This window comes from Lissotriton helveticus, chromosome 7 (assembly GCF_964261635.1).
Source record: "Lissotriton helveticus chromosome 7, aLisHel1.1, whole genome shotgun sequence".
NCBI classification, from domain to species: Eukaryota; Metazoa; Chordata; class Amphibia; order Caudata; family Salamandridae; genus Lissotriton; species Lissotriton helveticus.
Window position 1 is genome coordinate 1,306,629,133 of NC_136068.1, and position 576,716 is coordinate 1,307,205,848.

Consider the following 576,716-nt stretch of genomic DNA (forward strand, 5'->3'; position numbering starts at 1 on the left):
CCCATGTGCTCCTGGACATTAGCTTCTCTTCTATCTTATTTTGTAGTTCTGTTCTCCAGAAGTAGTTGTCACTATTTTAAAAGAAAATAAACGTATTTAGTTTCTTCGGTCAACTGACTTGCCTACTTCAATATATTTGTTTATTTGGTAAGTGCACTTACTTCACTAACTAGAAGAGTGTTCTTTTAAATGGTTTCTGTAATTCTCTTGTGGTCTTGAGTGCTGTTCTTCCTTTAGCGTCTTAACCTTCTCTAATTGTACAGTCTTTTTCAGGTTAAATGAATTCTCAACAGCATTAACAGTTCCTGGTGAGTATTTATATATTTACATAGTAACAACCTAAGATTGCAAGGCTTGACTTCTCTGTAAACACTTTAACCTTTATCTCTGTTTTGGCTTATAGGTTATTCGGTGGTTCAGAGTTTTACAAATGTCAGGTAAGTTGGCTAATTTTATATTTATCAAGCGCAATGATAATTCCTTATCTAAGTGCACTTAGCTCAAGTTCTTTTCTTCCGGTCTCCGTGCTTGCAAGCGTTGGCTCTCTCAGCTCTCCCACTCTTTTCAAACTCGATGTGTCTTCTGTGGAAACTCGGCTCCGCGACTCGCGCTTGATTCTGCGCGCCGAGTTGGTTCACAAGAAAAGTCTCTCTGCTCTCCGGGCAAGGAAAGCACTAAATACTTCCAATCTGTGACTAAATGCGGGTAAATAACTAGAGCGCCACTCCGATACGACCATACCGGGTGAATACTTTAGTGAAGTGCGCATTTACTGATGCGCTCGCGCTGCTCCTAGAAAACCTCCGCAGCTGTGTCACAAGACTAGAGCACCTACTTGAAATCCATTGTGGCTACTGAGGCGGCCATTTTATTTCTCCTGCGCCGGACTCTCTCAGTCCATGTGACACTAGCAGGGAAATCTTGCTCAGTTTGGATCAAATCAGAGCCGCAAAGGATGGAGACCAGTGTTGGGGTTCTGACAGTACCCCCAACAAGGCAGGTCCTCCCTTTCTGGGTTTAGTGGGGAACCGTTGGTGAAAAGACCTAATTAACCTAGGTGCATTAACATCTTCATCCAGTTCCCAAGATCGGTCCTCAGGGCCATAACCTTTCCAGTCTATTAAATAGTACAATCTTCCTCTGGATTTCTTAGAGTCCAAAATTTCTTTTACTTCGAACTCAGTTCCTGTCTCTAACTGAATTGGTTTTGGGGGTGATTGAGTTCTCAGGTCTGTAGAAACTTTCTTTAACAAAGATACATGGAAAACTGGGTGAATCTTTAACTTAGGTGGTAATTTTAATCGATAGGTAACCTGATTGATTTTTTTTTTTATTTTTTTTAATTTATTTTTTTTGTTTTTTAAAAACCTTTATTTGAGCAAGCAAGAAGGTACAAGGATGGGCCTACAACCACACGGGCCAGCCGCTAAAAAGGAGTAGACACATATCATATATGCCCGCAGAGGTAACAGTCAATCAACAATGCAATACTCCACATTATACACAGGACAAAAACAGGTTTTATGTATATAAAAGAACAAACACACAAAAAGGCGAGAGTGTATCACTGAAGGTCAGCCCAAGGGACACAAGGGGGGGACAGCAATGGAAGTGCAGTAGCAAAATTCTAAGCACTAAGGAGTTCGGAGGGGGGGGGGGAGGGGCGCAGAGATCAGGAAGAAGGGGGGGGGGGAGCCGGAAACACCAGCTCAGTCCCTATATGAAGATTCCGAGAACGCTAGTCTAAGGAGACAGGGTAATCTCGATAGTGTCCACAAGGGGAGGAGTACAAATGTTGCCACGGTATTCATTCCATTGACCCCACACCTTCACCCATGCCCTGGGTCTGCCTCTGGCCACATAGACAGTTTTTTCACGGAACATGGACCAATCCATGTTATCCTCCCATTGCGAGAGGGCAGGGGGCCTGGAGGCCCCCCAGAGTTGCGCAATATCTCGCTTCGCAATCATATAGCCCAGGGTGGCCCATCTAGTCTGTGCCACCGAATAGTCAGTGGGCTCCCAAACATTCAAAAGACAGCGACGAGGTTCCGGACGCAAGGACATCCCTGTCACCACAGTCATCAAATCAAGCACAGCCACCCAATAAGCAGCCACCATCGGGCACTCCCAAAGAATATGCAGGAAAGTAGCACGCAAACCACATCCACGCTTACACAATCCATCGGAGGAAAAGCCCATCACCATCAGTCGCGGTCCCGTCACGTACACCCGATGAAGGATCTTCAATTGGACCAGACGGAGTCGAGCCGGTATAGCCACCTCCTTCGGGGAGGAGAGGGCCGATTGCCAATCCTCATCATCAAGTTCCAACCCATCTCCCACCCACTGTTCCCGAAGTCGGGCCAATAAGTCAGTCCGATTGTTAATCAACTTTTTATAGATCAGGGAGATAGTGCTATCAGGAAGATGTTCGTCAAGGATACGGTCTTCAAGGGGGGAAGAGTCAGGCGGAATCTCACCAGGAGCAAATACCGAAACCAAAGCGTGCCTGACCTGTAAATAACGAAAGAATTCCCGACTACTCAGGCCGTAGTCAGCCTGGAGGGCCTGAAACGGGCGCACAGAACCCTTAGAGTACACATCCCCCACCTTAGAGATCCCAATCAAGTCCCAACGGTCAAAACCCTTGGAAGACCAAAGACCGCCCAGACGTTCTGAAGCATAAAGCGGCGTCGCCAACGTCAAGCGATCCTCCCAGCCCAGGCTCACATTCGCGGCACGCCACACCGTCAAAGCAGTCAAAGTAGGTCCCACAAGATGGCGCCCAGCGGAGCGAGAATAGAGCACTCTGTTAAAGTCACCTCCCGGAAGCTGAAGTTTATCCATCTCAAACGCCGGATTACGACCTGGCGAGAACATAGCGTGATTAATAGCGGACAGATGGGAAGCCCAGTAGTATCTCTTAACATCGGGGAGCGCCATGCCCCCATCATACCACGGGATGGAAAGTTTCGCGAGAGCAATGCGCGGTCGCCCATCCCAAATAAGTTGCCTCTGAAGGCTCTCAATCTCCCGAAAATAGGTCTTAGGGATAGGATCATAATAATTCTGGAGAGCGTAGAGAAACCGCGGTAGTGACATCATCTTAAACAGGGCCGCCCGACCCAGGGGAGACAAGGGAAGTTTGCGCCAACGGGCAACGTCCAAACGGAGCCTAAGCAACGGGGGAAGGAGATTACGATCAAAACGAAGGGACGGGTCCAAGGTAACAAAAACCCCCAAGTATTTGAAGCCATCCCGGACCACCTGAAGAGGAAGTCTACTCGGCAACGGAGGCAAGATACCAGATAAAACGTATACACAGGACTTAGACCAGTTGATGACGAGGCCTGAGTTAGCGCCAAAGGACGCAAGAACGTCAAATAAAACAGATAAAGACTTGCGAGGGGAAGTAAGATACAAGAGGATGTCGTCCGCATAAAGCGAGACGCGGTCTTCGAAGTCCGGGGCCCAACGAATCCCTTTAAGGGACGGTTCCCAACGGAGCCAGGCCGCCAACGGTTCAAGAGCGAGCGCAAACAACAGAGGGGACAAGGGGCAACCCTGACGGGTACCCCTGCCCAAGGAGAAGGGAGCCGACACTCTACCGTTCACTACAACTTGCGCCAGAGGTTCCGCGTACAACAGTCTAACCCAGCTAATAAACTCGCACCCGAATCCGAATTTCTCAAGAGTCGCCCATAAATAGGGCCACTCCACAGTGTCAAAGGCCATGGAGGCATCCAGGGACGCCAAAATGGCCGGTTCAGTCAAAAGCCCCGCCCTCGCCAGCACGCCGTGGAGGCGACGTAAATTCAGAGCAGTGTTGCGATGCGGGATAAAGCCAGACTGATCCGGATGGACCAAATCCCCGAGAACCGAAAGGAGACGGGTCGCCAAAAGTTTAGCCAATACCTTAGGTTCAACATTTAATAGGGATATGGGCCTATACGAGGAACAGAGGTCACGCGGTTTACCCTCTTTGGGAATGACGACGATTGTCGCCAGACGCTGATCATAAGGAAGTATGTTCCGCTCACGAGATTCTAGAAACATGGCGCGAAGATACGGGGCCACCTTATCGGGGCGTAACTTGTACAACTCAATAGGCAAACCGTTCGGGCCCAATGCTTTGCCCGAACGGAGCGAACGAACTGCAGTGGCTATCTCATCATTCGTAAAAGGGGAGTCCAAAGCAATACGGTCCAAGTCGGTGACACAGGGCAAAGTGATATCACGCAGAAGAAGGCGGGAGTCGGCAACATCCCTCACAGACACGGGAGCATATACCACACGGAAATATTCCGCAAAACGATCAACAATGGCAGTCGGATCAATCACATTCTCACCACTCGCAGACTGAATCACGGGCACCACACGATTAACTCTTTCTTTCTTGTCCAACCACGCTAGGAGTTTGCCCGCCTTGTCACCCACATCGTACAATCTGCCCTGTTGCTCACGAAACATCACCTTTGCAGCGTCAGTGACCAGAGATTTATACGCAAACTGTTTTAGACCCAGGGCATGGAGTTTCTCAGGCGTGACACCAGACTCCAACTCGTCCTCCAAAGCAGAGATCTCCCCCTCAAGGTCCACCACCTCCCTCCTCCCAGCCTTCTTAGCTTCAACAATCAAGGAAAGGGCCTGTCCACGAATCACAGTTTTAAAGGCTTCCCACAGGGACACAGCCGAAGAGACCGACCCCTCGTTTTCCAGGAAATATGCATCCATGGACTTGAGCAAGAGGGTACGTGTCTCAGGGGAGGAAAGATACCAAGGGTTAATGGGAGCCACTCGGCCCGCCGCCTCTATCCCAACCTCGAAACGAAGCCAGAGCGGCGAGTGATCAGAAATACCCCTTGGCAAATGTAAAATCTCACGAACCGCCGACGATTGGGCCGCGGGCATCAGGAAATAATCCAGCCGAGACAGACTGCCATGAGCCCCAGAATGGAAGGTGTATTGGAGCTGAGTAGGATGCAACAGTCGCCAGCAGTCCACAAGGCCAAAGGTATCTAGAAACCCACCCAACCACTGCTGAGCCTGCGGGGTATCTCTAGGGGGATGGCGATCGTGAAGGCCGGAAAGCACCGAATTAAAATCACCGGCCAGAAAGAGAGTACTATCAGGGAGATCTAACAAAACACGGCCCAAATCAGTAAAAGTAGAAGCCTGCAAACCCGGGGGAACATAAACATTGAAGAGAGATAGGGTGCGGCCTTCATATCTACCCACCAAGACAGTATATCTCCCACGATCATCTTGAATCACCTCATCGATCGCCAGGGGGAGGGAGGTTCGAACAAGAATACCCACACCCCTAGATCCGGAGGTAAACCCCGAGTGCGCCACAAGGCGGTAGCCCCATCTATTCATTGCATAACAAACATTACCAATCAAATGGGTTTCTTGCATGAAAACAATGTCCGGTGACAAACGTCGTATACATTTTAAGACCACACTGCGCTTAATACGATCTCCCAGGCCATTAACGTTCCAGGAAAGAATTTTCAACCCTCTACCCCCCATCCCAGCCGCCCGAGCCAAGACCCCTCGTCCATGAGCTAGACATCAGAAACAGCAGCAAACACAGGAGCAACTCGCCTTGAAAACAACACACAGAAAAGAAAAAACTTCCCAACCCCCCTCCCCCAAACTGAAGAGAAACACCCCCCACCCTGCACCCCTGCAAAAAGCTAAAGAGCCACCCCAACCTGCAGTGTGCCTGTCGCCCAAGATCCCCTATTCTACACAAAGACCCCGGAGGAGGAAAGGTCTCCGTTCCACCCTCCCCCCGACCTCAGCAAGAACAAAAATAACAAACGAAAGACAGAATAATCACAATGTAGAGGGACGCCGGCCAACACTCCTGATAATGTATTCAAAATAAGACATAAGAGCCGAACAGTTAGATCTCCACACCACCTTCGGCACCACCAGGGTGAGCGGCGGAGTCAGTCTCAGGAGGACGGTCAGGCAATGAGTCCAGCCAGTCATTAACAGCATCTGGCCGATCAAAGAAAAGGGTACGCTCATTGTATTCGACCCGAAGTCTGGTGGGAAAGAGCATGGCGTAACGTAGGCCCCGATCCCGGAGACGTTTCTTGGCACCACGAAACTCCATACGTTGTCTCTGAACCTGTTGGGAAAAGTCCGGGTAAAAGTTCACCGTAGCATTCTCAAAGGCCACCGGGCCCTTCACCCGCGAGGCCTGCAGGATAGCGTCCCGGTCTCTATAATGAAAAAGCTTCGCTACAATGGGTCTCGGCGGGGCTCCCGGCTTGACTTTGCCCCCTGGAACACGATGTGCGCGTTCCACCGTGAAAAATTTTGTAAGACCAGACGGGGCCAGATGGTTCAAGACCAGATCCTCAACCAGGAGATCCACCGAGTGGGGTTCAGGGTTCTCCGGTACACCAACCAGGCGAACATTGCAGCGACGCGCCCTATTTTCAAAATCCTCCAGGCGACGGGTCATGAAGTCGTTCCCCCGACGGAGATTTCCGATCTCTGTCTGGAGCTCCGAGACGTCGTTCGTAAGGCTAGACGATTTAATATCCAATGATTGTACCCTCTCATTCGTCTTGCCGAGATCAGCACGAATCAGATTCACCTCAATAGCCACGGTGTCAAGTTTATGGGCCAAGGCCTCGTACTGTAGGCCGATGGATTCCCTCACACCCGAGATGGCACCCATGATATCCTGTAGGGAGGGCTCCGCCGACTCTTCCAAAACTCGTTCGGACGCTATACTGGAACCAGGCAGGGCAGCTCCGGGGGACCCCTTAGAATGGGTATAACGGTCCATGACATTTGATTGAACTGGAGCTCCGCGCAGAGGTGTTTTCGTCTTGCGCGTCTCTCTGTCCCCTCTGCCCGCCATTTTGAAGATGCGTCACAGGACAAGCCACCAGGTTCGACGGGCCCGACACCCAAAGTACAGGATCAAAAGTACACTAAAAAGGGGGCACAACTCGGGTAGAGGTCGCCAAGCCAGCAAATAGGTCACATGAAAGCCCAACAGCCGATCTGCCTCCAAGTCTCAGCCGCAACACGACATCCACACCCGTGGCCCAAGTCGGAACAGAATCGAAACCGAAACTTAGGAAGGGGGGACCCACAAGGCCAGATCTCCTGCCGTTGTTGTTCAATTGCAGGACGGCTACAGAACCGCACCCCGTCCCGGGCGCACCTCAAGGGCGGAGCCCAAAAGTTCAGAGCACCATATCTCAGGAATACGAGATCCAAATCAATTTCTGAAAAGTGCCAGGGTAATCAGCCAAACGTCCCCTACACGAATTCTTGCAAGAAATCAGGATTCAGCCAGGATAAAATGCCGGGAGCGGCGAGGGTCCGGAGAGCGCTGTGCTCAAGCGGCCATCTCGGATGCCCGCCAAGCTCCTCCTCCTAACCTGATTGATTTGTTCTCCTATTGGGTAGGGCCCAATAAATCGAGGTTGAATCTTCCGGTTTCCCTTCAACCTTAAATCCCTTGTGCTCAACCAGACCTGATCTCCCTTTGTCAAGGGAGGCCCTTCTCGTCTTTTCCGATCAGCGTAACCCTTGTACTTTTCTTTGGCTTTTTTAAGATTGTCTACTGCCCTTTGCTGAATCTGCTGTAAATGTGAAACGACCTCCTTAACTGCTGGTACTGCTATCTCCATTTGCCGGATAGTTGCATTTGGGTGCCTGCCATAGTTTAAGTAAAAGGGGGAATACCCTGTCGAACTGCTCTTCGCATTATTGTGGGCGAATTCTGCTGTCCACAAATAATCTGACCAATTCCCTTCTTCTTTCAAAAGGAACAGTCGCAGATATTGTTCTAATTATTGGTTCACCCTCTCTGTCTGTCCATCAGTTTTCGGATGATAGCAAGTGGAAAATCTAACTTCTGTTCCCAAACCTTCCATAAAGGCCCTCCAGAAGTGAGACACAAACTGGGAACCCCTGTCTGAGATTACTATTTTAGGAATTCCATGTATCTTGACTATCTGAGAGCTGAAGTGGGCAGCTAATTGTTTAGCAGAAGAAACCCCTTTAAAAGCTGTGAAATGGGCAATCTTATAAAAGGCATCGACAACCACTAGGATTGTATTGAAGCCCTGACTAGTAGGTAAATCTGTAATGAGATCTAGTGTAACTGTGTGCCATGGGTAAGGAGGCGTGGTTAAGGGCTGCAATAAGCCTTTAGGAGCCTGCCGTTCCGGCTTTCCCTGCGCGCAAATCTCACAGGACTTAACATACCTCTCAATATCAGAAGTCATCTTGGGCCACCAATAGTGTCTCTTTCTTAACTCCTGAGTTTTGGCTTCTCCTTTATGACCAGCTAATTTGTCATCATGGCATACACGCATTACTTGTTGCTGTAGCTCCGTAGTAGGTATATACAAGGCATCTTGATAATAAGGCATCTGTTGAATGATCTTCCTGTTGGAATCTTCCTTGCCCACTCCTGCATAGCTTCTGGACTCATGGTTTCTGCGATTGTTTTTTGCAGATCAATTGAAGTTGTAGCCCCTATAATCTTTGCACTAGGAATGATTGGTTGAATGTCCGTAACAGTTTTCTGAGACTCGATGCCTATTCTAGATAACGCATCCGCCTTCCCATTTTGAGCTCCAGGACGAAAAGTGATCACAAAATCATAGTCTGCGAAATACAAGGACCATCTCAGTTGCCTAGGTGTAAGAGTTCTGGCCGTTTTCAGGAATTTTAAATTGCGATGATCCGTAAACACTGTCACTTGATGCTGGGCTCCCATCAAGTAGTGTCGCCACCCTTAAAGGCGTCTTTAATAGCCAGTAGCTCTTTTTCAGTAATAGTATAATTGATCTCCGCCTGGGTCCATTTTCTGGATCGGTAAGCAACCGGGTGCAGTTGGCCTGTGGTCTTGTGTCGTTGGGACAAAACTCCTCCCACAGCTTGGTCTGACTCATCAGTCTCAACATAGAAAGGTTCCGAAGGATCTGCATGTAACAGGACTGGCGCAGTGGTGAAATCCTTATTCAATGATTGAAAGGCCTCCTCTGACTCCTTTGACCACTCAAACTTGATTCCTTTTCTCAGCACTTTGGTGAGAGGGAGAATCTTTCTGGGGAATTCACTAATAAATTTCCGGTAAAAGTTAGCGAATCCAATGAAGCTTTGGATTTCTTTTACACTTGCAGGAGATTTCCAATTTGTCCCCGCTTCCACTTTTCGTTGGTCCATCAGTATTCCAGAAGGTGAAAGGACGAAACCCAAAAATTCCACCTGCGGAACGTCAAAAGCGCATTTTTCCAATTTTACAAACAATTTATTTTCTTGTAGCTTCTTCAACACTCCTTTCACCTGTTCATGATGTCGTGTCACATCAGAAGAATAAATTAGAATATCGTCTATGTACACAATTGCACACTGATCAATAAATTCCTTCAGGATGTCGTTGATGAAATGCTGGAAGGCAGCTGGAGCATTGCACAATCCGTACGGCATCACTTGATATTCAAAAAGCCCAAATCTAGTCCAAAATGCCGTCTTCCACTCGTCTCCTTTGCTCATTCAAACTAGATGATAAGCGCCTCTCAGGTCTAGTTTCGTGTAGATTTGAGCTCCTTTCACTTGGTCTAGGAGCACCGAAATCAATGGTAGGGGATACCGATTTTTCTTTGTTCTCTTGTTGATCGCTCTGTAGTCAATACACGACAGTAATTCTCCCTCCTTCTTCGGAACGAAAAATAAGGGAGATGAGACGGGTGACTGAGACGGCCGGATAAACCCATTGGCTAAGTATTTATCCAGATACTCCTTCAAATGTTGATGTTCCTTCTCCGTTATTGCATAAACACGACTGCATGTCAAGTTTGACCCTGGCTCCAAATCTATCTTGCAGTCATAGACCCGATGTGGCGGTAAATGTTCTGCTTCCCCTTCGTTAAATACATCCTCGAATTCCTTATACTCTTTTGGAATCTCCTGTATATTTATTACGCACATGGAATGCCCTGTGGAACATAAAGATAAGGCTGAATTGCTCTCCACACGTGTTGCCTCAGAACCAAAACAATTCTCATGACAATAACTCGAGTCCATTACAATGGCTCTGGAACTCCATTTGATCGTAGGATTATGCTCAGTAAGCCACGGGAGACCAAGTATTAGTTGAAACTGGGGAGCATCAATTAAATTAAACTGAATCTTTTCCTGATGTCCATCAGTAGAAATCAGTTGAATTGGTTCTGTGTGACTCACGATTGGACCTGATGAAAGGTTTGTTCCGTCCACTGCTCGGACGGGCTCGCTCTTAACTTTCCTGATTGCCTGAATGCCCACCTTAGCTGCAAACCTTATATCAAAGAAATTCCCTGTGGCTCCTGAATCTATCATGACAGATACCTCGGTTAGGGTGGTCTGTCTGAATTTCACTTTCATAGAGAGACTTAAATGTGGAGCCGCAGATTGCAGTGTATTCGCCACTCGATGTTCATTTGGAGTTATTTCTTGAATCGCACCACCCGTTCAACTCCTACCACAGGTGGTGCCGTTAGTTTTCCTTCTGCTTGAAGGTGCCTTTAGGTTTCTTTGGGCAATTTCTAACGAAATGCCCCCCGGATCCACAGTACATACATAGATTACTAGTTCTTCTTTTGTCCTTCTCTTCCTTTGTCAAGGGGCCTCGTATTGCTCCAATTTGAATTGGTTCTGTACCTTGCTGGGCCTCTGAAGCTCTTGTGCTATCTGATCGAGCCCTGTCATATCTTGGAGTTATTGCTCTAAAATCTTTCTTCTTTTCTCCTCTTCTTTCTCATTGGTGGAAATCTATCTCCAAAACCAAGTCTATGAGCGCGGAAATCTCGGTGGGCCGATTAGGAATTTGGGCCAACGTGTCCTTTAATTCACCTCTCAAACCGCGATAGAACACCGCTGCTCTATTGCTTTCAGACCAATCTGTCTCCACCACCAACTTGTTGAACTGAGCTAGGTATGCGATCAAATCTCGGTTTCCTTGCCGCAAATCAAGTAATTCATTATCCACCACTTGGGATATTCTCCGTCAGTCATATATTCGAAGGAATTCTTGTTTAAAATGTTCAAAATTCCTTAACAAAGGATCATCCCATGAGATTAGGGGCATGGACCATGAAGCTGCATCCCCACTAAGATAAGAGAGTATGAAAGCCACCTTAGACTGCGCGTCAGGGAATATAGAAGGGCGACACATAAAGTGTAATGAGCATTGGGAAAGAAATATCTGTGCCTTCTGTGGATCCCCATTAAACCTTTCTGGAGCTGCCAATGGTATGACAGGGGATAGGGAATGTATTACTTGTGTGGTTGTCCTATTTGTAGCCTCTAATACTGGATTCATGGCTTCCCTCTCCAAACTACTAGATTGGCGTAACCTTAGCGCTAATTCTGCAGTTTCTTTTCTGGCACTAACTACCTCTTGTCTAAGCTTTCGATTTTCATCCCTGACCGCTCCCAATTCCTTTTGTATTGCGTCTAGGATAGTTCCTAAGGATTGGACGTCTATTCCTTCCGCCATCTCTGTTCTGGTGCGAAGGCAACTTGGGCACTTCACTTTGTCAGAACTCTAAGCTTAAAGATTATTATGGCTTACCAGTTCTTGCACAGGAACAGAGATGCTTGTACCCAAATCCCCCTAAGAAATACAAGAAGGTCTATGCTCAGAACCTCCTGTCATTACCTCAGGTGAAGGGGGAATTGGATAAAATAATAAACAGAGAAGAGACTGGTCCAGAGCTGGCTCCTTCAGTCTGTTACTTGTTGTCGCTCACTGCTTTCACTGGATCCTAAAAGATAAGACACCATTACATTCCTATCCTTCCTAATTCTAATCTAAACTGATTCTACTGTTCTGTCTCACCCACCCTTGTGCTCCTGGACATTAGCTTCTCTTCTATCTTATTTTGTAGTTCTGTTCTCCAGAAGTAGTTGTCACTATTTTAAAAGAAAATAAACGTATTTAGTTTCTTCGGTCAACTGACTTGCCTACTTCTATATATTTGTTTATTTGGTAAGTGCACTTACTTCACTAACTAGAAGAGTGTTCTTTTAAATGGATTCTGTAATTCTCTTGTGGTCTTGAGTGCTGTTCTTCCTTTAGCGTCATAACCTTCTCTAATTGTACAGTCTTTTTCAGGTTAAATGAATTCTCAACAGCATTAACAGTTCCTGGTTAGTATTTATATATTTACATAGTAACAACCTAAGATTGCAAGGCTTGACTTCTCTGTAAACACTTTAACCTTTATCTCTATTTTGGCTTATAGGTTATTCGGTGGTTCAGAGTTTTACAAATGTCAGGTAAGTTGGCTACTTTTATATTTATCAAGCGCAATGATAATTCCTTAGCTAAGTGCACCTAGCTCAAGTTCTTTTCTTCCTGTCTCCGTGCTTGCAAGCGTTGGCTCTCTCAGCTCTCCCACTCTCCTCAAACTTGATGTGTCTTCTGTGGAAGCTCGGCTCCGCGACTCGCGCTTGATTCTGTGCGCCGAGTTGGTTCACAAGAAAAGTCTCTCTGCTCTCCGGGCAAGGAAAGCAGTAAATACTTCCAATCTGTGACTAAATGCGGGTAAATAACTAGAGCGCCACTCCGATACGACCATACCGGGTGAATACTTTAGTGAAGTGCGCATTTACTGATGCGCTTGCGCTGCTCCTAGAAAACCTCCGTAGCTGTGTCACAAGACTAGAGCACCTACTTGAAATCCATTGTGGCTACTGCGGCGGCCATTTTATTTCTCCTGCGCCGGACTCTCTCAGTCCATGTGAGACTAGCAGGAAAATCTTGATCAGTTTGGATCAAATCAGAGCCGCAAAGGATGGAGACCAGTGTTGGGGTTCTGACAGTACCCCCCAACAAGGCAGGTCCTCCCTTTCTGGGTTTAGTGGGGAACCGTTGGTGAAAAGACCTAATTAACCTAGGTGCATGAACATCTTCATCCAGTTCCCAAGATCGTTCCTCAGGGCCATAACCTTTCCAGTCTATTAAATAGTACAATCTTCCTCTGGATTTCTTAGAGTCCAAAAATTCTTGTACTTCGAACTCAGTTCCTGTCTCTAACTGAATTGGTTTTGGGGGTGATTGAGTTCTCAGGTCTGTAGAAACTTTCTTTAACAAAGATACATGAAAAACTGGGTGCATCTTTAACTTAGGTGGTAATTTTAATCGATAGGTAACCTGATTGATTTGTTCTTCTATTGGGTAGGGCCCAATAAATCAAGGTTGAATCTTCCGTTTTCCCTTCAACCTTAAATTCCTTGTGCTCAACCAGATCTGATCTTCCTTTGTCAAGGGAGGCCCTTCTCGTCTTTTCCGATCAGCGTAACCCTTGTACTTTTCTTTGGCTTTTTTTAAGATTGTCTACTGCCCTTTGCTGAATCTGCTGTAAATGTGAAACGACCTCCTTAACTGCTGGTACTGCTATCTCCATTTGCCGGATAGTTGCATTTGGGTGCCTGCCATAGTTTAAGTAAAAGGGGGAATACCCTGTCGAACTGCTCTTCGCATTATTGTGGGCGAATTCTGCTGTCCACAAATAATCTGACCAATTCCCTTCTTCTTTCAAAAGAAACAGTCGCTTGAATTGGGGTGTGGGGGGGGAATGTTTCTTGAAAGTTACAAGACAGTTTCACGGGTTGGGCATCGTGGCACGATTACTTAGCATGTTAAGCAATACTGGTAACATGTGTCTGATGGATAGAAATACGTATGCAAGGTTTAGACAGACAGAATGTGATTATGATATAACAGGTATGCCACCACAAATGATGCCGGTTTGGTATTGTATAAACGTAATTGTGCCGATTATCTGTATTGATATCACTGACTACGATGCCTTTATATTAATAAAAGAATAAAAAAAAAAAAAAAAAAGAAACAGTCGCAGATATTGTTCTAATTCTTGGTTCACCCTCTCTGTCTGTCCGTCAGTTTCCGGATGATAGCAAGTGGAAAATCTAACTTTTGTTCCCAAACCTTCCATAAAGGCCCTCCAGAAGTGAGACACAAACTGGGAACCCTTGTCTAAGATCACTATTTTAGGAATTCCATGTATCTTGACTATCTGAGAGCTGAAGTGGGCAGCTAATTGTTTAGCAGAAGAAACCCCTTTTAAAGCTGCGAAATGGGCAATCTTAGAAAAGGCATCCACAACCACTAGGATTGTAATGAAGCCCTGACTAGTAGGTAAATCTGTAATGAGATCTAGTGTAACTGTGTGCCATGGGTAAGGAGGCGTGGGTATGGGCTGCAATAAGCCCTTAGGAGCCTACCGTTCCGACTTTCCCTGCACGCAAATCTCACAGGACTTAACATACCTCTCAATATCTGAAGTCATCTTGGGCCACCAATAGTGTCTCTTTATTAACTCCTGAGTTTTGGCTTCTCCTTTATGACTAGCTAATTTGTCATCATGGCATACACGCATTACTTGTTGCCGTAGCTCCGTAGTAGGTATATACAAGGCATCTTGATAATAAGGCATCTTTTGAATGATCTTCCTGTTGGAATCTTCCTAGCCCACTCCTGCATAGCTTCTGGACTCATGGTTTCTGCGATTGTTTTTTGCAGATCAATTGAAGTTGTAGCCCCTATAATCTTTGCACTAGGAATGATTGGTTGAATGTCCGTAACAGTATTCTGAGACTCGATGCCTATTCTAGATAACGCATCCGCCTTCCCATTTTGAGCTCCAGGACGAAAAGTGATCACAAAATCATAGTCTGCGAAATACAAGGACCATCTCAGTTGCCTAGGTGCAAAAGTTCTGGCCGTTTTCAGGAATTTTAAATTGCGATGATCCGTAAACATGGTCTCTTGATGCTGGGCTCCCATCAAGAAGTGTCGCCACTTCTTAAAGGCGTCTTTAATAGCCAGTAGCTCCTTTTCAGTAATAGTATCATTGATCTCCGCCTGGGTCAATTTTCTGGATCGGTAAGCGACCGGGTGCAGTTGGCCTGTGGTCTTGTGTCGTTGGGACAAAACTCCTCCCACAGCTTGGTCTGACTCATCAGTCTCAACATAGAAAGGTTCCGAAGGATCTGCATGTAACAGGACTGGCGCAGTGGTGAAATCCTTCTTCAATGATTGAAAGGCCTCCTCCGACTCCTTTGACCACTCAAACTTGATTCCTTTTCTCAGCACTTTGGTGAGAGGGAGAATCTTTCTGGGGAATTCACTAATAAATTTCCGGTAAAAGTTAGCGAATCCAATGAAGCTTTGGACTTCTTTTACACTTGCAGGAGATTTCCAATTTGTCACCGCTTCCACTTTTTGTTGGTCCATCAGTATTCCAGAAGGTGAAAGGACGAAACCCAAAAACTCCACCTGCGAAACGTCAAAAGCAAATTTTTCCAATTTTACAAACAATTTATTTTCTTGTAGCTTCTTCAACACTCCTTTCACCTGTTCATGATGTCGTGTCACATCAGAAGAATAAATTAGAATATCGTCTATGTACACAATTGCACACTGATCAATAAATTCCTTCAGGATGTCGTTGATGAAATGCTGGAAGGCAGCTGGAGCATTGCACAATCCGTACGGCATCACTTGATATTCGAAAAGCCCAAATCTAGTCCGAAATGCCATCTTCCACTCTTCTCCTTTGCGCATTCGAACTAGATGATAAGCGCCTCTAGGTCTAGTTTCGTGTAGATTTGAGCTCCTTTCACTTGGTCTAGGAGCACCGAAATCAATGGTAGGGGATACCGATTTTTCTTTGTTCTCTTGTTGATCACTATGTAGTCGATACACAACCGTAATTCTCCCTCCTTCTTCGGAACGAAAAATAAGGGAGATGAGACGGGTGACTGAGACGGCCGGATAAACCCATTGGCTAAGTATTTATCCAGATACTCCTTCAAATGTTGATGCGCTCGCGCTGCTCCTAGAAAACCTCCGCAGCTGCGTCACAAGACTAGACCACCTACTTGAAATCCATTGTGGCTACTGCGGCGGCCATCTTATTTCTCCTGCGCCGGACTCTCTCAGTCCATGTGAGACTAGCAGGGAAATCTTGATCAGTTTGGATCAAATCAGAGCCACAAAGGATGGAGCCCAGTGTTGGGGTTCTGACAACATCGTATCGTAGCCCTGAAATATTTGAGCATGTCAAGACCCACAATATTGTCTGGTGTATTTGGAGAAAGCCAAAATGGACATGGAGCAGTAAACTTATCAACATGGAGTGCAAGTGGATGTGACAATGGGCTAAGGGAAGATGTTCCATCGAAAACCTATCGATGTAATAGTTAAGCCAGACAGGGGAGCCCTAGGAATCAAGTGTTTAGACAAGGCTCTACGAGTAGCTCCTGTATCAACCAGAAACTGATCAGTAGAACCCAAAACATGTGCTGTAACATAGGGACCCCTCTGATCTACTGGAACTTCAACTGATTCCTTACCCCATCCTAGTCAATCCTATGCATAAGCAGAATCTTGCAAATCAGACGGCTCATAGTCGGACATTTGATATTGGTTCCGTCTGTCAAAAGTATTAGACTCCTCCTGTCCACGTGTATTAGCATCAAACCTAGCACGATCCCTCTAGGCCCTGAATATCCTGAACGATTTCTCATTTGTCCCCGACCACGTGAACCCTGCTGAGCAAGCAGTACTGGACAGTCAGAAAGCCAATGTCCAAATTTCTTGCAATACGCACACTGATCAACAGACAAATTTGAATGGGTATAGGGGGGAAAAGACGAACCATAAGATCCACATCCACCTCTATTATTACCTCTAGAAGGTGGGCCATAAGTCTGAGCCATCATAACCTTTGTTTTTAACTCTTTAGATGTTTTATCCTCCTTATTTTGTGCTTCTAATTCTTGTCGTTCATAATACTGAGCCATAGTTAAGAGAGAAACTGGAGAGGAAGTAGTCCTTGAACTTTCACTGGCCTTTAGGCGACTAGCTATTCCTGGCAAAAGGTTTGTGACATATTTATCGACAAACAGATGCCTACCCGTGTCATCTGTCAATGACTGGCCACTAAAATCGTGGAATGCTTCTTCAAAACTTGTGAAGAAGTCTGAAACTGATTTATCTACCTTTTGCTTACAAGACGCTAACATAGTCCACTCTATGTTTTTAGGGGGAATAATCGTCTTTAATTTAACCAATATAGCTGCCGGAAGATCCAAAATTAACTGACACGGTTTCTGTGCAGGTTTTCTATCTTCTTCTAATTGTTCTAAATCTTTCCACGATGCCCCAAATGCCACACGATCATCAACTTTACGCACAGTTCTCCACATATCAGGCGGTAATATTCATCCAAAAAATAAATCAATATCAGACAAAGTCAAAGTACAAGGGCTAATGGCACCCTCAATTTCCTCATAAAAAGCTGTTGGATTCTTTTACGGATCAGGCAATGCCTTTTTAAGAGCCATGACATCTGCTCTAGTCCAAGGAGTGTAAACCCAATTATAAATAAAGTACCCTTTCGCGTCGGTAGAAGTCTTATCATCACTTGTACCTGCTCCTTTAGGAGAAACATATAAAGGCGCGGCTTCCCGCATGGGTTTTACATTAATTACTTGTTGATTCGGGATGTTTGTGCAGCTGCGTCTGCTGCCTTTTTCTCCTACCGCAAACGGACTGCTTCATCACGTAGTTTAACCAAGCTTCTGATCGTGTCAGCCACCTGGGAGAAGACAAAAGAACCTTCACGTAATTGCTTACAATCAGCTCCTACATCATCGGGCTCTACTTCCACCGAATATTTCCTAAATCGTTCAACAACCTCTGTGGCAAATATCTCGGTAAAATATTTTTGTTCCTTTTCCGACCAATTCTTAATAGTATCTAGAAGTTCAGAAGCAGTGTTAGTATTACGATCGGCTTTGCTCGCCGCGGATCTAATCTCAGAGGAACGTTCGGTAGTTAACATCGAGTGAGTGTCTCGGGTTTTATCCTGCTCTGTAGGAGAGTCCTCATCTGACTCATCAGGAGCAGAGGGAAGAGTATACGGAGGTGGACAACGATCTAATAAGAGAGAATCATCTTGGGGTTTCTTAAGAATAGGATAAAGAGGCCTACGAATAGCGTATTGGCCATTTACCTGTAACTGACACTCCCTATCTTCCCTTTCTTTAATTTCTTTATTTTTCATTTCTAAAGCTTTCGCATACACGCTCTTGTTGTTCTTTTTCAATCAAGGCCCGCTCACGCTTCATTCGTTCATGCACTTCTTTCTCCCACATTCGCACACAATCAAACATATCTTGCCTAGTCTTTCGCTTAAACATTTGTTGCTCCACATACTGAATCTTTCGTAAATCAAATGACCCATGCATAGGCCAATGCAACTCAGGATCCTTACGGGTGTATTTTTTCCATAATGTGCTGTACATTATGGACGAAATACCATACTTAATATACATGTCCCCATTAGGTGTCCTCTCTGGGGGCGCTGGTTGTGCTTCGTCAAGTTTCAAAGTGGTACCACTACAAAAGCAACACATCCTACGAAGTGTGCGGGAAACAGGCATGCCAAAAATAGTGCAAATTATGCAGTACTAGAAAAAGTAGCACTTAAGGTACTCTTCGTACGTTGCGCTGTTCAAACAATTTTAAATAGAGAAAAATATCCTCATTACCTGCCTATATGTTTTGCAACACATATATATATTTATCTAACTAGATTCAATATTGGCCAATTGTACAAACAAAGCCGCAGTAAGTGTTACTAAACTACCTTACCAATCAGAGGCATCAAAACCAACATCAAGTGCCGCAGAACGGCTCTTACCAATCAAATGGTGTCCAGGCTCCTACTGCCAAGTTCTCAAATCGACAAAATGGTCTCTGCACGGCGAATCAACAGAAGAGATCTCAGTCGAGGACAGGCGCCACCTGGATGGTCAGATCAGAAAGAAAGGGAAAACGCCATGGATGCCAAGACTCGGGTCTCCTCCGGCAGTGATCACGTCCAAAGCAAGTTTCCAATCCTTTGTCTCGACCACTCCTTCGGGCATCCGAGTCGCCGATGAGCCCCATGTTGGAAGCGCCAATTTGTGGTAGCAAGCCTCAGCAAGGCCTACCAGTGCAAGGGATTCGCCCTTTTCTGCACAGAGTCCTTAGACCAATAGCAAGAAGTTGGCACAGAAACTGGAATAGAAAAGACAAAGTTTATTAAACCTCATGAGGTGGAACTACATTCACACAACACCCTTCGGTAGTGTATGAGGTAGCACACTGACTGGAAGGAGCTTGGTCCTTTTATACCCACTCAGGGGCCCAAATGAAGGCGTTACAAGGTAGAGAATGCTGGTTTCAAATACATACAAGGTCATACAGAGAGTGTGCTAGCAACAAGTGGGAGGGGCTGACAGTTAGCTAATTCTAGTGGACACATCTTGACGGTTACAAGTTGGAGACAGCTGTAAGCTCAACTGGGCATGTGCAAAGCAGAAGAGGATAAATATATCTTGTCTCTAGGCAGATTTCAAGAGCAGTTAACAGGAAGGTAGGACAGAGCACATGGCAAACAAAATGGCAGACAGAAATACAAAATGGATTCCGTAAAACTGAAAAGATAGTCTCTAAATACAAGATGTCTTCTGCTAATGCTTAACCTAATCATTGCTAAATTACAACACATGTACTGGCAAGATCCTTCTGTCATGCATGGAAGGTGTTACCCAATTCTTCTGGAGTTTGCCTGGCTTGTCACAGGAGGAAATGCTCGTAGTCAGGATTTGCGAGCGGTTCAAAATGTGCAGTATGTACACCTCTCAGCATTGTTTCCCTGTGGGGTTGTCCTGTTTCAATGACATTCTTTGAGTTATTGTAGACAATGGCACCTGCAAGGTGTTGAAGCATGGGTCCTCCTCCATGCCTGCAATCACAAAGTAGGTCTCCTACCTCTCCACCCACGCCTTCCATTTGGCTGCTTAGAAAGACGGAGAGTCTTCCACTACGAATGGCTCCATTGCCAGGACGCATGCCAAGTTAGGCAACGTGTGGGAGAATTAGTACAGGTGCTTGCTGTAGATGTGAGGCCTTGTGTGATGTGGCAGCGAGTTCTAAATGGGCACTGACATCCCCTGCAGAGCTCCCTTTGGCTGGTAAAGGCTAAAACCAGCAATGCAGTGGGATGCCTCAGTGCCATGTGTCTTGAGGCCTGGTGTAGTAAGATAACACCTACCTGGAGATGCAGCTGCCGGTGACCCCAGTAGGCAGAATACACTTGTAAGCAGTCTTTACTTACCAGTTTGTGCAGATGGTCTCTTGGACAACCGGTGATCCATGCAGCAGAAAACACAGTTTGTCAAGCAAAGACAGTGAATGAAGTGTCAGAAATAGATCCAAAAAACTATTCAACCTCATCAAGAATCCAAACTGCTCTCCCACAACTTCCAAGTTGGAGGATTCTACAAAGAAAGCAGCGGAATCTTTGACGAAAAAGTGAAATCACTTGTGGATCAGGTCATTCATCCTACCCCTCCAGCTCCAGAGGAGCGCAAATCCTTGGCCATTTGGCAGAACTTTGACTCCATCTTTGAAGATCCCCTCCTCAAGTGCATCCTCGAAACAAAGCATTCCAACCATTCTCTTGACCCCATCCCTAGTGCCATTGACATCGACTTCTACGCCCATTCTCTTTCCTATTGGACCACTCTGGTTAACCTTTCCTCAGTCAAGGCTCCCTTCTTGTTTCCTTCAATACTGGGCAGGTTGCCCCTCTTCTTAAAAAAACCCACTGCTGATACGAAAGACCTCAACAACTTCTGCCCCTTCACTAACCTACCTTTTCTTGCGAAAATCACAGAAAGATGTATAGCGAAACAACTCTCCCGTCATATCAAGGACAATGATCTTCTTGACAATTTCCAGTCTGGCTTCATTCAAAACTGCAGCACTGAAACAGCCCTGCTGCAAGTGATCGATGACGTGCTGCAGATACTCGATTCAGAGGAGTCTTGTCTTCTAATTCTCCTTGACCTTTCTGCAGCCTTTGACACTGTAAATCACAACGTTCTCCTTAACACTCTTCAATAGAGAATGGGCATGGAAAGCACAGTGCTTAAATGGTTTTCTTCCTTCCTCTGTGATAGATCCCAAATGATCAAAATAGCGAACAGTCTTTCATCTCCTTTGGCGGTAGGTCAAGGTGTTCCTCAAGGCTCAAATCAATGCACCCACTTTGTTCAACCTCTATTTGGAACCATTGGGAATTCTGCAAAGTAAATCTGGGATCCTCTATCATCTTTATGTGGATGACACTCAAATCTACATTAAGGTGTCCTCCACATATGATCTCTCCATCCTAAACTCTACTCCCGACACAATTCAAAATTGGATGTTAACTCATCAACTCATTTTGGATCCCTCCAAAACTGAATTCCTCCTCCTCTCCTCCTCACTCTCTCCTCCTCCGGTTCAATCATGGATGGATCAAATCTACATTAAGGTGTCCTCCACATATGATCTCTCCATCCTAAACTCTACTCCCGACACAATTCAAAATTGGATGTTAACTCATCAACTCATTCTGGATCCCTCCAAAACTGAATTCCTCCTCCTCTCCTCCTCACTCTCTCCTCCTCCGGTTCAATCATGGATGGATCAGATGAATCTAATTAACAATAAACCGATCATTGTACAAAGCGCAAAATCCCTTGGTGTCATACTCGACAAAAGACTCAATCTACTCTCCCACATCAATTCCATTGCAAAGTCTGCTCGATACCAACTGCGCCTTCTTTGGGGGATTCAACGCTCCTTCCCGGAGCAAGACCTAAAAGCCCTGGTCCAATCGCTGGTTCTCTCTAGATTGGTCTACTGCAATTCTCTTCTTACTGTCCTCCCCAAATCCCACCTGTCCCCCTTTAAATCTGTTCTCCAGCAGCAGCAGCTCGTTTCATATATGGGGCCAAAAATCACACCCATTTTATCTTCCTTCCACTGGCTTCCCATCGAGGCAAGATCTATCTACAAGACTGCCTGTATCTCCCACAAAGCCTTGCGCTCCTCTCCTCGCTACTTGGCGAATAAACTGAAACTCTCTGGAGGCTCTAGACCATCACGTAATGCAGAAAATGTATTGCTTGAACCTTCAACTTTCAAAAAAGAAAGATCAATGGCCCAATCCTTTTCAGGCAACGCAGTGAGAATCTGGAACTCACTTCTGCCTCAGCTCCGGACCACCAGCTCTTCTCAGTCCTTCAAAACTGACCTTAAATTTCTCCTCCTTCAATGACACTTCCAAATCTAATTCACACCCTCTCTATTCCCTCAAGGAAGTTCTTTTCGGCGAGTCCGGGTCCCGGGGTTTGCCCTGCTTGGGGGCCATCTTAGTTTGGGATCACTACTACAACTACGGGTGCCATTTTGGAACGCCCTTGTGACCGAGCTGGGCCTGGAGTGCCTATTTAAAGCTCTTCTCTACCGCGCAGCGGGACGCGCAGATGGGTCGCCTTCGCTTAGCCGGAGTCGTGCCTGAGTCCTGCCCGTCTGCGCCCGTCCGCGCTGAGGACGGGCTGCAGGACGGGCTGTCCACTACCAACGTGACTTCAGGTACGTTAACTCAGGGCGGTCGCGTTTATTATTCATTTGCGGCACTCTATTTACTGCGACCTTCTGCCTCCTCTCATTGCGCTATATGCACTCTGCCATGCCATTACTTCTTATGCCCCGGCTGCGGTTTTACTACTGGCAAAATGCAGCTCTCTAAAACCCAACAGTATACTAAGCACTGTAGGGGGAAACGGAAGCCTACGAAGGGTGGTACTTCCCCTCCCGCCCCGCTCCATTTTTGGAGCCTAAACTGTAGATCGCTCCCTAAGAATAATCTAAACATCCATGATTTCATAATTGAGGAATCCCCTGATGTTTTATTCCTAACCGAGACCTGGATTCATGCCAGCTCAGGTCCGGATATTGCTACTGCGATTCCTTCTAACTACGTTATGTTACATCAGGATAGACCCTCAGGTAAAGGGGGTGGAATTGCCATTATCTTTAAATCCACCTACCAATGTAAACTGGAGGCACTACATCTTCCAGGTAGTGAAGCTGCATTGTTTAAACTCACGATTAATCCCCGTTTGACACTCTCGGGTCTGCTAATCTATCGGCCCCCGGGGAATGCTGCTTCTTGGATTCCCTTACTTGTTGATTGTCTATCAGCAATACTCCTGAAATCAAATAATTTCACCATACTTGGTGATTTAAATATTCATCTAGATGATGTTAATAATTCCCTTACAAAATCTCTTCTTTCTGATCTAGAGGTTTTTAATCTCAAACTTTGCAATACTGGAGCTACTCATATTGCCGGTCACCTTTTGGACCCAGTCATTTCCACTCTTCCATTTGAGTGCTCTCATCTGGCACGTCCGTTAGTGTGGTCCGATCATTATGCCGTACACTTTGTGTTACCGCCCGGTCTTTACATAGCCAATGTTTATGTAGAGGAAACAAAACCCTCTTATCGATGGGACAAAATCGATATAGTCACTTTTAATCTGCATCTGACGAAGACTATTCCTTCTCTCAATAATACTGAGCAGAATCTGAATGCCCCTATTACTAGGTGGCTAACAGATGCAGTATCTGTGCACGCCCCCTGTTCGGGCAGTAAATTTCGATCTTTGCGTCCCCCAGCACCTTGGTACTCGGATGAGTTAAAAATCCAACGTGCTAAATGTAAAGCCTTGGAGAGGAAGTGGAGAAGATTCTATTCCATTCCCTCTAAACTGATTTACAAGGATGAGCTAAAAGCTTATCATGCCAACTGTAAACGGGCCAAGGCAGTTTACATTACTTCTACTATCACTTCAGTGCAAAATTGTCCTCGGACTCTTTTTGCTACTGTTAATAAACTTACAGGTGCTGACACTGTTCCTGTGTTGCCAGCTTTGGATGGTAAACATTGTAATGCTATTGCGGACTTTTATATATAGAAGGTTCAAGACATTCACCAATCCTTAATTTCCCTTCCGCCCCCTATTGATCCCTTCTTATCTGGCTCTTGTTGCAATGTCTTTGTCCCTCCCACTGAGTTTCTGCACAACTGGAAATTATTTGATGATGTTTCCTTCCTGTCGTGCCTAAAAAGCATCAAGTCAGGATCTCCTCGGGACCCTGTCCCTATGAGGATATTGAAACAACTTGACCTTGAACCACGTAGATTCCTAATGAGGTTACTTAACATCTCCCTCAGTGAATCTCGGGTGGAACAGGAATGGAAACACGCCATGGTCGTTCCCTTACAGAAGAAATCTGGTATGGACATTACTAACCTGGCCAACTTCAGGCCTATATCCCTGCTGCCAGCTTGTTCTAAGATACTAGAACGCCATGTCAACTTTCAGCTAAACGAATTTGTTGAAAATACGGGATATCTCCATCCATCCCAATCAGGCTTTCGCGCCAATTATTCCACCGAATCCGCACTCCTGGGGGTGACTGAGCGACTCCGACACGGTATTGATAGTGGTGAGACCTTTGCGCTTATACTATTGGATTTAAGCGCGGCTTTTGATACCGTGTCGCATTCCATTCTTCTAGAGTCCCTTCACTCCCTTGGTGTTGCAGGATCTGCGCTTGCCTGGGTGGCTTCATTTCTTAATGAGCGTACCTTTCAGGTATTTTCAACCAAAGCTGAATCGGCGATCTGCTCATCTGCTTATGGCGTTCCGCAGGGGTCTATATTGAGCCCTTTGCTGTTCAATATTTACATCAGACCCCTTGCCACGATTGTAGAGGACGCCGGTCTGTCTATTTATTCCTATGCAGACGACACGCAGATCGTGTTCTCCCTGTCTGACAGTAGGTCTCAGGACACCTCTGCCCTTAAAATCGGCCTTTCTCGGGTTGCAGCCTGGATGCAGGTTAACCTGCTAAAACTCAATGGTGATAAGACCGAGGTTATCGTACTTGGCAAACATAAAGATCTGTGGGGCTCTAGACACTGGCCTAGTGACATGGGTCCACTGCCTACCCCCGTGCCAGTTGTTCGTAACCTCGGCTTTCTAATCGACGAGAAACTCTCGATGCGTCAACAAGCAACTAAGGTCGCTGCAATCTGCTTTAATACTCTACGCTGGTTGCAGAAGATCTTATGGATGCTGCCTGAGTCTACTCGTCGAACTGTTGTCCAGGCTCTTGTAATGTCCCGTATTGACTACGGCAATGTGCTCTATTTGGGAGCTGATAGAGCTACAATGAATATACTCCAGGTTGTGCAGAACTCAGCTGCCCGCCTTCTGTGCAATGTTCCACGCAGAATGTCTGCAACACAAGCCCTATGTGACCTTCATTGGTTGAAAATTGTTGACCGTGTAGCTTTTAAAACTTTGTGCCTTATGTTTAAAATCCGTCAGGGTTCCGCTCCCACATACTTGCACAATCTTGTCCGGCTATACCAGCCAAAGCGTCCCCTTAGGTCATCAAATCAAGCCAATTTTGGAATTCCTAGAATTCGCTTGACAAAAATGGGAGGCCGCTCTTTTGCCCATTTGGGGCCGAAGATGTGGAATGCTCTTCTGTTGACGCTCAAAACGGAGACCAATCTTCTGGCTTTTCGCAAAAAGCTAAAAACTTTTCTGTTTTAGTTGGTCAAATGCTTCTGCTTTTCCTGTTTCAGCAACTACCTATCTTTCTTCTTTAGGCTGTCATTGGCGCCGGGAAACCCTTTATGGGTAGCTGTGCGCAATATAAATTCAATAAAATAAATAAATAAATAAAAATTTCACTATAAGAAATTCTGTACTCCATGCCTATAGAAGTACCTTCCTAGTGTGTTCTTGTGTTTTGAGTGACTGCCACTTTTTGCAGAATTATACCTCTACTTGTATCTTGTATGCTTATGTAACATGCACACTTGTCACTTTTTCCTCTTGTAACGTATCGTTTGCTACCGCTTCTTGAATCTTGTTTGCTTTTGTTACATGCACAATTGTCACTTTTTCCTCATGCAACGTAACGTTTGCTTTTGTAACATGCCCACTTGTAATTTTCTCCTTGTGTTGTGTGTTACTGTTCCTATTGTGAAGCGCACTGACACCTTCGGGTGAAGTCAGCGCTATATAAAAACACATAAAATAAAATAAAGTGCAAATGCAGCCTGCTTTCAGGCTACAGCACACAGTTCTACACAGCCGACCTGAGGGAAGAGAGCCAGGTTCTTCAGCCCTGCCAGAGGGCTGGATGAGGCCTCAATGTCTGTCCTTGTTGGTGATTGCACTACAGGTGCATTACAGGTGTAGCTGAGCAAGCGTGTGGGGTTTCGGTCCGCAAGCCGGCAGGATTGGGGCCTGGACAGGGCTCACCACGTGCAGGCAGTGGCGAAGCAACGCGCCGCTGGGCTCACTGCAAGCACCGTGGGAGAAGCAGCGGCACACCTGCAGTGCCCATGTGGTGATTAGTTGCACTCACGAATAAGCACTTCCTGCGGAGAGGTGAGGGGCTGGAGCGGCAGGACCAGCAAAGCGAGCGCGGATTAACAGCCGTTGCCTGTGGGCTGTCCCTACTCCTCATCATCAGTTGTTATATTGTCCCGCTGGGGGGCCTGGAAGAACAAGAGCGTGCGGCAACAGGATGTAAACACTGGGATAAACGACTCCTCTGGAAACCAACTACTTGGTAACCAACCACGAGCCCCGGGTTTAGGTTAACTATTTTCTTGGTCCCACGTGACCCTGGGACCACCCAATTCCCTCACTTCTGTAGGGGCGACATCAAACCACCCCTGCATCCTAGTACAGTACAGTAATCAATGCAAAAATGCAAACTCCCTCTTTCCCTATGAAACACACATAATCAGAGGCAAAATACACTGGGAAGAAAGGGCAAAAATCTGAGCCTACCCTAGCTCTCGGAAACACAGCAGCAAATTTGAGCCAGGAGAGAAGCCGCAATATAATGAAATATAAAATCATAACCAAAATGTTAGCCCCACTGCCCTTCAAAACACATTAGTAAACCAGAGCCAAAACGTGATCCCAATCACCCCACAGAACATCCAAAATGAAGAGCTGCACCTTGAACAGAGCTGCCTGCGTCCATTACAGAGTGGTCAAGAATCCCACAGAAGAGGGAGAATCAAAGATTTGCTAGCATTCGTGCCAATAATTTTTAATTCTATTAAGGACATGGAGGCGAGGATTATGCTTCTCTTATCTTTACTGCAAAACACAGCAGCCAATGAAAATGCATATTTTCTTTTATAAACACTAATAACAAACTACATTGCCCATGATGCACATATATTAGCCACGCCTCCATAGTCCATAAGAACCCTCTGCGTGGTCCCATCATCCTCTTTCTTTGCAGAGAACGCAAGTCCCAACAGTAACATGAATAAGTCCACAATCTCCTCCAACGTGGAAGAACAACCAGTCTTCAAGCATAAACTCGTGCCATCCATCGTCTTCTATTCAGACTTCTTGTCTGATCCTGAAATAAAGGAAATGAAACAACCGTAACCACTGTATAAACCAATCCGTCATAACAGTGAACATGGGCGGGTAAGCTTTTTACAGTTAACAAAAGCCGGGTGGGATAATCCTCGCCTCCGTAATAGAATTGAAAATTCTTGGCGCGAATGCTAGCAAATTTTTGATTCTATTACAGGATCGGAGGCTTCAGATTATGCTAGTTTAATGCTGTCCAAATACCACAGAAGTAATATCTCCCACCGGCTTATAATAAAACGTTTTATAAGTTGACTCTGAGGACCAATCTGCACAACGCATAATGTCCTGAATGGTAGAATGTATGATTTCGAGGCCATAGCTCTTCTAACAGAATGTGCACCAAATATCTGTAGGTCAACACCAGCTTCCTGCATTATGAATCTGAGCCATCTGGCAATGGTGGCAGCTGCCACAGGTCTGTACGATTTCTGCAGTGCAATTAACAATTGGGTGCAATTTTGAGGTCTCAATGCCCTTGTACTCTCTTCGTATGCCTTTAAACAATTCACTACACATAATTTTTCATTTTTCCTGGAAAAGCATTATAATCAATATGACGAGACATTGTCTTGGTACATCCTGTAATAGTGAAAGAAACCCCTTCTGGGGTAAACACTCTACCTGTAACGTCGAGCGCTCTCACGTCCGAGGAAGGTCTGCACGCCGACAGACACAACAACATAGCCAATTTGGGCGAGAGCTGTTTCCTAAAAAGTACGCTATTAATAGGCCACTGATTGAACAAGGAAATAACTAAGGACACGTCCCAAAGACCCGTATACTTGGGTTTAGGAGGATTAGCAACCCTAATTCCCTTTAGCAGTTTGCACACAACTGGATGCATGCCTACTGGTTTACTATCTACCAGCACATGCCCCGCCGAAATGGCCGATCGGAAATTGTTGACTGAGCGATAAGCCAGTCCCTCTGCAGCTTTATCCGACAGGAAGTTTAGCACTTGGGAAAGCTCCGACCCCACGGGATCCAAATGTCGTTCCAAGCACCAATCCACCCAGTTCCTCCAGGCCGAGGAATAACGTTTCCTGGTGGAAGGTGCCCAGGACTGCTTGGTCAATTCAGAAGCCTTTTCCGAAACACCTGGCATGTGCCACTGGTCCCTGAAAGCCTTCATGCCATCAGAGTGAGTCGTCCTTCCAATATCATTGGATGCCGCACCTGATGAGGGCTCAGCAATAACGACGTCGACTCGGGAAGCAACCTGGGGAGATCGCAGCTCCACTGAAGTAACATCAGAAACCACGGTTGGGATGTCCACCATGGTGTCACTAGGACTATTTCTGCCTGTTGCCTGATCACCTGTGACATCACCCTGGGGATCAATAGAAACGGGGGAAACGCATACTGAATCCCGCCCGTCCATTCCTGTAGGAAGGCATTGGTCGCCTGAGCCATTGGATCCAGCCTCCAGCTGAAAAACCGGGGTATCTGACAAGTGAGTCTGGAGGCAAAAAGGTCCGTCTGAAACAGACCCCACATTTGTTGAAGCCATTGGAAGACCTCCGGTAGCAACATCCAGTCGCTGAAGTCCCTGAGGTGTCTGGAATTCCAATCCGCCACCTGATTGGATTGTCCCGGAATATACTCCGCAATCACAGAGATCTGGTGATTGAGGCAGTAGTGCCAAAAATCTTTGGCTATCTCGACAAGAAGAGACGATCACGTTAGGCCCAACTTGTTGATATACCTCACTGCGGACACATTGTCCATGCGAAGGAGGATGCAGCATGAGGTCTGCTAAGGGGATAATGTTCAAATTGCGAACGAACTGGCGAGCAACTCCAAGCAATTTATGTGCAGGGACAATTCCTAACCACCTCGGGTTGAGAACCGAAGATTGCTCTGCCGTTCCAGGCATCTACGTGACTCAGCACCACTGTAGTTCGGTTCTGACCTCTTGAGACAGTGGAATGGCATCCGTGTATGACAACCCTTTCTGAATGTGTCTGATCTTCAGACGTTGAAGGGCCCTGTAGTGAAGAGGGCCCGGGAATATGGCTTGAATCGATGAGGCCAAGATCCCTACTACCCTGGCAATGGCCCGGAGTGAGACTGTCTGCTTGCCCAGCAGGGCCAGAATCTCTTTCTTTAGATCTCTCAGTTTCGCCTTGGGAAAACACAGCTGAGCCGACCTGGAGTCTATCGTGAACCTGAGGAAGTCTATCACTTGCGTCGGGTGAACCACCGACTTTGCTAGGTTGATCACAAACCCTAAGCTCTGAAGCAGCGTCGTCGTGAGGTTCAGATGCTGTAAGAGGATGACTTGGCTCTGCGCCATGATCAGAATATCGTCCAAGTATATTATCAGCCTTACCCCTCGCTCCCGTAGGTGGGCGACCACCGGTTTCATCACCTTAGTGAAGCACCAAGGAGCTGATGAGAGTCCGAAAGGAAGGGCCAAATATTCGTACCATCGGTCGTTCCACCGGAATTGGAGGAAGTGACGATGCGGTCGGAAAATTGGAATGGAGAGGTAGGCGTCCTTGAGGTCCAACCTGACCATCCAATCCTCTCTCTGCAATAAGTCTGCTAAAAGATGGATCCCCTCCATCTTGAAATGATTGTAATTGAGAAACTGATTGAAATCTTTGAGGTTCAGAACAAGCCTGTTCCCACCTCCCTTCTGCACAAGAAAAATGTTGCTGCGGAAACCGTGAGGCCCCTCGTTGCATTGTGCTATCGCGCTTTTCTGCAGCAACCCTGCAATTTCTTCGTCTATAAACCTGCGATCTTGTAGGGAAAAATGGAGACTCGTGGGGGGAGCGTTCTGAAAAAGAGGAGAATAAAATTCTAAGTGAAAACCCGTGACAGTTTGCAACACCCACGCGTCCTGAGCCAGCTGCCACCACTGCGGCAGACAGTGTTGAGTTTGACCCCCCCAAATGAAGATGAGAGTGATCGGTGACACTCACCTGAGGACTGCTGGGCCTTGAAGTTCGCCCTGTTGTTGCCGGTCTGGAAACGTCCCCTGTTGAATCTAGGGCGCGAGGGATAAAAGGTACCTCCACGAGTGGAGTCCCAGTCCCCTCGGCCGCGACCAAAGTCGCCTCTCTGGGAGCCTTGCTGGAAACCGCGGCCTGGCGAGCGGCCCCTGCCTCGTCCGGCCCGATTAAAAACACGCTGCTGGAAAACCCTCTTTATTCCAGTCTGCGCCTTGTCCAGGGATGTAAACGTGCCTACGTACTTTGAGAAGTCTTTAACCAAGCGCTCCCCGAAGAGCTGTCCGTTCCCCAAGGGACCAGGTTCGGCGTACGCCAACTCGGTGAGATTACTGTCCATTCTAATGAGCAACGATTTTCTTCTTTCCGCAGAAATCGCACAATTAGCGTTTTCAATGAGGCATATGGCCCGTTGGGTCCAGCCCGCCAGAATATCAGGGTCAATTGGAGTGGCACTTTCCTTGGCTGCCAGGGCCATCTCCAAGATTTTGGCCAAAGAGCCCACCACGTCAAGCATCTTAACTTGGCAGCCGTGCCAAGTGGGGTCGATGCCCCGTTTAGGATCCTTGGAGAATTTCCTTAGGAATGTTAGTAGGCTTGCATCTATGTCAGGCGTCTCAACCACTTTTTCTGGCAGATCCGGGCGTGGGCATTCGGAACGTAGTCGATTGCACACCTCCCGTGAAAACCCTTTTCGAAGATTCTCATGTAAGTAGTCAGGAACTGCGGAAGGCGGTGCCCAGTCAGATGAACAGGGGTGCAAGATGTCAGAAGGGTTGAAAGTAAAAGGAGTTGAGTGGGGTGGCGCAGCCAACGGAGGCGACGTTCTCGCCTTCTTTGGAGGGGGAGGCTCCTCCGAGGTGTTGGTATTGGTGTCTGTGCCCGTTGTGGTAGAATCCGTGTCGGTATAAGCTGTTAGTTTAGCTTTGGCCTTACCCCCCGTGTAAGAATGGTCGTCTGCCCCACTGCCGGGCAGCGTTGACAGCGCCTGGGCATGTGGCCATTGTTTAGCATTAACCGCGCCCTGACCTGAGGTCGAAGCCTCTGACTTCTTCTTTTGAGGCCGCTTGCCGTAGACATGTCGCTTAGCGAAACCTTCCAATTGCCTTCTAATAGGCCGCAAGGCAGTCGCCAGGGCCTGCTGGACGGTCTGGGGAACCGTCGTCTCCATTGGTCTACTAAATGAGGACTGGACCGAGGCGTCCAGTGCTTCCACCAAGTTATCTACTAGGACAGCCTCCTGCTGTCCGTCATACACCTCCTCCTCATCATCATTCTCATCGGGGTATTTAACCCAATCTTCCATAAATCAGGTGGACTGAAGGTTATTATACTATTAGTCAAAATTGTAATGCTGAGACAGCAAGATTCAAAGCCACAGGAGGGGTAATGGGGAGGGGGGGTAAGCCCACAAGCACACCAGTAGAACTGTCAAAGGACTAATATAACCCACTCAGCAAAGCTGTAGTCCGTGAGGTCAGAGACCAGGGCCAATATAAAGGTATGTAGAGCGTGTGCTCACTCTTCTGGCCTGTATTTTACAACCTTGTACAGGCGATTGGAAACAGAGCGGCAAACCGACCAGAAAGCCTGTTTCAAATCAGTCGGGGAACTGCGCTGAGGCGCGCCGCCCAAAACGCGCCCAAAACCAGCCCAAGGGAGCCCAATTGAGCGCGGTTGAGGTGCGCGGGTCAGCCGGGAGCCACCCGGCGCGCGCGGCAGCAGAGTGGCGATTAGGGAGTCCAGGCGCCAATGCCGGTAAACAAAGGCTCCGTGTGAATGCAAAAACGGTTGCTGTCCTGCCCGGTTGAAGACCGTGACTCAGATACGCTGAAACAGCGTCGCGTCGCGGACAACAATCTCCGCTTGCATAGGGCCACCAGAAAAGAAGCCTGTAGGAGAGTGGGGTCTGCAATCCTATGGTCACCCCAGATTTTTGCTTTTTGCTTCACTGGTTTACGACTTTCCCTGGCTGTGGGCCTGCTAATCAGACCCACAGCCTAGCTGTTCTCTCTCTAAATTCACAACCATGTACCTTAGGTGCATTTACCAATTGGTACTGGGCCACCTTATCAGTTCCTGTACCCAGGGCATAGGTGTACCCAGGGCCTACCAGGGGCTGAAGCATGTATTATGCCACCCCTGGCTGGCCATCTAAATCCGACACAACTGGCTGCATGACAGCTGGGGCAAGGTGGTGTAAACACCCTTTGCTATAGATATAGTATACCTATATCTAACCCTAAAATGGACACATATATTCCTATCAGTCACTCCTATGGAAGGCCTTATCAATCCTGAAGGCAGAGTGCTTGGAATTATGTGAGATGGTGCTCTGGCATGAGCTGAGCCCATTTGCAGCTTGCGGAACCAAGTCCTAATAGCTGTTCCATGATAACGCTATACCATATACTCTTAAGTGCATTATCAACCTCGCGGTTAAATGCTAACTCTGGTATAACATTATCAAAACATGTCGAGTAAGGTGTCATACGATTTGGAATACTACCCCCTCGCCAATTCTGGCGACGGGGGTAGCATTCCACCCTTCTAGAGGGGCACAACATGTATGTAACTGTGAACCCCGGTTAAAGTTAACTCGAGCCTCAGCATCACAAAATGGATGCTGCCACCACAGACACAAGTCTGACCTCCTGCTGCTGGGAGTCCTTCCAGCGAGGATGGCTTGGACAAAGGGTTTCCTGCCTTGGGAGGTGCTAGCACCTCCCCAGACAGGATTTTGTGTATTGAGGTAGGGAGGCCTGAAAGGAATGAGACATTCCTGGGGCACACAAGGTGCCCTGTGCATACACCGGTTCAAACCAGTTGCTGGGGCATCCCAGCCCCAGCTCTGGCGGGAAACCGGACAAAGGATAGGGGGTGTAACCACCCCCCTTCCTGGTCCCACCCAGGGGAGGGACCTAGTCAGTAGTGCAGCCCCCTTTGGGAGAATAAAGGTAGGAGCTGGTCCCATTCCAAATTAGATTATCCTGAACAATTCTACAAGAAGAAACTCTGAACTTCGACGTTCTGCTCCACAGGAGACTGAAGAATCTCCCTTGTGGACAAGGAGTGTCCACCCTGCAACTGCAGGCACCATCAAGTGTCCAGCTGCTTCACTTTGTCGTCTTCCCTCGAGGATCCAGACTTCAGAACCCAACGAGACCCAGATTCCCAGACCTCTCCGACCTCAACTCACATCTGCAGCAAAGCTGAGACCCGTGGGTGCGACGAGACACGTGGGACCGGCCATCTTGAATGAACCTGCACTTCGCTTCCAGCGCGACTCCCGAGGTAAACTCGACCAAGTGTTTTGGGAATTGAGAAGCCCCAACCCGGAGCAGCCCCTGCACCGAAGATCAGCCCTCCAGCATCCACGAGATCTGCGTGGGGCCCTTCTGCTTGTTTGCTGCTCGACGCGTTGTCTGGTCACTTGCCGGCTGGCTAGTGGCCTCCTAGACAACGAACCTTTGAATCTTTTGCTGCTGGTCTGGTTGCTCCAGACTGGCCCTTGCTCCCTTCCAAAAGAAGTATACTCAGACATGAGTCCCTTTCTCACTGCTCCATCAGGATTCAAGCAAGCCGGGCCGAAGAGGCTGAAATGCCAGAAACCGGTCCCCGGTAGCTTGTCTCCTTTCTGGTGAAGAATTGGCTTGGTAGTTTGGTCTGCCCTGTTCCCATGATGCACTGGGCCAGGGACAGACTAATTTGCATATAGCCAGGTTCTGAGCTGGGATGGGGCAGTGAGATAAATAACGGTGATGGATCAAGCCCTGATCTTTGGACTGGGTAAGAGTGGTCTGCTTAATTCAGACACTCTGTTCATCACCACCCCCTTTTCTGTATCGTTTTTGGCCACTATAGGTGTGGCAGGGTATACTCAGACATGAGTCCCTTTCTCACTGCTCCATCAGGATTCAAGCAAGCCGGGCCGAAGAGGCTGAAATGCCAGAAACCGGTCCCCGGTAGCTTGTCTCCTTTCTGGTGAAGAATTGGCTTGGTAGTTTGGTCTGCCCTGTTCCCATGATGCACTGGGCCAGGGACAGACTAATTTGCATATAGCCAGGTTCTGAGCTGGGATGGGGCAGTGAGATAAATAACGGTGATGGATCAAGCCCTGATCTTTGGACTGGGTAAGAGTGGTCTGCTTAATTCAGACACTCTGTTCATCACCACCCCCTTTTCTGTATCCCTTCCAAAAGAAGGGCACCCCGGACTCTCCTAGTGCGCACCAGACGCTTTCTTCACTCACCGCGTGGGTTGCCTTTGCCAAGGCCTGTTGACGCTGATTCCGGATCCAACACCGCCGACAGCGAGAGCCTGCGTGGGACAGCTCGTGCCTCCATCCTGGTTGTCGAAGACACCTCCTGGTCCACGTGGCTGCAGAGTCAAGCGTCCACTCTTCACCTGATCGCAACGACGACATCTGGTTCCTTCCTGGTTCCACCCCAGTCACTGGCTAGTGACTGTAAACATTGTCCCCTCTGCTTTCAGGTCTCCTTCTTCAACAATCCACCCTTGGATTGCACCGGACATCTTCCTCCTGGTCGCTTGCAGCATCTTTTCGTTCAGGCTCCATTGACTTCAACGCGAGAACCCGACGCACTTTGACACCTATGCACCCGCGGCCCGTGGGTGAGGTAACAAGAGCATTTCGGTGCTCAAGGGTAGTTTAACTGTCCTAGTGTCCAGTTCCACAGTTGTTTTAGTCCTATCTAGTCAGGATTGTCCGTACTCACCTTTAACTTGAGCTGTACTGTCCATAAACGTTGTTACGCATCTCGCGTGTGAGTTCACACTCTGCACACGTGTTCCGTGGGCCTCCTATTACTTACCTGAAGTTAGTATAGCATGGTCCCATCGATCCTACAGCCTCTGGACAGCTCCATTCCTTTTATCGACTTTCACATTCCACTTACTTAGTATATAGTTTGTCGTGCCCCTAGGGCACCATTGTAATTTTGTGCAACTTGTAGTGTTTTTCGTAAGAGATTGTCATGTGCTTAGCCCTCTGACCTCATAAAGAGTTCAGAGGTGTTGTTATTAATAAATATACTGTTTATTTTCATAACAACCTGTGTGGTGTCCTTTCACTTGGTATTCAAGGGGTTATATTGTGGTAAAACAGCTGGCTTCACATGGCAAAAGTGTTTAGCCTAAGACTGCTTTGTCCATGCTACCATTAGGATAGCTGGTCTATAAGGTTGACTTACAACCAATCACCATAAGCGTTGTTTGGACTGATACAAGGTGATCACTAGAACTAGTGAGCATCATATATCAGGCCAACTTCTCACATTGGTGGCAGCGGTTGGGATTTGAGCTTGCTGTTGTTTTTACCACATATAATCTTGAAATATCATTTGAAAGATCACATAAGGTACTCTAGGTACATATAACAAGCTTAGAAATACTCTGAGTTCTACTGAACCAGCTGTTGTAGTAGAAAGGGCCTAGCACACCCTGACTACAACTCTTAGCAAGGGATCAGTAGGAAAACCCATAGTGTAGGTAAGTGCACCACTTACACCTCACTAGAAAGCATGTCTACCACAGGAGAGACCTCAGTGACTCCCCATGTGGTTAGTGACCCTCCACAGGTCCTTTCCAGATATGCAGCTCTCAGTTTCCAGGAGATGAGACAATTGTGTACCTCCAGGAAATTGAAACAGGGTTCTAACCCTACCACTCCTTTTCTGTTAGGTCTCTTAGAGACATATGATGCCAGAAGGGCTGCCAACACAGACCCCTCTAATCCAGATAGGAGCATGCCAGCCTTAGAAGGTACTCTTGGAGACCCAGACCTCCCTGAAACAGAGAATGTAGAAGAGGAGGAGGAAGAAGAAGAACCATCTGGGGATGAGGCAGACAATGGTTCTGTGATAGTCAGCAGACTCACAAGGGCCAACTTAGACCTACATAGGGAAGGATCTGGGGGACCCCCAGTACTGACCCTGAGCAGGCCTAACTTTGGAGCTAGGAGAGATAGATCTCATTCTAGGGACTCCAATAGATCTGTGCACTCTCATGCCTCTGCTCAGAGGAGAATGACTTCCCCTCAGAGGAGAGAGCATGAAGCAAGGATGAAGCAGGCTAATCTGAGGATCCAGAGGGAAGAACTTGCCCTTGCCGAAGAAAAGCTTGCCTTTGCTAGAGAGAAACAGTTGAGTGTGGTAGTCCCCACTGGTGGCAGCAATATCCCTAGGGATAGAGACAGGAGTTTTGATAATAGACACCTGAGTAAAATAGTGCCCCCCTATAAGACAGGGGATGATATCCACAAGTGGATAACTGCTTTGGAGAGGTCCTGCAAAGTACAGCAGGTACCCCAGAGTCAGTGGGCAGCTATATTGTGGCTCTCCTTTGAAGGTAATGGTAGAGACAAGCTCCTCACTGTTAGAGATGAGGATGCAAATGATTACCAAGTCTTGAAAACTGCTCTGATTGATGGGTTTGGCTTAACCACTGAACGGTACAGGTTGATGTTCAGGGATACCCAGAAAACTCAGGCTCGAGATTGGACTGACTTTGTTGATTGTGCCACTAAGGCTCTGGAGGGCTGGTTACTGGGAGGTAAAGTTACTGATTACACAGGATTGTATAATCTAATTATGAGAGAGCAAATCTTAAATAATTGTCAGAACCAGCTGTTGCATCAGCACTTGATTGACTCAGATCTGACCTCTCCCCAAGAATTGGGAAAGAAGGCAGACAGATGGGTCAGGACAAGGGTCAAGCAGCAGAACCAGAACCAGGGTGGTTGCCAGAAGAAAGCAGACCAGAAGGGTAATGAGAATAAGCAAAATGACCAGAAGTCTTCAACAGGGCCCCAACAACCTAAGGAGGGTGGGTCCCAAACTTCCCAAAAGAAGAAGAATGATGGTCCTAAGAAACCATGGTGCCAATACTGTAAAAGTAAGACTCACTGGTTTTGTGAGTGCACCAAGAAAGGCCAAACTCCTACCACTACTGTCCCTAAGACACCTGCACCCCCTAGTACAGTTAGTAGTGGTAGTGTACCTCCCAAGGCTATAGTTGGGTTAACCCTGGGAACTGAGGTGGGTTCTGACTTAGTTAGAATTCCTACTCAGGCAGTTCTTGTTTGTACTGGGGACATGGATATGACCCCTACTGTAAGTCCTAGTACTCTGGGCAAATACAGGCAAACGCCTTTAATTAATGGAAAAATGGCTCAGGCCTACAGGGACACATGTGCCAGTGTCACCATGGTGACACCAACATTTGTGGACCCTGACCAGATCATGCTAGGTTCAGATTACCTAGTGACCAATGCTAGCAATGTCACTACCAATCACAGTATGGCAGTTGTTAATTTCTCCTGGGGAGGGGTAACTGGCCTCAAAAGGGTAGTAGTTAGTTCAGACCTCCCAGTAGATTGTCTTTTGGGCAATGATTTGGAATCCTCACTGTGGTCAGATGTGGAGTACAGGACTCATGTATAAATGCTAGGTCTCTCCTCACATGTCCTTGCTGTGACTAGGTCACAGGCCAAGAAATGCCCAGCTGAACTAGTGCTGGATCCTGGAAGGATGGACCAGACACTAACCAAGAGAAAGAGCAGTAGGGGTAAAGCTGAGCCTTCCCCCCTGCCTCAGGTTGAGGATCAGCTCTCTCAGGAGACTGACCCCAAGACCCCAGAAGGAACTGTCCTAGAAGAGCTTGAGCCTGAACAGGTTGAGTTTCTTGGGACAGGGGGACCTTCCAGGGCAGACTTGAGGCAGGCACAATTAGACTGTTCCTCTCTTGAACCCCTCAGACAGCAGGCTGCTGCTGAGGCTGCAGGGAATGCTACAGGTGCCCATAAAGTTTATTGGGAAGATGGACTCCTATACTCTGAGGCAAGAGACCCTAAGCCTGGTGCTACCAGGAGGCTGGTCATCCCCTTGTCTCTTAGAGGTTTCCTTCTCACCTTAGCCCATGAGATTCCCCTTGCAGGTCACTTAGGCCAGAACGAGACTTGGGACAGGCTTGCCCCACACTTTCACTGGCCTCATATGTCTGAGGACACTAAAGAGTTTTGTCGCTCATGTGTCACCTGCCAAGCCAGTGGCAAATCAGGTGGCACAACAAAGGCCCCCTTATACCACTACCTGTGGTGGGGGTTCCCTTTGAAAGAGTGGGGATTGCCATTGTTGGACCAATGGACCCCCCAACAGCATCTGGGCACAGATTTATACTGGTGGTAGTGGATCATGCCACCAGGTATCCAGAAGCTATTCCCCTTAGGACCACTACAGCTCCTGTTGTGGCCAGGGCCCTACTTGGAGTTTTCTCCAGAGTGGGGTTTCCTAAGGAGGTTGTCTCTGACAGAGGTGCAAACTTCATGTCAGGATACTTGACTGCTATGTGGAAGGAGTGTGGAGCAAATTACAAATTTACCACCCCCTATCACCCACAATGCAATGGGCTTGTTGAGAGATTCAACAAGACCCTCAAAGGGATGATAAAAGGGTTACCTGAAAAGCTCAGGCGAAGATGGGACATCCTTTTACCCTGCCTCCTGTTTGCTTACAGAGAGGTCCCACAGAAGGGGGTTGGTTACAGCCCTTTTGAGCTTCTGTTTAGGCATCCTGTAAGAGGACCCCTATGTCTTGTGAAGGAAGGATGGGCGTTACCTCTCAAAAAGCCTAAGCTTGACATGGTGGACTATGTACTTGGTCTGCGCTCCAGGATGGCAGAGTACATGGAGAAGGCATCTAAAAACCTTGAGGCCAGCCAAGAACTTCAAAATGCTTGGCATGACCAAAAGGCTGTCCTAACTGTGTATCATGCAGGACAGAAGGTGTGGGTGTTGGAGCCAGTGGCCCCAGCAGCTCTCCAAGACAAATGGTCTGGACCCCATACCATCATTGAGCAAAAGGGATAGGTCACCTACTTGGTGGACATGGGAACTCCCAGGAGCCCCCACAGGGTGCTTCATGTAAACAGGCTCAAAGCATTTGTCAACAGGGAGGACATGGGCTTGCTCATGGCCACAGATGAGGGGCAGGAGGAAGAGAGTGACCCTCTCCCAGACCTGCTCACTCAGAACCCTGATGATGGGTCAGTAGATGGTGTAGTCTTTTCTGACAGCCTCTCTGCCCATCAACAAGAGGATTGTAAACAGGTTCTTCAATCCTTCAGGCAAATGTTTTCACTGACCCCCCAGTCAGACAAACTGGTGCACCCATGAGGTGGACACTGGTGACAGTCTGCCTGTCAAGAGTAAAATCTACAGGCAAGCTGACCACGTCAGGGACTGTATAAAGAAAGAAGTCCAAAAGATGTTGGAATTGGGAGTCATTGAACCCTCAGAGAGCCCTTGGGCTAGTCCTGTAGTTCTAGTGCCTAAACCTCACACCCAGGATGCTAAGAGAGAGATGAGGTTTTGTGTAGACTACAGGTGTCTCAATGCTGTCACTAAGACAGATGCCCATCCAATACCTAGGGCAGATGAACTGATAGACAAGTTGGCTTCTGCAACTTTCTTAAGTACATTTGACCTAACAGCTGGTTATTGGCAGATCAGGTTAGCTGAGGATGCCAAGGCCAAAACAGCATTTTCTACCCCAGGAGGTCATTACCAATTTGTGATGATGCCCTTTGGTTTGAAAAATGCACCTGCCACTTTTCAAAGGTTGGTGAACCAAGTTCTCACTGGGTTGAATGACTTCTGTGCAGGATATCTAGATGATATTGCTGTCTTTAGCTCCACCTGGGAGGATCACCTGATCCACCTGAGGAAAGTTTTGGAGGCCCTGCAAATGGCAGGCCTCACTATCAAGGCTACTAAGTGCCAGATAGGGCAGAGTCAGGTTGTGTACCTGGGCCACCTTGTGGGTGGAGGCCAGGTTCAACCACTGGAGAGCAAGATACAGGCCATAAAGGACTGGGCTCCTCCAACCACCCAGACACAGGTCAGAGCTTTCTTGGGCCTGTCTGGTTACTATAGGAAGTTTGTCAAAAATTATGGGTCCATTGTGACACCACTTAATGACTTGACAAGCAAGAAAATGCCAAAGAAAGTTCAGTGGACAGTTAGCTGTCAGAAGGCATTTGATGACCTAAAGCAGGCCATGTGCACTGCACCTATTCTCAAGAGTCCTGACTACTCCAAAACCTTCATTGTCCAAACAGATGCATCTGAGTTGGGTGTGGGAGCTGTTCTTTCTCAACTGAATATTGATGGTCATGACCAGCCCATTGCTTTTATAAGCAGAAGGCTGACCCCTAGAGAGAAACGTTGGTCAGCTATTGAGAGGGAGGCCTTTGCTGTGGTTTGGGCCCTGAAGAAGTTGAGGTCATACTTGTTTGGAACTCACTTCAAGATTCAGACCGACCATAAGCCCCTCTTATGGCTAAATCAGATGAAGGGTGAAAACCCCAAACTTCTTAGGTGGTCCATTTCCCTACAGGGGATGGACTTTACAGTGGAGCACAGACCAGGGACTGACCATGGCAATGCAGATGGTCTTTCCAGGTATTTCCACTTAGAACAGGAAGACTCTCCTGGTCACGGTTAGTTTAATGTCCCTAAGTTTGGGTGGGGGGTTATGTAGGAGAGTGGGGTCTGCAATCCTATGGTCACCCCAGATTTTTGCTTTTTGCTTCACTGGTTTACGACTTTCCCTGGCTGTGGGCCTGCTAATCAGACCCACAGCCTAGCTGTTCTCTCTCTACATTCACAACCATGTACCTTAGGTGCATTTACCAATTGGTACTGGGCCACCTTATCAGTCCCTGTACCCAGGGCATAGGTGTACCCAGGGCCTACCAGGGGCTGAAGCATGTATTATGCCACCCCTGGCTGGCCATCTAAATCTGACACAACTGGCTGCATGACAGTTGGGGCAAGGTGGTGTAAACACCCTTTGCTATAGATATAGTATACCTATATCTAACCCTAAAATGGACACATATATTCCTATCAGTCACTCCTATGGAAGGCCTTATCAATCCTGAAGGCAGAGTGCTTGGAATTATGTGAGATGGTGCTCTGGCATGAGCTGAGCCCATTTGCAGCTTGCGGAACCAAATCCTAATAGCTGTTCCATGATAACGCTATACCATATACTCTTAAGTGCATTATCAACCTCGCTGTTAAATGCTAACTCTGGTGTAACATTATCAAAACATGTCGAGTAAGGTGTCATACGATTTGGAGTACTACCCCCTCGCCAATTCTGGCGACGGGGGTAGCATTCCACCCTTCTAGAGGGACACGACATGTATGTAACTGTGAACCCCGGTTAAAGTTAACTCGAGCCTCAGCATCACAAAATGGATGCTGCCACCACAGACACAAGTCTGACCTCCTGCTGCTGGGAGTCCTTCCAGCGAGGATGGCTTGGACAAAGGGTTTCCTGCCTTGGGAGGTGCTAGCACCACCCCAGACAGGATTTTGTGTATTGAGGTAGGGAGGCCTGAAAGGAATGAGACATGCCTGGGGCACACAAGGTGCCCTGTGCATACACCGTTTCAAACCAGTTGCTGGGGCATCCCAGCCCCAGCTCTGGCGGGAAACCGGGCAAAGGATAGGGGGTGTAACCACCCCCCTTCCTGGTCCCACCCAGGGGAGGGACCTAGTCAGTAGTGCAGCCTCCTTTAGGAGAATAAAGGTAGGAGCTGGTCCCATTTCAAATTAGATTATCCTGAACAATTCTACAAGAAGAAACTCTGGACTTCGACGTTCTGCTCCACAGAAGACTGAAGAATCTCCCGTGTGGACAAGGAGTGTCCACCCTGCAACTGCAGGCACCATCAAGCGTCCAGCGGCTTCACTTTGTCATCTTCCCTCGAGGATCCAGACTTCAGAGCCCGACGAGACCCAGATTCCCAGACCTCTCCGACCTCAACTCACATCTGCAGCAAGCTGAGACCCGTGGGTGTGACGAGACACGTGGGACCGGCCATCTTGAATGAACCTGCACTTCGCTTCCAGCACGACTCCCGAGGTAAACTCGACCAAGTGCTTTGGGGATTGAGAAGCCCCAACCCCGAGCAGCCCCTGCACCGAAGATCAGCCCTCCAGCATCCACGAGATCTCCGTGGGGCCCTTCTGCTTGTTTGCTGCTCGACGCGTTGTCTGGTCACTTGCTGGCTGGCTAGTGGCCTCCTAGACGATGAACCTTTGAATCTTTTGCTGCTGGTCTGGTTGCTCCAGACTGGCCCTTGCTCCCTTCCAAAAGAGGGGCACCCCGGACTCTCCTAGTCCGCACCAGACGCTTTCTTCACTCACCGCATGGGTTGCCTTTGTCAAGGCCTGTTGACGCCGATTTCGGATCCAACACCGCCGACAGCGAGAGCCTGTGTGGGACAGCTCGTGCCTCCATCCTGGTCGTCGAAGACACCTCCTGGTCCACGTGGCTGCAGAGTCAAGCGTCCACTCTTCACCTGATCGCGACGACGACATCTGGTTCCTTCCTGGTTCCACCCCAGTCACTGGCTAGTGACTGTGAACATTGTCCCCTCTGCTTTCAGGTCTCCTTCTTCAACAATCCACCCTTGGATTGCACCGGACATCTTCCTCCTGGTCGCCTGCAGCATCTTTTCGTTCAGGCTCCATTGACTTCAACGCGAAAACCCGACGCACTTTACACCTATGCACCCGCGGCCCGTGGGTGAGGTAACAAGAGCATTTCGGTGCTCAAGGGTAGTTTAACTGTCCTAGTGTCCAGTTCCACAGTCGTTTTAGTCCTATCTAGTCAGGATTGTCCGTACTCACCTTTAACTTGAACGGTACTGTCCATAGACGTTGTTACGCATCTCGCGTGTGAGTTCACACTCTGCACACGCGTTCCGTGGGCCTCCTATTACTTACCTGAAGTTAGTATAGCGTGGTCCCATCGATCCTACAGCCTCTGGACAGCTCCATTCCTTTTATCGACTTTCACATTCCACTTACTTAGTATATGGTTGTCGTGCCCCTAGGGCACCATTGTAATTTTGTGCAACTTGTTGTGGTTTTCGTAAGAGATTGTCATGTGCTTAGCCCTCTGACCTCATAAAGAGTTCAGAGGTGTTGTTATTAATAAATATACTGTTTATTTTCATAACAACCTGTGTGGTGTCCTTTCACTTGGTATTCAAGGGGTTATATTGTGGTAAAACAGCTGGCTTCACATGCCAAAAGAGTTTAGCCTAAGACTGCTTTGTCCATGCTACCATTAGGACAGCTGGTCTATAAGGTTGACTTACAACCAATCACCATAAGGGTTGTTTGGACTGATACAAGGTGATCACTAGAACTAGTGAGCATCATATATCAGGCCAACTTCTCACAAAGCCTATAAGGCTGTAAATCCTCAATACACCGGAGCGCTCGCTCCAAAGCTGAAACAACACTCAAACCCTCTTGAGGTAAACCAAATGCACGTAAACGCTAGCAAATTCTCACATTAACCGATTACCATTATCAAAACACAATGAAACACCCTCCATGAAAAGCAGAGTGAGGGAACATGAAATGGTGCACTTAACTCTTGCTGTGAGCAGCAAAGAAAGAGGATGATGGGGTCACGCAGAGGGTTCTTATGGACTATGGAGGCGTGGCTAATATATGTGCATCGTGGGCAATGTAGTTGTTCATAATGTTTATACAAGAAAATATGCATTTTCATTGGCTGCTGTGTTTTGCAGTAAAGATAAGAGAAGCATAATCTGAAGCCTCTGGTCCTGTAATAGAATCTCTGGGTCTGCTTCCAAGTCTGCTACTGTGCTGTCTCGGTATACAGTCATCTGACTGTCCTGCTCTTAGTGCGCAGAAGACAAGGATCCAAAGTACCCCCAGACTCTTGTTCTACCTACCTCAACACCACACCCCGAGATCCAGCGAGGCAACCCGGATCGGGCAGGCGAGATGGGAGTGCAAGCACAAGCAGTACAAGGCAGGTCGGTGCGGGTTCTGGGTTCACAACTTTGGCAATCACAACTCACCTTGTGTGACCGGACACCAGGAGCAGGCTTGTACCATACATACCAACAGAGTCAGATGGGGGACTCTCAATTTGTGAAACAAAAAATGGCTTTAGGTAAGCTGCCTTCTGCCTGAAATTGTCTCTGCTGCAATGGAACTCAATGGGGAAAATACATTACTCAGATTTGTTTTCTGTTTTTGTTTTTAAATCTCCCGCGTTCCTGGTCTAAAATGTTGTCATATATGCCTGTCAGATCTAAAAGCTTCTGGAATCTTATTAGTTTCATAGGTGTCTCATTCTACTTCAGAATGACCAGGAGTGGCCCACTGAAAGGGACAGAGCTCTATTTTAGGGCAGCAGGATGCCTGACCAACATCGACCTTAATAATCACCAGGTAATTACTGTCCTGGCCTCCTGACAACATGATCCATTGTCCCAGGTACAGTGAATTCTTCTATTCATGTTCTGACCCATCAGTTTCCTCAGCGCTATGAAGTAGCTCTGCTCACAAGCCAGTGCTTGCAAAATAAACAGGCAAAGCCAATAGGTCTTACCTATGTGAGAGCTATTTTCTCTGCCAATGTCTTTTAGCTATGTTGTACGGCAGCAGGGCTAAATGTTAATGGCATGCGTAGAGGAGAGTGGAGAGAGGAGAGTAGCTTAGAGGGGAGTAGAGTAGAGTTGCATAGAGTGGAGCGGTGCAGAGTGGTGTAGAGTGGAGTGACGTAGACTGGAGTGGCGTTTGGAAGAGTGATTTAGAGTAGAATGGAGGGGGGTAGAGTGGAGTGAAGTACAGTTGAGTGGTTTTCAGTAGAGCAGGGTATAGCAGAGTGCATAGAGTAGAATGGCAGAGAGCAGAGGAGCATAGATTGGAGTGGAGTAGAGTTGAGTGGTATGGTGTAGAGTGCCATAGAGTAGAGTGGTGTAGAATCAAGTGGCATTGAGTTGAATACGTAGAGGGGTGTAGCGTGGAGTGAAGTGGCATAGAGTGGAGTGGCATAGAGAGAGTGGTGGCGAGTGACATAGAGCAGAGTATCTACTTACATGTACATGACTACTTGGTTCCACTTGTGTTAACGTGTCTCTCCCATCCAACTCATTGATTGACTTGTGACATAAAACCATAATGAAAACGTGACCCCCGCCTGCTCTCATTAAATAGATGTAAATCAGAGATGAAGTGTTATCCTCTTGAACTGCAAGAGACAGATGTGATCAAAGACAAAATACAAACCCCTGCTTTCCCTATCAAATACACATATTCAGAGACATAGTGCAAGGCCCTGGTCCCCTTAAACACACTTGTGAAATATGGCCAACAGGTGAGTATAGTGGGCAGAGTAGAGTGGCATAAACTATGGTGGAGTAGAGTAGAGTGACGTAGAGTAGAGTGGAGTGGCATAGAGTAGAGTGGTGTAGAGTAGAGTGGCATTGTGTGGAGCAGAGTGGCACAGAGTAGAGTGGCATAGAGTAGTTCGCCGTATAGAAGAGTGGAGTGGTGTGGAGTAATGTCCAGGAGAGCGGCGTTGAGTGTAATGGAGTAGCGTAGAGTAGAGTGGCATAGAGTGGAGTTGAGTGATGTGGAGTGGCATAGAGCAGAGTGGAATAGAGTGGAGTAGGTTGGTGTTGAGTGGAGTAGACTGGCATAGAATGAAGTAGAGCGGGGTAGAGTGAAATGGAAGGGCATAGAGTAATGTGGCATAGAGTAGAGTTGCATAGAATGAGGTGGAGTTGAGTAGAGTTGCGTGAAGTAGAGTGATATAGAGTAGAGTGATGTGGAGTGACACAGAGTAGAATGGATGGGCATAGAGTCAAGCGGGGCAGTGCAGAGTAGCATAGCTTAAAGTAGGGTGGCATAGAATGGAGTAGAGTAGTGTGCTGTAGAGTGGCATGCGTGGAGTGAAGTGGTGAGGAGTGTAGTAGAGTTTCAAAGCGTAGCAGGGCGTAGAGTAGAGTGGAGTGGGATAGCATGGTGGGGAGTAGATTTGTGTTAAGTGGAATGCAGTGGCATAGAGTAGAGTGGCATAGAGTAGAGCGGTATAGAGTGGAGTGCCACAGAGTGCCCTAGAGTGGCATTGTCTTGAGTCGAGTGGTGTGGAATTGAGTGGCATACAGTAGCATGGTGTAGAGTGGAGTGTCATAGAGTGGGGTGGAGTAGTAGGCCACTGAGTGGAATGGAGTGGCAAAGGGTGGAGTGGAGTGGCATGGAGCAGACTGGAGTAGAATAGAGTGAGGGACGTAGAGTAGAGTAGCACAGTAAAAGTGGTTTAGTGTGAAGTGGCAAAGAGCAGAGTGGCATAGAGTAGAGTGACATAGAGTGGGGTAGAGTAGCATAGAGAGGTATAAAGTAGAGTGGCATAGAGTACAGATGTGTAGAGTAGATTGGAGTGCCATAGAGTGGTGTAAGGTGGAGTGGTGTGGAGTAGAGTGGTGCAGACTGTCATGGCATTGTGTAGAGTAGGAAGGAGTGGCGTGGGGTGGCATGGTGTGGTGTGGAGTAGAGTGGCATTGAGTGGAGTAAACTGGCGTAGAGTGGAATTGAGTTGTGTAGAGTGGAATAGATTGGGGTTGAGTGGCATGGACTAGAGTGGTGTAGAGTAGAGTAGCGTAGAGTTGAGTTTTGAAGTCTGGTGTAGAGTGCAGTGGAGTGGCTTAGAGTTGAGTGGGGTTGGATAGAGTAGATTGGCGGAAAGTGGAGTGGAGTAGAGTGCTGTAGAGTGGCATTGTGGGGAGTAGAGGTGAGTGCAGTGGCATAGAGTGGTATGGAGTGGCATAAATTAGAGTGGAGTGGCATAGATTAGAGTGGAGGGGTGTAGAGTTGATTGGAGTGACATACATTAGAGTGGTGTACAATAGAGGGGCACTCCAGCAACCGTGGTGAAAAGCCTGGGTATCCTCATTGATGGAAATTTGTCCATGAGAAAGCAGGTGTCTACTGTGGTGGGTACATGCATAGGCCTTCTCAGGCAACTGCGTAGAATTTCCAATCTACTGTCCTTTTCTACTTTAAGGAGCGCAGTGACAGCCATAATTCTGGGGCGACTGGACTATGGCAATGTGTTGTATCTGGGCTTACCCCAGCAACAACTTTCACGGCTTCAAACAGTGATGAACGATGCAGCAAGACTGATCTATAGGAAACCTAGGAGGGCGCATGCATCTCCTCTTCTGCGCCAGCTGCATTGGCTTCCTGTTAGGCAGAGGGCATTGTTCAAAGGCCTTTGTATTTCCCATAAGGCCATTTACGGCAATGCACCGAACTACATTAAAAATAGACTATCGAGTTACATCCCAGGCAGGGCGCTGAGGTCGTCTGAGGCCACGCTCCTGACAATCCCTCGGTATCGCTTATCGACCCAGGGTGGTCGCGCATTTTCCACTCTACTTCCGGCAGCATGGAATAAACTTCCTTCAGATCTACGGAAGGAATCAAAGTTGCTGCCATTTCGACGGATGCTAAAAACAATACTGTTCCGAGAGGCCTGGGGAGAGTTGTAGTGGAGTTGCCTGTTCTATGGAGTTGTCCGTTTTGTCTGGTACAAGCGCTTAGAGACCCCCGGGTGATAACGCGCTATATAAATTGAAATAAATAAATAAATAAATAAATTGTGTGGAGTGGAGTGGCATAGAGTACAGTGGAGTGCCATAGAGTGGAGTGGCGTAGAGTGACTTATAGTGAAGTGGTGTAGTGGAGTGGAGTGGCGTAGAGTGAAGTGGCCTAGAGTAGAGTGGAGTGATGCAAAGTAGAGGGTAGTACCATAGAGTTAAGTGGTGTAGACTAATACAGTGGTGGATGTAATTAACTAAAGCATTGATTGAGATGGCAGATAGGGTAAAAGCAACATACATGAAAAGCTGTATGCCAGTGTTAAAAGTAGAAAAGCACATTGCATGACATGGCATAATACAGAAGGTTGTATGACATTACCATGCATGCATGTACAATGCAATGCCTTTTTCACACATTGTTTTTACCATGGGAACCTTTACCACAAGTATACATTTACCATGCATGCCTTAGCAACACAAGGTAAATCTATATAAGGTAAGTCAACCCTGTACATATGTGTGTGCATGTGTGTGTATAAATATATCACTTTTCTTTTTTTGATTGGGGAACCCCCACCAAACCCCTGCTCATTTTTTAATCATTATAAAAATACATATTTTATTTTCTGGGGAACCCCCAAATCTCACACTATTTCCTTACCCACACCAAAACCCTAAAATCACCCTTACCACCCAATTCTCTTACTCACCCCTAAACCCTAAAGCAATCTTGCTGTCCAATTCCCTTACCCACCCTAAACCCTAAAAACACCTTTATCACTGAATTCCCTTGCTCACCATTAAAGCTTAAAAACACTCTTGCCGCCCAATTCCCTTACCATCACTAAATCCTAAAAACACCCTTACCGCCCTATACCATTACACACCCATAAACTAAGGAACTAGTGTAAAGCATTTACCAAAACAATGAAATAAGTAAGCCAAACAGCACAAAAGAAATCCAACCCAATTTATAAAAATAGATGACATTTTTATGAATTGTTACAGTCCAAGATGAGCAAAATCCACTGGCAGGTTCCAGAGTTTTAGATTTTGAAAGAAAATTTCAATCTCAGTTTAACTGCAAACAAGCTTTGATAACCTTAAAATGTGTAAACCTTCAAAACGTTTGGAAGAGTTGAGTTTGACTACTCCGGCCCGACTCAGGTGACCAAATCAGACAAGAAGAAGGTCTGGGGTCAATAAGGAGTATTTGGATAATTTACCTGCCACCCAAACGTTTCCAGTCCTATTGCAAACTTTACAGCACAACCGTCGTAGACTTCAATGGAGTGGTCCTGATGCTACGGATGCAGGAGATGAAATGTATTCAAGGATTCTCTGGGTGCTGGCAGGTTGACAGGGGTGCCTTTGGGGTTGTTCTTCAGTCAATCAATTCATAACTTTAATCGGTTAAAAGCAAATAACCATAAAAGTACACACAGAATTTCATTAATCAGAGATACAGAGACAAGAAAAGTACATTGCAAAGTTAAGGACCGACACAAGTATAAATTTAAAATTCTTAAATACAAATTGATTTACTCAATCTAAAAACATTTTTTAAAATTCAGAAATAGATGCCACAATCCAGATAACATCTAGTCTCTTCTTCAGTCATCAGGTCAGGTGGGGCAACTTTGGCCACAGAGGTCAGGGTCCCTCGAAGACCTCTTAGAGACAACAGTAGGCCAGCCACGACTGGACTACCGGTCTCCATCCACAGCGATCCCAGAGATATCCTTTGATGGAGACGGAAGTCCCTCTTGGGTGACCCATATGGACTTGGTTGACACTTTGGGTCTGTGTAATTGGGGTGCAACTTTTAGCTAGTGTTGCTTAGTATTTTGGGGCACCCAGCAGCAGTCTGTTGTGATTCTTCTGAAGTGGCGACAGACTTTCCGAGTTAAGCTACTTCAGATTTGTTCGCCCTGTTTCTGTTCACAGGGGTCAGCCGATGGACCCTTATAGTCACTTCTTTGGTCTGCGGCTGGGAAGCAACTTTTCTCCAAGCCAGGGGCCACAGGCACAGTCCTCTCTTCACCTGCCCAGGATGCAGCTGGTGCAGTCCAGCAGACTGTGCTGCCTCTCTTTCCCATGTCCGTGGGTCAGCAGGGCAGTCATTCTTCTGGACTTTCTCCAGTTCCGGTGTGATCTAAGGTTCAGAGTGCCAAGGGTGCCATATTTATTGGCAGAAAGTGCCCTGAAGGGAAGGTGTGGTCACTAGCTAATAGACTACCAGGTCCCCTTCCTCTTGTAGCTGACTTTCTGGCTGTGTGTGGCATTTAACAATCCCAGAGTGCACTATTCTCTCCACTTTCAAGATGTCTAAACCCTTCATGGATGTTAGGACCTTGGTAGCCCACCCTAGAAGAGTGGCTAGCTGTAGGCTACATGTCCACAGGAAAAACTGTTTAGGTACTGGTACATAGGGCAGCCCCTCAAGAGTGTGATCGCCTCTTGCCCACCAAAGGTGGCTTCGCCTTTGAAGCTTGATTTTGGGATAACACCCTGAGTGACTTCCTGCAAAGGGGAGGCAACACCACATCCTGTAGCAGGCTGCTATTGTTCCTAAGTCTGGAAGATGTTCACATGTCTCCCCTGGAGGGCATAAAGCTTTCTGGTGGCTGGTGTCCATGTGAGGTCTCTGAACTAACTGGGTCCCAGAGTAGCACATTTCTAAAAGTTGCATTTCTATAATAGTTACATTAAGTTTGAGCAGCCATGATTAATTTGATAGCTTGCAGTACTTAGCCCAGTAGTCCTGTTCAGAAGTTAGTTGGGCTGAATGGTACGCCTGTAAGTTTGGGTTAGCCAATGGGGCTACTGACCCTCCCACAGCAAAATGACAATTTAGAAGTGTTGCTTTCAGGGCACATATATAAAATTACATGTCCTACTTAATAATATACTGCTCCTGCCTTAGTACTCGATAGGCCACCCCTAGTGGGGTCTTACATATAAAAGGAAGTAGGCCATTGGTTTTAATGGCAAAGTCGAACTAGCAGTATCACCACTGTCCTCCCAGTTTGCAGTAGCAGGCTGGGAGCCATGCTGTACATTGTCACATACAGGGTGCCGTCACATACAGGGTGGCACAATCAGTGCCGCAGCCCTGGGTAGACACTGTGCCTTCCATGCCCTGGGTACCATATACTAAGCATTTATAAGTAAGCCAGTCTCTGCCACTTGAGGCTAGCCAATTTGACATACACTTTGTAAGGGATTAGAACACCTGTACTGAAGTTAAGTTAGCAGGCCTCTCTGCACTCACAGAGTCGAAAAAACAGCAGCATAGACCAAAATGTGGGGGTGAACATGCAAAAAGAGGCATTCTTTTACAGCTAGCTTTATTTTTGATTTTTTTTAGTCTTCACGGGCAGTACAAATGTCAATGTCTGCAGCAGATGCAGCTTAATTGTGTTTTGTAATTTTGAAAAACTCTCCCTTTACATTTCACTGACCGTCAATTTACATATTTTCATTGGAAATGTTTATTGTTGATTTTTACGGGGTATATGTTTATCCATTATGAGAGAGCAGAAGTTCACCCCACCTTGATGGCATAAAGAAGCTCACTTTATAAAAACAGTTTAAAAAATAGATATTTTATTCTGCTATTATAATATTGGAATACTGGGAGAACCATTGAAAACAATGGAGTGCTCAGGGCTTCTAATGGTCATTAAAAGCCTACAGCTCCAACATTCTAATGTTGTGTCGAGTCCTAACTGCAATAACGACTCGGACTCGAGGACTTCCTTAAGGTGCTTTATTCATGCGTCCGTTCCCTTCAGGTCCCTACTCTGTTCTGCCCCGCTCCTGTCCTCGACTCCTCCCTTTTCTGCCCCTCCCACGTCTCCACCCCCAACTACTAGACTGTTACTTGCACCATTACATCTCCCCTCTTCTTAAACAAATGCAAATCAAAATCATGCCAGCAACGCTTGTTACCTCAATGACAATATGAAATGTTTATAGTTCCTCAATCAACCGTACAGGTCTGCGGATAGTTCGCCTTGGTCTCAGATGCACTTCTGGGTTCTCATTTTCAGACTCAACACGAGTCTCCGGCCTTGGCAGAGCATCACTGGAAACTGCACTCTCACTAGTTAGAATTCTTGACGGATTGTCAAGGGCATGTTTGACTGCCGAAGGGCACTTTTGAAAGTGTGATAGATTTTGTGTGATCCTCTTATTTTCAAACTCCGCAGTAATCATAGTTCCCTTTTGCTGAGTGATTCTTAAGGGCTCAGCTCGATAGCGACAGTCCGTTTTCCTCTGTTGCTCTTGTTTAACTAAAACCCAGTCTCCTTCATGAATGGACGGGGTTTTGGCTCTCCTCCGGGCATCCGCATATGACTTCATTTTTTCCTTTTTCTTTCGATCAGTGGCAGCAATGTCGTTATGTTCAAGTTCATGCGTGTCAGACTGTAGGGCGTCATCCAGAGTGGGTATCCTGGTCTATATTGATCGCCCCAGCATAAGAGTGGCAGGGCATTTGCCAGTGGTCGCATGTGGAGTTGTGCGGTATGCCCGCAAGACTTCATTTAAGGCAACTTGTGGATCTTTCTTGTCAAGTGCCGCTTGTTGGAGTGTCTTTTTCAGAGTGGCCATAAACCGTTCAACCATTCCATTGGCTTGCGGCCACAGAGGGGTAATCTTGCGATGCTTAAAATTAAGGGGTTTAGCAAATTCCCCAAACTCTTGATCATTGAATGGTGGTCCATTGTCTGTTTTAATTGTTTTCGGTATGCCCTAAGCAGCAAATACTTCATCAAGGACGGCAATGGTAATGGCAGCTTTTGTGGACGAGACAAACTGAGCGATGGGGAACCTGAGTATTCGTCCATGACAACTAGAATATATTTCCCTGATTGAAGAGGCCCAAAGAAATCCAGGGCGACATCTTGCCAGACGCCATTGGGTAGCGTGGACATTTGAAGGGGAGCGGGAGGTTCTCCCTGGCTCACCAGTTGACACTGAGGGCAGTCTTTGAGAGTCAGTTCGACCATCTGATCCATAAGCGGGAACCACACTCTCTCTCTGAGCGCTCTTTTGGTTGCCACTACTCCACGATGTCCTTCATGGGCCAGGTTGATTACACCTTGGCGAAGTTGCATAGGGATGACTATTCTTTGGTCTCGGAGCACAAGTCCGTCCATCGTGACAGATAGTTAATCTCTTACATGTTTGAATGCACTCAGTTCTTGTCTCTCACCCGGATCTCTAGTTTCATCTTCGTTTGAATGCCGCCAGGTGTTTGTTCGGAGCCGGAGTTTCACTTGTTGCAGAACAACGTCTTGAGAGGTGGCATCACAGATGGCTTCCAGCGGGACAGCAGGTGGCCTAGCTTGGTCAACCACAAAATGGATATATTCTTCAGCTAGGGAGGGCCCTGATGTGCTTGTGACATTGGGATGCCGCGACATGTAGTCGGCAGGATTGGCAGACTTCCCGGGTTTGTGTATGATGGTGTATGTGTATTCCTGAAGACGGAGGCCTCATCGTTCTATCCTGGGGGGCATCTTAGCCCGTGGGTTGCCAAAGATGGTGACCAATGCTTGGTGATCCGTGACCAACGTGAAATGCTTGCCATACACAAAGATATGGAAATGTTCGCAGGCCCATACAACGGCTCTCCTTCTCGGGCTGCGAATATGCCCTTTCCGTGTCGGTAAGACTCCTGCTGGCATATGCAACGATGTGTCTCTGGTCAGTGTCATGATCAAACTGTGCTAGGATGGCTCCTAAGCCAACGCGGCTGGCATCAACTGTAATTTCTGTTTTCCTCTTGGGATTGAAGTATGACAAGTTGTTTGCAGATTCAACTGCTTTTTTGTTCTCCTGAAAGGCTTGTTCGCATTGTGGTGTCCATTTGAATGGCTGCCCTTGTTTGGTGAGATTTCGCAATGGGTAGCTGATGGTGGCATAGTCTCTTATGTACCGAGCACAATAGCTCGCCATTCCTAGAAAGGATCTCACATCTCCGACGTCCTGAGGGCTCTCTGTATCATTCAGTGCTGCTACTTTCTCAGTGTCTGGCTTCATCCCTGCTCCTGAGAATATATGTCCAAAGAATTTCAACGTGGACTTGTGAAATTCACATTTTTCTTTGTTCAATGTGAGATTAGCATCCAAAAGGGCATGACAGACTCTATCTAGTGCCGTGTCATGTTCCTTCACTGTTGCGCCATACACCAAGATATCGTCACTGTAATTCAGGGCATTAGGAATGTGGTGAATTGTCTTTCTTATGGTTTCTTGAAATATCTCCGCGGCAGAGGAGACTCCAAAACTGAGCCGCTTATACCTAAAAAGTCCAAGATGGGTAGCAAATGTGGTGAAGTACCGTGATTCTTCGTGTAACTCCAGTTGGTGGTATCCTTTATTAAGGTCCAATTTGGAAAAGACTTGGGCTCCGTTGAGGGACGCGATCATATCACTCAGATGCGGCCCAGGATGACGCTCTCGCTCAATGGCAGTATTGGGTACCCTCATGTCAACGCAGAGGCGCACTTTGTCTGGGGTACCCTTTTTCAGCACGATCACTACTGGTGAAACCCATGGAGTGGGTCCGTCCGTACACTCGATGATATCAGCTTGTAGTAACTCTTGCAATTCCTCTTCCACGGCCCTCTGGAGGTGAAACGGGACCTGTCTGTGATGCTGAGCCACGGGAGTCACTTGCTCATTAATGTGTAAGCACACTTGACAGCGAGCCATCTTCCTGAGCCCAGTGAACAATTTGAGAAACTTGTGGATGATGTCCGGGTCATCACTTACACGATAGAGAATCTCTACCAGCCGGAGCCGTTCAGCAGTGGGGAGGCTGAGAAGACAGTCCGCTTCTGGTCCCTCGATCACATGTATATGTGCAGGCACCGTGTGGTCCTTGTGGGTGAGAGTGGTTGCAAACTTTCCTAAACAAGGAAGTGTTTTTTTAGACATTCATGTGTACACCCTCACATGGGCTGGGCTTAGTGGAGGAGTTGGCTTCATTCTATGATATTCTGTCAGTGGAATGTAATCCAGAGATGCGCCACTGTCGAGCACAAATTTAGCCCCGTGATCACCTACACGGATGTCAAATCTCAGGTACTTCTAAACTTGATCCGGGTCAGCCACCATGCATATGTACTCATCACTATCCTGTGATACGGGTGATGGTGACCTTGACTCTTGTGACGGTGACCTTCTCGACCAGTATGATTTGTGGGAAGCCCCACTCGATTGTGAGGATCCTGTGGAAGAACCTCGGTGATCTCGGATTGCTTTGGCGTGATGGCACGTGGTTGTTGGGCGAGAAGACCTACCATGGTCTTTCTGTTTGTCTTTACGATATTCTCCACAGACATTTTCAAAATGATTGTCTCTCCCGCATTTCTGTCATTGTTGTCCAAGGGCAGGACACGCATCAGTGTGAGGGAAATCGTAACCGCACCTGTAGCATTTGAGCGGACGTTCCCGTCTCCTATCCCTTTTGCTTTAATCATGACGTCTGCGACCCGTGTGTTGGTGATGGGTTTTTGGTCTGGGCGTCCTATTTCTGTCATGAGAGTGCCTACGGGTGTTGCGTGATTGAAGTCGGAGGGCTTGTTCATGCTTCTCTGTGCGTCCTGCTTCCATTTTCTTGGCGTGTTCCTCCGCCTGGTCATGAGTGTAGCTTTTCTTTAGAAGCCTTCGTCTTAGGGATTCTGATTGACAGCCCTCGATGATGCATAACCTGAGAGCATCTTCAGTGAAGAATGTGTCAAATTCACAATATCAGCCCAACCGTCTAAGCCGTGTGATGAACGTGCTCATCGGTTCTTCCTTCTCCTGCGATGCTAAATTGAAAGTGTACCTTTCGTAGTTGACATTCTTTTTGTGTAGAAACTTTTTATTCAGGGCATCACACACTTTGGTGTATGATCCGGCATCGTCAGCAGGCAGTTCTTTTATGAGTTGACTAACCTCCTTTCCTATGAGGTTGCGCAGAGCGATTCATTTCTGATCTTCTTCCGTCACCTGAGACCCTTGCATAAAATCTTCAAAGTCTTCAAGCCATTCCTCCTCCAGCCACAAGTGCGAGCGGTTCAGGTGGGCGTAAAAAGGAAACGCCCATCATGCCTGGTCTGCTGGTACCAAGTGGGGCTTGAGCGCTTCGTGACGGTGATCCTGACATCTTTAAAACTTGCTTTCTTAAATATTTGTGTTTTCATACAATCACTTTGTCGTTTGCAAGGGTTTTTTCTGCACGTATTCACTGGTAGGGACGATGTGCTTATAAAGTGTCTGTCTTCTGTCCTTCTATTGCACTCCAACCATCTCTGTACAGGTTGGTGGAGCTGAACAGTATGTTTTGGGCTTGTATTTGCTTGTGTTTCTTAGAAAACCCACTGCTGCCTGACTTCAAAATGTCCGCTGTCTATCCCTGACAGGGGATAGGTAGAGAAGCCTGACTTCAAGATGGCCGCCATCATCGAAATCTCGCTTCCTATGAGATTTGGCTAAGTTCCACACTCTTCGAGCCCCAGCACACACAGGCAGGCACTCACCGGGCAGGCGGTCACAGCGCTGGACTGGGCACAGTGTAGAAGACCAGGGTGGCCTCCCGGCATCAGGCAGCTAACATTCGGGCATCAGGTAAAACCGGAGTGGGCTCCCGGCATCAGCAGCTACCGCATGGGCAGCACACGTGGCTGGGGTGGGCACCAAGCTTTCAGTGCACGTCCGCGCTGGGAAACTCCACTCCCCACAGCTTACAGGCCGGGGAGCTCGGGACAGAATGAGGCGATGCCGTCGGCGTGAACTCTGCCAAGGTGAGCACCCGGAGGGGCGCTCTCGTCGCAACCGCGACACTGCACGCACGCCACCACGGGAACAGGGTCACCAGTTTCAGGGAGCAACGCGTTCAAGTAATGCGATGCATCCCACCCTCGTCGCCAGTTGTCGAGTCCTAACTACAATAACGACTCGGAATCGAGGACTTACTTAAGGTGCTTTATTCATGCGTCCATTCCCTTCAGGTCCCTACTCTGTTCTGCCCCGCTCCTGTCCTCGACTCCTCCCTTTCCTGTCCCTCCCACGTCTCCACCCCCCAACTACTAGACTGCTACTTGCACCATTACATGTTGTCTTTCACAACTGTTGCTGTAAACAAAGGTCTCAAGGTATGCTTAAATTCATTGTATGTTTGATCATGTACGGAGCTAGCCATACGCTACCCAGTACCCATCGCAGCATTACCGGGGCGGGCTGCCCCTTTGCGCAGATTGATATCTTGGAATCCCTTCTTGGATTTAGGTAGGACGTGCATCGTGTTGCCCACCATCATCTTCACATAGGTCCCGATTTCGGGACAGCTAGATCGGTGCACCGCCACTCGGCTTTGTAAACGCCAGAGGCTTATGTTTTTTAACCTATCCCGCCCCTAGGGACCTGTCGACTTTCTCTCCTGGGACCTTTTAACTCGAGAGATCGACCTCATCCTGTGATTTGGCGATCCTCCCTCACCACCTACTGCTTGTGATCTCACATACACGGCTGCAGCCCCAACCGCCCGACTCCATCCTATCAAAAAAAACGGCGCCCACCACGGACCCAATACCAGAAGTTGTTCATCTTTATAACTGCCTCGTATGAACGGTGAGCTTTGTTATTTGTTATCCACCCTACCTGCTATATCCTTTTATTCATGACTCATCTCCCCACCCGCCCCCCCCGGTTGTGGTTTTTGTTTCAATCTGTGTATGTTCTCTTCATTTGTTGCACCTCTACAGGCCCAGCGTTTGCTAATTCTGACCAGCATTTCTTTACCACGCATGTAGCGCTCATCTGCGGTTAGGGTAAACAGTTAGGGTTGCATGACCCTCTACATACTATCTCTTATGGTGGTCTTTTGCCTCGTTTGGTGTATATTTTCTTTATTTCTTGCACCTCTACAGACCCAGCTGCTCTACATTTCGACCAGCACTCCACCCTTACTCACCTAGCGCTTGTTCTTCCGCCAAGGCAACACGTGAAGGCAGAATGAAGTCCTACTTGCTACACCCTATATTGTCACTTTCCTTTTCCCATTATCGCACCGTGTATCTGAGTTTAACACTTACAAACCATTTGTAGTTGGTATCTGTCCTTTCCCTGTCATTTCTTTCCTCTTGTTATTTTATACTTTTATTTTGGGATCACCATTTCAGTATATTCCCGGAGATGTCTGTTAATCTGTTGTGTTTTTTTTGTTTGTGAACAAGTTCTCCCTATTATTAACTTTATCCGATTGATTTTTCCAGTGCTTTGTGAACCACATTTATCTGCTTTATCTTCATTCTCTAAATGAACTTTTTGAACATGTGCCTTTGTATCCATATATGTATAGTAATATTAACTTTTGTTCTAGGCACATTCCACTGCTTTTGTTTGTTGATTCTTTCGACCTGAGGAAGGTGATGCCCACATTGGGGTTCAATACCGAAATGCGCGTCTGCGCTGGATTCCTCCTGTTAGAATATATTGTAACAGAGAAAATCCTCCCATTGATGTTCTTCATGAATGTTTAATAATTTCTGACAATTTCTTTATATTCATCACTTCATTGTGTTATTGATTGTTTTTGATTCATCCATCTTGATTTTCTTGAGGCACGTTTGTATTTCTCTGCCAGGCCTCATGTGCTATCTGGGATTCCTATGGGAGGTCTTTATCTATGTACATATTGAGTGTATTTGAGTCTGATATTGTTAAGGCGTGCGAGAATGCGAGTATATGGGAAGGTTTGAGTGAATGTGCTGTGGGATGTGTTTGGATATTTATATTTACATTGAAACAATGTTGATGTATTATAATATTAAATCTAAATAAAAGCCTTTTTAAATAATTGTATTTCCTCCTGTTGTGGTTTAACTACTAATTTGTTTTATGCACTGGTCATGTCCTTATAATCTGTGACTTCATGCACGTGTAGAGCTAAACACGTAGAGAACCTCCTCCTTTGAGTAAATTGTGTACTTCCCCTGCCGGTCTCTACCTTTATTGACTTAGCTCGTTGACCATATATTTCCAGCATGGCTAGTGGGTGCCCTTTGAGAAGGAGGAATATAGATCCAACTATGATGAGGATCAAGGGCACCATTAAGAGGACAATTTGGTTGACGCAGTGGATGCTTCAGTTCATCAGTCCGTCAACAGGGCAATTTAGACTACAGTACCTCTCACAGTCAATCCGGGTTTGGCGGCTGCCTTGAAGCCCATTACAGCCCAACAGGAGAGATTTGTGAAAAGGCGTGGATATGACCCGTAGTTTGCCCTAAAATCTATGGAAGGTACACAATCTGCCTTGCAAGGTAAAAGCCAAGTCATCTGAGTAGCCTCCTACTGTTGCGGTTTACTGATAGAATATCGCTGTAACAAACATTGATGTTCTAAATATCGAAGTAAAAATATAGAATACAAAAATATCGACTCCCTATGTTTAAACCGGTCATATTGAATCAAAAATATTGAAGTAAAAAATATAGATGTACAAAATATCGACTTAAAAATATATATAACATACAATAAATATATTAAATATTATTAATATTTTTAACAAAATTAATTAAATGTAATATATATTTTAACTAAATATAACACATAAACGTAATGGAAAATATAAACAATGAAAATAAAAATGTATACATAGACATATATTTACTTAAATATAATTTTACTATTATCTTTATTTAATTTTAAACTTTTAAATACATAAACAATACATATATGTATATATATCAATAATTTAAAATAAAAATAAACATTTTACAATGAATTAAAACATTTAACTAAAAAAACATGAAAACACATTTTGCAATAGAATAAATACAACAGTAGGGAAAGTGCAGGATAGCAGAGGGGTAAACATTACTATTCCCACACCGGTGAGTGCAACAGTAGGGAAAGTGCTGGATACCGGATGAATAAAAATGACTATTTCTACTACAGTGAGTGCAACAGTAGAGAAAGTGCTGGATGGCAGAGGGGTAAAAATGACTATTCCCGCTCCAGTGAGTGAACCAGTAGGGAAAGTGCTGGATAGCAAAGGGGTACAAATTACTATTCTCACTCCAGTGAGTGCAACAGTAGGGAAAGAGCTGGAGAGCGGATGAGTGAAAATTACTATTCCCACTCCAGTGAGTGCAACACTAGGGAAACTGCTGGACGGCGGAGGGTTAAAAATGACTATTCACACTTCAAAGGGTGCAACAGTAGGGAAAGAGCTGGATAGCGTATGAGTAAAATTACTATTCCCACTCCAGTGAGTGCAACAGTAGGGAAAGTGGTGGATGGCGGAGGAGTAAACATTACTATTCTCACTCCAGTGAGTGCAACAGTAGGGAAAGAGCTGGAGAGCGGATGAGTGAAAATTACTATTCCCACTCCAGTGAGTGCAACACTAGGGAAACTGCTGGACGGTGGAGGGTTAAAAATTACTATTCACACTTCAAAGGGTGCAACAGTAGGGAAAGAGCTGGATAGCGTATGAGTAAAAATTACTATTCCCACTCCAGTGAGTGCAACAGTAGGGAAAGTGGTGGATGGCGGAGGAGTAAAAATTACTAATCCCACTCTAGTGAGTGCAACAGTAGAGAAAGTGCTGGATGGCATAGGGGTACAAATTGCTATTCCCACTCCAGTAAGTGCAACAGTAGGGAAAGTGCTAGATGACAAAGGAGTAAAATTACTATTTCCACTCCAGTGAGTGCAACCGTAGGGAAAGTGCTTGATGGCGGAGGGGTAAAAATTACTATTCCCACTCCAGTTAGTGCAACAGTAGGGAAAGTGCTGGATAGCGGAGGGGTAAAAATTACTATTTCCACTCCAGTGAGTGCAACAGTGAGGAAAGTGCTGGATAGCGGAGGGGTAAACATTACTACTCCCACTCCAGTGAGTGCAACAGTAAGGAAAGTTTTGGATAGCAAAGAAACAAAAATTAATACTAACATTTAAATATTTAAAAAAATTTAAACAATATAAAAAAATAAACAATATTTTGAAAATAGCAGATTAAATATATTAAACAGTAACATTAAATATTTTAATTACATATATCAAAAAGGTAGAACTATTATCTAAAACAATTACATTTATAAACAATATTTATTTGAAATAAGAAAATGTACACTACAGTGAGTGCAACAGTAGAGAAAGTGCTGGATGGCGGAGGGGTAAAAATGACTATTCCAACTCCAGTGAATGCAACAGTAGGGAAAGTGCTGGATAGCAAAGGGGTACAAATTACTATTCTCACTCCAGTGAGTGCAACAGTAGGGAAAGAGCTGGATAGCGGATGAGTGAAAATTACTATTCCTACTCCAGTGAGTGGAACACTAGGGAAACTGCTGGACGGCGGAGGGTTAAAAATTACTATTCCCACTCCATTGAGTGCAACAGTAGGGAAAGTGGTGGATGGCGGAGGAGTAAAAATTACTATTCCCACTCTAGTGAGTGCAACATTAGAGAAAGTGCTGGATGGCGTAGCGGTAAAAATTACTATTCCCACTCCAGTAAGTGCAACAGTAGGGAAAGTGCTAGATGGCAAAGGAGTAAAAATTACTATTTCCACTCCAGTGAGTGCAACCGTAGGGAAAGTGCTTGATGGCGGAGGGGTAAAAATGACTTTCCCACTCCAGTTAGTGCAACAGTAGGGAAAGTGCTGGATAGCCCAGGGGTAAAAATTACCATTCCCACTCCAGTGAGGAAAGTGCTGGATAGCGGAGGGGTAAACATTACTACTCCCACTCCAGTGAGTGCAACAGTAAGTAAGGAAAGTGTTGGATAGCAAAGAAACAAAAATTAATAATAACATTTAAATATTTAAAAAAATGTAAACAATATAAAAATAAACAATATTTTGAAAATAGCAGATTAAATATATTAAATAACATTAAATATTTTAATTACATATATCAAAAAGGTAGAACTATTATCTAAAACAATTACATTTATAAACAATATTTATTTGAAATAGGAAAATATACACTACAGTGAGTGCAACAGTAGAGAAAGTGCTGGATGGCGGAGGGGTAAAAATGACTATTCCCACTCCAGTGAGTGCAACAGTAGGGAAAGTGCTGGATAGCAAAGGGGTAAAAATTACTATTGCCACTCCAGTGAGTGCAACAGTAGGGAAAGAGCTGGATAGCGGATGAGTGAAAATTACTGTTCCCAGTCCAGTGAGTGCAACACTAGGGAAACTGCTGGATGGCGGAGGGTTGAAAATTACTATCTCCACTTCAAAAAGTGCAACAGTAGGGAAAGAGCTGGATAGCGTATGAGTAAAAATTACTATTCCCACTCCAGTGAGTGCAACAGTAGGGAAAGTGGTGGATGGCGGAGGAGTAAAAATTACTATCCCCACTGCAAAGAGTGCAACAGTAGGGAAAGAGCTGGATAGCGTATGAGTAAAAATTACTATTCCCACTCCAGTGAGTGCAACAGTAGTGAAACTGCTAGATGGCAAAGGAGTAAAAATTACTATTCCCACTCCAGTGAGTGCAACCGTAGGGAAAGTGCTTGATGGCAGAGGGGTAAAAATGACTATTCCCACTCCAGTGAGTGCAACCGTAGGGAAAGTGCTGGATAGCAGAGGGGTAAACATTACTATTCCCACTCCAGTGAGTGCAACAGTAAGGAAAGTGTTGAATAGCAAAGAAACAAAAATTAATAATAAGATTTAAATATTTAAAAAAATGTAAACAATATAAAAAATAAATAAACTATATTTTGAAAATAGCAGATTAAATATATTAAACAATAACATTAACTATTTTAATTACATTTATCAAAAAGGTAGAACTATTATCTAAAACAATTACATTTAGAAACAATATTTATTTGAAATAAGAAAATATTAACCAACAATTTTTTTAAAACAATAATATATTCATTTAATTTCCTAGCCACACCAATTTAAAAAAAATCTATATTTTCATTATAATGTATTTCCAACATTAACATAATTATTAATTATTCTACAATTTAGGGGTCGATTCCTATCCAGTAAAATTACCGTCCGTACGATTCGCATCCGGAGCCATCTCCGTACGACTCGTACACACACCGTACGACCCGGACCGGGGTATCAGGACGCGATTCGTACGGTCCACGTCAGGTAAGGGCGATTCGTACGGAAAAGCGCACATTCACATACACACGGTGCGTACCCCCCATGATTGCAGGGGTACGCACCGTACCCCAGCGATCATGGGGGGTACGCACCGTACACCCAGCGTACATGGGGTATGCACCGTACACCCAGCGTACATGGGGTACGGTGCGTACCCCATGTATGCTGGGTGTACGGTGCATACCCCGCATGATCGTAGGGCTACGGTGCGTACCCCTGCGATCATGGGGGGTACGCACCGTACCTGGGGGGGGGGTGTTCGGTACCTGTTTCGGCGCAAACTCTGCTTTTACGGCTGTTTTCAGCTCCCGTAGAAAAAGGGTCATAAGGTGCGTACCCAACACGAATCGTACTTGCCGGGTCGGAAAAAGCACCCACGAACCGTACAGATGTCGCGTACAGCAGGTTCCAAGGGAGATTCGTATGGGGATTTGATTCGTATGGTCTCTGTACGATTCGTACAGAGTTCAGCTCCTGGTACGAATTGTACTTCGTCGTATGTACGGGGCACGTTGCAGGGTACGATTCGTATGGGAAAAACGCTCCAAACCGCTATTCGGAGCGCTTTTTACCGGATCGGAATCGACCCCATGGTGTTAATAAAAATAATTAATAAACATTGATTTAATATGCATTCTTTAACACTATAATATTCTCAACACACACCTAAAATTAAGTACACAAATACCATAATTAATTACTAATTAATTATTTTTAATTAATTAACTAATATTTATTAATAAATTACTTCCCACCCTTCTAATCATTTTCACCTATAAACACCACAACACACCTAGAAATGTTACACAATTAACATAATTAATTGCCAATTAATTAATGAAAATTAATTATCAACTATTTATTAAATCATCAATTAAAAACTTAATTACTTCCCACCATTCCCACCATTTTCCCCTATAAACAGCACAACACACACCTAAAAATAATGACGCAATTAACAAAATTAATTCCAATTCATAAAAATTAATTATCAACTAATTATTAAATTATCAATTAAAAACTAAATTACTTCCCACCATTTCCAACATTTTCACCTATAAACAGCACAACACACACATAAAAATAAGTACACCATTAATATAATTAATTGCCAATTAATTAATTAAAATTAATTAACAACTAATTATTACATATTCGATAAAAAATAAATTCACATATTTAACACTATAACATCTCAATTCAACAATTATTAATAAACGAAAATTATTTTATACATTTTATATAATTAAATTACTTCCCACCCTATTCACCTATAAACCCACACCCCGATCACGGAATTAAAAATGCCGATGTTGCGGCGGTCCGACCATGCAAATTAGGATGCGCCCGCCACACTGGCATGCGCATAATGGGCCTTTTACATTGCGGGTAAATCTGTTGGCTGCAGACCCACTCGCAATGTAAAAGGACTGTGCACAGCATGGCCATGCACAACATGGCAGGCACCACGTGGTGCCTGCCACGTAGTGCATTGCAGAGGGGGGACCATAGGTATCCCTCATGTGCACCCCCCAAACTCCCCCAACACCCTGGAGGCCCGCAACGGGCCCCCAGCATCAAGGACCGCATGCCTTTCCTTGGCGGCATCGGTGCCATGGAAAGGTCAATTTCCGCCTACATCATAATATGGATGGTGGTGTCTTTCAGACACCGCCATCATATTGTGTCCCTTCTCCGCCCGGTTGACAATTCGACCCGTGGAAAAACGGTGGATGGGCTTTCCGTCTGCCGCAGAGCCCCCGCCATACTAATATGGCTGGGGGGAGTACCAGGGACATATGGTGGGCCGAACGACACTGGCGGGCCGGCGGTGGCGATCCGTCCACCATCATAATAGGGCCCTTAATATTTGTTACATCAATATTACTTAACCAAAGTCGATATTCTGCACCACAATATTTTCTCTGTCGATATTCTTGAGCCACAATATTTCTGCAACAATATTCAGGTAAGTCGATATTTGTGATTCGATGTTTAGTCTCTGCACCGCTGTTGCATTGTCCAACTTTCCCCAAGGTTCTCTGGGGTATCATGAATACTGTTCGGCCCCTTCTACCTCTAAATGGTTGCAGTCCAAGCATGAGGATGGTACTGATACAGAGTTTACACATAAGGATTCCACCCATTCAGATCATGATACCAAGATAGGCAAGAAGTCCACAAAGTCCACCTCTGACAGGCCTCTGCCCCCTTCCCGATCCCCTTCCAACCCTTTCGACTTCAACCCTGAGGACCTAGTCCACCCAAAGAGGTCTGACTGGGCCCCACTCCAGCGGTGTCACAATATCTGCATGATACCCTACACACAGGGGTCGACAAAGAAGTTCCTAACCATCTTAGGGGGGAATGTCCGAGACCAGCCCTTCCTAATAAAGTTACAAAAACTCTTTAGATCGACCCTAGTCTGTTGATATTTCTAAAAAAGTTTGCTAAGGGTCCCAAGAAGGGCATAGACCATGCCAGGCGCGGGTGTCAGGACAAGATGCTGGCTCTCAAATGCCCCCTTGCTAAAATGCTAACGATGGGCTTAATGGGCAGGCAAATGGGTGCCCCTATTGACCCCGATGTCCTGGCAGGGTGGTCCCAGCAGGCTCTATATGCCTACAGGGAAACATCAATTACACTATGTCATCTGAAAGACGACATGGATGCGCATGGACCCAAACATGACGGAGCTAGCTTCGGTCGACGCTGGTCCCTTAGCCAAAGGACACCTCTATGGGGAAAAATTCATGAAAGCCATTTCTGAGCATGTTACTACTTTTTTGACCCTAGATAAGCCCAATCCAAACTCAAAAAGGTATTCCAGGCTAGCCTTTTTGGCTCGGGTTTGGAGAGGCAGGGGCCGCTCACCAGGCCATTTCTACTGCCAGCGTATGGACGTGGTAGAGGAGAAAGGCTGGACTCCACTAGAGGGTTTACCTTCTTCTCGGCCATAAAGCAATTCTCCTGATGCAGCTTTAATAGCAGCGGTCCCAGAATGGGACTCTAGTCTAATAATTACACAGGTGAGGGTCATCGATTCTTCAGAGATTCAATTGGGGGGGTCAAGTACAATTCTTTTTTCGCAATTGGAGTCTTTTAACTCAGGTAGCATGGGTATTACAAATTATTCACAGTTTCTGACTGGAGTTTTATCAGACGCCCTGGCAAATGGGGCCCCCTCAACAGTTAAATGTTTCCCTACAACAGTCTGCTTTTATAGACGCTAAAATAGAAGACTTGCCGCAGAAGCGAGTGGTGGCTTATTGCAACCCTCATCCTGCAGGTTTCTGCAGCTACATCTTTTTAGTACAAAAGAGAAGGGGTGAACGCAGATTGGTTCTGAATTTGCAGGGATTCAACTACTACATTACATACAGGCATTTCAAGATGGAAGGTGTCCATCTTCCGGCAGACTTGTTGCAGAAAGGATGGTACTTCTGAACCTCAAGGATGCCTATCTATTCATTCCCATCTTTCCCTCATACAGGTGGTTCCTACAATTCTGGTGGAGGGAGAAATGGCTGAAATATTTGGTCCTTCCTTTCGGGCTTTCTTCTGCACCATGGTGCTTCACCAAGGTGATGAAGCCGGTGATAGCCCACCTCAGGGAGAAGGGATCATTTACTAAGACGACTTTCTGATCATGGCGCACTCCCAGGAGTTAGTCATTCTATATCTGCAGATAACGATGTCTCTTTTACAGAACTTGGGATTTGTCATTAACAGAACCAAATCGGTTCTTTGTCCTTCCCAGACTGTAGAATTCCTGGAGTTTGTGATCGACTCTCTGTTAGCTCAGCTGAAGCTCCCCAAGACCAAGTTAAGGGACATAAAAAAGAACTGAAATTGTTCCTTTCCAGTCAGACAGTTTCCCTGCAGATGATCACTCGCCAGGTCGGTCTGCTAGCTTCCTTCATCCAGCCAATCTTTCTGGAGCCCCTTCACTGTAGGGCCCTCAGAGATAAAAAATCAACCTTGACGGAAGGGTTTGGCTTTACACAGATCAGGGACCTCTGACGGACTAGTTCAGAGAGAAACTTCGATGGTGGCTGGGACACGTAGATGAGTGGAATGGCAGAGCCATCTTTGGATCCCAGCCGGAAGTGGTGATAGAGTCAGACACCGGCCAATGGGGTTAAGGTGCGTGTTGTGGAGATATCTCAACAGGTGGCAGGTGGTCTCTCCAGGAGTTAGAATTCAATATCAATTGTCTAGAGCTTCTGGTGGAGTCCTTTGCCATCAGAACTCTTTCCTCCAAGAAGATATCTTGCTGCATCCTTCTCGGGATGGGCAATATATCTGCACTGAGTTACATCAACAAGTTGGAGGGCATGAGATCGTCCCTGCTGGTGGAGATAGCCAATGACTTTTGGCACTATTACCTGAGTCACAAGATATCTATGATATCGGAGTACATTCTTGGTCAATCCAACAAAGTTGCGGATTGGAACTCCAGTTACCTGATAGATTACAGCGTTTGGCAGCTCCATCCTTGCCTATTTAAATTGATACAGACTGTTTGGGGTCCCTGCAAGGTAGTCCTCTTTGCCTTCAAACTGAACCGACAATTGGCGGAGTTCTTCCGCTGGGGGCCAGATCTGTTAGCAAAGGCAACAGATGCTTTTTCTCAGGATACGTCAAAGACCAATAAAGTATGCCTTTACCCAATTCAAATTGATCCCAAGGGTAGCAACTCAGATCATGTGACAGGTAGTAGAGGTGGTGCTTGTCCGCCATGTATGGAAAGCACAGTCCTAGAGCGGACGTGCAATCTATCTTTCCTTCTTCCATGGTTTTAGATGATGCTCCGAGTTGTCACAGGAACTGCATCCGATGAAAATTTCCGAGCAGTTGTCCCAGATGTCATGGAGGCTTTCCAGCAGCAGTGGAGTTTGTCACGCATTTCGGATGCAGCTTCAGAATTCATCAAATGAGCGGAATTCTACCCTCCACCAAGAAGAGGTACATTTCAGCATGGAGCTGCTCGATGGGTTGGTGCCTGGAAAGGCATGTGGATCCAGTGGCGACAAAATTACCTCTCATAATGAATTTCCTGTCTCAGAAATCAACTGAGGGTTTATCATACAGGTCAATGAAGAATTTCGTTCTGCTATTTTAGCAGATAATATACAGGTGAATGATAAGCCTGTGGGAATACTGTCATCTGTAAACTTCTTAAAGGCATCAGGGTTGCTAATCCTCCCAGGCCTAAGTGTTCCTTTTTGTGGGATGTGACTTTATTCTTAAACCTTTTGAAAGGTGGCCGCATAATGACCAATTGTCCAAGAAACAGTTGGCTAAGCTATGCTTTTATGTCTTTCCGCGTGCCGAAGGACTTTGGATGTGACACTGCAGGTAGAGTATTTACTCCTGAAGGAGTTTCCTTTACAGTTGCTGGCAGGACAAAATCTTTCACCTAGTGTATTGAGTTTCATGTACTTCCTAATAATGATAAACTGTGTATTGTAAAATGCTTGTAAGCTTATGAGGAATGCACTATTGCATTGGGAAATGATACCTGTGGTCAATTGTTGATTGCTTTATAAAAACCTTTTAAGGCAGTGTCAGCTGCCACTAAATCAAGGTGGTTGAAATCGGTGATTGCAGAGGCTGGTATAGATACTCAGGTGCTTGGAGCTCATTCTGTTTGGGGTGCTATGGCCGCCAGACATGCGCACTAATGCAGAAGCATGCCTGGAAGACGCCGATGATGACGTTCACACGGGAGGTACGGCCCTTTAAAAACGAGCAGATTTTAATGTAGCCTTTAGACACGAGGGAACCAAGACGGTTCGGGGCCAGTATTGTAAGGTAAGAATCTTGCAACACCCCGTGATTATACGGAGAATGAGTTTTTGGTTAGGCTTGCGGGGTAGTAATTCGGAATAGTAACTAATACATTTTCGAACGAGTCATGGGTGCTTGGATACGTTGTGCCTATTGAAACTGAACGCGTCTTAGTACCGAGTGGTTCCGTCTAGATGAGGGACCTAAAGTATTTTTTCTGAGTTCTGTATTAGCCGCATTGCCTCAAAGAATAACAGGGTCGGAGCAACTGTTAGACACCACATTGCCTGACTTCTGAGCCGCATGTTTTAATACCCGTTAATTAAATAGATACGAAACTAGAGAATAATCGCAAAATAAAAAACACATTGGTTTATTTTTCCAGTGCACTTCTTGATCTGACCTCCACGAGGCGGACGAGTTAAAACAGGAAGATCTGACACCAGAGGGTCTCCTGTGAACTGCACACCATTTCTACTCCTCTTTATCAACCTCATAGATTCTGTGACCGGAGGTTGACATAACATCATAAGAGAGGTAGGTTGATATATAAATTTGCAGGGATTTAAAGGAAGATGGGATCAACAATTCAGGGTTAACATTGGACATCCATGTTATTTCCTCCCCCTTTTTTACATACTTCTGGAACCAGAACTAGACGCAGGCCTTTTATGAAGGGAGTAGAAATATACCTACCTGACAGTCATAAGAAACAGAAGAGTGAAGAAAAAGTTCTGAGGTGCCATTATTTAATCGCGCATCCTGCACAAACGGCACAGGTAATGGGATTTGATATACGAACAGTAACATAGGGCAAAAAAAAAATAGGATGATGTAAGCCTGATTCAGTAGACCACATTCTGTTTTGTCTTTCTAGTGCTGGACCAATTATAATCCGCATGGATTTTAATGAAGTTGTGTGCAAGTGAAAACAGAGATTTGGTTGTTGGTCACTAAGACCTCACGATGAGTGTATATCAGAGATTTTAGGATAAAGGAGATTGAGTGGCCTTAATGAAAGTTTACGGGGTATGGTTTCCTCTCAGGGTATAGGGAGAGGGCTCTCTGGTGCCTATGGATTGAGATACAGCTCTTAGGATTTGCTGCATGAATTATATAAATAATAGTATAAACAGGATGTGAAGTACAGGAGAATGGAATAATCAACAACAATAGAATACCGGTGTTATGTTCCTCTGTACATAAATTAGACAACTAAGAGATGAGAGCTAACTGAAATCATAGTGTGTAGAGTATGTAATATTGGTTTTTAATGTTATATATATGTTTTTGGTTAATTATTAAATCTCGTGCATACATATATTTATTTTAGATGGAGGAGTAAAACTCCGTTATTGTTGAGTCCTGAAGAAGGTGGTAGCATATTTTCCCTTTGTACCACCGAAACGCATCAACGCTATTTTCTATAAGGAATCCACAGGGAGTAACCATAAGGATAAGAGCAGGGCTCTCACCTGGTTCCCCCCCTCAGTAACACTGTTGGACCTTTTCAGACAACTGAATTCATATCTGTGTCTGTAGGTTTCCTCATGTAATTTGAATTTTAGTTTTTTTTCTCTCTGTAGGTTTATGTTTTAATTTATATGCCTTTGTATTGAATGTTTATGCTGGGTTTTTTAACCAATGTATGATGAGGAGTTGAACTGACTTTTGACTCCATAAATTGGAGAAACGTTCCTCTTGTTCTTAAACACTGATACTTGTCATTTTAATAAAAACTATATTTTTTACGCGCTTTATCTGAATCCAAGGGCTTTATTGCTTGACTACCTTTGTATTGGTAGGGGGCAATTTTAAGGTTAATTAGTATTCTAATAGTGGGATGTGAGAGTGGATGTGAGGTGTTTATCAGACTGATGTAAGGATTGCAGGACTTGTGTATATAGTTCTAGGGGAGTCTTGTGTTTCTCACTGAGGTGCTATGGCCTCCAAATCCTTTTTGTTAGGTTCTACTATGCAAGATATCATGAAAGCAGCCGACTGGTGATTTGAATCTACTTTTAAGCAATATTACATATCCGTGGGTGATATGACCTCAGTGGTATTTAATAAGCATTAAAGTAGCATATTCAGAACCTCCGGTCCTGAAATATGATAAAAAATGTGCTAGCATTTGCGCCAAGAATTTTCAATTCTATTAAGGACACAGAGACGAGGATTATCTCCCCCAGGAATATCAGTCAATAATTTGGAATATCAGGATTTAACTGTTCTTTCATTGTTCACCCTTCTCATCTTTATCTCTCTGGGTATCTGGATATTATGGTGCCTTATTTCTTTTATAGGTTTCGATCAGAAGATTGATTGCAAACAGTCAAAGGTTGTTTCTTGAGTTGGCGTTTGCACTCCTGTTGCTGGTTAAGCTGCTGCTTACGACTTGATGGCACTCGATGGAGTTGTCCCTTTGGCTACTGTTTGTCACGTTGTGTGTTCAAGTTATTATGGACTGTTCTGAGCAAAGAAAGAGGCTTTCAAGATGGTGTGGACTGTACTTATATGGGCTACTGGCCATGAAAGTGATTAATGTGTAATACATCATGGGATATGTTGTTATGTTACATATGTAAAACGTTTTTTCATTGGCTGCTGTTTGTGGGCAGTGAAGGAAAAAAGCATAATCCTCCCTTCTGGGTCTTTTATAGAATTGAAAATTCTTGCGGCGAATGCTAGCAATTTTTTTATTCCTGCACTGAGAGCCCGCACCTATGATGATCGACTTGAGAGAGTATCAATAAAAAGAGTCTCCCCTTTTCAGCCTAACCTTTCCAGCTTAGATAAATGCTCTAGGTGAAGGAGTCTGCCTGAAAACCTCAATGTTTAAGATGAATGATGAGATGTGCATGTGACGCAGTGCCTATCAGTCACAGGTAATGGGAGAGGAGGCAGTTCTGCTATGCCATTATGATGTCATGATCTGGTGCGGACTGATCCAGCGGCCTATAGAAAATATGTCATAAATTACGCTATCCAACTTTACTACTTATACTAATAATCACTAATTAAACATAAAGGCCCATTAATCAAATATGACATATCATGACCAACTGAACCAAGTGGCCTAATTAACCTATTCACAAATTATGTACATTTATATACAACCGCGGTAAATGGATATCATCATTTCAATAAACCTGACTATTTATTAAGCCACTTATGGCGATAGAATCTAGCTAATGGTAACCTGAACCCATGAAATGTCAAGACCAGCTTGTTTTCAAAAGTAAGATTTTATTAGCTATTTATTATGATTTCGTAAATGTAATTTTAATTAAAGCATTTTTATTAGAATTATTGCAAGTAAAACATTATAAGTTTCAAATAATTACTGCAAAAGTATTTATTAGTTTAGCATTTTTCAAAACCTAAGTCCCTAACTAGGCTAAATAAATGGAAATAAAGTAAAGTCTTTGAGGGATCTTACATGCTCCAAGTGAAGTCCGTCAGCACGACACCCTCATCCAAAGGTCAGCAAAAGCAGCAGCAAGCATAACCCTTCCACGGGGAATGGGTTTTTATACCTTACTACGCTAACTAATCTAAGTAAAAGTAATTCTTTTCTGCGAAAGTCGGAGTCCCATTGGTTCACAAGTGACAAGTGACATGTCACCTCATTTTCAAAACATCAGTTCTGTCCATTGTCTCTAGCATTCGAGCTCCGAGGCTTCCTCAGATTGCAGCATTTTCTCGCATAAAATTTTTCATCATGTCATTTCATTTCCTCGGATGCAAAGTTATCAAATGTTCCTCCTGCCGGTTCCTGGCCTTGGCCTTGTCCGAGTAGGAGACTGCTAGAAACACATCACGCTTTCCAAATGTTGCCACCGAAAGGAAATCTTTCTTTGAAAAGACTCTCTCTTGCTCCGTGCAGAAATTATTTGCAAACTCGAGTAAACTAGGCCCAAAGCAGTCAATTTAACGTCCACTAATATATAAACAAACACAAAACAATAATTAATGTAAGAAGTATTATTTGTTCTGTTGCCACCCAACATTACTAATGATTAACCCATTAGTCTAAATTACCTAGCTAAAGCAAACAAATAAAGCAGCATTATATCTACCAGTATTCTTTAAATCCATCGAAATTCTTTATGCACCTATAGAGAATAGAGTGACACCACATAGACAAGGAAAGCAAAACAAGCGCATACTACTTTTAGGAACAGCAGCAATTGGTTATAACATGACAAAAGGACAAAATTAATTTATTAATTTTCACGAACAAAAGATGCAACAATAATGCACATTTATGAGCACACATGTTAGTGTCCCGCGTGTCCTTTCATGAAATGCAACTTTAAACTAGGTTGAATTAATGCAAACACAGCACCAAACGTTAATAAAGTTATTTTTCATTATGGAAGTGTGACTTCACGAGTTGAAATAAAATTATTTCCAAATCTCGCTCCATCAACTCCCTCATCTGGTGATTAACAAATCACCACACCACACCCAAAATTTAGTAAATTTTGACTACCCGAAAATGGTTCGAATTCATTTGTATTAGTATTTTCTAAAATCTTGTCTCTGCAAAATCTTTGCAACTATCATATTGAGCCCTACGTAACTCTTGTAACTCAATTTCCTTCTCCTGTTCCTTTTTGATCTTATAAATTTGTTTCTTTTCCTTCATGTGTTTCTTTCTCTTGTGTAACATGCAACTAATTTTTGTCAAAACTACTATAAATATTATTACAAACAAAGGTGTTAAAATCTTGCCAAGAACTGAACCATCAATTTCTTGAAACCAGGTTTTAATAGCCTGGAATCTCTTTATAAGTCGCTCTGAAAAATCATCCTCTTCTAAAGGAACTATTTCTGAATGCATTTCTGTAATGTTTTTGATATACATCTCAATATTCTTACTTTCATCAGGGATATATGTACAGCAGTGCTGAACATGTAAAATACCACAGACTCCTCTTTCTTTTGCCAGGAGTATGTCTAACGCAAGGCGATCTTGCATTACCATAGATCTAATTGCAATGACCTCAACATTCACTAATTGGAAACCATCTGCTGTGTCAGTTGACAATCTGTCAACAATTGTGGATAATTTTCTGATCCTTCCTGCATTCAAGGTTATACCTACTAAAGGTATTACTGCTTCAAATATATCTCCCAAAATTTCTGTAAAACTTTCTCTTTTATATCTATTTATATGATTATTAATTTTAAACAGTCCTTCTTCATTTCTGGCAACATGAAATATCTTTGGAAAAACAAGCCCAACAAAACATGTCCCATACCAATGATCTGGAAGGTTATAATAAGCCTTATCACCACAAATAAAGTAAATCCCAGGAAAAATTGGATCTTTGCCACCTTTAAATCCCCAACCTCCCATAATCTGATAAGTGTCCTCACAATTACTAGCACCTACAAAATAATTATCAAAAAGTGTATTATCCCTTCTAATGCAAAGCTTACCACTAATTGGTTTGTCTATGTGTATTGCAACATTATCAAAAGTCTTGCCATTAAGCTTCTCATCCTTTTTTGCCAGAATTTAGATTTGGTCTGTTTGACTATTTCATTTCTCTTATAAATTGCTCTTCTCTCCTCAACAAGATTCAGGAAAGACTTTTCTTCAGCTCTTAATTTGCAGGTTAAATTATTCTTGTAAGCATACTCATAGGTAAGTTCGTTAGTGACCAAAAAGAATTCCCTCATCTGTTTAGCTTTTTTATGTTTATTTAAAGCACTCTCAATTTTTAAATTCGCAAAAATCTCATCAAAATTTGAATAGTAATATTCTAAGCGACCAGTCTGATAAAATAAGCTAGCTAACACACTACAAGTTATCCCATATGTGAGAGGAAACATATTGTATGTCACTCCCTCAGAAACAGAAGCAGGTAATTTTACACAGACGTAGCAATCTTTAACACTCATTACCTTAACATATTCTCCCAAAAGCCTTGAGAATGAATTGCTTGAAAAATCACTAACAGATTTATCCTGATGAATTTCAGGTTTGTGATCAATTACTTTGTTAGCTATATCTGTTGCACTATGTTTGTCTTGACTAACTGAAGCTTTGCTTGTCATGTTAACTTTATATAAATCCTTACTAATTTCAAAAGGAATAACAACAGCCAAAACTAACCAGAGCAGAATTAACATGAGCACACACACCAAAGTCATCTTACAGCATTTCTTGAAAATGGAATACCTTGAAGTACTCCGCTCCATAACATAAGGCATCTTTGGAAAATCTTATCTCAAAAAGGTAATAAAAAGAAAACAAAATTTTTAAAATTATCTAAATTTCAGACTAAAATATATACCCCCTTTTTAAAATCTTTTTTTTTTTTTTAATCCTCTAACAACTTTTCTTCGACCTAATGTCACAAGTTAATTTCCAACTAAACAACTTTTCTTTGACCCTGTGTCACCTAACACAATTTCTTCAGCCTTTTGCCATAAACAAAACCCCCAAAAAATTTCAGATTAGTACTTCAATCGTTGTCACTAATTTCCTCAATCTCTTCCTGACTACTGCTGTTAATTTCAATAACAGGAGGAATAATCAGATAAGTCCACTCAGGAGATTTATATTTCTGATTAGGTCTCAAAATTCTTTTTGTTTTTCTAGACACCACTTCTATTTTCCTCCCTTTTTCAACTTTCTTTTCAGGCTCTTTTTGAATAGTGATTTCGTTCACTTGCTCCTTTGACCTTTTAATCAACCTGACTCTCAATCCTCCATTTTCACTTGGCCATGATTCTCCTTTTCTCAAGATCTTTCTTTTCGGTTCTGCTATATTTGTTTCAGTTTTCCAAGATCTTTTTCTCACTTTTCCTTCTTGATCATCAACATCACTTTCTCCAGAATCACTATCAGAAATTTCTATTCTTGACTCAGGAACTTTTCTAATCGGCAGTCTTACTCTGTTAGGAACTATACTCTGTCTTCCATCACTGGTACTCGGCAATTCAACTTCCTCCTCCTCTTCAATTACCTTCAACTTCCCAGTTTCTGGTTTCTTGTTCCTCCTTCCAGAGCTTATTTTCTGCTTTTCGATACTCTCCTGGTCAGAAATTTCAATTGATTCAGCTTCTCTGTCTTCAAAATGTTCAATAGTCTCTACTCCATTCACTTTCTTGACAGACTCTTCTGCTGAATTTCTTTTTAACAGATCTTCATCACTTTCAGAGTCTATTTCAATGATTTCCAAATCTTTTCTGTTCAAGTCTTCATTCACTTGCAAATTTTCCAGATGTCGACCTCTCTGTCGATCTTCAGAATCTGGATTTCTTTCACCTTCTACTTCAGAATCAGAATCATCTGTAGAATCACTCTCTTCATCAGAGTTTTCAGGAGTAGGAATTGGAATCGTATGGCTTGGATGTATCCACCATTTTAATCCTTTACACTTTACTGCATTCGTTGTTACTAGAATTATTTGTCTAGCTTTCTGCCACCTTGGAACTAGACAATTTCTTCTTCGATGTACTTTAGTTCTAACCCAATCTCCAGGTCTCAGATCATGTGTTTGTACTTTGTCATCTGATTGTACTTCAGTTCCCACCTGATTAGACACAGAAGTAACTACGTCAGACAGTCTTTTGCAATATTCCAAAATAGCACTGTCATTAATGCTCAACAATTTCCCTACTGGTACAAAAGCTTGTCTCATGACTCTGCCCATAAGAATTTCATGAGGACTCAGACCTGTCTTTTTATCAGATATGCTTCTCAGAGACATTAAAACAAGTGGAAGAGCATCTGTCCACTTCATACCTGTATCAAGACACATTTTTCCAATCCTATTTTTGATCGTTCCATTAATCTGCTCAACTACTCCAGATGCCTCTGGTCTGTATGCACAGTGTATTTTCTGCTCAATATGCAAAGCTTCACAAATCAATTTCAAAAGTTTATTATCAAAGTGTCCTCCTCCATCACTCTCAATAGTAACAGGGAAACCGTATCTTGGGATAATTTCTCGAAGAAGCAATTTTGCCACTGTAATCGAATCACAATGACGTGTTGGAAATGCTTCCACCCATCTTGAAAACAAACACACAATCACTAATACATATTTTAAACAATTGTGTAAAGGCATTTCAATGAAATCCATTTGTAATCTGGTAAAAGGGCCACCCTCCCGACCTATGATTCCTGTACCTACAACTGATTTTCTGTTTGGGTTCATTTGTTGGCAAGTTAAACACCTCTGACAAAGAGATTCTGCAATTGTTCTGAATTTGGTATTAAATCATGTCTCTTTAAAAAGTCTGATCATAGAATCCCTTCCAATATGACCAGGGCCATGATACAATCTGGCCATGTCAGCAATCATACAATTAGGTAAAACTACTCTGCCATCTTTGTAAGTCCAAACTCCATCTTCATCTCGTGGTCTACATTCAGCTTTTAACCATGTGTTTTTCTCCTCATCATCAGCTTCATTTAGTAAATCTCTGATTTCCTGCCATGTCTCAACCACTGTTGTTAGCATTAATGAATTCGAATCACTTTCTTTACTCCTTTCCCGATTATATGCACAACCATTTCTTGCACAACACTTAGCCGTCTCATCTGCATAAGCATTGCCTTTGGTGATATAATCCTCACCCTTTTTGTGAGCTGCGCATTTTACGACAGCAATTTCTTTTGGTAATTGAATGCCATCTATTAATCTCTTAATGAATACTGCATTTTTAATTGGAGATCCTGCTGAAGTTAAATAGCCTCTCTGAGACCAGAGCTGTCCATAATCATGCACAACTCCGTATCCATACTGGCTGTCAGTTATTATGGTAACTCTCAAATCTTTTGATATTTCACAAGCACAAATTAAAGCAACCAATTCAGCCACCTGTGCTGAACGAATTCCTTCAAGACATGATGCTTCTTCAACATCTGCAACTGTACAAACTGAATATGCTGCTTTTAAAACACCTTCCTCTGATCTTAAACAGGAGCCATCTACAAAGTAGACAAAATCTGATTCAGGCAAAGGTTCGTCTTTAATATCTTGCCTTGGCTTGGTACAGTATTCCATAACATCCAAGGATTCATGCTCCACATCAATTTCATCAACAATTTCAGAATCAGGCAATAATGTAGAAGGATTCAAATTCACACATCTTGCAATAGAAACATTATCTGCTCCTAAAATAACTTTCTCATATTTTGTCAATCTATTACTAGTTAGATGTTGTGTCTTACTCCTTGTCAGGAGTATTTCAACTGAATGGGGAACATAGACTTTTACAGGAAACCCCTTCACTTTGCTCCAAACTGACACTAGTTGCTGCAACTGCTTTTAAGCAACCTGGTAAGGCTTTTGCAACAGGATCAAGAACTGCTGAAAAATATGCAATGGGTTTTCTCAAATTTCCATGCCTTTGAATTAGTACAGACAATGCACATCCTTCTCTTTCACTGCAATATAGTTCAAAATCTTTTTCATAATTTGGCATGCCTAGAGCTGGAGCTTCACATAAGCTTCTCTTTAAATTCTCAAAAGCTTCCAACTCAGATTCATTAAGAACAATTGGATCTTTTACATCTGATTTAGTTAATTTCTGTAGTGGTTTCGCGATTACTGAGAATCCACTTATCCATTGTCGACAGTAACCAACCATTCCTAGAAACATTCTAACCTGTCTTTGAGTTCTTGGAGGTTGCATTGCTTGAATCATTTTAATTCTTTCAATTGTTACCTGTCTTATTCCTTTCGCAATTCTATGTCCAAGGTATTTCACTTCTTGTTTACAAAACTGCAATTTTGCAGGAGACACTTTATGTCCCTCATCTGCTAGATGATTTAAAAGTACATTGTGTCTGTCACACAATTTTCTCTCGATTTTGCTGCAATTAATAGATCGTCAATATATTGCACTAATGTCGACCTGCCAGGCAGATTTAGATCTTTAGAAGATCTCTTCAACAACTCATTAAAAATAGAAGGACTCTCTGTATATCCTTGAGGGATTCTACACCATGCGAGGGTTCTATTTTGGAACCTGAAAGCAAAAATTTCCTGACTCTCTGGATGTAAAGGAACAGTAAAGAATGCATTGCAAAGATCAATGACAGTATACCACTCAGCATCATGTGGAATCTGATATACAATGACTGCTGGATTTGGAACAACAGGACAACATGGAATTACAATTTGATTAATCTTTCTTAGATCCTGAACAATTCTATATGTTCCATTTGATTTTTTAATTCCCATAATCGGTGAATTACAAGGGCTACTCTCAATTTCTTTTAAAACACCTTGTTTAATGAATTTTTCAATCACTGGAATAACACCCTCTATAGTTTCTGCTTTCATTTTATATTGAGGAATGTTTGGAAATTCTATTCCCTGTTTCAATGCAATTTTGATTGGATCGATATGTTTCATTAGACCCATCTCATTTCCAGTCAAATCCCAAATTTCATTTTTGACTGTCTCTTTTAGTTCTATAGGAAGGTTTTCTTTTTCAAAAGCAGGAAACAATTTTGTTTCTTCTGTTTCTACTAACATCATTGTCATTCTATACAAACCATCTTCCTCCATTGTCTGTAATTCTACTCCATCAGGAGAACAATATATTCTACAATTCATCTTGCACAATATATCTCTCCCTAGTAAATTTACTGGACTTCTATTACAAACCACAAATCTATGTTTGTCTTTAAAATTTCCAATTTCAACTTGCACTGGATCTGTTAAGTCAGTTTTAATTTGTTGATTACTTACTCCGACTACTTGGATGGTTTCCCCAGAGAGAGGTAGGTTTTCAATTTCTACTGATCTAACAGTAGAACGGGTAGCACCAGTGTCCACTAGAAAAGTGATGTCTACATCATTAACGTTCCCATTTACAAATGGACCAGACTGGTCAACCTCAAGAGTGGCTCCAATTACACACGCTTCCCCCTCTCTCGGGCACCGTCAGAAGTAATCATCAGAATCACTTGCTTGATTCTCTGTTAACAAAAACTGTCCTGAAGCATTTTGCACAATTTGTCTTTGAGTCCTTATTACCTGATCATCTCCTTCAAATCCCACACCTGGATTATATTTTTGACTTCCCCCAGAATTAGGAAAGGGAGACTGTGGAATTTGATTCTGCTGTTGAATCAATTGATTTTGTAGCTGTCACTGAAGACTCAGGTCATTCAGTTTAAGCTGCAATCGTAGCTGTTGCTGCAGATCAACATCGTTCTGCATCTGTGGGTTTAACAATGGATTTTTAAATTTTCTAGGTGGGTTTTTACACTCACTCTTCCAGTGTCCAATTTCACCGCAATTAAAACAAGGCAATTTTTGTTTTAAATCATCAATTTTAGCACTATATCTTTTATTATTATTAAACTTAAATTTCCCTTGACCCTGATTCATATTCTGATTTTGAATAAAATTCGCATTTTTATTTTCAAGACTAGCAATTTGTTGCTCAGCCACTTTCACTTGTGCCCACATCGCTTTCTCTTTCAACTTCTTTTGTTTAACCTCTAACTCATCACTACAGTATTTTTCTTTTCTCAAAATGTCGTCAACTGAAAGCGATTGCCATCCGACAATATTATTTCTAATCATTTCCCCAACTTCAGGTCTAAGACCATAAACAAATCTGTAGATAAAATGGCTCATATCCTTTTCGTCTAATTTTTCATAACCACTGTATTGTTGAAAACTAGTAATAACCTTTCATAAAATGAATGAACTGATTCTTTAGGTTCCTGATTAGTTCGATCTATTTTAACCCAATCCACTTCCTTTGGAGCAATCTTTTGTTTTAACCAATAAATCACCTTTCCATAAAATTCCATTACTATTGGAGCTGGAGCACCAGTTTCTTTAATTCGCTCTGGTTCCTCTTTTGGCCAACCTATAGCAATTTTACATTCTGTCCAAAGATCTGACGGAACAACGATGTCAAAAAATCCGTCCAGATCAATCCATAGAACTTTTGAAACTTTTATAAACCTGTCTACTTGTCGATACCATTCAACAGGCTTTTCTCTCAGTCTTGGAAAATCATTAGTGAAAAGCAAAATATCCTGTCTCGACCAAGGAACATGAACATAACCTCCACCAGCAATTTCTCTCATTGGAAATTGTTTTGATAACTTCTCTAATTTTTCATCCTCCTTCTTTCTAGTCCACTTCACTCTCCATTTGCTCAATTCACCAAGCTTTTTGATGTAAACAATCAAGTCTTTTATGTGCATTATTCTTCCTATTGAGTTCAAATTCTCAATGTCTTTTTCTGTAAAATCCAATCTATAATGCTTTCCAAAATTCTTTTGTCTACTTAAATCAATTTCGAGTTCTGCTGCCAGTTCCTCCAACTGATCATATTTATTCTTCGTTTTCCATTGAATACTCTTGCAGATGACTGTCAGAACCAATTGTACCAATTATTAATTCTTCTAAATTTGCTTTTAATTTTGCAACATCAAGTTTTGAATTTGACCCTCTTTTTTCAGAAGTCTCAGTATCAGATTCTGCACCCATAGGAGATTTATTAAAAGAACCTTCATTGAAAGTTAAATCAGGCATTTTCGTTTTCTCATGATTAATTTCAGAAAAATCTGAATAAAATTTTTCAGCAACCTTTTGAACTTCTGCATTTAAAGGAATCGTTAAACTTGTCCTGTTATTTTCCTTTTGTTCAAAAACAGGCTGAACAGGACCAATAGTTACTGGAACAGTTACAGCTTCCATACCTTTAGTAATTTGTCGAATTAATTCTTCCTTTGATCGTAAATATTCTGAAGTATTTACAACTTCCTCATCTCTAATTTCTCTCATTAAATTTTTAGGGGCTTCCCTTTCTTTTGAAATTAATGAAAAATGTTTACCCCCAATGTAAACATCTGCATTTGTCCCAGTTTCAGATTTTTCTGGAGTTTCAAAAAAATTCTGAATTATTAGGGTACAATTTCGGAGATTCATTAATAGGAGGAGCACTTGGTGTAGTTTCAGTAGAAACCATCGGAGTAGACCATGAACGAGGAGGTCTCAAAGGTTCATTTCTTTTATTAGAAGTAAAAATTTCTTCTAAAACTGCATCTTCAGATTCACTTTCTATGACTACATTATTTTTCTTTTCAGATCTTTTTTCACCAGGAGATCCTAAAACCATTTCTCTAATTAAATAGAGACCATCACACATGTCTCCCTGTCTCCACATTCGCATTCTATCTTCATGTGTCTCTCGTCTATAGCTTGGTATTTTCGGAGGTCTTTTAATACCATTTGCTTCTCTTTGAAGTTGAAACATTTCATCCTCCCATTCAACTAAACCTTCAAATTGAGTAGGTCTTGGTTTCGGAATAAGAGCATTCATTTTTTCTCTCAAATTTCTTAAAATTTTTATATTAAATGAACCATCTTCTGGCCAAGTCAAAACACCGTCATCTTTAGTGTAATGCTTCCAAACATCAAACCACAAAACAGTATGATATCCATATTCACCTTCCATATACGCTGCAGGTGTTTTATATTTATGAAGCAATTTACCACCTCGCGTTTTTATTTTCTTGTCAGGTGATATTAAATTTTTTAATCTTTGAAGCATTTAAGGCTTTTTCTCAACATGTTTAAAATAATAACTCATTTTTCAAATCAAATCCAATTGAAGGAAATGATCGTAAAATATTTCCTGGATGTTCCGTAACACTAGCCAATCCGTGCGCGAAACACACCAACAAGCTAATCAGAGTTGAGCTACGTCACTATCTTACTCAACAAATAGAAATTGTTCTTTCTCAAAGAACCAATCAACTTACAGCACGTCAGAGTTACGAGAGCCAATCAGAACACAGCCTGTGACGTATGCTACCCAATCACTGCGCGAACCGTGTGACGTACACAACTGCTGCGGTTTCTCGTGTCTCACTCTCAGCGCTCACCCCTCCTTTACAAAAACTTTTCACAGCGCCATTTTAAAAACGCCTTTTTCAATGAAAATTAATTCAACAACCACAAGAAAGACTCATCTGTCTGTTTCTCTAATAAAGAGATAGAATTTCAATCATACAAGAATTCTATACGTGGAATAGACGACGCTATTCTCACAGAATATACATTTGCCGATAAAGTAATCCTTTTACTCTACCCTTCAAACAAGTAATAATGAACTCGTTTCCCTCAGAATGCATATTCAAGTGACAATTCAAAGTTTAACTTGAACACTCTTACAAAACAATTACGCACTTTTAAACGGAAAGTATCCCTAATCAAACACACATGAAATCCGTACAGGACTCTCACCTGTTTATAGATATCATGCACCGTTAGTAAAATAAACGACGTTATCCCTACAGGACTCTCACCTGTTTATAGATATTAAGTATGTTATCCCTACAGGACTCTCACCTGTTTATAGATAATTATACACCGGCGTTATCTTACCCTTCACTCAAGCTCGAATATATACTATTACTCTTATCACAGTGAGTTTTATAACAGGCTCATTGTCCCTATACTCATGCTGCTCAAATTTCTTGGATAATCCTCACTATACAACACTCACTCCTAACCCTAACTTGTGTTGCACGGCGATAACACTTGTGATACACGGCGATACCACTACTCTGAAACAGATCAAATGTGCTGTGTGACTAGCTTCTCATCACACTAATTTGTACCGGTACAACAAGGAATTTTCACGCTGCTGGAAAAAACCTTACATATAGCACGAAAACGGACTCAACATATGTTAGACATTGATCCTATGAAACTACCATATATGTTGGTTACCATAGCAACCATCAAATTCTGCTACCAAGGTAATTGATCCAGCGGCCTATAGAAAATATGTCATAAATTACGCTATCCAACTTTACTACTTATACTAATAATCACTAATTAAACATAAAGGCCCATTAATCAAATATGACATATCATGACCAACTGAACCAAGTGGCCTAATTAACCTATTCACAAATGATGTACATTTATATACAACCGCGGTAAATGGATATCATCATTTCAATAAACCTAACTATTTATTAAGCCACTTATGGCGATAGAATCTAGCTAATGGTAACCTGAACCCATGAAATGTCAAGACCAGCTTGTTTTCAAAAGTAAGATTTTATTAGCTATTTATTATGATTTCGTAAATGTAATTTTTATTAAAGCATTTTTATTAGAATTATTCCAAGTAAAACATTATAAGTTTCAAATAATTACTGCAAAAGTATTTATTAGTTTAGCATTTTTCAAAACCTAAGTCCCTAACTAGGCTAAATAAATGGAAATAAAGTAAAATCTTTGAGGGATCTTACATGCTCCAAGTGAAGTCCGTCAGCACGACACCCTCATCCAAAGGTCAGCAAAAGCAGCAGCAAGCATAACCCTTCCACGGGGAATGGGTTTTTATACCTTACTATGCTAACTAATCTAAGTAAAAGTAATTCTTTCCTGCAAAAGTCGGAGTCCCATTGGTACACAAGTGACAAGTGACATGTCACCTCATTTTCAAAACATCAGTTCCGTCACTTTCTTGTCTCTAGCATTCGAGCTCCGAGGCTTCCTCAGATTGCAACATTTTCTCGCATAAAATTTTTCATCATGTCATTTCATTTCCTCGGATGCAAAGTTATCAAATGTTCCTCCTGCCGGTTCCTGGCCTTGGCCTTGTCCGAGTAGGAGACTGCTAGAAACACATCACGCTTTCCAAATGTTGCCACCGAAAGGAAATCTTTCTTTGAAAAGACTCTCTCTTGCTCCGTGCAGAAATTATTTGCAAACTCGAGTAAACTAGGCCCAAAGCAGTCAATTTAACGTCCACTAATATATAAACAAACACAAAAGAATAATTAATGTAAGAAATATTATGTGTTCTGTTGCCACCCAACATTACTAATGATTAACCCATTAGTCTAAATTACCTAGCTAAAGCAAACAAATAAAGCAGCATTATATCTACCAGTCTTCTTTAAATCCATCGAAATTCTTTATGCACCTATAGAGAATAGAGTGACACCACATAGACAAGGAAAGCAAAACAAGCGCATACTACTTTTAAGAACAGCAGCAATTGGTTATAACATGACAAAAGGACAAAATTAATTTATTAATTTTCACAAACAAAAGATGCAACAATAATGCACATTTATGAGCACACATGTTAGTGTCCCGCGTGTTCTTTTCATGAAATGCAACTTTAAACTAGGTTGAATTAATACAAACACAGCACCAAACGTTAATAAAGTTATTTTTCATTATGGAAGTGTGACTTCACGAGTTGAAATAAAATTATTTCCAAATCTCGCTCCATCACGGACCATTCTTGTGGTACAGTAACATTGTAGATACATTGTGCCACAAACGCAGTCTGGTTCTCCACTTTCTACCTGGAAAAGCAAAAAGAGGCTTTGGGCAGGCCATACTGTCAGAACTTTGACAGAAGACCAATCGGAGATGCCATCTGCAGAATAACTGGCAACATGTATTACCTGATTAATCCAAAATGTAGTATGTATTATATTGGTTTTTTTTATATGAATATTTAATATTTTTTTTAGCAAACAAACGCATAATGTCCATCCATTGCAGTCCTCGCAGGGAACCCTTGACAAAGACCCATATAAATCTCTATGCACAGTTGTTTCCTTCCATCCCATTTTAAGCACAATCTCTGCCCAATCCATAGCAGGACACCATTTTCCCCACACCTTGGCATATTTTTTGGGCAGTCTCATGCTATGTGAACAGGTTCCTCCAAATTTGCACATTGGTCCATGCCCTTCCTCCATTCTCTCAGTAAGGGTGGCCCATGCCTCTTTCTTTCAATATTTTGCTATGTCTCTTTTTGGTAATAGCATCTATAGTACTACCATGATTCTTTTGCCCCTGGGGCCTCCCAAACCACCTATTATCCCTAGTAAGGCGGCTTTAGGGGAGGACTCAATCTGCTGGCCAGGTCCTCTGAAAGTGTTCGAAAGTAACGAGCCAGTATTGTTGAATCGGAGGGCATCCCCACACTATATGGAAGAAATTTCCCATGCCTTCTCGACATCTAGTGCAGGTGGGTTCCGAGAGTCTTTTCGCCTTCCACAGCCGTCCGGGTGAGAAGTATGTACAGTGTAAGTAATTGATGCGTAATCTAGCTGATATTGCCAGGGTGCATGGTGTTATACATGCCTCTTCACTCTGCATCCTCAAGAGGACCCAGGCAGACCTCCCACTAAGCTCTCAGATATGATAGGCTACAAAGCAAGTGGTTGACCAGGGTTCTATACACCTGTGATATTCACCATTTACCTAGTGGGCCCAGGTGTAATTGTGTCTGGTTGTGTTGTAAAGGCCTATCGTGGCCTGCTAGGGCATGTCTGAGCAGTACGTAGTGGTAGAATCAAGATTTGTGGAGAGAGAATTCAGATGGAAGGGTAAGAAGGGATATCGTGGTCACCCTCCAACACATCCCCCAGTTTTGACATGCCTGCCCACCTTCTACGCACCCAGTCATTCACCACCAATGTATATGCAGTCCAGTAGTAGAGACAGATGTTGACGCTGGCCAGGCCTCTACCGAATGTGGATCCTACACATGTGTCTAAGGAAATTCTGGAGGGTTTACAGGCCCATATGAATGTATGAATTTTAGCTGTGATGGTATCAAACCATTGGTTTAGGATGGAAAAGGGGACATTCTGGAGGGCGTAGAATAGGCATGGAAGGGCCCCCATATTGTTTGTTTAACCATTATTTTATTTTGTTATTGCACTTACCTATTGCCATTGTTAACTGGTTTGACCTGAGCGGTGCACTAGGTTGAAGAGTGTTATGGCATTTGATTCTTATCATTTGCGGCACACAGGAACCTACTCTCGGTTCGTGGGCTCTAACTGTTACACTTTTCTCCTAATAACTTAATTGGCACTGCTGCCTCCAGTCTTCCTTCAAACAGCTTCTTCATATTGGTGACAAGATCCTTCGCCGGTCATTGAGCCCACTGACATCTCGGGGATTTTTCCTGCTCTTCCTTGGTGCTGTAGCAATGTCTCGAAGCAACTTTGACTGCCTTTTATATACGTATTTTCTATGAAGAATGTATTTGTTTTCTGCACCCAAGTGCTGATTTAACAGATTGCTGTGGTAAGTAGAGTTGCTGGGACGGAAATGATTTAGAAGAAGATTTATTGCCGTTTATCACACCCAGCTTCCCCTTCCACAGGTCTCCCTCGCAACTGAGTCATGTTGCTGAGAGACCTGCAGATGTCATTCCATCGACCAAGAATGGAATAACAGTTGACAATACATAACATTAAAACATAACATCAAAACAATGCAATGTTGGTCTCGAGAGACCTACACGAACTAGCTTCGCTCTACCGCAAGGCCACAAACCTCATACTACAACATTTCCATCTTCAACAAACATAAGGAAATAGAAAAAAATAAACCATCATACAGTACAAAGTCTTTGCAAAGAAAATTCTACAGTAAAATGGGTATTTCTATACATAGGGCCATATGTATCATTGAAATTTGCATTCGCAAAGGCCGAAATTCGCAGAATTTCGGCCTTTGCGAATGCGAATTCTCAATATGGTATGTATTAAGCAAATGTGGTTCAAAATAAGGAATCGCACAATTTGCGATTCCTTATTTTGCGATTGCATTTAAGGAATCGCAAAATTTGCGATTCCTTAAATGCAATGCATGATGCAAAAAAATAGTGCTAATTGTCCCTAAGGAATCGCAAATTACCACCAACTTCAAGTTGGTGGTAAGTTGCGAATTCCTTTAACAAAGAATTTTTTTTAAAAACAAAAGGTGCCATGTGACGCTCATACATGCCCTTAGGGCATGTATGTGCGCCATATGCGCACACATGTCATTTTCAGGACACCCCTGCACCCTTGAAAATATTCTCAATTTGCGATTAGCTAATTGCTAATCGCACATTTCCCCTTCACTCCTATGGGCCTCCTGGCCCATAGAAATGAATGGGAAATTATTCCTTAATTGCGATTAGCAATTTGCTAATCGCAATTAAGGAATTTTAAGAAATCCCTAAAAAGAAGCTGATTTCTACATACATACCATTTTGCGATTTCTAAATAGCGATTCCTTAAAAATAGCTATTTAGGATTCGCAAAACGGAATGTTGATACATATGGCCCTTAGTCTTTGAACCTGCAAGGCAAATTTCTAGAAAGACTATTTCACCTGTTTACTGACACCTCACCAGTGAGTGCCACAGGGGCCGAAGAGTCTTCAGATAATATAGTTTCACCTAAAGGAATCGTGGTACCTGCAACAAAGTTGGAGGTCTTAACATCTTGCAGCCAATTGTACTATTTGCTCTAATCTGTGTCAGAGCCAGAACGTGTCTTAATGATTTCTACTTGTGAACTGGTAAGTCGCACCAAATTCCTCTCCTTCCACCATCCCTTATTTTCCAGAAGGGCTAAGCCTTTACTCACCTGGATGACTAGAACAGGTGATGAGAACCTGGAAGTTCCTTTCATTACTCTTTTTGGTTTTAATTATTAAAACCCAATCTCCTTCCTTAAAAGGATCATCAAAATGTTTGCCAGTGTCAAAGAGAGTTTTCATTACATTTTGTTTAAATTCATCCATGGACTTGATGGTATCCAGGAGAGACAAGTGCCTGACCACTCTTTCTAAAAAGCCAATTAGAACACAGATTGGATGCACTTTCCTACTGTAGTGAGGGCTGGGCCTTGTTGCGCACATTGCTATGTTAGCATAGGCTTACTAGAAGTTTAAGCGCCATTTTACCTTTTGCGGCTTTTTGCACATGACACTGCAAATAGCTGTTGTTGTAAGTTAGGCTTCGTGAATTACTTCACATGAGAAAGGCTTGTTTTCGGCATCCCTAGACTTACATCGCGACCCTAGTCTGCACAGTGAGTCCTAAAGCCTCCAAGGTTATCATAACATGGGAGCTGTTGTTCGGGCTGATCGGCTCACGTTTTAGACATAACATACATGCAGCTGCGAGCCAACGGTGATTCTGGCGCCTTTAATATTGCACTGTAGGCATGATTTCAGGCACTTGGAAGGATCCCGTTTTTCCAGAGAGACAGAGAGCTTTTGCAGATCCTGATGTGATTTACTCCTTCTGATCTTGGAGGTATGGGTCCCCCACACAAGCCTAAGAGTTCTTCTATATTTAAAAAAAAATAGTTCCTAGCTAGGGAAGGTGTTACACTAGGCACTGTAAGACCTGTTTTCACCATCATTGTAATATGATTTCTCCTTTTGTGTTTTATGGAATTGTAACAATGCTGATCATATTAATTCTAATCATATGTCTGCTTATGTTAGCAAAGATCCTGCATTTTAGAGCACGTCGTTAAAATACATATTTGAACCTTTTCCTGTGTCTCTTTTTACTCCTGTTGTGGACTGGTATGAGAATAACAAACAAAAAAGTTTTCTTGCTTCCCACCATTCCTGAGTGTCACCTAAGTCTATTGTTCTGGGTGGTCTAATCATTGGTTCCTTGGCTATAGGACGAAGAGCTAATGTGACACTGATGCTAGTCGGTTAGGGTTTCTAGGTACTGAGGTGACTTTTTTGGTCCGCAACAATTCACTAAGATCCTGGGTCTCTGCACAGTTCTGTGTAGGAGCAGAATCCCTGCAACACTTCCTCTAAGCAACATGAAAGGTGCTAGTCTAGTGATACTGTGAGGGGTAACGTTATATGACTGACTAAATTTGTTCCATACAAATTCTTGGACATCTAAACCTGAGGATATTGCTGTCTGCACACTCTCCTTGACTAATATGTCCCCATTCTCAACTAGGCTAGGGCTTTGGAGGATGGCTGATATAGAGCCACGTTGAGATGTAGTATGTCATTGTGCTCTAAGAACTTACACATTTGTTGTGATCAAAAATGAGTACCATTGCCGGTGACAATTATTTTTAGTTGTCCTTCTAACTTGAAAACATGTTCTAGAAATGTAATAGCATTGTCAGTTGTGGGACCATCACAAAAACAATACAACATCCATTTAGAAAAGTAGTCCACCATTAAAATAACAAAATCTGTTGTCAATGGGCGATACCTCATAGGGACCAGAGAAGTCAAGACCAATGTTGTCCCCGGGACCTTGGGGAAGTGGCACAGGATGCAGTTTTTTTTAAGGGGTTTCCAACGTTTTTCAGACAGCAAGCATTCTGCATAACCCTCAATATTGGTCCTAACATGACATTGAGAAGGGCCACAAGTACTGTTTACGGCGCTGACATGTTTTGGTAACCACTATGTGACCGTGATGTGCAGTCTGAATAATTTCTTTGGGCAAACTTTCTGGCGGGTCAAAATGTTCATGATGCATCACCATCTCATCAACTACTGAGAGCTTAGTAGCCACAAATACAAAACCTTTTATCTCACCGACGAGAGTTCTACTCTTTGGCCACCCCTTAGTAATGTACTCTTTGACTTTAATGAGATTGGTATCTTTGGAATACTCCTCCCACCAACTCCTTTCAGAATTCAGTGCATACCCCAGAACTGCATCCACTGCTGCTACAACACACTCTGTATCTTCCATTTCATTCTGTTCACAATTAAGCGACATACGCGACAAGCAATCTGCTCTGAAATTAATTCCCCAGGTAAATGTTTGATAACAAAATGGATAACAAGAGCACTAACCAGGCTAAGGCCTCATTTGTTCCCCCACCACTAGGAATATACATAAGTGGTTTGTGGTTTATATACACTTCAAACTCACGTCCCCAAATATATGATTTTAATCTGTTTATTGCCCAGACACATGCAAGTGCTTCCAGCTCGATAGGGCTGTATTGTGTCTCAGAAGGTTGCAGTGTCCTGGAGGCAAATGGAATCGTATGTTCCTTAACACCAACCCATTGTCCAAGTACAGCACAAAGGCCAGAAAAGCTTGCATCACATTCAAAAATCATTGGAAACCATCCTGAAAAGGTTGCAAAGCTGGAGCACCTTCAGTTAGGTGTTTGACTTTGTCAAAAGTGCTGTGTAAATCATTGTTCCAGATGAACGTTTAGCCCTCTTTAAGCAATACTCTCAGAGGCTCACCTGTGTGTGCATAAACATGCACACATCTGGCGTAGTATTCTGCCAAGCCCGGGGATGAACGTAGGGAATCCTTATCTTTGGACAAGGCAGCAGCGCATATTGTTTTGATTAAACAAAATTGGGCTTGATAAATTCCGGAAATAAGGTATGTCCTAAACAGTCAAACCCCTGAAAATCAAACTTACATTTCTCATGTCTGATGGTCATTCCAGCACTGCATAACTTTGAAAGAACCTTGTATAAGATGTTATTATGGGCCTTAGAACTGCGAACAAACACCAGAATGTCATCCTGCTAAGCTTGGACTACAGGTATGTCTTCCAAGAGGGTGTCCATGAGCTTCTGGAACACACAGGTAGCGGAGGCCAACCCAAACGGCAGTCTTAGGTACTTAAATACACTAAACGGGGTCACAAATGTTGTAGGTTCCTGTGACTCAACGATGAAGGGAATTTGGTGGTAGGCTGACTGTAAATCTATTATGGAAAAGAACTTTGAGCCCCCCCAGACTGGCCAAGAGATCATATAGTTTGGGGAGGGGATGGCAGTCTATAAGGATGTTGCTGTTAAGTGAGCACAAGTCAGCACAAAGTCTAACCTCTCCTGATTTCAAAGGAATACCTACAATGGTAGACACCAATGAAGAGGAATCACTAGGTACAATTATTCCTTCAGAACAAAGGCTCTTCAAAACTTCTGCAATTTATGTCTGACACTCAAAGGCAAAGGGCAAACCTTATTTACCACCTGTTGAGCTTCCGGCTTCAAACAAATATGATGTTCAAAACCTAGTACGATCCCCACCTTATCAGAAAAAACTATGGAAACTGGCTGATAATTGTCTCAATGTCTGTAGTAGTTCCTTGAAAGTAAGGGGTGATAGTACCTACAATACACATGTTACTCTCTAAATACCCTTCTGGAAGTTCCCCAAGAACTACCTGGTTATCCAGAGCAAGTTTTAGATACAGTCCCATTCTGGCCAAATATTGACAGCCAAGAATGTTTCTCCCTCTGACTGCAACATACACCTTAGTGATGGTGTGTCGACCCAAACACACCATTTTTTATTTAAAATAACGAAGGATATCATTCTCAGTTTCCCAAAATACTTTGGAATTAATGTTTGTCTGAGAAAGTACCCCAGAATCTTCCCATTTCTCCTGAAATGTAACATCAGATAAGATTGTGATTGGTGACCCAGAGTAAGCCATAACTTGAAGTGATACATCTCCAATCATACCATCACACCATGGACCATTTATTTTGCGTACTCCAAACACCGTGTTGCATTTAATAGTCAGAACTACGTTACTAAGATTCTCAGAACAGCTGTGGACATCTTCTGATACTTCAATGCTGTTAACCCTGGCCGATTTCTTTGCACTTTGGAAAATTACGCATGTGTGTCCTTGACCCACACCTAAAACATATTAGGAATTGCTTAAATGGTTGTCTTCCTGGGTTATTGCCAATATTTATCAGACCAACAGTATCCTTGTTGCCTACACTAACTGAGCTGACTGAGTGACCCTCATGGATAGCTCTTGTGGAAATCATTGATCGTTCTATTCCTTTTGCCAGGTCAATTGTTTCAGATAAGGTAAGATTTCTGCAGATGTGGAGTCTTTCCTGAATTTTTGTGAATAGCTTGCAAACACAAATTTATCTTTTATAGATATATCCACACTTGCGCCAAAGTCACAATTTGATGCTAGAATTCTTAACATTACCACATACTCCTCAACAAGTTCATCTGCACTTTGCTTTCTTTTGAAAAAATGGTGCTGTTCAAGCATAATGCTAGGTTCCTCATCAAACTGTTTGCTTATTCGTTCCAATGCTTCCTTGTATGGATCCCAATCATATCCTGAGCCGTTTGTGGAAGAAACCGTGGTAAATTGTCCAAAACTTGCTGAGCTGCTAATCCAATTCAGCTATACAAAACTGCTGCTTTATGTGCTGGTGAGAACCGTGTAACATCAATTGCCACCAAGTAATTCTCAAAGATTCTTACCCACTGATGCCACTTAACATTGGGTTTGCCAGGTATTTGTAAGAAGGGAAGTGGCAAAGTAATCTTACGTGGAAGCCATGAGCTAAAAATATTTAACATTTTGCTGAAGTATTGCAATGCACCAATGACAAGCGAAAAGAACCTGATAGGCGGTCACAATAACTAAAGCAAGGAGTTTGAAAACAAGGCAGCCAGAATAAACCAACAAAATGAAGAGAAGACAGTAAAAGATAACATAAATAAATACCTGTTTTTCTCTGGCTGCCTGTGTAGGAAGGGAGTCCCAGAGGTTGTCAGCTCAATCAACAGTTAAAATGAGCATGTACCTGATTGCGGTTGAACCTTGCCAGGAATACTTGCAGCGCACTGTAAAATGTGTGCCTGTGACAGAGCACACTGAAGAAGAAGACGACATGCAAATGTGAGTGTACACACAATTGAGGCCGTGTAGTGCATGCTCGCCTGACGCAATGATAGGAAACTCCCTGAGAGGCTTTGCAGAACAGCGTGCTTGTGGCTGTACGCACAGAAGGGCAAGCGCATGAGTGGAGGCACGTTCTCAAGAAGTGCAAAACACGCTTGCGTGACGCCATGAAGAAGATTGAAATCCTCTAAGACCGAGTGAAAACCCCCCCGAAGTAACTCTGGGGGGCTCAGAAACACAACCCGGACGAGTCATTGTGAAAGAGAAGGTCGTCGACAGCCCGGCTTTGATAGCGCGGTCCGATAAGACGAGGAACAAAAAAAAATCCCAAAATGAGTCAGTGGGTGTGATGAAGCCCAAACGTCGCCAATATTTGGTAAGTAGAGTCACTGAGACGGAAATGATTTAGAAGATGTATTGCGGTTTATCACACCCACAACCAGGAGCATCCGACGCTAACAGGTCTCCCTCGCAACTGACTCTGGCTGCTGAGAGACCTGTAGACGTCGTTTCACAGCCCGAGCATGGAACAACAGTTGAATATACATAACATTAAAACATAACATCAAAACAATACACTTTTGGTCTTGGGAGAGCTACACAAACTAGCCTTGCTCTACCACGAGCAGGGACAGCTGGTGTACAGGGGCGAGATGGGCATTGACCTGCCACTGTGGGGCGTTCACAAAATGCGTGCTGGAACACCGAGCAGGTAGTAATAACCTGTGCTGGCTGCTCGGTTCACAAACATGTGCAAATGTGCCATTTCTTTGGGTGGTGAGGGGAGGATGGCCCTTGGCTCTGGCTTGTCTTGGCTGGGCAAAGATTTCTTAGACCTGGAGCCAGAAAGCAGGGCAGTGACAACACACTGTTGGGTGCGGTCTATGTCTCACTGCCAGAATACAGTTTGAGTTCGGGCGTTATTCCCATGACCCAGGGAGGAGTCGGAAGCCCTCCATTAATTCCAATGGCTGGGGGCAGGGCAGTCCGGTTTAGAGAATTTGGAGAGGGCCTCTACCTCTCCTAGACCCAGCAATAGTCATTCATTTTGAAAGCGATTGGTGGGCTGGGGACTGTGGGAGGAGTCCAAATCCAGCATTTTCCAGTTCCGCACTGTCTGTACTCTGAGTCTGCAGTCCAGTCATGAGGAGACCATCACGAGCCAAGAACATTCCATAGGTGAGTTTGTTGACTTTGTTGAACTTGTTATTTATTATGTGTACTGAAAAATCAAGAAGAACTGACTGTCTTCAGAGTTTTGACCAAAATGCTTGGAGAGTGCTTTTCTTATCTGCTGTCGGAGCGGTGAAGGTAATTTATTTTAGATTAGTGTCCTGGCCTTTCATTTCTACAATGCCTCCATATACAAAATGCACACCCACTGTGTATGCATGTTGTATATTGATGCATGGTAGAAACCAGGGCCGGCGCTAGCCATGGGCAGTGTGGGCCAGGGGCGTAACACAGGCCCCCGCATCCCCCGCAGTGCGGGGGGCCCACAAGCTCCAGGAGGCCCCCTCAGCACTGCACTTCGGCGGGGGAGATCCTGATAGAGTCCCGAGGGGGCCCCTCTCTGTACCTTGCAGGGGGGCCCCCTCAATTATCGTTACGCCACTGGTGTGGGCAGCTGCCCAGGGCCCTGCACTCAGTTCAAAACATGGGGCCCTGCATCTGTCTGAAATGCTACACTTTCATAGTCAGCCCACCTGCTCCTTCAGGGCCCCTCCACAATGCAATCACATTGCCAATGTTGAGCGAGGTGTCTTGACCTCGCTGGTCAGGGTGTGGTAGCATTCCTGGGGCTGCAATGGTGGGGGGAGTGGAAAGGCTAGGTAGGGGACATGACGGCAGCAAAGTGGGCTCTCAGGGACGAGCGCGGGGCAGCACAGCTGTTAACAGCCTGTGGAGAAGTCTTGTCTGCCCTTTGTGTATTCCGTTTCCAGGCAACAGAAGACTTTTGTTTCCAAAAGGAACCGGACATTTACAGGTAAGGACAGGTTGATGAGGGAAAGAGGGAGCATCCAGCTCAGACTGGCACAGTAGAGCAGTGTTTAGCAGAGTGTCCCACTACTGCTTCGAGGCACAGGGGAGGTGATCCTCATCCCCTGGGCCTGGAAGCACGGGATCAAGCTGCAAGGTTAGGGGTGGGGCCCCATTCACTGGTAATTGGACCATTATCCAGTTCTGTGAAGGTCAGGGCAGATGGGCCTCGCAGAGCTCCAGCAGGCTGCAAAGTCTAGATGTGGGCACCTTTCACAAGGATTTGTAACCATTATGTAGTGCTAAGAGGCCCAGGGCAGGGGGGCCCTGTCCTTGGCCTCGCCGCGCTATGCTGTTGGATCTCTAGATTTTTTTACACAGAGGGACTTGCATGATTGCTTCGCAGCTAGTTGCGGAAAACCTGTTAGTTAAGTTTCTTTTATTTGGCCAAGTCTTTGATTGCTTTGCACTCAAGTTTTCTTTTGTTTTTGCTTGTGGGCGCTGTTCTCAAAAGATGAGGATTATTGTATTGCAAAGCTACATTGTTTCTTTCTTATGTGTATTTTCTGAAATGATGTTTTAGCACATAATCATGCAGTACACCCCAATGCACAACACTTCAATCCGCACTACTCCAATACACGCTAATCCACGCCAATCCACCTCACCACACACAACTCCGCCCCACTTAATCCAATACACCCCAGACCAATCCATACACCTCCACTCCACCACACTCCAATCCTCCCACTCTAGTCCAAAACAATCTGCCCCACTCCAATCCAAAACAATCTGCGTCACACCAATCTGCCCACTCCATCCCAAAAAATCTGCTCCGCTCCATTGAGCTCCGCTCCATTCAGCCCCACTCCAATCTGCCTCACCCCAGTCCCCCCACTCCCCTGTAATTCACCCCTCCAATCCACCACAATCCACCCGACTCCAATCTAAAAATCTGCCCCACAAAAATGCCCCACTTCAATCCAAAACAATTTCCCCCATCAATCCAAAACAATCTGCCCCATCCAATCCACAACAATCTGCCCCATCCAATTCAAAACAATCTTCCACACTCCAATCTGCCACACTCCAATCCTCCACACCCTAATCCACCACACCCCGGTTCACCCATTCCATCATAAGTAACTTCTCTCCAATGTACCACAATCCACCCCATTCAAATCCAATCCACCTCACAGCAACCCAACCCACCCTAATCCAATCTACCCCACTCCAATCAAATCCACCTCACCTCAACCCAATCCAATCCAATGCACCCCCTCCCCAATTCATCCCACTGCAATCCAATCCACCCCACTACAAACCAAAGCACTTGCTAGCTCCTCCCACTTGTTGATTGTGCATTTTCTGTATGACCTTATATGTACCTAAAACCTTCTTTCTGTTCTTATACCGCCTTCTTTTGAGCCCCTGTGTGGGTATAAAAGGTCCATGTTCCTACTGTTCGGTGAGCTACTTCCTACACTACCGAAGGGTGTTGTGTGAATGTAGTTCCACCTCTTGAGGTTAATAAAGCGCATTGTTTTGTATTGCAGTTTCCGTGCCAACTTCTTCCTATTGGTCTAAGGACTTTGTGCAGTGAAGGGCGAACCCCTAGCACTGGTAGGCATAGCTGAGGCTCACCACGACAAATTTGCGCTCAACCAGTGGGGCTCATCGGCGACTCGGAAGCCCGAAGGAGTGGTCAAAACGAAGGATTGGAATCTCGCTATGGATGATCATTGCCAGAGGAGACCCGCATCTGGGCAAACCACGGCGTTTTTCCTCTCTTTCTGATCTGACCATCCAGGTGGTGCCAGACCTCGACTGAGATCTCTTCTGTTGATTCGCCGTGCAGTGACCATTTGGTCGATTCAAGAACTTGGCAGTTGGAATCTGGATGCCTGGGATTGGTAAGGTCATTTAGCGATGCTTGCTGTGGCTTTTGGAATTTGTATTGGCCAATTTGGGATATGTGAGTAGTTGATATATATAAATTGCAAATTATATAGGCAGGTAATTAGGAGAATTTTCTCTGTTTTGAACGGCACAACGTACAAGAGTACTTTAAGTGCTACTTTGGATATAATACTGCATATTCTGCACTATTTTTGGCATGCCTGTTTCTAGCACACTTCGTAGAATGTGTTGCTTTTGTAATGGTACCAGTTTTAGATTAGATGAAGCACAACCGGCTCCCACGGAACGGACGCATAATAGGGATATGTATATTAAATATGGTATTTTTTCTATAATGTACAGCACATTATGGAATAAATATACTCGTAAGGATTCAGAGTTGCGTTGGCCTAAGCATGGGTCATTTGATTTGCAAAAGATTCAGTATGTGGAATAACGAATGTTTAAGCGAAAGGCGAGGCAAGACATGTTTGGCTATGTACAAATGTGGGAGAAAGAAGTGTGTGAACGAATGAAGTGTGAGCAAGCCTTGGCCGAAAAGGAACAGCGTAAAAGCATTTATGCGAAAGCACTACAAATGAAAGATAAAGAAATTAAAGAGAGAGAAGATAGGGAGAGTCATTTACAGATAAATGGCCAATATGCTGTTCGACTACCTCTCTATCCGATTCTTAATAAACCCCAAGATGATTCTTTTTTATTAGACCGATCTCCGCCTCTGTATACTCTTCCTTCTGCTCCTCATGAGTCAGATGAAGACTCTTCTACAAAGTAGGAGAAAGCACGGGAAACTCGTTCTATGTTGTCCACTGAGCGTGCGTCTGAAATTAGATCTGCTGTTCGTCAAGCCGTTCGTAGTGTTGCCCTTGCTTCTGAACTTTTAGATGACATGAAAGATTGGCAGGAAAGGGAGCAAATATATTTTACCGAGGTATTTTCTGCAGAGGTCATTGAGCGGTTTAGGAGACATTCTGAGTAATTGGAGCCCGATGATGTAGCAAATAACTGTAAGCAAATGCGTGATGGTCTTTTTGTCTTCTCTCAGGTGGCTGATATGATCAGACGTTTGGTTAAACTGCGTGCTGATGCAGTCCGTTTGCGAGAGGAGAAAAAGGCAGCAGCAGCTGCACAAACATCTCAGAGCGGCGTGGCACAAGCTTCTATCTTCGGAACAGATAAGAATATGATAGTTCATGCAAACCTATGCGAGAAGCCGCACCATTTGTATGTTCCTCCTGGAGGCACGGGAACTAGTGATGATAAGGATTCTACTGATGCAAAGGGTTATTTTGTTTATAATTGGGTTTACACTCCTTGGAATAGAGTGGATGTCATGGCTCTTAAAACTGCATTACCTGATCCACGGAAGAATCCAGCAGCTTTTTATGAGGAAGTTGAGGGTGCTACTAGCTCTTGTACTATGACTCTGCCTGATATTGACCTGTTTTTTGGATGGATATTACCGCCTGATATGTGGAGAACTGTTCGTAAAGTTAATGATCGTACAGCTTTTGGTGTGGAATGGAAAGATTTAGAGCGAATGGATGAAGAAAGGGAACCCGCACAGAAACCATATCAGTTAATTTTAGATCTCCTGGCAGCTATAATAGTAAAGTTAAAGACGATTATTCCTCCTAAAAAGATAGACTCGACAGTATTAGCATTTTGTAAGCAAAAGGTAGGTGAATCGGTCTCGGCCTTTTCTACACGCTTTGATGGGGCATTCCACGATTTTAGTGGCCAGTCATTGACAGATGACACGGGCACGCATCTGTTTGTCGATAAATATGTCGCCAACCTGTTGCCAGGAATAGCTAGTCACCTAAAGGCCAGTGAGAGTTCATGGATTACCTCTTCTCTGGTTTCCCTTTAAACTATGGCTCACTATTATGAACAACAGGAGTTAGAAGGGAATGGCAGTGAGGATAAAAAGACAAAGAGTTAAAAACAAAGGTTATGTTGGCTCAGGCTTATGCTCCGCCTTCTAGAGGCAATGATAGAGGTGGACGTGGATCTTATGGTTCGTCCTTCCCTTCTTATACTCGTTCAAATTTGTCTGTCGACCAGTGTGCGTACTGTAGGAAATTTGGACATTGGGCTTCCGATTGTCCGGCACTACGTGCTCAGCAGTATCCACGTTGACGGGGACAAACGCGAAATCGTTCAGGATATCCAGGGCCTAGAGGGAGCACGGATGATCGTGCTAGGTTTGATTCTAATATGCGTGGACAGGATGGGTTTAACACTTTTGACAGACGAAATATCAAATGTCTGATTATATGCCGTCCGATTTCAAAGATTTTGCATATGCATAGGATTTCCTAGGATGGGGTAAGGAATCAGTTGAAGTTCCAGTAGATCAGAAGGGTCCCTATGTTACAGCACATATTTTGGGTTCTACTGATGAGTTTCTGGTTGATACAGGAGCTACTTGTAGCGCCTTATCTAAACACTTGGTTCCAAGGGCTCCCCTGTCTGGCTTAACTATTACATCGATAGGTTTCGATGGAACACCTTCCCTTAGCCCACTGTCACAACCACTTGCATTCCATGTTGATAAATTAACTGCTCCATGTCCATTTTTGCTTTCTCCAAACACACCAGACAATATTGTGGGTCTTGATATGCTTTAATATTCCAGGGTTACGATACGATGTTCCCGGAAGGAGTACGTGTCATTTTTAATGACAACTACCCTGTGATTGAGAGATCCTGTATTGTTAAAGAGGGCATTGCATTAGCTTCACTCCCTAGTACTTTGTGGGCTACTTCAGATACCGATGTAGGGCAAATGGTTATTCCACCAGTACATATTAGTGTCAAGGAGGGTGCTTCACTGCCACGATTGCCTCAATACAAAATATCTCAAGAAGGCAAAGAAGCACTTATATGCATTGTCGATGATTTGATTACGGTGGACGGTGTGGAAGAAGTTGCTTATAATGTTTGCAACAGTTCTATTCTTCCCATTTTGAAAAAAGACACTGACACTAGGATTTACAGATTTATTATTAATTTACGAGAAGTCAACAAGATTGTAGTACCCGAATACCCTGTCGTTTCTGACATAATGACACTGGTTACCTTAGTTCCTCCAACAGCAACTACATTTTCTGTATTAGATCTGAAGAATGCTTTCTTCTTGATTCCTATTCATCCTGATAGCCGATATTTGTTCGGTTTCACTTTGAATAATAGATCGTAGAATTCCTCAAGGGTACACAGAGAGTCAGAGCATTTACAGTCAAGCACTGAAATTACAACTTTTTTTTTTTTTTTTTCAACTTGATTATTTTACTTTGCCTGAAGGAGTTGCTCTCATACAATATGTCGATGACATCTTGTTGGCAGCCGATACACCTGAGCAGTGTGAAAAATGAACTTTGTCTCTGGTTTCTTTTCTTGCTACACACCACCATAAAGTGTCACGGAAGAAATTGTAAAGCTGTAGACCGAAGGTTACCTACTTAGGTCACCTTCTGTCTAAGGAGGGGCGTGCACTTAAACCAGATAGCATTCAAGCAATTTTAGACACACCAGTGCCTTCTACTCAGAAAGATGTTCGTGCATTAATTGGTTTGACATCGTTCTGCAGGCAATGGATATTAGGTTTTTCACACATCGTTAAACCCTTGCTAGCGCTTTTGACTAAAGACACTCCAATGCCCCTTCCATGGACAGATGAATGCCAGGATACTTTTCGTCAGCTACAACAAGCTCTTTGTTCTGCACCAGTGTTAGGCACTCCAGATTACACGAAGACTTTTACACTCTAAGTACAAGAGAAAAATGGGTGTGCATTGTCAGTTTTAGTACAGACACACGGTGACAAGCAGCGTCCCTGTGCATATTTTTCAGCAGTTCTTGACCCTGTTGCTCGTGCATTGCCTGGGTGCTTCCGCTCAGTTGCAGAAACAGCTGTGTCCATACGTCAGAGCGAGGGGATAGTTTTGTCACATAAACTGTTAGTGCCTGTACCCCATCGGGCGATGCCCTTTTGAATCAGACCTAAACCCAACACTTAACTAGTGTTCGCTTGACAGGATACTAATTGACATTGTTGGCCCCTCACATTACACTGAAGAGGTGTGCGACACTGAACCCAGCTACTTTGTTGCCATATCCAGCGGCACAGACTCAGTCACAGGAGTCTCACGATTGTATCTTCCTTACTGAGGAACAGACAAAGGGTCGCTTCCATTTGCAAGATACGCCCCGTTAGACCTAGATGGGGAACTGTGGGTTGATGGGACCTGTTTGAAGTTACCAGATGGCACAACGTCAGCTGCATATGCAATTACTTTTTAAAGAGACAAGGGAACCCAAAGGTAATACACTAGGGACCTTGGGCGCTTAATTGTTACTAAAGACAGGGGTCCCTAGAACATGAATATTGAGAGCTTGAATCAACATACTCTAAATAGCGGGTATGTTCTTTGTCCAGCCGGACAGAGTTTTATTTAAACAAATGTAAATGGTATCACAAAATTGGAAAATAATGTCAAGGGGCACAGCCTGTGGCTCACATAAAACAAGACAAAACAGCAATTTCACGCAAAACGGGCGGAGCGGTCTGTTTCCTTGTATTCAGTAGACAGACTTAATTCAATCAAGGTACCATTGTGCAATACATTCTGAATATTAAAAGACATATGGTACATAGGTGTCGACGTTTCCAGACTTAGATATGTATTGTATTGTATTGTATATTGGATTTGTAGAGCGCCTTATCACCAAGGGGTCTCTAAGCGCTTAGCGCAGAGTGGACATAGTGTTGTTAAGGGAGCAAGCTAGATGGTACCCTATGCCTCCTGAAACAGCACAGTTTTTAGCTTTTTCCTGAAGGGCAACAGGCTTGTTTCTTTGCGCAAACTCTCTGGCAGTTTATTCCAAGCAATGGGAATTGTGTAGGAGAAAGTGCGCCCTCCAAGAGAGGACAGTTTGAACCTTGGACGGACCAATAGTGCAGCATCTACTGATCGTAGATTCCTGCTAGGGGCGTACGGGACAAGACCTTCCTTGATGTATTTAGGGGCTTGCCCGTATAAGGCTTTGTGCGTAATGCATAGGCCCTTGAACTTGGCCCGCTGTTTCACTGGCAGCCAATGAAGTTTGCGAAGAAGGGGGGTGGCATGAGTCCTTCTTGGTTTCTTGAAAATGAGTCTAGCCGCGTCGTTCATGACAATCTGGAGTCTGTTCATCAGTTTTTGTGGAGTACCGACATACAGAACATTACCGTAATCCAGGCGTGCCAGGATTAGTGCTGATACTGCTCTCCTGAGAGTGTCCGCCGTCAAGATGGGGGACAATTTACGCAGTTGTCTCATTAGGTGGCATCCTCTTCAAGACAGTTATTTATAAAGCATGCCTGTCTTGAATTCATAAAGTTCCTTTCATACATACATAACATATATCATGAAACAAAGTAACAAAAAGAATTTACATGGAGGGAATTGGGAAAGAGAGAGTGATAATAATGTTTTAGACAATTTACTAGGCATGGACCAATATGGTAAAAGATCAGTGACTTATCAGTGACTTTAACGAGAGCAAGGTCTAACGCTCGGTTCAGTTACATAACAAGGGTCATTAATATATGACTTCCAGTGACATTGTGGCAAAATGGAGTGAGACTTCTCACTAATAACTTTTCAGTACGTTTTCCAAGGAGCGTAGTAAGAGAATTGACAGACGGTGCAAAACGGTGTGCAAAAGGTAAATGAAGTGAGAACGCCATATGATATGGAAGGATCTGCATGCTCGATTGTTAGGCTAGTCGGGCAGAAGAATTAGACTGGGTCCGGCACGGTGCATATATACAAGTTGTGATGTACGGCGCAGTGAAATGGGGATTACAACTAAGAGGGTAAGAATTTACCAGTGGGCTGAAAAATCGGTGCGAGTTTGCAGAACGATTAAGGATCAGGCGAAATCAGTCGGTCCAAGGGGGCATGTAAATAACCTGGAACAGAGAGTGCAATTAAAGAAATGGGCGGTAGATGTGACCCAAGTGGTTGAGTAAGAGTACAGGGGTTATGCTTACCCAAGAATAAAGGGTTTGCAATGTTCACCCAATTGAGGAGAATGCCGTCGCAGATGGCAATGTATGGCAAGTTCTGAAAAATTAAAAAGAGTAACACTAAGTCCCCGGTTCTCTAGGAGAGAGGGTCTTGTGGCAGGGAAGGGTAGAGGCGCTGGCTTACCGAGTGATTACTCGAGGTATTCGCCGGTCGGCGTAATCCTGCGGGGGTCGCTAACGGAGCGACGTGAATGGGAGGATATAAGGGGGAGTGGAATTGGTCACATGGGCGGTCTGTATGATAGTAGAAATAGACGACGTGCATTGCATTAGGAAGGTGGTGGCCATTTTGGAAGAGAGAGTGTTTAAGAGGTATAGAGAGGGTTTTTGGTTAGTGAAGGCTATACAGGGCGTGGATAGGAATGCAGTATAACAATTAGTTATACAGAGGCATAGAGTGGTAACTCGACAGGCATAAGGCTTGTGACAGAGATGTACACCTGACGGTTACCAAAAGAATACAACAGAAATTACGTGGCAGCCACCATGGAAAGGGTTGTGGATACATGATAGTAAAAATAGACGACGTGCAGTGCATTAGGAAGGTGGCGGCCATCTTGGAAGAGAGTGTTTATGAGGTATAGAGAGGATATACAGGGCTTGGATAGGAACGCAGTATAACAATTCGTTATACAGAGGCATAAAGTGGTAACTTGAAAGGCATTAGGCGTTTGATAGAGGTGTACACCTGACGGTTACCAAAAAGAATACAACAGAGGTTACGTGGCAGCCATCATGGAAAGGGTTTGTGGGTATGTAAGAAAGGAATATATATATATATATACAGTTAAAAAGGGGAAAACATTTTGTTAAAACTACAGCAGTAAGTGGTTATGTAACAGTCTATTCTGGTCAAAAATGAAATATTAGAGAAGTGAGGTCCAGTCTTCAAGGCGATTGAGGCCATTACGGCTACTGTTAGTGCGCAGTATCCAGTTCAGTTCCTCCTTATTCAATAATTGGGAGATATCTGCTCCTCTCGGTGGTCGTTTGATGGCAGTAATAATGGTCCATGTGAAATCTTTTTCATTATGTCCCATGGCCTGGAAGTGTTCAACTAGGGGCGCATTTGGGGTACTGCATCTAATCCGGCTGCAATGTTGGCCGATGCGTAGCTTGATTTTTTGTGTTGTCTGTCCCACATAGATTTTCATGCAAGGACAAAAGATGGAATACCCGACATTTGAAGAATTACAATTAGTGAAGTATCTTCTCTCATACTTAAGTGTCTCATACATAAATGTTTTTCCTTCAATTGTGGATTCACAAGCCACGTATTCGCCACATTTACCGTGGCCTGTAAGGGTGGGTAGGCCCCATGCATCATTTATAGCAACCCTGGCTGCAGGTTGCGGAAGTGCTGGCCTTACAAGGTGATCTCTAATGTTTTTTGCTCTTTTAAAGGCAAACATAGGGCGTTCTATATCTAGTGCACCGGCATTGAGTACTGGCCAATGTTTTAGTACGCTTTTCCGTATGGCATTAGAGGCTGGGGAGAAGGTTGTGACACAGATGAGTCTGTCCTAATGTTTCTTGGGCCTTGGTTCCAGGAGGACGTCCCGGGGACAATACCGGGCTCTTTTGAGAGAGCGACGCACAAGTTTGCGAGGTGAGGAAATTCGGTTCCGACTCCATTTTGTGTTTCACCGCCATTTTGTGTTGCCCTCACTCAGGCAGCCTGGCGAACAGAAAACTCTTGCCCTTCGTACTGCCACGTATCAAAAAACCCCTTTATCCTTGAGGTGAAGTCGATTCCAGAAATCAGTCTGACTCACTAATCCTTATCCAAACTGCCTGTTGGCCTTCAGTATTCTTGTCTCGACTCACTAATCCTTGTCTCAAACCATCTGTTGGTTTTCATTGTCCTTCTTCCCGTCTTATTCTACCTTGCATATTGGCCTCTTTTGCAATACACAAACATGTCTACCACTGTTGATTAACTCAGGGACACCATTATTGAATCACCTGTGTGGTTAGTCAAAACATGACCTAGGGGGTGGATAATTTAATCATGTGACGTCTTGTTTTTCCCCAAAAACATATCTTTTCATTGGTTTAATTTTTGCGCATTGGGAGTGTTCTTATGCAGGTGTAAAAGAATGTAAAAGACTGTGAGCCCCGGAGTAAAGGGGCAGTCTCCTGAGAACATACCATTGGTGTACTTCTAGGATCACTGTGCATAGCTGCAGCTAATAAATCCTGTTGTCTACGCTCAACAGAGTGTCCCGTGTCTCTGTACAACAAAGCAGGTGAACTCGGAGATTTAGGCATGCCCTGCGCCGCTAGGCCCTTAAAGGCCTGGTTCTTCAATTGGCGCCCAGCGTGGGGCGGCGTCAAAGGTCGTGATCAAGCCCGAGGGTCGTGAGGAGCTACGTGAGAAAATTCCCCAGGAAGCGCACCACATAAGTGACCCCTGCATGTCAAAAGTGGACCGAAGTTCTTTGCAACGCGGCTTCTCCTTTCCGACGGCTGCTGATGACTGCTGCCCTGACTGCCGCCCTGCTTTGGTTCGCGCTGGTAATGACTGGCATCCCGAGACGGTAGACAGGCCTCTGTTGGCGTGAGAGAATACTTAGTTAAGTAATTGTGGGTAGCGCCCACATCTTTGTTTTTGATTTTGCTTTGATTCGATTGTTGCAATAACCGAAGCCGAGGGGTGAGTACATTTATACTGTGTTAATTGATTAACCCCTTGATGTTAGTAAGAGGCCAGTGAAATAACGATGCCTGGCTTCAGTAAGTTCAAAAGATGGTTTTTTGATGTTGTTTAAGAGATTCCCGACTAGAAGACACTTGTCCAGTGCCTTCAGTAGGGACTCCAAAATATGAAGTTTATTCCAAACATGGAACTGGTCCTATCATCTTTGTCGACCTTTGGGAAAAATACACTAAGAATGACAGTATTTTACAATGGCCGAAGGATGGTAGTTTTGATCCATGTGTGTTGGATAATTTAGAGGAAAGACTATTTAAGAGAAAAGCCCGGCCGGCAATGTTTGATTCATTTCGCATTTGGCGAAAGGAGTCAAAACAGAAAGAAATAAAACAAGCAAAAAGAGATAGAAAGGAAAAAGAAATGTCTGTTATATAGGCTGCTCAGCAATTTAAAGACAATGAAACTGATCATGCGATTGAGGTTTGGATAGACAACATCGTATGACAGTAGATAAATGTTATCCAGCTTTGCCTACTTCTCCATCGTTAGATGAGGAGAATGAAAAATATCCTTTAATGTCCCTTATGTTGTCTGCTCCACCGCCTTATGTACCAGCCTTAGCTCCTCCACCAGTACCTGCTATTTTACCTGTTATACCTCCACCTCCACCTCTGCCTGTGCCCCAACCTATGATCCCAGTTATTACTGCTGGTCCTGTTGTAATACCTCCTCTAATGACGCTTGTTTCTACCCCTGTGACTGTGACACAAGCCTCTACTCCACAATCAGTTAGAAGTAAAGATAGTGGGTTCTTTTCAGCTTTAACTCCTTTCATGAATAAAGTATGTAATTCCCCTATCATGAAGATAACTCTTTGAAGTCAGAGTCATCTCAATCTTCATGAAGCAACGGTACTCCAATCTCAGGCTCAAAAATGGATGACAAATGGTAATATATATGGGTCATCTGATATCCAAGATTTAGCTATGCAATGGCCTACACCTACTCAGCATTATGTCTTTATTCTCATGTGCGAGATAATGATTCAAATGTGGGAAAGTGCAATCCAGGATGGTCCACCTAGGGGATTAATAGAATTAAGAAAGGAAGTAGCTACTGGAGCAGTAATAGGACAGGATTATAAAGATGCAATATCGAATTTAGTAGCATATAGAGATCTTCTATCTTGTAAAAATTCAGGGACAGGAGGAATTGGTACAACAGACAAATTATATCCTATGCAAGAGGTACAACCAATATGGCGCGATGCTGTGCCAGGGGCTAACCCCCCTGTGCTTGCTCATTTCCAGCAAGTTTGGGTACATGTTCCGTGGAAAAGATCAGAAGTTATTGCGTTAAAGCAAGCATTACCTGATCCGCGTAAAAACCCAGCAGGATATTATAAAGAATTAGTGCAAACATTGTCCTCTTGCACACTAACATTATCAGATATAGATATGTTGATGGGTCAAGTAGTTCCATCCAAGATATGGAATAGAATCCGTAGAGAGGATCACACGGTTGAATTAGGTGGTGATTGGGCTGCTATCCTACAAGCAGATGAAAGACAAGTGGGTGGAGCTAAGTCAGAACCAATGATTACAGAATTGCCCAACAGAATAATAACACTTATGAAGACTCTAATGCCAGCACAAGCAGTTAATTGGGATAAGTTGTCCGCCTGTAAGCAGAAGAAGGATGAGTCTGTGTCTGATTTCTTTACACGTTTCGAGGAATCATTTGTTGATCACAGTGGACAAGATATGGCTGCACCAGTTGGCCAGAGATTGTTTGTGGATAAGTTTGTCTCTAATTTATTGGCGGAATTGTCTACAAGGCTCAAAATGTCCGAAAGCGCGTGGCCTGTGGCAACGCCTTCGGGAATTTTGTCGATGGTTCAGTATTATGAGAATAGGGATTTAGAGGAGAAAGAAAAGTCAGAAAAGAAAAATAAAGACCTCAAAACGAAAATTCTTTTACAGCAAGCTTATCCTCCTCGTTCTGTTCAGTGTTCATATCAGCCACTTCCCCAATTTCAGAGGCTGTTACAGAAAAATGAACCTTTTGTTCCAAGATCTCCATTGGGTCCTAATCAATGTGCTTATTGTAAGGAGGAAGGTCACTTCAAGAATAGTTGCCTGGTTTTGTTACATCGTACTGGTGATATGTCTGGGTCACGTAGCCGAAGTGGCTACCAGTCAACGCCTTGGGGTAGGGCATGAGGTAGATCATCTTATGATCAGCATTCTTTTTCCCCTCAAACTTCCACGAATTATTTTGATCAGCAAAATACTCAATCTGCTCAATACTACAATGATAATTATTATAATGAGAATGAGAGTCAAGATTTTCATGCTAGCAAAACCTCTGTTGGCACTCACTCTTAAAGATACACCCCAACCTCTCCCTTGGACTGCAGAATGTCAGAAAAGTTTTAATGATTTACGTAATGCCCTGTGTTCTGCTCCTGTATTAGGTACTCCTGATTACAGTAAGCCCTTTACACTTTACGTCCATGAGAGAGAAGGTTGTGCATTGTCAGTTTTAACACAACAATTTGGGGATAAGCAGCGCCCATGTGCCTATTTTTCAGCCACATTAGACCCAGTAGCCAAAGCATTACCCAGTTGTTTGAGAGCCACAGTAGCAACGGCAGTGTCCATTCGCCAGTCTGCAGGACTGGTATTGGATAATGCTCTTATTGTCATGGTGCCACATGCAGTAGATATCCTTCTGAATAGGACAAAGACTCAGCACCTCACTAGTGCTCGTTTGTCAGGGTACGAACTGACGCTTTTGGCTAGTCATGTACATATTAAACGATGCAATACCCTAAACCCAGACACATTGTTACCGATCCCAGAAGAAACAGATACTCAAGGACAACATGATTGTTTCTTCTGTACGGAAGAGGAGACAAAAGGTAGAGTTAATCTAAAAGATACTCCACTATTGAATCCAGATGGAATCTTATGGGTTGATGGCTCTTGTATTAAACTCCCCAATGGTGAGACGACCTCAGCCTATGCAGTTACGACTTTGTATACAGTTGTAGAAACTGCACGTATTAGACAGAATTCAGCTCAGGCAGCTGAATTGATAGCTCTTACTAGAGCTTGTGTATTGGCTAAAGGAAAAAGAATGAATGTGTTCACCGATAGTCAATATGCGTTTGGAGTGGCCCATAGTTTTGGCCGCTTATGGAGGGAGAGAGGATTTTTCACCCCCCATGGCGCTAAGATACAACATGGCGAGTTGGTGAATGACCTTCTCGAATCACTTACCTTGCCTACTCAGATAGCAATTATCAAGTGTAGTGCGCATAAGAAGATTACTGATGATGTGGGTCAAGGAAATGCGTTCGCAGATCAAACAGCGAAAGAAACAGCCAGAGACGTTACAAGCCGCATGTATGTTACAGGCCCTGCTAGATGGGTCAGACAAGGAGGGATGTGTGAGGACACAATAGAAAGTGTGAAAATGATTCAGGAAGAAGCCACAGAGAAAGAATTGAATGAGTGGAGAGAGACTATAGGAATATTAGATGCAACAGGGTGTTGGACAGAATTGTCTGAACATCAGCGTTGGTTACTACCAGATGCCTATGTGCTTCCGGTTGTTACCATGGCACATGGTCCAGCTCACATCAGTGCTAAAGGAATATGCAAACTTCTGGCTCCTGTATGGCAGAATGAAGGTATTTCTAAATGTGCAGACAATCTAGTTAAACATTGTAGTGTTTGCTTGATGCATAACCCAGGAAAAGGAACACCAACCCCAGCAGGTCATTTTGCTTCTCCAACATATCCTTTTGAGGTGTTGCCAATAGATTATATTCACATGGAGCGATATAATAATCTTAAGTATGTCCTTGTGGTGGTATGTGCGTTTTCTAGATGGATAGAGGCCTACCCCCTAAAGGATAATACTGCTCTATCTACAGCCAAAGTTCTTTTGAAGGAGTTTTTCCCGCGGTTCGGCCTGCCTCGAATCCTCTGGAGCTACAACGGAAGTGAATTCGTAGGACAGATAATGCAGAAAGTATGCGCAGGTCTTGGAATAAGACAAAAATTTTATGCAGCAAACCACCCTCAGTCAGCAGGTTTAGTGGAATGTTATAATGGTACTCTTAAACTCAAGCTAGCAAAGGTACAGGCCAGCATGGGTCTTGCCTGGCCCGATGCTTTACCCTTAGCACTATTGTCCACTCGAACAACTGTTCATTCCCGTATGGGACTCAGTCCCTACGAGGTTGTGTTTGGAGGCCCAGCAAATGTTTGGGGAGTCCCAAGGCCAAAGAAATATTCCGAGATAGAGTACCCATTGTTAATTGATTATTTACATGACCTCACCACTAAATTACGTGTCCTTCACCAACAGGTACAAAACGCCTTGCCTCAGGGTTCAACTGATCCTGGACATGGCATACACCTAGGGGACTGGGTGTGTGTGAAAAATTTTCAGCGGTCAAAGAATTTGGAACCTCGCTGGAAAAGGCCTTGTCAGGTCTTGCTGACAACACGTACAGCTGTAAAGGTGGTTGGCAAAAAGAACTGGATCCATGGTGTGCATTGCAAAAAGGTACCCTTGCCTTTGTCTTATGACCAGTGGGTCCGCGAAGGTATTGGTGATTTTGAAAGTGAAAGGATCCCCGATTTGTACCTTTTAGCGATGCACACCTGTATTGGACTCAGTCTGAAGAAGAAGATGATGACGTTTTGCAGGAAGCTGTCCCACCACATCTGAGGTTGAACACAACTAATCCAGAGACACTTTTTCAGAATCAGACTGTGCCGAACAAAACTAGATACAATTTGAGATCTAGAGTAACTAAGGACAATTAAGAAATCTTTTATTGTGCTTTTTGTGACATTAACCATCTAGTTAGGTTGCAGGGTCGTGGTAAGAGCCTTAGTTAGTGACCGGAGTCGTGGCAATAGGTCTGCGGGACTTGCAGTGTCATAGGACGGCTGATAATCACGGCTAAGTGAAGAAGGAAGACTGCCACGAGCAACATCTAGAAGATGGATTCTGCCATGTTAGAGAAAAATAATGAAAAGAATATAATGAAAAAATATTGCAAATCATTATATACCAGATGTGGTATAACATTGTGTATTTTAATCTCTTTATGTATTATATTAGCGTGTGTGGGTTGGATTGTTCACATTGTACAGAACAAACATATATCTACCTCCCAGCCCATACCTTTTTGCACTACTGCTTCCCCACCCCAATTTTGTACACTACCAGAGCATGAGCAAATTAGGAGAATGGAATATCTCAACAATTCATTCATTCAATTATTACACCAGCATCAATTGGTAATCAATACCACCGATTGTTGGGTTTGTGGACTTTTACCTCATAATACAGATAAAGGAATGCCATCTTTAGTTCTACCCTTCTCCCTAAAAGGATCTGCTTGGGCCTACACCTCTATGTTTGCAAATGCCTATGAGAACCTACATCGACATCCTGTTGGTCCGTATAGGGATGGAGTTGACGTTAGTCATGACGCGCTAATAAAAGGAATAGTGGCTATGTCAAAACACTACAACAAACTTAATGAATTCCCCACTGACGAAAGACAAGCATACATTGATTGGAACATGACACATTACGTCACAAGTCTTACAGACAGAGCCAAAAGGAAAAGATCCCCACCTATATATACTGTACCCCACCAAGGTCACCTATGTCTCCAAGGAAATGGTCAGAGTCTTAAGGCCCAATTGGAAAGAGCACTTGTATCATTACATATACCTATGCATCCCAAATTTCTCCACCGGTGGTAGCATCTCAGGGAACATATTTTGTTTGCCATGATAGAGCTTACACATGGCTACCAGCCGATTTCTCAGGAACTTGTTATATGGCTTTTCTCCTCCCTCCGACATATACCGCTCCTTCAGGACATCATAGAAATAAGTACAAGAGAGATGTCTTTGATCAGAAAGACTCAGCAGGACAAGAGGGAGGCGACTTCCTTAAAGGATTCCTCCCATTTTGGGGCCCTATGGCCAATAGTAGAAATATCTCATCTCATTCAAGTAGTTGAAGCAACAATAAATGAAACTGTCGGAGCGCTGAGTACCATCACCGCCGAGCTTCAGGCGTATTGCCTTATGACATTACAGAACAGAATGGTGTTAGACATCATTCTCGCAGACCGTGGTGGAGTCTGTAAATTGATCGGATCCAGCTGCTGCATTTACATACAGTATACCAGGCCATCTTTAAATTACACCACATTGCTGAGTCCATCCACCAGGATGAAGGAAGTTGGTCTCTGAATGGATGGTTTTGGGGATTACTGTCCACATGGGGATGGAAGATACTGACGTTCATTGGAATGATTTTAGCAATTGTCTTTTCGTGTTGTCTCTGCCTACAATGTGGTCCCGCCATCTGTGGCCTTTGTGCCACCATGTGTATGCCAAGACCTATTCCGCAGAAAACAGAAAACATACAAATGATGTTGTAACAACAGCTTAAATATATTATGGCTATTGAAATAGACTCAGATTAACATGAGTTTATGTATTGCCTGTGTAATGGCAAAAGGAGCGTCTGAGGAAATTCGGTTCCGACTCCATTTTGTGTTTCACCGCCATTTTGTGTTGCCCTCACTCAGGCAGCCTGGCGAAGAGAAAACTCTTGCCTTTCGTACTGCCACGTATCAAATAACCCCTCTATCCTTGAGGTGAAGTCGATTCCAGGAATCAGGCCGACTCACTAATCCTTATCCAAACTGCCTGTTGGCCTTCAGTATTCTTGTCTCGACTCACTAATCCTTGTCTCAAACCATCTGTTGGTTTTCATTGTCCTTCTTCCCGTCTTATTCTACCTTGCAAATTGGCCTCTTTTGCAATACACAAACATGTCTACCACTGTTGATTAACTCAGGGACACCATTATTGAATCACCTGTGGGGTTAGTCAAAACATGACCTAGGGAGTGGATAATTTAATCATGTGACATCTTGTTTTTCCCAAAAAACATATCTTTTCATTGGTTTAAATTTTGCGCATTAGGAGTGTTCTTATGCAGGTGTAAAAGAATATAAAAGACTGTGAGCCGCGGAGTAAAGGGGCAGTCTCCTGAGAACATACCATTGGTGTACTTCTAGGATCACTGTGCGTAGCTGCAGCTAATAAATCCTGTTGTCTACGCTTAACAGAGTGTACCGTATCTCTGTACAACAAAGTAGGTAAACTCGGAGATTTAGGCGTGCCCTGCGCCGCTAGGCCCTTAAAGGCCTGGTACTTCAGAGGGTAGCCTCGGTTGCGGAGTTTGTTACTGAGTGTCTTTGCCGTAATCTTCCTTGAAGTAACAATTTTGTCGAATACAAAGAAATTACGAGTAGGGAAGTGAATCTCTCAAGGCCCGGGGTGTAGCTGAGCAGGGTATTATGCTCTGTTGGCTTACGGTGAAGATTAGTGGTGAGGCGTTCGTTTTGGTGTTTAATTTCAAGATCAAGGAAGGGAATAGACTCTTTGCTTACAGATAATGTGTATTTAAGGCCTCCGCTATTGTTATTGAGCCAATGAAGCATTTGTGTAAGGGATTCAGCTGAGTCTGTCCAAAGCATAAAAATATCTTCAATGTATCGTTTTCACAGGGCAATGCCACTGTGGAAAGGATTGGATGAATTGAGAATGTTACACATTTCGAGGTTGTGCATGTAAAGAATTGCAAGGTTGGGAGCAAAAATAGCTCCCATGGATGTACCACGCACCTGGCCGTAAAATTGGTTCTCGAATAAGAAAACGTTTTTAGTCAGGCAGATTTCTAAAAGTTGTAAAATAAACAATGTGGGCATTGTGTGGACATGGGCGTCTATTTAGAACTCCTTCAATAACACATAGTAACTCTATCTGAGGACTATTTGTATTCCACATCCAGTGTGCACATTGTGCTGGATGTGGGATCAAAGGGATATTCTTCAATTATGTTAATCATGCACATGCTGTCCCTTATAAAGCACTGCGTTTGTGTGACAAAATCGTTTATAAAGAAATCAATATATTGTCCAATGGGCTCCAATATGGAGCCGCACCCCGAGACAATAGGGCGACCAGTAGGTGTTTCAGGATTTTTATGAATTTTGGGCAAACAGTAGATCACCGGTTTTCTGGGTGCCTTAGTATTGAGAAATTTGTGTTCTTTTTTGGATAGGTAGCCAGATTCAAGGGCGTCATTGGTAACTTGTAAAATCAGTTTTTGGATTTCTCTTGTGGGGTTGCAAGGCAAAGTGCAATAATGGTCGGTGTTGCTCAGTTGTCTGAAGATCTCATTTTTGTAATTGTCAATTCCTTGAATCACGATTCCACTGCCTTTGTTGGCGGGTTTAATGACAAGGGATGAGTTATTTTTAAGTGAGGCCAAGGCATTTTTTTCTGTAATCGAGATATTGTAGGGTACTAAAGATTTCTGTTTTTCCAGAGATGCTAGGTCATTAAGGACAAGTTTCTCAAATGTGGGAATTTCAGGTGGAATCATTCCAGCAGTGGGAGAGAATTTAGATGGTGGTTTGAATGGGGTATTCGAAAACTTAGTTGGAGAAGGATTCAGAAAGAAATAGCTATGGAGCTGGAGTTTCCTGAAGAATTTGAGCAGTTCGGTTTGGGCGTCCAAGTAATTAGGACGGATGGTGGGGACAAATGAAAGCCCTTTGTTAAGCAAGGACATCTCACCAATTGAGAGTTGATGTTGGGTGAAGTTGAAGATGGGTAGCAATGTATTGGTTTGGGATATATTGTCATAGAAGAAGGTAGGTTCAACATTGAGATCACTATCAGTTACCAACGGTAATGTTGGCGGCGCGTGAACCGTTCGCCTGGAGGGTTGGGCCATCTTTGTGGCTGTTTTCCTCTCCCACCTCTTAGGGGTTCCGACTGACCTCTGCCTAAAAAATTCCTGTTAGAGGGGCCCGGACTTTCTCCTTGATCCGAATGTTCAGAGGAATCAACTGAACTATCCGAGAAACCTACAAGATTTTGGCGTCGATTAAATCTACCCCAGGGTCTTTGGTTCTGGGGGCCACTATATGATCGATTAGTGTAGTAGTCTTTATTGAGATATGGGTATGTTCTCTCTTGGGTATATATATACAGTTAAAAAGGGGAAAACATTTTGTTAAAACTACAGCAGTAAGTGGTTATGTAACAGTCTATTCTGGTCAAAAATGAAATATTAGAGAAGTGAGGTCCAGTCTTCAAGGCAATTGAGGCCATTACTGATGGTTCCATGTTTAAATATCGATAACAAAAATATAGTTAACAAAAATATAGATGTAAAAATATCGACTACAAAAATATCGAATCCCTATACTTAAACAGGTAAGTACAACAATATCGACTCAAAAATATAGATGTAAAAAATATAGATGTGAAAAAATATAACTTAAATTCAATAATTAAATAATATTAATATTATTAACAAAATAAATTCAATTACATTTATATTTTAACTAATTATAACAAATATACTTAATTTAATGAATACAAACACAATAAATGTGTACATATACATATATTTTCTTAATTACATTTTATTATTATCTTTATTTAATTCATAAACTTTAATAATTATATAAAAATAAAATAAACACATATATAAAACATTTTGAATAAAAATAATATTCTATATTTAATTAGCACATTAAAGTATTAAAAATAATAATACATACATTTAATAACAAAATACAAACATTAGTAGTGAAAACATTTGATAGCGAAGGGGTAAAAATTACTATTCCCACTCCAGTAAGTGCAACAGTTGGAAAAGCGTTGGATAGCGTAGGGGTAAAAATTATTATTCCCACTCCAGTGAGTGCAACAGTAGGGAAAGCACTGGATAGCGTAGGGGTAAAAATTACTATTCCCACTCCAAATGGTGCAACAGTAGAGAAAGCGTTGGATAGCGTAGGGGTAAAAATTACTATTCCCACTCAAAAGGGTGCAACAGTAGGGAAAGCGTTGGATAGCGTAGGGGTAAAAATTACTATTCCCACTCCAGTGAGTGCAACAGTAGGGAAAGCGTTGGATAGCGTAGGAGTAAAAATTACTATTCCCACTCCAGAGAGTGCAACAGTAGGGAAAACGTTGGATAGCGTAGGGGTATAAATTACTATTCCCACTCCAGAGAGTGCAACCGTAGGGAAAGCGTTGGATAGCGTATGAGTAAAAATTACTATTCCCACTCCAGAGGGTGCAACAGTAGGGAAAGCGTTGGATAGAGTAGGGGTAAAAATTACTATTCCCACTCCAAAGGGTGCAACAGTAGGGAAAGCGCTGGATAGCGTAGGGGTAATAATTACTATTCCCACTCCAGACAGTGCAACAGTAGGAAAAGCGCTGGATAGCGTAGGGGTAAAAATTACTATTCCCACTCCAGAGAGTGCAACAGTAGGGAAAGCGTTGGATAGCGTAGGGGTAAAAATTACTATTCCCACTCCAGAGAGTGCAACAGTAGGGAAAGCGTTGGATAGCGTAGGGGTGAAAATTACTATTCCCACTCCAGAGAGTGCAACAGTAGGGAAAGCATTGTATAGCGTAGGGGGGAAATTACTATTCCCACTCCAGAGAGTGCAACAGTAGGGAAAGCGTTGGATAGCGTAGGGGTGAAAATTACTATTCCCACTCCAGAGAGTGCAACAGTAGGGAAAGCGTTGGATAGCGTAGGGGTAAAAATGACTATTCCCACTCCAGTGAGTACAATAGTAAGGAAAGCGCTGGAACACAAAACAATAAAAAAATAAGTATCACATTTAAAAAAATAATAATTTCCAATATAAACATAATTAATATATACATTTAAATATATTATTATTAACAAAGATAATAAAAATTAATTAATTACACATTATTTAAAACTATAATATCCACCACACACACCTAAAATTAATTACACAATTACATTTAATATTTACTAAATAATTAATGAAAAGTAATGTTTTTTAAATTAATTAATTAATTACCAGCTTTCACACCATATACACTCAAAAACACCACAACACACACCTAAAATTAATTACACATTTACAATTAATAATTACGAATTAATTAATGGTAATTAATTTAAAAATTATTTATTAATTACTCAATAATTACCACCCTTCACACCATTTACACGTATGAACTCTCCAACACGCACCTAAAATTAATTAAACAATTAATATCATTAATTATTAATTGACTAATTGAAATTAATTAACAACTAATTATTAAACTATTATTATTTAATTAACACATTAATTAATCAATTAATTTTCTATAATGAAATTACTTCCCACCCTATTCCCCTATAAACCCACAACCCGCTACGGAAGTAATAACACAAAATTAAACATAAAAAACATTAATAACTAATACAATTCCAAGACATATCATAAAATAACAAGCAATTCTCATTTAAAACACTAAAATACATAACATTATTAATAAATCGATATTTTTGTAAACTATATTTTTGTAAACAATATTTATTACAACTATATTATTGTTATCGATATTACTTACCTGTCAGTCGATATTCTGGTCAAACTATATTTTTGTTGTCGATATTTGTTCCACTCGATATTTCTGCGGAGATAATAATGTCAGACGATATTTCTACGTCGATATTACTACTCTGCACCATTACTGATACTGTTAGTGCGCAATATCCAGTTCAGTTCCTCCTTATTCAATAATTGGGAGATATCTGCTCCTCTCAGAGGTGGTTTGATGGCAGTGATAATGGTCCATGTGAAATCCTTTTCATTATGTCCCATGGGCTGGAAGTGTTCAACTAGGGGCGCATTCGGGGTACTGCATCGAATCCTGCTGCGATGTTGGCTGATGCGTAGCTTGACTTTTTGTGTTGTCTGTCCCACATAGATTTTCATACAAGGACAAAAGATGGCATACACGACATTTGAAGAATTACAATTAGTGAAGTATCTTCTCTCACACTTAAGTGTCTCATACATAAATGTTTTTCCTTCAATTGTGGATTCACAAGCTACGCATTCGCCACATTTAACGTGGCCTGTAAGGGTGGGTAGGCCCCATGCATCATTTATAGTAACCCTGGCTGCAGGTTGCGGTAGTGCTGCCCTTACAAGGTGATCTTTAATGTTTTTTGCTCTTTTAAAGGCAAACATAGGGCCTTGGTTCGAGGAGGACGCCCGGGGACAATACCAGGCTCTTTTGAGAGAGCGCCGCATAAGTTTGCGAGGGTAGCCTTGGTTGCGGAGTTTGTCACTGAGTGTCTTTGCCTCTGCAAAGTAATCTTCCTTGAAGTACCAATTTCATCGAATACAAAGAAATTGCGAGTAGGGAAGTGAATCTCTCAAGGCCCGAGGGTGGTGGCTACTGTAGCTAAGCACGGTATTACGCTCTGTTGGCTTACGTTGAAGACTAGTGGTGAGGCGTCCGTTTTGGTATTTAAGATCAAGGAAGGGAATAGACTCTTTGCTTACAGATAATGCGTATTTAAGGCCTATGCTATTGCTATTGAGCCAATGAAGTATTTATGTAAGGGATTCAACTGAGTCTGTCCAAAGCATAAAAATATCATCAATGTATCGTTTCCACAGGGCAATGCCACTGTGGAAAGGATTGGATAAATTGAGAATGTTACACATTTCGAGGTTGTCGATGTAAAGGATTGCAAGGTTGGGAGCAAAAATAGCTTCTCGAATAAGAAAATGTTTTTAGTCAGGCAGATTTCTAAAAGTTGTAAAATAAACAATGTGGCTGCCACGTAACCTCTGTTGTATTCTGTTAGACGGGGACCCGGAGGGTCGGCCGAGTACTGGGGGAGAGGCCTCCGAGGAGGGCCGTCTCCAGCGATCGTACAGACAAGTCACTTCCCCCCCACAGATAGACACCACACAAGGATGAGATCAACACTCTTTATATAGGGTTCGTAAGGCAAGGTTATCAGCGATACAGGGGATTCAGGACTCGAAGGTCCCCTCAATTCTAGTCTCTGTAGGGAAAGGGGTAGCGGGACAGTCTTGGTACCGGATCGGTACAGGGGGTGGCAAGCGAGAAGCTCACAATCCTCGAGCTTAGGAGTCTGCAAGGTCGGGCCGCGGCAGCGCCAGCCGGCTAGGACGAAGGTCTACAACGAAGGGGGCCGCGGCAGCGCCAGCAGGCCAAGGCGATGGTTCACGTTGCAGAGGGCCGCGGCAGCGCCAGCAGGCCAAGGTGGTAGTTCACGTTGCAGAGGGCCGCGGCAGCGCCAGCAGGCCAAGGTGGTAGTTCACGTTGCAGAGGGCCGCGGCAGCGCCAGCAGGCCAAGGTGGTAGTTCACGTTGCAGAGGACCGCGGCAGCGCCAGCCTGCCAAGATGATGGTTTTACGAGGGTGGGCCGCGGCAGCGCCAGCAGGCCAAGACGAAGGGTTCACAGGGCAGGGCTGCGGCAGCGCCAGCAGTCCGTCAAGGATGAGTTCTTCTCGGTGTCTCTCGACTCCAGGATACAACTGCCTTCCTGGTCTGGCGCTGCCCCAGTTATAGGTCTGGTCCCCTTTGATGTCCGGACCTTCGCGCCTGGAGGTCGGGAGGTCCGGAATGAGTGAGTCCAGACACCCAGCAGGGGGGGGGAGCCAGCGCCCAGGGAGGCCGGGGGTGATCGACACCTGGCGGAGGAGAGCCGTTGACGACTCCTTCTTCCATTGATCTGCCAAGTGGTCTCTTTACCTCCTGTGTGGAGGTTGGTGCCTCGATGTCGGGGCCTGGCCAGGCCCAGGGTTAGGGTCGAGTTGAGGCCACGCGGCCTCGTGCTGTAGTGTCCAAAGATGGCGGCTGGGCCGGGGCCAAGGTGCTGATGGGGACCAGGGCCAGCCGGTACGGGAGGGTTCAGGAGCTGGAGTCCCGTTATGGACGGGTTGTGGGTTGCCTCGGGGGGTTGCCGGGGTGGTTCTTGCTGGGGATTCAGGGAGAGCCGGGTCCGGGTCCGGGCCCCGTTGTGCGGAGGGGGGACGGCCCAGCTACGAGGCCTGTCCAACATGCGTCCCCCCCAGCTGAAGGCAGGGAGAGTCAGCCATCCTCTTGGGGACTCTCCTCGCCGAGGCGGAAAAAGCGTGACAGGCCGTCTGCGTTGGCGTGGTCTTGGCCTGGACGATGCTCCACAGTGAAGTCCATCCCCTGCAAGGAGATGGACCAGCGCAACAGTTTCGGGTTTTCCCCCCGCATCTGCATCAGCCATTGCAGGGGTCGGTGGTCTGTCTGCACCCGAAAGTGGGTGCCGAAGAGGTAGGGCCGGAGCTTCTTGAGGGCCCAGACTACGGCGAAGGCCTCCCTCTCGATGGTGCTCCAGCGCTGTTCCCGGGCCAGCAGGCGTCGGCTGATGAATGCCACTGGCTGATCGACACCCTCGGTGTTGAGTTGGGAGAGGACGGCCCCCACGCCCTGATCGGAGGCGTCCGTCTGTACAATGAATTCCCGGCCGTAGTCGGGAGCCTGGAGCATGGGGGCCGTGCACATAGCGGCCTTCAGCTTCTCGAAGGCCGAATGGCAGTCCGGAGTCCAGTTGACTGTTTTGGGGTTCTTCTTGGATGTGAGCTCTGTGAGGGGCCCCACGATGCTGCCATAGTCCTTCACAAACCGCCGGTAGTACCCGGTGAGTCCCAGGAAGGCCCGGACCTCGGTTTGGGTCGTAGGGGGCTGCCAGGCCTGGATGGCAGCGATCTTGAGCTGGAGGGGGGCCACCAGCCCGCTTCCCACTTGGTGTCCTAGGTAGGTCACGGACCCTTGGCCAACCTGACATTTGCTGGCCTTGATGGTGAGCCCGGCCTGCCGGAGGGCGTGTAGAACTTCCCGCAGGTGGCGGAGGTGGTCGGTCCAGTGGTGACTGTACACAGCGATGTCGTCCAGGTAGGCAGCGCTGAATTCTTCGAGGCCCGCCAGTACCTGGTTCACGAGTCGTTGAAATGTTGCCGGAGCGTTTTTCATGCCGAATGGCATCACCTTGAAGTGGTAGTGTCCGTCCGGGGTAGAGAAGGCGGATCGTTCTTGGGCCCTGGGGGTGAGGCCGATTTGCCAGTAGCCCGCTGTTAAATCGAAGATGCTCAGGTAGCGGGCGGCCCCCATACGGTCAATTAGCTCATCTGCCCGGGGGATAGGGTGAGCGTCGGTCCTGGTAACGGCATTCAGTCCCCGGTAGTCCACACAGAACCGGAGCTCAGGGGCAACGCCCGGGGCGGCAGCCTTGGGGACCAGGACGACTGGGCTGGCCCAGGGGCTGTCAGAGGGTTCGATCACTCCCAGGGCCAGCATCTTGGATACCTCGGCCTGGATGCAGGCGCGCACCCGATCTGATACGCGGTACGCCCTGTGTCGAATAGGGGGGCTGTCCCCGGTGTCCACATCGTGAAGGCACCACGGGGTGACCCCGGGGGTGAGAGAGAACAAGGATGCGAACCGTGTCAGGAGAGCTTGACAGTCTTGGCGTTGCTCCGGGGACAAGGCCTCGGAGAGTCTGACCCCTTCCACTGAGCCATCCTGCTCGAGGGTCCTCAGCAGGTCAGGAAGGGGCTCGGAGTCTTCTTCCGTCCCATTATCGGTAGCCATCAGGAGGCTGAGTTCTGAGCGTACAAAATGGGGTTTGAGTGTGTTGGCGTGGAGGACCCGTAGGGGGTTCCGTGCGGTTTCCATGTCGATTAAATAGGTGACGGGCCCCTTGCGTTCGATCACCTTGAAGGGCCCGGACAATTTGTCCTGTAGGGCACAGGGTTCAACCGGGGACATCACCCAGACCAGCTGTCCCGGTTCGAACTCAATGGAGGAGGCGTGCTGATCATACCATTTCTTCATGTCCTCCTGACTGGCTTCAAGGTTTGCTTTGGCGATCTCCCTGAATCGCCGGGTCTGGTTGCGAAGGGCCAGGAGATACTTGTATATATCAGGGGGAGCTTTCTGGGGGGGCCTCTCCCAACCTTCTTTGACTAGGCTGAGGGGACCCCGGACGGGGTGTCCGTACAGGAGTTCAAATAGGCTGAAGCCTAGGGATTTTTGAGGGACTTCTCGATAGGCAAACAGGAGGCACGGGAGTAGCACGTCCCACTGGCGACGGAGGGGTTCTTCTAGGCCCATGATCATTCCTTTGAGTGTGCGGTTAAACCGCTCGACCAATCCATTTCCTTGCGGGTGATAGGGGGTCGTGAATTTGTAGGTGACCCCGCACTGTTGCCAGAGAGACTTCATGTATTTTGAGATGAAGTTCGTGCCCCTGTCGCTGACGACCTCCCGGGGGAAACCCACCCGGGAGAAGATCCCCATCAGGGCTCGGCCTACCACGGGTGCCGTAATGGTTCGAAGAGGGATGGCCTCGGGATAGCGGGTGGCGTGGTCCACCAGGACCAGGATGAACCGGTGTCCTCGGGCGGTTCGGGGGTCCAGGGGCCCCACAATGTCTATTCCCACCCGTTCGAACGGGGTGGTGACGACGGGAAAAGGCTGTAAGGGTGCTTTGGTTTTTCGCCCACTTTTTCCGCTGGCCTGGCAGGTGGGGCAGGCCCTGCAGTGGTTGGTGACATCCTTTCGCATTTGGGGCCAGTAAAAGTGGGTCACCAGGCGGTCGTATGTTTTGTCCTGTCCCAGGTGTCCGGCAAGGGGGACATCGTGGGCTAAGTTCAGGAGGAAATCTCTGAAGCGAAGGGGCACCACCAGCACCTGACTGGCCCCTAGTTCTGCAATCCTTTGCTCGCTGTAGAGCAGGTCGTTGTCCCAGTAGATCCAGTGGGCCCCCGAGGTGTCCCCTGCGCTCTGGGCAAGGGCTTGCTGCCGGGGTCCCTCGAGGGAGGGACAGGTTCTTTGTTCTTGCCGGAATTGTTCCTGGGTAGGACCCCCCTCGTGACGCCACTGGGCCAGATCGGGGAGGTCCTGGAGCCGACTGAGTCCTTCTTCGGTTTGGGCTGGGGGACTTGCTTCGGGGGTGGCCTCCTCTGGGACAATCGCGGGAGGAGGCTCCGGCCACTCGGGTTCCTCTGGACTGGGGACGGCCCGGGCGGTCATGGACCGGGTCATGACGCAGACCCATTCGGGGAGGCCCAGCATCCCCAGGTGCTCTCTCCGTTCGACTGCTGCCCAGGGAGAACTTTCGAGATCGTTCCCCAGGAGGCAATCCACAGGGGCATCATCGCGGACAGTCACTTTCAGCATCCCGGATACTCCTCCCCATTCGAAGGGGACGTAGGCCATTTGACATAGGCTTTCTGAGTTGTCGGCCGACCGGACAGGGCAAAGAATGTTCGGCAAGATCTGGTCCGGGGCCACCAGATGACAGCGGACTGCGGTCACACTGGCCCCGGTGTCGCGGAGAGCTTCCGCCCCGCGGCCATTAATGTTGACCCACTGGCTGTACTTCTGCGTGTTGGCGGGAAGGGGGGCCCGAGGGATCAGGTCTCGTTCCCCTAAGCAAACCAGGGACATGGCGGCCGGTTCCCACTCAGGCTGGTCGGTCTCGTACTCCTCTTGGTCTTCTGGGGTTTGCTCTTCCCCCAGGGCGGCAGCAGCGACCTGGCGGGGTATAGTGTTCGGGTTCTTTGGACAGTTGGGATCATTGGCGTAGTGGCCGGGTCGCTGGCACCGGTGGCAAGTAATGTTGGCTCGGAAGCCTGGTCGCATCGGGGGGTTTCCCCTGCTGGCCGGGGGCAGGGGGTTGCTTGCGGGAGTCACCGGGCCAGTGTCTCTACCCCGACCCTGGCCTCCTCCTCCCCCACGGGGGCGATGGGGCCCTTGTGCAGTTCTGTTCGGTTCGCTGGGCCCGTTTCGGCCAACTCGGGTGCTTTCCCATCGGTCAGCTTCGGCGGCGAGTTGCCGAGGTTCCGTTAGTTTACTGTCCAGGAGGTGCTGCCTGAGTTCGATGAAGCAGTTGTTAGAAAGGTGCTCCCACACAATAAGGTCAAAGAGTTGCTCGTAGGTGGTCACTTTGCTGCCCTTGATCCACCCCTCGAAGGCCCGGCTAAAGAAGTTCACGTACTCCACCCAAGTGGACCCGGGATCCGTTTGCAGTCGCGGAACCGCTGGCGGTACATCTCGGGTGTGAGTCCGTATCGAGTAAGGAGGGCGGCCTTCATGTGGTCGTAGGATGTCATCAGATGGTCCGGGAGTTGCAGCAGGGCGTCTCGCCCTTCGTTGACAAACCTCCCCCATAACCCAGCTCCCCAGTCGCTCCTGGGAATCCGGTGGGAGGTCATGGCTACCTCGTAGGCTTTAAACCACTGCTGGATATCATCGTTCTTGTAGTACTCTCTGATGACATCCTTGGGGATGTGGACCTTGGGGTCTGTAGTGGCAGGAGTGTTCGTGCGCTCGGGGGTCCCGAGCTCCTTGTTCTGCTTCCGAAGCTCTAGTTCTTTGAGGTTGCGCTCATGTTCGTAGGCTAGCTTCTTCTCTTCTAGCTCTCTCTGCCTTTGTTTCTCCTCTCGCTCCTCTCGGAGCCGTAAGTGTTCCAAGGTTATTTTTTGTTCCGCCAATTTGAGCTCTCCATCTAAGCGAAGTCGTGCCAGTTCTAATTCATGGAGCCTGCTTTTTTCTCGTTCCCGGACCTCCTCCGGGGAGAGACCCGATCTTCTTTCTTCCGTCGGCGTGGGGCTTGTTTCGGGTGTCTCGGGGTTTCGTGTTTGGGGTACGGTCGTACCCGTTTCCGCCCAAGATTCCAGGGCTCGTTTGAAGTCCTCTTTCGTGCTTAGTCCTGTGGTTGAAATGCCTAGTTCTATGCAAAATTGTTTCAGTTCTCTGTGGTTGTATTCTTCCAACTTTTCCATCTGGAATTTTTCCGTTGTTCCGCTCTCTTTTGTTGTCATGGTGGTTGTGTGTCGTGGGGCGAGTGACCCTCTGTACGATTATGCGTAGGTTCGGATCGCGCCGCTGGCCACCAATGTTAGACGGGGACCCGGAGGGTCGGCCGAGTACTGGGGGAGAGGCCTCCGAGGAGGGCCGTCTCCAGCGATCGTACAGACAAGTCACTTCCCCCCCACAGATAGACACCACACAAGGATGAGATCAACACTCTTTATATAGGGTTCGTAAGGCAAGGTTATCAGCGATACAGGGGATTCAGGACTCGAAGGTCCCCTCAATTCTAGTCTCTGTAGGGAAAGGGGTAGCGGGACAGTCTTGGTACCGGATCGGTACAGGGGGTGGCAAGCGAGAAGCTCACAATCCTCGAGCTTAGGAGTCTGCAAGGTCGGGCCGCGGCAGCGCCAGCCGGCTAGGACGAAGGTCTACAACGAAGGGGGCCGCGGCAGCGCCAGCAGGCCAAGGCGATGGTTCACGTTGCAGAGGGCCGCGGCAGCGCCAGCAGGCCAAGGTGGTAGTTCACGTTGCAGAGGGCCGCGGCAGCGCCAGCAGGCCAAGGTGGTAGTTCACGTTGCAGAGGGCCGCGGCAGCGCCAGCAGGCCAAGCTGGTAGTTCACGTTGCAGAGGACCGCGGCAGCGCCAGCAGGCCAAGATGATGGTTTTACGAGGGTGGGCCGCGGCAGCGCCAGCAGGCCAAGACAAAGGGTTCACAGGGCAGGGCTGCGGCAGCGCCAGCAGTCCGTCAAGGATGAGTTCTTCTCGGTGTCTCTCGACTCCAGGATACAACTGCCTTCCTGGTCTGGCGCTGCCCCAGTTATAGGTCTGGTCCCCTTTGATGTCCGGACCTTCGCGCCTGGAGGTCGGGAGGTCCGGAATGAGGGAGTCCAGACACCCAGCAGGGGGGGGGAGCCAGCGCTCAGGGAGGCCGGGGGTGATCGACACCTGGCGGAGGAGAGCCGTTGACGACTCCTTCTTCCATTGATCTGCCAAGTGGTCTCTTTACCTCCTGTGTGGAGGTTGGTGCCTCGATGTCGGGGCCTGGCCAGGCCCAGGGTTAGGGTCGAGTTGAGGCCACGCGGCCTCGTGCTGTAGTGTCCAAAGATGGCGGCTGGGCCGGGGCCATGGTGCTGATGGGGACCAGGGCCAGCCGGTACGGGAGGGTTCAGGAGCTGGAGTCCCGTTATGGACGGGTTGTGGGTTGCCTCGGGGGGTTGCCGGGGTGGTTCTTGCTGGGGATTCAGGGAGAGCCGGGTCCGGGCCCCGTTGTGCGGAGGGGGGACGGTCCAGCTACGAGGCCTGTCCAACATATTCTTTTTGGTAACTGTCAGGTGTACATCTCTGTCACAAGCCTAATGCCTTTCAAGTTACCACTCTATGCCTCTGTATAACGAATTGTTATACTGAATTCCTATCCACGCCCTGTATATCCTCTCTATACCTCATAAACACTCTCTTCCAAGATGGCCGCCACCTTCCTAATGCACTGCACGTCATCTATTTTTACTATCATGTACCCACAACCCTTTCCATGATGGCTGCCACGTAATTTCTGCTGTATTCTTTTGGTAACCGTCAGGTGTTCATCTCTGTCACAAGCCTTATGCCTGTCGAGTTACCACTCTATGCCTCTGTTTAAGGAATTGTTATACTGCGTTCCTATCCACGCATTGTATAGCCTTCTCTAACCAAAAGCCCTCTCTATACCTCTTAAACACTCTCTCTTCCAAATGGCCACCACCTTCCTAATGCAATGCACGTCGTCTATTTCTACTATCATATAGACTGCCCATGTGACCAATTCCACTCACTTACCTTTTGCACACCACTTTGCACCGTCTGTCAATTCTCTTACTACGCTCCTTGGAAAACATTTTGCCACAATGTCACTGGAAGTCACATATTAATGACCCTTGTTATGTAATTGAACCGAGCGTTAGACCTTGCTCTCGTTAAAGTCACTGATAAGTCTTTGATTTTTGACCAGATTGGTCCATGTCTAGTAAATTGTCTAAAACATTATTATCTCTCTCTCTTTCACAATTCCCTCCATGTAAATTCTTTTTTTTATTTTTTTCATGATATATGTTATGTATGTATGAAAGGAAACTTTATGAATTCAAGACAGGCATGCTTTATAAATAACTGTCCTGAAGATGATGCCACATATCTAAGTCTGGGCATTGAAACGTCGACACCTATGTAGCATATGTCTCTTAATATTCAGAATGTATTGCACAATGGTACCTTGATTGAATTAAATCTGTCTACTAAATACTAGGAAACAGACCGCTCCGCCCGTTTTGGCTGAAATTGCTGTTTTGTCTTGTTTTATTTATGTGGGCCAGGGGCTGTGCCCCCTTGACATTATTTTCCAATTTTGTGTTACCATTTACATTTGTTTAAATAAAACTCTGTTCGGCTGGACAAACAACATACCGGCTATTTAGCGTATGTTGATTCAAGCCCGCATATGCAATTACGACACTTGAGACAGTAGTGGAGACAGCTTTTATACCACAAAAGTCGGCTCAAGCAGCTGAGTTAATAGCTTTGACACGAGCGTGTGAACTAATCACTGATTTGTGTGTGAACATCTATACAGATAGCCGCTATGCTTTTGGAGTGGCCCATGATTTTGACCTACTCTGGAAGGAAATAGGTTTTCTTACATCCCAAGGGATGCAGCTAATGCATGGAGAATTAGTGCATAATCTTTGGCTGCATTGACATATCCGAAGAAAATAGTTATTGTTAGGTGTAGCGCACACAAGAAAGTGATTGGTAAGACAGTACAACGCTTTTGCAGACTGCGTAGCTCGTGAGACTGTGATGCAACAAAGTACTACATCTATGTATGTAGTGAAATCACAAGCTGAGGGTTGGCATGATGCTAGACAAAAGATCTGCCTCTGTGGAAGAACTTCAGCAATGGTCTAAAGAGGGAATGTTGGACGATGAGAGCTTTTGGCGCAACAAAGAGATGAATAGGTGGAAATTGCCTGCTGCTTATTTACAGCCTATGGTCCAACGGCACATGTTGGAGCTCTAGCGATAACGAAATTGCTTACACAAGTTTGGGAGCATCCAGAGATTGCCGGAACAGCTAAAAGGCTAGTACAATCCTGTTTGATCTGTTGGCAGTACAATCCTGGAAAAGGGACACAAACTCCTACGGGAGGGTTTGCTACACCAACTGCACCTTTTGAAGTTTTGCAAATGGATTACATCCAACTTGAACGTTGCAATAACTTGAAGTATTTTCTGGTGGTGGTATGTGCCTGCAGTAAATGGATAGAGGCGCACCCTACAAAGGATAATACAGCTCTTACTACAGCAAAGGTGCTTTTAAAAGAGTTCTTACCGAGATTCGGTGTTTGTAAACTTTTATGGAGTGACAACGGACCTCATTTTATTGGGCAAGTTGTTGAGCATGTCCTGAAAGGATTAGTGATCAAACCGAAATTCCATGCAGTTTACCACCCACAATCAGCAGGGTTGGTGGAGAGGTATAACTCTACGTTAAAATGAAAGGTAGCAAAAATACTTGCTCCCACGTCCTTGAAATGGCAAGATGCACTACCCTTGGCATTATTATCCATAAGATCAGTGCCACATTCACGATCTGGGCTTACACCATATGAAGTGGTATTTGGAAGACCGATAAATATTTGGGGAGTTCCGAAGCCACGCCCCGTACATGATGTACCATGTGTTCTGATGAATGATTATTTGGCACAGTTGACTGATAGTTTGATCTCTATTCATCAACAGGTTAGAGAAGCTCTTTCTGACAGATCTACAGGTGAGGCCCACAAACTCGGACCTGGAGACTATGTGATGGTCAAGGTCTTTGAGAGATCAAACAGCTTGGAACCAAGGTGGCGAGGACCGGAGCAGGTGCTCCTAGCAATGAGGAGAGCGGAGGAGATTCCTCGAGACAAACGGATCCCTCGACCCCTCGCAGTCCGGCTTCAGAGCCAACCACAGCACCGAGACCGCCCTCATCGCAGCCACCGACGACATCCGGACCCTGCTCGACAAGGGGGAAACAGTGGCCCTCATCCTCCTGGACCTCTCCGCTGCGTTCGACACGGTCTGCCACCGCACCCTAGTCCAGCGCCTCAGCAACATCGGTATCCAAGAGAAGGCACTGGAGTGGATCATCTCGTTCCTCGCCGGAAGAACACAAAGAGTCCGCCTCCCCCCGTTTCGCTCCGAGGCCACCGAAGTCATCTGCGGCGTCCCGCAAGGATCTTCACTCAGCCCCACCCTCTTCAACATCTACATGAAACCTCTCGCAGCCATCGCACGCCAGCACAACCTCAACATCATCTCTTACGCCGACGACACCCAGCTGATCCTCTCCCTCACCAGAGACCCTGACACCGCCAGAACCTGCCTACACGAAGGGATGAAAGACGTCGCCGAGTGGATGAAGGACAGCCGCCTGAAACTGAACTCGGACAAGACGGAAGTCCTCATCCTGGGATCTTCGCCCTCAGCCTGGGACAACTCCTGGTGGCCCCCAGCCCTGGGCACCGCACCCAAGCCAACCGACCACGCACGCAACCTGGGCTTTATCCTGGACCCCTCCCTCTCGATGACTAGACAAGTCAACGCCGTCTCCTCATCGTGCTTCAACACCCTGCGTATGCTTCGCAAGATCTTCCGCTGGATCCCGACCGAGACCAGGAAGACTGTCGCCCAGGCACTCGTCACCAGCCGACTGGACTACGGAAACACCCTCTATGCCGGAACCACAGCCAAGCTACAGAAAAGACTCCAGCGCATCCAGAACGCCTCCGCCCGACTCATCCTGGATGTCCCCCGACGCAGCCACATCTCCAGCCACCTGAGGAACCTGCACTGGCTCCTCGTCAACAAGAGGATCACGTTCCGGCTCCTCACCCACGCACACAAGTCTCTCCATGACCTGGGCCCCAAGTACCTCAACGACCGCCTGACCTTCTACACGCCCACCTGCCAGCTACGGTCCACCAGCCTCGCCCTCGCAGCCGTACCACGCATCCGAAGAGCCACCGCCGGAGGAAGATCCTTCTCTTACCTGGCTGCCAAGACTTGGAACTCCCTCCCCATCCACCTTCGGCTGACCCAGGACCATCTCGCCTTCAGGAAAAAACTCAAGACCTGGCTGTTCGAGCAGTAGCATACCCCTCCCCCCAAGCGCCTTGAGACCCTCCCGGGTGAGTAGTGCGCTATACAAATGGCATGATTGATTGATTGATTGATTCAAGTGATGAACAGAAAGAATTGGGTCCATAGCACTCACTGCAACCAAGTATCGCCTGCCTTGGTGGAACCTGCTGTGTTGACCGATCATCGAGAGATTCTGGAAATGGAGAAGGGCCACGCTATTTCACCTGACGAATATGAGGGAATCTTCCCAGACCACATGATCCCTGGAGTATCGCGATACCAACTGAGACCGAGGAAAGAATCTGCCTTGTTGAAAAAGACTGGTTGAGCTGCCGTCTTGGGTTGGTGAAACGAAGCGCCGATGTGGCAAGGGGGGGATCAGTCCTGCGTAGTGACACCCATCTTGACCCTTGGTGAAGAAATCAACGGCTGCCCAGGTCTTTAGAGCTCCAACGATTGCCTTCAACAACGAACTAATCATGTCTGCAGAGAGAATAACTGTTGCAATTGCCAAAACGAATAACAAAAAGATCATTTATGCTTTAGGGTTTGTTGTTGCTATGGTGGTTATAGCAGTAATAACTTGGTTCGTAGAGAAAGTGGCTCCTGCTCGACAATTGCTGATTGCCACTACTACTGTACCAGTTGAGCATCATTACTGTACGCTTCCCTACCATGAGCAGAAGCATCGAGAATCCTACCTAAATAACACACAGATGTTGCATCATACGCATAATGCCACAAATACCACCGACTGTTCGGTGTGTGGGATGATACCAGAAGAAAGGGGAAACACCTTTTATTCCCCTTCCTTTCTCACACAATGGTTCTTGTCAAGCTTGGTTTGCACTTCTGATTGCTTCAAAGAAAGCGGCAGATGGAAGGATTAACTATCATCTTAATAAAGAATGTTACCCTGATGAAGATGGTTACCCTCAAGCTAAAGGGACTAAATGGGAATGGGAGGAATATCAACACGACAATATTTCTGTACCATATGTTTTCACTAACACAAGAACTATAAAGAACACTGGACCATTTGTAATTTCTGTGACAAGTGACAAGAGCCAAAGCAAATTTATGTATAGCAGGTGTTGGGAAAATTCCAGTGGGAAGGAGTGAGTGTACTGTGATATTAACTATTGAAGGTGCCAATAACAGTAGTTTCTCATTGTCACATAATACATATTTTGTATGCGGTAATAAGGGATATTACCAACTCCCAGTTGGATGGTCCGAAGTATGTTATGTGTCCTTTTTGTTACCCCCTGTGTTCCTGGCACCTCCTTCGTATCATATCACCGAGACTTTAAGCTATATAATGATATCTCTAAGAACAGATACAAAAGAACAATAGGTACAGATGAGGTTGATCAGACTGACACCACTTTGCAACAATATGTTGACTTTAATTTGGGCTTGTTTTTCTTTGTGGGTCCTGCATTAAACAGTAGAAAAATAAGGCAATTGAATTGTGTTGTGGAAGCCATTGCCAATCAGACAGCTATGGCACTTGGGAACATTACAGAAGAACTGCAAGTTGCAAGGATTGTAGCACTCCAAAATCGTATGGTTCTTGACGTGGTTCTAGCTAATCGAGGTGGTGCATGTTGCATTATCGGCAGCAGCTGTTGTGTTTACATTCCGGATCACTCACCTTCAGTATTTGATACAATATTCAAACTGCATAAAATTGCTGCAGAGATTCACCCAGAGATTGGTACATTGACTTTGTCAAGATGGTTCTGGACACTATTTGTCACTAGGGGCTGGAAGCTACTGACTATAATATGTATACTACTGGTGATACTATTTACATGCTGCGATTTGATTTTATTTGATTTGATTAGGGAATTTGTAGAGCGCGCGAATGCCCTAGGGTGTCTTGGCGCTTAGTCAGATGCATTGACTCTAAGGCTGCGGACGGGAATTTTACTATACTGAGAAGATATCAACCCAGGCCAAATTACAAGACAAACACTGGCTATTTAAAGACAAAAATTATGCAAAAAATTATGAACTATAACACAGAAAAATATACTGTTGTAAAAAGTTTTTTTTAAATTATATTGATAAAAATAGATTAAACACATACATCATGTATACAGGATAAATTGATACAATAAAAAGATTTTTGTTAATGATAAAAATGAAACATTTGTTTTAAAAAAGGCTCGAGGGAGTTCTATATGTTATTAGCGTGGCTGTAGTCTGTCAACGCGTTTCGACACGTCGTAGTGTCTTCCTCAGGACAATATTTTTTGCAGCCAAATTTTCATTATATATAGGATGAACTCAAAATCACTTAGATAGCTGTAATTTCTGCGTATCAGGTTAAAAAACAGTCGATATTCATCAAGCCTGGAGTGGCTTCTTATATGCCATTCAGTCTTCACAATAACCACGAAGAATGAGGCACCTCAAAAGACTCTTTGTTTCGGTATGTGAAATCTTTTTTTGAAGATTTCACTGCTCACTTCTCATTCTTCGTTTCAGAGATATAAAACCACTTTTTTCTTTTAAAACCAAATTTCGCCACGAATGATGTTTTAGCTTTGAGGTCGTGTAAAATGCTGATACTGGAGGAAACGCTCAGGACGTCATGATAAGTCTGGATGTTACCCCTTACACCTTTTGGAATTACGCTATAGATATACAAATGATGATTTTCTATTGTTGATTTTATAGTGTGAGACTACAGCAGATTGGCTGAGTCTATCTTTTGGCGTATGGCTGGCAGGGGACACTCTTTATAAGCTTCAAGATGTGAAGACATTAAGATGCGAAGACGTTCCCAAAGCGAGGGTTTTGAGAAATCTCTAAGGATTCTCCTGCTCTAGTACTTCTGGCGTCTGCTGGCTGGTTCGAAAAGCAAAGGGCCTTTCAAATCATCATTTGTATATCTATAGCATAATTCCAAAAGGGTAGGGCTCAGGGATGAGCCTTGTGGTACCCCCCAGGGAGACTGAAAGATTTAGAAGTGTAGTCCCCTAGATTGACTGAAAAGGTTCTCTCCCCCAGGAAAGATGAGAGTAATGCAAGTGCTGTTTCATGAAGTCCAATTTCAGCTAGGCAGGTCAGGAGTATATCATGATTCACGAAGGCTGCCGACAGGTCTAAAAGAATCAAGGCAGCCTTCCCCCCTGCATCAACTACACTCCTGAGCTCCTCTGCTGCCATGATCAGAGCGGTCTCAGTCCCGTGTTCTTCCCTGAACCCATACTGTGTAAGGCCTGGGTGGATCTAAGAAATCCAGCTAGCTGCATATTCAAGATCTTTTCTAGCACTTTTGCCTGAAAAGGTATTCTTGAAATGGGCCTGTAGTTTGCTGGGTCTCGTGGATCGAAGCTTGTTCTTTTTTAGTAGTGGCAAAACCGATGTAGTTTTCCAAGCATCCGGGAAGCAGTTTGCCTGTAATATCTTTTTGAAGAGCCGGTGAAGCTGTTCGCTGAGCAGCTCCGGGAACAGTTGTAGGACTCTAGGTGGGCATGGGTCCGTCAGACCCCCTGACTTCATTGTCAATATTATTTGGCGTATTTGTTCCACTGAGGGAGTTATGAACCGAAACCCTGGATTCCTGGTTTCTGCGCTCCTGCTGGATTTACAATGTACCTTTGTAGGAGGGGATTCGGATTATTGGCTGTCGCAACAGAGTCGTATACTGATTTTACCTTGTCGACAAAAAATTGGCCTAGTGTGTTACATAAATCAGTGCTACCTTATATTTGTTTATTTGAGGCAAGATTAGACAATTTTTTGACTGTCGCAAACAGTTCTTTACTGGAGTTTTTGGCCTCATTTATCTTCTTTGTGAAATAGGCAGATTTTTCTGCAACTATCATTTTTTTGTAAGTTGCTAAGGTCTCACAGTAGGTTTCCCTAGCTGCTACTTCATAGTTTATCCTCCATTTCCTTTTGGCCCTCCTGCATGCCTGCTTTTGGAGCCTCAACCTCTCAGAAAACCAAAGTTGTGATCTGTTAGTCCTCCTTGATTTTGACAATTTTTCCGGGGCGGCAATCACGGCCGCGGATTTGATCCAAGTGTTGACTTGGTCTGTGGCTGTGTTACTATCCCCGTCTAGATCCGGGATGGTCGCGGTGAGGTGCTCTTGTATATTAATTTTTGTCCAGTTTTGGTATGTGTGATGCCTTTCATGGGTGGCTCTTAGTGTTTTTATTTGTTTTACTGTCACTGAGAATTTTATGACTTTGTGGTCTGACCATGGGACCGGAAAAATTTCGACAATTTTGATGTTGTTATTGGAGGAGAAAATCCCGTCCAGTGTATGACCGGCTATGTGTGTGTCCTGCTGGACTATTTGTGTCAGGGAGCAATTGGTCATTGTCTCCGAGATCAAATTCGTGTTTTTGTCCGTGTTCTTTTCTAGATGTAGATTAAAATCCCCCAGTATAGTGTAGTCTGCCCCCTTTATGCTGGACTCTAGAAAAGGGCCAAGTAGTTGCATCAGGGGGCTTTTTGCCCTTGGCGGCCTATAGAGCAGAAGGCCTTCAAAGGTGTAGTTTTCCGTAAATGGTGATCTGAAATGATAGGGTCTCGCAATCTGGGCTGCTACCTGTAGCCGAGCCCCTAACCTGTAGGTCTTCTTTACAAATTATATGTATACAATGTGGTCCCATGCTTTGCTCTACTTTGCTCTATGTGCATTACTGCTTGTATACCTGCTAACGAAATGTTGCAGAAATAAAAACCCAACAAATGCTGAATTAAGAAATTACTGAAATTATCGAAATGAACATACAGGATGCATATTTAGATTACCCCAAATGAACAAATGTCTTCAGCTAATGCTAAAAGGGTCGTCTGTTGTCATTTGGCAGCAATCGGGGTTAGCATCTAGCTGAAGCCATCTTGGATTTGGCAGCCATTTTGTATGCCATGTGCTACCACGTGCTCACCATGTGCTCTGTTTTACCTTTATGTCATCTGCTCTTGTACTCTGCCTAGTGACAAGCTATATTTAGCCTCTTCTGCTTTGCACATTCTCAGTTGAACTTGCAGCTGTCTATGCAGCTGTCATTAGTCTGTAACTGTCAGGATATGTTTACTAGAATTAGCAACTGCTAACTCCTCCCACTTGTTGATTGTGCATTTTCTGTATGATCTTATATGTACCTAAAACCTTCCTTCAGTTCTTATACCGCCTTCTTTTGAGCCCCTGTGTGGGTATAAAATGTCCATGTTTCTACTGTTCGGTGTGCTACTTCATACACTACCGAAGGGTGTTGTGTGAATGTAGTTCCACCTCTTGAGGTTAATAAAGCGCATTGTTTTATATTGCACTTTCCATGCCATCGTCTTCCTATTGGTCTAAGGACTTTGTGCAGAGAAGGGCGAACCCCTAGCACTGGTAGGCCTAACTGAGGCTCACCACAACACCACTCCAATCCAATCTACCCCACTCCAATCCACCTCACCTCAACCCAATCCAATCCACTTCCTCCCCAATCCATCCCACTGCAATCCAATCCACCCCACTCCAATCCCAAAAAATCTTCCCCACAACTATCTGCCTCACTCAATCCAAAATAATTTGCCCCACTCCAACCCAAAACAATCTACCCCACTTCAACTCAAAGCTATCTGCCACACTCCAGTCGAAAAAAATGTGCACCCCTCTATTCAGCTCCACTCCAATCTGCCCCACTCCAATCAGCTCCAATTCAAAACAATCTGCCCCACTCCAATCTGCACCAATCTAGTTTTCCCACTCCAATCTAAAACAATTCGCCCCACTCCAAAACACCCCAATTCAATCCAATCAACCCCAAACTAATCTAATACACCCTACTTTAATTCACTCTACTCCAATCCCCAGACTTCAATCCGCCACACTCCAATCCGACACACCCCAGTCCACCCATTCCATCCTAATTCACTTCACTCCAATGTATCACAGTCCACCCCACTCCAATCCAATCCACTCCACCCCACAGCAACCCAACCCACCTATATCCGATCTACCCCACTCCAATCAAATCCACCTCACCTCACCTCAACCCAATCCAATCTAATCCACCCCTCCCCAGTCCATCACACTGCAATCCAATCCACCCCACTCCAATCCCAGAAAACTCTTCTCCACTCCAATCTGCCCCACTCCAAAACAATCTGGCCCACTCCAATCTGCACAACTCTAGTCTGCCACATCCAATCCAAAACAATCTGCCCCACCCCGTAACAATCTGCCCCACTCCAGTCTGCACAATTCTAGTCTGCCCCATCCAATCCAAAACGATCTTCACCACACCAATCGGCCCCACTCGATCCAAAACAATCTGCCCCAGTCCAATCTGCCCCACTCCAATCTGCGCCACTCAAATCTGCCCCACTCCAATCTGCCCCACTCCAATCCACCCCACTTCAATCCACCCCACTCCAATCTGACTCACCCCAGTCCACCCATTCAATCCTAATTCACTTCACTTCAATGCACCACAATCTACCCTGCTCCAATCTAATCCACCCCACACTAATCCAAACCAACCCACCCCAATCGAATCTATCCCAAACCAATCCAATGCAATCCACCTCCCCTCAACCCAATCCAATCCACCTCCCCCTAATCCATCCCACTGAAATCCAATCCACCCCACCCCATTACCAAAAAATCTTCCCCACAACAATCTGCCTCACTCAATCTAAAACAATTTGCCCCACTCCAACCCAAAACAATCTGCCCCACTTCAGCACAAAGCTATCTGCCACACTCCAGTCCAAAACAATGTGCCCCACTCCAATCAGCTCCACTCCAATCAGCTCCAATTCAAAACAATCTGCCCTACTCCAATCCTCAGCAATCTAGTCTGCCCCGCTCCAATCCAAAACAATTTGCCCCACTCCAAAATACCCCAATCCAATCCAATCCACCCCAATCCAATCCACCCCAAACTAATCTAATACACCCATCTTTAATTCACCCTACTCCAATCCACCTCAATCCAATCCACCTAACCCCATTTCAATGCACCCCACTCCAATCAAATTAATCCACCTTACTCCACCCCAATCTACTCCAATCCAGTTCACTCACTATCTCAATCCACTCCAATCCACTCCACCCCATTCCACTCTCTGGCACTCCGCTCCACAACTCTGCACTCTACAACACTCTCTGCCACTGACCCACTGAACTCTACTCCCCTCTACTCACCTGTATGACACTCTACTCAGCCTCCTCCACTCAACAACATTCTACTCCAACAAATCCATTCTATGACATTCTACTCTTACCACTCCCCTCGAGGCTACTCCATGCCACTAACTTTTAACCATGCTGAAGAGTAGCCATACTGGTGTACAACACGGCACATACACATTGCCAAAGCCAATAGTTCTTATAGGCGAGACCTATTGACTTTTCCAATGCTAGGTAACAGTGATGTTATTCTGATCCTTTCCCTAGAATATTTAGCATGTTAAGATGCACATAACGTATTGGGTATTACGCAGTGGTGAAAACACACAATACCTATGTGGTGGTGTGTCAAAGGTATTTTTAGGTGTCATTTGAATTATTGTTTCATTCCACTTTTTAGGTATTACCTGATTAATCCAAAATGTAGTATATTCATATTTTTTTTTTATATGAAAATTTTATAGTTTTTTTAGCAAACAAACAAATAATGTGCATCCATTGCAGGTCCTCACAGGGAACCCTTGACAAAGACCCATATAAATCTCTATGCACAGTTGTTTCCTTCCATCCCATTTTAAGCACAATCCCTGCCCCATCCATAGTAGGACCACCATTTTCCCCACACCTTGACATATTTTTTGGGCAGCCTCATGCTATGTAAACAGGTTCCTCCAACTTTGCAGATTGGTCCATGCCCTTCCTCCATTCTCTCAGTAAGGATGGCCCAGGCCTCTTTCTTTCAGTATTATGCTATGTCTCTTTTTGGGAATAGCATCTATAGTACCACCATGATTCTTTTACCCCTGGGGCCTCCCGAATCACCTATTATCCCTAGTAAGGCAGCTTTAGGGGAGGACTCAATCTGCTGGCCCAGGTCCTCTGAAAGTGTTCGAAAGTGACGAGCCAGTATTGTTGAATCGGAGGGCTTCCCCACACCACATGGAAGAAATTTCCCATGCCATTCCGACATCGAGTGCAGGTGGGTTCCGAGAGTCTTTTCGCCTTCCACAGCTGTCCGGGTGAGAAGTATGTACAGTGTAAGTAATTGAGGCTTAATCTAGCTGATATTTCCAGGGTGCATGGTGTCATACATGCCTCCCCACTGAGCTCTGAGATATGATAGGCTACAAAGTGAGTGGTTGACCAGGGTTCTATACACCTGTGATATGCCCCCTTTACCTAGTGGGCCCAGGTGTAATTGTGTCTGGTGGTGCTGTAAAGGCCTATTGTGGCCTGCTCAGGGCATGTCTGAGCAGTATGTAGTGGTAGAATCAAGATTTGTGGTGAGAGAATTCAGTTTGAAGGGTAAGAAGGGATATCGTGGTCACCCTCCAACACATCCCCCAGTTTTGACATGCCAGCCCACCTTCCACGCACCCAGTCATTCACCACCAATGTATATGCAGCCCAGTAGTAGAGACATATGTTAGCCCTGGCCAGGCCTCTATCGAATGTGGATCTTACACATTTGTCAAAGGAAATTCTTGGAGGGCTTACAGGCCCATATGAATTTATGAATTTTAGCTGGGATGGCATCAAACCATTGGTTTAGGATGGAAAAGGGGAAACTCTGGAGGGCGTGGAATAGGCATGGAAGGACCCTCATATTGTTTATTTAACCTCTATTTCATGTTTTTATTGCACTTACCTATTGCCATTGTTAACTGGTTTGACCTGAAGCGGTGCACTAGGTTCTAGAGTATTATGACATTAGATTCTTATCAGTTGCGGCACACAGGAACCTGCTCTCTGTTTTCTGGTTGTGGGATCTAGGCTGTTACACTTTTCTTCTCATAACTTAATTGGCACTGCTGCCTCCAGTCTTCATAACAGCTGCACTATGCCCATTCCCGGAACCGTACCATACCCGTGTATCTGTATTACTACACACAGCCAACAGTCATTGTTTTTGTGCTGGTTGTTGGCCGCAGTTTTATTACTCATTACATAAGTCATATATGTACAACTCCCTGGACACCTTCTCGAGCCGGGGTCATAAATCATTATCATACATTATCACAATTGTTTATCACTCAGTGTCATTTGGACATCATAAATCATAGGTCATAAATCATCAGATATCATGAATCATTCTGTCACAAATCTATCATCATTTTGTTGTCATGAATCACTCTGCCTGATCATCATAAATCAGCCGCCATAAATCATGGTCATTAATCATTGGGATGTCATAAATCATTCTGTCACAAATCTGTCATCATTCCGTTGTCATAAATAATTTTGCATGGGCATCATAAATCATCGGCCCTAAATCATCGGCTGGCCATAAATCACTGGTTTGTCTTTTGCTCATTTGCATATCCTTGGGTTGTAAATCACCCTGACAGCTTTCAGATTGTTCTTTGTTGTTTTCCACGCCCATTTGCATGTGGGGGTAGCCTTTTCATGGAGCCAGGCCACAACTCGCTACCTTGCGTCTGCTCCATGGTCTGCCTCCCAGCCAGATGCTTCCGAGCCAGCCGCACAGGTCAAGCAGTGGAGGACCTCGGAGGGGCCGTCTCCTCTATCCCAAGCTGCCCCCGGATCCTGAGTTGACCACCGCCGCCCCTGTGGTGATCGCTTCTCATGACACTAGGCGGGGCCCCCTTGCCTACCGAGTGGCGCTATGGGCCGAGACAGACCAGCCAAGACCCCGGCCACCCAGGCCAAAATGGATCGCTCCACCACCACTGACAATGGGGCGACGTGGGAAATGCAGACAGGGATGCACCACCGGCAACAGATCTATCCACCATCCTCCAAGCCATCCACACCTCGCAATCCTCGGTGGAGGGCAAGATCGTGGAGGTCCGGGTAGACATGACCCTCATCCGGCAGGACCTCAGAAACGCCATGGCCCGGATCAAAGAAACTGAAAGCCGTATTTCCACAGTGGAAGATGATGTCCAGCAACTTAAGGGGCAGGTGGCGCGTCTCCAGTCACACACCCAGGAGCTGCATCGGAGGGAAGAAGATGCAGAAAACAAATCGCGCCGCAACAACCTTTGCATGGTGGGTGTTCCTGGAGGGGGCGGAGCAGGCCCAGAGCTGACACAAAAGCAGTTAGGTGGCATGATTCAGGGTCCAATTCTACCTGATGGTAAGCACTAGCTAAGTCGAGCTTAGTGAAAAAATGTGCTCCTTTGGTGGAAGAGAATAGGTCATTGATTTTGGTAGGGGATGAAAATCTACCCATATTTTTCTATTAGGAGATCTCAGATCAACATAGACATGAAGATCTCCTCCCCTTTTTCTCGCTACTACTAAGGGAGAAAGCAATAGTGAAGAGTCTGTTGCTTCGATGATCCCTTTAGCACACAGGTCCTTTAATTTTTTTATAAGTCCTCCCTCACACAGAACGGCACTCATCTAAGTTTGTGTTTCGTGGGAAGTGCACTTTCTTTAACTATTTTTTTGTACCTGAAACCTTTGATTTTTCCTAAATATTTGCTAAAAACTTCAGGGTATTTGCTATTGCATCCAAGACTTGCATTATCGCAACCAACACCTGCTCCTTTGCTCCAGGTTTGAGTATCATGCCGAAGAGGCCCTAGTGAAACCAACCCAATATGTTAAGTCCCTTCACTGCAACATATATTTTTCCCTTTATTCTCCTACCTTTAAACTGCATTTCGACTTAAAAAAAACCCAATAAATCTATTCTGCGTCCCTAATACGAGACAGGAGAGTGATCAGGTGGAGATAAAACTTGAGAACCATTCCAAGTCTCTTCAAACAGTTTTTGAGTTATCATTGTGTTCTTAGCCCCTGAGTCAACTAAGAGTTTTACAGTGTGATCCCCAATGTTAATGTCTACTATAGGATCAACGCAAGAAGAGGGATCCCCCATAACAACATCTTTATTGGGAGTAGTTTGTAAGGAGTCTACTTCCTCCAAGTTTCTGACAACAGAAATAACTTCTAGGTCAGACTCGTCATGAGATTCAACCATGCAAATGGTTGGTTTCCTAACATTCTTCTACTTTAAACAAACCTTTGCAAAATCCCCAATCTTTTTGCACTAATTGCACATGACATTACTAGCGGGACAACGGAAACCTTTAACATGTGGTGGATTCCCACATCAGATGCACAAATTGTTACCAGTACCCCTTTTTGAATTTGTTAACTCAGAATTGTTTTTTGAAGGTTGATTCCCAGATTGATTAGATTCAACATGATGCTTAACAGAAATATTAGTACTGACAACACTAACAGCATCTAACAGTTTGTCATCAAGTTCTTTCAGTGAGAGTATGGATATTTCTATGCTTTTAGCGATTTTGATTGTCTCATTTAAAGATGGATCACTCAAACTTAACAGTTTCTGCCGAATGTTCATATCTTTGCACTGACAAACTGGTCTCTAATGAGTTGATCAGTAAAATGTTCGAATTTACAGTCAGCGGTGCAAAGAAGAAATGTAAGCATCCACATCTTCTCCTTCAGCTTGCTTTCTTTAAAAAATGTGTGCCTTAGAACCATAAGGCTAGGTTGTTTATCAAATCTGTTTTTCAACTTAATGATGGTTTCCTCATATTTATAAATGCCAACCAGTTGTTCTTGAGTTAGAGGGGGTAAATGTTTGTAGATAGATCTCCCCTCAAATCCAAGAGAATGTAAATGTAAATGTAAATGTAGTTGAGCTTATATAGCGCACAGCTACCCGCAGTGGGTTTCCCGGCGCTTGCTTAGGGAACCCTTCCTGGTATTCCCCTGTGAGATAGCAGGGTATCCACAAGGTGAAAGTCAGGCATCCCGCCGCGAGGGGCCGTTGTGGAGATTAAGCAAGCTATTGCCCAGAGTCGCAGAGTGTGAACCCGTGAGTCAAGGAGGCACCGGGGCGAGAATTATCGAGTCCGTGGAATTTTTTAGCCCAAGACCCCGCAGAGGCGGGGAATTGAACCCTGGTCCAGGACTGATCTCAGCTTCCGGGTCTGCTGCCTCTAACCCCTGAGCCACACTTCTCCACAATGGAGAAGGCATGTTGTTCTTTCTGCACTGAAACATAGAGCACCTATGGCACCTAGGTACGTCTGGAATGCATCATACCAGATTTCCCACCTGACAGGAGGGTCCCCAGGAGAATCAAGGAATGAAAGTGGAGGATTGACAGACTGCATAGTGCATAATTCTGGTAATGTTGACAAATCTGAGAAAGAAATGGTGCGGAAATGTAACAACAAAAGTAATACATGAATAATAATTCCACCTTGACTCTGTAGATAAGATATGAGAAGAAGTTATAAAAGTACTTTACTTCATAAAGGTGTGTGCATCACCGCAGATGCACAGTAAAGACACACTGTGGACTTGAGTGCCAAAATAGCACTTCTTAGAACTGAGTGCCCAACTAGCACTTCGTAGAAGAGAAGCAGAAAGTGTGTGTATTACAGTGGATACACCAATCTTGAGATAAATGCGGTGCCACCAAGACTTCGTTATTGACATTAATGCTGCATCATCACAAAATGTACAGATGAAATACACTGTATAGCAGTAAAGCTGAATGTCAAACCAATATTTTGTAATGAGTAACGTAGTTATATATATATATAAAAGGACAGGAGTGTTGTTTGGGGCTCATAGTAGAGCCTTTGGAACGAGCAGTAATTTGAAAGTGCATCCATCCAGGACATATGGACTACATCTCCCATTAGCGCAATGTGTGTTTTCATAAAGGGAGATAATAGACGTCATGCACTTTACTGCTGGCCCCTGATGAGGAAAATACATTTCCGAAACGCGTCGGGCCTATTTCAAACACGCAACTGCCCATACCAATAAACACTTTGGGGAAGGCGCACGCAGGCTCGAGTGCAACCCGCTACTTGGAAAACCCCACGGAGCTGTAATACATTAGCGGCGGTCCTGCCGCTGGGTTGCACCACCCTGGAAAACGGGGGCCACGAGACTCGCTATTCAAGCAGTCGCGTATGTGGAGCTGCGCGATGGATAAGGACAGGAGTGTTGTTTGGGGCTCATGGTTGTTATAATAACGTCCTCAGGATCGGTTTGTTGATAAGTACGCTTACCTCTAGATCGAACCAATGCCTGGATTGCCGTAATGGCACAGAACATTGGAAAGATTAAGTGAGGGGAAAAATGAAATGATCAGGGAAGGGAAGGAAGGGGACAGCAGGGAGGGAGATCTGAAAGACATAAACAGAGCACACGCATAAGACTATGTTTGCGCTAATCAGAACTAACATTACATATGAAACAACCTTCTATTAGTTATACCTGTAAAGGAAAAATAAACATCGTAGATGTGCAGAGGTATCTGGTAGCGTCGGAGTTGTTGCGGTGTAACTACAGCAATACAAATAGGCATGTAACAGTAATATGATAAATGTCAGAACCCGACAGGATATCCCTTGAGTCTCATGTATCACACATATAAGAACCTACCTAAGTATACCTCTACAATGCTTCACAGGGGTAGAGTGTAAACCATACACCTCCAGAAGACCCCTGTTAATTAGAAGAGGTATAAACAATAGTTAACACCCATACACAATTCAATGCACGCTGCCACTTTAGAATGTGAAATCCAGTTCAACGAAAACAAACATTTGAAGACCCCTGGAACTTAGTTCTTCCAATGACCCATATAATGCCTCTTAGATGGGTATAGGGTAGAATCCTTAGTATTTGCAAAGCACAACCACTAGTGTTAATGTTGCACCCTAAAACACCACAAGCCAGTAGCGGTGTTTTCCTCCGTCGGCCGACAATGCCAACCGAGCCAAATCCAACTGTCCAAATAGTCAAGAAACCGGTACCACGGTAACAGCCGTTACCGAGTAGCCCAAAACACACAGTCTTAAAGTAATCAGTGATCCCGCTGAAAAGCACAGTGGTGCGAAGCACCCTTACCGCACCGTTGTAGATCCAAAACCCAAACACAGCAATCCAGTACTCCAAAGGAATTCCCGACACAGGTCCCCAGCCGCCGACTTCCTTAAGTGATCTCTCGTGAGATCGCGCTCCGTCGCGAAGGATCACGGGAACTGTAGTTCTGGCCCATGGCATGCCGGGAACTGCAGTCCCGTAATGCCGCGATCATGACAATGGTAGAACCTTTGGAACGAGCAGTAATTTGAAAGTGCATCCATCCAGGATATATGGACTACATCTCCCATAAGCACAATGTGTGTTTTCATAAAGGGAGTTGGTAGACGTCGTGCACTTTACTGCTGGCCCCTGATGAGGAAAATAAATTTCCAAAATGCGTCGGGCCTATTTCAAACACGCAACTGCCCATACCAATAAACGCTTTGTGGAAGGCGCACGCAGGCTCGAGTGCAACCCGCTACTTGGACAACCCCACAGAGCTGTAATACATTAGCGGCGGTCCTGCCGCTGGGTTGCACCGCCCCGGAAAACGGGGGCCACGAGACTCGCTATTCAAGGAGTCGCGTATGTGGAGCTGCATGATGGATAAGGACAGGAGTGTTGTTTGGGGCTCATGGTAAAGCCTTTGGAACGAGCAGTAATTTGAAAGTGCATCCATCCAGGATATATGGACTACATCTCCCATAAGCACAATGTGTGTTTTCATAAAGGGAGATGGTAGACGTCGTGCACTTTACTGCTGGCCCTTGATGAGGAAGACCGTCGGGCCTATTTCAAATACGCAACTGCCCATACCAATAAACGCTTTGGGGAAGGCGCACGAAGGCTCGAGTGCAACCCGCTACTTGGACAACCCCACGGAGCTGTAATGTATATATATATATACATACACACAATGTTGGGCTGTTTAAACACAAGAAATTAAGAAAGGTGTGTGTATCACCATGAATGCCTTGGTAAATACACTTGTTTTGGTGTGTGTATCACCGTGTATGCTTTGGTAATACACTTGTTTTGGCCTCCTTCTTTGACCTCCTTTTTTGGCAAAACAAAGAAAATAAGGTGTCGGTGTCACCAACGATGCAAAATCGTTTTCCTGGTGACGCAATGATGTCACAGCGTGAAGTAGCCGATGCGAGTGCGAACAATGGAGGAGCGAGGAGGGCACAGGATATAAGCTGCTGAGAACGCTCTATGGAAGATGAATGCATGAGCAAGGTAAAAGCGTGAGCACACTGCACAAGTGCTGCGCGAGTAAGATGACACTTGCTAAGAGAAAGTCTTACCCTCTTTACCAAAATCAGGAATTTTAACAGCTAATGGGAGCGAAGGGCAGCAGCGCAAAGATAGTCACAAAATACCTCGAATGCTTGAGTCCAGCCTTGGTATTCCTCTGTGAATATGCAGCACCACTGTAGGTCGATATAACTGAAGGTTTAGAAATCACCAAAACAGCTGCGTGGGTTCCTTCATGTAGCCAAGGATCGTCGCCACAATTTTGTAGTATCCAGGCTAACACAAGTATGGTATGCTGGTTATTTATTTATTTTTGTAAACTCTTTTTATTATTTTTCAATGGTGTAATACAACCTCAACATGGTACACACGTAGACCCATTCAGTCCAGACATTATCCTGTTCGGATATAAGGCAATGCTGGTTATTTATTGGCTACATGGATAGCAGAGCCAGCAAGGACCAGCTCTGCCAACAGCTCCGACAGGAATGTCTTGGCTCAACACAGTTGCTAAGAGACCATACATTCTAGAGTCTAAGCATCGTCACAGGATTAAAGGAGAATACATAAGATGCAGTACAACAGTCTGCCATCTGCAAACATTAAAAAACATGACAGTAAAATGTGTACAGGGTATTTTAGCACTGACTGCTTATTCAGAATGCCCATTGTTGAGGAGGACACTGAATATCAACTAACAGATGACACTGGGTGTGTAGTGGCACCCATTGATGCTGTGCTCAAGTGTAGAGAGGTTTCTTAAGAGTCAAAATGAATTAAGGTGTCAAAAGCTGGTGCCGTTTTACACCAAGTAATCACATATATTTATATAGGTTGATCTAATGTGAGGAACTTAGTAGGAGAACTAAACATTTTCACTAAATATCCCCTGAACTAACAGTTGAAAGGGGTGTTTGTAAAAGGCATGATTTGATCATTCCACCTAAAAGTCTTCATAATGCGTTGATTAGATTTGCTCTTGAAGGTCATTTAGGCATTACAGCTGCATGTAAAAGATTTCATCAATTTTGATGGTATATCGATGCTCATGTGCGTAATTTGATTGATGATTGTCAGGAATGTCTTAGTTCTGAAAAACATTGGAAGACTTTTGAGAAACCACTTTGTAAAATGCCATTTAAACCTTTGCCTAATCACATTTAATATTAGATAATATATTTGATGGTTCTAACAGACTATTACTCAAAATGGGTGTATTTCTTTACTGATACTCCTGCCACAAAACAAAAATGTAATTGGATTTTGAGAGAAAAGATATCTATATTGCAGGTTTTCCAAAATATACTGTCACTGACAATGGCACTCATTTTGCATCACAAGAAATGAGTATGTTTTTGAGAGACTATGTTATAAAACATCTCAAGGTAGTCCTGCCTCAAATTGGCTTGTTATAAGCTCAAATCATTTTCTAAAAGAAGGCATTCAAACAGCTTTGTCTGCCAGTCAGGATGTTAAAAAATGTTTGAGTATTAACATTTTTAAAAATCTTTTTTATTGACATTTGGTAAACCACATCACTTTTCCAGATCAGCATAATACCTTAGGCACAATGTGCTTGATTTCAATCTAACTGATTACATATTTGTACAACATAGGATGTTACCCCTATTTTGGGTGCTTCAAAACAATAGAAAACCTGAAGAACTTCTGTGTCAATATTACTTTCTAGTCCACCTCGAAACTGTGAACAAGCAAACCAAAAAACAAACATACCCACCTCCTTCTCCGTATCCCTACCCCCACCCCCACCTCGGCATGGGTAGCCCGGTTCACTTTGGGGTTCGAGGGCCATCTATTCAATCCTGTGCTTCAACTATCCATATTCTCCATTATTGTGTGCTGGACTTCTCTCATGTGCAACTTTCCCATTCCTTTTTGGGTGGATTAGGAGGGAGGCTCTTCTCTCTCTCTGGCGGATACTTCTCTTTAGACAGGTCTGAAATCCCTAAGTGCCAGGTCCTCATGTCAACCTCAAGTTTCTCATCTTTTCTCACCTTTTTCATCCTCACTGACTCTGCAATGCCTCACTGTATCATATCTTTAATCCATCTCCCGTGTTGGGGTGGATCTGGACTCAGCCAGTGAATCGCAATTCACCTCTTTGCTAGCATGAGCCCTAGCTGCACGAACCTTCTTGTGAGTTTCTTAGTTTTGGGGGCGTGGGCAATAGTCCCAACACCACTGTTATAATTGTGACAGATATTACCCTTCACTTGACTGTCTGCAAAGTGTCTATGATCTCACCCCAATTGGGTGCCAGTTCGGGACAGTCCCATATCATGTGGACAAAGTGTGCGTCCGGTCCGCTACACCTGGGACACGTATCTGCTTGTTCCGGGTATATTTTATGCAGCGTACAGGGCTTGAGATATGCCTGGTGTACCACATTATATTGGATTAATTTAAAGCGTGTGTTGGAACTTAGCTGTTTGACCCCTTCATGTACCTTCCACCATTGTGTCTCCTTAGGTGGCTCTCCCATAGCATCATCCCATTTCGTCTGTAGTAGAGGGGGAGCCATAGGGTCATCCTCCCGTTGTGCTCTGTAAATGTGTGAGACCAGTCTCCGCCCCCCTGCTAGCTTGGTTATCGTCTGCAACACTGCCTTGACCTGTGGCGCCTGTGGGAAAGATGACCAAATCTCTCTGGCTACTGCTGAGATTTTAGCATACTGCAGATATTGTCCCCTGCCCAGTTGAAAAATACCATTTGCTTCCTCTCTGGTTATGAACCCCTCTGCAGTATATATGTCCCCCGTTAAAAGGCAGCCACCCTCCTTGCACTTGTGAACGTTCATTACCTGTTCTACCCGTTTAAAGGGGGTCACCACCCATAGTGGAGTTTTGGGAGTATATGGTGCTTTGTGGACTACTGTCCATATCACCATCTCCCATACTGATGCCACGTGACGTATAACATAAGGGAAATATCTCAGTACCCTTGATCCCATCATAAAAGGTTCAGGAAGAGACAAGTCACAATGCGTGCCAGCCAATAAATGCTTCTCCCAATTGTCCTGCTCATCGAACCAGTGCACCATATGTTGCAAATGCGTGGCCGTATAATAAAAGTTCAAACGAGGAACCTCCAGACCCCCCATCGTCTCTGCAGGGTGTTCAGTTTAATCCTTTTCCGTTTGGATCCCCATAATAACTATATGATCAGGCTATCGAGTTGTGAGAAGAACCGCTGTGGGACCAAATATAAGGAGTTCTGTAAGGTGTACAAACATCTTGGCAGCACAACCATTTTAGTCAAGGCTACTCTCACCATTAGGGATAGCAGGAGTTCCTTCCAGAAGGCAACAGATCGCCTAATACCATCTATCCTCTTCCCTATATTGTCCGCTAGGTATGCCGTGCTAGTGTGCGTCAATGTGATCCCTAGATATCGAACCTCCTTCATTACCCATCTCATCCCCACATTAGGTAAGTCGTTCACAGGTTTCTCTACTAGGGTCCCCATGGGAAACAATTTTGATTTTCCAGGGTTAAGACATAGTCCAGACCATACGCCAAACCTATCCAGCTCATCTATAAGTACCGGGACTGCCTCGTCTTGGCGGCGCAAGTACACCAGAGTGTCACCTGCATACATGGGAACCACACGAAGCATTTCCCTCAGCCAAATCCCCCATCCTTCCATTTTCGTTCTTAATATAATAGCCAGTGGCTCCATTGCGATAGCGAACAGTAGCAGGGACAGGGGGCACCCTTGCCGAGTACCACGTCTCAGGGCCTGTCCTCTTACACGCACAGGTGCAGTCAGTCTGCATCCAATTTAAAAATAGTTGTCCCATGCCCATTTTGGTCAGCACAGCCCACATATATTCCCACTCGACTGAGTCAAAGGCTTGTTGGATATCTAGCAGGCCTAAGGCCCAATCCAAAGACTCCAGGCTCGGGTCATGCCATACGTGCGCCAAGCTTCGCAGGTTATGTGTGGTATTACGTTTAGGAATAAACCCAGCCTGATCTGGATGGATTACCTGGGCCATATAGGGTGATAACTGAGACGCCAGTATCCCACTCAAAGTTTTTGCATCTGCATTAAGGAGAGAGATTGGTCTATAAGAAATTGGCAAAAGAGGGTCCCTATCTGCCTTAAGGAGCATAGAGATAATTGCCTCTGACATGGTATTTGGTAGCATTTTCCTATCTAGGGCCTCGTTAAATACCTCCAGCAAATGATCAACCAATAAGGAAATGTACCTTTGATAAAATTCCGCTGAAAGCCCATCCCCACCTGGGCATTTCTCCGGCTTCAGGCGCCGTATAGATGCTAAGATTTCATCCCTGGAAATTGGTGCCCGAGGACCTCTGCCTCTGTATCATCTAATTTAGGGAGGGTCACACCTTCCAAACATTCCCACAACCCTTCCGAATCAGCCTGCTGGGCCCACAGGCATATACATTTCAAATACAATGCGAATTCCCTCAAAACCTCCCTCTGTGTTTGTAATCAGACCCTCTCCCTATTTTGTAATTTCAAGACGGGTAGTTGTTTCTTTTCCGTTCTAATTAGCCTCTCCAATACCGCCCCTGATCTATCCCTCTGCATATGTAATCTCTGCCTAAATGAGGTGTATGTGAATTTCTCAAGCCTGGCCCAGGCATCTAGCATCTCCTCGTGTACCTTAGACCACTCAGCCAAGTGTTCCTTTGACTCTCATACAGTGTCCTCCAGCCTCTTCAGTTGACTCTCAAGCTTTGAGTTGTCCCTTTCTAACTGTTGCTTCACTCCGTACATGATCTTCATACATACCCCTCTTATAACCACCTTCATGGCTTCCCACTCAATCGATCTATTAGACGCAGACCCCCAGTTCTCCCGGAAGTAATGTTGTATGGTCTCTGAAACCACAGCAGCATAAGGTGGATCCGATAAGGCCTTCACTCTAAGCCTCCAGGCGTAAGACAGCAGTGATCGATAAGACTAAGGGGCAGATTTACAAGCCCCTGCGCCACTTTTACATCATTTTTAACATGGAAAAAGTGACGCAAAAGTGGCGCAAGGGGCATGTAAATATGCCCCTAAGTGTATTTGCTACCGGGGTATAACAGGAGAATGCTCTCATTGTTGGGTGTCTAGCCCTCCATTCATCTCTGAGCTGCATGCCCTGTATTAACACCTGCAAGAACTGCAGCATCCATGGTTTAGGGTGAGCTCTTCGAGGATCTCTATCTAGTTGTGAATCAAAAACACAATTGAAGTCCCCAAATAGGACAATCTCAGCCCTCATATTTAGTGTCGCTGCTTTAATAATGGTGGGGAAAAAGTCGGGGCAATCTAGATTCAGGGTATACACGTTGATAATACACAACTCTCTGCCCTCCCACTTCCAGTGAAGAATAACATTTCTTCCTTCAGAGTCCAAGACATGATTCATGTGGTGGAATGGGACTCCCGGAGCCACCCAGATCATAGCGCCCGGTGCAAATCCTGAATAAGAGGTAGTATAGATCTGTCCCCTCCATTTTTTACGATTAATCGTAATGGTACCCCCATGTATGCGTCTCCCCGCAATCCCCACTTTGTACCGCCTCGGAAGGCGTAAACCCTGCGCCATTTCACCAGCCCAACCATACCTCTAATATTTCAACTAAGGAGTTTAAGAGTTTGCGTCAGACCAAGAATCCAAATATCTAAGTATGGGACAGTCCCATTTACATCCTTTCTCCCGACCCCCCCACAGCTTGTTCAATATCAAGTCTAACCCATGACCAAGGGCAACACCCCTTAAACATGAAAACAGTGTAACTTGAACTGACCCATTTCCAGTCCCCCTTCTGCTCCCCCGGGCAGTAGTGCGGATTACGCTGTTAGCAGTACATCTAGTTCAAAAATCAACACAAACCGCCCCAAACCACCCACCCCCAGTCCCCCAGAATGACTTTTAGTCCATAACATATAGAGCCATGACTCCAGGACAGTTCCACGTTGTGTGTGACCCGGAAAATTGGATCCAAGTATATTTTGTACTAGAGATCCGACCCGGCAAGGAGTGAGATTGCTCTCAAGCGTCTCTCACCGGGTCTAACTCTGGAGGGGGGCATCGCTGCCCCGCGGGCACCTCTCAATGGAACTAAAGAAATTGAAAAATCTTATCAGGAAGTCTCTTGTAGTCCTTAAAACTAAATGCATTATGCATTATGCTTGACTTATAGCACATTAGTGTGAGTTCGACAATGTTTACACTTATCCCTGTTTCTCGATATCTATCTCTGGATCCTGTGTCACCAGAATGGATTCAGGGACAGTCTCTGTGTCGGATACATGTAAGGTGCCATCTTGTAAGACTCTGATCCGACTGGGGCCTTTCCGGACCTTAAATGAAATTAAATGAAAATAGGTATTTATAACGTGCACGTCTACTCCACAGAGTGTCCCGGCGCTAAGGACTACCAGATAACAGGCAACCACGGCCCAGAGGCCAGTCTGCCCATGGAAGGCCAGTACTGAAACAGCCAGATTTTAACAGTCTCCTGAAAGAGAGCAGATCCTGGGCCTGCCTAAGATGAAGAGGCAGACGGGTCCAAGGGCAGGCAGGCAGTACTTGAAAGGAGCAACCACCGGTCTGGGAACTAGCAACCGCTATTTGATGTTGTCTTTGGGACTGCCGACGATCCTGTTGAGTACCTGACACGGTACTCAACAGAGGACTCCGTAGATGAAGCCAGCCGTCGCCTCCCTGGGCCCCTGGTATCCAGCCAGTCTGTGGCGCCCCCCCGCCGAGTAGAAGAAAAGCGTGCGTCCTTCATGTTCAACCCCTAGTTTCGCTGTAAACATGAGACTGTATTTCAAGTTCAACTCAAGCAATCTGTGTTTGACCATCACATAGGATTTTCTTTGGTCTTGCACCCTCTGGGTGTAGTCAGGGTATATGGGGATGGAGTGTCCCTGAAAAAAGAACTGACCTCGATTGCGTGAGAGCTGCAGCATGAGATCCCTGTCCCTATAGTTAAACAATCTGGCAATAATGGCCCTCGGTGGTGTTCCCGGCTTGGGAGGCAGGATAAGCGCCCTATGTGAGCGCTCATCATTGAAGAATTTAGAGACTTTCCTGGAAGCGATCACTTCTGCAAGCCGCTCCAACAGGAACAGTTCGGTGGAGGGGCCCTCTGCCTTTTTGGGGAATCCAACCAGACGTAGGTTATTCCTCCGTGACCTCCCTTCTGCATCCTCCACCTTCTCATCCAGCTTTAGTACTTTTCTTTTCAAGCCAACGACAGTAGCGCTAAGGGACTTAACCTCGGATTGCAATGTGCCCACATGTTTTTCCGTGTTGGCCACTCTATCTGATACTTTCCTCAGATCAGCTCACAATAGATTGACATCTATGTCAACTGAGTCTATCCTACTGACTGTATCATCCCTAGTCATCTGGATGGCTTGAATTACATCTGCCAGCATGGGGGGGGGGGGGGATCTCGTCAGATCTCTCTGGGGGTTCCTAGTCCCTGTTCCAATGGTTGCGCATAGTTCGAAATTTTGTTCGACTGAGACTTGAGGGGTTTATCTTTCCCCATAACGGTCACCAAACAGCTGTCTTCCGCGCGCAGGTTAAAGTCTCTTTGTTACCCTAGACTGGGGGGACTGCGTTCCAGTTTACCTCATATCGTGATGAGAGTGAGCCACCATTCAGATACTGCACCCCGCTCGCTGTCCACCTCATGGTATTCAGTTATAAACAAATACACCGCCACCTCGTGTTGGTCCCCTTCAAAACTGCCGTAGGTCCGTTATATAACCTGCAGATTCACTTTTTGCTAGCTGTGCATTGAGAAGGCTGTGGAGTCCATTCAGGAGCTTCCAGGTAATACTCCCGGGGCACCGCGTGGATCCCCCGGAATCCGCTTCGCCGTGTCTGGCGCGAGGGTGCTCGACAAGGGACAGCAAATTATTGCATGCAGCTCTCAGTTCTCTAATCATCCGATGCACCAGGCAGGGTCCAGTCAGCGTTCCCGGTAAGCTTGCTGCCAGGCTGATCATAACTCCCCAGTATGCCTCATGCCTTCCAATATTCACATCCTCTGGTCTTGCCAGCGAGAATTCTCGCAGAGGACTCTGGCTTGAAGGCAATATTATGCCTGTCTCACCATAGCCCACCCGTGACTCAGTCGTCCTCCAGCAGGGCCCCTCGTGGTTTGCCTCTTCAGCGTACCCTTCCCAGACAGTGCAGCAGGTGCCAAGTCTCCGGCGCCGCCGGACTCGCCAAGCCGAGGACGCTCTCTTAGGTGCTCCAATTTCCACTCGACATCCACTGCCAGTCAGGCGGCTATCCTAACCGGGTCTTTTCACTGCTCCTCAGTTGTCAGCTATGGCACAAACGCTGCCCACAGCACCACCGGGGGTCCGGGAGACGCCCTCCGTTCCACTCCTCTTTGCACCACGGGGTCTACAGCGGGCCCTAGGATCCTGATCAAGCCTCGAGCCTCACGGGCGCTGCTTCCGCCTGATCCAGGAAATCCAAAATGGCGCTCCACCCCTCCGGAGGATCCAATGCCACTGTTGAGGAGTTTCGCTGCGATCAGCAAGCTCCCTGAGCCTCAGGATACTTGGGCTCAAGTCAGTGTAGATTCCGGTTGCCGATGCTTCAGTTTCAAGGACAGGATTATGTTGAAATAAGGCCCGCCGCGAGGAGCCCAAGCGAGAGTCGTCTACTCTGCAATGCAGCTAGGCCATGCCCCCTTGCTTGGCAGCATGTTTGAGTATTAACATAATGTTGTTTCTAACATCTAACCATTCTGTAACTTGAGTTACTCCTTTCAAGTTGTTGCGGGGGAGGGAACCTAGAAATAAGATTCTACCTGATTGGATAAAAGATTTGTGCAAAGATGGTATGAAACATTTTGGACAAAGAAGCAGACAGGAATTTAGGAGAAAGAGTCTGTTATTAACAAATGAAGACATTTTTTTACTGAGTCAAAGAGAGGGGTAACATTTATTGTTTTCTGTGTTGGTATTCCAGGTTTTCTACTCCTACAAAGATACTTAAAGCATCTGAAACTTACATTTTACCTGCAGGGAAGGGATGGTGGAACAAGAGAGCAGTTTGGTTCCTATTACCGTTAAAAATGTGAAGTTGATGTTAATGATGATCTACACAAGATGCTGAAACAGTGTTATCTACAGATATATAACCTCATGCCTCTAAGAGTGATTAAACCCATTCAAATACATTATTTGATGACAAATCTGTTCAAAATGATAGTGGTAATTGTTGTATGTCCACTATCAGAAGACCAGATGCAGGTAGGAACTAAAACATCCCTTTACCTCTGTGCTTCTTCTGAATCCTCATGCTCCTCTTCACCAATTGTTATTGATCCTGTGTCACAAATTCCAGAGAACTATTTCCAACTCGAAGTGGTTCTTACTTACATTAAATGGCTGAGAAAATTACCAGATAAGTTTACGGATTTTGATATGTCTTAGATCCCTTTTATTTTCTGTAAGGGGGAGGATGTCTACAGTATATAAAAAATGAAACACTACAGGTCTAACATGCAAGAACAAATATAGAGGCTCTGAGACTACTAGCTGTCTGGGCCAAAGAAGAAAAACAACGTCAATACCTAAAGAATCCCATCAGCCCACAAGAGTGGCTACTCTTCGTCATCTGGGATTAAAGGTAAGTTGCCATATTCGTGCAACCTACCAAAGAAAATTTCAAAACACAGCTTGTTTTGTACCCCTTTGATCAGTACAGCCACTCGCCACGGGCTCGCGTTTAACCATATTAGATGCAAACTACATTTCCCATGATCAAACAGGGAGTGGCTCACACGAGACTGCCAATAGTGGAGTAGGGCAATCTTCATATGCACCACTACGGTTTAAGACATCACGCTCTACAGTTGATCTCCTTTAAGCCCAACAAATGTTTAAGGACTATCACAGTGGAGAATTGGCACCATTTTAAAACCATACTAAGAACGCACGATTATACTATAAAGTATCGCTTTTATGCTGCATAATATCACATATGTATGCATATGACAATTGAGTGATATTAATGTCAATATAACCTCTATACTTTCCGAAATTTCTGTTGAAATCTTTTACTTGATTCAGAGACTAGGTTCACTTTTAACTAACCTGGTGGCGAACTACATTTCCCATGACGGAAAGGGGAGGTACTCACGTGAGGTTGCTCGCGCTTTCCACGCATGCGTAGTGACCCTGGGATGCGGCGTTTGTTCTGCGTTCTGAGCACCGGGTCGGGTAGAGTTTCTCTACTGGTATTTTCACTTTAACCCCTGACCCGCGTGATCTTGGCAAGGAGGAACTTTTTGGCACTATATATATCCGACAAATGGACATATCACTCACCTCCCCCTCGGCTCAGGCACGCTACGAGGTACCGACGGAGAGGTGAGGACTAGTATGCCGTGTCTTTTGTGCTGTCTCCTTGTTGTGTGGCGCATTAGCCTTTGAATGTGTACTCGATTGCTCTGTGCATATTCAATATTTTGATTAGATCGTTTCGTAAATTGGGCTTTGCTTCCCAGATGCCTGCCTATATTTGTACCATGTAACATTTCAATTTAAATTACACACTTTTATGGTTCTAACTACAAAGCGGGTAGAACCCCTTGTTTAGGGTAATGGGACACCCATGAATTGCTAATCTCGTTTTTAGAACATCCGTTGTGGTAGACAACGCTGTACTTTTACCTGATGTTGAGGATGTGTGTTGACCAGACCATCCTGCCTATATGGACGTTTACATTACAAATATGCACGGACTGAGTCATAATTGGGTTTTCACCTGTTGTTTCTTGGTAATGGAATTGTATGCTAGATGGCGAATGGGTATGTGTCATTAGGAAAGAGTCTGTTTGTCATGGACCTTTTTGGTTAACTGTCTAGAAGTGCTTAGTGATTTACTGAGCCAAGAGGGCTACTTTAGCATGATACTCGATTTTAGCCAAAAGAGGTACAATATAATCGTAATACCAATAGGGCCCGTGTGATCTGATGTCCTAGTTGTGACCATATCGCAGGGTTTTCCCGCCTAAGTCGGTTGTTTGGGGAATGATAATAGTAATAAAGGTTAATTAGGAATTGATCCACAGAGACAGTTTTGCTCAGTGTGATCTGTTTTATTCACCTATCTATAGAGCGGGGCCTCTTCCCCTGAGCAGTTGCCAGGAGAGGTGAGGAGTACTCCCACATAAAGCTGGATAAGTACGTTCATTATTTAGAATTTTTCTTGTTACTCGAAAGGAGTTGTTTGGACATGATCGCTAGTACAGCTAATGTGAAAATGTGGCTCATGGGATTCATGCATTGTCTGATTCATGGAAGAAAAGTTTTTTGACACTGTTGAGATTCTTAACACTTCCCTTTTTACTTTTTAGGAATGAATTTGTGTATTCCTGTAAGGTAGGCTTACCTATGGGAGCCAAAGGATACTGATAGGTTGTATCGTACCCACCCGTTTTTGTTCTGCATTTTCACATTTAAAACTTTTTTGCAGTAGCGCTAGATTGGTCCTGACGAAAGCCTAGTGGCTCAAACATGTAGACCTTTTTCCATCGCAAGTGACAGTTATCCTTTCAAACTGTCAGCATTCTGTTTTTAAGCTTGACACTGTGATAACGTTTATTAAAGTTTCAGGAGTTGTCCCAGTAGCCACTTTTACTCACTTCACTATATGATTTTCACCTTTTGCACTGCAAACCATCAGTACCTCATATCAAGACTGGTGAGTGGCTGTACCGATCAATGGGGTAAAAAACAAGCTGTGTTTTGACATTTTCTTTGGTAGGTTGCACGAATATGGCAACTTACCTTTAATCCCAGATGACGAAGAGTAGCCACTCTTGTGGGCTGATGGGATTCTTTAGCACTTGATGTTGTTTTTCTTCTTTTTCCCAGACAGCTAGTAGTCTCAGAGCCTCTATATTTGTTCTTGCATGTTAGACAGGTAGTGTTTTATTTGTTGTTTAGTGGTAGAGTGGGGATTCAACACTGCCTGGTCTTTAAAGATTTCCCTAGGACCCTATACCTAAAGTTTTTTGTGTACTATCTATAGTATATACCATATTGTTTATTTCACCTTTACTCTTTCTCGCAGTAGACAGTTGATGAAATTACCAGATAAGTTCAAGGATTTTGATATGTTTTTTTTAATTTTATTTGTTTTAAGGAGGAGGATGTCTGTGGTATGGAACATATTGTTTATTTAAACGTTATTTTCTGTTTCTAATTCACTTATCTGTTTCCATTGTTAATTGGTTTGACCTGAAGCGGGAATGGGACTAACTTAAAAAATAATTAAATAACTATTTATTATAAATTTATTACAAATCCAGTTCAATAGTGAAGTCAGATTTTTTATGAATATTAATGAAAAGTAGCTTTTAGAAAGTTTATTTGCATTCGGTCTCAGACTTCTCCTAGCCACTGATTAGCATTTGAATAGGTGTTAAACCATGCCAAATGTGTCCAAGTAGCAAAGAATAGGCTGAACTGAGTGGGGTGAGATTAGCCCTCTGAACATCCCAGAATATGCAGAGTGGGGGCTGTGGGCATCCTTTTTGACATTACAGCATCAAATCCTAGTTGAATGGCAATGCCTAATTGGCAGGTCTGCTGGGTTTTATAATACGTTGTGGTGTACTTGAAAGGCAGAGACCAGGATGCTAAGATAATTTATGCATATGCACTGTCTGGTTGCTAAAGGGCCTGCTTTGTCCTACCAGACTTCTGTCTCTGTGTTTTACTTATAATACTGGGGGTACATTTAAATAAATGGAATCAGAAAGTAAAAACAGCTCTTGTGCATCCACTGTCTTGTAGCTGGAAACCCCTGCATTTGATTAACCAAGCGTCTGCTCTGAGTTTATTGTGGGTACAGTGCCTGCCTCAACCTGGATTTTGGAGTCAGATGTTGGAGGACACTAGGATCAGTATACTCCCCACACACACCCCTTGCCCTTAGAGCCCAAATTGAGTGTGGCCGAAGACTTTACCCATTTTAAAAATGCCCAAAGTGGGTATGGTTGGCCTGGGGAACTTTAGCCCCATTGGTTAGGATGTGCCCAGAAGTCATTCCCACCCACTAGTTCATGTTTGGCATAAATGTGGAATCTCCTGGAACCCATTTCAGAACACTCCTGGACAGCTGGACGAACAGAAGAGGACTGGACCTGCTGTCTGTGAGCTGATAGAAAATGTAAAGGACTGGATCTGCTTCCTCTTTTACCCACGTCAAAGAAGTGAACTCTGAGGATCATAATACTGACCTCCTATTCAGGCTACATGGATACAACAAGATACAAGAGGCCTCTCACGCAACTGCCCAGCTGAACAGTGGCAAATGGACCCGGACGAAACTCTGACCGTAGCTATCTGTCTGACATCTTATGAGCCTATACGTGCCTCCCTTGAGGTCCTGCAGAGCTTCAGAAGTGTACTCCTGTGATGGATCGGGACTTAAAGGACTAACAGGCATATCCATCAACGAAAATACCTCCCGGTAAAACACCGAATCGGTAAAACAGGCCGATACCGAACGCAAAACCATAAAACGCAATGCATCAAACAAAAAATCGGAAAAAAATAAAGAACCGCTAAAATCCTCCGCGGTAAATTACCGATTCGTTAAACAGACATTCGGAAATACCGAACCCCAAAGCATACTTCGGAAATACCGAATAGGCAATAACGAATCGAAATGGAATGCATGAACAGTCGCTAATACCGGAAATCCCTAAAATCGCTATTTAGCATGAGCAAAATAAGGGGAATCACAATCAGGAGGTAAAGTTAACAGAAGGACAAAAAAAAAAAAAACTAACCCCATCAGCAGGTGCTGACAATCAGTAACCCTTCATAAATGCCCTGGGAAACCCCACATGTACACCAAAATGGCTGCCCTCTACGTGCTTGCTAGGAGGTGGAGGATCAATGCCCAGGCCCAGCGCAGGAGGATGATACAGGACAGGATCATCAGGGTGCGCATCACTTTGCTGGGGCAGACCGAGGAACAGGTGTACGCCAAGTATAGACTCAACTGTGCCATGATAATGGACCTAATAGCAGACCTTGCACCATTACTGCAGCACGAGACCCGTCGGACCAACGCCATACCAGCCCATGTGCAGGTCCTATGCTGCCTGCACCTGCTTGCATCTGGAAGCTTCCAGGAGGTAATAGCTGAGACAGGAGGCGTGTCGCAAAGTGCTTTATCACGCTTCTTCCACCGGTTCCTAGAGGCCATGCTGACATTTATTAATCGCCACATCACCTTCCCCAGAACCCCCCAGCAGCTTACCCGCACCAAAAGGGAATTCTAGCAGGTGGCACAATTCCCCCATGTCATAGGGTATGTTGACTGCACGCATGTCCCCATCTGTCCTCCATCAGACACCGAATACATTTTCCGCAACCGGAAATCATATCATTCTATTAATGTGCAGGTGGTGTGCAATGCCAAGTTCATCATTACGGACCTTGTAGCCCAATTCCCCGGGAGCACACACGACGCCTACATTTTCCGTCACTGTGGCCTCCACAGGCGCCTGATCAACGGTGAATTCGGAGAGGGACACCTACTAGGTACATATAGCTGCATCATCGTACTCCCCATCCACTCCATCCCCACATGTATAATTTCATTCATGCTGATTACCATTCTCTCCCCATCCTGCAGGTGACAGCGCATACGCATTGCGTGAATATCTCCTCACTCCCTATCTCAACCCAGCTACCCCGCAAGAGCAGCGCTACAACAGAGCACACATCAGCACAAGGAATGTGGTTGAGCGAACATTCGGCATCCTCAAGAGCCGCTTCCGAATACTGCACAAGACTGGAGGTGCCTTGCAGTATGACCCAGTGACCTGCTGCCAGATCATTGCTGTGTGTGCCATCCTGCACAACATCGCCACGCGCAGGGGGATACACATAGAGGTGGAGGGAGAGGATGAACTACGTGCCCAGCAACCCCCCCCCACAACACCGACAGGCACATGTGCCCAACACAGCTGAAGGGCAAAGGAGGCGGACATACATCACACGGAATCATTTCTGAGACAGGTAAGAGAGTGACTTGACAACAGGAACAGATTTGCAAGGGTTTAATGGGCATGGACACCTGACTGGTGCAGAAATACGTAACACAAACATGCTGCTGCTGCAGTTAAATTAAAACTATAAATGTCCCTTCTCAGAACAGGTGACGCGTGCGGCACTTTGGTCTGGCCATGGTTACCTCACCAAGGACAGTGTGACTTTGCCACATGTTCACTTCCGTTTGCCGCGTACCCCCAGTCTCTTGTCCTGTGACTCCTCGGGTTCTACACGATGGGAGTCAGTGGCAGTTGCATTGCGGCCACTGCGCCTCCTCACGCTGGTGTCCGGCAGGGAGACGCTGCTGACACTGGAGGCTGCCTCACTCCCCTCTTCCGCTCCCAGACTGCTGACACTGGCTGACCCTGGCTGCAGTTGCTCCACTGCAGTGGTCACCCTCTCAAGGGCCTTTGCCACATCCCCACAATAATGACCTAGCTCCACTTGCAGGGACACGGACCTGCGGGACAGCACAGCCGTGCTGTTGCACAGCTTATTGATGGCCTTGTTAGTAGTATTCACTGCCAGCATGATCTGCCTGTGACGCCGGCGCTCACTCTGTTGGCCTGCGACTATGGCACGTGTCAGTTCTTGCAGGCAAAGCTTGATATCTTTGTTGCCGGCAGATACGGCAGTGGTGTGCTCATGCACAGCGTCAGTCATGTTGCCAAGTTTGTTGCAAAGTTTTGTCATGGTGAGTTTCATGGCACCCATGTGTCTCCCCTGCAGGCGCTGGACACGCAGCATCCGGGTCTCCACAACTCCGTACCCTTCGGACAGATCGACCGGTCTTGCAGCAGCCCGACCCGGGGGCACAACCCTCTGCCTGATGCGCTGTCGGCCTGCAGTTTGGCTGGTTGGAGTGACGACAGCCTGGCGTGGAACATTTGGGTGTGATGAACAGTGATCTGACTCCATCACGGACAGGGCGGCAACATCTGCTCTGCGGCTCTGCGGAGTGGCCCGCACTGGTGGTGGTGGTGGTGGTGGTGGTGGTGTCTTGGACCGCGAGGATGGTGGTGGTGGTGGTGCTGGCTTGGACCGCGAGGATGGTGGTGGTGGTGGTGCTGGCTTGGACCGCGAGGACGGTGGAGGTGTTGTCCGCCGTGGTGGTGAAGGGGAGGACATGACTTCAGCTCCCTGTGAGCACTCCGCATCTGACAACTCTGGCGTCTCCGAGATGACAAGGCGGCCACTGTTGTCAGAATCGATGGGGGATGCATCTGTGTGTGAAACAGTGCATAGTTATTATCATTGTATAGTATGTGACAATAGCTGTGGCATCTCACAATAAATTACTTTTTTGTGACTGACATTTGACCCTTGGCTGCTGTATTCATATCTGGGCTCAGGCATGCACCCATTCATGTATTGACTACATCTCCCATGGTGCAACACAGTGGTGAGGGTGTGTGTCTAGGGCAACGCTACATGTGCACTGGGTCTGGCATGGGGGATTGGGCAGGGACTTAGTACACGCTGCATCGTTACGCTGCCATGCTTCTTACCTGGTCCTCCTTCCGCAGCACCTGAGGTGTCCAGACTTGTGACCCCCACAACAGCTTCCGGTTCTATGGTGGCCTCCACTAGATCCTCCAGGGCTGTGTTAGGCGTCACATTGGATGTGCCCCCTCCTGTGCCAGCAGCATCTTTGACCCTCTGCGCTATCCTCTCCTTGGCCCTCTTACGCAGGTCGTACCAGCGTTTTTTTAGGTCGTCGATGCTGCGGTGGGTGACTCCGCAGGCATTCACCTTGTCCTTGATGCGCAGCCACATCTTTCTTTTTTCAGCCTCTGGCACCTTCAGCGACAACTTTCCAAAGAGTCGGTCATGGTTGCTGGTCACACTCTCTATTAAGATTTCCAGCTCCTTATCTGAAAACTTCCGTTTTCGCTTTCGGGGTGTGTCCTTTCCATGCTGGGGGGCCTCCTTCTCCATCTTGTCCTGCTTGCCTTTTCCTGGTTGCTACTGGTTCTGTCAGGGTCCTCAGCTCCTGTGCTCTGCCTCCTCCTCTGTGCTACTCCGAACACTGAATGCAGCGTGGCTGTCCTACTTCCTGGTTGTGATGTCATCGGCCTGCTTCCGAAGCGTCGCGTAAATTTCCCGTTTTCGTTAATATCGAATCCGCTAATACCGGATTCACTAATACCGATTCGGTATTACCGATTTCGGTTTTTGCTACTCTCGCTGGCGTATAATCGTTATTTAATAGCGATTATTAACGACTCGGTAATTTTTAATGATTAGTTTGATGCATCGCGGTTTGCATGTTCATAATAGCGAGTCGTTATTTTTCGGTATTACCGACAGGTATTACCGAATGTTGATGCATATGCCCGTAAGTCAGAAGGTAAAATCTTTGACCAGGATGAACTTGGTGTAGCCAACAGCTAGCCTCAAATTGAGTCTAGGTTCTGATCTACCCTGTCCATTGACTATCATTGGCATTTATGCTTCTTTGTGCTATTTCAACTTAAAAAATTAAAAGTTTATATTTCAGGTTCTCTTTTTTGGACTCTTGTCATTTTGATTGTTTAATTTTACTCTTTTTTCTAACTTGGTTTGCGGATTATTATTGTTTTACATTTAGACTTTATTACTGTTTTGATACTGTACAAATACTTTACACAGTGCTTCTAAGTTGAGTGGGTCTACTCTATGCCATTACTACCAACGTGTTAAGCTCAGGTGTTTCTTAGTGACTGTAGTGGATCACCATAACAATGGCGGTGATAACTCATTGAGGTGGATAGTTACCCACCCCAATTAATAATCCAATTTCTTACATTGCCGTTCAGTGGTGGGGTCAAGGACTTGTGTAGCAGTACCACTCAGTGATTTATGTTTAAATCAAAAATCATTTTTAAAGTACTCGACTTTGTGATTTCCAAATTCCCCAATCATTTTTGATTGGTCCTTTTGATTTTTCCTGAATTCACTTCTTTCCTCCAGTTTTTGCACTTGTGGTTTTTGAGAGAATGGAAGTGGATATGAGCAGCATGAAGAGCCTCGGCATGGTACATCTGAGGATCATGTGCAAAGAACTAGAGGTAAAGCTGGTGAAGATACCAGATTGCCCTCAGTGCATGGGAGGGAGTATGCATGCTTTAGTCCACTCAACAGGAGCAAGTGAGTGAAGAAGTAGAGCGGGAGGTGGAGGAAGGAAATTAAGTTGACATTGAAGAGGCTTGAGAGCCAAAGGAGGGTAAGCCCACAGGGGCCAGATCAACTGCAATTTGTCTCCTATCAGTGTGACCCAATCAGGAGGACAGGCGGTGGCAGAGAGGGAGTTGAAGCTGAAATTGTCCATCCTGGCCCTGATGGAGAAGAAGGAATCAGCAACAACCCTGGCCCTGAAAGAGAAAAAGTTGGCTCTGAAGAAAACAAAATTCTGCTGGCCCATTAGAGATTATTCAACACCACAGGGGCAGCCCTAACCACCTGAACCAGGGGCTATAATTATTTTTTCAAACAAAGGTTCAGAATGTACAACAATCATTAACATATCATAAGGACAATAAAATTATACAAGGAAAAATAAATGAAAAGAGAATAAAAGTGTTTTGGCCCATGTGAAAAATGATTCTGAAAGAAATATACGTGTAATTATAGAAGAATACAAAATTTATTTAGATTTAAAAGGTTACATAAAGCTCAGATGTGTTGTCGGTATAACAAAAACATTACAAAACATATATAAAAAAAACAGACAAGTGGCAAACACATAGAGGTTACATGGACATAAGAGTTCTAAAACCATACAAGAACTCCTGTACACAAAACACTGTGTCCTCCTTAAGTTGTGGCCACAATAGCGTCGACGGCGTTTCGACCGTTGTCATTAGTACATGGTCATCCTCAGGACAATAAGTTAACTGAGCTTATCACCAACCAATCTATAATACACAAAATACTTTATTCACAAATGGACCAAAATAAAGATCTAGCATCATTGTTAATTGCCTCACTAAAAATAAGAATTGTGCTCGCAGAGAATAAGAGAAAGGATGATAGCTAAACTAACCCATATTAGATGTGATAATTTATCTAAGTGATAATCAACGTATAAGAGAAATCCAAAAATAGTGTCACCCTGAGAGAAAGGATAGAAATACGCCACAAAGATAAAGACAAACCAATAAAATGAGAGTAAGCGTACTTAATAACACTTACTTTTATGCTGTAAAATCACAAACAAGCAAAACCAAGGTATGCTTGTATCGATCAAGTTCTAAAATGGAGGTAAAGGACTCAAATTACTGTCCCATTAATAATGCCTCACAAGGGGAAAAAATTACATAGATGCAGCAGTAGTTACTTACAAAATAGTCAACCGCTAAAGAGTCAGTTTAAAAGTTCAACTGACTTCGATAAGGTTCGTCCGTAACTGTAAACAACATCAAAAGGTAAGGTCAGAGAACTGGTTATCGACCAAGTTACTGACAGTATACAACGCAATGTAGCCTACACATACTACTTTTGTTTTAAAGCTACACATAGTTCAGTGTTTTTTTACCTGGTTCCTGAAATTTAGCAACAGACTGTTTAATGAAGTCGCTGCCACAAATCCATCAATGTTGTGGCACCCAAACTAAGAAGGGGGAAAAAAGGTTGGAATGTGACGGATCTTCAAAAAAAATTTAATTTAATTACGCTACGCCAAAATTGTATAAAACGGGGATTAAGCTTACCGAATATAAATTAAGTTTGGGTCCGTAGTTGTATCGAAGAGCCGCAATTCAAACTGGCTGCCGTGTCGCAATGCATTAGTTATATGCATTGCGCATGCGTGTCCAGTATGAGACAGCGAAAAGGGGACTGGGTTAGATGGCAGACTATATCAGCGCCATCTTAGAATGGTGAGTCTTCATAGAACATTATTACGCAAATCATAAAAAACACCCGAAAAGTGCCAATATAAGAAAAGACAACTTTTTTTTGACAAAGCTTAGCGATTCGTCAATAAAACTAGTATTGGAGTCCCACATAACTGATAATTAGACCTTACTATCTGTACTTTTTTACTTTTTTGCAAATGTCATAGCAGTATCATTTAACATAATCAGAGCACTCACAAAGCAAAATAGTACCATTTAGAACGTCTATTATCTGGCTAGCAGTACATAGACATATATCTATAAAAGGTACATTATTTTAGTTGATAACGTATTAACATGGCAAGCCCACTATTAGATATTCATGATTTAGATGTCATAAAGGGGCAACTTGTACAAGTGAGTAGATGTTGTTTACAGTTACGGACGAACCTTATCGAAGTCAGTGGAACTTTTAAACTGACTCTTTAGTGGTTGACTATTTTGTAAGTAACTGCTGCTGCATCTATGTAATTTTTTCCCCTTGTGAGGCATTATTAATGGGACAGTAATTTGAGTCCTTTACCTCCATTTTAGAACTTGATCGATACAAGCATACCTTGGTTTTGCTTGTTTGTGATTTTACAGCATAAAAGTAAGTTTTATTAAGTACCTTACTCTCATTTTATTGGTTTGTCTTTATCTTTGTGGCGTATTTCTTTCCTTTCTCTCAGGGTGACACTATTTTCGGATTTCTCTTATACGTTGTTTATCACTTAGATAAATTATCACATCTAATATGGGTTAGTTTAGCTATCATCCTTTCTCTTATTCTCTGCGAGCACAATTCTTATTTTTAGTGAGGCAATTAAAAATGATGCTAGATCTTTATTTTGGTCCATTTGTGAATAAAGTATTTTGTGTATTATAGATTGGTTGGTGATAAGCTCAGTTAACGTATTGTCCTGAGGATGACCATGTACTAATGACAACGGTCGAAACGCTGTTGACGCTATTGTGGCCACAACTTAAGGAGGACACAGTGTTTTGTGTACAGGAATTCTTGTATGGTTTTAGAACTCTTATGTCCATGTAACCTTTATGAGTTTGCCACCTTTTTTTTTTATATGTTTTGTAATGTTTTTGTTATACCGACAACACATCTGAGCTTTATGTAACCTTTTAAATCTAAATAAATGTTGTATTCTTCTATAATTACACATATATTTCTTTCAGAATCATTTTTCTCATGGGTCAAAACACTTTTATTCTCTTTTCATTTCTTTTTCCTTGTATAATTTTATTGTCCTTATGATATGTTAATGATTGTTGTACATTCTGGCCCAAGAGAGAAGCCAGAGAGAGCAGAACTTGAAGGTCAAGAGGTCCTCTGACGACAGTGATGATGGTGGCAGAAACAGTGAAGTGCCTAGGAGAGGTAAGAATTCCCAACTTCAAATACCTGGTGCCTAGCTATGTGGTGGGGTATGACATAGATTAGTGGTTTTCAGATTATGAGGTGGCCCTGGGCATCATAGTGCCCTAGAGGAAGACTCGGGGGCAAGTCTGTGGAAGCACATGCCCATTCCTGGGAGGGATATCTTGTTGACCCTTGAAGTAGCTGACCAGATTAAATATGCCACCATTAAGGATAAGGAATCCCTTATTGCTAAATTTGGTATGACAAAGCTCTCCACGATGCAGGACCAGCATATCTGAAATGCCGACTCACATTCCGCTCACCCGCCAGACAACTTCGCTCTGCCCAACTTGCCCTGGCCACGGTCCCACAGATTCATAAGACCGGAGGAAGATCCTTCTCTTACCTTGCTGCCAAGACCTGGAACACCTTGCCCCTTCCCGTCACTCAATCCCTGTTGCGGACTTCTATTCATGAAAGACCTTAAGACCAGGCATTTCTACTGAACCTCCATGCCCAGAGTAGTGGAGTAGTGTGGCTCACTGGTTAGAGGCGGCAGACCCGGGAGCAGAAGTCGGCCCGGGACCAGGGTTCAATCCTTGACGCGGCAGGGTCGTGGACTTGGGTCAGCGGACTCGATAATTCTCGCTTAGGTGCTTACTCTAATCAGGGGTTCCACTCGGCAACTCTGGGCATTAGCTTGCCTAATTTCCACAACGGCCCCATCAATTCCGGGGATGCCTGGCTCCACCTTGGGGACTCCCAGCAGGGACCATCCCACAGGGAAATCCAGGACGGGTCCCCAGAGTTATACAGCGCCAGGAAACCTACGGACGGGTAGCAGTGCGCTTTACAAGCTCAAATACAAATGGATTAGGACCCCCCATTCAGTACCTTGAGACCCTCATGGGTGAGTAGCCGCGCTATACAAACTCCTGATGTGTTGATTGACTCCTGAGAGGTATCTCCGAAGGTTAGGGATAACCAGAAGCAATCACACCAGTCTTGGGTGGCTTTTTTGGATACTTCCAGTAAGGTACTAAATGGTTGGGTGAAGGGCATAGTGAATGATTATGGTAGGCTTTATAAACTGATGAAGAAGCAGCACATAATGAGTAATTGCTTTGTAGAGTTGTGCCTTCACCTAATTGATTCCAAGCTAACTCTACCAAGAGAGCTTGGGAAGGAATCTGACCTATGGATCAGTATACCTGAGTATCAAAGAAGGCACCAGCAGGGGGCACCCAAGAAAGATGGACAGTTCTCTAAAGGCCGCCAACTTAATTTTCAAAGAGGAAAGTCCCATCTGCTTTTGACCATAGAAGGAGGTGGAGAGTAGTGGGAGGAAACCCATGGGGTCTTACCAGCCCCAGTGCTATGACTGTCCCCATTCAGGAAGGGAGGTGCCTTCTGTCACCAAAAGAAGCAGCCCCCCATTGGTGACACCAGGTTTTGCCAGTGTAGTGCTGGGGGGAGATATCATCTCATTTAGTTTTGGGAGCAGTGCAGAGTTTACCCTAATGTCCTAGGGCAACAAGGAGATGGTACCTAGAGCTCATATGCCAGAATACACTAAAAAGTACAGACCGTGGCTTACCATGGATGGGATGAGGGTGAAGGCTCCGACACAGGAGTCAGCATGACTAGTGTTAGGAGTGGTTTGGTATATTCAGAGCAAGTAGTCCCTGATGTAGTCCTCCTAGTTATGACAGCTGACAACCAGGTTACCACTACTGAATTGTCTGCTGGGGAAAGAGCTGGAACATACTACCTGGAAGGAGGTGGAGCTTGGAGCTCAGTGACACATCCTGAGATGTTGGGACTGTCTGATTAGGTGCTTATAATGACACAGTTCTTGGTAGCCCGTCAGGCAAGTCACAAAGACTTGCAGCCTGAAACAGTGGCTCAGGTGCCTGCCAGGAATAGAAGTGGCAGGGGGAGGGTGTGGTGATGAGGGAGGGGGGGGGGGGGGTTGGTACCGAAAACTTCCACAGTACAGGAGGAGGCTGACCCTGATGGAGAGGCCCTATTGATGAAGCAAAGCTTCGCATATTTTGCGGACTTGCTGTACTCAAGAACCTCGTTTATGTGTAATACGGTAACAAGTGTATGTTTTACTAACATTTATATTTAGTTTGGATAAGGATCGTGAAGCTTGCACATGTGTTTTACTAAAATAATTTACTCGAGTCACCTAAAATGGCTGCCGCTTGTATTTAGTTACTGCGCATGCGTCAGCCACACTCACGTGTCCTGACGCGTCTGCAGAAGTGGAGGGAAAATTTTGCGCATGCGTAATACATAGCTTGGCCCAGTGTGGTACTGCTCGTGCCACTGCTCTTGTTGTTGTTTCCATGTAGCTAACATTTAGATTGCATAAGTATATTTCTTGATGATAAGTTAGAAGTACAAACCCTGTGATGTGTTTTCATGATGACATTATTATGCATTAATTTGTTTTCGCTTACTTTTCATGTACCGCGGGGAATGGGGGTCTGAGAGAGAGGAGAGCCATATTGGAGGTCCCTTCTGCGCCTGCGCAACTTTCTGCGGCACAGTGGACCTTGACTGATGGAACACAGCCAGTTGGCAGTGATGGGCAAGATGCTCCTGAGAAAGTCACCTCTGCCCCGCGAGAACAGCGAATGTGGCTCCTTATATGTTACATTGTAATGTTGCGCTACTGTTTGCCGTGTTGTTTCTCATGGGAACCCCATTTTCACTAGGCGGTGCCCAAGTATGCAAATACCGGCTTAAAATGTTGTATTATGATTGGTGTGTTACCCAAATCCTACCTTAGGACCAATCCAAATTGAGGGATTCTGACACTTTGCAACATTGGGGGGTGGTACACTGCCCCAAACAGTATATCTACCCTGGGTTCACCTAGGAAAGTCGTCCGACTTGTCTGGTTTAGCTGACCTGTCACTGACCCATCGCACTCAATAGGTGACTGAAGATACAGAGAGCTGCGGAGCACTCTGTCCGAATTTGACCATAGACTAAGGTTTTACTGAACCTTAAAGTGCTGGCGAAGCACTTTGCTGGGAGTTCGCTGACCCAATCGGGGTCTTGATCGATAGCTGCAGAGAGGGTGGAGCGCAGGCGTTGCTTCCGAACTGTGGGTTCCGGTCCTGTCCTGAGGGTTTGCTGTCCTGTCCTGAGGTCCTGTCCTGATTTCCAATCCGAGGGTATCCTGTCCTGTCCGGGGTGTCCATCCTGCACCTGCTGTCCTTTGAGGGGTATCCTTCCTTGAGGGTTTCCTGTCCTTAACTGACCCGTGGCCAGGGTTTGGTTTCCACACCAGTCTAGGTAAATACTGCTCTAAGTTCTTTAAAACTTGCACCTTCCTATATTTCTACCTTTCGCTACAATAAAGTGACACCTTTGCATATGTTGATTTTTCCATGCCTTTTGCCGCAAACTATTGAACGTAAAGTCATTTGCAATTTTCTCATAAACGTGTTCCCATGTCATCTCACCTGTTAGAAATTATATTTTGCATTGCAGTTTGTCATTTTCTGATATGGTCTAGAACCTCCTTACCTAGACTGTTTAAAGGTCCATACACTTTAAGCTTAGCGTGTTACTCTTTATAGGCCCTCCTATAGTTACCCATGCATAGTCTGTCCATGATTGAACATTTTGAGATTGTGTAGTATTTTTCATTTATATTCCATAACAATATTTCAATGATTACCTTGTCCTTATTTCTCTATAGTTATATCATTTACATTTTACTAGTCATTGAATGCCTTATTCTTGTACACCTTATGCAGGGAAACAATGAACTTTAGATAAACATTTTAAAACTTCCAGTTGTCCGTGGTCATTTTCAACAGTATTTTGAATGTTATTGGTTAGGTTTGTATTTTGTTGCCTTTCCTTTTACAGCTAGCTCCCTGATTCATTGTGGTCATTAGGTACCCGTGTCGGTGGATGGTAAGTCGGGTACACTGAGAAACAATAGTAGGGAACGCACACAAATTGGTAGAGCTCGTGAAGTCACCTGATCAATGTATATGGTGATTTTGAAAGTATATGGGCCCTGAAGCCGGAAACGGCGAAAATTATTGGTCGGGTGGCCTCGCGCGCTCTATCAGTTTTTCTGGTAGCAGAGGTATGGTTAGGGACTAGCTAAAGGTTAGGCAGGATTGGTTAGACTAGTTGAGTCGGAAGCTGCTAGTACATTAATGCTGCTAGAAGAGCGGCTGTTCTAAGAGACCTGATCATTCTCTTGTGAATACGCTGCTTTGGAATTCATGAATTGTTGTATTGCCATTATTCTTGTTCTTGTATTGTTATATGTATTAATCCATGCGTTTGTCAACCGTTTAGTTTTGTGTTGTCCGAACTCCCCGGGGAATTGGAAGGGCAAGTGGTGAATAGAATCCATTGTCCTGAGGTCACAGGCTCGAGGAAAGTTAGGTGCAGGTTAAGATAACCGGGAAGCACTAACTAGGGTTTTCTGAGTACATGTGTGAATAAATGTCAGTAACGGGGTTCGTTGGCAAAATTCCCATAGTGGCGTAACCTAGTAAGGGTCACATCGGAAGAGTAGCAAGTTCCTCGGAGCTAGGGTGAAAGCAGAGGGGTCCGCTGGGAAACCTTAGACTCGGATATATCCCGGAGGAGTGGATGAGTTTAGGGGAATAACAGGTTCACCGATGCTAGAGTGAAGGGTAGGCGGAAGAGATCTACCCGCAGCGCGTGAAAAGTAAATGGAAGTAGTTTACTTGCAGTAAAATAATTCTTTCTCTGTCTAGACACTTGAGCACTGTGGCGAATGTGTAATTGTTGTAAAATAACCAAGCACTGAGCACTTTAAAAGAAAGAAAGTTTCCGTTACCTTGTGAAGGGAGGGAGTCAGTCGCGAAGCGCCTCTGACGTCACTCTGTGCCGCGCTGGGATTGGTAGAAGCAGCGGGCGGGTAGCGGAGCTGAAATTGTAAAGGAGGGGTGAGCGCCGGAGCGTGGGAACTATCTCACGAAGGGGCCGCGCACCCATTGGCAGAGATTATTCAGAGTCGCGCACCCATTGGTTGCACGGATTTCTGAAGCGCGTTCTGATTGGAGGTAGTTGTAAACAGAGTTAAGCGTAGAAAACGTATGTGGCACTCGTATAGTCCAGAGACTAGACCCGATCCAAGAAACCAAGGGTTCGAAAGGGATCAGTGGAAGGCTAATAGATACGATATCATGTACGGAGCTAAGAGAAAGATGTCCCTTGTAAGTAGGGTAAAGAATTATTTCAAAACAGACAAACCAATTAAATCTAGAGAGGGCGTAACTATCCCGCCACCAAATACTCCTGCCTCATTCATGATGTTTGACAGAGGGTACAACACCTGTGTGTGGTTGGAGAATTGGGTAAAGTACACTAAAGATGACGGAGTATTGGCTTTTCCGTTAGACGGCACTTTCAATGGCAGAATTTTATTTAATTTGAGAACCCGCATGAATGAATTACACCCCAGACCGAGACTAACGCAGTATGAGGCATTAGAGGAATGGGAGATTGAGGCTTTTGAAAGAGAGAAACCGCGAATGGACAAAGGTCTGACCAAGTGGTACCCCAGGCTAAAGCAGGAGTCCAGGGATAAAAGGATGAAGCAGTGGAGGCAGAGTATGATTGTTGAGGGTCTGTTTCCCATGATGCCAGCATGTCATAACCCTGCAGCGGGTGAGAAAAATACCGAAAAATGCAAGCATTGGGGGGCCCATGGGGAGTCAGATGATGAATTGATAGATGACATCTGTACCAGAAGTCCGCCACCTTATAATGAGGGGGCCCGTCCTTCCAGTGTAGGAGATGCTCCCCGTCGCCACTTCCTAAAGGGAGAAGACCGATCCCTAGGACTGGGAGGGGGTGGTCAGGTATTGCCCTATTTTGAGAAACCCGAACCGGCGGAAACAAGGGATATGTATCCCAAAGTGCCCGCAACCCAAGAAGAAAAATATTCACGTACGAAAGTTTTTTTCCCCAGACCCCTGTATGAAAACGAAGAGAAACCATCGAGTTCAGGACTGCCTTTTGTTCAACCTCCTTATGAGGAAGAGCGCAGGTCCTTTAACACCGGAACCTTGTTCCCAAAACCGAATTATGGTGGGGGACCAAGTGAAACGCATCCTACTGCCCCGAGTTTTACTCCTCCATTGACCCCACAGATATTACATGACACGACTTTAAGAAGGATACTAGTGGAAAAGGAGCAAGAGGCTCTAGCTAGACAAAGGACAGAAATAATTCAGAAAATCTCCCAGTTAAATACCAGTCCTGAGGCGTTGACCATTCCAGTAACTATTGGACCAGTGGTTCCGTTATACGGAAATGGTCAGGGAAATCCGATTACTCCAGTTATGACCCCAGTCATGGCACCCCCGAGACAGGAACCGATAATCATAGATGATCAGTCCAGTGAGTGCGAGTCTGAAGTTGCGTTCTTGGACTTGCCAAACAAACAGACCGGAAAGGGAATGCAGCAGAGGCATAACCCTTTTAATGCGAAAGAAATTAAATTAGAGTCAGCAACAGGTACTAGGAGTGTCTCTCTGGTAACTCCGGATGAAATTGAGAGTTGGAGTCGCGAATTAGAGAAACAGACTCCGCAAACGAAACCTTTAGACCTCTACAAGCTGAGAGTAGAAATAGAAGAATTAATGGCAGGAAATGTGGGTTTGGATCGATTGAATACCTACTCTGAAGAAGAATTGTCGTTTATGTGTAAAAGCCTTACAAGAAACACCAGAGTACTCCACGAAAAACTGACAGACACCGCAGCCAGTATGGGGGTAGATATTTCAAAATCCAAGCCCTTGCAGAAACCGTACAGAGCAGACTTCTCAGACAAAGATATAGAGCACCTGAATGTGGCAGGGAAAAAGTTGCAGATTAAAGAATTATTGGGGGTACTGCAAAAATGGGGAGATGTGGAAAGATGGAGAAGCAGGTGGGCGAGAAAGAAAGAAGAGGCTCGCTCCCGACAAGCGACTCCTGAGTTTGCTTTAAGAGAGGTAGAAAGACCTGAGCAGTTATGCCCCATGCGCGAAGTACCAGGAGGGAAATATGTGCATGTCCCCTGGTCCAGACAGGATATTGTGTCCTTTACGAACGATTTTCCAAAATTGCGCGAGAAGCCAGTTGAATGGTACAGGCAAGTGGAGAGGTTCGTCAAGGTACAAAAATGCCTGTGGAAGGACCTGGATGGGTTTTTCGACATTGTGGTGCCGGTAGATCTATGGACCCAGTGTAAAATAGCCATAGCCTGGCCTAGTGAAGAGTACCCAAGAAATAAAGAAACAGGGGAGCCATCGAAGGAAGTCATGGGAAAATATGAGCAGGTAATTCAGTACTTGAAAGAAAAGGTGCCAGCAAAGGAAACAGATTGGACCAAAATAGATAGAACAACGCAGGAAAGAGATGAGACAGTGCACTCCTATTATGAAAGGCTGTTGCAGGTGTTTAAAACATACAGTGGTATAGACAACATCGAGATGAAGGATATGACGCATTTCATTTACAGGTTTGTAAATGGTTTAAGACCTGAAATTTGTCAGTGGATAAAGGATAACAAAATCTGTTGGCACTCCAAAAAGGTAGATGAGGTCCTGCGGTACGCAAAGTACTGCGAGGACGAGATGGCAGAAAAGAAAAAGGCTCTCAAGGAAAAGGTGATGTGGGCTCAGGTGAAGCTCGCAGAACAGCAAGAAAAGCAGTTGAGTAACCTGGTTAAAAATGCTGAGAACAAAGGTACTGGGGGTGGGGGTGGAGGAAAACCCCGGCCCAAATTTAGCAGGGAAGAAGCTATGAAGAAATTTCCCTGCCATCAGTGCGGCGAAATTGGACACTGGCGTAACGAGTGTCCCTATTTAATAGATGATAACGCCAAAACACCTGATTTAACTCCACAGACGCAGAAAGAAAGACCAAGAAAGACTCAACCACAGGTAAAAACAGTTCAGGTGCCTCGAGCACCAAAGCAGGTGTACAGGGGAAAACAGGGAGAGGGCGAGGAGATAGAAGTTTGGGAAAGCAGTGAGAACAGAAATACAGCAACTTCGCAGTATCTGCTGAATGATACCTTCCTTTGTAATGATCAGTACTGACGGGGCCTGAGAGGGGAGGACAAGGAGTGCGTACTTGGCGCTTCCTTGCCGGTAGACCAGTCTGGACCATACATTGAAGGAAAGGTTGACGGAAATGATGTCACCTTTCTGTTGGACACTGGCGCTACCCGTTCTACTGTAAGGACAGTGGACGTTCCAAACCTACCCCTCTCGGGAGAAAATATCCAAGTAGTGGGTGTATCTAATCAATTGATTAGTACTCCTGTTACCGAACCAATGGAGATTTCAATTGGAAATTTTAAACAAATGCATAGGTTTGTCGTCTGTGACACCAGTCCAGTGAATCTACTGGGTCGTGATTTGCTGTGCAAAATGAACTGTACCATCTTTTGCACACCAAAAGGTGTTGAAATTCAGACCCCGGATGAAGATGGCATTTATAAATTATTGTTGCTCAGACCTGACTCAGAAATTAAACGATTGACTCTGCAAGACTTGCCAAAAGAACTCCAGGAAGCAGTAAAGCCAGAGGTGTGGGACTTCACTGGAAAAGATGTAGGATTAATGAAGGATGTAGACCCCATACAGATAGCCATCAAGGACAATGCAGTATACCCTAACACCAAGCCCTACCGAATGAATGCTGAAGTGAAAGCCGGTGTCACACAGGAAATACAAAAATTACTAGAAGGAAACATCATACAGGAAGTGATGAGTAGCCCAAGCAACTCCCCGATTATGGGTATCAAGAAGCCTAGTGGCAAGTACAGGGTAGTGCAAGACCTGAGAAAGGTAAACAAAATTGTAGTTCCTTGCTGCCCCATTGTCCCGAACCCAGCAGTGATATTGTACCAGATTCCTTGGGATGCTGAGTGGTTCACTGTGATTGATTTGTGTCATGCATTCTTTTCGATACCCTTGCACCCCGACAGCAAATTTCTTTTCTCATTTGCCTTCGAAGGTCACGTGTATTGCTGGAACCGGGTCCCTCAAGGGTATACAGAGAGCCCCTCTATCTTTAATCAGATCCTGAAAAAATGTCTAGAGACTTTGATCTTACCTGGGAACTCTGTCCTAGTGCAGTACATAGACGACCTCCTACTGGCGTCTAAAAGTCATAGGGACTGTGTAGTTGACACCATTGCCCTACTAAATCATCTGTGTGAGAAAGGGCATAAAGTGGCCCCTGACAAACTTCAGTTTTGTGCAAAATCAGTGAAATATCTAGGACACCAGATAGAAAAGGGTGTCAGAAAAGTCACATCAGAAAGAGTGAGAATAATTCAAAAGATGCAGTTGCCCCGTACTCAAAAGGAAATCAGAATGTTCCTGGGTGTGCTAGGATACTGCAGGCAGTGGATTCTGGGATTTGCAGTCTTAGCCAGGCCTTTGATAAAAATGACCACGAGAGGAATGCCAGATATTGTAGAATGGGACGATGAAAGCCTAATGGCCTTCACAAAACTGAAAAATTGTCTGTGTACAGCCCCTGCGTTGGGAATGCCAGATTATTCCAAAGAATTTGCCCTATTCTGTGACACTCGCGATAATTGCGCATTGTCAGTCCTGACTCAAGAACATGGCACGACCAGAAGGCCTGTGGCCTATTTCTCTGCCACCTTGGACCCAGTAGCTGCTGGGTTACCAGGCTGTCTGAAAGCAGTAGCTGCTACCTGCGCAAGTTTAGAACAGAGTGAGTCCATTGTCATGGGACATCCTGTGACTGTGTATGTTTCACATGGAGTGGTAATTCTATTGACCAGAACCAAAACGCAGTATCTCACCCCTAGTCGGCTGACTAAATACGAGAGGATTCTTGTGGGTGCAGCAAATGTAAGCATTGTTAGGTGCGGTATTCTGAACCCTGCCACTTTACTCCCCGACCCCATGGACATGGAAGGTGGGGATGATGATGAACATGATTGCATTGATCTGACAGAGTTCAGCACCAAGCCACGCCCAGACATTAAAGAAACTCCATTGCCCGTGCATGACATGGAACTGTTTGTAGATGGTTCCTGTCTAAGACATGAACTAGGAGGCCTGAGTGCTGCCTATGCAGTAGTCTCCTTAACAAAAATTGAAGAAGCAGGTTACCTATATAACATAAAGTCTGCACAAGTAGCCGAATTGATTGCTATGATAAAAGCTTGCCAAATTGGGAAAAACATACGCATAACAGTGTACACTGACAGTCAGTACTGTTATGGTGTTGTGCATGACTTTGGCCAATTGTGGCTACAGAGGGAATTCCTGACTTCCTCAGGTACTCCCATTCGAAATGGAAAAGTTGTTCATGACCTTTTAGAGGCCATCCAGTTACCCAAGGAACTGGCAGTGGTAAAATGCGTTGCTCATAAGAAGAGCATGGACAAAGTATCACTGGGAAACGATTATGCTGATCGAGTGGCCCAATGGTGCGCCAGAGATCATTATATCGTTAATCCTAAACGAGGGGGGATCGGAGCCAGCTGCCAACTTCAAGTGTTTGAAGAAGTGCCTACTTGGGATGAAGTGAGAGAGTGGCAGGAGGCGGCCCCATGGCAAGAAAGAGAGAAATGGAAGGAGGATGGGTGTAGACCGAGACGTGTGGATGGTGTCATCTTGGGCCCAACTGGTATGCCTGTATTACCCAGACACTTGCTTGGCACAATGGCAAGATTAATACACGAGGGATCACACATTGGTAGGGATGCCATGATTCTGGTATTTCAACAGACTTGGTACAGTAAAAAGTTCAGGAAAGTAGCAGAGTCCATCTGCCAGAGGTGCCTGTCATGTCAACAGATGAACCCAGGCAAGAGGACAATGGTTGAACTGAGCAAAATTGGGAGGTCAGGGGGTCCCTTTGTAAGGATACAGATTGATTTCATCACCATGCCCCGTTGTGAAGGGAAGCGATATGTCCTTGTCATTGTTTGCGTATTTTCAAAGTGGGTAGAAGCTTACCCTACTCCCCAAAGTGACGCACTGACAGTAGCAAAGTGTTTACTAAAAGAACTGATACCTAGATTCGGGGTGCCATTCATTATTGAATCAGATAAGGGTGGACATTTTCAGAATGAAATACTGGCTGAACTCTGTAAGGCCTTTGGAATAAGGCAGAAACTTCACTGTGCATATCATCCAGAGGCTTCTGGGATAGTGGAACAAGTAAATGGAACTATCAAAAACAGACTAGCAAAGCTGACTGATGCAACTGGCATGACCTGGGTGAAGGCCCTGCCCCTGGTCCTGATGGGACTGAGAAGTGTTCCAGACTGCAAGACAGGCCTGAGTCCCCATGAAATCACTATGGGAAGAGTGATGAGACAAGCATGGGTGCCAGGAAGCAAACTGTTGAGTATTACTGATGATTTGGTGCTTGAATACTGCAGAAGATTGGGTGACCAAGTGCGTTCTATCTCTCGCCAGATTGGAGACGACGGCATCCTCAATCCAACGACTCCCCTCCACAACTTGGTTCCAGGAGACTGGGTCAAAATAAAGAAGCACACCCGGTCAAGCTGTCTGGCACCAAGGTGGGGAAAGAAACGCCAAGTAATCCTGGTAACAACCACTGCAGTGAAGTGCGCAGGTGTTCCCCAGTGGATCCACGCCGGCCACACCCAGAAGGTATTACCAGACGAGGAACCTGAAGAAGAAAGGCATCCAGCAGAGGACTCTGCAGGAGCCAAACCAGAAGCAGCTGACAACGAACAGCCCAGCACCAGTCAAGCTGCAGGAACAGCTGACGTTGGCTCAGGAGTAGTTGACTACGAACTGCCAAGAATCCAGCCTGCTGAAGAGGTCCAGGAAACTGAGCCAGGAGTAGCTGATGACGAGCTGCCAAGCATATGGCCAGAAGAATGGATACCATTGATTGATCTGACCGAAGATCCCATCCGAACCAGAGAGCGACTTTGTGAAGGTAGAGAGTGGACTAGTCAGGAAAAGCAAGGCACAGGCGAAGAACCTCAGCCGCTTGAGATTCTCATCAAAACTGAGGAAGGAGAAGGTCAGACAGGGACAGAACAGGTGTTCGATACACCTCCACTAACTCCTGATGTGGATAAGGGACAGCTTAGACATAGAATAATAGTTCGAGCAGAAGAAAATCAAGAGATCGAAGTGCTTGAACAGGACCAGATAGGGTTAGAAGAATGGGTTCAGGAAACAGAAACAGAAACAGAAACAGAGACAATCGAAAGCCAAAAACAAAATATTCCTGAACAAGGCCAGATTAGTAACCAGGCAGAAGAACTAGATGCTAGCCCTGGAACTAGCCATATAGGGGAAGAAGAAGAAAGTGAAGCAGAATTGCCACAAGTTAAAGAGAACAAGAGGATAAGAGAAGAAAGCGAAGTCCAAGTGCCAACTAAAAGACTTAAGAAAAGAAAGCACCTTGAGCCTAGGTTCGTAAAGAAATTAAGGCTAAGGATAAAGACAGTGGAAGAAAAACGTGCAGAAGCAAGGAGAAGTGCACGGATAGCCGAACAAGAAGAAAGCTCTTCCAAAAGAAGGAGTGATCGAATAAAAAGACAAAATAAAAAGTACAAGTCTCCTGAATGGACACTCGTTTTGGAAGAACTTGAAGATCTTGATATAACTGACGTAAGCGACGGAGAGCCCGTCCCTGAGGACTCTGCTGAAGAAGAAGACGAACCACCGTGAATTTGCACAAAGTAAGCTAGTTGTGTAAAGACACAAAGAGGGGTCGAGAAACTTCTTCTGAGCCAAAATGTCTGATTCAACTGTGAATGGTAGACCTAGTTGCAGTCGTTTCAAGACGTGCTGCAAGGTGTGTATATGTAGTATAGTAGTACTGATAGTTATCTGGATAGGACTAACAATCTTTATACCCTTTACTGTAAGTAAAGATACTAACATTGTCCCTACTGAAATTGTAAATACAGACAGTGAGGAGCTGACAACACAGAGTGTAGCAAGACATGAGAGAGCACTGAGACAAACAAAACAAGACTTAGAAGCATCAGATGAGGAAGGACTACATTATCATGGAATTAAGAACAGGACACACTTAAATGTTTTTGCAAACTTGTTAATACACTATGTAGAGACTATGGAAATTGAAGATTGCTATGTCTGCATGAAGCTACCTACTTCTGTGGCTGAAGGCGTGACATACCATCACTTACCGTAGACATATGGAATATCATGTAGCATTTTAGCTAGTTTATTTTACAAAAGAGGACCGTTACAGTACTATTACTCTAACAACGACGTGATCTTTTCTGAACTTCCTATACGTGGGAACTTGAATCCTGTACATACCAGAAGTGACACCATAAGATATATGGGAGACTACTTTCTGACTATAGGTAACATTGACATAGCGGACGCACACAGAGATAACTTGACTTGTTCTTTGCGTGAACAGGAAAAGATGTTCCTGAACATGGCAGAGAAAAGAAGAATTAAAATACAAAAGAAGGCTAATGACGAAAGTCAGAAAAAGCCAAAGTGGGCTGAGAACATGGAAGGCACCTCAAATGGTGGGGCGGGACCTGCTCTGTTGCTGGATTTTGAAAAGAAAGGCAAGCTATGTCTTCACCGCGAGAAGACTAGCTATTATAATAATGTTTTCATTGGTTCCAGTGAATGCGAACATAATTACAAGGTAATTGGAGGTTGGGGTTTCAAAAATGGGTCAGAGCCTGTGTTTCCTGGAATTTATTATATTTGTGGAGACAAGGCTTATTTCAAATTGCCGGATCACTGGTATGGAAGCTGCTATTTTGGCATTGTCTTCCCGAAAATATACCATGTGAATGGAAATGCTGGAAGCAATGAAAATACTAATGGCTTAGTGCGTAGTAAAAGAGAAAGTATAGGTGAAATTATGGGTAGTATTTTCAGTGCACTGATACCTGGAGTGGGAGTGGTTCTGAACACTCACAGAATTTGTAAATTGTCTACTATAGTGGATGTATTGTCTACTGAGACAGCTCATGGATTTCTGCTGGTCAATACCGAAATGGTTGCGATCAGATCAATGGTTTTGCAGAATCGACTTGCTCTTGATACCTTATTAGCGAAAGAGGGCGGAGTCTGCCGGATGTTGAAGGCGCAACATTGTTGCACTTATATTCCGGATAAAAGTGTACAGATCAAAAGATATGTGAAAAACATTACTAACTTGACAAAGGAACTCAAACCACTCGAGGTTGATAGTGCCTGGAAGAGACTGGTAGATGGTCTCTCAAATGTAGGTCATTGGCTTGCTAGTGTAGGTAAAAGCTTATTGTTCAAGATACTGATGCCAATTGGAATTATAGGTCTTATCATATTTCTCATTTTTATCTGTTGTAAATGCCGCAAGCGCACCAAAAAGCACGAGGTAAATGCAAGAGGGTTGAAACGGAGTGTGGATGAGATCGAATTGGAGGAAGTGAATGATCAGATATACAAGAAGGTGAAGACTTCTCACCCTACCAGAACTGAAAGAGAGAAATTGGAGCGATTGTTGGAAGAAATAGAGCTGTATAAAGTGTGAAAGAAAGTTGGCATCTGGTTCCATATATTTTGTGATGATAGTAAATATCATCAAAGAGGGGATTGATGAAGCAAAGCTTCGCATATTTTGCGGACTTGCTGTACTCAAGAACCTCGTTTATGTGTAATACGGTAACAAGTGTATGTTTTACTAACATTTATATTTAGTTTGGATAAGGATCGTGAAGCTTGCACATGTGTTTTACTAAAATAATTTACTCGAGTCACCTAAAATGGCCGCCGCTTGTATTTAGTTACTGCGCATGCGTCAGCCACACTCACGTGTCCTGACGCGTCTGCAGAAGTGGAGGGAAAATTTTGCGCATGCGTAATACATAGCTTGGCCCAGTGTGGTACTGCTCGTGCCACTGCTCTTGTTGTTGTTTCCATGTAGCTAACATTTAGATTGCATAAGTATATTTCTTGATGATAAGTTAGAAGTACAAACCCTGTGATGTGTTTTCATGATGACATTATTATGCATTAATTTGTTTTCGCTTACTTTTCATGTACCGCGGGGAATGGGGGTCTGAGAGAGAGGAGAGCCATATTGGAGGTCCCTTCTGCGCCTGCGCAACTTTCTGCGGCACAGTGGACCTTGACTGATGGAACACAGCCAGTTGGGAGTGATGGGCAAGATGCTCCTGAGAAAGTCACCTCTGCCCCGCGAGAACAGCGAATGTGGCTCCTTATATGTTACATTGTAATGTTGCGCTACTGTTTGCCGTGTTGTTTCTCATGGGAACCCCATTTTCACTAGGCGGTGCCCAAGTATGCAAATACCGGCTTAAAATGTTGTATTATGATTGGTGTGTTACCCAAATCCTACCTTAGGACCAATCCAAATTGAGGGATTCTGACACTTTGCAACATTGGGGGGTGGTACACTGCCCCAAACAGTATATCTACCCTGGGTTCACCTAGGGAAGTCGTCCGACTTGTCTGGTTTAGCTGACCTGTCACTGACCCATCGCACTCAATAGGTGACTGAAGATACAGAGAGCTGCGGAGCACTCTGTCCGAATTTGACCATAGACTAAGGTTTTACTGAACCTTAAAGTGCTGGTGAAGCACTTTGCTGGGAGTTCGCTGACCCAATCGGGGTCTTGATCGATAGCTGCAGAGAGGGTGGAGCGCAGGCGTTGCTTCCGAACTGTGGGTTCCGGTCCTGTCCTGAGGGTTTGCTGTCCTGTCCTGAGGTCCTGTCCTGATTTCCAATCCGAGGGTATCCTGTCCTGTCCGGGGTGTCCATCCTGCACCTGCTGTCCTTTGAGGGGTATCCTTCCTTGAGGGTTTCCTGTCCTTAACTGACCCGTGGCCAGGGTTTGGTTTCCACACCAGTCTAGGTAAATACTGCTCTAAGTTCTTTAAAACTTGCACCTTCCTATATTTCTACCTTTCGCTACAATAAAGTGACACCTTTGCATATGTTGATTTTTCCATGCCTTTTGCCGCAAACTATTGAACGTAAAGTCATTTGCAATTTTCTCATAAACGTGTTCCCATGTCATCTCACCTGTTAGAAATTATATTTTGCATTGCAGTTTGTCATTTTCTGATATGGTCTAGAACCTCCTTACCTAGACTGTTTAAAGGTCCATACACTTTAAGCTTAGCGTGTTACTCTTTATAGGCCCTCCTATAGTTACCCATGCATAGTCTGTCCATGATTGAACATTTTGAGATTGTGTAGTATTTTTCATTTATATTCCATAACAATATTTCAATGATTACCTTGTCCTTATTTCTCTATAGTTATATCATTTACATTTTACTAGTCATTGAATGCCTTATTCTTGTACACCTTATGCATGAAAACAATGAACTTTAGATAAACATTTTAAAACTTCCAGTTGTCCGTGGTCATTTTCAACAGTATTTTGAATGTTATTGGTTAGGTTTGTATTTTGTTGCCTTTCCTTTTACAGCTAGCTCCCTGATTCATTGTGGTCATTAGGTACCCGTGTCGGTGGATGGTAAGTCGGGTACACTGAGAAACAATAGTAGGGAACGCACACAAATTGGTAGAGCTCGTGAAGTCACCTGATCAATGTATATGGTGATTTTGAAAGTATATGGGCCCTGAAGCCGGAAACGGCGAAAATTATTGGTCGGGTGGCCTCGCGCGCTCTATCACTGGTACCTGGAGGGGAAGATATTTTTGTGACAATCCAGAAAGATTGCTAATCTACACTGGGGACAGGGAACTTGAAACAGAAATTTATGCTACTTTCTCTTCTACAGAGATCACCAGAGGTAAACTTTTCAAGATGCAAGGACTCTCACCCCTCAAGGTGGCATGATTCATCATTGTGTGCTGCACCACGCTAGGCTTCAATGCCAGGCGCGGTTCGTCCATTGGGGCGTGGGGGCGTAGCCCTCCCTGCCCGACGCCGCCCGCAGCTCCCTCATGACAATCATGTCAATGAATCAACATGACGTCAGACCGCCGGGCGGGCGTCATGTTGATTCATTGACATGATTGTACGGACGGCAACACAAGTACGCATGCGTGGGGACGGAGGGTGAATTTTTACCCGTGCCCACGCATGCGCACTTTTGTTTTGGCGGCTTTGCGCATGCCCATCAGGAGCCCTAATGGGCGTGCTGCGGGCGAGAGGGTACCTGTGCCCCTGGCGCCAGGATTGCCCAGGGGCGCTGTGAGCCTGTGACGTGTGCGGGACCGGCAGCAAGGTAAGAGTGTGTGTTTTTCAGTGTTCCAGTAAACTAGCTTGCACAAATGACTTGAGATAGTTCAGTGTGTTAATGATGTATGGATGCAGGATGGGTGGGTGGATGGATGGGTGGATGCATGAATGATGTATGGGTGGATGCATGAATGATGTATGGATGGATGCATGCATGCATGATGGGTGGATGCATGATGGATGGATGGGTGGATGCATGAATGAATGATGTATGGATGCAGGGTGGGTGGGTGGATGGATGGGTGGATGCATGAATGATGTATTGATGGATGCATGCATGATGGGTGGATGCATGATGGATGGGTGGATGGATGGATGGGTGGGTGCATGAATGAATGATGTATGGATGCAGGGTGGGTGGATGTATGGGTGGATGTATGAATGATGTATGGGTGCATGCATGCATGATGGGTGGATGCATGATGGATGGATGGGTGGATGAATGAATGAATGATGTATGGATGCAGGGTGGGTGGATGGATGAGTGGATGCATGAATGATGGATGGGTGGATGCATGAATGATGTATGGATGGATGGATGCATGGATGCATGCATGATGGGTGGATGCATGATGGATGGATGGGTGGATGGATGGATGCATGAATGATGTATGGATGGATGCATGCATGATGGGTGGATGCATGATGGGTGGATGGGTGGGTGCATGAATGAATGATGTATGGATGCAGGATGGTTGGGTGGATGGATGGGTGGATGCATGAATGATGTATGGATGGATGCATGCATGATGGATGGATGGATGCATGCATGGATGCATGCATGATGGGTGGATGCATGATGGATGGATGGGTGGATGGATGGATGGGTGGGTGCATGAATGATTGATGTATGGATGCAGGATGGTTGGGTGGATGGATGGGTGGATGCATGAATGATGTATGGATGGATGCATGCATGATGGGTGGATGCATGAATGAATGATGTATGGATGCAGGATGGTTGGGTGGATGGATGGGTGGATGCATGAATGATGTATGGATGGATGCATGCATGATGGGTGGATGCATGATGGATGGATGGGTGGATGCATGAATGAATGATGTATGGATGCAGGATGGGTGGGTGGATGTATGGGTGGATGTATGAATGATGTATGGATGCATGCATGCATGATGAGTGGATGCATGATGGATGGATGGGTGGATGCATGAATGAATGATGTATGGATGCAGGGTGGGTGGGTGGATAGATGGGTGGATGCATGAATGATGTATGGATGGATGCAAGGTGGTTCGGGCTCGCTCGCTGCGCTCGATCGCTGCGGTGCAATATGCAAATTAGTTTACACCCTCCACTTTCAAATGTCACCAGCTGCCCCTGTTCAATGCCCAAAGGGCCCCTCAAACGGGAGCTCTTTGGTGGAGATCATGTTCCTGCCCTTGGTGAGTGGGAGTGGTTCAGCAGTGAAAGCGAGTGGTGAGTGGAGTGACATATAAAATTGCCAATTGATAGCCACGGTGAGTCTCTTTTATTATTTTATGTTGGTGATCCATGGCAAGCTTAAAAACTGGTGTGGACCAATTGCTCTTTACTCGTTCATTGCTACTAGTATCTGGTGTACATGTTTTCCACCATGATGCCCGGATGTAAATGTAAAAATGTAAATTGATACTTGTATAGCGCACTACTCACCCGCAAGGGTCTCAAGGCGCTTGTACGAATACCGCTGTGGAACCCATCCTGGCTTTCCCTGTGAGGTGTCCACTCCTGGGCACCCCCAAGGTGGAGGCCAGGCATCCTTAGCGTTGTGGGGGCCGTTGTGGAGATTAAGCAAGCTACTGCCCAGAGTTGCAGAGTGGGACTCCATGATTGGAATAGACACCGAGGCGAGAATTATCAGGTCCGTGGAATTTTTTAGCTCAAGACCCGCCAAGGTGGGGAATTGAACCCTGGTCCTTGGCTAGACCTCTGCATTAGGGTCTGCCGCTCTAACCATTGAGCCACACTTCTCAATGTCAAGTGACATTTCTTTGGGACCTAAACGGATGCACCTTACTATATTTATGGGTAGCTCAGTCTATATTTTGTTCTATATTTAAAACATGTGTGCAAGGACCCTAATGAGTCTTTCAATGGTCTGGGAATGGCATGATAAGGTTGGGTCACGACTTAAAATGACGGGGCAAAACAGTCACTCTTCTCTATTGATCTGTCTCCACGCTGCTTCCTCTGCTCTCTCTCTCTTTCTTTCCTTCGCGCTCTCTCTTTCCTTCTTTCCTCGACTTGTTACCATCAGTTCTTTCTCTCGCCCATCTCGCTCTTCCTTCTCATCCTCGTCCAGCCCCTTTTGAAGTCTTTCTCTCTTTGTGGCACTCCCTCACATTGAATTTAATCGCCTCTCTGACCTTCTCGCTTGGATTTTCCTATGTAAATCCAGTGTCTTCTTGTTTCCAGTTCCAATCTACCTTTTCTTTCTCCCCATCTCTCCTTCCGTTTCATCTTCCCTCAACCCCCTCGTGACCACTTTTCCTCTCTCTAGTCAATTTCTCTATATTTCATCCCCTCCCTCGGTCGTTCTCCCGTTTGCTTTTCCTCTCTCGTCCTCTGCTGTCCGCTCCTATTTTTCCTTTCTTCACATAGTTTCTTTCCGCCTCACTTCCCTCTCGCCCCCCCCCCGCTTCCTTTCCCCCTTCTCTCAGCACCCCTCTCTTTCTTCTATCCCTCGCCTCCTCCCGGCCGCTCGGTATTATATTTTCGTCAGGTGAGCCCTCAGGGAGCTGCCGCTGGCTCCGCAGGCCTCACACTGCCTGCTCTGTTAGTGGAGTCTTACTGTGAGGGATCACACGCAGTTACCTCAGGCCACACCATCTGGCGGGCAGGTGACACCTTTATCTCACTCCAGACACCCTTGGTAAAGCCCCCTAAGCCAGCCACCTTAAACCCTCTCCCTTTCACTCGTGGATTTATACTTCTCCTCACACGTGTCTCACGTGTCCCTTTCATTCGCACACTTAAATCTACCTTAAATAGGTGCATCACGTGGTGTTCAAATATCTTGATTCGGGGTGCAGAGCAGCCAGGAGCATTTGACGACCAGAGGAAGCAGACAAGAGGTCCTCGGCACAGAATCCATTGTTTTAAGACTATAAAGTCTGGCCAAGACTCATCTTTCTTCGTGAGCAAATTTCTTTCCCCCAATAAGACATCGTGATTGTCTGCTCTAGGTAAGTGCTTGGCACATGAACACCCTTCCTTCTCTGTTTTATTTTTTAAATGAAATAATATAACACAGGTTGTCGAGAAAAATGTGTGGTCTACTGGCAAAGATATTTCTTTAATGTTCTGTACAACATATGTTTTTATATTCTTGATATAGTTATATATACATAGCACTTTGCCAAAACAGTTTACCGTTACGTTTTATTTGCAGTTATTACAATTCAATCGAACTTGGTTGAGCTTGTATAGACCTCGGAAGGATGAACGGTCGACTCTACCTTAGCAGGATTCGAACCAACATATTACACACACACACACACATACCTCAACAGTAGCAGTAAGCACTTGACTCGCAGAGTTGTTTCAAGTTGTTGTATAAGCCTTAAAAGGGATAGAAAAATATAGAACGGTGACTTACACGCAGAACAACAACAATCAGAGATTTAAAATACAAAATGCTACTTCTGCATTTTGACCGCATGTGTGATCCTCGGCAAACCACTTTTCCTAACCGGCTTGTTTCTATGGTTGACACTGCTTTTCATTCTAGTATTGAAGTCTTGAAATTGTAAATGTACCTATACAGCGCTTACAAACCCCGCACGCGGCATTGAAGCTCCTAATGCCAGTGCACGCTACCCCGGAACCCAAGATTAGTAGTTAGTAGGTTAGCACATTTTTTTCTTGTGCATTAGTTGTGTTAGGCACGTGCCCTTGATTTTATGCGGTATTATCGAAATTGAGAAAGAAAGAGCCCGCACAATATAACAAGTGTTGGTCACTGAGCATGACTCTCCATAGAAGGAGTAGCAAAATTAAAGAAGACAGAGCCTGACATTTGACCTATGTCTTTGAATGCACAGCAAATAAAAAAAGATAAGAACAACATTTAAATGTCTAGTTGCAGAAAGTGAGTACGTGGAAGAATACCAAGAGTGGTGGTAACTAGGATATCCTCCACGTGTGGGACTAACTCAATCTAGACAACCTAAAACAAATAAAGCTATAAATAAAAAGCAAGCCACTTTTAGTTAAAAACCACAAAGCCAATAGTGGTAAGCAATGGTCAGAATGCATTCCCATGAAATCTTTCAAAATGTCCCCAAGAAGTCTTGTCTGGTAAGCTTCGACCTAAATAGGGTTGGATAAGTAATTAACACCAATCTTTGTAAAACATCAGTGCTGTGAAGTCCTACATCCAATATTTAAAGGTGGCACTAGATCGGACCCGGCGAATTACAGGCTAACTGCCTTAATTGATGTAGAGGCCAAAATGTACGCGTCAAATCTACTGATCGCACTAGAAGAATAGGTCACTTGTAGCAAGATTCTCCTAGTCACACAGAAAGGCTTTAGACCGGGCATAAGTACCATATGTAATCTTCTGGCCTTGAACCTTCTTGTAGAAAAATCAAAGCGTAAATCAACCAAATTGTACACCTGCTTTGTCGACCTAAAAGCAGCCTGTGATATGGTATGCAGAGGACTCTTGGGGCAAAAGATGGCAAATTGGGGCATTTCACATCTGCTTTTACAGGCCATTGTTAACTTGTATACATCCACTTGAGTCAAGATAAAACTAGGGAACGGCGAAAGAACAAAAGCAAGGATTCCGTCGCATACCGGATTAAAGCAGGGATGCGTGCTGGCTCCTAGTCTCTTCAACATCTTCACCGCAGCCCTGGACAAGAGGCTATCAGAAGTTCAATGTAAACCCCCAAAGAGAGCACACTGCAAAATAAGAAGCATGCAGTATGCAGATGACATCATTCTATGCAGCAAGACAAGAGTGGGCTTACAGTGCCTGATCACAAAACTGTTGGAATATACTGAGGAGCTCGGCTGGTCTCTTAATTATAAAAAAACAAAGGTCACCTGCTTTTCATCAAACACAGGGCAGAACAGAAATACATACAAGTGGTATGCAGCAAAAAGCATCATAGAGTAGAGTTTCTCCTACAAATATCAGGGAGTAGTGGTTGATTCAATGTTTACACTTAAAGATCACCTAACAAATAGAAAAGCTCAGACAAATAAACTATATTTCGCTTTAAACCTGTTAAAATCAAAATTAAAGTGTCCATCAAATTCCCATCTACTAAAAGTCATTGCTTCCAAGTTTCTCCCAACCCTCACTTATGGCTCTGAATTATTCAAAGGTCAAGATACAAACTTCCTGAATCTCCAAGAATCAGGCTTATTCAAACACATTTTTTGGATCCCGCAGTTTGCATCTCAAGCACAAGTGCGCCTGGAATTCGGGTTATTAAACCAACATCCAGTTAGGCAAGTGGCAATAATAAAAATGTGTTGGAAATTAAAAGCAGCACAAGAGGAACCCTAAAAGGGGCATTGCTGGACATAAATAAAGAACCAAGCAAAAGGAAAAAAATGATTGGTACACAGTACTTGAACAAGCTTTAACAACTCTTAACATGCATGATGCTTGAAATACCAATAACAGTTTCACCGCATTCAAAAAAATAGTCAACAACGCGTCAAAACAAAAAGCTTGGATAAAGGGCAAACCCGCCCTAGCAAAGAAAAAACAGGGCTGGATGGTTCTATCCTCATACGAGGTTCAAACCCCTCAAACTTATCTGGTTCAACACATAACCCCATCAATCCAGCAATTGCTACTTTGGATCCGGTTGGGAGCATTCAGCTCAAAAGATCAGGTTTTAACGTGGAAACGAACATGGCCAACCTCGCTTTGCAGCCAAGCAGAAAAGACTCTGATGCATTTACTGAATATCTGCCCAACTGTGCATAATTTGAGACGGTATTATATATTCCATGTATTCCACACCTACCAAGTTAGATCATGTTGGCCGGCTGTAATGTTATTGCTAAACAGCCATTCGTTATAGACCTCATGCATGGCCGCTAGATTTTTGCAAAGAGTTAGCACATTATTGCATAAATCAAACAAAGAGGGTGCACACTAGCTCCTCGATGCACACAAGACCAATACATCGTATTTGCATATTTTTCACATATGGGACTCTGGAGGTGGATATTGAAGGAAGCAGAAGGCACAACAGAGAACCATAGTCTCAAGTCGATTTTAACTATGAACAGTGGGCCTGATTCACAGAACTAACTTAAGACAAAATCCTAAACGTACTACTTTTGGTATTCACAGAAGTTAGGATTTTGTCTTAAGACAAACTTATGACAAACTTAAGACAGACTTAAGACAGACTTAAGTTAGGATTTTGTCTTAAGTTTGTCTTAAGTCTGTCTTAAGTCTGTCTTAAGTTTGTCTTAAGTCTGTCTTAAGTCTGTCTTAAGTTTGTCTTAAGACAAATTTAAGACAAAATCCTAACTTCTGTGAATACCAAAAGTAGTAAGTTTATAAATCTAGGCTCAAAGGTAACATCACATACACAGTGAATTGCACTATATTTAAACATCAAATAATGTTATGTACCATGCTGCTCAGCCCATTTTCAGACACCATCATTGTTACAGTGATACGTACACTTGCATCTCTACACATGATTTTAGTTATGAAATTGAGGACCTTTAACCTTGATTAATCGACTAATCTATAGTTCATATTGCATCTTTTCACCTGCATCCGGATACACGTTCCGTCAACATCTAGTCTAGATATACACTTTGTATGCGTTTACAGTTAAGAACTTACATTGTAGACTTTGCACATGGTGTTAGATAGGAAGCAAGAATGCTTACTTCTGCTTTTTGTATCTTCTCTTTTACTTTCGCTAATCGGATGATTTTTTTAAACAAAATTGTAAAGGTTTTAATTAACTATATGCAATAAAATACATTTGACTCTCAGTGCTGTAAAGTGTTGCCGGTTAAGGTAGGTCAGTTGACTTGCAACATCCCAGGTCACTAAACCAAGATCAAATCTTTAAGTACTATAATGCAGCTCTGACTCATGAAGACAAGTATGGAGGTGTGCTACTCTCTACCCACATCTGCCTAGGGAGAAGGAGGCCTACAACTGGGCTGCCATATGCGACAGACTGTGCTTTACTGATTGCTTGGGAATGGCTTCTTCGAAGAGGTAGTGGCCACAGTAACCCATCCCAGGAGTTGAAATGTACAAGCAGCTTGGTTGATTCTGTGATTTTTTGATCTCCTAGATAAATCAGTGCCACTGTCGTACAATCAGTGGCTACCCATATTGACCTTGGACCAATCATACTACCAGAGATGGCATTAACGCTACATCTGCAATGGAAAAGGCTCTGCAAGTCAGACTGCCAGCTAATATGTGCACAACAAGCAAGGGACAACAAAATGGGAATCCTACAGTAACATGCAAGGAAACTAAAGTAGAAATTACAACTGGCAAAAGTAGCATCGCGCTTATGACAGATTAAAAAGAGCAGGGCATATCACTCGCTGCAGACAATATTTGGACATCATTGCAATAATACAGTGTTGGAGCAAAGAGATATACAGCACAGATGAGCTAAATTCACAACCAGAAAAGTTTCCAAGACCCTCAGCCTTCTCCCTTTTATACCTGGTTAGGCGTGACATTTATCAGGGGCGCCATGTCCTCTTGAAAGAGGTTTGTGCCATTATTTTGGTCTCTTTCGATGTAGCCATCTTCTTGAATTGTGCCCTGAATTCTCAAGTTAGGAACAAAGCTGGAGACTTAGATCTTGAACCAGCAAACTCTGGAGGCCAAAACACTAGTGCTTGCAAGGCCCAAGACAGCACTCATGATGAGGGGCTGGAGGCCTCATTCCTAGTGACATTACACAATTGATACAATGTCTGCTGCCTGTATTACACTATACAAAGTACTTTTCATGTTAAGTGACGTCAATTAAGTGTTTGACACCACCAGCCACCAGGAGCATGGCAGAGGCCATGACGCCTTATTTTGCAAAGGACAATGCGGGATTGATAGTGCTTCATATAGATGAGGTTAGTGATGATAACGGGTACATCCTCCCACCAGCATCCGTTTGGGACCACTTTTGAAACTGTACAATCGATCCCACAAGTAATATCTCAGCAGTGGGTCTTACTGAGTGTCAACGAAGAATCCTCTAAAACTACATTATTAAGCCTGGAAGACTATGACAGGGATGTTGACTCAGGGCCATATGTCCCACAAAGGCCTCCACCAACATGATCAAAGCTGCTCTGAATCCAGCAAATCAGGACATGTATCCATTGGGTACCATCATGAGCTCTAGGAGCCTTCGGACTTGCCAGTGGTGGCCGTTCCTAAAGCATCAAATGTTTATGTGAATGTCTTACGGAATTGTAAATTAGCCATGTAGCCTCGGATACTCAGGGCTGGGAAAATAGGATATAAAAATTTGTTCTGACTCCTTAATATTATTCTAAACTACACTTTTTAGCGCTTGGGAGGAGGTTAATCTTCAAAACCAGCTTAACCAAACCCCCCTATGATGTCAGACAAATATATTCCATAAGGAAAGGTAGAGTAATATGATTATTCAGTTACTCATAATAAGGTAAAGGTCCCAGGTGTTTCTTTGTGATGTAAGCAGGACCATGAAGGTATTATGGCTATTTAAGAGGAGAGCGATTTTGCAGACACTTTTTTGGAATCCTGATCTTTGAATACTGATTTAATGATGGGCTTTCATACACTTCATGAGAATCTGTGAAAAGATTCCTGATTGCAGTTTTGGTTTGACAAATTGTAATGATTGGAGGGCAATTTGAAAAGCCGATTTGTTAGGATGCATATAAAGTAATTGCTATAGTTTCTTTTTAAAAAGGGGAGAAAATATTTACCTTTCCTTGCTTTTCCCGGCAAAATAAAGCAACGTTGCCATTTTAAAATGTTTTATGCAATTCTCCATATGAAAAGAAAAGTATAATTGATTTTTGGTGAATAACTAAACGTTCTTGATGTGATTGACCTAAATATCAGCATTAAAATCATGTTTCCAAATTTTCGTGGTAAAATATGGTGGACAAGAATATCATGAAAGTAGGTTTCAATTGGTAAGCAATGTTTTACTATGCTTAACTTCACATATATGTACTTTTGATATATGTATCTTGCACTGCGTAGATGTGGAGTAGAGAAATCTATACTTACCTTTTTGCAGTTACCTTCTAGATAAACTTGTCCTTGATATTTTTACCACTTTATTTTGGACACACAATCTTGTTGTCTTCTATATTCTGTCAGACAACCAGTTCTTGAATAGGGTGACCAACTGGCATGGGTGCAAATTCAGGATGGTAAGTGTAAAAATTCAGGTCAGAGGATAAAAATTCAGGACAAAATTCAGGACAGAAGGTCAAAATTCAGGACAAAACTTTGGGACAAAAGTTACGTTTTACAGACACATCAGAGAAAGTTGTGCGATAGTATAGAAGTAAGTAAATAGACCATCACTTGCGCACCAGTCAAAGTAAGTTTTATATAGTAGGTTGAGACAATTGTGCACTTCAGGTTTCTTTGGTATGCGTGCAGCTTTGGGCAACTGTGAAGGTCTTTTTGTGCTATTTCAAATGACAATAATCTATTTATATGTTTACTACACTGGGTTGTCCAGTCTGATATTTTTTTTACAACTCATGGTCCTGACCAGGCATGTGTGGTGAGAGAAGTGGTCAGGAAGATCTGCTCGGAGAGATTTTGTTACTAGCATTTCATATCTGAGTGTCATTGTGAGATGTAAAGCGGCACGCATAGGTGAACTAAAGGGAGGATGGATGTGATGAACCCACTATAGGGAACATAATTTGAGTGTTTCAGCAAGTGGAACTTAAACTATGGAATTTGACTTTGATTATGGGAGGTTTCGCAGAGAGTTGCACTAGCTGACGGAAGTCACAAAAGAGCTTTTCCCTGCGGCTTTCTTAAAGAAGGCACTGTCTATACACTATTACATAATTTATTTTTGACGCCTTGCCTACTGCTACAGACACAATATACATCTCAAGCACAGTTCATGGCACTACTAATCTCTCCCTAAAACCTTACACCTAAAACAAAACATTCAAACATTTATAATTACTAGTGTATCACTCAAGTAGCAGTTGGGTGTCACTCAAAATTTCATCTATTAATTCTTTCATCCATCATTCAGTCTTTCACCGTTCATTCTGTCCTTCCATCTGTGCGTCCATCCATATCCAAAACGTTTTAACCATTTGCAAACCTATCTATCATCTATCCTTCCAGCCATCATTTCACTCATCTATCCCTTCATTCACCCTTTCACTCATCCATCCACCCTTTCACCCAATCCATCCTTTTACTCATTCATCCACTGTTCCACCCATCCATCCATTCACTCATCCATCCAACCATTTTCCCTTTTACCCATCATTTCACTTACTCATCCATCCACCGACCCAGTCACTCATCCGTCCACCCAGTCACTCATCCATCCATCCTTTCTTTCAGCTCTCCACCCTTCCTTTCACTCATGTATGCATTCTTTCACTCATCCATCTTTCCATTCTTCTGTTCACTCATCCATACACCCATTTGCCCATCCATTCTGACAATCCCCCATCCATGCTTTCACTCATCCACCCTTCCATCCTCCCTTTCTCTCTCCATTCCCCTTTCACTTAGCAACCCATCCTTCCATCCACCCTTCACCCACCCATCCACCCATCCAGTTGCAGACAGAAGAGGACCATCAAGAACTTCACCCTCAATGTAGTTCCTAAAGCAATGGATTGGGTGGGGTGGGGGAGGGTTCCCTATACCCCAGTACATAGGCAATCTGAAAACATGGCTGTCATGAGTCATGCATGATGCACAATGCCAGGACTCGAGGTGAATGTGACATGGTGTTGTTTTCAGGGCTTTAAATGGGAGGAAAAACTGAGGTCTCTCCAAGGGGCGTGTCTGATGTAATTGAGGGCATGACTTAAAGCACCTCAGCGAAAAATATGTGCTCAGTTGGGATGTATGACATTACAACGCAGGCTATTACAACGCCTGCCTTTACAACGCGGTTTTTACATCGCAATCCATTACAACGCATAGTGCTTTTGGGTGTTGGAAAGTGAATAGTTTAATTTACTATTCCAACTCCAGTCCCCGTGAACACTAGGGAAGGTTATTGGATAGTAAATTAACCTATTCCCTATCCTAGAGCGCCCCCAGCGCAATGCGTTGTAATGGTTTGCGTTGTAATGACCACGCTGTAATGGTAGTGCGTTGTAAACGTTTCGTTGTAAAGGTTGTTTACAGCTCAGCTGCGGGAAAACTGGTATTTTGCTGTTTCTATCATTGCATCCAGAAACATTAGATATAAAACAAGCCATGACTATTGGCTTGGTCAATGGATTTTAGTTGCATAAAATAAATAAAAAAGCAGCAACTATAGCTTCCTTTTATCTATATATAAAAACGAAAGTATGTCTGTCTGTCTGTCTGTTTCTCCTTTATGCATTACTACACATTTCATCCGATCGCCATGAAACTTTGGGAAGTTGTTGAGTACACTCCCGTGAAGGTTTCTGGCATACATTTTTTTTAAATATTGGCCCCCCAGGGCCCTCATAATCTTTCAAATACTGATGCACGCACCAGACGGAAAAACAACAAATCGTGTATCCACAAGCACTCAAATAAATAAATAGAACTAAAATTCCATTCATCCGATCGCCATGAAACTTTGGGAAGTTGTTGAGTACACTCCTGCGAAGGTTTCTGGCATACATTTTTTTAAAATATCGGCCCCCCAGGGCCCTCATAATCTTTTGAATACTGATGTACGCACCAGACGGAAAAACAACAAATCGTGTATCCACAAGCACTCGAATAAATAAATAGAATTAAAACAGCATTCATCCGATCGCCAGGAAACTTTGGGAAGTTGTTGAGTACACTCCCGCAAAGGTTTCTGGCATAAATTATTTTTAAATATCACCCCCCAGGGCCCTCATAATCTTTTGAATACTGATGTACGCACAAGACGGAAAAACAAAAATGTGTGTATTCACCAGTACTCGAATAAATAAATAGAATTAAAACAGCATTCATCTGATCGCCAGGAAACGTTGGGAAGTTGTTGAGTACACTCCCGCGAAGGTTTCTGGCATAAATTATTTTTAAATATCGCCCCCAGGGCCCTCATAATCTTTCGAATACTGATGTACGCACCAGACGGAATTGTGTATAATGTAATGTGTATACTTGTAAAGCGCACTGTTGCCAGCCGGCGTCCTGGCGCTGTATACCGCTGGGGAACCCGTCCTGGCTTTCCCAGTGGGATGGTCCCTGCTGGGAATCCCCAAGGTGAAGCCAGGCATCCCGGCGTTGAGGGGGCTGTTGTGGAGATTAGGCAAGCTAATGCCGAGAGCTGCCAAGTGCGACCCCTGGTTAGAGTAGGCACTGCGGCGAGAATTATCGAGTCCGCTGACCCTGGTCCACGACCCTGCCACGTCGGGAATCGAACCCTGGTCCCGGGCCGACTTCTGCTTCCAGGTCTGCCACCTCTAACCAGTGAGCCACACCACTCCACTAAGTATCCACTAGCACTCGAATAAATAAATAGAAATAAAACAACACTTTGAAATGATTTCCATATTAAAATGAATATGTTTCAATAAAAATGACACTATGTAAATTGAATGTTATCATAACAAGTTTCCTTGAATTTCCTTTCTTCGGAGATCGCAGCAACGCGCGTCGGGTAAGCTAGTATATTAATAAAAATGCTTCAGCTCTGAAATCATGAGACTGTGTAAGAACTATAACCTCTTCTTTTTAACTTTCTCCTAGCCTGGGCAGGAGGAGGCCACCACATGCTATAATAGCTCAAAGCGGCCCATTGTCATTCTGTATGTGACATTCAGCAAGCATACAGAATGACAATCGGCGGGGAGGAGGACTGCTCTTGTGCTCCGAGGATAAGTGCTAGGCGACCCCATCAGGGAGCTGAGGCCTCTCACAGGGGAACAGCTCTGCCTCCTACAAAATGGATCCTCACAGACAAAGGACAGGAGGTCCAAATTACGGACGGTTTGTTAAATTTACGGATGGTAGCTCACCCTATTCTTGAAGAGAAACAGTTTGTCTCCTGCTTGTAAAGACCAGGATTGCCTTGCTTGAATCTGGTTTGGAAGATTTCAGACCCATAGGCAGCGTTCCTCTTTCCACAACTGATTGAGCGTGATTTCTGATGTCAGGTGGCAAAACAGTCTGGGTGCAGGGAAGACAAAAATTCCAGGTTTCCTTTCCAAGTCCCAACCTATCAGACCAACTTTGAAACATTGATACCTATCTGCTCCAGAAAACCTGAAAAGTTAAGTATAGATTTTAATTAATTCCAGGTGTAATGGAAATGCTCAATGAATGACTGATTAATTAATTATCCAATAGTGTATTGTAGTATTGGTAGATATTTATATTCTTCAATAAATAGATTAGATTAGATTTACATGTATTTCAGTTTTGTTTTAGTATTACCAGCATGGCATATTCTTTTAAGTAACAGTAAGGCTGGCATAGGACGTTTTTTGGTACTAGTTAAAATAATATTATGTTTTAAATTAAATCTTTTGGCCAAGGTCTTTGGAGATTTACAGCAATATCAACAAACCAATATGCAAGCCAGTCAATCTTAATAGTACACCTTAGTTTGCTTAAACCACAAACTCATATGCCACAAAAGAGCCTGGGTATTTAGCCAGGGTACTAAATCCCTAAGGACTGGGACATGTTGAATGTCCTGACGAAGACCGCTGTGACCCACTAAAGAGAGGGCACTTAAAGACGGTCGAAACATGTTGACCACCGCAGTTTAAAGGAGGATTGTTTTAGGATCTTAATTTCCTGCCTAAACATCGTCCATCCTTCACCCATTTTTAATCCTGGCCGGGAACCTATCAATAGAAGGTTTCAACAGGTATCCACGAGCCAGTTTTAATGAGCACTTCCTACTGCACTTTTTGTCCATCTGTAACCCAGTCTTGAAGGGTAACACTATCTTCTGTGATTATTGTGAGTCACTTTTGTGTTTGTCCCTATGTGTGTTGTGGTGTGTGTTTAGTGTTTCCCCCTCCCTATGCTCCGCCCCCTGCGTGGCTACGCGGGGGCGTATTGTAAGCAGACCCGACGATGAAGCATGTCACACACATTTGTGTGTGAATGAGGGCAGTTTTTTCAATATTTATTATTTTTCCTAAACTGTCTTTATTTGGCTGTGTTTCTCCTTCCCACCCATTTTTGTGTTTACATATGAGATAGGCATCACACTCTTGCTCGGCTGTGCCCCTCACTCTGACGGACTGTGCCTGTCCTTTTCTCTACTACTGTATATTTCTCATGCTATATATTTACTATAATAAAAAAGTCTCATGATGGCTCCGGTTACAATATCTTAACCTTTGGTGCCCCTTCCTCCCTTCTTCAATCTTGTTTTGTTGAAGAGAAGCCTTTACAGACCCTAGCATTCCGCTCTGTCCAATCATATATGTTGAACACTCTCCTCTGCCCAGTATCATGAGCCCTAACTTAAAGCCGGTGTCTTCGATTCCTCCCTTGCATTATTCTAGAAAGAAAATCACAAGATGCCCTATGCCACTCCTCTCTCCCAGCAAAGCAAAGTTTGTGTCTACAGTGTGTCTTTCACACTGTTTAATAATCATCCAACCAAATTATCAGTTTTTCATGTTGCAAGTAGTTGTACTTGTAGTGTTACTTAATGGCCCAATGCATTTTAAAGGAGAGTTTGATTATATGAGCCTCTGAAGAAGGAGCTTCACCTCAAAATTTGAATTTAAAATTATATAAATAATTTTAAATTCAAATTTTGAGGTGAAGCTCCTTCTTCAGAGGCTCATATAATCAAACTCTCCTTTACACCTCGCTGTACAAGGTGTCTTGCACGTACATATATGCCAAGTACAACTACTTGCAATATGGAAAACTAATCAATGGTTGATCATTGTTAATCGTTATGATCAGAACAGCACAATTACAATAAGAAGCAACCTGATGAGAACATAAGCAATATGCAGTCTTATAGCCATGCAGTTGGAGACAAAGATCATTGTTTGACCTGTGCTTTTCAGTCTAGTACCAAGAGGTCCCAGGCTGATGAGACCCTGTCTCACTAGCAATCTACAGGGGGATAAACTGAAGTCAATAATTTGCATTCAATAGGCGTGCAACCAGCCTGGTTTTATGTTCTATGAGCATTTGGAGTATAGAATAGGAGAACCTGGTTGGAAGAGGTACAGGCTTCCTTTATCTTTGATCATCTAAACATTCCTAAGTCGGATGACTACTGAATGTGTGGATGGTATGATGTGGTCTTGCAGAAATAAGAGTGGTATCTGCTATGGTGCACAGGGAGATATCACACATGAGTACCTGGAGAACTGTGTACAAATCTGGAGGGTGCTCTTGGGTATAGTATTGGTGCTTCGATGCCTCACCTGCGGTTGTACTATTACTCGGAGAGACAACCTTAGGCATGTTGAGTCACAGTACGAAACTTGCATTTGGTGTGCTACGTGTGATGCTTACTTAGGATTTAGCTTGCTTGTTTGGATGTTGTGTATAAGAAGCTTTAAGGCCCATTTTTGGATTGTTTTGTTCAGTTCTCTATACCTAATGTGGAGTAATGCTCCAATTTCTAGAGGTCTTCTTTAGCATGGTGTATCCGTTTGTTGAGGCCACCAGCTGCTTGTTGTGTTTGGTTCTGGAGAAGTTTTCTGGAGTTTTGTTTGTGTCCAGTTGGGAAACCACTTCCGTAGTGCTGAACATTCTGGGCCGGGTCATATACAGTGTTATGGCACATGACTGGGACAGATTGTTACTGGGATGTCAAGTCCAGTTAAGGATGTCTTCCCTAGAGAAATACTACCAATTCAGAGGGCTACAACGGAAGTATTGTGTTTAGTCTGAAATTGTTTATTTTGAGGGCTGCACCTAGTTTTTGTTCTTGTATCTCACTCTGGGGATTTCGCTGGAGTGCTGTGTTCAGTTTTAAGGGACTCAGCCAGAGTAGTTTCTGTATTTCTGGAGAAATCATTTGGGGTCTTGTTTGAAGTCCTGGGCACGTCATCTGAAGTACTGCATCCCATCCTTGAGGACACCTCTGACATATTTTGTTTGGTTCGAAAGCTACATCTGGGGTTATGTGTTTTCAATTGCCGAGCGTGATATATTATCAACAGTGCAATGGGGTCCAAAGTGGGCGTTGTTCTTCACCCAACAACAGAATTAAGCCAAGCCGTAAACTCCTTTACTCCCATCAACCATGCCAGCATGCATGGATGTATGACGTTATAACGCATACTTTTACTCCGCAGACCATTACAACGCGACTTTTACTCCGCATACCGTTACAACGCATAGCGCCTTGGGGCGCTGGATAGTGGTAAGTATAATTTACTATTCTAACTCCAGTCCCCGTGGACCCTAGGGAAGGTGTTGGATAGTAAATTATACTTATCCCCTATCCTAGAGCGCCCCCCAGCGCAATGCGTTGTAATGGTATGCGGAGTAATGGTCGCGTTGTAATGGGTCTGCGGAGTAAAAGATCCGTTGTAACGGGTGTATACCGCATGCATAGCATCTTGCTAAAACAAACTCTCTATATCACTTCAGTGCATCCTCTATGCTTTTTTTCTATCCCATTCGACATTCTGTCCATGGTGCCAATATTGGGGCCTTGTGCTTTTACTCTACTCTCATTCAAATAGCAGGCAAGTGACTCCTTTTTTCTCCATTGTAAATACATCAATTGGACAGTTTGCATACATTTTTTCCATATCTTGGCTTTATCCACCTTACTTCCTAGAGTATATGGTGGCTGTGTCCGGAGCCACATTGGCACCTCACATACTCTAATGCAGCCTGTAATTGCATTTATAGCTCCAAATAATGTTGAGGTTCCCAACACTAGTCGGACCATATATATATCCTGCTCGGGTTAAGCCACCCTAGCACTGTGTCACTTGTCTCCATCTTATTCCAGCCTGTCTTTGATATGGTTATCTAGGAGCTTTAGTCACATCTTGTGCGAGGAATTAGAAAGTATGATTTTGTGTCAGATAAAAGAAGCAATTATATTCCTTATTGTCGGTGGATGGTAGAGTTCATTATAAGAGGCTTAGTCTGCTGTATCACTGCTTTTTAGTCTACTTTCGACCATGAATGTTGATTTCCCAGAATGCCAGTGGTAGTGGAAGTGACATCATATAACCTTTAACTTCAATGACATCACAGATGGCACCACATGTCCTTTGACCCTCAGCCTTTCCTGTAAGTGATGTCACATTACCTCGACCTTGATGACATCACAATAAGTGACATCACTGGTGTTCAGAACTCCGTAACTAAATGATTAATAAAGGAAAACAATAATCATTAACAGAGATATAGCCTATTTTAGATACCACTAAGATTTAGGCTGTCCTGTTTGCTGTGTTTTTTTTGTGTGGATTTTAGTGGTGTTTTCACAGTGTTTTTCAAACCTTTTGACATCAGTGCATATCAGTGTTTATTCAGCTGCCTAACCCCCAAAATAGACATAAACTTTATTTTCCCAGTGTTTGCAAATCAGTTATTGCAGTGATAGGTATGAGTCACATATTTAATTTAAAGGAAAGGTAATGCAGAGTATGAAGTGTCTTCCCATTGGCAGTGTGTCCAATTGACTTAAGTTAGACTGTGTTAAACACAGAAAGTCTCATTTAAATTCAATTTTATTAAGAATTTAGAACTCCAATGTGGTCCACTTAAAAATACACCCAATTATTATGTAAATTCACATTCAAATATGAACTCAGTTCATTGCCATCGTAAATAGAATAACATATTAAGCATATTAATTTCCAGAGTAATTGTATCAAAGTTCGCTGAAACAGAGATACATATGCAATTTTAAAGATAATAGATTACAATACAAGTCGACTTCACAGTAAATCTAAAGTAAATAAAGTGCAACATACAGCAGCTAAGAATTATAAACAAAGCAGGTTCTAAGGAAATAACTGAACATTTTTTGACTAACAAATGTTTTCCCTGGCAATGACTAATAACGGCAAGGTAGAATTCAATTATGTGCAGGGTTCATTTAAATAGTAGCAGAAACATATGTAAACGTAAGGATAGTATACAATATCAGTTTAAGAATAAGACCAGTTTTTAGATAAAGTGTGTCGTATAGCAGCAGAAAATTGTGAACCAGACGGAGTTCTAAAGAACAAATTAGCAGAGTTATAATTAAGGTTTCATTCTCACTTAGCAAGACCAGTTAAAAACAGCAATACGAATGGAGACCAGCATAAATAAGAGCAGTGAAGACTAAAATATATTCATAAACTCCTTAAAAAAATTACATCATTTTATACACACTATTTCATTTTTTGGAAAAGAAGGAATTCATGCGCTGATGATACATTCTTAATGCTATTTTGCAAAAACATAGATCGAAGCCATCGGTAAGGAAAATCAACTAAAACTTTTTAAATCCATTAATAGTCCTGTAAACCAGACAGTGTGAAAGGTAGGGAGAGTTGAGAGTGGGTATTAAGTTGTGAGTATGAATGGGAGTGCAATACGCAGACTTTCTATGTCCCAATAGCTGCTATTAGACTAAAATGTCGTTTGATAGGTTCATTCACTCTAGGCTTAGCCAGTATATTACATTGGGAATACCAGCTAAAGACTAATGAGCTACACACATTAAGGGGTTTTATTTGTAAGGAACTTTTTGAAGGACCCACTGATAAATACTCTTTCTCACGTGACTTCTCCTTAGCATTGAATTATTTAAGCACAAAGGAGGAGTCAGTGACCTCCCTCTCGCTTCTAGAACTTAAATCTTTTTTTAAAAAAATACAAGCTGTATCGTTAATTTTCAGAGAGATGGTAAGTATTGCATATCAAAAGAAAGGCTGAAGATAATAGCAATGTCAAACACACTGAGAATCCCTCAGAGGTATTTATCCTGGAATTTAGAACATGGTGTTGGACGTTGGCTTACATTATGTCGCAGTAGCGGCCCGGGGAGGGACTTCCGTGGGGTAGTGAGGCAGGGGATGGGCAGGTGGGGGGTATTTAACACGGGATTATGGATAAAAAGAGGTAAGTACACAATTAAATACATAAAATTTTTTTGTTGCGCACGCTACATCGCATTTTGCGATGTAGCAAGTGCAACAAAATTTTGCGATGCAGTGCACGCAACGAAATTCAAACTGGTCAAGCGCTACGGAGACAGGTTCTCAGACCGGGTACTTCAACAAGTGATGCTGCACAGAAGCTGGTAGGTAAGATATAGCATTGATGTAAAGGTGCGTCATTGGGTGCAATGTTGAAGGAAGTACAAAAGATTAGAGGGTGTGGATACACCAAAAGAGAAGTCTTGGGGCGGAGGGGTTCAGTGTAGGATCAATGCGACCAAGTATTAGGCACTTCTGCCATAGAAACATGATGGGTGGCGAGGCCTTAGTGGTCACCAAACAGGATAAAGGTCTTGGGCGGCTCTGTAAACGTGGATAACCAATGAGACACAGCTACAATCTTTAGCAAAGGGGGGAGGTGTCAGCATTGTGCACATCACTGCAGAGGCCTCACTTATAGTATTGTTCCCATTCAAGGTATGGAGGTCCAATCTCCAGATGAATGGGGCCATACTGGAGCCCATTCACAGCCAAACTATTGCATAATTCAAAAAGTGCATAATTCAAAAGGCAAACACTGAGAAGGAGGCTGGAGAATGTAATATATGCGATAGAGAACACATTTCACAGTAGAAGACTAATGATCAAAATATCAAATCAGAAGAAGGGAGGATTTGGATCAACATTAAAAATAAACATTTTCAATTGATGGAGGGTAGAATTCAGAGCCGATGAAGATGAAAAGGGCAAAATGAGATGAAAGCACCAGAGACGAAAACAAGGAAACAACAGTACAGGATACATATTGATAAAGCTGTAGAAAAGACAGACCCAGTGGAGAAAGGGGTGGGATGGGCCCGACTGCCATTTTATTCCATCAGATTCTGAGTGCCCACATCGTTCTACTCTGAGAGCAAGGGCACTGCATCTCACAGCTCATTTAAACATTTGGAACATCGCATTGGCATTAATATGTACATTCTGGCACCCACCCAAGTGGCCCTTTTGACACTACAAGTGAGGGTCATCATCCAAAGGCACTCATCCTGTGGCCAGTCCATTGCTCAGCTCTGCCTCTTGCATCAGCGTGCTCCTCCATGCCTCGCAAGTGTTTGTTTGGGTGTTTATGTTTACACTCTGAAATAAGTGCATGCAGCTGTTGGTCCATTTTAATGTTCTAATTTCAGCAAGAATTAAAATGTGGTGCCCATCAATCCGTGCACTTGCAGCGATGAGTCAGACATACGAGCTTTTTATGGGTTAGCTGTACACGTGTGCGCGCATGTGAATACATATATAAATGTGATCTCCCTCAGTACAATCTCATATGTTTTTCCTGACAGGTCTGTCTTTGACACCCAAATGGTCTGACCACAGAAAGTCTAATAACGGTGCGAGAAAAGGAGGTCAGAACGAGACAGAGAGTCATCGTCAAGCCTGGTGTCTTCCCGCCAAAAAGCATTGGAGACTCTCCCTGCTTCTTCCGCTTGAGGAAAGATGTCAGTGCTGAGCGCCCTTCCCTTCCTGAAGCCAGCCCAGCTGCGCTGCGCTGCCAACTCACCAAACCGGCAGCGGCGACACACCCTCCCAGCCAGCGAGTTCCGCTGCCTCACGCCGGAAGACACCATCAGCGTCTTCGAGATTGAGCGAGAAGGTAAGGCCCGCCTTTGCATACCTTAACCTCCTTTTGCCAGCAGTGGCCCGTGGTGGTAGTTCTGTGGGGCAGACAGGCGGGGTGGGGGAGGGACAGGGTGGGAGGGGTAAACATTTTGCGATGCAGGGCACGCAACGAAATTCGTTTATTTAATTTAATTGTTTACTTACCTGCAATCATCCATATTCCGGTGTTTACCACCCCCCTTCCTGCCCCTCCCCCACCCCACCTGCCTGCCCCACGGAACTACCTCCACGGGCCGCGGCTGCCTATTGCGTCATCCTTTCCGTTCCTGGTCTGTCATGCCACAATGGTCAGTGCCTACTGCCAGGAATCTAGGGCCATCCTTGCCTCTACCACTTTGTCATTCTCTCATACTCACACCTGGGGGCATTTTATGAAAAATCACGCTGGGCAGCAAGTCACCTTGCTGTGCTGCGTGATAGGGAAAGGGCAGGAATGAGCCGTATTTAATATATTACTGTGCATTACTGTTTTTTCCCTGCACTGGGGCACAATGCAGGCCCCCTTACACCATGGTGCAAGGGTGCCTGCGTTGTAAGCAGGATTGCTTTTCTGCATGAAAGGGCACCATCCAGCATAAAAACAACGCTCTGCAAGGAAGCAATGAGGAGAATAAAGATATTTCTCCTCATTAAGCCTCACCTAAGAGGTGTAACATTTGAACACATTTCCAGGTCTGCCAGCAATGGTAGATAGGGGTGGGTGTGTGGGAAATCACACACTCCATCCATGGAATGTCTCCCTGGGGCACAGTAATGCAAAACAGCCATTTGCGCTGTCTTGCGTTACTCTAGTTTTATCAAGCCACGTCATGTACCGCTTTGGCCGCCATAAGTGTGGCAGGGTATGCTCAGACGTGAGTCCCTTGCTCACTTTGCCACTGGATTCAAGCAAGCCTGGCTGAAGACGGCTGTAATGCCAGAAACCGGTCCTCGGAAGCTTGTTTACGGTCCAGGGAAAGCATGGCTTGGCAGTTCGGGCTGGACTGTTCCCATGAGGCACAGGGTCAGACCGATTTGCATATAGCCATGTCTGAACTGGGGTGGCAGAGTGGGCTAAAGAACGGTGATGGATTGGGTGTGAGTGTTTGATTGGTTCAGATGCTCTGTCCATCACCACCCCCTTTTGTACCGAGAATTAATAACATACATAATCATCTAACTTGGCAGGCGGTTTTACTTCATGCCTTCCCACCGACTCTTAATAATCTGTATCTCATCAGCCATACCTTTTCCATTACCCGTCGTCGTACAAGATTGTGCATTTTCGACCCTGCCCATACTAATCTGTGTTTCATCAGTTGTACCTTTTCCATTACCAGTTGCCTACAAGACTGTGCATGTTCAACATCATTGCACCTTGTAACTTTCCCAACATTCCACTTCTTCTCATTCTCCAACCAAACATTTTCCCTTTCATTGTGTCAATTTTCTGGGGACATGACCATCTAGTAGACTTAGTCACACCACTCCGGACACCCTTCTTTCGTAAATACTTCATCAACAGAACCTTACTAAGTCCGATGCTCTTATATCCTTAGTGAAAGCCACCTCCGGCCAATTAAAGTAGTAATCCACTAGTACCAGGGCATACTTACCAACCAACCCTCAACAATGGAAAGGGCCACGTATTTCAATCTCCACCCTCTACCATGCCCTGTAAGGAAATTCTGTAGCATTGATGGTAGTCTCAACCGTGGTATAGGACTTCTGACTGCATGCGCACACAAAAGTCCAGCACAAATCTTTCTATAGCCCCATCCATCAAAAGTCTACTCATGCCTTACTTTTCTTGGCACACATCCCACCGTGTCCTTCATGCATCAACTCCATTAACCTTGAACGCCACGCACCTGGAACCACCAACATTCCGTATCTGACAGTATCATCCACCATCAACATCACAGCCCAAACCTTCTCATAGTCACATGATTCAGTCCTGTCTACTTTATTATCTCCATTGACCTGTGTCAGGTTGGAAATAACCAGTTGGAGGTCTGTATCAGTTGACAATGTTTGCTTCCATTCTTGCTCAGAAATGGCACCCCTATATAACTCTTCCACGCTAGCTACAAACCAAACCTCATCATCTGGCTCTTGCTCACCCTGAAAAGGCAAACGTGACAAACAATCTGCAATTACATTTTTTGAACCAGGAACATATTTAATGTGAAAGTTATATTCTTGCAGACGTTTCACACCTGTGAATCATCTTCCACGGGGGAAAGAGTTAAGGAAAATGGTGTGGGCATCCACTCATCGCTGAACGTTGTGAATATTACCTCTCTTCAGCAGCAACTCTCAGGGGTTGCCAACACAAGGGAAACACATCACCAATTTTAGGAATAATCACACAATGTATGTGACCATAACAATAGTCTTCATTAAGGTGAGACGAATAGTCGACCAACCACTGGCAGGAGAGACCGTTATCTCGTCAGTGTTCTGGAAACCAGCACAGCAGCTCTAAGATGGAATGAGACAATAGGTGATGTGCATGCTAGGATACATAATACATTCACAGAACAGATAACAGATACCCTCTCGGGTGATTAGTGCGCTGTACAAATCAATATAACATAACATCACCTTTCCCCCGTGATTAACCTGTTGTGAGACGTCATGGACCAGTGCACGAGTCAGTTCTCACAATGGGTGCCTTTCATCTTGGAGCTTGCACTGGTCAGCACTGTACCTCATAATGCTGTCCCTGGCTGCGAAAACATCTTCTGCCATTCTCATTGGTGCCAGCGCAACCACAGCATAGAGCAATACGAGGGTATGGTGAGCAGGCATCCCAGATTTGCCGGAACAGTTGTACATTTTACTGTAGCTGTCCCATCAGATTTCGGCAAGTTTTGCACATGTCCTGGTTTTCAGAAAGGGCTGACTGTATATAAAGGAAGACACATTTTTATATTTTTAAAGATAGAACAAACTAGAAGTTCTTAAAATAAAGCAATTTAATTATCACACATTAGGCTTTCACTCATCCTTATTGTACTACAGGGTCTGCCTGGATATGAGATCTACTTGTTCAGAACACAAGTTCCGCATGAACATTACGAACTGTACGATATGTAACTACCAGTCAGAGCACACCAAAGGACCACGTGTGCATCCCCTGCACCTGTAGGGCATAAATGGCTTCATGGTATAGAATATCTACACTGTTCAGATACTCCTGTCTGCTTCACAGCGGACAAAGAATATATATACCATTCAGGCACACCTGATTGTTTTACCTGAATTACAGACTGTATCCGTCAAAAGGGTTAAAGTGAGATTATTATTTTTTTTGCAGTTATATCTAACGCAAACTCGACAAAAATTGGAGTGATTTACATGAGCACCACTTACATTACACAAGGACACATTCATTTTTGGTTGGCACAGGGAGGTTAAGTGATTTGCCCAGAACCACAGGCGATGCAGAGACGCAAACCTGGTTCCCCAGCTGCAAAGTCGGCAGCTCTGGTTTTTATATCTAAAATAAAAATTGAAAAAAAAAACAATGAATAGAATTTATTTGCCTCTCATGCCAAGAGGATTTGATTACAGGACCTTGTTCTTGTCAGAAACACCTATGCATTGGGTCAGGCATGCACCTTTATATCTCACAGATGTATTACCCTAGTGGGGATGGCCCTATGTGATAGAGACATAATCATGGTTTGCTATTCAAAGTCTATTATAGACACATTCAGCTTAGGTTGGGGAGACACGTTCACAAATTAAAGATTCTTGTGGTTTTGCTGGACACAAGGCTCGTCTGTGTTAGACAAACTCAATTTACCTTTGTCATAAGAGAGTACAATTGTTTAGACCGTTTTTCAGTTGTGTATATTTTTCTCCAACAGTGTGAAATTCCCCTGATGAAGGGCGAACCGCCCGAAATGCATTGGGGCATGTTAAAAAGTGTGTGAAGATAATATTAAAACCGATGTGAAACTAACATTGAAATAATACAAATGAACTTTGAAAAGAAATTTCAATAAAACTTTATTTTGAAAAACATCAAACAAACAAAGGAAAAAATTATTTTCTGTGTGCCTTTGGGGACACTATTCCCTGTTGGAGTAGTGCTACAGTAAACGCTTCTTACAAAGACAGCAGTGAGAAACTTATGAAGTAGCAAAGAGGGATTCTGAACCAGATAGACCTGGGGAAATCATTTACTAAAGTTAGAGTTTCATCCATCTGTAAAGTAACAAAGGTACAGATATCCAACTCTACAAAGAGGGCATCTGTGGGTGAAACCAGAGACAGAAGGTGTGTGCTTTAAGAGAAGTCAAGAGCATGGGTAAAGCAGCAGTGCTGGCTGTTCATATCTCATCACATTCAGGGTTTTACCACAAAAAGAGAGAGCTGGATCAGAGCGACAAACGCATGAGAATGTACAAACTAGAGCAGAGCTCCACTGAGTAAAACAAAGGTTGAAAAACAATAAACAGCACAATGGAAACACAATCACAGTGAAACACGGCCAAAATGAGTCTGTTGGTATGTATAGCTCTAGTTTCCTGCCAAACACATGGTACAGAGTTAAATACACAGAAAAATAATACAAACAGACTGGCAAACAGTTACCAAAAGCAGGTTGGCAGAAGCAAATAACTAAAGAGGTAAACCAAAGAAGGAGATCCACATACTATCAAAGACCTCAAACAAGTTGTCAAATGTTCAGGATGAAAGGTACAAACCACCAGGGAGATCATAATACAAGCAATAGACAACCATGAATAAGAGATGCACATAATATCAAAGGAAAATCTATTAAGTTCCAGATAATCAAACCAGAAAAGTAGACAGCCACAGAAAGACAGACATATGTTAGGAGACATAGATAGACAACCCAAGCAAATGATGAGTACTGCACAGCACAAGACATGAACATACCTGTAAAAGACAGAAACTAAGAGAAACCAACATAAAACATGAACATATTAATAAAAATGACAGACTTACAGAAAGTATCAAGCGCTCTAAAACCCAAGAAAAGCAACCCAACACAGAAGCCACATACTACTGTACAAAGTGATACACATGCCATCATAACACTATTGTATATATAAAGACAAAAACATGAAACCAGGTAAATAAGATTCAAAGAAAGAGAAAGAACCTGACCTAAACATAATACCAAAGGTGCCAACACTACAGAAAAATCGAAAGTACTAACATACTGCTACACGGCTACACCCAGAGAGCCACAAGAACCACAGAACATACAGCTATGCAAAACAGGCAGCTGAACTAGAACAGAGATGTAACTCAGACAGAAGCAAGCAAAGGGAGTGTAAAGTAGAGTAACAAAAATCTGCAAAAAACAGGTACAACTACACAGAGTCAAGGAATCTCAAAGAAAAACCTGAAAGACAACCACAGTGAAAGATAGTTGAACATAAGTTGTTCTAACATTAAATTTATAGTATTGCCCTGACAGTGTTTGCTCTTCATTTGCAGCTTTTATCTCTGTCTCTGGTGACTGCCCACTGCAGATGGACCAAGTGCGGCACTTTCTAAACCTGTGTCCGGAGCTATCACTTGGCTGGTTTGAAGAAGGACGGCTGGTGGCTTTTATCATCGGTTCCCTCTGGGACCAGGAAAAACTCACCCAGGTAAGAATCAATCCAAAGCCCTGTCCTGTATGTACCTCCTACTTACTGAAGGCTCAGAGAGAACGGTGGTGGTCGGTGGAAAAGGAGGGTTAGAGAGGTGCATGTCTAGCCCAATACTCAGCGTTATGGACCTCAAAAAGAAAAGATGTCCTGCCTTCAAGATACACAACCCTAAAGGAGGGCAGAAAGGGGACCCTAAGTTAAATTTACAGCGTGCAATTACTTACATACATCACTCGATTTTAAGTTATGGCAACATGGCTTGGGCCTGATGGAGAGCTCAGTCTGGAAGACATCCATGTATTTATTATTACAAGTTCTTGAATATGTTCTAAGCCTCCAGCAGTCTTTTTTTGCTTGCTTTGTCTACATGCACATTTTCCATCACATACAATACCTGACAAGTTTCTGCTGCCTCCTACTGTGGAAGCAGTACGCTGCCGCAACAATCACCGTGGCAGCAGCATCTTCTATCTAAATTTTGAAATGAGGGAGTGGTATCAGTAGCTGACTCTGCGGACTCATTTCGTCATTTCAGTTACAAAACTTAATGAACCCCCTTGTGAACGGCCTGTTTTCAAAAGACACCTGGTGTGCACATCATGCAAGTCTTTGACCTGAGCTTAATTTTTAATGATAGGTGCAGCCCAAAGTTTTGCTCTGTAGCCCTTGGCTGTTGCTATCGAGTGTTAAGATTTCATAGTCTTCTTGATTCCACCTCATGCGTCTTTCATCATCAACTAGACATTCCCTGACTTTTTATCTCACTCCTTTATGTTCTTTTTCATCCCCGATTTATCTCTTTCCTACTGTTTTTTTGTCAGTCTCTTCCTCCTTTTCTCTTTTAATTTTTTTCTGTGTTGCTCTGGGTCAATAAAGAGAAATAAGTGCCGGTTCTCAGGAATGAGTGCTGGTGGGGCTCCACCATCAACCACCACTCAAATTAAACACTGGTCTTTTAACTGATCCAGTTGTTTCCCTTTAACTTAAAGTCTGAGGGTCTGATTCATAAAGGGCCTCCACACTCCTGGCGAAGGCCCTGCAGTTGTGGGGGAGATTCTGCACTCAGTTCCGGAATCCGCACAGTTAGAGTTCTCATTACGGATATTCTGCCTCAATTCTCATTGCGGATATTCTGCCTCAATTCTCATTGCGGATATTCTGCCTCAATTCTCATTGTGGAGATTCTGCCACGAGTACAGAGACTCCTCAATGACTGCGCGGACTCTGCCACAAGTGCGGAGGCGCATTGTGAATCAGGCCAGAATGCTTAGTGATAAGGCTTGCCATTCTAGAGATGGCATTTGTGTACAGGTATTTAACTGGTCATGCATAAAATGACTGTAGTGTAACTTGTTGTTTGTCTCCTCCTCAGGATGCTCTGATGCTGCACAAGCGGGAAGGCACCACGGTTCACATCCATGTGCTGGCTGTGCATCGCACCTTCCGCCAGCAAGGAAAGGGATCCATCTTGATGTGGCGCTACCTGCAGTACCTACGCTGTCTGCCCTATGCCCGCCGGGCCATGCTCATGTGTGAAGATTTTCTTATACCTTTTTACTCCAAGTGCGGCTTCAAGGTTCTGGGCCCATCCGAGGTCACTGTAGGCTCGCTCACCTTCATCGAGATGTATTACCCGGTGCAGGGCCATGCATTCATGCGCCGGAACAGTGGATGGTAGCCTACTTCCAGGTCCTCTAACCAAAACACAGATCTTAGGGTTTCTTAGGCAATGACTGATTAATTGTCTTACAAGCCCTGATTGGCCAACAGGATCAGTCGTCTTGGCTGAGAAGGGATGCCAATCAAAGTATCCAATCATAATATGCATGCATGGACTTCTCATTCTTATGAATATCACAGAGACAACTGGCCTGGTTGGGATTGGAACAAGTGCTTTCAACAAGGGACTGCAGGATCTCGAGGGGGACATCCGGCTATTCGCATGTTCGCAAAGCCAAGATTACAGGGTCCTAAATGTCAGGAGGTAACCATTAAGTTGTGATAGGACAGAGCGCATCAGTTGAGAGGAACAAGTTCTGTATAGTTGGCCCTCATAGCTCACGAGGCTGCTGGAGGACATGAAAGCCCTTGACTACACTTGGGGGTTCACTGCACTCTTGGCTGTCAAGGGCTAGGAAACCAGGAGTAGAGGCTTTGTCAGAGGATAATGGTGTTCAGTTTCAACTGCTGTGCTCAGCTTGCTTCTAATGCCACAATTCCATCTGTGTCTCTTAGACGAATTATTAAATTGTAAGCCTCATCTGGGCCCGCAGTTTTGAAACAGCCAGACAAAGGTACTTTTAAAGGCCTGATACACAGTCTAGATATTGGAGAGCTCCTTGGTTTCCTTCAAGAAACTCAGTCACACAGCACCGTAGCGACTTATCGACCAAATGCCGATAAGCAGCCGAGGAAGCAGACATGCCCAGCAGCATGAAGAGGAGGCAGGCCCGCCAATGAGGCCGCTGACTGGAAATCTCTAGGTTTATGTATGACCACTTCATCACTCCATAGCAAAGTGCCCATGACATGTCTTGGTGCAAAGCAGTATGTCTTGTGGTGCCACTCCAATTACAGGTTGGCATCTTGCTTCCCTCTCCAGTGGTCCCACCTCTGAACATATGTATGATACGTAGGTACTCTAAGGCACCAAGAATCCATCCATCTGTAGACAGGTCAGTGATGCTGAAGTACAGATACACAGACAGTCCATACTAAGGCCAGCCTTCATTATCCGCTTTAGTAGTCTCTGCATCCGTATGCTGTTTGTATGCTTCTGAAGTATGTATCCGTAGACAACCTTTAAACCCACCCTGGGATCTCCATTGACAACACTCTCATCGAGAGGTCCACAATCCTGTCCAAAGGAGGCACTTCTGTAGTAGGAGTCTGGCAGTCAGGTCTTACACAGTGAAGTAACAAGAAAATTGACCTCTCCCTCTTGATGGGCCGTAAAAGGCGGCCATAATTAAGGTGTTGTGGGCCGCTCACTCTGCCATGCCACCCAGTACAAAGGCCCTGCTGAACTAACAACAGCAATGCCATAGGCTTCAGACCATGGGGCCCTCTTATTGTACATCATAAAACAAATGCACCTTATGCCCCTTTCCATACTCTACCCTTCTAAAATATTGCTTTCACTCACAGAATACCCCCGAAGGACACCCAGCCTTTAATAATACCTTGCTGATAACTCCAGTGGCCCTTCAACCAGAGACAGCCGGGAAGGATGTATTTTGACCTTTCTAGTGGTTAGCTATGAGAAACCGGCCCCAGGGTACGATCACAGGACACGGAACTTCACCACAAGTCCTTGATTGTTTGTTTGATTAATCTAATCAATAGCAAATAAACATATTTTTTTACATTTGTCGTGATTTTTATTATATTTTCCAATAGCTCAAACAAAAGAAGCAAATGATTTCAAACGTGTAGCTATGTCTGTTAGCTGAAACAAAGTAGGTAATGAGATATTGATATCATGATGGCTTTTAATAAAAATTCAAATATTCAGTTAACAATTATGTACTTTTATTGAAAAATATAAAACTCGATTCACATCTTGTTGAAATTAAACTGGATGTTCATCTAGACTATGAATGAATGAATGATTTAACTTGATAACGTACATGACTCAATCCAATTGGGGTATGTCGGCGCAGCAACAGTACAGTAAGTATAGTAATGAAGTACTCTGGTAGAATGGTTTTAAAGTAAGTTTATTTCCACACAAAAAGTGCAGCCAACAATCACTGCCAGCAAAGGAGAGCTCTCTGTCTAACCGCCTTTCTTGGATCCACCTGAACCTTCTATCCCACACCATTCCACCGAATCCTGCTCCTCCCAGGTTCCAAGATGCAGGATATAACACACCTCCCCCTTTGGCAAAAATATATCGACAGAAATGGAAAATAACAAACGTAATTAATCTTTAAAACTAATAAACAAACTATATAAAATATTAAATACAATATGTGAGCAGAACATAAATAAGAATATCTAATACAGTACATCAACGTCACAAAGCATGCCATACAAATATACATCCAGCTCAGGGCATGCTATTAATTTATACATTTAATAATTGACATAGTCTGAAAATTTCGCAGATGACTATTTGGTTCTTGAACTTTTTCTTAACACATGTTCAACCCCCATAGAATTCATTCAACATTTTAGAGCATTTTCAGATCCACTCAACAGCACCCCATTATTACATATTGGCACATCCATGAAGACATTACTTTCATCCATTCTCATAGAAACCCCGCTCCATATCATTTGACATAGAACACAAAGATTTCTATAAACACAGACCCTGCAAGTATTCCACATTTTTCCTCCTTGAACATTCACAGCATTATCATAAACCTCGGGAACCTCAATTGGATCTGACCATTTGGGTAACTCTTTCCCTGATACTAATGTCTTCCCGATATGAACCCAGTGACCTCGACAAATTTAGGTTTTCCTCTGTACTTAGTCATAACATTCCTCTTCTTTTCTTCATAAACTTCCACACGTTCCTTAATCTTTTTAGAATCACTATCTGCATCTGAATCTCCTTCACAATTTTTTTGCCACTACAGAGACAACTTGGTGCCACAAAGTAGTTCAAAAAGCAGGCACCCTGGTCCAGATTTTGGCATTGTACGATATGACAATAATGTGGCCTGCAAGGCTTTCGTCCAAGGTAATCCACCCTTTCAGGCCAACGGAATAGACTCTCAACAGCTCGGTTAATTTTCTCAGTCTGACCATTGGACTGGGGATAATAGTTGGCAGTTTTCTTATGCTTTACACCACATCATGATAAATAGTCTTCAAAAACCTTACTAACAAACTGTGGTCCATTGTCAGAGATCAACTCGTCTGGTAACACTTCTCTGCAAAAAACATTCCCCAAAAATTCAATGATGGCTTCTATAGTTATTTTCTCAGTCATCTTAACTTCCGCCCATTTTGAAAAGTAATTCACTAAGACAATGGCAAACGCCTCTTTTTCTCGGAACGTACAACAGACCCAAAGTATCCTCGTCCGACTTTTTCCATTACCTGGAGCAATCTCAATGGAAGAGGATTCAGTAACACACTCTTTCACCGATTTGTCACTGTTGGCACACAAATGACACCCTCTCACCAAATCCTCTATCATACCATCAGTACCAGGCCACGGGTAAAGTTCACAAATGAGCCTCTTACTGGCTGACATCCTAATATGTCCTTCATGTCCCACATGGAAAATGTCCTTCCTTAAACCAAAAGGTGGCACAACTCTATTACCCCATGTGAGGGTGCGCTTATCGGGAGCAGGGCAGGGCACACCAGATGCTCCGGGGATTTCGTGCCGCGTAGGTAAATGACACCACACACTCAGCTAGTGCCGGAAGTCTCGCCCCGTGCAGGCGCTTCCCTTTATTCACCACGTAGGCCACGCCTGGCCTGCGGATGACGTGCGGCGGCCCAGTCACGACTGGACCGCTAACCATTACATCCCTATCCAACTCAGTGTCTGAAAACAAACAGTTCAAACAGTTTTTGTGACGGACACACAGGTCTGGGGTACCTGTGCAGATTTGCAGGTGCGTTGGTCTGACATCATCAGCAAGCAAAAGTCCCGCAGGCGCTGGTTCGGAAGGGGATTTGGTCGCAGGTTGTACCCCTGAGGACAACTCCGCAGCCGCGGGATATCGGGGGTCGTGCCATTGGAGGAAGGCTGGGGGATGGTGAGATGGTAGCCTCCTGTGTTCCCCTGTCTCCATCGCTCCCAGATACTCTGCTTGGGTCTTCTTGCGCTGTGATGGTCGGGCCACTTGGTTGATTTTTGAGGGGACTCGTCAGGTGTTCAGCCGGGACTTCCTTGAACCATGAGATGTTTCGGGACACCTCTTCACTTCCTCTCCGTGCAGTTAGCATGGTTCCGTTGTTTGCAGTAACTGTCCAAGCCCCTGGCTCTTAGTTTGTTCTGAATTTCCCTCCTGGGCGACAGTCCCTCAGGTGGACGGTGGTCCCTGTTCGGAGTGTCCTTGGTGCAGCATGGCGGCGGAGGCTTACTTGTTGGTTTCGACGCGTTCTCCGGTCTTGCGTCTCCTCGGCCTCAAGAGGTGGAAACACCCACGCTGGACATGTGGGAAGAAAGTCTCTTCTCTGGCCATAGAGCATTAGTGAACACGGGCTACTCTGGGTGGTGCAAGGGGGAGTGCTCAGGTACTCTCTCAGGAACTCGTGAAGCCTCTTCTCTGGATCTGTTCAACTACTGCTATGCGGAACATCTTGTTCAGTCTGCGCATGAAGCGTTCGACATCGCCATTGGCTTGTGGCCATTGAGGCGTGACTCACTGGTGATGTATCCCTCACTGTAATAGGAAGGTGGCAAATTCTGCTCCTTGAAATGGTGGTCCATTGTCACTGCGGATTTCGTGGGGAAACCCAAAAATGGCAAATATCTTTTCCAGGACAGGGCCCACATGATTGAATGCGGTGGACACGACAGACTCCACTATGGGGTATGTCGAGAATGCGTCTACGAGCACTAGCGTGTGTTTCCCTCCGGGGAAGCTCCCGAAGTCTATGCTCACTTTGGACCACGGGACTGTGCACGCTTCTTCAGTAATCACTGGGATCGGTCTTCCTGGGGCACTTGTCAGTTGGCATGGCGGACAGTGACGGACAAAATCCTCGACCATCTTCTCGAGTTCTGGGAACCAAACCTTTTCTCTCATCCGTGCCTTCATCCTCGTTACTCCCTGATGTCCTCCGTGGGCTAACTGGGTTGCCCTGTGCTTGAGGTATTACCAGCCTCGATCCTCTCAATAGGATTCCGTCCCCTGTTGCGCTGAGTTTGTTCCTTATTCGCCAGATCTTTGCTAGGTTTTCCCAGTCTTCCGGGCTCCTGGGGTTGGCTTGGCGAAGGTAATTCATCCATGACTCTTCTTGGATGGCTTGTACGGTTCGGACATACACTGCGTCAGTGGCAGCAGCTTCCTTGATATCGTCCAGGGTCATGGTCTGGGGACATGCAGCCATTGATACCAGGTGTAGGTATTGTTCTGCACCTTCGGTGTCTTCCTGTGTTTCTTGCGGAACGGGGTGCCTCGACAGGAAGTCAGCGGGGTTCTTGGCTCCCGGCCGGTATACCACCACCATCTCGTATGGCTGCAGCTGGACTGCCCATTGCTCAATTCAGGGAGGGGGGTGCAGTGCAATTCCTTTGAAGAGAGGGACGAGGGGCTGGTGGTCAGTGACCATGGTGAATGGCTGTCCCGTTAAGTATAGATGAAAATGGCTACAGGCCCATTTAATGGGCAGTGCTTCCCGCTCGATCTGAGCGTATCTTGTTTCGGTGGGCGTGAGTGACTTGCTGGCGAACGCCAGGGCGGCCTAGTGGCCGGGTTTGTGTTCTTGGGCCAGCACTGCTCCGAGCCCTACTGGGCTTGCGTCGACGAGCACTTCCGTTCTTTTCGCTAGATTGAAGTGTGCTAGCGTAGCTGTTTCCAGGAGGGCATCTTTTATGCCTTGAAATGCCTCTTCTCTCTGGCCCCATTGCCATGTAGTGTCTGTTCTGGTAAGGGCTCTGAGCGGCTCTGCCCGGGTAGCTAGTCCTGGGATAAACCTCCCGCAGTATGTGGCCATACCCAGCAAACTTCGCACTTTTGTTGGTGTTGTCGGCGCGGGGCGTTCTTGATTGAGTGTGACTTCCTCGGGTTTTCTTGGATGCCTTCCTAGTTGATCACATATCTGAAGAACTCAAGGCACGGTTGGAAGAATTGACACTTGTCTCTGTGCAGAGTTGCTCCGTGTTCGCTGAGACGTTTTAAGGTGTTGCGGAGATGTCGGTGGTGATCAGCGGCAGTTGCTGAGTGAATCAAAATATCGTCGCTGATGTTTAGCACTCCTGGTAGCCCTTACAGCATTTCCTGTATTGTGTTTTGGAATACCTCTGCCGCTGAGGACATCCCGAAGTTGAGCCTTTTGTATCTTCGTAGCGCTAGGTGGGAGCTGAAAGTGGTGATGTCATGGCTTTCTTCTGACAAAGGGAGTTGGTGGTATCCTGCATTTAAATCGATTTTCGAAAACCACTGTGACTCGTTGACGTCTGCAATGATGTCGTCCATCGTTGGTGTGATATGGCGTTCCCTTCGGATGGCTTTGTTCGGTAGCCTCATGTCAATGCAGAGGCCTATGGCTCCTGGCTGCTCCGGTTTTTCCGCTATGACCATCGGGGACACCCATGACGTTGGCCCTGACACCTTTTCAATGATGTCTTGCTCTTCCAGGGTTTCCAGCTCATTCTCCACCAGCGGCCGTTGGTGGAATGGCACCCTTCTGTGTCGTAGAGCGACTGGGGCAACCGTCTTGTCAATGTGTGACTTGATGGGTTCGCACTTGATGCCTCCGAGTCCTTGGAAGAGCTCCGGGAACTGACTGAGTAGCTCTTCGACTTGGTGGGTTTGGTTACTTCTGGCAAATGAGACGAGGCCCAGGTCCTCTGCCGTGTGGCTGCTTAGTAAGGTGTCTGCCTCCCTGTTGATTACATGGATCGTTGCCGTGACTTCCATGTCATCTGCTTTGATGGGGACTGAAATCTTCCCTTTCAACGGAAGGGGTGTGTCCGCCCCGTAGGCATAGATTTTGGTCTTGGACGGCGTCACTGGAGGGCATGGCCGCAGACGGCGATATTGTTGGAGGCCCATTACATTCCCCGTCACTCCGGTGTCGATGACTGCTTTTATCTCTGTCCCTGCGACCTGGATTACGCACGTTGGCTGGGGCCTGCGGCGGTGCTTGAGCTCACGTGCGAATGAGTTTAGGCATACTTCTTTGTCATCTTCTTCTGAAGAGTCTTCAACTGGCCCCTGGTACCTCGGCCTTTCCTTTGGGTGTCTTCGGATGGTGTTGCTTCTGTCACTGACAGCTGTCGCACTGCCCACGTTGGGGGTCTCTGGTTCCGGTAATCAGGGCCTCTGTTTCATCTTCGACACATGGTGGCAAAGTGGTTCGGTATACCACAGTTGGTACAAGTCTTTCCTTGTGCAGGACAGTCTTTGGCAGCATGTGGTTCGTGGCCGCAGTATATACATCTCAGCTTGGACGTGTCCGGTTTTGGTCTCCTGAGGGAGTCTCCTTTCGGCTTGGCTCTCAGGGCATCCGCCCTCTCCGTCTTGATGGCGTCGGACCGACCCTGGGGCTTGATAAGTGCCTGGTTCATCTCATTCACTCTGGCTGCAGACAGGTCGTGTGACCTCGCCAGTATCAACATGTCTTCAAGCGCGATCTTTGGTTGGCATAAAATGAGGCCTCTCAGCGTCTTGTCTCAGCTTCCTTGGATAAGTTGCGCTCTGATCTCTTTTGGTGCACGTGCAGGCGAGTTTGCGTAGTGGGGCGTAAAACGTGTCCATGGACTCTCCTTCCCTCTGGCGGGCTTGACGCAATTTGAATTGTTCAAAATCAGGGTTCAGTTGTGGGTCAAAATGGGCATCCAACGTGGTCACCGCTGCATTATAGTCAGTGGCCGCACCTGTGTCACGCATCCTCGTCACCAGTGTGAGGGCGCACACCGGATGCTCAGGGGATGTCACGCCGTGTAAGTGAATGACACCACACACTCAGCTAGTGCCGGAAGTCTCGCCCCCGAGCAGGCACTTCCCTTTATTCACTCCGCAGTCCATACTGGCCTGCGGATGACGTGCGCGGCCCAGTCAAGACTGGACCGCTAACCATTACACCCAAAAACAAAACCCATCATGCAATTAAATAATTTCTCACTTTAAAAATACAGCAGTTTCTCCACTCAATTTCTGCTCTTCTGGCCAGCCTTTACTCAAGTTGTCAGATACCAAATTAATTTCAACATCCTTCCTTAGTTGACTTTCCCAGACTTCCCACTGACCTTGATGTCCTCAACCATAAATGCCACTTCACAATCATCCTCTGTTCATTTTCAACAGACTTCTCAGTTAAAGGTAACCGTGACAGAAAATCTGCGTGAACATTCAGTCTTCCAGGCACATATTCAATTCTAAATTGATAATATTGCAATTTTACAGCCAATTGTGCCAGTCTAGCTGTCAAACACCTGCCCCCTCCAGGAGAAAGAACATATACAAGTGGATTGTGATAAGTCCTTATCACACACAACGATCCCTTTTGAAACGGTCTGCAGCAAAGGTCATGCCAATATCTTTTACTATCATATAATGGTTTCTTTCCGAATCTCTCAATTCTCTGGAGGCATATGACACCACATAATCCTCAGATCTTTCTTTCCGTAAAAGAGTGGCCCCTAAACCATAATTACTGGCATCCCTAGTAACTATACAGTCCATTCCTAACTCAAATGATTTAAGGAAAGGAGCGTTGACCAGTTCTTTTTTCAGATCCGCAAAAGCATGATTCTTTCTTAACAGGTCTCATAAAGTCTGAACTTTAGAAACGTAGGGGCAGATTTACAAATCTCTTGCAACACTTTAGCGCCGCCATTGTGCCACTTTTGTGAGGCAGCGGCAGCGTAAAAAATGTGGCCAATTCACAACGTGATACATCTAGGGAGATGCATCACGTTGTAAAGCTCTGCATCACATTATACCTGCCTCAGGTGAAACGTGAGCAGGGTGGGCATCCACACGGAGGAAAGTCACGTAAAAGTGACGCTGTGAAATGTACAAGATTTCACTGCACCACTTCTAGGATGACACTGGGTAGAAACCTTACGCCTGCTAAAAGCCGGCGTAAGGATTGATGCAGTGTAGTGAGAATAGGCCTCAACATGCATTGCTGGAGTTGCGTTATGCTTGCGGCACAACTCCAGCAATGCGTGACTTTTACCCCAACAGATGCGTCAGAATTTCTGGCGCATCTGTCAATCTTTGTGTCATGGTGCACCATATTGTAAATACAGTGCTTCCATGGTGCCACAAGGGTTCTGCAGAATGGCGCACGGAAGCTGATGCATCTATACAGATGCGTCAGGTTCTTGTAATAGTTGTCAATAAATTTAGAGTAGAATCGGTCAGACCCTAAAGTGATAGTAGATGTTCCTTTGTTTTTGGAACAGGGCCATCCTCTACAGCCTTCATATGATTTTGTTTTGGTTTAAAACCATTTTTAATGATACAGTGACCAAGATATTCTACTTCCTTACACTTCAATCTACATTTAGATTCCTTCAAAATTAAACCCTTCTGGTTCAAACGTTGAAGAGCCCTCCTTCTCATCCCAACCATGCACCAAAATGTCGTCTTGGAACGCTATGGCTCCACTGACACCCTCCAATGCCTCCTTCATTAATCGCTGGGATGACCGACGCTGCACTGGTTAATTTGAAATGCAATCTACAGAATTGAAACATTCCTTCTTCAGTGACGAATGTATTTAGATGGCTAGACTCTTCTTGTAACCCAATCTGGTGGTATGCACTGGCAAAGTCGAATGTGGAAAAAACTGTTGCTCCTGCCAGAGTATAGACTAGATCATGTAAATTGGGCAATAGCTGCCTGTTAATCCATATTTCGTTATTCAGACACCTAAGATCCACTCTTAAACGGAGATCTCCTGAATGAGTCAAAGCTATAACCGCAGGTGAAACCCATGGTGATGATTCTATCAGCTGGATCGCTTCCTTCTTGCATAAATCCTGAGGCATTTATTTCAATTTGACTCTGTAAGTAAAAAGATTTTTTTTAACCATATGCCTGGTGGTGTTGGAAAGTGGATTCTTGGTAGGGGCGAATGTATATCTCCCTCTGGCAATAAGGCCACTAACACAGTATAGGGCTCAGAATAGGTCTTAGAAAATTATTCCTCTGCTCAACCCTTGATAATTTGGCTGCGAGCAGGCAGGCTTAACTTCAAAGACTGGTATGTAAAGCATTTAAATACACCAATTCAGTAAATAATTACGACACAATACACAATAAAAATATCTTTGAAATGACACCAAAACGACAAAAATCCAGTGTAGGGAACCGGAGATATGAATTTTAAAAGATTTAGCATTATCTAGCGCATGGGTACTCGCAAACATATTCCCAGGGGCCAAAAGGTTTGGTCACTAATAGGACCGAGGGCCGCACGGATACCAGCACAGAGTGGGGTTTAGTGGGGAGGTTGGGAGGGCATAATGTTGGTGCATATACATCTGCTGGATGAATTGAATTGCACAATGTGGAAATCAAAAACTCAGGCACAATCCCTGCTTTCCAGTTGACTAAATTTGTGTGATCATGGGCGATTGTCTTAATTTTACTTTCCGTCCTTTTCCTTCATTTTCACATACAAGAGGACTTCGAAATAGATGACTTCAGAAATTGCGCAGTACAAAAACTTCTCTTGTGTTACATATGATATAGTATAATGCAGGGGCAGTTGGTGCATGTGGGCAAAAGGGGTGGTGCCCTGCCACACAGGAGAGAAAGAGGAGAAGGATAAAACTCACAAGCAGCCCAGTGAAACGACTGGCTGCTCCATCAGGCACAAGATGTGTGTTGTTTTTTTTGTAACAGGGCATGCAAATGCACCTGTGCAGAGCGAGATTTTCACTCGCCCCTGAGGCACTAGTGAGAGTGCTGGCATCATTGAAGAGGTGTGGCCTCTTGTTAGTGCCAGTGGTTTGATCGGCACTTGGGCGATATGTTTGTGGTCCTGGGCGTGGCCAACTCAGTGCCATGGGTTTCAATGGTTGGGGGCAGGACAGACCAACACATTCAAGGCAGTAGTGGGTGGAGCAGGCTTGGAGAAAAGTCATGAGCTTCTCCCTCTTTTTTTTCTCCATTTTGCTCACTGTTGGTTGGACTTTGTGAGGGCCCGGGGAGGAGTCCAGGATGAGACTGCCTCACCGGCTCCTCCCCAGTCCTCCCTAACATCCAATCAGCAGTAAATAGATGTTCTCAAGGAGAAATAATTAGTTCTCGTTTCTTCCGTGAGTCTCTTGCTGCCACATGTGAAGTGCACCTAGAGAGTCCCTCTCTCATGTAGTGAGTCAAGTCAAGTCAGAGACTCTTGTATAGCGCACAAATCACCGCTAGTGAGTGCGCCCGTCTTGACTGTAAGGCCTACTGCTGTATGCACAAAGCTAGTAATGGCAGCATGTAGTGAGAGTGAAAGCAGTTTTAACGAGCCTGCTCTTAGTTCTGACGTCGGACCTGGACTTGGTTTCACTTTCACATTTCTTTCGAGACACAGTAAAAAGAACACATTTTTAAGGACCGGATGAGGTGATGAGCCCAGTAATGACAGAAGGTACAGTTTTATTACTTCCCTTTTTGTTTTTCGACATTAAAGCTGGCTAAAAGGGGCACAGAAATTTCTTACATCAGAAGGCGATAAGAATAATAGTTCTGGGATGAAATTTCTCTTAATGAAGCGGCATCTCAGCAGTTTACTTGACCTAGAATGGAAGTTAAGGTGCAAAAGGGTGCTGTCTGTGGAATGCACAAGACCTAGAACGTTAAGTGCACACATTCAAAATCGATGAGGTAATTACGCCCTACCACTTTAAAATTTCACCAGCCACCACTGGTATAATGTTCATGTATGGTAGCAACCCGAGGCACCCAAAGGGTGCACATATTAACTGACTTGCCTCTTAGTTTACTATTGGCAGTGTTGCCAGGATGTGCGGGAAGCATAAATGTTTCTAAATTCATGTTTGAAAACTCTCACCTTTAAAAGAAAAATACTTCTCAATGAGCTGATAGAATCTGCTTTATCAAGAGGAAAGGTTATTTATGTTCATGAAATACAGTTTTTGAATTTCAAATAGACTTTATCATATGTTTTTACGCTTGCTGCAAGATATCTTTATAAATGGTGTTCGTAAGGATAGCGTAGGGATAGCGAAGATAGCAGAGAATCGAAAGAAGATGCATCGCGGAACACAAACTACACTTACCACAGTCCTTAGGGGCGATCCCGCTGGTGTGTGAGTAGTGTGCAACCCCACCCCCATTTGTAATGTTACAACTCTCTCGAGCAGTTGGCTGACGAGCCTGGGACCCCGCACCTGCGCGCCTGAGTGGTACTAAACCTGGCAATATTTGGCAGCCACCGGCAACCCCAGAACACGGCCTAATCCCTGCTGATGAGGGGTAAATACCTCGAAACACGTGTCCAGGGATGGCGAAGATAGCGAAGATAGCAGAGAATCGAAAGAAGATGCATCGCGGAACACAAACTACACTTACCACAGTCCTTAGGGGCGATCCCACTGGTGTGTGAGTAGTGTGCGACCCCTCCCCCATTTGTAATGTTAAAGCTCCCTCAAGCAGTTGGCTGACGAGCCTGGGACCCCGCACAGGCGCGCCTGAGTGGTACTAAACCTGGCAATATTTGGCAGCCACCGGCAACCCCAGAACACGGCCTAATCCCTGCTGATGAGGGGTAAATACCCCGAAACACGTGTCCAGGGATGGCAAAGATAGCGAAGATAGCAGAGAATCGAAAGAAGATGCATCACGGAACACAAACTACACTTACCACAGTCCTTAGGGGCGATCCCGCTGGTGTGTGAGTAATGTGCGACCCCACCCCCATTTGTAATGTTAAAGCTCCCTCGAGCAGTTGGCTGACGAGCCTGGGACCCCGCACCTGCGCGCCTGAGTGGTACTAAACCTGGCAACATTTGGCAGCCACCGGCAACCCCAGAACACGGCCTAATCCCTGCTGATGAGGGGTAAATACCTCGAAACACGTGTCCAGGGATGGCGAAGAAAGCGAAGATAGCAGAGAATCGAAAGAAGATGCATCGCGGAACACAAACTTCACTTACCACAGTCCTTAGGGGCGGTCCCGCTGGTGTGTGAGTAGTGTGCAACCCCACCCCCATTTGTAATGTTAAAGCTCCCTCGAGCAGTTGGCTGACGAGCCTGGGACCCCGCACCTGCGCGTCTGAGTGGTACTAAACCTGGCAATATTTGGCAGCCACTGGCAACCCCAGAACACGGCCTAATCCCTGCTGATGAGGGGTAAATACCCCGAAACACGTGTCTAGGGATGGCGAAGATAGCGAAGATAGCAGAGAATCGAAAGAAGATGCATCGCGGAACACAAACTACACTTACCACAGTCCTTAGGGGCGATCCCGCTGGTGTGTGAGTAGTGTGCGATCCCACCCCCATTTGTAATGTTAAAGCTCCCTCGAGCAGTTGGCTGACGAGCCTGGGACCCCGCACCTGCGCGCCTGAGTGGTACTAAACCTGGCAATATTTGGCAGCCACCGGCAACCCCAGAACAAGGCCTAATCCCTGCTGATGAGGGGTAAATACCCCGAAACACGTGTCCAGGGATGGCGAAGGTAGCGAAGATAGCAGAGAATCGAAAGAAGATGCATCACGGAACACAAACTACACTTACCACAGTCCTTAGGGGCGATCCCGCTGGTGTGTGAGTAGTGTGCGACACCACCCCCATTTGTAATTTTAAAGCTCTCTCGAGCAGTTGGCTGACGAGCCTGGGACCCCGCACCTGCGCGCCTGAGTGGTACAAAACCTGGCAATATTTGACAGCCACCGGCAACCCCAGAACAAGGCCTAATCCCTGCTGATGAGGGGTAAATACCCCGAAACACGTGTCCAGGGATGGCAAAGATAGCGAAGATAGCAGAGAATCGAAAGAAGATGCATGGCGGAACACAAACTACACTTACCACAGTACTTAGGGGCGATCCCGCTGGTGTGTGAGTAGTGTGCGACCCCACCCCCATTTGTAAGGTCAAACCAAGGATCCAGGTTGGCACGCGGTTGAAGGCAGGCGGCTTGGCATTTGCGGTTGCTCCCGGTCACCTTTTCTTTGTTTGGACTTAGAAACGTTTACAGAGCTTTTTTGCTTGGGATCCCTCAATGCGCGTCACCAGGCTGAATTCAATGAGGGTTTGCCGGCCTCAGATTTCGCCTACTTCCGGTCAAACTCTGGATGTAGGACCAACTGAGCTTTTCAGTTGGACAAACCTGGACAGCAGGCCGACTCGCAGTTGAAGGCAGGCGGCTTGACTGGCCAGTTTGAGTCGGTCTCCTTATGGAGCTTTTTCCAAAGTTGCTCCAAAGTTCTCCAAACTTCTGGAACTTCTTCCTGAAGTTCCACAAAGGGTCCCAAAGTGTCTCAAACTCCCTCCATGGGTCTGGAATCTACAAGATGATCCTTAAAAGTTGGGGACTTCAGTTCTCACAATCCACTTGGACAACACCCTTACAAATCCACTGGTATTTCTCCAGGTTGAGGATTCTTGGTGGTGATGTTCCAGGTGAGCTCTTTTAACTTGCAGCTTGCAGGGAGCCCCCTCTTTAGTCCTTTTACAGCAAGGTAATTCACAGGGCTGTAATTATAGATGGTGCAGACGGTGCAATCTTCAGAGTTCAGGCCTTAGGAAATGCACATCAAACTTCTCAGTATGGCCCATCTTGCTTTCTTAAGTTTCAAGCAGCAGATCTGAAAGGCTCTTCCCCTCCCAGATACTTATTCCAATTTCTCTGTGTCAAGCAAGAGGTTACTCCTGGGTATCACCCAAATGTATGACCCCTTCCTGCAAAGTGTAGCCTATCTAATTTTTCCCAGAGTACACCAATTCTTCCAAATTCTTAAAGAGCTGGTTAAACACACCACTAGGATGGCTAATCTCCATAGTCTCTCCCCCTTGCATCTGCTCATTCCTTCTTTAAGCCTAGCATCTGGCTGGGTTCAAAAGAGTAGAGTTGTAAATGACACTGGTGTCTTCCCCTTCCCTTGAAGTCCATTGTTTACGACTCCTCCCCCTGCTCTGGCATTCCTGTGTAACAGAACACTGCCCTCCCAGCAGAGCTGGCCAACCCCAGGGGCTCTTTATCACCTCTTCAAAGAGGCCTGGCTAATCCAATTAACTCTGACCAATCAGGACAGACCACTGGGAGGCGGAATACGGGCTTACAAACGAGAAAGTCTTATAACTTCTTGTCTGTACATTTTCGGAGAAATTCAACAATATTATATAGTTGGATTTATTAACACCATTTTGGGAAGTCATTAAATTGTATTTTTAGCCTTCTCCTATCAGGGGTTAGTAGTTAATAACTTCTTGCCATGTTAACCTATGTGGTAGGGGATTTTGCAATGGGAAAAATTACTTGGGCCATTTTTCCAGCACCAGGGCTTATAAAAACATATTTTATAAGTACTCTGCCTATATCTACAAGACCCCCACCCCTGGAACACCTAGAGAAGACTTTAAGGTTTTTGAATATGTAATAATATTGCAGATCCTCCTTCCACAATGCTCCACCAAAGTCGATTTTGTGCAGCATTTTATCACAATATGGGGAGCGAAATGTGCAATTTCACTTAACCTAGGGCATTTAAAACTCATTTTATATGGGTCTGGTTTATAAATACCTGAGCTCCCACCACTGGGACATCTAGAGGAAACCCTGGGGTACCTAAGACACCCAAACATTGTAGGTTATCCATTTATAAGTGCCCCAAACACCAAAGTCAAGTTTGGGCACAATTCACGTTTTAAAGGCAGCCATGCAACACAGGGCACTTTTAAACTGACCTCAGTCTCAGCAGTGCACGCTTGCAAGTGCTGGCCTCTAAATTGCCATGTCCTACTATACACTAGGGACTGAGAGGTAGTTTCAATCCCCCTGCCCTACTATGTACCAGGGTCTTATAGGGTTGTGTTGTGTTTTGATTTAGATACCCATACATAGGTTTCCAGAATCATGCAGTTTTATAGGAACAACTTACATTGCCCTTTTTCAGGCACAGAATCCGAGTCCTTATTTAGGCACAATTCACGTTTTAAAGGCAGCCCTGCAACACAGGGCACTTTTAAACTGACCTCAGTCTCAGCAGTGCACACTTGCAAGTGCAGAAAGGGCTGCTGGCCTCTAAATTGCCATGTCCTACTATACACTAGGGACTGAGAAGTAGTTTCAATCCCCCTGCCCTACTATGTACCAGGTCTTATAGGGTTGTGTTTTGATTTAGATACCCATACATAGGTTTCCAGAATCATGCAGTTTTATAGGAACAACTCACATTGCCCTTTTTCAGGCATAGAATCCCAGTCCTTATTTAGGCATCAGCCATGCTATCCAAATACAGGCATGGTCACCTACATCCATCCACCCCACGTTACAACGAGTTCTTAGAAACCACACCCTTAAGCTATGGGACATTCTCTGCTTGGATTATTGCTTTCTCCAAGAACTCATCTATTATGCATGTACAACTATTCCTTAGGGGTTCTCTGCTTGACTTTACGTCTATGCTAGCATTCCTAGGCACCTTCCAGGTATAAATATACCTTCACTTACCATGGCAAACCACGGCTCGGCTACATAGCTCGATACGACTTGCCACGGCAAGTTCAGAAGGAGTTCGAGTCCCCGCCTGACGGTCATCCTGCTTGCAGAGAATCCAGCTTCCAGTGTCCTGACTCCCTTCGCGGGGTGTTAGGGATTGAAATCCGGAAAGAGATTCCAACCCTCTCATTCTAAGGTATGGAGCAGACTTGAGCCTAGAGGGACTCTTGGCGATACAAACTATAGCTAACTATACTATAGAAAACAGCACCTACTTCTTACCTCATACTACACTTAGGTTAGGTACACTGGGGTAGAACTATTTAGAAGCATCAATGAGTATTCACATTTTAGCCTGTGTTATTTATGCATGTTTATATGAATGTATGTCATAGCTAAAAGACGATGCTATTGCAGTATTATTTCATCTTACTGCTCATGCTGTAATTATATTTCGCATACTGTCTTGCGATTGTAACAGCTCATATCTCTTGCACGAGAAATAAGACTGTTCATTAAATCCTTTTATTGAAACACCTGTCTATCTATTTCTGTGTAACTCTGAAGAAACTAAGCATGCACGATTGGCTGAGTGAAACTGTTATCTATTCTATTGTTTCCACGATTCTGAGAACTGTTCCGATTATAAGGGAAACAAAGTTGTCATGTTTATGCGGGAGTCAAAAACGAATCCCTTCTTGTTTATTTGAGAAGTTTCTAGTGACCTCTGAGTTAGCTGGCACACAAATTAATTAAGTTTAATATACACGATAGGAGCATACTGACCTTAGTCCTATGCAAAAACCATAGTGTATATTATTCCAATGCGCCTATAAGGGAAAGAGGAACTACACTACAGTAGGTCATGCCAATCACAGGGGTACCCCAATCCATAGTATACCCTAGTGTATGTAGGTGTTTTCACTGTATTCTAAGTGTCTCTTTCAGCATAGCACTGGCCCTAGGTCTGGTTAGGCAGAGCCCAGGGTAGGTCAGAGTTAGTTACCACCAGTACCAGTCAGCAAAAAGTTGGGGAGTGCCCAGGGCACAGCATGACTTTCCAACAGAGGAACACTGCATTTTCCAACAAAATAATTTTTTCTTTGAATCCACCAAAATAGTGCTAATTTGTCACAAAAAACCTCAGGAAATTCTGACTTCATTCATGAACAGCTCATGTTCTACCCCCGCTTTCCCCCCTCCCCCAGTGTACACATGGGAACAGCGTTAGGGTCTAGTTTCATATTCAATACATTATTAATTCCTGTTGATGTGGCATACTATAATCAAATCTCCTTTAGTAGCCTCATCAATTTTTCAACAAGTTTTATTTTCCTTAAAACAGATGTTAGCCAAAAAATAACCAATCAGGTCAATCCTGTTACCGGTATAGCCGCAAGGATGCACATCAGGCTCTAACATCTTTTCATTCTGCCAATTCAATTCCCATAATGCTTTACTGGTAATGTTGAGGTGCGGGAATCCACCATAACTTCTAATTTTTTTCTAATTATGGCAATCACATATTTCGAAAAGCTATACACACCCCCATCCCTAATACATTGCATTGGGATACAACTCTTCTGTTCATCTTCATTCATCACACAATTGACACTTCATTTCAGGTTTACCTTTACACGCCTGTATTAGACTCAGGTTTTTTCCAGTCTCCGCTACCATTTCCACTAGATCCTCTAATCTCTTGCACAGACTTTTCAGATTGTTGAATAGTAACAGTGGCACTCAATGTCATGTCAATTCCAACCCACAGTCTTTCTCGCACCGTCTTTATTTTTATTACTCATCATGACCTGTCCCTCAAAATCTGGTCATAAATTGTGGTCTCAAACTCACACGATGATGCTAATGCTCTAAGAGACAATACATACTCCTCAATGCTTTCTTCTTTATGCACTCGAGTAAAGTTCAATCTTTACATTACAAGTTTAAAAATGTTACCCGGTGCAAGGACAACATGCAAAACTTCTCCCTGCGGACCCACTTGTTTGCTTGTCGCAAATCCAGAATGGTCCTGAACTCGTTCTTGTCCTTCTTGCGCACTAGAAAGAACCTGGAGCATAGACCCTTTCCCCTTTGAGACAGAGGGACGTCTTCTATCGCCCTTTTTCTTAATAGGGTCTCGGCCTCCACTTGGAGCTCGCGCAGCTGGTATTGCGAGCGAACCGGTGGAATAGCTGGAGGAGGGCTGGCAAAACAAAGAATGTATCCATTGCAAACAATATTCAGCACCCACTTGTCCTGAGTAATTATTCTCCACTGTGCTGGGTAATTCTGAATGCTTTCCCCCACCGGAGTGGGTAACAGATGAGGGGGAAGTAATCCCTTAGGGCTTCAACCCAGCCAGGCCCTTATTCCCCGATGAGGCCTGCTGACCACCTCTGCCCCTCTGACGCTTCTGGAAGGGCTGCCTCTGATATTGTTGTTGCTGCTGTTGCTGTTGGCCAGCTTGGCGACCCTGCCCCCACTGGAAATGTTGGGAGGAGTAGCTCCTCTGGAAGGGGCGGAAAGACTTCAGCTGGTCCTTTGGTTTCTCCAAACCGACCACCTTCAGCGTCGCAACTTCTGCCTTCTTGCGGGCCATCTCCTCATCTGCATGAGTCCCGAAGAGGGTAGTGCCCAAAAAGGGCAAGTTGGCAATACGCCGCTGCTGCTTCTCCTGCTTAAGAGAGGTAAGGCGTAACCAGGAGTGGCATCTCAAATTTACTCCATGGCAGTACCCATGAGCAGCCAGGAGAGAGGCATCCGCAGCAGCGCTGATGACCTGGTTGGAAACCATCATGCCCTCATTCAAGATCTCCTGGAAATCTTCCCTTCTGTTCCTCGGGAGGAGTTCAATGAATTGTTGCAGGGACTCCCACAAGGAGCGGTCATACCAACCCAGAAGTGCTGTCGAACTCGCAGCTTTCATAGACGTGGCTGCTGTACTGCAGACCTTTCTCCCTGCCGAACCTATATGATGGCTCTTCTTGTCTGGAGGGACCGTTGACGAAGGAGCAGTAGGGTGTTGCTTCTTTGCCGCTGTAACAATAACCGAATTCAGGGCAGAATCCGTTTTCAGAAATGCCGGATCGGAATCCGGGGGCCTGTACTTCTTCTGCAGCCGGGATGGGGCAGACTTCACAGCGGAAGGTGTCAGAAACAGCGCCATGGCGGGTTCTTCCAACCCTGGCACCAAAGGCAGCAAAGGGCGAGACAGGTGCTTACGCTGTAGCGTCTCAAAGATGACAGAGGTGGAAGGGGTGGACACCATCAGTGCTATCCCCAACTTCGCTGCTACCCTCAACAGCACGTCCTGAAACATCACAGTGTCATCCACTGGTGACATCCTCGTTGGAGGAGAGTCAGACAAAGTAGGCGAATAGATCCTGTCACTGGAAGAGTCCGTTTATCTGGTATGCCTGTACCGCGACCTCTCTCTACGACGACGATGTCGTGACCTGGTTAAAGATCTACGCTCACTGCGAGAGCGATGCCTCCCCCGTGATCTTGATCTCGGTTTCCTGGGTCTCACCAGACACACCGGCACCGGCTGTTGTGGAAGAAGAGGCAGCTCGGTTGTAGAGGCTGAGGTGGAAAAGGAGGTGGAGGAGGAGGTAGAGGAGGAGGAGGAGGAGGAGGAGGAGGAGGAGGAGAAGGAGGAGGAGGAGGAGGAGGTAGCTGTTGAGGTGGCGGAGTAGGAGTCCTAGGCCTTGAGGGCGAGTAGGTCCGAGTCCCAAGACCTAGGCACTCTCCTCTTCTTACGAGCAGGCTTCGGGGAGGATGCTCTGGAGGTAGACTCTCCTGAGGCGGAATGCCGGCGCCACCGCGATCGGGAACTCTCTGATGAAGAGACTCTCACCACGCTAGACCCCGTCCGGGGAGTAGACTTCCTCTTTGACATCGACTTTTCCTTCCTCGACGTCGATCTCCCCGACGTGGCTCTCCTCAACGTTGATCTTCGTGACGTCGATCTTTGTGACGTTGATCTCCTTCTCCTCGATTTCGATCTTCATGTCGACGTTGAAGGCAAACGGCGGTGTCGCCTCAGTTTGTACTAATTCGCACTTCGCAAATTGCCCGCAGTATAGTACCAAAACTGTGCTTAATCACGTAGCGTAGCAGCAAAATCAACAATATTCTCAGATGCTTTGAAAAAGCAATTTTACGTGCTTAAAAGCATAGAACCAATTCACAAAAGTGAACTTTTACAATGAAAACATTAGGCAATGAGAGAGCTGATGATTTTGGGGTACCCCTAACCTAGGGGAAGGACCAAGCAGATGCCTTGAACACAAAGAGCATAAACAAAAAGCACATTTTGTTGAACTTCAGTGGTGGTCCCATCCTATTAGGACCACCCCAAGCACAGTTATTGGCAAAAAAACTATCTCAAACAAAGGCCCTGCAAAGCATTATGGGACGAGATTAGCAGTGGGCAGTGAATATTATAGTATCCAATATCAAAATAATTCTACAAATTCACCTAATCGTTACTAGATGTCCCTCACGAGTCAAATGCAAAACCATTGAAACCCTTTCCTCAAGCATTTGCATTTGACTCGTGAGGGACATTTAGTAACCACCAGTTGAACTGCAGCTCTTTGTAGAATTATTTTGATATTAGAAATTAGATAATATTCACTGCCCACTGCTAATCTCATCCTATAATGCTTTGCAGGGCCTTTGGTTGGGAATTTGTTTTGCCAATAACTGTGCTTGGGATGGTCCTAAGAGGACGGGACCACCTCCAAATCGTTCAATAAGATGTGTTTTTTGTTTTCAAGGCATCTGTTTGGTACTCCCCCTAGATTAGGTAGGATCCCAAAATCAGCACCTCTCTCACTGCTTGCTCATTTTTCAGTTTAACTTTTGTGAAAGTACTATATGCACTTTAGCATATAAAGATAGAGATACTTATTTTATCATAACTGGCATTGTGCAGGATGCCATTTGCATTTATTTAGTAATTTTTTCAAAGTGCAGACAAGTACACAGTGTCATCAACTACGCTACGCAGACTACGTGTACTACATGAAGTTTAAAGTATACTACGTGAAGCTACGTGTAGTGCTGCTATGCAAACTACGCCCAGGGTTAGTCCTACCCCTCGACGTCAAAAGTCGACATCTCTTCGACCCAGACGGGGAACAGATGGTAATCATACCTCTCGGCACCGACATCGAAGCCCTCGACGTCGACCGGGACCGGTACCGTTCCCAGGCTAAGGCCGATGCACGGGCAGAGGATGAGGATAGAGTTCCTCCATGCCCAGAGGTCCCACCTGCTTGTTGATGTCTCCTCTGCTCCAGGCCTAGGAGACGAATCTTCTCCCTGTCACAACAGGGTCCTCCTGGAGAAAGAATGGCAAATATCACTGGAGGCAGGTACATGAGTGGCAGGCAGACAGAGTATGCACACTCTGTGGGGGTCAGACTTGGCCTTCTTCCTAACACACTCAGGGCACTTGTCGAATAAAGCTGGCATTTTGAAGAGATAGAGGTGGTAAAACTGGTCAAAAAAGACAGCAACTGGAAGAGGAAGACCCCAGACGTCGAGTGAAACACAAATCTCACTAGAAAATATCAACAAATTTAAGATATACTCAAAAAGGTAGAGCTCAATGCTCCAGTGTCCTGCTAGCAGGAGCCGGAAAAAAGAACTGAAAGTAACTTGCCTGGGTCTGTGCATCATGGGATACAGAGGGTCTCTGGAGTGTTCCTTAAAGGCACGGTATCCCTTTTCCAAATACATAATGGCATGTCTGTCCAACCCTCGCTTTCATTACAAAGAATTTAGGCTTTTGTACAACCCCTTTTGCTGTCCAATCGATATGCACCTCTATCCTCTTTGGATCAAAATGATTGACTCTTGCCTGAACACACAAGTTGCGAAGAGAATTATGCATCAGTATTTAGTATACTTACCTGGAATATTGCAGGAATTAAGGCTAAAGTAGGCAATGTGGCATGGTTAGATTTTATGAATAAGTTCGACATTATTGCATTGCAGGAAACATGGGACAAAAACAACAGCTTTTCTCTAGATTGCTATAGCCTTTTTTGTATACCTGCAGTGTCTAGCACTGCAGGAAGAGCAAAGGGAGGTTTGTTAAGCCTCTTTAAATTGAATATTAAAGGAAGCCTAAAGAAATGTGACCCGGGATCCGTGCAATGTTTAATTGTTGAACTTTCCTCTGTACAATTCCCTAACATTTTATTTATAAATTTTTATAATTCCAATGCATCTGACGGTACCTTACATAGTCTAGATAGATTGGATTTTTTCTTGTCAGTCTATAGTGAAAACGTTAATTCTTTTGAAATTGTGTTTTTGGGTGATTTCAATATACACCCGTGTTCACTAATGTGTGTTTGCGATGATGCAGATTTTCCCCCAAACTGTTTGCCCATTCATCTTGAACATAATAAACAGGGGGAATGTTTAGAGAACTTTTTAGCAAGATGGAACTTATATGAGTCTGGTTGCGGAGAGGGGGGGGAGAGGGCCCCTACATTTAAGGGAACTGACAATGGCTCTATTATTGATTACATATTTATCTCAGCATGTTTTTTAGCTAAGGTTTTAATGTATAAAACTGTGGTCTCTGTTTTCAGCGATCATAATCCTGTCTCCTTGGATCTATTGGCTTCAGACTTTATAGGGCGAAAAAATGGCCCTTGTAGTTTTAAACATGTACTCAAGGCTAAAGACCAAGGACGCAGACTGAAATGGGACAGTATAACTCCGGAATCTTTCATTCAAGAGGTACTCTTTGAGGCTGAGGGTGAGGTTGGAGTGTGCCTATCTAGTGAATCTGAAGACAGGGAAGTAATATCTGCGTTCGCTAGTATATGTAGTAAGATTAATTCTAGGTTATCTGTTGGCTCTAAACCTAGGAAAATGCCCATCAAAAGATGGTTTGACCGCAGATGTTCAAAAGCACATTCTGCACTGTTAAATGCCTTAAAAGTTGTTCCGAAAGATCGCGAACTTATTACCACTTGTAGAGCCCAGTATAAAAAGGCCATAGCAGATAGGAAAAAACAGATTAAAGATGAGGCCTGGATGCAGCTCTCAGATCCAGTAGTACTGAAAAATAGTGGAGAATTTTGGAAGATTGTCAATCAACCTTTTTTTACAGGTGAGGAAAACTCGCCCCTTGAATCTAATATTCCTGACGAAGGTTGGATTAAACACTTTAGTGATATTTATTCCGATCATACCAGTGGAGACCTTGGGGCTCAGGTGGTTGACACTAATGCTATTGGGAATTACTTGCACTTTGAAGTATCGGAAATTTTAAGGCGCCAGGACCCGATGGTGTTCCTGCAGACGCTTTTAAATGCTTTCCTAATTTTTGGTCAAGACTACTTTGCAGGGTTTTCAATGTATTAAACCATGATAACATTCCTTTGTCATGGAAATCATCTATAATCATCCCTGTGTTTAAAAAGGGAAACAGGCAGGACCCTGCATGTTATAGACCAATCTCACTGATTGATTCATCAGTTAAGATCTTAGGAAGAGTTATATTAGTAAAATTAAATGAGTGGGTCAATGAGAATGGCATTTTGACAAATGTGCAATATGGTTTTAGACCTAAAAGAAGTACCCTGGACCAATGCCTTAATCTCCACCTGCTGATTGAGAAATATACCAGGGCTAAGGAGGGGTCCATGTACCTTGGTTTCATGGACCTCTCCTTAGCCTTTGATCTGGTTAATAGATCTAAGCTTTGGTCAAAATTACTGGAAATGGGCTTGGATAGGTCAATAGTCAACTTATTGGCTGATCTGCACTCTGGCCTCACCGCTAAAATCAGAGTTTCCTCAAATGGAAGGTGCACTGATGTTTTTGCCTCAGAGAAAGGAGTTAGACAGGGGTGCATCATGGCACCTCTGTTGTTCACACTATATGTGAACGCCTTGGAGCCCGCCCTTAGGGACGCGACTCTCGACATTCCGCGCGCCGGGGAACAGGGGATTCCTGTTCTCCTTTACGCGGATGACGCGGTTCTTCTCGCACGTACCGGGGTGGGACTCCAACGACTCCTGGACGCCTTTGAATCCTTTATGGGCTCTCTTGATTTGAAAATAAACGCGAAAAAATCTCAAATTATGCTCATGGGCAGGATAGCTAGAAAAAATTATCATAAAACTTTTTGCTGTGGACAAGAAAAACTTGCTCGTGTAACCTCCTTTCCCTACTTAGGGATTACCTTTGATGAGAAGGGCAACTGGGGACCCCATGTAAAGAATAGAGCAACCTCGTTAGCTAGAACATCTGCAGCCCTCCAGGGGTTTTCTAAGAAACTCGGGGCTAGGCCAATCGCAGCCATATTGAAAATTTATACAGCCAAATGTATTTCAGTAGCATCTTATGGTGGTTCAATATGGGGATATAGGGGACTGGTTCCCTTACAGACGATAGAAAATAAATTTTTCAGATCTGTCCTCGGAGTCCCACAGTCAACCCCGTCCTACACTGTTCATATGGAATTAGGGGAAGGCTACATCACAGACCTAATAAAAATAGCACCGCTAGTTGCTTGGCTGAGGTTGTGGCTTAATAAGGAAATCCCCTTAAACCATATTATTATGAGAGATTGTCTGTGTTTGGACAAAGCTAACAACATTAGGTGGTTGACATACATCAAGGAAAATTTCATAAGGCTGGGGAGGCCTGAGCTTTATTCTGATATAGACTCTATAATACCTAAAGATATAGAGTCCACAAAACTTGCAATGAAAGAGCTCTTATCATTGGAGAGAGAAGAACGAGAGTTGAAAAAACCCAGTGTCAGGGTTAGTTTAATACTGTCCATACCCGACGGCCCAGAGAATTATTTGAATACAGTGACCTATCCTTACCACAGGTTTATTTTAACTCGTTTTCGTTTTAACTTGATACATTTTAATCTTGGTTTTTATCCTGTATGGAGTACCCCTGATAAGGCGTTACCATGTTCTTGTGACCATTTCTCCGAAAAAAATACTATGCACTTTGTGATGTTTTGTAGTCATTACATAGATGCTAGGAGAAAGTTTTTGGTGCCTATTCTTAGGGAAGCTGGATTTATCCAGGTTAAACCTGCTCTTATTTATTTACAGCTTCTACAGACTCCCAAGATTATGTTTTACGTAGCTAGTTTCTTGGTTAGAGCTATTAGGAGTAGGAATGTTAGATTAAAAAACGTGGTTATTTCTCCTACATAGGCACCTTATATGTACTTATTCGTATTTATATGTATCTATATTAGGAATTGTAATCACATAAGATTTTCTTACAGGGACTTTTGTGTTAGTAATGCCTATTTTTCTGGGGATTTTCCCTTTTTAGTATTTTTTGCACTTTAGCATCTCACACTTTGTATCATTACATCATTATGAATTGTAAATTGATGTATGATTTTTATAGTATTGTATCTTAACTGTTTTTAGAAGAATGTATTTGTTGTATAAGTATGTTTGTATTGCCATTGTCTTTATATGATATTAAGTTATCGCAATAAAGTATTTTGACTGACTGACTGACTGATTTAGGCTGCATTATTTTTCTTTGATTTTCTCTTAAGTGTCTACGCAGGACTGCAGAAGAAGACAACTTAAGAGACTATTGCGATTGCTCCGGGGTTCACGCACATGGGTGGGACTATTCACAGATTATGACTATACACAGGGATACCCTACTACCGAAATTCAGTTACTTAAAAAAGAAAAAAATCCTACTATTTCTAGAAAATTACATTGGACATCGTCAGAGGATCAGTGACAGCACACCCCCTAAAATGTGGAGCTACAGGGAGGCTTGTTTCTTTCAGAAGCTGTCATGAAAAGAGCCCTGTCTGTATGTAAACTATAATCTGCAATCATCATTTGCTTTAGGTTGCTTCGTAGTCTTTGGTCCTGAATATGACACCATCAAATTCAATCTATCAGGGTCGAAACGTTGACGATTATACTTGAAGACTGTTTAGAATTATGATTTTATGTATATCATACTCTAAACAAGAGATTTATTGTTGAGTCCAATCCTAGATAGGCCTTGTATTATATATATGCTCCTGTGCACCTTAATCTCACTCATTTTACTTGCACTGCGCCATTTTTTTTACCTGCTCTGTTTTATGATTCACTTGTACAGTAAATCATTTTGACTATACTCTTCACAAAAAGTGCTATATGTAATTTGCCAAAAAAGTTAAGGCCTACACTTCCCCGAGTTCAGTGATTTTATTATCCATCGTGGCTGTAGCACATAGACTGTGCTGCTTGACACAGTGAATAACATCTGGACAAGCATGGGTGCAACATGTGGCTATGCAGGTGTTGTTTTTTAAATTAATATTTGTATTTGCATTTAAACAATAAACACTTAAATCATGAGTGGGAGATATCCAGGCATCAATACACATTGACAATCGATGATAGATAGAACAGGTTAAGACTTCTCCCCCGAACACGGACAGGGCTCCCCAAAGTAGGATTACATAGATACATATACTGAAGGACCCCTCATTATCTATCCATAGGTCTGTCGACAATGCAAGCATTATAACATTCAAGGCGCATTTCCTGGTTTCCTCCCGATAGGCTCGATCCCGCCCCCCCCAATTCAATCTTCACGCCATAATAATGTAGCCAGGGAGTCCATATTTTGTGGAATTTTCGAGGACAACCCCTCGCTATATATGTTGTTTTCTCCGCTACCATATACAAATTTAAACAGTTTCTCCATTCCTGTATGGAAGGGATTTGGGAAACGGCCCAGTAGCGAGCTATGTATCTTTTAGCAACTACCAATCCCAAACTGAACAATAGAAGTTTATACTGTGGAAGATCCACTTCCATGTTGATCCCTAATAGAAGAGAGTGATGTTATACCTCTATTTATTTATTTATTTATTTAAAACATTTGTAAAGCGCGAACGAAGGCCCGAGGGCATCTCGGCGCTAGAGAACTGCTGTGTTTAACCCAGGGAGGCAAGAAGTACGAAGGTCAAAAGGGATCAGAGGTTAAAAAGCCAAGTTTTAAGGTTTTTTCGAAAGGACCAGAGGGAAGTGCTGGTCTTAATTGAATATGGGAGTGTGTTCCACAATTTCGGTGCAGCTACTAGGAACCGCCTGTCACCCCAATTAACAGTTTTGGTTCGGGGGACCGCCAGATCAGATGAATTGGAGGAGCGCAGTGTTCTAGAAGGGCAGTAGGGAATCAAATTTTGAGTAAAGAACACTGGTCCGGCATTGTGTAAGGCCTTGTATGTCAAACACAGTGCCTTGAACTTTATCCTCTTTTTCACTGGGAGCCAGTGAAGGCGCTTTAGAGTTGGTGAGACCGAATGGTATTTAGGGATTTGCCCTAGGAGCCTTGCAGCGGCATTCTGGATAGCCTGCATTTTAGCTAGCACTCTCTCCTGGGCACCTAGAAACAGGGCGTTACAATAATCCAGGGTAGAGAGAACCAGGGCGCTTACCAATGTTTTGGCATGATGTTCAGGTAAAAACGGCAGAATTTTTTTTATAAGCTGGAGTTTGTAGAAGGCAGAGGAAGAGATCTGGTTGGCATGAGGCTCTAGTTGAGCCGCCAATATATTATTCAATTCCCGCACCACTATGGACCAATACATTTGTATTTTAGTAATCCCAGATTGTGTGTATGAATGTCCCCCACTCTGCATGATATCGAAGGCATTCCTGGTTCTCTGCTCTACCAATTGCATGTAGCCTTGCCCTATCAAAATAAGTCCTATGAAGGAATTTGTATTGTACAAGGCGCAGTCGCAACTTGATCGCCACTTCACGGGGATGCATAAGGGCGGCCTCCCAATCGAGGTCTTCTAGCGGGCGGGTAGTACGTTCCCACCTAACCCTGAGCAGCCCAGGTCATCAGGAATATTATTAATTTGGGTCCTATAAGTTAGTGAGATAGCCTTGCAAAGGATCTCTTCCTGGAGGAGTCTCCCCTCTAAAGGGGCATATTTCGGAAGTATCACCTCCGCAAGCCCTTCGGCTCGCTAGGCATGTTGAAACCAGAGGTAAGCATAATGTTGGTGCGAGTGAAGTTGGTAAGTGGCTTGCAGTGAGGCCTTTGTCCAGGACATCTTCGACTTTGGAGATTCCTATTAAGTCCCAATTACAGAAACCTCTCAGTTTCCCAATTTCCTTCAATCGGGTCCCTTCCCATAGTGGAGTCTGCCTAGTGGGTTTCTTGTCCAATTGCATCTGTCTTTCTGTGCGTTTCCATGCCTCTATCGTTCTTTGCGTGGCCGGGAGGAGTCGGGTGGTACCCCTCTTACCATACAGGTAGTGTAGATAAGTATGATCTTAGAATTGCAGTTGTTCCAACCGGTAAGTGGGATGATCACCCGGAGCGTGGCCCCTTTCATTGACTATAATGAGATGTGCTACCCTATAGTAGGCCCTAATATCCGGTAGGGCCAGGCCCCCGTTATATGGATTCCGCTGCAGTGTTTGCAACGCTATATGTGGGTGGGCCCCATCTCAAAGGAGGTTAGGGAGTTCCCCATCAAGAAATGCAAATATGGCATCCGGAATTTTGCAATACATATTCTGCAAAATATATAACAACTGTGGAAAAGTGATCATTTTGTACATTGCCACCCGCCTCATGATCGTTAGAGGGAGCTTCCTCCAACTCTTAACGTCTTCTTGGAAGTTGGAAAGGATACGTAAAATATTGTGTTTTAAGCAAGACAGAGTATGAGTGGTGATATACAATCCCAGGTATTTGAACCCATCCGGAGACACCTTCAGACAGCTCGGATAGGACTGAGGTGTCGCCACCCCTGCCACTGGGTACAAGGTGGATTTGTTCCAATTAATCTTATATCCTGTGTGACTACCATAGTCTTCAAAGAGCTGAAGAAGTTCAGGAAGAGTCTCAGCTGGGTCCATCACGTATAGCAGAATATCATCCGCATACAACGATGTGCGTTCCTCTGTGAGGTGGCCGAAGTCGCCTATAAAGCCACCTAAGCCCGCGGTAGATCAAACTATACGGGACAGGGGCTCCAGAATAAGTGCAAATAGTAAAGGTGATAGGGGACAGCCCTGCCTGGTACCGGGTTGGATAGCCCACCTGGAAGATAATATCCCGTTAACTCGCATTTTAGCCTCAGGTGCATTACATAAGAGAGCCAGCCACTCCCTGAACATGGGGCCGAAACCAAATTTCTCCAAACCACAGCACATAAAGGGCCAGTGAATGGTGTCAAATGCCTTCTCTACTTCTAAAGAAAGGAGCAGATGTGGAGCCTCGCGAACTTGAATCATGTCCACCCAGTTAGTTACGCGTCGCAAATTAAACTGGGTAGCTCGCCCATGCATGAATCCAGATTGTTCACCGTGGACCAGAGGGCCAATGACCGTCAGGAGGCGCGTCGCAAGTACAGAGGCCAAGATTTTAGTTTCGACATTAAGCATGGATATGGGATGATAGGATCCACACTCTTCCGGTGGTTTCCCAGGTTTATGGATAACCACCACGGTGGTCGTCCGAAGATCCTGAGGCAAGCGCCCTTGTTCCTTGTATTCCAGGTACATCTGTTATAAGTGCGGGTCTAATATACTACTGTTTAGTTCAAAATATTCCCCCAGGAGTCCATTCGGGGTCTTTCCTGATTTTTGCCTACCAATTGGCTCAGTAATTTCCTCATGAGTGAGGTCTTCCTCTAGCCTGTCTCTATCTACTTGGGACAGCAATGGTAGTCAGATTGCGTCCATATATTGAGTGATATGTTCCAAGCTCACCTGCGTTTTGGCTGTGTAAAGGTCTTTGTAATACTTAGTAAACGCCGCTGCAATATCCGTTGGTGTAGCATATACCTGTTGGTGGTTCCTAATGGCAAGTACCCATCTTGCCTCAAGTTCCTTTCTGCCCAACCATGCAAGAAGTTTCCCTGCCCTATACCCTGTTTCATATAGTCTGTGTAAGACAGCCAACTGTTGCGATCGGACTGCGTTGGTCGCCAACGAATGGCACTACCGTTTGGTGATTTCTAGCTGGGACAGCGTGTAGAACCGGCTTTTTCAAAGACCCTCCCCCACTAGGAGAGTTGAAGCCAGTGGCGCAGGGAGACGCCTTAAATCTACGGGTCCTTCTTGCATCAATCATACATTACCAAAGAGATCAGGACAACCAGCCGTGGAGGGAAGCAAGTAATTTATTAGCTCGAGCTAAGGACAGAAGTCCCAGAATGGAACAAAGACAATTCTACGGAGACTGCTGCTTTACTCCACAGCATTACACATATTTATAGCATTAGCCACGCCCATTTACACAATGCAAGTTCTGCTTTCAAGTTCTTCTTTTGACATGTGCTTCGTCAGCCTCGCATGGTGTGATCGTGCCGGGGGACATCCGTCGCTGTATACACAATGTCCTCAGCCTCGTGCTATCTTGCCCAACCAGCGTGATCAAGTGACATGGCCTCGTGCTACATTGCTTCATTCGGCGTGATCATGTGGCACGGCCTTGTGCTACCTTGCTTCATCCGGCGTGATCATGAGGCATCGGTCTTGTTTCCCCTTTCTCGTTGTGGTCACGGGGCAGTTGGTTCGTGACTGGCTGAGTCACCAACGATGCACAGGACGTGGCTAAGTCTTTTGACACCATTGGGGGTGGTGAAGCACACGGGCAGTTTCTGGGAATAGGTTTGAACATATAAGGAAACAAGGGTTTGTGCAAGATTCAACGGGTACGTGGAAGACGGGCCTTCATCAAGTTGCCGAGAGCATGGCAACACAAAATGGCGTCTCGAGGGTTTTCCGTTTACGGTTAAACAAGCGTATGGGCGTCTTCTTGCTTATCAATAATTTTACTTTCTAAATGTAGCAGGGTGCCTCCAAAGTCACCAGCTCTTGGATTTTACTTTTCTTTTTATGGGCCACAATATTCTGTGCTGTCTCCGAGTACCGCCTTGTAGGCCTCCCACAGGGTAACCGCCGATTGAACTGAACCACTATTCTCTTTAAAGTACAGTTACAACTCTACTCGTAATTAATCCCCACCTTTTTATCTTTCGGGACCCAGAAGCTTAGTCACCAGTTAGTTAACTGGGAGCCAGCCTTTCTTCCCATTGTCAGCAAGAGTGGGGAGTGATCCGAAATGCCCCCGGCCAAATATTCTATTGTGTCCACCCCAGCGATCTCCCCTGGAGATGCAAAGAGGTAATCCAACCTCAAGAACACCCTATATGCCCCTGAGAAAGGGGAGTAGGCCTGGAGAATCGGGTGGTGTCGGCACCACAAGTCTGTCAACCCCAATCTGTGTCGGAATTGTTCCAGTGCTGTGGGGTTGTGTAGTCCTAATACTGTTTGTGTACGATCAATCGTTGGTTTGATAACGTCATTAAAAATCTCCCACCAGGATCTGTGTACCAGGCCCAGATTGCAGGAGAAGCCCTGTGATATTATCCAGCGTGCCTTGCTGCAACCATGGAGGAGCATATACACTTACCAAGAAAAACTGCTTGTGTCTCCAGGTGCCCTGCATCACAACATAAGTCCCATCTGGATTTAACCATCTGTGGGTGACATGAAATGGGGGGGACTTTTTGACTAGAATCGCAACCTCTCTTGAGCTTTTAGTGAAACCTGCGAGTCCCAGAACAGTGTAGTGCCCTCTGGCCAAAAAGGGAGAACTCGACCCCATCAAATGTGTCTCTTGCAGGAATGCAATGTCAGGCTTAAATCGTTTAATATAAGCAGAAACCAGACCCCGCTTAATTTTGTTGCCCAATCCATTGACATTCTACGTGAGGACCGTGAAGCGTTCTTGATCCATAATGGCCTCTCAGTAAGGTTACACGTTCCCTCTCCCGCTCACGAGGAGTGCCCCCTTCCCATTCCATCCCTCTCTAGTGTCACACTCAAGAAATAAAAGAGAACAAACATAATCTTCTGAACCCCCAACTCGTGCAGTAACCATGTCCCACAGTGTTCCTGCAGTAATAGCTCATCCCCCTCCCTACACTCTTTAGGTACCCGCAACATCCCCCAAGTCGTCAACGTGACAACTCTAGCACAGGTATTCTACAAGAGGTCTGTCACCCCCCCCCCCATGCCCTCTCCCCCATACAACAAACGAAAGCAAAATAAGTATAAGCGTTCACAATATACTTCCCTTAGTTAGCCCGCTTTCCCACAGAGTCCAGGTGACCTTAGGGTCGGACTGTTGTCCTTCATTATTCATCCGACTCCATGTCAGGGCCCTCGTTGCCAATAATAGGTGAGCATGTCTGTGCATCCCATCCTATGCAGGTTTTGTTGAACCTGTCTGGTGCTGTCAACAAGTTGCATGAATATTGGCCGTTAATGAGATTTTGGTCTTTAATTGGAAACCTAGGCTGACGATAGAATGAATTATTTCAAAAATGGATGGATCACAAGATTAATATAAAAATCACTCAGGTTGAGTTTAGGCTATCAAAACTTTGGTGAATAGGAATGGACTCTAGTGGAACAGAGCAGAGAGAGAAGTACTAGAGGAACTAAGCTTCTGTTATGCAATTCAACATTTAGTGAGCCCACAGGCGCTTCCAGCATTGTTTATTCATCAGTTTATCTTAGCCTCTATAGTATAACACAAAGGAGTTATACTAGACCAATCATTAGACCAATTATTTGCACTGAAGCTACAACACACAATGTCATTAATAAGCATTTGCACTACCTCTTTTGGTTTGGGAATAAAGTATAACTTGGCCACCTTAAGAAGTCAAGTGGGGGAGCCTTATTAATCTTAGTCATTTTCAGACTGCACTATACCAATGACCTCCACTTGGTCGTCACAAAACGATTGGAAAGTTGCTGGTGCCTCATAATTCAGTCATGTAAAGGGGAAGGAAAAGCATTATTTATTTACAAAGCGCATGTTCACCAAAAGGTAGACAGAGAGGGACGGAAAGGAAAAGCTGTGCAGGGCGCTCTCAGAAAAATTAAAGTCCTTAGGCTCTTCCGAAATGTATTTATTAATTTTAGAGGTTTTATATAGCGCTGGCTGGACCCAGAGGTATCAGAGCGCTTTACATGATAGAGCTAGTTATGGTAAGAGACAATTACTGCATCAAAGAATAACAAAAACAACAGAGCGCTTTACAAGACTGAGAGACATATGGTAAAACAAAATGACAACATTTACAACATTTATTTATTTATTTGAAAAGTTTTATATAGCGCTGGCTAGACCCGGAGGTATCAGAGTGCTTTACACGAAAAAGGACATTGCATAAGAACATTGTTACATAGTTACATCAGTTACAGTTGCAGTTGCCAGTAAATGCTTGGGAAAAAAACGTGAGCTTACACAACAATACAAGAAATTAGCGCATAGCATATCCTCGACACATGTCATTACAACATCATTTTAGGATAAACAGCAGGTAAGTCAGAGAATAAAAAAAGGCTTGACGTTATACATATCATGTAAACAGATACTCAGAGAAAAGAGTTGAAATGCCTTTAAGATATGGAAGAGCGAGTTTAAGGCGCAGGTAGGGACCCCCAATATTTATTGAAGAGATTTATTTTGAGAACTTTTTTAAAGCTGGTGTAGGAAGGGTTGCATCGTAGGTCTTTGGGGAGGGCATTCCCGATGTAGGGGGCAGTTCCAGAGAAGGAGCGGCATTGAGTGGATTTCTTTTTTAGAAGGGGTGGGACAAAAGGAGAGCCCTAGTGCTTCTTAGGGGTCGTGTGCTGCCCGCTTTGCAGAGTTTATTGGCAAGGTAAGGTGGTGCATTTTGATGGAGGACATTGTGTGTGATGCATGTGCTTTTGTAGGTGGATCTGCCTTCAAAGGGGAGCCATTTTAGAGTTTTGAGAGCTGGGGAAATGTGGTCGAACCGTTTGCAGTCGGTGATGAGCCTTGGCTGCAAGGTTGAGTACAGATTTGAGTGGAGCTAGGTGGACCTTGGGGATTCCGGTGAGGATGGCATTGCCGTAATCGATTCATGAAAGGACCAGGGATTGAACCACTAATTTAAAATTTTCAGTTGGAAGAAATGGTTTGATTTCCTTGTGAAGATGGAGAGTGAAGAGGGCTCCTTTAGCCCAATTTTTGATGTGTTTATTGAGGTTTAGACTGTTATCGATGGAGATGCCAAGAGATTTTACTGAGTTGGACAAGGAGAGAGAGCAATTGAGGGCATTAAGGTCAGATGTCATCGTCATAAAGATGGTAGTTGATCCCAGCTTGATTTAGAATGAGGGTGAGGGGTTCCATATAGAGGTTAAAGAGTGAGGGTGAGAGAATAGATCCTTGGGGGACTCCTAGGTTGACAGGAGTGGGTTTAGATAGACAGTCTTGAATTTTAATTTGTTGGGTTCGATGTTGAAGATAGGAGACAAACCATTTGTGGGTAGCACCATTGAGGCAGAAGCAATCTTTGAGCACATTAAGTAGGGCAGAGTGTTTAACAGTGTAAAAAGCTGCGGAGTGATCAAGGAGGATAAGAAGACATGTCTGATGAATGTCATCAACAATGTTTAGTATGGCAGTTTCAGTGCTGCAGCATTTTCTGAAGTCTGATTGTAGGGGGTCCAGAAGGTTGAATTTTTTGATGTGTTTGTCTAATTGAAGGACGGCTGCTTCTGGCGACTCCGCGCGCCTGGACGTGGGACTAGGTACTGAGTTCACCAGCCCGCTTTGCATAGATTACTGCCCTACCTGCACAGACCCCACGGGAGCAGCCTTGGGGCCTTTACGACCACCATTGAGGGGTATCCCGTTGACGCAGGAACCCCTCTCCGGCTGGATTCAACAACCCAACCAGTTGTATACTACTGATGCCTCAGCCTTATGCGGGGCTTCAAGTTAGATCACTAAGTTTATGAGCACCTTCTGTTTGGTCCTGAAGAATTGCCAATAAAAGCATGAAACATGTTGACCGCTTCACAGTTGAGGGTTGAACGGGACTGACTCCTCGTAGCTACTGCAGTCCCACTGCCCCTCACACGTTTTTACTTCAGGTGGTGTACTACATGAATAAAACCAAAGCCGTAGATCATACCAACCTGTTTTAATTCACCTCACTCACGCTCACTACTTCACCTACTAGGGCCCTCACACCCATACACCTATAGGCACAGGAACAAAAGATCTCCACAAGAGTGTAGCACTCAGTGCTACCCGTCAGGCATTGCAGCGCCGGCTTGACGCTGGAGCAGGGAGCCGATGATGTTACGATACGACTAACTGGTGACATGACAACAGCCGTAAAACCAGTCTGTTGTGTGAGGCATCCCTAGTTCCGACAAAGGATACCCTTCCCTGCTGAATTTAGGCACGTTAACACCTCATACATGAGGTAGAGAGGAAGACAGCTCACCGCACTACGCCATCACCCATCCTCAGGGGAACCGTGTGCAATCTATTGTTGCTCAGCATGTGGGACATGCACACTGGACCCCTTTAAATATTGTCCCCTCACGTCCCTCCCTGTTGTTGACTTTGTCTAATTGGAGCAAGACATTTTTCCAGGGCTTTAGAAAGTAGGGTGAGGTTAGTGATGGGGCGGAGGTTGTTTGAGTCATTAGGATCAGCATAAATGTTTTTGATAATGGGGGAGATTTGACCAAGTTGGAGGGAGCTAGGGACACTTCCCGTAGCAAGGCAGGTGTTGATGATTGTGGTCCAGGATGGAACGATGATGTGCTTTATGTCTTGGATAAGGTTAGAAGGGAGGGGGTCTTTGGTATGGGAGGATGGTTTTAGTTTAGTAATAATGCTGAGGATTTCAAGCTCAGTTACTGGGAGGAAATTATGGGAGGAAATTATATTTGGATGAAATTATGGGAGGCATTGTTTTTTGGTCGTGAGTTTGGGAGGTTGGGTACAAGAGGAGTAGGGGTAGGAAGGTGTGGGTTAGTTTAGGGAGGGAATAGGAGAAGGAATGTGTGATGAGGGGTTAGGGTGAGGTGAGGTAGGGGGAGAATATGAGGGGGGACCTAGGGGTGTCAGGAGTGTGAATTAGAGGATATGTCAGGGGAAAGTAAGGGGGTTGGTTGGGATCTACGTTGAGTGGAAGGATTGATCTATTTTTTTTAGAGAAGATGTGGGCAATTTCTTGAGGCCGTCGGGTTAGGTGGAGCTGAGGAGGTATAGTGCTGGATAATGTTGAATAGTTCTCTAGGTCTGTTTTATGCCCGATCGAGCTGTGTACGGAAGAAGGATGCCTTTTCGTTAAAATTTGTTTTTGTATGTAGATCTAGCTGTTCTGAGGAGTGTCAGGTTTGAGTGGGAGGGATGCTGTCTCCAGGTTCTTTCCATTAGTCTTAATGAGCGTCTTTCGTTGTTAAGTTCGAGGTTAAACCAAGATTTGGAAGGGATGTTTCTTAGAGTTTTAAGTTTAGGAGGGGCCAATTGGTCTAGGACATCCGTGACAGCTTTATTAAAGTGATCAGTAAGCTCATTTGCATTTTGTGAGAGAGGAGTGAGGAGCAGTTGAGCTTGTAGTTTGGACTCAAGTTCGCCAGGAGGGATAGGTTTTAGATTTCTGGTCCATTTCATAGGTTTAATTTGTTTTGAGGTGAGGGGAGGCGCTGTGATGGAAATGGTAAACAGTATGAGGTGATGATCGGACCAGTCAAAGGGGATGATATTGGTAAGGAAGGCTAAGTCATTGTTGGTAATGATGGCATCAAGGATGGCTCCTTTGGTGTGGGTGGGGGACTGACAAAGTTGCCCGAGGTCATTCATCTTGAGAAGGTTGGTGAAGAGGGTGGTAGTGGGATCATTGGTGTCATTCAAGTGGAGGTTGAGGTCTCCAAGGAAGAGATTTTTTGAGTTGGATATTGAGGATTGTGTAACCAAGTCAGATAGTTCATCAATAAAGGGGTGTCGATCAGGATGAGGGTGGTAGATAGTATGTAAATGAATAGAGTGGGCACCTAGAATTTTAAGTTCAGCTTCACGGTATTCAAAGGTGGAGTGGCCAGAGTTGTTAATAAGGGAGAGCTGAAGTTAGTTTTTGAAGATTATGGTCAGTCCACCTCCTATTCTGTCAGGTCTGTCTATTCTGAAGATAGAGTATCCAGGGGGGGTGAGTAGATCAAGCATGCTTGTTGAGTGTTCATTGAGCCAGGTTTCCGTGAGGAACGCGATGTCGATGGATTCACTAAGGATAGATTCGGAGATTTCAGTGGCGTGTCGGACGGCAGATCGTCAGTTAACAAGCATGAGCATGCAGGCGAGTGGATTGGGGTTATTTTGGGAGGGAGGGCAGGAGTGGATGTAGGTGAGTTGCGGAGGAGGTCTGGGGGAGGCGGGAATGGAGGGAATTCTGTTGGTCCCTAGAATGACAGGGATGTAGGAGTAGGGGGGAGGTGGGTTAATGACTGAAGTACTAGAATGGTAGGAATTGCAGAGGTCGGATGGTGAGAGCTGCGGCGAGGTACGGCGAGGCCTAGTCATACGGTTGTGGAGGGGGGAAGTATTCTAATGCTGACAATTGGAGTTGGCAGGGATTTTACGGATGGGGTGCGGGGCATTTGCACGCGAGAGTTGGGTTCCTGAGCTGAGGGATTTAACATCTTCTCTAAGTCAGGAGAGTTCATTTGTCAATAAAGAGAGGTTGCGTTCGATGTTGTGTAGGGTCAGGTTTATGGGAGAGAGGGGGATCTCTAAAGGGGAGGATGAGGGTCCGAGGGAGTGGATAGTGTTTGTTGTAGACAAGGGACAATTTTGTGTAAGGTGTGTGAGGTCAATGGTGTTGGAATGAAATGAGTTAAGACAATTAGGCGTAGAGGTTGAGGGGGACAGATTGTTGGAGAATGTAAGTGGTACGGAGAGGGGGTGTGTAGTGAGGATGTCAGGATGAGGGGGGATCATTGGAGGGAGAGAAAGTTCAATGTAAAAAAATCAAATGCAATATACAATAGAGTGAAGGTACAGATGGAGGGAGTTCTAGGGTTGATGAGCCAACACTGTAACAGCCCTAATCCTGCATCAAACAACTTTACAACTTAGAACATGCAAAATAAATAGCCCACCAGATCAGAAGAACCTAGCTGAGATGTAAGGCACCATCAAGGCAGTTAAAAAGTGCAGGGCCTATCCCATGGAATTAGTGGTACTCCATACACAGGGCCTTAAATAGGGTGTGAATCTCCACCAGGAACCAATATATCACATAGCGAGGAGTGGAGACATAATTGAATTTCGTAATTTGCACATAGGTCTAATGGACAAGTTCTGCAGCCTCTGTAGCCATCCTGTATGAGGATTAACTTGGAAAAAGCGTTCACATGGAACTATTTTCTAGAAAAACAATATTGTAACACAGTAAAATCCTATTTGGACTGCATCTGAAACATAAGAATTAAATTGGGACAGACAATATTGTATATTTATGCATCAATGTGCAGACATTGATGAGGTGTAAAGGGATCACACAGGCTTGCCCCATCCGTGGATAATAATTGCAGCCAGAAACTCCTTATGTGAGCAAAGCTGATAATAGCAGCTGAAATTAGCGAACTCCTAATCGGAGAATTGCTAGATCCGAAGAGAACCATCTTCGGATCTGGCGATTATCTCATCGGGAGTTCGCTAATTACTCCACCAGTCATCCACCAGCCTGATTATGTCCCGGTCACCCCCTGGGACTCTTACAAGCGGCCAGCCCAGTGGTCTTTTGCCATTCTGCATATAGTCTCCGTCTGTCAACGCAACCCTCCCCCCGGTTTATTACAGTCCTGATGAGACCCTTGTATCCTGTGTTGGGTCAAAACCCCATTGACACCAACTAAAGACAGACCCTTTCATTGGTAAATTACACACTGGTGACACCACCACTTGTAGGTATATGTATGTAACATATTTGTCTGTCTTTTGAAACACTACAAATATACCATTCATGCACATTAAATTTGTCACTTTCCCTCTTTTTGTGTGGTTATGGTTCCTCTTACTTGGGGCTGTTGCGAAACTCTTTCACTGCTCACATGATTGTCTGGTTGTTATGTTTTGCAGTCTTAAAAATAAACGTCAATTCGGATGCATTTAATATTACAATGATATACTGGTTGTTTTTCTTCAGCTTTTTGTAGATTAATTCTGGACAGAATATTGTCTGTCCCAATTTAATTCTTATGTTTCAAATTAAGCCCACACAGGATTGTCCTGCTTTACTATATTGTTTTTCTAGAAATGAGCTCCATGTAAACGCTTGTTCCAAGTTTATACTTGATACCGATGTTCATGTATACAATTGGGTTGCTCTTGTTTTTGTAGACATTCTGTATGAGGAAGCTCCTATACAGACAGTATTGCAGCAAGAGGCAACAATCTTAAAAACAAAACTGCAGGCACCCAAAGTGTTTCTTAGTATCTCACCTGCACTGAAGAAAAACGGATTTCCACATACAAATGCTACCAAGTCTTGTAGTTTCACACTCTTCTTTTTCCACCAGTCTACACTTATTTATTTAAAGAGTTTTCTATAGTGCAAACGTGACCCTTGGGTATCAGAGCGCTTCACATTATATGAGGTAGGTTAGAGACAAGTCTTGTATAGTATAACGAGTTCACAGTGATATGAAGTAGGTACGCATACGGTCAAAGAGGGTTGACAACAATAAAGGGTTAACAAAAAATATATACAGTGACATGAGGTAGATTTAGGATACAACTAAATATAATGTGTACTGGGACTTCCAGTATGCGATAGTTCTTAAGTGTCTTTTTCCTGTGCATTCTACAATCAACAATCCTGGGTCAGGAATAATGTAGTCCCGACCGGGGATATCCCCAGTAAAGCTGGTGATTTTCTCTTGTTGATCTGTCTTGGTTACATCTATGTCACGGTGCTAGTGATGACTGTCTTGCCTATGGAAGGAACTTACTCATTAGGAATATCTTAGTTTCCCTCTTAAAGGTTGCTGTGTATTTTCTGGGCAAGGTATCTTGGTGTATTGTAGTGGAGCGCTTTGTGGGTAATGCCTGCCATTTTTAACTGAATTCTGGCTTCATAAGGTAGCCAGTTTAATGCTTTCAGGTGTGGGGAGATATCGTCGAATTTCCTCGATCCGGTGATAAGTCTTGCAGCTGCATTGAGGCATGCTTTTAGTGGTGCTGTTGAAATTTTTGGTAGACCTGCTAAAGTTGTACATTCATATTCAATCCTCGAGATAACTAGTGATTGGACTGCCAGTTTGAGATCCGCCTTAGAGATGAATGGTTTCACTTTTCTAATGTAGTTCAAATGATACCTGGCGCTTTTTGCCATTGATTTGATGTGGGCTTTCATGTCTAGGTTCTCATCCAGCGTGATTCCTAGTGATTTTGCTGAGTCAACTAGGGTAGGGGTGCAATGATCATTTTGGACCATTCCTTCACTTCTGTGTGGTTCTTTGGTGGTGAGATTAGTAAGAATTCTGTTTTTTGCGCATTTAGCTTCCAATGATTGTTAGTTAACCATTGTAATGACATTTTTAAGGCCTCATTCATTATCTTGATGTTATCCAGGGACGCGATCTTGATGTATATCTGCGTGTCATCCGCGTACATGTGATAGGATATTTTGGAAAATTCTGAGAATTTCTGTGAGAAGTTAAACAGTGATGGAGATAATGTAGATCCTTGACGGACTTCAATTGAGTTAGGGCATGATGGTGAAAGTGATTGGTTGACCAGGAATCTTTGCGTTCTATTCTGAAGGACTCAAACCATTTTAGCACATTTCCAGACAATCTCATCCTGTCATGGAGCCTGTTCAGTAATTTTTTATGATTTACCGTGTCAAATGCAGATGACAGGTCAAGGAGGATAATTAGACATGTGTGATTGCGGTCTAGGGCCTGTAGTGCATCATCGACAATATATAGGATCGCTGTTTCCGTGCTGTGTCCTGTTCTGAATCCTGACTGGCAGTTGTCAAGTAGCAAGAAATTGCCGATGTGTTGGCTCAATTGATTTTGCACACATTTCTATATTAGTTTGGCAAGTAGAGGAATGTTGGTCACTGGGCGAAATTTATTGGGATCTGCTGGATCCGTTGTAGGTATTTTGATGATGGGGATGACTGACCTGTTTTTAGGCATTCTGGAAGGATCCCTTGGGATAGGAGGCGTTTATTATTTTCGTCCGTATTGGAATTACGATATGGCTGATTTCTTTGAGGCATTTTGAGGGGAGTGGATCATTATAGTGGTTATTAGGTTTGATATCTGATAGCGTTTTGGCGATGGTATTCTGGCCAAGTAGTTTGAAGTAATCCCATGGTGCCTTGTTTTTTGCCCTAAAGAGAAACTTCTTGTCTCTTTATCACATGCTATTAGGCTATTTTGCAGCCCTGTTTTCTCCCTTAGGACTGTTGCCCTAATTCTAACTTCATCTTTCTTTCTCCTTTTCTTGACTTTCTCTCTCTTGCCCTCTGTCACGGTCTGATAATGAAAAATAAGTCCTGGTCGCCAAAAATGATTGCCAATACCCACTACCTGTAACAATTGACTCAATGTAAGCACTGTCAACACTGAGGCATGATTAGAATTGGGCAAGAAGGGAAGATCTAGAAAGACCAGTAATAATACCCTTTGCACCTGAAAAGGACAGCGTTTAGTTGAATATGATGCTCTGTGTAAGGATTGCGGTGCATTATATGGTATGGTGGTGCAACCTTACCCTTGAATACAGATTAATTGTAAAATAGTCTTGGATTCAGTCATGCTTGTTTGTAAACCCATTAACTCAACTCTGCGTAGCTGTGGCTTTGAGCAACAAGGCTTAAGCAAAGGAACTTGTGTAAAACATCCAGAAGAACCAAACAACAAAATAAGAATGTTATGCAACACAAAATAAATCCAACACCAATTTATAGAAATAGACTTTATTTTATGAATTTTTAGATATCAAGAGGAGCAACACCCAGCGGAGGTTTCCGGAGTTATCGATTTATAAGTAAAACGTAAATCTCAGCTTTTTAGTCCAAAGCACAAGTAAGCATTTGTAAGGGTAAAGTTAAAAAAACGTTTCAAATGTTTAAAAGCATTGTGTTTGGCTACTCTGGCCCTAGTGGGGATCCAAATCTGTCAGGGAGAAAGTCTGGAGGGGCAATAAGGAGTATTTGGATGGTCATATGGTCAACAAAGCAGTCTCAAACTCAGTTCCATACTTCACATCAAGACCATCATAGGCTTCAATTGAGTGGTCCTGATGCTGGCGATGCAGGATGCTGGAAGATGCTCTGGGGGCTGTGTAGTCGACAGGGATGTCCTTGCGTTATTCCTTAGTCCAGAGATAGGGTGGGGTGACTTTGGTCACAGGGGTCGGTGTCCCTTTTAAGTCCTCTTTGAGCCAGTAGAAGGCCAGCAGCGGCTGGGCTACCATGCTCCAAACACAGAAGGTCCAGCTGCATCCTTTGGTGAAGACTGCTGTCTGTTTTTGGCGACCAAGCCGGACTCAGGTGACACTCGGGGGTCCAGAAGACTTGGGTGGAACTTTTGGCAGTTGAGGATTTTTCTCTTGGGTGGCCCAGCAGGAGTCAGCGGTCATTCGAAGAATACGGCTACTGATTTGCCGAAGTGGGCTTCTTCAGCTTTATTGGCCCTAGGTCTGGTTCCAGGGGTCAGACGGCTGACTCTTGGAGTCACTTCTTTGGTCTGGGGCTCCGGAGTGACTTTTCCATGAGCCAGGAGGCACAGTCCTCTCTTTGCTAGCCTAAGGTACGACAGGTGCAATCCAGCAGACTGTGCAGCCTCTCTTGCCAGGTCCAGGGGTCGGCAGAGCAGTCCTTCAGTCCTTTGTCCAGTTCCGTCGTGACCTGAGGTTCAGGGTGCTGTAGATGCCCAGAAAATGCCCTGGGGGGATGATGTTGTCACTAAACACTGGGCTTCCAGAATCCTTCCTACCCTGTGATGACTTCTTACTATGTGTGGCATCTAGCAATCCCAGGGTGCATTTTTCTGCCCACTCCCAAGATGTCTGAACCCTTCTTTGGATATTAGGAGCTTGACAGGCCACCCTACAGGTGTGGCTACCTGTGAGCTACACACCCATGGGAAACCCGATGTGGGCACTGGTCTCCCTTCCCTGTTAATGCTGTGTACCTGAACCAAGGAACAGCCCTTCAGGAGTGTGATCACCATTTGCCCAGCAAATGTGGCTTCACCTTTGAAGCTCGTCTTTTGGGTCCACACCCTGTGTGTCTTACTGCAAAGGAGATGTGACAACATCCTCTGTAGGCGGATATTATTGTTCCTGGGCCTGGGAGTTGTTCACACAACTTCCCAGGAGGGCAGAAGGCTGTCTGGTGGCCAGCAATTGTGTGAGGCTAATGGACAAATTAGGCTAAATTTGACCTAGGCATCAAGTCGAATTGGTTTAATACCACAATGTATCTGATACTTTGAAGTAGGCATTTTAATAGTCCCATTCAGAAGTTAGCCGGGCGGAGAAGGTCAGCCGGTAACTCTGTGTTCGCCTGTGGGGCTACTAACTTTTCCACAGCAAAAATGACAATTTGGTAGTTTTGCTTTTAAAAAATATTAAAAGTATCTGTTCTACCTAATAATATGCAGCTTCCTGCCTTAGGGATCAATAAGCCTTCCTTAGGGGAGACTCATATATATTGTTAAAGGAAGTGCAGCTTTTGACATTGGGTTAAGATCTACTAGCAGTTTTAAAACTGACTGTAGTGGCAGGGGGAGAGTCTTCTTTGTCCCACCCAGTGTGACACAATCAGTGTTGCAGCCCTGCGGGGACACTCTCTCTCACAAGCACTGGGTACCCTTGGTAACATATACTAGGGACTTATAAGTGAGTCAGCTTATGCCAATTGGGGATAGCCAGTTCAACATACATTTTGTAACATGTTAGTACATGGGCCGTGATGTCTGGTTAGCAGTCCTCACTGCACTCTTAGTGTCGAAAGACCAGGAGCTAGTGATCCAGCCGCATACCAACAACAGATACTCTACTACCATATACTCACCTGTGCCCATAAACACACAATCGAGTAAACCGCTGGAGTCAAAGTTTAATGTGGGTGATCACAATATCAAGATCAGTTATTCACCATCCCTAACTAACCTCTCACTGATCAAAAGGTTCCTTTCTCTGGTTGAAGGACCATTAGTTGAACTAATTGATGGTGAAAATGAACATATTTCTAACTTTTCTATACCTTGAAGTAAATAACCAAAGACTCGGGTAAGTTTTAAATCTTTATCTAAATTAATTGCATGTGAACCACTTCAGAAATACAGTACAGTTACCATCACTTATAGGGGAGAAAATTCAATTAATCAATCAACAAACACGTACTTCGAACTTTTGCAATGACTTATACTCAGAAAGGAGAGGACAGAGAGAAAAGGACATCTGCAAATGCACGGAATTATATTTACCTAGGATGGTGTGAAGATCAACCCCCTGGCCAAAGGGCTGGTAAGGGTCCCCTGGGATAGTTCAGGAGACAAAGTTTTCAGGAGAGGATAGATGACCTCTCTAACACAGACGGTTGCTTCACACCACTCTGACACTCTCTTCCTCCTCGAGATTCTTCCGCGATCTTCTTTCTAACCCAACTAAATTAGGATAGAGTGTTCTCCATTCAGCTTCATCAGCATCTCACAGCGTCTCTAACTGAGTCAGCACCTCAGACAGCAACAGCCTCCCAAGTCGTGCTAACTAACTAACTAAAGCTATCTCAATTATACCTTTCTTTCATCATGTACCATCCATTAAAGTTTCAATATCGCAAAAATATGAAATCTAATTTGTCAGGCAAGGGGGAAGATCATCACACTATGCTTACATATCACTTTTTCCATTAGCCCATTGTTAACAAACCCATCCCCTTCATTTTTATTAATGTTTTATTTTTCCCACCCTCATTCACATTTCATCTGCAACAAATGTTTTAAATGGAACATGCAGACTCATTCAGTTAAAAAAAAAGCCTCTTAATCCCGCTCCTTCTCTAGTAAGGCCCCCAGCATTTGCAATGCCCTCCCCATAGATCTACGATGTAGCCCTTCTTATGTCAACTTCAAAAAAGACCTTAAAATACACCGCTCAACAAATATAGGGGTACTTAATCCCTCTCTTACTGTACTTGCTATATTCCCCCTCCTCCCTAAAGCACTACAGTTTCCCCCTCTCTCTCTCCTACTCTCCCCCTACCTGACCCCTCTCCACCTGCTTCCCTCCTTTCCCATCCTAACATTTCCCCTACCACCCTTTCTCTCATACTCAATCATCCCCGCGTTATTCTGACCACTGAGACTACCCTGGTGTACTGTTATACTGTTACTGTCAACATTACTCAATTGACTCTTTTAGTCCACCATGTATGAATGCTTCATTTATATCAACTGTTCTTTATTCCCTAATTATGATTATGCAAATGTAAAGCGCTCTGATCCCCCCGGGTGGAGCTAGCAGTATATAAAACTTCTTAAATGAATAAATAAATGTAGATCTTTCACTGTCGGTTACCTGGCTCAGGCACATTGCGACCTTGTCCTCTTCCTGACCCACATGTATTTCTTCGGGCTGACTTTCAGTTGTCATGCGCGATTGTCACATGGTTCAGCTTACTTCAGCCATACACGAGAGGCCCAAATGCACACTAGTGATAAACTCAGAAATGACAAATGTTATTTTCACAAATAAATGGTTTCACTGTATATCACCCATCTCTACTCTAACCCACTTTACTTATTAATACTTTCCCCACATTAGCATTAGTTAAATAGCTCAATTTAGTTTCAGCTAAGCAGGTGCCATGCACGCGAGTCTTCATGACGCCATTTTAGTGCCTTCTGCTAATGCGCAAGAATTTCCCTCCAAGCCTTAGTACGTCATATTGCGTAGATGCAGTTGACGCAGACGCAGGCGCAGTAAAGTTTTTCCCAGTTAAAGAGGTTTTAGTAGTTCGTTGAAGTTGGTTAACGTTAGCAAACACATATGCAAACTTCACTTATTCATGTGGTGCGCGTTAGTTTCTCACAATACGTAATTAATAACAGGTTACTGAGTTAAACGAGTGGATTGCTTCCGAGCAAGTCTCTTTTCTTCGAGTCCTTTCTCCATCAATCCCCTCTCTGATGGCATTTTGAGCAATCACAAAATTACCCATCCCTAATCAAATGCCAACTTTAGCACATCTCAGTTACTTTTCCTTCTTTTTCGTTCTTAATCTCATCTTTGTTTTCTAAATCTTTAATCTTTTTATATAACTTTCCTTTCATTTCCTCAGCTGAATCTCCTCATACTTCCTTTTCTTTCCTTTTCCATTCACTTCATATCTTCCTTTTCCTTTGTTCCTGCAACATTTGCACCATATCATTATTGTTAAAACTATTATTGTTATACCAACTAATAGAAGAACTATTTGACTTAAAACACTTTTCCCTAAATTAGAAAACCATGTCCCCATAGAAGAAATACCGTTTGTTAGTCTTTCCCATACAATGTCAACCTCCAGTGGTTTCAAATCTTCATGCAGTCTTGTAATATTCTTAATATGCCCTCTGATTTCCTTACTCTTAATGGGTATGTAAGTGCAACAATGTTGCACTTTCAGCATTTTACAGACTCTGCCTTCTTTCACCAATAAGATATCAAGCGCAAGTCGATTTTCTAAAACCACAGACCTAATCGCAACCATCTCTGTATTAATCATCAAGAAACCCTCAGCAGTATCATTCGAGAGAAGATCAACTACAGTTGACAATTGACACATTCTACGTGAATTTAGAATGACTCCCACTGAAGGTATCAATGCACCAAATATGTCACCTATTATTTCTGAAAAACAAGCTCTCTTTCTTTGTGTTAGTTAATTAGTGTTTTCTTTGCTTCCAGTGATTCTTTTTACATGATATATTTTCGGAAATACTATCCCAAAGTAGCAACTTCCGTACCACTGTGCAGGTAACTTGTAGTAGGCATTATTCCCACACACGTAGTAAATCCCAGGAAATACTGGATCAGTTCCCCATTTTAGTCCCCAACCTCCCAAAATCTGGAAGTTTTGTTCACATTCACTGGAACCAATAAATACGTTATTATAATCTGTCATTAACCTATGGAGGCAGGTTTTCCATTTCTTTTCAAAGTCCAGGGACATCGCAGCATGAGCCTTGCCAGTTGCATAAATTCCCTCTTTCCCAGCCCATGGAGGTACATGGGTTTTCTGTTCAGCAGCATTCTTTTGGAAATCCTGTCTCCTTTCCTCAACTAAATTAAAAAACACTTTCCCTTCTTCACGTAATATACATGCTATATTATTCTTGTGTGCCTTGACTAAATCTATTGACTTCATTGTTGGAAAAATTCACCCATAAACTGTACATCTTGACTACTAAGTACTGGATTCATATTCTTTTGAATAGGAAGTTCTGAAAATACTACAACTAAGTTTGAATAATGATTCTGCAGGCTCCCTGTTCTATAGAACAAACTTGCTGGTAATTTCATACAAACGTAACAATCACTACTCTCCATTGTATCTACATATTGAAATAACAACTTGGTGAAGACATTTAAAGACGTGTCATTATCTGATAATGTGTGATGTACATCTATCTCATCGGCTGTTTCAAATTCTACTCTATCTCCTTTCATGGTAGCTGTTTTCTCATAAGTATCTGTATCATTTTTTCTATTTGTTATCATCAAATAAGGAACTGCTACCGTTAGAAATAGCCATACTGAAACCACTAATAAAATGCTACATATGCAAGCTCTACAGCATCTTTGGGTGCAACTTCGTTTTGGTCGCTCAGTAACTCTGTTTTTAGCCATTTTAGTCTAAGAAGATTTCTCTTCTTTTCTTTTCTTTACTTGTAAGTCCAAACTGTGTGTTTTCAAGGAGACCTCACTTTCCCTTCATCAATCTGTGCAGCATTTACTTCTTCTGTCCCTACACTCAAATCAACATTTTCAAATTCTTCTAATATTACGTAGGTCCACTCAGGACCCTTGAATTTATTGTTAAAAATTCTCAGACTTGGACTTCTTCGAGTGTTTTTCACAATCGACTGTTTAGACTGAGTTTGACTAGTAACCTCATTCACCTGCTCTGATCTTTCATTTATTTTCCTCAGATAGTGTCTCAGTCTTTTCACTCCAGCTGGCCTGTTATCACCTTTCCTGACCCTTTTAACTTGTACTGCACTTTCACCCTCTTCGTCTTTCTCTAGAGCGCTTTTATTTTTGTTATGCTTAGGCACAATCTGTTCTCGTTCTGAATCACTCTCTACCTGTTCCGGTCTTTTATTTGTTATTTCATCCGCCTGAACTTGTTCTTCTTCTCCTAACTGGTCCTGTTCAGGTCTTACTACAATTGGCTCTTCTGCTGCCTGAACGAGTTCTTCTATTCCTGTTTGTCTCTGCTCAGGCCTTTTGGTGGGTCTGTTTGCCTGAGTATGTTCTTCTTTCCCTGTCTGGTCCTGCTCAGAGTCTCAAGGAGCCTTGTTCACTTCTTCCTGAGCGTGTTCTTCTACACCTATCCGATCCTCACTACTTTCCTGTCTCTCTAATATTCTTCTTCTTCATGTTTGAATACCAACTTGAGGTATATCAATCACTGGTATCCGACTCTCCTGACTTGTGCTCGGTTGTTCCTCGTCTATTGCTTCAGAATCTATCACTCTAGATTCTTTGACTTCACAACCTTCAGCTAACTGGTTCACTCAGTTGTTGTTCTTCTTCGTTGGGGCCTAGAACTCTTTTGGTATGACTTGCATGTATCCAATTGGGTAAACCTGCTCATTTCACTGCTGTAGTAGTGACCAGTATGACTTGACGTGGTTTATCCCACCTGGGTGCTATGCACAACTTTCTGGTGTGTTTCTTCACTACTACCCAGTCTCCAGGATTCAAATCATGAGCTTGTGCTGGCTGCCTGGCAACTGTGTCTTCTCCAACCTGGTGAGAGACAGAACGCACTAGTTCAGCCAATTCTTTGCAATAATCCAACACCAGATCATCAGTTATATTCATCAATTTGTGACCAGGGATAAAAGCTTGTCTCATTGCCCTTCCCATGAGTATCTCATGTGGACTCAATCCTGTTTTTCTGTCAGGAATACTTCGGAGTTCCATCAGCACAAGAGGCAATGCATCTGGCCATTTCAGTGATGTGGATGCACACACTTTACTTAACCTTGATTTGATTGTGCCATTTAATTGCTAAACCACTCCAGAAGACTCTGGGTGGTATGCACAGTGCAGTTTGTGTTCAATGTTGAATGCTTCACAGATTAAACAATTTATTTCATTATTAAAATGAGGTCCTCTATCTGATTCCAAAGTAACTAGAAAACCAAAACGAGGTATCAACTCCCTCAACAGTAGTTTGGCAACTGTAAGGCTGTCATTTCTTCTCGTGGGGTATGCTTCCACCCATCGTGAAAACAAGCACAATATGACAAGGACATACTTTGTTCCGATGCTTGGAGGCAACTCTATGAAGTCAAGCTGCAATCTCGTGAATGATCCTTCTGCTTTTCCAATTTTTCCCAAACTAACCACTGTTTTCCTGCCTGGATTTTGCTGCTGACAAATTAAGCATCTTTGGTAAAGGCTCTCTGCAACTACCCTAAACTTTGGATTGTACTAATTCTGTCTGAATAGTCTGATCATGGCATCCCTACCAACATGTATGTCCCCATGATACATTCTTACCATTTGAGAAAGTAGGCAGTCTGGCATGACTGGTCTGCCATCAGCATACACCCATTCATCATCCTTTGTTCTTCTTTCACAACCTGATTTTATTAAGTTTCCTTTTTCACTTACCTCAACTTCATCCTGCAACTGTCTCACCTCATCCCATGTTTCTAAAGCTGGGAAAAACATAAATTGGCAGCTGATTTCACCGGTTTCAATTTTTCTGTTTAATGCCATGTTATTTCTCACACAATATTGAGCAATTTGGTCAGCATATCCTGACTGGTGAGCAGCACACTTGACCACTGCTATTTCTTTTGGCAATTGTATTGCTTCCAACAATTCTTTCACATGTTTAACATTTCCTATGGGGGATCCTGAAGAAGTCAGAAATCCCCTCTGGATCCAGAGCTGGCCAAAGTCACGCACAACCCTGAAACCATATTGACTGTCCGAAAATATGGTTATTTTCCAATTTTTCCCAATTGTGCATGCCTTTGGTAAGGCCACAAATTCAGCTACTTGTGCAGACTTGACTACCGGTAAACAGGATGCTTCAACAACCCCAGATACCAGCATACGCTGCACTGAGTCCTCCTCCCTCCATTCTCAGGCATGAGCCATCTACAAATAGTTAATGATCTGGCTCTTTCTGGAGCTCTTCTTTTATGTCAGGTCGGGGCTTGGTACACATCTCAGTCACATCCAAGCAATCATGATCCACTTCATCTTTCACTTATTCACAAAGTGGATCTGGCAATAATGTGGCAGGTTTTACCATTGTACACCTAATTACTGTCAAATTTTCTGCTCCAAGAATCACTCTTTCTTACTTAGTCATCCGACTAGGGGTAATGTGCTGTGTTCGAGTTCTTGTTAAAAGAATCTCCACTAAATGTGGGACATAAACCTTGACTGGATGTCCCATTACAATTGACTCACTTTGCGCCAGAGTCATACAAGTAGCAGCTGCTGCTTTTAAGCAGCCAGGTAAAGCTGAAGCCACAGGATCCAAAGTAGCAGAAAAATATGCCACTGGACATCGGCTTAATCCATGCCTTTGAGTCAAGACTGAAAGTGCACAACTCTCTCTTTCGCAACAGAACAGTGCAAATTCTTTCAACTAATCAGGCATGCCTAAAGCAGGGGCTTCACAAAAACAATTTAGCAATTTCACAAATGCTTCCACACATTCATCGTTCCAGACAATTGGGTCCTTTGCTCTTTAGCGTGTTAACTAAATCAATGGCTTTGCCAGCAGGGGAAACCCAACAATCCATTGCCGACAGTACCCAACCACTCAGAGAAACATGATTATCTCTCTTTGTGTATGCGGTAACTGCATTTGCTTGATTATATTAATTCTTTCTGGGATCACTTTTCTCACTTCTCTTTCTATTTTATGGCTTAGATATCTAACTTCTTTTCGGCAAAATTGCAACTTTTCTGGAGACATTTTGTGTCCTCCATCAGCCAAATAATTCAGTAACACAATCTTCTCGTGATGTGGATGCTACTAGTAAGTCATTGATGTATTGTACAAGGACCGAATTTCTGGGCATGACTAATTTCTCTAGACATTCTCTAGACATATTTTCAGGATTTGATTAAAAAGTGAGGGACTCTCTGTATACCCTTGAGGAACTCGGCACCATGCCAAGATACGGTCTTCAAACTTAAATGCGAAAAGATACTGGCTGTCTGGGTGCAAAGGAATATAGAAAAAGCTTGGCATAAATCAATTACTGTAAACCAGCCTGCATTCCAGGGTATCTGATAAAGGACCACTGCTGGATGTTATTGATCTTTCTCAGATCCTACACTATCCTGTATTTTCCGCTAGGCTTTTTAAGTCCCATTATAGACGAATTACAGGGACTCCTCATTATTTCCTTTAAAATGCCTTGTTTAATCATTCGGTCAATTTCTGAAGCAGCTCCTGCTTTCGCCTCTGGACTCATTTTATATTGTCGGGTGTTGTGATAAACTGCACTTTCTTTCATTGTCACTTTCAATGGATTTATGTTTGGCATTAGCCCAACTTCTTTTCCCATTTAATCCCACACTTCTGGATTCACAATTGTTTTCAGTTCTTCTGGTAAATCAATTACTGTCATCAAAGAATACATTTAATCTATTTCCGTGCCTTGTTTAGCAACCATTATTTTATGCACAATATCTTCATCAGGGGTTTGAAAAGCAACACCATCCGGTGTGCAGTAGATTCTGCAATTCATTGTGCACAACAGATTCCTTCCTAATAGATTTACTGGACTAGAATCACAAACTATGAATCTATACATGTCTTTAAAATGTCCAATGTGCACTTCCATTGGTTCTGTGATTGGGGTTCTAATCTGTTGATTTGAAACTCCTAAAACTTGGATGGAATCTCCCAAGAGGGGTAGGTTTGGGATGTCTGCTGTTCCCACAGTAGAATGGGTAGCACCAGTATCCAATAAAAAAGTGATATCATTACCTTCCACTTTCCCATCAATAAATGGACCTGACTGATCTACCGTCCAGGATGCGTACTCCTCTTCCTCCCCACTCAGGCACCGTCATTGCAAATAATTAAATTCATCATCATTATTCTGTAAAAGATATTGTGAAACCACAGACTTTTTCTTCCTACTTTCTCCTCGAAATCCGGCGTCCGCACTGTATTTTGGTTGGTTCACAAAATTTGGCATAGGAGCTGGTGGCACCTGACACTGTGGATTAACTACGTGCTGTGGCTGATTCATAAGCACCTCATTCTGCATCTGTGGATTTAAATTTTGGTTTGGCCCATTAATATTCTGAATACTCTTACACTCGTTCTTCCAGGGTCCAAGCTTTCCGCACTCATGACAAGGAAACTTCTTCTTTGTTTCCTCTCTATTCATTTGTCCTCTTGATTTACCACCATTCACCGCATGATCATTCTGATTCTGCTCTAGCACCTGATTTTCAGTCTGACTATTTAATTTACTCTCCTGTTGTTCCGCCAATTTTACTTGTGCCAACATCATTTTCACTTTTAATTTTCTACGCCTCGCCTCAATATCATCCGCACAGTATTTTGCGTATTTCAAAATATCGTCGATCAGCTTGCTTTGCCAGCAGAACATGTGCTGCAGAATAATCTGACTAATCTCCAGTTTCAGACCATACACAAACCAATACACAAAATGTCCAATATCCTTGTCTCCAATGTTCTCAAAGCCTCTATACTGCTTAAACACCTGTAGCAACCGCTCATAATATGCATGTGCAGACTCATTCAGTTCTTGAGTTGTTCTATCTATCTTTACCCAATCTGTTTCTTTGGGAGGAATTTTCCCTTTCAAAAAAGTAATTACTTGATGATATTTCTTCATCACCTCATCTGAGGGTGCTCCTGTTTTTGAGTCTCTTGATGCTCCTCGCTTGGCCAATCAACTGTAATCTTACACTCCGTCCATAGATCAGTAGGTACCACTATGTAAAACAAACAATCCAGATCTTTTAACAGAACTTTTGAACTTTCACAAATCTTTCAACTTGTTTGTACCATTCAACTGGTTTCTCTCTTAATCTAGGGAAATAGTTCGTAAATGACAATATATCTTGTCTGCTCCATGGAACATGAACACATCCACCACCAGGTACTTCTCTCATGGGACACAATCTTTCTGCCTTTTCTGTTTCTTTTAACAAGAATGCAGATGACGCTTCCTTTGCCTGAGCTTCCTCCTTCTTCCTTGTCCACCTAGTTCTCCACTTATCAGTGTCTCCCCATTTTTGCAAAATAATAATTAACTCCTTTACCTGTAGTTTCTTACCAGACACATTCATATTGTCCAAATTCTTATCAGTAAACTCTACTCGATATGGTTTCTGTAACAATTTTGATCTCCCTATATCTATTCCCGTCTCTGAAGCAGGCTCTGTCAATTTCTCATGAAACAATGTTGCATTTCTAGTTATACTCCTACATATAAACAACAACTCTTCTTCACTGTAATGGTTCAATCTTTCTATTCCCACATATCCAGCTATTATCTCTTCCAATTCTATTTTCAATTTGTAAATATCTAAAATATTTGGGGATGTGCTTTGTTTTTCTATTCCCTGTGCCTATCTTTCCAAATCTTCTGGGGTCACCGTTGTTGAGCTTCTGGTTCCTGAGGGTACCACAGACTTTCTTTCTTTCAAACTACTGGGTGTAACTCTTTTTGGGGTTTCATTTACAGGTTCTCTTTCGGAAGATCCATTAATGAAATGACTGAATTGCACTCACTGGCTTGATCATCAGATATTACTGCCTCCTTTCTAGGATTACTCAAAGGAGTTGTTACAGCTTGGGGGTTTTAGCAAGTAATTTTATCTTCATATAATGGAACAACATTACCTATAGTGGAACTGTCAGGTAACCTAGACCCTTCTCAGTCAAGTTTTAGGCCCAAATATAGCACCAAATCAGTCTTGCTAGTGGTCACAGATAACATCAGAATGACCCTAGACAAAGGCCATTCAATGATTCTGGTGCTATTGGACCTACTGCCACATTCAACACTGTTTCCCATCGAATATTACTCAGAAGGCTGAAGGACATAGGATTAAAAGATTCTGTCTTCCGTTGGATGGCAAGTTTTTAATCTGGTTGCACTCAGACAGTAAATCTGGGCCCGTATCGTTCGGCACCCATTGAACTTACCAAGGGAGTCCCTACCTAATGCTTCTCTTTCTCTATCTTCAAGCACACTATTAACTGATGTAGCATGTAAAATTTGTGGAATTATGGGTGTTCCCATTACTGGTGCACTCGGGGTGACTCTACTGGGTCCTTCTTGATATGGTGGAGGGTTTTTACTTAAAATATCCGCCAACAATTCATCATCTGATTCACGATATCCTGTCACAGTCAAATGTTTTGTTATCTCCTTACACACAATCCCTGACTGTTCCTCAGCCATCAACACTGGGTAAAAACCTTCTGATACCATTGCTCTTCTCCATGCAAATATCTGGAAAAATCCTTTATATGTTCCATCTCTACATTTCTCCCGTTAAAATGACTCACTAAGTCTCCCACTCTTCCTAAGACTCATACTGAGTTAACGTAGGCCTTGGTTCCAAATCATTCATTCTCATTCTCAAATTCTGTAGAACTCATCGATTAAACGTACCATTTTCTGGGAAAGCTAAAACTCCATTACCTTTCGTATATTCTATCCAATTCTCCAACCAAACACAAGTATGATATCCTCTTTCCATGATTTATAAAGGAAGCAGGCGTTTTCGGTGGCGGAATAGGAATTTCCTCTCTAATCAACACAGGCTTATCTTTTTTAAAGATATTCTTATTTTGTTTTATTAACAACATTTTTCTCTTTTCTCCATACATCCTAGATGCACGATAAATTAAACAATAACCTGCAAACCCTTGAAATCTCCTGCCAGTGTGACTCACACCCGAAGTCAAATCAGAATCTAACATACAATTTCTTCTTAACCAATGCTAACAAAGCTTCTATCTAGTGACCAATTAAACTCAGACGTGCACTGTTTCTTTAGCCAATACTAGCGTGGCTACCATCTAACAATCAACCAGACTCAGGCTAACGCTCGTGGTCTTGACCAATGCCAGTGCAGCCTTTTGTGACGTCAGTTTTGCTCCTTACTACTGACCCCCCTTTACAATCTGCTTCTGTCTCATGCCCGCTGTTCCAACCACTCCCAGGGCGGCTCCCTGTGACGTCAGTACAACTCCAGCAACTGACCCTCCCTTCACAAGGTAATACAAAAACGTATTTCTTTACTTTTCTTCTCTTTAAATTAAATCCGTTAGTAACAACAAAGACATTCGCCACTCTGCCTGTTCCCCTAAACAAAGGATAGATATCCGTCTTATTCTAGAGTCTCAGAATTGCTCTTCTTCCACTGTGAGTAAAAACCTCTGTTTACCCTTCATTCAAGCTCAAGAGACCTGTTTCTCCTACAGTGTTACCCTTACTACACCTACTTATACTTATACGACCAAAGTTTCACCAGTGAAGCTTTTGCTATCACTCCCTCTCTACTTTTATACGAGATAGTCTCTAATTTAAAACTGCCGGCTCTGCGTAGCTTCTCAGTGCTATTCTAACAGACGCTATTCATTCCCCAGGAATTCTCCAGACAACATAAAACAAGACGTTAACTCTTTTTGGTAAACATAAATCACTAATCAATACTCATCACCAAACTAGTCAATAATAACCATGGCTCTGCTACCAGCAAATTGATCCAGCAGCGTACCAACAACAGATACTCTACTACCATATACTCACCTGGTCCCATAAACACACAATCGAGTAAACCACCGGAGTCAAAGTTTAATTTGGGTGATCACGATATCAAGATTAGTTATTCACCATCCCTAACTAACCTCTCACTGATCAAAAAGTTCTTTCCTCTGGTTGATGGACCATTAGTTGAACTAATTGATGGTGATAATGAACATAATTCTAACTTTTCTTTACCTTGAAGTAAATAACCACAGACTCGGGTAAGTTTAAATCTTTAGCTAAATTAATTACATGTGAACCACTTCAGAAATACAATACATTCACCATCACTCAAAGGAGAGAACATTAAATTAATCAATCATCAAACACCTACTTCGAACTTTTGCAATGACTTATGCTCAGAAAGGAGAAGACAGAGAGAAAAGGACATCTGCAAATGTACGAAATTATATTTACCTAGGATGGTGTGAAGACCAACCCTCTGGCCAAAGGGCTGGGAAGGGTCCCCCGGGATAGTTCAGGAGACAAAGACTTCATGACAGGATAGATGACCTCTCTAACACCGACGGTCGAGTCGCACCCCTCTCTGACACTCTCTTCCTCCTCGAGATTCTTCCACGATCTTCCTACTAACCCAACTAAAATAGGATAGTGGGTTCTGCATTCAGCTTCTTCATCAGCATCTCTCCCTGCATCAGCATCTCCCGCAGCAACAGCATCCCAAGTCCTGCTAACTAACTAACTAAAGCTATCTTAATTATACCTTTCGTTCATCATGTACCACCCACTAAAGTTTCAATATTGAAAAAATATGAAATTAATTGGTCAGGCAAGGTGGGGGGGAGATCATCACACCATGCTTACATATCACTTTTTCCATTAGCCCATTGTTAAGAAAGCAATCCCCTTAATTTTTAATCATGTTTTATTTTCCCTCCCGCATTCACATTTCATATGTGACAAATGTTTTAAATTGAACAAGTAGACTCATTCATTTAGATCTTTCACTGTCGGTTCTCAAGCTCAGGCACACTGTGACCTTGTCCTCATCCCGACCCGCATGTCATTCTTCCGGGCTGACTTTCAGTTGTCATGGGCAATTGTCACATGGTTCAGCTTTCTTCAGTCATACACGAGATGTCCAAATGCGCACTAGTGATAAAGTCAGAAAAGACAAATTTTATTTTCACAAATAAATGGTTTCACTGTATACCACCCACCTCTACTCTAACCCACTCTTCTTATTAATACTTTCCCCGCATTAGCATTAGTTAAATAACTCGATTTCATTTCAGCTAAGCAGGTGCTATGCACACGAGTATTCATGACTCCATTTTAGTGCCTTCTGCTCACGCGCAAGAGTTTCCATCCAAAACTTTAGTACGTCATATTGCGTAGATGCAATTGACGCATTCGCAGTAAAGATTTTCCCTGTTAAAGCGGTGTTAGTATTTAGTTTGAGTTGGTTAACGTTAGCAAACACATATGCAAGCTTCACTAATTCATGTATTTATGTGGTGCATGTTAGTTTCACACAATACGTAATTATTAACAGGTCAGTGAGTAAACCAGTGGATTGCTTCCGAGCAAGTCTCTTTTCTACAAGTCCTTGCTCCATCACTAGTAGTCCAAATGGGGCAACAAATTGGGGGACAGTTGCAAAAAGCCTGTTTCCTCACTCTCTGTTGGTTTGGTTTGTGAATAGAGGCAGGTAGAAATCCCACCAGGTTTGGACAAAGCGTATCTGACAATTCAGAGATGTTATTGACATAATGTCGAAATCATGGTTAAATACATTTCAAATAGTAACACTTAATACACGTCAGTTTATCCATGAACAAAATCAAAAACACTGAGAACTTCCCATAAATGTTTTCTCTGTCTCTTTCCCTTTCTTCTGGAGACGGATCTCCATGAGAAGAGCATGCGTTGCTGGAATATCCTGCTGTTGTTTCAACACTTGAGCTCTCCTATGCTAAATATATCCTTCATGTAGGCAAGCTGATTTTCTTCAGGGGTCTTCCAAAATAAAAAAATTAAAATTTCCATTTCTGTAATTGACTTCTTTGGGTTATTGTTGTTTTGCTGCCAGGGAGGTCTTCAGAGAAACATGTCAAAAATGTTATCATTGATGATATACAAGGACATATCACTCTCTTTTCATAAGCTCAATAGACCTTGCTAATTACAGAAAATGCTATTACAGGAGTCATGCAGGAAAGCACAAAGTTAGCATAATGAATGCGAAGGATACTTCCATCGTTTCTCCAGTAAAATGTTCTGCTGTGAAACTCTTAACCCTGGCTCCAACGCTTCTCGTTTCCAATGATATCTGCTCTCAGGATCCTCACTTTTGGCTCCCCCACTCCACATCAGAACTCCACGCCAAGATCTGTACCTGGTGATCTGTCTCTAGCTTCAGAACTCAACCACAAGGTAGTCTTTCCACTTTCTTCATCTTGTCCTATTACAGCATCACACTATCAGCATGTTATCCTTCACAGGCCCACAAAACTCAAAATGCATTTCAGAACCAAAGCCCGAGAATGTCCACCCAGATCATGGTGGACAATTCAATACTAACTCCTCTTGAGATAATACCCTACAATCTGCCCGTCACAACACCAACATCTGAAATCACCTCAAATCATGGGGTTTATGTCTTTTCAAGAGCCTAAACAGTAACACTTTGTCACCAATTTGGTGCAGGCACAGCATGGAAGAAGGTTTGGAATAGCCAACTGATAAATTTTTTCCAGTACATGGTTAAATCCTTCCACGTGGATGTTTCACTGGCAATTGTCACAAGTTAGCTTAGGATTGCAACCCGATAAATGTAAAACACACTCAGTCTTGAGGCCACAAATGTACATAATTTACAGCCTAACATAACAATGTAAACAGGAACAGAACACATTGCTCTCAGTCTTGAGGCCACAAATTTACATAATTTACAGGCCTAACATAACAATGTAAACAGGAACAGAGAGAGAGTAGGGACAACATTGGGGTCAGGTGGCGCCAATGGCGGACTCTGCACCATGGGGTAGTTGCACAGAGACGTGTGTGGAGAGGCAGGGGAGTAACAAACACCCCCGCAGCCCCTGCGGTATGGGGAGGGCAGTCTTCAGTACATGAAGGGGGGCCCCCTCAGCTCATTGGTAGAGAGCTGTGAGTGGATTTCTCTGAGGCAGCTGCAATCTGCAGCCTGCTCTGAGCTCCTCGCTGACCCAGGACTGAAGAGAAACAATATAAAAAGTTACATTGTTTCTCTTCAGTCAGAGAGCACCAGGCCCGGAAAAAGGATGGGGGTGGGGGCCCCAGAGAGAGCAATCCCCACAGGGCACAGCCTCTGAGACGGGAGAGGACAAAGATGGGGATGGGGCCCCAGAGACAGCATTCCCCACAGGGCTCTGCTCCTCTGAGAAGTGACAAGGACAAGAATGGGGGTGGAGGCCCCAGAAACAGCATCATCCAGGGCAATGCTCAAATGAGAAGGGACGAGGCAGCAAAATGGTGCCCTCAGGTAAGCACTCTTGTTAGAATGCACACTACTTTGTCAGAAAGATGAAGAGAGAGATTGGGGAGAGAGAGTGGAGAGAGAGTGGAGAGAGGGAGTGGAGAGAGAAAGTAGAGAGAGAGAGTGGAGAGAGAGAGTGGAGAGAGAGAGTGGAGAGACAGAGTGGAGAGACAGAGTGGAGAGACAGAGTGGAGAGACAGAGTGGAGAGACAGAGTGGAGAGACAGAGTGGAGAGAGAGAGAGTGGAGAGAGAGAGAGTGGAGAGAGAGAGAGTGGAGAGAGAGAGAGTGGAGAGAGAGTGGAGAGAGACAGTGGAGAGAGAGAGGAGAGAGTGGAGAGATTGGAGAGAGTGGAGAGATTGGAGAGAAAGAGTGGAGAGAGAGTGGAGAGAGAGTGGGGAGAGAGAGAGAGTGGAGAAAGAGTGGAGAGAGAGAGTGGAGAGAGAGATAGAGTGGAGAGAGAGTGGAGAGAAAGTGGAGAGAGACAGTGGAGAGAGAGTGGAGAGAGAGTATAGAGAGAGAGTGGAGAGAGAGTATAGAGAGAGAGTGGAGGGAGACAGTGGAGAGAGAGCGGAGAGAGAGAGTGGAGAGAGAGAGTGGAGAGGGAGAGTGGAGAGGGAGTGGCGAGCGAGAGTGGAGAGAGAGTGGAGGGAGAGAGTGGAGAGAGAGTGAAGAGGGAGTGGAGAGAGAGGGAGTGGAGAGAGCGAGTGGAGAGCGAGTGGAGAGAGAGTGGAGAGAGAGTGGAGAGAGAGACAGTGGTGAGAGAGTGGAGACAGAGTAGAGAGAGACAGTGGAGGGAGACAGTGGAGAGAGAGTGACGAGAGAGAGTGGAGAGAGTGGAGAGAGAGTGGAGAGAGAGTGGAGAGAGAGTGGAGCGAGAGTAGAGAGAGAGTGGAGAGAGAGAGTGGAGAGAGAGTAGAGAGAGAGTGGAGAGAGAGAGAGTGTTGAGAGAGATTGGAGAGAGAGACAGTGGAGAGAGAGACAGTGGAGAGAGAGTGGAGAGAAAGAGAGGAGGTTGACAGTGGAGAGAGAGTGGAGAGAGAGTAGAGCGAGAGTGGAGAGAGAGAGTGGAGAGAGAGAGAGTGTAGAGAGAGAGAGAGAGTGGAGAGAGAGACAGTAGAGAGAGAGTGGAGAGAGAGTAGAGAGAGAGTGGAGGGAGACAGTAGAGATAGAGAGGCGAGAGAGAGTGGAGAGAGTGGAGAAAGAGTAGAGAGAGAGTAGAGAGAGAGTGGAGATAGAGAGTGGAGAGAGAGAGAGTGGAGAGAGAGAGGAGAGAGAGTGGAGATATAGTAGAGAGAAAGTGGAGAGAGAGAGTGGAGCGAGAGTGGGGAGAGACAGTGGAGAGAGAGTGGAGAGAGAGTAGAGAGAGAGAGTGGAGGGAGACACTGGAGAGAGAGTGGAGAGAGAGTGGAGAGAGAGTGGAGAGAGAGTAGAGAGAGAGTAGAGAGAGAGTGGAGAGAGAGTAGAGAGAGAGTGGAGAGAGAGAGGGTGGAGAGAGACAGTGCAGATAGAGCGAGAGTAGAGAGACAGAGTGGAGAGAGAGAGTGGAGAGAGAGACAGTGGAGAGAGAGTAGAGAGACAGAGTGGAGAGAGAGTGGAGATAGAGTAGAGAGAGAGTGGAGAGAGAGAGTGGAGAGAGGCAGTCAGAGAGAGTGGAGAGAGAGTAGAGGGAGACAGTGGAGAGAGAGTGGAGAGAGTAGAGAGAGTAGAGGGAGACAGTGGAGAGAGAGCATGGAGAGAGAGAGACAAGAGAGGGAGTGAAGAGAGAGAGTGTGCAGAGAGAGTAGAGAGAGAGTGGAGAAAGAGACAGCGGAGAGAGAGTGGAGAGAGAGTATAGAGAGAGTGGAGAGAGAGAGTGGGGAGAGAGGGAATGGAGAGAGAGTGGAGAGAGACAGTGGAGAGAGAGAGAGAGAGATAGAGTGGAGAGAGTAAGTAAGTAAGTAATTTTTATTTGCATAGTTAATTAAAACCATTGCAATAAAAGTAGAGAGAGAGTAGAGAGAGAGTGGAGATAGAGAGTGGAGAGAGAGAGAGTGGAGAGAGAGAGGAGAGAGAGTGGAGATATAGTAGAGAGAAAGTGGAGAGAGAGAGTGGAGCGAGAGTGGATAGAGAGACAGTGGAGAGAGAGTGGAGAGAGAGTAGAGAGATAGAGTGGAGGGAGACACTGGAGAGAGAGTGGAGAGAGAGTGGAGAGTGGAGAGTGGAGAGAGAGTAGAGAGAGAGTGGAGAGAGAGTAGAGAGAGAGTGGAGAGAGAGAGGGTGGAGAGAGACAGTGCAGATAGAGAGAGGAGAGAGAGAGTGGAGAGAGAGACAGTTGAGAGAGAGAAGATAGATAGTAGAGAGAGAGAGAGAGTGGAGGGAGACAGTGGAGAGAGAGTAGAGAGACAGAGTGGAGAGAGAGTGGAGAGAGAGTAGAGAGAGAGTAGAGAGAGAGAGTGGAGAGAGGCAGTAAGAGAGAGTGAAGAGAGAGTAGAGGGAGACAGTGGAGAGAGAGTGGAGAGAGAGGCAGTGGAGAGAGAGTGGAGAGAGAGTAGAGAGAGTAGAGGGAGACAGTGGAGAGAGAGCATGGAGAGAGAGAGAAGAGAGGGAGTGGAGAGAGAGAGTGTGCAGAGAGAGTAGAGAGAGAGGAGAGAGAGTGGAGAAAGAGACAGTGGAGAGAGAGTGGAGAGAGAGTATAGAGAGAGTGGAGAGAGAGAGAGTGGGGAGAGAGAGAATGGAGAGAGAGTGGAGAGAGACAGTGGAGAGAGAGAGAGAGATAGAGTGGAGAGAGTAAGTAAGTAAGTAATTTTTATTTGCATAGTTAATTAAACCATTGCAATAAAAAACATCAAGTCTTAAAACTGATCTAGTTACATTATTAAAATAGTATTTTATAATTCATAATTTTTAATTTTGTTAAAATCGTAACATTATATACTTTTAAGCGTAAGTGAAAATACAGTTTTGAGTTATGATACTTTCTTGTAGTTGATTATGATTCTAATCTTGGCATTTTCCTTTCCACCACCTTCATAAACTTTACAAAGCTGCAGTTCAGTTGTGGGTCCTGGGGTGCAAAGCACGCAAGAACTGCTTTTCTTCGTGAGCGTATCCCTCGCTGATTAAAATGGCCTTTTAGCAGATGCTTACGTTCTTCCAAAAGTTCATAACAAGAAAATAACAAATGCAGCAAATCCTCTGGTGCCGCACCACATAGACGACAGGAGGAGCCCGCGTTATCCTTGAGCCAGTATGGAAAATGATGAATACAGGGTAGCAGGCCCAGCCTGTACTTTAAGAACTTCGTTTTAACAGATTTGGCATAACACATTTCGAAGTGCTGGTGTGGAATACGAGTTCAGGGTCATCCAGCCATGTGACCTTTTTGTGAGGGATGCCTTGTCTTCAACCCACGAAAGATGTTTGATTGTTTTCCTGACCAGTTTTTTTTAGCGTTAAGTGTTCTGTAGGAGTATTCCAAAGCTGATTTAAGCCAGTATTTGCTAGGCTGCTTTTTAGGTACTTGGCAGCTGGTGAAGCTGAGTGTTGCTCTAACTCCTTCCATAGAAAATAATTTGGAGTCCCTTGTTTGTATTTTCGCACTTTGTCCCAGGTAATTATGTACGCCCCTTGTCTTGCCAGGAGCTGTTTCTGGACACCAAACTCTAGCCTAATTTGGGCCGGTGAGGTATGTTTGGGTAAGCTAAAAATAATCCTGTATGCAGCAATGACTATATTATCAATAGTTATTGCATCTCTGCCTCTCTGTACTTCACTCTCATGATTGTCAGCAGGAGTTTAGCTCGTATTACTTGTGCCAGTGGTAAGAGAGATGGGCCAGTGAGTTTACTGTTTAATTCTTTTAAAGAGTTTGCTAAGGTGAGGCCTTTACCTCTAATGCTGGTTTTCTGTTCTGTGAATTGGCCGCCTTCATCGAGTTTTACTCCCAGATATTTATATATTGACGTGTCCTCAATACGAGCGTTGTTCCAAAACCAGGTAGATGATTTTTTCTTACTTTTGCTGATCGTCCTTGTCTGTGTTTTCTCCAGGTTTATGGTCAATCCATTTGCTTCAGAATAGCCCTGTGTGGCATTCACAAGATGTTGTAGCCCTACTTTTGTATGGCTAATTAGGACTATATCGTCCGCATAGAGAAGGCAGGGTAATGGTAGCCCGCCTAACTTGGGAGTGTGAGAATTACAACAATTTAAGATCGGAACGAGGTCCGCTAAAAACAAATTAAGTAGTGTGGGTGCTAAAACGCAACCCTGCTTAAGGCGAGAGAGTAGGGAGAGAGAGAGTGAAGAGAGAGAAATTGGAGAGAGAGTGGAGGGAGAGTAGAGAGAATGGAGAGAGAGAGAGAGAGAGTGGAGAGAGAGAGAGAGTGGAGAGACAGAGTGGAGAGAGAGAGAGAGAGAGACGGTGGAGAGAGAGTGGAGAGAGAGTAGAGAGAGAGAGACAGTGGAGAGAGAGTGAGACAGTGGAGATAGGGTGGACAGAGTAGAGAGAGAGAGAAAGTGGAGGCAGAGTAGAGAGAAAAAGAAAGAGAGAGAGGAGAGCGAGAGAGAGGGGAGAGAGAGTAGAGAGACTACCTGACTGACTCAGAGACTGAATACTGACTGACTGAGAGACTGACTGGCTGAGATACTGACTGAGAGAGAGACTGGCTGACTGAGAGATAGTGAGACTGACTGACAGAGACGGAGACTGACTGACTGACAGAGACTGACTGACTGACTGAGGTAGCGAGATACTGACTGCCTGAGAGAGAGAGACTGACAGAGAGAGGCAGAGACCGACTGACTTAGAGAGAGAGACTAATTGACTGCGAGAGAGACTGACTGAGACAGATTGATTGAGAGAGAGACTGACAGAGAGAGACTGGCAGAGAGAGAGAGAGACTGACTGACTGAGAGAGACTGACTGACAGATACTGACTGACAGAGAGAGAGAGAGAGACTGACTGAGGTAGAGAGAGAATGACTGACAGTGAATGACTGACTGACTGGGAGAGAGAGACTGACTGACAGAGAGAGAGACTAAGAGAGAGAGAGAGACTGAGAGACTGACTGACTGAGAGAGAGACTGACAGAGAGAGAGACTGACAGAGAGAAAGACTGACTGAGAGAGAGACTGACAGAGAGACTGAGAGACTGACAGAGAGAGACTTAGAGACTGACAGAGAAAGAGACACTGACCGACAGAGAGAGAGACTGACTGACAGAGAGAGACAGACTGAGAGAGAGAGAGAGACTGCCTGACAGAGAGAGCGATTGATAGAGAGAGTCATTGACAGAGAGAGAGAGTCTGACTGAGAGAGACTGGCTGACTGCGAGAGAGAGAGAATGACTGACTGAGAGAAACTGACAGAGGTGGAGAGAGAGAGACTGTCTGGAAGACTGACTGACAGAGAGCGCGACTGAGAGAGAGAGACAGAGAGAGACTGACAGAGAGAGGGACTTACGGAGAGAGAGAGACTGACTGACTGAGAGAGAGACTGACAGAGCGACTGTCAGAGAGGGACTGACAGAGAGAGAGAGACTTACTGACTGAGAGAGAGACTGACTGAGAGAGAGAGACTGGCTTAGAGAGAGAGAGAGACTGACTGAGAGAGAGAGAGACTGACTGAGAGAGAGAGAGAGAGAGACTGACAGAGAGAGTGGAGAGAGAGTAGAGAGAGAGTGGAGAGAGAGTAGAGAGAGAGTAGAGAGAGAGTAGAGAGAGAGTAGAGAGAGAGTAGAGAGAGAGAGAGTGGAGAGAAAGTGGAGAGAGAGAGAGTGGAGAGAGTGACGAGAGAGTGGAAAGCAAGAGAGAGGGTGGAGAGAGAGAGTGAAGCGGGAGTGGAAAGAGAGAGTGGAGGGAGACAGTGGAGAGAGACAGTGGAGAGAGAGAGTGGAGAGAGAGTGGAGAGAGAGTGGAGAGAGAGAGTGGAGCGAGAATGGAGAGAGAGAGTGGAGAAAGAGTAGAGAGAGAGTGGAGAGAGAGTGAGACAGTGGAGATAGGGTGGGCAGAGTAGAGAGAGAGAGTGGAGAGAGAGAGAAAGTGGGGAGAGAGTAGTGAGAAAGAGAGAGAGAGTAGAGAGAGAGAGAGGGGAGAGAGAGTAGAGAGACTACCTGACTGTCTCAGAGACTGAATATTGACTGACTGAGAGACTGACTGGCTCAGAGACTGGCTGAGAGAGAGAGAGAGACTGGCTGACTGAGAGAGAGATAGAGACTGGCTGACTGAGAGAGAGAAAGAGAATGACTGACTGACAGCGAGATAGAGACTGATTGAGAGAGAGTAAGACTGACAGAGAGAGGCAGAGACTGACAGAGAGAGAGAGAGAGAGAGAGAGAGAGAGAGACTGATTGACTGTGAGAGAGACTGACTGACTGAGACTGACAGAGAGAGACTGAGAGAGAGAGAGAGAGAGAGAGACTGATTGACTGTGAGGGTGACTGACTGACAGAGACTGACTGACAGAGAGAGAGAGAGGCTGACTGACTGAGGTAGAGAGAGAATGACTGACTGACTGGGAGAGGGACACTGACTGATTGAGAGAGAGTGACTGACAGAGAGAGAGAGACTGACTGAGAGAGAGAGACTGACTGACAGAGAGACTGAGAGACTGACAGTGAAAGAGAGACTGACCGACAGAGAGAGAGACTGACTCCCAGAGAGAGACTGACCGAGAGAGAGACTGACCGAGAGAGAGACTGACCGAGAGAGAGACTGACTGACAGAGAGAGACTGACTGACAGAAAGAGAGACTGACTGACAGAGAGAGAGACTGACACAGAGAGTCACTGACTGAGAGAGAGATTGACTGAGAGAGACTGGCTGACTGCGAGAGAGAGAGAATGACTGACGGAGAGAGACTGACAGAGGGAGACTGTCTGGAAGACTGACTGACAGAGAGAGAGAGTGAGAGAGAGACTGACAGAGAGAGGGACTGACAGAGAGAGAGAGATAGACTGACTAAGAGAGAGACTGACAGAGAGAGAGACTGACTGACTGAGACTGACTGACTGAGAAAGACTGACTGAGAGAGAGAGATAGAGTGACTGAGAGAGAGACTAAGACACTGACAGAGAGAGAGAGAGAGACTGACCGACCGAGAGAGAGAGACTGACTGAGAGAGAGGGAGGGACTGACAGAGAGAGACAGAAACTGACTGACAGAGAGAGAGAGAGACTAAGAGAGAGAGAGACTGACAGAGAGAGACTGACTGACAGAGAGAGAGAGACTGACTAACAGAGAGAGAGACTGACAGAGAGAGAGAGAGAGACTGACTGTGAGAGAGACTGACTGACTGAGACTGACTGAGAGAGAGACTGAAAGAGAGAGAGACTGACTGACAGAGAGAGTGACTGAATGATAGAGACTGACTGACAGAGAGAGAGGCTGACTGACTGAGGTAGAGAGAGAATGACTGACTGACTGACTGGGAGAGGGACACTGACTGATTGAGAGAGAGAGACTGACAGAGAGAGAGAGACTGACTGAGAGAGAGAGACTGACTGACAGAGAGACTGAGAGACTGACAGAGAGAGAGACTGAGAGACTGACAGAGAAAGAGAGACTGACCGACAGAGAGAGAGACTGACTCACAGAGAGAGACTGACCGAGAGAGAGACTGACAGAGAGAGACTGACTGACAGAGAGAGACTGACTGACAGAGAGAGAGACTGACTGACAGAGAGAGAGACTGACTGACAGAGAGAGAGACTGACTGACAGAGAGAGAGACTGACACAGAGAGTCACTGACTGAGAGAGAGAGAGACTGACTGAGAGAGACTGGCTGACTGCGAGAGAGAGAGAATGACTGATGGAGAGAGACTGGAGAGAGGGAGACTGTCTGGAAGACTGACTGACTGAGAGAGAGAGAGAGTGAGAGAGAGACTGACAGAGAGAGGGACTGACAGAGAGAGAGAGATAGACTGACTAAGAGAGACTAAGAGAGAGACTGACAGAGAGAGAGACTGACTGACTGAGACTGACTGACTGAGAAAGACTGAGGGAGAGAGATAGAGACTGACTGAGAGAGAGACTAAGACACTGACAGAGAGAGAGAGAGACTGACCGACAGAGAGAGAGAGACTGACTGAGAGAGACTGACTGAGAGAGAGGGAGGGACTGACAGAGAGAGAGAGAAACTGACTGACAGAGAGAGAGAGAGAGAGAGACTAGGAGAGAGAGAGACTGACAGAGAGAGTGACTGACAGAGAGAGAGAGAGAGAGAGAGACTGACAGAGAGAGAGAGAGAGAGACTGACTGTGAGAGAGTGACTGACTGAGACTGACTGAGAGAGAGAGAGAGAGGCTGACTGACTGAGGTAGAGAGAGAATGACTGACTGAGAGAGACTGACTGACTGGGAGAGGGACACTGACTGATTGAGAGAGAGAGACTGACAGAGAGAGAGAGACTGACAGAGAGAGACTGACTGACAGAGAGACTGAGAGACTGACAGAGAGAGAGACTGAGAGACTGACAGAGAGAGACTGACCGACAGAGAGAGAGACCGACTGACAGAGAGAGACTGACCGAGAGAGAGACTGACAGAGAGAGACTGACTGACAGAGAGAGACTGACTGACAGAGAGAGAGACTGACAGACAGAGAGAGAGAGACTGACACAGAGAGTCACTGACTGAGAGAGAGAGAGATTGACTGAGAGAGACTGGCTGACTGCGAGAGAGAGAGAATGACTGACGGAGAGACACTGACAGAGGGAGAGAGAGGGAGACTGTCTGGAAGACTGACTGACTGAGAGAGAGACTGACAGAGAAAGGGACTGCCAGAGAGAGAGAGATTGACTGACTAAGAGAGAGACTGACAGAGAGAGAGACTGACTGACTGAGACTGACTGACTGAGAAAGACTGAGAGAGAGAGATAGAGACTGACTGAGAGAGAGACTAAGACACTGACAGAGAGAGAGAGACTGACCGACAGAGAGAGAGACTGACTGAGAGAGACTGACTGAGAGAGGGGGAGGGACTGACAGAGAGAGAGAGAAACTGACTGACAGAGAGAGAGAGAGACTGACAGAGAGAGACTGACTGACAGAGAGAGAGAGAGACTGACTAACAGAGAGAGAGAGACTGACTGAGAGAGAGGCTGGCTGACTGAGAGAGAGACTGACAGAGAGAGAGAGACTATCTGAGAGACTGACTGACAGAAAGGGAGAGACTGACTGACAGAAAGAGACTGACTGATTAACTGACAGAGAGAGACTGACAGAAAGAGAGAGATAGAGAGACTGGCAGAGGGAGAGAAAGAGACTGACTGACTGACAGACTGACTGACTGAGAGAGACTGACAGAGAGAGAGAGACTGACAGAGAGAGAGAGAGAGAGACTGACTGAGAGAGACTGACTGACTGAGACTGACTGAGAGAGAGACTGAAAGAGAGAGAGAGACTGACTGACAGAGAGAGTGACTGACTGACTGAGACTGACTGACTGAGAAAGACTGACTGAGAGAGAGAGATAGAGACTGACTGAGAGAGAGACTAAGACACTGACAGAGAGAGAGAGAGAGACTGACCGACCGAGAGAGAGAGACTGACTGAGAGAGACTGACCGACAGAGAGAGAGAGACTGACAGAGAGAGAGAGAGAGACTGACTGAGAGAGACTGACTGACTGAGACTGACTGAGAGAGAGACTGAAAGAGAGAGAGAGACTGACTGACCGAGAGAGAGGCTGACTGACTGAGGTAGAGAGAGAATGACTGACTGACTGGGAGAGGGACACTGACTGATTGAGAGAGAGAGACTGACAGAGAGAGAGAGACTGACAGAGAGAGAGACTGACTGACAGAGAGACTGAGAGACTGACAGAGAGAGAGACTGAGAGACTGACAGAGAAAGAGAGACTGACCGACAGAGAGAGAGACTGACTCACAGAGAGAGACTGACCGAGAGAGAGACTGACAGAGAGAGACTGACTGACAGAGAGAGACTGACTGACAGAGAGAGACTGACTGACAGAGAGAGAGACTGACTGACAGAGAGAGAGACTGACACAGAGAGTCACTGACTGAGAGAGAGAGAGACTGACTGAGACTGGCTGACTGCGAGAGAGAGAGAATGACTGATGGAGAGAGACTGACAGAGGGAGAGAGAGGGAGACTGTCTGGAAGACTGACTGACTGAGAGAGAGAGAGTGAGAGAGAGACTGACAGAGAGAGGGACTGACAGAGAGAGAGAGATAGACTGACTGAGAGAGAGACTGACAGAGAGAGAGACTGACTGACTGAGACTGACTGACTGAGAAAGACTGACTGAGAGAGAGAGATAGAGACTGACTGAGAGAGAGACTAAGACACTGACAGAGAGAGAGAGAGACTGACCGACAGATAAAGAGAGAGAGAGACTAGGAGAGAGAGAGACTGACTGAGAGAGAGAGAGAGAGAGAGAGAGACTGACTAACAGAGAGAGAGAGACTGACAGAGAGAGAGAGAGACTGACTGTGAGAGAGACTGACTGAGAGAGAGGGAGGGACTGACAGAGAGAGAGAGAAACTGACTGACAGACAGAGAGAGAGAGAGACTAGGAGAGAGAGAGACTGACTGAGAGAGAGAGAGAGAGAGAGAGAGAGAGACTGACTAACAGAGAGAGAGAGACTGACAGAGAGAGAGAGAGACTGACTGTGAGAGAGACTGACTGACTGAGACTGACTGAGAGAGAGACTGAAAGAGAGAGAGAGACTGACTGACAGAGAGAGTGACTGACTGACAGAGACTGACTGACAGAGAGAGAGAGAGGCTGACTGACTGAGGTAGAGAGAGAATGACTGACTGAGAGAGAATGACTGACTGGGAGAGGGACACTGACTGATTGAGAGAGAGAGACTGACAGAGAGAGAGACTGAGAGACTGACAGAGAGAGAGACTGAGAGACTGACAGAGAGAGACTGACCGACAGAGAGACTGACTGACAGAGAGAGACTGACCGAGAGAGAGACTGACAGAGAGAGACTGACTGACAGAGAGAGACTGACTGACAGAGAGAGAGACTGACAGACAGAGAGAGAGAGACTGACACAGAGAGTCACTGACAGAGAGAGAGAGAGAGATTGACTGAGAGAGACTGGCTGACTGCGAGAGAGAGAGAATGACTGACGGAGAGACACTGACAGAGGGAGAGAGAGGGAGACTGTCTGGAAGACTGACTGACTGAGAGAGAGACTGACAGAGAAAGGGACTGCCAGAGAGAGAGAGATTGACTGACTAAGAGAGAGACTGACAGAGAGAGAGACTGACTGACTGAGACTGACTGACTGAGAAAGACTGAGAGAGAGAGATAGAGACTGACTGAGAGAGAGACTAAGACACTGACAGAGAGAGAGAGACTGACCGACAGAGAGAGAGACTGACTGAGAGAGACTGACTGAGAGAGGGGGAGGGACTGACAGAGAGAGAGAGAAACTGACTGACAGAGAGAGAGAGAGAGACTGACTGAGAGAGACTGACTGACAGAGAGAGAGAGAGACTGACTAACAGAGAGAGAGAGACTGACTGAGAGAGAGGCTGGCTGACTGAGAGAGAGACTGACTGACTGAGAGACTGACAGAGAGAGAGAGACTATCTGAGAGACTGACTGACAGAAAGGGAGAGACTGACTGACAGAAAGAGACTGACTGACTAACTGACAGAGAGAGACTGACAGAAAGAGAGAGAGATAGAGAGACTGGCAGAGGGAGAGAAAGAGACTGACTGACTGACAGACTGACTGACTGAGAGAGACTGACTGACGGAGAGAGACTGAATGACAGAGAGAGATAGACTGACTGACTGAAAGAGAGAGACTGGCTGACTGAGAAAGAGAGAGAGAGCGAGACTGTGATGGAATTGGGGTCACAGTGTATATGAAGCTATGCAATGCCTCTTAAGATTGCTATTGTCTGCTAATAAAAATGTATTATCAAAATTTGCTCTTTGTAGTTACATCTGCTTTGGAAATACGGCATTGTCACATTGTCTAATGTTTTAAAACGGAAACGAGAAGGAGCAGTGGATGCACTTTTGTCAAAACTGAACGATGAGTGGGCCCGATGTTGTATATCATGAGAGGAGTCTGCATCAGGAAACCCACCTAAAAATGGGCATACTTCCCCGGCCTACTGATGGCAGGGACCCTATAATGAATGGACCACCACCTATGATAGCCTGCTGGCAGACTAAGCCCAACCTTTGACTCCACCATCCAGTGTTATTTATAACTGCTGTTTTGGTGACAGTGGCGTAACAATAGCCCCGCATCCCCTGTAGTATGGCGGGTTGCTGGCCTGAGAGCTCTAGGCTGGCACGGAGAATGAGAGGGGGCCCCCTCCATGTAGCTTGCAGGGAGGCCCCCTCAAGTTTCGTTACGCCACTGTGGAGAGGGAGTGATGTTCCTGAGGCTGAGCCCGAGGCCAAGAAGTGACTGCACACAGAGGCCAGGTAAAAGCAACAGAATGCAGGGCAGGCACACAATAGCTGATTCACTTTTTCAAGGCAGCCTTCCTCTTTTTTTATATTGGGCTGTTTTATTAACTCTGACTTGACATTCACCATTTACGGACCTGGTGACCTATCAGTGTCACGATCGCAGCGGTGCATCACAGGCAGCACCCAAAGCAATGGGAAAAACGCATATGAGACCATAATCTATCAGTATCTATCAGTAGCTTATCCGCAAAGGCTCTTTTGTGGAAACTCAATTGAAATATTTGATCACTTGTTCCAGGGTAGCTACCTACAGGCACGTCAGAAGTTTTTGTCGGGCATGGGACAAAGGTGTCATGCTGGATCCCCGAGTAAGCCTCTGCTGCCCTTTAATGGTGTAAGTCCTATTAGATGCCATAAATGAACAAGGCTTGTTTGCTTCAAAATACAGTTTGCAGCTAGCACAGGGCCCTGAAAAAAAGCTTGGTGTCTGAGAAATAAAGATCTCTTCTCGCCCCATTTCTGAGGTGCTTGGCTGCCTCTCGCGATCCCTGACCTTAGACCATCTTGTAAACTAATCATTTGTAACCTATATAACTGTGCCATGTGTAAACTGTTAAATAGGCCTAATATAGCTAAAGAAATGTATGCAACACACCTTTTCTCTAACACACAGAAACCACTGGAGGCAAAATAAACCCAATACCTTTGTCCATGCCTGCATGAAACTTGCATTCTCTAATCAGTATACCATTTTCAGCCCATCAATGTCATGATCAATTGCAGAATGGTTATGGAGAGTTTTAGCTCACCTAATCATGCACTGTTCACTTGGTGCTCCGCACCTTAAAAAATAAAATGTTCAAACACACTCTTTTTGATTGATTTTTACACTTGTTCGTGCATTTATTTTACTCTTCTTCTATGTTGTTTGCTTATGTTATTTTCAATATTTATAACAATTGCCTAGAACATTTGTAAATACATTTGCATCAAAACTTATATACATGACATTATTTTACAGACATTTGTAAATAGGCCCACATTTGTAAACAGGCCCAATGCATTTCGGCACCCAAAGTTGTGCCTTCGTCAGGGGCAATTCTGCAAGAAATGAAAAAGTATTCAATGTAAGGGTGGAATGTAGTTTATATGGTTGATCATGAGGGTGTTCAGATATATTAAATGAATAGCGTACCTGGTGTCAACTAAGCTGCTTTAGTTGGTATGCTTGGGTGGTGGCCTGTGTGTCTGAAGCGCTATATGAATAAACGGAAAAATAATAATGTGGACTCAGTTTGTCATATTGTTTAAGACCTCTGTGCCTCGTGATAGTAATAACGACATACCTGCTTGTCTTGCTCGTGATAAGCTGTAACAACAAGCGTATATTTAATGAGAAATCAGGTTGTAAGCTGGAAACAACATGATCGTGTTTCAATGAGATAGAACGCCCTACCTTATCTTCGATACCGGGATTCTTAATCTACAAGATCAAAAGAATGTGACGCCGTTACTAACTAGTTAATCATAAACGACCCAAGTCTCACGCACTGTCATTCCTTAATATTCAATACCTGTCTGGTGGAGAAACTCGACCGTCATAGAAAAAGCCGCTACTCGGTGATTGTTTGTTCGACTGGGTCTCGGGAGTGAACTTCATTTGAGCTCAATCATTACGTTACGTAGGGTGATGTCGAAACTGAAAACGGGCTCACTATGTAAAGATCACGCAATGCGGTAGTTACTATGCCCGCCATCTTGGGGTTGTAATCATGTTAATGAAACCGGGCCCGCCATCTTGGGGTTGTAATCATGTTAATGAAACCGGCTCTATCCCTTGCCAAAGTCCTGATGGGACTTGTAATAAACGACCTGATGTCGATAAGTGATGATCAATTGCAGGCCACCACAATTCCACCACAGCAGTCTTGGTAAATATCAGTCTGAATTATTCAGAACACGCCTCGTTCTTTTGATATTAATATTTTACTTACTGATTTTAGTAAGTCATCAAAAATGTATTCTCCAAACCAATGCAATTCCTGATTGTGGCCTTTCTCTCAAGGGATGCTGTTTGAAACCATTTCAGTATTAGTCATAAACCCTTTCAAGTATCCCCCATATGCACAGAAAAAAAATCCAACACCTTGGGGCTTTTTGTGTTTGATATTTGGACACTGGCCCCCACTTTGGGTGTGTATCTCCAGGAATACCATAGGTAACAACAGTTCCACCAAGCTGGCATGGCAAGTATGATGCAAACACAAGGAGATGATGGACGGATCTCTGAAACTCACTCCCAGTGACAGATTTGGGTTGAATTTATCATTGTTCTTTAGCTCAGTTTGCCACCCTAGCTCAGATCCAGCTACATGCAAATCAGTCTTGACCCTGTGCCGTATGGGAACAGTTCAGCCCGACCTGCCAAGTCAGGTATCGGGGAACCACCCCTCATCAGCCAGGCTAGCTTGAATCCAGTGGCAAAATGAGCAAGGGATCCACGTCTAGGCATACCCTGCCAACTCAGGGCAAACAAAGCAAACACGTGGAGATGATGGACGGAGCTTTGAAACTTTTCAGACACTCACTCTCACACTCCCAATCAAGATCTAGGTTGAATCCATCATCGTTCTTTAACTCACTTGGCCACCCCATTTCAGACCCAGCTATATGCAAATCAGTCTTGAACCTGTGCCTCATGGGAACAGTCCAGCCCAAACTGCCAAGCCAGTTCTTCTCTGGACCAGAAACAAGCCTCTTGGGATCGGTTTCGGGGTACCACCCCTCATCACCCAGGCTAGCTTGAATCCAGTGGCAAAGTGAGCAAGGGACTCACGTCTAGGCATACCCTGTCAGCATACGGCGTTCAAAGCAAACACAAGGAGATGTAAATGTCGGAATTTGTAAAGCGCACAGCTACCTCCACCGGAGGTGTCCCGGCGCTGTTCGTATACCGCTTAGGAACCCTTCCTGGCTTTCCTGGGAAATGTCCACTCCTGGGCACCCCCCAGGTGCAGCCAGGCATCCCAGCGCTTTTGGGGCCGTTGTGGAGACTAAGCAAGCTATTGCCCAGAGTTGCAGCGTGGGACCCATGATCAGAACAGGTACTGAGGCGAGAATATCCAGTCAGGGGAATTAATGAGTCGGAGACCCGCCGAGGCGGGAATCGAACCCTGGTCCCTGGCCAGAGCTCTGCATCAAGGTCTGCCTGTTCTAACCATTGAGCCACACTTCTCCACTGAGAATGATGATGGATGGAGCGCTTAAACTTTTCAGACACTCACTCCCAGTCACATATCTGGGTTGAATCCATCATCGTTCTTTACCTCACTTCGCCATCCCAGCTCATACCCAGCTATATGCAAATGAGTCTTGCTCCTGTGCCTCATGGGAACAGTCTAGCCCAAAATTCCAAGCCAGGTTTTCCCTGGACTGGAAACAAGCATCCTGAGACCGGTTTTGGGGTAAGAACACTCATGAGGCAGGATAGCTTGAATCCAGTGGCAAAGTGAGCAAGGCACTCTTGTCTGGGCATACCCTGCCAACTTAGGGCAAACATAGCAAACACAAGTAGATGATGGACGCAGCGCTAAAACTTTTCAGACACTCACTCTCAGTCACAGATTTGGGTTGAATCCATTAGGGCGAAAAAAAGCAAATACAAGGAGATGATGGACAGAGTGCTGAAACTTTTCAGACACTTACTCCCAGTCACAGATCTAGGTTAAATCCATCATCGTTCTTTAGCTCACTTAGCTTCCTCAGTTCAGACCCAGCTATATGCAAATCAGTCTTGATCCTGTGCCTCAGGGGAACAGTCCAGCCAGAACTGCCAAGCCAGGTCTTCCCTGGACAATCATCTTGGGACTGGTTTCGGGGTACCACCCCTCACCAGCCAGGCAAGCTTGAATCCAGTGGCAAAGTAAGCAAGGGATCCACATTGGGCATACCCTGTCAACTAGGCGCAAACAAAGCAAACACAAAGAGATGATGAACGGAGCGCTGAAACTTTTCAGAGACTCACTCCCATTCAAGATCTGCGTTGAATCCATCAACGTTCTTTAATTCACTTTGCCACTCCAGTTCAGACCCAGCTATATGCAAATCAGTCTTAACCTTGCACCTCATGGGAACAGTCCAGCCCGAACTGGCAAGCCACGTTTTCACAAGACCGGAAACAATCATCCTGGGACCGGTTTCGGGGTAACACCTCATCAGGCAGGCTAGCTTGAATCCAGTGGCAAAGTGAGCAAGGAACCCACGTCTGGGCATTCCCTGTCAACCTACGGCAATCAAAGCAAACAGAAGCCGATGATCGACAGAGAGCTGAAACTTTTCAGACACTCACACCCAGTCAAGGTCTGGGTTGAATTCATCGTTCTTTAGCTCACTTTGGCACACTAGTTCAGACCCAGCTATGTGCAAATCAGTCTTGACCCTGTGCCTCATGGGAACAGTCCAGCCTGAAATGCCCAGGCAACTCTTCCCTGGACCGGAATCAAGCATCCTGGGACTGTTTTCAGGGTAACACCCCTCATCAACCATGCTAACTTGAATCCAGTGGCAAAGTGTATGGTGAATTACCATATATTCAAGAACACAACAAATATCCCGAGGTCTAGGAATAAGGAACACAAATACTCTAACAATCCAAGACTCTAGTGAAATAAACAAAAATTGTATGGATTCCCATCACTCACCATTCCAGGTGACATGCTTCATCATCTGGGCCTCCTTAAATAGGTCTTCAACTCCACCCTAATGATGGAGGAGCCCAAGGATGTTTTAAGATGTCAATACAGATGTATTGACATCTGTATTGACATCCTTGGGCTCCTCCATCATTAGGGTGGAGTTGAAGCCCTATTAAAGGAGGCCCAGATGATGAAGCATGTCACCTGGAATGGTGAGTGATGGGACTCCATACAATATTTCACTAGAGTCTTGGATTGTTAGAGTATTTGTGTTCCTTATCACTAGACCTCGGGATATTTGTTGTGTTCTTGAATGTTTCTAACGGGGCTGTGTATCCCGCTGAGTCTCTAAATATTTGCCTCTGACCCTACCCAAAGTATAGTGTGTTATGAATTACCATATATGCCTACCCCGAGTGCCCAATTGCATTTAAACCTGGTGCCCTTACTTTTATTTTGGCTCTAGCATAACACAAATCTAGCATGTCTACAGAGATCTAGGTCTGCCCATATACATTAGAGGTTCAGGAGCTGTGCTGTGACCTAGAGGGGCACATCAAGTGTGCCCTCTTGTAAACAGTGGACTACTGTCTGTCTCCGTCTTATCAATCAAAGCAGAGCTGGTAACATCCACGTTTGGGCTTTATAGTGTGACCAGAACTTTTCTCTGGGTCAGTGAAAGGGCCATCGATTGTCCCTTTCTGGTACATTTCCTCTGTTATGTGGAACTCAAACCTTAGCACTGATATCTAGTGCACTTGTGGAATTCCTGCATTTTAGTGGTCGTGTGCTACATAAATGATCATATGTTGGGGGTGGGAGTGTGTGTACGTATCTCAGTATTATAGCTAGTGGGTCCAGTTGGATGCCCCTGGTGTTAGCATAGCATAATGTGGAAGGTGATGATTGCTTACACAGACAGTGACATGATATTGACTGCATTTCTTTGGCTGGAGAATGGAGACCCATACATTGAAGTGAGGATGGAGGAGACAGGGCTACGTTTAGAAATTCTATGAAGACTTGGTTAGCACGGGCTACTAATGTTCTCTTCCTGTTCTTTGTTTTTTGGTGGATGGTAGGGGTGAGGCTACAGTTTCTGTTGTTCAAGGTGAGGAAGTTTCTAGGTCAGGTTTGTCCTATTGTCTGTCTCAAAAAACTGATTCTAGGAGACTGATGTTAGCCAGTAGCTCAGAACTCACACTTAAATGTGCCCCTTTTTGTATGCAATCCTGCTGGGAACCATCCCCAGTGTGAGGAGCATCATTTTACACAAATGCTGTGTCTGGTGATCAATCTGTAAATAAGCGAACCGACCCAAACCTTTTATGAAGTTTGAGATAGTGGATCCACAGCCCCTGTCACAAAAGTGTGCATAAATGTGGGATCCAAGGCCAAGAGGTGACTGCACACCGAGGCCAGGTAAAAGGGACAGAATGCAGGGCAGGCACACAATAGCTGATTCACTTTTTCAAGACCGCCTTTCCTCTTTTTTTATATTGGGCTGTTTTGATGAACTCTGACTTGACATTCATCATTTACGGACCTGGTAAACTATCAGCGTCACGATCGCAGGGTTGCAACACAGGCAGCACCCAAAGCAATGGGAGAAAAGCCTATGAGAACATTATCTATCAGTATCTGTCAGTAGCTTATCCGCAAAGGCTCTTTTGTGGAAACTCAATTGAAAAATGTGATCACATTTTCCAGGGTAGCTACCTACAGGCACGTCAAAGTTTTTGTCGGGCATGGGATAAAGGAAAGGTGTCAATCTGGATCCCTGAATAAGCATCTGCTGCTCTTTCATGGTGTAAGTCTTATTAGATGCCATGAATGAACAAGGCTTGTTTGCTTCAAAATACAGTTTGCAGCTAGCACAGGGCCCTGAAAAAAAAGCTTGGTGCCTGAGAAATAAAGACCTCTCCTCGCACCATTTCTGAGGACCTTTGCTGCCTCTTGCGATCCCTGACCTTAGACTATCTTGTAAACAGATCATTAGTAACCTATGTAACTGTGTCATGTGTAAAATGTTAAATAGGCCTAATATAGCTATAGAAATGTATGCAACACACCTTTCCTCTAAAACACAGAAACCACTGGAGGCAAAGTAAACCTTGCATTCTCTAATCAGTATATCATTTTCAGCCCATCAATGTCATGAATAATTACAGGCCACCACAATACCACCACAGCAGTCTTGGTAAATATCAGTCTCAATTCTTCAGAAAACGCCTCGTTCTTTTGATATTAATATTTTCCTTGCTGATGTTAGTAAGTCATCAACAATTTATTCTCCAAACCAATGCAATTCCTGATTGTGGCCTTTCTCTCAAGGGATGCTGTTTGAAACCATTTCAGTCTTAGTCATAAACCCTTTCAAGTATCCCCCATATGCACAGAAAAAAAAATCCATCACCTTGGGGCTTTTTGCGTATGATATTTGGACACTGACCCCCACTTTGGGTGTGTATCTCCAGGAATACCATAGGTAACAACAGTTCCACCATGCTGGCATGGCAGGTATGATGCAAACACAAGGAGATGATGGACGAAGCGCTGAAACTCACTCCCAGTGACAGATTTGGGTTGAATCTATCAGCGTTCTTTAGCTCAGTTTGCCACCCTAGCTCAGATCCAGCTATATGCAAATCAGTCTTGACCCTGTGCCTTATGGGAACAGTCCAGCCTGGGCCTGAAACAAGCATCTTGGGACCGGTTTCAGGGAAACACCCCTCATCAGCCAGGCTAGCTTGAATCCAGTGGCAAAGTGAGCAAGGGATCCATATCTGGGCATAACCTACCAACTTAGGGCAAACAAAGCAAACACAAGGAGATGATGGACGGAGCGTGGAAACATCGTTTGTCAGCTCACGTTGCCTCCCCAGTTCAGACCCAGCTATATGCAAATCAGTCTTGACCCTGTGCTTCATGGGAACAGTCCAACCTGAACTGCCAAGCCAGGTCTTTACTAGACCAGCAACGAGCATCCTGGGACCTGTTTTGGGGTAACACCCCTCAACAGCCAGGCTAGCTTGAAACCAGTAGCAAAGTGAGCAAGGCACCCATGTCTGGGGGATTCCCTGTCAACTGAGGGTGAACAAAGCAAACACAAGTAGATGATGGATGCAGCACTGAAACTTTTCACACATTCACTCCCAGTCAAGAGCTGGGTTGAATCCATTATCTTTCTTTAGCTCACTTTGTCAACCCAGTTGAGCCCAGCTATATGCAAATCAGCCTTGACCCTCTGCCACATGGGAACATTCCAGCCCGAACTGCCAAACCAGCTCTTCCCTGGACCGGAAAGAAGCATCCTTGTACCGATGTTGGGGTAACAACTAGCATCAGCCAGGCTAGCACGAATCAAGTGGCAAAATGAGCAAGGGATCCACGTCTAGGAATGCCCTGCCAACTTAGGGCGAACAAAGCAAACACAAGGAGATGATGGACCGAGCGTTGAAACTTTTCAGATACTCACTCCCAGTCAAGATCTGGGTTGAATCCATCATCATTCTTTAACTCACTTGGCTACCCCATTTCAGACCCAGCTATATGCAAATCAGTCTTGAACCTGTGCCTCATGGGAACAGTCCAGGCCAAACTGCCTAGCCAGTTCTTCCCTGAACCGGCAACAAGCATCTTGGGATCAGTTTCAGGGTACCACCTCTCATCCGCCAGGCTAGCTTGAATCCAGTGGCAAAGTGAGCAAGGGACCCACGTCTGGGCATACCCTGTCAACTTACAGCGATCAAAGCAAACACATGCCGATGATGGACGGAGAGCTGAAACTTTTCAGACACTCACCCCAGTCACAAATCTGGGTTGAAACCATCACCATTCTTTAGCTCACTTTGCCACCCCAGTTCAGGCCCAGCTATATGTAAATCAATCTTCAATCTGTGCCTCATGGGAACAGTCCAGCCCGAACTGCCAAACCTGGTCTTCCCTTGACGGGAAACAAGCATCCTGGGACCGGTTTTGGGGTAACACCCCTCAACAGCCAGGCTAGCTTGAATCCAGTAGGAAAGTGAGCAAGGCACCTACGTCTGGGGTATTCCCTGCCAACTGAGGGTGAACAAAGCAAACACAAGTAGATGATGGATGCAGCGATGAAACTTTTCACACACTCAGTCCCAGTCAAGATCTGGGTTGAATCCATCATTGTTCTTTAGCTCACTTGCCAACCCAGTTCAGACCCAGCTATATGCAAATCAGTCTTGACCCTGTGCCTCATGGGAACAGTCCAGCCTGAACTGCCCAACCAGGTCTTCCCTAGACCAGAATCAAGCGTCCTGGGACTGTTTTCAGGGTAACACCCCTCATCAACCAGGCTAACCTGAATCCAGTGGCAAAGTGTATGGTGAATTACCATATATGCCTACCCCGAGTGCCCAATTGCATTTAAACCTGGTGCCCTGACTTTTATTTTGGATCTAGCATAACACAAATCTAGCATGTCTACAGAGATCTAGGTCTGCCCATATAAAAGAGAGGTTCAGGACCTGTGCTGTGACCTAGCGGGGCACATCAAGTGTGCCCTCTTGTAAACAGTGGACTACTGTCTGTCTCAGTCTTATCAGTCAAAGCGGTGCTGGTAACATCCAAGTTTGGGCTTTATAGTGTGACCAGAACTTTTCTCTGGGTCAGTGAAAGGGTCATTGATTGCCCCTTTCTGCTACATTTCCTCGGTTATGTGGAACCCAAACCTTAGCACTGATATCCAGTACACTTGTGGAATTTATGTATTTTAGTGGTCATGTGGTACATATATGATCATATGTTGGGGTTGGGGATGTGTGTACATATTTGAGTATTATAGCTAGTGGGTCAAGTTGGATGCCGCTGGAGTTAGCATAGCTTACGTTGGAAGGTGAGGATTGTTTACACAGACAGTGACATGATATTGACTGCATTTCTTTGGCTGGAGTATGGAGACCCATACATTGAAGTGAGGGTGGAGGAGACAGGGCTACGTTCAGAAATTCTATGAAGACTTGGTTAGCACGGGCTACTAATGATCTCTTCCTGTTCTTTGTTTTTTGGTGGATGGTAGGGGCGAGGCTACAGTTTCTGTTCAAGGTGAGGAAGTTTCTAGGTCAGGCTTGTCCTATTGTCTGTCTCAAAAAACTGCTTCTAGGAGACTGATGTTAGCCAGTAGCTCAGAACTCACACTTAAATGTGCCCCTTTTTGTATGCAGTCCTGCTGGGATCCATCCCCAGTGCTCCCCAGTGTGAGGAGCATCATTTTACACAAAAGCTGTGTCTGGTGATCAGTCTGGAAATAAGAGAACCAACAGAAACCTGTTATGAAGCATGAGATAGTGGATCCACAGCCCCTGTCACAAAAGTGTGCATAAATATTGGATCCAAACCACCCCATTTTGTTCCAGTTCTTTTTGACCGAGGAAAGGGGTGCTCCACAAAAGACATTGGGCCGTTATCTGACAGTCTGGCTCCAGAGATGAGAGGATATCACCTGAAGTCAAGACTCTCTTCTGGAGAGCTGGGGGTCTGTCTAAAGACCCTAGAAGCACACTTGTCTGCTGAGTAAAGGTAGAAGTGTGCATTTCCTTACAGTAGGGAAGCCTGTCTAGAGGTTGAAGAACAGCAAGCTACCGACTTGAGGATCCGCAGAGGAAGCACTGTCAGAGAGTGATACAGGAGTGGCCATGCTGGAACGAGGCAGATCTTTGATCTTGCTACGAAGTTCAGGATTAAACTGCGTTGAGCTTGTAGCAGACCCTAAAGGCCAGTAGATGGTACATGAGTACCTGGAAAACTGTGTATCAATCTGGAGGGAGCTCATGGGGATAGTATTGGTGCTTCAATACCTCACCTGGTGTTTTGCTATTACTCTGAAAGACCATCTTGGGCATAATGAGTCCCAGTCTGGAACTTGCATCTGCTGTACTACATGTCATCTTTACTTCGGGTGTAGCTTGCTTGTTTGGGTGTTATGCATAGGAAACTTGGAGGCTCCTTTTGGATTGTGGTGTTCAGTTCTTGGTGCCTAATGTGGAGTGATGCGGCTATCTTTGGAGACCTTCTTTAGCATGATGTATCCCTGTGCTGTGACCACCAGCTACTTGTTTTGTTTGGTTCTGGAGATGTTTTCTGGAGTTGTGTGTCCAGGTGGGACACCACATCTGCAGTGCTTAAAAATCTGGGCATTGTCATACGCAGTGTTATATCACATGACTGGGATAGATTGGTACTGAGATGTCAAGTCCAGTTAGGGATGTCTCATCTAGAGAACTGCTCCTTATTCACAGGAACACATCTGAAGTATAGTGTTTAGTCTGAAGGTGTCATTTTGAGGGTTACACCCAGCTTTGGTTCTTGTGTCCTGCTCTGGGGCTTTTGCTGGAGTGCTGTGTTCAGTTTTAAGGACTCAGTCATAGTAGCTTCTATATTTCTGGAGAAATCATGTGGGATTTTGTTTGAAGTCTGGGCATGTCATTTGAAGTACTGCATCCCATCCTGATGGTAATCTCTGACATATTTTGTTCGACACAGAAGCTACTTCTGGAGTTCTGTGTTTTCAATTGTCTAATATGATATATTAATAACAGTGAAATGGGGACCAAAGTGAGTGCTTAGTTATTTAACAATTAAGCAAATCCGTAAACTCTGTTACTCCCATCAACCCAGCAGGCATACTTAGCCTCTTGCTAAAACTCTCGATATTGCTTCAACGCATCCTCTATGTTTTTTTCTGTCCCATTTGACATACTGTCCTTGCGGCCTACGGTGCCTATAAGGGGCCTTGTGCCTTTACTACACTCTCATTCAAACATTGGGCAAGTGACCCCCTTTTTTGCCCATCTCCAAATACATTTATTGGACAGTTTACATAAACCTTGCCCATTTCTTGGCTTTATCCACCTCACCCTCTAGACTAAATGGTGTCCATGTTTGGAGCACATTGGCACGTCAAATGCTCTAATTCAGGCTGTAATTGCATTTATAGCTCCAAATGATGTTGAGCCATTCAACACAGGCCAGACCATGTATATATCCTGCTCTGGTTAAGCCACACCTGTACTCAATAATTTGCCAGTTGTATCCATCTTATTCCAGCCTCTCTTTGATATGTTTGGGTAGGAGCCTTAGTCAAATCTTGTGCGATGACTTAGGCAGTATCATATTGTGCCAGATAAAAGATGCAATTATAGTTATTATTGTAGGTGGATTATATATTATATATATCATTATAAGTGGCTCAGTTGCTGCATCACTGTCTCTTAGGCTCCTTTCGACCATGAATGTTGGTTTCCAAAATGCCAGTGGTAGTGTTAGTGACATCATATAACATTTAACCTCAATGAGATCACAGAAGGTACTACATGACCTTTGACCCTTGGCTTTTCCAGTGAGTGATGTTACATTGCCTTGACCTTGATGAAATCACAATAAGTGAGATCCCTGGCGTTATGAACTCCTTAAGTAAATAATTAATATATGAAAATAATAATAATTAACAGAGATATGTTTGTTTTAGATACATCTATATTTTGGCTGTCTTGTTTTCTGTGCAATTGTTTGTGGATTTCAGTGGCGTTTTCTCAGTGTTTTTCAAACCTTTTTAAAGCTGTACTTATCAGTGTTTATTCAGCTGACTAACCACCACAATAGACAAAAACTGTATTTTCCCAGTGTTCACAAAACATGTTTTTTGCAGTGATTTTTATCAATCATATAATTATTTTAAAATAAAAGTAATGCATGGTATGAAGTGACTTTCTATTGGCAGTGTGTCCAATTGACTTATGTTAGTCTGTGCTAAACATAGAAAGGTCTGTGTATAGTGCTTTCATTCACACTCACATATTAATAATCACTCTCATCTCTCCTTTCATCTCACACTCAGTCTGTCAGGATTCTGTCTGGTTTCAGGACTCTTCATAGATGAACAAAGTAAGAGTGCTATATACAAATGTTTTAATAAACAAATTCCTGGATGTTGTAAGTGATCATTCACCTACTCCTTACTGAAATTAGGACATTGTAGGAGGGGTCACCCATGCCAACAGCAGAGTACCTTGTGAAACCTTTATCAGTTTGAATTACAGCAAAATAATTTGTAGCCCTACATACTACGGCACCTGAAATGTGATGCTCTAAGCATGATTGGCACAGAATATTTGCCCTCTTTGCCTATCTACATGAGGGTGGTGCTGGTGTTGTGTGGATATTCATAGCTGCCATGTGTCCCCTAAGGCAAATGTGTCACCTGAAGTCAGTCATGACATATTTACTAACATCACATTGTATTCTTGAACTTAACATTTTGCTATTAACATTCAAACTATGGGCTATAAGGGAATATGCTCCTATGATTGTTCCAAAAACACACTCTCGATGGGAGGAGAGCCTCAAAGACGTCTCAACCAGTTTGCCAGAAAATCCATGAGGGGACGTATACAAATGCCCGGTATAAATTGATTCCATTTAACTTTGTTCACCAAATATATCTCACCCCCAAGGTCCTACATACAATCTACCCCACCAAATCTGATGAGTGCGCACGTCGCAGGGTCCCTGAACAGACTTTCTACATGTAGTTTGGGGTTGTGTGGGTATAAAGACATTTTGGGTGGAGATACTTGGTACGCTTAGACGGGCAACAGAGTGGGAATTTAAGGGTACTCCAAGTGAGATACTATTGGGTCTCCTACCATCCCCAATCAATAAAAAACGTAGTCGTAGGTTCCTGAACTTGGGGCTGGTGTTAGCAAAACACTGCATAGCCAGTAGATGGCTGAACCCACAATGCAGAGTCATGGGGAATAGTTGCGAGATATGATAGAGTGGGCTACAGCCAAAGAAGTAAGAATGAATCAGGTCAATGGGACAAAAAACTTGAAGATGAGGGTGGGGAGGGGTTTTGTCGTCCCCATTCCCAGTGGAAAGTGGAGTGAGGCAAGGGTGCGTTCTAGCCCCCACACTTTTTCCCCTATTCCTCAACGGTCTTATTGTCCACCTATTGGGAGCGAATAACCTGGACTCCCCTACACTAGCTGGTAGGAAAATTCCGGCCTTGATGTTCGCCGATGATACCCTTCTACTGTCTAAATCATCGGGGGGTATTCAGCGCACTCTAGAGGCATTTTCCAGCTTCTGTAAACTAAGGAACCTGGAAATTAACTTCTCTAAAACGAAGTATATGGTGTACAATTTGAATCACCCGAATTGCCCCCATCCGCACCTGGACGGAATAGCTCTCGATCGAGTATCCACTTTTGAGTATCTGGGGGTCACCTTTAATGACAGAATGGAATGGGGTTCGCAGATCGCTAAAGCTAATTTGAAGCTTGCTCAGTCCTCGGGTGGCATCCTAAAAGTTTTTAATGAATCTTCTCTCAAACTGATGGGACCGCCTATAGAAATTTACAAGGCTCAAGCTAGAGGTGGCGCGCTTTACGGTGCGGAACTATGGGGACATGCAAGCGTGGCTCCTCTATCCCTCACAGAGAATAGTTTCATGAGGCGCCTTTTGCGACTCCCTCGGAGTACCCCCCTTGTCCCCCTAAGGCTGAACATAGGCCTGGTTCCTATCCAGGAGGTCATCTCGAATCGTCCACTGCTATACTGGAGACGGCTTTGGGCTTCGTCTGAACTTGAGAGTTATAGGGAGGACCTGCGGGACTTGCTAGCCAGAAGGGGCGCGAGGAGGATCCCATGGTTGAAGTACATTCAGCACCTCTCTCAGTCTATGGGTAGGGGGGACCTTTGGTCCTCCCCGGAGGAGGCTTGTGCCTTGCTCCCCAGAAAAACCTTGAGTTTGGCGCTGAAAGAGCATGGCAGGGCACTCCTATTATCTAACTCTTCTTTGGGCAGGCTCACTAACACCTTCTTAGAGACCAAGGTCAACCATACATTCCTGGACCACATACAGCCACCCCTGGCCAAGAAATGATATGTCCAGTTCAGGCATGGCTCACTCCCCCTTAGGGAAGCCACCGACAAGTGGTTAAAAGTCCCAGTCCCTGTGAGCACTTGCCCAGGATGTGAGGGTAGCAGAGAGACAGATCTACACGTTCTGCTCTTTTGCCCCTCCTATTCCAGGGCAAGAGCCAAATGGTTAATTCAATTCTGCAAGTCCAGTGGTATAAGGGACTATAGAGATGCTTTTAGAATTTTTTAAACCGATACGACCTTTCTGGCTGTATATGCAACTTCAAAATTTCTTTTGTCCATGTGGTTCACAAGGTGTGCAATATTAAAGGTAAACAAAAAAACATAACATGGGGGACCCCCCCTCATTTTAAACCTCCTAGGTGGTTCAGTAGAAAACCCTTGTTTTTCTGTTGGATACCTACGTATGCGTCTTTTTTTGCTGCCTGGATTTTATATTTAAGCACATTGTCCTTTGTGGTCCTTTTAGCGTTTCTTAATATTTATATGTACATAGTATTGCTTTTTGAGAATGTTTTAAGTATGTCTTTTTTATGGTTTTTAACCGATAATAAAAAGCTTTTGACTGACTGACTGATTTGAAAGCCTAGAGACAGATGATATTGGAGCTGAGTGTCCAAAGAGACTTAGCCGCCACAGAGAGTATGCCCACTTAAACTGTAAGGTTGTACAAACCTCCCTATTATACATGCGAGGAGGGGTATGGGTGAAGCTATGCACGAAGCAAATAAACTAGATAACAATTGTTCTGTACAAAACAAATTCATGTTTAGATACTTCACCACACTGCCTTTATCACTATGAGGTCAATGGATCTATTTTCTTTCTCCTGAGAGAGAGGTGAGAGGGGCTGGAAGAGGGGGTTGTTCTGTTGAAATGTAAAAACAGGTATTTGCATGGTGATTTGATAGATGCACATATCTTTGAATACTAATTCTATAAAATTAATAAAAGAAATATATTTTTTAAAAAGCATTTTAAGTATGGGCTCAAAAACCTCAGCAGTAAAGTGTTATTGAGTAAAAATACATAATTAGCTGAAGGTGTCACACATAACAATGGGACGCCTTGCAGTTATGAGTTCGGTTGGTATGTGGAAAGCCTTGTGCCATACTTTCACCACTATCCAAGTACAGGATGAAAGCTCTCTTTCTTCCACAGGTTCCCGTCCCTACAATTTGCATTGAATATTTTCAGCCTGGGATGTTTGGCAGTTGACCTGCTATCAATAATGACTTTTTGGAAAAGTGGGCTGATATATCAAAGGGTTTACCCCCTATCTGAGCAAGTGGATAAATGTGATTGTACATACTGGCCACAGTTCTTATGAGCCAACCATTTCACCAATAAAAGAAAGAACTAAACAACACTGCCAAAAGATAAAATATGATGTTAATATTACCGGATTCGCTACAGTGTATAAATGAATTAGATCACACCTAAAACATGCTTATAAACCATGCACCTTTAATCCAGGCGCACAAAAGTGGAATAAACATAAGGAAAAAGAAACAATATTTTAGTGTCATCCTTAATCAACAAAACACAAGCAGAATCATCCTAGACCAGTCTTTCTTGTTACTACCTTATAAAACGAATTAACATGTTGTTGGCCCCTTCAGGAAGAAATAGAAACATTACTAATTATCTCTCACTTCCATTAATGGAATTTTAGTTCATGATTGCATAGGTATTTTTAAGGGTTTATATATTTACACTGAGGATATGCCTGATTTAATTTCGGATGTTTTTTATCAGTTATTATAGGTTTAAACCTAAAACAGGAAAGCCACTCATATTTTAACAGGTTATTAAATCACTCTCTCCCCTACTCTGCCACCAATGATTGTCTCAGTTCATAGAGAGGCAGGAACTTATAGTTCAATATATAAGTGCCCTGCAACTCAACAACATCTCAGCTCCTTCTACTAATGTGAAATGGGTGATAAAGTATGATCAGGCTTATAAAATGCCTGTTTTAACTAAATGACAGCTGCTGCACCTAACTAAAGTAGTTTAGATATGATTCCCCTCAAGCAAGTACATTAGGATACATTCAAGACAGTATCTTATGATCATTTATGGGGCACAGATTTGTAATTTGCTTCCAACAGCTTTATCCTTTGAATGAACACACACACACAAACACACACACACTCTCACCCTCTGTCTATAGGAGGAAACCTCTTACATGCATGCTACATAGCACAGGCATTACAGCCAGTAATTGGTTAACTCCTAGCAAGTTTTTCTGCAAAAATGTGCCTTGTAAAAATTAGGCCCATTCAATGCAGCACATATATTTCATATAATTACACAGCAGACACTGACAGCACTATATTCCACACATACAGACCATAGTAAATTCATCGAACACTGCATAGGTGTACCATTTTTGGCCAGAGTTTGCAGTCCATGGCGCTAGCGACAGAGATGCACCACACGCAATTCTAATGAACATATTAATCAGATTGTTCTGGTTACATACCACGTAGAACAGACATACCATATTGTCATACATCAGATGGCATGTTACGCAGCAACCACCAGGGTTCTCATCGCAGATATACAACAGAACTTGCTTCATTCTTCCTGCACTTATGGAAACACCACACATTCAGCACAGCACAGATATGACAGGTAGCTAGGCATCTTCATGCTTCCAATAACACTACCCGCTAAGAAAATAACCACATAAAAAAATCAAAACACATTCAGTATAGTATACACACACATTCAACAGAGCAGACTTGCCACTTTCGCATCAGCACTACGCACAAACTAACCATAGATCAATGGGCCTTCCAACAACCTGAGAAGTTTGTAAACAAACCATAAAGCCCCCTTGGCCACTTCTCCCATCTTACAATCATACTCTCGCAGAATGCTGGATAGGACATTGTTTTTTGATCATGTAACATGGCCACTTATGGTTATGTACACAATGTTCATGCCTCACATCAGCCAGTGGCGGCTGGTGGATTTTGAAAGTGGTGAGGCGAACACATTTTGTACCCAAATATAATGAGCGAGCAAGCAAAGCGAGCAAGCCCGAACTGGAAAAGGAAGGTCCCGGGTGTTCTCCCCCTGCTAGAAAATTTTGAAAAAAATGTATTCAAATGATAGGTTTTACACCACATATTTACTGCAAAGTGTTGAATAAGGCGATCAAAATATAGCACTTTAAATCACAAGTGTGAAGAAAACATTAGAAACAAATAAAAAAATGTGCCCAATCCTCAAACTGGTCTGCTTGCGAAATGACCCCCAAGCCACAGCCAACCAACGGAAACAGGCCTTCCAAGTGTTTCCCACCTGTAACACATCTCTGCCTCTTTACTGTATCTGTTGTATACGGAGGACTGGTAGAAAAGAAAAGAAAATCATAAAATGTGCGGCCTTTCGTTTCTATCATGCCTCCATATACAACCTTTCGATTCTACCATGCATCCGTATACAACATGCACACACAGTGTGTGTGTATTTTGTATATGGAGGCATGGTGGAAAGGAAAGGCCACGGACACTCATGTTGCAGGGACTCTGCACATTCACAGAACTATGTTCAGGATTATGGGAACTTGGTGTGTAGGGGCTGAGCCTTCCTACCGCCTTAGTACCCATGAGCCCAGGACCGACTAGCTAGAGTGTCTCACTCGCTCTCCTACACAAACACAGAGAAGCAAATGATTAGACAACCCAGAACACAAAAATCCCAGATCTCTCAGGAATCGTGGTGACAAAACTCACCTTTTTGTTCACCCTGTCGCTCTTGTCCACAATAAGATTTGACCGAGACACGAATATAGTTAAAAATGTCTATTTTAGGTGTCCATGATGGCAACCGTGTAAGACGAGTCTTGCGGTCCCTCTGTCCCCGCCGTGCTTTAGCTTTGTAATAGCACCCTATCCGCTGCCATTGCTGGGTGGAAGCCGAGAACTGATCGTCATCATACACCGGGGGTCAGCTAGAGCGAACGGTGGACTCCCGGAGCGTGCCATGCCTGAGAATGCCGGCCGGCCGGAGTGGACCCAGAACAATTTCTGCCTGGAGCACCGAGGGGTGGAGCGGAGATCTCCCGGCATCTACGGCATACCTGGAGGCAGTCTTGATCAACCGTTGAGAACTAGCACGGTCAGTGAGCAGCAACCGCACCACCTACCTGGACAAGTGAAGGTCGCGGTGCTCTGGTGGCGGCCTCTGATCAGGTGCGCATTCGTGTACACCCCTGCCGGTCAGCGCGGACCAGACCCTGGAGTGAGAGGGACCCTGTCGGCCGTCCAGTGAGCGAACGTGTGGGCGACCAGGAGTAGCCTGCAGGCTTGGACACTTCACGAGTGACGGCAGCCCGCTGGCTTTCGGGCTAAGCAGTCTGCAGCATTGGGTGGACTCAGGCGGAGTAGACCACTGCAACTTCTTGAAGGACATGGCCCAACACGTGCACAGCAGATCCCGGTGAGTGAGCGGCATGAAGCTTGAGAGGTGACCTGGCCCCCAGAAGGTGGGATCGCGGGTCTCCCAGATCCGCACAGTGCGGCACATAAGTTGGCCACCGGAGAGGAGGGGAGGCCTATCCAGGCCTGTGCAGATATTGTGTGCCTCTATTGCATGTACAACAGAGGCAGACTACGGGCCCAGGGGGCACACATGTGGGAGCGGCTTGGAGGCCCTAGAGCGCGTCGGTCTGCATTGCCAGGCATACGTCGGTACACACAGGCGCCATGCGAGATACGGCCTGGTGGGCCCACAGCAAGTGCTGGTGAGTGTGCAGCGTGGGGTGTGAGCGATCACGCTGCCCCTTCAGTACGAGCAGCCTCCATGGGGGGACTAGCGGAGCACCCCAGGGCTTGCCCACTGGTTAGAAGCTGAGGACGGTGTGACGGAGACCCCAAAGAGGAGTGGGGGCGCTTATTAATGCCTGCGGGGACATCCTGCAGCAGTATGGCTACGGCAAGGGCCCACACTTGACCGCGTCACACAAGGAACAGACTGCTGCGTGCTCTCCCTGCAGGGGCCCCTGTGGTCAAGGTACGCAGCTAAGGTGGGCACCTGCATGGATTCTGGGCCCCCTTGCCCGTGGTCACCACATCTATCAGCCCAGCAGTGTGACCCCCACCTCTTGGGCCCGCCCGCTGACTTTGGGGTGCCTGGCCCTGTGGTGAGGGGGACAGCTGATTCGCCCGGAGAGGCCCAGTGGCCGTAGGCAGACACCAAATAGGCCCGCATGGCGAGTGCTCGGCTCAAGAAGGAACGCTCAGTGAAGGACATGCTGCAGATCAAGGCCGCACAGGGCCATGCTGGCCAGGGGGTGAAGGCATCTACGGGGCAGCAGATGGAGTGGACACACCAGCTATGAAGGCCTTTATGACGTCGCTCTTTTCTGTGCTCAGGGAGGACCTTCAATAACTCAAGGATCAATTGGCGGCAGACCTCGGGGAGGTGCGACGCGATGTCTCGGAGATTGGGGACCGGCTGGCGTTGCTGGGGGAGCACAAAAATGGGCGTGATGAAGAAATGGAGATGATGCGACAGGAGATATTGCAACTCAAAGCATAACACATCGAGCTCCAGGGCAGGCGGAGGACCTAGAGAACCGCTCCTACCGCAATAATATATGCATCCGGGTAGTGAAACAGGGGGCCGAGGAGGGCGACATTTGGGAATTTGTCCAGGCCCTTTTCCATCAAGTGTTGGCCCGGAGCACACGACCAAGGTGCAGATCAACAGGGATCACCGAGTGGGACCACCCCGCCGGGGTGCGGCCCCGCCCACAAGATATCCTAACATGTGTGTACAACTTCCAACTGAAAGAACTCATCTTCTGTAAGGCCCGAGACACACATCCCCTGCAGTTCTGAGGGCACTCCCCGCTGCTCTTTCAAGATTTGTCCGCTGTCACCCTGTTTAAGCGGAGGGAATTTCGGCCGATCACTCAACACCTGAGGGAGAAGGGGATCCCCTACGCTTGGGGGCACCCCTTTCGCATTCTCCTTAAATATGATGGCAGATTGCGTCAACTACGATCGTTGCAGGAGGCCGCTGGCCTCCTGGGCCTCCCTGCTACCACCTGTCCTGCCAGCAAGCTGCGGCCGCCACTAGTAGAAACAGATCTGGTCGCTGGCAAGTCCTCCCCGTCTCACAGACCGGATTCGGCAGCGATGGCAAAAGAAAGAGAAGAAGTCCTGGACTCACTGACAGGCAGCCCTGCCCATTCGTCTCCCGCCTCAAGCTGTTGTCTAGATAATTTTTGGGATCCTTATTGCGGCTAGGCTGGAGGGATGCTGCTCCTTGCTCTCATGGACTTGTGTGGACACACTGTCCCCGAACTGTATCATTCCAACGAACTTTCATCACTCTCGCCCTGTTGCGGTAGTTCATCACTTAGCACTCGTGCTGGCCTTCTTTGGGTGGTACTTGTGTGCTTGAGATGATTAATGTTCTGTTGTTCTTGGGGTTGTTTTTTATCTTTGGGATAGGGAGGGTTCTCTCCCCAGTGAGCCCTTTCTCCTTCACACTTACTCTTGTCCAGCAATGTCTGCCTCCATTCCCCTTGGGCCCCTCTTCATGCCCTGCCCTATCTGTGTCACCCGAGGCCCTAACGGTAGCACCAGTTGCTCCGTCTTTTACAGATGGAAATCAAAGTAGTTAGCCTCAACATCAGGGGTCTTAACCCTACTAAACGGAAGGCGGCGGTCCTTTCCCTGATCGAGCACTCTGGGGGTGATATTTGTCTTCTTCAGGAAACCCACTTGCTTCATAGTGGCATACACCGCATAAGCCATAGTCACTTTCCCTTGCAGTTTTGGTCCTCTGGGAATAGTAAGCGGGTGGGGTGGCTATCCTGCTCTCCAAAAGCTTCTGGGGTTCAGAGGTGGGGCTAGTCGCTAAGATCAAGGGGCACCTACTAGCGCTGCGCTTCCGTATAGGGTCTTCTCCCTTCACTGCAGCATCTATTTACTCCCCAAATGAGCGACTGGAGTGGTTCCTACTGGATGCCTGCGCTGACGTTCTGCACACGCCTGATCGTATGGTAGTGGTGGGGAGCGACCTCAACTTAGTGATGGATGCCGGGCTGGACCGTTCAGGTTCACGGATTAGGGGTGTGGGAACTCTATCGATTGGTGGTGGTGACTGGCTGCGCGACGCAGTGATTTGAGAAGCCTGGCGCTGCTTACACCCTGATGAGCGGGACTATTCATATTACTCAGACCCCGCCTCAATCACATCCTTGTTTTTCCAGCCGACCGGGGCTTGCGTCACTGACTCCACCATTGAGGCCCACTCCCTGTCTGATCATGTACACATTACTTTGACCATGCACTTTCCCTATGCGCGGTCTTCCCCACCTCACACTGACGCTTGCAAGACTCACTGCTCTGGTCCCCGGCCGTGGTGGACGACATCAAGCGTTGCCTGACCGACTACTTAGCGACTAATGATGTGAGCCCTATGCCGCTATCCTCAGTGTGGGAAGCCCTTAAATTGGTTGCGAGAGAGGCCCTCATTTCCAAAGCGGCTTACAAGAACAAGATCAGGCAGTCCAAGTGCATGGAACTAGAAGCGACTGTTAGAGAGCTGGAAGTTATTCACAAACGCACTGGTGCTCGCGGAATTTGGCGGCAGTTAGAAAAAGAGCGACTTCAGCTTCGGCGCCTAGATCTCGATCGGGCTGAGCATGCTGTGGTCCGACTGAAGCACAAATACTATGTGGACTCTAATAAAGGGGGCCGTATGCTAGCTCATTGCCTGCGCAGTCAGCGAGCGGAGCAGGCTATCAAAGTGATACGGGGCGAGGGCAAGTCTGCGATTAAGGATGATGTCAGTATAATGGTGGCCTTCTGCTCTTTTGACCAAACTCTCTATACTGCGGACTCTTCCATGCCGTCTGATCCCAATGAGTATCTTCAGGGTGCGGCGGTCACTCCTCTTCTGGCCGGTGAGGCTGAGGCCCTGGAGGCCCCTATTTGTATTGAGGAGGTGATCTCTGCTATTGCCCGGTTGAAGGTCCTGAAGGCTCCAAGCCCTGATGGCTTTAGTACTCTTTTTCATAAAACTTTTTGTGTTGAACTCGCCCCGCTACTCACTCATTTGTTTAACTCCTTTGCTGACATGGGGTCCCTTACAGCCTCTATGTTACAGGTTTCTATTTCGGTCATCCCCAAACCAGGGAAAGACCCAGAGCTTTGTAGGATCTACCATCCAATCTCCCTGTTGAATGTCGACACAAAGTTGTTCTCTAGTATTCTGGCGTACAGGCGTAACTCTCGAATGCCAGGTTTGGTTGACCCGGACCAATCTGGCTTCATTCCAGGGCGACAATGTGGGGACAATACCAAACGAATCTGCCACTTAATTGATAAGGTGCAACGGTCCAAAGAAGAAGCCCTATTGCTAACGGTCGACGCCGAAAAGGCATTCGACCGTGTGCACTGGCCATATCTATTCGCTACTCTCGAGCGTTTCGGGTTGGGATCCAGGTTTCGACAGTGGGTTGCGAGCATCTATAGTGCTCCAACAGCGTCTGTTAGGGTCAATGGCTTGCTCTTGGACGGCTTTGCGGTGGGGAGGGGGACGAGGCAGGCAGGGTTGCCCCCTCTCCCCTATGCTTTTTGCCCTTTATATGGAGCCCCTCGCCCAACGGCTTCGGGACAACCCCATGGGGCAAGGTATCCCATTCGGGTTAGTTCACCATGCAGTAGCCTCTACTCGGATGATGTAATTTTCTCGGTGGCTCATCCCTTGATCTTACTGCCAGCTATTGTGGATGACCTACGGACTTTCAACCAGGTCTCTGGCTTTAGAATTTATATGCAGAAGTCTCAAATGCTCAACCTTACGGCAGCCCAACCAACGGTCAACACCTTACGGGCCCGCTTCGCCTTTGACTGAATGTCGGAGGGTATTACATACCTTGTATTGGTCCTCCACAAAAGTCTCGCTAAAACAAGCGAACGTGAACCTCACAACCCTTCTATCGTTCATCCATGCAGACTTGGCTCGCTGTCGGCGCCTGCCTTTGACATGGTTTGGGAGGATGTCTGCTGTTAAAATGGACGTATTACTGTGGGCCCTGCATCTTTTTCAAACACTCTCTTTGGAGCCCCCGCCACATTTGCTTCATATTCAAACCGTGATTGGGCGCTTTGTGTGGGGTCCGATTTCACCTCGGCTGCAAAGGACTCTGCTACAATGCCCCAAGAAGGAGGGCGGCCTCGCATTCCCTAACATTATCCGTTACTTCCGAGCTTCACTCTTATGATACCCCATGGAATGGATTCATCCTTTGTCAGAGAAATACTGGGTCTTCATGGACCAGACGGTGGTGGGCCATCACACCTGGCGTGACGCATAGCTACTGAGATCTGCTTTGTGCCTGGGGAGTCTACTCCTCGCCACTCACCCGTCCCACATTGCTCATCTGGGATAGGGTCTCTCTGCCGGCTAATTTGACTACATTTCCCTCGCCAATTACCCCGATTTTCTCAAACCCTGCCTTCCCACCTGAGATGGACAATAGAATCGCTGTGTGCTGAGTAGAGGGTGGTTGCAAGCGCTTAGGGCATCAATTTGGCATCCAGGGTTTCATCCCCTTTAAGGAGCTGCAAGAGGACTATGGCCTCTCCAGTGATGATCTCTTCCTACACTCCAAAATGACACAGTGGATCTCTTGGGCCACAACGCGCCCCTTGGCCCTTTGACCGATGAGGCCGTTCGAGAAATGGCTCATTGGTAAAAAGGATGATCAAAGACTGATTTCTGAAATATATTTTCCTTTCTCACACTGGGTGTCCCGAAAGTCCGCACGGCAGGGCAGAAACGATGGGAGGCGGAACTGGGGCGCACACTGTCCGATAAGGAATGAGAAGATGTCTTTTACAGGTCTTACCACACAGCACATTCCATGGGTCATGCCAAAACAGCTTTTTAAAATTGCATCCTATTGGTACTATACCCCAGCCCACCTAGCTAAATGGCACTATCGTTGCGACAGCCTTTGCTGGCGGTGCTGTGGTAGCCCTGGTACCCTCCTTCACCTGTTATGGCACTGCCCAAAGCTCACGCATTATTGGCAGAGAATACTGGATGATATTGATAAGGCTTTCAACACCACCATTCCTAGGCTCCTGGCTTACACTCTTGTAGGTCTACCCAATGCACTGACCTTCCCCCTGCGCTCTACTAGAGGGAGACAGATGGCGGTTGTGTTGAATGCTGCACACCGGGTGATACTGTCAGGGTGGAAATCAGACAGGATCCCGAAGCACACGCAATGGCTGCATCAACTCTGGTATCTTGTAGGTATGGAGAGACTTTCAATGGCTGTTTTGGGGAACGACGCAGACAATGCCAAGATTTGGACCCCCTTCATAGCTATCCTCTCCACTGAATTCCGGGAACTGACCTGGCCTAGTTATCTCCGAATCCTTAAATTGATTCCTGGGGACACTGCTGCCGCCTCGTAAGGTTGCTTCCCACTGGACTTCCAAAACCCTTTAGACTAGTGGAGTCCCGCGTCACACAGTGCCTACAGGCTGGATTCACCCCTTTTCTTTGTTCCTGCTCACTGGGTGGGAGGGAAGGAGGTGCGGGACGGGGAGTTGACTTCTTTCTTTTGTTGTTCTTTGTCTTTTGTTAAAAGCAGAACCACTATTAAGTCACTATCAGTTACAGGCTGTTGGCTTACTGCTGCTCACAAGCTTCATAGCACGCTGGACTTTATGACTACCCATTCGTAGTGGGAGCGGTTTGCCATCTCCCCCCTTTTTATACACGCGGCAGGTCCTCTCTGGGTTGTAGGCGACATGCTGTGTAAATTATCAGTCGGAGTGTGCTTCTATTTCATTGTCTTGCTGTCATGATCTGACCGGACGTTAGCCGGCCCGCTGGGTTGTAGGCGACACTGTCCTGTTTTGCCCTGCCTTATGTGCTGCCAATAAAATGGATTTAATACTAAATTGTTTATTTTAACTAATGTGCTCTAACATGCAGGGCCCGATTCACAGAATAAACTTAAGACTAAATCATAAACCTACTACTATTTGGTATTCACAGAATGCACTTACTAGTATTTAGTATTTAAGAATACTAACTTTACGTCCGCACTCAGGCCGGAAATTCCGGCCCGGAGGCGGAGTTTCCGGCCCAGAGGTGGAGCTTCCGGCTTGGGGGCAGAGCTTGCAGCGCAGAGGGGGAGCTTCCGGCTCGGAGGTGGGGATTTAGCCATGGGTGAAATCTCCACCTCTGGGCCGCAAACTCTGCCCCCAAGCCGGAAGCTCCGCCTCCGGGCTGGAAACTCCGCCTCCGGGGCGGACGTAAAGTTAGTAGTCTTAAATCTATTTTGTGAATACCGAAAGTAGTAAGTTCATTCTGTGAATCCCGAAAGTAGTAAGTTCACTCTGTGAATCCCGCAAGTAGTAAGTGCATTCTGTGAATACCAAATAGTAGTAAGTTTAGGATTTAGGGCCAGATGTAGGTAATTCCTATTTACCGACTCCTAAATACCGACTCATACCGAATCGGTATTTAAGAGTCGGTAAATAGGAAGGAGGCAGATGTAGGTAAAAAATTACCGAATCTGTAAGAGTCGGTATTTACCGAATCTGTAAATACCGATTCGGTATTTCACATTGATTCCTATGGGCCTTGAAGCCCATAGGAATCAATGTGAAATTCCGATTCGGTATTTACAGATTCAGTAAATACCGAATCCTGCAAGGGTGCAGGGGGTGTCACTTTGACACCCTCTAGCACCCCAAGTACAGGCATGTGTGCCATGTGGCAGACATACATGCCCTGAGGGCATGTCTGTGTGTCACATGGCACAGGTGTACATGCACAGATGTGCATGCACACCTGAATTCGGTATTTTACCACCCAATAGGATTGGGTGGTAAAATACCGACTCTTAGGGGCCTGTGGCACTCTTAGGAGTGTCACCTACATATGGATTTACAGAATCGGTATATTTACCGATTCGGTAAAATACCGAAGTGGTAAATTTACCAAATCGGTAAATATACCGATTCTGTAAATTCAGACCCACCTACATCTCAAAAGCCAAATACCGGTCGGTAACGGCCGAAATCGGCCGTTACCGACCGTTATTTGGCGACCTACATCTGGCCCTTAGTCTTAAATTCAATCTGTGAATCGGGCCCGCGGTGTACGTGCCACAACAAGCAGAAAAATGCATAACAGTGACACAGTTAGCATCACAGCCAGTCCATACATTATGAAGGGAGATGTCATCATACAAAGACAACGAAGAAAGGACTATAGTGCCTAGCCTCCCTCCATTTGGTAGGAATGAGTATTATTTTATAATAGAAGATCTCTGGGTTTTGTAGCAGACCCAATACCTTATAGCATTGCAGTGGTATGTTTTGACTAGGTGCTAGGGCCTGACCAGAACAGAATAACAAAGGGCATTGTTTAGCGACCTTGCTCACAATGTTCAGACTAAACTCCAGGAACAGGCAGAGAATGAATACAGCAGACAGTTCTCATGTGAAAGGTATAAACAGAGTCTTGCTAAAATAAAGTTATGTAGTAACATGCGCAAAAGCAGCATCATGGTTGCACGAACCATGTTAACTTAGTGATGTCGACAATGTCCCTATCCGCCACGTTTTCATTAAAACTGCTGCTGCGACTGACTTTTGGCAGCAGTGGAAGGAGCTGTGGGTGACGTCACCTATAGTCGACTCCTGATAAATATTCTAGTCCCTGACAGTCCATTTTTTACAAATTAAGCCCTGGAGGCGGAGAAAGCCAAAGTGCTTGTGTTCTTTTAGAAGCAACCAACTCACACACTGTATGCATGTTGTATATGGACGCATGGTAGAAACGAAAGGCCAGTGACACTAGTTTTAACCCCTTGGCCGGGGCAGTAATTCCGCCGTGGCGCTGGGGGGTTAGGGGGCCGCGCGGCGTCACCATGCTCATGACGGAACCACTCCGTCACGAGCCACGGGCGTGCTGTACTTGTGACGGAGTGGTTCCGTCACGGCCCCGCCCGCTCATTAGAACGCCAGCGCAGGCGCGAAATCGCTGCCACGCAGGGCTGGCGGCCGCGTCGTGACGGAACCACTCCGTCATTAGCACAGAGCGTCCGTGGCTGGTGACGGAGTGGTACCATCACCAGCACACAAAGGGTTAATCAAAATGAGTATCCTTGGCCATTCGTTTCTACCATGCATTCATATACAACATGCAGACACAGAAGTGTGTGTATGCTGCAGGGACGGCTGATGTACAGGGGTGAGATGAGCATCGCCCTGCCACATGGTGGGTTCACAAAATGCGAGATGGAACACCGCGCAGGTAGCAAAAAACTATGCTGAGTGCTGGGTGAACAGAAATTAGTAAATCTGCCTTTTCTTTGAGGGGTGACGAGAAGATGGCCCTTGGTTCCGGCTTGCCTTGACTGGTGAAGATTTCTTCAAACTGGAGCCAGAAAGCAGGGCAGTGACAAAAGACTGGTAGGTGTGGTCTGTGTCTCACTGCCAGAATACAGTTTGAGTTTGGGCATTATTCCCATGGCCCAGGGAGGAGTCGGAAGCCCTCCATTCATTTTGATGGCTAGGGGCAGGGCAATCCGGTTTAGAGAATTTGGAGTGGGGGTTTGTCTGTGGCCTCTGCCTTTCCGAGACCCAGCAATAGTTATTCATTTTGAAAACGATTGGTGAGATGGGGCCTGTGGGAGGAGTAAAAATCCAGCATTTTCCAGTTCCTTCCAGGCTTGTGCCACTGTTGCCGCACTGTCTGCACTCTGAGTCTGCAGTTCAGTCACGAGGAGCCCAGCACGAGCCAAGAACACTCCATAGGTGAGTTTGTTCACTTTGTTGAACCTGTTATTTATTAGGGGCACTTAAAAATCAAGAAGAACTGACTGTTTTCAGAGTTTTTAATAAAAGGCTTGGAGAGTGCTCGACCTTTTTTAAATTAAAACGACAAGGTCTTTCCAAGGCTTTTATTCTCCAACTGCTCTGTCTTTCTTACGTGCTGTCGGAGTAGTGAAGGTAATTTAATTAAAACTAGTGTCACTGGCCTTTCATTTCTACAATGCCTCCATATACAAAATGCACCCACATCACACGCTGTGGGTGCATGTTCTATATTGACGCATGGTAGAAACGAAAGGCCAGGGGTACTAGTTTAAATTAAAATGAGTGTCCCTGCCCTTCATTTCTACTATGCCTCCATATACAAGATACACACACAGTGTGTGTGCATGTTGTAAATGGACGCATGGTAGAAAAGATGGGCTGTGCATTTCATGACAATGTAAACAAAATCATGAAATGTGGGGTATTTCGTTTCTAAGATGCCTCCATATAGAACAGTAACACTCACTTCTGAGTGTGTATGTTGTATATGTAGGCATGTTAGAAACAAATGGCCCCGCATTTCATGATTTAATTTACAATGTAAATAATATCATGTAATTAGCGGCCTTTCTTTTCTACCATGCCTCCATATACAGGATAAACACACTTATGTGTCTGCATGTTGTATATGGATGCATGGTACAAATGAAAGGCCAGGGACTTTAATTAAAACTAGGGTCCCTGGCCTTTCGTTTCTACCATGCGTCCATATACAACATGCACACAGTTTGTGAGTTGGTTGCTTCTAAAAGAACACAAGCACTTTGGCTTTCTCCACCTCCAGTGCTTAATTTGTACAAAAATGGACAGTCAGGGACTAGTATATTTATCAGGAGTTGACTGCAGGCGATTCCACCCATAGCTCCTTTCACTGCTGCCAAAAGTCAGTAGCAGCAGCAGTTTTAATTAAAACGAGTGTTACGTGGCGGATAGGGACATTGTCGACATCACTAAGTTAGCATGGCTCGTGGAAACATGATGCATGTTACTACATAACTTTATTTCAGCAAGACGCTGTTTATAACTTTCACATGAGAACTGTTTGCTGCGTTCGTTCTCTGTCTGTTCCTGGAGTTTAGTCTGAACATTGTGAGCAAGGTCGATAAATAATGCCCTTTGTTATTCTGTTCTGGTCATGCTCTAGCACCTAGCCAAAACATACCACTGCAGCTGCTGCTGGAGACTCGTACTTTGACATTATGCGGACACATGTTTAGGTGAGACACAATTGGAGAGGGACCTTCCAGAGAGAAGAGCAACACACACCTTCGATGTAGAAATCCCATCTATGAAAGAATGTATGGGGTCTGCTACAAAACCCAGAGATCTTCTATTATAAAATAATACTCATTCCTACCAAATAGAGGGAGGCTAGGCACTATATTCCTTTCTTCGTTGTTGTATGATGACATCTCCCTTCATAATGTATGGACTGGCTGTGATGCTAACTGTATTACTGTTATGCATTTTTCTGCTTGTTGTGGCACGTATACTGCATGTTAGAACATGTTAGTTAAAATAAACATTTTTTAACTATATTTGTTTCTTTGTAACACCGTGCATCAAGATTGTTATGTATAAAAGCTTAATAAATAAATTAAACAAAAAAACTATATTTGTGTCTTGGTCAAATCTTATTGTGGACAAGAGCAAGAGTGTGAGTAGAAAGGTGTGTCTTGTTACCACGATTCCCGAGAGATCTGGTAGTGTTGTGTTCTGGGTTGTCTAATCATTTGCTTCTCCGTGTTTGTTTAGGAGACCGACACTATAGCAAGTTGGTTCTGGGCTCCTGGGTACCAAGGTGGTGGGAAGACTTAGCACTTATACACCAAGGTCCCATAATCCTGCGCATAGTTCTGTGTATGTGCAGAGTCCCTGCAACAAGAGTGTCCATGGCCTTTCTACCATCCCTCCATATACAAAATACATACACGTTGTGTTTGCATGTTGTATATGGATGCAGGGTAGAATCGAAAGGTGTATGTTGTATATGGAGGCATGATTTCATTTTCTTTTCTACCAGGCCTCCGTTAACAACATATACAGTAAAGAGGCAGAGATGTGTTACAGGTGGGGAACACTTGGAAGGCCTGTTTCCGTTGGTTGGCTGTGCTTGGCTTGGGGGTCATTTTGCAAGCAGCCCAATTTGAGGACTGGGCACATTTTTTATTTTTTTCTAATGTTTTCTTCACACATGTGCTTTAAAATCCTATATTTGGATTGCCTTTTTAACAATTTGCAGCAAATATGTGGTGTAAAACCTACCATTTGAATCAATTTTTTTCAAAATGTTCTAGCAGGCGGAGAACACCTTGCACCCTCTTTTTCCAGTTCGGGTTTGCTTGCTTCGCTTGCTCACTCAGTATATTGAGGGACAACTGTGTTCGCCTCACCACTTTCAAAATCCATGAGCCGCCACTGCTGTGATTCTGGGCAAATCACTTAATCTCTCCCTGTGCCTAACAAAAATGAATATGTCCTCATGTAATGCAACTGGTGCTCGTGTAAAGCGCTCTGATACCTGATACCTTCGGGTGAAGTTTGCACAATATAAAACCCTACTAAAACAAAAAAAGATGCGCTATGCGAGGAACAAGGAATAACATGAATGCACAGTGGTAAGATATCTATTTATTTGCTTGACAGAGATGGGGATGACCCACTAGACTGGAGATATATGTGAAATTGTATGTGAGTATTTGATTAGTGTGAAACTAGCCAGGGGTCACAGAGAGCGGTACAGACTGGTGGTGAAAGGTGAAACACACTTCAAGACAGTTCACAGAGCGGAGCAGGTATTAGGCTACAGCCTTTACTCAGCTGTAGAATTAAGCATGTAGGATGAAACTTTCTAAGGTGTCATGATATAGTAGCCTTTGAAGAGATGGGTCTTCAGTTTTTTCTTGAGTTGGTATATGGTTGGGGCACTCTTGATGGTTAGGGGCAGCTGGATAGAGCTGCTGACCTTGATGCATCTTACCTGCATGGTTCCTTCATGAACCTGACTCTGCTTGTGTACAGGGGAACAAACCGCTGGGTGTAAAAATCTTTCCAGAGCTGTTCCGCATCCCCATTTACATCAAGTAGGTCACATGACTTAAGTCATCACTATATCGATAACCTAAAATCATGCAAGACAAAGATAACAGAGTGATTTCATTGGAAGGTAAACCGAAAATGGGAGAGTTATGGATGAGATCCGCGTAGACTACAGTAAAGAATCTAACTGGTGCAAGCAGAAGGCGCATAAGCGAGTTAGACAGACTTAGCACAGTAGCCAGGTTGGCAAAATGAGCTGAAAACGGACTAATATATGACACAGACTGGTCAAGCTCTACAGAGACAGGTTCATAGAGCGGGTACTCCAACAGGTGACGCTGCACAGAAGCTGATAGGTAAGTTATAACATTGATATAAAGGCACGTCATTGGGTTGCAATGTTGAAGGGAGTAGAAAAGATTAGGGGGTGTGGATACACCAAAAGAGAAGTCTTGGGGTGGAGGGGTTCAGTGTAGGATCAATGTGACCAAGTATTAGGCACTTCCACCATAGAAACATGATGGGTGGCGAGGCCTCATGGGTCACCGAATAGGACAGTGGTCTTGGGCTGCTCTGTAGACGTGCCTAACCAATGAGACACAGCTACAATCTTTAGCAAAGGAGGGAGGTGTCAGCATTGTGCACCACAGCACTGCAGAGGTCTCACTTATAGTACTGTTCCCATTCAAGGTTGGGAGGCCTCATCTCCAGATGCATGGGACCAGACTGGAGTCCATCCACAGATGGACAGACAAACTAGTGCATAATTCAACAAGAATTGGCATAGTCAATAGGTCTCACCTTTGGGACCTCATAAGTGTTTAGCCATGCAACAGTGATGTTGTTGCACCAAGAAAATTGTGCTGCATAACTAAATACTTATAAGGTCCCAAAAGCAAGACCTATTGGCTATGCCAAAGCTTGTTTATGTGAAGGTCCGCAACGTGATTTATTTTTTTAAGACTTGCACAGTGCAGCTGCTGCTAGGCAAATGGCAGCTCATCTCACCACTCGCACGGTGGGTGGCCCGGCTGTGGTATGATCCTACAATGGACCCAACCCCGCCTGCTCGCTGTGATTTAATGTGCTGCTGGCACATCACACTGGCAATTATGAGGAACCACGGCATGGGGCTTGGCTCAGCGCGCATGCACTTGCCCTTATTTTCCTTTATAGACATTAGCTCCTGCTGTGGGCCCAGGGCCGGAGGACTGGCCTCAGACTCTGGTCACGTGGATCTGGAGGCGGAGAGTCTCTGCAATTTATAACAGCAGCGCTGCAAGTACTCACCAGGCCGAGCGCAACTTTTGGAGTCGGCGCTGGCAGTGAATGTATTTTAAAATATTCAAGACATACGGTGCATCCACTGCACAGTTTATGGTCTACACCTCAGACCTGTCCTGCCAGGCCGCCCACCCTGGGGCCCAGGAGCCAAGTTATGTGCCTCACCGCCCGCCATGAATTATTTCCGAGCAGCTGGCCTTCTCAAGGCCACTGGGTGAGGGAGATTGCACTGCTCAATCCCGCCCCTGGTGTGCCTTAATGCAGTGAGGAGAACTGGGCATGTGTCTAGAGCATCACTCTTTGGAAATCGCACTGTTGCTGCTGTCCCATGCTGTTTTAAGGTGTTTAATGGCGTTGATTTGTGAAGCTCACAAACCCAGTTCTATTGCTACAATCGTGGCGACCGTGCCAAGTGTCACTATCACGTAGACCACTAATTTCAGGGTGACGTTACACCAGCAATAACGGTTGTAACTTTTATCAACACTTTTCCTGAAAAACCTCCACGTTTCAGTACTATTAATTCAATGAGGTTTGGGGAAGATTCCGCGGCCGGACGGGACCAGGGGCCACTCCCCTTGCTTCTGACCTTATTTCCACCAGACTTACCTATTCCCGTTCTTCCTTGTGGAGCTTGCGACCCTCGCCCGGTACTGACTGTTCCTGCATTTGCTGTCAGGATGCTCCTCTATCCTGCCCCGCATGCGCTCTGGTTCTTACATCTCTTCCCTCAGAGCTGTGCATTCCACCCTCCCCCCTTTGGAATATCACCCCTCGCCGAGTGACTGCACACTCATCAGATTCTCTTCCTGACCTTAGTTTTATCAGTCTTAATTGCAGATCTCTGTCTAAACACAAGAGGGACATATTTGACCTTTTAGTATCCTCAAGTCCTTCTGCCTTGTTTCTTACTGAGACTTGGCTCAATGACTGTTCTGGCCCTGACATTGCCACTGCCCTCCCTGATGAATACACCTTTGTGGGGCGTAACAGAACACTCAAAGAGGGAGGTGGCATTGCCATTATTTATAAGAGGATCTACTCCTGTAAGTGGAAAAGACCTTGTCATCCCTAATTGCGAGGCAGGTTGTTTTAAGTTACTATTATCGCCGAACTTCACACTGTCCGGTGCTCTTTTGTACCGCCCTCCCGGGGCGGCTGGCGCATGGGCAGCTGCTCTCCCTGAGCTAATTGCTCCTCTTTTGTTGGAATCCACCAATTTTCTGTTATTAGGTGACCTAAATATTCATTTTAATAACACTATGTGTCCAATGAGTACTCATCTTATTCAGGACCTTGCTGCCCTCAATTTAAGTCTCCTCAACTCCGGCCCAACTCATAATGGCGGCAACTTACTTGATACAATGTTTACCAATCTGGACACTGTAACCTGCCTACCTTCCAGACCTATCGTCTGGTCTGACCATTTCATTGTGGAGTTCCACATTAAGACTGTGCCTTGCCCCTCTGGCAATCCACACTCCCTTAGAACCAGTAGAAACTGGAAAAAGCTTAATCGGGAGCAACTTAATAACTGTTTAGAGAAGACCTTGCCTCCTCTTTTAGACATCACTACTGATGATGTGGGCACGATTGGTGCCTGGCTTACCTCTGCAATTGACTCTTGTCTCCCGGCACGTAAATGCAAACAAAACTTTCTTCACTCCCCTGCCCCCTGGTTCAACGAACAGCTAAAAATAGAGAAGTCTTGCTGCAAAAGATTGGAACGTATTTGGAGGGCTAACTACTCTCCTACAGATAAAGAAAACCATAAACTTGCACTACGTAAATACCATTCTTTATGCAACACCGCCAGGGCCAATCATGTCAACGCCACGATACTGAAAGCCCAGAATCGTCCAAAAGCTCTATTTAAAGCAGTTCAGGAACTATCTGGAATGTCATGCGCTCCCAAAGCCCCCTGCCTGGACACCACGCAATGTAATTCCTTGGCGGACTTCTTCACGGAGAAAATTGACAACATCTACGTTGGCTTTGGAGCTACACCACCTGTTTCATCCAGCCCCTCCATGCAGAGCCTAAACCAACTACCTTTTCAGGAAGACTCTGCACGGTCCTCATTTCCTCTGGTAGATAATTGGGAACTTATCTCTATGCCTTCTTTTTTGAATCTGCTGGCGGGGATCAAATCCGGTTCTCCCATGGATCCTATGCCCCCCCAGATTCTCTGTACCCTAGCCACCTCCTCACTTTATCCCATTTTGGCTCTCTTGAATGCCTCTCTCATTGAGGCTATTGTCCCTAATGTTTGGAAGCATGCGATGGTGGTCCCGCTTTTAAAAAAAGCGAATGCTGATCCCAGCAACCCAGCCAACTTTCGACCCATCTCCTTGCTCCCCTGCCTCTCGAAAGTGCTGGAGAAACATATTAACCGTCACTTAACATCTCACATCGAATCGGCGAACGCCCTTCATCCTTCCCAGTCAGGTTTTAGGGCGGGCTTCTCCACGGAGTCCACACTCCTGGGAGTCACGGAGACCGTCAGACGTCAGGTAGATGGTGGGGAGACGGTGGCACTCATCATTTTGGACTTGAGTGCCGCTTTCGACACCGTCTCCCACTCCATCCTTCTTTCTGCCCTGAAGTCGGTCGGTATCGGTGGCTCCGCACTTGCTTGGGTTTCCAATTTTCTTTCTGATCGCACTTTTCAGGTTTTCTCCCCCCTCTTCTGTGTCCTCTGTTCATAATTCCCCCCGTGGTGTTCCCCAAGGTTCTATTCTTAGTCCTTTGTTTTTTAACCTTTATGTTAGACCTCTTGCTTTTCTTGCCGAACAATCTGGGTTATCTATTTTTTCTTATGCAGATGATACTCAAATCATCTTCTCTCTTTCTTCCAATCAACATTCCCCCTCATCTTCTCTTCGTTCTGGGCTTATTGATATCGCCAATTGGATGCTGACTAACAAACTGAAAATGAACTGCGATAAAACGGAGCTGCTCCTGTTTGGGCCGGACTCCGCTCTCTGGGGCCCACAACATTGGCCTCAGCAAATGGGACCGCTGCCAGTCCCAGCAACAACAGCACGCAATCTCGGTGTCCTCTTTGACAATCAGTTATCTATGAGGCAACATGTGGTCAAAGTCTCAGCCACCTGTACTACCATCATCAGGTGGCTGAGGAAGATCACATGGATGCTTCCCTCAGACACCCAGAGGTCAGTAGTCCAGGCCTTAGTGACATCTCGGCTGGACTACGGGAATGTACTTCTACTAGGTGCCTGCAAAGAGGTCACCCGCAAGCTCCAAGTGGTCCAGAACATGGCTGCCCGATTACTATGCAATCTGCCTAGAACTGCCTCTGTCTCTGCCTCCCTGCGCAGCCTGCATTGGTTGCGCATAGAGTCTAGGTCTAAATTTAAAGCATTATGCTTCATGCATCGCATCAAAGCTGGAAAATCCCCTCACTATCTATCCTCCTTAGTCCATCTCTACTGTCCCTCCCGCACCCTCAGATCCTCAACTCAAAGTAGATTCTGTGTTCCCCGTTTCAAGCGGGCTAGAGTAGGTGGGCGCTCGTTCTCCTACTTGGCGCCCTCGCTCTGGAATTCGCTACCCGTCCCTTTGCGGTTGGAAACTAGTTATCTCAAGTTCCGCAAAGGAGTGAAGACCTGGCTGTTTTCTTTGTAACCTGTTCCTTCTCACTCCTCTGCCTCTGCTTCTCTAGCGCCGGGAAACCTTCGGGTAGCTGCGCGCTGAATAAATTCATATATAATAATAATTCTGGCATTGAGATAAAGTTCGGCATTTGTCGATTTAGCGCCAGCGAGACTTTCTGTCAAAATGAGGGCTATTGTTAGTCAACAAACACGTGTCTAGCAGAGGGAGACTTGAGTCGCCTGTACTGAAGAGATTGCACAAAAAAGAACTACTGTAACATAGCCGTTTATCCTTTGCAAGTCGATACTGTGAGTGCCTTTAAAAAAGAAAATAGCGACAACTCATGTTATGTACTATAATTAGAAATGGCCTTAGGAAATATTTAATAAATTATCATAGTGCCAACCATACTGCCATTTTCGAACACACAATTGACCATGGTGGCAAAGTTTTGGAATCCATTTTAGATTCCGAGCAATATCTGTATACTGGGGTGAAGTGGACGGAGGGCAGCAAGGTATTGCTCAGTCCATACATGACTGTGCTGTTTGCGTCAGCAGCCATGCGCTTGGTATTTCCTTTCCTCTTAGGGTCAATGCTCATTAAATAGGCGGGTGTAGTCACCTTCCAAATAAGTTCAAACTAAGAAAATCACACCTGTGGATAAGCAGAAGCCGCACTGGAGACATTAAGAGATCGCGTGGATTTCAATACAGGAATATGTAGTTTCCGGATGATGTCCAGGAGAGAGGAACACAAATGATTTATTTATCGGTCTCGATTTTTTTCCCACAATGTCCCTCTTCCTAGTTTTAAAATATTGGCGTGTATGTCCTAGTGTTACCGAAAGGGCAAGAAAGCGACTCAAAACTATGCGCACTCATTGAGAGTTGTAGTTAATGCGTGCAAGACAGTTATTTTTCTTCAGTTTTATATAGTGCAAACTCGACCCGAAGGTATTGGAGCGCTTTACATGAGCGCCAATCAGTCTCCAGCTGTAGCCCTGCCATTGAGAAACAGGAAGCGCATGGACCTCGTGCTTGAAGATGCAGAACACCACAAAACACCACAAATGTCTACAGAGGAGTGCTAGTCAATCGCGCAGTCACTTACATGATCTGATGTCACGTGTAAACCCCAGCTATCCAATCGCGCAGTCACTTACATGATCTGATGTCACGTGTAATCCCCAGTAAAAAACGCAGCATGTGCACATTTTCTGTCCATCCGTGAGCACGCTTTGGAATCCGTATTGTTTCCAGAAGGTCCTCGCATGGCGAGAGTAGCGCATGCGCGCTGCTAACACCAGGTGAGATCTAAAAAGTGCATAATTCAAAAGGTAAATCCTGAGAGGGAGGCTGGGGAATTTAATATATGCAAAATAGAACACAGTAGAAGACAACTGATCAAAATATCAAATTGGAGCAACATTAAAAAGAGACATTTTGATTGGAAGGAGGGTAAATGCAGAGCTGCACCTGATGAAGATAAAAAGGGCAAATAAGTTGAAAGCACCGAAGACGAAAACAAGGGAACAACAGTGCAGGGTACATAATGGTAAAGCTGTAGAAAAGACAGACCCAGTGGAGAAAGGGATGGGATGGGCCCCACTGTCCCCTTTATTCTGTCATATTCTTAGTGCCTACGCTTTTCTACTCTGAGAGCAAGAGTACTGCATCTCACTGCTCATAGAAACATTTACCCCCTGGTACTGTGCCAGATGCCTCCGATAACAAGAGTGGGACATCACATTGGCATCAAAATGTGTACATTCTGGCACCCACCCAAGTGGCCCTTTTGACAGCAAAGGCACTCATCCTGTGGCCAGTTCATTGCTCAGCTCTGCCTCTTGAATCAACGTGCTCCTCCATGTCTGGCATGTGTGTGTTTGGGTGTTTATGTTTACACTCTGAAATAGGTGCATACATCTGTCGGTCTATTTGAATATCTTAATTGCATCAAGAAATAAAATGCGGTACCCATCAATCTGTGCCCTTGCAGCGTGTTAGACACACAAGCATTTTATAGGTAGATGTACACGTGTGCGCGCATGTGAATAAAGATATAAATATGATCTCCCTCAGTACAATCTCGTATATTTTTCTGACCACAGGAAGTCTAATAACGGTGCGAGAAAAGGAGGTCAGAACGAGACAGAGAGTCAAAGTCAGGCCTGGTGTCTTCCCGCCAAGAAGCATCATAGACTGTCCCTGCCATTTCCGCTTGAGGAAAGATGTCTGTGCTGAGCGCCCATCCCTCCCTGAAGCCAGCCCAGCTGTGCTGCGCTGCCAACTCGCCAAGCCAACAGCGGCGACACACCCTCCCAGCCAGCGAGTTCCGCTGCCTCACGCCGGAAGACGCCATCAGCGTCTTCGAGATTGAGCAAGAAGGTAAGGCCCTGCCGTAGCATACCATAACCTCCTTTTGCGTCATCCTTTCCGTTCCTGGTCTGTCATGCCACAATGGTCAGTGCCTCCTCCCAGGAGTCTGGGCCCATCTTTGCCTCTACCACTTTGTCATCCTCTCATACTCACACCTGGGGGCATATTTATGAAAAAATCACACCTTGCAGCATGTCACCTTGCTGCACTGCGTGATAAGGAAAGAAGAGTGTGTTAAGCCTCACCTGGGAGGCGTAGCATTTGGACGGGAAACATCCATTACCGCGCGGGCATTGCATTGCAATGCCTTTACATTGCGGGTATTACAACGCAAGTCGTTACAAAGACTTGCGCTGGATGGCGCTCAAACCTAAGGAATAGTAAGATTTACTATTCCAACACCTTCCCTACTGTACGTAGACCGGTGTGGGAATAGTAAATCATACTATTCCTAAGTCCAGCGCAAGTCGTTGTAATGACTTACATTGTAAAAACGGCAATGTGACGTTGATCGCGTTGTAATGTCACATATTCCATTTGGACACATTTCCAGTAATGGTAAATATGAGAATGCACCAAAATTCATGGGTGGAAGCGTGGAAAATCCCACCCTCTACCCATGGACGTCTCCCTGGGACAGAGTAGCACAATGCAGCCATTTACTCTGCGTTGCATTACTCTAGTTTTATCAAGCCACTCAAGGCCACGCCAGATGGCCTTGTGTTGCTTGATAAATCTTACTTAAGAGTTAATAAATATTCCCCATTTTCTTTCCATTATCAAGTCACGGAGCTCCATCACACTTGTATTTCTGTACACGAGTCCCAAAGGTGACAAGTTTTTTTATACGTATCACTTCCTTGTTTGAGGTATGCTTATGTGTGACATTGCCGCATCTTGTGTGTGACATTTTGAGTGACACTTATCACCTCCCCCAACAAATGTTCATGGACTCATCCTTCATTTGTCTCTCAGTAGAAAATACAGCTCAGACCTCTGTGCCCATAAAGGTTGCACTGAACAAACCCCTTACTGACCTTATTGAGACTTCACCGCACAAAGCCCCAAATACCTCCAGCATTGAGAACTGTGGAGCATAAATACAAAGCTCTATGTGGCGCTCCTTGTGTTTTGGTAGCGCCAGGCTTCCTATTCTCTGTCCAGCCTGCTATACCCACGCCAACTCCTCAAATGTACTATCTGCATGTAACTCCAGGCAATATAAGCATCAGTAGCAGCAGGCTGTAACAGTATTAATGGTCAACATAATACATGCATAAATGGTCTTTTGCTTTACTGACCACAATACATACATTAATTTAACCAGGCTGTAATACAAAATTATAATGGCCTAAGGACCGATGTCATAGGCAAGAGACCTGCTGTCCTATAACTCTGATTGTCCCCCATCCTTCAGCAGAGGCATTACAGAGTCTCCTCCAAAAGGGGAAACAACCTTTACATAGCAGTCATTACATTGCAACATCCTTTACATCGCATGTCATTACAACGCAGCCATTACAATGCATGTCACTACAACGCATACCATTACAACGCATAGTATACCCTTACACTATCCGATACTTACCCTACTGTTGCACTCACTGGAGTTAGAATGGTAATTTTTACCCCTACACTATCCAACACTTACCCTACTGTTGCACTCACTGGAGTTAGAATAGTAATTTTTACCCCTACACCATCCAACACTTACCTTAAATGCAATGTAATGGTATGCATTGTAATGGTATGAGTTGTAAAGATTCAATGCGATGTAAGGGAATGCGTTGTAAAGGTAATTTCAAAAAATGTGATGTACTGGCATGCTACGTAAAAGAATTGTTAATATATGCGTTGTAATGTCATACATTCCTCCAAAGTGCACACCCTCCTCACTCCATCCGTAGCTTTGACCCTGCTTATAGGTGAATCATCTGCTCCTACACACTCATCTTACCCTATATTCTCATGCTATCCCCGCCTTATGATTGTTTCATCCCCTCACTCACCTCTCACACATGCCACTACTTTACCCCTGCATCCTGCCTCTACCCTTCACTCGGTCTCTCTTCACTCTTTTTCTAATCCCTCACGCAGTCTTTCATTCTGTGACAGCTTCACTCTTCGGCTACCCTTTATACCCTCAGTGTACACCTTCTTCATTATACTGCTTCAGCTCACTCTGGCCATACCCATAGTTCTTTCCTTTAATCTCTTAAGCTTGCACTTTACTCATAGTGACTCTGCCAGTACTCATCTCTCTTTATTTCCATTCTCTGTCTCAATCAATCAAGTGTCTTGTAAAGCACTGCTATTCACCTATAAGTGTCTCCAGGCATTGGTGGGGAGCGGTACGGCTTATCTGTCGAATGCGCTATGTTTTAGTCGAAGAGCCAGGTCTTGAGGTCTTTCCTGAATTGAGGCAGTGAGTGTCTGTACCCCTTATTTTTACTATCTCATTCTACCTGTCCTTTTACAAATAAATTCTCCATTTGCTACAACAATTTACTCCGACCTTCGCCCCTGAACTCATATCCTACCTCATGAAACGTCCCCTACTCACTCACTCTGCTCCTCTATTACAAGCACGCTGCGTAGATGCCCATACCCTCTCACCTGGCTGCACCTGTCACACCTCAGACTCCACATCACCACTGCACTTACACCCTCTGACTCCCAGCTCACAGTCTCCGAGCAGCCCTAGAACCAGCAGCCGAGGAGTTCTCTGTGCAGCATTAATGTTCCCACGCTGAGGTACTAGGTCACAGGAGCGTTAGACTCCTTTGCACCCAATTGGAAGCTCCTTGAACTTGGCGCTGTTGACCTGCTGCATGCGCAGCGCAGCATGCGCAGCAGCTTCCGGTGCAGAGTGCACCACAGGGTCAGTTCAGAGTCCAAGTCATGGGCATCTAGTGCCTGGATACTTTTAGGAATAATCTCGCAATGTATATGGTTTTAACGATAGTCTTTACTTAAGATAAGACTAATGGGCAACCAACTCCTGGCCGGAGAGACCATTATCTCGCCAGAGTTCTGGACCCCAGCACAGCAGCTCTAAGATGGAACAAGACTGACTGGCAATAAAAGATGCGCATGTTAGGATACATAATACATTTACAGAATATATAACACATCCCTTTTCCTTCACATTGAAACTATAATAACAACAATAGTATGTTACCTAAGTCACAGTAAAATACAACAACAGTTATTAAACTTTATACATATGCTAAAAGTTACTTAGCAAAATATGCAAACATCACAGAAGATACACAAAAAAACATATGGCATATAGTGTGCAAAAATGAAACAAACGATTAACCACTTCCTATGCGTCAGACGCGCAGGAGCCGTCCCTCGCATAATGGCCATGTGAGTCGGATGGCTCCCGCATTGGCACTGGAAATACGTCCGGTGTGGGCACCAGGGGGATTTCCTTTCCCCCCCCCAAAAGTCCCGGGAGCTGGGGAAGAGTTTCCCGAGCACCTGAGGCTGTTCCCCTAGTTTCCCTGAAATGACTATAAGCGCGGACATCGTGCAGACGTCATTTCAGAGAAACAGAAACTAAAATGAGCTGATAGGCTCATTTCAGTTTCACTTTCTATGTGCTATAGGGGCTATCTCAGCCCCCGAGCACATAGAAAGACAGGGGAGCTATCATTGGAAAAGGTAGAATCTCCCCTTTCCAATATACCCCTCCTTAATGGATCCCTGCTTGGAGAATCGCCCCAGGAGGGCAATCCCTAAGCAGGGATCCACCCACTGGACACCAGGGAGGGGGGAGCGGCCCCTTGGGTAAGGGCCTTTGCTCCCCCCAAAATAATTTGGGGAAATTCAGTCTTTCTGCCCCCCTGCCTTCGATCTTCCACCCGGTGGAGGGTGGTAGTGGTGGGGGGGGAGGCAAGAAACCTACTTGACGCCAGGGATGATTTGTTATATTGAAATTAGAGGTGGGGGTGCCCGAGATGAGCATGCCAATGCCCCCACCCCTGCAATATTACACAGTTGTTCTGCCCCCCGGGGGGTAGAAAGCCCACTAGAAGCCAGGGATTATTTTGTATAATGAATTTAGGGGTTGGGGCTCCCGGAGATGAGTCACAGTATTACAGTCCATCTGCCCCTCTGGAAGGCAGATAGGGGCAATATCCCCCGATCTACCGCCACTGGGGGCAGGAAGCCCACTAGATGCCAGGGATTGTTTTTCTTATTTTATTTAGGGGTGGGGGTTGCCCGAGATGGGAATGCCAATGCCCCCATCACCCCCCCCCCCAAAAAAAACAGTCTTTTTGCCTCCCCTTGGGAGGCAGATGGAGGCAATAGCCCCCGATATGCCCACCGGAGGGGCAGAGAGCACATTAGGCACCAGGGATTATTTTTTATATTGAATTTAGGGGTGGGAGCTGCCCTAGATGGGCATGCCAATGCCCCCAACCCACACAATATTACACAGTCTTTCTGCCCCCCCCTGGGAGTCACATGGGGGAATAGCCCCTGAACTTCCCCCCAGGTGGGGCAGAAAGCCCGCTATGCAACAGGGATTTATTTTTTATAAGTAGAGGTGGGGCCTGCCCTAAAGGGCATGCCAAGCCTCCCCCCCATAAAAAAATTACCAAAGCCTCTCTGCCTCCCCCGGCAAGCATATTGGGTCAATAGTCCTAATCTGCCCCCTAGGAGGGGGCAAAAAGGCCACTAGGCACTACGGATTTTTTTTATAAGTAAGGGTGGGAGCTGTCGAGAATGGGAATGTTAATACCCCTACTGCCAAATAAAGGCTTTCTGTCCCCTAGGAAGCAGATCGGGGCAATATCCCCTTATCTGCCTCACACGGGGGTGGCAGAAAGCCCCTTAGGCACCAGGGATATGTTTATGGGCATGCCAGTGAGAAGCCCCATAGGCAAGGATCACTAACTTTTTTAGGCACACATTTTGGCTGTTTCAGTGATATTTTATTCCAATCTGCACCCAAGCGGGGCAGAAAACCACTAGCAACCAGGGAGGGTTTGTGTGCATGTAAACTGGAGTTTGGCTGACGTTCTGCGTGTTCTGACCTTTGGCTGGCATTTTTTTGACAGTGTGTGGACCTCCACTTGGCTAATAGTGTGGGTGGACTTGCGCTTGAGTGAGTGTGTAGATTGGCGCTTGCCTGGTGGTGTGGGTGGAGTTATGCTTGGCTGGAAGTGTACATGGACTGGTGCTTGGCAGGGTGGGTGCATGGATGGTACTTGGCTGCAGGGCCAGACTGGCCGTAGTGGGCACCGAACGTTTCCCTGGTGGGCCAGAGTCTGGCGCCGGTTTTCTAGCCACGGGAGGCGTTTTTGTCACTGGGGACTGGTTTTGCAGCTGGTGTGTGGGGATAGCGCTTGGCTGCCAGTGTGCGTGGATATTGCTTGGTTGACTGTGTGCACTGATAGCATTTGGCTGTCGGTGTACGTGGATGGCGCTTGGCTGGCGGTGTGCATGAATGGTGGTGCACGTGTACTGACTCTTGGCTGGCGTTGTGGCTTGCATGGATCCCCCAGCGTTTTCTTACCCAGAATCCCCTCAAATTTACTTAAAAAGTCCAATTTTCCTTACATTTCTGTGTGGGTAAGTTGTAGGATCACCGCTCAGGCATACATTTCCTAATACCCAGCATTCCCTTTGGTCTCCCGAAAAAAATAATACCTCACTTGTGTGGGTGCTCAAATTAGCCTCAGCCTATAAAGTATAAACAAACCGCCCTTTTAGACCCACTTTGGGCCCCCTCATTCTCTACACGTTTTTGTCCCTTCCATGTCAGAGGCACTTGGCCAATCCACACAAGTAAGTAAGTAAGTATTTGAAGTTTTCAGCAGATTCTTGGAAGGAAAATGTTGGGGGATCAACACAAGCCACACCTCCCTGTAGTACCACAGGTTTCTAGTTTTCAGAAATGTCTGGGTTGTTTAGGTTCCTCTAGATAGCTGCAAACCGAGGACCAAAAGCACTGGTGCCCACCTATCTATCACAAAACGACATGGTTTTTCAAGGGGGTCACCTGCGTTTTTGGTCCCGGGCTTAGCGGCCATCTAGTGAAACCTACCAAACCTAGACATTCCTGAAGACTGGACATCCAGGGGATTCCAGTAATGTGTTGCTTGCATGGCTCTCCCAGCATTTTCCTACCCTGAATCCCCATGCAAACCATAAATTTAGCTAAATAAATATCACATGTTCCTCACTTTTCTGTGTGGGAAAGTTGTGGGATCACCAGGCCACCACAAATTTCCTAACAACCCAGCGTCCCCCCAGGACTCCCGATAGAAATGGTACCTCACTTGTCTGGGTAGGCATAGTGGCTGCAACAGGAAATGGTCCAAATCGTACTGTGGACACTTCAAAATTACCTATCATAAAACGACCTGGTTTTGGAAAAGGGGTCACCTGGATATTTGGCCCCACACTCGGCAGCCATCTAGGGAAATTTACCCAATCTACACATTTCTTAAAACTATACAGATGGGGGAGTCCAGGGAGGTATGGCTTGCGTGGACCCCCAACGTTGTTCTACCCAGAATCCCCAGCAAACCTCAAATGTAGCTGAAAAAATCCAATTGTTCTCACATTTCTGTGTGGGAAAGTTGTGAGATCACGGGGCTGACACATATTTCTGACTACCCAGCGTTCCCCCAGGTCTCCCCATAAAAATGGTACATCACTTGTGTGGGTGGGCCAACTGCCTGTTGCAGGGAAGGGCCCAAAACATAATGTGGCAACATCAAAATTACTTATGACATAACGACCTGGTTTTGTAAGGGGGCACACCTGGATTTTTGGCCCCGGGTTCAGCAGTCATCTAGGGAAACCTACCAAAATCCACATATTTCTGAAAACTGGACACCCTGGGGAGTCCAAGGAGGTAAGGCTTGTGTGGATCCCCCAGAATTGTGAGGAAAATGTGGCTTTTTACAAAGTTTGAGGTTTGCCAGGGATTCTGGGTAACAGAACCTGGTGAAAGCTACAAAAGTCACCCATCCTGGATTCCGCTGGGTGTTCTAGTTTAAAAAAATGTATAGGTTTGATAGGCTTTCTAAGGTGCCGGCTGAACTAGGGATCAAAATCTGCACCTAGGCTGCCCACTATCGCCACTGCTATTTGCTCTTATGCTGGAGCCCTTAGCATGTATTCAAAGACAGCGGCATGCTGCATCGGCCTTGTGGTTTTTCCAACGTCCGCTTGCAGTCTCCATTTATGCAGATGACATGGTGCTATATGTTCGGGAGCCGGCGCAGTTTCTGGCACAACTCATACGAGAGTACATCCGGTTTGAACGCTTTTGAGGCCTGGGAATCAACTGGTCCAAATCCACTATACTGCCTCTTACCGATAGCACCCATCAATTTGACGTGGACTACCCCTTAACGTGGTGTACGGACACTGTAAAGTATTTAAGAATATGGCTGCACAGGAACCAACAGACAATCTAACTTTGGCACCACCATCACACGGCTGGAAGAGCAGGTAAATTGTTGGATTAAACTGCCCCTATCCTTTGCGGACCGCATAGCCTTGATGAAAATGGTGGTTCTTCCACGATTTTTATATCTCTTTTTAAATGTTCTGGTATGCCTACGGTACGGAGACACTCACCCTTCCATATGATCAGGGCGGCTTTGCAGTGCCTGACTTCCACCTTTACTATCTTTGTGCACATGCGCAATACGACTATTATTGGCAGCATGATCCAGCATATATCTCCTACACGTGGCGGTGGAGGCGGGCGCGGTACACCCTATACCACTCAAGGCCATGATACTGAACACACACACGATATTTGAAAAAGGGGAATTTGATATGATACAAATTACATCTAGATCCTGGCATGACCCAGGTCAGCGGGTGCATAAATTACCGCTGTACGCTCCTAATATGCCGCTGCTCCTTCATTCGGAGATCTCAGTTACCCAGGAGGCTAGCACGCTGAAAACACTTGCGGAGATGGGATTGTCCATCATGGTGGATGTGTTCCCTGGAGACCAATTCGTAACCTCGGAAGGCTTGGCCGCCCGAGGCGAGACCACTGCCATGCAATTATTTGTATATACTAGATTGCGCTCAGCAATGCGAGCGCTTTACCCACACTTCCCTTCAGAACTGCCAACCCTTGAGGCACTACAACTCCTATACACTGCTAAATCCAAGACCAAAATAGTCACCAAACTCTATAAGGCATCGCAGAATGACATGATACCTGGGGGAGCAACTGCGCTGGACAAATGGAATGCTGTGCTGCCAGAGCCGCTCTCTGAAGAGGACTGGTTAAATAGCTGCTGCCTGACAGGCCTACTGACGGCAAATGGCAATCTACGGCTAGTGCATTTTAAATACTTGCATCAGTTATACTATACTCCTGCACAGCTGTATACATTTGGGCTCCGACAAACTGACGCCTGTGAACGCTGTGGTGCACCCGGGGCTGGTTTTTATCATCTAGCCTGGGCATGTCCTAAAATCCTTGAATATTGGGGCTCAGTTGTACGAATTCTTTGCTTGATGATGGGAGAAACTGTCATATGTGGCCCGGGGATGTGTCTGCTGGGGTTTGGGGCTAAAGTAAAAGCTTCCAATAAGAAATTTGTGTTCATAGCACTGCTGATGGCTAAATGCAAGATCTCGGTCTGCTGGGAGAGTAGGATAGCGCCTACAACTGGGCTGTGGTTGCAGGATTTGACTTATTGTCGTGACCAGCTCACATGCTATGCAGAGGAGCTTCCGTCTGCATCCAAGCCACAGGACATGTGGGGGCCGCTTACATCCTACCTGCTGTCACTTACAGATGTTTAATGACTGTACTGTACTTATACCACTGCCATGCTCACCCTCGCCCTACAAGATGAAACCTGTTAATAACATGTCTATAACTCTCTGTTCGAATGATGATATGCTCTGCAACACTGTGATTTATGTACTGTGGTTATATATGATATGTATACTGTAGCAATGCCATGAATTGAAAATTATGAAATGTTCCATACTGTAATTTGAAAAGCAAAAAAAAAAAATGTGGATTTTATATCAGTTGTGCGATGATCTACTAGTTCATAAACGATAATGAAAGTGTTAAAACTGTTGTGTAAACGCTTGTTTTTTTACATCTTCAGTTATGAGAGTGATAGTTACAAATCTGTGAAGTATATTTGAGAAAAACACTGTGACTGAAAACAGACTAACAAATTTGTAAAACTTTGCATGAAAGCTCAAGGACGTGTTTTGTAGTTGCCATCTTGCCATTCATGAATCACTGATTCCACACAGACTGACTACGATACAGAATGGGCTTAAGGGAATGCTTCTGTTGTATCAACAAAATAAAATATCAACACACCATTAAAAAATAAAAAATCCACTGCTTATGCGGGCACTAAGCCTACCCACACAAGTGAGGTACCATTATTTTTGGTAGACTTTGGGAAATGCGTTGTGGGTGGAATTGTGTGGATCCCCGCAGATTCCAGATTTTCCATCATAGAAATGTGAGGAATTTTTTGTTGTTGTTTTTTTACAAAGTTTGAGGTTTGCAAGGGATTCTGGGCAAGAGAACCTGGTGAGAGCCACACAAGTCACCCCAACCTAGATTTCCCTGGGTTTCTAGTTTTTAAATATTTATAGGTATGCTAGGTTTCCCTAGGTGTTGGTTAAGCTAGGGTTCAAAATCCACAGCTAGTCAATTTGCAAAAAAAAGGGTCTGTTTGCACGGTAAAAATGTGGTGTGTCCACGTTGCATTTTGGGCCATTTCCTGTCGTGGGAACTAGGCCTACCCACACAATTAAGGTACCATTTTTATCAGGAGACTTAGTGAAATACAGATTTTTTTGTAATTTTTTTTTTTTAAGACCTTTATTGCATAGTTCAAAGTGACACAGCAGAGAGCCTACAACCCCGAGGGCCGGCTGCGGTACATGCAGGTACTTAGTAGGATAGACCGAGCAACACAGCCATTCAGCCGACATCCCGGAGGTTCGGCGGCGTGGTAGCTAGGCGTGCACTGAATAGTCAAAATCATGTACCGGATAGTCCAAAGGTCTATGGTATTTTCATTGCAAACAAACATAACAAATCGAAGCAGAGGAAACGAGTATACGAGCCATTGCATCCAGCATTCATCGTCACAGAGCACACACAGCACGGTAGCAACCAGTATCACACTCACCGAGGGTGGACCCGCCTGGCCATAGCCATATCCGCCGTCGGAGAGGTACATAAGTCGCCCCTATAGGTATTCCATCGCCCCCATTTCTTATCCCAGACTCCGGGACAACCTCTAGTTTTATAAACTGATTTTTCTGACACCATGCACACATCCATCGCAGCCACCCACCGGATCAGGAGTGGTTTGTGTGGTGAGCCCCACTGCATGGCTATCTCACGCTTTATGAGAAGGAAGCTAAGGTTGACCCAGCGCTGTTCTAACGCAGTGAGGTCTGTGGGGTCCCATATAGTAAGAAGCGCGCATTTGGGAGACAGGGGGACCGGTTTCCCAAGGGCATCTGACATTTTCAGAGCCGCACGGCGCCAAAGGTCTTGGACTGCCGGGCATTCCCACAAGACATGATAGAAAGTGCCCGTTGAGCCACATTGACGGAGGCAAAGGTCAGACGGACGTCGGCCTATTTTGGCTAAGAGGGGACCCGACATGTAAGTCCTGTGTAGTATTTTCAATTGTATCAAGCGGATTTTATGATTAATGGCTGACTCTCGTGGGGACATCAAAGCTGACTGCCATTCTGCATCTTCCATATCGCCAACATCAGTCTGCCACTTAGCCCGGAGGAGGTTGAAAGAATTTGGCATGTTATTGCACAATTTACGATACGTGTAAGAAATCGCCTTAGCTTGTAGGGGTTCGGACAAGAGTCTATCCTCAAGGGGCGAGGATTGTGGAAGGGAGGCGAGGTCTGGGATGTTGGTGAGTATAGCGTGTCTAATTTGGAGGTAGCGGAAGGTCTCAGAGTTCGCCAGGTGGTATGTGTCCTGGAGGTCTTTGAATGTCAGTAGTTTGCCCTTATGGAGTAGGTCGCCAATAGTGGAAATGCCTATTGTGTCCCATTTATCAAAGCCACTACAGTGACATAGGGTGCCCAGTTTGTATGTGGTCCAGAGTAGTGTGGAGAGCGTGAGGGTGTCAGACCATCCGAGTCGCTTGTTCGCACGGTGCCATACGGTCAGCGTGTGGGACATCGGGCCTATATAGCGAGTACGGGAGTGTTTGCCGTATAGAGCCTCGAGGTACCCACCGCAGCTTGTCTGGTATTTCTCCAAGTGGAAGGCAGGGTTTGTAGGCGTGCTGTAGAGCCACGAATTGGTGGCGACCAATTGGGTTGCCCAGTAGTAGAGACGGATGTTGGGGAGGGCGATACCCCCGTCATACCATCCTTGCGTAAGAGAGATGAGGGCGATGCGGGGGGAGCCACCATCCCATAGGAGGAGGCGGATGTCACCATCAATAGAATTAAAGTAGGAGTCCGGTATTGGAAACGGACAGTTTTGTAGAGCATAGAGGAACCGAGGTAGTGCAAGCATTTTAAATAGGGCAGCTCTACCGGGGAGAGAGAGGGGAAGCGACCTCCAATGGGAGACGTCTGTATGGAGTCTCTGAAGTGGGCCTTTAAGATTGTGGTCATGAAAAAGTCGGGGATCGGGGGTGACAAAAATCCCCAGATACTTGAAACCATTCTGGGCAATTTCAACAGAGTAGCCTCTCGGGAGAGGGGGGGGCGGACCATGGAGAACATAAAGTACTGATTTCGACCAATTAACGGAGAAGCCCGAGTATTTGCCGAAGTTAGTAATCACGTGCAGTAGGCTATTAAGGGAGGACCGGGGGGAGGAGAGATATACTAGGATGTCGTCTGCGTATAGCGAAATCTTATCGACTATATCAGCACTCCATCGGAGGCCTCGGATAGAATTATCAGTTCTAATCCAATGAGCTAGGGGCTCCAGAGTGAGGGTGAACAACAAAGGAGACAGCGGGCACCCTTGCCTAGTACCTCTGTGAAGGGGAAAGCGCATGGATGTATGACCATTGACATAGACCTGACCCCAAAGATCGGTGTCTAGTAACCGAACCCACCGTATAAATTTAGGGCCAAAACCAAAACGTGGGAGTATTTCAAAGAGGTAGGACCATTCGATAGAATCGAAGGCAAGTGTGGCGTCGAGGGAGAGGATAACCGCGTCTTCCCGAAGGTGTGGTATCCTACTCATGACATTATGGACACGGCGGAGATTGAGTGCCGTGTTGCGACCCGGGAGGAAGCCCGATTGATCTTCGTGTATCAAGGCGGGGAGAACGGTCATGAGTCTAGTGGCTAGGAGCTTGGCAAGGACCTTTACTTCAGCGTTAATGAGAGAGATAGGGCGGTATGAGCTGCAGTCAGAAGCCGGCTTATTAGGCTTACGGATAACCATGATCGAGGCCAATCGCTGGTCTTGCGGCAAGCAGCCTACGTCACAGCTGTCTTCAAACATCGCTTTAAGATGCGGGAGGATCTCGCCCGCCATGCCCTTAAGGAACTCAATAGGGACGCCGTTGGGGCCCATTGCCTTGCCGGAGTTAACAGAGAATAGGGCGTTTCGGACTTCTTCCGTGGTGAGGTCCGCTTCGAGCTCCTGCATTTCGGATTCCGAGAGAGCGGGGAGGCTCCTTTCGGCTAAGAGTAGTTTAGATTCCTCGGCACCATAGTGGGCTCTGGCGGTGTAGACCTCCTCAAAGTGGGTGGCAAAAGCCTCTGCTATGTCGCGAGGGTCCGTGACAGTAGATTGGTCTGGAAGGGTCAATTCCGGAATCCAACGGGAGCCTTGCTCCCGCTTTTCAAGCCAAGCGAGCATCTTACCTGCTCTGTCCCCCAGCTCGTAAACCCAGTGGCGGGTTTTGAGGAGTTTGGCTTGCGCCTTTTCAAGTGCCAGAGCCCTATACTCCAGTTGTGTCGCTTGCAGGCGAGCCAAAACCTCTTCAGTGGGGTGCACGTTGTGGAGGGATTCCAGGTGAAGTAAGTCTGCTTCTACATGCACCAAGTGTTCATTTTGTTTACGGAGGTAACCATTCTTAAGGGCCAGCGCTGAACCCTTGATTACTGCTTTGTACGCCTGCCATAGTGTCGTGGCCGAAGGTACAGACCCCACATTCTCGGCGAAGTAGTATTCGGTGTGTGCAAGCAGGCTATCGTGTATGTCAGGGATTTTCAAAAGCCAGGGCGTGATTATAATGGGACCCCGCGCTCTCGGGCGGTGATGTGTGAACTGGATCGGGAGGGGGGAGTGGTCGGAGATCCCTCTGGGGAGCCCCTCCGGATGACGGAAGATTTGTAAATCAGTAGTGGGTGCGAAGAAATGATCTATACGTGAGCTGCTATTGTGAGCGTTGGAATAGTGCGTGTAGTAAGATGCGTGAGGGTGGGAGCGGCGCCAAAGGTCCACGAGCCCCATCGAATGCGCAAAGGTGGAGAGGTCTGAGCAGGACTTGTGTGAGGGACGTTCATAGTCATATTGAAATCCCCCCCAATGAGCAGGGGCCCCTGCGGAAGATCTAGCATCAGGTGTTGTATGGTCCGGAGCGCATCAGTACCTAGGGCCGGAGGGGCGTAGAAAGAGACAATATTCAGTGGTTTGCCTTCCCAGATGGCCTCTATCGCAGCATATCGACCAAGGGGATCAGCCCGCGTCTTTATGCATGTCAGGGCCACACTCCTGCGCACAAGAATACCCGTGCCTCTGGATCCGGAGGTGAAACCTGCATGTATCAGTAATTTGTAACCGCCCCGGTTCAGTGCCCGGCACGTATTACCCATGAGATGCGTCTCTTGGAGGAGGACCAGGTCTGGAGAGTGACGTTTAAGAAATTGCATTACCACCCCCCTTTTTATCTTATTGCCGAGACCATTAACGTTCCACGTCATAATGGTCAGGGACGTCATCGGGGAGGGCATCACGGCGGCTTATACAAGTGAGAATAAGTACGGATTAACAGTGTGTGGTGGACAGGATATCGACCAGAGAGAGGAGTTCCAGGGGAGTGTGTCACCCCAGAATCCAGTGGGGGCCCGGCAGGGCCGAAGCGTGTGCAATAGGCAGATCGTGACGGTGTAGGGTAGCCACGAAGTGGGTCTAATGGCGAAAACTCGCCAGAAGTAACATGTGGGGTCGCGGCGCGCAGCACGTCGCGCTCTACAATCCAGAATCCTCTGCAATGAATAAGCATGAACAAGAACAGAGACCAGAAAAGTCTCGACTTCAACTTCCCAACATTCCCAATCCCTCCCCGTCCCTCCCCCCCTGCTGTCACCCCCCCAACTACCCCCCACCATGCGTCCCTGCCCGCGGACTTAGAACTATCCACTCCCCAACTAGGCAGAGTGCCTGTCGCCCCCCCGAACATTAGAGAGGAGTGTGGAGAGCCAGGGGTGCCCTCGTCGGCCAAATACCAGGATAAGGTTATCTAGTGCGAGTAAACAATTAACAGAAACAAAAGCATTCACATAGTAGATGTCATTGAGCAAAGTTAGACGGGAACCGGTCCCGTGCCCGGGGTCTCAAGGTGGCTAAGCGCCGCTCAGTCTATCATAGGGCGTTCAGCAGACCACTCTAAAGGGGGAGGTAACATACATAACCAAGTCCAGAGATCGCAGGCTTTCCAACCCCCACCGCACAGTATCTGCGGAGCGACCCCCGGGGCCAAGTGTTCTCCCTCATTGTGGGCTCTAAGAGGGAGACCCTCCCATCAATAGGAAGAATTCAACAGTAACATGACTAGGTCGAGCAACAACAACGGGCATGTGGACCCAAGGAAGGAAAAACCCATAAAGGATACACAGCAGTCAAAACTTGGACGAGGCAGGAAGCAAATTGTGCTTCAATTCAATGAGTCCCTGATGAAGATGGTCTGAGATATGCCGTCTATCTGATAGCGGAGCCGGTCCGCCAGAGTGGAAAGCATAGCAGCGCGTAGATGAGCGGCTGAGCTGGTCAATTCAACTTGGGTTGTTCGGCGTTATTCGTCCTGCACATTGTCCGCGACGGAGCGATCAGTGGACCCCCCGCGTCTGGGATGAGTGGAGTTCGATTGTCGCCATCCCTCGAGCCAATCCCAGACATCAGCAGGAGATTCGAAAAACCAGGTCTTACCCTCCGCCGCAACACGGAGCTTCGCGGGGAACAGCATAGCATACTTGATGGATTGTGTCCGGAGGGCCTTCTTCACCTCCAGGAAGCTGCGTCGACGGGCCTGCACCTTCACGGTGAAATCTGGAAAGATCATGATGTGTGCATTGTCTATTCGCAAAGGCGGTCCCGCACGCGCTGTCTGAAGGATGACATCCCGGTCTCGGAAGTTGAAGACACGGGCCACGATGGGGCGGGGAGGAGCGCCCGGCTTCGGTTGGCCTCCAGGAACTCTGTGGGCCCGTTCTATAGAGAAATAGTTGGAAAGATTCTTCGGTTGGAGGTGTTGGAGGACCAATTTCTCCACAAAGAGGTCCGCGGCCGGCTCCTCGAGGCGCTCTGGAACACCAAGGATGCGGAGGTTGTTGCGCCTGGCGCGCCCCTCATAGTCATCCAGGAGCACCTCCATCTGGCGTTGCTGTTTCTGCAGATGGGCCACCTGTTGCTATAACGTGGCGGTGTCATCGACTAGAGCAAGAGTCTTAACCTCAATGTCTTTCACCTTGGAGTCCATTTTTCGAAGGTCGGCACGTAGCAGCGTCACCTCCATGTTCACTGAATCAATCCGGGTCTCGAGTGAAGAGCGGACCCCCGCGATCGCTTCCATAACGTCGTCCAAAGTGGGGGAGGACTTTCCTTGCGGAGGGGGGGTTGGCGTCTTGAGGGTGGCATCTGGAGGCACCTCCTTGGGCTCCCCCCTGGAGCCCCACAAGAGTTTATTGATTTGCCTTTGGTTGGAAGGTCGGGTACCTTTGTTGGAGGTCATCGTCGTGACGGTCCCCGCCCAAGGATCCAGCGGGGGAGGTACGGAGGCAATCCGGATGAAAATAGAAGGGGGGGGAGGAAGAAGAACCCCTCACTGGGGTGGGCGAATGAGCGTGGCCCTCGTCCGCAAAGCTGTGGCTGAGGAGGGGGCTGCAACTTCTGACTAGCGGTGGCCACGTGGAGCAAGGAGTCGGCGAGGAGCAGTGAAGCAGGTATATCCCTGTCGTGGATGCAGCAGGCTGAGTGCAGGCCAGCAGGAGGCGTCCAGTCAGGCCGAGCACGGGGGGCACCACGGGGCCTCGAGCAGTCTGTCCAGCCGAGGTATGTAGGAGTTGTGGGGGCGGAGAGGAAGAGGAGCGCCCCACCAGGCCTCAGGGAGTCCCCCCACAACGCTCGGCCGGCCCCCCTACTACAGCCACCCCTCTCAGTCAAGCCCCACCGGGTCCGGGTCAGGGTCAGTGGTAGGCCGTCAGCCGTGGAGCGAGACCGGGAGCCTCAAAGTGGGGCAAGTCCAGGGAAATCGGCTCCGGGATTTTGTGCCTGTCGCCGGGTCAGGCCCAAGCCGGGGACTCGCCCAGACGGTGGCGCCGGGCGGGTGGGGGAGGTCAATACGGGTCGTCCCGCCCCATACCTGCGGGAGGCAGAGGTTCAACACCAGGCTGGGGCTGCTGGAAATCGCCTACCGGACACTCGATCAGGATCCCCGAAGGCGCCGGAGACTGGGCGCGGGCCGGAGCAGCTCCGTAGTAGGGCACTCGGGTAGCGTTCAAGCAATGGCCGCCATCTTGGGCCGATAGGCTCCGGACGTCGGGACCCGTCCGCAACGATACCGGCTAGGCAGGAGGCTCCAGAAGTCAGCCGGGGGCTGCAGTGGTGGCACAGATAGATGATTGAGGGACCCCGGGCCAGATAGCAGCACTAGCGGAGGTCCAGAGGTCGATTGGCCGTTAGGGCAGAGGAGCCGCGTTAAAGCACGACCATTCCCCTCGGCAGCTAGCCACGCCCCCAGTGAAATACAGAATTAAAGAGCAACTAGTATTACCTATTGAGTTTATATGCATTTCTGCCTATCAAATGTAAGACAATGTGTAAAAAAGTCCTATAATTCACATGCTCGTATGGGTACACACAATCTTGGAGATGTGCAAATAACTACTGCTTCTAAACTCTATATTTTGTTCCCATTTCGGAAATACATAGGTGTCCTTGATACCTATTTTTCACTTTTATATTTTACCAAATGAATTGCTATATACCCGGTATGAAATGAAAAACCATTGCAAGACAGCTCAGTTATTGGCACTTGGTTTCTCAGGTTCTTGGTGATACTACAAGTCCTATATATCCCCACAACCAGAAGGGTCCAGCAGATGTAACAGTGTATTGCTTTAAAAATATGTCATACTTAGAAGAAGTTACAGGTGAAAGCATTGGCACAAATGGCTGTTTTTTCAAAACATTTTCAATATTTCTTACTTTCAACTGTTAGTTTCTATTAAAAAAACCTTGAAGGATCTACACAAATTACCCCTTGCTGAATTCAGAATTTTGGCTACTTTTCAGAAACGCATAGCTTTCTGGGATCCATTATTGCTTTCACACTCATTTCTAGCACTAAGTGGAAGGAGGCTGAAAGCAAAAAAAGTAGCAAAAATAGGTTATGTCCCAGTAAAATGCCAAAACTATGTAGATTTTGTTTTTCTGACAAAACTCTGCCCGTCCCTGAAAGCTGGAAAAATTGTGATTTCAGCACCACAAACCCTTGGTTGATACCATTTGCAGTGAGAAAAAAACCAGACACTTTCTTCTGCAGCACCTTTTTCCCATTTTCCCCCCAAGAAACAAAATGTAGCTGTATTTGGGGAAATATCTGGGTCCCCTCCAGGGTTCCTTGAAAATCCCTAGGATGTTGGAAGAAAAGGACGCAAATTTGAAGTGGATACCTTATGTGGACAAAAAGTTACAGGGGCCTAATTACAAACTACCCCAAATAGCCCAGAAAAGGCTTAGCACAGGGGGGGAAAGGCCAAGAAGTGGCATACATAATCATCTAACTTGGCAGGTTGTTTTATTTACTCTTTCCCGCCCTACTCATTCTAATCTGTGCTTCATCAGAGGTACCTTTTCCATTATCTGTTGCTGTACAAGATTGTGCACGATCAACCATATACATATTAATCTGTGTCTCATCAGTAATACCTTTTCTATTACCAATTGCCATGCAAGACTATACCTTTCGTTGCTCCTTTTTTTCGTGTGTTTTTGTTTATTGTTGATAACATTACAGATTCTTGACTCAAGGATTATAGGGACTTTCTTCTGGTAGTCCGGTTTGCTCCGAAATAACAGACAGAAATGACAGCCACGTAGCAACCTGGCCAGGACTCCAGTGTCCAGGAAACCTTGGGGCAGCCAGCATGTCACTGTACAGCACCAGGAGGCGCTTAAAACCACAGCAGGGCTCCTGCAGCTTGGGCGCGTGCTGGCTTGCCTGGGCTGTGCCCAGGCGAAGCCAAAGGCCAAGGCGGACACGTCTGCGCCAGTCCACGGCGGGACAAGGCTGGGCTGGGCCACCCCCTTTGGCTCCACGGAAGGGGTAAGAAAATTTGATATCATTACAACTCAAGCTTAAATACCTGAGTGGGATAATGGGTAAGAGAAAATGACCACCTACCAATGGGAAGCAAGCAGGTAAAAACGAGCCAATTACCAACTATTTGAAAAACACCATGGGGCTAATCAATAATGAGATCGTTCAAGTGGAGGAGCATTTGGTTGCTACTAAAACAGCGCTTAATGCAGCTTTAAAAGAGGCCAGGTCTGAACTGACAGTCCATGTGGATTCAGAAACAGAACCTGAAACGGACCCTGTCTCGGAGGTTAGTGAAGATAGCCTAAATAAGGAGGAAAATGTACTGAATGTGGATAAATTAATAGAGGGCCCTTGCATATCAACGCTTCCACCAGAGATTTCTACATTAATGAATAACTCTGAGCTGGCTTCCCCACCGGCTAAAAAGAGCAAACAACAAACACTAAAAAGTAAATGTACCACCTCCAAACCAGCTATTAAATCTGAAAACCAAGTTAAAGAAAGGGAAAAAAACAAGGGGAGACCAGAGGGACAGGTTCGGCATTCTAACAAATCATACGTAAAGTCTTGAAACCCAATTTAAAAATCTGCACAGTAAAATTGATAACATTGAGAGACGACTGTTGCTGGAAATTAAATTAGTGCAAAATGATGTTACCCTTCTAACTGATCTGGTTACAAACTTACTGCCCCTGAAAAATTCCCACATGGCTACACCTGCTAGGGATCTGGAGGAGAGGTCAAAATTAGGGAAAAGCTCCCAAGTTGTAACCAAAAAAAAATCAACTTGACGACGCCATTACAAACAAAGGACTCTTTTCCCGCTGTAAAAACAAGAGATTACAAGCCAAGTAACGGAAATTATACAAAATCTGAAGGGACCAAATCATGAGAATAAACCCACTGGGAATTGATGGTTAGTCAAACCTGGTGTGGCTAGACTCCTCCTGCCACCTCAGGCAACCCCCAATGTAATTTTATTGAAAACATTTCTGAAACTGACAGATAATACCACTAAGAGGTGGGGGATTTTAAAATATCGGGTTGTTCATTGGCTCACCTCTAATACCAACTGTAGCACTACTATACTCCATCAGAATATAATCATGCTAAGAAGAGTTAGCTGGGTGGGCAGTACAAGGAAAACATGTCAGGGAAACTCTGTAGTCGTGAATTTCCGAACTTCAGATGTTGTGGGGTCCCTACTGGAAGAACTCTCAACCAAATGTGTTGGGCCTCTTAACCATTGGGACGACACCATCATTGCTGTCCCACTAAGTTACTTTTATAAACCCAGAAATGAGTTTACACAATATATCAGTACCATACCCCGCTTCATAGATCCACTTGTAATACCTCCCATGTCTAATAGATCCGCTCCTTTAAGAGGTTTCAGCGAAACCGATTGATAGGGGGAGGACGTTGGTAGTCCGCTAGACGGTAACCATGACCGTATCCTCATTACTATTGTAAATAATAAGTCAAGTGGTCTTTCATCACAAGGGTTTTTAACCATTATGGGCCATATGTAGGTGGCCAAATACCGGTTGGTAAAGCCGAAAATCGGTAGATTTCGCCTTTACCGACCGGTATTTAGCCATGTGAGATGTACGTAATACCGGATGGCATCGATAATAACGAATCAGTAAATAATAACTGATTCCTTATTTACCGATCGGAGAATACCGAAACAATGAATACCGAATCGGAAATAACGATTTGGTAAAAACCCCAAAATGCAATGTAGCAAACATCGGTATTACCGATTTTGACCAAATTCGGTAATAATGATTCGGTATTTACCACTTATCCTCAGCAGGTGGGAATCAGGTGCAGTGCATAAAAACAGTCCCAAAATGCAACTGTGTGAACACAATGGCGGGCCTCTACCTCATAGCAAGGCGGCTACGCTGGAGAGCAGCAGGAGTGAGGATCTGGAGACAGGAAGAGCGGGTGTACAGACTACGCATCACATTGTTTCAATTGACTGAACCTGAAATCCATGAAAGGTACAGACTGCACCCACACACCATCCTTGACCTAATACGGGGCCTAAAACCCTATCTGGAGCATCAGACACCAAGGGCGCACGCAATCCCCACCCATGTCCAGGTACTCTGTTGCCTGCACCTCCTTGCATCAGGAAGTTTCCAGGGTGTAATAGCCGCAGTGGGTGGTGTGTCACAGAGCTGTCTATCCCGTCTCTTTAACACCTTCCTGGATGCCATGATGGACAGAATGGAACATTACATTACCTTCCCCAGTACACAGGCGGAGCTGCAGAGGACAAAGCTGGAGTATTACCAACTTGCGCAGTTCCCACACGTCTTTGGCTGCGTCGATGGGACCCATATACCTATCTGCCGACCTGCAGCAACTGAATACATCTACAGAAACCGCAAATCCACCCACTCCATCAATGTGCAGGTGATATGTGATGCCAAGTACATCATAACGGACATCGTGGCCAAATTCCCCAGGAGTATCCACAACTCGTACATCTTCCGGAACCTTGGTATCCATACACGTCTGCTTGCTGGTGAATTTGGAGAAGGATACCTACTAGGTAAGTCAAGGTGACACACCATGATGTACACCCTGGCTCAAGCTGTTGGTCACACAAATTAATGGCACTTTCTTTTGTACATAGGTGACAGCGCATATGCCCTCCGGCCTTATCTACTCACACCATATCTCAACCCAACCACCCCAAGGGAGAGGAGATACAATGTGGCACATAGGAGCACACGCAACGTGGTGGAGCGCACATTTGGATTGCTTAAAAGCAGATTTTGTTGCCTCCACAAAAGTGGAGGTGCACGTCTGTACAGCCCCATCAAATGTTGCAAGATAATTGCTACATGTGAAATGCTACACAATCTGGCCACAAAAAAAGGAAAAGCAGTGGAACTAACTGACTCTGAGGACGAGGACAACCCTCAGCCAGAGCCCTGCGCAGCTGGTGTTGCAGTTGAACATGATGGGAGACAGAGACGGGCAGAGATAACGTCAAACTATTTCTGAGTGAGTAACGAGACAGAGCCAGTAACAGTTTTATGTTAAGGTGTTTAATAAGCACACCACCAGTATTGTGAGCAGTGTCCAATCGGACATGGGTTACATCACCCATCTAATGTTTGGCAATAGGCAGTGGTCCCTACTTCCTGCGTCCAAGTGCTACATGTGCACGTTCCCTGGCAACACTGTCTGTAGTGTCAGACTGTTCCTGCGCAGTGCCGTGGCATTCGCTGCGCCTCCTACCCTCGGTGGGAGAGGTCGTAATGCTACCATGGCTGGTAGCCCCCTCACTGTCCCCCCCTTCCATTGTGGCCGCCTTTGCATTCTGCAGGAGCTCTAATGCTGAGGTCATAGAAACCAGGCCCCTGGCCACATCCCTGCTGCAATGCGTCATCTCCTCCTGCATGGCGATGGACCTGTGACACATCAGTGAGGTTGCAGTGGCCAGCCGGTTAACGGACTTGGTATAGGCCTGGAGCCTCTGCCTCTCCCTGCGCCTGCCAAGACGGTCCTGCTCCAGCTGGCTGCAGAGGTTGTCCACAGAGGTTGCTACTCTCTCCATTCCCTCACACAAGTTGTCTCCCATTGCACTAATGCCCTTTTCCATCCTGTGCATGTGCTTGATGATGTGTGCCACCTCCCTGTGCAGTGATCTCATCTCCATCCATTGCAGGCGCTGGATCTTCAGCATGTTGCCTTCCAGTCCAGCAAACACACTTTCACCCTGTTCAGATGCTTCAGGACTGTCCGGCCTTGCCCTGCGGCGTCGGGATGAACTGTGGGCGCCCTCGGATGGAGTACCAGCCCTCTCCCTGTTGCCTCCCTCATGGATTGGACTTTGTTGGCCCCCTGTGCCCTCCTCTGATGACTCCTCCATCTGCTGGAGGGTGGCCACGGCATGCCTCCTGCTTGACTGTGGTGGTGGTGGTGTTGGTGATCGTCGCAGTGGGGACTGGGTATGAGGGGATGGCGGTATTCCCTGGCGCTGTGGTGATGCCTGTGGTGGAGGATTTGGTGGTTGTGATTGCGCCGAGTTTGTGGTCCCTGCAGGCATGCTTTCCTCCTCATGTTGCCTCCTCTCTGGCCTGGCTGACTTTGCTCTGCTCCCCTCTGCAGCACTGCGAGATGTCTCGCCTGTAATGACACAAATGTAGATATACTCACTGCTCTGTCTGCATTTGAATTACAATAAACATCATGCCTACAGATCACAGTGATTGTCCTGACATAGCCAATTACTTTAACATGCTATTGTGTTTGCTAGCCTGACTGTCCTATACATCAGTTCCCTCTAACTACATCTCCCAAAATGCATAGCAGGTAATGAGTAAGACATGGAGTGGAGTGGGAGCCCCTATGCCACTATGGGGATTGGGGTTGGAGAGGAGGTAGCACAGCATGCTGGGCATGCTTCTTACCTTGTTTTCTTGCTGCTCTGGCAGAGCTGTCTGCGTCTCCCACGCCATTCACACTCTCCGGCTGGATGGTGGACTCCACCATCAGTTCCAGTAGTGTTGGTGCTGGTGCTCTGTTCTTTCCTCCACCTGTTTTGGCAGCCTGCCTCTGCCTCTCTGCCATCCTTGCTTTTGCTGTCTTCCTGAGGTCGTACCACCTCTTCCTGATGTCCTCAATGGTACGCTGGGTTACACCTATGGCATTTATTTTGTCCCGAGTGCCACTCCAGATTTGCCTCTTCTGTGACTCAGGCACATGGTGGGACTGCGGTCCAAAAAGCCTGTAATGGGCCTGGCTGACATCCTGGATCAGTACCTCCAGCTCCTTGTCACTGAACTTCAGTTTTTTTTCCTCTCACTTCCCTCCTTCTCCCTGTCCTGGCTTGCCATTTCAATGCTTGTTTCCTTTTTTGTTTTCTTGTTTGTAGCTGTGAGGCTCTGTTGCTGCTGGCTCGTCAGCTCACCTGTCTGCCTGCTTCACAGTGAGCTCCAGGTCCTGTGCAGCTGCCTGGGTGTGGCCACTTCCTGTTTGGGAGGTGATTGGGTGACACAGGATTGGCTGATTCATCGAATTACGAATTTTTGAATTACCGAATCGGTACCGATTCGGTATTGAATTCAATAATTCCGATTCGGTATTGGAATTTCGGTATTTTTTTTTACCGATTCGTTCCAATTCGGTATTTTTTACCGAATTTTAACGAATCGGTAATGTTTACTGATTTTTTATCTACATCGCATATACCGAATTCCTAATACCGATTCGGTAAAATTCGGTATTAGGGATTCGGTATTCTTGATTTACCGACATATGGCCCTATGTCATGGAATGTTTTAGGGGTAAAAAATAAGATAAATGATAGCGAATGGCTTAAAACAATACAGGATTGCCCTTTAATTTTGCTACAAGAAACATGGCATACATAATCTTTCTTCATTAATGACTTTAAACCGAACTCCACACAAGCGATTCCCTCGAAGGCGGAGAGAGCAAAAGGAGGCTTAGCGGCCTTAATTTCAGTAACTTTTCCATTAATTTTACTGAAAGTTTATATTAAATCACAGTTCTTGCAGATTTTATGTTTCTGCACTAAAGCGAAACAGAGTATAATTGTAATCAATTTTTATAATAATGTTTTTGATAGCACTAGACATAGGGTAATCATGTCATTGGAAGAAGAGCTTGATGACTTTTTAAAGGGGTTGGGGGGAGATTACTTGCTAATTTGGGCTGGTGAATTTAATTGTGAAAAGTGCAAAATCCTAACTGGGGATCAATGTTGTCACAGTGATGAATATGGTGAGCCAAGCCCACACTTCCCTTATAACCCTTATGGAGAAGCAATTAATACTTTTATATATAAATATAACTTAGAAATTATGGAGTTAGACGAACAGGTGGGAGAAATTATTTTTCAAACGTATGAAAGAGCACGATCCTCGTCAAACATTGATCATGCCCTAGTATCAGGCAATTGCAAGGGACTAGTGGTAACATTTTACATTCAGGCCAGCCATTTTAATGCCCACCATCCATTATTTTTTACTTTGAAACTAAGCCTGCCCAACAAGAAAAGGTGTGAGTTTCCTCTGTTGATATTAAAACACAAGGAGAGAACGGAATTTCAATCAAATGGTCAGGTGTTAACCCTACAATATTTATGGAAAATATCATTAAAAAAAAAACCAACAACAATATATACATATCTGCCTGGATAGATCCTCCTCAAATATAGCTATAGAAAGTGCATTTTACAATATTACAGCTGCAATCTCTGGAGACCTGAAGGAAAAAAAAATTAAATAAGGAATAAAGGAAGCGCTAAAAGCAAGACCTAAAGATACAGAAAGGATCTGTACATTACAGAAAAACTATAAACAAACGTAAAAAACAAGAACAATTGAAATCCGGGAGAGGGCATGGGAAAAACGGATTCAAGCAGCTGAGACACGTGACTCAATTCTGTTTTGGAAAACAATAAATCAACCTTTTTTCAAGATGTATCAGCGGCAAAGATAGAAATGTTAATGACTCCAAATGAATGGTTGATGCACTTTGAGCACATTTCTAACTCTAATAATGAGACCCTCGCAAAAGATGTTAATAGTAATCTCATTCTAGTTGATTTTGTTAAGACAGTACCCATTACCCTAGATGAAATTAAAACCGCCCTAAACAAAAGAGCAAATGGTAAAGCTGCAGGCCAGGATGGGGTACCTATTGATGTTTTTAAATCAAATATAGATTAGTGGTCACCAATTTTATTAAGTGTTTTTAATGGTACATTGGGAGGAGTGTTCCCTGTAACCTGCGTGGAGTGCATCCTATTTTTAAAAAAGGTGACAGAGGGAATGCAAAATGCTACCGACCCATATCCCTTCTCGATTCAACATCCAAATGGATGGGCAGAACCATGTTAGAAAGATTGGAATGCTGGGCAAACAATAATAATGTCCTAGCCAATGCCCAGTATGGATTTGGAAGGGGTATAGGGATGGTAGAGAAATGTACGGGCAGGCAGCGGTCCCTGGGACCACTGGCTGCTCTTCAAAAATATTTACGCACACACTCATAAAGGGGAAGCGGTCGCAAAACAACAGTACGTGTCATGGCAACTTGCTATTAGGAAGGAACGCCTCTTCCTAATAGCGAGAGTCGCAAATGCTACTTTGCAAGTCAGTGACTCGCAAAATAGCATTTGTACATGCCTGGAACCTTTTTTGAGGCTGTACATCTACTCTGAAAGGTACAAACAACCAGGAAGATCCAAACCCGAACAATAGACCATCATTAATGAGAGATGCACATATTATCAAAGACAAATCTATTAAGTTCCAGATAATCAGACCAGAAAAGTAGACAGCCACAGAAAGACACACTTATGCTAGGAGACATATATAGACGACCCAAGCAAAGAACGAGTATTGCACAGCACAAGTCATGAACAAACCAGTAAAAGACAGAGGGGCATATGTACCAGCCCCTATCGACACCAAAATGTAACTTTTTCCTACACTGTAGGGGCATTGCCTTATTTACAAGGCAGCATTTAGCCTCTTAATGTGGCTAAATGCAATGGTGCCTGTGTTGGCGCTTCACTGCTAAGTGTATTGCCAGTGCAGGGAGAAACGCAAGGCTGCACCATATCCACGTAAATATAGTGCAGCCTTGCGTATCAGAAGTGGCCTGCGTATCAGAAGTGGCGGAGTGAGGCGTTAAGCCATGAAGGCTAATGCTGCACTTCGCCACTTCACTTGTACATATCCCCCAGAAACTAAGAGAAACCAACATAAAACATGAGACATACACATTTTTTTAAAACAAACTTTATTCATCGTCTCCAGTTACAATACAGGTAGAAAAGACATGAAAGTGTTATTTTCCTCATAACAGAACCATACAGATATGCAGTGTGATAACAGCACACGAGATAAGATATATCCGTGCGCATTCATGTATTACAAACATTGTCCCACCTACACGGACTGTCAGTGGAGCAGCCGTCATGTTAACGGATCGTTTCTTCATGGTGTGTTGTGTAGCAATTAGCTTAGTACCTACTGAGTAAATAAATGGAGAGTAACATTATTTTGATTAACTCGCCGTCCTCACCCGTGCTGATGAGCCATGCTCTCCATATTGTTTCCAGTTTAGTTGACAGTTGCCTAGTGTCAGAATGTGCAAGTCCAGGCTAAATAACGGAAGTTCCCTTACACATGTGTAATCTGCAACGATGGAGTCCCTGGGTTTAACGTTTATAACGTCAGAAGGCCGAATGCTTTGAAAGATTCCAACAGTTGGAACTGTCTCGCCTAAGCCAAATAGGGGGGAGGGCGGGGGGTACCGCCTCCCTCTGGCCCCAGGGTCCCCACAAAGGCGCCACACAATACAGTATTACTCTGACTGCGGTTGCTCTTCATTTGCAGCTTTTATCTCTGTCTCTGGTGACTGCCCACTGCAGATGGACCAAGTGCGGCGCTTTCTAGAACTGTGTCCTGAGCTATCACTAGGCTGGTTTGAAGAAGGGCGGCTGGTGGCTTTTATCATTGGTTCCCTCTGGGACCAGGAAAAACTCACCCAGGTAAGAACCTTTCCAAAGCCCTGTCCTTTATGTACCTCCTACTTACTGAAGGCTCAAAGAGAATGGTGGTGGTCGGTGGAAAAGGAGGGTTAGAGAGGTGCATGTCTAGCCCAATACTCAGCGTTATGGACCTCAGAAAAAAGGATGCCATGCCTTCAAATAACACAACCCTAAGCGAGGGTAGACAGTGAACCCCAAGTTAAATTTACAGTGTGCAATTGCTTAAATATATTACGCAATTTTAAGTTATGGCAATGTGGCTTGGGACTGATGGAGATCTCAGTCTGGAATTCCACAATGTATTTATTATTATAAGTTCTTAAATATGTTCTAAACCTGGAGGAGGTTTCTTTGCTTGCTTTGTCTACATGCACATTTTCTATCGGAGACAATACTTGACCAGTTTCCGCTGCCTCTGTACTGTGGAGGCAGTAGTCTGCTGGAACAACCACCATGGCAGCAGCATCTTCTATTTAGACTTTAAAATTAGGGTGTAGCAGCAGTAGCTGACGCTCTGCGGGATTGGTAGAGATACCTAGGGGCAGATTTACAATAACTGGCGCATCCCTGCATATCAGCAGGGATGCACCAGTTATTGTGCGCCACGGCTCTGCCACCATGGATGCGCCGCATTTACAATGCGGCGCACCATGGGGCAAAAATGGGCACAGATGCGTGACGCATCTGTGCAGTAAAGGCGGCGCATTGCTGGAGTTGCGTTGCAAGCGCGATGCAGCTCCAGCAATGCTCTGGGGGGCCCTAGCTTTGACAATGCTGCGTCAATCCTTACGCCTGCTTCAAGCAGGTGCAGGGTTTTGACGCAGCATGGGCTCAAAAGTGACTGAGTGAAATCTTGCAGATTTCACTCAGCCACTTATGGAAGACGTTCCTGTGCTGGAATGCCCCCCCCTGCGCAGGAACGCCTACTTCTGGCGTAGGGCTTTACAATGTGACGCATGTTACAGATGCGTCACGTTGTAAATACCCCACAGCATGGCGCATCTTTTGCTTCAACACTGCGTCACAAAAGTTACGCAATGGCGGCGTAAAAGAGGCGCAAGGGGCTTGTAAATCTGCCCCTAGAATCTCTAAGGGGACAAGTAAGCACACCAAGATGGTGCTGTGATTCCCCATTTCATCCTTTCAGTTAGAAAACTTAATGAACCCCCTTGTGAACGGCCTGTTTTCAAAAGACACCTGGTGTGCACATTATGCAAGTCTTTGACCTGTGCTTAATTTGTGAAGATAGGTGCAGGCCCAGAGTTTTGCTCTGTAGCCCTTGGCCGGTGCTATCGAGTGTCAGAGTGTTAAGATTTCATAGTCTTCTTGATTCCACCTCATGCATCTTTCATCATCAACTAGACATTCCCTGACTTTTTATCTCACTACTTCATGTTCTTTTTCATCCCTGATTTAGATCTTTGCTACTGTTTTTCTGTCTGTCACTTCCTCCTTCGTTCCTCTTTTAATTTTTTTCTGTGTTGCTCTGGGTAAATTAGGAGAAATAGGTGCCGGTTCTCAAGAGTGCTGGTGGGGCTCCACTATCAACCACCACTCAAATTAAGCACTGGTCTTTTAACTGATCTAGTTGTTTCACTAATTGAAAGACTGAGGGTCTGATTCACAAAGGGCCTCCACACTCGTGGCGAAAGCCCCGTACCCGTGGCGAAGGCCCTGCAGTCGTGGGGGAGTTTCAGCACTCAGGGCGGAATCTCCTTAGTGAGAATTCTCACTGCAGAGATTCCACCTCAATTCTCACTTGGAGATTTCACCTCAGTTCTCATTGCGGAGATTCCGCCATGAGTACAGACTCCACCATGACAGAATGGCCTCTGCCACGAGTGTGGAGGCCCATTGTGAATCAGGCCAGAATGCTTAGTGATAAGGCTTGCCATTCTAGAGATGGCATTTGTATACAGGTGTTTAACTGGCCATGCATAAAATGACTAATGTGTATCTTGCTGTTTGTCTCCTCCTCAGGATGCTCTGATACTTCACAAGCAGGAAGGCACCACAGTTCACATCCATGTGCTGGCTGTGGCACACATCTTCAGCCACCAAGGGAAGGGATCCATCTTGATGTGGCGCTACCTGCAGTACCTAGGCAGTCTGCCCTATGCCCGCCGGGCCATACTCATGTGTGAAGATTTTCTCATACCTTTTTACTCCAAGTTCGGCTTAAAGGTTCTGGGCCCATCCGAGGTCACTGTAGGCTCGCTCACCTTCACCGAGATGCATTACCCATTGCAGGGCCATGCATTCATGCGCCAAGACTGTTGGCTCGTGTCATGTAAAGAATTGTTTGGTTCAAGAGTGTGCAATTTTAGAAAGTGGAAGGTTGGGAGGTTGTGTGTGGGAAACGTTATTATGAAACTGACTGAAGACTGAACAAGACGTGTGGTCTTAATAAACCTGACGGAAACACTACCCTGCCTCCGTGTTTCTTCCCTACCGGAACAGTGAGTGGTAGCCTACTGCCAGGTCCACTGACCAAAACATAGACCTTAGGGTTTCTTAGGCAATCAATTGTCTTACAGGCCCTGATTGGCCAACACCATCAGACGTCTTGGCTGACAGGTGATGCCAATCAACGTATCGAATCAGACTATGCATACATGGATGTCTCATTCTTCTGAGCATGTCACAGAGAGGACTGGCCATGTTGGGATGGGAACAAGTCCTTTCATCAAGGGAATACAGGGACTCGAAGTGGACATCTAGGTATTAGCATGTTTGCAAAGCCATGATTACTGGGTACTAAATGTCAGGAGGTAACCATTAAGTTGTAATAGGACAGAGCGCATCAGTTGAAAGTATCAAGTTCTCTATAGTTGGCCGTCATAGCTCACGAGGCCCCTGGAGGGCATGAAAGTCCTTGAATGCACACAGGGGGCTGACTTCACTCTTGGCTGTCAAGGGCTAGGCTACCAGAAGTAGAGGCTTTGTCGGAGGATAATAGCCTTCAGTGTCCGCTGCTGTGCTCAGCTTGCTTCCCCTTTCTAATGCCACAAGTCCATTTGTGTCTCTAGGAGGAACTATCAAATTGAAAGACTAATCCGAGCTTCTGGTTTTCAAACAGCCAGACAAAAGTACTTTTAAAGGTCTGACACACAGTCTAGATATTGGAGAGCTCCTTGGTTTCTTTCAAGAAACTCAGTCACACAGCACCGTAGCCACTGATTAACGAAATGCTGAAAAGCAGCCAAGGAAGCAGACATCCTCAGCAGCATGAAGAGGAGGCATGCTTGCCGTTGAGACCCCTGTATAGCAATTTCTAGGTTTACATATGGTCACTTTGTCAGCCCATAGCAAAGCGCCCATGACATGTCTTGGTGCAAAGCAGTGTGTCTTGAGATGCCACTCCAATTACAGCTTGGCCACTTGCTTCCCTCTCCAGTGGTCCCACCTCTGTACATATGTATGATACCTAAGTACTCTCAGGCAGAGTAAACCCCAATAAATCCATCTGCAGACAGCCCAGTGATGCTGAAGTACATATACACAGACAGTCCATTCTAAGGCCAGCCTTCATGTCCCACTTTAGTAATCTCTGCATCCATTTATTTTTTGTGTGCTTCTGAAGTGTGTACCCACAGACAACCTTTAAACCCACCATGGTTGAACCATTCACAACACTGTCATCAAGAGGACCTCAATCCCATCCAAAGGAGGCATTTCTGCAGTAGGAGCCTGGCAGTCAGGTCTTACAAGGTGAATTAACAAGAAAATGAGCCTCTACCTCTTGGATGGGTGGTAAAAGGCATCCATAATTGGGGTGATGTGGGCCACTCACTTTGCCAGGCCACCCAGTGTAATGGCACCGCTGACCTAACAGCCGTGCCCTGAGCTTCAAACCATGGTGCCCCTACTGTCTCTTGAGCTTGCTTAACACTATGGCTGCTGATGATATTTTCCTCCTGTGCTGGGCCATAATGTTAATGGGTGTGGTCATGATGAGCTCAGCTCGTCATGAGTGTACGAGAGGTGTACCTCATGACGAGCTGTGCTCGTTATGAGCTCCGAAGGGGTTAATAAAAAGAGTTTAAAAATAACCATGGTGCCCTCTTCTTGTACAGCCATAAAACCACTTCACCTCATGCCCCTTTCCATACACTACCACGCGAAAATATTACTTTCACTCAAAGTATACCCCCCAAAGGACACCCAGCCTTTAATAATACCTTGCTGATACTCCCAGAGGCCCTTCAACCAGAGGCGCCCCGGAAGGGTGACCTTTGACCTTTCTAGTAAGCGCTATGAGAAACCAACCCGAGGGTATAAACAAAGGACACTGACCTTCACCACAAAACCATGATCGTTTGTTTGATCAATCTAATCAAAAGCAAATAAACATATTTTGTTTACATTCGTCATGCTTTTTATTTTATTTTCAAATAGTTCAAACAAGAGAAGCAAAGGATTTCAAATGGATAACTATGTCTGTTAGTTGAGACAAAGTAGGAAATCAGATATTGATATCACGATGGCTTTTAATAAAAAATTCAGATGTTCTGTTAACAAATATGAGCTTAAAAAAATATATATAAAACTCAAACCACATCCTGTTGAAATTAACCTGGATGTTCATATCAATGAATGAACAAATGATTTAACTTGATAACACGCATGGCTCAACTCAACCGGGTTATGTCGGCGCAACATCATACAGTAAGTGTAGTAATGATTTACTCCAGTACAATGGTTTTAAAGCAGTTTCATTTCCACACAAAAAGGGTAGTCAACAATCACAGCCAGCAAAGGAGAGCCCTCTATGTGTCTAAACGCCTTTCTTGGATCCACCTGAACCTTCTATCTCGCGTCATTCTACCCACACCATTCCACCCGCATTCTGCCTCTCCCAGGTTCCAATATGAAGGATATAACAAACCCTCCCCCCTTTGACAGAAACAGAAAATAATAAAACATAATTAATCCCTAAAACTAATAAATTAAAAAATATTAAATAAAATATGTTAGCAGAACATTATTAAGAATAACTAATACAGTACATCACCATCACAAAGCCTGTCATACAAATATACTTTCCAGCTCAGGGCTTGCTTTTTAATAATTGACATATTTTGAAAATTTCGCAGGAGACCCTTTGGTTCTTGAACTATTTCCTAACACATTTTCAACACCCATAGAATTCATTCCACATTTTGGAGCATTTTCAGATACACTCAAAACCACCACATTATTACACATTTGCGCATCCATGAAGACATTACTTTCATCCATTCTCATGGAAAACTGCTCCATATCATTTGACCCAGAAGAGGAGAGATTTCTACAGAGACTGTGCTCATATTCCAAATTTTCCCTCCTTGGACCTTCAGAGCATTTTCATAAAAATCCATAACCTCAATTGGATCTGTCCATTTGGGTACCTCTCCCCGATACTAACATCTTCCTGATACGAACCCAGTCACCTAGACAAATTTTAACAACAGAAGGTTTTCCTCTATACTTATTCATAACATTCCTCATTTTTTCTTCATAAGCTTCCACACATTCCTTGAGTTTTTTTATAACCAATACCTGCATCTGAATCTTCTTTACAATCCTTCAGCCACCACGAAGACAACTTGGTTTCAGGTTTCCTGCCATGAAGTAGTTCAAAAGGCAGGCACCCTGTAACAAAATTTTGGATCATACAATATGATAGTAATGTATCCTGCAAGGCTTTTGTTCAAGGTAATCCAACCTTACAGGTCAACTGAATAGATTCGCAACAACTCGGTTAAATCTCTCACTCTATTGGACTGGGAATAATAGTTGACAGTTTTCCTATGATTTACACCACACCTTGATAAATAGTCTTCAAAAACTTTACTTACAAACTGTGGTCCATTGTCAGAGATCAACTCGTCTGGTAACACTTCTCTGCAAAAAACATCCCCCAAAAATTCAATGATGGCCTCTATAGTATTTTTCTCAGTCATCTTAACTTCCGGCTATTTTGAAACGACAATGGTAAAAACCTTTTTCTCAGGAAACGTACAAAACGGGCCCATAAAATCCACGTCCAACTTCCTCCATGACCTGTAGCAAATTCAATGGGAGAGGCTTCAGTAACACACTGTTTCACTGATTTGTCACTGTTGGCACACAAATTACACCTTCTCACCAAATCTTAAATCATACCATAAGTACCAAGCCACAGATAAAGTTCATGAATGCGCCTCTTACTGACTGTCATCCTAATATGTCCTCCATGCCTCATATGGAAAATTTCCTTCCTTAAACTAAAATATGTCACTACCTTATCACCCCAAAAATAACAAAACCCTTCAATATTAACTCATTTCTCAATTTAAAAAACTACAGTAGTTTCTCTACTCAATTTTTGCTCTTCTGGCCAGCCTTTACTCATGTTGTCAGATACCAAATGTATTTCAACATCCTTCCTTAATTGACTTTACCAGACTCCATTAGAAATTACACCCAGATCTACACTTAAGTGATCCCAGGCCTTGATGTCCTCTACCATAAATGCCACTTTACAATCATACTCTACTTCATTTTTAACAGACTTCCCAGTTAAAGGTAACTGTGCCAAAATATATGCATGAACATTCAATCTTCCTGGCACATATTCAATTCTATATTGACAAGATTGAAATTTTGCAGCCAATCGTGCCAGTCTAGCTGTCAAAAACCTGCCCCCTCCAGGAGAAAGAACATATACAAGTGGTTGTAGTGCTAGAGGCCCTCCTATGGTTTGAAACCGCATGATGACCTTGCTACCATGCTTTTAATTAACTTTTGGTGTTTTACTTTACCCTAGCCTGAATTTACATCCTGCATATGCCTTTTTCCTTGGTTGACTTGTACAAATCCTCTAAAAAGTTGACAATAATGTTATCCTTCCCTATTGCCCTCATGGACTGCCACAATTTAACCCTGTTGACACAGTCAAATGCAGAGGACAAGTCCATGAAGGCAAGGTAGACAGTGTCCGGGTGGGCAACCGTATATTTGCTCAGTGACATAGATAAATTGAGACACTGAGCAACGGTTGAACTTCCCGACTGAAATTCAAATTGGACATCCAACATGATCTTATGCTCCTCCGCCAAAGTGGATAGTCTCTGCAAGAGAATACGTCCTATGACCTTAACCACCGAGTCAAGGAGGGAGATTGGCCTGTAACAGTGGGTGCTGTACCTGTCACCCTTCTTAAAAACAGGGACTATGGTAGAAGAGGGCCAAGACTGAGGACAACCGTTCTTTGCAGCTGCGGTAAACACAGCCTCTAGTACCGGAGCACAGAACGAAGGGTCGGATTTAAATAGGTCCGGATGCATACCATCTGGGCCCGGCGCTTTATTCGTGGATAACCTGCAATGCCTGCCACAACCTCACCCTGTTCAAAAATCATTACAAGGGCATTTATATCCCGACATTCTTGCAAGTGTGCTCCATAGGGCTGTCAAAAATAGATTTAAAATGGAGCACCTATTCCTCCTCAGTGATATGCGAGTCTAAAACCTCCCCCCACTTCCTGACCAAAAAGGGGGCGATTCACGACACTACAAAACCTAGAGCTGTTCCTGAGAGTACTTGAGTCAATCAGCTCCCTCCAAGCCTCCTCCTTCAGGGCACCCTTCCGACCGACCAGAGCTGTTCCTGAGAGTACTGAGTCAATCAGCTTCCTCCAAGCCTCCTCCTTCAGGGCACCCTTCTGACCAACCAGGGCTGATTTATATTCTTTACGGCATACACGTACCTCTATTTGATTTCTTGGTTTGGCTGAAAGAACTTACATCAACTTTTTCGCTGCCCAAGAGCAGTGGGAGTCAAACCATCTGGGGCCGGAAGCAGCCATTCTACCAGCCGGGACACTTAGGATTTCACCGACTTTACGCGCTATGGATTCATACGTGCCAATAACTTCCCTGGGAGAGGAACCTGCAGAAGTGCATAGTACTAACTCAGGGGCACAGGATACATTTACCTCACTATAAAACTTGTCTGGGGAGATCTGGGACCATTTAAGTCGTCGTTTGCAATCAGTTGGCTAAAGTAAACCCCTGCTTGTTACCTCGCCAATTCGTGCTGATAATGGGCCCTGCATATAGACACAAAGTGGGTTATGAATCGGGTACCCGACTCAAACCAAAGAGCTTATTATCTTGTAGTTACCAGTGACTGCCACCTTCGACTCCGGATTCCCACCTGGGCCCTAGTGTAACATGTATGGATGCTCTCCATTGGCCACTAAGGGCCGAATTTTTGGGGGAATTTCGTCACGTTCTACATTCTTTCATTTATGTTAATGTTAATGTTAGTGGGATTTATAAAGCGCACAATATTTGATGTCGCAGCATTGGAGGGTTTGCAGCCATTTTTTTAACTTTTTTTAAAGATTTCTAAGGCTTTGTTTCAGTTACACCATTAGTGACCTATATTGATGTGATGTTTAGAGCCTGTTCACTGTGTCTGTAGAGTTAGTTGTTTCATGCACTTCTGACTTAATGCCAGCAGTTAAGTAGCGCTCAAGCAAAAGTTAGCCAAAGGTGGTAAAAAGCCTATTCATGATTTTAAGATAGAAAAAACACTACTGCTCATGTATGTGTGTATTTCACCCATTTGCTATCAGCGCGCTGTGTGATCAAGGCTGCATGTCTGGAGGCCAAAACGCGTCATTTGGACCTTGATGTGTGAATAAAGAAACACATCTACATCCTTGCTTCTGGAGTCTGTGACCGTGTGTTGCACCACTGAGGCTGGGATACTTTGGGTTTTCATTTCGATATATATATTTTCCTGCTGATTAAATATTACGTGCATAGCAACTTTCGAGTGTCGGAGACGTTTTGTTCGATTGAATTGAGTACTTTGGTGAATATAGTGGGTGACCGGGAGCCCTACTCCGACCCACCCGTGAGCATGACTGGTGATGTACCGGAACTTTGGATATATATATATATATATATATATATATATATATATATATATATATATACATATACATATACATACATATATATATATATATATATACACAACTATGGTATGAGGTCTGAGCCAGGCCAGCTCACGGACGGTCCGGATTGGGGCCACCGGTAACCCGAAATTTGCAAACCACAATGTCCTTGTCATCAGAAAAGCACGTATCCGGACTCCACAAGGCTGCTGGTGCAACAAGTGAATTTTAATAGCAGGAAACAACGCGTTTCACCATTCGGCTTGCTCACGTTTCAAACGCCATGATGCTACAAACTTTTTATATACAAAGTGCATTCTTAAACAAGTGACGTCAGTGAACCAGCGAGCATGGCAACCATTTTGTAATGTGAAATAATACCATTGAATCAATTGTAAATATACAAATATAACACTTTTACCTCTCAAATTGTATTATTCAACTCATAAAAACAATTTGTTTTAGTTTCACAAAAAGTATATATAAACATGCCATGTTCTGTTTGTCACTCATTACAGAAAATAAACACACAATTGTTATTCGAAACTGGCAATGTTCAGCATATGGTACCTATTGTTATTCCAATGTTTCCATTTTGAACACAATATTGTACAAAATATTGACCTGTTGTGCCTATCTATGATTTTATCGCATTATGTATTTCTACAAAAATTTTCAATAAAGTTTTTAAAGTTTTTCAATCTATCTTAAAGTGGAATGTGACAATTACGCCCAAGTGGGCTCTTATTCTCTAAACAAGCAAACAAATCATGCCCAAGTGGGCGAATTTCAACCAGTAAAGAAATATCAAGGCATGTGTATGATGTATCCACTTCAAAACTATAAAATATCCTTATTTCATTGCTGCCATAAACGATGGGTCGCTCACAAAAAACCTTAAATAAAATTAACAACATGTTAAAAACTAAGGCCGCAGATCTATTTATTACTTCAATTTCATATTCATTCTATTAAATGCACAGCTAACTCTTCATTAGAGTTTAATCCATTGGGAGTCATGCAATCAAAATCAATAATATATCTGGACTCAAGTTTACGAAGGGTTAGTTCGCTGTTTCCTCCTCTCGCACCCAACTCCACCATATCAATAACCACCATCCTCAATTGATTTTCATTTTGGAAATGAGTCAAAAAAATGGCGTGCAACTGGATATTGAGGGTTGTTGTTTCTGATTGCACGCACATGCTCCATCACACGTTTTTTATCACGATGTATGGTGCTACGCACATACCATTTATTGCATGGACAAATTAATACGTAAACGCAATACATGGTGTTACAGTTTAGCATTTTACGTATCTCAAATCTTCTGTCAGAATTAGGAATTTCCCAAAAATCACAATCCACACTTTTTTTGCAAGCCTTGCAGTCTCTACAACATCTAAAGCCAGCTTTTTCTTTCTTTTTGGTTTTGTTGGTGACATGATTTTGACTCAAATCGTCTCTTAAAGATTTACACGTTCTAAACGTGATTTGGGGATTACTACTGATATGTTTTTTTAAATGTTCATCTGTGAATAAAACATGGCAGTGTTTTTTGAATTTTTTTTTAATCTCGTTTGCCTGCCCTGAGAAAGTGGTTTGCCGCTCGCAAAGCCGTTCCTGACTGCTGGAGGTCCCGCATTGAAGCTGCACGTCTATCACACGGACTTTGAGCAGACGGAGCCGGGGAAAATCAGGGGCTCATCTCCTTTCCTCGCAGGGGCTGGGACTGCGAAACCCAGCATCCCTAGCGCTTTAACAACACAGCGCAGCTGGAGTCTCTTCCCGCCCCCTGCCCCTCCTACATAACAACGGACTCACACGCGGATCGCGGGACACAGGCGGGACGGAGCACGGGGCGAAGCCCGGGCAAAGAGCGGGCCGTTTGAGGCCATCGAGTCCGGCAGAGACCGGGACTGGGCTACCCCCTTTGGATTTTGACTTTGGTACATATTTCCAATCCACCTACCACCTCTTTTTACTCTCAGACTATGGCCGCAAGAGAGACCAGGAGCAAGACTACGTTAGCCGCCGTAGCGGCAAAAGGTACTTTGGATACTTACTTTGCAAAAGCAGGTTCCCTTTTAATTGACGAAATTACCATTCTCGAGAGGCGAATATCACAAGAAATAGACTGGGTAAGGAGATCCTCTATGGGTCCCCTAGCGCAAGCAATTACCCCTGTAAAGAGATTTAACTGTGCATCGACAGACTCTGGGAATAGGGGGGCCAGTGGTACGCCTGATATACCTGATCTAACAAACTCTACTCTTCATAACATTGACATTGATACTAGCGCCCCGAGGGTCTAAGCCTCCTACCCTTACCCCAACCCCCTCCTCAACCGACCACCGCTGTAGCCATTACGGCTCACACGGATGGCACTCCTCCTGGAACTAGCTATGCGACCCAGGGGGAAAGGGAAGGAGCTATCCCAAAAAGAAAAAGAGGTGCACATCATACTGGGGGGCGAAAGGCCAAGGTTGTGAAGCATAACCCTAGGGTGGAGGGTAACAAATCCGGAGAAACTAGTAAGGGACCTACCACTAGGCAACCAAATATGCCATTACCCACGCAAATACTGGAACAGTCACCCTCACGCCCCAATGTAACCGTAGTTGATGAGGACATTACACTCTCTGATATAGGTGTCCTTCTACGGTCAATGTTACACCCTCTTGAATTACGCCTTTCTAAGATGGAAGCTTGTTTAGCGACTATTGAAAAGGCAACGGTGCTTTTAGCTGACAGCCTTATAAAAGTCAATATAGCTCCCAGAGGTGAGGGGGAGACTAGAAATAAGAAAGCTATACCAGCGTCTTTAGTGAAGGAAGCTGGTCTAGCTCCTAAGCCCACGCAAATTCAACAGCCCATATCACACACTCCAATCCAACAGGAGACCACCAGAGCCGCAACTCCCGCCTACCTCAGAAGACAGTTGCAGCTGCACTGGGTGAGCAGGGCAATACCAAAAAATACAGGCCAATGAATCTACTCCCAGAGGCGAGCCCTTACACTGTTATTCTGGCTGGCGTGCCAGAGTTAAAACCATTTATTTATTTTTTATTTTAAAAGTTTTTATTGTTATAAAAAGAGAACATACAAATATATAAGTGGAATATACATTGGCAGTTTTTTTTAATTTTTATATCTACAGTCCATTTGTGAAAGCGCGCTCTTTTCGTTTGTTTTCCCCCAGTTAAGGGGGGGGGGTGAAGGAGAAAGAAGGAGAGAAAAAAAGAAAGGGGGGGGTGGCTTCCTCCGATACTCGTCGGGAGTCTCACTTGTCGTTGTCGTTACTGGGTCTTTCTCAGGTGCTCGTCGAGTGGGCCCCACATGTGTACTTTAGCGTTGTGCTCCTTAGAGAAATTGCCTGTGATGTTGTCTGCTCCTCTCAGGAAGGTGACCCAATTAATCCACGTTTTAAAGTTTGCTTTGGCAGTGTTCTTCCAGTTTGTCAGGATTATTTTTAGGGCCGCCGTGAGGAGCAGGTCCAGTAGGTCTCTCTCTTCTCTGCTGTTTAGGTTCGCGGTCAGGTGTTCTGTTGCTAGGCTTGCGAAGCTGATTGTTAGGTCTGCTTTGAGAATGTCGTTTATGAAGGTGTTGATCTGTGTCCAGAACCTTTTGACTTTCATGCATTTGAAGATGAGGTGCTCGAGGGTGCCTTCTTCTTTCTGGCAGTTCCAGCAGTTGTCCGACTCTGCAATGCCGACCTTGTGGAGCTTGGACGGTGTCCAGTAGGCCCTGTGGAGGAGCCAAAATTTGGTTTGCGCTAGTTGTGGGGTGACTTTGTTTGTTGTCGCTGAGCTCCACATTTTTGCCCGTTCTTTTTCATTTAGTTGCCTGCCTAGGAGTGTTTCCCATGTGTTGGTTATTTTCTTGTTTTGCGACAGTGTATAGGGGCTCAGGACCTTGTAGATCTTTGCAGTTTGGTGGCCTGCTGAGTTGAGGGTCTGCATGTATTTGATGATGCTTGGTTCCTCTCTGTGTAGGTTAGCTTTCGTTATAGCTGTCTTGATCTTGAGGAAGTTGTAGAGTTCTTGGTTCGGGAGGTCGTGTAGCTGCTGTAAGTTTTGGAAAGTCAACGGTTCCTGTTTGGTTTCCATCTGTTTGGGGAGACTGATTCCTTTCTCGATCCATATGTCGTTGTGCATTGTCGCTCCGTGGTAAGTTACTTTTGTATTGAACCAGATAGATTCCCATGCTGTGCCTTTCAACTTCTGCATCATGCGTCTGTCTATTTTCATCAGCGCTTCCCTCGTGTGTTTCAGTATTGGGTTGGACCTTTGGGGGTGTCTGTTTGCTGTTAGAAGAGCTATTGGCTTGGGGCCTCACAGGATGTCTTTCTCTACCTCTAGCCAGACTGGTTTGTATGTTTGGGTGTCGTCTATCCAGGCTATACCCTGCCTCGCCAGGCAGGCCGTTTGGTATGTTTTGAAGTTTGCCAGATTGAGGCCCCCAAGGTCCTTTGTTAGTCTCAGCTTATGTAGGCTTATTCTGGGTTTTTTGTTTTTCCATAGGAAGATGTTGATAAGTTTGTCTAGTCTCTTGTGGAAGGCTTCTGTCATCGGGAGTGGTAGCATTGTTAGCGTGTAGTTTATCGCCGGCGTTATCATTTTGATGGTTTCTATCCTCCCCCACCAGCTTATGTATTTTGGCGACCATAGTTCTAGTCTTTCTTTTATTTTTTTCAGCGTGAGGTCCTCATTGTGCTGGAGCGTTGATGTGAGGTCTCTTCCAAAGTGCAGTCCTAGGTATTTTAGTGGTTTCGTCTGCCATGCCAGTCCGGAATCCCCGAGGACCTCTCTTGTGGTGTGGACGTTCATTGGCTTGCACTCCGATTTATCTTTGTTGAGTTTGTAACCTGAGGCTTCCGCGTACTCTCCTATTATGTCCATGAGCGCTTTTATTGACGGAGATGGGTTTGTGGTTGTTATTAGGATGTCATCTGCATACGCCGCTAGTTTGACTGTCTTCTCTTTGACCTTGACGCCCGTTATTCCTGTATTGTCTCTAATTCTGGCTAGTAGGGGTTCCAGAGCCAGCAGGAAAAGGCCGGGGGAGAGGGGGCATCCTTGTCTGGTGCCTCTTCCTAGTGTGAGCGTTTCGGATGTACTTCCGTTCACCACTATTTTTGCTTTTGGTTTGTTGTAGAGGGCCATCACCATTGCTATGTATTTTTCCCCCAGTCCGAATCTTCCCATGCAGTTTCTTAGGAACGGCCACGAGACTCTGTCAAAGGCTTTTTCCGCGTCCAGCGCTATCATGACTGCCTGTTCACTGCTTCATGCTGTGTGATTGATCAGATGGCACAGTAGCCTTGTGTTGTCCTGCAATAGCCTGCTTTTGATGTATCCCACTTGTGAGTTGTGGATGATGTCTGGAAGAACTTTGTTTAGTCTATTGGCCAGTACCTTTGCGTAGACTTTGCAGTCAACATTTATTAACGAGATGGGTCTGTAGTTCTGAGGGTACTGTGTGTCTTTCCCCTCCTTGGGGATTATAGTGATGTTGGCTTCGCTCATGGACTCCGTCATCTTGCCGTTCTGTATGCAGGCCGAGTATGTTTGTGCCAGTAGCGTTTTTATGTGGTGACCGAAAGTTTTGTAGAACGTGGTGGAGTATCCATCTGGTCCTGGCGCTTTGTTCTGTTTTAGCTGGCTGATTGCTGCTTCAATCTCTTTTTCTGTTATATCGGCTTCGAGCGACGCCCTCTCCTCCTCTTTGAGTTCTGGCAGATTGGTGTCGTTGAGAAGAGTGAGTCCTGCGTCTTTGCTCAGGTTCTTATCCTCGGCGTATAGTTCTTGGTAGAACTGTCTGAAGACTTCTAGTATTCCTTTGTTTGTTGTTTGGGACTTGTTGGTTCGGTCTGTTATCGCTGCGATCGTGTGCTGCCTTTGTTTTGCCTTTAGATAGGATGCCAGCTGTTTCCCTGCTTTGTTTGATGCGCACAAGTTGACAGATTTGAATTTTGTTAACCAGGAGCCTGCTCTCTCGCTTAGTATCTTGTTCAGTTCGTATTTCTTCTTCGTGAGCAAGGTGAGTGTGTTCTTATCTGTTATGTTTGCGCAGTGACCTCTCTCCAGTGCTTTTATCTCCTCCTCTATTTCGGAGATTTTTTTGTTTCTGCCTCTGTTCATCCTTGATTTGATGTTGATCAATTTACCCCTTAGTGTCGCTTTGAGTGCGTCCCATATGATGCCCTTCCCTACTTCGCCATTGTCATTGTTTTTGAGGTAGTCTCTAATTGCTTCATCAATTTCTTTCACGTTTTCTCTGTTCTGCAGGATGTCGTCGTTTAGTCTCCATCTTCTCGTTAGGTTTTCGTTGTGTTTGCCGCTCAGAGTGAGTGATACGTGAGCATGGTCTGAGATGGTTATTGGAGCTATCTCCGTGTCTTCTATAAGGTGCGTGTGTGTGTTGGACATCAGTATATAGTCAATCCTACTGTAGGAGTTGTGTGGGTGTGAGTAGAACGTGTACTCACGCGCCGTTGGGTGCTGTAGCCTCCATGGGTCTGCTAGGTGCTGTTTGATGCACAGGTCTTTCAGGGTGTTGTTGTTGTGGGAGTCATGGCTTGGTCTGTTTGGGTGCCTGTCCGTTGCCTGGTCCATCGTCTTGTTCATGCCCCCTGCTACGACCAGGAGGTCTTCTTGGGGTAGGTCGGATAGTTTGCTGTCCACTTCCTGCCAGAATTTTTTATCTTCAGAGTTTGGTCCATATATGTTGACTACGTGTATTCTGTCGCTCCCTTTCTGGACGCTTGTTATTAGCATGCGTCCATCCTCGTCTGCTTCTGTTTTTTGTGTTATTAGGTTGGACCTCTTGCTCAGGATCGTTATTACTCCTCTTTTCTTCCCTTTTGCCGGCGAGCAGAGTACTTCCCCTATCCATCTTGCTTTGAGTTGCTTTGCTTCTTCCTCTGAGAGTTTGGTCTCTTGCAGCGTGTATACGTCCCCCTTTAGTTTGGCCAGGTGCTCTAATATTTTCCTACGTTTGACCGGATGGTTCAGTCCTTTAACGTTCATAGATACCACCTTCAGGTTTGTGCTCAGGCTAGCTTTTGTTGGGTCTGTCACGGTGGTGCGGTGTTTTCGCTGGTGTTTCTGCTTTTCTTACGTTTTGGCGCTGGCCTGTATATCCATGCTCCGTGGTGCACCTTGTGACCCCCCCCAGGGGTTTGGAATGCACGGTGTGGGATGAGAAGTGAGGAAAGGATAAAGTGTGGGATGGGAAAAGAAAAATGAAAAAGGAAAGGGAAATTTTTTGTTACACAAATGCTAGCTGTATCATCTACCGTCCTGTCCACCTGTCCCGCCCTCCCCCTCTGTCCGCCCCCCTCCCACCCTCCCTCCGCCAGTAGAAAAACGGGTGTGCGACAGCAAGGGTCCTCACACTCCCCCCCCCCCCCCCCCCCCCCCAAGTCCTTGCATAGTCTCTACTGTTGAGTTGTGCATACGCCATGAAGGTCCGTCTGTAGAGATGGGAGAGAGCAGGGAATAAACACTAAAATAAAAAGGATATGGCTGTTGTTGTTCTCCCTCTCCTTCCTTCCCGTAGATGTGGTGGCGATGCTGAGGTAGCTGCGGTTGGTATTGTGTGCGTTTGTCTGAGGTAGATTAGTTCGTTTAAAGTCGAGATCTATACGTGTGCGTTGCGCCTTCCTCATTCCTCCCCTTCGTTCACTTCATCTGAGGATGCTCTTCGCTTTGCTCCTGGGCTTGGTAGCTCCATTTCTTCTGGAGCCGGGCCTTGTAGGTATCTGTGTAGGTTGTTGGGGTCGTCGAAGATTCTGCTTCCGTGCCTATCTGTTATTCTCATTTTGGAAGGGCCTGCAAAGGTGAACGCAATGTTCTTTTTGCGCAGATGCTCTCTCTGGGCTAGGAAGCCTTTCCTCACCTCAACTGTTAGCCTGGAAAAGTCTTGGGTGATTGTTACCTTTTTCCCGTTTATCAGCATCGGGCGGCCTTTCCTGGCTACAGTGAAGATAGCGTCAGTATGATTGTCTCTTAACGGCTTGCATATTATTGGTCTGGGGGCGTTGCTGTTCGCTTGTTTTCTGGCTGGTATGCGGTATGCTTTGACGATTTCGAGCGGTTTGTCAAAGCTGAGTCCAGTAAGTTTGGGGATTAGAGTTTCCAGCATTAGGGCGCATGCCCCAGGTGTGTCTTCTTCCTCTTCGGGCACTCCCAAGAGTCTTATATTCCCCTTGCGGCTTCTGTCCTCTTGCTCCGCCATGGCCTTTTGTAGTGCTGTGGTTCTCTTTATCACCAAACCCAGGTCTTTGTGTGCCACATTAGCATGGTCTTCCAGCTGGCTTATTCTTTTCTCCGCCTCATCGATTCTGCCGTTGGCTTTGCTTTGCTCTGCTCTAATCGCTATCAGTTCCATCTGGATACCGTCCACTGTCTTTTTTGTGGCCTTTGCTAGCTCGTTTCCTTCCGTTATTTTCCTCAGGAGGGTGTCCAGTGTGGTAGTCCCGTCCCCTTGGCTGCTACGCTCCTTGGCCATTTATTAAAGAATCTGTCGCAGCCTTGAAAAATAAGGTGATGAATTGGCTCTCCATTAATAGGCCCCTCCCCCAAGGAATATGTAGTGAGGTCCTGATGGTAAGGAGAGTCCCATGGTTAGGCAACACCAGGAAATCCATTAATGGAGATTGTGTCCTAATTAATTTTAGGGACCTCCTGACCGTCTCACATATTTGTGGCTGGTCATACCCCGACCTAGGGACTTCCATCCAGCCCTTACGTCTATCATTCTTTTATCCTCCATCAAGACACATGCAAGAAGAGGAGGGATGGGAAACAGTCCACAGGAGGGAGGGAAGTTGGGGTGAAAGAGAAAGAGGAGCCCCCTTCCTTCCTAGATCTCAGCAACCTGTTTATTTTCCAACTTATAACAGGTACAGCACCCTGGACATGGTAGACTGACAGGGTGGATACGGGAGGGGGGAGGGGACAAGTGACCATAGGGTCTCTCCACCTATACAATGTACTCCATATTTAAGGGGAAAGGCCCACTACAAGGATAATCATACTAGTGGGGAGGTAAACAAAACTCTTGCTGGGACTCCACCAGCTTCGAACAATGCAATAGTTGCCCAGAAGGAAAATCCCGCAAATAACACACTTGTGACGAACGAACACATTGCCGGCTCTTTTCCATCTCCAATCCCGAGCCTCAACCCTCCCTTCCTAAAGATAATATCTTGGAATGTGGCGGGTCTGGGGAATAAATTGAATTGCCCGGATTGGAGCTCATTCGTCGAGGGCAAAGATATATGCATGCTCCAAGAAACCTGGGCAAGAGAGGATGTCTCCCACACAGGATTTGCAGCATTTTCAAAGCCACCAAAGTGGGGGGAAGGGGGTGTCCCTCGGGAGGCCTAGCAACATGGGTGGCTGTTGATCTGGGTTGTAGGGCAACATTATTTCCCCTAACCACAGAGGATATCCTTGGTGTTATGCTGGTGTGGCCTAATTCGAACAGACTCTTGTTAATAAATGTTTACTCCAGGCCGGTGGGCATGTCACAAGAGTCTCACACCATTGAGGAGCTTTCGACAGCCCTAAGTGAAATCCCGGAGGGTATTCCCTTTCTGATAGGAGGGGATTTGAACTGTCATTTTGAACCGCTTCCTGGTCTATTAGATGGACTGTCACATGAGGAGGATGCTCTATGGTTAGTACCTCAATCGGCAGCGCCCGCACCTAGAGCATGAACTCCACTGGCCGTCCAAATTACATCCTTGACTCTGAAATATGGTCTGCGGGCCTGTAATGGCCGGACAAAATCTGATATCCCCCCTAAATGCACATATAATAAGGTGGGTAGGGAGTCAAAACTTGACTATATTCTGGTTCCACTTGCGCTGTGGTCGCATATTATTGACCTCCGGGTGATCGCCAGGGAGGACAGCGACAATGATGCATTGAATCTAGAGTATCTCCACCCTGGTTTAGAGGTTAGGTGGGCAGAGGCAGAGCCCTCTACGCAAGGGCTTGTGTTAACTAGTAACAGACGCAGAATAAGGTGGGAGAAATTGGCCTCTAGCTCAGAAAAGTTAGGAGAGTTATACGCCCGGGTTATCCCCATACTTGAAAAGGCTCGTGCAATTGCGGAACAAACCAGCATCCAGGGCGCAAATGCAAAGCTGTGGCTGTTGCACGAGGACCTAATCAAGTCTGTGTCCGAAGCCCTCTTTTCGACTGTAAAAAGTGGCAGCGGCCGATCCAAACGCCGCTCATGGTATAACGCTGCATGCCGTAAGGCAAAATCTGACTTGCTAATTGCGATCATGGCAGGTTTGGAGAGAGAAAAGATCAGGGCTCTGAGAAAGGCTTACAGGTGTCTGATTGCCCACGCTAAGAGAGAGTGGGAGCAGGACAAATGGGAAAACCTCACCATTTCTTTGGCTGCTAGGGATTCCCGCAAATTCTGGCGCATTGTGAATACAGGCTCCGAGGAGCTAGCCTCGGCAATAGAACCCAATATCGCCCCCAAGGCTTGGCAAGACCACTTCCAATCCCTGTATAGGGCAGTCGATGGGGCCGCATCTACCCCAACCCTGTCCTCTAGCGATTGTAGTGCAGGGGATCCCTTCACAGACTTGGAAGTAAGAGCAGCGATTGCTGGGTTGGCATCGGGCAAAGCACCTGGCCTTGATGGTCTACCGGGCGACCTATTCAGGCAGGAACCCGATGGTTGGGTCCCATATTTAACGTTGATGTTCAACGCAATCCTGAGGGGCATGGAGGTACCAGGTACTTGGCTGGGCGCAGAGATTGTCCCAATTTACAAGAAGGGGTCGCCTCTGCTCCCAGCCAATTACAGACCTATCAGTCTCATCGATGTTTCTCAGAAGCTATTCGGTAGACTGATACTCGATCGCCTCCAAAACTGGATCGAGGATTTCGCCATCCCAAGTTCCCTACAGGCCAGTTTCAGAAAGGGGGTTTCAACCACGGACCAGATCTTCCGTCTGAACCTCCTATTCTGGAAGTCTGCGAGAATCGAGGGCGGCAGCTTGTACACGGTTTTCGTGGACCTGCGAGCAGCCTTCGATCTAGTCCCTAGAGACAAATTGTGGTCCGTTCTAGCAGACCTAGGCATCCCGGTTGACATCCTGTCAATTTTGATAAGCTTACATCAGGGGAACTTTGCTAGGGTCAGGCGCGGCAGAGGGGGGGCACTTTCGGGAGGTTTTCCCGTTGACAGGGGGGTAAGACAGAGCTGTGTGCTTGCGCCGACTCTGTTCTGCCTCTTTGTCAACGGGGTAATCGACCACCTGAATATGCTCAGTGACACTGATGCCCCTAAGCTCAATGGCAACCGGGTGCCCGCTATTATGTTTGTGGACGACACCTTGCTGCTATCCAAGTCCCCCATGGGCATTCAACGGGTACTAGATGGGTTTTCGACCTTTTGCGCCGAGCGCGGGATGGAGATCAACGCCCTTAAAACCAAATAAATGATCCTCATCCCGCCACCCACAACCCGTCCGAATCCTACCATAGGGCCCCTAAGACTCGAGAGGGTCTTTACATTTGAATACTTGGGGGTTACAATTAACCAAAACATGACGTGGGACTCACACCGAGTCAAGGCAGACATGAAATTGGCCCAGCTAACGGGTGGTATCTGCAGGATGGCAAGCGGGTCGACTTTCAAGCCTTTTGGCCCTCTCCTCCAAATTTATAAAATGCAGGCAAGAGGGGCAGTCACCTATGGTGGAGAATTATGGGGTCATACACCAGCTCAGAATTTGCAGATCAGCGAGAACAACTTCATTAGGCAGTTGGCAGCTCTACCATCTAGCACCCCACTGCTTCCGCTGAGATTAGACCTAGGTCTCAGAACTATTACAGAAGAGCTGGGACTCAAACCTTTAACTTTTTGGCGCAGAATCTGGACCCAGCCAGAACTATCCAATTATAGGTCTGAGCTTGAAGAGATCTTACGCCTACCTAACGCTGGACAAATCCCATGGCTGAGATATATCAGACAAATTTGTGAGACACTGGGAAGTCCGGAACTGTGGTCAGATCCAGGAAATGCATGCTGCAGGTTCCCACGCAAACATCTTTCCAGGGCGTTTTATGAGCACAAACTAACTGTCTCAATTGAGAGTATACGCGAGGGATCTTTAACTAATTTGTTTATTAAAATCAAAGACTCATACCATCTAGAGCCTGTTCTTGATAGCATTAGTCCTGTCCTCACCAGGAAATTATTTATGCAATGGCGGCATGGATCTCTGCCTCTCAGGGCATTTACGGACCGCTGGGCAAAACCACATTTTTCAACACAGTGCCCAGCATGCTCTTATACCAGTGAAACTGACCTGCACATGAGATTTTTTTGCACAGCTTATCATAGACCCAGGAAATACTGGCTTGACCCACTTCTTAAAAACCTAGGCTTCAGGGACTATTCTCCAGCGTATAGAATATTAAAGACAGATATATCCCCTCCAATCGTGTTTGCAGTGGCAAAATTTGTAACAGCCATGTTGCATATTCGTAAACGCTACATTTAGTTAATTGTAGGATAATGTATTGTATTTGATGACTCTAAAATACTCTGTATTTCAATTTATTTTTATAGATTAATCGTACTGTTTTACATTCTTATATTGTTTACTGTTTTTAAATGTGTCAAATTGCTGTACACTTTTATGATCTATATTGATCGAAATAAAGACCAAATGAATGAATGGTTAGAAATCTGATAGTGTCATCTGTCTCATCTATCTTATTGAGATGGAGTAGTTCATTCCTAACAGTTAAATCAACACGAGTGCATGCCTTCTAAATAGAAGAATTTCTGTACCCCTGCTCCTTGAAGCGTTTGCACATTGTTTCTTTTTCATTTTGGAATGCTGATTCAATACTACAATTCCTCTTTGGCCGGAGCAGCTCCCCGTAGGGGATGCTGTCCACCAGGTTCCGAGGATGTGCACTGTTGGCCATCAGGATACTATTCCCAGATATTTTTTTTGCGGAACAGACTTGTTGTCACTGTATTATCCTGTATCATAACCTTAACATCGAGGAACTCTATTTCTGTTTTGCTCATTTGCTCAGAAAATACCAAATTAAAGTTGTTATCATTCAGTTTCCTCACAAAGGTTTTGGCCGTGTCAATACTTCCTCTCCACACCATAAAAACATTGTCGATGTACCGCAGCCACAGGACTACATTGTTGTCAAACTCTTTAAATTGCATGGACACCTGCTCCTCCCACCAACCCATAAATAGGTTGGCATAACTGGGGCGAAGCAGGTGCCCATCACCGTGCCCTGTGACTGCCGGTACACCGCCTCATCAAAAATAAAAAAATTATTCTTGAGACAGAAAAGAATCATGTCAGTCAACATTTGTGAGTGTAGATGTAAGGAAATAGATCTGGTTTTAAGGTAGTGTTGTATAGCCTGTATCCCAAGATCATGTCGGATACTTGTATATAAGCTACTTACATCCAACGTAACAAGTGTATAAGCTGCTTCCCATTGGATGCCGTCAATGATAGTGAGAAAGTGTGTTGTATCTTTGAGATACGCTGGTAGGGCGATCACAAAGGGTCTCAAATAGTGATCGATAAAGCGTGACGTATTTTCTAACAGGAAGCCCATTGCCGAGACAATTGGTCTTCCTGGAGGGTCCACTGGATTTTTATGTAGTTTGGGCAGGAGGTACAAAATAGGAATAAGGGGATGAGTACATTTAAGACAACTGTACTCTTCCCACTCCAAGAGTCCCTTATCTCTCCTGTCAATAAGTAATTTGCCATATTCATTGTTAGAATTCGTTATCTCAGCATATGTGGTGGTACTGTAACATGTGGTGTCACTGAGTTGTCTGATTCCTTCTTTTAGATATTTCACTTTATCCAAAACCACCACATTCCCCCCCTTATCTGAGTGGCGTATCACTATCTGAGTGACGTTTTTCAAATCCTCAACTGCCTGTAATTGTTTTAGAGATAGATTTTTATCTTTGTATGGCATTTTACTTTTCCTTAACTTCTTAACAACCTGCAGGAGTCCTTTTTCAAACACTTCTACTGCCTCACATATGATGTTAGGTAAGAACCTAAATTTCGGCTTAAATTTGCTCCCTGGATTGATACCTATATCTGTATCTACATTGTCCAACACATCATTTCTATTTACATTTCCAGATGAAACAATTTCCAATAAATCCAAGTCATTCATATCCAGAGTGCTTTGCCGCCCCAACCCATTTTGTGCAACATTACCACCCGGATGTAACTCAAACCACTTTTTCAATTTAAGTTTTCTAGAGAAGTGAGATAGATCGATCCTAGTTTGGGTGTAATTCAAGTTTGTAGGGGGACAAAAGGACAGTCCCACCGAGAGAACTTCCTTTTCACAACTGGATAATGTAAGTTTTGTAAGGTTTATTACCGTCATATCTTGTTGCATTGGCCCCTTGTCAATACTCCCAAGGGCATTGTCTCTCTGCTTCTGTCTCCGGATTTTGGCTTTTTTGTTCCTCTTGTTTTTCCTTGTCCGGCCCTTCCCTGCCCTCTTTCGTTTCCTTGATCTTTATACAACTCTGTCCTACACTGATTCAGAACTAATTGCAATAAAAAATTGTTCTTCTTCTTTAGTGGTTCCAGGCTGTTACCTTGATTGATACCTGCAAACACAGAATGTGGATCAATGTCACACATTCACCCCAGTCCAAAGATCTGGGCCCAAATCCATCGTTTTTCCACTCCACACCACCCTGGGTTAGACAATGGCGATATGCAAATCAGCGCTGACCCTGTGCCCCATGGGAACAGTCCAGTCCGAACTACAAAAGCCATGTCCTTCCCAGAACGGAAACAAGCATCCGAGGACCGGCCCGGTTTCGAGGTAACACCTCTCATCAGCCCGGCTAGCTTGATTCCAGTGGTGTGGAGTGCCTGGGACTCACGTCTGAGCATCCCCAGTACACTTAGAGCGGTACCTGCAAACACAACAATGATGGACAGAATGTGGATCAATGTCACACATTCACCCCAGTCCAAAGATCTGGGCCCAAATCCATCGTTTTTCCACTCCACACCACCCTGGGTTAGACAATGGCGATATGCAAATCAGCGCTGACCCTGTGCCCCATGGGAACAGTCCAGTCCAAACTACAAAAGCCATGTCCTTCCCAGAACGGAAACAAGCATCCGAGGACCGGCCCGGTTTCGAGGTAACACCTCTCATCAGCCCGGCTAGCTTGATTCCAGTGGTGTGGAGTGCCTGGGACTCACGTCTGAGCATCCCCAGTACACTTAGAGCGGTACCTGCAAACACAACAATGTTGATTGAGCCCTGTCACAGAGGCATCAGGGAGACTACTGTCTGACACGTCACTCTCACTCACTTCCACCACCGTTGGTTTGGGGATATTAATCATACTTGTACTTCCTGTTTTCTCAAAGAAATGATCGTATTTTCTTTGAAATGTTAGTGTGCGGCCAGACTGGTAATCTTTAAAATCTCTGAGAAACATTTGTTGCTTCTTCGCAGTTATTTCTTCTTCCAATTTTATCATTTTTAGATCCAGTTGTTTCATGTGTTCTTCAAGTCCCTCATTTGATATTAACAGTCCCAATTCACTTGTTATTGTATCTATTTATGCCATCAGCTTGCTTCTATCCTTTAGCGCATATTTAACCAAAATGCGCATCATAATGGTTGAACACGACGCTGAGTTACTGGCCCATTCTTCCAACATCTCAGGATCAGGATCCTCGAATGTGGGAATCGTGAATATCCTGAGCCCCCGAGGCACCCTTCCAACCTAAATGTACCTGTGGAGTGACTCTGCCTCACACCACTTCAAAAGTTCTTTTCTGTGTAGTTTTTCCAATTGAATTAATAGTGTTTGGACTTTGACTTCATCCGAAATATTAGTAGCCTGTACATTTAAACTTGTATTAGTCCCGCTTTGCATAAAGAAGAGTTTATCTGCGGTTGCCTTCATCCTAGCATCCAACGCTGCCATTTTTCAGTTTGAGCACGTTGTGGTTTGCAAATTTCGGGTTACCGGTGACCCCAATCCGGACCGTCCGTGAGCTGGCCTGGCTCAGATCTCATACCGGAGTTGCTGCTTTTTGAATTAATTCGAGGTGCTGAGGCTGGCTCCCCCATAGTGGCCTCCCTGCCGTGATTCCTAGGTGTGGATTATCGCCTTGTGAACATCTATGGATATTTGAATAACGCAAATACGATATAACGCGGCAAGGAGTTTGTTAAAGACCGAGGATTGAGTGGAGGCAGAGCGGTGGTTTGCCAGAAAACGCCTTCGTGATACGGGGTCTCAGTGGAAATCCCGCAGTGCCTTGGTGGTGAGTAAGGCTATCCGCTAGCGATGCACCGCATATTTCTTAATATTGCCACGGGGTTTGGGAGCTAGTAATTACAAATAGAGGGGACGCCCTCTGAGACCAGCACAGGTTATTGTTAATACCTGTGTGCTAAAAGTGAAAAATAGCAGCGTTGAATCGTTTTAATTTATTGGGCACAAAGAAAAGACGTGTTTCGACTCCTATATATATACATTTGAATGTTGTTCATTTGACATCTGGGCAACCTTTCTGTTAGAGAGCATTGCATAAATAATACTCCAAGCCTTATTCTGAGAACAGTCTTTGATGTGCTTCATTTTATAAAATGAAATCCCTTTCTAGGTGGTATTGTTTTGTGTGTATTGCTTCGCCATTTTTGAGCCTCCATGTGAGAGAGTAGTATTTGGGAGTGCGAAGCAATACATTTTTTCCGTGATGAACAGGATTTGAAAAAAAACAAAGTAAAAGGGGAAATGCTTTCTAAAATGTCAATGTTTTCATTTGAATAACTGAGTTATTTTAGTGGGAAGTTGCCTCTAATGCATGTTTAACAGGTGCGGGGCAAGCACAGATATTAAAATGCTTAGAAGATTCTTCTTTTCAAGAGGGAAAACATCTTGGTATTTCAGAGAAAAAGAGTAGTGTCATTTTGAATGCATTGCAAAAGGAGTTAAAGTCAATGAAAATCCAGATATTTTAACATGTGAAAATAAATCATGGAAAGGAGACTTGGAAATTTACCAGGTAGCGCAAGATCGAGAAATATGGGGCATTAAACCAGACAGTTTAGATAGCCAGGGTGAGTCGCTCATGAGGAATGTGGATACAGAAGAGCTGCAGGTTAATTTACAATGCTCACAGGAGGTTTTAATTAATTCTCTGGAGGACTTTCCTCAGCCAGAAATTAATGGTATTTTGGTTGAATTAGAAGCTTCCGAAATAATAAAGACTTGAGAAAATGAAGCACTGTTTCATGTACTTAGCTTTGATTGTAACGTGCAGGAATATTTTAGAAATTACAGAAAAGATAACCAAACTGTAGCGTAGTTCCTATATTCCCAATAGGCTCTGGGCATTGGAATAATGCATCCTATAGATTTGACGTAGGACTTATGTCAGTAGGTCTCTATAGAATATACTAAACTTAAATTTGAGTGCCAGCTAGCTCAGAGGTCACTAGAAATGTTCTCGAATTCACAAGAAGGGATTAGTTTCCGACAACCGCATAAACATGACAACTTTGTTACCCTAGGACTGGAAAATATCTTCAGAGTCGTACAAACAATAGATAAGTATTTCGCTCAGTGTATGATCCGTTTCTACAGAGTTGCAGAGAAATAGTGAGACAGGCATTTTCAATAAAAGGTTTATTGAACAGTCTTCTTTCTCATGCAAGAGAGGTGAACTGCTACAATCGTTAGACAGAATGCAAAGTATAATGCGTACAGCGCGAATGGTATTATGAAATAATACTGTAATAGCATTGTAGGGTTTCTAAGCCATATTAAAATACATACATTAATGAACACAGGCTAACATACTCAACTGGCGCGTCTAAAATACGCCTACCCAATGTACCGAACCTAGGTCTAGTACGAGGGAAGAAGTAAGTATGGTCTTTAGCATAGGTTTAGTTTTTGCCAAGAATCTACCAAAGGTTTCTCTAGGTTCTAATCAGCTCCATACCTTAGAATGAAGGAGGTCTGGTATCTCTGTCTCGGGACTCGATTTCCCAACACCCCGTAAGGGGAATCAGAAACACTGGAGCTGGATTTCTCAGCAGAGGAGGACCGTTTCCTGATCAGTGCGTCAGCTTGAGAGTTGGCTTCCTTCGGCACTAGCTGTAACACGCTGCGTCGGGCAAGTAGGTCGTCGAGCTGCTCCAAACCACTGTGCTATGCCATCGCAAGTGAAGGTATATTTATACCTTGAAGGTGTTTAGGAGTGCCATGTTTGACGTAAAGTCGGGCATGTAAACGTCATGAATGAACCCCTAAGGATTAGATGTTCATTCTAAAACTAACTGTGTTCTTGGAGAAATCAATATTCAAGCAAGGGGAAGTCCCTAAGTCTTAAGCTGGTTTTCCAAGAAATCGTTGTGATGTTTGGTGAACAGATGGAAGTAGCCATGCCTGTATTTGGGTTGCATGGGCTATGCCTAAATAAGGGCTTGATTTCTATGCCTATATAAGGGCATCGTGAATCGTACCTATATAAGGGCATGAATCGGGGAAATCCATTCAGAATGTAAAACGCTATACAACACCCACTCCACTTTCTTATGTACGACTTCTACTAAGTTCTAAACATGTTAAACAAATCTAAACATGATGTGTCGAAACCCACCCGAAATACATAAAAAAGCATTTGAACTGGTTGTACACATAAAAGATGCATTGGTTCTGTACGCATTTAAGCAATGTTTCATTCTAAGCATATAGTGACATTTGAAAGAAAAATAAATGAACCATGAAAATATACATTTATGAAATGGCTCGTAAATACAGAAAAAAAGGTGCCGGAACCATTTCATGTCAGATTACATAAACTGTTTGAATTTGGACAAGGTCAAAGATTGTCTCTGGAAGTTTTTCAAAGAATTCTAGTTCTCTATGAATAGTTCTACTTTAAGCAGAATACTTTGTGCCGAAAAATGGTAAAAATACAAATATGGAAAAAAAAATTAATCATAGGAAAAAGAGTCCCAAAGTTAGAACTTTGATTTGAAAAAATGAAGGTCGAATTCAGAGTGTCTCAGAACACTGTGTGCCAAATCAAAAGTTAGTGTTATTGTTTGGAGAAAACATCTAACCTTCTCAGTCTGTAAAGAATTTGTCTACCATTGTAGGTGAAAGTTGGATTACCTCGTTTAGAAGATTAACCGCACACAGATGTGAAGCATCACCGTCAGCATTGGTCGCATTAGCAAGGTTGCATTAGCAATGTTCGAAGTGGATGATACCTGTGTGACTGTTTCCTCTCGTACCTCACCATCAGCATTTTGCGTCTGTGAGATCTCAATGAATGCCGTCATCAGAATTGGTAGCCTCTGGGGACAACACAGTGCATGGGCCATTACTGGTTCAAGCAAAGTCTCAACATCCGTTGGCATGACTGATGGGAGTGTGAGACATAAGTCTAACATGCATTCTTCTCCGCATAGCAGGCAGCGTAGAACAGGTAAGATGCAATCTTGCACAATTGGTCTGAATGACAGAAACCATGTGGTATTCAATTCTCTTAAACGAGTTAATCCCAAAATTTGGACGATGCGCTCACGACACTTCATCGCCAGTAGAGTTGTCTCCATGGAGAACTGGGTGTCGCTGGTGAATTAGCTTGCCATATCGTAGCAGTAGGAGCAACAATAGTATCCCTTCAGCGAGTCCCAAAATGAGAGGCAATCTGCCAAACACAGGATGCATGAAGTTTGGAAATATTCCTAGGACTGCTTCAAAAGGTGCTAACAGTCAAGAAAATACTGCCTGGAAACAATACTTGCATACAGCAAGTGACCCTGGGTGACACAGTCACTAGATAGGGTAAACCTGGCAACATGCCACAGCAGCTGTGATCGTTTAACATGAGGTAACTTCCATTGGAAATTTGTCCAATAATTGGATCAATCACCACAGCTGGTGAACCTTGCAGGTGGCAGGCTAAGTTGGTAGAGGAACCATCGCAGGCCCCATGTAAATTAATACCCTGACAAAGGAGAGAACCGCTTAGTGCATTTTCACTGTTTTTACCTTACCTCTAAGAAACACTTCTCTTCCCTCACTCCTACATCTGTGTGTGTATGGTAATTCCAAGGATGTCTTGATGTATTCTTTACCCAACCGTTCATATGTGCCTGCTGGTATATGTTTTAGGCAATACTGAAAATGGAAAATTGTAACAGGCAGAGGGATTGTTCCATGTATAATCCACTCATTTGCTGGTTTTTCAGCGACTGTAAATGGCAACCCTTCCAGTTTTTCAATGCTCAGCACCGTATAGTCTGCTCCCCTCTGTGCCAGTTTGATCTGTTTATCAGTGTGATTGAATTCTGACAACAGGGACGTAGTATTGATGAAACGCCAAGGCACATAGCCTGAACGTAGGTTTTGTAACGTCCACCCTAATAGCATGATAGAACGTAATTGCGACTGACCATGCTGCAACATGACCAAGTCCTGTTCCATGATGTCTATGGCAGAAGATACTTTGCTGTTCAAAGAGTATATCGTGGACGACAGAGTCGTTAACCCATTGTCAACCACAGAGAGAGTTTTCTCTAAATTAATACGATCAATTTCTCATATTCTTTCTGCAGTCTCTGCTTGTGTAATCTTCCATGCTTCATTATAAGCAGCATAGATACCAGCATATATAAAACGTTTATGGCGCGGTCTTCTTGATCCTAGCAAGAATTCCCTAAGATCAGCGCCATCTTTAAGTAAAGACAAGTGTTGCTTTACATCCTTGAGTGTAGATCTATTTAACGATTCAAGGCACAGTTTCCCTACACTGTATGTTGTTACTATCCCTGGATGCTGTCTCTGAACATATCTTGGGCCTAGCCTAGTGAATGTGAACCCCCCGTGTTTTATTCAGGAATCTATCTTGACAGTTGTTTGTGTCTGTGGGCCAGATTATCAATTTTTTCCAATCTGGATCTGTTCTGTTGTAAAGCAAAATAGTATGTATGTCGACCTCCCCCTCTGAGGTGTTACTGCTATCAGGTGTAGGTGTAGGTATGGAGGGATTGTTTAGGTCTTTTATCTTGGCTAACCCAAGACAAGATGTCTGTTGGAAAGTGTCATTCAAAAACATAATTTTCTCAGGGATGATGCAGACTCTAAATAAAGCTCCTACACCCTGCACTTGCCAATCTTTTGTGCCCCAGACAGTTTTTGTCTCAATGTTGTCTTTCCAAAAGTCAAAACCTAGTGAAGACAGCTGAGCATAAAAGGCTGCAGAAGAAATTTGTTTGGTATTTGTCAACATACTTTTCATTCTTGTCTTATTAACATTTTTAAAGTAAAATGATTCTGGATTGGAAATGTTAAAACCTGAAAAGTATCGATATTTTCCCAAAAATGTTTTTGAGATACCCTTTGGTGGCGTAGGACAATGTTCCCATTGGTTATACATCAATACATTTCTAGGGTTTGCAGATTTGTACAAGACATGATGACCATAGTGATTATAACAATACATTTGTTCATAATCAGATGAACCTTCTAAGTATTCATGATTTGTAAATACAGCAGACATTCCTAAGTCTGACATCATATTATTAACAGTCTCAAAACTCCATGCCTTATTCTGAGAACAGTCTTTGATGTGCTTCATTTTATAAAATGAAATCCATTTCCAGGTGGTATTGTGTTGTGTGTATTGCTTCGCCATTTTTTAGCCTCCATGTGAGAGAGTAGTATTTGGGAGTGCGAAGCAATACATTTTTTCCGTGATGAACAGGATTTGAAAAAAAACAAAGTAAAAGGGGAAATGCTTTCTAAAATGTCAATGTTTTCATTTGAATAACTGAGTTATTTTGGTGGGAAGTTGCCTCTAATGCATGTTTAACAGGTGCGGGGCAAGCACAGATATTAAAATGCTTAGAAGATTCTTCTTTTCAAGAGGGAAAACATCTTGGTATTTCAGAGAAAAAGAGTAGTGTCATTTTGAATGCATTGCAAAAGGAGTTAAAGTCAATGAAAATCCAGATATTTTAACATGTGAAAATAAATCATGGAAAGGAGAGTTGGAAATTTACCAGGTAGCGCAAGATCGAGAAATATGGGGCATTAAACCAGACTGTTTAGATAGCCAGGGTGAGTCGCTCATGAGGAATGTGGATACAGAAGAGCTGCAGGTTAATTTACAATGCTCACAGGAGGTTTTAATTAATTCTTTGGAGGACATTCCTCAGCCAGAAATTAATGGTATTTTGGTTGATTTAGAAGCTTCGAAATAATAAAGACTTGAGAAAATGAAGCACTGTTTCATGTACTTAGCTTTGATTGTAACGTGCAGGAATATTTTAGAAATTACAGAAAAGATAACCAAACTGTAGTGTAGTTCCTATATTCCCAATAGGCTCTGGGCATTGGAATAATACATCCTATAGATTTAACGTAGGACTTAGGTCAGTAGGTCTCTATAGAATATACTAAACTTAATTTTGAGTGCCAGCTAGCTCAGAGGTCACTAGAAATGTTCTCGAATTCACAAGAAGTGATTAGTTTCTGACAATCGCATAAACATGAGAACTTTGTTACCCTAGGACTGGAAAATATCTTCAGAGTCGTAGAAACAATAGATAAGTATTTCGCTCAGTGTATGCTCCGTTTCTACAGAGTTGCAGAGAAATAGTGAGATGGGCATTTTCAATAAAAGGTTTATTGAACAGTCTTCTTTCTCATGCAAGAGAGGTGAACTGCTACAATCGTTAGACAGAATGCAAAGTATAATGCGTACAGCGAGAATAGTATTATGAAATAATACTGTAATAGCATTGTAGGGTTTCTAAGCCATATAAAAATACATACATTAATGAACACAGGCTAACATTCTCAACTGGCGCTTCTAAAATACGCCTACCCAATGTACCGAACCTAGGTCTAGTACGAGGGAAGAAGTAAGTATGGTCTTTAGCATAGGTTTAGTTTTTGCCAAGAATCTACCAAAGGTTTCTCTAGGTTCTAATCAGCTCCATACCTTAGAATGAAGGAGGTCTGGTATCTCTGTCTCGGGACTCGATTTCCCAACACCCCGTAAGGGGAATCAGAAACACTGGAGCTGGATTTCTCAGCAGAGGAGGACCGTTTCCTGATCAGTGCGTCAGCTTGAGAGTTGGCTTCCTTCGGCACTTGCTGTAACGAGCTGCGTCGTGCAAGTAGGTCGTCGAACTGCTCCAAACCACCGTGCTTTGCCATAGCAAGTGAAGGTATATTTATACCTTGAAGGTGTTTAGGAGTGCCATGTTTGACGTAAAGTCGGACATGTGAACGTCATGAATGAACCCCTAAGGATTAGATTTCCCTTTCAAAATTAACTGAGTTCTTGGAGAAATCAATATTCAAGCAAGGGGAAGTCCCTAAGTCTTAAGCTGGTTTTCCAAGAAATCGTTGTGATGTTTGGTGAACAGATGGAAGTAGCCATGCCTGTATTTGGGTTGCATGGGCTATGCCTAAATAAGGGCTTGATTTCTATGCCTATATAAGGGCTTCGTGAATTGTACCTATACAAGGGCATGAATCGGGGAAATCCATTCGGAATCTAAAACGCTATACAACACCCACTCCACTTTCTTATGTACGACTTCTACTAAGTTCTAAACATGTTAAACATATCTAAACATGATGTGTCAAAACCCACCCGCAATACATAAAAAAGCATTTGAACTGGTTGTACACATAAAAGATGCATTGGTTCTGTACGCATTTAAGCAATGTTTCATTCTAAGCATATAGTTGACATTTGAATGCGAAATAAATGAATCATGAAAATATACATTTATGAAATGGCTCGTAAATACAGAAAAGAAGGTGCCGGAACCATTTCATGTCAGATTACATAAACTGTTTGAATGTGGACAAGGTCAAAGATTGTCTCTGGAAGTTTTTCAAAGAATTCTAGTTCTCTATGAATAGTTCTACTTTAAGCAGAATACTTTGTGCCGAAAAATGGTAAAAATAAAAATTTGGAGAAAAAAAACTTAATCATAGGAAAAAGAGTCCCAAAGTTAGAACTTTGATTTGAAAAAATGAAGGTCGAATTCAGAGTGTCTCAGAACACTGTGTGCCAAATCAAAAGTTAGTGTTATTGTTTGGAGAAAACATCAAACCTTCTCAGTCTGTAAAGAATTTGTCTACCATTGTAGGTGAAAGTTGGATTACCTCGTTTAGAAGATTAACCGCACACAGATGTGAAGCATCACCGTCAGCATTGGTTGCATTAGCAAGGTTGCATTAGCAATGTTCGAAGTGGATGATACCTGTGTGACTGTTTCCTCTCGTACCTCACCGTCAGCATTTTGCGTCTGTGAGATCTCAATGAATGCCGTCATCAGAATTGGTAGCCTCTGAGGACAACACAGTGCATGGGCCATTACTGGTTCAAGCAAAGTCTCAACATCCGTTAGCATGACTGATGGGAGTGTGAGACATAAGTCTAACATGCATTCTTCTCCGCATAGCAGGCAGCGTAGAACAGGTAAGATGCAATCTTGCACAATTGGTCTGAATGACAGAAACCATGTGGTATTCAATTCTCTTAAACGAGTTAATCCCAAAATTTGGACGATGCGCTCACGACACTTCATCGCCAGTAGAGTTGTCTCCATGGAGAACTGGGTGTCGCTGGTGAATTAGCTTGCCATATCGTAGCAGTAGGAGCAACAATAGTATCCCTTCAGCGAGTCCCAAAATGAGAGGCAATCTGCCAAACACAGGGTGCACGAAGTTTGGAAATATTCCTAGGACTGCTTCAAAAGGTGCTAACAGTCCAGAAAATACTGCCTGGAAACAATACTTGCATACAGCAAGTGACCCTGGCTGACACAGTCACTAGATAGGGTAAACCTGGCAACATGCCACAGCAGCTGTGATCGTTCAACATGAGGTAACTTCCATTGGAAATTTTTCCACAAATTGGATCAATCACCGCAGCTGGTGTACCTTGCAGGTGGCAGGATAAGTTGGTAGAGGAACCATCGCAGGCCCCATGTAAATTAATACCCTGACAAAGGAGACAACCGCTTAGTGCGTTTTCACCGTTTTTACCTCTAAGAAACACTTCTCCTCCCTCACTCCTACATCTGTGTGTGTATGGTAATTCCAAGGATGTCTTGATGTATTCTTTACCCAACCGTTCATATGTGCCTTCTGGTATATGTTTAAGGCAATACTGAAAATGGAAAATTGTAACAGGCAGAGGGATTGTTCCATGTATAATCCACTCAGTTGCTGGTTTTTCAGCGACTGTAAATGGCAACCCTTCCAGTTTTTCAATGCTCAGCACCGTATAGTCTGCTCCCCTCTGTGCCAGTTTGATCTGTTTATCAGTGAGATTGAATTCTGACAACAGTGACCTAGTATTGATGAAACGCCAAGGCACATAGCCTGAACGTAGGTTTTGTAACGTCCACCCTAATAGCATGATAGAACGTAATTGCGACTGACCATGCTGCAACATGACCAAGTCCTGTTCCATGATGTCTATGGCAGAAGATACTTTGCTGTCCAAAGAATATATCATGGACGACAGAGTCGTTAACCCATTGTCAACCACAGAGAGAGTTTTCTCTAAATTAATACGATCAATTTCTCATATTCTTTCTGCAGTCTCTGCTTGCGTAATCTTCCATGCTTCATTATAAGCAGCATAGATACCGGCATATATAAAACGTTTATGGCGCGGTCTTCTTGATCCTAGCAAGAATTCCCTAAGATCAGTGCCATCTTTAAGTAAAGACAAGTGTTGCTTTACATCCTTGAGTGTAGATCTATGTAACGATTCAAGGTACAATTTCCCTACACTGCATGTTGTTACTATCCCTGGATGCTGTCTCTCAACATATCTTGGGCCTAGCCTAGTGAATGTGAACCCCCGTGTTTTATTCAGGAATCTATCTTGACAGTTGTTTGTGTCTGTGGGCCAGAATAACCATTTTTTCCAATCTGGATCTGTTCTGTTGTAAAGCAAAATAGTATGTATGTCGACCTCCCCCTCTGAGGTGTTACTGCTATCAGGTGTAGGTGTAGGTATGGAGGGATTGTTTAGGTCTTTTATCTTGGCTAACCCAAGACAAGATGTCTGTTGGAAAGTGTCATTCAAAAACATAATTAGCTCAGGGATGATGCAGACTCTAAATAAAGCTCCTACACCCTGCACTTGCCAATCTTTTGTGCCCCAGACAGTTTTTGTCTCAATGTTGTCTTTCCAAAAGTCAAAACCTAGTGAAGACAGCTGAGCATAAAAGGCTGCAGAATAAATTTGTTTGGTATTTGTCAACATACTTTTCATTCTTGTCTTATTAACATTTTTAAAGTAAAATGATTCTGAATTGGAAATATTAAAACCTGAAAAGTATTGATATTTTCCCAAAAATGTTTTTGAGATACCCTTTGGTGGTGTAGGACAATGTTCCCATTGGTTATACATCAATACATTTCTAGGGTTTGAAGATTTGTACAAGAAATTTTGACCATAGTGATTATAACAATACATTTGTTCATAATCAGATGAACCTTCTAAGTATTCATGATTTGTAAATACAGCAGACATTTCTAAGTCTAACATCATATTATTAACAGTCTCGAAGTCCCAATCATCAGAAAAGGTACTAGATGAAACAAAGTCATTCAAGGAAATCTTGAACTGGTGTGGAATCTTCAACAGCTCCACAGGGCCAAAAATTTCAAAATCAGTTCTGTCCCTAGCTATACCCCCTGGCATAGGAACGGCTGTGATGTTCACTGATGACAAGTCTCTTTGTTCACAATGGGATGATTTGTGTGGCTTGAGGAGTAAGTTGATGTTCTTACTTGCTGTGTCCATTTGGACATATCTTTCATTTTTTAGCATTCCCAAAGTTATTACCAGAGTCAACCAAAGTAGAAGAAAAAGCACAACCAACACAATCCAAAGTTCAATCCATGGTGAAACCAGATAAGTCTTTTCCAAGTGATGAAAAAGATCTGTTGCTTGTTCTTTCAAAGTTCTTCTAGCTGGCGTTGTTTCAGGTTCTCTGGGATCCCCGGAAAGCGTATCAAAGTTAATGAAATAGCCAGAGGCAGTTCTGTCAATTGTTGGGATTGCATCAGGATTCGTTGAAATCGCTGGAACCACTTGATCACTTGATACATTTGTGTAGCTGATGCTACTTTGTTGTAGACAGGTGTTTCTTGACGAAATGTTGTTTGGGTCTCAAGAGGCACAAGTTTCATAGCTTTGTTGCATAGACCTTCATTTCGCACTGCAAATTCTTCAAAGGTGATGAGTCTCTCGGTTTGAACCTCTTGGATAGTAGCCAGAGCTGGGCGTCTGCTACATTGGCGGAGTCCACTTGACCTACTGCTAATGATCGGCCACATGATGTGGTTTGACCAGGTCGATGGATACAAACCTGTTCTCCTTTTTACCAGCAAGGGGCGGCAGTAATACTGTTCTTGATACGTGGATTGCTAGGACAGGTACTGGTTCTGTAAGAAGGCCTAAAGTCCTCGTGTCCGCGATCTTTTCTCTGACTAGATCTCCAAGCTTAGGAATCCAGACAGGCCTTGCTGGGACAGTCGGTTTCTCTTCAGTGGTGGTTGGCTTCAGGAACACGTTACTTTGTTTTGTACTTATTTCATTTAAGTCCTGTAAAACAGCCAAACGGTCTTTGAAATCAAAGGGTTTTTGGTATACCACTGAAGTCTGACAATCGAGGTCCGATACTAACATTCTGGTCCCAAAAAGGACTTCAAATAGAGTGCTACCCCCTAGAGAACTTCTTGGCAGATATTTAAGACTACGTTCGACACTTATTAGATGTTTGACCCACACGTCACCCGAGCCTAATACCCTAGCTGTTATAGATTGCTTTATGTCCTGTTTTTTTACTCTCCACAACCGAATTTCCCTCAGGATAGAATGGACTAGAATACCGCAATGCAACGCACAATTTGGCCTCCACAGAGGTTAAAAACATTTCCTATCAGTGTTCAAATTCCTTAGGTGGATCACCATTGTTTTGTAAAAACGATGGAGGTGGAGCAATGCTAGACATATCTAAATGTTGGAGAGATATGGCTAAACAACAAAAAAAACAACAGGTAGCAAGCAAAAATATTGATGCAAGAATGGAAAAATCACCCACACGCTAGTAATTAACTCCTCTATTTTAGCGCACACCTGTTGAAATGAAGGCCAAAACTGAAAAGTGTACAATGGAATAATAATCGGAAGCCTTTCATGCGCTCCTTACAGCACAACTGTTAAAATTGGTGAGGGTATCACCGACTGGTAAAAATGGTGAACATATCGCCGTATGTATAATCTTGTCCACGGCAGCCCTTGATGAAAACATTGGTGAGCAGATAACCGTGCACAAGCTCTTGAATGCATTATAATAGTGAGCAAATCAATGTAGATGTGCTCTTGTATGCTGCAACCTTTAAAATGGTGAGCGCATCACTGTGTGTATGCTCCTGAATGAATGTTTGAATGTGGTTGTACTCAAAATGGTGAGTATATCACTGTGCGCTCATAAACAGTTTGGACCCAATCTAAGATGGCCACTGCTGTGCATCGTGTGTTGCTGCCTGTGTCACTCGAGACAGGTTGGGTGCTTAACAGATTGTGAACCAAGTGCGTCAAGCACTCGTTTATTTGTGTGTGGTGTAACCAGCATGCTCGAGTAGCTGCTCATAGGCAAATTCTATTACAGGACCAGAGGCTTCTGATTATGCTTCTATTTCTATTTATTTGTTACTCACAGCAACCAATGAAAATGTTTTGTTATGCAAATAAAACTACATTTCCCATGATGCATATCTTCTACATCACATCCTGTAAGACCCTATAAGAGCCACAACAACCGGAAATCATCCTCTTTCTTTGCTGCTCTAGCAGAAGTTAGGTGACTACATGCTAATTTCTTCATTTTAATGGACGGCTTTGTCGTATGTATGCTAATTATGCTAATGGCATGATCGCGCACTGCACGTTGTGTTATTGCAAAAGCTCAGGTGGGCCGAGTGTCAGGAATCCTCCCGCTGGGAGTTAATTGAGCATTGTTTGCACGCTCGCTGGGAATGGTATCGCGCTGCTGCAGGCAGCGTTTGAAAGGCCTTTTGTGCTCGCACGCTCCTCGGTCTGCTGCCCGGCTTCCCTCATTTGCTGGGCAGATTATATTTACGAGCACTACTCGCTCCTACGTGTGTCAGGATCTAGCGTACTGCGCCTACCGAACACTTATGAAACTACAACTCCCATGATGCCAAGGGCCGGGAGATCGTCATAAAATCCTGTTAGACGCACACCGCGTCGTGTGTAATTTTGGATGTTTCCGGTTTGTTCGTGGAACTCCGTTCGAGCAGACAACTAAGACCGGCGCGCTTGGGATCAAGATCGCCTTTTTGCTTTAAGTAGATCCGGACCGTATCTACTCTTCCTTATTCCAGTGATCAGGTATATTCTTCAGGAGCTGCGCTGTCCTCATTTCGGAAGCGTTTATTTACAGACCTGTATTGTGTGCTTTGAGACTTGCGGAGGTTCTTTGTAAGGCAGTGGTTTGGTGGCGGAGTACTGTGGGGGTTTCCACGTACTGCCGTCACGAAGTTTGGAATACTCGTCATGTGGGTGTGGCAGAATACGGGGGTGTTGGTTGGCCACGTATTACCGTCATGAACTATATCAATCTATCTGGTACAAGGTGAGCGGGATGTGGTGGTAGGCACCACACATTACCGTTACGAAGAGGGAAAGAGCTATTTCCTTTTGAGTCAAACTATTTGTGGAATACAAGTGCCAAAGCGGAAGGCCATGGCAGATGCTACACTTTGCCGTATTTGGCGAGAGCATTGACACGCAGAGCAGGCCATCGTATAGGGGAAAGGTATAGGTGGAGCAACCGTACTCTCTTTTGAGTGACTTGCAACATTGCATTTTTGGGAACGCTGTCCTTGTATTTGTTTCTTTTCTTTTGGAGTTCCTTTCAAAGGCAGTGGGGAAGCAGTGATTCCTTTGCTAGAGGTACTAGAGAGAGGGGGAACAGGTCACATTTGAGTTCTATTAGATTCCTACAGTGCATCATACTGAGTCTGGTATCTTTTTGTTTCATTCATGTCATTGAAACCCAAGAGTGCTTTATTGCTGGATGAAAGAGCACAAAGGAAGTGGGTGACTTCTCAAGGTGCTTATCATATATAGCGAGATCATATGAGTGTAGCACTTTAAAGATATATGGATATTAATGTGTGTTTTGTCGTTTTAAAACCCTTTTCCCTTTCCTACACGTCCCTCGCCTGATCGCTCAAATACTCTGTGTACATTTGTATCATCAGAGTGTTGGTGAGGTCTGGAGGTGGACCATGTTTGCTACATCCTGATCTTGCGGAGTGCAAATCCTGACACGTGTGTAGCCTAATTGGGCTACTTTTGGGGTACGCATGTAGCGCACGCCCCCCAGGCATTCCGAAGCTCATTGGCTTCGTGAATTTTCTCATGTGTGTGATGCCTGATCTGGCTGCAAAAGGCATCTTGCCCCGGAGTGTGCACACACTCCATTTACCTTTGAAATTTGCTCTATTACGTCCTGTGGGCTGCAATAATTTGCTACAGCATTGCTGAGGAGCCAGTTACCTGGGTGATATTTGGCTCTCCCTTTTACTCCTCTATTCATATATATATATATATATATATTACCTGTGCAACATGGATGATTGGGTCAGGTATGAAGAGGATTGTTTGTACCAAATAGAAGTGGAAGCCACTTCCTTAGAGGATAACGTTGAGGCTCTGGATGCCTCTGTCCAAGACTCAGTTAATAGGGCCATTGAGAAGGCAGTACCTGGTACTGTGCAGCAGGCACTGGCTGCTGCTTTGAAACCCATCACCAAACAGTTAGAGATCTTTGCCAAGCTGCATGGATTTACCTCCGAACCTTAAAAGGACGACGTCTCGGGCGAACTTAAAGCTAAGTCATGGCCCCATTCTGACGCACTGGCGACGCTACCTGCCAATCCTACCCCGCTCCTCCAGAGTCAGAAAGCTAAGCATTCAGGAGCGCAAAGACACTGACACCGATACAAATACTACCGGGACGAAAAAAATCTCTAAGGATCCAAAGAAGCGGATCAACCGGGCCTGGCTCGGTTGTCAGGACAAGTTCCTGGATGTGGCGGGACCGCTGGCCAAAATCCTGGCAATGGCCCTGGAGCCCAAAGAGTCAGGTGCTCCCTTAGATGCCAACGTTTTGGCTGGGTGGACCCAAAGGGCAATCTGTTTGCTGGGTAACTCCAACTGTGCTATCTCCACAGAGAGGCGTAAGTCGCTCCTAATGAGAATGCACTCTAACTTGACTGAGTTGGCTGCGGCGGAACCAGATCCCTTGGCAGAGGGTAATCTCTTCAGTGATCGTTTCGTGAAAGACATGTCAAAGTACGTGGGTACGTTCATTTCCCTTGACATGGCACAGACAGGCATCAAGCGTGTTTTCCAGGCTGGCCTTTTTAATCGGACCGGGCGAGGCAGAGTACGCTCGCCAGGCCGTCAATACCAGCAAGGTCCTCATCGAGGAGACTACGGCCGTGGTCGAGAAGTGTGGGAGTCCACTTGTGGGGGCACCTTCTATCCCACCAGACAACGCTTCAACAAAAGGCGTTTCCACAGAGGCGGACACTGTGCCGGTTTCCAAGCTTCTGAGTCTGCAGGTAAGAGTTTCCAGCACCTTTCAGTTACCCTTGGGTGGTCGTACTCAGTTTTTATACCACAATTGGGTTCTGATATCTCAGGACGCATGGGTCCTTCAGACAATTCAGAGGTTTCACCTAGAGTTTTATCACACTCCCTTTTAGGACGTCCCTCCCACACAACTATCTTTTTCCCAACTAGAGTGCGATTTTATAGATGCAGAACTCGACGCATTGCTGCAGAAACACGCGATTGCGTATTGCGATGATGGTCCTCTGGGTTTCTGCAGCAATATCTTCTTGGTTCAGAAGAAGGGCGGAGGTCACAGGTTGGTACTGAATTCAAGGGACTTCAACCAGTTCATGACGTACAATCATTTCAAGATGGAGGGTATCCATCTCCTGAAAGATTTGTTGAAAGAAGGGGACTGGATGGTCCGGTTGGATTTGAAGGATGCCTATCTGTCCATACCTATATTTCCCCCTCACTGTCACTTCCTCCAGTTTCAATGGCAGAACCGGTGGTTCGAATATTTGGTCCTTCCTTTCGGACTTTCCTCTGCTCCTTGGTGCTTCACCAAGGTGATGAAGCCGGTGGTTGTGCACTTGCGGGAACAAGGCATACACATGATAGTATACCTAGACGATATACTTATCATGGCTCACACTGCGGAGTTGGCAACGCTGCACTTGCACATGACCATGTCTATGCTTCAAAATTTGGGGTTCGTGATCAATGATTCCATGTCGGACCTTTGTCCAGCTCGAAACATGGATTTTCTGGGCTTCGTCATAAACTCTCAGACAGCCCAGCTGAGCCTTCCTCGTTCCAAATTGATGGATATTAAAAAGGAGCTCTCCACACTGTTGTACAAGCAAGTGGTTTCTCTGAGCGTGATTGCCAGGATAGTGGGTCTTCTGGCATCCTTAATTCAAGCAATTTTCCCAGGCCCTCTTCATTACAGGGCACTTCAGAGATTAAAGATTCAACATATTCGGAAGTGTCTATCCCTATACGGATCTGGTTCCACTTTCCACGGAAGTACGAGAGGAGATCCAATGGTGGCTAGCCCAAGTGGATGCGTGGAACGGCAGAGCCATCTTCAGCTCTCTGCCAAAAGTGGTCATAGAGTCAGATGCTAGCCATTGGGGCTGGGGAGCGCTCTGCGGGGATATTTCCACCGGAGGTCAGTGGTCCCTACACAAACTTGATTTACATATCAATTGCCTAGAACTATTGGCGGGGTTGTTTGCGATCCGGACGCTCTCTCCCAATCAGGTCTCATGTTGCATTCTTCTACGAATGGACAATATCTCAGCGGTGAGGTATATCAACAAGTTGGGAGGCACAAGGTCGTCCTTACTAGCAGAGATAGTGAAGGACTTCTGGCATTACTGCCTGAATAACCAGATTTCGGTCAAAGCAGAATATCTTCCGGGGCAATCCAATGTAGTGGTGGATTGGAACTCATGATACCTCAAGGATTACAGCGACAGACAACTCCAACCCCAGATATTCAGTTGGTTGCAAGCTGTGTGGGGCAAGTGTGAGATATATCTCTTTGCGTCCAGACTGAATCGTCAACTGCAAACGTTTTTCAGCTGGAGACCGGATCCGTTGGCGAAAGCGACAGATGTATTTTCTCAGGATTGGTCCAAAGACCTGAATTATGCCTTTCCCCCCTTTAGCTTGATCCCGAGGGTGACCACTCACGTATCCCAACAGTGGGCAGAGATAACCCCACTGTGGAAGTCGCATCCCTGGTTCCCATTATTACTGGAGATGAGCTCTGACTTCCACAGGATGGTTCTGTGGTCCCTGACGATGCTCCAGGGCCCTCATGGAGAGGTGCATCCGATGGTAGTGTCTGGACAGTTGTCTCTGATGACCTGGAGGCTTTCAGGCAACAATGGGAGATGCCAGGTTTTTCAGACAAGACTGCAGCCTTCATTAACCAGACCTGGGCTCCTTCCAACAGGAAGCGATATTCTTCAGCCTGGAAGGGCTGGGTTCGTTGGTGCATGGAACAACATGTGGATCTTGAGGGGGCCGAGTTATCCCATGTTGTGAATTTCTTATCAGAGAAAGCTTCAGAAGGGTTAGCGTAACGTTCAGTTAACAATTTTAGGTCCGCCATTTCCGCTGGTCATTCTCAAATAAACGGCAAGCCTGTGAGCATGCATCCTGCATTTGTAAATGTGACAGGGCGGGACCGGGACGTTCATATGAAGAACAGGCTGATACTCGTGACTGGTGGACAGTACCCTTGACACCCCTTTCTGTTCCCTCTCAACAGTCTTACTCCCCTGACCCAGAGGAGTGGCTGCTGTCTGACGCGGAACACCCTTGGCAGTTCGAGGAAGAAACAGGACAAGGTGCCTTTAATTCAGCTTTTCAGGACGACGTAGCTCCGCCCACTTGGAACGTCACGGAGCCAAAAGGAGGAGGATCCAGGAAGACGAGGGACATCGTATCCCCAGAGGAAGAAGGCGTTGCGGAGTGGAGACGGAGAGCGGAATTGAGAAGTTGCGGAGAAGAAGACGAAGCCCCGAAGAGCCCAGGTGCGATCATCAAGCCAGGAGGCCAACGACCCTGCGAAGCGCCCCGCCACGCTCCCATGGGAGGAGCGTGGCTTACAAAGGTACGGGGCAGAGTTGCGGGTTGGGTGAGTCGGAGTGGCCAGCCTACGGACTAAGCAGCCAGTGTAAATTCATGTACAGTTCCCCAGTACCTTTCCCCTCACGAGCACGATCGGCACTGTACTAGTTTGTTTGTAAATACACAGCGCACTTGGTTTCCCTCACCCTGAGAATACTGCTCCGGACGTCCCAGTGATTGCTTTTCTCTTTCCTTCCTTTTTGGTCCCGGCACATTCGGTGAACACCGCCTGTGAGGACGCCGCCGAAGTTACCGTTCTGGCTGCAACACCTCCCCTGCGTGGCCACACCACCCTGGAACTTCCGGTTTTCCCCAAGGGTGTCAGAATGGAGCCTGACGAGTTTGCACGTATAAGACTCTCTAACAGGAGAAGAAAGGCTTATATGAAAATAAAACCCTCTTTAAAATCGTTACTCCAGGTTGCAGACTCAGTTCCTTCTCCTACTGATCCCGTCCCCTTACAGTAAACTATTGAAGGGTACTCGAGTGGTGAATCCTCCTCAGCCAAAGTATTCTTCTTTGTGGGATGTATCGTTAGTTCTGGTCTTATTTGACAGTTGGCCAGATAATACTGTGTTGACTAGGAAACAGTTGTCATCTAAACTTGCCATGTTGTTATGTCTCTCTGCCTGCCAACGCTCATCAGACGTCAAGGCTCAGGATATTACAGGTAGAGTATTTACTCCGGAGGGAGTTTCTTTTAACATTACTGCCAGAACTAAGACTTTCTCAAAAAGTATTGGTTATCATGCCTTTCCTGCTAATGCCAAGTCATGTGTAGTTCAATGTCTTACAGCATATGAATATTGTACTAGGTCCATACGGCCTGTTGGCTCCACTCAATTGTTGATTGCATTACAAAAACCATATAAACCTGTGTCTGCAGCCACTATAGCCAGATGGCTAAAATCAGTCATGCAAGATGCGGGTATTGATACCCAGGTATTTAGGGCACATTCCGTTTGCGGTGCCATGGCCTCTAAAACATTTATGTTGGGTTCTACCATTCAAGATATCATTAAGTCTGCTGACTGGTCTTCAGAATCTACCTTTAAACAATTTTATTATAAACCGGTGGGTGATATAGCCTCAGTTGTATTTGATAAGCGTTAAACTAGCATATTCAGAAGCCTCTGGTCCTGTAATAGAATAAAAAATCAGCTAGCATTCCCACCAAGAATTTTCAATTCTATTAAGGACAAAGAGGCGAGGATTATCCCACTCGGTTATATTACAATATTTGTAATTTTTACCCAGCCGTATGTATTTATATTCTGTTTAAAGCAGAAGTTATGGGTTTTCCTGTGTTTCCTTAATTTCAGGTTCTGAAAAGAAGATGGAATAGGAGTACTTCTGGTTAAAAAGACGTTAAATTCCAGTTGGTTCGGTTCTTCCACGTTGGAGGATGTTGTTTGGCTTAAATTGCTGTTATTGGTCTGTTAACGTTCCAGCAAAGAAAGAGGATGATTTCCGGTTGTTGTGGCTCTTATAGGGTCTTACAGGATGTAATGTAGAAGATATGCATCATGGGAAATGTCGTTTTATTTGCATAACAAAACATTTTATTTGGCTGCTGTGAGTAGCAAATAAATAGAAAGAGAAGCATAATCCTTGACTCCGTGTCCTTAATAGAATTGAAAATTCTTGGCGCGAATGCTAGCTAATTTTTTATTCCCCCTTGCAGCTGTGGTTAAGTTACTGCCAGTAAAGACAAATACTCTTTCAAAGCTAATGTTAACTTAGCCACCCAGGGACTCTCAGAGTGATGGTGCGCAAAAACCTAGTGATCTCTCGCTTTGGTGTTTTCCTCTCGTAAGCGCTGATTTCCACTCTTTAAGCACTGAACATCACAGCTAGACCTTGTGGCTTCTCCTGCTCCCAGTCATCGCCAATATGTGGTAACAAAGTACTCCTGTACGATGCTTTGAAAGTACTCTTATAAAAGGAGCAGCCAACAATCACACCCAACAATGAAAAACTATCTGTCTAACCCCCTTTTTTGAAACCACCTGAACCTTCTATTCCACATCATTTTACCCACACCATTCCACCCACATCCTGCCCCTCCCAGGTTCCAAGATGCAGAATATATTAACAAACACTCAAGGTCAAGGTGTGTACAATTAAGATGGAAGTCAGGGGTCACTCTGAGTTCAGAAGTCATGAACTTCACAAGATGTCGAGAAGGTTTTGCATAAAAAATACTTGTGAACTGATCAAAGCTGAAGGTTTTAAACAAAAGAGAACAAGTAATTTGTGTAACTTTGTAAGGAATGAATACACGTCTGCGTAAATGTCGCTTAAATGTTGATGTATTTGAGGCATAAAAGGCAATAACTTCTTTTGCACATAATTGCGCACAGACACACACACATATTCCCCATGATTCAACCCCAGTTTTTTGGAATAGCATGAGGAGCCCCTGGGACAAGAGTTAGGGGAGTGATGGCACTGTAAAGGGAATTTATGTGCCTTGGTTAATTGCAGAAGTATAGGCTCTAGCGCTGTCGGCGAGTGTTCCCGTGGGCTAGTTTCATGTTCACAAGAACATGGATGCCACATCCTGGATGTCCGTCCATCTATGCTGTCTGCTGGGAAGTAATAGTGCTGTAATAGCTCCTATTCAGGTAAGCCAATGGAGCAGGGCATCCATTGAATTAATAAATTATAATTTGCCGAGTCTAAATGCGAACAATGTGGGGCCAGGAGCTGCCCTCTATCTCCCTGTGTTGTACACTACATAGCCCTGCGGTTGTGGGGTGTTGAAAGGTGTTGGTTCCATCATGTGGGAAAGGTCCTCGGTATTAATAAATGCACATTTCTCTGCTAAAATGGGCATTGTGTTTACATGACCTAGATGTTGCGTATGGGTCATTAGACAATGAATATCCAGCAGAATAGCAGCTCTCTAGTGAAGAAACTAACACTGAACTTGGAAGAACTGAGTAGCTACTGCCCCTCTCTGGGGTTACCAGTGATCAGTAACATTCCTGAAAAAGTAGTGACCACAGGCACAACTAGATCTATATGGAATATTATACTTATGATAGTTGTGCTTCCATCCTGGCTCTGTTAGGAATAATGGGCAACCCTGTAGCCCAAGGAACCGGGGCAAATCAATGATAAAATTAAGAACGGGTCTCCTCAGGGTAAGAGTAACATTTATCTTCATTGGCAAATGACATAGCGGTCCAATTTATGACCCCAATTGCCACTCAAAAGGGGTACCCCTGAAAGGTAGATAGAGGCAGGTACCGCAGGGGAAATCAGTACAACCAGTAAAGAGAAAATACCTGCCTATAAATTACACAAAGGCCTTAGGAAAGGGTCCTGATACTTACATACAAACACCGGTGCAGACCGTTGCACAAATCATGATGAACAAATAATGAAAGTATTTAAACAAAATCGTTTTTCATTTTTATTTTCATATTATCAAAAAGACAATTAATCAGGCTTTAATAGAATAATAGAATAAATACATTGAAAAAATTGTTGAGTATAATTTTTTCAATGTATTTATTCTATTAAAGCCTGATTAATTGTCTTTACTGGTATGACCCTAATTGCATCACGCTTGCCCACCGCAACGTGATACATGTGCGACAAACTGAAAAATTAGATGTATGAAGCCATGCAAGGCTAGTTTGCTTGGCTCTGAGTGGATTCATAAATCTCGAGTAAAGCAACGCAGAGAAAGTTGCTGTGTTGCCTTACTTTGCGCTAGGGAGGTATTCCATGGGTGTTCTCACACAACTACCATGGTTTTTGATGCATTCCCAGGTTTACCAGAACTGGTAAATATGGGAATGCTCCAATAAGATACGTCTTCCCAGGGGGGCCGTGGCCAGCCAGGCAACATGGCGGACGCGACTCTTTAGAGCTCCGCTAGTAGGGCCCTGAATTTCTCCTCCATTTACCCTGAGGGTGAGGCTGCATTCCCCACATCGAGCGGAATTGGTGTGGGAACAATCGTGAGGCTTGCTAACGAGATTCACGGTGCCCCGAGAGGGGGTGAGGACACAGGAGCGGCTGTCGGCCTGCAGGGACGCGGATCGCTGGAAAAGGCCCGAAGCTGGCCGGGCTGCGACGAGAAAGGAAAGTCTCGGCGCCGGTCAAGAGGAGGAGCTGCTTCCCCGAGTTGTCTTTTGAGGGCCAAAGTACGCCGAGCACAGCAGTGGTGATCCCGGCGGGAGCGGGAAGCCGCCCGGAGGCGCCCGGTGAGCCCAAGAGTGAGAAGGCCACTAACGAACGTCTGATGAGGCCCATGGTGCCAGGATACACTGGAGGCGACCTGCGCTAGACAAGTGCTGCGGTGAGGAGTGGGGAAGAGGGGGCCCCCATTAAGCGCGACTCCAGGCCTGCGGCATTGGGGCAGAGGGCAGCAGAGGCGAGAGCTCGGGCACTGGCTGGACCCTTACCCCTGGCGGTGGAAAACACAGTCTGCATTTTGACGGCGGCGCGGCCCGGGGCGGAGGAGACAGCGGAGGTGTAGCGGCGGCCAGGCGGGCCCCTGCGAAGAACTGCGACACCCCACGGCAAGTTAACTGAGCACGTCCTGATTCTGGCGGAAAGTAAACTACACGCCAGGGAATGCATAGGCGCGGCGCTGTGGGAGCTGCTCACCGCCATTAAGTGGGTCACTGGACAAGGTGGACCTGCAAGCCCGTCACCTTCCGGGCTGCTCAGGGCTGCGGGGGCGCCGGACGCTGAGCCTGAGCCCCAGCAGTGGCGGCTGCGGTCTGAGGGCAGAGGAGAGTGACACCAAACACGGCCAATTGAATCTCCAGCGGCGGAACGAGGGAGCTCACACAGCGCGCCCACGGGAGTGTCTGAGAGCAGGAGAGAGTGGAGAAAGTGGGGTCTCGGCCGCCGGCGGGCCCCGAGCATAAGCGGCACTAGTGAGGCGGGCAGCGGCGCGCTCATCCTGGCGCTGCCGCAGCCTGAAGACTAGGCTTGGGCCTGGTGGTGGCAGCAGAGGGTTGACGGACCCCTACGGTGCACAGCGGCCGCTCAGCGGTGGACGGCGGGAGTGCGGCCTGGCCCCGGTGAGCGTCCGCTACGCAGAAGCTGCGGATATCTACTGCTGCTCGGTGAGTCACTGGGACCCGGGACGCTGCGCGCTGTCTGTCTGGCAGCCGGAGGGGCATCTGGGACTGGAGCGGGAGCCGAGGGGCACAGCAGGATAGCAGAGGCCGAGGCCGTGAGGCGAGGAGGGTGCGGCAGGCCGCAGAACACGCCATTTTGTTCCGGGCGCCATTTTGACCACCCATAGGCTGAGAGGCCCCATCCCTGGGCCACATCAGCCATTCCCATCCATTGCCGGCAGCACCAGACACTGAGGCCATGTCAGCGAAAAGGACTCGGGAGGAGGGGAGCCCCCTACACTGCTGGAGAGTACCTGGGAGAGCATTGCTGGCTGTACCTATACCCTCTCCGGAAGAGGAACGCGCACTGACGGATCATGGCCGGACTGTCCTCGAGGCATTTAGTCAGTGTTTTCTGGTGGTGGTGGTCTGCCCAGGCCAGCCTGCCTTTAGCTGGCCCATGGCATTGGCCCCCTTGAAGTGAAGCGGGAACGGTTGACCATCCCCCTACCCCTCCTCCTCCTGCCATCGTTGCTAGACCTGAACCGGACGCGTTGATGCCCATGGCGCAGCAGCTTGCAATGGGCAGGCTGAGAGACAAGTCGCAGACAAAGCGGCAGGAAGCAAGTGGCCCTAACCCAACGCAGGAACAGCGGCGAATGGACATGGAACCTGCAGCCGCCTTGGCAGCCAAAATGGACACTGTGCTGGTGGCAGTGGAATGAATTGGGACTACCTTGGCGCAGGCCAAAACTTCCCTGGAAGCGAGACTTGATAAAGTCACCTCTGACTTCATACTGCTGCACGCGGACCACCGTAACTTGTCAGAGTCGGTTGCTGCACAGTGCCAAACGGTTCAGGAGTTGCAGCCGGTGGTACACAGCCATGCCTCAGCTTTACAGGACCTGATCGACAGAGTCCAGGTGTTAGAAGACCGCGTGGAGGACGCGGAAGGGCGCTCTCGGCGCAACAATGTCCGAGTGGTGGGTCTGCCAGAGGGAGAGGACGGGAAGAACCCTGAACATATACAGAAGGTTGGTTGCGGACGCTCCTGCCGACCGGAACGCTGTCTCTTCACTTTGTGGTGGAAAGAGCGCACAGGGTGCCGGCGCAAGCCCAGAGGCCCTGAACTCGGCCCCGTCCGTTCCTCTTCAAACTTCTCAACTATCAGGACCGAGATGTGGTGCTCCGGGAAACTCGTAAGATGGGAGACCTTAAAGTGGGTAAGACTCTTTGAGATAGGTCTGCGGGGGACGGTGCTCGACTGGTTTTCTTCCTTTCTAGCCGGCCGCCGGCAAACGGTCTGGGCGTCGCCAGATTCCACCGTGATGCCGCCTCTGGGAGTCGGGGTCCCACAGGGCTCTATTTTGAGCCCGACCCTATTTAACATCTTCATGACCCCGTTGGCGGCGTTGGCGGAGTCGTATGGCGCCCGGATCGTATCCTACGCTGACGACACCCAGCTCCTCTTCTCATGTAAGAGAGGAGGAGACTTTGATGAGGAGAGTATCCGGGATTGCCTTGGGGCTGTTTTCCAATGGTTCCATCTGAACAGCCTCAAGTGCAATTCCGATAAGTCCGAGGTACTCTTCTTTGGGTGCGACACAGAGCCAGACTGGCAGGCCTGGTGGCCGATTAATATGTTTCCTCCGTCTTGTTCTTCGCAAGTCGCCAAGAATCTGGGGGTCAAGATGGATAAGGGGCTAACATTGAAATCCCAGATCCTTGGGGTGTCGGGCATCTGCTTCGGCATCCTTAGGATGTTGCGGAGGTTCCTTCCCCTGTTGTCTGAGGAGCATAGGAAATTGACAGTGCAGGCTCTGATTGGGTCCAGGTTGGATTATTCCAACATTCTTTACCTGGGCCTACCAGAGTACTTGCTGCAGCGGCTCCAAGTGGTGCAGAACGCTGCCGCGAGAGCAATCTTTGGATTAAATAGACGGGCCAATGCATCGGGCCTGTTGAAAACCTTGCATTGGCTTCCTATCCGGAAACGGATTGCCTTTAAGGCTCTGACTCTGGCATATAAAGCTCTCCACGCGGTGGGAGCAAAGTACCTTCAAAAGAGACTGGTCTTCTATCAACCGACCAGGTCTTTGAGGTCGGAATCCCTGTTTTTGGCGGTTGTCCCGCGTGTGAAGAGAGCTCGCCTGGGAGGCCGCTCTTTTGGATTGCTGGCGCCACAGTTGTGGAACTCTCTGCCGCTTGCTCTGCGGGGAGCCACCAGCCTACTAGCTTTTAGAAAAGGCCTTAAAACCTGGCTGTTTACCTAGTAGCCTAATTTCCTGCATGTTTTTGTTTGGCATTCTGTTTTTTCTTTTATCGGTGTTATGTTATTGTGTTGCAGCCTTCCTTTTCCATTAAAGCGCCGGGACACTCTTTTTGAGTATCCGTGCGCTATATAAAAGAATAAATAACATAACATAACATAGCCAAGTGTTGTTCTTCCCGGATTACAAGGCGACAGTGCAGAGGAGACGTGGCTCCTACCTAGCAGTGAAGAAACAGCTGCGAGAACTGGAACTGCCCTATTCACTACTGTTTCCTTTCCGTTTAAGAGTGGTCACCAAGGAGGGTGCGCGCTTCTTTGAGGTTCCGTTGGAAGTTTGGGACTGGCTGGAGGAGACGGGGCGATGGTCGGGGACGAGGCAGACAGGCCTGGAAGACGGCGGGTGGCAGGAACAGCGCTCCAGGAGGCAGAGGAGGAAGAGAGGGTCCCGGCGAGGTGCGGGTCCCGGACAGGCTGCGCCCAGCCCAGAGAAAATGCGGCAGGAATGGCAGGAGGCCCTTGAGGCGGTCGCGACACTAGGGGCAGTGAACGCCAGCAACGACCTGAGGTACAGGCAACGGAGCGAAGTACAAGCTAGTGGATCGACTTCACCGTCCACTGTGATGTCGGATGACACTGCTCTGCCTGTGGTAACACCCCAGACAGCTGACTTCATAGTGTGACCAGAGGTGGACTTGAGACAGTCTGATATACCGCCTTCAGTTCATCACAATGCCCACTGTATCCTTTATCTGCTTGTTGCAGCATGCTGTTATGGTGGGACATGGGCTTTTGCACCCCGCACAGGCTTGGGGTTGGGTCTTGGCGGTGCACCGCAGGTACACAGCTGCGTCCTGCGTGGGGAGGGGTCTGGCTTTTACAGCGCGAGTTGCTCCCAATGGTTGACTCATGTTCGCCTGGTGTGTCTCATTGCTTAGATTTTCTATGCACGCCTCAGACACTTTAAGGGCCCTGAGTGAGGGAGCTCCGTGATGCACTACTGGCTGCGCGCTTCACCTCCACCACATACACTTGAGTTGTGGACACGTCACTTTGACAAGTAATCATATTATTTGGTTTGGACGCTCACCCCGTTGGGAAATCGCCCACACAGTTGCAATGTGGATACTGGTTTATATGTTTCAGAAGCGACACTCAACGAATACCCCCTGCAGGCCCAGCCCTTGGCCTGGAGTGGTGACCCCCCTAACCCCTCGGGTGACTGCACTACGACACAAACCATGGCATGCACCAACTTTATAACTTGGAACATCCGCGGCATGCACACCCCGTCGCGCAGATATTCGGTCTTTGCCTATATGCAGCGACACAAGGTGGGGATTGCACTCCTCCAGGAGACACATATGTCCCAGGTAGAACTGGAGCAACTCCGTAGGCGCTGGAGAGGGCAGCTTCATGGCACAACCTACTCAACACAGGCGCGCGGCACTCTGATATGGGTAAGAGCTGGCGTCCCCTTTACATGCACTGATGCGCAGGTGGACAAGGAGGGGAGGTACTCTTTTGTTAGGGGGTGGCTTAACGGGCAGGAGATACTGTTGGGTTCCATCTATGCCTTTAACACGGATCAACCCACCTTCCTGTCGTCACTAAACCACATCCTTCCGCGCTACGCCGGCCTCCCCTGGCTGGTAGGCGGAGACTTTAATATGGTATTGAACACTCACCTGGACCGCTCCTTCCCGCCCCTTCGCGCAGCGACATCGACAGCACAGGCACTGAGGGATTGGTTACTGCACTGGGACATACATGATCTCTGGAGCACACAGCACCCTGCGGATAAAATATACTCCTACTACTCGGCAGTACACGATCTCCATGTCCGCCTGGACCGAATAGTAGGATCCCAGTCTCTGCTCCCGCTTCTGTCCAAGTCAGAATACCTAGGTAGGACACACTCAGATCACAATCCCCTGTGGTTTCAGCTCAGCTGGGAGGCGGACAGACCCCCAGAGCCCACGTGGCGGCTGCAGCCTGCAGCGTTGGAAGAAGCTGAGTTTAGGTCTTCCCTAGGCACAGCCATTCTCACTTACTTCGAAGAAAACGAGGACACAGCGAGCGATCCCGGGGTGGAATGGGATGCCCACAAAGTGACTATCCGTGGACATTGCATGGGTGCCAGATGGAATATTCGCGCACAGGTGTCCACATCCCTAACTCACATAGAGTCCGAACTTCTGCGATATGAAAGGGAAGGGGAAGGTAGGCATGCACGCAAATTGAACTCCGCGGAGAGCATGCCGTCCTGCTTGAAAGGCTGAGGTGCCACAACTACGCGGCGCATACAGCCAAGACGCATGCCAAGGCGGATAGAGCCGGCCGCCTGCTAGCTTGGTTGGTGCGAGGGACAGAGCGCATGGCTCCGATTGGTGCCATTCGTTCTGGGGACGGGACAGTTTCTGGGGACGGGACAGTGGTGTACACGCAGCGCGAGATTCATCGGGTGCTGACCAATCGCTATCGGGAACTCTACAGGTCACGAGGCACTGGCCATGCACACTTGCTGACCGGATTTCTGGAATCGCTCGCTCTGCCTTCCGCTACGGAGAGCCAGAACGAGGAGCTTGGCGCCCCGCTCACGATGGAGGAGGTGGGAGGTGCGATTCAAGCACTGGCGACTGGGAAACCGCCGGGACCAGACGGCCTACCGGCCGAATACTATAAAGCAAACAGAGACATCCTAGCGCCTAAGCTCCTCCGGGTGTATAGGGCATCGGTTGACACCGGCCAACTCCCACCATCTCTGTGGGAAGCGTTCTTAGTGTCCCTGCCTAAGCCTGACAGGGAGCCCATGTCCCTGAGCTCCTATCGCCCATTGACGATGCTCAACACTGACTATAAGGTATTCGCCAAACTTTTTGCGGAGCGTTTGGCGCCGGTGGTCCCACATTTAGTACATCCGGATCAAAATGGTTTCGTACCAGCGAGGTCCACATCCCTGAACCTCAGGAGGTATTTCAGGGTAGCAGTAGAAGCGGCGGCAGCTTGGCCCAGGGCGGGGTGCCTGGTGCTTGATTTAGAAAAGGCTTTCGATTGCCTGGAGTGGGGCTTCCTATCAACAGTGTTGGAGGCGTATGGGCTGGAGGCAAACTTTTTGCAGATGGTTGGACTCCTGTATAACAACCCTGTGGTCCGTGTCCGGATGGGACCGTGCATCTCGGAAGCAGTGGTGGTAGGCAGGGGTACTCGTCAGGGTTGTCCCCTGTCGCCGCTGCTCTTCGCGTTAGCCATGGAACCCTTGGCAGCAGCCATGAGGCAGCTTCTGGCAGATGGTATCCCCCTAGGTGATGGTGTCCATCAGGTGTCATTGTACGCCGATGACCTATTGGTCTTTGCTCGGGACGTGGGCCACATACCGGAGCTGCTGGCCCAATTGCTAAGCCGTTTCGCCGATTTCTCGGGGCTCCGAGTAAACGCAGGCAAGTCATGCCTATATGCATTTAGCAATGCGGTAACCGACCTGGAGTACAGCCTCCATGGCACGCGAGTCCAGTGGCGGGCGGACACGTTCAAGTATCTGGGGATCCAGATCTACCGTCAACCGACGGACCTGCTAGATGGAAATCTGGGAAGAGTGGTGACGGCGCTCAGAGCCCAAATCGGCTTCTGGTCCACGCTTCCACTGACGCCCACAGGCAGAGTGGCCATCGCAAAAATGGTGATGCTCTACCGCCTTCTATATTATTTTGCGAATCTGCCACTGTTTATACCCGCGTCCTTCTTCTCTAATCTTAACAAGATACTGCGCGACTTCATTTGGGGTGCGTCCAGACATCGTCTGGCCCTCGGGAAGCTGTTCCTGCCCACGGACAGGAGTGGGCTAGCCGCTCCCTGTTTTGAGCACTACTACCTGGCGGGGCAACTTCAATGGATAGCCCGCTGGTTAGCGGACAGGGGATGAGAAGACACTGCCACGAATGAGCCGCCTTACACGTTGGAGCAGGTCACTGCACTCTTTCATCCATTAGCGGCGTCGGCACGCCAACTCCACTGCTGCTGGCAGTGGCCTACACATGCTTTCGCAGGGCATTATATCTCACCAGAAAGGTGCACCCCTATGCACCTGCGGTGCGGTTAGAAGGCTCGCCGGGGGCGGGTACTCACGCACTCCATGCTGGAGCCGTGGCTCAAAGTAGACGTCCAGACGCTGGGCGACCTATACCAGGATGGAGCGCTGACACCCTACGAGACGTTAGTTGTGGACGCTGGGCTTCCTCCCGGGGGCTTCCTACTACACCGATCCCTGACGGCCCATATGGCGGCTAAGTGGGGCGATGTCACGGAGGAGCCAGCACAGCACTTGATGGTGCAATATTTGCATGTTATGGGCAGGGGCAGACATCTAGTTAAGTGGTTTGCTACGTCCCTACGGACACATACGGAACTAGACCTAGCCCCTCTCCGGGGAAAATGGGAGCGAGATATGGGGCGAGCACTGGCAGATAAAGAATGGGAGAAGATCCTTAAAAGTCTGGTGCGCATTCCCAGAAATATGCGATTTCGCCAAATCCAAGTATACATAGTGCACAGGGCCTATCTCACCCCTGACTTAATTATTAAATATTTTCATAGGGCAGACGCATCTTGCCCCAGATGTGAAGCTGTGAATGCGGATCTTCTCCACCTTTTGTGGCACTGTCCGAGCCTTGGCACCTATTGGAGAGACATTAATGCACTACTTACGCAGTGCACTGGTCGTGTCATCCCTTGTGACTGGCCGGAGTACCTCCTGCACCAATTCAAGAGGCCGCCCAAGGACAAAGCGTCATCTTGCTTTCTAGATCTGGGGATGGCGACGGCAGTGCGACTTCTCACTAGGAGATGGAAGGCGAGCGACTCGCCCAGTGTAAGGGCATGGCTTCTGTCCCTCTTGTCATGGGCCCGTGCAGAATGGACTGCCATTCGGAGGGAGGAAATGGTGGGACTCCGGAGGGAACCTATGGCGGAAAAGTGGGAACATATGCTACACATTCTTCAGGCGGCAGGGAATGCCAGGGACGAGGAAGAGGGGGCGGCGGGACAATAGGTTGACATAGCAGGCAGGTGAGGGGAGAGCGCAGCGGACGTCCTACCTGGCACACTGCTTGGTGCATGACATGAAGAAGCGGTGAGGAAGCATTAAACATGGAAAAGCGTGAGCCCAGAGGGTGGGGATGAGGGGGGGGTTTCGGCTGGGGGGGTCGTGAAGGGGGGGACGAATTGTAATGTAATTCGGTGACAGTGCCGCAGTTCGATGTTCTTCTTTTGTTGTAAATGTTCACCATTAGGGGTTGGGATGCATGTGTATCGCACTGTCGGTGCATTACCACCCAAGACAGGTTGACGGGCTGCATTGTTTGTCATACTGTGCCTATTGTAATGCTGAACTTTATAAATGAATACAAATAAACAAATAAACAGATTAAAAAAAATATATAAGATACGTCTTCCCAGGAGAGGCATAACCTGGAGAAATATTTGTATTTCTCCTTGGTACTTCCTCTTTCTAGGTGTGCTGCATTCTTCAGCACACAGAGGGATATCCTCACAGGATTCTCTGTGTGCAGGAAGGTTGCCCTTCCACCACAAAAACAATCCTGCATGCAACACAGGCACCCTTGTAGAAAGACAAGTAACAATACCTTTTGCATCTGAAAAGGACAGCTTTTCGTCGAATATGATGCGCTATGTGAGGATAGTGGTGCTGTATTATATAGTATAGCAGTGCAACCTTACTCTTAAATGAACTTGTAAGACAGTCTTGGATTCAGTCGTGCTTGTTTCTAAAACCAATAACTCAACTCTGGGTAGCTGTGGCTTTGAGTAACAAGGCTTAAGCAAAGAAACTTGTGTAAAGCATTTTGAAGCAGCAAACAACGAAATAAGAATGTAATGCAACACAAAATAAATCCTACACCAATTTCTAAAAACAGATTTTATTTTAGACACAAAGATGAACAAAATCCAGCAGTGGATTCCGGAGACACAGATTTTAAGTAAAACGTAAATCTTAGCTTTTTAGTTTAAAGTAAGCATTCGAAACAGTAAAGTTTAAAAACATTTCAATTGTTTAAAAGAGTTCTGTTTGCCTACTCTGGCCCTACTGGGGCAACCAAATTTGGAAGGGAGAACATCGGAGGGCCACAAAGGAGTATTTGGACAGTTGCCTGGTCACCAAAGCAGTTTCAACTCAGTTCCATACTTCACATCAAGAACCATCATAGGCTTCAATGGAGTGGTTCTGATACTGGCGATGCTGGAAGATGCTGTGGGTGCTGTGTAGTCGACAGGGGTGTCCTTACGGTTATTCCTTAGTCCACAGGTAAGGTTGGGTGACTTTGGCCACAGGGGTCGGTGTTCCTTCTAAGTCATCTTTGAGCCAGTAGAAAGCCAGCAGCGGCTCGGCTACTGAGCTCCAAACACAGCGGGTCCAGCTGCCTGCTTTAGTGAAGGCTGCTGTCTGTCTTTGGTGACCAATCTGGACTCAGATGACAGTCCCGGGTCCAGCAGACTTGGGTGCAACTTGTGGCAATTGATGATAGGTCTCTTGGGTGCCCCAGCAGAAGTAAGCAGCAAGCCGAAGAATGCAGCTACTGATTTGCTGAAGTGGGCTTCTTCAGCTTTGTTGACCCTGGGTCTGGTTCCAGGGGGTCAACCGGCTGACCCTTGGAGTCACTTCTTTGGTCTGGGGCTCAGGAGTGACATTTACATCAACTAGGAGAGGCACAGTCCTCTCTTTGCTAGCCAAAGGTGCAGTAGGTGCAGTCCAGCAGACAGTGCAGCCTCTCCTGCCAGATCCAGCGGTCAGCAGGGCAGTCATTCAGTCCTTTATCCAGTTCTGTTGTGACCTGAGGTCCAGGGTGCCAGAGATGGCCAGAAAATGCCCTTTGGGAATGATGCTGTCACCAGACAATGGGCTATCAGGATCCCTCCCACCCTGTAATGACTTCTGGCTTTGTGAGGCATCTAGCAATCCCAGAGTACACTATTCTGCCCACTCTCAAGATGTCTGCACCCTTCTTTGAATGTTAGCAGCTTGATAGCCAAACCCTTGAGGTGTGGCTACCTGTGAGCTACACACCCATGGGAAAACCGGTTTGGGCACTGGTCTCCCTTCTCTGTTCCCGCTGGGGACTTGAGCAAAGGGAAGCCCTTCAGGAGTGTGATTGCAAAGCAAATGTAGCTTCACCTTGAAGCTCGTCTTTTGGGCCCACACCATGTGTGGCTTCCTGAAAAGGAGATGTAACAACATTCTCTGTAGCAGGATATTATTGTTCCTGGGCCTTGGAGTCGTTCACATGACTTCCCAGGCGGGCAGAAGGCTGTCTGGTGGCCAGCAATTGTGTGAGGGTACTGGACAAACTAGACTAGAGAGTGGTAACTTTCTGAAAATGGCCTTTTCTTAAAAATGGGCCTCAAATCGGATTTAATGCCACAATTAATCTGAAACATTGAAGTAACCATTTTAATAGCCCCATTCAGAAATTAGCCGGGCTGAGAAGTTCACCTGGTCACTCTGTGTTACCCTATGGGGCCGCTTACTTTTCCACAGCAAACATGTAAATTTGGAAATTTTGCTGTTAGAAAATATTAATAGTGTCTGTTCTATTTAAAATATGCAGCTTCCTGTCTTAGGGCTCAACAGGCCTTCCTTAGGGAAGACTCACATATATTGTTAACGGAAGTGCAGGTTTTGCCATTGGGTTAAGATGAACTATCAGTTTTAATCAGTGCTGCAACCCTTGGGGGACACTGTCTTACATGCCCTGGGTACCCTTGGTATCATATACTAGGGACTTATAAGTTAGTCAGCTTATGCCAATTGAGGCTAGCCAATTCAACATACATTTTGTAAAGTGTTAGAACAAGGTTAGTGAGGTCTGGTTAGCAGGGTCGAAAAACCAGCAGCTAGTAGTCCAAATGGGGGGGACAAATATATTGGGTGAAACCATCAAAAAGCCTGTTTCCTCACACTCTGTTTTTATGGTTAGAGAATAGGGGCAGGTAGAAATCCCCGTGGTTCGGGACAAAGCCTATTCGACTAGTCAGAGACATTATTGACTTAATGTTGAAAACATGGTTAAATGAATTTCAAATGCTTACACTTGACACATGCCGGTTTATCAATGGACAAAACACTGAGATCTTCCCATAAATATTTTCTCTGTCCCCCTCCCTTTCTTCTGGAGACGGATCTCTGCGAGAAGAGCATGCATTGTTGGAATATCCTGCTGCAGTTTTAACTCTTGAGGACTCCTATGCTAAATGTATCCTTTGTGTAGGCAAACATTTATTTAAGCCCCCATTCATTATAGAAGAGTTTTTCCGGCGGACTTCCAAAATAAAAAATATCTTTTTTCCATTTCTGTTATTGACAAGTTTGGGTTATTGTTGCTTTGCAGCAAAGGACGTCTTCTGAGAAAAATGTCAAAAGTTTTTTCAATGATGATAGACACGGACATTTCACCCTCTTCATAAGCTCAGTAGATATATACAAAGAAAATGCTATTACAAGAGGTATGCAGTAAAAGTACAAAATTAGCATAATGAATGCGAGGATACTTCCATCATGTCGCTAGTAAAATGTTCCCCTATGACACTCTTTAACCTATCTCCAACGCTTCTCGTTTCCAACGATACCTGCCCTCAGGATCCTTACTTCTAGCTCCACCACTCCACACCAGAAGTCCACCCCAGGATCTGTACCTGGTGATCTGTCTCTAGCTGCAGACCTCAACCACAAGGTGGTCATTCTGCTTTCTTCATCTCGTCCTTTAACAGCATCACACCATCAGCATGTGATCCTTCACAGCTCCCCTCATTGGTCCACAAAACTCAAGATGCATTTCAACACCAAAGTCCTAGAATGTGCACCATGATCTGATAAGCAATTCATTACTAACTCCTCTTGAGATAATACTTCACATAGCAACTCGCTGGTTCACCAAGCTCCCTACAATCTGTCCATCACAACACCAAAATCCAAATCCACCTCAAATCTACCGATTTATGTCTTTTCAAGAGCCCAAACAGTGACACTTTGTCACCAATTTGGTGCAGGCACAGCATGGAAGAAGGTATGGAATAACTAACTGATGGCTTTTTTCAAGTACATGGTTAAATCCTGCCACGTGGATGTTTTGCTGGCAATTGTCGCAAGTTAGTTTAGGATTGCAACCCGATAAATGTTAAACACTCTCCGTCTTGAGGCCACAAATGTACATAATTTACAGGCCTAAAGTAACAATGTAAACAGGAACAGAACAGACAGTGAGAGCAGGGACAACAATGGTTTGCAGCCTGTAGGTAGTTGCACAGAGACTTGTTGTGTGGAGAAGGAGTGCTTTCCCAGGATGCTGACTGAGCCTGAGGCCGGGGCAGACGTGACTACAGAAAGAGGCCATGAAAAAGGGACAGACTGCAGGACAGGCGCACAATAGCTCATTGACTTTTCCAAGAAGCCTTTCCACTTTTTATTTTGGGCTGCTTTTATTAACTCTGTCTTCACGTTTACCCTTTACGGGCCTGGTGCCCTATCAGCGTCATCATGGCCGGCTCCAGGGTGGCGCAACAGGTGCGACCGCACCAGGCGCTAACTTCAGGGGGGAGAGCGTACTCTTTGCAAATATATTATAGTTTGAAAAGAACCTGATGCCTCGTTCCTGGCCTCCAGTAATTTTCAGGCAACAATAACAATGATACGAAAACTCCGGCGATTAATGTTCTTCCTAGACAGATATCAGAAGTTTGACTAGTGCACGTTTTGACTCATTGTAAGGTAGCACAGTGGGTTCTTATGCCGGCTGCAAAGAAGGTGTACCGTGCAAATCACAACGTGCATATAATGTAAATAGGTCAATGGGTTACAGTTTTTGTCTGAGAGGTCCTTTTCTTACTTGTAGTTTGCAACTTAAATTCCTAACATAGAACAGCGAGCTATCCACAAATAGCTGCATGCAAACTGCAAGGTATAAATTAGAGTGTTATGATTTTTCCCCAGTCTGTCATTATCCTAATTTTGGAAAAAGGGTTCATTTGGATAAAACTCGATTCTTATTACTAAAAAGCACCCCCCCAACCACGGAGTTATGTTTAAAATTCAGTGTTTGTGCTGCTACAGACCAAGCACTCAAACTATACTGTCTACCAGAATGGATTACATGTGACTCCTGCACCTTGTAGTCCTCTGTCTTACAGAAAATTTCCAGTACACTGATTTACACACATACGATTGATTGTCTCTGTGTAGATTGTGTGATGGAATGTGCTCTGACACCCTAGACAAGTATGAGTGACGCTATAAAACTAATTAAATATATCTGACAGAGAGGGGTTATGGAGAAATTGGTTAAGGAGACTTGAGGGGCACTGTTAAAGAGTGGTAGTGAAGGAATCTGAGGCGGTCATTGGGAGGTGCCAACAAACATTGTCTCACTGGGTGCCACCATCGCTAAAGCCCGTCCTGAGTTTCACAATTGCAGACGTGCAGCACAGTCAGCTCCCAAAGCAATGGGAAAAATGCCTACGAGACCATTATCTATCAGTAGCTTATCCGAAAAAGGCTCTTTTGTGGAAACTCAATTGAAATATTTGATCACTTGTCCCGTGGTAGCTGCCTACAGGCACGTCGGAGGTTTTTGTCTGGCATTGGGACAAAGATGTCATGCTGGATCCACGAGTCAGCATCTGTTGTCCTTTAATGGTGCAAGTTGTATTAGATGCCATAAATGAACAAGGCTGGTTTGCTTCAAAATACACTTTGGAGCCAGCACGGGGCCCTGAAAAAATCATGGTGCCTGAGAAATAATGCCCTCTCTTCACCCCCTTTCTGACATCCTTGGCTGCCTCTCTCGAACCCTGACCTTATACCATCTTGTAAACTAATAATTTGTAACCTATGTAGCTGAGGCATAAGTAAAATGTTAAATAGGCCTAATGTAGCTATAGCAATGCATGCAACACACCTTTCTCTAACACACAGAAAACACTGGAGGCAAAGTAAACCCAATACCTTTGTTCATGCCTGCATGAAACTTGCATTGTCTAATCAGTATACCAATTTCAGCCCATCAATTTCATGATCAATTGCAGGGCACTGCAATTCCACCAAAGCAGGCATGGTAAATATCAGTCCAAAGTCTTCAGAACACACCTCGTTCCTTTGATATTAATATTTTCTTACTGATTTTACTAAGTGATCAACAATTTATTCTCCATACCAATGTAATTCCTGATTGTGGCCTTTCTGTCAGGGGCTCCTGTTTGAAACCATGTCAGTCCTAGCCATAAAACCTTTCAAGTCTCCCCCATGTGCAAATAAAAAATCTCCAGCACATAGAGACATTTTTTGTAGGATTTGTGGACATTGGCCCCCACTTTGGGTGTCTATCTCCAGAATACTATAAGTAACAACAGTTCCACCATGCTGGCAAGGCAGATATCAGAAGTTTGTCTAGTGAACGTTTTGACTCATGGTAAGGTAGCACAGTGGGTTCTTATGCCGGCTGCAAAGAAGGTATACCATGCAAATCGCAACGTGCATATAATGTAAATAGGTCAATGGGTTACAGTTTTTGTCTGAGAGGTCCTTTTGTCACTTGCAGTTTGCAACTTAAATTCCTAACATAGAACAGCAAATAGCTGCATGCAAACTGCAAGGTATAAATTAGAGCGTTACGATTTTCCCCCAGTATTTCATTATCCTAATGTTGGAAAAAGGGGTCATTTAAATAGGGGCTCCTGTTTGAAACCATGTCAGTCCTAGCCATAAAACCTTTCAAGTCTCCCCCATGTGCAAATAAAAAATCTCCAGGACATAGAGACATTTTTTGTAGGATATCTGGACACTGACCACCACTTTGGGTGTCTATCTCCAGGAATACTATAAGTAACAACAGTTCCACCATGCTGGCAAGGCAGGTATGATGCCACAATTTCCCATTAAAGCTGCTAATCCCATGCATGCAGGAGGGGATTTGGGAAGAAATATGCCCACCACAATTGCTGCCACTGGTGTGAAAGCAACTACCTCCACCATAGGGCGTTTTCATTTCTTTGCTGGCAAAGTTTATATAACAGGGCCAGATGTAGGTGGCTAAATACTGAGCGGTAACGCAGAAATTCACGGAATTTCTGTGTTACCAACCGGTATTTGGCTGAGAGCAATGTAGGTGAGTTTAAACCTACTAGCAAAATAAGGAATCGCTAAATTTGCGATTCCTTATTTTGCTCTTGTATTTAAGGAATTGCTAATTGGTACATTTCTGGTACAGTTCCTCTGTTATGTGGAACCCAAGCCTTAGTACTGATATCTAATGCACATGTGGAATTCATGCATTTCCAGTAGTTGTGTGACACGTAAATGATAATATGTTGAGGGTGGGGTGTCTGTGTATGTGTCTCAGTATTGCTGCTAGTGGGTCAAGTTGGATGCCCCTGGTGTTAGCATGGCATAGGTTGGAGGATGAGGATAGTTTACCCAGATAGTGACATGATATTGACTACATTTCTTTGGCTGGAGAATGGAGACCATACACAGAAGTGAGGATGGTGGAGACAGGGCTACCTTTAGAAGTTCCATAAAGACTTTGTTAGCACAGGGCTACTAACGAGCTCTTCCTGTTCATTACTTTTTGGTGGATGGTAGGGGTGAGCCTACAGTTTCTGTTGTTCAAGGTGAGGCGGTTTCTAGATCAGGCTTGTCCTTTTGTCTGTCTCAGAAAACTGCTACAAGGAAGCTGATGTTAGCCAGCAGCTGAGAACTCACACTTAAATGTGCCCCTATTTGTAGGTTGTCCTGCTGGGATCCAGCCCAAGTGCTCCCTACCATGTGGAGCATCACTTTACACAACAGATGTGTGTGATGATCATGCGGTAAATTACTTTTGAAAAGGAACCAATCAAAACTGGTTCTGACGCATGAGATAGTGGATCCACAGCCCCGGTCTCAATAGTGTGCATAACCGTAGGATCCAAACCACCCCATTTTGTTCCAAGTTCTTCTTGACCAAGGAAGAGGGTGCTCCACAAAGTACTCAAAGAGCTGCTGTGCAGCCAGGGCCGGTGCCTGGCTGACAGCCAGTCTCCAGAGATGAGAGGATATCACCTGAAGTCAAGACTTTCTTCTTGAAGAGCTTGGAGTCTATCTCAAGACCCTAGAAGTCCACCTGACTGCTGAGGGAAGGAGGAAATGTGTGCATTGCCTTGCAGTAGGAGATACTATCTATAGGGTGAAGACCAGCAAGCTCCCGAAGTTAGGATCTGCTGAGGAATACATAAGTGACCATGCTGGAACGGGACGGGTCTTTGATCTTGCTACAAAGTTCAGGATTGAACTGCATTGAGCTTGTAGCAGAGCATAAAGGCTAGTAGTCTGCCACAGGCTGGAGATACAGAAAGTGCCACCAACTAAAAAAAGTTAGTTGAGTCACAGTGGGGAATCCTGATTGGTATGGAGCTGCATCTCAGTCATTGGCACAAGAAACTCAGCCCAGAGGCCTCATTTACCATTGCAGCCGCCTTGAAGGACAGAGCTTGAGCAAAGCAAAGCATGAGGCAGGGGAAGGTGAATTGAGAACTTGGATGTAAAGAAAGAAGCAATGTAAATTGCACTTTTGGTACAAGAAGGGTAAGTAGATGATACTGTTTCAAAAGATGTTTATTTAGACATGGGAGCTCAAGTCCTGTAGATCCTTCCTCGACGAATTTCCAACTCCAACTCCCTGCGCTGAAGTTAGAAACCACGGAAAAGGAACCCAGAAACAGCGAGCCTTATGTAAACATAAACATGGTGCGTGGCAGGAATGAGCCCAGACACAATACAAAGGGAGGACATTAAAGAAAGACCATTACATCATTCCCTCCTTCACAAAACAAAGTTAGAATTACAAACTGAATTACAAGTAAGTAAAACAAAACATCTGTACATATGAAGAATGCAAGTAAATTCATGTAAAAATCTATGAATCTAGAGGGCATGACTGTATTACGCACAGGCCTCTGAGAAACTCCAAGAACATTGGAATTACAACTGCTTTGTGAATCTGAATTGTCTGACAAAACTAAATCACGCACATCACCCATTGCAGACTCTGTAACATCTGACAGTGAAACTAGACTGACCAGCACTTGTACCATCACAGCACGTGCTGTTAATGACAAACCACCAAGCACTACTACCCTCGTCTTCCTCCAAATTGGTTTTGTGTTTGTTTAATTTGTCAGCTTGTTCTGGAATAAGATTTTTACTAAAGCCCTTTCACACCACCACCTGTGTAGTATTTATATTAGTATGTATATTATTTAACATGTATAAGCTTAGGTAGCTTGGAAGTTAGAACTTCCATTTCTGTATTCTATGTTCTATGTTCTGGCTGTAATCGGAACCTTGAGAACACATTCTGGAAGGCTCTTGAAGAGACAACTTCACGTCATGAGGGTTGGAATAAATATACTTTAAATTCACTTCTACTTCTGAGTGCTTACTTCAGAAATTTGGCGACGGAGGATTTTGAACCAACCCCGGACCCACAATGCGTTTTTCTTTGGTATTCTGTGAAGACGGCTTCCCTATTGCAGGTACCAACTGACAACGGATTCGTTTGAAAACTTTTCTTCTCTCTTCAACATTTCCAGCATTCAAAGAAGTGAGTAAGACGCTTTCAGGATATCGGGTAACTTCGAACTTATTTCATTAAGTTTCACCGAATTCTTTAACTTATTAGTTACTGTTGGTGAATTACCGTTACCCGCATTTTATAAAACAGATCGCACTCACCAACATTCTTCTGTGCCAATGTTCTGATGCTGCTTTCTTCGCACTGATGACGTATTGGTACATGCACAAAGCATTCTGGGATATTTTCGCAGGTCACGCTGCGTGATCCCTACGTGCCACCATTTTGTAACACAGCATTACGTGTTACTTAGCAACGTTTCTTTGTGAGTTTCAAGCAACATATTTGATAACTCTTCATCATTTTAAACAATATTTCAAAGTGACTACTGCTTCATTTCTTAGTACTGGCCAGTTGTATTTATGGTTTAAAGCTTTTATTTTTTTTATATAATTCCTTGTTTGCGTATTTGAAATTCACTATGGATAGAAGTTCTGAAAAACCTTCTTCTCCTCCTAATGTTTGTTGTGTGGGGGTGTGTGGGCCTTGCCAGGCACAGGTGGCCGCTTGCGCAGGGGTTGGGACGCGCAGCGCCAGCCAGTGAGCCACACACTCGTCCCAGTCGGAAGTGACGTGTCCGAGCACACGCCTTCCTTTTATTGATCCCCGCAGGCCACGCCTGGCCTGCGGATGCATGGATGCGTGCGTGCGTCCACTAGAGTGCTAACCGCACTACATCTCTATCCAACTATACAAAAATTCGAAAATGCTCAAACCAAACTGTTCACAATGTCACACTGAATGAGACCAGGCACTCTGTACTTGCGTGTCCCTCTTGATGACGGCTTCAGGGTCTCAGCTGGCAGGCGTAGTCGTTGAGTCTTTGACTTGGGCGGGGATTGGGCCTCAGACTGTATCGAGGGGTGCGGCCTTGCCCTCGTTCTCCCCCCCGTGATGGATTCCGGGTGGGGGTGCCCAAGATTGATGCTCCCGCCCCCGGCTCTGGATCCGGCTCTCGGGTGACTCGTACTGAGCTGCCCTCTTCTTCTTGTGCCACTGCCCGTGGTGGCTCGTTGGTTCCATCTGTGTCTTCGGTGTCCATGCTTGAGCTAAGAGGGACCGTCTTAAACCATGAGGTGTTCCTCGAGACTTCTTCTCCCTCCCTGCTGGCAGTCACCATAGTCCCCTTCGTGTTGGTTACAGTCCACGGGCCTGGTTCATAGTATGTTTGAAATTTCCCTCCTGGGCGTCTGTTTCTGATGACAACTTGATCTCCTCGGTGTAGTTGTTTTGGTGTCGCTCTGCGCCGGCGGCTCGCTCGCATGTTGTTCCTGCGCCGGCGTTCTTGAACCTCCCTCATGTCGTCCCTCACCAGTATCGGTACTGGGGAAGTGGGGAGGAGGTCTCTGCGTTGACCTTGAAACATTAAGGACCATGGGCTTTTCCGAGTAGTGCAGTGAGGCGTTCCTCGATATTCTCTCAAGAACTCATGCAGTCTTTGCTCCGGGTCGGCTTCCTCTACCACTGCAATCCTGAACATTTTGTTGAGAGTCCGCATGAATCTTTCTGCCTCTCCATTAGCTTGTGGCCACTGGGGAGTGATGCGCCGGTGAGCGATGCCTCTGGTTTTCAAGAACGTGGCAAACTCCGTTCCCTGGAATGGTGGCCCATTGTCACTTTTGATCTCGCCAGGCAGTCCAAATAGGGAGAATATTTTTTCTAACGCTGGCCCCACATGTGTAAATGCCGTGGATGGCACTCTTTCCACAATGGGGTATTTGGAGTACGAGTCAATGACTACCAGGGTGTGGCCCTCTCCAGGGAAACTTCCAAAGTCGACGCTGACCTTTGACCACGGGGTCGTGCATGCTTCTTCAGTGATTATGGGGACCGGCCTTTCAGGATCGCTGGTCAGCTGGCAGGACATGCAATTCTTGACATACTCTTCCACCGTGTTTTCCAGTTCGGGGAACCACACCTTCTCCCGCATGCGCGCCTTCATTTTCGTGGCACCCTGGTGGCCCCCATGTGCGAGCTGGGTAGCTCGGTGTCTGAGGCGTTTTGGTATCACTAGGCGTGTCCCTCTCAACAGTACACCCTCTTCCGTGGCGCTGAGCTCGTGACGGATGTGCCAAAACTTCGTGAGGGCTTCTTTATCCGATGCTGTCCAGGTGTTGGGGGGGTGTAAGTAGTCGGTCCAGGATCCTTCTTGTACTGCCTGCAGTGACCTCATGTATGGATTATCGTCCACTGTCGCCTCCTTGATCTCATCGATGGTCATGCATTGGGGGCAGGAAGTGAGTGCCACCCACTGGACATATTCTTCGCACTCTCCATCAGCAGCTGCTGGCTCTTGGGGTATTGGGTGGCGCGATAGGTAGTCGGCTGGGTTTTTGGCTCCCGGTCTGTATACTACTTCCATGTCGTATGTTTGCAGCTGGATCACCCACCTCTCAATGCGGGGCGGCGGATGGGGAGCAGTGCCCTTGAAGAGCGGCACTAAGGGTTGATGATCTGTGACCATCACAAACGATTGTCCCTGTAGATAAAGGTGAAAGTGGCTGCAGGCCCACTTGATGGCTAGGGCCTCTCGCTCTATCTGTGCGTATCTGGTCTCGGTCGGGGTTAGCGCCTTGCTGGCAAACGCCAGAGCCGTCCATTTCCCTGGTTCATGTTCTTGTGTCAGGACGGCTCCTAGGCCCACTGGGCTTGCGTCCACGATGACCTCGGTCCGCTTGGCCGGGTCAAAGTACGAGAGTGTTGCGTTTTCAAGGAGTGCGTCTTTTATGCTCTGAAAGGCATTGTGCTCCTTTGGGCCCCACGTCCAGGTAGCATCCGTCTTCGTTAGAGCTCGGAGGGGCTCGCTGCGGGTTGCCAGTCCCGGTATGAAGCGACCACAGTACGTGGCCATCCCGAGGAAGCTCCTCACCTCCGTTGGAGATTTCGGTGCTGAGGCGTCTTTGATAGATTTTGACTTCCTTGGATCAATTTGGACCCCTTCCTGGTTGAACACGTAACCAAAGAATTCGATCGATGATTGGAAAAATTGACATTTTTCTTTATGGAGAGTTGCTCCATGCGCACTTAGTCTTTTTAACACATCTCGCAGCTGTTTATAGTGTTCGGATGCAGTGGCGGAATGGATGAGGATATCGTCGCTTACATTGATCACCCCCGGCAGTCCTGACAGTAGCTCCCTGATGGTGTTCTGGAACACCTCTGCTGCCGAAGATATACCGAAGTTGAGACGTTTGTACCGCCGGAGGCCAAGGTGGGTGCTGAATGTTGTGATGAAGCGACTTTCTTCAGCGAGGGGCAGTTGGTGGTAGCCCGCATTGAGGTCGATTTTCGAGAACCATCTCGATCCATTCACATCAGCTATGATGTCATCCATCGTGGGTGTTAAGTGCCTCTCCCTTCTGATTGCGGTATTCGGTAGCCTCATATCGATGCATAGTCGGATCTCGCCCGGTTGCTTGGGTTTTTCGACTATGACCATGGGGGAGACCCAGGGGGTGGGTCCCGTTACCTTCTCGATGACCCCCATATTTTCTAGTTTTTCGAGTTCTTTTTCCACTAGCGGCCGCAGGTGGAATGGTATTCGCCGATGGCGTAGGGCTGTAGGGATGACGGACTTGTCGATGTGGAGCTTTATCGGATCACATTTGATGCACCCCAGGCCCTTGAACAGTTCAGGGAAGCGCTCCAGTAGTTCCTCCACCTGGTGGTTCCGGATGCGGTTAGCGAAGGCGATCAACTTCAAGTCCTCCGCCGTGTGGCTGCTCAGCAATGTGTCGGCCTCCCGGTCGATGATGTGTATCGTTGCGGTCACTTCATTCTCGTCAGCTCGTATGGGTGTTACGATTTTTCCCTTCAGAGGGAGGGGAGTGTCTGCTCCGTAGGCGAATATTCTGGTCTTGGAGCGCAGGACCTCCGGACGAGGGCGTAGCTTGTTAAATTCTTGCAGTCCCATGACATTGACGGTGGCGCCCGTGTCAATGACTGCTTTTACCTCGGTCTCTCCCACCTGTACAATACACGTTGGCTGTGGTCGACGTCTGAGTTTGAGTTCTCTGGCAAAAGAGATTACATACCCCTCTTCGTCTTCCGAATCCGACTCATCATAGGTCGTTGGCAGGAACTTGTCCGTTCTCTCTGGGGGTGGATCGGTGAGTGATAGTTGGCGGACAGCTTTGGTAGGTGTCCATGACTTCTTGGTATTCCGGGGTTGGCTCTTCCGGCGGCAGACTGACGCAAAGTGGTTGGGAATTCCGCAGTTCCCGCAGGTTTGCCCTTGGGCTGGGCAGTCTTTAGCTGCATGTGGTTCATGTCCGCAGTATCCGCAGCGGCTTTGCGGTGTGTCTCTTCTGAATCCCTTTTTCCCTTGGCCACGTGGTCGTGGGCGTACTGCGTCAGCACGCTCAGCCTTGACGGTTTCTGTTTTGGCGGGAGTTTTGTGTAGAGCCTGCTCCATGGCTGTTGCCCTGGCATCAGAGAGTTCGTGTGATCTAGCCAGAATGAGGATGTTTTCCAGCGATATTCCTGGTTTTCTCAAGATGTGGCCCCTCAAAGTCTTATCTCGGCACCCTTGTATTAGCTGGCGTCGTATGGCTTTTGGCTGGTCTTCGTCCGTGGAGCTAGCCAGCTCCCGGACTCGGGTGTAGAATTGGTCCATGGACTCACCCTCACGCTGGCGGGCTTGCCCTAGCTTGAAGACCTCGAAGTCTACATTTAGTTGAGGGTCAAAGTGGTTGTTCAGGGCGGTGACAGCGTCAGCATACATGGTCGCCCCCGTCGGGATAGGTAGGTGTTTGAAGAGCCTGAAGACCTCGTCCCCAGCGTAGTGGAGAAGCAGCGATCGTTTCACCGCGTCATCCGTCTCCCTTGTGACTACAAAGTAGTTCTCGAGCCTTTCTAGCCAGATTTTCCAGCGGGGCGAGGCAGTAGGCGGATCGCTCGCCTCACTGAATGGCGGCAGCACCCCGGCAGCAGCATGCTGGAATCGGATGTTGATGATGGGGACCACAGCGTCTCCATCCCCCATGGTGGCGGTGCACAGGGATTATTACAGTAGAGTTCCAAATCACCCCAGCTCTCCCACAGTTTGCAGCAAGAAAGTACCTTGGCAGGGTGTCTCTCCACTTGTCGTCCAGCGTCGTGTGCCACGTGGTCCGTGGGTGAGGGGTGGTTACTGTGGCACTAGGGACTTCCCATCAGGCAGGCACCGACAGCAGGGGCAGCACCAGGCAGCAGTAGGCCCACTTGTGCAGTAGGAGCAAGGCAGGGTAGTGGATAGCCCTTCTTCTGGCGATTCCCGTCGTTTTCTCACCCCAAATGCGTGGGAAAAGGCCCAGGGCGGCGTCCTCGCGTACCACGCGAGATGCGTGGTAGTCGGCACCACGAGTGCCTCGTCGGACCGCTCCGCTTAGCTTCAGCGGCGGTCGCCGGTGCAGGCTGCAGGCACACTCGCAGGGCACTTCCCCCAGGGCAGGACAGCGAGGGCGGATGATCGGCGCCCCGTAGCAGGCAAAGGGCATGCAGGAAAGAGCCCGCCGGCTCCCGGGACACAGGACAGTGCGCCAGGATACACGCGGTATGCACCGCGGGGGTGAGCAGACTGCTCCGCTCAGGGCACGGCGTACGGGCGAGGGTTGGGCCCCCTCCCCTCGTCGCCAATGTTGTGTGGGGGTGTGTGGGCCTTGCCAGGCACAGGTGGCCGCTTGCGCAGGGGTTGGGACGCGCAGCGCCAGCCAGTGAGCCACACACTCGTCCCAGTCGGAAGTGACGTGTCCGAGCACACGCCTTCCTTTTATTGATCCCCGCAGGCCACGCCTGGCCTGCGGATGCATGGATGCGTGCGTGCGTCCACTAGAGTGCTAACCGCACTACAATGTTGTTAATAATTTAGTTATGGGAATTAATGTTAACACGCCTAAATAATTTCTCACTAACCCTGGTGAGATTGGATGGAATATTTACTCAATTATATCGCTACATAAGAACACAATAGTGGTATTCTTTCACCAGAAAGAAAAAAAAGAATACTAATGCATTGCATTGGACCTGAAGGCTTAAGAGTTTACAATCAGATGCAAAAAGCAGATAGAGCTGGCGATGTTGCTATTTTTAAATGCACATCTAGACAATGATCTAGACAATAATTTTTCTCCGATTTTTTGTGTGGCAATCTCCAGGCGTACTTTTTACAAAAGGAAACAACAGTCGAATTAATCCATTGAGGATTATGTTTCTTGTTTAAAAACTTTACCTGTCCCTTGTAAATTTGGAACCCTCCATGATGAAATGATAAGAGATCAACTTGTGGTTTGTCAAAAGAATAAGAATATTCAAGACGAACTCTGGACTGAAGGAGACGCATGCCTCTAAGATATAATAACTCTGATTAAGAAAGCTGAACTTTCAGAAAGGAGTGCGAAAACCATCTCAGATACTACTTAAAAATCTTCAGTAAAATTAGTCTCTTCCAAATGTAAAGGAAAACTTAAAAACGTTCTGACAACCACAAGTCTTCTACTTCCAAACCACGGGGAATAGCTTATAATTTTGCTTGCTATAGGTGTGGCAGCACCAAGCACAATGCTAGTTCTGAAAAGTGTTATGCTAGATATTCTAAATGCCTTAATTGTGGTGTTATAGGTCATTTGGCTAAAGTTTGCAATAGAAGGAAAACAAATAAATCTAACCAAGTTGCTTCCCTTACCGAAAATTCTGATTCTTCTGATAATGATTCTGATGATGCTCAATTTTATTCCACATCTACTTCCAACTCAAAAAAGGTTGTCCTCAATAACATAGACTCTGATAAAAGGAAACCTTTGTGTACTATTAATTTTGGTGGTATTCCTTTACAGGGTGCTGCGGATTCTTGATCTTCTTTTACGATAAATGCTCGTTCTATTTGGGATGACAAGTTTGTGAGTGTATTAGGTCTACATTTAGAACCTCCTGATATTAACCCTGAACGTTTTACAGGTGAAAAAATTAATATGATTGGTTTTCGTTTACTTAAATTTCAATTTAAAGGAAGACAAGCACTTTGCAAACTTTATATTGCTTATGATGGTCCTTCAGTTTTAAGATGGAAAGATCAGAAAGCTCTTAATATTATTCTTGATCCCTATAGTCCTGAACAAGTGTTGGTATCTTGTGATGGCGAAGAAACAACAAAATGGGGTTTAAGAGAATTCAAAGAAGTGTTCAATGGAGAAATTGGAAAACTGAAAGGTTTTACTCATCTTATTAGGGTTAAACCTTCTGCCATACCCAAAATCTACAAAGCATGCCATATGCCATTGATTGTAAGAGAAGAGGTTAAACTTGAATTAAAAAAGCTACAAGATTCAGGGATTATTGAGCCCATAGAAGCATCTGAATGGAATTCTCCGTTGGTAGTTGCCAGATGTGCCAATGGAAAAATTCGCTTATGTGTGGATCTCAGGAATCTTAATAACAATATTATTGTAGACCAATTTCCTCTCCCGAGAATAGATGAGATGCTATCAATTACCCGAGGTTCAAAGTGGTTTTCTACAATTGATCTTTCCGCTGCATATCACCAAATCACACTACATCCATCTTGCAGAAGCCTTACTTCTTTCTGTACCCCTTTTGTTTGTTACCAATTTCGCAGAATGCCTTGTGGGTTGGCTTCTGCAGCTGCTGTATTTCAAAGATTAATGACTCAGTTATTTGGTGATATACCAGTTATTATTTTCTTTCAGGATGACATTCTTGTAATGGGTCTCGACAAATCTGAACATGATGGAAGATTAAGAAATGTTTTAAATGTTTTAATGAACAAAGGTTTAACTGGTGACATTTCTAAATGTAAATTTGCGGAGCGTAGTGTGACTTATTTAGGCCATGAAGTACGTTCTGATGGTATCAAACCAAAATCTAAACTCATAAATGCTATTGTTAATGCACCATCATCTAAATCAAAGGATGATTTGCGATCATTTTTGGGTTTAGCAGAGTTCTCCTCAAAGTTTGTTGAGAACTTTTCAGGAAAAACCCATTCTATGAGATTTCTTTTAAAGAACAAGGTTAGTTTTGAATGGTCTTCTGAGTGTCAACAAGCTTTTCTATCTATCAAAGAAGCTATCAGCAAAGCTCCATGTTTACAAGGTTTTACATTTGTCACAACCGATGCTAGTTCAAAAGGGTTAGGTGCTGTGCTTACACAAACTGATGATGATCATAAAGAGGTGGTCATTGCCTTTGCTTCAAGGTCTTTATCTCCTTCAGAAGAGACATACTCGAGAGAGAAACTTTAGCCTGTGTTTGGGCATTAGAACATTTTAGAAAATGTTTATGGGGCAGGCATTTTGTTTTAGGATCAGATCATAAACCGTTAACTAAACTTCTTACCACTAAAGGATTATCAAAAGCCACTTCTAGGATTGCTAGACTTTCAATGAGACTCCAAGAGTTTTTGTATACTATAAAGTATGTTCCTGGTGTTAAAAATAGCACTGCTGATTTTTTAAGCAGGATGGCTTTACCTTTAATTGAGATTGATGGTAATTCTTGGAATGAATTTTCTGTGGCGAGTGTCTCTTATGTGGATGTATATCAAGGTTGTATTGAACAATCTGAATGGTCTAAGGCTGAAAGTGAGGCTAGTAATATTCTCGATGTCAAATCTAAAGTTACTAACGGTTGGCATGATGTGGATAAAAATAATATTTCAGATGAACTCAGAGGATTCTGGGAAATAAGAAATGAATTATGTATCAATGGTCAATTTTTGCTGAGAGCAGATAAGGTTGTACCTCCTGTGTCTTTGAGGAAGAAAATTATCAACTTGTGTCATGAGGGCCATTCTGGTATTACACGCACAAAGCAAATACTTAAAGCTTTATATTGGAGGCCTGGAGCTGATGTAGCTGCGGAGCGATTTGTTAGAGAGTGTGTCAATTGCGAAATTGCAGACAAATCTCTTAAAATCCTTAATCCTCCTTCTTTTCCTTTACATTGTCCAAATTCACCTTAGCAAGACATTGCTTTAGACTTCATGGGTCCTATTTCCTGACAGGATGGTTCCACTAAATATATTATTGTTCTTGTGGATATATTTTCAAAATGGTTCGAGTTAAGTTTTGAAGAACATGTTAATTCTACATCTGTTATAATAGTTTTAGAATCTGTGTTTCTCAGGGATGGTTTTCCTGCATATATCCTTACTGACAATGGGTCCAATTTAAATCTAACAAAATGGTACAGTATTTACGCTCTTCTGGAATTGTTCAAAAATTTAGTGCACTTTATAATCCCAGTGGAAATAGTGTAGTAGAAAGAATTAACAGAACTATCAAAGGTATCATTCAACTTTCTAATAAGTCTAATTTGTCTTGGGAAAATGATTAATGAAAATGACTTGGTCCTATAGAGTTACTAGTCATCCTTCTCTAGGTTGCAGTCCTTTTTCCATAATGAGAGGTAGTATTCCGTTTTCAAAAGAGAATCCTAGTTGAATGAACAGAAGTAAGTGTGTTCATTCTGATTGGGATAATATTAAACAACATATTGACATTTCTCAATCTAAGAATAAGGCTTATTTTGACATGTATCATGGCAGTAAACCTTGTGATCTGTCTGTTGGTAAATGGATCCGTATGTAGGATGTAGGTTTAGCGAACCTCATAAAATTACCAAAATAAATAATAATACTGTAGTTCTTGACAATGGTGAAGTTTGGCACATGAACCGTCTGACTATTAGTAAAAATTCAATTTATGATTTATTTGATGTTCCTTCTCAAAATAAGTTTTGGTGGATGTTGGATTGTGATGTATGTTCAGAGTCCAATTGTTCTCAAATTTCTGACACTTCCATTTCTGCACAAGATAATTGTAGACCTATTTCTAATGATGGAGTTTCTTCTGATTTTCAGGGTGTATCTAAAGATTTGCCTCAACCTGATCTCAGTGAAACTTCCATGTCTTTCGAAGGTTGTTCAACATCTGATGACCTAAAGACTTCACGTGGGAGGATCATTAAGAAACCTCGTTTTAATGATTTTCTGTGTGAATAATTTTATATTTTTTATTTAAAGGGAAAAGATGTGAAGTATTTATGTTAGTATGTATATTGTTTAACATGTATAAGCTTAGGTAGCTTGGAAGTTAGAACTTTCATTTCTGTATTCTATGTTCTATGTTCTGGCAGTAATCGGAACCTTGAAGAGACAACTTCACATCATGAGGATTGGAATAAATATACTTTAAATTCACTTCTACTTCTGTGTGGTTACTTCAACCTCTTTTTTCCCAAAAAGAACAGAGTGTTTTGTGACTTTGGTGTTTTTTACAGGTGCTGAGAATTTTGACTTTCCTTTCTTTACTTTTTTAGGAAGCTTGATCATCACCCAATCACCTACTTGAAAATCAGTGTCTTTGACTCCATGCATGTTATCAAAATATACTTAGTGTGATGTTTGTACAGCAATTACCCTCTCTTTCACAGCTTTACTAACACCACATTGACATCCTTTTTCCTTAGCAACCAAGTCTCTAATCCAATCGGGACAAACTTCACATTTGTGTGTTCTTTTCCTCAAAATGCGAAAAGGCAAAACCCCAGTTGTACTATGAGGAGTGATCAAGTAAGCCCATACTTTTCTTCTCAGAGTCTTCCACTGGTAAATTGTTAGCTTTAGCGGTTTGAACACCCTCTTTAAGAAATCTATTTATCCTCTCCACAAGACCCTTTGATGTTGGTGAATATAGGGCCACCTTCAAATGTAAAATGTGGAAACGATCAATAAAATCTCTAATTTGGGAAGAGGTAAAATGGGTGCCACTGTCCGCAACCTAGAAAAACCAAAGGGGATGATGGACGGAGTGTGGAACATTGCAAGCACTCACCCCCAGTCAACTGACCTGGGTTTAATCCATCATCATACTTTAGCTCGCTCCCAGTTCAGACATGGCCATATACAAATCAGTCTGACCCTGTGCCTCATGGGAACAGACGAGCCCGAACTGCCAAGCCATGTCTTCACTGGACCCGAAACAAGCATCCTGGGACCGGTTTTGGGTTCATAACCCTCATCAGCCAGGCTATCTTGATAGTTTACTGCACTATGTACTTTTGTAAATCATATCATGATATCAAAATATGTATGCACTGAAATGTTTTCAAATATTGTGTATCAAAATAATGAATTAAAAAAATATATATATTTGTAGTGCACACTGAGTTCTTACATCATGTGTTCAGCTGGTGTGGTCTGTTAAATCATTAGAGACTGATAGTTGCCTAGGGATAATCGTGCCAATTATGTATTTGCCCTCCTCTAGGAATCTAGAATATTTTCCTTTCATTTTCTTTTTCTTTTCACAGAGTTTTATATACCGCGAACTTCACCCGGTACCGGATATCAGAGCGCTTACATAGCACCAGTTGCATTACATGAGGACTCATTTCCTTTTTGTTAGGCATGGGGAGATTCAGTGATTTGCCCAGAATCACAGGATGTTCAGCGTCATTGCTGAGACTCAAACCTGGTTCTCCAGATTTAAGGACAACCCCTCTCCTCTCCCCTCCTCTCTATTAGCAGGGGGTCCTTGTTATTTACTCTGGGATTCATTTGGGACAACGCAGCTGCCCAAAAATGTAAGGCAATAAAGGATCTGATTATCGAGACACTGACTTTTTCTCCTTTTCAATCAGGACACAAATGTATACTTACAGTGGATGCCAGTCAAGTTGGTCTAGGGGCAGATTTGTCTCAATTGGCCCAGGGTAGTGAACATACCATTGCATTTGCCTCATGCTCTTTGAAGCAAGGTACATTACAGCACCAATGAGAAGGAAGCGTTAGCTTGCTCTTAGGTGATTGAAAAATTCCACCCTTTCCTCAAGGGCATACCATTGCATTCGCCTCCAGCTCTTTGAAGCAAGCTGAGTTACATTACAGCACCAATGAGAAGGAAGCGTTAGCTTGCTCTTCGGTGATCGAAAAATGTCACCCTTTCCTCAATTGCAAGCATTTTGAGGTTTACACAGACCATAAACCTTTACTTCATATGCATAGGCACAGGGTCAGACTGATTTGTATGTGGCCATGTCTGAACTGGGGTGGCAGAGTGAGCTAAAGAATGATGATGGATTAAACCCAGATCAGAGTTCTGGTGATGCGGCAAGTGCTGTGGCCCACCAGTTGTGTCCCATGGCCTGTGATGCATACAAGGCCCGAGACATTGACGACAGATAGGGCCACAGTCAGGGTGGCAGCCGTTCGTTTCCGGAGGTAGGAGAAGGTGGGTCTGGCTGGATTGTTGAATACTTGCATCTCCACCCTTTCTTTGGCGGGGATGTCCATGTGAACAGAAGCATTGGAGGATAGAGGGCAGTAGGGAGCAGCAGTTCTTCCAGTTTTGTTCAGCCAGACCCCATGATAAAAGTGCGACATAGTTCCGCTGGAAGTGGCATTGTCTCTGTAGCTCTCTTACAAGAGGATCAGCCAAGCAAGGCAGGAACCATGAACAGAGAAAGGTGAAGGGATGAAGGGGATGGAATGTCCGGTGGCATGTGGTATCAACCCACAGATCCAGCAATTCGTGGCATTGGCAGCAAGGTTGTGTTGGTGCAGCAACTGCACGAAGGAGTTGTTCCAGAACTCCTTACGCCTTTCTTGGATTTGAGGTGAAAGAGAGACCAGGTAGTGTTCTTTCATGGTGGTAGGCTGTGCAGTTGTTAGAAATGTCTTATGAGCCGGTGAGTTCTCTTCCACGATCCAGAAGGTAGTCATGAGGAGGAGGCAAAAGAGAAGAGCGATAAGAAGAGCAATAGTCTTTGAGTTGTGCAACCTGTCAGTTTTCGGGTTTCTGTAGTGGGTCTTCGGATGTCCGGTTGCTTCCATCATCTTCGTATCGGGCGCTTCCATCATCTTCAAGGTGCTCGGTAGTGGGCAGGACCACAAATTTCGTTGGGCTTCTCTCCTGGCAGCCTTAGTAGTGTTAGGCCACCAGTCTGTGAATTGTAACTTAGTCAGTGGTCTGCTTAGCCGAAGTTCCCTTCTTTCGTCGTAGGTTATACCCTTCTCTGGTTGGCACAGTGGGATCAGGGAATTTCGCCAATTCGAGTGTCTCTGTCTCAGGGTAGCAGCTCAGGGATGGTCGTTCTTTGTTCAGGAGCTCTTCTTGGGTGGTCACGTCTTTGGTCGACGTCAGGGTCGGAGAGATTTTCTTGCAATGATGTGCATGCAGCCAATTTCGCTTCCCCTCCACTCGAAGAGCTATTCGGGTGGTGATCAGGACTTGCCAGGGGCCCGTCCAGCGGGGTTCCAGACTCTTCTCCCGCTGGAAGTTCCGAATTAGGACGAAATCTCCAGGCTGGATGGTATGTCCGGGGCCCCTGGAAGCATCGGGGATGGCCTGCAGCACCTGATGATGAATAACAGACAGTGTTTTAGTTAGGTTATACAGATAGTCAGACATTAGGATGTCCGGGACGTCGTGAATAGATGTCGGTTTGGGTGCAGACCAGATACTCATGGGCCGGCCGAAAACGACCTCGTAAGGGGTCAAGTGGTGTTTGGTGGGGGTGGAACGCATTGACAGCAATGCCAGGGGAAGAGCGTCTGGCCATTTTAGTCCTGTGGTAGCCACTATTTTCGCCAGTTTTAGTTTTAATGTGGCATTGTGCCGCTCGACCAGACCAGCAGATTGGGGGTGAAAAACTGCGTGGAATTTCTGTCGTACCCCCAGTCCTTTCAGGATAAGCTGGATAACCTCGGCTATGAAATGGGGGCCATTGTCACTCCATAAAATACGGCAAAGGCCGTAGCGAGGGAAGAACTCTTTCAGTAGTACTTTTGCAGTGGCAATGGCAGTGTTGTCACGCGTCGGGTAGGCTTCCACCCATTTGCTAAAAGCGCATACAACAACAAGTACATACTTCAGTCCTTGACATCTCTCTAACTGAATATAGTCCATCTGTAGGACTTCAAATGGGTGGTTGGGGACTCCAAAGCCTCTCCGGGGTACGACAGTTCCTTTCCCAGGGTTGTATTGCAGACAGATTAGACATTGTTGGACCAGACGTTTGGCTGAGTCTGTAATTTTGTCGTTATGCCAAACTCGGGAGACAAGTTCAGCCATAGGGGCTGCTCCTATGTGTGCAGGGGAGTGAGCCATGGTCAGTATAGGGATCAAGTATGAATTGGGTAGCAGCCATTTGTTCGTGTCTTTTGTCCGCCAGCAGCCTTCATCGTCCTTCAGTCCCACCCGTGCCCATTCAGTCAATTTGTGTGGTGCACTGGCTATCTGGATGTCCCTGATGGTCTCCCTAGCGTCCTTCCATTTTTCTGTTTGTGACCTGGTCACGTATATGCGTGTTGTTGTCCTATTCTCTGCTGTCGTCCGGGCGGTGATGTCCGCCAGTGCATTCCCCTGTCTGACGATATCTGTCACCCTTTTGTGTGCCTGACATTTGATCACAGCAAGTCGTTTGGGATGGAGAACTGCTTCAGTCAGAGCAGAGACTAGATCTCCATGTAGGATGGGGGTGCCGTGTGAGGTCAGGAATCTCCTTTCCTTCCACAGGAGCTCAAAATGATGCACCACCCCGAAGGCATACTGGCTGTCCGTGTAAATGTTTGCTGTCGTCCCTGCTGCTAGGATACAAGCTCGTGTGAGGGCAATCAGTTCTGCTGCCTGTGCAGATTTCTGTGTGATGCGGACGGTCTCAACTACAGTTCGGGCTGTGGTGACTGCATACGCAGCTGAGGTGGTGCCATCGATGAGTTTGATGCAAGAGCCATCCACCCATAGCTCTCCGTCAGGATCTGGGAAAGCTGTGTCTCGAAGGTCCACTCTACTCCTAGTCTGTTCGTCCGTGAGGGTCACACAGTCATGTATAGGGGGCACATCGGGATCATTCTCAGGCAGAGGCAACAAGGTGGCTGGGTTCAGTGTGGTGCATCGTTTCAACGTGATGTGAGGTGCGAGCAGTGTCAGTTCGTACCCAGTCAGTCGTGCGCTGGTCAGGTGTTGTGTCTTAGTCCGTTTCAGGAGGGTGTCAACAGCATGGGGCACTAGTACAGTGAGGGAATTCGAGAGTACGATCCCCTCACTTTGTCGGATAGAGACAGCAGCAGCAGCTACTGCTCGAAGGCAGGCAGGCAAAGCTCTCGCTACAGGGTCGAGAGTGGCAGAGAAATAGGCACATGGTCGTTGTTTGGGGCCGATGGTTTGGGTCAGGACAGACAAAGCGCATCCCTCCCTTTCGTGAGTGTAGAGAGAGAAGGGTTTTGTATAATCAGGGGTTCCTAGGACTGGTGCTGAACAAAGGGCGTCTCGTAGTTCCTTGAAGGAGGATTGGCATTCAGGGGTCCAAGGGAGCGGGAAGGGGATATCTTTAGCCAGTAGGGAAAGTAGTGGTTTCACAATGAGGCTGAAATTTGGCAACCATTGTCGACAGAAGGAGGTGAGGAAAGAGCGGACTTGCTTCGGGGTTCTAGGGATAGGGGTCTCTAGAATAGCCTGAATTCGATCGGGTGTGAGTTTTCTCCCATCTTTGGACAAGAGGTGGCCTAGGTAAGTGAATTGAGGTTGGCAGAATTGCAACTTCTTCTTGGAGACCTTGTGGCCGTTTTCCGCGAGGAAGTGCAGGAGTTGGATGGTGGCTGTGACTGCAAGTGGAGTGGTGTCGGCCGCCAAAAGGATATCATCGACGTACTGTATCAACACCACTCCATCCAGTAACTGGACTGCATCCAGCTGTCTCTTGAGGGCCTGGCTGTAGAGGCTTGGACTTTCAGTGTAGCCCTGGGGTGCTCTACAAAATCTATATGAGCGGGATTTTAAAGTGAAGCCGAAAAGGTAGCGGCTGTCTGAGTGGATGGGGATGGAGAAAAATGCGTTCTTGAGATCGATTACCGTGAAGGTGGTTGCAGTGGAAGGAATCAGGGTCAGAATGGTGGTGATGTCTGAGACTACAGGGTACTGAGGTACGACTACTTTGTTGACTTCTCGTAGGTCGATGATGAAGCGGTACGCTTTTTCATCTCCCTCACCCTGCTTCTTCACAATGGGTAGGATAGGGCTGTTGCAAACATTGCTAACTACTTCTTCTACCACTCCTGCGTCTACCAGGGACTGGATGATTTTTACCAATGCCTTCTCGCCTTCGGGTGATATCCGATACTGTGGGAGTTTTGGGAGCACTGCGTCCTGTCGAACAGTTATGTGTACAGGGTCTATCATCATGCGTCCTACGTCCGAGTCAGTCTTTGCCCATAGGTACAGAGGTAGGGTGTCGAGTAAGGACAAGTCAGCGTCAGTGATGGAAAACATGCGTTGCGTGTGACAAGATCTGAGCAGCGTTGGGTTGTCGTACAGAATGACTCGAACTCCGTCTTGTGAACACCTAATAGTAGCTCGAAAATGTTTCAACAAGTCAAGTCCCATAATGGCGTCGGGGGTGTTGGAGGAGAGCAAAAATGTCGTTTCAGTGGTGTTATTGTCCAAGTTAAAAGAGATCGGTGTGGACAAGGGATTAGTGGAGGGTGTTCCATCAAAACCTATTGATGTCACATGTGAGTCAGACAAGGGTGCCCTGGGAATCAATCGTTTAGACAACGCACTACGTGTTGCACCAGTATCTACCAGAAATGGAGACTTCGTACCTAGGACCTTAGCGGTGACATAAGGACCTTGCTGGTCAACATAGAGCTCGACTGGATCCCTTCCTTGCCCTTGGCAGTCCTATGCAAAGTCGTGGGCATTGTCGTAGTCAGACTGTTGGCACTGATTCTGTCGGGGACGGTCAAACGTGTTCGGTCTGCCAGGTCTGTCATTGTTGGTGTCGTTTGTGTGCCCTCGTCCCTGTCCTCTATTTCTCGGCCCGCCCACTACGTCTCTCGTGTCTTTATTTCTGAGTGCTTCTTGCAGAGCTGGACATTGAGACTTCCAATGGCCAAATCCTTTGCAAAACGCACACTGGTTCTCATCAAGGTCTGTTCGTGGAGCGCCGGGTGCGGGTGTGCGGTCTCTAGGGGGTGGATTTCTAGGAGCATTCGACTGGTAGTTCCCTCTATACTGTTCCCTTCCTATAGTCACCCCTTGCAACTGAGCAATCATCACCCTCTCTTTTAAGTCCTTTTTCTTTTTCTCAGTCGCTTGATCGTTCTCGTTCTTTTGCCGCTCATAGTATTGAGCCATCTGAAGGATAGCTGCGGGTTTGGAGGCCGCCCAACTACTCTCGCTAGTCTGTAGTTTCTGCGAGACTTCTGGTGTCAGGCCTTCAACATAGTTCTGGACAAACAAGTGATGTCCGGTTGCAGTGGTCATGTCCTGGCCGCTGTAATCGGAGAACACCGTTTCAAACCGGGAGAAGTATTCTGATACGTCTTCCTGGGGTTTCTGGCAACAGGCCGTTACTATCGACCAGTCCACCTTCCTTTCTGGGACTAGGGTTTTTAATTTCTGCACGATCTTATCTGGTAGGTCTAGAATGGCTTTCAAAGGTTTCTGTCCCGGCTCTCGCTGTTTGTCTACATCACCGAGTTGTATACAGGTATGTCCGATCAGCTCAAGGTGGTCGACTTTCCGGATTTGCTTCCACACATCAGCTGGCAGACATAACCCAAAAAACAAATCGATATCCGCTAGGGTCATAATCGTCGAACCCAAAGCGGTGACTAATTCTGTATAGAAAGCTGTGGGGTTCTTTCGCAGATCGGGCAAGGACTTTCGGAAAGTCAGGATGTCTTGCCGATCCCATGGTTGGTAAACCCAGTTGTAAACTACCCTCCCTCTCGCATCTTGGTGGTTAATATCGTCGTGTGTTCCCTGTCCTCGTGGGGGGACCCAATAGGGAGCGGCCTCCTTTATGGGCATCATAGTGTCAATTTTTTCTACTCTGGCTTCAGTCGCTGCAGGAGTCGTGGTGTTAGTCTCTGGTTTCAGTTCCGTGAGGTGGCGGAAAACTTCAAGCGTACGCGTGAAGAGGTTCGTCACATCACACTCGCCCCCATCTCCGATATCAACTTTCCTATACAGAGTCGTTAGGTTTTCAGGGCCTTTTCCTTGGTATCGGTCCTCGTAGGCATTAAGGGTGTGGTAACAAAGGCGTACGACAAAGGGTCGTCTGTGGCTATTGGCATATGTATTGTACATATCCGTTATATAATCCTCACTTTCCTTTCACACCACCAGTGCCTTTACAATCTTATCGATCCCAGTTCGTTCATCCTTACTTAATCTATGCGATCTCGCAGGGTCTTTCCTCCCCGCCTCGGGATCATCTGAAGTCGCTGCTCGCGCTGCGCTGAGTGCGAGGGGTTCGGGCGGCGCAGAGGTCATGAGGACCGAGGCTCCAGCACTACTCTCGCCTGTCGTTGGGGGTTGCGGGTGCTGCGCTAAGGGTTGGGAAGGGGCATATGGAGGAGGCATGTAGATGATCGGGGGACCTAGTAGTAAATCGTTCGTTCGCTGTTTCGAAGGTAGCTCGGGGTAAAGTGGAGAGGGTGTCCTGACGGGACACTGGCCCGACGATTCGGAATCTTGTTTTAGCTTGGTTTCCTCTCTTTCTTTTATTTCTTCCCTCAATTTGTTAGCGGCTAGGTGAGCTGCTTTGCGTAATTCCTTTCCTAACCTGACCTCATTTCTCTTTTTCCGCTGTTCTGTTTCTTTGCGCCACATACCGAAGCTATCGAGCATAGTGGGTGTTGTCTTATTGTTATGAAGGGCTGTTCCCAGCGCGTTTATTTTATCGTTATCAAAGGATCCTATCAGTGGCCACTGATTTTCCCCGATCCTTTCTCGTGTATTTATGCCACAGCTTACTATAAGCCACGGGGACTAGTCCATATTTAGTAAACATGTCCTTATTAGGGGTGCCCTCCAGTGGAGCCGGATGGTTCACCTCTAATAAGCGGTCCGGGCTGAACCAACTACCAACAAACGGGGCGAAGATAGGCATGACGGGTTACAAAGGGGACAAAAGTCTGCACTACCTATCCTTCACTATCCGCAAAGACTAAACAGAGTATTGCGACCCTGTGCTTATTTGTGAATAGAGAATGACCCAAAGAGAACCAATTCCGAACGATCAATGTTCGGATAAACAATCAATCAAATGAGGGATAAAAATAGGCACGACGGATTACAATGGGGGCAAAAGCCTGCGTTACCTATCCTTCACTATCTGCAAAGACTAAACAGAGTATTACGACTCTGTGCTTGTTTGCAAATAGAGAATGATCCAAAGAAAACCAATTCCAAAACAGTAAATGCTTGGATAACAATCAATCAAATGGATAGGGAAGCAGGCACGACGGATTACAATGGGGGCAAAGGCCTGCGTTACCTTCCCTTCACTATCTGCAAAGACTAAACAGAGTATTGCAACTCTGTGCTTGTTTGCAAATAGGGAATCTCTCAGAAACAATCAAATGAGTAATACTAGTATTTTCAAACAATCAAACAATCAATTCGCAATTCGTCGTGTTACACGACCTTACCCGGACCGCATGGACGGTTTCTCGTCTCCCGCTTCCAGCGCCCGATCGTCCTCTATTCTCCGTAATTGCTGTGGCACTCCTGATGGTTCCCAGTCAGGACCGTAGATCACTCGAGAGAGGTCTGCTCAGAACCGGTGAAGTTCGGATGATCGGCTGCCAGACGAGGGTCTATCGGGCAGGAGCTCTTCCCGATCATTGCAGTTGTTCACACTGTCGTCGGGACCTCTCCCACTGGATCCACATGTCGCTGATGGGCCCCACGTTTGGGACGCCAATTGTTAAAAGGTAAGGGCCGAATTCGACCAAGAACCCTTTAGTATTTGCCCGGCGTTAGCCGCCTCTCATACCATTCGAGATTACCAAACAAAGAGGCAGGCACTGGAGACAGAAGGCAGGAAACAGGAGTTTTTATTCCGACGGAGCAGAACACGTCAAATCAGACAACAGGGTATCTTCTCGAGGTGCTCTAACCGCATCTCTGAGGCCTGGCCTCTTATACACAGGTTTATGGCTTTATTACATACACTGCATCCGTAATGTTTCTTTGAAGGACAGAAAAGACATCCTAGGAATCCCCGGTCCAGGCCCGTTCCCACACACATCTACAGTAGAGTTCCCACCCCGATCTCAGCATGTGGTGGTTATCGCGCAGCTGGGCATTCCGCTGGGAACGGGGATGTGTGTGAACAGTCGGATCTTCGGGGTGCGAAAGCATTGATTAATCCCCACTCCTTTGATGTGAGGCGAGGTCCTACTGTAGGGGGTAATAAACTGCATCTGTTGGGCTAGGTGATGGCCTGGGATCAGGCCGGACAATCGGGCAGGGAGGAAGAGGTTATCAAAAGGGCCTGTTCTCTGAATGAGATGAAAGAGCGAGGGGGTTCAGCATGGGATGTGGCTCGGAGACAGGGTCGCGTTAGAGGTGCGTTTATGGCCCAAGCAGGAGAGACCGGGGGCTGTCGGGGCACGGGGGAATGCATGCGAGGCCGGGGAGTGAGGGGGGGAGAGAGACGCGCTGGCTATCGGGAGTGGGCAGAGAGGCCATGGCAATCAAAATGGCTGCTGCTTACGCGCACGTATGGATCTAAAAAGGACAAGATGGGGCCGATAATGTTTACGCCACAATCCAGATTTTAACACAGCTACTCCACCTTCAAGAACGCCGTGACGAACTACCACAACCAAATCAGAACAACTAAAAGGAATTTCATCCCAGCACGCGGCGCCACAACCGGCCCCCGCCCCTCAGAGACACCTGCTTGCCCACCATCTCTAACTGGACACCAGTCACGACTGAGGACACACGACCGAGGACACCGCCACCAACATGAAAGGCAACCACTTGGGGGCCCCCACTTACCCCTCCCCCCACACAGTTACCACAGGGCCACGGACACCATCGCACCTGAACTGCAACAAACCATCAACACCACCTTCACACAAGGAACTTTCCCAGATGACTGGTAGCGCGCAGAAGTTAGGCTTTTGCTCAAGAAGCCCAGGGCCGACCCCAGAACCTCAAGAACTACCATCCCATCTCACTCCTCCACTACGCAGCCAAAGTAGCAGAGAAAGCAGTTAACATGGAACTGACATGATTCATCGAAGAGAACGCCGTCCTCGACCCGTCCCAATTCGGATTCCGAAGCAACCACAGCCCCGAGGCCACCCTACTCCCTGCCTTGATGACATCCACACCCTCCTGGACCAAGGCCACTCCGCAGCCCTATCCTCCTTGGCCTGTCTGCAGCCTTCAACACCATCTCTCACCGCACACTAGTTGACAGAATACACAATACTGGCATACAAGGAAATGCTCTGGGCTGGATCCAATCGTTCCTCACCGGCAGAAGCCAAGTGATCAGGCTACCACCCTTCCTCTCCACCCCACAGAAATCACCTGCAGAGTACCACAGGGGTCATCACTGAGCCCGACCCTCTTCAACATCTTCATGGCCCTCCTCGCATCCATCATCCGACAACACAGCGTCAACATTGTAGCCTACACCAACGACACCCAGCTCAACCCCCCCCACACCAGAGACCCCACCAACGCAAAACTCAGCTTCCAGAGAGGAATGCAAGATGTCCAGTATGGATAACCAACAGCTGCCTAAAACTCAACGCCGAAAAGACAGAAGTCCTCGTCCTTGGACTCACCCCTTCAGCATGGGACAACACCTGATGGCCCACCGCCTACAGAAACCCACCTACCCCCTCAGACCATGCCAAAAACCTTGGCATTGTACTTGATTCAACACTCTCCATGAACCGACAGGTCAACACTATCCCCTCCAGCTGCTTCAACACCCTCCACATCCGTCAAAAGACCTTCAAATGGATTCCCCTGAGTCAAGAAAGACAGTCACCCACGCACTCATCACCAGCAAACTGGACTATGGAGACAATCTCTACGCCGGCATCAATAAGTCCCTACTCTGCAAACTCGAAGCAATACAGAACACTGCAGGCAGGCTCGTCCTCGGCATCCCCCGGCACGAACACATCAGCCAACACCTGCACAGACTCCACTGGCTCCCCTGGAGAAGAGAGTCACGTTCAAAATCCTCACTCACGCCTATAAATGCCTACACAATAATGGACCCAAATACCTCAACGACAGAATAAACTTCCACATACCCAAAAGAAACCTCCGATATGCCAACCTCGCACTAGCTGAAATCCCGCGCATCCACAGAGCCAGAGCAGGAGGAAGATCGTTCTTTCACATTGCAGACAAGACCTGGAACGAGCTGCCGACAGACATCCGATGCGCCCCCTCCCTAAACACCTTCATGAAGGCTCTCAAGACCTGGCTCCTCGGCTGAACGGATCTTCGTAACCCCTCCCCCTACCCCCCCCCCCCCAGCCGTGAGACCCTCACGGATGTGTAGCGCGCTTACAATTCCCTGATTGATTGACTTATTGTATACATTACTGAAGTTTGGAAAAATAAGGAACTGAATAGGGACTATAGTGCAGATAGATATAGGAATCGTCACCTAACAAAAAAGTATAGTGGTATCAAAGTAAAAAAGATGCTGAGAGAAAGGGTAGGGTGCACGATGGCCTCTTATTTTGTGACAAGAGTACTCGTGTGTATTACTAGACACTCTCCGTTGAACAATACTGGTACATTCTTAACAGTAATCCAGATCAACAGCAGAAACTCACAAAGCCACTATTTGCTCACCGTAGGAATAGAAACATCAAGAAACATCAAGGACATTGCTGTCCACTCACGGTTTGCGAGTGACCCTCCACTAGTTCAAAAATCTCTAAAGTGTCCGATTGCAAATGTTCCGATTGCAAATCATGTAACACCACTCGTGCTAAACAATTCCTGTAACTGTAAAACCAAAAATGTCAGCTATTTCATTTTATGCCCTTGCCATCTGGGCTATGTGGGTGAAACCTCGCACTCAGTTACCACACGCCTCACAGAACATCATATTCGTACTTCTAAAATCACTGATTCCCTGGTCAAACATATAAAATGGCTCATCCTGGGAAAAATAGAGATTGCAGACCAAGATAGAAGTACCGAAATTCGCAAGAGAATAGAGGGTTTTCTGATTTTCACTCTGAACACATTAAACAGGGTTTGAACAGTGAGATTTCCTGGGAAAATGCCATCCGATTTAACACCTCGTATTGAACATTGTCTTTTTCTCCAGTACTTTATGCCCACACAGTCCTACATATGATGTCTTTCACGGGCCTTTATATAGTTATCTCTCTATCATGAATATATGTCACTCTTCATCTTTTTTGGTTCTTGGATCATTGAATCCGCTTTACTGCAGTATATTTCTCCCATCTGTAATATTCTTATCTTTTAGGTTTGGGTATTATACATATTTGATAGTCGAGTAGGAGAGACAAATAGCCTCGCCGGTCCTATTTGTTTAATTTACACACATTACTTTTTGGTTTAGACCTTTCATTGGAGCAGTGGCCATGTTTAAGCACCGCCAGCTAGCGATGGTCATTAGCGAGACTGGCAGGCTGCCCAGGGTCCACGTAGGGGACCCTCCTAACAGGGCAGCTGCCTTAGTGCAACAGGAAGGCACACTGATCAGCATACCAGTGCCCCCGGTCTAAGGACCAGGGGGACAGTCGGCCGCGTCACTTCCGGCCGTGGTGGGGGAAGGCAAGGGTACAAACACCTTTCCCTGCCCATGGTGCAGCCTCTTGTCTGCTGTCTGTTTCGCTGGTTGACATGCCCCGGGGATCTCAGGAGCTGACTGAGGTGAGTGGTCACCCCCCCTCACCCCCCGTTCCCCTTAGGCAGGGCTGCTGAGCCCGGCCATCTCCTTGGCTGCAGTCCGTCTGGGGGGGTGGGTAAGTCAGCTCCCGGGGCATATGGAGCAGCTGCCCCTGCCGGGGTCGTGGGCAGAGCAACCAGGATCCCCTTCGAAACTTTTCCATGCTGCAGTCACACCTTGCTCACTCATGTCTGCAAAACGATCAGTAAAATTAATATTGGTTTCTTATTTTGCTTGAGTTTTTAATCTTTTATTTCTTTTAATGTTCAAAATGTTAGCCTTTCTATTGCTTGAATATCTAGATTATACCTTTCACCGTTAGCGCTTTTTGTCTGATGTTGCCAGAAATGTGAGCTTTTTTATACTTTTTAGTCTTGTCACATTTTAGACAGGTGACTAAGGGGGGGTTCCTCTAATTGGACTTTGGCTGCACCATTGACCTTGGCCCGTTGGCCCCCCTTGCGCTAACCCATAACCCCCACCCCCTTTTCTGCAGAGGATATATGGTGCCCCATAAGGTTGGGCAGAGCTCAAGTGGAGGGGTGGGGATTGTGCTGACTACCCTGGTGTGCTGGTTGGCGGCCCAAGTCAACGTCCATGCACTCTAGTTCGAGTGGCGCCTTATGCTCTGGGGTGACAGAGGTCTACAGAGCCTGTGACTGCTACTACGAGGCTTTCCCACATCTTACTGGACTTATGCCTCTGCTGTGTGGACTCTGATTGGGATAGTGCTTGAGTACTGTGTGTGACACCCCTGATGGGTTTCGTGCGGACTGTGCTGCAACAGTGAGGCCTGGGCATTCTTCCTTGTTTGGCCCCTTTGCTGCCCTGTAGTGCTTCACATGTTGGTGCCTACCTTCTACACCACGGTCAACTCTCGCTGCTTTAAATGGGCCCGGAGAGTGTGGGCAGAGGGAGGACCCCCCCACTACCACTGGTGCCATGCTGCCTGGTGGACACCCAGGCTGGCTGGTGGGCTTTCCCTGCGAACAGGTTTGAGGAGCTGCTTGGGGCCATTAAGGACTTTAAGGCTACACTGGTCCCGAAACTGGGTGCCCCAACAATCAAAATGTGTTTTCTTAGGGCTGACTAGGCAAAGTTGAGAGATGACATTGAATCTAATGAATCTACGTTGGCTGGTCTACGTGCTTCAATGATGGACATGCAATTTCAGTTGAAGGCACTCCAGGCAGAGGTGGCTGTTTGCAGCCGGGCGAATGATGTTAAGGGTCGCTGGAGGGGTACAAAAGGGGGTGGTGATGGACGGAGCATCTGAACCAATCAAACACTCACACCCAGTCAAAAGATCTGGGTTTGATCCATCACCGTTCTTTAGCCCACTCTGCCACCCCAGTTCAGACATGGCTATTTGCAAATCAGTCTGACCCTGTGCCTCATGGGAACAGTCCAGCCCGAACTGCCAAGCCATGCCTTCCCTGGACCGGAAACAAGCTTCCGAGGACCGGTTTCTGGCATTCCAGCCGTCTTCAGCTCGGCTTGCTTGAATCCAGTGGCAAAGTGAGCAAGGGACTCACGTCTGAGCATACCCTGCCACACTTATGGCGGCCAAAGCAGTACAAAAGGGGGTGGTGATGGACGGAGCATCTGAACCAATCAAACACTCACACCCAGTCAAAAGATCTGGGTTTGATCCATCACCGTTCTTTAGCCCACTCTGCCACCCCAGTTCAGACATGGCTATTTGCAAATCAGTCTGACCCTGTGCTTCATGGGAACAGTCCAGCCGAACTGCCAAGTCTTGCCTTCCCTGGACCGGAAACAAGCTTCCGAGGACCGGTTTCTGGCATTCCAGCCGTCTTCAGCCCGGCTTGCTTGAATCCAGTGGCAAAGTGAGCAAGGGACTCACGTCTGAGCATACCCTGCCACACTTAGGGCGGCCCAAGCGGTACAAAAGGGGGTGGTGATGGACGCTGGAGGTGCAATAATATCCGCATAATTGGGCAGGGGCCCCAACATGGACTATTTTTATGAGGACTGGCTGCTTAATAAAGCGCTGGATGAAAGGAGGTCCACTTTCTTCTCAGTGGAGCGTGCACAGAGTCCCCGTTCGGTCGCCATCCCCATGGCTTTGCCTCAAACAGTGGTGGTGTGCCTCTTCAATAATCGGTACCACATCCTACAGGTTGAGCACATGAAGGGCCCATTGCAGGTGGAGAGCATTCTCAGCGCCTGATAAGCTGGTTCGGTCCCCTCAGCAACTGATCACTTCTCTGCATAGCCCAGGGAGTCTCTTAACCTCTCCTAAGCTCCTCTCCACAGTTCTCTATTCATCCCTGCTGCCAATACAGCCCCGCCCAGACAGGGGTTTCCGACCTGACGACCCGGTGTTTCAAACAGCACCAAACACCAGCCTGCTTCTGTTGCTGCCCAGAGCCCTTCTACCTGAATCCACAGGCCATGAGCACGGGTCCCCTAGCAAGCCCATCGCACAGGTTTTGTGGAGCGATCTAGTCTCTCGCTCCAACTCTGAACCCAGTTTGTCTTCCAGGATAACTCGAAATGTGTCTAAGCTTCCCATGATGGGGTGGTTCTGGGCCCAGACTGGAACAGCTTCCTTATGGGTTGTGGCTGTTATCTTGGTGGTTATGCTATGCTCCTCTGTACGATTACTTATTGTACAAAGAATACACTCTCCTGCCCGTAGAAAACGTCTCCGCATCCTGGTGCTCGCGCCCTCTGCTTCTGTTGGCTACATAAATAGTTTGCCTGACTTAAGTTTGTGAAGCTTCCCTGGTACATCACAGCTAAGGAGCTTTTGCCATTGGTTGAAAATTGCCAACATCTGTAAGCTTCATATTTCATTTCCAGCCACCATTTGGAGGTTTATTTCAGGCGACGAGGTGGACCAAACCAAAGCTGCCACATTTTCTGCACAGTAAGTTAGCGTTGCCCTTATAACACTTTTTCGGAAGCTTTCTTCAGAACCAAAGTGGACAAAATACACCTCAAGTTTAGAGCAGTGAATTCTGTACAAGAAGAGACTAGGGCGTAATAGCCAAAGCTGCTTACTTTGTAGCTGGGGAACCAGGTTTGAGTCTCAGCGTTGGCTCAACATCCTGTGATTCCGCTCAAATAAGTAATCTCCTGCGGATACAAAAAAAAAATAATCTGGGCCCGCAGTAGGGTTTAAATTTGATCGCTAGATTTTGGTCAGTTGTACCTGGTGTGTAGAGCAATGATATGTCACGCAGTCTTAATGACACGCTTCAGTAGAACGCACAGTGGAAGGTATTAATAAGAAGCCTTTGATATGTTCCTGGTCCATGTGGAGCCACAAGGAAGGTCTACTGAAAGGGCGGTATTAAAACTATTTTGTGTTGGTTACAGATACGTTTTGCCAAGTATCTAATCACAGAGAACATGTAGTGCATCAGCTACATTTTTGGGAAATCATTGGTTAAGTTCTTTAGAAAACTCTTTCAAGCCTCAAAGGTTTACATTTTCTTCACATATTCATATAAAATTGTGACTTTTGTCACATGTGATGTAACAAAAATACTTTTGTAGAAAAAAGTTCTGTATACATTTCTCATAATGCATAGAAAAACAGCGAAAGATTAGCAAAAACAAAGTCTGCATACATTTTCCAGCTTTGATGGGCTTGATTAGAGTGGAAATTATCTTGCAAGTACAGCATGGGAGATTTTGGCTCAGTCTCTTCTCTGCTCACAGTTGGAGGTTGTCCATGTTTCCCCTGGGCACATGATCATATTTTTTTCAGGAACCATGCGTTCTTTCTGCGCAGGTCTGTGTTGCCTTTGATCTCTCTTCTGGCTTTTTTCTCCTCTGGGAAGATTGGACTCCATGGCAGCCATAAAAGACCGCATCAGTCCATATCATTGGGAGTAACTTAGCCCCACTTTTTTGTGGCTGTGCCATTATTACTTACTACCATGGACAAGCAAGTTGTTAAGTTTATGGGTCTGTTGCCTTTGGGAGCTTGTGGGAGTCCAAGAATGTGTGGATATCTTCTAAATGAATGATCATATCTGTTTTGGGGTCCATGTTTTTGGGCAATCTGGGCCTGGGAATGTCGGAATTTGTGGTAAGTTTTATTGTGCATTTCTGGGTGTACATGAGTTTTAAGGGTATATGGGTCTGATGTGGAGTCAAAGTTTAGTGAAATCAAACGTGAGTTTTTGTACAGCAGATATGCTGAACTTACATATTTGAATGTACTCTCATATGTGATAATGAAGAAAGAGGAGACTTTAGCTCTAGTCAAGGTTAAAATTGTACGCGTTAGGCCAACTAAATATAGGTCACTTTCAGTATTAAGTCAAGTGCTGTTGAGAAGTGATGAATGAGTTGACCATAAATTAGGTTAAAGTTGAGAGGAGACAAGTAAGTAACTCCCAAAGAACTGTGAGGAAGAATCTCTGATCTAGCCTATGAAGGGTACCTAGGCACTTTCTGGGAAACATTGTTTTCTTCTTGTCCTTACTGTTTAACCCTAAAAGTAATTATGGGTACTTTCCTTGCCCACAGCTCACACTCTGCAGTAATATTGCTGCAGTGACCTAGCTGGGGAGAGGGGGAGGAGTTGGCCTATCGGCTAGGGCGGTCGGCCTCGAATCTGGGGAATTGGGTTCAAGTCTCAGCAATCACGCTGAACATCATGTGGTTCTGGGCAAAGCACTTAATCTCCCCGTGCCTAACTAAAAAAAAATGTGTCCGAATGTAACGCAACTGGTGCTATGTAAAGCGCTCTAATACCTGATTCGGGTCAAGTTCACGTTATCTAAAACTCCGTAAAATAACAAATACATTTTTAAAAAAATCTATGTTTTGCATCTTTTTTTACTGTTAACAACACTACCTCACCGATAATGGAATCATGTCTGTAGACCTGGCTGAACCTGAGTGAAAAAGAACATGGTTCCCTGGACTAATTCAGTGTTTGCAGAGTGTAGTCAGCGGTCACATATCCGAGTAGATAATGAGAGGTGCAATGTCTGCTCAGGATATAATGCTTATCGTTATTATACTTGCTGTAGGCAATCTATTACAAACATATACTACCTAATTTCGAATTTATGTTAATTGGTACAGTACCTGCTTAGTAACATGTAAAGGGGTCTGGCATGCTGTGCCAGGCTAAGTGTCTTCATGTTTACAGCACACTACCAATTGTCAGGCTATTCGTTGTTGGTATGCTGTTAAATCTTGGACTAATATATCTATGCTCTTTACCTTTTTTAAGGCTAACAATTACCCCCACAATACTTTGTGTTCACTAAATATACAAAAGGCACAAAACATGCTGTGTGCCTAAGATCACACTGTCTGGTTTTGGGCTGAGGGTGTTTTAGGGTGGGAGGGGGGGGGGTGACCATCTGGTCTTCTTGGCCTCCCTCTTAGGGCACCCCTCCCTCACCTTCTCCCTCTGTAAAAACACTGGGGATCAAACTTAACGCCAATCTTACCCTGCACTCTCAGATCAGTTCTGTAGTTTCATCCTGCTTTCTGACCCTCCGTACAATTCGTAAGATCTCACTTTTTTTTCTTTTTCTGCCCTCAAAATTATTCTTTTAGCCATGGTCATGTTACGTCTTGACTATGGCAACATTTTGTATACTGGTGCCCTTGCTTACGACCTCCGGCGTCTGCAACTTATTCAGAACCAAGCAGCCCAGCTCATTTACAAACTCCCAAAGTTCCATCATGTCACTCCCCTGTTGCAAACCCTGCATTGGCTCCCTATTCGAGAACGTGCTCTTTTTAAAATGGGCTGCATGACCTTTCAGGCCTTAGTTGGAACTGCGCCAGCCTTTATCAGTTCCCAAATTAAAGTATACACCCCAAACAGGGATTTACGCTCTTCCACACAACGTTAATTATCTGTTCCCCGCTTCAGGAAAAAGAAATCTGGGGGGCTGAGGTTCTCCACCTTGGCTCCCACCTTCTGGAATACTCTCCCTTTCACCGTCAGGTCTTCCTCTTCTTACCTTGACTTTCGTAAAGCTCTCAAGATCCTTCTCTTCTCACAAGCCTTCTCGTCCTAAGCTGTCTCCTATTCCTTTGGGTTTGTGTCCCCAGCGCCAAGAAACCGCCTGGTGACCGAGCGCTTTACAAGTCTTTTAAATTCAATTTATCTGTGAGCAGCTCCTTTGTGATTATTTGAAGTGCCAGGTCTTGAGGTCCTTTTTGAACTGGTGTAGTATTTTGCTTTGGTGGAGTTGGAGTTCATTTTAATTCTTGTCTGCGAGGTAGGAGAATGATCTTCCCCTTGCTCTTGTCCTGTTGAAACGAGGGACGGTGGCTACTTCGAGGTCAGTTGAGCATATGTTTTTTGGGAGGGGTTGATGGAGGTTCGGTCATTCAGCTTTTGTGGTCCGTTGGTACGGAGGGCTTTGTAGGCATGTGTGGGCACCTTGAAAGGTATTCTTCTGTCTATGGGGAGCCAGTGGATGTCGTCGAGGTGTTGGGTAATGTTGTTGTGTCGTGAAATGTCGATGATGAGTCTAGCTGTGGCGTTTTAGACAGTTTGGAGTTTACTGAGGAGTTTTCTCTTTATTACCAGCTTAGAGAGTGTTGCTGTAGTCCATTCTGCTTGTGATGAGTGCATGGGTGATATTATTTCAGGAGTCAGTGGTATCCACTTGACTATTTTGCAAAGTATGCCGAGGTGTTTGAAGCATGCTGAGGATACGGTGTTGAGCAGTCTCTTTATTGTAAGTTAGGAGTCAAGTATGATGCTGAAGTTGCAAGTGTGGTCTGTAGGGGTGGGTGGTTTTCTAAAGGTGGATGGTCACCAGGTGTTGTCCCATGCGTAGGAGGTGCAGCAGAGTATGATGACTTCTGTTTTCTCCTTGTTGACCTTCAGCCAGCTGTTGCTCATCGCTCATTGCAATGACTTTCGTCCCTGCTTGGAAATTGCCCCTGGTTATGTTGTCTTCCTTGATGACTGCGAGGATGAGCTTGGTGTCATTTTTGTACGAAACAATTTTTATTTTTTGTTTTTTTCCGACGATGGTCGTGATGTTGGCTATGTAGACGTTGAAAAGTGTGGGACTGACGGAGGATCCTTTTGGTACTCTGCATCTGATATCTGTCGTTTCTGAGATGATGGGCAGCAGTCGGATTCTCTGTGTTCTGCATGAGAGGAAAGATCTTATCCAGTCTAATGCTATTTCTCAGATGCTGGCGTCATGGAGCCTGTTGACTAGTGTGTGGTCCGAGATGGTGTTGAAGCCTGTTTATAGCTCCACATTGATGATGGCAGGCGTGCGGCTTTGCTCGAGGAGCCTGCGTATGTCATTAGTGTCAGTGATGAGGCTGTTCTAGGTGCTGTGGTTGTTGCTTAATCTGGATTGAGAGGTGTCTCTGATGTTTTTTTTTCTATATAATGTGCTAGCTGGGTGTTGATGTCATTTTTGATTAATTTTGCGGTGAAAGGGAGCATAAACATGGGCCTCATTATTTTTGTGATTTGTTGGTTCTGCGGCGGGCTTCTTTTAGTATGATGTTGACTTCGGCATTCTTCCTGTTGTCAGGGAATGTGGAGGTCTTCAGGGAGCAGTTCATATTTCTGCAAAGTTCTGGTTCAGAGGCAGTGTTGGCGCTGTATAAAATATGTGTCTGACAGGGTCAGTAGTTGCTCCAGACTGAATGCTCTTCATTGTCTATAAGGTGTTTTCTGTGGTGAGAACTCTTCAGGTGAGAAGGGTCTGGTGGATGGCGTCGTTGGTGGTGTTAGTTGAGGCGGTGTTGGCTTAGAACATTTTGATGTTCTGGTGATAGAATGACCTTACTTTTTTGCAGCGGTCTTGGTATGGAGGCACGTCAGATCTTTTCCTATTTTGTTTTTGTATTCCTTTATGATGCTGACGATTTCCTTGGAGTTGTGGGTGCTGGAGAGGATTCTGTCCTGGATTAAGTTTTTTTTTTCTATTTCATGAGTGATGACTTGGTGGTGTGCTGTGATAGCTGCTTTGTAGGTGATGTGTCATTCTGGTGTTTTTCTGTTTCTCCTCTTCTTCTCCAGTCTTTGGCATTAGTGCTTGGATTCCCCTAGATCCATTGTGAACCATTTTGCCTTCATGTTGTGTTGTCTCTTGGTGTTCTAGATGGTGGGCGAGGATGTTGCCGCATTTGGCAATCCATTGGTAGAGTTTGCTTGCCGCTGTATTGCACTCTGTTGTATTTGGTGAAGGAGTGCAGACTTTGTTACTGATTCTGCATGGGCTGGACCGTGCGGTTTGACAATGAATAGATATGTGCTGGACTGTCCATTTGTGTTGTAAGTTAGAAAGTAGTTTCTTACGCCTGATTACATTTTGACAACTCTATAGTGTTTGTCACGTTATTTCAATAATGATTCAAAGAGCTACAAATGTTACTATGTTTTGCATGGACAAATGCTAATGTGTAGACCATTTTGTTCCCCAATTTTTTTGGTTCCATAAACTGTTGTAATACATTTTTTTGTAGTGAGAGTTTGTCCATATTTTTGAAATACAACAAGATTGGGACTTTACTGGCCTGTGTCCTTTATGGTGGTTTGCTGGACACTTATTAAGTTAAGATCCCCTGATAATACTAACACGGCCACTATCATCAAGAAGAGGCTGAGGAAGAAGAGATCTCTACGTGCGATGAGTAAAAAGACCGCTCCTAACCCGCCAAGCGGAGCGAATTCTCTATCCCCTAATCCAGCATCTATCACTACTACTGCCACTGATACTCCTGGGTCTAATTATAATTCTGTATCTGACCCGGCTCCGCCACATGATAATAGTGAAGAGATTACACTAAAAACAATCTTCGACACCATGATGAATCACAGGGCAGAAAGTAAAGCTGAAAACCAACGCACGCAGATGACTTGTGCTAAAGTCAAAAATGCAGTTCGACGTGCAATCAAGATATGCTCAGAGACTGCTGACAGGGTCACCGAGGCAGAGGCTAGGATATCCGTCCTAGAAGAAGAATGTATGACCCAAAGACAGGAAGTGGGTGACTTTAAAGCCCAAAAGGAAGACCTATCCGATAAGCTAGCTAATTTGGAAAATCAGGCCCGCAGAAGTAACCTGCGTTTTTTGGGGGTCCCTGAAAATAAAGAAGGGTCTGACCCGAGGAGGTTCATCATTAATCTATTAAATGACGCTTTTCCCGAGATGACTGAGTGGGATTGGGCACGGGAAATACAGCGTGCACACAGATTTCCCTTCACTGTGAGGAAACCGCGACAAGGCCAAGAAAATTATCCCAGGGCCATTCTGGTGTCATTCAATAACTTTCTTGCCCGCGAAGCCATCTACGTAAACGCAAGACCGGATAAGAAAGTGGATGGACTGGGCTGTCAGTTTTTTGTGCGACCAGATTATTGCCAAGCTACTGTGGCTCAACGATGGCAATTGAGGCAACTGATCCCTGATTTTCAAAAGAAAGAAGTAGCAGTGTTTCTCCAAGGTCCTGCAAAATTAAAGACTATATTCAAAGGCCAAGTAAAATATTTTATCTCTACAATCAAAGCCAAGGAATATTTGGACTCTATCTGAATAATCAGGAAGAATATTTTTTTTTTTTTTAAAGGACTAATGCGTAGTTTGTTATATTCAGACTGTAAAGACAGTAAGACTATAAGCCTCGTAATTTACATTGTTTAACAACTACTTAATATGCAGGACCGCTGTGTTCTTTTCTATTCCATCTATTTCATCTATTCCTCTTCTCTCTTTTCTCTTCTTTTCTCCATTTCTTTTTTTTTTTTTTTTTTTTCCTTCTCTCTTCTCTTTTCTCTTCGTCAGGACGCTATGGGCCAGGGACGCGGCACCCATACGTTTCAGGAACTGTTAGTTCCTGTGCCTCCTATAGTGGGGAGGGTGGGGGGAGGGGTTCTGGGAAAAAGGGTGGGGGTGGGTAAGGGTAAGGGTTGGTGGTGGGGGTGTAAGGCAGAGGTGTTTAATACAAGGATGAAAACAAGGCATTCATTTGTTAATATTGAAGAGTATATACTGTTGATGATTACTAACATTCCTTTTTCTTTATCACCATTCTCAATATGGAAAAAAAGGTGAAAATATGCACAATTAATATTAATGGTCTTAATGACTTAAAAAAGATCGGTATGTTTCGTTCAATGCTCCAGACTTTATATATTGATTTATTATGTATTCAGGAGACTCATATTTCATGGGATAAGCGCTCTCTCTTGGATAATTTGGGATTGGATGTCTTGCTTGTGTCTAAACAAATGGGCATAAAAAGAGGCGTTGCAATTTGTATGCGAAAGGGAGTTGGGAAGTGCCTGAAAACATCAGCTGATAAATGGGGCAGATGGGGGCTTGCTGAAATAATAATTGGAAGTTGTAAATTTACTATTTGCTGTTTGTATGGCCCCAATCTGGATGATGCTGAAGTATTCAACACTATGAATGCAGAGCTAGCTACTTGGACACAACCAATAATAGTATGTGGGGACTTAAATATTCATATGTCAGCTGATTGGAATATCAAATCAGGGAGGAGATACTTGGGTCGTAAGATTAGAACTTATAGAGCACTTAGAGATTTGGTGTTAAATAATGGGCTAACTGATGTCTGGCACAAATTCTATTATAAAGACCCAGGATATACTTTTTTCTCTATTCCCCATCGGAAATTTGTCCGCCTAGATTATTTTTTCGTATCTTCTTTGTTTTTGGAGAAAATCCGTATCGAAATATTACCTCAAGTTATCTCAGATCATAACCCTATGATTGCTGAGATTCAGTTTCCCACTGATTGTCAAAACCCAACTAGATCCTGGTCATTCCAGAGAAATCTGTTATTAGATGAAAACTATCTTCAATTTATGGTCACAACTATTAAAGACTATTTTCTAATAAACAATGATACGGCCTCTCCACAAGTAGTGTGGGATTCTTTTAAATCCATTGTACGGGGAGAGACAATTAGTTTTGCAAACTATAAGAGGAAAAAAATCCAAACAGATTTTAAGGAGAGGTTAAACAAGATTAGGATAGCCGAGATGGACTTATCTACTGCATGCAAAAATAACATAGGCATAGAGGATGCACAACTACGTCTAGTTACTGAACGATCTGGTCTGCGTATTCATATTGCTGATGAAGTAGCAGCAAAATTCAAGCAATATAAAACTGAACGCTATGAATACAGTGAGCGTACCGGAAAAATCTTAGCACAACGCCTACGACAAAAATCTTCCATTAACGAAATACAGGGTGTTAAAGATATGAATGGTGTTTTTCACGAACGTAGGGAAGAAATATTAGAATCATTCCATGATTTCTACAAGACATTGTATAACGACCTCAATAATGAAGTTGATAAGACTCTTAATCCCGCAAATTATCTTCATTGTGATAACCAACTTTCATTATGTCCCGAAGAGACAGATTCATTTACAAGGCCAATAAGCTGGGATGAGATTGAAAAAGCCATTTTGAGTCTCGCGGCAGGTAAAGCTATGGGGCCCGACCAGATACCTCTTGAATTTTATCGCACATTTAGACACATGCTGAAACCAGAGCTATTAAAAATTTTCAATTTAGCTTTTCAAGGTAAATCTCCTGACTCTTGGTCTACTGCTACTATAGTTGTTTTTATAAAAAAGAATAAGGACCCAAAAGAATTAGGTTCCTATCGTCCTATTTCTCTTATCACCGCAGATAGTAAGATCTACTCTAAAATCCTTGCAAATAGATTAAATAATGTAATGGCTGGCGTGGTTTCTCACATCCAACATGGTTTCATTAGACATAGGGATACTACAGATCATGTCAAACGCGTTATTACATTATTGGATTGGGCTCAAGCGAAGGAATCCCCAGTTGGGGTGATTCTACTCGATGCTGAAAAAGCGTTTGATAGAGTAGACTGGGGATTCCTTTGGTCTGTATTAGAATGGAAGGGCTTCCCATCACATTTTATTAAAGCTGTACAATCACTTTATTCTAATCCCAAGGGTGTAATAAGACTAGGCACTGACAATTCTAGACCTTTTTTAATCACTAGAGGGACCAGACAAGGTTGCCCTTGTTCCCCGCTCCTATTTGCTCTCTACTTAGAACCCTACCTGAATAGATTAATTATGGAACCTGGCATCCCATCAGTCCGACTTCATGAGGTTGACCATAAAGTTTTAGCGTACGCAGACGATGTGGCCATTGTAACCTCCGACGCTTCTTCTGCGCTACCTAAAATAATTGATCTAGCTAGTGAGTATGGTAAATTTTCCGGATACAAGCTTAATATTTCAAAAACCCAGATTATACACTCTGAAGCTGGTAAACCCACTGATATACCATTAAATTCTACTGGTACATATCTTGGTGTAATTATATCTCCTAAAATTGATGACATTGTTGGACTAAATTTGGATCCTTTACTCATATCTAGAAATAGAACTTTAGAAAGGTTAAATAATTTACACTTATCTTTATATGGACGAACCAATGTCATCAAGATGATGATTTTTCCAAAATTTCTTTATTTTTTTCGCACTATTCCTTTATTCTTTTCAATGTCTCTTTTTAACAAAATAGACAGGATGTTGTCCAGGTTTTTGTGGGGGTACCGTCGCTCAAGAAGATCTTTAAAGTGGTGTACTCTTCCGCAAGAATGTGCTGGGCTGGGATTTCCGAACTTTAGAATGTACTACTGGGCTATCACTCTTAAAGCAATCAGGGTCCTACTATTTCATGATCATATTACCGAATCCTCTATGGCACCTTCCATCTTTGAAATGCTTTTGGGCGCTCATGCGCGTCAATGTTTATTGAAATTCATGGAACCCAGCTACTACAAAAAAACAAAATTTAAGGTGTTTCTTTCTGCTTTCTTAGTTTGGAGACAAATTAACAAGACTCTACGGATAACTCCAAAACTTAATTTTTACACACCTATTTTCCGTAATATTTCACTATCAGAGATTTTTCAAGATATAGCTATATATCGATGGCATATGAAACAGATCCATTCAATTGGGCAACTGTATCAAAATGGGGTTTTTATGTCCTTTTCTGAACTTCAAGAGACATTTGGCCTTTCCAGGAATGAATTTTTCAAATATTTACAGATCCGCAGTTTTTTGGAGAAAAAAAAACCTGTTATATAGTGATGCTATGGAGACTATCGATATTTTAGAGAGCTGTAAGAAGAATAACCGTATTGGCATAATTTACCAGTTAATGGTTAATAGGCTGCATGATGATCTCGACCATCAAACCCAGAAATGGCAAAGAAAATTGTGTATAGAAGGGATAGACCTGGTAAGAGCTTTTGAGATGAGTAATAAAACACTAATCAATAGCTCTCTTAAAAGCCAACATTATATGTCTACTTTAGACCTTTATTATACACCTGCTAAGTTGGCCAAATGGAAAGCTACAAAAGGTATTAATTGTAGTCGCTGTGGAACTCTAGCAGCGGATTCATGTCATATGTTCTACAGTTGTTCTAAATTGGTGGTATATATAGATAAGATTGAAAAGTTTTTGACTAATTTGCTCAATGTTAATATCAAGCTCTGTCCTTCTGTGATTATTTTTGGTATTTATTTTCCTTCTGAGAATCTATCTGCTGATCAAGAATACTTTCTGTTTATTGGAATGTCCGTATATCGTTTTTGCATTACTTCTAGATGGCTGGATATAGATCCACCAACATTTGAACAATGGCTGGGAAAGTTGCTAAATGTTTACAGAATGGACAAAGCAGTTTATAAATTGAAGGGACAGAAAAAGAAGATTTTTGCCCGGAAGTTATGGTCCCCTATTGACAATTGGATCTAAATGACTGTATTTGTAAAGAAATATTTTATATTCTGTTTCGTCCTTGTATGTTTTATGCCTCTGCCACAAAAAAAAAAAATATTTAAAAAAAATAAGATCCCCTGTTCACTTTTTTGCCTTGCTAGCTTTTTTTTATTATTGAAATACTTTATTAGTCAATTTATACCATAAATTTAGCAAAGGACATACATACCCAGACAAATAAATTAAAAAGAAATTCTTTAAAAATTCTTAGCCATCATGCTCAAACCATATACTTTTTTTTCTACTAAACAAATATAAAATGTTAAAACCCCTCCTTTAAGTTTTTTTTATTAAAACGTGCCATTATGTAATGTTTTGTTAATACTCCAAAAATTCTTACAAATTCCATTTTAACCATAAACCTTGCAATATACATACATAATATGTCATGTACCTACCAATTTAAAATAAATGTTAATCCTAAACAGACAATTTTATTTCTTTTTTAAGAAGCACATAAAAATGTACTATATAGTTAATTCATTATTTTAGAAATAAAATGCCAGTATGCAAGGTTAGGGTGACAGGCCTGGAAAAGCTATACCATGTGCAAATATTACATCAAGGAAAGCCTATTATGCCAAATCATGTCGAGAAGTGAGTTGTATGCAGGGTGTTAGGAGATACTGCTACAGGCTTATAATGTGATTTTGTAAATGCATTTATGCTGATTGCACAAAAAGTGCCAAACCTCCGCGATCAGTCCTAAATTAGTTTTTATTGATAGATAGCTTAATGTAATAGGGGGCAGGTTAATTTGATTGTCCAAGAAAGGCTATACAATCAGCAATTGTTAAATTGTGTAAAGCCTATTGTGGATATTCATGTTCGTGAAAAAATGCGTTGGGGGCTATGGTAACACTGGTATAAGCATTACCAACTGACTTGATTGTCTTAATGCATTTTTCCAGATTGCACTTGAAGGGTTAAACCTCAACAAACACAATTAAATTGACTTTTCATTGGTACATGTTTTAAAGGGATAGGCATCAACTTAAGTTTGTTTCCCTAGCAGCTGTCAATGCATAGTGAAGTACCCCATAAGTTCCTGTCAATAAAACCTTTTTATTCCTTTATTGAGTACATCTATAAAATTTACTAATTAAACCATTGAAAATATTGGATACATTGCCAATGTGCGGGGTTAGATTAACAGGCCAAAGAATATGCAATGTTTACATTTGACATAGAACATATCCCATAGTGCACATGCATGCCCTGAAAATGGTGTATGGTGATATTGGTACAGGTTTTCAGAGCTGACTTAATCGTTTTAATGCTTTTTCGCAAATTGCATTTAAAGTGCTGAACCCCTTCAAGCAGACATAAATGATGTTTTAATGATATTTGGCTTGACAGGTTTATGGAGCAGCTTTTGCCCATTTTTCTAGCAGCCTGTTTATGCATGACGAATCACACCACGGATTTCTTTCGGGGCCTCTTTTTATCAGCCCACTCCAACACCATTAATGTCAGATCCTTTATCCTAACTATGGTTTAAAAAAAAGGCAAGGAACTGTACTATTGTAATGGTTATTCATTGTGTTTATTGCGCCCAATGATTCCATAAGTGTGTATCTACAGCTCCTGACTCCTTGCTTGTTAAACTCTTTGCTTAACAAACTTCTTCTCTGTGTTGCCATAGTAGGTCAGATACATTTGACATATGGTAAAGTCTCATCTCCTTGGTGATATAGGCGGCAACTGTTGATTTTTCTTACCCGCTTTACCTCCATTTTGGTAGTAAATCTACTTGGTGCCTCTCACTGAGTCCAGTGCAGTGCATGCCTGTTTCATTTTCCAATGGTATGTTGTTCCCAGACCTGGCAATTCTGTTTGGGTGGTGTATCATTTGAAGACCAGCCACCCATGTAATCTCTTCTGAAGATTGTCTTTATCTGTTACCCAATTAGCAGTTTAATCAATTGGTTTACTACTCTTTTGAAAGTTTGTCCATATCTATTGCCATTCGAAACAGTCTCTAATTCAAGCCTCCCAATGCTGCTTTCAAGATTTTTCTTATAGCCTCCTTTCCTCCTTTTAAAGTTGTTTTCAGTCTAAAATCCATGTGCCACAATATATAATCTGCAGTTGAGTGCAGTTCATTGTACAGCATCATAAATGCGGTAGATATAGGGAGTGGATATTTTGGTTTTGAGATTTTCAAACATACTTTGTCGGGCGATGTTGATCTTGGTTAATTTCGAAAGTTGTTTATACAATCTTATCACCAGTAATTCAAGTATACCAGTCTCTGCATCTTACATTATTTCTCATTCATATGCACTTGTTGTTAACGATTTGGCTTTAATTTCTGCTATGAATTCTTTAAATTTGCTATTTTCATTTGGCCTAATAACTTTCTCCTTTGCTATCTTGAAGCATTGGTATATTTTACAGGCAAGTGAGATCGCAGTTTGTTCCTTCTAACGTGGCTCGTTCCATATTTTCAGGTTATCGCAGTTATTATTTTCTTCATATTTTCTTTCAGCAAGGTGTCACATGGCACTGCGGTTTTCTGTGTGTTTTCATTCCTGTTACTATACTACCACATACTAAAAGTTGCCTGGGCAGAAATACGTTTCCATACCCTCCAAACTCAACAATGTACATATTGCTCATTTATCAATGTAATCAAAGTAGCATATTCCTTTCACCTTTGTACTAGTGAATACAGTCATGGCAATAGGACCCCAGCAAGTGAAGGTTGGATGGGCAAATTTGATCAGGAAGTGTAGAGACACTTTGCATTAGTTTTGGTAAATAATTGTTTATACAATTTAGTTTGGAAGATCTTTGGAGTTCTTGAAGCCAGTCTTTTTATTTCTGCTTCTTCCAAGAAATATCTCTAACAGCTACCAGCTGTGATCCACGCTCCTCAAGTTCCCTTTGTTGCGCCTTCTGTTTGCCTCTAGATTCACGTAAGAAACTTAGGTACTCTTGTGCCATAATTTCAGAGTGGAAGATCTTAAAGTTTCCATTCAACCCAACTTTCAGCCTTGCGGGAAAGAGGAGATAAACTTCACAGCCAATGTTCTGAAACGGGGTGATCATCTGTCGCATCCGCCAACGCCTCTCCACGGTGGCGTGGCAAAAATCAGGGCGAGCAAAAAATACTACGTCCTTATATGTACATTTCGCATGCGGCTTTGCCTTGCTAATTATTTCTTCGCGCAATAGATAGTTGCCACCATAAATCAATATTGCACGAGGTTTGCCCTGAGTTTCTTTCCTCGTCATCGGGAATCGGTGCGCTCGCTGAATCTCATGTTCCCAAACCCATGATGTCATTTCGGGAAAAGCGCCCTTTAAAAGTTCAATCACAAATCCTCGAACATCTCCCCCCTCCTTTCCTTCCTGTACTCCAAGTAATCTGACGTTATTGCGTCTTTGCCTATTTTCTGTCTCTTCCAGTTTCCAAAGCATATCGTTTGTGGTCTTCTCCTGATCCCTCTTAATGTCCTGCAAATTTACCACCTCCTCCTCCAACTTGCCTGTTCTTTCTTCCACCTCAGTGATTCTCCCGACCACCTCTTCATACATTTTACTAATTTTATGGAGTGAAGATTGTATTTTTTTATTGGCGTGCCTAGCTCTTCTCTTAGCGTTTTGGCTCTCAGTACGAGCCTCATCCTGCATTTGCTTTAAAGTGGATAGTAAGACTTCAAAGTTAGAAGGATTCACATCCACGTCCACATCCACATCCACGTCCCCATCCTGTGCGGTAGCTTAATAGTAATAATGCTCAGAGCAAGAGATAGAAATGCAATGTTAGATTCGATGCTTACTCTAGCATGTGTCACTTTACATATCACTATAATTTCAAGATCATGAATAGGATTTGGTGTATAATTCCAGATTGGGGAATAGGGGGGACCCACTGGTTTAGGGGTCTTTGTATTTCCTCTTTTCTGGGTTGGGGAAGCTTTGAGGGGCAGATGAGGTGAGAGCGAGTGGTAACAGAGGGGGAAACAAATGTTTAGATTAAAATGAGCATCGGGGGGGGTGAGGGGGCGACATCCCGTCGGCACCGTAGGTCAGATATAGGTCAGGTTGACCTATTTGCCTGTAGGGGGGGTGGGAATCTGTGGGAGGGTGGTCAGGGGAGGGGGAGGGATGGGGAAGGGGCAGGGCACAAGAGTAATGAAGAGGAAGAAGATGACCCAGACAGGAACTGTTATTATAGACTGTGTAATGTAAGGTATAAATGTGTTAAGCTAGATCTGGAGATAAAAGATGGAAAGAATAGTCCACCTAATTTGAGTGTTAGCACTGTGCAGCCAGTAGGCTGTTTATTTAAATTCCGATATGGCAGTTAGATTCGTAACTTGGAACGTCTGTGGTCTGAATGACTTAAAAAAGAGACAAAAGATAGCAGTCCGTCTCCGGCAGATGAATGTAGACTATGTGTTTTTACAGGAGACACATGTAATGAGTACTCAGGAGTTCTGCCTTAACCAATTAGGATTTCACCTGATAGCAAGATCTAAACTAGGGGCTTAAAATAGAGGGGTAGCCATCCTCTCACGGAGTAGAAATGTGGTGGTCGGCAGAAAATTAGAGGATCAATGGGGTAGATGGGCCATGGCAGAGACATTGATTGATGGTGTATGGACAACCTTAGTAGCAGTATATGGCTCAACGCAGGACGACCCAGAAATCCTGCAATTCCTGGATACAGAATTAGTGGGCTGGCCATCTCAAATAATTATAGGAGGAGACCTAAATATTAATGGGGCAGATGGGTTGGGGGTAGGGTCAACAGGGCCCTACATAGGGAGGAAGAAAAAAGTATACAAAGCCCTAACCAATCTTTTAGAGAATAACCTACTGCAAGATGTTTGGGGTAGTATTAAACCAGGTCAAGCAGGATTTACATACTATTCAGCACCTCATCATCTGTGTGTCCGATTAGATTATTTTTTGGCCTCTACAGATCTACTGAATAGGTTAGAAATTGATAGGCTTCCTCGTATCTTAAGTGACCATAACCCTTTAATATTAACAATGAAGGTGGGAGGGAGAAGTAAAGCAAGTAGGGTTTGGACTTTTGAAAGGGGACTTCTCCTGGATAAAAACTACATAAAGCATATGTCCAAATGGATCTGCGAATTTTTTAAGAACAACAGAGGCAGTGCCCCAGTAGGAGTAGTTTGGGATGCCTTTAAGGCCGGAGTGCGGGGTGAGACATGCAGCTTTAGTGCCCATAAAAGGAAAATAGCGCGAACTAGGGACAGTGATTTAGAGAGGGCTGTTGTAGAGGCGGAGCAGCATCTTTATGAATCTTTAATAAGGGGCGAATTGATTGAGGAGGCTAGTATAGAATTAATGAAAGTAAAAAGCGAAGCGGAAGAAGATATGGCGAATAAGGCAGCTCAGAACTTTACGACCAAAAGGGAGAGATGCTACGAGTTTAGTGAAAAGGTAGGACATGTACTTGCCATGCGCACCAGACAGATAGCAGCAACGGGGGTAGTCAGGGAGATTAGGGACGAGCTCGGGAAAATACATTCAGACTCACAGGAAATCAGGCAGGTATTCAGGAAATATTATCAGGTACTGTATGACGAGCAACACCCTAGTAATATTGTAGAGATAAGGGAATACCTCCAGGGCGTTCCGGTGGTCGGGGTATCTAGTGAGGTTGCAGAAGACCTCGAGAAAGTGTTGGAGCCTAATGAAGTTAAAGAAGCCATGGTTAACTTGCCCTCTGGTAAGGCTGCTGGCCCGGACCAATTGCCCTTAGAGTTCTATAAAATCTTTTGGGAGAGTCTAGGGCAAGACCTAGTTAAGACTATGCAAACTGCACAATTTGGGGAATCTATCCCTAAATCTTGGAGTGGCGCAGACATTGTCCTAATATTAAAGAAAGGGATGATAGAAACTGACCCAGGGTCTTATAGACCAATCACGCTGATGAACAGTGATACTAAAATATATTCAAAGGCATTGGCAACAAGGTTTGCAGCTATTATATCTCAGTTGGTTAGTAGTAATCAACATGGTTTTATTCCTGGCAGAGGGACGACACACCATACCCGGAAAGTCATAACTATGTTTGACACCGCAGAAGTTACAGGGGACCCGATGGCGGTAATGTTGCTCGATGCTGAAAAAGCATTTGATCGGGTCTCCTGGGACTTCTTGTGGCATATCTTAATAAGAGCTGGGATGAAGGAGGGATTCGTTAAAGCCCTAAAAACTCTGTATAGGGATCCGGTCGCAGCTATAAGAGTTAACGGGGGCACTACGGATCAATTCTCAATTAAGAGAGGTACAAGGCAGGGGTGCCCTTGCTCGCCTTTGTTGTTTGCCATGTATATGGATCCTCTAATTCGCAGGATAGAGCTATGTCCAGACATTATTCCATTGAACACAATGTTGGGATCCTGTAAGATACTTGCGTATGCCGATGATGTGGCGGTGATAACACCAAACCCCACAGAGGCAATTGCTACGATAGAGGGGGAGGCCCGTAAGTTTGGACAGGTTTCTGGTTACGCCCTGAATACCTTAAAGACCCAGATTATCAAGAACTCAATGGCTATCTGTAACGATAATCGGGTTGTACATGAAGGGGTCTATTTAGGAATTAATATCACAGCAGATCTAGATAAATTGGTGGAAAAAAACATAGCTCCAATTATAGGCAAAGTTAAGAAAGATCTAGACCGTTACGAAAATCTGCATTTATCATTAGTAGGACGTGTGAATATTATTAAAATGATGGTTTTGCCTAAATTTCTATATATCTTTAGAGCAATTCCACTATTCTTCGATAACAAGTGGTTCAAAATCTGCGAGCAAATGATTAATCGCTTCGTTTGGGCAAGAGGTAAGACGCGGAGGGCTCTGAGGTATATGTCGCTCCCGCGGGAAAGAGGGGGCTGGTCTCTGCCTGATTTAAAACTCTATTATTGGGCAGCGGCATTACAATATATGGTGGGTTTGGTTGGAGGAGCAGAAAAGGAGGGCTGGCATGATTTTGGATCACTTGTTATTTATGGTTTGGCACTTGGTATGAATGCTGAGAATACTTTTTTGAGATTTTCTGAGGGTAGTTATTTTAAAAGAACACGTTTTAAGACTGTAATCGCTGCACATAATATTTGGAAAGGAATTTGAAAAAAGGTGGGAATTGGGAAGTATAGTTTTTATACTAGACTAAAAAACAATCCATCGCTTTCTAGTGAGGTCTTCTCGGATAATGTATTCCAAGAATGGGACAGGCGGGGGATAAGAAAAGTCGGGGATATGATGGGTCCCTATGGCATAGTACAATTCGCTGAATTGCAAAAGAGGTTTAATTTGGATACTAAACATTTTTTTAAATACCTTCAAATTAGAAGCTGTCTTGTAAATAAGTAAGGGGGCGCATCGGGTTTCGAAAGAAATGCAATAATGGATCTTATGGAAAAAGGTATTGATTGTACGATTAAAAGATTTTATTTAGAGATGACGAAAATAAAGAAGGACGATTTAGAGAAATAGGGAGATAAATGGTCCATGGACTTAAATTTGGATATGGATGCGGGCAGGGACATTTTCACCGAATCAATAGAAATGGGCAGGACAGCGCTATGTTCATCGTCTCTTCAAGCCCAGCATTATAAGATATTATATCATTTGTATTACACGCCTGCTAAGATTGCCCAGTGGGGTGGTACGACTGGAAATACCTGTTTTAGATGTGGGAATGCAGATGCAGATCTCTTACATATTTTTGTAAGTTGTCCCCAATTGGAAAAACTGAAACAAGATATCACAAATTTTTTTCAGATTGCTATGACCTTGAATATAGAATTAACACCAGCTGTTATGTTATTGGGGATTAGTATTGGTGAGCAACCGACTTGTAAATATTTTCTATTTGTTGCAATGGCGATCTTGAGGTTGATTGTGGCATCGGCTTGGCTAGACCCTAACCCTCCAACATATCATCAATGGTTAGGCAAAGTAATGTCTATACAAAAATTAGAAACAGCTATATATGCCAGAAGGGGGAAGAATGGTAAGAAAATGGGAATACAGATTTGGGAACCCTTCATCCGATGGAAAGTAGGCCTAGGCCCTCAGGGGGGGGGGGAATAGTTTGCTTATTATATGATTTTGTTCACTGTCTGTAATATTATGCTTAATTCTTTACTGTAAATGGATTGTAATTAAGGTGCCCTGTTATAAATAAAATGTGGGGGGGGGAAAGAAAAACCAATAAAATATATAAAAAAAAAAAAAGGAGTTCTTGAAGCCAGGATCTTTTTCAAGCTGCTTTTCTTGTTTAAAGTTATGCAACTCACCCACTTTATTCCTAGCTTTATTGCTTTCATGTGTATCACCAAGGTGTTATACCTTACTTGTCCTCCTATGTGGACCTTGTGGATCACTGAAGATCATCCAGGTTGCAAGCCTCAGTTGAACTTGTGGTTCCTGAGGAAAGTCATCCAGCAGCCTCATCCGTTTTTCCTACAGTATTGAATAAGTATTCAACTTTACCATACTTTATCCTTTATCTGTTAACACATTCATTTATATTTTGAGTGGTTTGCCCACCTAATCACTAATTTCAACTTTTGTCTATTTGGTATATTATAGGTGGTTTAGATACAAAATTACCATGTTGAAGTGTTTCATTCTAAAGCACCAATATTTGTTTTTATCCCACAGCCTGACCTTCACTTTTTCAACTTGCTCTCTATTACTTTACCTTTGAAAAATCATGCTATTTAAATAAAGAATGTTCTCATCATTAGTTCAGTTGTTTGAGCGGGCTATTCGGGAATATTCCATGTTTATTATTGGGTTACATATTTCAATTACCCAATACAAGTCTCTCTCTTTCTTCTTCCTTTTATAACTAGGGTGTTATATTTTTTATATTCTTTACATTTTTGGCACATTATTGTAGAGTTTGCATAGCACATGGAAGCTTCATTTATGATTAGTATGTTTGGTACTTGAATTTTCAAAGGTGCCACAATGCTGTGTCGGACTCTGGCTTCTGGTACGAGATGTAAGTGGCTCGTTCATTTTTGTCATATTCCTTTTTGATGACTTTTTTCCACCTAACATTTCTTTGCCAGTTATATTTGCATTTTTCAACTACTAGTTCATATAAATCATATCTGTTTGATGATCTTCGTCTCCTTGCCACTAACCCCCTTAACTTTTCAACTTGGCACTTTTAAACAGTGATATCCTTACAGAAATACAAACTGTGAGTATAAATTAGCCATCTTTCCTAATGTATTGTAAGTCTCTCTATAACGCTTTGTTCCATATAAGTATTTTTTTATCAATGTTTAAGACAAAAGTATAAGGAATCCCTCTTTCCATCAAGTCATGCTTTTTCCATTAGTATCAATCTTTTTAATTTTTGTTAAAACTGTTTTCAATTAACTTAATTAGTATGCCAATCATTCGTTACAGTGTGATTTTTAAAACATTTTCTTAAAGAATATAAAAAATATTTTCTAAACATATTTAAAATGTCTCTGAATTTCATGGAAAAATAAACCTATTAAAAACAATATTGAGATAAGTTTATAGTACATTTACCATTTTATCGGATATTGAAGCTACATCAGTAGCTCAAGTTTAGATTGTGCCTAACAATCTTTTTTATTCACTATGCTATGTGCAAACATCTAGAAACATTCTAAAGCACAATTATGTATTAATTTGTACACTGACCAACACTTTACATGTAATCAACCAATATATAAATTGAAAATAAACCCCCGCAACCATAAAGGAGTACATTTCACTTATATATATTTTATATACTGCTATTTAATAGGCTACGGGCTCTGTACATGCAAACAATCCCTTTTGACTTTGGTTTGGGATAAATTGAACAGAAAAACTGAACAGTTTCATCACTTTATCATGCATTTTTGTAATACAAATGTAATTTTAATTTACTGTTTCAGCTTCCTATTTGCTAAATGTTGCTACTGAGAGAGAACCACACATAATCTTCAGGTACAGGGAATGAGGATGTTCCTGATTGATAAAATCAATTAATTTCATGTTAGTTGCTTGTTAAACACTCTAGCAAGGAAGATTAGTCAAATTATTATTATTATTTTTTTAATTACAGTGGTATCCACTTTCCTGATCTACTGTGCCTGAGTCCAGATTTTCTATAGGCACAGATCTTTAAGGGGTCGATTCCGATTCGGGAAACAAATCCGTACAACGATTCGTATTCGTAGCCATTTCTGTACGAATCGTACAAATCCGTATGAATCGCGAAGTACAATCCCTAGGTAAAAAATACGTTCAAATCATTGCGAACCGTACGAAAAACGAGATTAAATCCGTACGACAAAGAGCACACAGTGAACCGTACGATTCGTAAACATGCCGTACCCGCCAAGTACGATCCGGAACGGGGAATTAGTACGCGAATCGTACGGTAAACGTCGCGTATGGTCAATTTGTACAGAGAGCAACACTATCACATACGCACCGTACCCCTAAAATCAAGGGGTGTACGCACCGTACACCTACGACCTTGGGGGGTACGAACCGTACCCCTAGGCACCATACACCTACGATCATGGGGTGTATGCACGGGGACATACGCATCGTACACCTAAATTCCAGGGGTGTACGCACCGTACCCCGATGCACCGTACCCCTTCAATCATGGGGTGTACGCACCGTACCCGGGGGGGGTCCGTTTCATACACATTTTGAGAAGTAATCTGCTTTTATTGACGTTTTAAGCTCCCGTAGGAAAAGAGTTGTACGGAGTGTTGTCGATACGAATCGTACATGTTGGGTCGGAAAATGCTACTTCGATCCATACGGACATCTCGTACTGTGCGTTCCAAATGCGATCTGTACGGATTATTGAGTCGTACGGTCTTTGGTACGATTCGTACGGAGAACTGCTTTGGGTACACATCTTACTACATCGTACGTACGGGTACGTGTCTCCACCCATATCAATTTTTATCCTCCCCACATTTGCCGAATTAACATGCATGCCCTCCTTGACATGACAAAATGTGTTTCTGTTCCCTTTTTTAATTAAATAGATTTGTGTGGTTTAGCAACTTTATTGACAATATCTCTCACATTCCCTGATGCAAGTGGAAAATAATTAGTTCATTGCCCTTTCGTAGACCCACTAGAATTCTAATTTATATTTTATCATTTCTGCTTAGTGCAGTACTGTTTTGATGGCCCCATAGTTCTTTGATTTCCACTGCTTGCCTTGCAGTATTCCATTTAAAAAAAAAATAGATTTTGTATTGCGACAGCCAGCTGTTTTATAATTGGTGTTTTTTTTAAATATCTGTCAGTCCCTGTAGTCCAACTTGTTTAATGTTAGTCGCAATTATTCAACCCCCAGTATTATTTAAGATCTTCAGTTCTTACCCTCACAAACTTGCTCACCCTTCCCTTTTTTGTGTAATCATCTATTTGGTCATGAAAATGTACATTTGAAGACACCAGTCACTCTAAAATTCATTACAACTATCAATCACTTTTTCCAGTCCCCCTCTAGTTTTGGACAACCACAACATGCCATCATGAAAGAAAATGTATCGTTCTTTTCACTGCCGCCAACAGAGAGCTAATTAGTGACACAATTTGATAATGAAGCAATACAGTTGTTATTGAATGGGAGGAATACGTTTCTGCCATGGAGGCATACCTTGCGTTGTTTCCTTTACTTTATAACTTATAAAGCGGCCGAATCCCCACCGTGTATCTCCGCTCTACGGAAGTTCAACTGTTAGCAAGGAGAAGAGATTTCAGAAGAGCTACATTTTTAGGTCTCTTCAGAATACTAAATAGTCTGGACATTACAGAATGTGACTGGGAAGTGTATTCCACTAGGAATTGGGCTACGCAATAAAAGGCTTTCCCATCTGTGCAGGATTTTTCAACACAAGGTTCCCAAAGTTTTGACACAGAGCCTCACTCGAGTGTTCAGGATTGCTGGTAATGGGTAAGCCTTTCTGCTGTATACCTAGGGCCACTGCCATTGAGTTCTTTGTGAACTTGTTCTTTTACACAGGTGCGTCTTTTTCTTTCTTTTAAAATATTGAATTAATTATTTTCGCTGACAATGTTTAAATATTTATGTACATTGTGTACAGAGGGATATCTTTTGGTTTCACAATCATGTACTTACCTTGTTCATATTTGTGTAGATATTACATTTATGTTTTTTTTAAAGAAAAGTCTGCCCCGTGTTACCCAATTCATAAAATAACTTCTCTTCCCTCTTAATGTTTGATTAATCATTAGTTCACCACTAATCAGGGTTTAACAGTAAATAATCTTCCCAGATATAACCATTGAACTAAGTTTTCAAACAAAATCCCTTGCAGCTACCTTTCAACTTATTTCTTGTAAACAATGCAGCTGATTTTAAATTTGATCTCGTTTATTGTAAACCAGTGTAATCCTTGAAGTAGGGGCAAAGATGCGGTCCTAGCGGGAGAGTTGGAGACAAAGCGTGCCGCTGTGTTTTGAACCACCTTAACTCGATCTAGGGTGGAGTCGTTAGCTGAAATCAGAAGACAATTGCAATAGTCTAGGTGGCTAATTAATAATGTTTTGAGGAGTGTTTTACGCACATTCAGAGTTAGAAGAGGGAACCCCTCAGTAAAAGTCTTAGTGTATGCAAACAAGCGACTGCGGTCGTACTGTTGTACTCCATATTAATTTGTTTTGTCCACTATTACACCTATTTCTTCTACCATAGTTTTATGAGCCGTTGCGGCACATATTTCAGTTGTCCACCATGCTGGGGAGCACAGCAGAGGGGAATCTCCGAATAACATAATCTCACTTTTCCCTGCATTTAATTGCAAGAATGTGTTAATCATCCAAGCATCAAAGGCTGTCATGCCTTCTGAAAATGTCACCTGGATGTTGGGAGAGTTTTTGTCAGAACCCATTAAAAGCTGTGTGGCATCATGGTATGAGATTGGAATCAAACCTTGTTCCCTGACTTTATCTGCCAGAGTAGGTATGTAAAAGTTAAACAATGTTGGACTAATAAAAAATATCTGTGGTTCTCCTTTGGTCAACTCCGAGGTTCGAGATCTGTAGGCGCCGACCTTGATGGTTTGGGTGCTGTGAGTTAGAAAACATGATAACCACTTAAAGGCTAGACCATCGATTCCGATCTCTCTCAGTCTTTTGAGCAGAATGGATTCTGATATTATGTCAAAGTCCGCTGAGAATTTCAGCAGCACCAGTAGTGCTGCTGGTTCGTTGTCCAGGGAATGTCTTAAGTTGTCAATAACGGCAATCAGTGCTGTCTCTGTACTAAACCTAGGCCAAAGCCCATACTGGGAAGGGTTGAGGCTACCTGTTACTTCAATGTACTCGCTGAAGTGTTTATTAATGTGTTTGTTCATGATTTTTCACAACTGCGGTCACAAAGACATGGTGCGTTAATAAGATAGATAGATCATCCTGTGAGGCATTGGGTTTCTTCGATATAGGGATTATTTGTGCGGCTATCCATTTGGATGGTAAATGGCCCTTGCTCAATTTGAGATTAAGGATTGAGTAGACAGCGGGGGACAACTGTTTATTCAGTCATGAATATAGTTTAGTCGGAAGAACGTCCTGATGGTAACTTGACTTTATCTTTTCCTTTAAAGTTTTCACAGTATCAAATGTAAGGGGGGTGAAGCGTTCCAGAGAATTCACATTCGTTTAAAGTGAGGGACAGTGGACAGAAATATCAATCAGCAGGTCCCTCTCTTTAATGAATTTGTCATAAGTAATCACAATTTTCTGAAAAAAGTGATTGTCTATCTTATCAATGAGTTCTTGTGATGGGGTAAATTCATTGTGACATGCTTTAGGATTTGTGATGGAGTAGCGGATGCAAGTTAGTTCTTTAGAGGAATTCTCCACCTGACTAAGTTGAGACTCAATGTGTGCTCTATGTTCGTTTATTAATTCCTTATGATATTGTCCGAGACCTGTCTTGTACCTATTTTTGCTATTTGTGTCATGGTAGAGACCCCAGCGTCTTTCCATCTTCTTCCAAAGGCTTTTTTCCTTCCTTTCATTTTGTGACAACCATGTTGCATGCATGTTTTTGGTCAAACTGTAGTATGTTTTTAAAGGGGCCAATCAACTAAATTTGCTTCTACTATGGTCTTGTAATTATCCAAACCATCCTCAAACTTTTTCTGATGTTACTTTGGCATTGGCCGTTAATGCGTCTGCAAAGCGATCTTGTGTGATTTTATGCCATTGTCTTTGAAGGCTGCATGAGGTTTTGGTGGAAGTAGGAGTTGCTTTAGAACCTTTTCAATTAAAATTAAAAGTAAGTAGAGAATGATCAGACCATCTAATCGGGCAGGTGGCCTCTTAACGGATGTTAGCTCAGTTGGTCTTAGTTAATTCAAAGGGTAAATGGACATGTCAAAGTTGAAATATCGACTAAAAGTAATATCGTAGTCAAAGGGGTCGATTCCAATTCGGGAAAAACCGCTCCGAATAGCCGTTCGGAATGTTTTTCCCATACGAATCGTACCCTGCAACGTCCCCCGTACGTACGACGAAGTACGATTCGTACCAGGAGCTGGACTCCGTACGAATCATACAGAGACCGTACAAATCAAATCCCCATACAATTCTCCCTCGGAACCCACCGTATGTGACATCTATACGGTTCGCGGCTGGTTTTTCCGACCCAGCAAGTACGATTCGTGTCGGGTATGCACCTTTTTCTACGGGAGCTGAAAACAGCCGTAAAAGCAGAGTTCGCCCCGAAACAGGTACGGAACGCCCCCCCGGGTACGGTGCGTACACCCCATGATCGCAGGGGTAAGTGCGTACCCCTGCGATCATGGGGTGTACGCAACGTACCCCGCAATCGCAGGGTATACGCACCGTCCCCCATGTTCACTGGGTGTACGGTGCGTACACCCTGCAATCGTGGGGTACGGTGCGTACACCCCATGATCGCAGGGGTACTGTGCGTACCCCTGTGATCATGGGGTGTACGCACCGTACGGTGTGTATGTGAATGTGTGCTTTTCCGTATGAATCACCCTTGCCTGATGTAGACTTTACGAATCGCGTCCTCAACCCCCAGTACTCGGCAGTTCGTACGGCATGTTCACGATTCGTACGGAGACGGCTCCGGAAAAGAATCGTACAGACGATTTGTTTCCCGAATCGGAATCGACCCCAAAATATCGATTTTACCATAATATTGAAGTAAAAATAGGTTTTTTTAATATTTAAAATATCGAAGTATAAAATATCGATTCAGTAATATCGTTTGTAGATAATATTGATATATTAGTGTTGTTAAAAATATCGAAAAATGATATATTGAATGTGTAAAATATCAAATTAGTAATTTAAAAAATATATATTATTACGTTAATTGTATTAATATTTGTATTCATTATTTTTAAAAAATATTGTACGATATGCTTTAGGAGCTGGATGTTAGGTTATTAGGGGATATGGGTGGGGAGTCTTTAAAATATAAGTATGAATTCACACATTAAGTTAAAATTATATAATTACAAATTTAATTTTGATTTTAAATTTATATTTCTCTTTTAGGAGCAGGATGTTGGGTTATTAGGGGATAGGATGGGGAGTGTTTTAAAAATATTAGTATTTAATCACACATTAAATTAAAATTTTATAATTTCAAATTCTTTAAAATTTAGAAATGTTATTGTAATTTTGAAATTATATCATTATAAATTTTATTTTATTTTCGAAATGTTATGTTTGTTTTAGGAGCGGGATGTTGGGTTATTAGGGAATAAGGGTGGGGAGTGTTTTAAAATTCTTAGGGGCCGATTAGGATGGTGGACGGACCTGCGTCCGTCCGCCACCCCAGAGGTGGAGGGACCGTCCGCAGGGGCAGCGGCGGTCCCTTCATGCAAATTTGTAATTTGTAATTTGTAATTTGTAACTGGGTTTTGTATCGCGCCAACTCACCGACAGGTCTCAAAGCGCTACTAACCAAGTGCAGCAACAAGAACAAGATGAGTATATGGGGGATTCTGGGGCCAATAACCAAATACTAGGAAGTAAATGCGTCCTTGAAGAGTAGAGTCTTCAAGGATTTCCTGAAGTGGAGAAGATTGGACTCTCTGCGAAGCGCCTCCGGTAGCTTATTCCAGATGATCGGAGCCTGAACTGAAAAGGATCTGCCTCCTTTAGTTGCCAGCTTAAAGCGTGGGCAGGACAGCAGGAAAGAACGGGATGATCGCAGGGCGCGCTTGGGTTCGTATATTTCAAGCCTCTCTTTTATATAGGCTGGCGCCTGTCCATGGATTGCTTTGTGGCAGATGCACATACTCTTAAATTCGACTCTTTGTACTATAGGCAACCAGTGAAGCCTATAGAGCAAGGGGGAAGCATGAGTCCGCCTTGGCACTCCAAATATCAGGCGCGCTGCGTCATTCAGAGTGACCTGAAGACGGTTGGATAAGTTTTTTGGGAGGCCAAGGTATAACGCATTGCCATAGTCAATTCTAGACACTATTGTGGCTGAGACAATGGTTCGAAGCATATTCCTTGAGAGTATGGGGACGAGCTTCCGCAGTTGCCTGATTAAGTTGGTACAAGAACCAACTACAGCGGACACTTGGTTGGCCATCGAGAGTTCCTGATCAATTTTCATACCGAGGCTCTTAACGCTAGGGCACGGTTTTGGAGTAGGTCCGAGTTCTTGTGGCCAAAACAAATCATTCCAGGGGGAGGTCGAGGTTGAAACTACGAGAACCTCCGTTTTATCTGGGTTGATTTTCAGTAAATTGGACGACATCCAGTTGACTGTAAATCGTAATATGTCTTGGGCCATGGACTGAGCCGATGGTGTATTGTCGATACTCAGCAGCAGCTGAGTATCATCGGCATAGTTGAAGACTTTACAGTTCATATTTGCCAGGGACTCTATCAATGGCTGTAAGTACAAATTAAATAGGAGTGGAGAGAGCGCGGAGCCCTGCGGGACTCCACAGGATAAGGCACCCCCATCGGAGACCTGATCTGCTACCTGGATTCTCTGCGTCCTCCCAGATAAGAAGGCTGTTAACCATTCGAGGGCTTGCTCTCTTATCCCAAACCGAGCCAATCTGCCCAGGAGCAATGCATGGCTGACAGTATCAAACGCCGCTGAGAGGTCTAATAATATCAGGGCGCTTGGCTTTTTACTGTCAGCCATGCATCTAAGCTCGTCCAGCACAGACAGCATTACCAGCTCTGTGCTATGGTGGGCATGAAAACCAGCTTGCCGCTCCTGGAGAAGATGGTGAGATTCCAGGAGGGATGACAAAGATTTTAGCACGTGCTGCTCCAGCACTTTTGACAGAAATGGAAACTGGGAGATAGGCCTGTAGTTCTTCAGGCTGGATGGATCTGCCCCAGGCTTTTTTAACTGGGGTCTGATGCGTGCCTCTTTAAAGGAGGTTGGTAATGCGCCAGTAGCTAGTGAAGTGTTTAAGAGGTCTAAGATCTGATCCTCTAGGATCGGGATTGCTAGTCGGAGGATATCGGGTGGGCATGGGTCGGCGGGGGAGCCTGACTTGGTGGATGCTACAAGTTGTCTCAGGGTGGTAGGGTCGATTTCGGGGAATCTAATAAAGATAGGGGTTGAGGAATTTAAAGGAGGCAGTTGTTCGATGTGTGAGACTGGATTATCCTTCTTAATATCAGACAAGATAATCGCAACTTTTTCGAGGAAATATCCTTGAAAGGTATCACAGTTGATTGATATGTCAATCTTTTCCTCCTTCATACTTAGCTCTTTCAGGATTTGGAAGGTTTCTCTCTGGATGTTTGTAGCGTTGTTTATGCGTGTCTCGTAGTAATCCTTCTTAGCTGAAACGATAAGCTTTTTGTATGTTTGAAACGATGTTCTATATAATTCCCTATCAGTGTCCTTTTTGGATTTCCTCCAACATCTTTCGAGACAGCGGAGTTTTCTTTTTTGTTCGCGTAAACTTTGGGTGAACCAGGGGGCTCCTTTCTCTGCACCCTTTACTCTTTGTACCTTTTTGGGGGCTAGCTCATCAATTGATTGCCTAAGGGTAGTTGTTATCGCATCATAAATTGAGTCAAGGTCAGTATCACCTTGGGAGACTATGGAATTCTGTTTGTATTTGGGCAGAGTTTTGGCCAGGGTGTCAGAGTTGACTTTTTTCCATTGGCGCACTTTTTTAGTTTTTAAAGGGAGTTTAGCCTGGGAATTGTTTAGCGGTATGTCGTACAGGATTAGGTGGTGATCCGACCAGATACAGGGTGTAATACTAGTAATGATCGCCTTTGGCATGGAGGACCATATAAGATCTAAAATATGGCCTTTTTTGTGGGTTGGAGCTTCCACAAGTTGTACTAAGCCAAGAGCGGTCATAGTAGTCTGTAATTTCTGGGCTAGCGGATCTTGATCGCCTTTATCCCAGTGGACATTAAAATCACCAGTTACCAGGATACTTTTGTAACGTGTGCATAAGTCTGATAATATAGGAAAAAAGAGATCATTGAATTTTGAGGTACTTTGGGGTGGGCAATACACTGTTAGGATAGTAAAACAGGAGTTGTTCATAGTAATTTTTATCCCTAATATGTCGACGGTATTTATGGTCTCCGATAAGATTTTAGTTACCGTAAGCTGCCTTTTAAAGATCGTTGCTACACCCCCACCTCGGGCCCCCTCTGGTCGGTTGTGCCAGATCATATCATACCCACTAGGAAGGGCGGCGATGATATCCGGAGAAGAGGCCAACCAGGTTTCGGTGAGTGTCAGGATATCAATAGTCTCGTCTTGTAGAAGGGTGTAGATTTCCAGGTGATGTTTCTGCAATGACCTGGTGTTAAGGGTAGCTAGCTTAAGGGGGGGGGGTGGAGGACTAGGGTTCTTACAGCTAGGTATGTGCAAGATGTTAAATTCCTCTAAAGTGGCACATATAATGGGAGATAGTACATGGCTGTCAGATTTTAGTGCTAGGAGATCCCCTGAGGTATAGCAGGTGCGTGTACCAGAGTCCCTAGGCCCTATGGCCGGTCGTGCGCGGACGGGCGCAGACGGGCAGGACTCTGGCACGACTCCCGCGCAGATCCGGCACGCCCGCTGACCGCGTCCGCTGCGCGGAGTCATCTCTGCCCGTTATTATGGCGCTGGGAATCGCGTCACAAACTACAGCCTGACCCAAGATGGCCGCCAAAACCGGTGCTCTGCTCTCGGCGTCAACACTCGGCCGAGAGCAGGTCCGGATCGAGAGGGGAGGGGGTGACAAGGGGTCTGAGGCGCTATTGAGCGCAAGGGGGGTCAACAGGGGGGTCACGAACACCTATTCCGATCAGGTGTAACAAAGTACTAAAAATACACAATTTCAATTTTTAAAATCAATTAAAATTCAGAAAAGGCAAGAGACCTCCCGGCTTCCGCCTCAGGAGGGTGAAAGTGCGTGCAGGTTAGATTTACCGGCACTCTCCCTTCGCGTCCCTTTTATGGCGCTGGGAATCGCGTCACAAACTACAGCCTGACCCAAGATGGCCGCCAAAACCGGTGCTCTGCTCTCGGCGTCAACACTCGGCCGAGAGCAGGTCCGGATCGAGAGGGGAGGGGGTGACAAGGGGTCTGAGGCGCTATTGAGCGCAAGGGGGGTCAACAGGGGGGTCACGAACACCTATTCCGATCAGGTGTAACAAAGTACTAAAAATACACAATTTCAATTTTTAAAATCAATTAAAATTCAGAAAAGGCAAGAGACCTCCCGGCTTCCGCCTCAGGAGGGTGAAAGTGCGTGCAGGTTAGATGCAAATTAGGATGTAAATTAGGATGTAACCGCCACCCTGGCGGTCACATCCTGTATGTTTAATGTTCAATGTTAAAACTGCATGTCTTACATTTACATGCACAAAGCGGCAGGCACCGCGCGGTGACTGCCGCTTTGTGCATGTAAATGTTGGGGGGTACCATAGGTACCCCCCATGTGCAGCCCCCACCCCCCAACACCCCTGGGGGCCCGCAACAGGCCCTCAAATGCCAATGTCCACATGCTTTTCTACGGCGGAAAACCCGCCGTGAAAAAGTATGTCTCCGCTGGCAGTGTCTGATAGACACCGCCACCATATTAGAGCTTTTCCACCGCGGTCGGAAGGCGACCGCGGGGGACGGAAACATGATCCCCCCCAGCCATCCTAATCTGGCAGGGGGTCTTTTCTGTTTTCCGCAGCAGTGAATCTGCATCCTCCGGGCCGGCGGTGGCTTCCGCCGGCCCGGCGGATGCGGATTCACCGCGATCCTAATCGGGCCCTTAGTATTTAATCACATATTAAAATAAAATTTTATATTTCTAAATTATTTAAAATTTAGAAATGTCATTGTAATTTCGAAATGATATATTTAGATATTTTATTTCAATTCTGTGTTTATATTTTTGTTTTCGGAGTGGGACGTTGGGATATTATGGGATAAGTGTGGGTAGAATTTAAGAAATATTAGTATTCAATCACACATTAAATAAAAAAATTGTAACTTCATATTATTTAAAAATTATTTAAAAAAAATCCAAAATAGATAATTACACATTTTATTTTAATTTTGAATTTATATTTTTGTTTTAGGAGTGGGATGTCGGGTTATTAGGGGATAAGGGTGGGGAGTGTTTTAAAAATATATATATTTAATCACACATTAAATTAAAATGTTATAATTTCAAATTATTTGCAATTATTTAAAAAAATTAAATTCCAAAATATATATTTATATATGTTATTTTAATTTCAAATTTATATTTTTGTTTTAGGAGTGGGATGTTGGGTTATTAGGGGATAAGGGTGGGTAGTGTTTTAAAACTAATAGTATAAAATCACACATTATTTTTAAATATTAGTACATTTAAATAATTTAACATTTACATTTCTAATTTAATTTCAATATATATGTCACCTTCCCTGACTTTAACCTAACTGGAGTGGGAATAGTAAATTATATATGGTTACTATCCAGCACCTCCCTCACTTTAACTGAAGTGGAGTGAGAATAGTAAATTATATATGGTTACTGTCCAGCACCTTTCCTGACTCTAACCTAACTGGAGTGGAAATAGTAAATTATATATGGTTAGTGTCCAGCACCTTCCCTGAATTAAACCTAACTGGAGTGGGAATAGTAAATTATATATGGTTAGAGTCCAGCACCTTCCCGTCATTTAACCTCACTGTAGTGGGAAAAGTAAATGATATATGTTTATTTAACATATTTAAAAAAAAATACAATTAAAAAAAAATACATGTAAGTGAAATATTATACACCAATAACTATATATAAAAATAATGAGACATTTTAACTTTTTAAACCAGCTTTATTTTGGTAGAAGTGGAAAGAAAGATTTTTTAATTTTTTTATTTCCAGCATGGAGCACGGTCTTTCCGTCCGCCGTGGTCCCCCGGCCATATTAATATGGCGGGGGAAATGGGTGGCAGGCGGGGGCTGATGTCGGGTGGATCACCACTGCCATGCGGGCGGTGTTGATCCGCCCGACATCCTAATGGGGCCCTTAATACTTATGTTTAAGTGTAGTTAGTATGTCTGTAGTGTATTTCCTGTTAGGTTGTCGTGTTTTTGGTGTGTTGTAGGTTTCAGAAATGTTTTACTGAGGTGTCGTGAGTTAGTGTTTCAGGCCTAGTGTACATAGCTGATTTTATGAGTAAATATGTATTGTTATGTTGTTTAAAAATGATGCTACTGTATTTTATTCATGTTCATTCGCTGTTACGTTGGAGAAGACGCGTTTTAAATAAAGTGTGAATTAGTTGATTCAACTAATAAAGTTATCACACTTTCTTTCTTTTTACTGGATTTCCTAGAGCGGGTTTTTACATTTTTACATCTTTTTCGGGTTTTTGAGGGTTTCAAGTTCTTGGATTTATTGAGGATGGATTTATATTGGACCTGTTGAATTTTTGCATTTTCTTCTTGGGCATTTTTTATAATTACCATGATTACCAGACAAATGTAAGGATTATTACTTGTTCTACTCCTACATAAATTGTAAGTTTATTTCTTTCTAATTATTTGGGTGGGAAATGTTATTATAATTAATTGACATATATATTATATTTTGATAAATAATATATAATTGTACATATATATTTAGTATAGTAAAAAATAGCTATACAACAATTACAGATTATTTGTTGAAATATAATATTAATATATAATCAGCTTTTGAGACATTACAAATTCTGCACCTTCAGTCATGTTGTTCTGTGTTATGCTAGGGGAGGTAAAAAACAAGTTTTTATATATAAAAAATGATACATTTATTTGATCTACATTTACATATTAGTGAATATACTTAGAATGTTTACTTTGATGTTAACTAAAATGTCCAGGAGATGATTTCAAGTTTTCTCTTCAATTTTGAGGATGTATTTTCTATTAGTAAGAGAAAAAAAAGTTAATAATTGGATTACTTTGGTTAAATCTGATAGGGATTTTAGAGGAAAAGGGATTTTTGGATGGGTATTTCAGGTTGTTTATTGATTGTAAACTATATACTTACTTTTTTATTTTGTAAAGTTGTTGAGTTTCAAGAAAGTAATTTTGGATGGTTTTGCAGTTTTCTGTAGAGGAGATAAAAAGAAATAAAATATATATTAGAGATTTTTGTTTAAAAAATACTTGTAGGTGGGTTTGAATTTTTTTAATATACTTACATTGATTAATATTTTACTGGTGAGAATGTAGAAAATATTTTGCTCTCTTTACAAGATGTCTGTAGAGGAGATATTAATGTAATAAAATAAAGATTAGTAAATTGTGTCTCACAAATAGTTGTAGCCTAGTAGTATTGTTATATTTTAAACAGAGTTTAACTTACTTTGTGTAGTTGTGAAAATAATTTCTTTTATAGTAGAAATATTCTTTCAGGAAACAGTCGGGCAGAGTTTAACTTTCTTCTTTATTTTAAGTTAGAAGTGTAAAAGAAATGCAAACATTTTGTGCTTTTATAGTGTTTATTTAATTAGTCGCTTTATGTTATTGGTTTAGTTTAAAATGTGAGCATTTCACTGATCCACATTAAGGGGTCGATTCAGAATCGGTAAAATGCCGTCCGAATAGCCGTACGTAGCTGTTTTCCCGTACGATTCGTATGCAGAACCGTATGCGTACGAATCGTACCAAAGACCGTCCGACTCAATAATCCGTACGGGTTGCATTCGGAACGCACAGTACGTGATTTTCCGACCCAGCAAGTACGATTCGTATCGACAACACTCCGTACGACTCTTTTCCTACGGGAACTTAAAACGTCCGTAAAAGCAGAACACTACTCGAAATGCGTACGAAACGGACCCCCCCCCCGGGTACGGTGCGTACACCCCTGGATTTCAGGGGTACGGTGCGTATGTCCCATGCGTATACCCCATGATCGTAGGTGTACGGTGCCTAGGGGTACGGTGCGTACCCCCCAAGGTCGTAGGTGTACGGTGCGTACACCCCGTGCGTACACCCCTTGATTTTAGGGATACGGTGCGTATGTGATAGTGTTGCTCTCCATACAAATTGACCATACGCGACGTTTACAGTACGAATCGCGTACTAATTTCCCAATCCGGATCGTACTCGGCGGGTCGTACGGCATGTTTACGAATTGTACGGTTCACTGTGCCGCTCTATGTCGTACGGATTTGACCTCGTTTTTCGTACGGTTCGCAATGATTCAGACTTATTTTTTACCCACAGATCATACTACGCGATTCATACGGATTTGTACGATTCGTACGGAAACGGCTACGAATACGAATCGTCGTACGGATTTGTTTCCCGAATCGGAATCGACCCCTAATTGTTTTTATTGTTTTGGCTGTTTGTTTCCATATAAGCAAATCGCTAATTACTAACTTATTAGTAGAAAGTGATGTTATTTTTGTTTTTCTTTTTAAAATGTATTAAACATTGTTTTGAGTGTGATGTAATGCAAGTATAATAATTTGCAAAGCTTTTATGTTACTAAAATAAGTTGTTTTTTTTTGTCCTCATTTGCCTGTACCTTGTGACCAGAAACTATATAGCCAACCACCTATTTGTACGACCAAGAATGGAGCGCACACTCCACCACCATAACCTTGTGTATCACCCTGGCGGGAGACTAGATCTGGGTTTACTGAGGCATTGATGGCGAGTGGCAAACTGCCAAACCCATCCCAGACTCCGTCAAGGTAGAAGCTACCGCCAGGCCCAGCTCATGTCTAACGGAACCACCACAATGGACCCTGGAGTTTGGAGGCATAATCATAGGACCCGGGAAAAAAAAAAAAAAACCCCGGTGTTAAACATAGAACCACTAACTCCAAGAAATGACAAAATTCCAAAAGGTGAGGTTATTACTGCTGCAGGATCTGGCCAGATCGACTTTTGATGTTTCAAATAGGGATGATAACCAACTGGCATGTGTTGGCGCCTTGGAGTCGACCCAAAATTTACATATCTGTCGCCGCGCGAGTAAAATTGCATAAAATAACAACTGCCTTGCTGGGCCAGTAACATTATCATCCATCCCAGAGATTACCAGTGTTAGTGAGCAAGGTAAAGTTACTTTGAGTATCAAGCCCAATGTAAACAGGACTTCTGCCCAGAACGCCTTGATTGGAGGACATTCCATAAACATGTGAACATCTGATGCGCCCTGGAGACTACACTTGTTGGAGCATTTTCCGGATTGAAACTTCGCAAGCCTTTGTGGTGACCAATAGGCTCGATGAACCGAGAACAAGTGATTCCGCCTCAACCAAGCAGGCTTGACAGTTTTATAAAGAAGAGCGTATGATCTTATCCACCATTCCTCCCCTCGAAGATCCATGTCCACGGCCCACAGTTCATCCGGGACGTCAAAGTCTCCATCCACCTCCTCCAAGATTGCCCAATACCAGTGCGCTACCTCCTTACCCCCCGGAGGTTTTTCCACAAGCTGTTGTTCTAGCACACTACGCCTCCCCACTAGGGTATTCTTTTGAAGGAGCTCTCTAGACCAGCTTACAAGTTGTATGTATTTAAACCTTGATAATCTTGGGCCGACCCTTTCATACAATTTATCCCACTGTATTAGTGCCCCGCCTGCCATCAAGTCGCCCCATCTCAGTATCCCCCCCTCTCTTAGGGGTATCGATAGGTTGTCACCCAAGCACGGGGAAGCCCCGGAGACCCCCAGATTGGAGCCAGATTTGAATAGTAGGCCAGCCCTGCAATCCTCCTAATCCTTGTCCAGGCTCTGGCCAGCGACTGCAAGACCTTCAGCCTCACATTTTTGAAGAACTTCTGTTCCCCGAATTTAAATAAAAAACCGTCCATTGGCTGGCCCGTTCCAGTTAACATGGCCTTAAACATTCTCCCTGTTGATGAATCTGTTGGAGTTTTCAGTAGCATTCTGGAGAATGACAACTGAAAGGCCCAAGCGTAATATTGTATGTCTGGAAGAGAGAGCCCGCCCTATTCCCTCCTCCTCCTCAGTTTCTTCCAAGCTATCCTGGTGGACCTGTAGTTCCAAATAAATGAGTTGATCTCCTGTTGACATTTCATAATTTGCTTTGGCTCAAAGGCTAGAGGAATGCTGTTAAAAATGAATGTGAGCTTACGTAAAATTGACATTTTTATTAGACTCACTCTCCCATAGATAGTCAAAGGGAGAAAGGTCCATGCCTTTAAAAGCGCCCGACATTCTCGGGAAACCCGATCCAAATTGACCTGTGGTATATTCCCAACCTCCTGGGTGATCTTAATTCCCAAATAGCGCATTGAGGAGGTTATGTCCAATTGTGTGTTGTTGATATTCCACACCATTATTTCAGTTTTCCCCGCATTTATCTCGTACCCCGAAATCTGCCCGAATTCTTCTGCTCTCTTGATTACTGTCGGGAAGGCCTGAACAGGGTCTGACGTATAGATAAGAATGTCATCAGCATACATGCCCAGACACTTCACCCATCCACTATACTCAAAAGGGGTAATACTATGTTCTTCTCTCAATGTCTGCGCAAAAGGCTCTAGATATAAGTTAAACAGGTTTGGGGAAAGGGGACAACCCTGCCTGGTTCCCCGTGAAATTTTAAATGGCTCTGTAAGTGTGTTATGTTATGTTATTGAAAGGATGCTCCGAGACTGTCATGATGAAGAACTTCCTTTATTTACATCCAGCGTCCAGCTCTCCCGGCAGCAACTGCCGTTCCGGTAAATTCCATTAACACATTCTACAAGAAGGCACGAGTACAACATAGCTCGTGGAGGAAGCTCGTGACAGTAAAAAAAAAAAACACATCCCAACACATCCCCTTTCCCTCAATAAACTAACATTGAGCAAAGAAAAGAAAATTAACTAAATTAATAACAACTAACTCACCCCATCCCTAAAAATAAAAACAAAATGAAAGAACAATTGCTCAATAAGTGATAAAATCCCGAAACTTCACAGGAACAACTTTGCACCTGGTGGAGCATCGTTGAGGAATAACATCATTGGAAACAGAACCAGGGTTGGAATCGGGCAAAATCCGAGGAGTGGTATTACCGGGAAGTAAACTTGAGTCAGAGTTGGGCAAAACACGAGACCTCAAACCAAATTTGCTCTTCACAAACTCCACTTTATGCTTAGGAACAACAGAAACACGAGACTTGTTCCAAACTTTACCATTCTCCAGAACCACCACATGGTCCTTAACTTCCTTAACACGAACAGGAGGGGAAAATCGAGCTAGTCCCTTACTCAAAAGTACAGGTTTCCTGATTCTTACCCAGTCCCCCGAGCACACAGGAGATGATCTAAAACTACTTTGAGCATACTTGGCCTGAGTACAAGTTATAATATCAGCCACTCTACTTAGCTTGACCACATCAACATCTTTCCTTAGCATCCAATCCTTGTTCAATTCTGAACCAGCTACTCTACCCCTGAGTAAAGTAAAAGGTGACACACCCGTGCTAGAATGAGGGGTAACCACTAATGCCCACAACATGTCGGAAATGACCTTCTTCCAATTCAGACCATTGATGTTGGCCAACTGTAATTGATCATTAATCACACGGTTCAACCGTTCAACCAAGCCATTGCTTGAAGGGTGATAAAGGGAGGTGAGAATGTGCTTGATGCCTTGAGACTTCAAAAAACTTTGCATTTCACCAGACACCAACTGAGTGCCATTATCAGACACCAACTCTTCTGGCAAACCCTCACGCAAGAAAACATCTTTAAAGAAATCAATAACCATAGCAGAATTGATACCCTCAACTAACTTAATTTCCGGCCATTTTGACATGTAGTCAATCAGAACTAGTGCATACTTCGGAGTCATTCCAAGATTATAAAATGGGCCAGCTATATCAAACGCCAACTTATGCCAAGGCAAATCCTCAACTTGTACAGGAGTCACAGGAGAGGGACAAGTAACCTGAGACTTATCACTCAGAACACAAACACCACAGTCACGAACACAGTGTTCGATGGCCCTATCCACTCCAGGCCACCAAAAATCTTCACGTACCCTTCTTTTCATAGCACGCATACCCAGGTGACCAACGTGAGCCAAATCCAAAACCTTTTTGCAAAGAGCTTCCGGAACCACCAACAAACCACCTCTACGTAGAATACCATCAATTAAAGACAATTCATTACATACTCTCCTGAAAGGTACTAACTCTGAAGGCAAAGACTTGTCATCGGGCCAACCATTAGTCAAGTAATCAATAACACAACACAAATTCCTATCTTCAGTTAAAGCAAGCTTCCAATCAGCCTCCGATAGTGTAATGCCAACCTCTGACACAGAACTAACCGCACACACCATTTCCTAATCCCCACAACTGTGTTCCAAATCATTGTGAGGCAGAGGCAACCTGGACAAACAATCAGCCACATTGTTCCTAATCCCAGGCACATATTCCAGATGATAATCAAACTCACTAAGCCTGTATTGCCATTTAGCAATGCGAGGAGAAGCCCTCCCACCACCTTTAGTAGTGAAGAGATCAATAAGAGGCTTATGATCAGTCTTGAGTGTGATATGATTCCCCCAAAGAAAATTCCTGAAATGCTGCACACTCCACCATAAGGCCAACGCCTCCTTTTCAATGGTAGAATATGTGCTTTCAGCTCCACGTAAAGTTCTGGAAGCAAAAGCAATTACTTCCTCCTTACCATCAGGCCTCTTCTGCAAAAGAACTGCCCCAAGACCCACATTGCTGGCATCGGTAATTACAATACATTGGTCGTTGATATTAAAAAGTTTGAGAGGACGTGCCTGCACAATTGTATCTTTCAGTAGTTTAAAATCATTTGCACATTCGTGTGACCAATCATACTTTACATTTTTTTTAACAAATTTCTTAAAGACACAGTCCCATCTGAAAAATTACGAACAAACTTAGCATAATATTCAACCAGTCCCAAAAAGGAACGTAGTTGATCCTTGTTCGAAGGTTCTGGTGCATTTTGAATGGCATCCAACAATTTAATTTTGGGCTCCACTCCCTTAGCTGAGATGTGATGACCCAAATAATCCACACCATCCCTGAGAAATTTGCACTTGTCCTTCCTTAATGTTAAACCAAACTTCCTTAAAATTTCCAAAACTGTTCTCACTCTGCTATTATGCTCATCCACAGACTTTCCATAAATGAGAATGTCATCCTGAAAGAAGACGACTCCCGCAGTATCCTTAAAAAGATTGCCCATTAGGCGTTGAAAAACTGCGGAAGCCGACGCCAGTGTGAATGGCATCCTCAAATAATGGAAGGCACCCTCAGGAGTCACAAAAGACGTAAGGTGCCTTGAATCCTTGCTTAACACAATTTGATGGTATGCCGAAAAAAAATCCAGGGTGGTAAAATACCTGGCACCCTCCAATGTAGATAGCATTTCATTAATGTTGGGTAATGGTTGTCGATCAACCCAAATACAAGCATTCAAGTCGCGCAAGTCTACACACATCCTAAGAGACTTATCGGCCATGCGCGCTAAAACTACGGGAGACAACCATTTTGACCCCTCTATGGGTTCAATCACTCCCAAAAGACACAATCTCTCCAGTTCATTCTTTAATTCGTTTCGCATACTAAGTGGTACTTTGCGAACCTTGTGTGCAACCGCTCTAACCCCTTCTTTCAAAACAATTTGGTGCTGAAAACCTTTGAGTTTACCCAACTTGTCACAAAAAACTTCTGGAAACTCATGCGTCCATTCATTCTCACACGAAACACTCAGAGAGTGCACAGACTCAAAATCAGGCAAAGAGGCATAATACTGCTTAGCCTCACGTCTTGACAAAACCATGTCCTCATGGTTAGGATCAAGGATCATGCCAAGCTCACCCTGTTCATGCCAACCCAACAAATTTGTACCGTCTTTGACAACATAAATAATAGAAGATGTAGAATCACCCTTGAACTCAAGCTCACCTCTAAACTTTCCTAATACTTCCACTCTTTTGCCTCCATACGCAAACATCTTAATAAAGGACTGGGACAAAATAACTCTCCCTAGTATGTCTAAATCTTTAACATTTACTATGGAGAAAGGAGAACCAGAGTCTGCTAGAAATTTGATACACACACCATTCACATTAATGGAACAAATCGGGGACTTCCTTCTCCGAGACCCATCCATAGAAGCTATCTCAACAACACCGTCCGCATCCATGGGAGAAGCAGACAACATCAACAGCTCATAATGCTCATCATCATCATCAACAATATACTGGCGTTCATCAATGTTCTTCACCATGTGTGAAGACCCTCTTTGTACACTAGTGGCCTTGCACATACGTGCTAGATGACCTTTCTTCCCACACTTGAAACAAGATTGATTAGTAGCAAAGCAAAATTTGAAGTTTCCCAAATGAGATCTACTACCACATCGATAACAAGATAACCCTTGCGCATCATTCCTGGGTTTGTTGGCAGGAATTGAAGAACGAGGAGAATTGGGATTGGATGTCCTCCGCTCAGAAGTCTTAATAGCCGCTTTAGTGGTGACAGCATTGATTTCAGAAGATTCAGTTGGAAGCACAACAGTCGACGCAGGAGTTGTCGCAGGAGTACTCATCTCCTTCAAGCAAAACTGGGAATGCTCAACTGATTTGGCCAAGGTCAACGCAGTTTCTAAGTCAGGGTCACCAGAAGATAAAAGTTTTTCACGCACCTTCCTGTCACAAGTGCGTTCAATAAGCTGATCCCTAATAATTTCATCCCTAAATTCCCTGTAGTTGCAATTAACTGCCAAAATCCTCAAAGCTGCAACGAAATCGTCTATAGACTCTCCGGGCATTTGCGCACGTTGCAAAAACTTGTGACGCTCCAAAACAGTATTTCGTTTGGGACTAAATCTTTTGTCCAGAGTTTTGATAAGGGAAGCATACTCATCCAATATTTGTGCATCACCGTCATCCGCTGAAACAGATATTCTTACTTCTTCAAGAGGTAAGGTTTCAAGAATGGACCTTCCTTCAGGCCACAAATTATACACTAATAACGCCTTCTTCTTTTTAGAGGTGAAGGTATCACCATCAATGGCTTCAATGTAGGCTTCAAACGTGGCTTTCCACTGTTTCCAGGGCATAGGAGGAGGACCAGAAGACTGCAAAAAGGGAGGTGGCGAGGCTACTTTTTCCATTTGCGTGGGTGGGTTGCTGCCACAAAACCCCAAGAAGAAAATCCAAGACAACAATATTTCCAGGAGAATTTTTTTTCAAAGTGCCTGTATTCTTCTCTTTTTTTTTTTTTTTTTAGACAGAGCATGAATTTACAAAGTTTCACAAATGAAAATACAATGTCATTATGGCCTTGAGCGCATGCTAATCTGTTTAGAATGACCGGAGAATGCACGTCACAAAGCAGGATAATGCGCGTTGAAATCTGTTCGCAATTGCAGTGACAGCAAGCGTCACAATGCGCTTCTCACACAGAGCGAGAGCAGAATGAGAATGGCAGCGCGTAGTAGAAGGAATGACGTGCAGAGCTCGCGCTTAGGCTCGAGAGGAGCAGAGCTCGCTTAGGCACTGAAACTGTCAACACGGCAAAACTTTAAAACGAAGAAAAAAGAGAAATCTTTCATAAGACTCACGGCCCAAGTTAGTCACATCAGTGAGGATGCGTGAACGTCGTGTCACTTCTGTATCTCCACAAGCTTTGTCCAAAGACTCCGACGTCACGGTTGCTTCGTTTTTTAAAGGGCACAAAGCAACTCTAAGGAGAGGCGAAGCACTGGACCCTCGTTGCCAGTGAAAGGATGCTCTGAGACTGTCATGATGAAGAACTTCCTTTATTTACATCCAGCGTCCAGCTCTCCCGGCAGCAACTGCCGTTCCGGGAATTCCATTAACACATTCTACAAGAAGGCACGAGTACAACATAGCTCGTGGAGGAAGCTCGTGACAGTAAAAGAAAACAGCACATCCCAACAGTTATGTTAAATGAAGCTTGTATAGCGCACTGACACCAAAGGTTTCCTGGGGCTTGGAGACAGAGTGAATGAGGGTGAGGCAAGAGTGACGGAGTTAACCAAGGGGGTGGGGGGGGAAGAGGTGAGTTTTGAGCGATTTTCTGAAATTGAGAAGGGAGGGGCTGGATTTGATGGAAAGAGGGAGGGAGTTCCAGAAACTGGGAGCTAGGTGGGAGAAGCGGCGGCCACCAAATTTCTTGGTTTTAGCTCTAGGGGTGACGAGCAGATGAAGATAGGCTGATCGGAGGTTGCGCGTTGGTTGATGTGGGATGATTAGAGATTTGAGGAACACCGGACCGGTGCAGTGGAGGGCTTTAAATGTTAGGCAGCCCACCTTGAAGGCTGCCCTTTGACCTATTGGTAGCCAGTGCAGGCTGTGAAGCAGGGGTTTTGCAGATTGCCATTTGGGAGTTTTATGGATGAGGCGAGCCGCCTGGTTCTGATCAACCTGAAGGCGGTGCAGCAGTGATTGTGGGAGACCGTGGTAAAGGGAATTAGAGAAGTCCAAGCGGGATAGTACCAGAGAGATGACAACCTGGGTTAATGCGGCGGGTGGCAATAGGTGTCTGACTTTGCGGATCTTCCGGAGCTGATGCATACAAGAGGAGATGACAGCTCCCACTTGTGCTTTAAGGGCTAGTTCAGAGTCGATAATCACACCCAAACACTTTACTGATTTAACCGGGACTGGGGGGGGGCCTAGCTCAGAGGGCCAGAACTGCGGGCCCCAGTGAGCGAGGCTAGATCCAGGGAGAAGGAGCTCGGTTTTCCCCGGATTTAGCTTTAGTTGATTCAGGTTCATCCAGTGTTGGATGTAGATCATGACGGTGTGAAAAGTGTTAATGGCATTAGGGGAATTGAGTGGAAAAACAATCTGCAATTCGTCGGTGTAGTTGTATACAGTAATGTCCCAGTTCTGAAGTGAGTGAATCAGGGGCCGGAGGTACAGGTTGAACAGCAGTGGCGAGAGGGTGGAGCCTTGGAGGACTCCACAGGTCGTGGGAGTTTTTGCCGCTGTGTAGGGGCCCAGAAGAACGGCCTGAGTTCTTCCAGTCAGGAAGGACTCGATCCACTTAAGAGCGGTACCCTGGATGCCTGCCTGCCCGACACGGTGGAGGAGGATGTTATGGTCCACCGTGTCGAACGCGGCCGACAGATCCAGGAGTACAAGGGCTTGGGGAATCGCCGCATCCGCGTTACTCCTCAGTGTGTCCAGAGCTGCCAGAATGATGGCCTCAGTAGAGTGGGCAGGTCTGAAGCAGGCTTGGTTGGGCTCGAGGTGGCAGGAGGTTTCAATAAAATTAGAGAGGCATCGAGTGACGTGAGCCTCCATTAATTTGGAGAAGTAAGGGAGGAGGGAGATGGGGCGATAATTGGATGATTCCGCGGGGTCAGCGCCAGGTTTCTTGAGGAGGGGCACTAGAATGGCTTCTTTGAAAGATCTAGGGACAGTACCACTGCTGAGTGAGCCGTTCAGCAGGGGTAGGATGCAGTCGGGTAGGTTGAAGCAAATGTTCCGTAAGACCGAGGGCGGACAGCAGTCATTTGGGGAGCCTAATTTGACCCGGGTAGCAAGTTCCGCTAACGAAGTGGGGTTAAGGTCAGGGAGTCTAGTGAGGGTCAGGGGGTTATTGGTGGAGGTGTCCGAGGGATGTGACTGAGGTGGGGGGGGAACAGAGTTTTTGATTTTTATGATCTTTTCCACAAAAAAGAGGTTGAGAGCATCGCATGTCTCTTGGGTGGGGGTCTGGGCTGGGAGGGGTCTGTCGTCTGTAGTGAGTTCATTCATGATTTTGAACACCTCTTTTGATTTATTGACCGCTGACAGGAGTCTATTGGAGAAGTGTTCCAATTTGGCTAGGGTGATGGCAGTTTTATATTCATGAATTGACTAAAAGCTTGGCGGTGGGGGTTCTGTACAGCAGCTGGATGGTTCGACAAAAATTCTCACCTAGCTGAAACTTCCTTAATACTGCCGCCAGGTAGGGCCAGTTGACCCTATCGAAGGCCTTAGTGGCGTCTAGGGTTAATGTAGCCAAGGGTAAGGAAAAAGTTGTGGCGATATCTATCGCTGCAACCAGGTCCCGGGTTAAATCTGCCAACTGGTGCCCCCTAATGAAGCCCTTTTGGTCTTCATGAATTATCGAGCCGATCTCACTTGCCAGCCGAGCTGATAACACTGCGGCGAAGATCTTATAATCATTGTTTAATAGCGAGATCGGCCGATAAGACCCACAATCAGTTGGGTCCTTACCCGGTTTCGGTATAAGAACTATGGTTGCTTCACTCCACGAATGCGGAGGCACTAACCCATTTATAAAAATGTTGTTGAACAATGCCGTCAATGTTGTTACTAGGACCGGACTCAAAACCCGGTATAATTCCCCGGGAAGGCCATCTGGCCCTGCCGCCTTCCCTTGCTTCAGTTGACCTATCGCCTTACTTACTTCAACCTCCGATATGTCCCTATCGAGGCGTTCTGTTTGATCGCCCGTAAGGGTGGGCAGTTGGATCCTGCCTAGCCATGAGTTTCTTGCCAGGGGGTCATCTTCGATATCCTCGGTGTAAATTTTTTGAAAGAACTCCTGAAAAGCGCTACCAATCTCCGTATTGGTAGTCCTGACAATAGGGTCCCCCTCCTTTCGAATTCCCTTTATAAACTTTTTAGATTGATCTGTTTTAATCTTCCAAGCTAAAACCTTACCAGCTGCCTCCCCATATTCGAAATTTGAGATATCTTACTTGCCGACCACCTCCTCTCCACTCTTTCCTATAATACTTTATCCAACTCTGACTTCACCTTAGCCCGCTCTTCTTGCTCGACAGAGGTTCCCCCTGAGGTACCGCACCTCCTGTCCAAGCTATCCAGTTCTCGTTCTAAAATCCTGATTTTCTCTCTATAGGCCTTTCCTCTGTATGAAGCTCGATTCGTAATATACCCTCTTAAAAAAGCTTTATGGGTTTCCCATACAGTGCTGATTCCCGCTGAATCCAAATTTATTTCTAGGAATTTAGACACCTCCTCTGACAGCAGTTTAGTCTCCGCCTGATCTAACAAAATCGTCCGATCAAATGACCACGACAATTTTTTTTTCTGATGAGTGACAGTCAGGGAGAAGACTATCGCTGAGTGATCTGAGAGATGAGGGGGTAGATACCGCAAACCCTTCACCTCCTCTTTAATATTATAGCTAAAGAGGGCATAATCAATCCTTGAGCTGTGTCTATACTTAAGGTTCCTGTAGGAGACCCCAGGAGCGATACCCGCCCTTTCTCTCCAGACGTCTGCCAACCCCACAAACGACATAATGGACAACAGAATGGGCCTTGACTTGGATGATACCATCACTCTGGAGTTTGAGGACTTATCGAGCTTGGGGTTCAAAACGATATTAAAGTCCCACACCCATATAATAGGGTCGTTCAGAGTGACTAAGGCCCCTTGGATTTTTTGAAGGTAGGACGGATCGTCCTGGTTTGGACCGTAATAACCTACCAAAATATATTGTTGACCGTCTAACTTCATTTTACACATCAGCCACCTCCCACTAAGGTCCTCCTCATAGGCCAAAATCTGTGCCTTTGCTGATTTTTTTAAACATAATGAGTATCCCACAGATGTTAGCGGTCTGATTTGTGCATATGAATTTGTCCACCCACCTCTGCGTTTTCATGATTGTTTCAACCTCCTGTTTGAGTAGGTGTTTCTCCTGTAACACTATGACCTGCGCTGGGGAGTCCCTGAAATATTACAAGATTCTATGCCTCCTCCCCTTCACTCGCAGACCATTAATGTTCCAGGATATAAATTGCACTTCCGTCATGTTATCTTTTTATACCCCCTACCATTAGCTGGATAAAACACTCTCAGAAGGTGGTTGCGGTGGTTGGAAATTAGCTTGGAATTAAAAAAAATAGGAACAGGCTTATGAGGATTTTTTTTTTCTTTGCGCCCCCCTTCCCTCCCCCATCCCCTGGAAAAACCCCCCTCACTTCTCCTGGCATGTTGGTTCGCCAGGTTTACGTTGGTGTATTAGTCTATAACCCCATCTACCCCCTACAGAAAATCCATTTACCTGCTATTCTTTATATTTTTATGTATTCACTTGTCCCCTTATTACAGATGTGCAAGAGAGAGAAGGGGAAAAATAAAAGAAGAAAAAAAAACCACCAAGCAGAATCCCCTTCTTTTCTTCTCTTCCCCTCCCCTCTCCTTATTCTTCATCCTTCTCTCTTCCTCAACTTTGATTTGGATTTTCTCCTTGTTTTTAAATGTTGTCATAGCTTTTATTCAATTCTATTGTATTTTTCTTTCTCTCTTTCCTGTTCTTCTCTTTCCCTAATAAATGTAAAAGGCCCTTGGACTTTATTCCTCATCATTTTTTTTTGAATGCTTTTTTTTAAACATTTTTCTTACATTTAAATTTTTTGCATTTTTTTTTCCGTTAACTGTCAAACCCAAATCTGACTAACTTGACATTGATTCTTACAAGTTAATACCTCACCCCCTACCTTTGGCTGGAAGAAATGTTAGAGTTACTGGGGCTTATTTCCCTCCTTGTGAGTGCTCATCCGCTTCCCTGGGGGAACGAATGTTGTACATCTTGTTGTTGTACATTACTTTTAGGAAGGCGGGGAACCTCATTTGTACTGTAGCCCCCGCTGCTCTGAATTTATCCATTCTTTGCCCCAACTCCCACTGTCTGTCGAGGGTGACCTTCGAAAGGTCCGACCGAACCTCAAAGGAAAAATCCGGGGCTTTCAATGATTTCGCCTTGAGGGCGAGATTAAGAATCTTCTCTTTCAGGGTGTATGTCAAAAAGTTCAAGAGTATTTTCGTTGGTTTTACTCTCCCTGCATTGAGGCGGAACGGATCCCTGTGGATTCTCTGAATATCTTTGGCTAACTCTTCCTCTGTTTCTTCCAGGTTAAGGGCACTTTTTAATAAAGACACCACAAAAGTCTTAAGGTCTCCCCCTTCTTTCACCTCTGGGATCTTCAAGAGACGTAGATTATTTCTTCTAGAAAAATTCTCCAGAGACTCGACCCTGTCCCTCATCTCATCCCCCTCCTTCCTTAGGGATTGAATCCGGGAATGTGCTGCCTCCAGGTTGGCTTTTAGCTCCCCAACAGATCCTTCCAAACTCTCAGTTCTCTCCGAGAGCCCGTCCACTTTCCGCTCCAAGGTGTCACATGCTATCCTGATCTCACTCTGGTTTTGTTTAGATTCCGCGAAGCCCATCTTTATCTACTCTCTCATGGCGATTAGCAGTTCCTCCAGGGGGGTCCCTCCCTGCTCTTTCTCAGTATACATTATACCCCCCTCTGCTCCACCTCCTGCACACTCTTCAGCCAGCCCCCCGGGAGCCTCTGTTGGCAATGTATTCGCTACAGGTGCAGGTGCAGGTGCATCTAGCGGAGTCCCACCTGGAGCCCCCAAATCTGCCATCTTCTGTGTTGAACAACCTGCGGGCTCCAGGCCTTGTATAACTGGGCTATGAGTCACCTCCAACACCTGTGGTAGTACCTTGAAAAAAGCACGCAACGAGGGTGTTATTCGTGACACCGGGGCCCCCTTGCGTTTACCCCTCGTCTGAATATAGGAATCGGGAGCCACTTTGCCCCCCTGCCCTGCTTCCCTGATTCCACCTGCGCAATCGGCAACCCCTTTGACTGTTCTTCCCCCAAATTCGCTGCCTCCGTCCGTCAGATCAGGGGTAGTGCCCTCACAGTACTCCTTAGCCCGTGAGCCTTCTCCCCCCTCCTTCCTTTACCTCCTCTTTTCTTCGGGGGAGCTTTCTTTTTATTGCTGCTGGTATTAGCGGTATTAGTGGTATTAGTGGAGAACTGCTGCAGATTTTTTGGGGATTTTAAATCGGGAAATGCCTTTGAACCTCCACCTCCACCTCCCTGCGGGTCCTCAGTCCACCCCCTCTCCTTACTGACACCGTTGCTGGAACTGTTGCTGCCGCCGGTATCAAGATCGCCACCGGGGGGTTCGACTACAGTGGGTCTCTGCCTCCTCCCTGCTCCCACTGCCTCTGCCTTCGATTTCAGCCTCCGTGCAGCGTCCTTTACTGCCTCGAGATCTCCTTCCTTGCCCGACTGGGTGCGGGGGGGGGGTGCAAATATCGGGTGTATCTTTTCACGCCCTTCTCCCTGCCCCCGATCTTGAGGCACCCACGAGCCGCCACCCGGCATCCACGTCGCAGCTCCACGGCTGCTCGGAACCACTGCTGCAACGAGATGGGAGGGGCGGGCGACGCCGGAGCAGAAACCGCGGCCAAACACATCCGCGCCTGGCCACTTTACTTCGAAAAGCGGAAAATATTGGGATTTAGCACGCTTCCAGGGGATTTAAGGCAAGTTTTACAGGTATTTTGCCTACTTCTAGCCCGATGGGGAAGAGACCATCACCTCCATGCGAGCCGCTCTAACTCCCGGCCGCCATGTTCCCCCCCCCCCCCCCCCCGTAAATTGTGTCTCACAAATAGTTGTAGCCTAGTAGTATTGTTATATTTTAAACAGAGTTTAACTTACTTTGTGTAGTTTTGAAAATAATTTCTTTTATAGTAGAAATATTCTTTCAGGAAACAGTCAGGTAGAGTTTAACTTTCTTCTTTATTTTAAGTTAGAAGTGTAAAAGAAATGCAAACATTTTGTGTTTTTATAGTGTTTATTTAATTAGTCGCTTTATGTTATTGGTTTAGTTTAAAATGTGAGCATTTCACTGATCCACAATAAGGGGTCGATTCAGAATCGGTAAAATGCCGTCCGAATAGCTGTACGTAGCTGTTTTCCCGTACGATTCGTATGCAGAACCGTACGAATCGTACGAAAGACCGTACGACTCAATAATCCGTACGGATCGCATTCGGAACACACAGTACGTGATTTTCCGACCCAGCAAGTACGATTCGTATCGACAACCCTCCGTACGACTCTTTTCCTACGGGAACTTAAAACGTCCGTAAAAGCAGAATACTACTCGAAATGCATACAAAATGGACCCCCCCCATGGATTTCAGTGGTACGGTGCGTATGTCCCCGTGCGTATACCCCACGATCGTAGGTGTACGGTGCCTAGGGGTACGGTGCTTACCCCCCAAGGTCGTAGGTGTACGGTGCGTACACCCCGTGCGTACACCCCTTGATTTTAGGGGTACGGTACGTATGTGATAGTGTTGCTCTCCATACAAATTGACCATACGCGACGTTTACAGTACGAACCGCGTACTAATTTCCCAATCCGGATCGTACTTGGCGGGTCGTACGGCATGTTTACGAATTGTACGGTTCACTGTGCCGCTCTATGTCGTACGGATTTAACCTCGTTTTTCGTACGGTTCGCAATGATTCGGACTTATTTTTTACCTACAGATCGTACTACGAGATTCGTACGGATTTGTACGATTCGTACGGAAACGGCTACGAATGCGAATCGTCGTACGGATTTGTTTCCCGAATCGGAAACGACCCCTAATTGTTTTTATTGTTTTGGCTGTTTGTTTCCATATAAGCAAATCGCTAATTACTAACTTATTAGTAGAAAGTGATGTTATTTTTGTTTTTCTTTTTAAAATGTATTAAACATTGTTTTGAGTGTGATGTAATGCAAGTATAATAATTTGCAAAGCTCTTATGTTACTAATATTAATTTTTTTGTGCATGACAGTTTAATTTTTATATGTACATGTATTAGTAAATCATTAGTTTATGTTATTTAAGTGTTTTGTCATGTATTATACTGCAAACGTATATTTTGTGCTAAAGATATATTTTATTTACCTGTTTTTAGATATGGTAAAAATTTAGATATTTTTGTTGTCTATATTTTTGGTTTCAATATTTTTGTTAATTTATATTTGTTTTTAGGTTTAACAATATTTTTGTTGGGGGCGTGGCCACAAGCCGAGCATGGCGGACGCGTTTTGAGATAGCTCCGTCCTCTGCCCGGAACACTAGCTGATTATCCTACCTTCCCCGTATCCCACGGGACGCCCACTCGAGCCCTGGGAACACCGTGTGTGAGGCGAGTGAAACGACACTGCGTGTCCCGAGACTTCCCCGGGAGTGGGTGCGACGGACGGCGAAGGAGAGGCCTAGTACCGGGAAGCGAGCCGCGGCCTAAAGTTAAGGGGAGAGCCGGGCTCGGTGAGATCTGCCGGCGCCGAAGTAAGTGGAGGCCAGTGGAGCTGGGCGGTGTTCGGCTGCGGCGGTGCAGCTGACTGAAGCTGCGCTCAACACTACAACTTACTGTACGGTCTGTGAGTGTCCAGAGCAGCGTGGATGAGATAAATTGGGCCGGCAGCGGAGACATCATGGAGGCGCGAGCCGCTATACTAGGCACGCCGGCACTTGGGGTGATGGCGGCATCGCGGACCCAGCGGGAGAGCAGCGGAGGCACTGAGAGCTAGCCCGGGAGACCCACGGGACGGTGCATGGTGTGTGCGGGTCCCGAGAGGGAGCTATATAATCGTGCCGGAAGGGGTACGCACCGTTGTAGCCGGGCCTGTGCCGAGGGGTGCCATCTTGGGCTTACCGCAGCGGCCGCCATTGCGTTGCTGTGATCGGAGCGTCCTCCCTGCGACCTGTGTGGGGACAGATGCCGGGACATTAGTGGGCACACCGGAGCACCGACGTGGCGAGGAACACTGCCATAGTGCCGTACAGAGCGCAGCAGGAGCAGGTGGGATCCACTTTGAGCCCAAGAGAGCTCTCACTGAGGCACCCTGACTGAGAGATAGCGCCAGAGGTAGAGGGCAGGTCATCAGCCTACTGTTTGGATATCACACCGGTCCCTGGGGTACAGAGAGGAGCGTCCACCCGATTTCCTGACTATCGTGGCACGTCGGACCTCGGTGGGGAGAGCTGCGGAACACCTGGCAGGCACTGGACAGTGGCGCTAACAGGGCCTGGCGATTGGACCGGACGTGATCCTAGAGCTGTGGTGCACCAGCCCCCTCACACGTACAGGTACCGGTGGGGGTGGCTGCGGTTGGTGGGTGTGTGACACCCGGAGACACGCACTGAGTGCATTGGCATCGGGAGCACAAGTGGGACCTCGCCACCGCCATCCTGATGACGAGAGCCATGGGGAGGAACATGGCCAAGGTGCAAGACCAGGGCACAAATGCGGACATCCAATCCACTGGCTCAGACAACCCACTAGCCTCCTCAAACATGGAGATGGTACCGCCGAAGGGCAAGTGCACACAGGATGCTAACCTGGACCTCATACTGGCCGAAATAAAGGCATCCAAGGAGGCGCTTGAGACGCGTATGGACAACATGGCGACTGGCTTGTCGCTCCTGAGGGCGGACCACAACAAGCTGGCAGAAAAGGTCTCGGAGCATAAGATCGCGCTTGACGACCTGATACCGCAGCAGACGGATCACTCCACAAAAATTGAGCATATGGAGAAACAGCTTAAACTGATCTGGGACAAGATGGACGATGCGGAAGGGCAGGCCCGCCGCAACAATGTTCGCATTTTAGGAATTCCGGAGCGCAGTGAAGGAGGAACCCCACGCAGTTTGTTGAGGATTGCCTGAAGAAGGTCGTGGGCCCGCAAGATATTATCCCGTTGTACAGCGTGGAGAGGGCGCACAGAATGCCAGCGAAGCCACCTAGACCGGGTGCGCCGCCGCGACCGTTGATAGCGCGCCTACTGCACTACAAAGACATAGACTCAGTACTGAGAGTGGCGAGAGAGAAGGCACCACTGAATATGAGGATAAGACCATCTGAGTATACCCAGACTTCACCCCGGCGGTACAGAAGGCCAGGTCGACATTTCTGGGGGTAAAGCGCAAACTGCGGGACAGAAACCTTAAATATGCACTGCTATTCCCGGCCCGCCTCAAAATAATACATGGAAACAAATCATATTTCTTTGACACACCTGAGGAGGCGGCGGAGTGGATGGAGGTGTCTCTGACACCGTTGAATACGCAGGACCCGTTTGAGGAGGACCAGGGTGGAGGACCTTTGCTTCAGGAGGAGCAGCGGGCTGACATGAGTGAAGACCATGCGAAGGGGTCAACGGCGAGCGGAGGGACACCATCGGCTCGACCAGGGAAGACACCGGAGATAGCCCAGCTGACTGAGGCTGCGTTGACTGCTCACGACACGAGGGACAAATCAGACATGGGCAGCAACTCAGACACGCACACGGAGGTGTCGGGCTCAGCTGACAGCCTGCAGCTCTTTCCCAAAATTACTGCCCAAGTGGTGAATGACCTTTGATTGTAACCATAGAAGACTCCAGTTGGTAATGTATGAGATATGTGTAGGGATGAGAGTGGGCTGATAGGGAATGGGGACACACTAGCTTAGGGCACGCTGTAGTAACACCAACAGGCCCCGAGCAGGTGTAAGTGGGTATCACCCCCCCAAAGCATAGACATGTTCTGGTTTAACTGTTGCCCACGTTGGGCGATAATGTTTGGACCTCAGGTTTTTTCACTTGGGGACCTCGAAGTTAGGGGGATACACGTTTTGATGGCACTTGGGACACTACATATGTTGCATACAACCTTTCTGGTACGGGGCCTGTTGAAAACACCTGACACGGACAGAAATGGGGACTCTTAACACCTACAAAATATGCACCTGGAACGTACGAGGCATGGGGTCCATCCATAAGAGACATAGACTTTTGGCACAACTTAATCGGAGGCAAGTCATGGTAGCATGCCTTCAGGAAACTCACCTGAACAGTGCAGAGAGCGTAAAGCTGCTTAAAAAGTCGAAGGGACAGCTGTTTGCGACCTCTTATTCTGTCTTCTCGAGAGAAGCGGCTATATGGCTCAGAAACTCTGTTCCTTTTAAGCTGGTGGAAAAGAGGCTGGACACAGTGGGTATATACGTGTTCATCCGTGGGATGTTGGATGGTTCCCCTGTTGTGATCGGCAGTGTCTATGCGCCGAACTCGGGACAGTCGGATTTTTTAACTACCCTTAATAGAGTGTTGGCAGACTGGTCAGACTATCATTGGCTCATAGGTGAGGATTTCAATGCGGTCTTGGATGTATCACTAGACAGGTCGCACCCACCACTACAGGCCACGGAGAGTAGGAGACAGGCTGACGCGCTCGCGCAGTGGGCGGAGGGATGGGATTTGGCTGATGCATGGAGATGCAAACACTTGTTGAATAGAGAATATACCTTCTACTCCCCGCCCCATAGACTACACACCAGGATAGATCGTGTCTTCTGTGCTAAATCATTATTGGGGGCGGTGACCACAGCGGAGCATATGGGTAAGACCTTCTCTGACCATAACCCAGTGGAAGTCACATTACAGTGGGGTAGGGTCCCAACACCTATACCAACGTGGCGCCTCGCCACGGAATTGCTTGAGGACACTTTCTTTCGAGCGTCACTTGCAGAAGCAATAACAAGCTACTTTGGCATAAACACTGGTACAGCTGGTTCCCGGCAGGTGGAATGGGACGCCTTTAAGGTGGCCATAAGAGGGGAGGCGATGAGCACACGGGTGGGCATGAGACATAATGTTCTGGAGAGACTCCGGAAGGTGGAAGGCCGCCTGGCTATGCTAGAGAGCGAGGCTGCAGGTACGAGCTTGCCCTTCAAGCCACTGCAGGAGGCGCACATACAGCACGCTGAGCTGCTAGAGGAACTGCGTGTGCTGGATTATAGGGAGTATACATGCAGGCAACATGCGCAGGCAGAGAGGTCGGGGCCTTTGCTGGCCCGGATAGTGCGGGATGATCCAGTACACTTGCCCATAATAGAGGTCACTGACCAGAGAGGGACGCCAGCCACGACACAATCAGAAATCAATACTGCCTTCAGGGACTACTATGGGACGCTGTACGGCCAACACCGACAGCTGTCAGAAGCGGCGTTTGAGGAGTTTATGGCAGAGCTCGACTTGCCACGTCTGGAGGACCAGCAGGGGAGGGAGCTGGCACACCCTATCACGGTCGCGGAGATACGACAGGCCATACGTGCGCTTCCGCGGCATAAAACACCTGGGACGGACGGCCTCCCGGCCGAGTTCTATGGGGCCTACATCGACCTACTTGCCCCCTGCCTACATATAGTGTACCAGGAAGCGCTGAAGTCACAAGGACTGCCGCGGTCGTCCCTGCAGGCGTTGATAGTATCACTCCCGAAGCCGGGCAGGGACGGCTTGCAACTGGCTAACTATAGGCCACTCTCATTACTAAATACAGATTATAAAATACTGAGCAAGGTCCTTGCGATGAGACTGGCTCAGTACATCCCGCGACTAATACACCCCGACCAATGCGGTTTCGTACCTGGCAGAAGCACGGCCATGAATATGCGGAGGCTCAGCCAACTCATGCTGCACGAGCAAGCACCTGAGGGGACGGAGGGCTGTATTTCCCTGGACCTGAAACAGGCATTTGATTCCCTTAGGTGGGATTATATGTTTGCAACGTTCACGAAGTTTGGGATACCGCCCGAGTATGCCGCCTGGGTCCAGCTGTTGTACACCCGCCCAACAGCCCGGGTTCGCACGAATAGATGCATCTTGGCACAACTGGACATAGCAAGGGGAAACAGACAGGGATGCCCGTTATCCCCGCTGTTGTTTATATTAGCACTTGAGCCATTGCTATGTAAGCTTCGAATTTCGACACACCACAGGGGCATAAGAAGAGCTGAGACAGTTCACGTGGTGTCGGCATATGCGGACGATATTATCCCATACTTAGGGGACCTGAGGGGCGGGCTTGACCCTATCCCCGGAATCTTTGAGGACTTCTGGGCATTGTCGGGCCTCACCATTAGTGAGCCTAAGTCCTACGGGTACTGCTTCAACGCTTCCGGAGCGACTACCCGGTTGCCCTTCCCACCACACACTTTTCAGGTGGCGGAGACGACCTTCCGGTACCTGGGGATACAGGTATACAGAGGGGCAAAGGATATGATCGATGGCAACCTGGGAAGGGCGATCACAACGCTGAAATCACAGGTAGAATTCTGGACCGCATTGCCATTATCGGTGGCGGGTCGGGTGGCCATCTCTAAGATGGTAGTACTACCCCGTCTTATTTATTACTTCACGAGCCTGCCTTTCATGGCCCCCGCTTCTATGTTTAGGATGTTGAATACCATGCTTACGGAACTAGTGTGGGGGTCGGGACGGCGACGCATTAGTCTGAACAAACTGCAACTTCCCCCTGCGGCGGGCGGTATGGGGGTCCCAGACTTGCAGGCATATTGCTATGCCTGCCAACTGCAGTGGCTGGCCTACTGGTTGGCGGGTCGCAACTTGCATGAAATTGGCGTGTCAGAGGCGGATAGGGCGAGGGGGGGTCATCCATACCCTGTTTCTGCCAAGGGCGGAGATCCCTAGGTGGACGCCTCCCCTGCTTAGGCTCGCGATTACCTGCTGGAGGAGGGCGGTGAAATACACGACCCCTATGTCCTCTTATGCCCCCACGATACCACTCTTGGGACCCCCTATAGGGACGGGCCCGCTGTCGAATCAGATACTCACTGCGTGGCAAGACGCAGGAGTAATGCAGGTGGGGGATCTGTTTGCGGATGGCTGAGTTATGTCTTTTGAGGACTTTCGCGGCACGCATCATAACCCGGGAGGACTGTTTCTCTTGCACGCCCGAGTGCGAAGGTTATATCGCGATGACATGGGCACCGAACGGAGACGAACCGCCCACGAACCCGCTGCTCACAATGCATGGGAACGGGCAGTCACCTGATGAAATTGATAACGAGTGGTATACGAACGGGGAGGGCAACCTCGCTGCAACCTTTGCGAGACAAGTGGGAAGGTGATATAGGGAGAGCAGTCAGGGACAAGGAGTGGGAACGAATCCTCAAATTCCCAAAGAAAGTGTTGAGGAACCCGAAATTTAAATTTATTCAACTTATGGTCCTCCACAGGGCGTACCTAACACCCCATCGCTTACACGCAATGTTCCCTAACACAGCTGCCACATGTCCCCGATGCGGCGCGGACGATGCGCGACTGTTGCATATGTTATGGAATTGCCCGAAACTGGGGTACTATTGGAAGATGGTCCATGATGCTTTATTTAAGCTGGCTCCTTCCAAACCGTACGCTCCTCTTGAGTATAACTTACTGGGGCTGGGGCCTGCTGAACGGAAAAAAAAGCATAGCTACACGTTTTACTGATTTGGCCCTGCTGCTTGCCAAGCGTACCATAACAATGAGATGGAAGTCGGCTAGACCACCAGACCCAGAGGTGTGGAGGGCAAAAGTGGTGCGATGGGGGAAAGCAGAGGGTATGACACTGCAGCGCGAAGAGCGTAGGGGCCTCAGGAAGACCCTAACGTCTTTAGATTGGAATGTTATGTTGGGGGCCTTTGAAGCGGGTGGCGACACTGCATCTACTTTATCAAATGCTGATAGTTAGGGTGAAAGATAGTGTGCTCGGAGTACGTGGAGCTTCCTCTATGATTAGTGCCAACCCATGCTCTGATGGATGAGAGCGGTTCTAGGTGCAAAGTATGAAGAACATATATGTATCATATTGTATATAGTCCTCTATAGGTTTGTGGCAGGACAATGATTGTGAACTAGCTATGCTCAGTAGGATCGCGTACTATGAATGATTGCTGTGTCTAAATGTAAGTGCCGGGGGAGGGAATGAATGGGTGGGGGGAGTTTACGAGAGAATAGTTGGAATATGCAAAAATGGGAAAAAAATTTGATGAAGGACTCACTATTGCTGATGAATACGAACTACAAGATATGGAACTTATACTTATGACGGAATTATTGTACTTGTTCTTGCTTATTTTGCTAATAAAAAAGATTTAAAAAAAAATATATATATATTTTGGTTAATGATATTAATTAATTCGATATTTTGGGATACAATATTTTTTCTATACGATATTGTGTACTCGATATTTTCGTATTTATTTAAATAAGTATTGCGAGTCGATATTATTGTAGTCTATATTTTGACGACGATATTTTTTCTATTCTATATTTTGGTTGTCGATATTATGTCAGTGATCCGGATCAAAGGTATGACTTGCAAGATGTGTGGGCCGTACATTGATCATATCTAGTCCTAAGGCAGTTAAGTCCGATAAAACCATTGCAGTATCTGCATGGGTGTTAAACTCGCTATGTATATTTAAGTCTCCTAGACTTAAATATGTCAAGTGTGTATTTGAGATGATGTGAGGGGCAATTGGTTCCATAAGTGTTGGCGAGAAATTCTTTAGGGATCCTGGGGGCTGTTATATATGTTCCCCTTTCCAACAGCAGTGTGATTGAAAATCGATTTTTAAAAAAGGATTTATATTTTATTGGCAATACGCTGTTAAAGTATGGAGTCTTTAAGAGCAATGGCTACATCCACGCCCATCTTGTACTGCATCTCAAGTCATTGGATACAGTAGTCATCGGATTTTGCCACTATAATCATTGGGATGGAGCTCGGTTTCTCACAGGTTTCCATTCAATACACCTATTTTGTTGATCCTTAAATAAATCAATACCTGGATTTTTTTTTTTATTTCTTTTTATTTGAAAAAATATAAACAAGCAAGGCAGAAAATTTGTCATACAAAGTACCAGTTCAAACGAGGAAGGAAAAGACTCACGACAAAATCAGCAATCAATATAAGGAAAGGGAGGGGGGACATGGGCAGATTCAATACACATATAATGAAATAGCCAGAAAGTGGGGTCAGGAGGAAAGTGGGACATCAGTGTTATCTACTACAGGCGGTGTACATATATCCCCACGATAACTATTCCAAGGTCCCCGCACTCTACACCATTTCCGGGACGGCCCGGGCAAAATACACAGTTTTTTTCCCTGAACATACACCAGTCCATGTTTTCCTTCCATACTTCGACTGTAGGAGGCCTCTGAGACCCCCACAACTGAGCAATATCTCGCTTGGCAATCATGGCCCCCAGGGTCGCCCACTGAGTCTGGGCTGCATTATAATCAGTGTGTTCCCAGACATTTAACAAGCAGCGCCTGGCTTCCGGCAAGAGAGCAACACCCGTCACTTCCTTCATTACCTCATGCACCCCGTTCCAGAAAGCAGCAACTTCAGGACATTCCCAAATAATATGGAGAAATGTCCCCACCTGCCCACAACCCCGTTTACATAGGCCCTCCTCAGAAAAGCCCATTCGAACCAAACGGGGACCCGTGACGTATATCCTGTGGAGGATCTTAAGTTGTACCAGTCGGAGACGAGCTGGAATCGCGACCTCCTTGGGAGAGGAGATCGCAGACTGCCAGTCCTCGTCATCTAACTCGAGACCGTCACGGGTCCACAAGTCCCTGAGATGTAGTAGGAGGTCCGACCTATCGTTAATTAATTTTTTGTAGACAATGGAGATAGTACTACCAGGCACATGACCATCCAACAATCTATCTTCTAGCGGGGACGATTCCGGAATTACACCCTCCATTGGGAAAACTGACATCAAGGCATGGCGAACTTGAACATAGCGGAAGTACTTTGTGTCACCCAATTCAAACTCCGTCTTTAACATCTCAAACGATTTCACCTGACCCTTGGCCCAGAGGTCTCCCACCTTACTAATACCAATGAGGTCCCACTTATCGAAACCCTTGGTCTTCCACAATTTACCAAGCTTATCCGAGCCAAAAAGCGGGGTCGCGAGAGTCAAGCGGTCTTTCCACCCCATAGAACTAGTTGTGTCCTGCCACGTACGTACTGCCGTCTTCGTAGGCCCCGACAAAGCCTTAACCACCGATTTTGAGTACAGTGCCCTATAGTAATTACCCCCAGGCAACAGCCATCTATCCATAGCAAAAGCAGGATTCAATTCGGGACCATATATACCATGATTAATAGCACCCAATTGAGACGCCCAATAATAACGTTTGATGTCAGGGAGAGCAATACCCCCGTCATACCACGGGAGCGTCAGTTTGGCAAGTGCAATACGGGGTCTAACGTCCCATATCAACTTCCTTTGAAGACCCTCAACTGTACGGAAATAGCTAGCAGGAACTATATCAAGAGTGTTCTGGAGTGCATAAAGAAAATGAGGCAGAGACATCATTTTAAAGAGGGCCGCACGACCAAGCGGCGAAAGCGGAAGCTTACGCCAACCCGCGACGTCCCGCTTCAATCTAGTCAAGGGCGGGAGAAGATTCTGTTTATACCGAGTTGCGGGGTCCAATGAAACATAGATACCGAGGTATTTAAACCCCGATTGTGTCACCTGAATGGGACAGTTACGTGGCAGAAGAGGGACATCACCAGAAAGAACGTATAGGTAGGATTTCGTCCAATTAATAATCAGGCCCGAGTTTCTACCAAAAGAGGTCAAAACATCACACAAAACCATCAATGACTTCCGGGGCGAGGTCAGATACAGTAAAATGTCATCTGCATAAAGCGAGATGCGATCTTCAAACTGAATACCCACTGAATACCCTTCATCGAGGGCTCCCACCGGATCCACACATCGAGGGGCTCAAGGGCTAAGGCAAACAGGAGCGGCGACAAGGGACAACCCTGACGAGTACCTCTCTCAAGACTAAACGGAATAGAGACACGACCATTCACAACAATTTGCGCAAGGGGGTCCTCATAGAGAAGCCGCACCCAACCAATAAAACCGGGTCCAAACCCAAACTTAGCCAACACAGCCTATAAATATGGCCATTCCACGGTATCGAAAGCCAGTCGGCCACCCCCTCCGGTCGATCGAAAAAATAAGTCCGCTACGCATGTTCGATCCTCAACTTGGCCGGGAAAAGCATAGTGTACTTAAGGCCCATGTCACGCAGTCTTCTCTTTACCCCTAGGAAACCAAGTCTCTGCTTCTGGACCGATTGGGTAAAGTCCGGGTAGAAGCTGATGATAGTGTTCTCAAACTTTATAGGTCCACCCATCCGTGAGGCCTGCAGGATAGCGTCTCTATCACGGAAATTAAAGATTCTTGCGATGATAGGCCGTGGTGGGGCACCCATCTTTGGTTTACCGCCCGGACCTCTATGGGCCCGCTGCACCGTAACAAACGTACTCAGTCCCTTGGGTGCAAGGTGGCTAACGATGAGATCTTGAACGAAGAGGTCAGCCGCCGGATCCTCCGCCTTCTCCGGAACTCCGATGATACGGACATTATTCCGCCTAGCCCTTCCTTCAAAATCCTCCAGGCGATGCACAAAGAGGTCATTGGAGGCCCTCAAATTGCGGACCTCTGTCTGTAGGTCAGCGACATCACCCGTCAGACTGGAAGTTTTAATGTCCAACGACTTGACTTTCTCGTTCGTTTTCGTCAGGTCCGTACGGATCAGGTTGACATCTATCCCCACAGTATCGAGCTTGTGGGCGAGAGTCTCCATTTGTTGCCCAAGGGAGGATTTGATCCCATCGATAGCGGCCATAACGTCCTGAAGGGTCAGCTCTGTTGCCGAAGTCGGTGGATCTCTCGTGTCTTCCAGCGACCTGCCTGGTCCACCGGGTGATCCCTTAGCCTGGGCGTAGCGATCCATGATGTTAGCCCGGGTGTAGCCACCCCGCCGAGTGGTCTTAAATTTCTGCTTTTCCCCCTCCGGTTTCCCCACCATTGCGGGATGGAGACCGACTTGGAGCGGTTAGATGAAATAGAAAGATGGCGGCCCCTGGGACCCCCGAGTGGAGGCCCAGCTTCAGCCAGAGTACACCGGCCAAGTGTCTTCCCAAAACCAGCAAGGCAATGAAAGAGCACACTCGAGTGCAGCGCAGGATAACAGCCCTCAGTACGGGGGGGAAGTTCCCAGTCGAAGATCTCTATGGAAGACAAATCGAAAGTGAAAGTCAACCGGACCGGTCGTCCCTGTCCCCTCAGGCCGATGTTGTTCAACTACAACTCGGGCACCATGCCAACTCCACAGCCGGGCATCCCGGAGACGTAGGCCACAATCTTCGGAGCACCACAACACCAGTTCCCGGGGTCCGATTCGGGATCTGAATGCAGGTTTCGCCTCACCCGTGGTTCGTCTTCACGAGGACATCAATGAGGGACAGGATAGAAGACAAGATAGATTCGGGAGGTTACGAGGGTCTCGGGAGCCCTAAGCTCACGCGGCCATCTTGGTTGCGCGCGAAGCTCCTCCTGTAATTCCCGGATTTTGATAGCATGCTTGGACAATGATCTATCATTTGCCAGAAAGCAGTGTCTGCTACTAATAGAGTGTTTTGGGGGAGGGAAGTTGTTTATGTCCGCGTTTAATTATCTCTTACCATGGGCTGGTAGCAGAGTCCCCATTGTTCATGTCTCAATTCTAGACTATGTAATTGGCAGTTCCTATATGCAAATGGTCCCTCCTTCTCTGGGAGGGTCTTAGAGAAACATTTCCAAGGGCTTGTCCGTCTTTGTGCAATAAGCTTTATGCCTGTGTAAGAATATTTCTGGTGCCGGCTAACCCCTGGTTTGGAAGCAGCAGATTTAATTTATTCTGGAAACCGATGTGCAATAACAGATTTGACGAGCTACCCTTTGGCACGCTGGCATCACACCCACTGTGTGTCGGCTATGGATTTGGTTTAATTAGATATGGGTAGCAGCTAGACTGCTGACCCGTTGAATACACGTACATCATGCTTTACAATAAAGCCTTAGTTTACTTAGGTCATTCTACACCATAATTAGTGAACATTCCCCTCAGTGATTACCTTAATCAAGTGCAGTCCCAATGAGCAACTCCTATAACTTCCCTTGGTGGACCATATCTAATATGGCACCCATTTAAACAAACACCACTTAACCATCTCACTTTGTCACTCCCACCTTCCTACGTTTAACCTGAAAGAACTTGAATGCATCATTAATGGTATTAACCTTGTCCATACTTTTTTCCTGCAGATTTTCAAATATTAGTTGGTCCTTACACCAGTTCAACAACTTGTGAAATCAGGCCGCCATGCTAATGATGCCCTTAGACTTCAGTTTCTTCACCAAATCTTTTTGGCGGTCTGCAAGTATAATTCCATGTATATGATAAATGTTAAAAGTTCTCTTTCGAATTGCCACAACGCTTGTTGTTTGTGAAACTGTGCACCTTCTTTCAAGACTTGGGGGCCCATTAGTATGTCGAGTCGATCGCCACCGCCCACATGGCGGTGGCGATCTGCCCGACATATTCCCCCACCCACATGTAAATTTCCCCCGCCACATTACCATGGCGGGGGTTCCCCGGCGAACGGAAAGACTGTCTACCGCAATGTTTGGCAGGCACATCCTAATGGGATGTGCAGGACCGCCTCAGGCATTTTGGGCGGTCCCATTTCCCCCAGCCATGCTACTGACCCCCTTGGTGTTATTATCTTGAAAAATGATAAATGGTGAGTCTAAATTCCTTATTCATTAAAATGCATTGTACGTATATGTACAATCCTTCAGTGTATATGAACTCTTGTGTACTGATGGTGACAAATATTACAATTAATCTATTTAAACATTTGTATTTACTATAAGGAAGAACTTATAGAAATTCTAAAGAAATTCTATTATTTATTTATTTTTAAAAATGTTTTCAATTTAATAATACATGATAAAAAATCCTAAATACTAATATACTTCAGAACAATCTATTTTCAAATGTTCTTTTTTATTACAATGTTTTAAAACTATGGGCCCCATTAGGGTGGCGGGTTGATTGCCCCCGCTGGGCCGGCGGTAGTCACCGCCGGCCTGGCGGGGCAATCCGCCCGCAATCCCTGTAGAAAAGACCCCCTGCCATATTATAATGGCTGGGGGGTCCGCGGCGGACGGAAAGACCGTCCGCCGCTTTTCCGCCCGGTCGACAAGGGTTCAATATGGTGGCGGTGTCTTTCAGACACCACCAGCCAAATTAGAATAGGCATTTGTGAATGCCTTTCTGTGGCGGCATTGCCGCCACAAAAAGGCATGCAGAGTCTGCTTGGGGGGCCCGTTGTGGGCCCCCATGGACTCCGGGGTGGTGGGAGATGCACATGGGGGTACCTATGGTACCACCCTGCCTTTCAAAGAACAATGCGGCAGGCACCGTGCGGTGCCAGTCATGTTGTGCTTTGAAAAACACAACATGAATTTTTAGCATTCCGCCGCAATGTTAAAGTTACGAGATGCGCGCCCCCACGGGACCCCCGCCCTTATGGCGGGCGGTCCCTTTTACCGTGAGGATCTGCCCTCCATCCTAATGATGCCCTATGTTTGTAATTTTATTAAAAGTAATATTAAAAATCTTTGTTTAATTTTTAGTAGCAGAATTTATGTTTAACTTCAATATTTTATGGATTTTTTATCATCTTTGGGCATTTTCGTGTTTATAAGTTTGAAATTCTGGTGCATTTTTAATTACTAATTCAATATTAATTCATGTTTATCTTGATAGTTAAAAGCAAACTTGATAATAATTATGTTTATTGTATCATTTCTTTATTTATATATCTGATTTTATGAGCACGTTGGATGTTTGCTGGTTGAAATGTGAGGAGTACTTTGAATACAATCACATGCTATTCATACTGTTAAATTATATTATGGGCATTATTACAGTGTCAGACGTTAAGCCTCTGAACTCTGGTAGGAGGCTTGCAGACCGACATGGCAGCTCTACAGTGTGACTTTGGGATTATGATGTTGGCTCTTTCAGTGTAAAACACCTGATCGTTCCGGCTTGCTTTCAACGTGATTAACCAGCCTGTCGGCCAGTCGGAAACACAGTCTAATGCCTTAAGGGCAGTGTTTTCATTATCAGGATTACGATGTTTGACATCTTTTCTATTCAGGCTTTTCTGACCTTAAAGGGCTGTCAGAAAGTTGCTTGTGTGGCCTGTAACAGGGCTCCCTTTACCTGAAGGCATACAGTTTTTGGTCATGTGCCCCCCCTGAAATCCCTGCACTTTCTGGCTGGCACCCTATGGTCCTTGTCACACGTTGCAGATATTGCCACAAAGTCCATTTTCTCCACGAGAAATTCTGGTACACCCTGTTTTTGAACACCGTGCAATCTACTCTAGGGATATATGTTTTTACATCCTCACTATGTGTGCTGGCTATGTTCTCAGGCGATCAGAACTGCCGATCTATGGTTGGCCGGTTCACACACTATACCGGTGTCAGTCAAAGGCAACTCTGACCCACACCAGAATAGGGCCATATATATTTTACGTATACTTATTTATTTTATTGTTAAAACGAAATATTTGTGTTTAGTTTTTTAGGTGCAGGTTATGTCTGTTGTAGGTGTATGGGGTGGAATCTACGTAGGATATTAATTAAATTTGTATTTTTTAAATATTTTTTTAACTTTTTTTAAATTAAAATTTAGATCTTGTTTGGTACTATTTTACAACTGTTAAAGACTGTTTAGAAATGTACTAATATTAATTAAATTAAGATTGAGATAAAAAAATCTATATTTTGTTTAAGTTAGTAAGTGTGAGTTGTACCATTTGTTATAGGAAAGTGTGGAAATTTAATGAAGTACACTAGATTTATTGTTGTAATTTTAAAAAGATGTTTTAAAATATTTTATGCAAATCATGGTGATCAGATTTGTTTTCATTTATATTTTTGGTGTTTTTGTTTTGGTTTATCAAATGTTCTTTTTGTACATTACATTTATTTATTATAGTAAAAATCCAAATTTGTTACTATTATTATTAATATTCCATTCAGTTACATGTTCATACGATTATTTTTTTGTGAGGGGAAATGTGTTGTGGTTTGTAGAAATGTAGGGTATTAAGTTATTTAAGTAGTAACTATTTTACAAATGGTTATTTTATTGTAATTAAGTTAGGTTTTACAATGAAATTTTATTTTTTATTTTTATAAATGTAAAAAATGCGGTACTTTTTCAGAATTTGGATTTATATATTTTTAAAAATATCGACTTGAATAAATGTTTATGTTTCTTGAGACTTGTTATTGGTGTCAGACATTCTATAGAGTACGAAATGTCGTACAACATAAATATTGAGTACTAAGGGAACCATTACGATGGTGGGTGAATTAAGTCTGCCCACCACCATCACAGTAAGCGGGACCGTCCGCCAGGGGTGTGGTAGTCCCGCACCTGCAATCAGGAGGGCACCGCCACCACTCCTAGCATTGTGGTGGGCGGTTCTCACAGCGCCGCCCGCCATAATGCTGGGAATGCATGTTGCGCATTGACATGCACAAGGTGACAAGCACCGCTCGGTGCCTGCCACCTTTTCCATGCCAATGTAGGGGTGTACCACAGGTACCCCGCAAGTTCACCCCCCAACACTCAGTGGGCCTTCTACGGGCCCCCAACATTGAAGACCACATGGCTATCCAGTCCGACGTGGACGCCCCAAACATCCTAAAATGGAGGGGGTAAAACATTGCAGGATGGCAGTAGGATCGCCTCCGCTTGGCGGGTGGTGGCTACCGCAGGACCAGTGGGGGTGATCCGCCCAGCATACTAATGGTCCCCTAAATGTTGCTTTTAATTTTATAAATATAGGGCCCTATTAGTATGGCAGGTGGCCTTTGTCTGCCCTCCATACCCCCAGGAAATGGGACTGCCTGCTGAGGGTGCGGCGGTCCCGCACTCCCAATTAGGATGCGCCCGCCACACTGGCGAGCACATGGCGTATTTGCAACATTGCAGCGGGCCGCAATGCCACCAAGGCAGGTTGTGCCTTTCAATTCACAACATGACAGGCATCGCACGGTGCCTGCCACGTTGTTCACTGAAATGCAGGGGGTACCATAGGTACCCCGCATGTGCACCCTCCACCCCCCAGAGTCTCCGCAATGGGAAACAGAAAGCAGACTCTGCTTGCCTTTCCCGCCCACATTGTTATATGGCTGGCGGTGTCTAGCCGACACCACCACCATATTGAACCCTTTTGCACCCAGTTGACTTGGCTTCCCCCCAGCCATTGTAATATGGGGGGTGTCTTTGCTGCATGGATGGTGGGCAGATTGCTCCTGCCGGGTCGGCGGTGACTACCACTGGCCCGGCGGGGGTGATCCGCCAGCCATCCTAAGTTTTTAAAAATACAGAAATCTTCAATATTATTTTTTAAAATATGCTCTTTACATTTTTAAACTTCTAATTAGTGTTATGTATTTTAGTATATATTTTAAACGTAAGTCACTTTTTTTGTAAAATAAGAGTTTTTTTGGTAGATGTGTTATAATTTTATTAATGTATTTTTTTTTCGATTTGCGTTCTTGATTTAATGGTGGAATAGGGTGTGAAGTAATTTCATTATAATAATTTCTGGATTGTATTTTGGTGTTTAATACTTTTTGAATTAAGATGTCATATTGTGAATATTGGTAATTAATTTTTTATTAATGTCCTACAAATTTCTAGTTTGTCATAATTAATCAACTACTTGCCAATTAATAACAGTCATTGTGTAACATTTTTTTAGATGCACATTGTGTGGTTTATAGGAAGTGAAGTGTGGGAAGTCAGGGGCCAATTACGATGGCGGGCGGAGAAAGTCCATGCGCCATCGCAGCTGCAATATGGACCGCCCGCCATAGGTGCAGCGGTCCCGCCAAACGAATTTGGATGTGCCCGCCACACTGGCAGGCGGATCCTGTATTTTAACATTGCGGCAGCGTGGCAGCACCTGCCACAATGTTAAAAAGCATGTTTTCCATATGCATGTACAACGTGGCAGGCATCGCGCGGTGCCTGCCACCTTGTACATGCATATGTAGGGGGGTACCAGCGGTAACCCCCACGTGCAGCACCCCACCCCCACCCTCCTGGGGGTCGGCAACAGGCCCCAAAAGGCATTCACCGCCTGTCTTTTTGTGGCGGAAACTCCGCCTGCAAAAGACAGGCATCCTAATACACACAGCGGTGCCTGCACGGCACTGACTCCATTACCCCATGGTACCTGGTCCCGCAAGGCGGGCAGAAAATTCCCGCCTTGCGGGGCCACGGCGGACGGGCTTTCCGTCCGCCGCGGTACTTTTCCTATTCCCACCGCCATCCTAATTTGGTGGTGGGAATATTTTTATTTCTTTTTTATTTCAAAAGTTTAAATTTAAATGTGTTTTGTGGTTTCGATAGTCTTAAAGTTGGTTAAGGTTTAATTATTACTATTTTTTTAAATAATTATATATCCCAAAAAAGTATTTTTGTATTTTTGATTTACAGCTGTTATGTTAATTGTGTGGTGTTATACTTTAGGAATTTACAATTTATGTAATGAATAAGCTTTTATTTGTAAATAATTTCAAAGTAAATATATGTACTTTTTAATTTAATTTTATTTGATATATTATCGCAAGGTTTGCGTCATATGTTTTGCACATTATAATATTTTGTATTTACATTTCAAAGATTAAATATATTTATATTTTCATTGTTTAATTTTTTATCATTTTTATTTGTTTGTTATAAGAATATTTTGGATGTTAATACTTTGTTTATATTTATTTTAGAACTCACTGTATTGAGAATATTAATTGCTACCCCTCAGCAACACAACACTTGTACTACTGTTGCACTGTTTGGAGTATGAATACTAACTTTTACACTTCCACTATCCATAACGTTCACTAATTTTGCACTCACCCAAGTGGGAATATTATTTTTTAGTCCTCTGTATCAAACACTTTCACTATTGTGGATAAGCTGGAGTGTTAATATTTAGTTGTATTCCTCCGGTAACCAACACTTTCAATACTGTTACACTTATTGGAGTGTCAATATTACATTTTAACCCTTTGATATTCAACACTTTCCCAATTGTTGCACTCACTGGAGTGTGAAGAGTTAATTTTAACCCTCCGCTATCTAACACTATCCATATTGTTGCACTGACTGGATTTGTTATAGTAATTGTTATCCGTTCACTATCCAACTCTTTCCCCACAGTTGCCCTCCCTGGATTGGGAATAATAATTGTTACCTGTCCTCTATCCAACACTTTCCTTACTGTTGCACTCACTTTAGTGGGAACAGTAAGTTTTACCCCTCTGCTATTCAACACTTTCCCTACTGTCGCACTAATTGCAGTTGTAATAATAATTTTTACACGTCCAATATCCAACACTTTCCCTACAGTTACACACACTGGAGTGATAAAAGTAAATTTTACCCCTAAGCTATTCAACATTTTTCCTACTGTTGCACACATTGGAGTTGGATTAATAATTTTTGCCCATCCGCGATCACCATTCTTGCACTGACTGTAGTGGGAATACTAATTTTTAGCCCTCTATTATTCAACACTTTCCCTATTGGTAACTTTTTGTGAGTGCGAATAGTTATTTCGTATCCATCCTGTATCCAACAGTTTTCCTACTGTTGCACTGCCTGTAGTGTTAAATATGATTTGAAAGATTGTTTAAATAACTGAAGGATTTTAAAAAAACAAAAAAAGGTTTTGTTAAAATTGCTTTTATTTTACTTGAGTACTGGAGTGTGTGTGTATATATATATATATATATATATATATATATATATATATATATATTACCTACTGGCGGTCGCCAGTAGGTAGTTATAGTTAGGACCTAGTTTCCATAGGAAATCCGCAACATTCTATTGAGAATAACTTTGGCGCCGGTGGACGAATCTTTGCGAATTTCTCAAAGAAGATGGCCTGCTCCGCTCCGCTCCTTCCCTGAAAGTTTGGGGGGATTCGTCAAGTGGGGGCTGAGATAAAGGGGGGTCCCAAAACGTGTTTTCCCCATGTTATTTTCCATAGGGACGTTTAGACACGGCTACAGCTCGAACGGCTGAATGGATTTATAAGAAATTTGGTAGAAAGGTAGAGCCCGGCTCGCAGATTACGCTTTTCTTTGAATGGTGTAAATCTGTTCAGTAGTTGCTGAGAAAATTAACTTTGAAAAAATATATATTGGGCTACATTGGGCTATATATATGTTAGAGCCCAAATGTAGCCCAATGTAGCCCAATGTAGCCCAATGTAGCCCAAAGATGGCCACCAGAGACAAAAAAAACAAATGTAGCCCAAATATCAGCCAGATGTAGCCCAACTATAGCCCAATGACAGAATGTCCCAGAGTGTTCTAAAGAACAACTAGAGCGCTAACAGTCTTACTTATGACAAAAGTATGGCACACCTGAAGTCATCTTGATTGGAATAAAGTGTTAACACTTAAAACATTTAATTTGCAAAGGAACAAAATGAGGGGGTTCATTTTGCCATAGAAATTATGATTAGTGCTTAAGAAAGAAAAAGTAGGGCACATTTTGAGTGACTTCTCAAACCCTCTTCTATTTCATTAAAAAAATTCTGATATGCAGTCTCCCAAGATGGCCACCAGAGACAAAAGAGCCCAAATGTAGCCCAAATATCAGCCAGATGTAGCCCAACTAGAGCCCAATGACAGTAGTTAGGACCTAGTTTCCATAGGAAATCCGCAACATTCTATTGAGAATAACTTTGGCGCCGGTGGACGAATCTTTGCAAATTTCTCAAAGAAGATGGCCTGCTCCGCTCCGCTCCTTCCCTGAAAGTTTGGGGGGGATTCGTCAAGTGGGGGCTGAGATAAAAGGGGGGTCCCAAAACGTGTTTTCCCCATGTTATTTTCCATAGGACTTTTAGACACGGCTACAGCTCGAACGGCTGAATGGATTTTTAGAAATTTGGTAGAAAGGTAGAGTCCGGCTCGCAGATTACGCTTTTCTTTGAATGGTGTAAATCTATTCAGTAGTTGCTTAGTTGCTGAGAAAATTAACTTTGAAAAAATATATATTGGGCTATATATATGTTAGAGCCCAAATGTAGCCCAATGTAGCCCAAAGATGGCCACCAGAGACAAAAAAAACCAAATGTAGCCCAAATATCAGCCAGATGTAGCCCAACTATAGCCCAATGACAGAATGTCCCAGAGTGTTCTAAAGAACAACTAGAGCGCTAACAGTCTTACTTATGACAAAAGTATGGCACACCTGAAGTCATCTTGATTGGAATAAAGTGTTAACACTTAAAACATTTAATTTGCAAAGGAACAAAATGAGGGGGTTCATTTTGCCATAGAAATTATGATTAGTGCTGAAGAAAGAAAAATTAGGGTACATTTTGAGTGACTTCTCAAATCCTCATATTTCATTAAAAAAATTCTGATATGCAGTCTCCCAAGATGGCCACCAGAGACAAAAGAGCCCAAATGTAGCCCAAATATCAGCCAGATGTAGTCCAACTATAGCCCAATGACAGAATGTCCCAGAGTGTTCTAAAGAACAACTAGAACGCTAACAGTCTTACTTATGACAAAAGTATGGCACACCTGAAGTCATCTTGATTGGAATAAAGTGGTAACACTTAATACATTTAATTTGAAAAGGAACAAAATGAGGGGTTTCATTTTGCCATAGAAATTTTATATATATATATATAAATATATATATATGCAAATCCTCTACCTCCGTTTCACCGGGACCTTTTACTGCGGTGCAAGCCAGGGGCGGAGGTCGCCCTGTAATCCATTTTCTCTCACCGAACACACGGGTCGTGAGCAAGGCGAGAGTACATCGCCGAAACGCGTTGGGTTTTTTGATTCCATGGTTTCCGTATATGCTGGAATGAAGGAATAAACCACTTTGAACACTTACGCCATCTCGTTTGTACTTTGTCCGAGTGGAACTGGTGGGAGTGCATTGACACAGCGGCCGCATCATGAGTGATGTAATATGTGACGTCATCAGCAGTGCATTGCACGCGCAAGTTATAGTGAGTCCAACTAACTATAACGTGGGAATTTCATTGGTTTTATGCGAGTAAAATTTCCAGCTAACTATAACTGGTGTCAAACCTATGGTTTTTTCAGTGAATATATATATATATATATATATATATATATATATATATATATATATATATATATAGATATATAATAATTTTTACATACAGTTTAAAAAAAAATTACATGTTTACATTTGTTACTATGTATGGTAACTCACTAGTTATTTTAAAATATTATATTTGAATCATTTAATACATTTAAATTTCATCATTTAGTTTTATATATTTAAATTTATAAAACAATATTTAGGATTAACCTGCGTAAGTACAGGGAGTCATTACTTTTGCATTTTAAATGTTTTGATCTATATTTTTTAGATCAACAGTATATTATGTTGTTTAACCATTGTAAGCTATGTTCAATGTATTTTTAGTTTATGACAATATTTGCTTAATTAACAATTATATATATATTTTTTGTTTTACAATGCATTTTAATATTTTTTATTAATTAGTAGTGTATCACTCATTTATTAAATCTGAATTCAATGGTGTATGAATATTACATAGTAACATTCCACATCACAAACATTTATATACTATTGGCCTCACTTTTGTGTGAATAGAAAGTATAAACTCATTTACAGGTCAAATATTTATCCTACTCTAGCACTAACTATAGTTATTATTTTAACCCTCCGAATCCAACACTTACTCTATTGTTGCATTGATAAGATGTGTGTGACTTAATTTTAACCCTCTGCAATCGAATACTTCACATAGGGCATCATTATGATATGCGTTATAGTTGCCTTCCAACAACACCTTCACTGGTTACACCCACTGGATTATGATGCAAACGCAAATGTGGGCTCAATAGTATGCCCTTTTGACTCCCACCATCAGCCCGACGGACCTGGACCAAGTCAATCTGACCCCTCAGGATTGCAAAAATGATTATGATGGCGTGCGGAGAGAGGGCGGCCAGATACAAAGGCCTCCATGCATCCAACAGGATCAATGAGGTCGTCAGAGGGACTGATCAGAGGGTCAGAGTGGCAGTGACTGATCGTTCACCACCAGAGCGATTATAATGTCCTTTTCTGCTTGCCCTTTCATGGCAGTTAACATGCCATAAAATGCCAGTCAGATAGGGTGTTTGGTGCCTATCCTCGACCCATTTTCCCTTGTCCCTCTAAGAAGCTGCGGAAGGGGTATACCCATACCCATGTTGACTGGCGTATGTGAGCGGTCTGCTCAATAAATCACTTCTTCGAAGTTTTCAAAGCTTTGTTCAATTTCTTCAGGGTTGTGGAAAACTTTAGCTTGCAATTTTCAATTTTCCGTAACTTTCCAGCAGGGTAAAGAGTGAGAATATTGAGTACAAAAAGTCGACTCTCAATAATATCAAGTGCAAAATATTGACATTCCTAAATATTGACTGCAAGAAAATGCTGTTCAAGAAATTCAAGGTTCATGTAAGAAAGTTTTTTTTTCAATATCAAACTCAATATTATTGTTTGCAAAAATGATATTTGTACAAAATATAGTTTTTTTTAGTACGTGTTATGTATTTTACCTTCACATTTAAATGTATGTGCTCATTTTTGGGTGTAATTTTTGCTTTGGTCTATTACTATTCGTAATAAAATGATAACACGTATACCATTTTTTAGAAATTTATTTTTGCATTTTAAATGCGTTGCAGGTTGTGGGTTTATATGGGTATAAGGGGGAGGTATTTTAAATATAATAAAATTAATATTCCTTATAAAAATATATATATATTTTTTTAATTTATAGTGTTAATTTGGGGTATTAAGTTATAATTAGTTTATTTATAATTGTTTAATTTGTATTTATTTAATTGTAAAAGATTTATTTTGTCTAATTTTAATAAGAACGATTGTGTGTTTCAGGACAAAATGGTGCTAACGAATTTAATTTTAAATAATTTTATACTAATTTTTAATTAATACAATTTAATTTTTAATGAATTAGGATTGCTAATAGTGGTAATTTGTTTATTAACTTTTTTTGATTTGTTTTTAATTAGTATTATTTAATTGGCAATTATTCGATTTTTGTCCGTTTTTTAAGAGCAGTTTGGGTGTTGATAGGGGAGTATGGTGGGAAATAATGTATTTATTAGATAAATTATTAATATTTAAAAAAATAACAATTTCTTTTTATCTTATTTTTTATATTTGAAATGTTAATTGTTATTTAATTATGATTTTTTTTCATGTTTTACAAAATTGGTAATATAATTTATTGTTGGCATATTGCGACAGTTATTTCATTAATCATTAATTATTTAATTATTTAATTATCAATGTTAAAAAAAAAAATAATATGCCAATTGCATAAAAAATTGTGATGTGTGAGATGTGTGGTTAACAGTTGTAGAACATTCTGGAAGTAGCCTGAAAGTTTGGTATAGTTCTGGGTCAGTAAAATCTGGGAAGAATAAAGACAGAGTCGTAGAATTACATTTTGCCCTGTCGTTAATATCTCTATTCTGGTCACATAGTTTAGATGGTGCACCTTTTTTTTGCTTCCCTTCAGTTCCATGGTGATTAGGGCAGCTCAGGTTAACTCTTCCACTCTCTATCACGCACCCTATGCTCTTGGTCCACTCCCCATGAAACGTATCTTCTCCTTTACCCTACAATATCGACATTGACTGTTTTACAATCCACAGGCCTTCTCTTCTTCTGCATGACAGTTCCAACATTCCTGCTTACTTTACCGGACCGGTTCAGCCATGCACCCAAGACGGACATTCAAAGAAGAATGAAGATGCACCACCCAATTTGGCATTCATATACAATATCATTTTTCTTTTAACAATCATAATTTTTAGAACTGTGTGCGTTAACTCCTCCCTAATTTGCATTTTTCAAACCTAGATAACAGAACAATTAGATAATAACTTGGGTCTCTAGGAAAGAAGGACTGTTTGCAATTGTAATGCATTCACTGAACTGTGTCATTCTTTCATTTCCTTCCACAACAGTTTTAATGATAGCGATGTGCTGCTGGTGAATGTTGCTATTGTGCAGTGTTTGGCTTTGTCACACCTTTCTCCAGCTCCCCGTCCCCATCTAATCATCAAACTCCTAACCCTCTTCTGTCAGGCTGTGTGATATATTGAGGTGTGACTTATGAATTTACACCATAAGTGGATCACACACTTAGGGGTTCTTTTTAATAGTAGGGGTATGTGGAACACACATGTAACTCTATGCAAGCAGAAATTCGTGAAAATTGTGGAAGATATTTTCAGGTTCTCTCAAAAAATTGGTAACAAACCACTTCGGGAAATTCTAAAATTGTACAGTGCAAAGTGTATTACAGGGACTTGTTATGGTGGGGCCCTATGGGGCCAGACTGATACTATGCCTTTACAAGTCCTTGAACACAACTTTTTAAGATGCTTGTTAGCCGTTCCTGTTGCTACCCCCTCCACCATCTTGCATAGAAAAACTGGAACTCCATATATACATGACTCAATTAGCTTGTCATCTTTAAGTTTGTGGCATCGGGTTTGGACTAGGGAAGAAACTCATTTTACGAGGGATATTATTTTAGATTGCCTATCCCAAGACCGATGTAAGAATATACCGGGGTTAAGTTACATCACTGGTCTTTTAGAAGATTGCAATTTAAGCGTGAATGATATTCAACCAGATGACGTAGGATATATTAGCAAGGTCGAATTAAAAATGAGATTTTTAAGCGTGAGGGAAGCCCTAAGAGATGAGGCTACAAGTTCTAAGAAAACTGTTATATCTCATCTTGAGGGTCCCATTGTCGCAGGCTTTCAACCATACCTCGTATTTGTAACGAATGTACAACACAGATTCTACCTAACCAGACTGAGGTTGAGCACATTACACTATCTATTTGTCTTCCCTGAAAGGGGCAAGTGGTGCTCTAAACATCCGAATTTTCCGTGTGATGGTAGGTCCAAACAAAGTACCCTCCACCTTTTACTTTTTTGTAAATTTTATATGGACATTAGGAAAATATATCTCTGTCTAATTTTTAAGGTTAATAGCCTGTTCTACTATAAAATTGCTTTTAATTATTTAACCTCTTCGCTGTGGCCGCGATTTTCCCCCTGTGCGGTAAACAAACGAACAGGGCAGGGCTGTGACGAACCCCAGCCGTCATCAGCACACGCCCACCGCGGGGCGTGACGGCTGGGATTCCTCACCAGCTTGGAAGGGGTTAAGGAATTTGGAAAAAATGACAGTCTGTAATGGAGTGATTTGTTACATACAGTTGGCAATGAAACAAAGGAATGATTTAGCTTACTTAGAAAAACTGAATTATGAATTAATGTAAGCATATCTGTATTATGAACCTGTATATTATTTTAGAATCATGAATCATATTTATGTCAAAATGATGTTTTTAGCATTATGTTTGAATAAAACTTAGATTTTGCTTAAAAATGAATAATTGTGTTTTATAGTATGCTTTTATGGACATTTTGGATGATCCGAATAAAGCTTGATTTGAATTGGATCACACACTTGTTGGGGCAAATATGGCGTAAGAGACACCAACTTAATGCGGGATCATCTTCCGTGAGAAATAGCCCATGCTAGCCCCACTTAACCACCCAGGCATGAAAGGGCTATATTAGATCAATTCATATCGTAGTGCAGAGTCAGAACAATGTCTGCTCCAGTATTCCACAATAGGTAGTTGCACTAGTGTGCACTATCTGGCCCGATTCACCAAGGTAGAGTTGCACTTTTGCTGTAAGTTCACTTTTGCAGCTTAACTGACCTACCAGAACTTTGAAGTAGTAACCTTATGAGTAGTAATTAAGTAGTAGTAGTAACTCCTTTGAAAGTAAGTGATAGTGATTATGAGGAGTAACTTTGCGATTAGTAAGTAAAGTTACTTATGTAAAAGTTACTAGTGGTAAACCTACACTGCAAAAGTCAGTAAACTAACACCAAAGAGTAACATACTTTACCTTTCTGAATCAGGCTATGTGCTACTTAAATGCTTAACCTTAACCTGACTTGTAAGTTTAGTTTTAATGATTTTAATCAATTGAATACTAGCTTCTCATTGCTCAGAAGCTACTATTGCTAGTTTTTGTAATATCAAGTCTTTGAGTAATGGTGGTGGTCTGGTCTCAGTCTTTGATAAGTTATGATAATAAATAACCCTCTAACTCTGTGTTTTCTTTCAGTCTAATCCTTCTGAATAATCCTACAGTTGATGTTTACCTCATTCGCAATAGGTGAGAGTAAGACCTCGCTTGTGATGTCTTCCCTGTTAGTGCTTGCCTGCTACCACCACCACCATTAAGAAGGCCCCTTGGAAAATCCTGCAATAAGGAGTTAGAGGATTGAGAGAAGTAGCAGCCGTTGCTTCATCTATTCAGGTAAGCGAACTAAGAAATGAGGTGAACTAGTTAAGTTAGTAACTTTTTCTGAAGTTGTTTTTTGGCAAGCAGAGATAGATAAATGAGAATAAGATTTGTTATGTATGTTGTAGGCATAGGTATATGCCCTTGGTGGTCAATAGTTACAGAGGGTAGTAGGACAAGGGTATTATTGTAACTTGCTGGTAGACACTTTGATACGTGGGCAGGTGCAGCAAAAGTGACTAAAGTTAAGCTCATTAAGCGATCAGACACACTTAGTCAGTGTTCTTCCTACTCTGGTAGCGGGGTATTGTTTCGGTATAGGTAAAGTAAGTAGCTTAGCAAACAAGTATATGGCAAGGGACATCAGAATTTGATAGAGAAAGTCTAGGAGAAAAAGGCGATGTACAGTATGTGACTGTTGACTGTTCAGTGGGCAGTTTTTTGTCGATTACAAAAAAACACAAGGATGCGCTAAAAAGCATTGCAAAGTTCAAAGACAGATTGCGAGTGATATGCATATTAGAATCTACCCAGGTATTTATTTACACAACAGTTCTACCCCTCTTCCTACACAAATAGCCCCAATGTCCCATCAATAATAATGTCCGTACCTTTCTCCAGCTTCCCTTCTCAGATCCCACCCTTTCCACCCACAACAGAACAGTCCCTCTCATCAAAACATGTTTATCAAAAAAGTACTTAGAGGGCATCTGAGAGGCCAGGTAGATGTACCACTTCTTGCACCAGGTTCTGCTGGTCCACCCGAATCTGCTCCAGCTCACGCAGGGAGCGATGGAGGAGATGGACTGTTGTGGATAATGACGATAAGGAAGGGGGTGGTGTTCTGCTGGGCAGCATTGGTGAACGTCGGCTGCTGGCGGTGCTGGTGATGGTGTACAGGGATGGAGGTGGGCCAGGCTGGCGGGAAGGAGGAATAGGAGGCATATGCCTTCTCCTCCTCCAAAGCCACCAGCTTTGATATTCAACCACGATAGTCTCCATCCTGTGGCGCCACAGCCGGGCAGCTATCTCCACCGGGATGGACCTCCAGCAGCAGGAGCAGCCATATCATGACAAAAAAAATTAAAAATACAAATTATAATGTTCAATGCAAATACTTGTTTATAGTGGCACAGTAGCAGAAGATTTCTGGTTCCCTAACGCCTTTGGAATTTTAAATGTGATTAGTCACAGAGCCAAGTTTTCGCCACACATGCATCACATAACAATAGCACTGACTGCAAGGATTAAGCCAGAATACCACTAAAATAAAAATGATTTTTTTTGTTTAAATGATCTTATAGTGAAACTAAACAGGCACTTTGTGTGTTAAAATTACCTCTTATTAATGAGTATGGTGTAAAAGCAGCACAATTAATAGTATTCTTGATGCGCAACATTAATGGAGGCATGCTAGTGTGTCTGCTACTCTCTGCAGCATGTTTTTGGGAAGCTGTAATGGAGTAATGGATAATGTATTAACTTATTATAATTAATTCCAGTAGTCCTGCTCTTCTCAGACTGCCTCTTCAATTCTACTCTGATTCCAAAGTTATAAGAAGCGGATGAATAATACTATGCTACAGGTCATGTATAACAGATATCCTATCTACTGTAAATATATAGTAGGCAGGTTATAAACGATGCACCGCAGTACAGGGAAGGGAACAGGATATATTTTATTTGGCACATTTATCACAGAGTATCCCATGCACCAAACTCTAAATCAGGTTCTTAGTCTTACATTACACCCTGGCCTCACCTGCCGCCACAAATTATTTCCAACAAATACCTTCACTTGGCAGTAGGGAAAGTTACACTACTGCTAGGTAAATTAGAGGGTTAAGCCAGGTAGCGGTTTATCTATAGCAGAGCTTTCCAAACTCTGTGGCGCGACACGGCACTGTGTCACCTCCCAAGTGTGGGTGTGTCACGCGACGATGACATTGCAGGCAGATTAGGACGAACACCCTCTTGGAGTTCAGTGGTGCAGTACGTGGAGGAAGGAGAGGTGTTGGGCGAGCGTGGCCTCGTTTCCCTTTGCGACGCTACGTTGAATGTCGAATCTGCAGTCCACCATCCCAGGCGCTCGGCAAGGCAAATTTCAAATTAAAACTGTTGCCATTAAATTGTATCCTGGCCTGAACTAATATGGTGCCAATGTCGGAGGTGTCGTTTGTTTTCCTCTTGATTTGTTCCGCCTTTTGATGGCATGCGTCTGAGCTGAAGGTAACCCCCAAAGCTTTTTCTTCCCAATATTTGCTAGGCTTTGTCTTGGTGTCGGCGAGACAACTCAGTGGGTTAATGGCCCGCAGCAGAAATCTGCATGGACCGGTAAATCACAGGTTCGAATGATAGCAGGGCCGACTTAGCTCATCATCCTTTGAGGCACGTTTAATACGAGTACCAATAAGATAAGTACTCATAATGGCTAGTATTCACGGTAATACGGAAGAGTACAACTTAGGGAACGAGTGACACATAGAATGTGTTCTTAATGTTATTACTTATTGAATGTAAACACTAAACTGCCTCAAAATCACATTTCTGTACTTTAATAGGGCCAGTGCGACCGGATCAATGGATCTGACTCCGAGCAAGAAAGCAGGTTTACATTTCTGATAAACGCGATCACAATGCAGCCCCTTAAAGGGGGGTGACTCGTGTAAAAGCGAAGCACTTGGGGAAATAGGATGCCAGCATGGGGACCCCAGAATGTGACACTGGGGTTGTGTAACCCAGGACAGACGCATGTTCTACTTTGTGTCCACCCGTGCAAGCGGTGCACCTTTGTTGTACACTTAGTGAAATTGGGTTTTCTTCTGAAGCAGTTGCACAAACCACACACAGCAGCATCTCAAGGCTCTAAGAATCAGGCACAGACAAAAGGCCTTCAATGTATTAAAATAGGTCTCGTTGTAGAGAGGTTATCAACATTCCCACATGTTTATGTCAAGTCAAGTCAAGTCAAATAATTTATATAGCGCGCTACATACCCAGAGGGTCTCAAGGCGCTTGAAGAAGGGTGGGGAGTTACTTGTCGAATATCCAGGTTTTAAGTTGCTTTCTGAATGTTATGTGGTTCTGAGTGAGGCGAAGGTGAGTAGGAAGTGAGTTCCAGGTTTTAGCTGCCAGGTAGGAGAAGGATCTTCCTCCCATGGTGGTTTTGTTGATGCGAGGTACGGCAGCAAGGGCTTGGTTGGAGGAGTGTAGCTGGCGGGAGGGGGTGTAGAAGGAAAGTCGTGTGTTGAGGCATTCGGGTCCAAGTTCATAAAGTGCTTTGTGTGCGTGGGTTAGGAGGCGGAATGTTATCCTCTTATTGACGGGGAGCCAGGGTTTATCCATATTTATGTTTGCTCATTTTATCAGTATTTAACAGAGGCGTCTCTAGATGTACATTTTATGGGGGGGAGGGGTTGCACATTGGAGCCACATACCAATCTGCAACGGTAAATATATGCATAGGCTTAAAATGTTCCCATCTTATTTTGCATGTTAGTGTGCATATGTACCTGTTATATTTAACCTGTCTTCTTTCTACCTCTGGGGTTTCATGGACACTCACATGATGTCACCACTAGAACCTTGGGTGACATCATGGAGTGTTTGTGGCTTAGCCTGGTGACAACTGGCAGTTGGAACCAAGCAGGCTGAGTGGCAAGCTAGTCACTCCTGGTGGGTCTTCTTGGTAACTTGACTTAACATCCTGAAGACTTGAATAAAGTAACCTACATGATACCAGGCTCCAGCATCTATTTACAACATTTTTGGCGACTTTTGGGGAAATTAAAAGAACCTACAGCGTGCAAGAAAAAGGAACCTACAAAGTGAAGGAATTGGAACTAATGGAAATAAGCCTACAGCGTACAAGTAACAGAAAGCAAAGAACCTGAATATTTAAAAGAAAAGGAGAACAATTTTTATCACTGCTGAAACTGAAAATAAAGAAAAGAAGCACCCTGGTAAGTCCCACCAGTGTCCTATGTTATCAGGACGGCCTGCGAACCCAGGGTGTTGAACTGCTTAAATTTATTATTGTGGCAGGTTGGAGAATTGCACTGTTTTTGTGATGAACGGCGTTCGTTTTGTAACTGCAAAGCACTGGTTATTTGAAGCTTTTAAAGGATTAAAACTTCTGTGTGCCTGTCACGGAAACGAGTTGAGCAACTATTGGAATTTAATTCATAACTCGACTTTCAAAGTGAAAGCTATGCAAAAAAAAAGAAATATTCTAATCTGCCCGAACTGCTATTTGAAGGTAAAAGTTGCCTGTTTCAGCGTGGTGGAAAACGAGCATGTTTTTGCATATACGTTTCATTTTATGGCACTCTGTTTGGAAAATAATTAAGTCAATGCGAGCGTGAAGGGAAGCAAGAGGGCAATTGAAAACAAAAAAAGTGACAGTTCATACTTTACAATAAGGAAAACAACATGAATGTAACTGCGCAACCTGCAGTGCGCGAGGAATGCATAACTGTCACTTTGGTGTGGAGCCTACCTTCTCTTCAGCTCCTTGTGTCGTTCCGGTGCTTTGTTGCCTGTGATTCAGAGGCTAAGCTAATGTGGAGAATAAGTTATATATTTCCATCCTTTCTGCGTCATTTAACCAACATATTTTCACATGCCAAATGTGCCACTTATGTTAACTGTCATCTTCATATTTGAAGTAAGAGGTGCGCGAGGAACGTGAGAGGCTTCGTGACGTTGTGACTTCTCATTGTGCTGCGCTTGCATGCTTGGCAGCATAGGCGTGCCCAGAGCCACCCAGTACGACGTAATATGCGTGCCACTGCTGTCATCACATTCTTTAGGATTAAGACACCGAGCCTTTGGATTGTCACCATGGAAACGTTCCTTGGGACTTGCGAGACTTTTGCCACACGATTGTAAGCTCTTGTGCAACTACTATTCAGGGGAATAGAAAGAACTCTTTTTTTAAATTTTTTTTTTTAAAACCTTTATTGTACAATGAAGCTCACAAATACGGGCCTACAACCCTCCAGGGCTGGCCACCACATGGTAGAAAACATAATAACCGAAAATAAGTTCTTTACAGGGTACGATATCAGGAGCATAGGTAAAACAATAAAAGACATCGAGCAATCAGAATGAACAGGATAATAAAAGGTTAATTTTCTAATGCGGGGCGGGGTACAGAAGAACAACGGGCCGTGTAGGAACAACCAGGGAGGAGGGGCCGCGGCAAGCCGCCATCTTAGGAACACAGAATGAAAAGAAGCCATACTAACATCGCTATCCAAAATAGAAACAAAATCGGAATATAAGAAAACGAGAATGGCAATAATCAAACCGCGCCCAACCATCACCGCCCCCACTCAAAGTGAGGAGGCATGATCAAAGGGCCCGCAGTGTAGAAACAATACGAAACGCACCCCGACAAAAATAAAAGGACCCTCATAAAGGAGGAAAAAGGGGGAGAGGGAAAAAGGAATAAAAGAAGGGACTCCCATCAAACCATGCACCCCCAGGAGATAAAACAGGATAATAGAATCCGGCCAGCAACGTATCAAAAATCGATACCGAATAACCCAGCGAGCCACAATCAGACACCCACCGGAGTACAAAGTCACAGAAACTCCCCAGGGGGACACAGGAGGAACGGAGTCCCGAAAAAGTGAACACACAAGAGCCATAGAACAAAAAAGGGAAAATAAGGGAGGAAAAAGACCCCCCAATGCAGACAGACCCCCCCAACCCACCCCGAAAGCCCACCCTGCACCCCTGCAGAAGGCTACGGCCTACCCCCCGGCAGCGTGCCTGTCGCCCTAATTAGAACCCGAAATATAGCGGAGCAAAGTGAAGTCGGAATCAAAAGACAAAAATGGGAAGGGAGGGAAGGGAACAGGGGATAGGAGACACACACACACACATATATACGGGGGAGGGCCGGGAGACAGAAGTAAACGTACCCCGTCACCCGCCTGAATGAAGAACCAGGTACCCGGGAAGCCAAAAATCATCGGGTAAAGTCCAGGAGCACTAAACAGTCATACATAACCATACCGGGACATGTTGACCCTCCAAATCAGTACAAGACTACCGCACACAGACTCCAGCATACATCAGCCCTGTCCTTGTTTGTCCAAAGTGGAAACTACCCGATCCAGCGAGGACCAGGCCACGAAGAACAGGAGACAGACAGCAGGAAGATCCGACGGCAGTCCAGAAAAGGAACGGGAAATGAGACACGGAAGATCCAGGAAAGTCACTAAGTGGAGCAAACGATGCAGGCACAAGTCCAAGGATATGTCCAGAGAAACCGACCCATCTGGGCCAGAACAGGAGACATCGTCGGGCAGCTGCGGCCGAAAGGAAGCGGGAGAGTCATGAAGGTCCGGCCAAACAAAATCCAGCTCCCGGGCCGGAGAAAAAGGAGAGAGCGCAGGAGGAGGAGGCGCCATTAAGTCCCAAACATCCGCAGACGCGGGCGTGACCGGAGCCAATCCCGCCAGGATAATTCCAGCCGCACCCCGCGGCGGCGAAGTCGCAGTCAGCCGTGGGGGCCCCAGAGACCCGTCGTAAGGAATCACCTCCAAAGCCAGAACAGGCGAGGTTGTGCAGAGTCGCCAGGAGAGCAAGGCGTCCAGGATCTCATTAAGGGTAGAAAAACCTTTACAGTGTTCGGCCCCCGGGTCACGCGGCGGGCCCCCAGCGCTCACCCAGGCCCGGCCAGAACACCCGGGGCCGGTCGCCATTTTGAGAGTCCAACAAGGCCGCTCGGTCGACAAACTCCGCCGGGGCAGGAGCAAGGCAAGTGAAGTCCCGCCGACCGGCAACAGAGCACCCCAGGCAGTAAGGAGGGCCACCAGAAGAAAGGGGTGCGCCGGCCGCCCAATGCCGCCGGTCCCGTTCTCCGAGTCCGGGCGGTAGAATCAAAATGGCCGGACCGGAGAACAAAGGGGGAGCAAGCCGGAAACACAAGGAGCTCCGACAACGGAAGGCAGCGCCTCCAACATAGGTCTCCCTCCAACGGGATGCGGCCAGGAAAGACCTCCGGCCCACACGAACAACGGCCTCCCGACCACCTCCAAAGCGCCCCGAAGGGGAGATCCGCAGGCTCCGTCCGGCCCGGGAGCCGGGAAGAAGATCCAGGCCAGTCCGCCCTCCACTCCCCAAGATAATCGGGGAGGCACTGCACCAGAACCACCGCAGCCAGGACAACCGGAGCAAGAGGTAAGTGCCTGTAAGCGTTGTAGCACCAGCACACAGCAAAAGGGGCTTCCCGGGCCAGGATAACAACAGGATAAATGTGATAAACACAGGCGGGCGAACGGAGCCGAGCTAAAGCGCGGCCATCACGGTCGCGAGCTCTAGAAAGAACTCTTGATGGGAGTTAAACCCTGACGATGAGGGAAGAACTATGGGAATGCTGTTTTTGTGGAAGACGTCGCGAATCTTGCCATATTTACAGCGTTTCCTACTGCTGATGAGAACTTTGAGGAAGAACTCGGGTGAGAAACCGCTCACCGGAGCATGGGACTTTATTTAACATTATTTTGCTGGTCATTTGTAATGTTTGTCTCGTGCTTTCTAGGAGTGGTGGTTGGTGAGTGTGTGAAATAGTTCTTTTGTCTCATTACTATTCATTTTTGGGGTAGAGTGTGTGTTTATTTTGGGGTGGAGTGTGCCTTATACACTATATTTCAGGGAAGTGTGTTTTCTTTTTAGTATGGTTGGTTACAAGTTAATGGCGTATAAAGTGAGTACCTACGTAGTGTTGCGTTTGGACTGCTATGAGCCACAGGAGTATTTTCAGGTGTCGTGAGTGGCGTGTCAGTGGCAAGTGTCGGATTATTGTACACCTACAGGGTGGTGTACATTCATGGCTTGTTGTTTTTGGGGTCAGAAGGGCCCTGTACAGTTTATTATAGGAGGAGTTGTTTTTCAAATTTGTATACATGGCTTGCATGTGTAGTTGTGTGTTGGGAGTTATAAACTTCTGTACTTCTTTTTAAAAGAAGTGTACCCTGTCTCATCTATGGTTTTGGGACAGTTATGGTTCACGGGGAGAGAAATAACCCGTTAAGGTACAGAGTCTGTTTTTAAAATTTAAGGGTGGTGAATACCCCATTAGGGAATTGGGGGCGGAACAATGGCTACTCCAAGGTGTAGTTCACGGGGAGGGTTGTACCCCGTTACGGAGCAAAGTGGACTCCATTATTTCTCGTCTAATTAAGTTTATGTTTGTGTTTCCCAAGGAAAGGGGATGGGACTTGGGACTAGTTGTGTTTGGGATGTGTTGTCGTTGACTTGTGTTTGTAACTGTTTGGGATGTGTTTGTTCTCCATCTGTGGAATGGATGCTATGTGTACTTTCATATGGATGTGTACACACAAGCTAATTTTATTTATTGTATTTCCATCTTGTTGATTTCCCTAAAGAAAGGAGATGTGTTATATTTAACCTGTCTTCTTTCTACCTCTGGGGTTTCATGGACACTCACATGATGTCACCACTAGAACCTTGGATGACATCATGGAGTGTTTGTGGCTTAGCCTGGTGACAACTGGCAGTTGGAACCAAGCAGGCTGAGTGGCAAGCTAGTCACTCCTGGTGGGTCTTCTTGGTAACTTGACTTAACATCCTGAAGACTTGAATAAAGTAACCTACATGATACCAGGCTCCAGCATCTATTTACAACAGTACCTATTGCAAAAAATTGTTTATTTGGGGTGGGTGACTAACAACCTCATGGAATAATCATTACTCTTGAGAGGGCGAACCCTCAAAGTCAAAACATGAGCCTGCCTCAATGGCGCAGAGCAGACGGGCTTAATTTAGGGCAGTGTATGAAGTATTTAAGCAGTACCAAAACAAGATTAAAGTAAAACTGCAACACAATAAAAATCCCAAAAAGAATGAGAAACGTAGAGTCAAAATTTAATAAACAACATCACAACAAAATGACAATATCCAATAAGGGGAACCAGATATTTGAGTTTGGAGGGCCCCACATTTTTTCCTTAGGAGCAGCCGCAGGTCCTGAATTTCTAAACCGCGTACATTTAACTCGGAATTTCTCTGAGGCAGTGCATGTAGCTCAGCTAAGAGTGCCTCCAAGCTATGCTGTCTGTAGCGCAACTTGGAGAAATTCGGAGTTAAATGCAAGTACTTTAGAATGTGTAAGTGCATGAAAACTGGCGCACAGCTGTCCCCTCCCTGAGTACACATCTTTATGATATGGGCACTGGTGCACAAGAAGGAGCACATGCGACTCTCACCTGCAACCACCTGCACAAATTAAGCCTTTTTAGGTAATATCTGAACTACCGTGGGAGTGATATCGGATTTTTGGCCTACCTGTGGTAAATTTAGCACAGTTAGGTGGTTCGGGCTTCGCTCGCATTGCCGTGTCACAAGATGAAGATTGTCTAAAAGGTGTGTCACCAACATGAAAAGTTTGGAAAGCTGTGATCTATAGAATAGTGGGGTGTCACTGATCATCATCGGCTATGCTTTTGCTTAGTCAGCCACTGTGGTTGACAAATGATGAAAGGAAAACTTTTGAAATCACCTGGGCAGAAAAATTTGGCACATGCCAAAAATGGAATTTTCAGTTTTCTTGGTAGGCTGGGACTGAAGGAAAGAATGATGGAACGAATTGCGAGTAGGAGTTGACTGAAAGGGCACTGGGAAACACACCTTGTTTTCGTTAGTAAGGCATTTGCAAACTTTGTAATGCAGCATTAACTGAAGCAGACCCACATTGCACAACCAAGACTGCAGTGCCAAATTGAGGCATGCTGCAGCTAGGTCATGAATTAATAAATGCCATGGCCAGGGATGAGATGATGATTAGGGTTGGTATTTCTGTGTCGCTTAACAAATACAGTATACTTAATTTGTCAATAAGCAAACAAAGTGACTTACCACTTGTCCCTCCCACCACTGGGACTCCTCCCCCTCCAACTGCCTGGGCCTACTCCGTCGCAATCCCTGCCTTGCTACTGGCACTGGCAGTGGCACTGGTGGTCTGTCTAGCTAGAAAAAAAATCATAAATTACCTATTTTAGATTCCAGATTCACCACCTAAGTAATTATTATTTTGAACAAAGTACATTAGCAATATCTCACTACAGTTCGGTTTGCAGTATCTTCTATCACTTTTGGAGGTTTGTTGGTTGATAACATGTTAGAAAAGCCAGGTAGTCAAGTCAACCAAAAACCTTTTTCTCGTAATAGAGGGACAGGGCTATGAAAGGATGAGAGTGAAATGCAATAAAGGGGTGGAATTGTCAATAAAGTTACCTATGGTCGTAATTGGCAAAAGCATTGGGATCATATTCCTTTCCTGCCATGCTACACTGTCATGAAATCTGCTGGTATACTGAAAAATAATAAGACAACCATGACCGTCGCCACTCTGTTTTTCACTGTTTGAGCAAGAAAACCTTCTCAAAAAACATGTTTGGTGACTAACAGCTTACTTGGGTCTGCAATTATGTTCAATGTTCACTGTACCAACACCCTTTGCCCGCTGGTGCCCTCTTGCCCTTGGGTGCTGATGTAAAAATGAAGAAGATAAAAAACAATTATGGTACATTTACTCTCTGAAGAAATGTTTTGACAGTCACCCGCAGCAACATTGTACTTTCTAAATCAGATAGCCTATTGCCCTATTCTCAATTTACATTTTGAACTAGTAATGAATTGCAAAGAATGATCTTTGCTTTTCCGCCACCTTTGATGGGCAAATTCAGTCTCCCTTTGCAATACATATAACACATCAGGGAGACTGGGACTGTATGAGCGGCATAAAGGCACAAAGCAGAATACTAACTCCCTGATATGCTACTATCTTAATAGCTTAATAGTGACAGGGCAGACTGTGGGCATCAGTTCTCAATCAGCCAAAGCGGGCACCGAGCACCTGGTTAGCTCAAGCTGGATCAGGTTCAGAATCCAGACAGAGTCATTCATTTGACGTCCACTTCACTCCTGTGGTGCAACACCATCCCAGTCAGGCTGAGCCGGACACCATGCACCACTACTCCCAGCCCAGGCGAGGGCCCACATTTATCAAGGGTTTGTTGTTGGTGTTGGCCTTGCCTATAAGAATTGTTTTTGTGCAGGGAGGTGTCACCCTCCAGCACAATCCAGGCTACCGTGTTATGTATGTGGTGCCCTTGCACTGTGGTGCAGGGTGCATGCATTGGTGCGGTGGGCAAGACCAGCAAGATTGGGACATATCTTGCTTAATTAATAAAATGTGTTGAATTCCTGCCCTATCCCTTTGATACAGCACATCAAGTTTTCTTGCTGTCCTGTGCTGCGGGAAATACATTTTAATAAGTCGTTGCCCGATGCACTTAGCAAAATATATAGATGACAGATAAGCCCAGGTGTATTACTTCATTGCATGCCCACCTCTTTCAGAAGAGAGACAGTGGGCACTCACAACTGCAAGCACTCTCAGTAGGATTGATGTGTGTCGATTTATATACCGTACTAGCAGCCCGTCCCGACATTGTCCGGGGTTGAAAAAGTATGGCTGGTTAGAGTGCCTGCACGTTTGCCGTCTATGTAGTTCCTTCGTTGTGTCTGCGTCATGAATTATTGTACTTGCATGGCGTCAATGTACGTTCTCGAGTGCCTGTTTGAGTGCCTCTGCGTTGGCCGTATGTTTACTTCCTTCGTTGTGTGTGCGTGTTGATTTTTGCCTTCGCCAATGTGCGTGCGTGATGATGTTCAATATTTGTCGAGCGTGAACGTTTCTTTGCTTCTGCTTGTTTGAATGCTATCGATTATTCTTTTTTTGTTCGTACTCTGCCTACCTCGGTGTAGCCGTGAGACGGAGCCGTTAGGAGTAATGCTGCAAGTGTTTTGCAAAAGAGTTAAAGTTGAACGTCTGGGCGGATCCTCAATGTTTTCCGGAATCCGCCTTTTTTTTCTTTACATCCTTTTATTGCAAGCCCCTCTCCCTACGCGGACGCGTCCAATCCTGAGAACACGATGACGTGAGAACATGAGTACATTGACACGCCCATATGATTGACGGCCACGGTACACCCACATTGCTGATGCGTCCAATGATGAGAAACCTATGTTGTTACGCGATTGTTGTTGTTAGCCGCGCCCCTTTTTATGCTAATGTTAGTACGCGGCAATTTACCAGGCCATATGCAGAACATTGTGCCTGATTTGTGTCTTGCATTTCCACGTCGATATGTGTAAAGTTGTGCATAAAGTGGCGGCGCCTCATTTGTAGTTCGCTGCCCACGATACGCCCACATTGATTGATGACGGCACCCTCGACTCGCCCACTGTAGTGAAGATGTTGAAGTTTGAGGTCCATGAGACGGCACACGCCACGCCCCCCAATGACGCCCAGTGAAGGTGGCGAAGTTTTCGGTCGATGAGATGGCACACGCCACGCCCCCCAATGACGCCCACAACACGCCCACTGTAGTTTACAACGCCCAGAAGGGACTACTTTACCCCCCTATTTTTTTTTAGCTTTCTAATGTATATGGTGCCTAGATGTATAGCCTATGTCCATCTGCTAAACCTACCCTTTACAATGGTGTATTGGGTGTTGTGATTGGTGCTGTACTTCTTGAGTTTACCCGCCTCAAAGGTTCCCAGTTCTCTCTTTATAATAGTAGTATAGATATACATTTCCCGATTCATGGCCTCATATAAGTACAGTTTACGTTGCCCTTATTTAGGCATAGAAATCCAGCCCTTATTCAGGCATTGCTCATTCTAACCAAATACAGTCATGATCAACCACATCCGTTCATCTACGTCACAACGAGTTTTTGGAAAACCAGACTCTTAAGCCTTTAGGACTTCTCCTTACTTGTATATTGATTTCTCCAAGAACTCATTTATTATGCATAAACATCTATTTCTTAGGGGTTAATTTATGACGTTCTTATGCCCGATTTGTACGTCAATACTGGCATTCCTAAACACCTTCAAGGTATAAATATACCTTCACTTGCTATGGCAAGGCACGGTGTGGTTCGCCTACCTACTTGCATGACGCGGCTCACCACAACAAGTCCCGAAGGAAGTCAAGTCCCCAACTGACGCACTGACCAGGCGCTGCCATCCTCCCCGCAGAGAATCCAGCTCCAGTGTTTCTAACTCCCCTTGCGGGGTGTTAGAGATTGAGACCTCGGAAAGAGATTCCAACCTCTCTCATTCTAAGGTATGGAGCAGATTAGAACCTAGAGGGACTCTTGGCAAATATAGCTAAACTAGACTATAACTAAAACAGCACCTACTTCTTCCCTCCTACTGCACTTAGGTTAGGTACACTGGGGTAGGATTATGTTAGAAGCACCATTTGAGTATTTTAGCTTGTGTTATTTATGTCTGTATTTTTATATATGGCATAGCTACAAATCATGCTATTACAGTATTATTTTATCTTACTGCAAACGCTGTACATATTGTACTTCGCATTCTGTCTTACGATAGTAGCAGTTCATATCTCTTGCATGAGAAAGAAGACTGTTCAATAAACCCTTTTTATTGAAACGCCCGTCTCTCTATTGCTGTGCAACTCTGTAGAAACGAAGCATGCACGATTGACTGAGTAAAACTGTAATCTATTGTTTCCACGATTCTGAAGATATTGTTCCGACTCTAAGGGAAACAAAGTTGTCATGTTTATGCGGTTGTCAGAAACTAATCCCTTCCGGTTCATTCGAGAAAGTTTCTAGTGACCTCTGAGTTAGCTGGCACACACAAGTAATTAAGTTTAATGTACTTGATAGAGATATATCGACCTCAGTCCTGTGTCAAAACCATAGTGTATATTATTCCAAAGCACAGGGCCTATCAGGGATATGGGGGAACTACACTACAGGATAATGTGAAATGAATTTATGTAGGTGAGTGTCACACACTAACATAACCACTTGATACTAGTTGCCTCAGCATGGTAGTTGTACCATGCTCATGAATAAAATCATGTCCTTTTTGCACCAGAGGGCACATGTACTCACAATAATTGTTGCAAAGATATATCTATACATCTATTCTATATATTTATACGTATATATATATATATATATTTTTTTTTTCCTTGTTCAAGGTTTTTTTTTTTAATTATTTTATTTATCAGTTTTATCTCATGAAAACAATAAGACCAGAGTGAACATCAGTCATAAGCATTATACATACAAAGCTCAAAATTCCTCAGGGAGATCCAAAATGCAAAGCATATAATTAGCACAGCATCACAAATGCACCGCAGACATCGAACGGAATAGCCAAATTTAGCAGGCGATAATAACAGATATTAAATTCTGGGTTCAGAGCATGGCATCACAGACCGTTTTGGTCAAATTAGGGTTTTCACGTAAATACACAGACAGTGGTTCCCATATATCCGAGGGTTTAGAGACAGCAGGCAGTTCTTCCTCATATATCGTAAAATTATCTGTGCATTAAACAGCGTCTACCAACCAATCCTTAAGCGCCGGAGCGCGCTTGCTATCCCAGTGCATGGAGATTCTACGTTTCGCGAGCAACAGCAATATGGCCACAAGTTTCTTTCCCTTTGCCCTCAGTGGCACATGAAGGCCAAGCAAACACAATCTAGGAGTGCATGATACGGTGCAGGACATCATCTTCTCCAGATGGTTGGTGACTGCTATCCAGTACTGCTGCACTGTCTCACAGCACCACGCAAGGTGCGCAAAATCTGCCCGATCTGTCCCACAGCGCCTACACCTTGCATCGTCCCGTAGTCTAAATTTAAACAATTTGAGGGGAGTGTGATATACTTGATGGATATACTTATAATGAATAAGACGTAGGTTCCCATTTGGAGTGAGTAGTGAAATCAGTGTGCAACTAGCTGTCCAGTCTTCCTCTGTGAGGGGCGCATCCAGTAGTGCGGACCATTTGTCTCGTGCCTTGACTGTGTCAGCTCCTATCTCTGACTGCGTCTGCCTGTATAGTTTGGATATGATGTGTGCATAATTGGGTGAGGTTAACAGTAGTTGCAGTGAGTGTAGAGTAGGGGGTTCATCAGGAAAAGAGAGGTATAGCTCCCGGGCAGCAGCTCGTAATCTATGGTATATGAAGCGGAAAAGTAGCGTTTGGTTACTTATGTATGATAAGTCATCATGTGTAATAAATGTGCCATTCGGATATAGATCCCCCAGTGTCGACATGCCCACCTGTTCCAATATAGCCATATTGTTCTTTTCCATCGTGACCGACAATCTAGAGTGAGAGGCTAATGGGAGGCTTGGAGCATATATAGGGTTCTTGTGTGCCAGTTGACTTAGCCGCTCCTATGCTTGGGACGTGGTGCGTACAGTGTTTATCTCCTGCAATGTGAGGTGAGGCCTGGTATGAGACATAACGCTGGTCAGTGGTATCGGATTGGTGTCACCATCTTCAACTGCTAGGTGTGGTAAGTACAACACTGGGTGATGCCAATAATACGCGAAATGCGCCTGCGCGTACAGATAATAGAGATATACATCAGGCACCGTGAAGCCACCTGCACTATAAGGGAGGGTGAGCGTTCGAAGACTTATCCTAGCTTGCTTCCCTGCCCAAATTAATTTTACAAAACCCGCACGAATTCTGGCAAATACCGACGCAGGGGGAGGAATAGGTATGTTTATAAATAAATATAATAACTTTGGAAGTATCACCATTTTCAGCAAGGAGATACGATCAGCCAGGGAAAGAGGGAGCGCTACCCACCTCTGTATCTGCGCTTCTATGCGGTCAATTGCTGTCCCATAATTTTGTCTGATTACTTGTTCTGCGTCCCTATGTACCCAAATCCCTAAATATTTAATTGGGTCATCTTGCCATATAAGAGGGAAGTCTAGCTGTGGAGCTTTGGTGCTGACAGTTAAGGGAATCAAAGCAGATTTGCTCCAGTTTATATGCAGACCCGATTGCCTACTAAATTTCACGTATTCACGGAGCACAGGGGAGAGGTTATTCTCAGGGTCCCGGAGGTATAGGACAATGTCGTCAGCATACAGTGATATACTAATAGGTCGTAGCTGGAATCTAAGTGCAGTATGGGCATAGTTTTGGCGTATTTTACAGGCTTGGGGTTCTAGCGCTATCGAGAAGAGGAGGGGAGAGAGCGGGCAGCCATGCCGTGTGCCACGCTGGATAGACACCGAGTCTGATATGTGCCCATTCACTTTAATGCGGGCCGTGGGATTTGTGTATAGGAGGCTGATCCATGTTAACATTCGCAGGGGGAGACCAATCCGCCGTAAGATTGCGAACATGTAAGGCCACTCCACCGAATCAAAGGCCTTGGCCGCGTCTAACAGCACCGCCACAGCTTGAAGGTCTGGGTTTAGTTGGTGCAATAGAGCAAAGATCTTGCGCAGATTGTGTGTGGTGGACCTGTCAGGGATGAAGCCAGATTGGTTGGGCAGAATAATCGTGGACATAAGTGGTTGTAGTCTTGTGGTGATAATTTTTGCTAATATTTTAACGTCCGTGTTGATTAATGATGAGGGCCGGTATGACTCTGCCTTAGATGGGTTTTTATCAGATTTTAGAATCGCTACTATGAGTGCCTCCCTTAATGTTTGTGGAGTGTGCCATTATTGTGGGCCTCATCATACATTTCGAGGAGATGGGGGATTATATCGTCTGCGTAGGCCTTATAAAATTCTCCAGTGAACCCGTCGGGTCCTGGTGCCTTTCTGTTTGGTAAGGCCTTAATGGCCGCAAGCGTTTCCTCCTCCGTTATCGGCACCGCCAGGTATTCGTGATGAGCATCTGAAAGCCACACTAGCACCATGTCCTCAATATATTGTAAAATTTCAAGTTCCTTGGCTGTGTGTTGTGTAGTGTAGAAGTCTCCATATGTTTTAAGAAACATAGTCAGTATCCCATGGGTGTCGTAATGTATTTGTCCCTCGTCATCCTCTATCTGTGTAACTATATGGTTTCTGTGGTCCGTGCGTATTTTCTGCGCCAAGATGCAACCCGGCCGCCCACCCTCTCCCAGTCTGCGCACCCTGTGGCGCCTAGATGTGTATCTTATTTCCTCCAACGCTAGGTCGTTATATCGAGTAACCGCCTCCCGTATTGCCCCCAATGTGGCTGCGTCATGTGCGGATTCATAATCTGCCTCTAGCAATCGGATGTCATTCTCGCAGTTCTGCAGTTGCGTCCTTATGTCTTTCAATATCCCTGCAGTAGTGCCAATACAGACCCCTCGTATGGTCGCTTTGAAGGCCTCCCAGAGAGTACCTGCGCTATCCACAGATTGATTGTTATTAGCAAAAACGTCCTCTATGGCAGTATGTAGTGCTTCCTTGTACAGAGGGTCTAGTAGCGCCACAGCATTAAAGCGCCACATAAAGGGAGGCGGCATATATGTGGGGATATCCAATGCTAAAGTAACTGGCTTATGGTCTGATAGCGTTTTAGGGAGGTGCAGCACATTAGTAGCCCAGGTGGATGCACGGTCTGCCAATAACCAATAATCAAGCCTCGACCAGCTGTTATGTGCTGTGGATGAGTGTGTGCTTTCTTGTAAGGTGGGGTGTCGTTCCCTCCAGACATCGTGAAGGCCAAATTCATCAATGCCGGTGAGAAGGGCTTCCGCAGCACGCTTGTGGTGTTCAACAGTGTCATATAGCTACTGTTTTTCTTTATAATGTGTTAAGTTAGCATAGGCTTATTAAATGTTTAAACGCCATTTTTCCTTTTGCTGCTTCTGCACACGACACTTAATTGTTGATTTAGCTTTCAACCTAGTAGCCCGTTGTGGTTTACATGAGAATAATATGTTATTGCTCTGATATCAGCTTTGCTTAATAAACTATGTCTGTACAGAGAGTGCTGAAGCTTCAGGAATAACACGATACAGAATTGTTATGAGGTCTGATCTCCGCACCTTCATAGACATAACATAAGTGCAGCTTCTGCCAACTTTAGGCTTTAGGCGGGTTTTATATTGCTTTGCTTAGAGCACAGATACACACTTGATGCGGTTCGCATGCAGAGAGAGCTGGTGGAAGCAGATGTGATCTCTTCATACTAGGATCTTGAGGTATGGGCCCGCCCTGCTAAAACCCAAAGTGACCTTCTTAGCTATTAATATAATATGTGAGTTAGGGAGGGTGAGAAATAGGTGTTGTTAACCCTTATTCATTACAGCATGTCAACATGCTGTCACCTTTTGCTTTCTATGGACTAGTAACTATGCTGATAACTTTTCTTCTGATAATATGTTTCCTTGTATTATCTAAGATACTACGTTTGAGAAAACGGCATTAGTAAATAAATATTTCAAATGTGCACGTGTCCTCATTTACTCCACGTTCTGGTTTGAAATGATTGTATAACGAAAGAGTGTTCATGTGTTCCACGTGACCTGAGGTATTGTAAGTTCATGTTCTGGTTTGTCTAAACATTGGGAGTTTGTTATGACCAATGAGACACTGTAGCTCGCCTGGTAAGGGGTTTTGGGTACTGAGGTGAGTTTTGGGTCACCCTAATTCACTGAGGTTCCAAATCTCAATGCACAGTTCTGTGGGAGAACGGAAACCCTGCTACAACAGTATCATGGGAATGGTCTAGCGTGGAGTTTAGGGCAACATTCAGGTCTCCACCCCAGATCCACTCTAATGGTGGTAGGTCCCGTAGTTTAGTAAACAGAGTCATGTAAAAATCTGGGTCATCCACATTAGGTCCATAAGCATTAACGATGCCCACTCTGGTACCTCGTAGCGTGCCTGTGATGATAATGAACCTGCCCTGTGGGTCTGTTTCCGTATGATCCAGCCAAAACTGAACCCCTCTACGTATAAGGATCGATACCCCCCGAGCATAGGTGGAGTATGTGGCCGATATTGAATGTTCGGCCCATCTGTATCCCAGTGTCTTAGCTTTACTAGGGAGCAAATGCGTTTCCTGCAGAAGCGCTAGGTCTATAGCGTGCCAGTCTAAATATGCAAATACCCGACTGATTTTCTTGGGACGGTTGAGGTCCCTAACATTCCATGTCATGAACTTCAAGGGTTTACCCATCGCCATCATATATCCTCAATGCAACATACAGATACTGTGTGCATTTCAAATATATACATAATCTTTTGGATCCACAAGCAGTAAAATAATTACAGTGTGCAGTGACTGTTCCAACCTTAACAAAACCCCATCTCCCAACCCCCACCCACTTCGCCATCCCAAACATGACAAAGCCTGATCCCAAGAACTTCTGCCCAAAGCTAAGAAAAGGACAAGGGAGTACCCACACAACTACAGTCTTTCCGTACAGGGGTTTCCAAAATAAGGGCAAACAGTGCGGATTACACAGGGGGGTCGGTAGCCGCCCGCCATAAACCCCAGCAACTAGTTGCCGGGGGATCAAGCCAAACTTGCAGGCAACGCAAGCAAATACAAGTAGGGTATTATAGTCTACAAGCTGTAATGTCAATTTCAGGATACTATACCACAGCATACAAGTATGTGAGCACGTCATATAATCCTCCTCCTTGCCGCTGTGCTCCTACGCACCAATGAACAAGGACACTCTGTAAAGGATACGTAAAAACAGTAAGCGGGATATCTGTAGCTCCTCTGCAAAATCGACCCCAATATGAGGAGATAAACACAGGTAAATCAGTCACTTATTCTGCATCCGAAGGAGGGTCCTGCTCAACCTGCTGTCCACGTGGCGACCTACGTCGCAAGATGTGGGGGTGATTGGCCTGCAGATATTTAAGCACTTCTTGAGGGGTGTTGCAGATCACACTCTTCCCCTCCAGAGTGATCTTTAATCGAGATGGGTAAAGCATAGCGTAGGGAACATCATTATCTCTTACTTTCCGTTTGACATCCAAGAATTTCTTCCTTGCCTCCTGGACCTGAGAGGTAAAGTCTGGATAGATAGAAATGGTTATGCCTTCATGTGTGAGGGTCCCTATTTCTCGGGCTCTCCTGAGCGCAGCATCTCTGCCTCTATAATTCAAAAGTTTGGCGATGATAGGGCGCGGTTTCGCCCCAACCGCTGGTTGTGGTGCCAATGTGCGATGTGCCCGCTCCACTATGAAGACCGGGGAGAAGATATCCTTACCAAGGATAGTGGTCAGGAGAGTTTCCACGTAGGCCTCCATGTTACCTGTGCGGGTTGTCTCCGCAACTCCTAGAATGCATAGGTTGCAGCGCCTAGATCTTGCCTCCAAATCCTCTGTTTTTGCCGCCAAGCTCTGCATGATTTTATCTACTTTTTTATGTTTTAATTCAAGTTGTTGTGCAGGGTCCTCAGCGTCAAAAATACAGCGCTCTGCCATGCCTATACGTTCAGTGTGTTTGTCCAATCGCTCAGACATGCGATCCACCCGATATGCCAAGGAGTCGATCTTTTCATCAATGTTAGTGAGGGTGGATTGAATAGTAGCAAACATTGCCTGAACATCCACCGCAGCCTGAGCCGCGGGGGAAGATGCAGCGTCCCAAACCGGCACAGGCCGATCAGTAGGCGGTGCAGACACTTTCCACTGATAATCAAATTAGAGTTTTGCTTGTGTTTTCTCTGGCTTACCCATGTTCATCCTTGGCAATATAGACAGCAGTGATGGAAAGCGCCAGCGCGCTATACCGGGCACCTTGGCAACAAGAGCATACAGCGAAGAAAGGTCCAACCGCAGAGGCAAGCACGTGGCAGGGTCCCCGCAATTATATGGCATTTCAGCCGTTCAGCAAGTGCACCTGCAGCAGTAACCGCAGCACGCCCACACCGTGCAGACTCACTTAGTGGCCTCTGCAGCCCCCACCACACAGGGGGTCAGTGGGCAGGGAGTGCAGCAGTAATCTCCGTCCGTCCAATGTGGCACGGCAGCTGGCAATAGGCCGACCAGGTAGGGAGATGGTGAACCCAGCTCACATCACCAAATTCAGGCTCCAGCCGAGGCACTCATGCACAGCCACCATCAGCGTTCCATTCGTTTCACTAGCAGAAGGATGCAGGGAGATGGGGCCCCAGCGCCACGATGCAGCCCGCACCGCTCCCTCCGTGGGGGCCTCGCAATCTACTCGGGCCCAACGGTGCGCTCACGCTCCTACCTCAGTGGGCCTCAGCCTCCCCGCAGCGCAGTGAGGGCAGCCAGGGGCAGATGTCACAACGTCCGGGCGGTACTCGCCAGGCACATGGCTCAGAACTGCAGCGCCTCCACAGCCCTCGCCGCGGCCTATCCTCCACGTCCGCAGCCGCGGGCTGGCGTTAGGGCAGTGTGGTCACGCACGGCGGGGTAGGCTCCCCGCAGCTCCCGGTGCAGGCTGGAGCGTTCTCGGCGAGGTTGTCCGATCACCCCAAAAAAGGTATCGGAGGATAGCCCAAGCTTCCCTCTCGTAGGTCGGTCACAGTTTGTCAGCAATAGACGTCTAGAAACCCAGGATTATTGCAGGATAGGGGCTTGATCTGGAGAGCTCTCTTAAGGCGCGGCCATTTCCTAGTGCGGCTAGCTCCGCCCCATATATTTATACATATATAAATGAAGAAAAAAAAATATATATATATATACACACACTCATTGTAAATGAATGGATGGATAAAAACGATAAAAAACACATGTAGCACACGTTTACAATTGTAATTCACAAGTTTATATATATATTCCATTTTGGAAAAAGCCCTTCAGAAGGCTTGCACTCTCGAACGCAAGGCACTATAGGCACCTAAGGTTCCTAATACATCCATCTCAGAGTGTAGTGTGCGTCTCATTACCAACTATAGTATACAGGAACGCAAAATCAGGCGCATTATCTGCTGTGAGTGGCCCATAATTCTAACTGATGTTATTCTGTGGCCATTGCTTCCTAACACACCCAACATCACATTCAGAAGGGCACCTACGATGCGTGATGCACTGGATAGACCCATGCCAGAGGGACCCCTCAAGAAAAGTTTTGTAACTAAGACTGGCTTTTTCAGATGTACCTCCTGTCGGGCCTGCACCTTTGCTAGGAATAGTACTCATTATGTCACTGCATTCAGCACTACACCCATCCCTATCCGTGAACATCTCACGTGTAGATCTGAGTATGTTGTGTACAAATTGAAGTGTACGTGCAATCTTGAGTACATCGGTAGTACTAAACTTCCGGTTTACCAACGCATTTTGCAGCACATTCGTGCAATTGTTAATAGTGATAGTAGTTACCCTGTTGCTAGACACTTCCGTTCAGTACATGACAAAAAGCTTAAGGACTTCGAATACACAGTTCTCTGTTCGGTACCCCAACCCGGCCGGGGGGGTGACCGTATGAAGCTTCTCAGGCAGAAGGAATCACATTTGATTCTGGCCTTAGATACCAAGGCCCCTAATGGGTTAAATCTGACTGAAGACCTCAGTAACTTCTTATGAACTGTTTTTGTATTACTGTGTTCTTGCTTCTCATTGTTCTCCATGATGTTATTTTCACTGTGATCTGGGTTTACACTTCCCTGTTTGACACTTGGTTGTCTCTGCTTCTTTATATATATTCTTATTTATTCTTTTCTGGTGTTGACCCTCTACCATTACAAACATATGTTTGGTTAGTGTATTTTGGTACGCCAGATCTGTGCAATATTATTATGGTAGGAGTATTCTGTTCTCATCTTGTTAGCTTTGCAGCTTTGGCTCCTTTATCATTTTTTTCAACTCTGTATTTTCTTTTTGCTTTTCATTTTTTTCACTATTTATTTTTTGCTCGCTTTCTTTCGTTTTTTTGATTTCATGTTTATACTGTCATTAGTCGCTTTTGTTATTAGATTTGATTTTGCTTATCCATCGTGCTATTAGTATCGGTTAGGGTCATTGAGTCACATGCGTTTACTACATTAGTTTTTGTACTCCCATCTATTTCATGTCATGGATATCCTTTTTACTTGTGAATAGGTATGCTTCTTTTCATCTATATGGCACTATGTCATTATGTATTTAAATGAACTACGGGCATTAATTTACATGTATCAGGAAGTTATGAAAAACATATATATATTTACTTTGATTCGTCCATGTTCAGAATTTCAATCTGCTACATTCACAACATATTTCCATTGGTTACAATGACTATCAAGTCTTCTGTTGAATTTACCCTAATCCATGAACTGCTTTATTCATTTTTGGAATATGGATTTTATGTCATTATATAATTTTGTGCACTGGTCAGTTATTGAGTCTTTTCACTATGTTTACTATGAAGTTTAGAGAAGGCGTTCACCATTTGCAATGTATGCATTGTCCTACTTTTATTTTTTCACTATTTAAATGCTTTTTTTGTTCCTGACGCGCTATGTGAACAAGCTCCCTTGTGGAGCGAAACGCTTTATCCTTTATTTAATAAACCGTCTTCCCTGCTATCCATGCTGGATTCTTGGTATTTTTGAGGCTGTATTTTACTGCTGGGCGTGAGGCTTCTGAGGTCTGGACCTACTCGGTTCCGCCATCATTGGACGGGACTAGGACTGCTTTTGTATATATATATATATATATATATATATATATATATATATATATATATATATATATATATATATATATATATATACATACATACATATATACATATATAAACCAGTTCTTCTCGCACAGAGACGAATTTGAGCAGCACTCGATTCCGGTGATTTAAAACAATTTATTTTCATGTTACAGCTTTGGCATTAAAATTCCCGATGCATTTCGGTCAGAACTATGACCTTCTTTGGGGGAGTAGAGCCACAGCATCCAGACAGTTTCCCCGAGCACTCGCCATTTGTGCTATTTGAAGCTTGCTGCCCTCTAGTGGTCACCTCAAAGGGTTGGTAGCTGCTCCTGGTGCATGTTGGTGAACGTAGTGCTGTGTGTGCCTCAGATGTCATTGCACTCGACGGGGGATGCTGGATGTTTGTGCTGCAAATAAATACGCCGGAATCCCTCTTGCTTGCCACTTTAAGAGAGCTGGGGACCTTCCAAAGTTCGGTCTTTGGCGGCAGCCTTTTGCCCTGGGATTGCTCACGCAGGCATCAAAAATGGGGTCCAGGTTCGGGCAAATATTCGGCGCTCAGCGCAGGCGGTGCAGCTCGAGGCAGGACCAAGCCTCCAAATATAAACCAGTTCTTCTCGCACAGAGACGAATTTGAGCAGCACTCGATTCCGGTGATTTAAAACAATTTATTTTCATGTTACAGCTTTGGCATTAAAATTCCTGATGCATTTCGGTCAGAACCATGACCTTCTTCGGGGGAGTAGAGCCACAGTATCCATACAGTTTCCCCGAGCACTCGCCATTTGTGCTATTTGAAGCTTGCTGCCCTCTAGTGGTCACCTCAAAGGGTTGGTAGCTGCTCCTGGTGCATGTTGGTGAACGTAGTGCTGTGTGTGCCTCAGATTTCATTGCACTCGATGGGGGAGGCTGGATGTTTGTGCTACAAATAAATACGCCGGAATCCCTCTTGCTTGCCACTTTAAGAGAGCTGGGGATCTTCCAAAGTTCGGTCTTTGGAGGCAGACTTGTGCCCTGGGATTGCTCAAGCAGGCATCAAAAATGGGGTCCAGGTTCGGGCAAAAATTCTGCGCTCAGCGCAGGCGGTGCAGCTCGAGGCAGGACCAAGCCTCCAAATATAAACCAGTTCTACTCGCACAGAGACGAATTTGAGCAGCACTCGATTCCGGTGATTTAAAACAATTTATTTTCATGTTACAGCTTTGGCATTAAAATTCCCGATGCATTTCGGTCAGAACTATGACCTTCTTCGGGGGGAGTAGAGCCACAGCATCCAGACAGTTTCCCCGAGCACTCGCCATTTGTGCTATTTGAAGCTTGCTGCCCTCTAGTGGTCACCTCAAAGGGTTGGTAGCTGCTCCTGGTGCATGTTGGTGAACGTAGTGCTGTGTGTGCCTCAGATGTCATTGCACTCGAAAGGGATGCTGGATGTTTGTGCTGCAAATAAATACGCCGGAATCCCTCTTGCTTGCCACTTTAAGAGAGCTGGGGACCTTCCAAAGTTCGGTCTTTGGCGGCAGCCTTTTGCCCTGGGATTGCTCACGCAGGCATCAAATATGGGGTCCAGGTTCGGGCAAAAATTCGGCGCTCAGTGCAGGCGGTGCAGCTCGAGGCAGGGTCAAGCCTCCAAATATAAACCAGTTCTTCTCGCACAGAGACGAATTTGAGCATCACTCGATTCTGGTGATTTAAAACAATGTCTTTTCATGTTACAGCTTTGGCATTAAAATTCCCGATGCATTTCGGTCAGAACTATGACCTTCTTCGGGGGAGTAGAGCCACAGCATCCAGACAGTTTCCCCGAGCACTCGCCATTTGTGCTATTTGAAGCTTGCTGCCCTCTAGTGGTCACCTCAAAGGGTTGGTAGCTGCTCTTGGTGCATGTTGGTGAACGTAGTGCTGTGTGCCTCTGCAGCCCCCACCACGCAGGGGGTCAGTGGGCAGGGAGGAGTGCAGCAGTAATCTCCATCCGTCCAACGTGGCACGGCAGCTGGCAATAGGCCGACCAGGTAGGGATATGGCGAACCCAGCTCACATCACCAAATTCAGGCTCCAGCCGAGGCACTCATGCACAGCCACCATCAGCGTTCCATTCGTTCCACTAGCAGAAGGATGCAGGGAGATGGGTACCCAGCGCCACGATGCAGCCCGCACCGCTCCCACCGCGGGGGCCTCGCAATCTACTCGGGCTGCGGGCTGGCGTTAGGGCAGTGTGGTCATGCACGGCGGGGTAGGCTCCCCGCAGCTCCCGGTGCAGGCTGGAGCGTTCTCGGCGAGGTTGTCCGATCACCCCGAAAAAGGTATCGGAGGATAGCCCAAGCTTCCCTCTCGTAGGTCGGTCAGAGTTTGTCAGCAATAGACGTCTATAAACCCAGGATTATTGCAGGATAGGGGCTTGATCTGGAGAGCTCGCCTAAGGTGCCGCCATTTCCTAGTGCAGCTAGCTCCGCCCCATATATTTATACATATATAAATGAAGAAAAGAAAAAAAAATATATATATATATATATATATACACAAACACACTCATTGTAAATGAATGGATGGATAAAAACAATAAAAAACACATGTAGCACACGTTTACAATTGTAATTGACAAGTTCATATTATATATATATATGTGTGTGTGTGTGTGCGTGTGTGTACAGAAGATGCAGATATTGGGGAATTGATCAGTTGTTTTTGAAGTAAGATATTTTCTATTGTCGACCAGTACTTAGTTAATGATGGACAAGAGTAGATGATATGTATCCGCATTTAGGACATTCAGTACGATCGTTACCCAAGTTATTTTGTGACCATTTAGAAATTTTTAGTGCGGTATAATAAAGAAGGCTAATAGCCTTGTAAGATTGGAGCTGTAAGCTTGATGAGTGAACCACTTTACTGATGTTTACTAAGGCGGCTGAAATATTCTGGGCCGTCACGTTAAATCCTAGTCTGGTAGTCCATTTTAACGCCAGTCTAGGACCTTCATCCAGCCTATTTTGACTAAGGCACTTGTATCCCGCACTAATTAGTGCTTTCCTATTCGCGGAGTAGAAATAAGTCCATATGTCTGAGCTGCTTATTTCTTTCAAATTCATCTTGCGTATTAAATAATCTCTTATTTGAATGTGTGTAGTAATCACCATAGAAAACCCGGACTCAGGGTGGTGATTAACATGTAGTCTTTATTCTTCAAGACATAACTCCTGCGACCTCAGCCACAGCCTCCTTCTTAGTCCCGCTCCACACAGTCCCCGGCGCTCGCCTTGGAACGCTGGTCGCGATGACATTCCAGGTGATGTCACCGCGAGCAGCTCCATTACATGCGAGGGCGCCGGGGGAGTTTAGATATGGAAGATACCACACATCCCACTTCCTTGCAGAAAGAAAACCATAAACATAACATGAACAGCAGAATGCACCAGGTGACCCAGAGACACCCAACAGGGGTGTGTAGCATCATTTCCCTAGGCCTGGAGCGAGGTTTGACCAAAGCGGACAGAATAACACCGGTTACATCATTACATACTGATCAAAATGCCTAGGAGGTCTGGTCACCCTCCTGCTAGGCCTAATGCTTGGGTGAGGGACTACAGTTTGCTTCTTAGTGATGGAACTAAAGTCCCGCCTAGGGTCTCCCTCCCGCCCCTTTGAATTCTCAGGGTCTTTCACTGGCGGATGGTACTTTACAACCCTCCCAAGGTTCCATATTTTCCCTTCTTGTGTCTTGACTGCGTTTTTGAATAGTTTGGTGATCTTGGTAGGGTTGGTGTACTCTGACCAACTTGCCTTCCCCGTTGGAGCTCTGATCTTGATGCTGTCTCCCACTTTGAATTCTACTTCCTGAGTGGCCTTGTGCCGGTCATATCCTTCTTTCCTCTTTTCCATGGCTTCCTCTTGCTTCTTCAAGATTCCAACTTCTTTAGTTCGGTCTGACCACCCCTTGTGCCACTCCATCCATCCTGGGGCTAGCTTTGTGTTGGGTATCCTGGCGCGGAGCAATTCAAACGGGGTGACCCCCGTCGTCTGATGTGGCGTGAACCTGTAAGCTTCTAACCGTCTCCACGCCTCTTCCTTCCAACTCATGCCGCTGGCTCTGGCCAATTGGATGCTCTCTTTGAGGGTTTTGTTAAAGCGTTCAACCATGCCATTTGTTTCGGGGTGGTATAGAGCGCAACGCTTGTGTCCGATGCCTCTCCCTTCCAGGAAGTCTTCCATTTCCTTCGAACATAATTGTACACCGTTGTCCGTCAGAATGTTGCTAGGTAGCCCTTCCCGGATGAACACCTCCTCTAGGAAGCTAATGACAGTTTTGGTCGTGACTTCGCTGACAAACTTTATCTCTGGCCACCTGGAATATAAATCCACTAACACCAAGATGTAGGGTGTCCGCAGTTCCCCAGACATGGGGCCCACGATGTCCAATGCCAGCTCAGTCCACGGTCCTGATGGGGGCGGCCTGCACACCATAGGGGGCGTCTGTTGTCTCAGGACCTTGTCGCTGTTACAGCACGGAATGCACTCTCTGATTCTCCTTTCGGTGACCAGATCCATGCTCGGCCACCAATAGCTCTCCCTGAGTCTCTGCTTGGTTTTTGTGATGCCCAAATGCCCTTCGTGGGCTAGCTCGACCAGGTTGTCTCTCACCGTTGCAGGAGGTACCAGTCTCGTACCCCTGAATAGACATCCGTCCACTATGGACAACTCGTCTTTAATGGCCAGGTATGGCCGCAGGTTTTCATCCTGTTTGTCACCGTGTTTCCAACCTCCTTTTACTCTTTTGTAAACCTCCTCCAAAATTTTGTCTTCTTCTAACGCCTTTCTCCATGTCTCTTCTCCCAACGCCCTCTGGATGGTGCAGACATCCTCCATCTGAAAGTCCTCCTCTTCTTCATCAACCTTCTCATGCTTCTCTCTCGTTCCTTCATCACCGACGAGTCTGGATAGACAGTCAGCTGCGAGATTTTGTGTCCCGGGGACGTGTTTGACATCAAAGGTGTATTCTTGAAGGCCGACTACCCACCGCCTTATCCTGCTGGAGATGGCATCCAAGCCCTTCTTACTGAATACTTCCACCAACGGCTTGTGGTCAGTTCGGAGGGTGAACTGAGTTCCCCAGAGGAAGTCTCTGAATTTTCCTACTGCCCAAGATACGGCCAAAGCTTCTTTCTCGATCACCGAGTAGTTGTTCTCGGACTTCTGGAGTGACCTCGAGGCAAAGGCTATGGTTTCTTCTCCTTCTTCTCCAACTTGGGTGAGGACAGCTCCCAAACCTTTTGCGCTTGCATCGGTGGTGACTACTGTTGCCCGGTTGGGCATATATGACTTCAAACTGGGGGCCTCAGCGAGTGCCTTCTTTACGTCCTCGAACTCCCTCTGGCACTCCTGACTCCACTGGAATTCATTCTCCTTCTTCAGCAGTAGCCTGATGGCGTATGTCCTTCCCGCCAGGTTCCTTATGAACTTTCCGTAGAACTCTAACATCCCCATAAATGATTTGATCTCGTCCTTGCCCTTGGGGGGTGTCAGGTTCACAATGGTGTTTTGCAATTCAGCTTTGGGACATATACCTTCTTTTGTCATCTTGTGCCCCAGGAAGTCCAATTCAGCACAGCCAAACACACATTTCTCTTTTTTCACGGTGAGGCCTTGCGACTGAAACCTCTCAAGCACGCATCTCAGCCTACCATCGTGCTCCTCATGGTCCTTAGCAAATATGAGCACGTCATCCTGGTAGCACATGACGCCTGGGATGCCCTTCAACATGTTGCCCATGATTCTCTGAAACACGGCGGCCGCCGAGACTAGCCCGAATGGCATTCTTTTGAATTTGTATGCGCCCATGGGTGTCACAAATGCTGTGAGTTCCTGAGACTCCTTGTGTAGTTTTATCTGGAAATAGGCTGAGGTGAGGTCGAGGGTGGAAAACACCTTGGCACCTTCTAGCATGCTCATCATCTGGGTGATGTTGGGTAAGGGATAACGGTCGACCACGACCTCTTTGTTCAGTGCTCTTAAGTCTATGCAGAGCCGGACCGACCCATCCTTCTTCTTAGCTGCCACAATGGGGGCCAACCATTCTGTAGCTTCCACCGGTTCGATGACTCCGGCCTTGCACAGCTTCTCCAGTTCAGACTTCACCTCCTCCTGGATGGCAATGGGGAGCTTCCTAACTTTAGCCACGACAGGCCTGGCGTTCTCCTTCAATCTTATTTTGTGACAGTAGTTTTTTAAGCACCCTAATTCTTCCCTGAACACTTCTTTGAACTCCTTCACAACGTCTGTTTGTGTTCAGTAATCTCTTGTATCAGGATCTGGGGATTACAGTTAGGATTCAAATAGACCCCTAGCTCTTTCTGTGCTTGCCAGCCCAAGATGTTGTCTCCTACTGTGGACACATACACCTTGGAGACCGTTGTTCTGTTGCCGTATTCTACTTTCCCTAGGAAATACCCCTTCATTGAGATGGGACGGCCAGCATACCCCCCAGGCCTAAGATCCATTCTTTTCAAAGTCATGGTTCCCTTTGACACTCGTGAGAACTCTTTAGCATTGATAATGGTAATCCTTGAACAAGAGTCAAACAATGCTTCCAACTCAACCTCCCCAACCTTTATGGTGTCCTTGGGACTGCTGACTTGTTCTCCCTCGACTTGCACCACTATTTCCACACACACAGGATTGCTGGGACTAGGGACTTGTAGCTCTTGTACCTGCACAACAATCTCGTCGCACACTACATTTGTCCTGTCTCTACTCTGTCTGCTGACTCCCTGCCCACTCTTGCAGTACTGCTTGAAATGTCCTTTCTTCCCACACCTGTTGCACGTGAATCTGAGAGCAGGGCATTCTCTGTCGTTGGCTAGGTGCCCCTGCTTGCCACACCTATAGCAAGCGCCTTTAACCGTTCCCCCCAGCCTGCCCTCTTTGTGTTCTTTACCCGCTAACCTCTGGCCTTTGACTACCGCCACTGCCTCACATTCGGTCACAACTTCACGGACATTGGCCTTTTCATCAATTTTCTTCTCCCCTGCGTCTTGCTTTATTTCCTTGACGCACTGAAGCATATGCTCCACCTGCTTGGCTATAATAAGCACCTCCCGCAGCGGTGGGTCGTCCTTGAGCCATAGCTCTTCACGCACTTGTTCCATCCTACACGCCAAAACAAATTGGTCCCTGATTCTTTCCTCGCTTGCCCCACCAAATTTGCAAGTGGCGGCTAACTTCCTCAAATCAGATACAAAATCTTCTATCGATTCTCCCTCTTTTTGTGCTCTCTTACCAAAGTGGTACCTCTCCATAATCGTGCTAGTCTTGGGAAGGTAGTGTAAATCTAACTTCTTAAGGCTCACTTCAAACTCGTTCAGACCTCTTGACTCCTGTGCCCCTAAATCTGGGAGATGATCCAGGACTTCCTCCCCTTCTGCACCTAGATAATAGGCCAATAATGCAACCTTTCTTTCTAAACCCAGGTTTGGCCCACAAACAGTGGCGTAATTTAAGAACCCTTTTTTCCATTTCTTCCACTGGATATTGGGATCCCCTGGGGTGGTCAAGAAAAAAGGTGGAGGGGTTACACTCTGCATGCTAGGTGCTAAGTCTTCCCCTGCTGACACCCAGAGAAAACACACACCCACTAGACACAGTGACACTGAAAGGGAAAAGGTAAGTTAGCATATACCATAAAGAGTACGCATTCCTTTACTACAAGTTCCCCAAATGACATTAAACAGGAGCAGACAGAGAAAAGGATCCTTGTGCAGTCTTTAGCGTAAGGGGATGACAGGCAGAAACTTTGAGCGTAGAATAGTGCTGGCTATTACTGCTACGTTTTCCTGATGCACCACACTACGCTCCACCTTTATTCCCAGAGTAGTCTGACTTTTCAAGCCTGTGATGGAGGGGCGAAAGGGTCCAAAACCCTTCAGTGCATCTGGCTGAACACAGATCAGTACGAAGTCCTAGTACAGTCAATGCCGTCACCCTGGTTGTGCTCTCAATTCGTGCCACACAACACTTCCTCACGTTCTTTTCCTCTTCTCGCCGTGCTGTCACCCGATCACAAAATTTCCTAAGTATTAGGCTTAAGATTTCAAAACAAAAGTTCCGTCCCGCTGCGCTCCTATGATCACTCTTCCTCCCACGTCGCGCTCCTTAGATGCCTTCCGACGTGCCACTCACAACCATTCCAGCCGCTGAAAATGCTCCTCGCTTCCCTCGCAGCGCTCTAATACTGTCACTCCTCGCAGCAGCCCGATGGACATCCAGCGTGGTTAGAGTTCCCCACATTCCACTCCGCTTATCATTTCCTACACGCTGCCCTGTGCGCACTCCCTTGAAATCAAACGTAGGAGCTGCCACGCACCACAACGACATAGGAGTCTCAGAGGAGGGCGGTTGTGTCAGATATCATGCGCCCCTGAGGTGTTGACACAAAATGCTGCCCTGTTGCGCGTTGATGGGACGCGCGGTTAGAGTCTATAGGTCAAATTACGCGACAGCCTGTCACCGACTGACACAGTGATCTCACACAACGCGCGGTCAAAGTCTTAAAGTCTATAGCGTGACAGACTGTCACCGACTGCCGCAGTGAACACAAGCGGGGCTCGCTTCTACGTTACGCACTGCACCTTTAAAGTATTTTTCCGCTAGCCAGGCTGAGGCACATTCAAAATTCTAAAGTTTCAGCAATTTACAAATATCAGCGCCTGCGAGAGGTAATCCGTCGGGGTCCCGCTAGGACGCGCGCAGTTAACCGGCAGGAATCACCTTACTTCATGTCGGGAACGGGTCTTTTCCCCGTCTTCAGTCGCACACTGCTAATGGTTTCTCACGACTTACACCGCGGTGCAATCGGAAGCTCGCAGCAACGCCCGCTTCCGTGTCATTTGTCAGCTGTACTCCTTTTCGTTCCCTGGGCGTGTTGAGATCGCAGGAAGGCTTTACCCTCGTCGCCAGTGTAGTAATCACCATAGAAAACCCAGACTCAGGGTGGTGATTAACATGTAGTCTTTATTCTTCAAGACATAACTCCTGCGACCTCAGCCACAGCCTCCTTCTTAGTCCCGCTCCACACAGTCCCCGGCGCTCGCCTTGGAACGCTGGTCGCGGTGACATTCCAGGTGATGTCACCGCGAGCAGCTCCATTACATGCGAGGGCGTCGGGGGAGTTTAGATATGGAAGATACCACAATGTGTTTATATCGCATCGTTTCAGGCAGTTTGTACAAAAGTTTCAATGTTTCAAATTGTAGGAAGCCACCTGTGCCATATAGGTCTCCTAATGTCACAATACCATAATTAGCCCAATCACGCCCGATTTGATCTCTGAAAATGCCGGGAAGCCCTGGATTATCCCAGAGTGGCAGCTCATAATGGAAGAAAGAGGTGTCACAATTAGTCAATATCAAATTCCATATACATACTACATCCCTCGCAGTCTTAAATTTTACACGTTTAAAATAGTTCAGGTCTTGTACTTTTGCCAAGAATTGTTTTGAATCTCCACCAAGGTGAAAAAAATATTGATTGTTAACAATGAATAGACTACGGAGCCGACCTACAAAAGAAGCATAAAAGTAAGCTCTAAAATCAGGAAAATTCAGACCCCCCTTTTTGGAAGTTTTAATATTGACATGGACCTTCGAGACTTCTTGTAGCCCCAAATGAAGTTGCTGAAAATGCCGTCCAATTTTTTGAAAAACAGATTAACGCAAAAAGGAATGGAATGAAAAAGATATAAAAATTTCGGCAAAATGTTCATCTTAATCAAGTTTATTCGCCCAAGAAGATTGAGCGGGATCTTATGCCATTTTTTCATAAGAGCGGCCACTTCTTTTAATAAAGGATCATAGTTTAAAGCCTTTATTTCAGTGATCTTAGAAGATATCTTTACCCCTAAATATACTGCGGCCTGACAAAGTCCTTGCACTGGAGAGTTAGCCTGATAGTTCATAATAACTTGGGTTTTGTTTATATTTAGTTTATAGCCAGAAATGGCCCCAAAGTTATTGGCTTCTTCCATTATCCCTACCAGTGCATCCACCGCATTAGTAGTATACATAGCTAAATCGTCAGCATATGCTGTAATTTTAAGGATTTTATCTTCATGTTGAGTCGATACAATCTTGACTTGAGCTTGAAGAGCATTGATTAATGGCTCCATAGAAAGAGCAAAGAGCAGGGGTGATAACGGGCATCCCTGCCGCGTCCCCCTTAAAATTCAAAAGTTTGGTGAAAGTGTCCCAGCGTAGCTGATTTTGGTATTTGGATCCCTATATAATGCCTGTATACTTCTCAAGAAACGTCCTCTAAGGCCAAATTGCTTCATCACCCCCCACAAATAATCCCACCCCACTCAGTCGAACGCCTTCTCTGCGTCTAAGAGTATCATACCGAGTGGGGTGAGATTAGTTGCAGCCACATCAAAGGCAGTTATAGCCATGTTGACATGGGTGGTAGTATCCCTCCCAACAACAAAGCCATGTTGTTGATCGTTTACAAGTTGTGGCATGAGTGGGGCCATTCGCATTGCTTAAAGTTTAGAATAAGCTTTAGCATCGGCGTTTATCAGGGAAATAGGTCTGTAAGACCCACAGTCCGTGGGTGGTTTATTAATTTTTTTTAAAAACATAATTTTGGCTGTCTTCCAGGAATCTGAGGCCTTCCCTGTAACACCAATTAAATTAATTACGGAACAGAAAAGTGGTAAGATTTCATTCGCACAGATTTTATAAAGCTGTATAGGAGTGTATCCTCACCTGCCGCCTTATTGGAAGGGAGAGAGGTGACAGCAAGGCGAAGCTCTGTTAATGTGACCTCCTCCTCCAATTGGTCGATGCATTCCTGATCTAGATATTATCCTGCAGGCAGGTTCTTATTAATATAAGTTTGTATCTGGTCCTCCGTGCTCCTACGCTCAGGGGTATACAAATTTTCATAGTATGAAACAAACTGTCCCAACATTTGTGCTGGTTGAGTAAATAAGATATCATTTGGGCCCTTAATGGATTGTATTAATGTTGTTGCGCGAACGTCTGCGATTTTGTAGACCAGGAGCTTCCCTACTTTATCCCCACATTCATCTTGGGACAGTTTGTATTTTAGTATTTTACGGCTATTTCTCTCCCGAAGTGAGCTTTTGAGACCTGAGCGTAAAGTAACAAGTTTAGTTTCTAAATGACCAATGTATTGCATGCTCATCCTGCCAGTTCTCAGATTATCAGCTAGTTGTTTTTCGAGTAGCAGAATATTAGCTGTTACCGACTAATCTCCTTCTTACGCTCTGCATTTTGTTTAAATACATATTGTTGCGCAAGACCCCTGATTGAGGCTTTACAGGCATCCCATACTGATAGAAGAGAAGCAGTGTTGATGTTGCTTCAAAAACTGGATCGGTTAATAAATATCTAGGAAACGTAAAGGGTCTAAATTCTGGAGCCCTTTGGGCAATATTAAACGTAAGAAGTATAGGAATATGATCGGACGATACCCGTGGGAAAATCTCCATGTACCCTGAATCAATGACTTCACCTGATGCCCATGCCAGATCTATTCGTGAGAACAATTTATGAGGTGGGGAATAGTAAGTGTATCCAGGTATGCCGGGATGTAAATTCCTCCATACGTCTTTTACATTATGTATCCTTGCTAGTTCAAAAATCGCAGCCCTAGTTTTACGCATGCGTCGAAATAAGCCTCTCTTAGTGACATCCTGATCATAATTTAACACACAATTAAAATCCCCCATCAGAATAAGTTCTCCCTCCCAAGCAAGTAGGTCCATATTCAGCCAATCAAAAATGCGTGGCTCATCAGTATTAGGCCCATAAATAGCACAAAAAACATATTTGCAATTTTCCACCTGCATTTGAGCAATTGCCCATCGGACCCCATTATCCGAAGCAGTTTTAATCACTTCTCCGCACAATTGCCGTTTCTTCAAAATTTTCACACCCCGAATAGGAGCATTTAAAGTAGTGCATACCACCACCTCGTATCCCAATTGGCCCAATAGTTTCTTGTCCTTGAAGCATATATGTGTTTCTGTTAACATAGCCAAATGTGGATCGTACATTTTCAGCTCCTCATACACCAAACGCCTTTTGTTTTTATTATTCAGGCCTGAAACATTCCAGGCTAAACATCTAAATTGCAGCATAGTAAGTGATTAATAAGTCAAAACAATCTGCACCTTTCAATAATTCCAATCTTATTGCTAGTCTATGATCTACGAAGTTAACCACCCATAAACTTGTCTTGTCTTTTTCTGGTTTTTTCCTCCTTCCCCTCCACCCCCCAACCCACCACCAACCCCAGTTGCCAGCATGTCTTTCATTAAAATGGCAGGCCACCGGATATGCAGGATCATTGTTCTTGATGGCTCTTATGTGCTGGTGTAAATTATGAACAAAGACCCAACTGGTATTATTTTTAGAATATTACATTGATATGCAAAAGCATTACATGAACAGAAATAAGGAGACTCCAATAGATTTTAGAAATGTGCTTCAAGCATCGTGTATTCAAAAAGAAAGGTGAGAGAACAGTTGTAGCAGCACTGTACAAGAAAACAAACCCAAAATTGGACTTGGTGGTGCACGGTATGTGATTGTGACATACGAGTAGCGACGCAAGTGACAATTGAGATCAGCTGGGACGGCGTGTGAGGTGCAATTTGTGAAGATATATACAGTGAATCAGGACGACGAGGTGACTCATATAAAAATACAAAGGAATTTTTGTTTTAAGTAAGCATTTAAATTGAGCCAACACGGTGGGTGCGCCATTTAATGAGCTGAGGAGTCGACGACGTTTCGATCCTATTGGTTCAGGATCATCTTCAGGACGGATTTGTGTAGTGCTGTGAAGCTTGGTAAAGAACGGGTAATCCATATTTCCGGATTTGCGTAGCCGTGGCGGGATGAAAGGCACGGGCGTTCCTTCGTACAACTTGAGGAAGTGGAGATGAGGCACTATAGTAAGGGACGGCAAAGTTGTCCGATGGGTGTCCGATGTGAGTAAATTGTGTCTTGGAGCTGAGTGAAGCAGCGATCTGGAGCAGTCTTCGCCACCGATGTGTGCGGGACGCTGGGTCTGATTGAACTTCATAATTTACACATGTCCTACCCTGTCCTTACCTGGTATAAGGGTTATACTCCTGTAGCTATTTACAAAATCTTATGTGCTGGAGCACCCTTGTGTGGCCCTGTAAGATGGTACTGCCTACATATTTCAATTTACAAGGGCACTCCAGCACATAGACCACATGATCAGTTTTACAGTTTAGCACCTTGTCTATCAGTTCAGTTCAGTTCAGTTAAGCTTTATTCGATTTTAGTTTAAAATCATAAAAGCATCAACAATACATAAATAAACACCATAAAATTACATAAACACCGTAACATTTCATTACAAAATTAATAAAACAAGATTAAATAAATATATCGAATCAGCTAATCAGTTTGCATAGATTTCATTTTCAATAAAACAGCTCTAATCAGTTACATCCTACCCTATCAGTTTAGCTCAAACTTGTGAGTGACCTCTTAGTGGTGGGGTTTTAAAAATACAATTTTTGGACAAAAGTTAAAAACCGTTGGGGGCTAAAAGGTTGATTGCGCTATAGTGACGAGGTTCCCTTCCCCAGGAATAGTATTCCTTTACCGGTAGTCTGAGTATCGGGATATGTGGGGGGCTCGGGTAAAAATCGTGCAAATCCCAAATGCGAATAGTGCCATGTCTCTCTTTGGGGGGGGGGGGCAAAATCGTAAATAGGGGACGATATTCCTATTTTTAAATGTAATTAGCACCAGGTCCCCAGCGATGTCTTTGGGCAGCGTGCCTAACCACCCCACCCTCCTGACATTCAGGATGCCACCATCTAGCTCAGGTGACAAAGGTCTATTGTTTTGTAGCCAGAAAATGACCTTATTTAGTAGGTCCTTCTGTGATTCGTGTGTTCCCTGGCTGAGGGCAGGGACCCCAGAGAGGACAGACACATATGGGGCGGCTTCAGGAGGTATGTTGATACATGGCATTCTTACCGGAGCTGGTCTAACCACTGTACGAGTTTGTAACGCAGGTTTTAAAGTTACTTTGTGGCCTATTGGGGTAGGTATACGGGGAGGCTGTATTTGAGTTTCACCATTCTTACAAATACCAGACTTATGCTTTTCAGGGGCGGTGGGAGGGTTTGGGCAGGCGGGTGTAGCCATTTTATTATTTGGGGGAGGATACTTTTTGATTACTTCCTCGATGCTAATCAGCCTGTCCCCCAAGTCGTTGATTTTTAAAACCAAGGGTGAGATGACGGCTAACAACAGTTGCTCAATTTGGGTTAATAAAGTCAATTGGGGGGACAAGACAGGGTCGTCTAATTTGGCCGCGGCCGTGACCTCCATTGATGTTGTTAATTTAGAGGGAGATGATGTTGGGCTGGTGCACAGATTTTGTGTACTTGCATAGTTCCCAGTGTCAATTTCGCTGTCGTGCATGCCTCTAATAATGAGATCCAGGGGCGAAGTGTTTGCTTGATTTTGGTCTTTATTTACAGGTGATGCTAGGTCCCGTGGGAAGCCATTAGAGATAACACAGTTAGTGCCCACAGTAGGGGAGGTTATAACATCAGGGACGTACTTTGTGCCACACAGGGCGTTGAGCTCTTCCCAAATTGACATAGTGTCTATAATATTGATGGAAACGGCAGAATAGTCAATATAGTCAATACAATTGAAGCATCACAATACCTCCTCCTGTGATAGAGTCAAATGGGGTGGCCCGTCCCGTCCTCCTCAGGTCCTCTGAGGGCCACAGAGGGCCCGCCCTTAACCCGGGCTTCGCCCGGCGTCCTGCGAAGCGGAGCAGAGCGCTGCTTTTAGGCGCCTCCTGGCGCTCTCGTAATGTCAGAATGCAGCGCCGCCGCTGAGGCTGCCGGGAGATGTAGTCCCGGGGCGGCGGCGCTGTGGGCAACAAAGATTGACTCCTGGCGGTGGCGGCTGCAGTGGGGGCCTCCTCGCTTCCCCCCTCCAAGTTTGTAAGTCTCCCTGCGCTCCGCCGAGCAGAGCGCTGCTTTAAGGCGCCTCCTGGCGCTCTCGTGATGTCAGAATGCAGCGCCGCCGCTGAGGCTGCCGGGAGATGTAGTCCCGGGGCGGCGGCGCTGTGGGCAACAAAGATTGACTCCTGGCGGTGGTGGCTGCAGTGGGGTCCTCCTCGCTTCCCCCCTCCAAGTTTGTGAGTCTCCCCCCCTCCACCTTGTCTATCATTATGTCCTTGTCTCCAAATGGGGTATTGTACCTAGTCAAGGATACACCATGTTGGCAAGCTTTACAAGTTTTGCACCTATGAAATGCCAGTCTTTGTGATAACCATGTACTTTTTGTCAGAGGGCCACATGGGTCATTCTTGACTAAAACATCCTTCATTGATTTACACCTGCAGTATGTTATCGCAGGTTGTTTTGGGACTATGGGGCCAATTATAGGGTCCTGTCTGATCAAGTGCCAGTTTTTCTTAATTCTTTTTCTTACGGCACCCTCCTGTTCATTAAATTGCAGGATGAATCTGAATTTGGCAGGTGTATCTAAAATCTCCCTTCCCTTAGATTTTAGTTTGAGAAGGGCTACTCTAGATTCCTGATTACTTTTTATGAGGGCAGTTTCCAATTTTTTTTACTGTACCCCCCTCTCTTTGAATCTCATTGTGCATTCCCCCTGAACTTTGTGTAGGCCTACGGTATGCTCTGTACCAGGTGCCCAGGATGGGCACTACTGGCATGTAAGATGGCATTAGCCAGCTGTTGGTTTTCTATGAAGTCGTGTTTTGAGTTTATCATGTTCGATATAAACTTCTATGTCCAAGAAATTCACAGTTGTGTCACTTATGCAGGTACTGAAGTGTAGATTGAATTGATTGTCATTCATTTGTGCAATAAATCTTTCTGCTTCAGATTGTGTACCATGCCAGACCAGGAAGAGGGAATCAATGAACCTCCACCATTTTTTTACATGTTTGGTCATGGTCTCACTGTGTTCTCTCATGAGAACCAGCTCCTCCTACCAGCCCATATGCAAACATGCTTAGCTGGGGGAAAAGCTGGCTCCCATGGCAACACCCTTGCCTGCTGAAAATAAGCATTCTGGAACATGAAAATGTTATTAGATAAGCAACTTTCTACCATATTAAATAACATATTGGTGTGTTCAATATATTCAGGACCCCTACGTGCTAGATAATACTCTAGGGCTCTAAGGCCATCTTTATATGTAATCGACGTATATAGGGAGGTCACATCAAGGGTAATGAGTAAGTATTCATCCTTCCATTGAAAATCAAGCATTTTTTCCAAAACATCCCCAGTGTCTCTGATATAAGAAGCCAATGTTTGGACGTATTCTTGGAGGAAAAAGTCAATATATATTGATGTTTTTCAAAAATACTCTTTCTGGCAGAAATAATCAGCCTGCCTGGTGGTTTACTAGCATGTTTGTGAATCTTAGGAATGAAATACAATATCGATGTTACAGGGTTATCATTCCTCAGATACTCGTATTCATCCATAGATATGAGTCCTGTATTTTTCCAGGCCGCCAATTTCAAATTGTACGCTCCATGCATTGCATTCAAAGTTTGTTTATTGCTACGGCAATAACAGGTAGTGTCATTCAAATGGTTCATGGCTTCACTGATGTAATCTTCTCGTTTCCATAGAACCACGTTCCCACCCCTGTCTGCGCTCCTGGCGACTATTTCACTGTTATTTTGTAATTTGGTCATAAGTTGGTGGTATTGAAGTTCCTTTTTGTTTTTCTTTCTATTATTATTTGTATTGCCGATAGTACTTGTGCTTTGAATTTTTCGATTGAGATTCTTTAAGTCAGTTACAACTTGTTCCTGAAAGATGTTAATCGTGTCTTTCAACATCATGGGGTAAAAAGTAGAGGGAGGCTTGAATGGTGTTTGACCTACTTTTTGAATGATAATGGGTGACCTCTGTGTTTCTTGATTTATATTCAAAGGCTCTCCTTCATTTAGTAGGTCTTGTAATAAGTTAATCAATTGACTATCAGACCAACTGTTGGACATTCTTGTTGTTTCTTCCTCCTGTATTGGATTATTTGGGTCATCATTAGTTTTGTATGGAGCCCCAGGTTTTGACCATTTCGATTGCCTGAAGTATTTTTGTAATTTTAATTTCCTGACACTTTTATAAATATCGACCTGTGTAGTTGCATAATTAAGAGAGCTCTCGGGGCAGTAGGAGAGCCCCAACACCAAGAGTTGTTCCTCTGCCTTATTTAGTACAGTGCCTGTTATGTTGATAACTGTCTTGTATTTTCCTCTGATGTTGGTGTTTCGGCTGCCTTTTGTTGTTTTCGTCTTCTGCTTGCTTTGCGCCTCTCCCTGCGCTTCCTGCTTCGATTGATCCTTGATTGCCCTGTTGTTTTCGCGGGCGCAGGGACTGCAGACGTTCCTGGCATAAACAAATCAACCTCCTCAATTAGAGAGAACTTCCTGGCAGCTTTGTGCACGAGTTTTTTTATACGAGATTCCAATTCAGGTTCACTTTCAGCTGCAGAGCTAGCATCAGATGCTCATGTTTAATCCGGCTGCATGTTGGTTATAGTTGTTTCCAATGTGTTATTTTGCCGTACGCCTGATTTGTCTGCTTTCAGGGTATCATATTTTCATGAAAACGTAAACACCCTTCTACACTCGTAGTTGCAACTGTCTCGATGACATTTGAACGCTTTGCGTTCTCTTATTGTGTCTTCCTCTTTTTTTAATCTTTTTTTCATTTCATTTCTTAATTTCTCTCATTCTTCCGATTGGCCCATTTCCTCAAGTTCCTTATTAAACTTTTCAATTTCTTCAGATAATCTGACACAATCCTTTCCCGCATATTTTACTGGGATAAACAAGAGCTTGTGCGAAGAGTCCAAGTTGGTTTCTGCCCATTCCCGCATCATTTCGCGATCTGGTGCTTCATAACTGGGGGCCAGTAAAATTCTTAGACCCCCTCAGTACCTGTCCGACATCAATGTAGCGCTGCAGAGTTTTGCTTCCCGCCGGACTGGGAGCTGAAAGCAGCCCTGGCAAATTTTACCAGACCTGCCCCCGTCCGGCGCGTATCGAGTGAGCGCAGTGAGCGAGCCGGACCGCTAATAGGGGGTTTGGGGGGTTCTCCCCCAAGAAAATTGTGGAAAACAACAGACCAAAATAGTGAATTTTATAGCACATTTTTCATTACATATTCAATTGTATCAACTTTCAAAGCACAGTAAATAGTAGATGATGACCTTAACCCCTTCGACGCTCATGACGAGCCCAGCTCGTCATGGAGTTTCCATTGATTTCAATGGAAATTACATGGAAGCACTGCAAGTAGCTTAGCATCCAAGTGGTTAAAGAGCACCAGGTTACCAAGTGGGGGAAAAAAGTAGAGGAACTCTGGGCGGAGATTCAGAGGGCGGGAATAGCCCAAGGATTGGATCAGTGGGCAGAGCCAGAGGTGTGGCAAGAATGCGTAAACATCCCAATTTTTAATATTAGTTTGACATTTCACTGCCCAGTTTAATCAACCAATGGATACACATGATTATTTAAGGTTATAATGAGTTATTGACATTAAAATACATTCACAAAGTGGGATATGCTTCTAATTACAGAATGTCCCAAATACGATAAAATGTGGAAGCACAAGCCATTTGTCTCCGAGCCATGGAGTTTTTGTCATCAGTACTTTTCCCACAACAGCAGTTCAACCACGAATGGCAAAATATCCTAGTTTGCAAATGTTGTCTATATAATTATGGCTCTGCCTATTTTCCTCATAATGCAAGATCTGCTGCATGATCTAACCATTTAAACTAATAAATTGTTTAAAGCTCAAAGGTATAAAAAGTTAATAAAAAATGTGACTTGCGTTGCTGCGGAGTGAATGGCTTATTGCAAAGGTTGACTGGTCACCTTTCTCACTGCTGCTTGTGTATGTTGCACTGGTACTAATGAGGCCAAATCTTTCCAGAGGCTGTTAGCATGTGTACAAATGTCAAAAATAATAAAATATCAGAAAACATACTGCATTACGTTGCAGCCAAATCAGGCATTGCCGATTCCTGATGAGTTGCAGTAACTACTTCTGAAACAAGCCCAATGGAGGTACCTATGGGTGAGGCAGACAGCCTTCAAGGGCAGGGCCAGCCTTAGCACTGGTGGTGCCCTGTGCATTCATGTTTGCTATTGCCCCCCAGACCACCTGTGCCATGTATTCTCTCACTACCTCCCTTTAACAGTGCCCCTCAAGTCACCATAACCACACTCTCTCTCAGAAGCATTTCGGATAATCAAAGACTGGGGGGGAAAAACATAATGCTCTAATTCATACCTTGCGGTTTATATGCAGCTCTTACATGACAGTTAATAGCTCACTGTTCTATGTTAGAATTTTAACTTATTAACTGCAAGTAACAATAGGGTCTCTCTGACAAAAGCAGTAGCCCACTGACCAATTTACATTATAAAAAACAACAAGTGATGGACTGAATGTGGATCAATGTCACACACTCCCCCAGTCAAAAGATCTGGGCCCAAATCCATCGTTTTTTTGCACTCCACACCACCCTGGGTCAGATAATGGCTTTATGCAAATCAGCTCTGACCCTGTTGCCCCATGGGAACAGTCCAGTCCGAACTACAACAGCCATATCTTTGTGGAGTGCAAAAAATACGATGGATTTGGGCCCAGATCTTTTGACTGGGGGAGTGTGTGACATTGATCCACATTCAGTCCATCACTTGTTGTTTTTGCAATTGCCGCCCTAAGTGCGCTGGGGATGCCCAGACGTGGGTCCCAGGCACTCCACACCACTTGGAGTCAAGCTAGCCGGGCTGAAGAGAGGTGTTACCTCGAAACCGGTCCGGTCCTCGGATGCTTGATTCCGTTCTGGGAAGGACATGGCTTTTGTAGTTCGGACTGGACTGTTCCCATGGGGCAACAGGGTCAGAGCTGATTTGCATATCGCCATTGTCTAACCCAGGGTGGTGTGGAGTGCAAAAAAACGATGGATTTGGGCCCAGATCTTTTGACTGGGGGAGTGTGTGACATTGATCCACATTCAGTCCATCACTTGTTGTGTTTGCAATTGCCGCCCTAAGTGCGCTGGGGATGCCCAGACGTGGGTCCCAGGCACTCCACACCACTTGGAGTCAAGCTAGCCGGGCTGAAGAGAGGTGTTACCTCGAAACCGGTCCGGTCCTCGGATGCTTGATTCCGTTCTGGGAAGGACATGGCTTTTGTAGTTCGGACTGGACTGTTCCCATGGGGCAACAGGGTCAGAGCTGATTTGCATATCGCCATTGTCTAACCCAGGGTGGTGTGGAGTGCAAAAAAACGATGGATTTGGGCCCAGATCTTTTGACTGGGGGAGTGTGTGACATTGATCCACATTCAGTCCATCACTTGTTGTTTTTGCAATTGCCGCCCTAAGTGCGCTGGGGATGCCCAGACGTGGGTCCCAGGCACTCCACACCACTTGGAGTCAAGCTAGCCGGGCTGAAGAGAGGTGTTACCTCGAAACCGGTCCGGTCCTCGGATGCTTGATTCCGTTCTGGGAAGGACATGGCTTTTGTAGTTCGGACTGGACTGTTCCCATGGGGCAACAGGGTCAGAGCTGATTTGCATATCGCCATTGTCTAACCCAGGGTGGTGTGGAGTGCAAAAAAACGATGGATTTGGGCCCAGATCTTTTGACTGGGGGAGTGTGTGACATTGATCCACATTCAGTCCATCACTTGTTGTTTTTGCAATTGCCGCCCTAAGTGCGCTGGGGATGCCCAGACGTGGGTCCCAGGCACTCCACACCACTTGGAGTCAAGCTAGCCGGGCTGAAGAGAGGTGTTACCTCGAAACCGGTCCGGTCCTCGGATGCTTGATTCCGTTCTGGGAAGGACATGGCTTTTGTAGTTCGGACTGGACTGTTCCCATGGGGCAACAGGGTCAGAGCTGATTTGCATATCGCCATTGTCTAACCCAGGGTGGTGTGGAGTGCAAAAAAACGATGGATTTGGGCCCAGATCTTTTGACTGGGGGAGTGTGTGACATTGATCCACATTCAGTCCATCACTTGTTGTTTTTGCAATTGCCGCCCTAAGTGCGCTGGGGATGCCCAGACGTGGGTCCCAGGCACTCCACACCACTTGGAGTCAAGCTAGCCGGGCTGAAGAGAGGTGTTACCTCGAAACCGGTCCGTCCTCGGATGCTTGATTCCGTTCTGGGAAGGACATGGCTTTTGTAGTTCGGACTGGACTGTTCCCATGGGGCAACAGGGTCAGAGCTGATTTGCATATCGCCATTGTCTAACCCAGGGTGGTGTGGAGTGCAAAAAAACGATGGATTTGGGCCCAGATCTTTTGACTGGGGGAGTGTGTGACATTGATCCACATTCAGTCCATCACTTGTTGTTTTTGCAATTGCCGCCCTAAGTGCGCTGGGGATGCCCAGACGTGGGTCCCAGGCACTCCACACCACTTGGAGTCAAGCTAGCTGGGCTGAAGAGAGGTGTTACCTCGAAACCGGTCCGGTCCTCGGATGCTTGATTCCGTTCTGGGAAGGACATGGCTTTTGTAGTTCGGACTGGACTGTTCCCATGGGGCAACAGGGTCAGAGCTGATTTGCATATCGCCATTGTCTAACCCAGGGTGGTGTGGAGTGCAAAAAAACGATGGATTTGGGCCCAGATCTTTTGACTGGGGGAGTGTGTGACATTGATCCACATTCAGTCCATCACTTGTTGTTTTTGCAATTGCCGCCCTAAGTGCGCTGGGGATGCCCAGACGTGGGTCCCAGGCACTCCACACCACTTGGAGTCAAGCTAGCCGGGCTGAAGAGAGGTGTTACCTCGAAACCGGTCCGGTCCTCGGATGCTTGATTCCGTTCTGGGAAGGACATGGCTTTTGTAGTTCGGACTGGACTGTTCCCATGGGGCAACAGGGTCAGAGCTGATTTGCATATCGCCATTGTCTAACCCAGGGTGGTGTGGAGTGCAAAAAAAACGATGGATTTGGGCCCAGATCTTTTGACTGGGGGAGTGTGTGACATTGATCCACATTCAGTCCATCACTTGTTGTTTTTGCAATTTACATTATGTGCACTTTGTGATCTACATGGTACATGTTCTTTGCAGCAGGCAATTTAACCCTCTGAGCTACCTTTCCACGAGTCAAAACTTCCACTAGACAAAATCCGATCTCTCTTGAGGAAGAAAATTAAACACCAGAGTCATCATGATATTTTTATTGATGCCAAAAATTGCTGGAGGCCAGGAAGGAGGCATAATGCCTCCACCCAAAGCCAGCATCCGGTGCGGTCACACCAGTTGCACTGCCCTAGAGCTGGCCCTACTCAAGGGTCCTGTGACCTCTGTGACACTAGGGTGTGCTGCTTCATAGGCCTGCCCACAAGACTGAGGTGAACTTTAGTATGGATTGTGGTGGACAAGCCTTGAAGGTTAAACCACACTTGCCACTGCTAGAGTCCACCTGCTGGTGCTAACACACCAGGGCTTCTAAGGTCTTGCGAAGCCTTCTAAGGTCTAGCATAGGATTGTGCTCCCTCAGGAGAGTGGTCTGATGGACTGGTTATTAAGGCTGAACCTGGTTCCCCAGTTCTAAATTCAGCAGCTCTTGCCATAGTGCCACATCCTCTCCCCCACTGAACACCATACTGCCCCACTGAGAAAAACGCACACTGCCTTCAATTACAACCCAATTGTTGTGGGCTATAAACACCTGGATGCAGATCAATTTAAATGACACACTAGACAACAAGAGCAATATGTGTCCTACAAAAAAAAAGTAACAACATCCTAAAAAAGCAAACACACATGGGGAATGCAAAATTAGCAAACCATGTGAAACATAAGCAGGAACAACATGGTTAGCTTAGCTCTTTTACACTCACTATTCAGAAATTAGTGAGTGCTATTGCCTGAAAAGTTGAGGACATGACTACAGGGCCCTGAACGGACCCATTTTAATGTCCATGCTTATTTCCTTACAAAATGTAAGCAGTATGGTAAAAAAAAGACCACATCCCTGGACGCAGAGCTGCAGTACACATTTTGTTTTCCAATCCACACATTGCAGTACCTCCAGGATTGGTGCAATAGTTGCAAGCCCAGGTAAAACAAAGACAATAAAACAAAAATAGTGCTTCACTGGTAAACTCTGTAAAAGTGATGCTAATGTGTTTGGGTGTATATAAAATCAATCTGGCCAATTTGCTACCACTCTACCTTACTTTATTTAGTTATTTATCATATTTTTAACCTTTTATTCCTAATGCTGCACCTTGGAATTAAAATAACAGAAAAATCCGACATTGCAAGCAAAAGTGTTTTTCTTTCTTGGATCCATTTCACAGGGGAGCAAATAAAAACAAGCATTTGCAATGCAATAGGTCTCGCATTAGGAAAGTTTGAGCTATTGGTATTGTAAATGACAATTTTTTTATTTATGTGTTGGTTTTGAAAATAGCGAATTTAATAGCTTTGTCATTTACAATGCCAATAGTTATAAGTTTTGCAAATGTGACACCATAGCATTTGTAATACAATGTGTGTTGTATTTACGTGACTTAGATGTATTGATATTACAATTAACAATTGATTTTAATTGTTTTTAATAATTAATACTTAAATAAAAGTTATTATAATTTATAATGGCAATAGCTTAAACTTTTGTAAATAACTTGTGAAGATTATGTTCAGTGTATTTCATTGTTACGAAAATCCAAGAACAGAAGTGAAATATTAACTTTTTTTATGACATTTGTAATAAAGCTTTAAACATTGAGATAACATATTTAAACCAGTTGTTGTTGAATGGCTGCACAGATTGATGCTGTGGTGGCGCTGAGTGATGTGGTGGCGACGAGTGATGCTGTGGCGGTCCGTGATGCTGTGGTAGAGCATAGTGATGTTGTGGTGCCCCTGAGTGATGCTGTGGTGATGCGATAGATGGAGTGAGTGCGATAGATAGATAGATAGAGTGAGTGCGATAGATAGAGTGAGTGCGATAGATAGAGTGAGTGCGATAGAGTGAGTGCGATAGATAGAGTGAGTGCGATAGATAGAGTGAGTGCGATAGATAGAGTGAGTGCGATAGATAGAGTGAGTGCGATAGATAGATAGAGTGAGTGCGATAGATAGATAGAGTGAGTGCGATAGATAGATAGAGGCAGGGCGATAGATAGATAGAGGCAGGGCGATAGATAGATGGAGGCAGGGCGATAGATAGATGGAGGCAGGGCGATAGATAGATGGAGGCAGGGCGATAGATAGATAGATGGAGGCAGGGCGATAGATAGATGGAGGCAGGGCGATAGATAGATAGAGGCAGGGCGATAGATAGATAGAGGCAGGGCGATAGATAGATAGAGGCAGGGCGATAGATAGAGGCAGGGCGATAGATAGAGACAGGGCGATCGATAGAGGCAGGGCGATCGATAGAGGCAGGGCGATAGATAGATAGAGGCAGGGCGATAGATAGAGGCAGGGCGATAGATAGAGGCAGGGCGATAGATAGAGGCAGGGCGATAGATAGAGGCAGGGCGATAGATAGAGGCAGGGCGATAGATAGAGGCAGGGCGATAGATAGAGGCAGGGCGATAGATAGAGGCAGGGCGATAGATAGAGGCAGGGCGATAGATAGAGGCAGGGCGATAGATAGAGGCGGGGTGATAGATAGAGGCGGGGTGATAGATAGAGGCGGGGCGATAGATAGAGGCGGGGCGATAGATAGAGGCGGGGCGATAGATAGAGGCGGGGCGATAGATAGAGGCAGGGCGATAGATAGAAGCGGGGCGATAGATAGAGGCAGGGCGATAGATAGAGGCGGGGCGATAGATAGAGGCAGGGCGATAGATAGAGGCAGGGCGATAGATAGATATATAGATAGAGTGAGGGCGATAGATAGATAGATAGATAGATAGATAGATAGATAGATAGATAGATAGAGTGAGAGCGATCGATAGATAGAGTGAGGGCGATAGATAGATAGAGGCAGGGCGATCGTTAGATAGAGGCAGGGCGATAGATAGAGGCAGGGCGATAGATAGAGGCAGGGCGATAGATAGAGGCAGGGCGATAGATAGAGGCAGGGCGATAGATAGAGGCAGGGCGATAGATAGAGGCAGGGCGATAGATAGAGGCAGGGCGATAGATAGAGGCAGGGCGATAGATAGAGGCAGGGTGATAGATAGAGGCGGGGTGATAGATAGAGGCGGGGCGATAGATAGAGGCGGGGCGATAGATAGAGGCGGGGCGATAGATAGAGGCGGGGCGATAGATAGAGGCAGGGCGATAGATAGAAGCGGGGCGATAGATAGAGGCAGGGCGATAGATAGAGGCAGGGCGATAGATAGAGGCAGGGCGATAGATAGAGGCAGGGCGATAGATAGATATATAGATAGAGTGAGGGCGATAGATAGATAGATAGATAGATAGATAGATAGATAGATAGATAGATAGATAGAGTGAGAGCGATCGATAGATAGAGTGAGGGCGATAGATAGATAGAGGCAGGGCGATAGATAGATAGAGGCAGGGCGATAGATAGATAGAGGCAGGGCGATAGATAGAGGCAGGGTGATAGATAGATAGAGGCAGGGCGATAGATAGATAGATAGATAGTTGTGTGTATGGTTGTGGTTGTGTGTGTGGTTGCGTGTGGTTGTGTGTTGTGGTTGTGTGTGGTTGTGTGTGGGGTTGTGTGTTGTGTTTGGGGTTGTGTGTGTTGTGTTTAGGGTTGTGTGTGGTTGTGTGTTGTGTTTGGGGTTTTGTTTGTGGTTGTGTGTGTGGAGGGTTGTGTGTGGGGGGGGTTGTGTGTGGGTGGGGGGGGGTTATGTGTGTGGGGGTTGTGTGTGGGGGGGTTGTGTGTGTGGGGGGTTGTGTGTGTGGGGGGGTTGTGTGTGGGGGGTTGTGTGTGGGGGGTTGTGGGTGTGTGGGGTTGTGGGTGTGTGGGGTTGTGGGTGTGTTTGTGTGGGGGTTGTGTGGGTGTGTGTGGTTGTGTTTGTGTGGGGGTTGGGGGTTGTGTGTGTGTGGTTGTGTGTGTGGGGTTTGGGGTTGTGTGTGGTTGTGTTTGTTGTGTTTGGTTGTGTGTGTGGTTGAGTGTGGTTGTGTGTGGTTGTGTGGGGGTTGTGTGTGGGGGGTTGTGTGTGGGGGGTTGTGTGTGTGGGGGGTTGTGTGTGTGGGGGGTTGTGTGTGTGGGGGGTTGTGTGTGTGGGGGGGTTGTGTGTGTGGGGGGTTGTGTGTGTGGGGGGTTGTGTGTGTGGGGGGTGTGTGTGTGGGGGGTTGTGTGTGTGGGGGGTTATGTGTGTGTGGGGGGTTATGTGTGTGGGGGGTTTTGTGTGTGGGGGGTTGTGTGTGTGTTTGCGTGTGTGTTTGTGTGTGTGGTTGTGTATGTGTGGAGTCGTGTGTGTGTGTGGGGTTGTGTGTGGGGGGGGTTGTGTGTGTGGGGGGGGTTGTGTGTGTGGGGGGGGTTGTGTGTGTGTGTGGGGTTGTGTGTGCGGGGGGTTGTGTGTGTGGGGGGTTGTGTGTGTGGGGGGTTGTGTGTGTGGGGTTGTGTGTGGGGTTGTGTGTGGGGTTTTGTGTGTGTGTGTGTGGGGGGTCTGTGTGTTTGGGGGGGGTCTGTGTGTATGTGTGGGGGGGTCTGTGTGTGTGTGGGGGGGTCTGTGTGTGTGTGGGGGGGGTCTGTGTGTGTGTGGGGTTGTGTGTGTGGGGGGTTGTGTGTGTGTGGTTGTTTTGAGGTTGTGTTTAGGGTTGTGTGTGTGTGGGGTTGTGTGTGTTTGGTTATGTGAGTGTGGGGTTGTGTGTGGGGAGGTGTGTGTGTGGGGGGGTGTGTGGGGGGTTGTGTGTGGGGGGTTGTGTGTGTGTGGGGGGGTTGTGTGTGTTGGGGGGTTGTGTGTGGGAGGGGGAGGTTGTGTGTGTGGGGGGGAAGTTGTGTGTGTGGGGGGGAGGTTGTGTGTGTGGGGGGGTTGTGTGTATGGGGGGGTTGTGTGTATGGGGGGTTGTGTGTGTGGGGGGGGGTTGTGTGTGTGGGGGGGTTGTGTGTGTGGGGGGGTTGTGTGTGGGGGTTGTGTGTGTGTGGGGGTTGTGTGTGTGTGGGGGTTGTGTGTGTGGGGTTGTTTGTGGGGTTGTGTGTGTGCGGTTGTTGTGTGGTTGTGTGTGTGCGGTTGTTGTGTGGTTGTGTGTGTGGTTGTGTGTGTATGTGGAGGTGTGTGTGGGTGTTGTGTGTGTGTGGAGGTGTGTGTGTGGAGGTGTGTGTGTGGGGGTGTGGTGTGTGTGTGGAGGTGTGTGTGTGGGGGGGTGGGGTGGGTGTGGGGGGGCTTTGTGTGTGTGTGATTGTGTGTGTGTGGGGTTGTGTGTGTGTATGGGGTTGTGTGTGTGTATGGGGTTGTGTGTGTGTATGGGGTTGTGTGTGGGGGGGGGTTGTGTGTGTGGGGTTGTGTTTGTCTTTGGTTGTGTGTGTGTGTGACCTGGGATACCTACTGGCCAAAAGAGAAATTGTGCGGAAATGTCGAAATACTGACAGACCAAGAGTGCACGGCTGGGCGAAGGAAATGTAGAGGTGTCGAGCCCTGGAAAAACTGGTGTACAAAGGCTGGGGATGCCCCAGGAATTTGGGAAGATATGGGATGTCTGGGGCATGGTGGAATGCCAGTGAACGCAGCTGAGGGGGGTGCAGACCAAGAAGGGATAGGGGGGGGGGCGAACACGCTGACGATCGGAGATGTGGGCTGGGAGAAGAGCGAGCACAGTTAGTGCCAGACAGGCAGGGGGTGATAATTAAGTCCCTGGTGAGGAAGAGCCTCTTGAGGTCACTCAGTGTGGCATCCCATGGGAGGAAAGAAAACACAGGAATATTATTGATTGCAATTAACCCCCTTCCCCATTCTGCATGTCCCCTCCCCAATCTCTCCCTGCCCCCTGTGGCTTCTGCTTCACAAAGGAAGTAAGACAAAAGCAAGAGTGTGGGAGGGGGCAAGGGGCGTGCTTTACAGATGGGTGCAGTATAGGGTGAGCGCTAGGAATAAGTGAACGAGAAAGGAATCGGATGAGAAAGGGGGACACAGGAGGGGCACAAGAAACAGAACTAGAAAATGGGATTTCAAAGTGTGAAACGGTATAAAAGAAAGGAAGGGAAAGAGAAATACAGTAGTAAGCAAACAGATAAACAGACATAGAACAAAATAGAATGAGAGAATGGATGAAGTGAGGTGATGAGAAATATAAATAGTTGGAGAGAAACACAGGTGGAAAAACTGTCTAGAGTAGTAGAGACGGGTGAAGGAACAGAAGTGAGGATGGAAAGGGACGAAAGGAAGGGAGGGAAGAAGTGAGGGAAGGAGGTGTGGAGAGACAAGCAGAGAGGAGAGAGCAGAAAGATAGAGGGATTGAACAAGATATGGAGAATTTGGGAGAGAAGGTGAAGGCACAGAAACAGGTAAAGAAAGAGGAAATAGTGAGACACAAGAGGGAAGCAGCAGGAAAGAAAGGAATTGATGATGGGTGAAGGTGGCATAGGGAGATATAGAGAGTGGGAAAAAAAGGAAGGAAGGGGAAGAGGGAGGGAAGAAACTGAGAAATTAAAGAAAAGAATAAAGGGGTGGAAGAAATGAGAACTGAGTAGGTAGCACGAAGGTAACACAGAGAAGGGATGATATGAAAAAGGGATCGGAAAGCGTTAGAAAGTGAACAGGAACCAGGTGAACGTAAAAATAGAAAGACGGGTGGGACGAGAAAGAAATAGCGAAAAAAACAAGATGCAAGGGGTGTAGAAGAAACAAGGGGGGAAGCAACACAGGGAAGGGGGACATTGAAGGAGCACAGGAGGACAGGACGGAAGGGGCAGTAACATAGGGGTTATTGTAAAGGAACACAGATGATGCAGGTGGGGGAGACAGAAGACGGAGGGCGCGGAAAGGCAATGGGGAGAAAAATACAGGCCAACACAAATGAGGGACCGAATATAAGTCAGCTGAGTGGGCGGTGCTAGCGGGTAGAAGTTAGTAATTTCGTTTTGGTGTCCGCCGCTGCTTGCACCCCCCGCCTTTGCCTCTAATCATGATACCATGTGACTGATCCAGGCTGCTGGAGACTCCTCGCCGGGCCGTGGTTTTCAGTCACTCTGAGCCTCAGATGCAGACTCGTACTGGCCACTGAGGTTAGAGTGTGTAGAAGTAAATATTTAAATCATGTTGATTAAAGAACATTACTAATTTAGTTTTAGCTGTCTGCAACTCAGAACTGCTCACGTCCTCAAGCCCCTTCAGCTGCTTTAGGCATGATTCTAAATCCGGCTAAATCGCAGAATCACATATTGCTCACAATTTCATTTCTCCTGTGCCGCAGTCACCATGGACTTTACCCATTTGCTGACTGAATCTATAAATTATGTTTTTGACACTGGAGTGTGTCAACATGAGATACTAGCTGATCTTGGGAGGTGACCAGAAACATGGTGTTAGTCAAATATCTTTAACTCTGCACGCCCAAACCAGATTTCGTCATGCATTTGCTACTGTTAACATTAGTAGCAATGTTTATGTAATGTAGTTTCTTGATGAAGAGACCAGATCCTAATATTTTTTAAATAAAAATATTTAGTGATGAAGAGACCAGATCCTAATATCTTTAAAATAAAGATGCCCTAAACATCATCAAATACTATGGGACATTGCAGTAGAATAAAATTAGCAGCAGTCCTACTCGAAGCCTTGCCTTCGGAGTGATTGGAATAGTAACACTGCTGCTAAGACCGCTAAGCCATTTTCGTTTCCATAGGATTGTTGTCTAATTTTAAAATACAGACTTCAAAAAGAAGGCACTTATGCTGACAGTGCTTCGCATTAAAACAGGGCGTGCAAATATGTCCACCAGCCATTCACATTGTAAAATAAGTGATTCCCAATGCAAAGGCCACATACATTTTGATTTACTCTGAGCGGTAGCGCAGTGCGGGAGGAGGTGGAGGGAGCCATTGGGAGATGAGGTGATTTATGTCAAACATTCATGAAGCTCGTCCGCCGGAGCCTAGGTAGAGAAGGCAACGGATTCGAGCCTCGCCATCTGCACCAGCTTACTTGGCACCAGTATGGGTGAGAGTGAGGGGAGTTCTGAAACCAATATAGAATGTGGCGTCTACTTTTAAGTTATGCTAGAAACGCTATTATCGCGGAAGCGGTGGCAGTACTGTCATCGTAAGGTAAGTATTCGAATTACTATAATGTTCACGAAGTCTTCAAAACTACCCATTAAAAGCAATACTCGGCAGAGCCGCAAACTCACAGACATCGATTTTGGTTAAAGATGGGTTTGTAAAGCTAGAATCATTCATGGATGGAAGGCTTCCTAACGAACATAAAGACAAGACAAACAAGACCGTAACACACATTCTCAAACAGGGGACAGGTCACAATCTGAAAAGGAATGTACAAAGGTTTAGGGAGAGGAAGCGCCTCCAAGGTGTAAGTACATCAAGAAAAATAGTAAACGCAAAACTATACTTAAAATGTGGAAAAGTGTGCAGAAGGTTGAGACGGTTCACATGCAGTGTAAAAGAAATGCGTGTAAAGAGCTGTAGGCAAAACACAGGGTAATAGAGAGCTGAACTGAAAACGCATGGTGAGCGAAATATAAGGTGCTAAAACAAGTGCGTCAAGAAAAGAGTGTATCTGGAGATGCAAAAAAGGTTTGGAAAGATTATCAGGCGGTAAGGCGATTCAGTAGGTGGAGTGGATGGTCAACACCACGTGCAAGGGAGTACGAGTGAAATACGGGTTAACTGAAAACTAAACAAAGGAAAAAACAAGCAACAAAAAAAAAAAACGTTTCACGGCCTGCCGGCCGTGAAAGTGAAAGTACGGCCGGCCGGCCGTGAATAATTAGGGGAGGAGCAGCCAGGAGAGAGCAGGAGCGGAGGCGCCAAGCTGGGGAACAGATGGCTGGCGATTTGATGCTGTGCACGCGCATTTTAGGTCAATGCGCTTGCGCATTGACCTAAAAGCGCACGGGCACAGCATCAAATCGCCAGTCTAGGTAAAGTCTGTTTAAGCCCCTATAGTCTCGCTCCGCTCAATGCGCATGCGCATTGAGAGGCGAGACCTAAAAAGGGGAGGAAAGAGACAGGGGACGCAAACCGCACCGTGAACTAGACTGTCAATCAGCGCTGCACAGCCACTCAGTCCTGCAGCTTTCAGTGTCAGGCAGTAGGCGATAATCTTAAACCTGTGCTGGCTGCAGTGCCAGGCCTGAGGCCAGCCACCACCTCGCTTCCTGCTGCTCACATTCAAATTAAGCAAGCAACAACAAACAAAAGCCAGTGTGGTGCCACTGTGCTGCGGAACCGGGCTGGGGCCTAGAAGCCCCCTTGCCCCTTCCTTCCTTAGGCCCCTTTTGGTTTTAAAATATCTGGCCAGCCCCAGCCTGTTCAAGAGTTGCACCCCCGGCCCCAGGCCCAGGGCAGGCCCACTGCCCAGACACTACAGTGCCAGCACGCCACCCATAAATCAATAGATTCCCAGTTCCCAGTCCGGCCCTGAGCTTAGCCATATGTCCCACCCAGCGAATTTTGTCTTTTGAATGATTTTTATAAAAAACCAATAACAACGAGCACTAGTCAATAAGAAAAATAGGAAAGAAATAAAGGCCTGCAACCTACAAATATCCTCATGATGGATTATATAATACCAGCTATATAACAAAATTGTACATAGCAGCCCACACCAGAGTGGGTGGGAGGGCAAAGATATAGACCGTCAAATAGAATAAAGAAAGATTCGGGAACTCAGACATGAGGGGCCTGCTTACCCCAATCACAAATTGCTTTGAATGGATCTATGCTCCATCGAACCAATAGTGACTACTAAATATTATCTAAAAAAATACTTATTTTAGCTGTTCTGGAAGAGTGTTCCAATACAAAAACAAGGAATTAAGTGGGCAAACCATAACAATGTTCACATTCTAAATAAAAATTGATGCTGCACTTTGGAATTAAAATGTCAGAAAAATAAATTTGAAGCAAAAGTGTCTTTCATTTTTTGGATCCATTTCACAGGGAAGCAAATCAAAGAAAGGAGCGGAAACAGAGTGAGAAGCAGCCCTGCCCCTGCCCTGCCCGTCCCGATCACAGCCCTAACCAGGCCTTTCACTTTTAATTTCGAATTCGAATCTAGCCCGGCACCCAAGCCCAGACAGTGCCCTGCCCCATGATGAATCCTGATTACAACAGCATGCAGGCCTGACACTCACAGCATGCATTGCAACTTAAACGACTGGACCGGACGGTCCTGAGTAGACTCACCTGCAGACAGGGGGCTAGAAATAATTAAATTTCGTGCCTCGCTCTTTTTCTCTGTCGACTCGTCTCTACCTCTGTGATCACAAGCTCGAGCCCGGCCCCAATGCGCATGAACTTAAAATCCAGACTCCACCCTAAGGGCCTCACGCAGTCGCGGGGGCCGGGCAGAGGAGACATCTGCGCGCTGTGCGCACAATGGATCTGCCCGAGCAGCAGCAGGCACATTTATTTATTAAATTATACATGGAATACTGCCAGCGTTAAGCACATTGCAATTATTATGCAGCACAATTAGCTGCTACTAAACTAACTCGGGTCGGTCACGGACCGTCACCAGGGCCAGGGTCCCAGTCCAAACCGGCCCCCTGGCACAAAACCGGCCCCCACCCCATCCAGCCTACCGGGGGATTGCCCAGTGCCCGGACTTACCAGTCCGTCCCTGCTTCCCACCATTTCTTCTGTTCCACTTGCATCGCTTTTTCTGTTTGCGTTTGTCTTTGATCCCAGAATTTCTTGGATTGCTTGGTGGATTATGGGTAACTGAGTCCATACTTAGTGCTGTCTCGTCTTTGAACATAGCTGCCGCCGCCTGTTCCCTTTCTCTCCGTGCGTCGGCTGCCATTGTCGATTTGGGAGTTGTGTGTAAAATATGACATTTGGTCAACTGGGGAATTTTGCGATTCTGGCAAGTGCCTGCTAGTTCTCATTGTTGAGCAACTTAACTCTATTCCCAACTCAGAGTTAGTTACTGCTTGCGTTCACCCATCCACTCTGCACTGCCGGTTCAGCGTACAGCGCATCCTCAGACTCGCACTCGCCTACCTGGACAGCAGAAGTGTAGCGGGTTTCTGCTCCTATCTTTTCCGTTACCACTGGGGGGCTGGTTTGCTGCTAATCCTCCCGGATAAATTATTCCTTTGTGGCAGGTAAGTCCAGGTTACAGAGGGGTCAGCGTTTGAAACTGGAGAAGTCAAACCAGTTCCGAAAAATCCAAGCAAACTCCTTCTCACTTGGCCATTCTTCCAGGGCGCAAAGAAAGAGCGCGGACCACATAGTTTGTCAGCTGCAATCTTTATTTAAACTCCCAAAAGGATGCAGCAGCCATGACGCGTTTCGTCCCTCACAGGGGACTTGATCACATGGGGCGCTGTTAGCCATGGCAGTTCTTTAAGTACGTTTCACTTTTTTTCCCATATAAACCATTTGACTAGTTCTTTAAAGTGACCTGTGCATTTTAAACAAGCAGCAGATAAACGCAAATATAAGAATAGTTGCCTTACCTGTTTAACATCTTGTAAGCAGCAATTATCGACATTCATTAACCAAATGTTTATTTTTTCAAATACTGTACATGATCAATAATAATAATAAAAATTATAAATGAGCCCCGGGGTGGGCCAGGTCCCGGGGGAATGCCAAAAATAAATTGCGGCCCCGGGGACTGCCACCTCCCCGGGGATTTATAAATTATATGCAGGAGGGCATGTGGCCCTCCCGCAGCCCGGAGGACCGCCCCTCCCCGGGATTGTTATGTAATCTGTGGGGGGGCCTCCAAGGCCCCCCCAGAGCCCAGGGGACCGCCACTCCCAGGGCTTTTATTAAATATGCGCGGGGACAGCCACCCTGGGGACTGCCACCCCCCAGGGCCAGTTCCTGCAATGTCCTGAGGTGCCCACCCCGGGACATTGCTGTTTGCTCCTGCCATAGCAAACTCTGCTTTGCTTCATTGAAGCAAGAGCAGAGAAACCTGCTCTCACTTCAATGAAGTAAAACAGGATTGCTTTTGAGCAAGGGGAGCTCTATGTCATCAGCTCCCCTTGCTCAAAAGCAATGCCGGCTCCCGCAGGAGGCGGTGAGCCAGCAGGACCCTGGGGGCATTGGGGCTTCCCCACAGTCCTCAATGGAGCAGCCAGGCCCCAGGTGAGGGGGTCCCTGGCGCCAAAAGTGGCCCCTGAGGGCGGCCACACAGCCCCCCTCCCCTGTGAAAAATAAATGAAATAAATAAGGTAAGGCTGGCCCCGGGGGAGGGTTTAATCCTGAGGGTCCCTGGGGAGAGCTGTGTTGCAGAGAGGTGGTCTGAGGCCACCCCCTTTTTACACCACTCTGCAAATGCGGCTTCTGGTGCAATGCTGGTGGGGCGATAAAGTCCTCTTGTGTCCTGAGGACCTCAGGACACAAGTGGACTTCATCCTCCAAGCAGCAGTGCGCCA

General features: G+C 45.2%; 3 protein-coding genes and 1 long non-coding RNA gene across 8 annotated transcripts; 3 read left to right on the forward strand and 1 right to left on the reverse strand.

Annotated features, from left to right (window-relative positions):
* Positions 1-260: 260 nt before the first annotated feature.
* On the forward strand, positions 261-69,336 carry LOC144767369 (uncharacterized). Its single transcript, XR_013598166.1, has 5 exons — positions 261-308; positions 404-437; positions 12,139-12,183; positions 12,279-12,312; positions 69,191-69,336. It is a non-coding gene; the product is annotated as an uncharacterized LOC144767369 (long non-coding RNA).
* A 76,226-nt stretch (positions 69,337-145,562) lies between these two features.
* On the reverse strand, positions 145,563-415,807 carry LOC144767371 (uncharacterized). Of its 4 annotated transcripts, none has more exons than XR_013598168.1 (4): positions 415,764-415,797; positions 208,039-208,165; positions 207,286-207,568; positions 206,727-207,144 (listed from the first exon to the last, which is right to left on the reverse strand). XR_013598168.1 is itself a non-coding variant. In XM_078650836.1 (3 exons), the coding sequence occupies exon 3, from the start codon at positions 161,357-161,359 to the stop codon at positions 160,406-160,408; it is 954 nt and encodes a 317-aa protein (XP_078506962.1). In that variant the 5' UTR covers positions 161,360-161,454; positions 187,240-187,296; positions 415,764-415,805; the 3' UTR covers positions 160,066-160,405. The 4 variants fall into 4 exon arrangements, 1 of the variants encoding a protein (XP_078506962.1); XR_013598167.1 differs by having other exon boundaries at positions 207,268-207,568; XR_013598169.1 differs by lacking the exons at positions 206,727-207,144; positions 207,286-207,568; positions 208,039-208,165 and adding exons at positions 145,563-146,216; positions 187,240-187,296 and having other exon boundaries at positions 415,764-415,807.
* Positions 204,499-211,980, forward strand: LOC144767372 (serotonin N-acetyltransferase-like). Its single transcript, XM_078650837.1, has 3 exons — positions 204,499-204,655; positions 210,145-210,299; positions 211,675-211,980. Exons 1-3 carry the CDS (start codon positions 204,499-204,501, stop codon positions 211,978-211,980), a joined length of 618 nt encoding a protein of 205 aa, XP_078506963.1.
* On the forward strand, positions 228,490-352,720 carry LOC144767370 (serotonin N-acetyltransferase-like). Of its 2 annotated transcripts, none has more exons than XM_078650835.1 (4): positions 228,490-228,770; positions 322,936-323,212; positions 350,139-350,293; positions 352,274-352,720. In XM_078650835.1, exons 2-4 carry the CDS (start codon positions 323,056-323,058, stop codon positions 352,679-352,681), a joined length of 720 nt encoding a protein of 239 aa, XP_078506961.1. In that variant the 5' UTR covers positions 228,490-228,770; positions 322,936-323,055; the 3' UTR covers positions 352,682-352,720. The 2 variants fall into 2 exon arrangements, with proteins under 2 accessions (XP_078506961.1, XP_078506960.1); XM_078650834.1 differs by lacking the exon at positions 228,490-228,770 and adding an exon at positions 312,711-312,818.
* Positions 415,808-576,716: the final 160,909 nt, after the last annotated feature.

Bases quoted from the DNA above. Each gene is read 5' to 3' on its own strand.
- LOC144767371 (XM_078650836.1), bottom strand. From the start codon at position 161,359: ATGTCCTCCCCTTCACCACCACGGCGGACAACACCTCCACCGTCCTCG.
- LOC144767372 (XM_078650837.1), top strand. From the start codon at position 204,499: ATGTCAGTGCTGAGCGCCCTTCCCTTCCTGAAGCCAGCCCAGCTGCGC. The intron at 204,656-210,144 runs GTAAGGCCCGCC...CTTCATTTGCAG, and splicing joins CTTCGAGATTGAGCGAGAAG to CTTTTATCTCTGTCTCTGGT. The intron at 210,300-211,674 runs GTAAGAATCAAT...TCTCCTCCTCAG, and splicing joins ACCAGGAAAAACTCACCCAG to GATGCTCTGATGCTGCACAA.
- LOC144767370 (XM_078650835.1), top strand. From the start codon at position 323,056: ATGTCTGTGCTGAGCGCCCATCCCTCCCTGAAGCCAGCCCAGCTGTGC. The intron at 323,213-350,138 runs GTAAGGCCCTGC...CTTCATTTGCAG, and splicing joins CTTCGAGATTGAGCAAGAAG to CTTTTATCTCTGTCTCTGGT. The intron at 350,294-352,273 runs GTAAGAACCTTT...TCTCCTCCTCAG, and splicing joins ACCAGGAAAAACTCACCCAG to GATGCTCTGATACTTCACAA.